The sequence below is a fragment of the Rhineura floridana genome, chromosome 11 (assembly GCF_030035675.1).
Source record: "Rhineura floridana isolate rRhiFlo1 chromosome 11, rRhiFlo1.hap2, whole genome shotgun sequence".
Lineage (NCBI taxonomy): Eukaryota > Metazoa > Chordata > Lepidosauria > Squamata > Rhineuridae > Rhineura > Rhineura floridana.
The window spans coordinates 59,094,202-59,670,917 of record NC_084490.1 but is presented as its reverse complement, the minus strand read 5'-3'; the positions used below and the strand labels follow the sequence as shown (position 1 = coordinate 59,670,917).

Sequence of the window (576,716 nt, the reverse complement as noted above, 5' to 3'; positions counted from 1 at the left end):
CGGAAAATCTCTAAGCAGCTCATAATGTATCTTAAAACTGGAAACATGTAATGAAGATCAGATTTTTGAATGAAAATTACTGGTAATTGTGTTGTTTTAAATCACCTTGGGAATTTGTGTTCAGCAGTATTAATAACACTTAGCACTTTAGGGTTTTGAACATTCTTTGTACACTATCGCAGAAAACTTTACAACCACCCTTATAAGGTAGGCCAATGCTGCTATCCTTGTATTGCCAGTGATGGGCTGAGCCCAACAGTTGTTGTTTTGTTCAAGGCCAACATTCAGTCTCCCAATAATCCATCATTACCTAAAAGCAACATCAAGGGTTGTAGTCAACTAAATCCTACTCAGAGTAGATCCATTGAAATTAATGAAATTGTTAGTGATATTGATTAACCAGTGGGCCTACTGTGAGTAGGACTAGCCTTGAATACCACCCCTCCAGTTAATGGGTGACTGCAGTGAAATTAAAAATAATTTATTTGAAGACTTTGTTTTAGTCACATGTACTTCTTAGCCTTTGCAATCTGGGTAATTGCTGTTGGGCTAGGAGGACCTAGCAAAGTAGTTCTTATGCAATAAACTCAAACAGAGTGAGACTATATAGTACTTCCATATAGGGATGGGCGAGAAAATTGATTCAGTTCACATTTCAGTCCGAAACTATCAAACTTATACTTTTCAAAACAGCATGAGAACCAAAAACACAGCCATCACTTGAAAATTGCACTTACTTGAATTTTGCAGTGCAGTTCACCAGTCAAACAATGTTTACAAAAATGCTAGAGGAAAGTGTGCATACAAGTCTGAAAATATCACACAAAAATATGTATTAATGAATGAGAAATTGCTTGCAAAAACGTATACAGTAGTCAAAACCATCTACAAAAATTATTAGGATAAAATCACATTAAAAAGCTTGAGAATTTTCATACGGACATTTTTTTTTTAAAGTGTAAATTGCTGCAGAATTGTGGAGAACTGGATTTAAGGTTGGAAAAATGAGAAACGGAGAGAACCAAAAATCTTTCCATCCTTCCATGCTAGGTGCTTTAATGTGAAATTCCCACTCCTTGTCCTCTAAAAGTGAGTGAAAATTCACATGGCAGAAGATAGGGGGATGGACCTGCTGAAGTGTGAAATGCTACGTAGTTTACAGTAGGAGAACAATGAGTGGGGAAAGCTAAACACTCTCAGTCTGGAAACACCCTAAATCGTGAAAGTGATTCTCTGGCTGCCACCTGTTTTGTTTACATATACACTCTTTCCTTTGCTGCCTGGATTCTCATCCCTGGTTTCATACAGCATAATCCTATACATGTTTACTCAGAAAACCTAATCCCACCCACCCCAGTTCAATAGTACCTCTCCCAGGTAAGTGTGTATAGGGGTGAAGCCTTAATTCGTTTTGATCTCACCTTCATCACTCAAGCTCTGTACAGATGTTTTTCTTCTGAAGCAATTATCTTCCTGTGTGAGTTCATAGCTGCATGTGTCAGTGCCAATACTATTCACATTCTTCACTCCAACTTGATTCATGTTTTATTTTTGTTCATTCTCTAGGTAAATCATAATCACTTTTCCCCTTCTTTTGATATAACATTAGGTGCTACTTCCATTACGACATTTTGGACAGGATGTTCTTGGGAACACTCCCTTTGTTCTCACATTCCTTTAGTAAGCAGCCTAAAAAGCTTGTCAAGATTTGATGTGGTAACAGTTGCGTATAGTACTTTAAGCCAACAAAGAATTATTTAAGGAAAGCAAATATCTACCTTCTATTAAATTTTGAATGCACACACCCAAGGTTATTTTCTAGGCAATCAGGATCAGCATTCAGTTATATCACCATCATTCCCTCTAATAGTGAATTTATGGTGGCGCTGTGCCAATCATCTTGGAGGCAAATGGAACCACCCACAAAAGAAGAGATACGCAGAAGTACATGTCCTTTACATAAGTCCGCAAAAGGCAACAAAACCATCAAATTGGTTGCTGTATGACAGAATCCCACTCTGCTTCCTCAGCAGTTCACATTCTCTCTGCTCTGAGCTGAGCAATTGTGCATAGGGATGGAAGCATCTGTCAATTGCAGTTTCACTCAGTTTCCCATTTTCCAGTCGTTAAGTTCAGTTCTCCACACTTCCAGGTCAGTTAGCAATTTTTTTTCTTAACGTCCTCATGAAAGTTCATCAGAATTTTAGTGTAAATTTCTCCTAATATACACATTTTTGTATGCATTTTGCTAATATACATATTTTTGCAAAGTATATTTTCCCTAATATAGTACATTTTTGTATGCTATTGTCCTACTCAGAGTAGATCCATTGGAGGTAAAAGACATGACTGACATAGGTGCATTAATTTCAATGGGTCTACTCTGTGTAGGAGTTGAATACAAACCAAAGTATTGCCAATGGTGCAATGTGGATCAATTCCTTCTCTGTGTCTTATTTTGTGCTCACTCCTGGATCCAGAGAAGGCCATTGGCAGATTTCACTAGAATTATCTCCACTAAATAACTTCCCAACAGAATTTTTTTTTCATTTAATTTTTATAAATAAAGAACCTGTGGCAGGGGTCCTCCTGACCAGTGCAATATTGTCTCCAGTAATAAATATACAGAGAGATACAAGACAAGGTTGCTCTTCCTCAGTCCCCTTTTTTATTTGATTTGTTCCTTGACAAACCTTGGTATATACAATACTCTAAACTGGTTAACTTAAAAGGAATTAAGCTCAAAGATCAGGAAATCAATATTGCCCTGCATGGAGATCATGCTTTATTATTTTTAGTACAATCACATGAGCCAAACCTATGCATCTCATTTGTAGAGATTTTGAACTTTAAAATAAACTGGGTTTAATCCAGCAGATTGGGGGTGGGGGTGGGCTTTTAAGGAAGCAATCTTAGTATGCACACTTAGCTGGCAGTCAGTCCCACTGAACTGAATGGGTCTTACTTCTGAGTGGGCACGCACAAGATTGCGTTCTAATAATCTTTTCTTTGACACACTTTACATTTTTAGGAATTTATGTGGTATAGATTATTTAAATTTTAAAACCATAATACAGGCAATTACTGAAGATCTGAAAATGCAGAAATCCTTGTTGTTATATCTGGGAGGGCGGGGAAGGTGGGGCAGGAATATATATTCTCAAATATCATTCCACATCTGATGTATATTATTAGAAGCTTCCCTTTAACTAACCCTCAAAAACATTTTCATCAATTGGATATATGGTTTCATTTATTTTGGGGGGAAAGAGGGAAGGACCCTGAATAGCTTATAACAAGGGTTCAGAAACTAGTCTGTGATCCACTGGGGGATCCATGGGCTTCCTTCAGTTAATCCACGGCAAGTCTGTAAAAACAGAATTAAAAACCATACATCTAGCACAGTGCCTTCCAATTGCTACAACAGGCAGAAAAACCATTAAGTTGTCCTCCAAGATCCTCAACAATTTTCAAGCTGTCTGTGGTGAAAGAACTTTGGGAACTGCTGGCTTATAACAAATTACAACTCATGACGCCACCAAAACAAAAAGAATTAGTTGGAATAATTTAATCCGATTAACACTGATATCTTCCAAGCACTCCTTTTTGAGGGGTGGAGAGGGGTTTGTTTTGGATTCCAATAGGATTGCTGCACAGTCCTGGAATGTGCGGTCTGGCATAGCTCTATTGTCTTGCCTTCTGTGAGGCGTGTTCCATGATGTGACATGGCTAATGATAGATTTTTTTCACATTTTCCTGCTCCCTTGTTGCACTGCCTGCTTGCCTCTCTGACATTACGTTCCTGCTGTGTGGTCCCTTCAGCCCATCAGCAGCTGGCATTTGCCATTTTTAGAATTCATTGTTGTTTTTGCACAAATGCTCAAAAGTAAAAAGGTAAAGGTGAAGGTGTCCCCGCACTTGTAGTGCGAGTCGTTTCCGACTCTTAGGGTGACGTCTTGCGACATTTACTAGGCAGACCGTATATATGGGGTGGGATTGCCAGTTCCTTCCCCGGCCTTTCTTGACCCCCCAGCATATGCCGGGTACTCGTTTTACCGACCACGGATAGATGGAAGGCTGAGTGGACCTCGACCCCTTTTACTGGAGATTCGACTTCCTCCTTCCGTTGGAATCGAACTCCGGCCGTGAGCAGAGCTTCGGCTGCGTTACCGCCGCTTACCACTCTGCGCCACATTAGAGTGCAGGGGTGCATAAATGGCAAAGGTTTGCAACACGATTGAAAGGTGGCAGACCACTGCAGCTTTGTGTTGTTGGCCTTGTACTTTCTCTCTCACCAGTCTTCCAACCTTACAAGTAGCCCAGTCCCCCAACCTCTCCATCACCACCACCACCAAACCCACACTAATGACAGATGGCAGTTTGTGAAAAATGATGTACTAATTTAGCCCTTTTATCCATTTTCCCCAGCTATAATATAGAATTATAAAACAGCAGCATTGGAAGGCTATCGAGGCCAACCTGCTGCTCAATGCAGGAATCCAAATTAAAGTATACCCGACAGATGGCTGTCCAGATGCCTTCACTGTTGGAGAGCCCACCACCTCTCTAGGTCATTGGTTCCATTGTCATACTGCTCTAACAGTTAGGAAGTTTTTCTTCATATTCAGGTGAAATCTGGCTTTCTGTAACTTGGGCCCATTATTCTATGCCCTGCACTCTGGGATGATCCTCTTGGTGCAAGTTAAAGCAATATACATCACATATGACTTATTCAAAATCTGTCAGTATCTGGTACAATTGGTCATAATTCACATTCCAATAAAATTCTCAGGTGTGTGTTTTAAACTGCATGGAGCAACACATTCTACACTCTTGTCCCTGTCTCTATAACAGCCTACTAACCTTTGCCAACCTGGTGCCCTCCAGATGCTTTGGACTACAACTACCATGAGCCCCAACCAACTCAGCCATGCTGATCGGAGTAGGTGGGAGTTGTAGTCCAAAACATCTGGAGGGCACCAGATTTGCAAAGGCTGGTTTATAAGTACCTTTTAAAAAAAGAGGAATGCCTGCATGTAATGTTCAAGATGTATCAAGGAGAGCTGGTGTTATGCTCTTGAAAATGAAATGAACTGCCTTCAAGTTGATCCCAACTTATGGCGACCCTATGTATTCAGAGGGGGTTTACCATTGCCTCCCTCTAAGGCTGAGAGGCAGTGACTGGCCCAAGGTCACCCAGCGAGCTTCACAGCTATGTGGGGATTCAAACTCTGGTCTCCTAGGTCATAGTCCAACACCTTAACCACTACGCCACACTGGCTCTCTGCCATGCTCTTATGCATTTATATTATGGGAGATGGCTGTGGGATGTTAGCAGGGGAAAATGCATGCATGGAACCATTGCCATCATTCTGCTTCCAGCTGATTGCAGAAGAGACTGACCATGTAGTGCTTTCTAGTGTGGAAGCAGTCAAAGAGTCTGGTATACAGGTCTGGTCCAATTGCAGAAATAGTATTCAAGGGGATCATCAAATTCAAGGTATGTGTTTTGCAGCATTGTTGAGGATCTTCTGGTGGCACTCATCAAATTTTGAAGCAGTTATTTTGGTAATGTCAAAATACTATAGTTATGACATACTATAGTTGAACAAAATATTTTGTTTCTGAGAACAGCTTGTCAAGTGCTATAAATATTTGCAAAATGAACTAAGGTAATAACTTCCTCTTTAATGAACGTACACACACACACAAATACAAGCAGTGATAAAATTAGAGGTTTGGTGAACATACTAGTCAGCATGTTTTCCCTAGAGACCAAAAGAAAATTATTCAGGTGCAACTAGGAGCTGTTGATGAAAAAATTCACAATATTTCAGGTTACATAGGACTTCAGCTAACTGCACTGGCATATCTAGCACTTTTAAAAATACATCATTGAAAATACTGTGATTTGTTTCCTACCATAATCTGCACAAGTTTTGTGACTAAAAATAATTTTAATCAATTCAGAGTGAAAAATGAACACCACCTTATCCCTTGCATCCCTGCCCAATCACTGAGATCTTTGGAGGAGTTTCTGTTGGTGGTCCCCATGACTCAAAGGCATAGCTCATATTTACTAGAAGCCACACATTCATTCTTGTGGGCCCAATGCTGTGGAACTTCCTCCCAACTGAGATTAGACAGGCACTTTCCTTGCTGATCTTCAGGTGCTTGGCAAAGACTTCCTTATTCCAGGAGACTCTGTAGGTATTATTCAATTTTATGATTATTTTAATTGTTTTATTCTCTGTATGGTTTACTTTTAGGTAAATCATTTAGGAATGCTAATGATTAAGTGGTAAAAAAAACCCTTAAATAAATAAATAATACAGTGAAACAGATTATCCAAAAGACATCCACAGCAGCAATATAAATACTTTGCACCAGAATGGAGGAAAACAAGTGTCTGATCCCATTCCATGGTCATGACCTGAAGAAGAAAAAGATGTAATTCAAGGTAACAAGTGAGACCTGCGACAAAATGTCGCAGCATATCCTCATACTAACAGAAACGCTTCTGTTCCAGACAGGGCCGGCTCCAGGCATGCGGGGGCCCTTGGGCATCAGCTTGCCCCCCCACAGCCCCCCTACCTGTCTGGTTTTTACCATTGCCCTTAATAAAGATGGCGGCCGCAGTTTTCCTCAGGAGAATGAAGCCTCCACCGCCATCTTTGTTGATGGCACACGTGCGTGCTATGCACACACATCTCTGCCATCAACTAAGATGGCGGCAGCAGCTTCAGTACCTTAGGGAAGCTGCGGCTGCCATCTTCATTAAGAGCAATGCTAAAAAGCCAGCTGACAGGTAAGTGGGGGGCATGGGGGGGCGGATCATGGAAGGGGAGTGGAGGCCCCTCAGGGGCTCCTGTAGCTCCGGGACCCTTGGGCCAATGCCCAACCTGGCCACCCTTTAGAACCGGCCCTGGTTCAGGATTTCAGCTAGGTAGTCATGCTCTGCTTCAGGATACTTGATTTCATTCCCACACCCTCATTTTTTTATTTTCCAACTGATGCTCAATATTCCTGGAGGACTAAGCATGCACAATCTTCATTGAGCTATGTCTGGGCAGTTGCCCCCTTAAGTTTTTAAAAATTGTCCTTCTGCAAATGTTGAAGTTCACCCAAACTGGCTGATACCTTCCTCTTGTTTCTCAGTGCCTTCATTCTGGCTCAATTTCTGTCAACACTCATAAGAACATAAGAAGAGCCTACTGGATCAGGCCACTGGCCCATCTAGTCCAGCATCCTGTTCACACAGTGGCCAACCAGGTGCTCGAGGGAAGCTCGCAAGCAGTCTCCCCTTCTGCAGTTCTCTTGCAGTTTCCAAGTGATATTCTGAAGCATACTGCCTCTGATTATGGAGGCAGAGCAGAGGCATCATGATTAGTAGCCACCTGAGTTTGCTTTTAGAGGAGTTACAATGTATTTACCATCATAAAGACCAAGTTCAGGTGAGGTTACACTTACATCATACTTTAATTACGTCTTTGCACATATCTTTTTTTCAATACTACTTTTGATTTAGGACTTATTCATATACTAACTGATCTCTTTGAGGAATCCCAAGTCTGCCTGATGTGTGCTTTCTAGCAAACTGCTTGCATTCATGCTCACCAGTTTAGGTTTTTTGTGATCAGCTCAGCAGGACTGAACAGGAACTTAATCTTTGCCCATGGTGTAATTGGGGAAAGAATATCAAGGGACTAGCTTGGGGTTATTGAAGATTCTGTAGTCTTCAAAGAACGGCAGAGAGGGAGGGTGCGTTAACCAACTACCAGAAGCATTTAGCTGGAAGACACTCTTAATCCTGTGGGTGGTAGTAGAAGTGAAGTCTCTTGAGAGTAGTCAAATAATAGAATAAGGGAGATCCTCCTTACTGAGATCTAGCCATTTGAGATTTCAATCTCTCTAAGATTTCCCTTGCCAGACAAAACTGTCTGTTTCACCAGAATGTCATTTGGTTGAACTGTTTTTGTTCAGCTGACATTGCCTAGAACACATGAAAGTGTTCTAATTTTTTAGGCTGTTGTTTCTACCTAGGGTTGTATGACTGATATCCTTTTTTCCTGCTCTGGTTATTCTTATTTAATTACCTTATTTGCTGTTTTTGCATTACCATTAGTCACTCTGAAAGCCTCTGGGCTGAAGCAGAATAAAAATATTCTAAATAATTTTAGACTCTAGCATGTCTAATGCAGAATTCCTCCCAGAGAGTGATTCACTGCCAGCATTTTCCTTGTAATTGTTTTCCCACAAAACATTCCTCATACTCATAAAAGATCTAATGCCCGAGATCCACCTTGTCACCTGTTGCACAAATTACAATTATTATCTGGCTAGACAAGCTAGTCACAGGCTTATAATTCCATCACAAAGCAGAAACATCTCCAGATATCCTTGCCATTTCATGGTCTACAAATCTTTCATCTCTAGAACCAAATGCTAGCCTAGCCTTTGGGGAAACATACCTCTGTTGCCTAGACCAGAAGGGGAGAACCTTTTCCCGCCCACTGCCTTCCCTCATGGACAACCTTCTGGGGCTGGGTGTGACCAGATGCAAAAGTGACTGAAGCAATGGGTGTGACTTCCAGCTTTGTACAGGAGGATGCACTACTACAGCCATGCAAAGGCCAGACACACCCATTCTCCATCCATGCAGGCAAGAGGCATTATCACAGACAAAAAAAGCACTCAGAGAGTGGATGGATGGAGCAAGGCTGGTGAGGGATGTGTCTTAGACAGGGGAGCGTGGCCTGACAGAAAGGGTTCCAGATTCGGTAGAAGCCTTCCCATGTACAGCTATATGAACAAAGGCTCCCACCCGACAGATGTTTTTGCTGTACATGCGGACACCGGGGGCAAGGCTACTTTGCACACCTTTGCACCTTGCTTCCACATACAGCAACGTGGGAGTGAATAACATCTGAAGGAGGGGTTATATTTCCCAGCTCTCGTGGCAACTGGCTTGCTATCAGCATGAGATGCTGGGGTGGTGGAAGAAAGAGAGGCCTCCCTCCCTGCCTGCCTCCCACCACCCCTGGTGCCAGAGCTGCAGCAGACAGAGCTGGGCAGAGGCCAGAGGCCCACCCCACCCCAGCTAGGGCCAACACTTAAAAAAGGTCTTACTGCATCACTGGGACACCAATTATCCGCCTCTCATAGAGCCATGAGAATCGTGCCTCACATGCAATTCAGCTCTCATTTCTAGCAGAATCTATCAGATCTGCACTTAGGAAACAATGTGAGAACCGAAACACAGGCATCCTTCGAAATACAGACTTTTGCAAGTTTGCCATCCAAACAATGTTTACAAGAATGTATATGTTAGGGGAAAGCGAATATGTGAGTGAAGATAATGTACAGGGCCTGCAGGAAGAGAACATCGCCGCCCAGGGAAGGAGAGTCTGCTGCTGCTGCTGCTGCTGTGGGATCACCACCTCCACCACCCTTCCCTGTGGGACTTCTGCCTGGCAGACCTGCATCCTGCAGGACCAGGCCCCAGGTACCCAGTCAGCTGGGACTGATTGCTACCACCTGTCCCTCTTTGGAGGGATACATAAGCTGGCTGGCTGGGCTGGCCTGGGAGACCCAGGGCCTGCAGGAAGAGAACATCGCCGCCCAGGGAAGGAGAGGCGGCGGCGGCGGCGGCGGCGGCGGCGGCGGCGGCGGCGGCGGCGGCGGCGGCGGCGGCTGCTGCTGCTGCTGGATCACCACCTCCACCACCCTTCCCTGTGGGACTTCTGCCTGGCAGACCTGCATCCTGCAGGACCAGGCCCCAGGTACCCAGTCAGCTGGGACTGATTGCTACCACCTGTCCCTCTTTGGAGGGATACATAAGCTGGCTGGCTGGGGTGGCCTGGGTGTGTGTTTGTTTTTTGTTTGTTTTTTGTGTGCTGCTTTTTTTTTTGTGGGATTAAGGAGGATTAATTTTATGATGTTTTAATTGGAAATTGGTTTTAAATTGTTTAGGACTGTGGTTTGTTTTTGTATATGTATATTATGTATAGCTTTTTGTTATTGTAAGTCGCCTAGAGTGTCCACTAACCTGGACAGATAGGCGACCAATAAATAAAATATTATTATTAAATATTATTATAGAAGTGCATTATAAGATGAGAAATTGCTTGCAAAAATGTGTACAGTAGTCAAAACTGCCTACAAAAATGTGTTTGTTAGGAGAAATTCACACTAAAATGCTCAAGAATGTTCACGGGGATTTTACAAAAATGTGAATTGCTGCAGAAAGGTGAAGAACTGAATTTAAGACTGGAAAAATGAGAAACGGAGAGAACCAAAATTGACAGATCTTTCCATCCCTACACCTGGGACAGGTTGCTTCCCTTTGCTGCGTGGCAGGGCTGGACCTGGCTGCAATGGCAAGAGAGGGGTGTAGGGGAAGCTAGTAGGTGGAAGTTTGGAGGTCCACGGGTCTCGTGGGAGGAATTGGAACTCCTCTATGTGGGGCTGCCCTTGAAGTTGGTCTGGAAGCTGCAGCTTCTGCAAAGTTCAGCAACGCAACTACTCACTGGGGCAGGGTATCGCCAACATGTAATCCGGCTGCTGAAAGAATTGTGCTCGCTGCCCATTAGCTACCAGGCCAAGTTCAAGGTTCTGATTTGGTGTACAAAGCCCTATGCAGCTTAGGACCAGGATACCCGAAAGATCACCTTACCCCTTATATGCCCAGTAGATCATTGCACTCTGCAGGAAAGAGCTTCCTGCAGATACCATCTTATTAGGGGGTCCGTTCCACACAGCATAAGAAGCAGACCTTTAGTGTTGTAGCACCAACACTTTGGAATTCCCTCCCCTTAAATATTAGACAGAAACCATTTCTGTTATCTTTTTAGTGCCTACTGAACACCTTCCTCTTTCAACAAGCCTTTTAAGTAGAGACCTTATCCCACTCTGCGTCTGTTGGAATTGCTTTTTAAGATATTTATGTACTGCTTTTTATTATTGTAAGTCGCCTAGAGTGTCCACTAACCTGGACAGATAGGTGACCAACAAATAAAATTTATTATTATTATTATTATTATTATTATTATTTTCAAAGCTGTTTTTTAAAAAAATGCTTTTAAGATATTTTGTTTTAATATGTTTTAAAGATGTTTTGTTTTAATATGTTTTAAAGTCTTTTGTTTTTAAGATGTTTTAGAGTTCTTTTAGTGTTTTTATTTGCCTCCCTGGGATCCTTCAGAGAGGAAGAGCAGGATATAAATTTAATAAATAAATAAATAAATAATAAAATGAATAATGCCCCCAGTCAAGCGCATAACAAAATCCATTTCATCTTTTTTTTAAATAAAGTGCAGCCAGTGCAGTGTAGAAGTAAGAGTGTTGGACTAGGACATGGTAGACCAAGTTTCAAATCCCCACTCAGACATGAAGACCACTGGGTAATCTTGGGCCAGTCACATTCTCTCAGCCTAACCAGACTCACAGGGTTGCTGTGAGGATAAAATGTAGAGGGGGAGAAGCATGTACACTACCTTGAGCTCCATGGAAGAAGGGTGAGAGACAAATATTTATTTATTTATTTATTTATTGCACTTGTATACCGCCCCATAGCCGAAGCTCTCTGGGCGGTTTACAGCAATCAAAAACATTAAAACAAATACACAGTTTAAAAACATATTTTAAAAACAATTTAAAACACAATTTTAAAATTCAAAACAATTTAAAAACAATTTAAAAACACATGCTAAAATGCCTGGGAGAAGAGGAAAGTCTTGACCTGGTGCCGAAAAGATAACAGTGTTGGTGCTTCGGCACCAGGTGCACCTCATCAGAGAGATCATTCCATAATTTGGGGGCCACCACTGAGAAGGCCCTCTCCCTTGTTGCCACCCTCCGAGCTTCCCTTGGAGTAGGCACCTGGAGGAGGGCTTTTGATCTTGAACGTAGTGTACGGGTGGGTTTGTATCGGGAGAGGCGTTCTATCAGGTATTGTGGTCCCAAGCTGTGTAAGGCTTTATAGGTCAAAACCAGCACCTTGAATCGAGCTCGGAAACATACAGGCAGCCAATGCAAGCAGGCCAGAATCAGTTTTATATGTTCGGACCGTCTGGTCCCTGTTACCAATCTGGCTGCTGCATTTTGCACAAGATGCAGTTTCCAAACCATCTTCAAAGGCAGCCCCACGTAGAGTGCATTGCAGTAATCTAATTTGGAGGTTACCAGAACATGGACAACTGAAGCCAGGTTATCCCTGTCCAGATAGGGACATAGTTGGGCCACCAACCGAAGTTGGTAGAAGGCACTCCATGCCACCGAGGCTACCTGAGCCTCAAGTGACATAATAAATACATTTTATCTCAAAATTATTTTACTGATGGAGTAGGAGACTCTGTTCTGACCCAGTCCTAAGAGCACCAGGGCAGTGGAGTCTGTTCATTACTAACAGTAACATGTATCTTTTCTGGCCCTCTTCCATATCCTGCTTTTTTTTTTTTTAGCGTGTTTGCTTCACAATTAATATGGCCAATCTGTAAGCAATATATCCGCCTCCGTGGAGCCATCCAGTTTACCTGGGTAAGTAAAGCAGATGGCTCCATAGAGACTGATAAATTGCTTGTTTTGCCCATCAAGCCTCTTGCTTCTCTCAAGGTCTAACTACTACCAAGAAGAATTCTTTGTAGATCATGTCTCTGGCTCCTGATTGGCTGGATATGGTGCAACCTAACTCCTGTAGAAACTTCTGGGAAACAATGTGAGGATTTTCTCACCGGTTCTGCGAACCATTTACTCACATTGTGTGTGCACAACAGAATTGCTGATCCCTCTTCCTTGACTGTTACTTGTCCAAGTTTTCTCCTGTCTTGAAATGGACTGTTTTATTTCAGCAATATTTCAGGAGTGAGGTGAAATTCTTTTGGGAGGAAAAAGATAATCAGAAAGACTGTTATTTTGTTTTCTCCAGAAAGCCCTATTCTGAGATGCTTTTTAAGTTTGGGGAAATTTAAAACGCCTCCCACCTGGGGGGAAAAAGCCTCATTCGTCACTCACTGGAGGCTGCCATCATAGCGGGCAGCAGTTGCATATCCACAGAGAAACACATACTTTTACAGAGTTGGCAGATTGTTTCTCTAGGAGCTCCTTTTATTTGAGAAGTTCAGTATTAAATACCACCCACCTGCAAAAAAGCAGGTTTGTTAAAAATATAAAGTCAAAGCATGCCTTTCCATGCCAGGTTTTTTGGGGGGAGGGGGTGGAATTAAAGAGTAACAGTGCAGTCCCTATGCATAACTAACCAGAAGCAAGCCCTGTGAGTTCAGTGGGAATTACTCCTAAGTAAACATGCTGAAAAATCAGTGAAATTATTCAAAGAAACAAAGTGAGACACTCATGAAACGGTTTGTCCTCAAATTACTGTGTCAGTTTCATGAATGTCTGGTCAAATCACTGTTTCTCTAGTTCATATTCCACCAAAACCCTTGTTGCTACTTGGCCTCGGGGATGGTGGCATGTGAAAAGGAGTACCTCAAAGTGATGTCATCTTCAGCTAAACAGAAGCACGCCTTATCTAGGCTTAACTTTGTCTCTTATGGCATTCTCTACACCATAAATTGATGTGATGGCCATTCCCTCTCCCCAGGGAATCCTAGGAACTGTAGCAAAGGGAGACATTGGTGGGGACTGAACTCTCAACACAAGTGAAGTGAAGACAGTAACCCATTGTATCTTTGCCTAGAGTCATCATTACTCTCATGATTCAAAGAATGTATTTGAAGCCTTTGAGAAAGAAAAGTCTTTTTGTCTTAATTTGGCACTTATAGAACCCCTAGGCTTCATGCAGACATTCTCCACAGAAACAAAATTTAACTTTCCACCAGAAATCCATCAGGGAAAATGTGACAACAACGTGAAAGCATATAAGCCTTAATATTGTCCATTTCTCCTGAGCAAAATTTTTTGGCGTGTAGGTCCGAAGACTGTTGTTGTTGTTGTTGTTGTTGTTGTTGTTGTATTACTACTACTACTACTGCTACTACTACATTTGTATACTGCCCCATAGCCGAAGCTCTCTGTGCAGTTTACAACAATTAAAAACAAATATACAAATATACAAATTTAAAAACACTTAAAAAAAAAAGCAATTTAAAAAAACATGCTAAAATGCCTGGGAGAAGAGGAAAGTCTTGACCTGGCACCGAAATGATAACAGTGTTGGCGCCAGGCGCACCTCGTCAAAAACATCATTCCATGAATGATCAAAGAATTCCATGAGTCTGATCTTTCATCTGAGAAATATAAGCAAAAATTTTATTTCGGTCACAGACTAATGTGTACACACCATGTGCAGAAAATCAAAACCATATAAAATACATGAAATCAGCACTGCATAAGAGAAATGGAATCTAGATGAACTGTGGTACTTTCACCAAGTGGCATCATTTTCAGCCTGCAAACTGAAATATAGGTTCTTCTAAGCAATTAGGACCCAACAGCCTCCTGTTATTCTTGCTGAACAGGTTCATCTTCAGTTCACAGGCATGAGGTCACAATGCTGATGGTTTCATCCCATGGCTGGATTTTTCCCCCCAGTCAGGCTATATTAAAGTCTGGAATGATAAGAACATATGAAGAGCCTGCTGGATCAGGCTAGTGCCCCATCTAGTTCAGCATCATGTTCACACAGTGGCCAACCAGGTGCCCGAGGGAAGCCTGCAAACAGCACTTGAGCACAAGAGTACTCTCCCCTCCTGCGGTTTCCAGCAACTGGCATTCAGAAGCATATTGCCTCCAACAATGGAGGCAGAGCATAGCCATCAGGGCTAATAGCCATTGATAGCTTTATCATCCATGAATTTGTCTAATCCTCTTTTGAAACCATCCAAATTGGTGACCACCACTGCCTCTCATGGGAGCCAATTCCAAAGTTTAGCTATGCGCTGTGTGAAGAACTATTGTTTTTTCCTAATCCTGATATACCCAAATAATTGGAATATGGAAAGAAGCCACCTGGAATGAGGCAGGAAATTCCCCACAAGGTTTCTCCAACACGTTATGCCACACAAAGTAAGAAAAATATAGTGTAAGATTTACAGCAGAGATGGGGTCCTGATGCCTTCCAGATGTTGCTGGACTACAAACTCCCATCATCCCTGGTCAGTAGCGATACTGTCTGGGCCTGATGGGAATTGGAGTCCAACAACATCTGGAGGACTGCAGAGGGTGAGACGTTTCAATAGTGGCAGGAGGTTGGGGCAGGGAAAATGATCTTTTACATACATTGTCACACACGCTGGCACTTTTAGAAGAAACAAAGATGCATCAATGCATTTGGGGCAAGGAATAAAAGGAGGGTTTAAATCTCAGTTGGCTCAAGTTAGGGATGGAAGGTTCTGTCAGTTTTGATTCTCTCAATCTCTTATTTTCCAGTCTTAAAATCAGTTCTCCACATTTATGTAGCAGTTTGCATTAAAAATAAATCCTCTTGACCATTCTTCAGCATTTTAGTGCAGATTGCACCTTAAAAACAATTTTGTATGCAGTTTTGACTACAGCACACACTTTTGCAAGCAATTTCTCTGACTATATTACATTTTTGTATGAATATATTCATTTTATGCACATTTTCCTCTAATATATGCATTCTGTAAACATTATTTGGTTGGAGAAGTGCATCACAAAATTTGGAGAGGTGTGAATTTTGAAGGATGGCTGTGTTTCAGTTCTCATATCGTTCCGGAAAGTGTAAATTTCATAGATTTGGCTTTAATTGCAAACTGAATACATTTTCTCCCCCATACCTAGCTCAAGGAAATAACTCCATATAAAACGTAAACACAGCACAGTCTCACATATTGCATTCACTTACAACGTAACGTCTACACACCTACAGTTTCCCTTAGTCTTTCAATCCCAATCCTCTTTCTCTGCAGGTTGGGAACAACACTGAAGCCTGGATCAGGGTTATGTCAAACTTTTAAGATATGTTAATAATATGTCAAAAACTTCTTGCATAACTTACCTTAGTTGCAGGGCACAACAAGTATAACAACAACTTGGTCTGCTGTGGTTTGAAATTCTAACCCTTTAATTCTCACAATCATCCTCTCGTAAAGCTTATCTTAAGGTGTACAGTGCAATCTTGTGGATGCTTAACTAAAAGTAAATACGGCAAAGTCACTATTCAGGTTTCTCAGAGCATTGGACTTGCAGATTTGCTTTGCTTCATTTGTAAATTCTAAAAATGTAATTAATTCATTTTAAACAGTGCCTGCCAACCCTATGCATGTTTACTTGTAAATGCAGGACTTGCCTGCTCCTTTCGCTTGCCCTCTTGTCTCTTACCTCTAGGGATTGATGACTCGGTCACTTTCCGATTCACTCAGTTTCTCATTTTTTCAATCTTCAGTTTGCCACATTTCTACATCAGTTTGCTATTTTTTAAAAGAATGTACAGAAATTTTTCAGCATTTTAGATCACATTTCTCCAAACATACACATTTTTGCCAGCAATGTTCCTCAGTGGGATGCCTATTTGCATCTATTTTCACTAATATGCATTGTTATGCACTTTCCCCTAATTGTGAAGAAAGCCAGTGGAGTGCAGTGATTAGAATGTCAGACTAGGAACTGGGAGACCAGGGTTCAAATCCCCACTCAGCCATGAAGCTCAATGGGTGACCTTGGGCCAGTCACTGCCTCTCAGCCTAACCTACTTCACAGGATTGTTGTGATGACAAAATCGGGAGGAGGAAAACCATGCTTGTATGCCACCTTGAACTCCTTGGAGGAAATGTGAGATATAAATGTAATAATGCATTAAATAGATAAAATTATTCACTAATAGGCAAAAACCATTGCGGTTTAAGAGCATACTAATAGCCGACATTTCTATCAAACTTCAAAAAGCAGGGAAATTGGGCAGCTATAATGAATGCACCAGGGAGGAGTCATGACCTCCTCTCTGAGATATTGTACTGCCCTACAAAGTTGTCAAAATGCAAACACAATTTGGGTTGGTCTTTCACAGTCCAATCCACTTCCTGTGTAGCTTGGAAGAATTTGGTAACATGTGCCTCTGAGCATATGGGGAATAGTGGCAACACCTGCCATCTACAAAGATCGAGAATTACATTTTGTATGTTTGTTGGTGTTTTTACCTTGCTTCTTTCCTGTTACTACTGTTTCTACAGAGAATCTAACCTAGAAAATTATATTTTTCACATTATTCATGCTAGAAACCTGTGTCAAATTTATTTTTATTAATTCCAAAGCCTTTTTATTAGTCAATGTCAAATGATGGTGAAGACAGCCTTTTGTGTTTCAAATTGGAGGTTATACTCTATATTTTGGATGCATTAACAGTTGAATCTGAAACTGCAGTTTGTTGTAAAATGAGACTGATTACAATATGTTGCTACTTAAGCAATGACTCTAGCTGTTGGAAAAAAACAAACTTGGCCTGCCCAAGATGCATGCTTTCAGCCTGCTATGTGTAAACTACTCCACTTAAGGAAAGGTGGGCACGGTCAATTAAAAACATAGAGCACACCTAGAATTTTGCTAGAATGTATTTCACCTTCCACTGTTTCATCTTGTGCAAACTGAGACACTCCTCATGTCCATTGGAAACTATTCTGCGGAACAGTCAGTGCCATTATTTCACAATTGTTTTTGGAGCTTTTTTTTAGTGTTGCAAAGTGTTGCTGTACTTCACATATTCACAGAAACAGAAGCAAAAGAGAATGATTTCCTATAGGAAACTTCACTAAAATTGCAAAGTAAATCAGACATATTTAAAGTGACTATCTGAACTATGTCAACTGTCTTAAAAATGTTGCTTCCTCCCTGCTAAAACAAGATCAGCACAGCATGTCTTGCTTCTGTTATTTGAGCTGATTGCAGGTGTTGCCACCACTCACCGTATGCTCAGAGGCACGTTACCAAATTCTTCCAAGCTACACAGGAAGTAGATTGGACTGTGAAAGACCAACCCAAATTATGTTTGCATTGTGACAAATTTGTAGGGCAGTACAATATCTCAGAGAGGAGGTCAGGTCTCCTGCTCAACTGGTGCATTCACTATAGCTGCCCAATTTCCCTGCTTTTTAAAGTTTGATAGATCTGTGAGCTATAGGTACGTTCTTAACCCACAAGGTTTTTTGCCTATTAGTGAATTTCTCTGCTTTTTAATTCAAGAGGTAAGAAATGGGATCCTGTGCAAGTTTGCTAAGAATGGATTGATCATTTGCATGCTTATTGAGTTCATTGGGATTTACTCCCCTGCAATCATGCTTAGGTTAGGTGAAACTGACCACAGGAGATGGGGAGGGGAGGAGGAAAAGGGGAACAGACAGGAGGGGGAGGAGGAGGGCAGGTTTGCTCATTTGCATGTATATTGGGTTCAGTGGGATTTACTCCCGTGCAATCATGGCTTGTTGTTGTTATAAGCCTTCAAGTCAGTTTCGACTAATGGTGACCCTATGAATCAGCGACCTCCAATAGCATCTGTTATAAATCACCCTGTTCAGATCTTGTAAGTTCACATCTCTGGCTTCCTTTATGGAATCAATCCATCACTTGTTTGTCCTTCTTTTTCTACTCCCTGCTGTTTTTCCCAGCATCATTGTCTTTTCTAGTGAATCATGTCTTCTCATGATGTCCAAAGTATGATAACCTCAATTTCATCATTTTAGCTTCTAATGATAGTTATAGTTTAATTTGTTCTGACACCCAATTATTTGTCTTTTTTGCAGTCCATGGTATTTGCAAAGCTCTCCCCCAACACCACATTTCAAATGAGTTGATTTTTGTCTTGTCCACTTTTTTCACTGTCCAACGTTTACATCCATACATAGAGATTGGGAATACCATGGTCTGAACGATCCTGACTTTAGTGTTCAGTGATACATCTTTGCATTTGAGGACCTTTTCTAGTTCTCTCATAGCTGCCCTACCCAGTCCTAGCCTTCTTCTGATTTCTTGACTATTGTCTCCAGTTCGGTTAATGACTGTGCCAAGGTATTGATAATCCTTGACAAGTTCAATGTCTGAAGGAGGGGATTGGAAGGGGAGGGGTGAAGGAAGGTGAAGGGAAGGGGCAAAAGAGAGGTGATGGGAGGGAGGATGAGGCGAGGGCTGGTTTGATCATTTGCATGCTTATTGAGTTCAATGGGATTTACTCCCATGCAATCATGCTTAGGATAGGTAAAACTGACCATGGGGGATGGGGCAGGGGAGGGGGAGGACAAGGAGGGGGAAGGAGGGGATTGGAAAGAGACGGGGGAGCGGAAGGGAGAAGGAAGGGAGAGGGAAGGGGCAAGATGGAGGGGATATGAAGGAGGAGGAGGGGAGGGCAGGTTTGATCATTTGCATGCTTTTTGAGTTCAGTGGGATTTACTCCTGTGCAATCATGCTTAGGATAGGTGAATGACCTGGGGGAGGGGCAGGGAGGGGAGGAGGAGGGCAGGGAGGGAAGTGGGTGGGGAGGGGAGAGGGAGAAGATTGGGTGGGCGGGCATTGGGCAGAGGGGAAGCCCCTTTCCTTTCCAAAAGGAAAACATTGTGAACAGTATCGTTGCTTTTCAGCATTTCCCCACCTTTTTAGTCTACAGCAGGCACATGTAGCTTCCCACCCAAATTTAAACCAAAGCTGTCCCTGGCCACATCCATGCCAGACCTTTATTTCACTTTAGACAGTCATGGCTTCTCCCAAAGAATCCTGGGAAGTGGAGTTAGTGAAGGGTGCTGACAGTTGCTAGGAGATGCCCTGTTTACCTCACAGAGCTTCAATCAGAGTGGCTGACTGTTAAACCACTCTGGCCACTGGAGCTCTGTTAGGGGAATAAGACTCTCCTCTCAGCACCCTTCACAAACTACACTTCCCAGGATTCTTAAGGGGAAGCCATGACTGTCTAAAGTAAAATAAAGTTCTGGTGTGGGTGTGGCCCCCTGATTAGGCAAGGCCAGCAGCTGGGAGTCTGGCTTTTAGAACACTGACAGTTGGTTCTTACTAAGCATGCCCAGCCTTATCATTGAGTTCAATGCTAAAATTCTTAAATTAATTAAAAATCAGCCAGTCATTTTTTTAACTTTTAAACTGCAGAAGATGAAGGTCAGAGTATGGGGAAGGTCTGTAATAGGATTACAGGTACTCTGTGAACATGGCTGATTTATAATTAATTTCAACAGTTTATGAGAACTCTGACAGAAACAAGTCCAAAAAGGGTCAGGTTTTTCTCTCTCTCTTTTTACACTTTGACCTCTAGATCCTCTGACTGTTTTGTGTATCACCATGAAAATTTAGAGGGTTGCTAAGCAAGCGTTTCTGAGTTCAGGACTATAAGTTTTATAAGGTTTTGTTTTGAAATGAGTTTATGGGAAGCATCAGAATGGCATGGGTGATATTTTCACTTTAACATTGCAGAATGTGAAAAATCCATGCTGACTATAGTATACAGCTACTGTCGTGGCTGTATAATTACAAACATGCATTTTTGTTCACATTATTAGGTTGGACAACTACATCGCAAAATTCACAGAAGCGCCAATTTCAAAGTCTAGCTGTATTTCAGTTCACATATTGTTTCAGGAAGTACAGATTAGGTTGCTCCTCATTAAAATGCAAACCAAACCAAACTTTTCCCCTCGTTCATAGTTGCCTAGTGATGTTACAGACATAAGAATCATTTTCTCCCAGCTTGTGTCTCTCTCTGCATCCTGCCTGTCAAATTCATTCCCCTGCCCCTCCTTCACAGAAAACCTGTCACTGCTAACAACCCAGGGGTATGGTCTGAAGGCACATGAGGCCATCATCTTGTTGAAGCTAAGCAGGTCTGGGTCTGGTCAGTGCCTGGAAGGGAGATAACTTGGAAACCACAACTATGTCTCCTTGGGTTCTTTGATGAAAGAAAGGCAGGATATAAATGCAATAAAATAAAATCTGCCATTTTCATTAAACCAAATGCAACTCATTTCCCTGATATGTCCTGGCTGTCCCCTCCTCCACTCTTGTTCACTAATATTCATTGAAGGCCTGAGTCAGCCCAAACAGTCTCCCGCAGCAGATGTTTTGCTACAACAGTCCAGTCCAACTGGCTTCAAGAAAGTGAACTGAGTCCTGAATTTTGTACTTCATTGTGTACCTGATTATGGAAAGGACATTGAACCACCTGGTGCACTGCCCCCTTCCCATGCAACTTATATATGGCAGGTTTTCCATATTGTAACCCAATAGCATTTTCCCAAGTATGAGGTGCTGGCAATTTGATAATATAGTGCACATGAATTAGAAGAAGTAGGATGGGGGGTCTGAACTGGTAGTTTGTCTTAATAATGATTTAACATTGCCAACATTCAATTAAAATAAAAATAACAAGGTGGACTAAGTGAGCAAAATGAAGACAAATAATTGGGTGTCAGAACAAATTAAACCAGAACTGTCACTAGAAGCTAAAATGATGAAACTGAGGTTATCATACTTTGGACACATCATGAGAAGACATGATTCACTAGAAAAGACAATCATGCTGGGAAAAGAGGGAGTAGAAAAAAAGGAAGGCCAAACAAGAGATGGATTGATTCCATAAAGGAAGCCACAGACCTGAACTTACAAGATCTGAACAGGGTGGTTCATGACAGATGCTCTTGGAGGCCACTGATTCATAGGGTCGCAATAAGTCATAATCGACTTGAAGGCACATAACAACAACAACAACAAGCCATCTTGTGGCCATCTGTAACAGGGAAGCAGGCAATATAGGCTATGGCCAGGTTCACATGGGAGCTAAAATCCATATTGAAATTTGAAGCGTTTCCCTTCGCGATAGAGTTCCGTGGTTCACACACATCCGTCCTCCCTACCTTCCAATTTTCTGTTTTGCTGGTTTGCATTCACACACGGTTGTGTTTATTAGTATCTCTGTTTCCTTGTGGCCCCGGCCCCAAATTTAAAAGTTAACTCCCTCCGGAACATCCCCATCGCTAATCGAGAAGGGGAGGGGTTTTCTGTCAATTTCATGCTAAGTGGGAGACAGTGGGGAGGTGCAATTGACACCAAATTACTTTTTTTCTGTTGTCAGTTTCATTTCCTCTAGACAAAGCCCTTTTTTGTGAAGGAATGAAATGTTTATAGTGTGCAGTGTGTATATTTTTGTGTTTGTGTGTGTGTGTGCACACAACCTCTTTGTGAACAAGATGGCTGGTCCCAGCCAGAAAGTGTTAGTTGTGGGGGTCGGGTCGACCTCATCTCCTTCCCCTCCAGAAAACCAAGCAGGGCCACCCTGGCACATCCCCCAGCAAGTCCTGCTCTCTGGGCTGCATCTCTTCCCTCCTCCTCGGTTGTGGGCAGCCAGCCAGCAGGACTACTCCCCATCACCGCCACTGCCGCCACCTCCTCAAAGGAAAGGAAATGGGAGGGGAGGAGGGGCTCACCTGCCCATGCCCCGAGCACCGGAGCGCATCACTAGTTTAAAGGACTGAGGGAGGGAACTTGTTCAGGGCGGGGAAAGGAAGGCTAGAGCAACTGGAAGTTTGTTCATCAGCGGCAGGATACAAAATGATATCCATGGACAGTGTAGGGGGGCAGAGAAAGGGAGGATCTAAAATGGCAAACATCCCGTGCAGCAACCACACAACAGGTTGGCACCGAAGCAGGTGCAGATTTTCAAACCAATTTTGGATTTTTACCACATTTATTTAATCCGGATTTAAAAGCAATAGCAGCTGAATGCAATCGCGTTGGCAAAAACATCATGCAAATGATCAAAATTAAAAGGATCTGCAAAAAGCACCAGATCCACATTAACCCTCTATGTGACCCTCCTATGTGACCCTCCTAAGGCTGCTTCTCGCCTTAACATTCAGCATCAGTTCCAAATGAATTCTGTAGCTTTTGCTTTTCAGTCCGCAGGACTATTTGGGTGATATCCAACTAGGGATAAAAGGATCTGTCAATTTCAGTTCTATCATTTTCTCATTTTCCCAATCCTAAATTCTGTTCTCCATATTTCTGCAGCAATGTGAGGTTTTTTCCCCAAAAATCCTCATGAAAATTCTTCAGCATTTTAGTATGAATTTCCCCTAATAAACATATTTTTGTATATAGTTTTGACTAGAGTACACATTTTGCAAGCCATTTCTCCTAATATATTTTATACGTTATTTTCACCAATATATTCATTTTTATGCATATTTTCCCCTAATATATGCTTTTTTATAAACATTGTTTAGTTGGGGAACTGCATCTCAAAATTTTGATAAGTGGGCATTTTTAAGGATGGCTGTGTTTCAGTTCTCATATTGTTTCAGAAAGTGCAAATTTAATAGATTTGGCTTTAAATGTGAACTGGATTGAATTTTCCCCTGTCCCTATATCCATTGAAATCAATAGATTTGTCATTTGTCCATTGATTTCATGGGTCTAGTCTGATAACGATGAAATCAATGGACAAGTGACAAATCTATTGATTTCAATGGATATTGGGATAGGGGCAAAGTCTGATAACAGAGAGCCAGTGTGGTGTAGTTGTTAAAGTATTGGACTAGGACCTGGGAGACCAGGGTTTGAATCCCCGCACAGCAATGAAGCTCACTGGGTGACCTTGGGCCAGTCACTGCCTCTCAGCCTCAGAGGAAGGCAAGGGTAAACCACCTCTGAATCCCGCTTACCATGAAAACTCTATTCATAGAGTAGCCATAAGTCGAGATTGACTTGAAGGCAGTCCAGTCTGATAATGGCTAACAATGGATATCAAACTTGGATTTGTAAAAATCAATCACCTGACCCTTTTTGGATCAACCTTTCCCTTAGTATCCCTTAGTGTACAAAAAGACAAATAATCTCAGCAAGCATTTCATGTTGCTTTTTATTTTATTGAATAGTATAAGCAAAGATGGATCCTTCAGTATGACATAAACTCCTTACTTTTGAAAGTGAGGTGACTGGTGACCAGGAATAAGGCCTTTTCTAGGTCTGGGGAAAATGTTCCCCTCTCCAAATTCGCTGCTCTATTCAGAGGCAACACATTTGAGGGGATTGTTTTGGCTATTTTTTTAGTGGAGACAAAACTCTCCAAAAATTTCAGTTGGGCTTACTGGACAATTGAAGCAATGTATGTTTCATTTTCTCAAATGTTTTGCTGCCACCACAAGTGGCACTGGAGCTTATATCAGCAGCAGTCTACTGGCAGCTGCCATCTTTTTCCCATAATGCCCCCTTGAAATGATGCTATGTTATGACATAACGTAATTCCAGGGGCATTGGAGTGGTCCCCACTTATGGTGGTAGCAAAGAAACATTTTTTGGAGGGGGAGTCAGTGCTTCAGTTGCCTCTATCAAATATGTCTCTAACCTCCACCCCACCCTGAAAGTTTACTTACATCATATTTCACCTGTCCTTTAAATCTCCTTTTGCACCCCCTCCAAATTTGAGCCTACTTTCAATTCAGCTCTACCTTTTTCAGCTGAGGCTTTGGAATGTTTTCCCCACAGAGGCTCACTTGGTGCCATGTCTAACGACTTTTTTAACTAGGTAGGGCACTATTCCCGTTTCCCAGGAGTTTTAGATCTTTTAGTCCTTTGCTACAGTTATATGCTGAAATGTTTTTGATAATCTGAATTGATTGTAAGGTTCATAGATGTTTTTAGTTGTTGTAAACCAACTTTGGAATACGAAATATATCTAACAATTACTTTGTCTTTGTCAATGGCCAATGTATGGACCTGTATTTATTTATTTATTTATTTTATTTGTTAGTCACTTGTTACCTGAAAGTCTCCAAGCAACTTACAACTTTGTTAAGAACAAAATAAATATATCATAATATAAAAACAATAAAACAGCAACAACCCCCATACAGCCACAGGAAGCTTTATTAATAACAAATAGCATCAACTTGGTCTATCAAAAGCCTGGGGAAAATGCTAAGTCTTGGCCAAACACCAAAAAGATGTCAGTGAAGGTGCCAGGCAGACCTCACTATCCTGATCTTGCAAAACAGGGCTGACCCAAAATATTGTGCAGGCTGAGTTGGATGCATGGCAGTCTGAAAGGTGCATGCCAGAGGTCTTCGTGAACTTGGTTTCTCCACAGCTCTGTGTGGTCCAAGGGTTTCATCACATCTTTTGAGATGTTGCAGAAGACCTTGATGTCCATTTTGGGAATTCCCTCCCCTGAAATATTAGACAGGCACCATCTCTTTTATCTTTTCGGCACCTACTGAAGACCTTCCTCTTTCAACAAACCTTTTAAGTAGAGACCTTATCCCAGTCTGCATCTGTTTTAGAATGGCTTTTTAAGATGTTTTCAAAGCTTTTTTTTAATGTTCGTAAATATATTTTGTTTTAATATATTTTTAAATATATTTTGCTTTGTTGTTATATGCCTTCAAGTCGATTACGACTTATGGCGACCCTATGAATCAGTGACCTCCAATAGCATCTGTCATGAACCACCCTGTTCAGATCTTGTAAGTTCAGGTCTGTGGCTTCCTTTATGGAATCAGTCCATCTCTTGTTTGGTCTTCCTCTTTTTCTACTCCCTTCTGTTTTTCCCAGCATTATTGTCTTTTCTAGTGAATCATGTCTTCTCATTATGTGTCCAAAGTATGATAACCTCAGTTTCATCATTTTAGTTTCTAGTGACAGTTCTGGTTTAATTTGTTCTGACACCCAATTATTTGTCTTTTTCGTGGTCCATGGTATGTGCAAAGCTCTCCTCCAACACCACATTTCAAATGAGTTGATTTTTAATGTTCAGCTGTAGTCCTACTTTTGTGCTTTCCTCTTTAACTTTCATCAGCATTCGTTTCAAATCATCACTGGTTTCTGCTAGTAGTATTATATCATCTGCATACCTTAAATTATTGATATTTCTCCCTCCAGCTTTCACACCTCCTTTATCTTGGTCCAATCCCGCTTTCTATATGATATGTTCTGCGTATAGATTAAACAAATAGGGTGATAAAATACACCCGTCTCACACCCTTTCCGATTGAGAACCAATCTGTTTCTCCATATTCTGCCCTTACCATAGTGTCTTGTCCAGAGTATAGGCTGCGCATCAGGACAATCAGATGCTGTGGCACCCCATTTCTTTACTTTTACTGCTTTGCTTTAATATATTTTAAAGTCTGTTTTTAAGATGTTTTAGAGTGTTTTTAGCATTTTTTATTTGCCACTCTGGGTTCCTACTGAAAGGAAGGGCAGGATAAATAATATTTCAGACTGCATGATCTTTCTTAGTACCCATAAAAATATTGCCAGCTCAAGTCACAGAATGGATTGCTTGTATAGTCAAGCCCTTCCTGTCAGCTATGAAGCTCACTGGGTGACCTCGGGCCAGTCACTATCTCTTAGCCTAACCTACCTCATAGGGTTGTTGAGAATAATGTGGGGAGGGAGAGAGCCATGTGCACCACCTTCAGCTCCGTGGAGGAAAGGTGGGATATAAATGTAATAATAAATAAATGAGTTTTGGGGGTCCGCATCCCCACCCCACCCCACCCCACCCCACCCTGTGATTGATTGTAAAAGCAGACTGCTAATGAGGTCAAATCAGTTGGACAAGCTTAGCCTGACATAAGAGAACCCTTTTTCTCTCCCTCTTCTACCACTCCATTTTATCTCACTTCCCTCTCGTCCTCTCAGCCTAGTGGTGCAGACGGAGGGACAAATCATCCTTGCCAGAGCTCTAAACTGAATGCTTGCAGAGGGCTGTGACGCCCTTCCCTGGCTCTCCCTGTCAGGTTCCTACCTGCTCGTGGTTACTGCCTGTCTCTAGGCACCACCAGGGACTCCACCAGTCCAGACTGTCCTTTTTTATGGTTTCTCTCCCCGCTCTAGCACAGATCTCAACAGATCCCCCTGCTAGGCAGCACCACCAGTCACGTCCTATAACCAGTAGTCCCAGAGACTCGGCCTGAGTTACCTCTGTGACTGCGTGCTTAAGCTGTCCCAATCCCTTTGATTTACTCAGACTGCTTGTGGTGTTATTCTTCCCTTCCCCGCTGCCACCATTTGTTATCCTTCAGCCTTGGTATTTACCTTACCCTCTTTTCTGGTCTGTGAAACCCCAGCCAAGGATCAGGCCTTTGGTAAACCAAAAGTATTTATTGAATAACAAAGATAACAAGATTTCTTTAAAAGGCACTTAAGCATATGGTTACATCTATTCCTGAGGTACTGGTCTTAGTATTAATCCGAACTCCACCCTCTCCTCACATCCACCAACTCTCCACACAATCTCCTCTCAAAACCCACCAAAACAACCCACTAACATTCACCACACATCCAGATTTACCTGTCATTCTTCCTTTTATACTGTCAGCCACTTTAAACATTCAGCCAATCATCCAGCATTCTACTGCCCATTCACTCCCCCTTCCTCTTTCATTCTACTTACCATGTATCTCCTATACAAACAGCACTTACCCTATTTACACTAATACAGGAACATCACATTTCCCCCCCCTTAAAACAACGGCAGAGTATTATTCCTGTTCCAGGATTTATACGTCGCGTTAACAATATAACAAGTCTCTATGGGGAAAATGTCTTTCTTTGTTCCTCCGTCTGGTCACGTCACTGCAGTCCCAGCCACTTGCCTTGACAGTCCATCGGCCAATACATTGTCCTTGCCTTTTATGAACTGGAAGTCCACTTGATAGTCCTGTAGGGCCCAGGACCACCTCTGCAGCATAGTGTTATGGTTTTTCATAGTCTGCAACCATAACAAGGCCCGATGATCCGTTGTTACCGTGAATCTTCATCCCCACACGTATGGGCGCAACTTGTTCAGTCCCCACATGACCGCTAGGCACTCCTTTTGGACCGACGAATAGTTTTTCTCCCTCGGCATCAGCTTACGACTCAGATACACCACTGGATGTCTGGTGCCTTCTCTCTCTTGCAGCAAGACGACTCCCAGCGCGAGGTCTGACGCATCTGTAGCCACGATGAATGGTTGCTCATAGTCTGGTGCTATTAATATGGGTCCTTGGCACAAGGCTTGCTTCAGCAGATCAAAAGCCTTCTGACATTCATCCGTCCATACCACACGCTCAGAACACTTCTTCTTTGTTAATTCATGCAAGGGGATAGGCCACGATTGCACTGCCTCTACCTTGCTCCATAAGGGGGTGACTTTCCCACTCCCCACCCCATGTCCTATACAGAATACTTCACTCACAACTTTCCCATTCACACAGCACGGTACAGATCTGACTGGGGCATGCTCTCCAGTATCAATGGAATGTCTGGCTATACTGGTTCGGCCAGGTTTATTGCCAAAGAGATTCCCATAGTTTTTCAAAACTCTCAGAATCTCTTCTTTTACTTCCTCCTTCACCTCTTCTGACCATTCCACTTGATCTACCCCTCCTTTGTCTTTGCTTTCCTGTACCAAATCCGGAAGTTCAGGCCCACTTCCCTCAGGGAATAAGGTAACTTGCAACACCTGTGCATCCCTGGTATGGTAAGGCTTTAACATATTTACATGAACCACTTTGCTTTTGTTCAATTGGTTTGTGGTGATTACATACGTCACTGTGTCAAGCCTTTCTCTGATGGTATATGGTCCTTCCCAGTTAGCCTGTAATTTGTCATGTTTCCTGGGTATGAACGCCATAACCATATCTCCCACATCATACACACGTTCCCTGGCTGTTCTGTCATACCAGTAACTTTGCTTCTGCTGTGCTTGACTCAAATTCTTTTTCACCACCTCCATCATTGATGTTAATTTATTGCGGAATTCCAATACAAAATCTACTACAGATGTTTTGTACTCTCCCAGGGTTCCTTCCCATGAATTTTTTAACAGTTCCAAAGGTCCCCGCACTTTTCTAGTGAACATCAGTTCAAAGGGTGAGAAGCCTGTTGACTCCTGAGGGACTTCTCTGTATGCAAATAAGAAGCATCCCAAATGTTCATCCCAGTCTTGTGGGTGATCTTGAACATAGCTTCTTATCATGCCCTTCAAAACGCCATTGAATCTCTCTGTTAACCCATTAGTGGCAGGATGGTAAGTAGTGGTCTTTAGATGTTTTAGACCACAACATTTCCACATACATTGCATCACTTCTCCCATGAATATACTGCCTTGATCCGTCAGCACTTCATGAGGGAAACCCAGCCTCATAAAGATTTTTAATAAAGCCTCTGCCACTACAGGGGCTTCTACAGATCTTAGTGCTTCTGCGTCTGGGTACCTGGTGGCAAAATCCACCACCACCAATAGATATTTCTTGCCATGCCTTGTGGGTTTGGAAAAAGGGCCCACCAAATCTATTCCCACTCTATAAAAGGGTTGTCCAATTATAGGAAGGGGCTTTAAGGGTGCCTTAGTCTTTACTCCACTTTTCCCCACCTTTTGGCATATACCACAAGATAGACAATGTTGTTTTACATCTTTGGAGATGTTTGGCCAATAATAGTGTGCAGCCAATCTCCTCTTGGTCTTTTTTATTCCCAGATGTCCTGCACATGGGACATCGTGGGCTACCTCTAGCAATCTGGTTCTGTATTTGCTAGGTACTATCAATTGCTTCACTGGTTCACATTCATCCTTTCTCTCAGCAGGCATCCACAGTCTATATAAAATCCCATTCTCACACACAACTTGATTCCTCAGTTTGTCAGTGAAAGGAATCTGTTGGGTCAGGGTTTGCTCCTTTATTTGATTCAAACTGGTATTCTTATTCAGTTCTTCTCTGAAATGCTCTGTCTCTTCCCCCGAGACCAGTTGATACAGTTTGTCTCCTTCAGCAGGCCTGCCAAGGGTTGCTATGGGGACCTGAGGCTCGCAAACAGATTCCACCCTGTTTGTTTCAGCCCCCCTTAACATGGCTTCTGTTTCTCTGCCAAGTTGCTGTCTGGTCACCACATATATTTTCCCTTGTGCCCCCATAACATCTCTTCCCAGTATCACTGGTTCTTGTTGTTGGGCATTAATGCCTACTTTATATCTGCCCTCTCGGCCTCTCCACGCCATTTTCACCAGGGCCACAGGCAAGCTTTCTGGTTGACCCCTCACTCCTTGGATATTCACAGTTTCCTGAGGTAATATTTCTTCAGATTTTATTAAATCTGGCCTCAGTAACGTCTGAGCAGCACCAGTGTCAAGCAATGCCCAATAATTTGCCCCTTGTACACTCACTTCCTCTCTCAGACTTGAATCAAGGTCTGTTACTTCTGTCCAGTTTATCTGGCAGAACTGAACCTTTTTTGTGGTTAAATCTTTTGGTTCTATTTTTACTGCCCTTGCCTGAGCAGGATTACTAATGGGGTTGGCAACCTCACATTGAAAACGTAGGTGCCCCGGTCTACCACATTTGTAGCATAATTTCTCCTCTGTTTTAGGGTACACAGATCCACTCTGGGGTGTCCTGTGCCCTTCAGAATTTACTGGAGGACTCACTCGCTGTGGCACCACATCCTTTCTGCCACCATTATATGGTCTGGGTTTAAACTCTCTTGATGTTTTCCCCAGCCAGTTCTGTTGGAGGCAAAGTGACCCGCCATCTCTGCGGCCTCCTGTACCGATGTAGGGGAATGGTCTTTGACCAGGAGCCTTATTTCTGGTGGTAACTGATGGTATAATTGATCCAGTATCATGAGGCTTTTCACCTCTTCCACTGACTGAGCTTTGGCACTACTCATCCACTTTCCAAATATATCCATCAGCTTTGCTCCCAGTTCAACAAAAGACCTCCCTGCTTGGATCTGACAGTTTCGGAATAATTTTCTAAAGTAGTCAGGTCCCAGTCTGAATCTTTTGTAGACTGCCTCTTTAAACTCAGCATAGGTGACGGGCCTGTCTGAGGGGAAATATTGGTATACCTCTGCCAATTCCCCTTTGATCAGGTTTGATAAATACTGCATGTATTTATCTTCAGGTAGCCCCCACAATTGAGCTGCCTTTTCAAAGGTTGTGAGATAAATTTGAGGATCTTGACCAGGCTCATAGACAGCAAAGTCCTTTGGAGTAATTTTTATTTTTGCTCCATCTCTGTCTTTCCTTGTCTCCTCAGAGTGAAATTTCTCTCTATCCAATTTTAATTTTTCTGCCTGTAATTCCGCATCCACTCTCATTCTCTCAGTTTCCATCCTCAATCTCTCAGTTTCCATCTTCAACTTCTCAGTTTCTAACTCTCGCTGTTTATCTCTCCCATCAGCTTCCATCCTCAATCTCTCAGTTTCCAACTCCCTCTGTTTTTCCTTCTCTGCACCTTCCATCCTCAATCTCTCAGTTTCCAACTCATGCTCCCATCTTAACTTCTCTCTCAAGTACTCTATATAAGCGGGATTGCTTGAGTATCCTTCTGGGATCTCTTCCCTGACAGGTTGTTTTTGCTGGGCAGTTGCAAATCCTATAAGTGCTACCCTCAATTCATCTACCCCTTTACCCTCGTGAGGTAAATTGAATGTTATGCACTTCTCCACCAGCTCCTCTCTTTTCATTTTTATATATTCAGCCATGGTGTTTGAGTTCACTCACTCTTTGCCACACACTCTTTGCCAGTCACTCTCACAAGTAATCTTGTTTTGTTATTTCTGTTTGCCACACCACTGTTAGGGATTCTCTAGTATTCGTACCACTGCTACAGCCAACACCTGTGACGTAGTCTCCTTTGTTCGTATCCCACCGCTGCCACCACCTGTGGCGCCCTTCCCTGGCTCTACCTGTCAGGTTCCTACCTGCTCGTGGTTACTGCCTGTCTCTAGGCACCACCAGGGACTCCACCAGTCCGGACTGTCCTTTTTTATGGTTTCTCTCCCCGCTCTAGCACAGATCTCAACAGATCCCCCTGCTAGGCAGCACCACCAGTCACGTCCTATAACCAGTAGTCCCAGAGACTCGGCCTGAGTCTCCCTCAATTAGGTTACCTCTGTGACTGCGTGCTTAAGCTGTCCCAATCCCTTTGATTTACTCAGACTGCTTGTGGTGTTATTCTTCCCTTCCCCGCTGCCACCATTTGTTATCCTTCAGCCTTGGTATTTACCTTACCCTCCTTTCTGGTCTGTGAAACCCCAGCCAAGGATCAGGCCTTTGGTAAACCAAAAGTATTTATTGAATAACAAAGATAACAAGATTTCTTTAAAAGGCACTTAAGCATATGGTTACATCTATTCCTGAGGTACTGGTCTTAGTATTAATCCGAACTCCACCCTCTCCTCACATCCACCAACTCTCCACACAATCTCCTCTCAAAACCCACCAAAACAACCCACTAACATTCACCACACATCCAGATTTACCTGTCATTCTTCCTTTTATACTGTCAGCCACTTTAAACATTCAGCCAATCATCCAGCATTCTACTGCCCATTCACTCCCCCTTCCTCTTTCATTCTACTTACCATGTATCTCCTATACAAACAGCACTTACCCTATTTACACTAATACAGGAACATCACAAGGGCTCCTCCTTCTTTCCACTGCTTCATGTACTACACACACACACACACACAAGTTGTTTTTCTTCTCTCCCCTGGGCTTTCCCACCCACATGAAATTAGGCCAAGAACCACATGATTCCCACTGCTACTGTAGAACCAGGTTGATGAGGATCCTCCAATCAGGTTTGGTCATGTCTCATGTGGTCTTGGGAGCACCTCAAGGGCAGAGTTTTGACACTGAGGACATGGCATGCTGTTGTTAGCTGGATCTTTGCCCACAGTAAAGACTGAGAAGAAATACCAGGAGAGGGACCTTGGCTCATTGAAGATTCCATCGTCTTAAGAGATAATAGCACTAACTAACCAGAGACACTTACCTAGACGATCTCCATAATCCCTCTGGTGGTGGCAGCCATGAACTACAAGTCTTTTCTCCATAGCAAAGAAATGGGGCAGAGAACTGAGGAAATTCTCATCATTTCAATCTGTCTGGAGTTTCCTTCAGCTGGGTGCACACAACCTCTTGTACCATACCTTGTTTTGGAGATTAACTAACTGTTCAACAGCACTGTGAAGGATGTTTACAAAACAAAAGTGAAATTATATAAAATGTGTATATGGGTTGTATTCAACGAAGTCCAACTCAGAGTAGATCCATTGAAATTAATAAACCTGTTAGTTGTGTCCATTAACTTCAATGGGTCTACTTTGAATAGGATTAGCATTGAATACTACTGTCTATGTCTATCTTAAGCCGCCTGTAATACCTTAAAAAAAAGTACTGCCTTCAAGTCGATTCCGACTTATGGCGACCCTATGAATAGGGTTTTCATGAGGCTGAGAGGCAGTGACTGGCCCAAGGTCACCCAGTGAGCTTCATGACTATATGGGGATTTGAACGCTGGTCTCCCAGGTCCATTTCATCTCAGGAAAATCTTCCTTTTTTTAAAAAAAGTTGATGAGCACCTTACAAGCTTGTTTCATTAATGTTCAGCTTTCTTAAGCCCCTTCATTAAATTATGTTATCTGTACTGCTCAGAAAACCATATGTGAAGACTTCTTTGTTTTCCAATAATACATAACATCACAGTGCCTGGATCAAAAGCAATTAATCGGCCAGTGAAAGAACATATGGACATCAAGCAATAAGGCAGCTTCCAATATCAAATTCCAAACCATTATGATCTGTAGCAGTTTTGAGAAGACTCTGGGCAAGATGCCTTCTGGGCCCCCACCCCTGTATGCCCTCGCTAGAGGTCCTCCCAAAGTACTACCCCGCTGACCAATGTGTTGAGCTTTGTGACCTAGTCAGAGGAAATGAAGATGGCAGCCACTGTTGCTGCCCAGCCTGGCACTTCTCCTCACAGAGCAAGGCCCTCAGGAAATATAAACAAAGAAATGAATGTCGTGCCTGCATCTGTGCCCCCACTCATCACCACTACCTATTGCTACCACCTGATAGGCTCATCAAGGGTGGCAATTTGGAAAAGATGGGGGGCAGGCAGTGGCAGGGACATATGGTTGTCATCTTCATTACCCCACCACGCTTCAGGGCCTCAATGTAATGTTGCAGAGTGACAATGCATTGAGGACAGGGCTCAGAGATATGGGGGATATAGAAGATGGCAGCTGTGGTAGTTGGTTGGCTTGATGCTTCTCCTGTGGTCCCTGAGAAATTAAACTAAAGCATTTAAAAATTAAGTGGTGCCAACTTCAGTTGTAGTTGGGTCCTCTTGGTCCCTGGTACTTGCCCAGCCATTCTGTTTGCTGATGCCAGGCATGCTCTGTAGTATTTGTATTGTGCGTTAGAGCATCCCAGCTGTGCCCACGTGAGTACTCAGTGCACTATCAAGCACAGACTGCCAGGGCAGGGGGCAGGGGGAGTTGCTGTGGTCCAAAAGACTTCCATCTCCATCACCAGGAAGTCCCACTGTCTTGGAGCTGGCTGTGAGGGCCTGCACCTCTTGTCAGGTCAAGGAGACAGTAAACACAGTGCAAACTAGGAAATCTGCCTTGAAAAACCACCCCAGTAATGTCTAGGGAAGAAAAATGCACACCACCTGTCAAAATGCCAGAGTGTCATGTCAAATGTTTAACTCATTCACAATTAGTCATTTCATAACCTTTCTACCCCCAAGTCAGCATGAATGCCCTCGAACCTTCCTCTTCTATAGTGCTAAATTTCATCTCAGTCCACAAGCCATTTTCAAACAATAAGCCTTCTGCCCCCAATTTCTCATTACAACAACAGGGCCACAGTTGTGGCCCACAAATAAACAAATAAATAAACGTTCATATCTGTCTCTTCTCCTTCCCACCCACCCCCAGTTCTTTTTCAAAAGCCATACTCCGTAATTTTTCAACTGACCCTCTGCCCTATGGCCACTCTCAATTGACCCGACATTCCATCCAACCCTCCCTCCTTCTCCACTTAACCTTCTCTCACAACAGGTTTATACTGTTTCTTTAGTTTATACTATAGGAGACACCCTTATGAAATCCCACTGACAAAAATGCCTTTTATAAACGTATTACACTGCTATTAGACAAAATAATATGCTAGACTGACCCAATACAATACACCACTTCCCCAAAGACATGGGCTGCATACACACCATACATTTAAAGCACATTATTTCCCTCTAGAGGTGGAGGAGAAATTCAATTCAGTTCACATTCCAAGCCAAATCTATCGATTTCACACTTTCAGAAAAAAACATGAGAACATGAGAACACAGCCATCCTTCGAAATTCACACTTATCTGTATGTTGTGATGCAGTCCTCTAATCAATGTTTACAAGAACGTATATATCAGAGGAAAGTGCATAAAATAAATATAAGTATTTCCATATTCATGAAAATTACAAAAATGCATTATATTAGGAGGAATTGCTTGCAAAAATGTGTACCTTAGTCAAAACTGCCTACAAAATGTGTTTATTTGGAGGAATTCACACTAAAATGCTGAAGAGTTTTTTATGAGGAATTTCTTTCAAAACAAATTGCTGCAGAAATGTGGAAAACTGAATTTAAGATTGAGAAAATGAGAAAGTGAGGGAACCAAAATTAACAGATCCTTCCATCCCTGTTTCCACCAAAGAATCTTGGGAACTGTAGTTTGTTAAGGATGCTGGGAATTGTGGCTCTGTGAGGAGATACTACAGTTCCCAGAAGTCTTTGGGGAAAATAATGTGCTTTAAATGTATGGTGTCTCCACAGCCATAGTACAAATGGAGAAATCTTTCTTGAAAAATTACCCCAGCAAAATCTTTGGAAGAAAAATGCACAATACCTGTCAACATGCCAGAGTCTCGTCAAACATTAAACTCATTCAAAAGAAGTCATTCTTTATCCTTTGTAATTTGGCATGGACCATCCTCATCTCCTACACTGCCAAGTTTCAAAACAGTATGTCAAATTATCGTATAACTATAAGCCGTACAACATACTCCTACTCCTAAGTTGCCAATCCTCCAGGTTTGGCCTGGAGTCTCCAGGAACTGACTTCGGTCTCCAGGAATTTCCTGAGGCCAGTCCTGGAGGTTTGACAAGCTGCTGCTGCCGTCTGTCTCAACTCTGCGAGTGCTAGTCAAGGGCATGCACAAGGTGCTCCTGCCCTACCATCACTAGTTGGCTGAGCCTTTGAGAAGAGGCCACAGCTTGTTGATTGCCCTAGCTGTAAGCCAGAGCAGCCAAGAAGCAAGCCTGGGTAAAGTGGTTACATGGAAGACAAGAGGTCTGTGCCAGAAGGTGCAGGAGATACAAGTTAGAAAAGAGGAGGGAACCATGGAAACTAGCCCTGGGGGAACGTTGCAAAATATAGTTAGGAGGCTTGAAGAGGTGCTGAGACAGCCTAAAGCAGTGATTCTCATATGGTGTGCCCAGGCACACTGGTGCGCCCTAAGAGCTGGCTAGGTGTGCCTCAAATATTATGAAAGTATATTTTAAAAATGAGAAGAAACCCATTTGTATAAGATAAGTAATAGTTTTCTATAGTTTAAGTTATTTTTATTCATAGTTTAAAATATATTATTTTTAATTTTGTACACTAAGTGCGCCAGAAACTTTTTTTTGTTTTGTTTTACAGTGCACCACGAACCAAAAACATTTGAGAACCACTGGCCTAAAGAAAGGCAGAGAAAAGGAGCTGGAGATTTATTCAAACTCCTAGGTCTGCGGAATCATTCATTCCCCCAATAAATCTGTTTTCCTAGTAATTTCCCTTACATACAACGGGAATACTCCAAGCTGGTGTATCTAATGCCTATGATAAAAGAGGTTCCAGTTTAATGGCACAACTGTAGACCAAAGACAGAAATAGGATGAATGATAGCGTTGTGAAGGCTGAGCAGCAGGTGCAACTGAACATTAACATGACCTGTGCAGAGTTTCTAGACTTCTTAAAAAAGAAGCCAGACCTGCAAAAACAGCAGGAGGCCAGTTCAAATGTAAATTTAAAAACCAGAAAGCTGAGGACAAGCTAACCCAGCTTCAAGGTGAAAACATCACATTACATTTCAAGTATTTTAACATGAAGGTGTCATGCTGGCACTTAGCTGCAGGGAGGGAGGACAGCATAAGCTTAGGAGGGTGACAGCAATGACCTCAGAGAGTGTGGCAGTCTGGGGAGACCCACCACTCTCCCTAAGGTTTAATGGTAAATTGGGGTGATATTGGATCAGTCTGTGAATTCTAACCAGCATTTAGAGGGAAGGCAACAGAGAGATATTTGGTCTTGGTTTGAAAAAATCTGCAGATGTTTCCTCAGACAGAGCTGGCAACCCTACCCTCTACCCCAGGCTGATTTCTCATTATACTGGTAGGATGTGAGCTAGCTGACTCACCCTTAACACAGAGACATGATCTGGGCACTCTAATACTTTATACTTCACTTTAAGGCATTGATTTGAAAGCTCTTCACATTGATTAGTTCCGTAATGTTTACATCATGTTATTCCTCTTTTTACCATCTTCGTAGTTTGTCCAGTCATTCAAAAACTGTAGTAAGCATCTAACTGTTGTTTAGCACTAGGGCAGTGGTTCCCAACCTGGGGGCCAGGACCCTCAGGAGGCCGCGAAGTAATACAGAGGGGGCCGTGAACAGTAAATAAATGAATTATTTATTATTATTATTTAAACAAGTCTTCATTCCCTCAACACTGTATGCTTCCCACTGGCGCTGCAGATGACACCTCCTCCTTACTCCAAACGAGAGGGGAGCCCTTTTGCTGAAGGCGCACTAAGGCCAGGCATCTCCCTATAAGATACATGGCAGATGCCAAAGGAGGCTGAGGGTGGAGCTACCAGGAAGATGAGGGGATTACTATCACTGATGCCCGTCTCCTTGCACTGCCGCTACTGGCAACGCCCTTACTTAGAATGAGAGGAGAGGGCTTCTTGTGAAGCAAAAAGAAGCAAGCCTGCAAAAAAAGGCTGCTTTCCCCCTTCCTTCCTGGCAGCCAGCCTGCCTCCCTGGGGGGAGGGGGTCATGAATTTTTTTCAGCTTATAAAGGGGGTCCCGTGCTCATAAAGGTTGGGAACCACTGCACTAGGGCAAGGGCCTAAATATAAGACAGAGTGGTTATATGACATTACCGGAATGTAGTCCAACGTTCTCACAGACTGTAAATCACATGACTATGGAAGATGTATCCAAAGAGATGCAGAGCAAATCATTAGAGGAAGTGAGGCATGCCATAGCCTGCAGATCAAATGAAGTCATGGTAATTCCATACATTACAGCTTATGGAAGAGCTAGACAACATATCCTGCCAACTATTTCTGTGAGACTTGGGAGAGGGGAATGCTCCTTGTCCTTTAGAAATTTTATTAGACTTAGATCACATCCATACCATACATTTAAAGCACATTTATTCCACTTTAACAGCCATGGCTTCCTCCAAAGAATCCTGGGAACTGCAGTTTACTCCTTACAGAGCTACAATTCCCAGCACCTTAACAAACTGTATGTGCTTTAAATGTATAGTATTGATGTGACCTAAGGTCTCATGTGATGTCACATCTGTTTTGCGAATTAGAAAGTATAAGTGAGATCTTATACCTCACTTTGGTTCAATGGCAACTCTCTGCACTGATCCGTTATGTTCACTTTTTAATGTATTTTTAAATGAACTGTTAAGTGTCAGTGTTATGTTGGAGTGATATTAACTTTTTTATGGCTGTGTACTCTATTGTAGGCTGCTTATTTTTTAGAAGTGCTTTGAGCACATGTGAATCTATGGAAAATACAATATATAAACAAATTGGCTATGGCTAATTGGTTATATACACAAACACAAAGGAGCACATACACACAAACACACACAGCAGCACAGCACATGCAAACACACACAAATATGAGCAGGAACACATCACACACAAAAATGTAGGATTATAGAAATATAAAACAATATAGCACATAAAACATGCAAAGAAATATACCACATGCAAATACATGCGACATCAAAGAGGTCTATTTGAAATAAAAATATTTGAAAAGATAATGTGCGAAAGCCTCCATTTCTCCTGCACCACAAAAACATCGGTAACCATCATATGGAACATGGGCAACTCTCCCTTCCAAAACAATTGTCGGCACCAGGTTGTTGGTAGAGCTTTTTCTCAATAGGTAATTTGAACTAAATAACCTTCTCAACAACACTGGTATTTGAACATGGCAAACAACGGTACAAACTTATTTCTACCTACAGAGGCCACATCCAGTAGGATAGAAATGTTATAGACCCTGAACCTAACTTCTGACTTGGTTGAATCAGCTTCAGAGGACAAGAGAGCAGAAAATTGCTGTTAAATTTATTATTACTGTATTTCCACTGCAAGGGATGGGGGGAAACACTTGTGGGATTGTCTGCTTCATGTGCCAAAATAACTTGAATAGCTCCTCAGAGAGCCACTTGTTGCTCTTGCCATAGGGAGCAACATGTCTTGGGCTGGGCCTGCTAGCCAGGCCTGGTGCCAACAGTTCGCCAAATCAGGCACTGGCCAAGGACATTTGTGACTCAGAAGGGCCTCAATGACCCAACCTGGTTGTGGTGCCATACCAGACATCACCTTCTTTGCAGGCCAGGTGGTTGTTAACATTGGTTAGGCATCCACTCAGCTTCCATCCAGGTGGCTACCCACCATTTTGATTCTCCCAAAATGCAATGCCCAGCCCATAGATCTATGGAATCTATATACTTATTCCTCTTTTTTAAAAAAACACAAAAACTCATTTACTAATTCCCAGGTCTCAAGATTACTTGCCAAATAATATGCCCACAGTATCCACAGATTAATACGTCTGTGATCTGAGGAAAGATTTCTATCATACTTCTTCTTACAGATTGAAATGTTAATGCTTAAATATTTACCGAGGCATTATTTATTTATTTATTTATTTAATTTTTATACCACCCCATAGCCGAAGCTCTCTGGGCGGTTTACAACAATTAAAAACATTAAAAACAAATATACAAATTTAAAAACACATTTTTAAAAAGCAATTAAAAAACACATGCTAAAATGCCTGGGAGAAGAGTGAAGTCTTGACCTGGCGCCGAAAAGATAACAGTGTTGGCACCAGGTGCACCTTATTAGGGAGATCATTCCATAATTTGGGGGCCACCACTTAGAAGGCCCCCTCCCTTGTTGCCATCCTCCCAGCTTCCCTCGGAGTAGGCACCCGGAGGAGGGCCTTCGATGTTGAGCGTAGTGTACGGGGGGGTCATGTCAGGAGAGGCGTTCCATCAGGTATTGTGGTCCTAAGCCATGTAAGGTTTTATCGGTTAAAACAAGCACCTTGAATCCAGCTTGGAAACATACAGGCAGCTAATGCAAGCGGGCCAGAATCGGTTTTATATGTTCAAACCGTCTGGTCCCTGTTACCAATTGGCTGCTGCATTTTGCACAAGCTGCAGTTTCCAAACCATCTTCAAAGGCAGCCCCACGTAGAGCGCATTGCAGTAATCTAACTTGGAGGTTACCAGAACATGGACAACTGAAGCCAGGTTATCCCTGTCCAGATAGGGGCGGAGCTGGGCCACCAACTGAAGTTGGTAGAAGGCACTCCGTGCCACCGAGGCTACCTGAGCCTCAAGTGACAGAGGTGCTTCTAGGAGAACTCCCAAGCTACGAACCTGCTCCTTCAAGGGGAGTGCAACCCCATCCAGGACAGGTTGGACATCCACCATCTGGTCAGAAGAACCACCCACTAGCAGCATCTCAGTCTTGTCTGGATTGAGCGTCAGTTTATTAGCCCTCATACAGTTCATTGTTGCAGCCAGGCACTGGTTCAGCACATTGACAGCCTCACCTGAAAAAGATAAAAAGGAGAAATAGAGCTGCGTGACATCAGCATACTAATGGCAATGCACTCCAAAGCTCCGGATGACCGCACCCAACGGTTTCATGTAGATGTTGAACAGCATGGGGGACAGAACTGACCAGGGCCGACTCCAGGCATGCAGTGGCCCTTGGGCATCAGCTTGCCCTGGCCCCACGGGTGTGTGTGTGGGTGTGCGTGCGTACACACACGTGCGCCCCCCACGGCCCCCCTACCTGTCTAGTCTTTACCATTGCCCTTAATGAAGATGGCAGCCGCGGTTTCCCTAAGGGGAATGAAGCCTCCGCCGCCATCTTTGTTGATGGCACACGTGCATGTTACACGCGCAGATCTCTGCCATCAGCTAAGATGGCGGCAGAGGCTTCAGTACCTTAGGGAAGCTGCGGCCACCATCTTCATTAGGGGCAATGCTAAAAAGCCGGCTGACATGTAAGTGGGGGGCGTGGATCACGGAAGGGGAGCAAAGGGCCCCTCAGGGGCCCCTGTGGTTCCGGGGCCCTCGGGCCAGTGCCCAACCTGGCCGCCCTTTAGAATCGACCCTGGAACTGACCCCCGTGGGACCACACACTGGAGAATCCAGGGTGCCAAGCAATGGTCTCCAAGCACCACCTTCTGGAGCCAACCCGCCAAGTAGGAGCGGAACCACCGCAATGCAGTCCCTCCAACTCTCATCTCAGCCAGTCTCCCCAGAAGGATACCATGGTCGATGGTATTGAAAGCCGCTGAGAGATCAAGGAGAATCAACAGAGTCACACTCCCGTCTCTCTCCCAACAAAGGTCATCATACAGGGTGACCAAGGCTGTTTCCATGCCAAAACCAGGCCTGAAAGCCGACTGAAATGGATCCAGATAATCGGTCTCATCCAAGAGTGTCTGGAGCTGGCCTGCAACCACTCGTTCCACGACCTTGCCCAGGAATGGAACATTTGCTACCAGCCTATAGTTATTAAGATTTTCTGGGTCCAGGGAGGGTCTTTTCAGGAGTGGTCTCACTACCGCCTCTTTCAGGCAGCCAGGGACCACCACCCTCTCGCAGAGAGTCATTAATCACTTCCCTGGCCCAGCCGGCTATTCCATCCCTGCTAGCTTTTATTAGCTAAGAAGGGCAAGGATCCAGCACAGAAGTGGTTGCACAAACCTGTCCAAGCACCTTGTCAACATCCTCAAGCTGTACCAACTGAAACTCATCCAAGAAATTGTGACAAGGCTGTGCTCTGGATACCCCGCTTGATTCACGTGCTATAACATTGGAGTCTAAGGCCTGGTGGATGCTAAAGATTTTATCCTGGAAGTGCCTAGCAAATTCATTATACCGGGCCTCAGATGGTTCTGCCATGTCCTTGGGGCCAGCGGGTAATAGCCCCCGGACAATTCTGAAGAGCTCAGCTGGGCAGCAGATTGATGATTTGATAGTGGCAGCAAAATATTGGTTTTTTTGCTGCCCTCACTGCCCCTAAATACAGCTTACCATAGGCACTTACCAGTGTGTAATTGCATCCACCAGGAGTTCATCTCCATCTGCACTCAAGCCATCTCCTAAATTGTTTCATCGCTCTCAGCTCTGGGGTATACCATGGAGCCGTACGAGCTCTACACAGGAGAGGGCGCTCTGGAGCAATCACATCAACCATCTGGGTCATTTCTGTATTCCACAGTTCAACTAGGGTTTTGACAGGAGCGCCAGGCCTAGCAGCTGGAAAACTCCCCAGAGCCCTTTGGAGACCATCCGGATCCATTAGTCTCTGGGGGTGGACCAATTTAATAGGTCCCCTACCCTTGCAGAGGGGGAAAGCTGCTGTAAGTCTAAACCTCAGCAAGCAGTGATCTGTCCATGACAGAGGGACTGATGTAAGGCCATATTCAGATCACCATCTCCATATCCAGTTGCAAAAACCAAGTTTAGAGTATGCCCTGCTACATGTGTTGGGCCAATGGCATGTTGAGACAGTCCCATGGCTGTCATGGAGACCATGAAATCCTGAGCCACCCCGGATAAGGTGGCCTCAGCATGAATGTTGACATCCCCCAGAACCAACAGTCTGGGGGATCTCAACAGTACACCCGAGACCACCTCCGTCAGCTCAGCTAGGGAGTCTGTTGGGCAGTGGGGTGGGCGGTACACCAACAGAATCCCCAGTCTGTCCCGCTGACCCAACACAAGATGCAAACACTCCAGTCCAGTAGTCAAATGGACCGGGTGCTTGCAGAGGGAGATGGAGCTCCTATAGACCAGAGCAACCCTCCCTCCCCAACCCTCAGGTCTACCCTGCTGCTGAACCAGGTACCATGGCAGGCATAGCTGGGAGAGACTGACTCCTTCCTGCTCACCACCCAGGTCTCGGTTATACATGCCAGATCGGCTGCCTCATCCAGAATTAAATCATGAATGAGGGAGATCTTATTATGCACCGATCTGGCATTTAGGAGCAGCATCCGGAGGTCTGAGAGCTGGCTGATAGGGCAACCAACAAACCTGTGGTTGTGGGGAGGACCGGAACAAGGCACAGTCATTAACTGCCTGGGCCACGTTCCCCTTACCTGGCAAGTCTTCCTCACAATGCCATATCTCCCTCTACCCGTCACTACACTAATTGGGGGGCCCTCAAGTCTCCCCACTTGGTTCTGTGTCCTCTCTCCCAGGCACATGACTCAAGACCCACAAAAAACCAGGCAATCTGCAAAGCAGGAGCCACCTCAGCCAGCCAGCTTAAGTATCCCCTCCAGGGAAGGAGTACCTGGGGGCCTAGGTCTGCAAGGAGTGACACCTGCAGAGCAGAAGTCCAACAGGGAGAGGGTGGTGGTGGTAACCGAGCAGCAGCAGCAGCAGGAGGCAGGCAGGCAGACAGGCAGACAGGCAGCAGCAAATGGCTCTCCTTCTTCCCTGGGCGATGGTGGTCCCCTTCCTCCTGCAGGCACTGGGTCTTCTGATGGCTGAAGGAGACCGTTCTTGGCAACCTGAAGATCATTGGATGAAAGAAGGTTTTTTCACTTTAACTGTTTTTAGAATGTTTTTAACTATAACTGTTTTAGAATGCTTTAAAACTCTTTTTAGAAAGCTTTTAAATTCTTTTTGTTGATGTGTTTGCTGCGTTGGACTCTTCGGAAGGAAGGGCAGGATATAAATTCAGATAATGATAATACACTAATTTGGAAGACTACCAGTAGAATTAATTCTAGTAAAAGGTTTACAGAGAACAGGCATCCCCTAGACATCTTTATCTTTAATAATCTTTATACATCATTGTAAGTGCACAGTCTTCTCCTAATATCACCCAACAGAATCCCAAAGCAATATTAGAGAACAAAGAGACCCATGAGGCAAAGATATTTGAAGCAAAAGATATAGTTAAAGATATATCATTTCAAAAACTTCCCTTTAATTCAGATTGGTTTTAATTCATTCCCCTTTTAGTGATATTTATTTTTCGTTTCCTTTCCTTTCACTTTAGATTATTCATTTATTCACTGATAAACACAAACATACTAATGCCCCCTCAAAAGGAGGGGGTATTGCAAATGGCAAAAGGAAAAAAATGCCCCAGTCTAAAGGAGGAAAGAAGGGCATCTGCAAAGAACAAAAAATTGTATTTCTTCACCTTCTTCTTTATTTAATCGGTTTTTTTTAAAAAGGATTTATTTTCAGATTTTTGGATACAGAGTCATCAAGGATTTCTCACCTGGTGAAGTGTATTGTGCAAGCAAGCTGTTCATATCTAAACATTTGCTTTCTTGTCCTGCCACACATGCCTGCCATCAACTGTGATGGTGGCAAGGGCATCAGCCCCTTAGGGAAGCCTCCACCTTGGCATCCATCTTGGTTATTTATTTATTTATTTATTTATTTATTTAAAATATTTCTATCCCACCCTTCTACTCTATAATAGGGCACTCAGGGTGGCCTACAATAAAATTGAACACGTACATAATAAAAATTGTACACAATTTAGCATGCATGTCATTTACAGGAGCATTTAGAGGTAGTTAGGATGTGCGGGGGGGGTTATTAGTTCCTCACAGCCTGTACAGAGGGGCTGTGCTCTGGCACTGCGGGCCTGGGGCAGGCTGGTGCCCAAGGGCCGCGGCATGCCTGCTGCTGGCCCTGCTTGATATCTTGGGCCATAAACTGTAGTTTGTCAGGACTGAGCTTAATACTCTCTACTACAGCATGCTTATAACTTTTATCAGGATCAGATCATGTTCCTCCTGTGTGGATGCAATCTTGTCATCCACCATTATGTTGATGTCTGCGATGCCTACAATTGCTGGAACACATAGTAGCTGACTTAATAACAGGTAGATGAAGAAATCTGCCTCATGATATGTTGAAAGTACATAGACTGTCAGACTCCTCACTTAGTTTGACCTGCCAATATCTGTACTATACCAGCCAGTCAACAGTAACAATCTACCGGTATTGGAATGAAGTAGTGCTGACAATGTATGTCATTATTAAGCATTCTGGGATCCAAACAAAGCTTCATAGGTACATAGGAAGCTGCCTTATACTGAGTCAGACCATTGGTCTAACTAGCTCAGTATTGTCTACACTGACTGGCAGCAGCTCTCCAGGATTTCAGACTGGGCTCCCTCCCAGTTCTACTTGGAGATGCCAGGGATTGAACATGGGACCTTCTGCATGCAAGGCAGATGCTCTACCACTGAGCTACAGCCCTTCCCTTCAATTTGTCATGTTTCAGGTTGTCATTTTTCTTCTCAGTGACTATGCTACTAACCCATGAAGTAGACTATAACTCCTTTTCCCCTCTAGAACAGGGCTGGGTAACATTTTCTGCCCCAAGGGCCACATGTGACAGTGGGCACCACCCATAGCATGTGATCTTCTCCCCTGTCCTTCATACACACATACCTAGACTCATAAACACAGCCTCCCCCCAAACTCATTACATGGGGATTGGAAGGTTTATATCTGCTCCCATATGTGTTGAGATCCTGTCATGCCTCCCTACTGACCAGCTGATTCTAGCATCTAGAAGCATATGCGAGCCCTGAAATCTACTACTGAAAATGGCATATTCCTGTATCCCCTATTATAGCAGTAGCCTTTGGGTCTGTGAATATGATACCTCCCGGAAAGCTCTTGAAGTACCTTTGAAGATCCCAGGATATTGTGCAATCATTTCTTTCTGGTGGTTTGTACTACAGCATGCTTATCTTGCATATTAGGCTGAGCTGCAGACAGGCATCTCAGCCTAACAAGGGTGTGGTGGATGCTTGTTCAGAGTGGAGGCAATGCTTTCTGCTTCCACTCTGGATGCTGTGTCACGGGGGGAGCACCCTCCCAGACATCAAGCTCCTGAAAGTGCTAATGCTGCCAGCAGTACATTCAGTACACACTTTGTTCCCTTTCACAGCCCCCATTCCCACATCACGAAAATGCCTTCTCCAAGTTCACAGCATTCAAAAAGAGTGGAAAGTTGGGGGAGGCATTTCATCTTATTTTGCTGCAATAGCTTACTCAGGATGCATATGTAGCTGCACCACCCTCAATTTGCTTGGCAAACATTAGATATGGAAAAGGGTCAGTTGTATGTTTCCATGAGCTTAATTCTCACACCCTTTTCTATTGCAGTTTAGAGGGTGTTACCAGGGTAGTCTTTCAAATCTGCATAACCAGAAATTAAGCAATGGCATGCCATTCCAAAAACTGAGATTGACCTGCGGCTGTGGAAGGGTTTTTGCAGGAATTGCTTCTGGGAAATTCTAAAGGGTGGCCAAATGATCTGACTTCCAATTACTTGAATGAATGCCACACTTTAAGGTGGTACAGCCTTCACCAACCTGGTGCCCTCCAGCTGTTGGCTGGGCTGATGGGAGTTGTAGTCCAAAACATCTGGATGACCCCAGGTTGGGGGACGCTGATATAGTCATATATAATGTCTCTGTTGTATTAGTCAGTGGGAAAAAGCCCTGCCCACCTGTCAAAATGGTCCTCTGAGGGTGAAGGAACACATGATCCAGCTGGCTGGCCAGATCCAGTTCCTTACCCCTTGGAGAGATCATAGCAGGATATACACACAGAAACATTGCTGTACCCCCCCCTCCAAGTTTGGCAAATCAATTGCAATGCCATGTCTAGTTTCTAGCGGAAGAGAAATTATTATGTAGTATTAGGAGCAGATAGTATGGAAGAACCCCTAGCGTGGAAGCAACTAAAGGTGATGGGAGATGCAATCATGGAACTATGGTATCACACCTACTTCGAAAAGGGAAGGAAAATGTGTGATGGTACAACTCAGAAAGTGCAAGCGCACTAAAATACTCACATAAGCTTTAGCAAATGTCATGCAGACTTTCCTTGACACAGTGCGACCAACTTCTGAGTAAATATGCATAGGACAATGCTGGTAGACATAAAAGTTACCAGACTATGGTAGCGGGGGGGGGGGTTTACGATGCAAGTTCCTACTAGTTTAGGTTGTCATGTTGCAATAAGCCACATTCCTGGGCCCTAAGGAGTTTCATTTCTCACTAGGTGTTGGCAAATATTGTGTCCCTTCTTGTTTGAATAAGTGAGGAAAGGATTTTTTCCTGGTGGATATTAAATGTCTGCCTGTGATCCTCTGAGCTTTGTAGTGACTGGCCCACACCTCTAAAATAAATACAGCAATCAGTTGTAATAGGTAGAGTAATCAGGTCACAGGTTAAAAACATATTAAAGGAAGGACAGGAGGGAGGGCAGACTCTTACAATGACAGGATTAACCAGCAGGTCAAGCCATAGGGAAGACTGGGCAGTGCCGTGCTGCTATATCCTTGTCTGCTGTGAAACAGTAATTTATGAGATTTTTGCTCCTCATGAGTCCAAAGATGTTTATCAGGCAACCTGTTGTCTGGAAGACTGGATACCAGCCTGGAAGGGGAGTTATTAAGGGAGGCAATCCTGCCCCCATTATTTTAAATCTCAAATTATTATTCCTCAGGAACACCAAGTATTTTTGGCTATTAGGAGGTATACCAATCAGCCACAACAACAAAAAATTATTTCACAATTCAATCTTGCATGTATCCAACACCAGGCTTCTGAAGCTTGCTGTGAACTTTACTCACCTACCAACTAAAATGTATGTTCCACTTTCTACCTAAATCTGAAATGGATTGGGATCTGGCTGCTACCTTGAGCTCCTTTTTGAATGACTAACTGACAACCCACCTGGGGCCTGCCTCTCCCCACACTTGAAATCATCTACCAAAGAAGGAAAGCAGAGCAGAGCTGAGATGTGGAAGGAGACGGCTGGGAGTGTTGCAAATCCAGCTCCAGTTGCCTTACAACAACAATTCACTTTGCTTACTTTTCCCTAGCCAGACATGGCCTGCACAGTGGAGAAGAGAGAGGAAGAAGAAGAAGCCATTGGGGAAGAGTTAGAAGACCATGTCCAAGGCATTCTAGGGGTTTTTTTAAAAAACAAAAATGAATAATTTATTCAAATAATACGAAGCAATACAATACAATTTCAAATAAGTATATACAAAGGTATAAATAATAAAAAGGCTAATGCATTTAGAATATTGCTAAAATATGTATATAAGAATATATATAAATATATCATTTATTATTATTATTTAAAAGATTGCTATTTTTTGCAACAACACATCATATGATTCCCTATGGGTTCATAAATAAATATGGGTTAATCAGATCTTGCACTTTATTGTACCAATAAACTTAATTTTTCTGCAAACTTATCATCACTCAATCAGTCTTCTCTTACTGTAATCAAGCTGTCATCTTAACCATATATGCTTTCCCCCTACACCTAAGCGTTGGCATTCTAGAGCTTTTATAGTTAACCATGTTGTTGTCTTTGGTGATACTGGTGGTGGGGTTGCAAGGTAATTGCCTCTAGACTGCTGTCACCCATACAAGGAGGAGTCACCACTTTGCCACCATTTCTACAGTTTGACATACACACAAAAGTAGGTGATCAATAGTACGGCCCATAATAATAAAGCTGGGCCTGAGCTACTGAGAGACCCAATAATGTGATGAGGTCACCACCATGTAGACAGCAGCAGCTTTAACTCCGGTTCTCCTCCGGTGACTTTCCCTTGTCTGCTTCCATTCCAAGGAAAGAAAAGAGCCAACGGATGGCTCATTTTTTCAGAATGCATCTGACCCTTTCCCCCCTCCCATGCTAATAACTATCCTTGCCTAATGAGCAGGTGACTAATTGTTTCAACCACCAGATCTAATCAAGCCATCATAGCACTTAAAACAATGGACATTAAATCTTCAACTTCTATTTTTAAATGTCATCTAAACCCATCTTTGTTCTCTGCAGTTAAATACCATATGTAGTTGTATCCTCCAAATGTTACATGAATGTGGACCTTCCATCCATGCCTTTTCCCATCTTTGATTTGTACACTAACTACATCTCAAATAACAAATTGCAGAGTACCTGATTACATGGGGGTGGGATGGGGTGGAATACACTTTTGGAATTAAGGAAAAGAGTGCCTCTAAGCACAAACTCAACCCAGGAATTTGTTTTCAGTGTCAGAATTAAGATCACAGTCCTATCCAAACCTCCCCCCTGTTTATTGTTTTTCATCCACCACCACAATGTTTTCATCATCTCAGCTGGGGAAAAAGGAAGAAGGGAGAATGGTGTTGCAACTTGGAGTCAGAAACCTCACCGACCTACTGCAAATCATGAGTAAATCTACCCATAGATCCTGATCATCTTCCTGCCCACCCCTGTGCTAGTAGGTCTACTTCAGGGAAAAATGCACCAAGGGTGTCACTTTACACACACACCAAAAATCTTGATTCAGGATGGGCAAAAGCCACCAAACATTACAAAACAAAACCCTCAGAAGCTACAGGTTGCTGGGTAAGATTTCTATCGGTGAAAGGGTGGGGCTCCAGAGCCTCATTAGCTGTTTCCCATGACTAAGAAAGCAGAATATATTATGCAAAGTGGCAAGATCTGAAGAATACATAATACACAATGAGAACAATTATGCAAATTTGCTTAATTTCTACAGGTCACCCCATTCAGTTTTTCTTGGCAAAGAATTTCAGTTACCTTGTTGCAGTTATTCCTCACCCACCACAAATCACAGAGTACAAAACACTGAGTTTCACCTCCACTAAAACTACTTACATTCCTCTTTGGGTTGTGATTTGTCCCAATTCTGTAAAAATTCTATTAAATGATAGGCAACTTAGGAAATTGGTCTTTGCTACATTGGTTTTTGCCTTTTGAACATTTATTTAGAAAGATATGTTTGAAAAACTTAAATATAAACTATATATATACATACAAAAAACCAAATTGCTGTGAGGGAAAGGAGCCTGTGTGGATTACACTCTAGTCAGTACAAGACAACCAGCATCAGTTAAAGCTGGAAAATGTAAACAGGAACGAGCTGCTGACACGGGGTACAGGGGGTACTCATGTACCAGGCCCTGAGCAAGCAGGTGCCCTGCACTCTTAGCTTTCATTTTAAAAAAATAAATAAATCAGTCGGACAAAGAAAGTTAGAAAGCAAAATGCAGAGGCAACTCTAGGGCTTTGGCACTTAGCAAGCAGTCACATTGCTGAGGATACTTAATCACTGTTGCTAAGCCATCAGAGGAAGGAATGTGGACCATCTCTACCTCGGACTCTGGGGGGGGGCAGAGCAGCAGAAAAAGAACAGAAGCTGGTTGTTGTTGTGTACATTATCCTCCCTTTCCCCATTGTATTTTTGAAACATCCCTGTGAGGTAGGCTAGGCTAGGCTAAGTTAATATATGTATATAAGCATCAGTTCTTGCCAGTAGATTGGAGGGGGTGAAGGGAGCCCAATTCACATACAGCTTATAGTTATGAGGCCCAGGAAATACCACTGGGATTCCTAACTGTCTGTATCCCTGGAGATGGCTCACCCATAAGGCAAGGTGAGGCATCCACCTCAGGTGGTAGAGTTGGTGTGCCATTAAGGGCAACGGATTGGAAGACCAAGTGATCTGACCCATAGAGTGCAGTTCACTGGGGAGTGCCGTGTTACCATGCTGTTGTACACATTCTGTCCCTTTCAATGGTGTTTGTGTAAAAGAAACACTCTCGTTAGTTTGTGAGCAAAGGGTGCCATTTGGATGTTCAACTTCGGGAACAAAAATGTTTTGGACAAGGCCTGCTCATCTGTGATATCCCTCACCCTTGTAAAACATCAACGGCAAAGCTCTGTGTGTCCTGGAGTCTTGGTGCCACCTGCAGGAGTGTCTTACAGTTGAGAAGCACAGTTCTATTAAGTGGTGCAATGGGCCCAAACAAGCAGACACCACATCACTGCCACCAGGCAGCCTGCAGGTGAAAGGAGGCCCGTAAAGAACATGGCTTCTAGAGGCCCTAATCAGTGCTAATTGATAAACCATTTATAACAATGTTGGTCACAGTTTTGCTCTTCAGGAAAAGGAATCTGCTGAATTGCAGGGGTTTAAGGCAGGGACCTGCATATTAATTATTCTACCCCTTAACCCAACTTGAATTTAAAACATTTCACAACTCTTTGGAAGGAAGATGCAGAGGCCAAGGTTTGACATGTTTCCAGGAGCAGAGATCTGCAAAGCTGAAGGACAAACACTGAGGGAGCCTCTCTATTTGCCCCAGCAGTTCTGAGTAACTTGGCACAATAAAAGCATATTTATGAAAACATTCTCAGTCAGCCTTAAAGGTTGTGATGAAATATAGATGTGGAGATTGTATCTTGCATGTGCTTTGCTGGCTGGGGCTGATGGGAGTTGTAGTCCAAAGCATCTGGAGGGCTCCAGGTTGACAAAGGCCAATAGCCTTCCCCAGGGCAAGGCTTGTCTGTTTTGTATGAGGAAAGTAAGAGACAGGGGAGTGGAAGCATAGCTCAACTGGACTTTTTCCCCTTGCTCCTATCAAATATTTTTAAAAACCTTCAAGATTTTTTGTTAATGTACATTAGGAAGACGCAAAAGACCCAGTTCATCTTTGAGGCAAGCTACTGGGGGCTTGCACACCACTAGTGCTCAGCTGAGCCATAAAATGGACTGCATGTTCCATGGTGACTAAGCACACTTTGCATCACTGTGTTGTGTGTGGGTGGACAGTCAGGAATGCTCCAAGATTACTACCTCTGTCATGTTCAGTTTCTCATGTTCAGTTTCTATTTTATGTAATGCAAGAGCCAACCATGAACAGTCTTGACTGTGACATTCAATGAAGATGAAACAAACAGTTTGGGGAGTACTCTCTTTATGGAGACATAAAAGAGTCACCTTCAAAACAAGCAACAGAATAATTAATAGTCAGTTCCAAACATTCTGCTTTTAACAAATCTGAGATTCTGTCACACTCTAGCATCATACCAATGATGTGGTTGCTTCATGTTATTAAAATTTGGAAATAAATTCAAATCTCTGTTGTGTTGGACATGTCCTGAAATGAAAACACAACAGGAAAAAATATTAGAAGAAATTAATAAATTCATAAAACCAAGGGATCCACTAACAGTGCTTCTGGGGTGTATTAAAAAAGGAAGTTGACCAAGACATGGTTATCCACCTACTAACAGCTGCTCATTTGACTATAGCACAAGCTTGGCAAAAGTCGGAGACACCTAAATTTGAAGATTGGCTAATTAAAATCTGGAGCATTGCACAAATGGTCAAGCTGACAAATATAATTAGATCAACAACTTGACAACAATTTCACTGAAAAGTGGAGTCTATTCATAGCCTATAGGAACAAAATAATATATGACACAGTAAACCCCTATATGATCTTGGGAGAAATATAAAATAATAAAATAAAATAAAACATAATTAAAATGTTTCTGGGAAAGATATAAAGTAGATATATGCACACATACACACACTTGGGGAAAACAGCTTGACTTTAAAAACTGACAAATAGATAATATATAAGTATTGGTTTATGTGCACTCTTCTCATCTGTGATTTTCAGGCCAACTGCCCACAAAACATTAAGTGATTCCTTTTTTATACACTTCAAATCATAAAGGCTACCCTTGCGAGAAAACCACTGCAGCCATCCTGAAATTTGGTAGGGTTCATGCCCTCAGAAGGGGCCATCATGGCTGCAGATTTCATTCAATTCTCCCCAAAAGAAAATTAAAAAGTGACACTTTCTTTTTCTAAAAAATAATGGTGGCCAATTGCAAAACCCTAGATGTGTTTGCCTGTAATTTGGCTGGCTTAATCTACCCTGCTGCTATGCCTGCAGCATATTCCATCCAAGTTTGTCAAAAGAGAAAAAAATGCCACTTAAAAAAAATTCTTCATACTGAATGGTGGGAAACAGATATGTTCTTATCAAAGCTGAATCAGACAGACAACAGAATGATTTAGAACAAATTGAGCTGCTTCCTGAAGTGACAGCTACAGTTAGAATCTAATCTTGCGGACTGTGCATATCCCTACCCTAAAGAAGGTAGTCTCTGTACTAGGACTCCTCGGGTATTCATAGCATGATGGGGATGAGAGCACTCACACATGTTATTCCCAGCCTGTTATAGGCTTTATACTAATATCCTGAAGCTAAAAGGTAAAAAACAGTAATCTACCATTCTGTTTTCCAAAGCCAGGCACATCTAGAAGCTGTCGAGCAAGTCATGAAAGTGTTAGCCAGTCCCTGTTACTGTCCACACTATTTGAGATATATTGTTTTTGAACATTGAAATTATCATAACTAATAGCCACTGCTGTCGCTACAACAATAATCAAATGTGCTCCCATCTTCCTGCACCCATGTGGTAGCACATAGCAATGTTGTGGGTGTGCCCACTGCAGTGAAGAATTCCAATTTAGGTGGATTGCAGATATGCATTAATTTATATACTGCATTATGATTAAAATTACTTACTGGCAGATTCACATTAATTATCTGCAACTGTCATAGGTATAAAATGCTAATACAACATCTTGACCTATTACTGTGTTGCCCTTATTAAGGAACAAGTGCTGCATGCTAATTCACACCAACCTCACCCCCACTTCCAAAACAGTGGAGCTGGAAAATTACTACCAAGGTAACATGACATGGTATCACATGACTATTGGATTTCAAATGATGCAGTGCAAGACACCAAACAGTACTGACTTACCATGCCTAGTTTTGGCCACAGCCTGAAACTGGTGGGGCTATTATAATTGCACAAAGCAGCCAATCAACCAAGCAAGTCAAGAAAAAATACCCGTTAACTATGGGCAGCATGAAGAATTATATCAGAGATGACATGATCATAATTCCATCACCATCAATGCGTCAGACATGCTTGTGCATTAGTACAAGGGAAACCTATTTAGGTCACCAGGCCAGCAATTAAGCATAGAGAGGAAACTGCCCAAACATTCATAATGTTTTTTCATTTATTTTCATAGAGATAATTTCTTTAATTAGGCAGCCTTCCAGGAATCAATTAAATTCTTCCAAAATCAAACAGTTCTCTAAAGTATTGTGTTGGTTTATTACCTCACTGAGAAGCTTTTCACTTTTTGTACTAATTGGAAAATGGGAGGGAAGACCTAAAAAGCTTTGGGGGAGGGGATTTGGGCTCAGAGAACAACAGAGAACCCTAAGTCCTAGTCCTTTTGTCCCCCACCCCACTCCCACAGCCACTTTTGGTGCAAAATTCTCTTAATAAACATATTCTGAGGGCATTTTTGACTAATGTACATATTTTTGCAAGCCATTTAATGTATTTTTGCATGTTGTTTTCACTCATATATTCATTTTTATGCACACTTTCTCCTAATATATGCATTTTTTTAAAGCATTGTTTGGTTAGCAAACTGCATTCGCAAAATCTGAGTAAGTGTAAATTTTGGAGGAGGACTGTGTTTTGGTTATATAGTTTTGGAAAGTGCTAATTTGATATATTCCGCTTGAAGTACGAACTGAATCAAAATTCTCAACCATCCCTATAAGTTGATCTTAGACCTTTTAGGACCGCCCACAACAAAGTGCTGGGCCAATCACTGTCTCTGCTCAACCTACAGCAAAGAGTTTTAACTGGACACACCTTCAAATGGCAATGACTTGATTTACCAAACAGTTTTGATTTCAGCTTCAAGCCGATTTCACAGATAAACTCGCTGAAGCTGCATTTCCCCAAGTTTTGGAAGGCGGAGTTTGTAGTTCAAGAATGCCATCTAGGGCACAGTACCTGCCTGAACATTGTCAGTCTGATCCTACTTCACCAGGCCCACAAAGGCTCTGGCTTCAGAGTTTGCTCTTCAGTCTGAAAGCAACTTGCCTTCAGGATCCCTGCCTGCCTTGACTCACACTTACAGTATGATCTCAATCCTCTTGCCTGATCTCAGTTATGTTTCTGACTCTGGAAAGTAATCTAAGGATGAGTAAAACCACCCCAAGTCACCACCCAAGTCACAGGTGGTGACTTTGGGATGGGGAGAATCAGTCTTCTTTTTTTTGGGGGGGGAGAAATTCTTCAAAAGGTTCCAGGTGGGGGGGGTTAGCATTGACATCAATAGTTCTTTTGTTCTTTTTAAGCACTGCTATCACAGGAAGCTATCATCCCTCTCCACGTGTGAGTGTCCTGGATGTAACGTTATCTAGAGGGAGTGTTGAAACAGTGCTACATCTGAGGCATAGTGAAGGGAAGGGAATGGTGGCCACTAGCCAGTGGCTGCCAAGATGAGTTCTACCACTGCAGCACGCGATGGTGACACTAAACAAAAGTTTTTAAAATAAAGACAAAAAGGACCACTGCTGCCTATATTTAAGCCCTTCACATAAAAGTTTAAAAGAACTCCCTACCCCCACACAAAATGGCTTCCCAGTTTCAGGGAAGCCAAATTCCCTTCCTCTCCAATTTTGAACTGAACTTTGTCAAGCACAAACCTGTGGCTTATCAACAACTTAATATTTTGACCACTTCTGACTTTGTGTGGTTTCTGCCCCTTAGATGTTGATCTGCCTTTTCTGGAATGTGACTTTCCTTGCCTGTTGTGGACTATACCCCATTCTCTATTCACCCACCTCACAAACGGATAGCATGATTCCCAGGGTCGCAGCCCTGTAGAGCAAGAGGAGACAGCATGGTGCCCTCCAGCTGTTGCTAGACTCCAATACCTATCATCCCCGACTATTGGCTGTGTTCGTAGGAGCTGATGGGCACTGGAGTCCAATAACTTCTGGAGGGCACTATGCTGGCTACCCCTACTCTACAACCTTCAGCAGACCCCTGCTAAAGTCTTTTTCTTGCAGAAGCTTTGGTACATTTTTCAAAGGGAAAACTTTAGAACTTTAACAGATACTGACATAAAATCTGTGTAATAAAGGCCTTTTGATGACAGATTCAAAAAAACTGTGTGAAAAGTGCAGTTTGCATAAGGATATGACTCTCGAATCTGTCAATACAATTGCCTTACAAGCACATTCATAAGTGCTTAGTCATTCACAGGATTCCTTGACACATGCCTCCAACGTTATTACAGGGATGGAACTTGCTGAGACCAGCCTTCTCCATATGCTAAGAAAGGCGTTTCAGGGAGGTGTGTGACCCATTCATTTGTAAGCATGGTGGTGATACAAAGTTGAGCGGTAGTGATGCAAGAAGCACAAGCTTTGCTCACAGGATTATTCTAACACACCTGCTTCCTGGATGCTGCGATTGTTGCTGCAGTTACACAGCAGATTGTTCTTGGCTGCTGACTACTCTTGAATTGGCTAGCCAAGATGGCTAATGATTACAATGGCATGATGGCTGATCCCAAATCTCTAAGACAGCCCTGCACAACTTGTGACAGACTAGTCACACTAGAGTACAGTTACCTGAAGAGCCCTCCTTGATCTGATCAAAGGTCCATCTGGTCCAGCATTCTGTTCTCATAGTGGCCAATCAGATGGCTATGGCAGCCTGCACTGACCACAGTGAAACAGGAGACATTCCAGGCATACTGAATACACATAAAATACTTCCTTTTTCATTCTGCCTTAAGGAGTTAATCCTTATATGTTTATCTAGAGACCTTTATGGCTGGGTCATTACACTAGCCCCATACAAGTACTAATGAGGACTACAAAGGAATAGCTTTCTTGTGTACATAATTAAACTGCCTGAATATATAGACAGTGAGATAAGAAAGCCAGATTTCCAGCTGTCACTGGAAGTCTTATTGTTAGCAAAATTGGCAACCATTCTTATTTGCTTTGCCACATAACACCCACAAATATTCTTCTCATTGCCACCCTGTTTTTAGGCAGTCCACACCTGGCAACGTACAAAGACAAGGTTGACATCAGCATTCTCCGGCACTGCCAGGATCTCAGAGCCCTGGTATGTTTCAATGATCCCTGCCCTGCTCACTCCTGCACCCTGGCCAGCTGGGTCTCTGAGCCATTTAAATTATTCCACAGTGCTGTTGGCACAGCACCACATAGGTCTGCGGGCAGGGGCATTACATTCTGGTCAATTTAAAATGACAGGTGGCCACCACAGTTGGGAGTCAAGCTTGCTTCCCATTCAAAAGCAGGAGCAGCACCTACCACTGAAAAACATCTAGGGGCCTGGCAAAGATTGTGGTGCAGCCAGGTCAGGCCAGTGAGGGGCCCTTCCAAGCCCCTGGGTCCGTTGGCCAATGGCCAAACTGGCCAATTGGTGCTACCAGGCCTGCACCTATGTGAGATTCTTTGTTCTTACATCACCTATTGGAATGGAGTTGGAAGTTCCTGTTAGGAATTTGTGCCTGGAATTAAGGCAGGGTATCTGTAAAGGTTCAGAGAGATTTTTAGTGCTATGCTCTTCCTATACATGTTATCAAGCAAGGCTACTTGTAAAAAGTGTTCTCTCTTGTGCCATGTGGCAATTCACCAAAGTTCTCCCTGGTGGGATCTAAGTATGCTTGACATGAGGACAGAATGATATAGCCTCATGCTGCATGCCCTATCATCTCAGTCATGGGTTCCTCTCCAGGATATTGGAGATTTAGGCTCTGCTGAGTAGAGCAGGCAGGATCCACATGGGGATGTTTAGGTTGGTGCAGTGCCTATTCTGGGGACAGTGTTCCCCCTCACCGTGTACATCGGGGGTGAGGAATCTCCAGGTCTCTGTATCTGGTCCTCAGGATTCTCCCTAGGCCATACCCCTGTTACGACACATGTCTATGGGGCCTGAGTGTGTGTGTCCCATTAAACACACCTCCTTGAGAGGAGGGGGATCTTTTGCTAGGGATGAAACAAGTGCTTTGCCCTGAAGTTTGCCTAAATAGTGTGTGTGTATAACCCCAAAAATGTAGGTCCAAACCAGACTAAAGCAAAGCTTTCATTTATTGAGAGAAAAGAGAATAGCATTACAAAAGTATTGGGTGCATGGCAACATGAATCATTAATACCCTAACCCATTCATAACTTTAAAATAAAGAGACCAAAGGTCCCTATTGCTATAAGAAATGACAGGTAGCAGAGATTACCCATCCTAGGCCCAGGAGTGGCCAGTGGAATAGAGCTGAAGTGGTGTGAAGGAGCTCTGGCCAAATTGCAGGAAGGAATCTCTTTGTCTCAAGGTTTGTACCAAGACACAGACTCCCTTCCCGTTCTGTGGCCTGCAGTCCTGCGCTGCATTCCTTGAGAGCGTAGTTACACATGTTGGCGCTCAGATTGCCATCTTGGGTCTCAAGCCCTGCTCTTAAATACACTTCCCCTCTTATAAATCAACAGGAAAAGGAGGAGTCTGGGTATGAGGTGATCTCATGTTGTGTGTGTGTTTCTTGCTGACACTCAGAGAAACTAGTTCTGCTTTCTAATGCTGTCTTTGAACAATGGGATTGTTCTGTTGGGCATGAGGGAAGCCTGCCAAGGAAGAATATCACATTTACTTCAGTTTTCTCCTTGTTCTTTTAGTTGCCAACAGAATGGCCTTGGTTCTGTCCTCTTTCACAGTACTTCAGGAAGGCACAATGATACAGAAAACGGGGTGTGGGTTGGGAACTGTAATTCAGCCAACTCCAGGGCCTTACCACCCCTTTGACTCCACATGAAACAAAATGGGGTTAGCCCGAGCACTTGTAACACGTCTCTCACTGGCTCTGCTTTGCATCCTGTTTTTAACTGGCTGAAAAGTATCCTTGAACTCTTGATAATTGCTTCTTGCTTGTCTATATGGAGGATACAGACAGGTGTGTGAATGTGTGTAGAAACTGGTCTAATGCACATTTGCCTTTGGCCCCACCCACCATTGATATAATAATAATAATAAATTTAATTTTTGTGTCGCCTATCTGGCCGAAACCACTCTAGGCGACGTACAACATTAAAGTTCAACAATACAATATAAATACATAATAAAATACAGTGCAGTATTTTGTGCAGATATGTGGCCTGTGGCGGGCTGCCCCTTGGCAGGCTGCCCAGAAGGCAATGTGGCCCTCAGGCTGAAAAAGGTTCCCCATAGTATATACCCTTGAGTGCTTGGCTGAATGCCTGAAGAGGGCTTTTAGTCAGTAAACATATGCTGTGGAGGAAAGGCAGAGCGGGAAAATGTGTGTTAACTTTTGGCTTTCCATTAAGTTCAATTGTGTGTTTGATCCTCAAAAAGATGCCTTCATTGAGGCTTTGTAATGCAAGTGTTTGTTTAAATATAACCTATTTAATCAATCACTTGAGAAATCTCTCATCAGTTAGATGCAGGACTTTTATCACCAGTCAATACCGCTTGCTACAGAGCAACTCTCAAACAAACTTCAAGGTGTTAAGGTGGATTGGCTAGTTACATGACAAATATTGGATGCAGTTTCAAAACCAGATCTTAGGGAATGTGCTGTGAGGTCATTAACATCATTTGAATTTATTGTGGTTGATGCACATGCAAACTATAATGAGTTAGTCTCCTGTATACACCACATTCTTCTGGGATACTCTCTATGACCTGAACAGCTGAAGGGCAATCTGCAAAATGGATCTAGGGAAGGCCACCGGCTCTGTATTGTGGCTTGTAAGGTATATGACAATCCTCCCTTCACCTGTTTTTTCAGGTGTCAAAAGGTTATCCTGGTGGGATATATATATATAAACTTCCACATGTATAACAAGATCACCTGACATAACTTACAGAAATGACTCCACAACAATAATAGATCTAACTGCAGGCAAAATGTCACCTAATGAAATTAGGCTTCTATCCAAAGGCCTCAACTTCTGCCCAACACCTAGAGAGCACAATATAGCACAGATGAAATGTGACATCAAAGCATTTGAAAGGAGATGCAGATTGGCTGAATTTTTTTATGATGACTCTAAGAACAACATAGACCTCTACAATAGAGATCCTCTGCTACAGTTTCTGCCACCTAAAACTTGGACACCGAACATTAACAGGAATCCAGTCCTAGAAACCTTTCTATTATCAATAAACAGAGTCATCAACAACCACACACCAACTCCTACTCACGACAACCTTTCAAAAGAAGAAAGAACAGCCCTAATGAACCTTCAGATGAGAAGGGATGTTGTCATCAAGCCTGTGGATAAGGGTGGTACTGTTGTGGTACTTAACACTACAGACTATATAGCAGAAGGTCAAAGGCAACTAAAGGATGAAACATCATGTAGATTTCTTGACAAAGACATCACCACAGATCTCAATACTCATATCAATACATCTATACAAAACCTTACAAGTAGGAAACTTCTTAAAGAGGAGACTGCTGATCTCCTTGTTAATCCAAATCCCACCCCTGGAAGGTTTTACATGCTGCCTAAAATCCACAAAGCCAACAATCCTGGTCGCCCAATTGTCTCAGGTCATAATACGGCTACTGAAAGGATTTCTCTGTACATTGACTTAAATTTACAAAACATGGTGCAAAACCTCCCATCATATATCAAAGACACCAAGGACTTCTTGCTGAAAATTAAGTCTTTAAACAAGCAGTATCAGTTCCACAACAATACTATACTAGCTACTTTAGATGTCACATCTCTTTACACCAATATACCACATAATGATGGAATTCAGGCTTTAAATGAGTTCCTTAACACCAGAGATATGAACAATCTTCCAACAGAGGTTCTCACAACTTTAGCTACACTAGTCCTGACTTGTAACAACTTTACATTCAATGGAGAACACTACCTGCAACTACAAGGCACAGCTATGGGGACTTGCATGGCTCCATCATATGCAAATCTCTTTATGGGTAAACTGGAACAGGAGATCCTCAAAAAGGCCATCAACAAATTACTTATATGGTGGAGATACATTGACGACATCTTTATGGTCTGGACGAATGGTAAAGAGAGTTTGGAACAATTTAAAAATTACATCAACTCTATCCATCTCTCTATTAAGGTTACATTTAATTGTACAAATGACAATCCGCACATCCATTTTCTGGATGTCCTTCTCACCATTGAAAACAAAAAAATAGTCACTGATCTCTACTGCATGCCCACACCTATTTAAACTGGAAATCCTGCCATCCTAGGCATATAAAGAACATTGTGTATAGCTTAGCTCTGAGAATCAAACTTATTTGCAACACTGAAGATAAATACCAGAGAAGGATCAATGAACTTAAAGAACACCTTCTTCTAAGAGGATATTCTCCACATATTATCAATTGCAACATCCACCGAGCCTCCATTCTGTCCAGAGAAAACCTCCTCCATCATAATGAGGTGTCAAAGAGCAGAGAGCAACGAATTCCATTTGTTGTAGATTTCCATCCAGCATCTCCTAACTATCACCAAGCAATCAGGGAGAGCTACCCATTGCTGGCAAACTCTGAACATTTTACTAGAGCCATCAGCAGGCCTCCTGTTATAGCATTTCACCAACCTCCTAATTTGCGCAGACTATTGGTGAGAGCTGTGCTTAAGCCACCTATCACCAATCCAGGGTCTCATCCTTGTCACTCCAAACGCTGTATCACCTGTGTGTACCTCAGGGAGACAGCCACTTTTACAAGCACTAGGACAGGCAGGACATATTACATCAAACAGAACATCACCTGCAGGTCCTGCAATATAGTTTACATCATTGAGTGCAAAAGACCAGGATGTCATATCCAATAAGTAGGAAAGACCACAACTGACCTACGCACGTGCTTCAGGAGCCATAAGTCGGCAATTTTGACAAAAAAAAGTGGAGCAACCAGTTGCAAAGCATTTTAACATCAAGGGTCACAGCCTGTTGGACTTTTCCATTACAGCGATAGAGATGCCAGCAGATCCAGCAGCATTGACTAAAAGGGAGAATTTTTGGATTTACTCTCTGGACACATTGGCACCACATGGCCTGACCCTGGAGGACAGTACCACCACTACTTAGCTTCTGCAAATGAAGCCCCTCTGAGCATTCCATCCTCAGAGCTCTATAACTGCCACCTTGGTAACAGCATTTGTATGTTGGCAGCTGATGAAGGTGGAAGCTGAAACGTTTTGTTAATATAATAAAAACCTCTGTTTGGTTAATCACAATTACGTTTATATATATATATTAGGTGATTAACGGAATCCTTATAGGGATCCAGAGCAAGCTTGAGTGAAGTTCTGTTTGTTGCTTTCTAAACTGTCTTATATATATATATAGTATTTTATGTATTTTAATTGTATTTTATGTATTTTTATTTTTGTTTTTGTGATTTCATTATTTACAATTTTATTATGTACGTGTTTGATTTTATTTTTATAAGCCGCCCTGAGTGCCCTATTATAGGGTAGAAGGGAGGGATAGAAATATTTTAAATAAATAAATATCGTTGGTAGACAGTGTTTGGCTTAGTGCAGAGATGGGCAACCTGTGGTCCTCCAGAGGTTGTTGGACTCCAACTCCTATCAGCCCCAGCCAGTGTGGCCAGTGGTCAAGGATGACTGGAGTTGTAGTCCACAAATAGCTAGAGGACCACAGGTTCCCCTCCCTGACTTAGCAGATTGTAAGTTGTGCAGATCTCTCTTTGCATGTAGCCAGCACATCCACACGATACATCTAAAGCTCTTTTATGCCAATTTAACAATTATGGAGAATTCTGGGAACTATAGTTAAGGGTGTTGGGAATTTTAGCTCTGTGAGATCAGTACCCTTAACAAACTACTGTTCCCAGGTTTCTCCATGACTGTTGAAGTGGTGCTTTATATGTATGGTGTGGATGTGATACACAAACATACATCATAATATATATATTTCCTCCTCAGCTAGTCCCTTTTCCCACCATTTAACCCAGGGATGGAGAACCTGTTGAATTTGATTTTTGCAAACTCCTTCATGAAATGACCTGATCTGCACTGCACGTCTTGGACTGAATGTGTGGATCAGAACTTAGGTACGTCCTGGGTTCTGCACTTCTCTGTATATTGTGACACTGTTCTTGGCAGTTTAAATGTGTCAAAACATGCATTTAAATACATAATTTTGAGATAAAATGTACATTTAAATTAGGGCTGGCTGGGCCATTTCTTGTTTGCTTCACTTACCTTGAAATAAGCTATTTTGTTTTGGCAATATTTTTGGGGCATGAGGCAATATTATTTTGGGGAGAAGAGAATTGGGTGCCATTTAGATTTTCCTTGAAATCTCTGTTCTGAGGTTTGTATTTTGGGCAATTTGTAAAGACTGCCACGATAAAAAATGGTTGCTTCCTTTGCCATTCACTTTGAGTAGCCATTTTTGTGGACAGCAGAGTATCTACAGAGAGATGTATAATTTTACAAAATGGGGTGCAGTGTTAAATACTCCCCACAAAAAAAACCAAAAGACATGAGAGTGATGAAGCAGGCTTGTCAAAAATAACAATTCCCTGCAAGCCTATTTTAAATCCATACTATTAATAAAAATACTATATTTAAATCTTATAAACATACAGATGTCTTCCGAAAAACAAACCAGCCTAAAGATGCTTTATTGCAAAGGTTTGATAAGTGTCCCATGCCATTTGGGGCCAAGGGGGAGCATGGATGGAAGAGAGGAAAAGCAACAGTGTAGTATTAACTATGCATGTCTAATCTTGAGGTCAACCTCACAGAGTTCAGTGGGGTTTACTCCCAAATAAACTTGCTGAAGAATCAATGAAATGATTTGGAGAAACAAGTTGCGGGCAGGACATGTTAATGAAACAGTTTCCCCTTGAATGATTGGGCCATTTCACCCATTTGGGGTTAAATCTCTCTTTCTCTCCAGCCCACAGGCAACCTTGTCTGCTTAGCCATCTTTGGGCCCTGAGAAAACCACCATGCTGTCTACATTTAAAAAGTGGCAATTGGGGCTCTGGATTCCAGGGGGTTCTGTGTTTACCTGGTCATCATGACAATGAGGTTCTGAGCAGGCCCAGCCCGTTGAGAAGCAGTGGCAGGTTCCAACTATGCCCATTGACTTTCTGGACTTGGTTGCAGGCAGAGGTGCCTTTGGGTCTCTCCTGCTAGCTGGTTACAGTTGCACCATGGCCTTCAACAGATTGTTCAGCTAAGTGTTGACTCCACCCCACCCCATCCCCAAGCCACAACCAGCTTTTTGGGGGAGGGGGAAAACAGACCACCCAGATTAAATTTCTGAAAGTTTCCTGGGATCATAATGCCCTCTGGTCCCAGTTGGGATGGCCCAGCTGAGCACTCACCCACCCAGTCCGTCTCTCCCTCTCACCCAGATGCCTTTCTGCTCTCCTTTGCAGAATGTCCAAGAGCGATGCCCATGCCTCTGCCTTCTGGGCATCAGGGAAGACAAGGTACCCGTGGCTCCTCCTGCAAGGTATGATATCCAGCTTCCTATTGATTATTATTAAATACAGCACCATCAATACGCATTTACGAAGTTTAACACAAGAGTTTCATAAGCCAGAAATAGATGGGTCTCTGTCCCCAAGGAGCTTCCAATCTGAACTGGAAATCAACAGAGGATGGAAGGGAGAGAGAAGGGATGGAACCACATGCAGTGACTTGAATTTGGGCTTGGGAGTGGGATTCAGAGTTAAAGCACAGAAGCAGGATCTGAAGGTGGGGAGAAGAGCCTCCACATAGATAATGACTTCTCTGGGGGCTTCCTCCAGATTGCTTTTCAGGGACTGGTGCCAGGGCACCTGCAGAGTGCATTTGCTGGTGCACCTGCCACTTAATCCTTTGGCACCTGAGGCCAGGTGAGCTCCCCAGATCATGACACTAAGGATTCCATATGTGACCTGTTAGCCCCGGCTGAATCCAGTGGTGCGTCCCTCAGTGCAGAGGAAGGTTGTGGGGGGAAGAGGGTATCCACGTTCAGGAGGATTTAAAACCTCAGGTCCAAAAACACAGGATGACTGTGAGCATCTCTGTGCTTTATCCAGGGTCAGACCACTGGTCCCTTCAGCCCAGAATTGTCCACTTCTGAATGACAGGAGCTCTCCAAAGCCCCCAGCAAAGACCTTTCTGAGCATTGCCATCAGAGATCGTACTACATATGGGGATGGCAGGGATTGAACTGGGGGCCTTCTATAGGCCAAGCATGTACTCTGCCTCTGAATGGGGACCCCTCCCTTCCTGGAGCATCCATCTAGCCGTAGTGGAAAACAGGGAAGTGGGCTTGGAGGGCCCTTGTTCTGATCCAGCAGGGCTTCTCTTATGCTTTCATGCTATTACACTTTGTGGGCTCTTTCCCATCACAGTGCCCTGGAGCCACAGGGACGCATTGAGGATGGGCAGCACAGGATCCAGGAGGGAGAGCGGCAGGGGACCGGTGACCTGGAGGAGTCTGTGACCGGTAAGGAATGAAAGGATGTCCACTCCAGGAAAGCAACAATTTCTGTCCCCTCCCCGCCAGTGCCAGATTATGCTGCAGGGGGGCTGGTTTTGCAGTTTGTGCAGCCGGACAAAATTCAGGGCTCAGCTGCAATATCACATGAACAAATGGGTAAAAACCCCTGCCCAGAGTGCTGCAGAAAGAGAACCAGTTAAGAAGAGATACTTGATCCTTCCTCCACCCACCCCTACTTCGATTTTACCCTCTACCTCTTGCTTCTCTCCCCCTTGAGGTGGGCATTTTAGCTAGCAAGCACACACCTGGAACCCCACAGGGGGAGGAATTGGCTTCAGAATGGAATTGCTGTGGAAATGGGGTCAGTGAGGAGAAAAGAGTTCAGATCCCCTCCCTCAGCCTCCCTCTCCACTCCAAATGGCCCCTCAGGCTAAAGCTCACTGTGATGAGCATCAAAGAGCGGAAGAGAATTTTCAGTAAATTTACCAGACACAGCCTTACTTTGAGAGGCACCCCTTATTTTAAAAGGTTGGTCCTTATTCTGGAACCTCAAAGGCCCATTGAAAACAATGACCCCAAATTGTGCAGTCTAACACTACTCCTCTCAAAAAAAGGTAACAGAAGGTGACACCTTCTGGATTAAGCCAATTGATGGGATTCAATATGTTTGCTCTTCTCTTTCATTTACAGTCTTCAGCAGAGGATCGCGACTCCCCATCTGAGTCCAGCAACCGGAGGGAGGACATCAAATCCACTCCCAGTTTGGCAAGGTATGTTCTTGTCAGCCAAGGCACAATGGCGACAATGATAATGCCCTTTACTCTGGAGATGGTTTGGAAACATCAGCTGCCACAAAAGGCTGCTGCCCAGCTACTGGTTAATGCCAGATGGTCAGCACACATCACTCCAATCTCATCTCTGCTGTACTGGTTCCTGGTGTGTTTAAGGGGCTGGCTATTACCTTTAAAACCCTGAATGGTTTGGGATCAGGCTATTTAAAGGAGTGTCTGAGCCCATATCATTCTGCCTGTACCCAGAGATCAATGGGCAGTAGTTTTATTCTATACAAAATCTCATCTCCTTGTACAGGAAACTTGTCTATTTTTCCTCTCAAGATATTTTTCAGTGAAGTTGGTTGGAAATAGGTCACTTTGGGCCAAAGCAAATGTGGCATAAATGTAATGGACACTTTAAAAAGTGAGATTTTAATGACTAATATCCTAAGCATATTATATCACAATTGTGGACTAGAAACACAGGAAATTTGTTAATCTTTAATCTTTAATATTTAATATTTCTGCTGCAACCGCCTAACGCAGCAACCCCTCTGGGTGAAAATTGCCCCTGCAAAACTACATTGGGAGAAAAAACCCTAAGAGTTTATTTCCCAGTGCAAAGAGCTGCTTCGGATGAGTGATTTTTGTCCAACTCCAGCAGGGGCAGAAAGGAATGATATTCCCCCTCCCCACCTGCCATCGCCCCAGCAATCTTCCACCTCTCCCCAGTTCCTGCTATTTTCCTTTTATTTGAAGGGCATGTTAAGTGCAATGATACGCTTAGCATCATCTCCAGTTTGGCCCTCAGTGAAGTTCATTGGCAGCAGGTGCAGGACAGACAACTCAAAACAGGTCTTCTTGACACACATTGTTTAACCGTCTTCTGGGGTTCACATAAAACTCTTCTTATAATTTTATGTTCTTACACAGTGTGGGTTCTTTTTCTTCTCAGTGTCCTGCAGCAATGGAGGAACAGCTACGATATACCAAGGCAGGGTACTTATGATGTGGAGGATTTGCCCAACTCAATGGTAAGGACTGGATTTTAAGGCTGCCGCTACATGAAAGGGACATTCCCCTCACATTCCACAGCAGTCTGTGGGGTGGCTGGTGGGGTGGGAATGAGATGAGATGAGATGTGGCACTCAAATACACATGACGGGTGCAAGTAGACATTGTTCTCAGTTTCATTTTTTTGCTGCAAAGCATGATCTGAGGGGTCAATTTGCAGCGGACAGCCACCAGATGGGAAGAGGAACTTAATCCATTCCCTGCCCACCAGTTTTCTCTTCTGCTTCAATCTCTCTCCAACTTGTTACCTTCTTGTAATGAAATAGGCAAATATAGTTTGGGAGCTATAGTATATAGTGTTAATTTGACACAGTATAGAATGTGTTAACTTGAGATACCATAGAAGCAGAAAAACAATTCCCAAGGTGCTTATGGCTTGCTAAATGTTCATTTCAGGCTTGATACTAAAACCGTTAGCTTACACACACACCCCATGTAACAAGATACTGTTCAAGTAGATAATGGCTCACTGGAATGTGTCTTGTTAGGAGGAGGAAGGGGGAGGTAGGAACAGCACGAATGAAGCGCTCAAGGCCAGGATGTTAGCTTAATGCAAAGACAATGGAGAAGGCTGAGGAAAGTTACAAGCAAGAGGGAGGGGCTGTTTTAGGAGTGTTTGAAAGCATATATCACTGGCACTGTGTAATAATGCTTAGACTGGTTTTCTGGCACAAGCCGAATATACCTTGTCTCTCTTTTGCAAAAGATAATAAATAAAGGTGTTGTTTTATATCTTGGTTTCCCATCTGGTGTTATTGGAGTTTCCTCCAGATGTAAAAGAGCCCTTTTTTGGTGTAACATTCTGACCTGTTGGATTCCAAACCTGTGTTTTAACTCTCCAACTGGCATCAGGGGAAGGAATTGGCTTTCAAGTGGTTTCATTGCTTGTACTCTCTTTATATATACTTCACAGTATTCATGGGAAGATGACACCCTCGATGACATCAGCAGCCTGACTGATGAGGAGTGGGAGTCTTCTTCAGGATCAGTGAGGTACCATATTCTCAGCTGAGGGACAACGGGAAGGATCAGGGGATTAGACCAGCATCTCCTAAAAGGAGTGGGCAAGAGGGCTTGGGCCTTCATAGTTTAGAAAAATGAAGTCAAGGGTGGGAAACCTCAGACCCTCAGGACTCTCCTCATGTGACACTCATTCCCAGGCCATGCCCATCTCCCCAAGCCAAACCCCACACTGGCCCCGCTCTGCCCCCTACCCAAGAGCTTTTGCCTGGCTGGGATGTGCCCTTGAACGGTATCTTCCTTGCTTGGATGGAGACATGTGATGTGTACATGGAAGCCTCTACCTTTTGCATGGCTGGAATGTAGCCTACTCTGTCTGCAATCAGCCACATATGTAGGTCAGCCTACTTTTGCCTCTCTCTCTCCTTGCCCTCCCGCCACTGGCGTGCAGCCCCCAAAGGCACCCATATGGGAATGAGACCCTCAGGCTGGAGGAGTCCCCCTACCCCTATCCCAAACTCTGAACACCAAGGACAGGAACCTTGACTCTTCTTTCTCGTCACAGTGAAATTGTCAGTCATTCAGTAGCAATAGGTGAGGAGCAAACCACTGAAAGCGCTTCTTACGACATCGTGTCACTAACGGAAGAGATGCCAATGGCTTTAAAGAGGGAAGAGAGAAATTCATGGAAGATATCTCTCTCAAGAGAACCAGCTGCTGCCTTAGATGGATCCTTGGACAGATGCAGCCAGACTCCAGTGATGTCACTATGTCCAGCTCCCATCCAAGGGCGAATTCATGCTCTCCCCATCATTCCTCAGTGTGTTCTTGGGAGGGGGGGTGTAATTCTTATTCTTAAGATGGCTACCTTTCCTAATACTGCAATGAGGCCTAATAAACATTTCCTTTCAGGAGCGAGGAGGAAAAGGAAGTCCTGATTCCTAGGGAATTCCTTCCATTGAGGTCAGCCAAGGTAAGGCATGAAATTCAGGGTGAAGATGTGAGACTTGTTTACAACTTCACTGCTTCCATTGCACCATCATCTTACCTACCTCCAGCCCCCCTCAGTCACCAAGGATATTACTAAATGGAGAGAACTTGCAAGAATTAGTTTGAGCAGAATCCCTGCCTCATCTGCCTCTGCCTCTCCCTGCCCCATAGGAGGCTTTTGGAAGCATGTCTATGTGGCCATGAGGCTTTCTGAGCATTGTCTTGGAGGGCATAAGGAGGGTAACCAAGAAGCCAGTCTCCCACTCCTAACTGGGAAGAAAGTTTTCCATTGCAATCCCCAGTTACAGCCCTGAGCTGGAGAGAGCACCTTCCAGCCCACTCTCATTTCCCAGGAGTTTTTGCAAGGTTCCCAGGTACCATGATTTCCCCTCTTTTTTCTTTGGCAGGCAAAGGAGCTCCTCAAGAAGATCTGCTACTTGGCATCCAGACCCTCCTCTTGAAACATCAGCCAGGTGGCAGCAGCCCTGTGGTACGTGGCCCGGAAACACCTGGAAGTGACCACGCACCAGCTGTTGGAGTTGCCTTGGAGGTAGGAGGGGCTGCCACATTTTCTGTCCCCAAGGGTCCAATGAAGTCAATCCCTCAGTCTTTCTCCCAGTGGGCCTGTGATTAGAGGAAGGGTCTGACTTTGGCTCTTGTTCCCTTTGGTCTTCCTCACAGTGCCTGCAGTGAGCTGATGTGGACCATCATCAGCTCACCATACTGTAGTGTGGATTCGGTCCTGGATCTGCTCCTGGCCCAGGTGAAGGAGGGCCCTTGGCTACCAACTGGAGAGGAGCAGCAGACTGAGCTCCCCATCACTGCAGCGACGGTAAGGATATAGCCCACAAGGGCACAGTTTGAGCACCAACGCTCCTGAAGAGTCCCTTGATCTCCACATGGGACAGTGCCCTTGGTGAACCCTAACCGATTTAGCTAGGATGGTGAAGAGAATGTGCAGAGAAATTGGCAAAGAGAAATAGGGCCCAAATAATCTGTCATAATAAATATTTCTGCCACTGACGTCCACAACATTTTCTTTGGTGGGATGGAGGGAGGTGGGGAAGCCTCCCTTTGCTGACCATTCCTGGGAATGCTGGGGGTGAGGCCTGACCAGTCTCCTTCTCTCTTCAGGCAAACGCGACAAGGATCATTGGGCAGATCGTGAAGTTCACTGAGGATCCCAGGGTGCTGGAGGCTTGGCTCCCCAAGCTCCTGCTAGAGCTGGTGAATAACATCTTTGAAGTCACCAACCTGAAGAGACAGAACCGAAAGGGGAGCTGCCTGCCTCCCAAGTAAGCAATGGGATCGGGGAAGCTGGAGGAGAAAGGACCTTATTCTGCCTTTGCACCACCAACTTGCTGAGGCCAGGGTGTGTCTGTGTTGATTACACGGCGAAGTCCCTCTAGCACTGGGATCACTCTCCCCATTTGCAGCAGGGACACCAGAGATCCTGTTTCCCAAGATGGAAGTAGTGACATTTTAAAGACTCTTGGAGCCTTTCCTTTCATTTTAAGGCAAACAGAGATTCTCTCATGGATGACAGAGGTCTCCAAGTGGGTATTGTAGCTCCCCCTACAGCTCAGAGACAGGAAACACTTCAGCAAATACTTTTGCTCCTCCCCTCTTGTTGAGGCTCAGTTTCGTTTCCTGTCTCAGCTCAGAGCACATCCTACTGAGTTGTCTCTCCTCTCTGAAGGATAATGGTTTCTTCTACCTTACCGTGTTTTATCTCTTTATTTGTTTCTTACGCTTCTTTTACCTGTTTGTTCTTACTTTAAAAAAAAATCTGTCACATTCTTCCCTCTGTCAGTTCTCTTCGCCTTCTGTCAGCTGTCTTTCTCGTTCTTCTCCCTGCGAGACATGGATAAAATGAAAGGTCAGGCAGCAAGGACAAAGAAATATTCTAAAAGCCTGGGCAGCACTCGGCAGTGGCCAGTACCCAGCTGTGGGCAGCCTTGAAAGAAAAGGCATTTTAAGAGCTTAGGGCAGCACTTGGCAGTAGCTGCAGTGAGTGCCCAGCCGCTACAGGTTCATGCCATTATGCAGCAGGCACCAAAACTGGATGCTGATGATCCCGTGGAGGGGACTTCATCAAGGGGCTCTGCGCTATTCCCAGTAGGTAAGTCCACAGAGGTGTCACTAAGATTTCTGGGGTTCAGGGAAGCACCAGTGCCTGCCACTGCGGAAAGGAGTGGAGCAGCGGCACTGTCTTTTGGAGCAGCCTGCCATTTCTGAGCACAACAGAGGTGCCCACCCTTGGGAGCACAGTGGAGCTGCTACACCTGACGAATTGCATTTTGCAGACCTCCCATATATAATGCCAAGTGTGTATTGGGAGCAAGAACCCCATCCTCTGTTGAGGAAGAGGTAGTAATGGGGTAAAGCTAATCAAGCCACACTTCGGTTGTAGAACAACAGTCTGTTCACAGAACAGCAAAGTTGCAACAGGTTAACCCCCTCATCCAGCAACAGCTCTTGCTGCCCAGCCCTTTTTTCGCCTGAGGTGTGGTGACTTTTGCTCCTGGCGGCTTTACAGCTCAAACTGCTCTTCTCCACTGTGTGTGGTGATTTTGGCCTTGCTATTTTTGCCCTTGGCTGCATTTAGAGGTCTAACCTTCTGCTGTATGCGGTTATTTGGCTTGGCTAATCCACTGCACTCCTCTACCAGTGTGTGTGTTGATTAATCAGGAATTTATCCATATAATATCTGGTACTACTTCCTTTCACTGTATGTGTGTAACCATGGCTGAGCCATCCTGGGCTGTTTTTACGGATACCCTTATTGAGGCACAATGCAGTGATACGCAGCTGCAGCCATATGGGTGGCCAGCTGTTTTCATACATTTCACAGCCCATATCAGCAGGAATTCCACCTGGGGGAATGTTGACCTGCAATTTGGGCTTTGCCTTGTGTGTCCAGTACGTGGTCACCTCAGGCCCTCAGGTAAGCAAGGCAGCCAATACCTTCCAGGTATTCCTCCTCAGAAATTGCACCAGAGCAGCAACATTTAGTGTGGATGTTGCTTGTGAGAGAAATGGGCAGCTCATTATCACTCTCTGCTGCATTTTGGGCCCTAGCCTGTCCAGTGACTGTGGAAAGGGCTTAGCTTTCCACTCAGAACCCTGAGGAAAGGGCCTAGCTTTGCTACGCAGAATCCTTGGGCAGAGATATGGTGTAGGCCTCTCCTGAAGAGGTTTCCTGCCATTTTTATGGTCCTAGTCTGTCCAGTGACTAGAAAGGGCCTAACTTTATCATTAGGAGCTCTTGGACAGATATATGACATAGCCCTTAGCTGAGGACTTTTCCTGCCATTTTTATGGTACCTGAGGAGGTTCCTAACATTTTTATGGTCCTAGTCTGCCCAGTGACGGCAGAAAATTATTATTATTATTATTATTTATTTAATTTATTTATTAGTCACCCATCTGGCTGGTTGTCCAGCCACTCTGGGCGACGTACAAGATAAAACAATACATTAAAACATTAAAATTTAAAACCATAACAGTAAGAAACCTAACCCACCCCAAAAGCCTGCCTGAAGAGCCAGGTCTTCAAGGCCCGGCGGAAGCTTATCATAGAAGGGGCATGGCAGAGATCATTTGGGAGAGAGTTCCACAGGGTGGGGGCCACTATTGAAAAAGCCCTCTCTCTAGTCCTCACCAGTCTAGCTGTTTTAACCGGTGGGATCAAGAGACGGTCTTCTGAGGCTGATCTTGCTGAGCGGCATCCCTGACGATGCTGGAGGCGCTCCTTCAGATAGACTGGGCTAAAACCGTGTAGGGTTTTAAAGGTCAAAACCAACACCCTGAATTGGGCCCGGTAAACAACCGGTAGCCAGTGCAACTCCTTCAGCACTGGAGTGATGTGATCTTGCCGGCGGCTGCCTTTAATCAGATGAGCCACCGCATTCTGTACCAGTTGCAGCTTCCGGACCATTTTCAAGGGTAACCCCACGTAGAGCGCATTACAGTAGTCTAGGCAAGAGGTGACCAGGGCATGTACTACCGGTGGGAGCAGATGGTTGGGAAGGTAGGGGCGCAGCCTCCGTATCAGATGGAGTTGATACAGCGCCGCCCGGCTCACAGCCAAGACTTGAGCCTCCATGGTCAGCTGGGAGTCAAGAATGACCCCCAGGCTGCGGACCTGGTCTTTCAGGGGCAAACGTACCCCATTGAGCACCAGGTCCACATCTCCCAGCCTTCCCTTGTCTCCCACAAACAGTACGTCGGTTTTGTTAGGGTTCAGCTTCAGCTTATTCCTTCCCATCCAGCCACTCACCGACTCCAGGCACTTGGACAGGGTTTCTACAGCCAACCTCGGTGAAGATTTAAATGAGAGATAGAGCTGTGTGTCATCTGCATACTGATGACATTGCAGCCTAAATCTCCTGATGATTGCCCCCAGCGGCTTTATATAGATGTTGAACAGCATCGGGGAGAGGATGGAACCCTGTGCACCCCACAAGTGAGAGGCCAAGGATCCAAAATCTCATCCTCCAATGCCACTCTTTGGTACCTACCAGAGAGGAAGGAATGGAACCACTGCAATACAGTGCCCCCCATGCCTAACCTCTTCAGGCAGTCCAGGAGGATAACGTGGTCAACGGTATCGAAAGCCGCTGAGAGATCAAGGAGGACAAGGAAGGTGCATTCGCCCCTATCCCACGCCCTCCTCATATCATCTACCAAGGTGACCAAGGCTGTTTCAGTCCCATGTCCAGGCCTGAAGCCCGATTGAAATGGATCCAGATAATCCACTTCCTCCAAGTGCGCTTGCAACTGTTTTGCCACCACCCGCTCAATCGCCTTGCCTAAGAATGGCAAATTTGAGACTGGGCGAAAGTTGTTCAGATCTTGGGGATCCAAGGAGGGCTTCTTTAAGATTGGTTTTATTACTGCCTCCTTGAGCGATGATGGCATTACTCCCTCTTCGAGAGATGTATTTACCACCATCTTGATCCCCTCACCCAGTCTATCTTTGCAGCTCATAATGAGCCACAATGGGCAAGGATCGAGTAAGCAAGTGGTTGGCTTTAAGGTTGAAAGCACCTTGTCCACTTCATCAGATGGAAGAAGCTGGAACCGATCCCACACCACCAGAGCACCACTGGTTACCTCTGGCTCGCTCACTGTGTCCACAGCGCACGGAATAGCACTCTTAATACGATCGATTTTCTCCGCAAAGTGTTTAGCAAACTCGTCACAGGAGGCCTTAGCATGTTCCATTGGTTCCGGAGCAACTGGACCGACCAGGCTCCGGACCACTTGGAACAGTCTCCTGGGACAGCACTCTGCAGATGCAATAGAGGCATCATAAAAATCTTTTTTTGCTGCCCTTATTGCCACATGATAGGCTGCCGCAGCTGCTCTAACATGTGTCCGATCGTCGTCAGAGCGAGATTTCCGCCACCGGCGCTCTAGCCGTCTCACCTCCCGCCTCAGAGTTCGCAACCGTGGGGTGAACCACGGTGCCGTCTGAGTTCTATTCAGGGGGAGAGGGCGTTTCGGAGCCACCCGGTCTAATGCCCTGGCGATTGCGGCATTCCACCCCTCCACCAAGGTCTCAGCCGAGTGGCTGTGTGCATGCTCCAGAGAATCCCCAAGTGCATTCAGGAATCCATCAGGATCCATCAGACGCCTGGGGCGGACCATTTTAATAGGTCCTCCACCCCCACGGAGGGTTTGTGGCACCGAAAGGTCCAACCTCACCAAGTAGTGGTCTGACCATGACAAGGGGGTGATGGATGTACCCCCAATTTTCAGATCACTCCCCTCCTCTCCCGAGACAAACACAAGGTCGAGTGCATGACCGGCTACATGGGTGGGCCCCACTGTAATAAGGTGCAGCTCCCAGGAAGCCATGGTTTCCATGAAGTCCTGAGGTGCCCCAGTAAGGATGGCCTCTGAATGTACATTGAAGTCCCCCAATACCAACAGGTTTGGGGACTGTACACGCACAGCCGAGACCACCTCCAGCACCTCGGCCAGGGAGTCCGTCGTGCAGCGGGGTGGGCGGTACACAAGCAGAATCCCTAGACTGCCCTTTGGGCCCAACCTCCAGTACATGCAATCTGCCACCTTGGTCTCACAGAGAGGAGGTCTGGTGAGAACCAGGGACCTTCGGTAAATAACCGCCACTCCCCCTCCCCGACCCTCAGCTGCTGTGCATACGAGAACCCAGCCAGACACATGGCCGCAAGAATAGGAGCAGCAGCCTCATCCAGCCAGGTTTCTGTAATACATGCCAGGTCCGCGCCCTCATCCAATATCATATCATGGATGAGGGATGTTTTTTGGGCAACAGACCTGGCATTGCACAGCAGCAGTCGAAGGCCAGAGTGTGGAGTCAAGCATCCCTCAGCTGTCTGTTGGCTCTGGACAGGCCTGGAACAGGGGACAGATATTATGCATCTCTCCCTAGTTCCTCTTACCTGATGTGACCTGCCCCTAGCTTTCCCCCAGCATCTGCTGCCCAGCCTCGGTATACATTGGCCTCCCACCCTTCCCCCATCACTCCCCTGTGATTGACACATGCCCCGATGTAAGCTTCCACCACTCAGGCAGGCACCCAACCTTAAAACAACCCCCCCAAAAGAAAACAAAAACAAACAAAAACAAACAAAAACAAAAAAAACAAAACAGACACAGCACACACAAAAAACCCAGGCCACCTCAGCCAGCCGGCTTATGTATCCCTCCAAAGAGGGACAGGTGATGGGAATCAGTCACAGCTGGCTGGGTACCTGGGGCCTGGTCCTGCAGATGTATGTCTGCCAGGCAGAAGTCCACAGGGAAGGATGGTGGAGATGGTGATCCAGCAGCAGCAGCAGCAGCAGAATTGTCAGTTAAGGGCAGTTGGTGTGCAGTTGAGATGGGTGAAGCACAGCATAAGCAGATGTAAAGACTGTGCCCTATGGAATGGTGATTAAAGTATACTATTCTTATTATTAAAGAATCAAAATGTGTTTATTGTGAAACATAACACATTATATGGTGTCAGAAGTCCAAACTGGACTCATTCCAGCCTCCACCTCCTCTGGTATTGCAAGGTAATCTGGCTGAGACATGGAAGTGATGGGAGCAAGCTTTTATTTTATATCTTTCTGCAGCTGGAGTTGATAACGTTGCTAAGAATCGACAAATTGCTATTTTATTACATTGTGTTGGAGAGGAGGCGTTGGCAGTTTACAATACTTTTGATTTACCTGAAGAGGGGCCACAAGACATAGAGGAAGTTCTTGAACAATTTAGGATATATTGTACTCCTCGTAAAAATGTGATATTTGAACGCTATGCTTTTTGGAACCACTCTCAGAGATATCAAGAAACTAGTGAACAGTTTGTGACTGACCTTAAGCTTAAGGCTAGTAAGTGTGAGTTTGGTGCAACAGTTAATGATATGATACGAGATAAGATTGTGTTCAGCGTTAACGATGAAAAATTGAAGAAAAGATTGATTGCGGAACCTGAGCTTACTTTGGAGAAAGCGATTGAAATATGTCGTTTAGAGGAAATAACAAGAGTTCAACTACAAGCTATGTCAACTCCCTCAAGAGATGGTCAAGAGCTACATACAGTGTCTGTGATTGATAAAACCCATGGGAAAAGTCCAGTACAGGCTTTTGGATCTGATAAGTTTCAATCTAAAGATAAATATGAGCAGATTAAATATAGTAGATGCTCCTGTTGTGGTACTGTGCATCCACCTCGAAATTGTCCAGCGTTTGGAAAAACCTGTTATAAATGTCATATGAAAAATCATTTTGCTAGAGTATGCAAAGTCAATTTAGTCAGTGCCAAAAAGGGGCAACAGAATTATTCGATGCATGAGCTAGATTTAAACAGTTTGTTTATAGGAGAATTAACTCATGAAGCTGGTAAAGATTTGGTGAATGGATGGTATGTTGATATAGTTCTGCAAGGACTCTCAGTAAGGTTTAAGTTGGATACAGGAGCTGAAGCAAATGTTTTGCCTCTACAAATATTTCATGAGTTACCAGACAAAAAGGTGTTGTTTAAAACTGATGTTTGTCTTGTGTCTTATGGTGGGACTTGTATAAAGCCTGTGGGAGCTATTGTTCTTGATTGTTGTACTTCCAGAGGGGGCAGCAAAGCTGATGTTTTATGTAACAGATGGATCCTCTCTTCCATTGCTTGGGCGAGCAGCTTGTGAGACTCTGGATTTAGTTCGTCGAATTGATAATGTGACTACAGTTCAATTATTAACGAAAGAACAGCTACTTGAGAAATATTCTGATGTGTTTGATGGGCTTGGTGAATTTGAAGGTATCCACCATATACATATTGATCCTGCTGTGGCTCCTATTATTCATGGATGTAGAAAAATTCCTTTTGCCATATTGAATAAACTGAAAGAGACTTTAGGACAAATGAGAAATGCTGGAGTGATATCCAGGGTGATAGATCCTACAGAGTGGGTCAGTAGTCTTGTTATTACAGAGAAGAAGAATGGAAAGTTACGGATATGTCTTGATCCTCGGGATTTGAATAAAGCAGTTCGTCGACAACATTACACAATTCCTACAACAGAGGATGTTTTGAGCCGTCTAGCAGGAATGAAGTTTTTTACTATTTTAGATGAAAAGGGTGGTTATTGGCAAGTCAAGCTAGATGCACATTCTTCACGGTTATGTACATTTAATACACCTTGGGGACGATATTGTTTTAATCATTTGCCATTTGGGCTTAAGTCTTCTAGTGAGGTATTTCAACAAAAATGAGGAAGTTTTTGGTCATATAAGAGGGGTTTATATGATAGCTGATGATATGATTATTGCGGCAGCAACCTCAGAGCAGCATGATCAGATTCTTTGTCAAGTTATGGATACAGCACGTACTAAAAACATCAAGTTTAATATGGATAAAATTCAATTTAAGGTTGACTCTGTAAAGTACATGGGTCAAATAGTTACTGCTCAAGGAGTGTGTCCTGACCCTGATAAAGTGATTTCTGAGTTGAAATGTCTGCAAGATAAACAAGGTGTTCTTAGATTTTTAGGGTCTGTGCAGTATTTATCCAAATATATTCTGGGTGAGGCAGAACTGACAGCACCTTTGTGTAATTTATTAAGAAAAGATATTTTATTTAAGTGGATGCCTGAACATAAAAAAGCTTTTGAGTTGCTTAAAATGCAACTATGTCAAGCACCTGTACTGCAATATTTTGATATTACCAAACCAGTTACTGTGCAAGCAGATGCATCAAAAGATGGTCTTGGAGCATGTTTGCTTCAAGGAAATAAACCTGTGTGTTATGCGTCAAGGTCACTTAGTTCAGCAGAGCAAAATTATCCTAAAATAGAGAAAGAGCTACTTGCGGTGTTATATGCAATGAGAAAGTTTCATCAGTATGTATTTGGTAAAGTTGTTTTAGTTCATACTGATTATAAGCCTTTAGAAATAATTTTTAAAAAGTCAATTGGTAGTGCTCCTGCTCGTTTGCAGTGCATGTTATTACAGCTTCAGCAGTATGATCTTAATGTGATATATATCCCAGGAGTAGTAATAGTAGACCACCTCATGTCAAACTGCTATGCCATGCCCCTTTTGAGTTTGATGGGTGACATCAGCGGAAGCCCCCCCGGAAGGCCCACCCCGGAAGGCCCACCCCGCCATTTCCGTTTCCCCTGGTGACCTCACCAGATATCCTGTCCCCCAGAAGCCCCAGCCCTCGTGCCCCACCCCAGAAATGGTAGCCCTGTGACCCCCCCAGGAGCACATGGTCCTCGCTGGACCAATGGGCGTATTTTTACTCAAAATGGGGTCCCAGATTGGTCCCTATAGGGGCATGTGACCCCTCTATGAGCACGTGGTCTCCAGGGGACCAATCTGAAGAGGTTTAAAACCCCAAAGGTGAAAACAGGGTACCGGAATTGCACCCCAAAGGGGTGCATTTCCGCCCCCTCTCCAGACTGCTCCCTATAGGGGCATGTGACCCCTCTACGAGCACGTGGATGCCTGGGGACCAATCTGAAGAGGTTTAAAACCCCTAGGTGAAATTAGGGTGCCGGAAATGGACCCCAAAGCGGTCCATTTCCACCCCCTCCTCTCCAGAGCAGCCCAATAGGGATAAGTAACCCCTCTACAGTTATGTCACCCAAGGGGGGAGGTTTTGAATCCCCAACCAATCAGGAGAGGGGACGGAGAGACCTGGTACAGAGGTGTATTATGCATGCCCAGACACGCTCTGAGGATCGAACATGGAACCAGCGTGCGAATCAGCATATGGGCTAGTAGGTTTTTCCTATCCTCCAGCCCCTTTAAAAATGCGCTCAAAAAGGTGGGTAAAGCCTCGGAGATTATCGTTTTCACCAGCGAGTATAAAAATTAGCAGTGGAAAGGAAGAATCAAAGCATTTTAGAAAAAAAATGGTCTGTTTCAACCCCAAACTTACCTGTAGCGGTGTTCACGGCCGGACAGTATCCAGACCCTGAAACCTCATTCCAGGCAAATTCTAGTGAATCCATGTCCGACACAGAGTGTGATTGTGGGTGTGATCTGAAGGCTCATTTCCTGAAGGAAGAACAACTTATGAAATCTGCTGAGGTTGTGGATGGAAGTGTACTTTTTAAACCCATGGTGGAAATGGAGGCTGAAGAAAACAAGTGGCTGGAAGATTTAAATGAAGGCATGGAGCAAGGGTGTCTACAGGTAGGTGTTTCTGAGCTGTATTTTTATTAGTGTGTTGTTTTTCCCAGTTTGGGGCAACCCCAATGCTAAATTGCCTCTCTTTTTTTTTTCTATAGGAAGATGTGACGCATGATGGTGATATGGAAAATCTACACATTGAGAGTTCGCAGGCTGTTAATATTTCCTGCATTTCATGTGTCTGTCCCAAGCCTGAACCCTGAAAGCTTGAAGCAGGAGGTTTTTTTTGGTACCAATAAAAATAGTTTACTTTAACCACCGGTGTCCATACCTGTATCAACCAGCAATATGGGAGAGCATGATGAAATTCTAAAAACCACATATTACACACCTGAGGAGGCTGGGAGCTTTGGGGGAGTGAACCATCTATTTCAGGAGGCAAAAAAGCACAGTAAAACACTAAGAAGGAAACATGTTATGACATGGCTTTCAGACCAAGATGCTTACATGTTGCATAAGCCAGCCAGAATCCATTTTAAAAGAAACAAGACTATTGTGTCTGATATCGATGCCCAATGGCAGGCTGACTTAGTAGATATGCAACAATTTTCTAAGCACAACAAGAACTATAGGTACATTTTAACAGTCATAGATATTCTGTCTAAGTATGCATGGGCATTGCCTTTAAAAGACAAGACAGGCAAAGAGGTCTCTAAAGCTTTTAACGTTATATTCAGTCAGAGTGGAAGAAAGCCCCGAAAGCTCCAAATGGACCAAGGCAAAGAGTTTCTAAACAGAGTCGTAAACGCCTTGTTAAAGCAGCATGGAGTTCACCACTTCGTCAGCAATAATGAAGTAAAAGCTGCTATTGTTGAAAGATTTAACCGTACTCTGAAATCAAAAATGTGGAGGTATTTTACAGCTAACAATACCTATAGTTATATCGATATCCTACCACAACTCTTAAAAAGTTATAATCATAGTTTTCATAGAACTATCAGAGCAAGTCCTATTGATATTAACCATTCTAACGCCCTGGAGGTATGGAAAACCATTTATGGAGACTGTATTTACAGAAAAGAGGTATCAACGCTGTTCAGGAAAGGAGACCACGTAAGGATTTCTAAAAGCAAGGGGGCATTTGTCAAGGGGTATGAACAAAATTTCACCACGGAGCTGTTTATAGTGGATCAGATCATCAGAAGAGGAAGGAAACCTGTCTTCCTGTTAAAAGATTATGCTGGGGAGCCTGTAATTGGTTCTTTCTATTCTGAAGAGTTGCAGAAGGTTAATAACAAACAGGACAAGTTGTACAGGATTGAATCAATTCTATCAACAAAAGGCAGGGGTAGGAAAAAGTATCATTTAGTGAAATGGTTAGGCTGGCCCAGTAAGTTCAACAGTTGGGTACTTGCTTCTGATCTTTGTGAACCTGCACAGAAGAATGGGGGATAGTGGTTTTTACATTACTCTGCCTAGCAATGCCTGTGTAACTGTTTTTCTGCAGAACACTAGCTCAGCTTTTACTATTCGCCTAGCAAGGCCCCTGGATCTACCAGGGGCGTGGGAAGTAGGTCTGGTTGAGATACAGTACCCACACAGTTGGAACAATCTAACATCTGATTCCCGATTTGAAATTGGTAATGGAGAAAAAACATGGTCCTATCGTCTGCGACGTGGTTATTACTCAAACATCCCTGAACTGATGGAAAACATGAACAGCCTTATACTAGACCAGAGCAGCGAGCACCCCGATATGGTCCTACACTATGACCAAGTGACTAGAATAGTTAGACTTAAATCAGATGATGGTTGCACGTTTAAAAGCAGCGAAGAACTAGCCCACATATTAGGGTTGTTTCCCAACATCCATGTACGTCAGCTGCCTTTTACAGCAGACATTACAGGAGGCTTCAACACTTTATACATTTACACTGACATCGTAGAGCATCAGATAGTTGGGGACTTCTATGTACCCTTATTGCGCTCTGTACCAGTGCGTGGACAGAATAACGATTGTGTCAACATTGTTTATGACAAACCACATTATATTCCTGTGAGTAAGCATCATATTGATACCATCAATGTTGAAATAAAGACGGATCAGAACAAAAACGTACCATTTCGTTTTGGAAAGGTGATTGTGAAGGTACACTTTCGCCCACGCAGAGGTTTGCCGTTTTAAAAATGGTGATACTGAAAACCTACGGTGACCCAACCCTTTACCGGAATTATTACAGGGCCCAGGCTGGAAATGCTCTTCCGGGGTACCATGGTACGCCTGTTATGTATGGGGCAGGAATTGGGGGGATATTCAGGAGCCTTTTTTGAAAAGCCGTACCACTTTTGAGAAGAGGCCTAGAGATTATTAAGCCACATGCTAAAACAGCTGCTAGGAATATCGCTAAAGATGTGGTAGGACAGGTTACTCAGGCAGTTTTGAATAGAGTTAATCCACAACCCCAACAAGAGGGCTCAGGGCTGATGTATATTCAAAGGAGAAAGGCCTTGAAAAGAAAAGCATCACAGGTACAATTAACAGGCCCTCCTCGACCTTTTAAAAGAGCACCGCCGTTGAGGAAAAAGCCTCAGAAGCAGAAAACTTCAAGAAAGAAGAGGCAAACAGTACTGGCCCGAAAAAGAGATATATTTTAAATCAGCATGGCTTTCATCCATTGCAGTTCTGAGGAATGCACTAAATCTGAATTAGATCTATTCCAGATTGGGCCTACCCAGACCAGTATTGAGAGAAGCCTATTTATCGAGGTCCCTCCATTGGCAGCGCTAACGGAAACTGCAACACTAGAATTCTACATTGCAGGAAATGGCGAAGATTATATGGATTTAAACAATACAATGCTATATGTGTGCTGCAAAATTGTGAACCATGATGGAACAAACCTGGCCAGAGATGCTAATGTGGGTTTAGTGAATTATCCGCTGGCCTCCATCTTTAGTCAACTGGATGTGACCCTGGGAGACCGTCTCATCAGTCAGAGCAATAACTGCTACCCTTATAGAGCCTTCATAGAATCTGTGCTGAACTACAGTGATGATACACTAGCCACACAATTCTCTGCAGGGCTATTTTACAAAGACACACCTGGAGAACACGAAACAGCAACCCTGGATGGGGATAATTTAGGATTTGTTAGAAGGGCTGCACTGACAGGTGAAAGCCAGAAAATAGACCTCCTAGGACATCTCCATGCTGATCTGTTTTTTCAAGAAAAATTGCTTTTAAACGGTGTGGATGTGAAAATTAAACTGACACGCAACAAAGACGCTTTCTGCCTGATGACAAATGATGCAAACAGCCGCCACAAATTGCAAATTTTATCAGCTTCACTTTTTGTAAAGAAGGTGAGAGTGGCACCAGGTGTCCGGTTAGGACATGCAGAGGCATTGTTGACATCCAATGCCAAATACCCAGTGGATCGTGTCAGCATGAAAGTGTTTAGCATCCCAGGAGGAAGCCGTGTCAGCAATCAGGAGAATCTGTTTTTGGGCCAGCTACCCAAGCAAGTAGTTATAGGGTTGGTGGAAAATGATTCCTTCAGTGGAATATACAATAAAAACCCTTTTAACTTTAAGCATTATGACATCAGTTTTGTATCTCTGTACGTCTATGGTTTCCAAATTCCCACAAAGCCTCATCAGCCAGAATTTGAAACCGGAAACTGTGTTCGAGAATACATGAGCCTGGTGCAGACAGCAGGCAAACATATGAAAGATAGGGCTCTTTTAATTAACCGCGAGGAGTTTGCGAGAGGCTACACTCTTTTTGCTTTCGACCTGTCTCCAGACCAAGAATGCGGGGATCACTATTCTTTGATCAAAACAGGGAATCTGAGAGCAGAAGTTCGATTTGCTAGGGGTCTCCCAGCTACAGTCAACATGATAGTGTATGGAGTTTTTGACAGCGTGATAGAGATAAATCACAGAAGAAATGTATTGTATGACTATATGTAAACATGGACAGCGTGCAGTTAACACGCATCCTCTCTTCAAACCCCTACACGCGAAAACCTTTCTACGGTGTGTTTCCCTGTGACAGACTCCCCAAAGAGAGATTACTACAAAGATCTGTGGGGCTAGTAGTCAATACCCACCCAAACAACATGCCTGGAGAACATTGGCTGGCCATCTACCTGACAGAAGATAACAGTGGTGAATTTTTTGATTCCTATGGACATCCTCCAGACCACCCGCTGATTCCCAAGACCATTATAAAATTTCTAAGGAAAAATACCTCTAGGATTGCTTTTCAACCCCGACAATTACAAGCCCCAGATTCTGTCGCCTGTGGCTACCACTGTGTATTTTTTCTACAACAGTGTTGTAAGGGTTTAACATTTAAACAGGTTCAAGAACTGTATTCTTATGATTTAGAGAGAAATGATCAGATGGTGGAACAGATTGTAAACAAGAGAAATATGCCCAGACCTTCCTTATCTGTGTTTCAACCATTCCAGAGCTGTATATCCTGCAATGATTTTCATTGCCGTGTTTCCCAATAAAGCACCCCTGAGGGTTTAAATAATTTATACTGTTGTGGTGGTTTTTATACCTGTAAAACAATCAGACACAGTCAGCATATAAGGTTAAGCACACATTTGAAAGTTTTATTTCTTTATAAAACATTCAGCAGAGATACTATAGGTCAAGCCATGCAGCAACATGTTTTTTAGAAGAGATAGAGGGGTTCTTTAACATGTCTAAAGATTCCCTGTTGGCAACATTGCCCACAACAAATGTAGGAATGTTTAGTTCAGCTAGGGCTGTCATAAAAACATCCCATCCTATGGGTCGGTGCTTTACAGAGAGGGCGCGGGACTGCGTGATTCCTTTAATCAGGTCCAATATATTGGATCCATCTATAGCATTGCCCTTATACACAAAGACGCTGTTGTCGTTCCACGTGGAAACACTCTTGTTCTGTAGCATTTTGTTTAACAACAACCTAGCATGATTCTTACATCTAGCAGGCAGACTGTCCAGTATTTCTTGAATGATTGCATCAGAATTTACAGGGGGTTCTGCAGAGGCCTGTTGGGGCTGTGGTAGAAACAGGTTTAGTTTTTCTTTCTCTGCCTCCCTATGTCTTACATGAATTAGATATCTCTGAAGCAGGGCAGCATAACGTTTGGCTTTTTCATCCTGAGATAAATCCACCCTGTGAAGAATTTCCTTCATTTCAGTATCGAGTGAATAGATAGTGGCTTTTCTGATGTCTTCCTCCTTAGGAGGGGTTCCTTTCAATTGTTCTAATTGATGGCTGGGAACCAGGTACATCTTTTCAGCATACTCCATCACTGTTTAGTTAACAGTCCTGTTATTAGAGGGATGGCAAAACTTAGTAGCGGTGCGAGAAAACCCCCAGACTGTTTGACTATTTGTTTCTTCCTTTTTATGGAGACCCTTTTGTTGCTGAGGCTTTTGATAAGGCTGCGTTTTTTTCTTAATATACGCACCTGGCGGGGAGACAGAGGAATATTGCCTTTTAAAGTATTGAGGGCTATCTCTGAGATTGCAGCAATGAGATCATCTGATGCTGCACATAAAATGGCTTTCCTCTGATGTGGAGGAGCCTTAATAAGAAGATTTAAGAGAGGGAGGTTTCTTTTTACGCGGCTGGACATGTTGACCAACTGGCTAATGAGACTCAAAGAACACAGAGCGGTTAAGCTACCGCCTTTTGTAACCCCGAGTGGCCTTTTTCATAGTGTATACAACAGGCCAGTCTGGAGGGAAAAGCCCTGATCTTAATCTGTAAGATTCTGGTGTGGAGGCATTTAAATCAACAACCAGGTAACCATAAGGTTTTTGTGTTGCATCTGCAAAAGCTTCCATGAAGAACTGTGCATTTCTAGGGTACATCTGCCGTGCTAAAGTTGCAATCTGTAATTTATCTCTGGGATTCTTAAACAACACCATATATTTAGCGTTTAGGCTGATGGTGCGGTTGCTTTTTCCCTTGCAGAAAATATTCTGCATAATGAAAAAAATACTCAGATTTCTATGATGTACGTACTGTGTAAAAGCTTTTTCCACTTCTTGATCCTGTGACGCACAATTCATCAGATCATCAATAATAACATAATTTGTTTTATTAGGAGGCAGCAAATTGTCATCATCAAATTTCTCAGGCAAGCCCTTCACAAAATTAATAAAAGGGTATTTACATAGTAATTCCTGATACAACGGTTGCCAGACATTGTAAAACCATACAACATTATCAGGCATAGCTGCAAGTACGCTGTGAGCATTGTCCATCATGTTTTTTATAAAAAAACTTTTACCGCAGTTACTAGGACCTGCTAGAATGGCCGAGAAGGGGTGGTGCCACCGTGTATCCATTTTAAAACCTGTAAGGAATGGTTTTAAACCCTTTGGTAATCACTCTCTTGTCATAGACAACCTTCTGGGTTTTCTTCAGAGTTTTAGTTTCAAGAGTCCAGGACCTTTTGTTTCGAACAATACCCTGTTGCTGCACTACTATCTCACGCTGCGGCAGCTCTTTACTGTCTGAGACGTGGGCAAAAACTAAGTCCTTCAGACTATCGAAATTAATTTTTGTACAGTTATCAGCCGTTAAGGTTATTCCTTTGACCTTCAGGCATGCAGTCCCTACTGACAATTTGTAACCATACGTTTTAGGACCTGCTGAGACATACTCTGTGATATATTGACCTGCAGGGATTTCACTTGTGAGTTCCCCTAAAAAATCACCTAGAGGTGGAACCCATTGTCCCTTCTGACTCACAAATATAACAGAGTCTGTGTCATGATACAAACAACGCTCCTGCAACTTGTCAAGCAGGCTGTAGAGCTCTAGGTGAGCATAGGCAGTTGTAAAACATGCTATGAACACATTCTTGCCACCTGAGACTGTCATACGATCTTTTGAATTTTTACAAGTCACACAGGCAGCAGCATCATCAATAAATTCACACATCGAAACCTCAAAAGCATCAGAAAACAGAATGTTAAACAAGTCATCAGGATCTCTCAACACCTGGGTGTTAGCCAGATTGGGTTTCTGAGCAAATTTCCCCCACAAAGAATTTAAAAACAGTTTGGCAATATTACGTTTTGCTTTGTTTTCAGAGATCAGTTCATGGCGCAAGAACACCCCCTCTTTTTTGAGAAAGTCCTCTACATATTTCTGTTTATCGTCTCCACTGACACACCATTCAGGGTACCCTGATGCCTCCTGTTTCTGACGCAGGTGCGTGTCTATATATTCTGAAAACAGCTGCGTGGATGTCCTTTCAAAATGCCACACTTCATAGATTTCTGCCACCCTGTATCCCTTCTCTATAGCAACATCCAATTCCACCGTACACCATGTTCCTATCAGAGCCCGTTCCTCATCAGAATGGTTGCAGGATTCCATGTGTGCTTTTGCACAGGTTGCACAGAGGGGAAACATGAGTTTTCTATTCATCTTAACAGGTAGTACAGGGAAGAAAAGACCCCTGGGAGGGTACACCTTTACCTTCGCAATCCCAAAATAATTAGAGATGGGTTCAAAATTCTCATATATTACCTCTGGATGTGCTAAGGGATATTCTCTATTTTTAAGAACGAATGGATTCAAGCTGCAGACATCAAAATATTCTAAATGTTCTTCAGCATTTGGTTTATAATAAAGACTGATAGCATTAGTGCGTCCACCATAGAGAGCATCTCTAGGTTCTAGAGGCTCAGGAAACCCTGCTGAAGTCAGAAAGTTTTTAAGCTCCTCATCTGATTTCAACATTTGCTTCCATTCATGCTCCCATATGCTCCTGACCTCATACCCCAGCCCTCTAAGTTCAGCAGTTTTTTTCTCTGTAGAGTTGTAAAGAGACTCGTAAGATTTACCCATCAAAGGATTCCTATTTTCAGGAGGATAACATAGGACACAGCCGTGCCAAAAACACCCATTAAATTCAAAAGCCGTTTTCTTATTGTCTATGACTGCATAGCCATCAAGAAAATAATCACCAGCTTTGAATTCACCACCCTTTAGGGCATGCTGGATCTGAATATTTTCTTTATGTTCTAAGTATGATAACCATTGTACTGAAGAGGTAGAGAATCTCTTACACTGTCGGTGATAGTTGTCTGGTTGGGGTAGGGCTATGGTGGCCTCCTTCAGAAATTTAAACCGGAACATTGCTAAACTCACACTAGCCAGTGTGAGGTATTGGAATGGATCTATAGCGTGCCATTCAGTGCCAGACTTTGCTGCTTTCTGAGCCTTGGTCATTTCTATGATTTCATGTCTGTACTTGGTACAGCCTTGTGCCAAAATTGCTACATCCTGCTTGCAATAAAACGCCGACTCTTTCTGCATGTCAAAAATGTTTGATTTGTTCTTCTCATACCAAATTAAAAATTTCTCCCTTTCCTCGGGCATCATCTGATGTACACCATAGTCCTCGACTCTGGGCATCGGTCCCACATAATTCCAGTTCTCTGGAGTATTAAAATAATGGGGAAAATAGCCCTTACAACCCTCAAAACCCAAAGCAGATGGAAATTTAGAGAGGGCCATGGGTAAATGACTAAGGGAATCAATGAATTTGATACCTAGCCTGTTTACTGTCACACAGAGCAGTTTCCCCCCTTGAGCAACAATATCTACATCCATTTTTTCCTTGATCAGTTGACTAATTATAAAATAACAGTCATAACCTTTAGAGTTGTGAGCTATAAATGTGCTGTTGCTGAACTGGCTATCCTTAGTGAAGGTGTTTATAAACTCAGCAAGGCATGACTCACCCTTAAACTCCCAAGATTTGCCTGCAGGGGGCCACTCATTCTTTTTCTGGCTTGGTTTCTTCCTCTGTTTGTTCCCCCTTTTCTTTTTGCAATCCTTGCGCCTACCCTTAAAACATTCCACAGTTTCCCCTGCAAACGCTTGTGCAAAACAATAATTTGGAATGTGAACGCCTGTTGACTGATGACATTCAAAATCATAAAACACGTATTTTACAGACACTTTAGGTTGCTTAATAGGTGCCATGTAACAATGATGATTCTTGTCCAATGTGATAAACCCCCAGCAAACACTACATTGTCTTCCTTTACATTTTTGGTCATCATGCCCTGGATTCTGGAGAGAGGAACACTTTACACAGTAGATTCTGTGCTCACATTTTACACTTTTCTTAGAGGCCAATTGTCTGTGTCTAAATAAGCAGGATGCAGATCTGCATACCATCTTACAATTATTGCATCTCTGCAGTGTACCCACATTACTAGCACATTCTGTACTAAGACACAGCCTGCAGCGATACATGCAGTTATGCATGTGTGTGTATAACGTATTGCAATACTCACAGTAGTTTTTAGATCCAAAAACAGCTTTTACATTGTGTACTCCATAATAATGTTCATCATGGAGAAGCATAGTATAGGTTTTGGGGTATTTCGGTCCTATTGTGTGATACAGATTCCATCCCTTTTTTTTATTGAAGTGGCCTACTTGGATGTTGACCTTTAAAAGGTCTTCAAAAAAGGAAACATCATTAAGGGCAACTTTCTTTTGATCACTCCAGCCTAGTTCCTTATGCAACTCCCCTGCTGCTGTCAACAATTCGTTATCTGTACGGGACTTCTCAGCCATAACAGCTAAGAGCCCCCCAGCAAAACAGAGATTGTTACCCAAGGAGTTTAAATCTACCAGATATTGTCTTTTTTTACTGATGATTGCACTGTTGGGTATAGAACCTATTGCCCTATGGCCTCCACCATTTGGAGGCCTCACAATTGTAACAACCAAACGCAGAGAGACATCTGCAAGTATTTGTGCATTGCTCTGCAAGAGGTTGCTGATGTGCGTTAGAAAGTCCTCAGCATTCAGGTCATCCCTATTCCTTCTGACTGAAAATAGTGGATCTGATAGACCCCCACCCTCTAACCTTATTTGAACAAAATCCTCAGGAGCGATTCTACTATTAATATCCTGTAGAACCATCTGGATGGCATTGTATAATTCTGATACAGCGTGGGCATATGATCTGATACGGTCTAGATTAATAAATCGGAATACCTCAGTAACGCGCAATGCTTGGAAGCCTTCAAAATGTCTTTGGTATGTAGCAACACGTTCCACATATACCAGCCCCTCATGATCACTGGGTGCACATTCACCTTCACTATCTGGGGGTGGTGTAGATGAATGCGAGACATCCTGAGCTTGTGTAGACATGTGTGAACCTGAAGACCCTGCATCCTGTGGTGTTTGGAAATGTTTTAGAACTGCTGTGCCTAGAGAAGGAGTATTTTTACAGCCTTTTTTACCTGACCGCTTATGGCTTTTAGAGGCGGAGAGTGTTTTTTTAGCCATGCACAGTATTTTTTTAATCCTCCTTCTCCAGTACAGCTGGGACTGGGTTGGTTTGGTTTTCCCGAACCTTTTTTTGGGTTTACCACCACCCCTTTGTACATGCTTAGCAATACTATTAGCACTGCAGTGATACTGTTGTTGTTTTTTAATCTCTTTAAGAAGTGCTGTCATGGCTGGTGAATCAATACAGCCCCCTCTACAAAACTGATTTGCAGATGTTTGATACTGTTTGGCATTCATCATCATCATGCTAGCTTTTTTAAACATATTCTTAGCTTTTTTAACCGTGTTCTCAATAGCTTCATATGTATTTCATACCAATCTATACTGCTCAATGCAATTATGTAGATCTTGCTCCTCAGGCCCCTGTGTGGGAATCCATAACTTTGTGATGATTGTAGAGGGCTGTCACACCTTCTCTGTATAGGTTCTGGATCAGGAACAGCCTGGATCTCTATGTCTGTAACTTCAGCTGTTGGTGGTGGTGGTTTGTTGTACACTGTGAGGAATAACAAACATATTAGCTCTTTTGATGGTTTCCTTATTGACCTTAAATGACCACTACAACTTGAAATATCTTATTTACCTAAACCATCTGAGGTCTGCGGTCCTTCTATGTGGTGCGTTTTCTTTGTTTTTTTAAGGGATGGTCCTGCCACCTCAATTTCCTGAACCCTGTTACCTACAGCCAGAAAACATATCAGCGTTACATGCTTGAGAATTTTACAGAAATTAGAAATTGGTTCTTTTCATAGTCCTTTATCATACCATTATTTGAGATCCTGGCAGGGGTGGTGCTTATCTTTCTCTTCAGTTTAGAACCATAGCGAGAGCTTGGCCCTGGAGTTTCTGAAGATAAGGAATACATGTTGAGACCTGCCCCCTTGGAACCATTACATAGCAGGACTAGGGTTTAGCAGCACATTCAGAAAAGATGGAGAATCATACACTCATCATGGTTCAAAGCTCCTTAAATTTTGTTTGTGGGAGAACAGTACCTAAGATCCATCAATTCAAACAGGTCCTAGTTTTTGAAAATATTGCCCGCCCAATTCAAGATGAGATTGAAGAAAAAATAGCCCCATTTTTGAACTCTCTTGAAATTAAATGTACAGAGGCAGCATGCAATACTTTTGGCAGAGTGGTAGTATCAGTATTTGCTGATGGAAAATCAAATTGGGGTCATCTTTTAACAATTCTTCTGTTTGGAGGTATTATCGCTAAAAAATTACAGATGTGTGGAGTTCCTCTGACACATAACAATGAGGATCAGTTTATACATTACATCACAGCATACATCACCAGTACAAAATCAGAGTGGATCTTGGAAAATGGAGGATGGGTGAGTATGACAAAAATATATTGTTCTTAAGTTTGAGAAATTAGCGGCCTTCAGCCATAACAATAAATACTCTCTATCTTTATTGCAGGAATGTGGTTTTGTTAAGCATTTTGAGAGACCTTTCCACAATATGAAGATCCGAATCATGGACTTATTCAAGAATTACTATCCGCCGTTTTGGTTAATATTCCCTGCTTAATATATCCTGTATAATTTCTATCTGAGAAATATATGTACAAGCCTCATAACAAGCATTAATTACCTTCAAACAGATTGGATGAATTTTGCTGCATTGTCTTTGATGCTTTCCCACCCTGAAGAACAGAATCTGTGGGGGAAAAGGGGAAATTCTTCACATGGGACCAGAAATAAACTATATGTTGCAAACTTGACGAGAAAAAAAAAGAGATTACTTGCAGACATTCACTTATGGTGCTGGGGGCTTTTTCTACACTATATTTAAAAAGAAAAGTAAATTTAAACCCTGTTATCACAGCAGAGCGCTAACAGCCTCAAACTTTTTAAATCGTGCTAGAAAAACAATAGATGTTTAAACTATGCATCGCATTAATGATTTAAAAAGGTCTAGAAACAGCCACATGGCCTCAAACTTATTAAAAACTGCTAGAAAAACAATAGATGTTTAAACTATGCATTGCATTAATGATTTAAAAAGGTCTAGAAACAGCCACATGGCCTCAAACTTATTAAAAACTGCTAGAAAAACAATAGATGGTACTCACCAATGCCTGGTAATGAAAGATAGATCCTGAGCTGCGTAGGCCCTTTTATATCATCACACCTAATGTATGCAGACCTTGGCTTTGTGATTGGTTTACACTACACCCTGGAGAGCTGCTATTTTTTTTACCTATAGAGAGCATCCTGTATTGGCCGTTCCAATACCAGGTGATCTCCTCTAGAATCAAATGACCATACCGTGTGGTCGCGGCCATTTTTTTCTCCTGGCCCATGTGGTCGCTGCCATTTTTTCTGGCCCATGTGGTCACTGTATGGCTGGCTATTTTCTAGAGTGCCATGCAAAAACCACGTGTTTTACAAAAATAACCTGGGATAACTGCATCCTGAAAAAAACAGGGTATCTTTGATCTGTGATTGGTTCCACAATATTACAGGTATGTTGCAAAGTGGCTCTTTTTTGTTGTTGTTAGGGGGTGGGGGGTGGGGGTGTTATAACTGAAGCTCTCTGGTAAGCCTGAATTTAACACAGTTCATTCAGATTATACAGTATAAAAACCCTACATCTTACAAGCATGCTGCATGCAGGGGTAGCTTCTTTAGCTCACGGGTAACCCTATATTTTAGTTTTCAGAGATTTACCTAGAGGGATATATAAAACAGATCCTGTACATTTATTCTGTTTAAACCGTAATCTCCCCAGTTTGAATTAAGACCTAGGAGAAGCTAGGATTAAATATAGGATTAAATCCTAGGAAGCTGCTCATGGTCAGCATCCATTATATTTATTTACTTTTGGCATTAAAGCAGAAATGGTGAGGATGATTAACTCACCACCGTGAGGGCTGCCTAATTTAATCATTCATGTGTTCCACAGGAGGAGATTATTTACATCTTTATTTTAAAAAAAGAAAGAAAAACACACTATGTTTCCAAAAGAGCGTTTTATTCAGAAGATTCATTGAGAGATGTAAGAAAAGTTTTGTAACTTCTGTTCTTAATAACATTTAAAATGTGGCTTAGATATGACTGGTCAGTGTCTCTCAGTATCTTTTCAACAACTTTGACAGACTTCTGGGAACGGCCTACTCTAGTAACAAGGGTTAATACTGCATCAACAGTTGCCTGTGTTAGAACAAGACAATTCAGACTGTATGCTGTTAAGATAACAACATGGAGCACACTTTTAAAACAGATCTTTCCACATATAATTCTCAACATTCTAGAAAGGATCGGATTTGTCCAGGTCAGACAGTCATGTCTTTTCTGAGATGGGGCCTGAATTAGGCACCCCTCACAAGAATTATACATATTTTGCATTAAACAGTGCTTCAAAATGGCATACACAGTTGCTCTGACAATGCATTTCATTGCTGTCTTCCGTTTTCTTGGTAAAATATTGTCTGTTTCGTGGGTTTGAATGTCGAGGATGCTTCTAAGGATGAGATGGCTGGAATGATTTCTTGGCAGATCTGCAGAGTTCTAAAAAAGAAAATAAAAAATTAGAAAAATCAAACACATACCACTGTTTGTTTTTATAATACACAAGGAGACAGACTGGGAATTCTGTTGGTGTACCGCCCACCCTGCTGCCCAACAGCTTCCCTAACTGAGCTGACTGAGATAGTCTCGGAGGTATTGTTGAGGTCTCCCAGACTATTGGTACTGGGAGACTTCAACATCCATGCCGAGACTGCTCTAACTGGGGCAGCTCAGGACTTCATGGCCTCCATGGCAACCATGGGGCTGTCTCAATTTGTTACTGGCCCAACGCTTGTGTCAGGGCACACTCTTGATTTGATCTTCGCCACTGGACACGGAGATGGTGATCTGGAGGTGGGGAGTCTTTCAACAACCCCATTGTCATGGACAGATCACCGCTTGCTGAAGTTTAGGCTTACAGCGTCCCTTTCCCTCCGCAAGGGTGGGGGACCTATTAAGTTGGTCCGACCTCGGAGACTAATGGATCCACAGGGTTTCCAAAGGGCTCTGGGGGATTTTCCAGCTGAGAAGACTGGCGCTCCTGTCAAAGCCCTGGTCGAACTATGGAACACCGAAATGACCCGGGCCGTGGACACGATCGCTCCTGCGCACCCTCTCCCTTGCAGAGCTCATGCAGCTCCGTGGTATACCCCGGAGCTGAGAGCGATGAAGCAAGAGAGGAGGAGGCTCGAGTGCAGATGGAGGCGGACTCCCGATGGATGCAATCATGCCTTGGTAAGTGCTTCCACTAAACAGTATACAGCAGCGGTGAGGGCAGCAAAAAAGCGATATTTTGCTGCCACTATTAAATCATCTCTCAACCGCCCAGCGGAGCTTTTTAAAGTTGTCCGAGGGCTTCTTCATCCTAGCCCTCCAGATATCTTAGAACCATCTCAAACCCGCTGTAATGAGTTTGCTGGGCACTTCCAACATAAAATCTCATGCATCCGCCAGGCCTTAGACTCCAACATTATGGCAGTTGTACCTAATGTGGTATCCGGAGCACGGTCTTGTCCTCACTTAATGGATGAATTTCAGTTGGTACAGCTTGAGGACGTTGACAAGGTACTTGGACTGGTGCGTGCAACCACTTCCATACTGGATCCTTGCCCCTCTTGGCTAGTGAAAGCTGCCAGGGTTGGAACTGCTGGCTGGGCCAGGGAAGTGATAAATGCCTCCTTGAGAGAGGGAGTGGTCCCCTGCTGTCTGAAGGAGGCGGTGGTGAGACCACTCCTGAAGAAACCTTCCTTGGACCCAGATAATCTGAACAACTACAGACCGGTTGCGAACATCCCATTTTTGGGCAAGGTTCTACAGCGTGTGGTTGCCAACCAGCTCCAGGTACTCTTGGATGAAACCGATTATCTTGATCCATTTCAATCCGGTTTTAGGCCCGGTTTCAGCACTGAAACAGCCTTGGTCACCCTGTATGATGACCTATGTTGGGAGAGGGACGGGGGGAGTGTAACCCTGTTGATTCTGCTTGACCTCTCAGCTGCTTTTGATACTATCGACCATGGTATCCTTCTGGAGAGACTCACGGAATTGGGAGTTGGAGGTACCGCTTGGCGGTGGTTCCGCTCCTAGTTGGTGGATCGTCTCCAGAAGGTAGGGCTTGGGGAACATTACTCGATGCCCTGGACTCTCCATTGTGGAGTCCCGCAGGGATCGGTCCTGTCCCCTATGCTCTTTAACATCTATATGAAGCCGCTGGGAGCGGTCATCAGGAGCTTTGGAGTGCATTGTCACCAGTATGCTGATGACACGCAACTTTATTTCTTCTTTTCATCTTCTTCAGGTGAGGCTGTTAATGTGCTGAACCGTTGCCTAGCCACGATAATGGACTGGATGAGAGCTAACAAACTGAAGCTCAATCCTGACAAGACTGAGACGCTGTTGGTGGGCGCCTTCTCGACCCAGGTGGTGGATGTTCAACCTGTTCTGGATGGGGTTACACTCCCCCTGAAGGAACAGGTTCGTAGCTTGGGGGTCTTTTTCGATCCATTCCTGTCGCTTGAGGCTCAGGTGGCCTCGGTGGCACGGAATGCGTTCTACCATCTTCAGCTGGTAGCCCAGCTACGCCCCTATCTGGATAGTGATGACCTCGCCTCAGTCGTCCATGCTCTGGTAACCTCGAGATTGGACTACTGCAATGCACTCTACGTGGGGCTGCCTTTGAAGACAATTCGGAAACTACAGCTAGTGCAAAACGCAGCGGCCAGACTGCTGACGAGGACCAGACGGTCCGCACATGTAACACCTGTTCTGGCGCGTTTGCACTGGCTACCTATTTGTTTCCGGGCTAGATTCAAAGTGCTAGTTTTGACTTATAAAGCCTTACACGGTGCGGGACCACAATACCTTGCGGAACGCCTCTCCCGCTATGAACCTACCCGCTCACTACGTTCAACATCTAAGGCCCTCCTCCAAGTCCCGTCCCATAGGGAAGCTCGGAGGGCTGTTACTAGATCTAGGGCCTTTTCAGTGGTGGCCCCCGAATTATGGAACAGTCTCCCCGATGAGGTGCGCCTGGCGCCTACTCTTCTATCTTTTCGGCGCCAGGTTAAAACCTTTTTATTCTCCCAGGCATTTTAATCTTTAATGTTTATTGTTAAGTTAATTTTATATCAAGTGGTTAAATGCTCAAGTTGTATGTTTTTAGTGATTTTACCTGATTTTTATGTCACTGTATTGTATTTTATTCCTTGCTGTGAACCGCCCAGAGAGCCATTGGCTAAGGGCGGTATAGAAATGGAATGAAATAAATAAAATAAAATAAATAAATAAGGAATGGCTGTGAAGTTGGCCGATCCTTCGTCCCAGCCTGATGCCATTCAAGGCACTTTCTAAGCTGTCTAGTTTGCCAATAATGCTCAATGTATTTGGCCTAATCCTGAGAAGATGCAGGGATTCCATAGAAGGGCAGAGGAACTTTAGATTCTGGATAGCTGTAGGGTGTAGATTAATGTTAACTGAAGAATATCCAGTTGTCGGTCCCCCTCCAGTTAGTGTCAAAAGGGAAATGGATAGAAGAGAAATATGGTCTTATTTCTACATTTTTTTCAGGAACGAGATGTCCAATTTTCCTCGGCCAAAAGAAGAACCAGCTGTGCTGCAGCTTAAATGGTAAGTTGTACCAGGCTAAGGGATGCTGCTCCACCCCCTGGACCGGCAAAGCCCTGCCCCTAGTCTGCAGAAGCCCCTCACCCTGCTCATGTTTGCAGGGTGTTGGTGGATGCTGCTGGGTGACCTTCTCACCACATCACAAAACAGGGGGACCAGCAGATGAACCTGTGCTTGAGGTTCATCTGCTGGCTCTGGAGAGGCTGTCTGGGGCCAACGTGAGAGGAAGGTCCCTCAACATCATCTGTTTTGGATGAGGGGGTGGAGCACCTCCCTGCTCTTCTTCTATAATCCTCCCAACCCCACTGGCCCGTGTTGCCTCTCCTGCTTGGCACAGAGGCAACACCATAAGGGCAATCCCTCCTTCCTTCCCAGGCCAGGATGTGCTGCTTCTCCCCCCCTTCTCCTCCAGCAGCCAAACCTCACTTCCCCCTTAGTTCACTCTGCAGGCCCAGAACTGGGGAGGAAGGTCAAACTGGCCATGGGGTTCCAAGGCTGCATCTCAGAGGGGCCTGCCTGAATTCCCCCACTGCCAGTGGAGATACAGCTACCGCCTTGCCCCCCATCCATCCACTTGGTTTGATGCTTCTGCTCATTCCCTCTCACACCTGTGACACCAGTTCGGTTTCTGTCTTGCCCCAAAGCAGATAGAAACCGGCTTGTTTCAGAGGAGGCGGGGAAGGAATGAGAGAGAGTGGGCAGGAAGTGGAGCAGCAGAAACACCTCTCCATGCAATGGGAGCGTTAAAGAGCGACAGAATTCTTTGCGTTGCAGCCTGGCAGCCTGGCAGCTCCATCCGGCCCCTCCCCAAGTGAGCTCAGCCAGAAGTGGGGCTTGGAGCTAGAGTGGAAAATGACCAACTGTCCGTGTTCTAAAAGCCTCACAGCTGCTGGACTTGGCTAATAAGAGGGCCACACCCACACCAGACTTGATTTCACTTGAGACAGTCATGGCTCCCCTCAAAGAATCCTGGGAAGTGTAGTTTGTGAAGGGTGCTGAGAGGAGACTCCTATTCCCCTGAGATAATGGTTAACAGTCAGCCACTCTGATTAAAGGTCTGTGAGAGAAACAGGGTGTCTCCTAGCAACTCTCAGCACCCTTCACTAACTACACTTCCCAGGATTCTTTGAGAGAAGCCATGATTGGCTTTGAGCCATGACTTTGAGAGAAGCCATGATAAATTGTTTTAAATTGTTAGAGAAAAAGCGGGTCAGAGGAGACATGATAGAAGTGTATAAAATTATGCATGGCGTTGAGAAAGTGGATAGAGAAAAGTTCTTCTCCCTCTCTCATAATACTAGAACTCGTGGACATTCAAAGAAGCTGAATGTTGGAAGATTCAGGACAGACAAAAGGAAGTACTTCTTTACTCAGCGCATAGTTAAACTATGGAATTTGCTCCCACAAGATGCAGTAATGGCCACCAGCTTGGATGGCTTTAAAAGAAGATTAGACAAATTCATGGAGGACAGAGCTATCAATGACTACTAGCCATGATGGCTGTGCTCCGCCACGCTAGTGAGAGGCAGTATGCTTCTGAAAACCAGTTGCCGAAAGCCTCAGGAGGGGAGAGTGTTCTTGCACTCGGGTCCTGCTTGCGGGCTTCCCCCAGGCACCTGGTTGGCCACTGTGAGAACAGGATGCTGGACTAGATGGGCCACTGGCCTGATCCAGCAGGCTCTTCTTATGTTCTTACGTTTTTAAAAGATGTGTTTCTAGATTTGTATATTTGTTTTTAATGTATTTAGTTATTATTTGGGCTGATTACAGGTGTTGCCACTACTCACCATATGCTCAGAGGCACATGTTACCAAATTCTTCCAAGCTACACAGCAAGTGGATTGGACTGTGAAAGACCAACCCAAATTGTGTTTGCATTTTGACAACTTTGTAGGGCAGTGCAATATCTCAGAGAGGAGGTCAGGTCTCCTGCTCCCCTGGTGCATTCACTATAGCTGCCCAATTTCCCTGCTTTTTAAAGTTTGGTAGAAATATCTGTGGGCTATAGGTACGTTCTTAAACCACAAGGTTTTTTGCCTATTAGTGAATAGAAGCTTTCAGTTCTAAAAGCATGAGAACACATCTAGAAAAACCAGGATGCAGTTCCATTGATCTGAGAAAGTGGAAGGGGTAGAACCTGTCAGCTGACAGGGGAAAGGAGGAGATTTGGCTGAAAGAGGTGTTCCCTGCTTTGGGGAGAGTGCCAGTTAGATTTAAGAAATTCCATTTAATTGGAGAAACGTTTAGGGCAGGGGTAGCTAATATGGTGCCCTCCAAATGTTGCTGGATTACAAATGTTGCAGCATCCATGAGGTGGAGATCCAAGCTAATGATTAAAAAAATAAAAAACTGAAAGAAACCTGGCGGATTTACCCATCCCTACCTGCAGAGCAACCTTAAACTAACCTTAAACCTGGTGCTGGCCCTGAGTTTGGGGAAGGCTTAAGGAAGAAAAAAACAGCATATGGATGTCCCCAAGTGTCCCCTAAAGATGGAAATGGAAATGGACTGCCTTCAAGTGGATCCTGACTTACGGCTACTATGAATAGGGATTTTATGGTAAGCAGTATTCAGAGGGGGTTTACCATTGCCTCCCTCTGAGGCTAGTCCTCCCCAGCTGGCTAGGGCCTGCTCAGCTTGCCACAGCTGCACAAGCCAGCCCCTTCCTGGTCTGCAACTGCCAGCTGGGGGGCAACTGGGTTCCTTGGGACTATGCAGCTTGCCCACAGCTGCACAGGTGGCAGGGCACGTAACCCCTGAGCCACTCCCTGTGGGGGTGATCTTTAGCTGGCCCTTGACACCCAGGAGACACGAGCAGGGATTTGAACTCACAGACTCTGGACTCCCAGCCAATCTCGCCTTCCCACTGTGCTATACCAGCTGTGAGCCTAGCTTAAAAGGCAATAAAGTTCTAAGCTGGTTCACATTTTCCTGTAAAGATCTGAGATCTCAAAGTGAGGCAATGATGCAATGCTGAAAGGGTGACAATGGGTTTCCTCCAATCCTTTTGGTACTGAGTGACAGTGTGTGTTTTGGTGAATGGATGTGAGGTTGCTTTCATGTGTTTGTGTGTGTTTATATACAGGGGAGTGGAACCCACTTCCTGTATACTGTGACATTATTCCCACAAGTGATGCAAGCAGATAGATTAGACTGAAGACAGGCATTTCCCTCCAGGGGCAGGGGAGGGTTTTGCTACTGTGATTCCTCCCTCACCTTGACTCTCACTCCTCTACCTAGACATGTGCCTACTCTGACTCCAGCATGAATGTTAGCTCCCCAGCCTCACACGTTGAACAGGTTGGGGAGATTATTATATATATATATAGTTGTTATGTGCCTTCAAGTCGATCACGACTTATGGCTACGCTATGAATCAGCAACCTCTAATAGCATCTGTCATGAACCACCTTGTTTAGATCTTGTAAGTTCAGGTCTGTGGCTTCCTTTATGGAATCAATCCATCTCTTGTTTGGCCTTCCTCTTTTTCTACTCCCTTCTGTTTTCCCCAGCATTATTGTCTTTTCTAATGGATCATGTCTTCTCATTATGTGTCCAAAGTATGATAACCTCAGTTTCCTCATTTTAACTACTAGTGATAGTTCTGGTTTAGTTTGTTCTAACATCCAATTATTTGTCTTTTTCGCAGTCCATGGTATGTGCAAAGTTCTCCCCCAACACCACATTTCAAATGAGTTGATTTTTCTCTTATCTGCTTTTTTCCCTGTCCTATTTTCACATTCATACATAGAGATTGGGAATACCATGGTCTGAATGAACCTGACTTTAGTGTTCAGTGATACATCTTTGCATTTGAGGACCTTTTCTAGTTCTCTCATAGCTGCCCTCCCCAGTCCTAGCCTTCTTCTGATTTCTTGACTATTGTCTCCATTTTGGTTGATGACTGTGCCAAGGTACTGATAATCCTCGACAAGTTTAATGTCCTTGTTGTCAACTTTAAAGTTACATAAATCTTCTGTTGTCATTACTTTAGTCTTCTTGACATTTATCTGTATTCCTGCTTTTGTGCTTTCCTCTTTAACTTTCATCAGCATTCGTTTCAAATCATTACTAGTTTCTGCTAGTAGTATGGTATTGTCTGCATATCTTAAATTATTTATATTTCTTCCTCCAATTTTCACACCTCCTTCATCTTGGTCCATTCCCGCTTTCCATACGATATGTTCTGCATATGGATTAAACAAATAGGGTGATAAAATACATCCCTGTCTCACATCCTGTCCAATTGGGAACTAATCAGTTTCTCCATATTCTGGATTTCGTGACAACACTGTGGCAAGCAGGCATCATGGGGGTATGGAAATGGTGTACAAACCATGCAGGCGCATCTGCTATGGATCTTCTTTACTCATCACAATTTGGACAGATGAACCAACTTTTCAAGTGAATAGAGCTTGGGAAATCATTTGCCACACATGAACAGAAAAGATTACAATCTCTCAGAGCCACAACTGGTATCTGTACTATCATCCAGCATCTGAGTTTAGCCAAAAGCACTTTCAGCAGCTGTAAGTGAGGGCTCATTTACACGATGGTTTGTTGTGTGTTTGGTGCTACTCACATCTCCTTTAAATTTGCATGGTTCACATGACGTTACCAGAAAACAGAAGCTATCACACAGTTTTCCTGTTAATCTGTACTAACCCAATCCACTGATAATATGAAAAGGGAAGAAAAAAAGTCTTCACTCCCTTTTTCTAATGCTTGCACATGCTTTGCTCTGATGCTTTTAGGTGGCTGTGTCAGTCGTTTCCCTCTTCACACCCACTTCCTCATCCTTCCTTTGTTCATTTTATTTCCTGTAGGCTGACAAGCAACTTTTGGTTGCTTCCCTCCATTCTGCTGGCCTTTTTTATGTTGCTGCAAACAGTGCTTTTATTTTATTTCCCCCCTAACTTATGCACAAAAGCATAACACTGCTCAAACAAAGATTTGTATTTCAGCTGTATCCTACCAGGGGAAACACAGATATTCACACTTCCAGGTTTTTTTAAAAAGGAATCTACTGCAGCTGGTAGAACAGACTGAGCATGCTCAGTCACCTTAGCAACCAGAGGGAATGGAAATTTATAATTAGAGGGTGGGGCCACAAAGAAAAGGCAAGATTAATCCTAGAGAAATGCCTGCTTGTGTTAGTAGGAAAAAGCAATTGGTAGCTAACATTGAGCAGGAACTGTGGACGATGCAAATGAAAAGCAAAGGTTAAAAGTGTATTTCCTATGAAGAAATGCTCCCATGTTGATGAGCCCTTTGTGTTAAAAAAAAAAAGCTAGCATATGCGTCTAAGTGATGCCACATAGAACTCATGCTCATGGAGAGCCACTACCAGATAGAGGTTTGGAACCAGAGTTCCAGATCATGATAGCTGAACTGAGTTCCCGCTGTAAGTCGATTGGGTTGATTGATTTCAATGGGACCTAAATTCAACTGTCTCAGTCTGGATCCAACCTGGAGTAAATAAACAGTACTGGGTTAGACAGCCAAATGGTCTAACTTGGAATTGCACAACTGGATTCCAACCAGACAGAGACTCTACACACAAGCAGGAGCTCACGTGTTGGGGTTTCTCTTCAAACAACATGGACAAAGCATGGTTGTTCGCAAAAGGAGATGTGACGAGGGCAGGGCTAAAGATGCAGCTCCAATCCAAGTAAACACTACTACACCCAACAAGCAAGTTACATGTGGATAGGGCTCAAATGTCTCAGAGCTCATGAACAAGGGTGCAAATTCAAGTCCCATTATCCCTGACCATTGCCCAAGCCAGTTGGGTTTGATAGGAGGTGAAGTCCAACATCATCTGGAGGGTATCAGGTTGGCCACCTCTGCTATGGATCCTGACTTGGGAGTAGAGAAAAAAAATCAGAAAAAAACTTCCTTTTTTTCATTTTTTCCCAAAACCTTTTTTTCTGAAAAATTGAAAAAAATGAAGAAAAAATGGATTATGGAATGTTTTATTTTAACATGATGAATAAAATGTTTCATTGAATCTTGCCCCTCCCCCTTTTCTCAGTTCTTTTTATGGGAATTGGATGCTTTATGTCTGCTTGACTCTGTGGAGGCCTAGCAGAGACATAAATAATTTTCTTTGTTCTTAATGTTGATGGTTACTTCTGTGTGTTTTTTAATTGTTTTTTGCCTGCTCCTCATAAACTGGGAAAACAAAAGAGGTTCTTTACCATTCAGGTGTTCCTTACAGTTCTGGATCTTGTAGATCCATTTGTTACAAAAAAAAGTAAAATTTTAAAAAAGTAAATTTAATTTGTAATAATTGTTTGAATAAAATGTACTTTTAATATACCAAATGTGATAATTTTATGCCAAACCAACTTGTACATAACTTCATTTGATGTTCCTGAAGTAACAAAGTGACTTTCGATCTGTAAAGCATGCTAATATTGCATTTTTTCAATTTTTCTGAACATTTCCATTTTTTTTTTTCTGGAAAAAATGGGGGGAAACAGGTTTTTCCCATAGCTTCAAAATTTCTGGAAATTTGACATCTCTACTTGGGAGTAAGCCCTATTGAACTCAAACTTACTTCTGAGTAAGCATGCATAGGATTGTACTGTACAAATTATATAATGGGTACTTTTTGTACACAATGTCTGGTATAATTTAACAAAAATATTAATCTATATATAATCAAAACCCTCTGCTGACTTTGATTTAAAAATCATTTCCTAAAATTCAGCTGACCATGAGAGATGAACAAAACTGACCTTTACAAAAGAGAGAAATCAGCATCATTATGAATTCTATTCGTTTTATTTAGCTTCCATTATATACCATGGTATTATACTTTTACCCTTTTGTTTATGGTACTCAGGGGTGGCTTATTAAGGTTCCCACCTTGAAACATCATGAATTATAGATAATCCAGTAATTTTTCATATTAGTGGATTTAAAAAAAGTAGACTACCAAGGGGTTTATTGGGATAGCAATACAATCCTTAGTATCTGGCCGCATCTTTTTATCATTGTCGGTCCTACCAGCCTTTTTCCTTTAAAGGTTCCTAAGGAAAAGCAGTTTTATGGGTCTGTTTAATTCAATAGGGAACTCTAGCCAATGATACACATATTTCCAGACAGAGATTTGTATTATTCATGTGTTCCATTTTTAGGAGCACACATCAAACAAAAACTTAGATGTACACTTAAAAACAATAATGTATGGGTGCCCTGAGAATTGGGGGCATTCAGAAAGTATCCTTTTACTCACTTTGTACATTGTGTAACTGTACAACCAGCAGACCTGGAACAGAGAGGTATGACTGAAAGTCTGGAGTATAGAGGTGTGACTGAAAGTCTGCCATGTACACTCAAGGTGCACTTTGGTAATTTTTTTCTTTAATTTACAAAAACTATTAAAACCAGTTTGATAACAAGAACACATGAGATGATGGAGAGGGAAAGAAGATACAGGGGCAGGGAGAGACGGAGATAAACTGTTTACCAAGTGCACCTTTGAAGACACAAAGAAACACGATAAAGCAGTGGAGATCAAATTGGAGGATAAAACTTAGGGAAATTGACCATTCCATAATATCGCATTTCAGTTTTTCTTGGTGGACTCAACAAAGCTCTTTGAGTCTCCCTTGTTTGCTTCTGGAGGACAGAAATGTCAATATAATTTGCTCTGCAAAGATTTAAATTTACTGTATTTGGTTCATGGATAGCCCCATAATGCAAAAAAAAAAATTGGCATTGTCCCTGGTATTTAGCATTATTTGCCTGCACATGCTTGAATGCCTGATATCTGAAAGCATGTCTGTGCATTGAAAAACAGGGGGTGAAGGATGTGGTAACTTCCTGAAGCAGAGGACGTTCTGCAGGGAAGCCACGTCAGATCTTCAACCCTTGACCTTTTTTAATCATAAAGGTGCACATTAGGTAAGGAGAATCCTGATAAAATCAGTCTGGAAGACAAAAGGGGCATGGATTTCCCATAGACATGACAGCAAATTGACATGTTGCCAGTGTCTGCTAGAATGACCAAGTTTGCTGTTTCCATTGTAATTTTCACATTCTGGAAATGGGCAGTTGTGAATACCGGTGAAGCACGCTGGACAAATTATCTCTCCATCTGCTGTTCTCTTGCTTGTTATTGACTTTGATGAAAACTGCTTTCAAAGGTTGCACATTTGCAGTGTTCTTAACCTGCCAAACAACTTGTTTTCTGTGGCCAGTTTCCCCTTCTCATTTCTATTCCCCTAATGGCCCTCTCTGGGGAGTGGGGGGGAATATTTATTAAGTGCCAAAGTGTGATATGTGATATATAGAGGAGATAACAGAAATGTCATTGCTTCTGTCCAGAAAGTTTACAGCCAAAGACAGATAAGATGAAAGTAAAGAGATCGCTTCAAAAAGGAGCAGCAAAAAAAAGCCAAAGTCAAGAATTAACTAGAAAACAATAGAAAAGGGGGGATTTTGGGGTGCTCCAGTAAATGGTTTTTGGCCTGCTGCTCTGGGCCAAAACTGGCCTTTCCATAACCCTGACAGGTCACAAATGTTCGGTCAAATGAGAACTGATTGCCAAGTAGTAGTTACAGAAGATAGATGTATGGATGGTTATTCTGAAGTTATTACTTCATTCCCATCATTCTATGGGCTGGGTTGCACATCCTACTGGCCAAAGATCCTAAACAGTGTAGCATACACAGTGCAGAAGCAGCTCTGTGCAATGGCAGGTTACGCATGCGATTCTTCTCTCTCAAAGAGATGGACAGCATGTGAATTGTATATGTGTGTATATGTATCAAGCCCTGTCATGCATTTATTTGTACATTTAGGTGATGGCAACACACATGCCAATAAGTGTGTTAACCAGCTTCAAAACATACTACAAAAGCCTGCCAATATACAACTGTAATTCCTGGAAGTCTGAAAATGAATTTCAGTCACAGAAATATGGGTTGAGAAACATAACACATATTCTAGACCAGAGGTTCCCAATATGTGGTCTGTAGACCACCAGTGGTCTGCAAGCTTTATTCAGGTGGTCCGTGGGTTATCTGTTAAGGACACTTACAATTTGAATTTGATGAAATTCAGATTATAATACATAAAATATAAGAAATAAAAGAAACAATACTAATAAAATTAAAGATGTCTACCACTGTGCATAACAATTGCTACAACAGGCAGAAAAACCACTGAGTGGTCCACCAAGACCCTCAGATATTTTCAAGTGGTCTGTGAGGGAAAACGTTTGGGAACCACTATTCTAGACCTATTCCAGTCTTGGTTCAGACCCTTTTTCAGGACAGAATCAGCCTTGGTCATCTTCATGAATAATCTTCTTCAGGAAAGGGATAGGGGGAGTGCAACCCTGTTCAGCTGGATACATTGTTTTGTGGTGGTTTCAATCCTATTTACTGGGTCAGTTCCAGAGAGTAGTATTGGATGACTCTGCCTTGGCTCCCTGGCTGTTGATCATCTACACAAAGCCACAGGGCACAATTTTGTCCCCAGTGCTATTTAATATGCTAGAGGCAGTCATTAAGAGATTTGGAGCAAGGTGTCACAAGTATGCTGATGATATCCAGCTCTATTTCTCTGCAGCATCTGAAACAGGAGAGCCCATGCATTTACTAAACTGGTGCCTGGTTGCCATCATGGGCTGCATGATGGCTGATAAATTGTGACTGAATCCTGACAAGATGGAGACTCTGTGGATAGGAGGTTCCCAGATCCAGGAATTGGTTTGCAGACCAGCTCTGGATGGGTTAGATGGGTTAGCAGGTGCATAGTTAGGGGGTGCTCCTAGATCCATCTGTGATAAGAGCCAAAGTTACCCCATATTTCTGCAACCATGTGATTGACAACATAGGCTCCAAGCGAGCAAGAGACGGACACACAGTTAAATCTGCCTACCTAGTGACTTCAGCAGTAGCAGAGCACCACATCCTGTTCTTTCAGCTTATTCGATGTAGCATCTTGTTATTAACCACAAACTTTGTTCCAGTAGCCTGCTTTGTCCTAGACAATGTGCCTCTGTGGTTATGCAGAGTATATTTGCCATGCTTGTTTGAACCATATAGCCTGTGTGGTTAGCAAAGTGCTAAGTTCTTATCTATGCAAAGAATACGTGTCTATGATGCAGAAACTGGTATGCAACGTATGTAACCAGAAATGTATAAAAATAACTTGTGCCCGGTGTTCGGGACTTCAGTCAGTTTGGTTTCAACTGAGGTCTTAGCTCTGAGCTAATACACTGCCGCTCCTCCAACAAATTGTTGCTATTTTTTTATTACTTTACATCTTGTCGAATGGCTGTTATTTGCAGTACCTAGAAAAGATCCCAGAGGGAATATTTTTCCTTACCTCAATTGGCACCCCAGATGGGACGAACTAGGTCGGTTTCCCAGCAGCTCCTGAGGATTGGAGACAACCCAGTGCACACTAGGTGAGTTTACCTTTTGGGGTTCTCTTCACCTTGGGATCCGGTGGGACCGATAAAGTTGCAAGCCATTTGGTAAGAATAAAGTATTTTAATTTCTTAGAAAACATTGTCTATAGGTTTCCAGAATCCATTTGAATAAAGGAATATAATTCCTAGGTGTTTCATGAAAGAATATAATTCCTAAGGTGTTCCCAGAAAAAAATAGGAGATAACTCCTCATGTCTGAGGTGCTCCAAAGGTTGATAGGAGATAATTCCTAAGGTGTTCCATGAAAGGAAATAATTCCTAAGGTGCTCCAAATATAAGAAATAATTCCTCATAACTGAGGTGTTCTAAGAAAAAAATATGGGTACGGGTCAGTCTATTCCGGCTGATACACCTTTGGCATGTATTCTAAGAAATTGGAAAACGTTTTCAAATTTGACTCACATACTGTCTAAAAAGCGCTTTACTGATTTGTTTGGGACAGTCCTGAAGTGGACAAATGTAAAAATGACATATGACAAAAACCATCAGAATGTTCAAAATTCCAAATTAAACGTCTGATGATTGTGAAACAAGAGGATCCTCAAAAACTTAAATCATTTAAATCTGGAAAAGGAACCTTTTCTCCTTCTCTATATAATATTTTCTGTCATTTCTGTTCAATTCTCTGTCTCTGCCTAAGTTCTAGCAAACAAGGTCTGGAATCTCTTTTCATCCTGACCTCTCTGTCCAAGTTTCACTATGATACTATCCTGTTCCTTTGGCTGGGGAAAATATGATTTCTAGTTTGCCTCACATTCCTTCCTTAGGATATTCCTTTCAATTCCAGCGAAAATCCTTACTTGGCAAACACACCCCTCTTAAGGGAAGATTCAGAATTGTGTTGAGATGCCTCAAAATAATTTTTCAAACACAGAAATCAACTTTTGGGAATATTGATAAATTATTGAATAAATTTTTGAGTTCTGAGGAAAAGTCTTTGACACATGTTGGTCAGTGGTTGACAATTTGTTGAGATATCAGAAAGCTGTTTTGGCAGATGTGAAAAAGGCTGTTTGTGGAGTAGGGTCCTGAGAAACGTCCTAATGATTATTATAGTAGAATGACAAAGTCTTTGAGACAGAATGGTGGTATTTCAGAGGCAGGAGCAGATGCAAACAGAAAGTTGGTGGCGTCATACGTAGATCAGAATATAACAGACATTAGAGAATATTTTTACAACAAGTCTCCAGGAGGACAGGGAAAGTCATTGTTTGAAGTGGTTTCATTGGCAAAGTTTGTGTTTAAGAAGAAGTAAAGACAAAAGGAGTTGAAAGATGAAACAGACAGAGAAGTTCGTATGTTGGCTGTTTTAGTGATTTCGTCCCACGGACGGGGACATCGTAGGGTTTTCCTCAGAATTCTCAGAATTGTAATAAAAGGGTTTTTTTTAGAGGATGTGGTTTTCCACGGGGACAGGAAGATAATTCTTGTCATTATTACAAAGAAATTGGTCATTATAAAAAGAGACTGCCCATTGAGGCTCCGTGGACTTAAATTCAAGGGTCCAATAATTCCTACTGAGGGAAAAGTCCCATCAGAAATGGTCAGTCAATTTTTTTTTGAGGATGAGGCGGGTGATTCAACATATATTCTTGTTTCCGTAGTGTCTGATTTGTCTTTATGTATTATATGTCCATGTTCGTTGTCAAACCAATGGTGTCTTTGCCTGTTGATGGATGGATGGATGAATGTCTGATTTGATACCGGTACCACTTATTTAACATTGCAACAGGGCTCAGTAACATCAAGCCCAAATGATGGGAATACAAGGCCAGCCTCAGACTGTGAAGAAATCAATTTGTTGATTTCCATTGGTCTTTGGGCAACTAACATAGTTTTTTTTTTATGCAAGGTTTTCCAATCAATCTGTTGGGATGAGATCTCATATGTAAGTTAAATGTTACCATCTACTGTTCACCTGAGGGATTGCGAATTGTACTGCCAGCACCTAAGGTGTCACAATTGATTGCCTATTTATGGACTCCCATTTGTTCCCTCCAAATTCCCTCTGAATTGGATTCTGTCCCTCCTATTTTATGGAGTATTAAAGAGGGAGAGGTAGGTTTGTTGAAATCTGCTTCCCCAGTAAAAATTATGATTAAGCCACACATGACATCTCCTAGTGTGTCAAAGTACTCACTCTCCCAAGAAATTATTGAAGGGCTTCGACCCCAAATTGATGTATATGTAGTTCAAATGTGCATTGTCCACTACCACAGTGTTGGGACTCCCCAACTATGAGAAATCTTTGTTTGTATGTTCACAAGAATAAGGATATGGACTCAGATGTTTTGTGCCAAACCTTTGGAAATACTATGTGACCTGTTGCCTATTATTCTGTTCAATTGGATCTGGTCAAAAGGGGGTAAATTAGTCTGTTTGTGGACGCTAGCGGCTGCAGCGATATTGGTCAAACACGCTCAGGACATTGTATTAGGACATTTATAAATTCTGAGAGTTTCTCATGTGGTAACAGTTCTCCTTTTTTGCAAAAGAAAACTCAAAATTTTATTCCTCAGAGACTGATTCAATATGAACTGCATTTCATTTTACCAGGAAATTTAACTACTTATAGTCTTGAAAAACTAGATACAACAGTTTTGGAAGAAGGAAAACATGTATGGACAAAGGATTGTGCGAAAAAAGATTTGGATGGGGTTTGGAGAATTCCAGGTGATGGAAGTCCGGTGGCCCCTAAATTTTTACTCAGAACTTTAATGAAGGAATTACATCGAACAACACATGCTGGACCTAATGTTATGGCTGATATTATTTCCAGACAGTTATTTGCTCCTGGAGTGCATCAGGAAGCAAAGTGGGTGATGGTAAACTGTTCCATTTGTCAAGAAACAAACTCAAAGGGCCTACCTAGGGATGTTCCAGGAGGAAGGCTATGGGTCCATTTATCTTTTATAAGGTTGCAAGTTGATTATGTTGATATGCCTAAATGTCACCATATGTTTGTTTTTGTAGATCAATTCACTGGATGGCCAGGGATTCAGGAAGATTGTCTCCTTTTGAGTATTTGTTTGGCCATCCTGTATTCACTATTATGCCCTTAGGTCTTGCTCATATTAGTTTTTTTGGCAAGCGGTGAAGATCTAATCTGATTTGTTCTGTTATTGCAGTATCAGTAACATTCTCTCTGCAGATATGAGGCTCAGTTCTAGGCCCTTCCCCCTGATGTCTCTGTACATTCGTATAAGCCAGACGTAAGAGTGGAAAAGAAGAATTCCTGGATACATTATACTAGGACCAAGAAGGCCCCAACTCCGATGGACATCGCAGGGACTATGTCCCCAGAAGCAGACGACGGCGGACTTCGTAGGGAGCAACACAAGACCTTCCTACCGGGAAAAGGAAGGTCCAGAAGTAGATGAGTGGGTAGCTAGTCCCTTGTCCGGAATATGGCTGAAGCTGAAGAGACAGCGGGTTAAGAAATAGACTCATGAACTGTTATCTATTTGGCTGCTTTCCTAGACGTGGTGACAACGAAAATCCAGAACTGTCCATACCTCCGCTGGTAGATCCTTCTGGACTAGCGCAGAACAGTTATTGTGTGCTTTTCTTTTTCTTTGCTGGTATTATGCTGCTTGCTTTTTGGCTTACTGAATATCTGTATCAATAGTTATGAATTTTATCTATGTTATACTAATCTATCTGGTTTGGTTGATAGGTGATGTTCACCCCCAGTGGTTTTTCAAACTACCAGGACCAAGATGCCTCTGCAAAAAGAATGAGGGTTTGTCACCTAGGGATTTCTTGTCTAGAGTGACAAAAAGTCAAAGACATCCTGACACCTCACGTGTATCTCATGGTTGTGAAAGAGTAGAATGGGTGGTGAGAGAACGTAAAAGAACCCTTTCCAGTAACACAGGACCCCAGATTTCAACTATATTACCTGATATCATGAGAATGACCACTGAACAAGATCCAGTAGTGATGGAAATGCCTGACCATGAATGGTATGAAAATTTTTATTTGAATTTATTGGGTAAATTTGCTGTAGTAACCTCTCAAAATTGCTGGATTTGTGTACACGCCCCCACACATCATAAGGCAGGGATTCCACTCACCGCAGTGTCTTTGAATCGGACAGAGTTAGCGGTAGAGAATTCTACTACTTGGAATTTGACCAAGTATAACACCAGTTCATTCTGGGTTATTAGCGGTGAGGCAAGAGGAACCCTATGCAGAAGGTTTGTGGGAAAAGGCCCAAAAATAGGAATATGTTGGTATACTTATAGTCTCTATCCTAATTCAGACCTTACCAATTGGTGACTATACACTGAGAGTCAAGAACTCCTCGCAAATGGAACTGTTGAACAAATGTGACTGACAAATTAATCTGGACTATTTTGAATTTGTGGTCACAGAGCTACTTCGGTAGTAATCAATAAATTACAGGGCTCTATAAAGGCTATTGGAGATGAAGGAATGTCTCAATGGAGTTTGAGTTCCTTGGTCTCTTGGTTTCCTGATTCTGGACAGCTAAGAAAGTTGGCCATAGGAGCACTGGTTTGTTTGATTGGAATAATAACTTTGCTGTGTTTTGTCTAATGTCTCTGTGGAATGTTTCAGAACGTTTTCTAAAATCTTGAAACCCTCACATGGTAAATATTCATTGGCTAGATCTAGGGGAAGATCAGAGTATGCACCAAAGGCCAAAGATCCGAAGGGATGTAGAGATGCCATTAGGATGCAACGTCTTCCTTATAATAAAGTGTTCTTGAACCAGTGAACTGGTTATGAACAAAGGGGGGATTGTGATAACAGCCAAAGTTACCCCATATTTCTGAGACCATGTGATTGACAACATATTCTCCAAGCGAGCAAGAGACGGACACACAGTTAAATCTGCCTACCTAGTGACTTCAGCAGTAGCAGAGCACCACATCCTGTTCTTTCAGCTTATTCGATGTAGCATCCTGTTATTAACCACAAACTTTGTTCCAGTAGCCTGCTTTGTCCTAGACAATGTGCCTCTGTGGTTATGCAGAGTATATTTGCCATGCTTGTTTGAACCATATAGCCTGTGTGGTTAGCAAAGTGCTAAGTTCTTATCTATGCAAAGAATACGTGTCTATGATGCAGGAACTGGTATGCAACGTATGTAACCAGAAATGTATAAAAATAACTTGTGCCCGGTGTTCGGGACTTCAGTCAGTTTGGTTTCAACTGAGGTCTTAGCTCTGAGCTAATACACTGCCGCTCCTCCAACAAATTGTTGCTATTTTTTTATTACTTTACATCTTGTCGAATGGCTGTTATTTGCAGTACCTAGAAAAGATCCCAGAGGGAATATTTTTCCTTACCTCACATCACTGTCATTACCTTCTCAGGTGACCTCAGTGGCTCAGAGCACCCATTACCAACTTCAGTTGGTGCACCAAATATGACCATTCCTGGAAAGGAATAGTCTTGCCAAGGTGGTTCCGCTCCTACTTGGCGGGTCGTCTCCAGAAGGTAGTGCTTGGGGAACATTGCTCGACACCGTGGGTTCTCCAAAGTGGAGTCCCGCAAGGGTCGGTCTTGTCTCCCATGCTTTTCAACATCTACATGAAGCCGTTGGGTGTGGTCATCAGGAGTTTTGGAGTGCGTTGTCATCAGTATGCTGATGACATGCAACTCTACTTCTCCTTTTCATCTTCCTCAGGTGAGGCTGTCAATGTGCTGAACCATTGCCTGACCTCGATAATGGACTGGATGAGAGCTAACAAACTCAGACTCAATCCAGACAAGACTGAGATGCTGCTGGTGCGGGGTTTCTCTGATCAGACGGTGGATATATACCCTGTCCTGGAAGGGTTACACTCCCCCTAAAGGAGCGGGTTCGTAGTCTGGGAGTTTTTTTAGATCCTTCCCTGTCACTGGAGGCTCAAGTAGCCTCGGTGGCACGGAATGCGTTCTACCATCTTCGGTTGGTAGCCCAGCTACGTCCCTATCTGAGCAGGGACGACCTCACATCAGTGGTACATGCTCTGGTAACCTCGCGATTGGATTACTGCAATGCGCTCTACGTAGGGCTGCCTCTGAAGACAGTTCGGAAGCTACAGCTCGTGCAAAATGCGGCCGCCAGATTGATAACAAGGACCAAGCGGTCCGAACACATAACACCTGTTCTGGCCCGCTTGCACTCGCTTCCAATTTGCTTCCGGGCCAGATTCAAAGTGGTGGTTTTGACCTATAAAGCCTTATACGGCGCGGGACCACAATACCTGTTGGAACGCCTCTCCCAATATGAACCTGCCCGTACACTGCGTTCCACATCGAAGGCCCTCCTCCGAGCTCCTACCCACAGAGAGGCTCGGAGGGTGGTAACAAGAACTAGGGCCTTCTCTGTGGTGGCCCCCGAACTGTGGAACAGTCTTCCTGATGAGGTGTGCTTGGCGCCGACGCTGCTGTCTTTTCGGCGCCAGGTTAAAACCTTCCTCTTTTCTAGGGCTTTTAATCTAACAATTTAGTTTTAAAGTGTGTTGTAATTGTTTTTAGATCTTTCATTCTCTGTACTTTGCTGTATGTTTTATTGGATTTTATTGTATATACTTGTATTGCTTTGTTGTTCACCGCCCAGAGAGCTATGCTAGTGGGGCGGTATAAAAATTTAATAAATAAATAAATAAAATAACCTCATGATTAGACTGCTGTAATGTGCTGCATCATGTGCCTGCAGCTAGTGCAAAATGCAGCTGCACCCAGGTTTACACATATTACATGGGTGTTGAAAGATCTGCACTGGCTGCCTATTAGCCACTGAGCCAGTTTAAAAGATTTGTTGCTGACATTTAAACCCCTAAACAACTTGGAACTGGGATAACTAGCAGACCTCCCATGGTACAGACTAAGCCAATCTTTAAGATCTTCCAAGGAGACCCTGCTGGTTGTTCTGCAATCAGTGGACTGTCACAGTGACCACACAGAAGCTGGCCTTCTCTGTGATAGCAGTCACCCTCTGGAATACCCTCCTCCCTCAGGTGATTTGTGAGATGGAATAATGGCTTTTAAACGTCCCTTTAAAAAGTATGATGTTTACACAAGCTTTCCTGGATTGCAACTCTTAATTTTTTGTACACTGCTCAGCTTTATCTGTGACATATAGTTGTCTTTTGTTTTTATCTGTTTTTTAGGAAATGTTATTGCTGTAATTGTTTTTATGTAAACCGCTTAAAGAATTTATTATATTAAACAGTATAAAAATGTTATTTATTTATAAATAAATAATTTTTACTCCTCCCAAGCCCTTTTCAGACCATCAAGGATGGAGATGGAATTGCTTAATGAGCCTTGTTTTGTTTTGTTTTGAAGATCTCACTCTTTTCTTACAGTTAGCAGTTCTTTCACATTTTCCTAGTAATTAAATTGCAATGACTTGTTGAGAGAACCAATCACCCCCTCAGATATACGATATCCAAAAGCAATTATGAGGACTATAATTTGCCCAGGTTTCATATAAAGATGTAAAATTTCCAGAAATTTTGAAGCAATGGGGGAAATGTTTTTTTCCCCAGGGTTTTTTTTTGTGCGTGTGGCTTTTTTGGTTTTTGAAAAAACAGAAATTTGGGGGTAAATTTAAAAATGTGCAATACTACTTTTTGGTACCCTTTACAGATGGAAAGTCACTTTCTTACTTTAGAAAAATAAAAATAATTTTGTATAACTTGGTCTACCCATAAAATTATCATGTTTAGTATATTAAAAGTACAGTTTGTTCAGATAATTACTACCTGAATTTACTTTTTAAATTTTTTGTTACAAATTGTGCTACAACCTGCTGAACTTTAAGGAACCAAACATGTCTTTGGTTTTGCCAGTTTATGAGGAGCAGGCAAGAAAACAAAAAGAAAACCATCAACATTATATTTATTTATTATATTTCTATCCTGCTCTCCTTCCCAAAAGACCCTGAGGTGGCAAACACATAAGCAACAAAACATCTAAAAACTTCTTTTAAAAAGTAAAACAATGAAAATTATTATGTATTCTGACAATTATTATGTCTCCTCCACAGCGTTAAGCAAACATAAAACGCAAGCTGAGAAAAAGAGGGGGTGGGGGAACCAACACTCAATGAATACTACATGAAATTTAGTATTCATTTTCTCCGTCGCTACCAATTTCTGCTTTTCGTGTATGTTGCTTCGTCTCCCTCTCTCTGTCCTTTGAGGCCTAGTCATGAGGACAGAAACAGATCCACTGACTACCCAACCTGTATCAATGGCAGTGCCACCTAGAGGCATAAATGCATCTCATGCTTACATTTGAGGCTGTGAACACACTAGTCGCCAGAACAAAGCGTTTCCATTAGCCAAACCTGGGAGGAGAATGGGTTGAACAGCTGATCAGTTGTGAAATCTCTTTGAAGCTGTTTTTTTTTTATTTAAAAAAAGCACTCAAGCTGCTCCCACCAGGTTTCACAGTAAAAAGGGGTGGGGTTTGACCAGTGTCATGTGCCCCTGTTTTCAAAAGAGAAAGGTGGAGATGCACTGGAATAGTGAGTGTGTTTCCACCCTGGGAGTTGTACTCTCAGTGTAGAACTCAGGACTTGCTTGTCCACAGTGCACAGAAATTGTAGTGATCTGATACCGTACAAAGTGTTACTTAAAAGTCTTCTTGTTTCTTGGTTATTCAAATAATTGGGGAATGAGTAAATATATGAATACCTTGTCTTAAACATTTTCTTCATTGTTCTAAAAGAAAGTATTTTATCATCCCCCACACACAATTTTTCCAATTTTTTGAAAAAAGGCTGGGTCATTTCCCCCCCCCCCATTATTTAGTTTCATGGGCAGCTTTGACATCAGCATCCATACTTGTGACCATGCCATTTTATTGCTTTTTCCAAACTTTTATTATTTAAGGGCCAAGTAGTCCCAACACTTTACTGCACTCAAGCGCTCATGCAGTCCTTTTTTAAAAAAGGAAAAAGGAAAAGCAGTGAACACCAACAAGTCTACCCTCTTTCCCTACAACAGTGGTCTGTCATTTTGTAAACTTAACACCGGGACGGGGTGACACTGTATATTATATTGTTTGCTGAGCTCTCTGATGGCACTTCACATCTCCTTGCCATTGCTACAGCACACATCTTCCTTAGTACAAAAAACAGAAAGTAGTTCTTCCAGAATAAGACCACCATCAACCCACTGCAGCAATGCTCTCTCTTTCACTTCTATTATGGGGGATGAGAAGAGACAGTAGTGTCTCTTATACAGATATTTGTAATATATACGTTTGCTGCCTTGAGGTAAGAAAGGTGGGATATAAATCCCTAAAACAAATGACACACAGACCTTCAAGAGTAGCTTGCTGGGTCTAAAATGCAGTAAGGGAGTAGTCCCCAAATTTTTATCCCCATGGACCACTTGAAAATTGTTGAGGGTCTTGGTGGGCCATTTAATGATTTTTCTGCTTGTTGTAGCAATTGTAATGTGCTGTGCTAGGTGCTGTATGGTTTTTAACTGTATTTTTATAGACCACCTGAATAAAGATCGTGGACCACACTTTTGAAACCTTTGCAGTAAGAGCCTCACCTTCTGAGAGATCACACACACAAAAAGACTTCAAACAACAAATGGGCTTTTTAGGGAATGAAGTACTGGTTCTGACCCAAGATACTGAATTTGTGGCAATGATTCCGGTATCAAGGGTTGCAATAATAAACGTTTGCTTCCAGACTAATGTTTATTTGTGGGATTGGTATTCCACTTGCATGCAAACTTTTCACAGTGTCTATGACAGCCTTTCCCAACCAGTGTGCCTCCAGAAGTTGTTGGACCACAACTCCCATCAGCCTCAGCTAGCATTGCCAATGGTCAGGAAAGATGGGGATTGTGATCCAACAACATCTGGAGGCACACTGGTTGGGAAAGGCTGGTCTATGACATCAGCAGCATCAAAATGCCAGCCTGTTCCCCCTCCCCCATTTAATCTAGATTTACCCTTTATGGGGGAAATCCAGTCAATAAAAACAAAAGACTGTTCCCAACAACCCATTTGCAAATTAATACTCCATCTGGAGCGCCCAGAAACAAATGTAATTACTCTGTACTACATGTTCTGCTCCTCTCCACCTCTGCTAGCATTCCCTGATAGTACGCACAACCATCTACATAAAATCTAGGATACCTGAACAATCATTGCTATGCTCGTGGTAAAGATTTAGGGTGTAATCCAATTCACATTTTCTCTGGGTTGAAGGTAGCTGGATAAGGCAGATCTCCAACTGAGCCAGCTGGATCCCAGCTTAACCAGGCTACACTGGCATAAGTCCCTTAGCCCGGCTCAGCGGGCCCAACCCAGCTCAGCTGGAGCTCAGCTGAGACCGGTGTAGGTGGAACCAACATAAACCGGCATAAGTCCCAGAAAAGGGGTGTGTTGGGGATGTGTCTGGGGAGGGGCCGAGGTGAGGGGACTTAGGCCACATCCAACTTGTGTTCGGAGCACTCCTACAGGTCCTAATTCAGGCAAAAGTTACACCAGGAAAAAGGTCAGGATAAGAAAATAAATACAATAGATGTCAATGGAGAGGGCTTACTCCCTGGCAGGGGTATTTGGGACAGCAGGCTATTACTTTCTGGTTCCTCCATATAGCTTCCAGCTGAACCAGTGTTCAGCCAACCAGAGACTCCTGAATGGCAACTGGATGCAGTGGAACTTTAAACTGGTTTCTCTTTACCTCATACGCTGGCTTCCCCCCATTGATTGCTTTGTTAAGGTGCAATACACACACTAGGAGTAAGTTTCATTTAACTCAATAGAATTTACTTCTGAGAAAACATGTATAGGTTTCTGCTATTAGACCCCTACAAGACATTCAGGCTGCAAGCATAAACATGCTTACTTGGAAAGTAAACTCTGTTGAACATAGTGCACCTTACTTCTCAATAATAAACATGAACACAATTGCACTGCCAGTATTACCTGGAAAACAAAGGTATGTGTTGGTCCATAAGAAGGGTAATGTTTTTATTAGGCCAACCAAGATGTCACAAAATAGTTCTCCAGAACTCTTCATCAAGCTATGTTAAATATCTTACCTGCAAACTATTTTGTGACACCTTGTTTGGCTTAATAAAGGTATTGCCTTACTATGGATTTTGGAATCAAACATACCTTAAGAGAACATTGTGATGGCTACTAAGATAAAGTCAGCCTTTAGAGCAGCGATTCCCAACGTGGGCGGTAGAGCCCCCCCTAGGGGGCGTTACAGCCTTTCAGGGGGGCGTTGGCATGACTACAAACTTTAGGGGGGGTTGACATTTGGCGGTCTGATGCAACAGTTGAAGCATTTAAGTTTAATTTTATTTAATACACAAATCATTAATTTTTAAACTGTTTTGTCCCCAGTTAGAATGTATTTAATAGTCTCAATTCATGGAAATAACACTATAAATAGTGTGTGCTCTTTAGTAAAGAAATTCTGAATAGCGGCCAGTGTCATATCAAGGAATAGGGATATTAGCTACGCCCCGGCACTAGGTAATGTTCCGATGCTGTCTTGAGGGATGTGGGAACCAATCATGAGAGAGTGTTTGATTAGCTGGGTGTATTGGTGGAGGGCGCATTCTTCCAAAGGATGAGTGCCGTGTGCAAACGGGTGACGCAGACAGTCAGTTATTCGCTGGTTTTCTTCAGAAATGGGACACACTCGCTACCCATTGTTTCTGTGATGTTTACTTTTCTATAACTATGTATGTATATTAATAAATCATACTAAGAATTCAATGTGTAATCTAAGTGCAATAAAAAGGCATGATAAAAACGATCAGTAATAATCACTGAAAATACCTTTTATGCATTACTCATATTTTAAGGGAAGAATAGGAAGCATTGACATATACTTAATCTGATGGGGGCATTGGGCACAAAAAGATTTTGCAAAGGGGCGTTGGGTCGAAAAAGGTTGGGTAAGGCTGCTTTAGAGTGTAGTGCCATCTTGTGGTAAAATGTCAGATTCAGATTTCTTGCTCTGTAAATTCAGGGTGCCTCCAGACTTTCACTATTTTGAGGAAGGGATTCAAGCACAAACTGGAACTTTAGTTTTTTGCAATTGAAATGTATTAAAGCACTCTGTTCCCCTAGTGCAACAAATCTACATTAAAAAAAAATCACTGGATTGTAAATTCTGTAACGTGAGGCAAGAATGAGTCCAAGTTAATTTGTGTACCAAGTCTCACCATCCTCAGGACAGTAAACCCAGGCTGCAAGCCATTACATGTCTACTCAGAAGCAAGCTCCATTAGGTTCAATGGGATTTACTCCCAGGTAAGTGTGTATTGGATTGCAGCCTTAGTCTTCCAAGTGCCAGATCAGTCTAATGAGCCTAGCTGGGTGGTAGAGCATCTTCGCATGCTGAAGGTCCCAGGTTCAATCCCCAGCATCTCTCCCAACCCTGGAGAGCCACTGCCAATCAGTGTAGATATACTGAACTAGATGGACCAATGGTGTGCTTCCTATGTTGTTTCAGAAGAGCAGATTTTTGGGGTGGGCACACTACAGGAAGTTCAGGTGGGGGAATGCCAAATTCAAGACATTCAGGAAACACTCAGCCCAAGCACACTAAATTTTAGGGCAGTCGAGCCTCTCCCCACCCTCTCCCCACTCATACAAAAAAGGACAGAAGCAAAGATGTGCTTCCTAACTCAGGCCTTAATTTTGTATTATGAATATTAATTTTGGATTCTAAATATCTTTAAAAATGAACAGTAAATGCAATCCATAGGTCTTATATTGTAGGTTTGAGGGGCTGTGACTTGAAAGAGAAAGTTAGGACAGTCCTCCTAATAGCTCATTTATTTTAGGTGCAGAAGAGGGTAGGAGCTGATATATAATGACTTATGACCTCATGACATTCAGGCCCGCCAGTCATTGATAATTGTCTTATTCTGAAACATGCTATTGATAAATATTCGCCTGGACATGCAAATCATATTTATGTAGCTTTTATTGATCTGAGAGATGCCTTTGATTTAATCTCCTGAGAACACCTATGGAATAAATTAAAATTGCTGGACATCAATCCACAATTGTTAAAATGTATAATGACTTATACTCTGGGATGTCCTTGTGAACTAGAATAGATGGTGGACACCTATCTGACTATGGACCAGGTACACCCAGGTAGACTTATGCATATTGTTAAAAAGCAGTTTAGTTTATTCTGCAGAAATGAGCAGCTCTCTATGGATTATGACAAAACAAAAATAATGCTATTTGGCAGACCCAAGCAAGTTCATAACTGGTCACTCCATAAATAAATTAGAGCAAGTGCTATCTTTTAAATATCTTGGGGTGGTTTTTCATTGGACAGATGCATGGTTCTCTCAAGGTCAATCAAGTACTCTGTTAGCCACTAGAACATTAAATGGTTTACTACGTTTTTATCATATGAAAGGAGATAACCTGTCCAATCCACCCTAGAATTGTACAAGGCTAGGGTTCTCCCACAATTATTGTATGGGCCTCTGTTATGGAATATGGCTAATCTAGATTAATTGGAAAGAGATCGTAATAAATTTCTATCTTTACAAAATTAGAATTGGTTTGTGCTGAAATAGGTTTAATATTAAGGCCGAAGCCCTTTTTTAGCCTTGCTTTCCTGGCAAAAAATTATTTTCAAGCTAGTATTGGTATTTATGCTGATGGCAATGGAGGAGATGGAAGAAAAAGAAAAGGGAGGAGCCCAGAATGCCACAAAATGGGAAAGTCAAAAATAGTATCTTCAAAATGATATTTATTGTATAACTAATATTAGAATATGCCCAACGCGTTTCAGCCCAATCAGAGCTTTCATCAGGGGCTATAAATGCAATAATAAAAGACATAAATCAGGACAGACATATTTCAATTATACATTGTACTTATGATCTATTAATTTTAAATATAATATCCCAAAATATTCTTTAACAATGAATTTCTTATATTCCCATTCTATACATGTAAATTTAAACGCAGAACCATAACTTTATGTATAAAAGATAAATTTAAAAGCCATAGTTTATATTTGTATACAGATTAAATAGAATTTTTTTAATATTAAAACAAAGTGATTATACTATTTAAATAATTAAATAACATAAGCCAAATGATTTCAAACTGCTTAATAAATGTATGGCATTCATAAATTCATTATAAATTTTTTTTTTGTTTATACTTACATATTGATTAGTTCTGAAACTTTTTTACTTATATTAAAGCAAAATAACTGCAACACTTATGAGAACCAACATAGGTTAAGTCTTTGTATATTGACTACTAAAGGGAGAGTGTATGATATATATAGGTTGATTTAAAATTATAAAACACTGTAACAGAGGGAAAAAAATATTTTTTGTTGATTGGTTTGACCTTTAAATGTGAGATTACCTGCACCTGGACCACCTCTTATGTAAAAAATCAAATTGTAAGGGTTACATAAATAGTTTATAAATTTCTATAAGTTGTTATAATTTTATAATCAGAGCATCTCGTGCACTGATTGACAGCTCCTGAATGTCAAGAAGAAAGGCAGGGAAGCTGGAGGGAGGGGAAGGAGGAGGTTACAATAACTGATTTGGCCAGCTATGCCCTTCAAATGAGAGGCCCGTAAGTGAGGTTCCGGCTTCTTGCAGCTGCTTCTTTCTTCTTCCGGGTCACAACTGCTCCTCCTTCCTGTGAGGGTTTGACCGCTGACAGTGGGTGGGGCCTGCTCCGCTCCGCTTCCCCAGTCATGGCGGCGGTGGCACCTGCTGCTGCTGCTGTTGCTGCGGGGCGGGAGAGGGCAGAGGGGGGAGGGGACGTCCCCTCCCCCCCACTGCCGCCGCCCCCCCGCGGCCAGAGAGCAGGTGAGTGAGTAAGTGGCAGGCAGGGTGGCTGGCCGAGGAAAGGGGGAGACACCCCCACCTCTGAACTGGCGGGAGGCGGTGGCAGGGGGGAGGAGGAGGAAGTGGCGCAGAGGAAGCTGATAGGGGGTACAGGTATATTTGGCGGGGTTTAGGGGAGGTAGAGCAAGAGTGGCTGGTATGGGGGCGGTGGGTCTTTAGGAAAGAGGAAGCAGTTATAAGAAGTGCCTTAAACAACGTACTACAGGGGGTGTCCTTTAGAGAGAACAATCCCCCTCCTCGGGGGTTTTTTACTCTTGCGCAGCGGTAGAAAAGCTGCTCTTACAGAAAAGCCCAATGGCTATTTCAATGAAAATGCAGTTGGGCGTTCCCCGTTCAGGTATAGCTTGTACTGCTCCAAAGTTGCGCTGCTGGTCACGCACATAGTCTGTTCAGAGAAATGCTAACCGTTGAGGAGAACTTGGAAAAATAAGGTCTGTACCAGCTCCAGTATCAATCTCGCACAGGGTGATGTGGACAACCAGTCTCCTTTTTTCCGTAGCGTGTGTTGAATGTATTTGTTTTGAACTTTGCATCCTACATATTGACAAACATTTGAAGTGGCCTCTATCCAAAAACATAATAAAGGACAAAAAAAGTAGTCATAAGTTTGAAAATAAGCAATCCTAATGTGGTAGGAGTTAAGTGGAGTTGTGTGAAGGGGGTCTAATGGCACAGTGGGCTTAACATACGACACACATGGATAAGATGGTGAACTGTAACTTTTCCATTAGTATTGATTACACAAGCTAACATGTTAAGACTCCCTTGTGTAACTGAAAATCATGCCCTTCCTACCACATGGTGACTACAGTAACCAAAGCACATTGCAGGCAAACTGCCCAAGAATCCATTCACAGAGAACCAGATTTGGGCACCTTCTCACAAAGAACAAGACTTGGATACCTCCCAGGATTGTGTGGTGAGAGATTTCCTCCCTACCAGAACTCCCTGGCTGTGAGAATTTTGAAGCGAGAAATACCCTGTGACAGTGAGTGAAATCTTAAATCTCAGAGAACACCTACCCAGTAAAAAACACACACCCTTTTCTGCAAGCAAGAACTTGAAAAGCACCTTAAAATCCACTCCTTTGAGTTGGAAAGTCTTTCCTCCCCATATAAAGCTTCTTCATACTTTATCAGGCCATTAGTCCATCTGAACCCTGTGGTATCTACTTTGGTTTGGACAGTAACTATCCATCCCAGCCCTGCTATCCAAGCTCCTGTTAACTGGAGATGCCATGGACTAGACTTAGAAGTTATCCCCATGCAGAGCATATGCTCTGCTACTGGGCTATGCCTTCTGCATGGCATTACATTTTAATTTGGTCTTAGAAGATGGCTGGACCTCAGTATGTCTTATAGCAAGCACTTATGTCACTTTTGCCAGCTGGTGAAAATTTAAGTAATTGTCAGACTTTGAATCTCTCCTTTTGAGAGGTTGCACTTTTTTGTGTGTTTCAGTGAGACATTTAAAATCTTGCTCATTCAGATTATCACAGCTTGTTAGGTCATAAATTCTTACCCCCTAGCAGATTTCACAGTGATGTCTACGTACAATTTTTTTAAAGTTTCATTTTGACTGCATCTTTTATTATTTAAAATAATGAAAATATAAATATAAGGCAATGGAATTTTGTCACTATAATAAAGGTTCCCACTTACTCCCTTCCATCTCTTCTCTTTCTTGAGTTGAGCTCATTATTCCTAGAGAAGAATGAGAAGATGACAGGGTAGGCTTACAGTATACACACTTACTAGTGAGCAAGTCCCATTGAATTCAGCGGGGAGTTTGAGTAGACATGCACAGAATTGTGCTGCAAGTTGATTTATTTTGAAACAAATACAATTCTCATGAATTAGCTAGCTTCAAACCAGTTTTGGACAACCCCAGGAGTTTGCATGCACTTGTGGATTTTTGACTTTTTTCTTCAAATCTCCTCTGTACACACCATGTCACAAACTGGTTTTGAGACTCATCTCAGTTTCACAAAGGTCTGCCATGCAGTGAAAGTGGCCTACAGTTCAGGAAAGAAGTCTTAATGTTTCCTTGGACACATGGAGCTAGTCCAGGGGTAGCCAGTATGGTGCCTTCCAGATGTTGTGGACTACAACTCTAATCATTCCTAACAATTGACCATGATAGCTGGGACTGATAAGTGCTGAAGTCTACAACGTCTAGAGGGCACCATGCTGGCTGTCCCTGAATGGTTCTTCCTGCTTACATATCAGCAGGATCCAGCATGCTTGATGCTGAGTGCTTTGCTTTTACTGATAATCTGAGTATACACTTCTGTTTGAAGCCGAGAATCTTGGCATATTTGCACATACATTCCCACATTGTATGTAGATTAATGTTCATAGCTAGCTTACATCTTAGATAATTAGGATGTTGATCACTTTACAGTATCTGAAAATACTCTTGCTGAACAAACATTAATATTTAGGCAGGTACATTAATGCTGAACAACCTTGATTTTATTTGTGAGATTAGGGTGAAATAATCTTTGCAGTAGAAAGCATCTTGAAAGTTGAGTTCAAATCAAGTTATTTCCTTGTAATCCTTACAATGCTTATGTAAGTATTCATATCCAAGATTGGGGGAGAGAAGAGTTTAGAGAGAGAAGCTTATTTCAGTTTATGTAGTGAATTCATTGCAAAGATGAAATTTGAACAGGGTACTTCCTAGCTCAGTCTCTTAGCCATTAGGCAACAGCAGTTTATCTTACTATAATGATTCTGTTTGTGTGTTTGTGCATGCGCCCCCTGGCCCAGTTTATAAACTCACTAGCAGTAAGCTCTAAATAGTTTATGGCCAGTGTATTTTAGGGATGCCTAAACAGGACAATGCTTTCTTTCTCCCTCACCACACATCTGCCAACCTCTCTGCTTTTTCCCTCTCTTTCTTGAGTCAAGTAGCAGGCTGTCAGGAGAGGAACAGATCACTCCTGCCAGAGATCTCAACTAATTGTTTGCCCTGGATGACCTCCGCCCCTTTTCATCATTCTACCCGTTTTGGCTTTTCTTTCCCTCCTGCCCTCCTCCTCTGCCTCCAGGCTCTCACCACCTGCATGAAATTAGCCAATGGCCATAAGTCCCATTCACCCCCCTCCTGGTCCTTGGCTTTACACTGTGCTACTGCCACTGAAGTTTTTTCAGTGAGTTAGAGAAATTGTTATTTAAGCTATTACACATCTGAAAATGTACATTAATGTCTTAGTCAGTAGTATAATTAGGAAGAACTTTGTAAAATAGCAATTCTGATGACGGTAAGTCATGCATATGTTGTTTAAGCAAGTGAACCCTTTTTCTTTTTGGTATTAAGAACTTTATTGAAAGTGATAGAGATCTGGTGTCTTGTTTTCTGAAAGCTGTTTTTAAAAAATTAAAGCAAAACACTAAATCAGTGTGTAGGTAGCAAAAAAGCTCAATTCCTAAAGTTCATAATAACATACTGAAAGTCAAAGGGATATATCAAATGGTGTCATTCAACAGGCAATAAGTCTTCCATCAGCAGAAAAGGGAGGGAAGCAAATTTCAGTGATTTTCCCCTGCCCCCTCCATGTTCCCTCTAAATCTGCTCTGGAAGGTCCCCAGTCCTCTGGAGCAGATTTGGGGGGGGGGGTGGAGAGGGTTGCAGCAGGGAGGAGGAATTTGCTAAAAATTTTGGCCCTCCCCATTTCACTTATGGAAGCCTTATCAGCAGCTGAGTGACACTCTTGGATACAACCCAGAGTCTAATGTACTGAAGCATTCTAAGAAAATTCGTACTATTGAAACCAATATACATTGAGGAAGCTCATAAAGTTCTATAAGTGTAAAATGGGTGTGGGGAACATTGGGCCCTCTAGATGTTGCTGAACTGTAACTCCTATCATCCCTGACCATTGGCTGTGCTTTCTGGGGTTGATGGAAGCTGTAGTTAAGCAACATCTGGAGGGCCATAGGTTCTCCACATCTGATATAAAGTGTAAATTTCTGGATCAAACTCATATTTTGTTCAGTGGGTAGCTTATCACTTTGCTGTGGTTCTTCTTCATTATAGACTCATGAAGTAAGATACCCTGACATGGGCAAAATTACTAGCTCCCTGTAGAGCTACTGGTGCCCTCAAATGACTTCACAGTGATCCTGTGTTCCACTAAAATTCTGTTAATTGAAGATCTGCAGTTTACATTTCTGGGACTTTTAATTTATGATCTTCCTCTCTATATATTAGATTGACATTATGAAACTTTCTTGGATTGCTTGTGCATGATGCTGATTCTCATTTGAGTATGCAGCACTTGTTGAGGTTTTTGTGATTAGTGTTTGTAAATGAATGTGCTTTTCAGTATAGCGTAATCCCTCCTTTTTTGGTAGATGCAGTTCTCTTTTCTTAAGGGTATCAGCTCCTCTTTTAGGTCTTTTTTTAATTAAAGATGGCATGAATTAAATTTTGTCTCCTTGTAAGCATAAAGTTCTCACAAAATGTTAATTATATATGTAGTGCAATCCTATATTCCACAGTCTACAGAAACATTCACCAAGGACGTACCACAGTGACTGGTTCTCTGCTCTGACAAGTGTTCCTTCCCTCCTCTCTGACTCTGATTGAGCTGATAGCTCAAGGTGCAGGCAGAGTAATTTTATTTTATTTATTTGTTTCATTTGAGACTTGCTTCCCATAAAACATTCCAGAGCAATTATAAAAATAAAAACATACATAAAAACAGTTTCAGATTCAATAAAGGTACAGACTGCAATAAAAAACTCCATTTAAAAGGCTTGTTGGAAAAGGTGAATCTTCAGTGGGAGCCAAAAGAACAGTAAAAATGGTGTTTGATTTGTAATGGGAGGGAGTTCCAAGGGTAGATGCCACCACACGAAAGGCCTGATTTCTATATCATACAGAACTGATCTCCTGATGAGATGGTGTCTGTAGGAGGCCTCCTACAGAGCGCAGTGATAGGTTGGTTGGGCATATATAAGGGGTGCAACAATCTTAGGTAGCCTGGTAGCAAGTTGTATAGAATTTTGTATTATTATTATTATTACTCTTTATTTTTACCCCGCCCTTTTTCCAAAACTGGAACTCAGGGCGGCTTACAAATAAAAAACTACACATAGGTAAAAAAACATACAAAAATATACAGTTAACATAGAATTAAACTATTTGTAACATTAAAACCATGAAACATACACTTAAAATACTAAGACAATTTAAAACATTAAGAATAGGACCATAGAACAATACAACAGACCTTATGAGGTACTATCTTAAACATCTTCTAGTCCAAAAGCCTGTCGGAATAAAAAAGTCTTTGCCTGCCGACAGAAGGATAGCAAGGAAGGGGCCATTCGTGCTTCCCTAGGAAGAGAGTTCCAGAACCTGGGGGCAGCCACCGAGAAGGCCCTATCTCACATCCCCACCAAACGCACTTGCGAAGGTGTTGGGACTGAGAGAAGGGCCTATCCTGAGGATCTCAACACCCAGGCAGGCTCATATGGGGAGATACGGTCTGACAAATAGCCTGGACCTAGGTCGTATAGAGCTTTATAGGTCAAAACCAGCACTTTGAATTGTGACCGGAAACAAACTGGCAGCCAGTGGAGCTGTCACAACAAGGGGGTTGTACAAAGTTTGTTTGGATAATTAACACAAATTCTAATGGCGAGAAATTAGAGAAAATGGCAAGTATTTCAAAGGAGACTTTGGAAGGGGGGTGATGTGAACAAATACTTGTAGTTCTAATGTACCACAATATTAACCTGAATTGTGAGAGACTAATCACCCAACATATAAAAATAAACAGTCAAATAAATATTCGTGCCAGGGTAGGTCTATTCATTTGGCTCCCTTTCTTTCTCAGGATTCCCATCTGAGACTATACTTCCAGTTTAAAACTTGGAAGATCAAGGCCAAGTATCTTGGAAATGCTGTTTTTGTAAGATTGTTTAGATTGTCATTAGGAATGCAAAGTTTGCATTTTAGCTGGCAGGAGGGCCTTTGGTAAGCAAAGTAAGTCACAAAGTTCAGTGTAGCTTGTTTTCATGTATGTGCGTGTGGTTGCAGTTTTAGTTTGTTGGAACAGTTGGAAGTTAGAAAGTATTCCCATGAAATATAGCAGATGCATTCTTAAAAACAATTTTTTGCTACCTTTTCTTTAAAAATACTTTTTGGGCTATTCTATAAACTTTAAATGAGGGAGTTATAGCCCTCGAAATTTAGTTTTATCATGAATCCTGAATATAAATCCCAAGCTTTTCCAAACCATGTGGGCAAAGGTGATGTAGCGTGAAGAAAACTGCATCTGTAGATTCTAGTTTATGGCAGCTCGTGCAGTTAAAATGTTGTTAAAGAACAATCCTAAAGGCATGCAGGAAGATGCAGAGCAGCAAATCCTCTGCCACATCCAAAGCTGTGCCTTTCCTCCTGGCTAGAGTGAGCAACGTTCCCAAATTTTGTTATTCTACCTCCAGGCTGATGCAGCTGAGGGGCCCAAGGATCAAGCCCCTAAGAAGATCTGCAGAGCTTTAGATCTTGAAGATCCAGAGTCTCTGGCACCCTCACCCCACCCTGTAATGCCACATTTCAGGGCTTTCTGTTGGCTACCATCAGTGGGAGAACTGCCAGTAGCAGTTTTCTGCCTGCCAGGATACAGCTTGGGCCCTCTGCTATTGGTGGTGCTCCCTCCCCTCCATGGTGTGGTGGTCCTGTCTGCTGGTAGAGGGGCCTGTACACAATCCTGTCCTCAGCCATCACTGTTGGAATGGGATAAGGATTGCACCCATAGTCTTTGAAGTTAAACAGGTTTCTTGCTTCTTGAAAGATGTTATTCTTTCTATACTTTTGCAATAATGCTTCTTAGACAGTTATTTAAAATAGGCATCATACTGACTACAACATATACTTTCCCTGCATTTTGTGTTTTGTACCAAAATACAAATTTTGCAGAATATATGAGCCTTCAATAAAAATATATACTGATGTACAAAAGCTGGAAAGGGTGGCCTTAACATTTACAAAAGAAAAACTGTCAAAAGCTATAAAATGGTTACAAATAAAAAGCTTAAAAATATAGTTTTATGTTGGCTGACCTACATAAATCCTGTGTTATTAATACACCACCTAATTCAGTCCAATTAAACTGATACCTCTTTTGAAAATGATTATAATATTGATGCAGTATCATGATGGGATTGTACTTCACAGCTGACTCTAGGAAAAAATGATTGGCTACTTGTGGGCCCTTGCTTTGCTCTGCTCCTAAAAGTACACTTCAACTCCTAAATTTGAGAACTGGAAACATCTGATAATATTCAGTAATGACGTGCACCTATGTAGTATGAATCTAAACATAATGTCAGGTTTGTATCACCATATTTCTTAAAAAGAGCATCAACAACTCTTGTCAGCTTTTTCTGCTGTAAACATTGCACATTTTCTTCCTACACATATACTGTGATCGCCAGTCCACTCAAGCTGGTTTTCTTTCATTGCCATTAATGAACTAAATAGAGTTATCTTAAATGCCAACGTAAATGGTGTATGTTACCATGCCCTTAATGGGTGTTAATGTTCCACACACCTGTCTTGAAGATGAGTACACCAGATCCTTCAGAAGTGTGTTTTCTGTGAGCTAATGAATAAAATGTATGGACACTTCATTTATATGTCAAAGGTATACTATGCATCCAATATAAAACACACAGTTTTCATCCAGTAGTATGCAGAAAGTCTTCAGTAATAGAAACATTATTTATACTGTTTCAGCTCTGTTATTACTAAAACAGCCTTAAAGCAGAGATGGAATCAACAGATATATGGGAATAAAAAGAGGCAACTAAACTACACAGGACGCTAAATGCATCACTTTCAATTATATAACATTTTAAAAAAAACATTCAATAACAGGCACCAGGGTGGGGATCACCAGGACTGCAGTGTGTAGGCAGTGGGTTAACCGTTTCCTGCACCACAATCCTAAGGAAATTCCTCCTCCATGCATGCTGCTGCTTGGCATGGGAGGGAATTTCCCATTGGTATCAATGAGAGCTTTCCACCTGTGCCAAATAGCAGCTTTGGAGGCACCAAGCTGTGATCCCCAATCCTGGTAGCCCCCTCCCCACAGCTACTATTTAATGTTTTTAAAAGATTCACACAACCACACTTGACGCATTTTAATTTGGCCTAAAGTGAATGAATGGAGGTATAACAGACTCTTGCAGTATTTTACATAAGCCGTAACTCTGTTTAATAGTCTGAATATTTTTTCATTCAGAGTACTTCTGTGCTCGTACTTGTTGATAGTTGTAAGATATAATGCAGCCAGGAGGTTTGTTTCTTTAATATGTTTTGTTTGAGCCATGTTATATGTCAACAGAAGTTGGTTAGCAGTTAATTTTTGCTGTTTTTGTCTATGAGAGATTGTGTTTGACTTCACAGATCAAATTAGGGGAACGGCTGTGATTGAAAGTTCATAATGCTGTGCTTCTGTGTTTGTATACATCACATCAGAGGAGGAAATTTGTTAGCCAGTGATCTGCAGTGGCTCCCCAGAGTCTCAAGTAAATGGGGCTCCTGGACCTGCTGAGATCATTTAGCTGGAGATGCCAGGGATTGAGCCTGGGACCTTATTTATGCAAAGTATGTGCTCTGCCACTAGGTATTAGTTCCTTCTTCCTTGAGCAGGAAAATGTATTTTCCTGTTCAGAGCTGAGGAGTCCTTATCTTATGCAAGTTCCTCTGCCAACCAATTCACTGCTCAAAACAAGTGAAATGCTTACAGTACACAGATCATATTTGTGGAAATATATGAGATAGCTCCTCAGCACAGAGACCTAAGCAATTTAATTCTTGCCCTAGTGTTTTTACTAATGCCACTGTGCCACCTGTAAGGCAGCACACACACACTCAATTAACAGATGGAACGCAGCAAGTCGGGTGCGATACAAAGGGATCCACAAAAATGATTGTCATCAGTGAGCATTACTGGCAATTTGCAGGTTGTGTTTTCCCTGGGTGCCTGGCATGAAGGGAGAAAGTCCTTTACTTCCCTGAGTCCTCTGTGCATTGCAGACTCTGAAGAGGAGGGGTCTTCCACTCTGCCAGACATAAGACATCGTTCCGCTGCCCCCATTTTCTAGCACATGGAGATGCATTGGGAATGGACAGGTGCTTATCTCTCAACTTGTAGGTTGTGGAGGAAGTTAGAAGCAGAATGACTTGAGGCTTCTAACTTTCCACCATACTTGGCATGAAGTCACTTTCACGCTAGACTATGGGAAGCTTGTAGCAGTGATTCTATTCTGTTGCTGACGTTAGGCAAAGCCCAGCAAAATGTAAAAGAGGGACCCTGGCCCCTCCACTCAGGAGGAGAAGGGGCTGTGGTGACTAACAACAAATGACTGACTTACAAGCAGAATTGGAATTTTTGAACTCCTGGTAATAATGGGGCATAAGTATATGAAAGCTGGATGAGAATGATTGTGAGGCCGTATTCACTTATAACATGGCAAAATCACACCAAGGTTATTTTCTTGTATCAGTTTCATGCAGTGATTCTTTCCAATGAGTGTGCATGCATAGAGCGGCAGCTGATCATTCCCATGATACAATGGGAACAGTCCCCCTGATATGGTAGATGGCTGCTGTCACTACACAGGGTGCATTTACAGGGCCGTGAAAAAGTACTTGCCCCCTGTCTGATTTTCTGCATTGTTGCGTATTTTTGGCACTGAATGTTGTCAGATCTTGAACCAAACCTAATATTAGGGGAAAGGGAAGCTGAGTGAACAAACAATATTTTGATACTTATTTATTAAAGAAAATTAAACAACACCCAATGTCCCCTTGTGAAAAAGTAATTGCCTCTTAGACTCAAAACTTGGTTACGCCACCTTTAGCAGCAATGACTGCAACCAAATGCTTCCTGTAGTTCTTGATCAGTCTCTCACAGCGCTGTGGTGGAATTTTGGCCCACTCTTCCATGCAGAACTGCTTTAACTCGGTGACATTTGTGGGTTTTTGAGCATGAACTGTGCCTTTCAGGTCCTGCCACAACATCTAAATGGGGTTTAGGTCTGAACTTTGACTAGGCCATTCCAGAGTTTTAAATTTCTTATTCCTCAACCATTCTGATGTAGACTTGCTTGTGTGTTTCGGATCATTGTCTTGCTGCATGACCCAGCTGCGCTTCAGCTGACAGACAGATGGCCTGACATTCTCCTGTAGAATTCTCTGGGACAAAGCAGAATTCATGGTTCTTTCAATGATGGCAAGTTGTCCATGTCCTGATGCAGCAAAGCATCCCCAAACCGTGACTCTGCCACTACCATGCTTGACTGTTGGTATGAGGTTCTTCATGTGAAATGCAGAGTTTGGTTTTCACCAGACATAACGGGGCCCATGTCGCCCAAAAAGTTCCATCTTTGAATCATCTGTCCACAGAACATTGTTCCAGAACTCTTGAGGATCATCCAGGTGCTTTTTGACAAACTCTAGATGAGCATTCATGTTCTTCTTAGTGAGCAGTGGTTTCCAACTCTGCCATGAATCTCATGTTTGCACAGTGTCTTTCTGATGGTGGAGTCATGAACACTGACCTTGGCTGAACCGAGAGGCCTGCAGATCCCTGGATGCTGTTTTGGGGTCCTTCGTGACTTCCCAGATGGTTTTACAGCTTGCTCTTGAAGGGATTTTGGCAGGACGGCCACTCCTGGGAAGATTCACTACTGTCCCAAACCTCCATTTGGTCACTATGGCTCTGACTGTGGTCGGTGGAGCCCCAGAACCTTAGTAACCCTTTCCAGACTGATATGCATCAACAACTATTTTCCGGAGGTGTTCAGGAATTTCTTTTCAACATGGCATGATGTGGCTTTGGAACCTGTGTGCTAGCAACTTCAGTCTGATGGCAAGGGCCAAAGTTAGTCCGATTTATATTGGGCAGGGCTGGCCCAAATCGGGCCTGATTGTTTACCAAGGCATTCAAACACCTGGCCCTAATAACCCCTTTCATTGGGTTGAGTTCATAGCGGGGCAATTACTTTTTCACACAGGGGCATTGGGTGTTGCCATTCTTTAATAAATAAATGAAATAAGTATCAACATTTTGTGTTGTTCACTCAGGATCCCTTTTCCCTAATATTTGGTTTTGTTCAAGATCTGATAACATTCAGTGCCAAAAATATGCAACAATGCAGAAAATCAGATGGGGCAAGCACTGTATAAGAAAATACACACAACATGAAATTGATGAGAGGAAAACTACTGGAGCTAAGCAAAATGAAATTGATTACAAAGAATCAAAGGAGCAGAAAGCAGTATCCACTTTCAGTGCTGAAGGGAAGTCAGCAAGCATTCTTGAGCTTACTTTGGAATTGCTGGCAAAGTTTTCCTGAGCCAGACTCAAAAACTAAAATCTCTTTAAAGGCCACCTCAAATGAGGGATGAGCTTTCTCCAGAATTTTTCTCCATGTCATTAAAATCTGAGCTGCAGAAGAATTCTGCGTCTCCATTTCTTATGAGTTATTGTGATCCCCCAAAATGTACTTTCTTCTTGCTTTACTTTTGAAGCAGCAGATTCAGGCCATGTGGAGGATTGGGGTGGGGGTGGGGGTGGGGGTGGGGGGCTTCTTCTGTGATTGCTGTCACACACTGGGTAACAGAGCATTAGGGTGGAAAGCTTAGGTGATTGTGGAAGATGTTGTTTTCCTGAGGACTTCTACAATTGCAGAAATATCTCCCATAATCTCCTGGGATATGTGGTCTAATACTCTTGTTACCCAAAGCATCAGGGCAATGTAGGAAGAGAGATATAAGAAGAGTTCTGTGGGATCAGACCAAAGGCTCATCTAGTCCAGCATCCTGTGTCCTGCTGTGGTCAACCAGATGCCTATGGGAAGCCCACAAGCAGAAGACTAGGGCAGTAGCCATCTCTCATTGTTATTTCCCAGCAGCTGGTACGCAGTCAGAACCTTCCTCCAATCCTTCACTCATAGCTAATGACTATTTGCATGTAACACTAAACCACGTTTGAACATTAAGATGATGAACTGCAGCAAGCACCATCTAACTCGCACCATCCTTCTCTGGCACAACCATGAGGAGTTTGGAAGCCTTTGCTTCCATTTTAAATGAACTGCAGCTTGTTGTAATATTTGCAACCAGACGAACTGCAGTTAGCCTTAACTATGGTTAGTGGAAACAAATCAACTTCAGACTGGCTTCTTTTCACTAACTGTAGTTAGGAATAAGCAATGTTTAGAGTTTCAATATAATTTTAAAGTGGTTCATTTAAAATGGAAGCAGAAGCTTCATCTCCTTACAGTTGCTCTGAAAGGGGAAGGGGGAGTGTGTGAGCCCACAGCTTGCTATGTATTATACTCATAATTCTAAACCATGGTTTGGCGTTGCATGCAAACTAAGCCAGTATGGGTGTAAAAAAGCATGTTCTCCCTTGAGAACAGCCCATCAGATGGGAAACGCTACACCTAGCATCTGCAAGCAGGAATCTTTTTATTTATTTATTCATTCATTTATTCCATTTCTATGCTGCCTTTTGGCCAAAAGGCCCTCAAGTTGGCTCACAAAAACAACACCACAAATACAACATACACATCAAAAAAGACTACAGTGCAAAAAATGTAAATAACAAAATATTAACATTGTTAAAAAAAAACAAGATTCATTACATTTTAGGAAGTAGCAAGCCTCTTACATGGCAATCCTGCACAGTTGCCTCAGGAGCATGCAAGGCTGATGTTGGATTTGTACCTTGGCCATGCTGTTTCTGTGAACTGATCTGCATGTGACTACTGTGCACGTAGCTGCTGCAATTTCATTTTTGGCAGCAATTTTAAACTGCCATGGACATTGCTGGGATTGCTGTGGTTTGTGTACAGTTCACATTTGTGGCAAGAGTTCACGTAAATACTGCCTTTGTCAGGGTGCTACCTAACCACAAGCCCGATGCCTGTGCACTTTGAAAGTATGATTTGCCTCTTGGATTATTTATATCTTTAATACGATTGAGTGTAAAGAGCTGTTGCCCAATTACATATATCTTAGTCAATTGATTATATGAGTTTTATTTATTTATTTGATTTATATCCTGCCCTTCCACCCAGTAGGAGCCCAGGGCAGCAAACAAAAGTACTAAAAACACTTTAAAACATCATAAAAACAGACTTTAAAATATATTAAAACAAAACATCTTTAAAAACATTTTTTTAAAAAAAGGTTTAAAAACATATTTAAAATCAATTCCAGCATAGATGCAGACTGGGATAAGGTCTCAAAAGGTTTAATATTGTATAAATGTGCATATGAGTAAAACAGTCATCCTAAAGAAAATCATTCTTGGTTTTTAGAAGATGCATACACATGCCAAAACAGGTAGCATCTTAGAAAAAGCATTTCCTCTGTAAGAAGGGAAGAGGAATGATGATTCCTGTTTAACTATTTCAATGCTTTTTTAAAAGAAAACAAAAATTATGCCCAGTTAATCCAGGCCAGTTTGTCAACTGAGCAGAAAGTTTTTAATCTGATGTGAATTTGCTTCTGTAGATTGGTATATGTCTGTTCCACTCTGCAACTCTCCTCTGTATTTCATTATTCATATATCACCTTGCTGAATAAGGGGCTACCTGGGGGAAAGTCCCACTAAATTTTCCGGGACATACGTTGCAGAAGCAAATTTGAGCAGCTACTGAAATTCCTATCTTGCTGTTGACTTGAAAGAACTACCTTCTGGTTAGCGTTTTAGAATGTGTTTTTATAAATAAGCCCTCATATTCGGATATTTGTTTTTAAATTTGAAACATAAAATTTGATTTACATTTGTTTACATAAAGGCATTGACTCCCATTGAATTTTTATCTATGTAAATTGATATAGGACTTCATCTGGGTGTCATTAGAATATTGCCTTGAGGCAGCAGGCTGTGCAGTTGCTGTGCGTGGACACACTCTCACATACACACCGTTCCTCCACTGATCCCCATGTCCATTCTCTTCCCCCACTTGCTGTGGGGTTTTTTAAAAAGTTCTGCTTGCTACAAGCAGGGGAGTAATGGGGCAGATAGCACAAAGATGGCTGCTGCTTTGAAGCATTTTAAGAAATAGCTAGGATCTTCAGGTGAGGACATGACAACCCAGATTGCTTGTATCTCTTTGGAGTAGGTGATTTGCATGGCAGAGGATCCGGCACATGTAAGAAGAGCAGATTGGTAGGTTAGAACTGGATTGTGAGTTTACATTTTCTGTTGCCATTATCCTGTCTTTGTGTTTTAAGTACATAACATTTTCAGTTATCTTTTTGCAACTTTGCTGTATTTACAAAATTCAAGATATTGTTTTATTTAGTTATGCTTGAACTTGCAACATTTGTTATGTTTTAATCTCCAACAAAATGTATATAAAAATATTGAAATGGAATTTTTAATACTGATTTAAGACTGTATCATGAAATGAGTACATTTAGAAATGTCCAGGTGCTGTTGTGTTTAGCCTCTGCTGAGATGGCAGCAGAGGTATGAACTGTGGCTTCTGGTAGAAATTTTTGGTCTGTAGCTTGTGATGTGGTGCCATAATACCACTTGTTGACATAGCACAACTTTCAATGTTTAGGATCAGAAAATCTTGTCTGCACTTCGGCCTGACTACTTCTACTGTGCCAAAGACCATTAAAGAGCCTGCTCTGGGCTCATCTTCCAACCCTATGGAAGGTCTTTCTGATGAATCCCATGTTTTCACCATCCCATTATTTGTGATGTACCAGCTACTGCAAATATAGTCTTGGAGGTTAGAGGACAAACCACACTACAGATTGGATTTCTTGGAGAAACCCATTAACCAGCAAAGCAACCTCACAAAAACAATGCACACAAACTAGATGCTGATGTCAGCAGTGAGGGCCTCCAAGAGACACTAACACTTCTCACTGTTAAAGCAGTTATTTGGATTATGATATTAAAGTAGTTATTTGGATTATCACTGTTCAGTTAAAGAAAAAGTTGCTCCATTTACAGTGAACTACAATGAAGTCACCAGGGCCACAATTGGCATAATGGGGATGTATCACAAGCATTTTGTCTGAGCACCAGTTTTTGGTAGGTCATGAGAAGTGTTGGAAGGAACAACAAATCTCATGTGTGCACACACAAATCATTGCACTCAACATATAGAACATAAAGGAGCAATTCACATATTTTTTTAAGTGGTATAAGAGGGGGAAATGGCAAGCTTCCTCCTGGGTGAATAGCAGTGAGGTGGGGGGGCCAGAGGAGGACCACAGTGAGTCCTCTACCATGCCACAGTCCTGATCAAGATCTCTCCTCCCCAAACACTGCTGCTGTTTATAAAACAACAAACCAAGGGCTCAAGATGACAATGAGAGAAACTTAATATATAATAAATGTTATTTTTAAGGCAATGGTAAACTGATAAAGATTGTGCAGAGTTGATAATGTAAAATGTTCCCCCTCAGGCCATAGATGCTGCTGTTGCTAATGGTGTGTCTGTTCCAACAGCTACTCTTCAAAGATTCCATGGTGTCTATAGCAGCCTTTCCCAACCAGTGTGCCTCCAACTCCCATCAGCCTCAGCCAGCATTGCCAATCGTCAGGAAAGATGGGAATTGTGGTCCAACAACATCTGGAGGCACACTGGTTGGGAAAGGCTGGTCTATAGCCTTCCCCTGGAAATATCTTATCTTGCAACTAGGGCCAGGTAGCTCCATATGCATTTGCCCCTAGAGGGTAAAACATCTCACCCAAGCAGGTAGACAGTCTGCAGCTCCTGGCTCTTTCATCGGCAAGAATTAACTAATGAAGACTCTGCTTTCCAGGGCTTAGATGTTAATCTAATTTAGCTTTAGAATGTGACTTGCAAAGCCATTTTTGGTCAGAATTGATATTCCATATCAAGGTTACCAACATTTTAAATGTTACTAACATGTTCTCAATTTGTGGGTTTCAGATTTATAGTATCTTTAATTATCCCAGAAGAATCCCTTTTGGATTTCAGTGGTGAATACAGGTTGTTATATCTTCAATATATCTGCCAATTTTAGTCCATTAAGTGTTTATTATTCTTACCACATATACATAAGCCGAACACCGTCCTGGCCAAATACCTCAAATATTGTGGAATTGGTCTTGCATACCTGTCCATTTTTTTCAGGATTGCCTTTGACATTTTACATGTAGAAATGTTGCAGATACAGATGTGAAAATACACATCCATTTCAGATAACTGGGTCCCTAATATTGTTTCCCATTTGGTCTTAAAACTACTATGTTAAAAATCTTCGGAGCCTACTAAAATATTAGTACAGGTTTGACAAAATACCTTTAGATTTTGATTACTCGCCAAATAACTCTTCAAAATTAGCTCTTGTTAAACTTACCCATCTGAATTTCTCACTTAACTGGAAGTACAAACACAAAGGTAGAACATCTTCTAATACTTGGTTTAATTTTACAATATCATGGGTGGGTAGAGTTCATATGTCTCAAATAGAAATGAGAAATGCTATCTCAGTACAAACGCAAATATTTTAACAGTGCAATCCTATGCCTGGCTATTTGGGTCCCATTGAGTTAACTGGGACTTACTCCCACATAAGTGTGTATAGGATTGCAGTTGCAATCACTTAGTAAAACATGTTTCATTGAAATTGTGTGGTGGGTCAGTGCCCCCCCCATGACTTGCCATCATACTCTTCAGTGGTTTGCCATGGGATACTTGTGAGCTCCATGTCCACTGGCATCCCAGTCTCAAATGTTCACCAGATGTCAAACATGGTGACACCCCTGTTTGTTTACTTATTTGTTAGTTTGTTTATATGCCCTGGCCACTACGTTTACACTGTGCATGTGCAGGACTTTAAAAGCAACATGGCAACAAGCCTGTAGCATCAGTAACCACCAAATAAGCAGGGAAGGAAAAAGCCAAGTAGGAAACTGACAGGAAAATGAACTGAAAAGTGTGGGGTAAATGATTGATTAATGGGAAGAAACATTACCATTGTGGAAGCATATCAAGATGAATGTTCATTGTAATATAACCTCTCCTCAAAAACTCAGAATAAATGCTCAGTAAAGACTGGACATAGTCTAACTTCTGCATAAGCTCTGTGCAAGCAAATCAGGATGAATGCAGAATAATGAGGTCACCTGAAGGAGCCCTAAAGCTTTACAGTAGGGTCCCACTCATACGGCGGGTTACGTTCCAGATCCCTGCTGAAAAACGGAACTCATTCAACAGAATGTGCCCGACGCCCGAAAAACGCCGTAAAAGCGGAACAAGCACCCTATGAGTGGGGCCTTACTCTTAATTGAAAGCCGCCGTATTAGCGGAACGCTGCAAAGCAGAGCCCTACTGTACATGATTCTGTACTAATCTAAATTCATACAATGTTAGTGGAGAGATGGAAGCTTTTTGGCTTCAGATCATGATAATGACTGACCCCCCCAAAATGTATATGAATCTCTTTGAACATTCTAATCATGCTTATAAATCCTAGTATTAATGCATTTTAAAAATGAACACACAACTCTGTAACTAGCCTGGTATCAGTGACAAAGAACAAAAGACTCATTGCAGCAGTATTAAAAATCAATAATGCACAATAAGATTAGAATCTTGCATTTTAGAAAATCAGATGAGCCTGTGGCCAAATTAACCATTAATTAAGCCATAGCAGTACAAATTTCAGAAACATTTTTAATGCTCGTGAAGCATCACTTGGGGTGATTCAGAGGTTCAGTTTTTAGGAACTTTTTTTGGACGTCATGATTGTAAAGAATAACATGTGAAGGGAACCTTGAAGATTCAGAAAATGGAGTAAAATGCCATAATTATTGTAAAGTGTAATTTGTGGGTTTGGAAGATAAAGCAACATTCATTTTTGTTACAGTTTTATACCATGTTTTTCAGGTAATTTGCTCTCCTAGTGGCCTCATTTAAAATAGAGGTACAATATAATTAGGGATATAGCAGTGTGTTTGTGGCAAGCTTCTTTGACCCTTTGGCACTTAGTTGGTGATGCAGTCCAGCTTCAGGGCTCTTCCCTCCAGAGGAGGAAAGCAGGAGCTGCCAGATGGACTCAGGGTCTGGCTGAAGGAAAAGAGGACAACTTACAGAAGCCATTCTGTTAATCTACAGCAACTTCCAACTTGATATTTGTTGAAAGGTTATAACAGAAAGCTTTGCCCAAAACATGCGAAACAAAAATAGCTTGCCTTGATCATTTTCTTTTCTAGCCACTTTTGTCATGATCTTGACTTCATTCTGGTTGCTGAACTCTTAAATGTCTACAGCAGCCTTTCCCAACCAGTGTGCCTCCAGATGTTGTTGGACCACAATTACCATCTTTCCTGACCATTGGCAATGCTGGCTGAGGCTGATGGGAGTTGTGGTCCAACAACATCTGGAGGCACACTGGTTGGGAAAGGCTGGTCTACAGTGTATGTTGATTTCTTTCCCTCCCCCCCCCAGATTCCAATGCATGAAATCCAGTTTTCTTGCAGCATTCCCCCTTAGACCTTTCATCCACTAATTCTGTCTTCTCATGCTTCTTAATTTTTCATCCTTTCCCAGTTCTTCTTTTAAAATAGACCTTCATTGACAGTAGCTTCTCTGCTACCTAGCTTGATCTTCACTCAGTACAAGGAGGATGGCAATCCAGTGATTACAAATAGGGAATTGTTTTACTTTTGGCCAGCATGTTCTGCATTATTATGACTTAACTTACATCCATTAATTTTAGTGGGTCTACTCAGAGTATAACTTAGCCGGGTACAATCCCTTGTCATTGCTTTGGGTAATATCAATATCCCACAGGTGTTCTGCACAGGAAACACCTAACACATAGACATCACAGAAAGTTTATGTGCATCTTAACATAACTTTACACATCTCCAAGAAGCACCTATTTCCCCCCATAGCAAATGTAATGGGTGGAGCTATTTTTATTCAAGCCCTCCCATTGGGAGAAGAACTTGCTATGCCTGGCTCAAAGCTTAAGGACCAGTTCAGATGTTCATAGAGAAACAGGAGTCATTACCGTGATACAACATCCAAGGGCCACTTAATACATTTCACTCTCCTGACTGGCAAAACTTGTGGACCTTGTAACATAAAGTGCCATGTGAGGGGTTTTTTCATAGGATCATAGAATAGTAGAATTGGAAGGGACCTATCAGGTCATGAAGTCTAACCTCTTGCTCAATGCAGAAATCCAAGTTAAAATATACACAACAGTTAAATGGCATTCCCTGCCATTAGTATACAGACTAAGCAGCTCCTCCTTCCTTGTCTGCCTTCAAGCCTTTCTGTTGCTGAAATATCCCAGCTGCCACATTCTTTTCTGTATGAAAGATGCAGTGGTATGAGCTCACCTGTTCTTAAGGGCCAAACCCCTGTAACTATCATTGGTGTCTATGTGTGCGCTCTCGCTCTCAGTTCTGTAAGGCAAGAAGAGTAGCATATATAAAAATGCTCTAGCACTTCTTCTTTTCTTTCTGGAAAGAGAGCATGTTCAGGATATATCAGTTACATGTCCTGGTTTTATAGAGCCCACGCAGGCATCAGGAATGAATAAGCCATCCAGCAAGGAGGCAGACAGATAAAGTTGCCCCTTATTGGCTCCTGTTGGCAAATTGCAGCTAATTTTGGATCATCTTGCATTTAATTTTTTCAGTATGGCTGCCATACATGAATATAAAGGAAGCTGTTGTCATAAATTAATAGAAAGGCAGCTGTGTTGGTTTATAAGGAAAAGAATCTCCAAACTCCACAGTTGGGACAATAACTTTACTAGAACCTAGCAAAATGTCACAAAAAAGTGAGCAAGTTTTTGAGTTCTCTAGAACTCTTCATCGGGCTAAATGCTACTGAAAACAAGGATAAAAATTAAAAACAAATTTATAGAAAATAGGTTGGACATTACAAGCTGTGAGATCTGGATGTTGTCAGCATTAGGCTATGGCTACTCCCAGATTGTCACAATTTTGTGGGTTGGATTCAAGTGCATAACATACTAACAAATTCAGTTTTGCACTTAAAGTGGATTTGGTTTTCTTGCACAACAACCCCCCCCCAAAAAATAAAACACTTTTTGCTATAAGAAAAGTAAGTGCGAAATACACTGGGAAATGTGGCATAACTATTGCTTGATAAGACATTAACCTCTCCTCAAACAAATCAGGATGGATGCTCAATAAACAGCAGATGTTGTCCAACCTCCTTACAAAGGGTAGAAACACAGTCATTGTTCTGCCAGTTCCAGTGCATCTCCACCTCTCTCTTCTGAAAACAGGCACACAATGCTAGTCAGACCCCACCCCTTTTTACTGTAAAACCTGAGTGTGTTTTTTAAAAATTCAGCTTCAAAGAGATTTCACAACTGATCGGCAGATCATCCTGTTCCTCCTCCAGGTGTGGCTAATGGAAACATTTTGATCTGGTGACTAGTGTGTTTACAGCCAAACGTTGTGCAAACAAATCAGAATGGATGCTCAGACAGGTTGTTGGGAAGCCACCTCAGTGCCAAGATGGAAATTGCAGGCGCTTCAGGTAATTGGGTCTGTCTGTTCTGCTTATTGACTGCTATATCCTTAACTGTTCACTTTAGATGATACTTTGGATGAAGTGACAAGACAAGAACTTTGCACAGACACTTTCTGCAAAGTTTGTGGGGCTGTGCTGCAATTTGAATCGCAAAGAATTGCACACTATGAGGTAAGCTTTGAGGTGGAATATATCAGCAGCGGTTCCCCACGCAAGGGACATTCCAGTGGTTTTCAGTACAGGTTGAATTTCCTTGAAGGAAAGACCATTAGAGACTTTCCGGCATTTTTTTTTAAATAATCTATTTATAAATATACAAATTGAGTAGGCAGACACCCAGATAAATAGTGCTAGTCTGTGAAATGGCATCATTTTCCCCAAAAGTAAATAGCTTATTCTTGGGGCTGACTTCTCACAGCCAGCTGCAAATACTTAGACCTATCTCTCCTACTTGCATTCCAAGTCCTGCCACAAACACGCACCCAGTTTCTCCTTCACCCTTGGTTGGTGGTAAGGCTGAGACGATCCAAGAGCTATAATTGGTCATTGAACAAACCTCTTCTAGCCATCAGTGCGCACTGAAGAAATATCTTTAGCTGTTAGCAAAATATTACATAATCTTGGCCGTTATTGGGATGTGAAAAAGCCTCCCTAGAATATCTTATGCAGTGGGGAGGCTGGTATGGGAGGAGACAACCCCTTAAGTATCCTGGGCTCAAGCCTTTTCAATGCTTTAAAGGTAATCACTGACATGTTGAATTGGCAAGCTGTGCTGCTGCTGTAAAATGGGCATAATATGCTCTCATGGCCCAGGATCTATAAACCACCTTGATACTACATTCTGGACCCAACTCAAGCTTCCGGAGATTCTTCAAAGGTAGAGCACGTTGCAGTAATCCAGTGTGGATGTAACTAAGACATGTGCCACCATGGCCAGGCTAGGTATTCAAAGTCCTGCCCTACCTGACACTTTTCTCCCAGTCTCAGGACCTGGAATGATGCTTAGAAAGAAACTTTTCTACATTTTTACAGAAGTACATTCTAGCCCTTACTTGTTTTATCGCAAAAAGAAACCCAAGGTGCACCCTCTTATAAAACTGATACTTCTTTTTGCAGGGCAAAAGGCATGCTCAGAAAGTCCGACTTTATTTACAAATGCATAGTGACCAAAAGGAGGGACACGAGACCAGCAAACAGAAGACGCAGTATGTGAATTTCCAGGTAATGTTACCACATCCTCAGCATGAGCAGTGCTTTACATCAGGAGTGGGATCCTCCAGCCTGTGGGTCTTTCCTGTGCCTGATGTCATATATGACATAGGTATGGGAAACTTCAAGCTGTGGCTAAAATGAGGGGGGATCAGGAGCACCTACACGGTGACAGAAAAAGGCACCAAATTTAAAAGGTGCCAACTTTTTGGCACAAAGGAATAATTGGAAGCACACTTAGAGTGCTGTCCCGATTCTTCCTTTGAATCGCCAGCTTGAATTCAAGCCCGCGTTGCCAAGGATCTTCCTCTGTAGAGGCTTGCAGGGAACTCTAGCGCAGATGGTCCCTGTCTCAAGTAGGGTTTGCTGCCCCACTTGGAGACTGTTGGATCACCTGATGTCATGGTGACATTGATTGACAGGGGGTGGCCCCACACACCTGTCAAAATGATCCATGGGGGTTGAGAGAGCTTAAGATCTAGCCTGCCAGCTGGATCCCACCCCTCCTTTATATGCTTTGCTGTTGGTTAAGACATAATCTTGATCTTTTTCAGATTTGGAATATGTTTTTTAAATCCCAACCTGCAACAGGAAACTGTGTGTGTGGTTTTGGCATCATATGCCAATTTTTCTTCTTTTCCCTTTCTTTTCTTCTCTCTCTATTCCAGCCATTCTTCTCTCAGAGAGAGAGAAAACAGTGAAGGTCAGTGTATAGCCACCAGTTTAACACTTGTGGATTAAATATCTTTGCACTTTGATTTCAGATGGACCCAAGTGTGGACGAAAACACATACTGCAGGCTTTGCAACATGATCTTCACGTCCCCAATTGTTGCTCAGTCACACTACATGGGAAAGATCCACACCAAGAAACTGAAGCAGCTGTCAGGAGATCAGGCTCAGCAGGCTACGCAGTGTGCTCAGCCAGAACCTGGTAAAGACCCAGTGCTTTTTTATGTCCTCAATTTGTTAGAGCAAGATGGTGCAGCATGGGTCATTTTAATCAAACGGATGTGACTCAAGGAACGAGATAAATCAAGTTTTCCTCCTTCGGTTGCTCCCTTGTGCACTTCTCCTTGTCCCTTGGTCCTTTCATACAGTACAGAAGGAAAGAGAGGAAGCATTGACTAGGCTTGCTAACTAGCCACTTGTAGGAGGCCCTGTTCAGAGTGGCCCACCAAAGTCTGTCAACCAGAGAATTAAATTACACATAAAAAGAAGCTGAAGGAAAGTATTCATGTTTCAGGTATTCCTTCTTGACACCAAAGAGCTACAAGGGATATATATTAATGTAAGCTGAAGACTACAGGGTCATTGCTATGTCTCTCTTGTCCTTGGCTATTTCAGTGGGAAGACTGACCTGTCCTCATTGCACTTATTCCCAGGTCCCTCCATGCCAGAACCATCTGCTGAAAAGGCCTCCCAGGACATTGATGCTAAAGACCCACCGCCATCCTCTAGGACCACTTTGGATTTAGATGATCCAGATAAGTATTGCAAGCTCTGCTCAGCACTCTTCAACAATCCGCTTATGGCCCATCAACACTATGTGGGCAAGAAGCATAAAAGGAACGAAGCCCGCAAGAAGCTGATGGCTGAGATAGGCTCTGAAGCTATTCCTGTGGAATCTAAGGCCAATGGTAAGCAGGCAATATTGAAATGACATGTTCCACTTGGTACCAGCTGAGCACAGATCAGAATCAAGCTGCATGATTAGCAGACTCACGGGATGCAGTGGCTGTTGCTACGCCACTTCAGATTGCAGGTGGAGAATTCGTGTTTTCTTTGAATGCTCCTCTATGTATTTTTTTTTAAAGTCTACACACACTGCACCGACATATCATGGGAAACAGTTGTGGTTTGAAGATTGTTGCTTTTTTAATGAGCATTCAGACATTCCATCCCCTACCTGCAATCAGAAGTTAACTATTCCAGCCACAGATCCATCATGTGATTGTGTATTTCAGCACTATAAGTTCTAAGGTACCAGATACTCATGACATACGTAATTTTTTTCATAACTGCTGTTTTGACAATCATTTTCATTTGTGCTTACTTTGAGCATGCAGCATATTATTTATTTTATTTATTTATTTTTATTTATTATACTTGTATACCACCCCACAGCCGAAGCTCTCTGGGCAGTTTACAGTAACTCAGAACAAATACAATTTAAAATTGTTGTTGTTGTTATGTGCCTCCAAGTCGACTATGACTTATGGAGACCCTCCAAGTGACCTCCAAGAGGTCCAAGAGCATCTGTCGTGAACCACCCCGTTCAGATCTTGTAAGTTCAGGTCTGTGGCTTCCTTTATGGAATCAGTATGCATTTCATAATTCTTCACACATGTTGTTGTGAAGCGTAATATAGTGGAAGGCTTTTTTCTAAGAACTGCCTGGCAGAGAAGTGTGGTACAAAGAATCCAGACAAGAGTTTGGCTTGGGGTGGGCAGGGTGTGTGTGTCATTTTAATTGGAACCTGTTTAACCTGTAGCCCTCTGTTCTTTTAGCAGTTGGGGTGGGCAAGTACATATGCCCCATCTGCAGCATTAGCCTCACATCCATAGAGATGTACCAGTCTCACATGCAAGGAAATAAGCATCAGATTAAGTAAGTATTTTCCGGGTTGTGCATCATTGCTTCTGGAGCTGGACTGACAATTCTGGATGGAGCGTGTGTGTGTGGGATCTCTGTGCAGTCCCTCATGTGGGTTCTGTACCTGTACAGTTTACATTAGGAGCATTCCTTTAGAAGGCCCTCTATCCCATTGCAACCCACCTCTGTTCAAATGATTGAGGCACCTGGAGGCGGGCTGTTAAGGACAGAGGAGGCAGTAGCAAGAAAAACTGAAGAGCAAAGTATAGGTGTATTCCTAAGTAAGTTTCTTTTAATTGGTATACCAGAATAGGATATAAGAAAACCCTTTTCCCCTAAGGAAGACCTGTGATCATAGCATGTTGGGAAATCTTTGCAAAAAGGTTAAAGGCCTGCCTTTTCCATCAAATAATGCCACAACAATTAGAAAACATAATCAAGTGCTTCCTCTCTAATTGGGCTCCTGAATACTTTTTAAGTATGCATGTATGTTCTGAGAAGATAAAGGATTTGTTTCTCATTTGTGTTAATTTTGCAAAAATAGATTTAATCGACCAAGGCTGCAGTCCTGAGCACACGTATTAGGTATTGCCCTGTTGAATTCAGACTTAATGTGTGTAGGAATACTGCATGAATCTAGGTGATGCTAAAGTGGAACTATAAGTCATCAGCCCACATTTTGGTCCAGAGCCACTTTTATATTTCTCACCTTAAGTCAATTTGTTTGGTTAAAATTGTGTATTGTTTTGGGCCCATTCTCTTCACACTTTGTTTCTTCTATTTTATTTTAATAATTTTTGTAGAGAAACCATTATTGTCAATCTAATAACGAACTCCAAGAAAACCTACAATTCTTTCCAAGATGAATTGGAAGATTACATTAAAGTACAAAAAGCAAGAGGGCTGGAACCGAAAACTAATTTCAGAAAGCCAGAGAAAGATTTTCAGAATGAAGAGTATGATGCCATGAATGGTCACGACAGGACCTTTGCATTTGATCGGGATCAATTTTCCTGTGACAGTAACGAACCAGAGCAGTATTCTGGTTTTTTCTCAGAAACTTGTGCTCCATCATATTCTGTTGAAAACAGATTGTCCCATTGGTCTCCAGTGTACAGAGACCCACTAAAACTAGAACATACTTCCATTTCTCAGGACAGCACAGAATGTTATTTAGAAAAGCAAGTATCTCCATTGGCCACCTACAAAGGTGACAATTACAACCCATCATCAGCTGAATCCAGTGATGGCTACAAATCTGTGTCTTCAGATATGAAGTCTTACAGGAGAAGCCAAAAGCTGCCAAAGACACCCAAAAGAGAGAGAGAATGTACAAGAGAGGGCAAAAGCAATCCTCGCCAACCCCTTGTGAAGCTCAAGAGAAAACAATGCAGTGAAGAAGAGTCGGGCTTTGGAAAAGATGGTGAGAAGAAAAAGAAGAAGAAAGATGAAGTTGATTCAGCGGCTGTGTCAAAATCAAAACACAGTAAAGACAGAGGAAATAAAGATGGTTCTTCTGAAAAGGAAAGCAGAAAACGTAAGAAGGAGAGAAAAAAGCATGAAGCCAGTGGACCAACAGAGGAGGAGTTGCTGTGGGATGAATCTATCCTGGGTTTCTAACTGAGCTTTTTCTAATGAATGTTGTGTTCACTTGAACCATTGTGCACTTTTATGTTTCAATTACTGACTCTTTTTTTTGTCTTTTAATTGCTTGTTCAGAAATAATGAATGAAGGGCACAAGATCTCTTAACAAACCACTAGGGAAGAACTTGAATTAAAATTCTGTGTTATGCTGTGAAACATAATTAGTAATTCACAGTACTTCTCCTGGAATGACACAGTATGAAGTTAGTATGGAATATTCTTCCAATGGCATTTAAATGCAGGTAAGAAAGATAGAGATGCACAGTGTCTGCAGTTGCACTTAAATACCTGTGTTGTTGAAAGCTTTAAAAGTGACTGTGAAATAATGGCAAAGGGGATAGAGTTTATTCCAGTTCTTGTTGATAAGTTTTTTTCCTCCTTCCAGTTCTGAAAGTATGAAATAACCCATTAAACTGATAACAGAAACTAGTTGAATGGTTTTTTTCCCCTTACATATCTAGGCCCAATATTTTCTTTAGGGGGTATTAATAAGGTACCATTCATGCTACTTAACCCTAGGCAGACAATCTCTTATAATAGTTTTAAGATGATGATTATAATTTCCAAGAATGACTACAACAGGTCTTCTGTTGAAAGCCAAGATATACTTGTAAAGTTCAAGGAAGATTTTTCTGAAAATAAAACTCTAGTGTATTCAAGGATTTTAGAAAATTCAGTTTAAGATGAGAACTAAGACTCCCACAACTTCGCTCATGCTTTTAAAGGCATGGAAATGGTTATGGTAAGGTATGCCTTAACTTGCATGTTACATAGACAGTAAAGATGGTTTCTGTAGAGATCTCATCTGTTGTGCTTTTAGGCTCACTAATCAGCAAAAAAATCCTTGCAGTTTAAGAACGTACCTATAGCCCACAGATATTTCTATAAAACTTTAAAAAGCAGGGAAATTGGGCAGCTATAGTGAATGCACTGGGGAGCAGAAGACCTGACCTCCTCTCTGAGATATTGTACTGCCCTACAAATATGTATGCTCAGAAGCACGCTACCAAATTCTTCCAAGCTACATAGGAAGTGGATTGGACTGTGAAAGACCAATCTGAATTGTTTGCATTTTTACAAATTTGTAGGACAGTACAATACTCAGAGAGGAGAGCAGGTCTCCTGCTCCCCTGGTTCAATTTCTATTAATATGCAGAAAAGAAAATATCCCTTCCATGGCTAATTCCAGACACCCTCTTCCTCCTCAATTCCCTCCCCGTAAATTCATCAAAGTGACCTTCCTGATGTAACAACAGCCGCAAAATCATTTTGTCACCATAGTATTGGGTGGTGGGTATCAAGGGAGCAAGACAAGTAAAAAAGATGTCTGAGGTGCAATTAAAGATTATTCTTCCCAGTTCCTTATTCCCAGGACAATTCTGAATTAATTGGAATGAACAGCAGTGGTGGCTGGTGTCCATTTGGAACTGGTGGGGCAGAAAGTAGGGGGGGGCAATGACAGTCAGAGACAACTGATTTTGTCCCCATCATTCTGCCTGCTGATTTCTAGAAGGGCATGACTGAGACTGAGGAGGAGGAAGCTGACAACCAGGGCCACCCCTGGATTGCTTGTAAGTAAGGAGGTAGGGGCTGACAGCTGAGGGCAGTGCCCCATTTGTTCTAATGGTCTAGCCTCCACTGTGCAGCCCCCAAAAGAAAGTGACTTTTCTATGCCCATACACCCCAAATAAGCTTGGGGCTACCCTGTATAACTCTGCGACTGGAGCTGGGGGAGAGTAAGAGTCTCCTACAAGTTCCACAAGAATTCTCTCCAATCACAACACTCTTACCCAAATGACACTCATCTGTAAGGAACTGGAGGTGTGCACCCCACAATAAGATCTGGGGCACCCAAAATCATTCATAGACCCAACTAGGAGTGTCCCCTATGAGTCTCCCTAGCACCACATCTGCCGTAATGCTTCATTTTGGCACAAGGCTCTTGAGAAGTATAATGTGCCCATGCCAATAATTGCCAATGTTTGCAGAAATGAATAAAGGGACTGGGAGCTAGCAACTGACTTCAGTATCGTGTCTTTGAGAGAGACGGATAGAAAGGGAGAGGAGAGCAGGACGAGGCAACATATTGAATGGAGGCGGGGATTTGACAGGCGTAGAGGAAGCAGGAAACAGGTGAAGGAGTTTTGGAGTTTTGACAAAGCAGCAGGTAAAGAAAGGGGCCTGCTCCTGATCTGGATTGCACACACATGCCACAGGGCCCTCTCACCAACTACCCTGTGGGACAGATCATGGGATGGGGGAGACAGATGAAGACAGGGCAAAGTGTCTACTCCTGCTGGACTGGCTTGGTATCTGATTGGCCTTGGTGTAACCGGGACGCTGGACTCGATGGGCCTTTGGCCTGACCCAGCAGGGCTGTTCTTACGGTCTTCTGTTTAAATTAAATGTAGCTCTAATGCAGTCATGGCGTTTTATTAATTTTGTAAGCCACTTTGAGGACTTCAAAAATGATAGCAATCCAATAGAGAAATAAGAAAGGGGAGGCTAAGCATGGTATATTGGACTGTACACCCATAGAGTTAATAAATGTTTCCCCATATTCCACACTTCCAACCTATGATTTATGTTCCAGCGCACTATGACTTTGCGTCAACAGATGGCAGTAAACTCATTTTTTTGCCACCAATCCTGTGCATGTTTTCTTAAAATTAAGTCCAGCTGAGCTCAATGGGAGTCTTGGCCAAAACCAGACGTGATGCAGGAGGTGTATCTTTTGACTTTTTAAAAAAAAAAAAAGTTGTGTGGAGGTGGGGAAGGCTTTCCCACATGCTGTGATTAGAGCAGTGGCATTGGAAATAGAGGTTAACCTTTTCCCACTGCACGACCATGCCATTTTCTAAATTCACCACCTCCACCCAATGCAAGGTGCATCGTCCCCCCGCTACAGGACACACAGTAGCCTGAAAGAATGATTTTGATCCAGAAAAAGGGTGCAGGCAGTGGAGACTGGTGGCTCTAATGTCAGTGGGGTGTTGAGTCTCCTCTGGGTTTTAATCCAAACTTCCAATGAGCACTCCAGTTCCTTGAAAGTTTGGACCGCAACCCAAAGCGAATTCACTGCCCCATTGACATCAGAGCCACTGGTCTCCACTGAGTGCAGGGGGCCATGTTAATCATCCCTTCATGTCAGCTTCCCCTCTCAATGCTTTAAATGTTAACATTTTTAAAAAATGAAATCAGGAGATCTAACACAAATCTCCAATATCATGTGTGTTATGCGCCCCTATTTCCAAAAGTAAGATTATGGCCTCAAAAATATATTTAAAAGGGGTGGGGACCCAGCTCTTAATTTTCATAGCTCGCCTCTTTAAAAAGTTATCTCCCATTCCCAGGTTTCATCTACATTCTGGGTTTGTTACTTGGCCTGGAAATCAGGTTCCAGATAGACCGTGTTCTAGCCTCTCAATGATCTGGTACAAGTTTCCTCTTTTAACTCACTGGGCATTTTGCCTAACTTTTTGCATGTGCCAGTTTACCAATCTATAAGATGGAATGAAGGACTGCAGAATTCAGTTCTGCAAGGGTTTTGCTTTGAAGACCTGAAAGCGTAACGAGGAGGTATTCTGAATTACAAAATTAATGGTTTCTCTAAAAAAAACCTCCCCTTTGCCAGTTTGTGCTCTGAGCATGAACAGCCTCTGTACCAGGAACTCTGACAGATCCATCACCAGCACCACCGCTAATGACCAGACGCATCTCAGTTCACCAGCACCTCTCTTCACCCATCCAAGGCTAGGAACAGTAAAAGACCTCCAGTGAGAGAGCCCTGTGAGAATTGTCTTCTCCATGCTGCCACTCCAGGCACGTGGGAAAGAATGCCTCATGTCACACATCATTTATTGAAGCACCGGTATTAGCTTATGGATGCTACAAATGAACGTTACATACGAATCTCCCTTCATCTAGCCACTAGGCCCTGGTAGTTATGATGTTGTACTAATAGCATATTCAGCTTATATGCTCTCTTTTTCTGTGACCAACATGGCATTCACTGCCCTATATACCCAGTTTATTTATTGCTCCTAAATAAGAAAAATCAAGCTGTTCGTGATCCTGCTCTCCCATTGTGAAAATGTGAGCTTCAAACAGTGTGTTGTTTTTCATTTAATCATTCAAAGCATTTCTACCCAGAGTATCTTAGTGATCCATAAACACAACTTAGTCCCTGCCCTCAGGCTTCCATTCTAAAAAGGCATGGCACAAAAAGAAAAGGGGAGAGGAGGATACTGCCATGGTGGTGATGTGAGAGATAGATGGATAGATTAGAGTTGCTGAATTTGCCTGAACAAAAATAACAACAAAAATAGATGTTGTGGTGAGCATCAGAAAATTAAAAAATACAAATTCTAAGAGAGTCGTTTCACTGACCCCAGTGATTGATTCTTGTTAACTTGAGCTATTGAACTCATTGTCTAGTTCCTGGATATTTTTATTTCACTTTGTAAAATACTCCGAAGCATCAACTTATGAGTGTGTGCGCGTATATACACACACAAAAACAACAACATCCTCAGTATTCGGTATTGATGGTCCATAAATATTTCGCCTTTAGCTTTAACACAGGATCCTTTGGTTTTTTTTCTAGTTTGAGGCAGTCTTGTTCATAACCAGTGAATAAGAGCTGGATTTTTGTGTTAACTCAGTTTGCAAACCTTGCGGTGAGGCCTGAAATGCAACATAGCAACACCTGTGAGATGGGGCTTGGCTGCATTTCTCAATGTTGGTGGGTTTGTTAGACCCTCAAAATATGTCTGAGGTTTCCTGTTGTTCTGAAACTGTTTTTCTTAAAAGAAACTTTCTTTTACTGCCTCTTCTAATATAGATTACAAAAACTCTGAGGACTATTAGATATCTCACCGTAAAGGACTGAGACTATCTACACCCAAGACTGTATCATGTTTAGGATATGTTGCTATTAATTCAAGGAAAGTGACTGTGCATGCTAAAAATGTATTCAACTGCTATTATATATCTTTATTTGATAACACATAACACCATATTTAATATCCATATAATGACAACTGATGCTAGATGCTAGATCTTGCAGTCTAGTTGAATTAGTTAATGTTGGGGCTCAGATCACAGCATCAAACCCAAAAATTAATAGACCAAATAAAGGAAATCCCCTTTGAACTACTAAAGTACAATAGCAGAATTAAAATTAGTATAAGCTTACTTAAGCACAGCCAATAAAATATGTAAGACATCTGTATTTAGGCTACCAGAAGACATTACAGCTTGGGCTGTTCACACATCACTCAGCTACTGAAGTGTTAACTTGCATGTGAAAATAAGGCATCCATTGCATATCAAACACTGCAGATAGAAATTTAATGTTACATTGGAAATACAAATTTTTTGATGGCATCAGACAGGCCTGGTGCCAATAGGTGGCCAGGTTGGGCACTGGCCGAGGGCCTCAGAAGTTGAGAGGGGTCCCTGCTGCTGAGGCTAGGTGGGGTTAGCTCCCACTCCACGATCTGTGCTACCATTGGGTGGCAGAGTATGCACCCCATGACCCAATGCTGGCAAGGGATCACAAAGCAGGAGCCACCCTCCCAGTCAATTCTGTACCCCACTGCTGTTAGACCCCCGCTGCCTCTTACTGTGTTAATGTGCTAGTGTGCTGTGTGCACATAGTTGCCATCACCCGAGATGGTGGCAGGGGCGCGTTGATGCCCCTGCTGCCATCTTGGGTAATGACGGGTGTGTGCACATAGTGCACTTGCACACTGATGTAGCCAGGCCTATTTAAGCCTAAGGCAGCCCTGCTATAACTCTGCCTTGAGGGCCTGCTGCATTCTGGTGCCAGCCGTGGCAACAGTTACAAGGATTTTGCTGCAACTCTCCCAAGTTCTGAGCATCCGTAGCATACATCCATGTAGAAAATGACTCCCAGTTTTTGACAGTCTTTTTGATGTTGTGGCATGGATTTGCACTTGATCTAGCTAGGCCCCAGCTACTTGTACAGAAACATCCACATTTGTCTCCCAAACTGGATGGGGGATTGAATGAACAGCTAGGTACAATACACACACAATTACCATCTCTGGGCCAGTAGCACATGGTGCTCTTTTTAAAAGGCTGAAATGAAAATCCCGTCAACCAACTGTTCACAGGAGGAAGCAGAAACTGTATTCAGTCCACCACCTTCCACTCCCCCTTTCCCACCAAACAGCAGGATTTTAGCTTGGTTTTTCTTTTAAGATTGAATGTTATCTTATTTACAGCACGGACGGGGAAACTGTGGCCCTCCAGCTGTTGCTGGACTACAATTTCCATCATCCGTGACAGTTCTCTGCATAGGCTGGGCTGACAGGAGTTAAGAGTCCAGCAACGTCTGAATGGCCACAGATTCCCCATCCCCGATTTACAGGTATGACAACAATATATGCATTGACAAGGATATCAACAAATCAATACATTTGTGCCAGAAGATTGCATCAGGCAAGTCAAATATTTTCTTCAGAATCAGAAGAACCTGTTCACCCAGCATAGAAATAAACATTTTGGAGTGCAGGTGGGAGTTAACCTTCCCTTCCCACCTGCAGTCTCCAGGAAGATCTCTCTCTCTCTCACACACACTCACACACACACAATAACTTGGGGCCATCCAATGAAGCTCAACGTTGGAAGATTTCAGGACAGACAAAAGCACATTCTTCACATAGCACAATGTCAAACGATGGAATTTGCTTCCACAAGAAGTAGTGATGGCCACCAACTTGGATGGCTTTAAAAGAGGATTGGGCAAATTCATGGAGGCTAGGGCTATCAATGGCTGCTTTTATGTTCTACCTCCACCATCAGAGGCAGTATGCCTCTGAATACCAGATACTGGGCCTCACAAGTACAGAGAGAGCTGCTGCCTTCACGTCTTGCTTATGGGCTTCCCGTAGGCACTGTGAACCATAAGAAAAGCCCACTGGATCAGGCCAATGGCCCATCTAGTCCAGCATCCTGTTCTCACACCCTGATCCAGCCCAGCTCTTCTTATATTCTTAGCATGAATATAGCTGGTGGTGTTGGGAGGAAATGAGCAAGGGAGAAAAGTGGGCTCTAATTTGGGCTTGTAAGTCCCAGAGCAGAGGGACAATGTGCAAGCGTCTTTAGTGTGTGGACAATCATTTCTGTGATGCAATTGGAACTACTGCCTAATGATTAAAACATCACTAGTTTGATAGGTGGGGGTAAACAGTGGCAGCAAGGTGTTGTAGGACATTGCTGTGTGTGCCACACAGACTGTCCTCTGCCCCTTAAACTAACCCACTGCACTCGGGTACAGTGGAAGCCACTGTCCCATCACCAATGTGGAAGTTAGATCCAACTGAAGTCCAGTCAGCCTCTCACCACAGGAGTGTGTGTGAGAGAGTATGCACACCATTTTGTCCCTCACCTCAGGTAGTAAGACGTAATGAGCCAGCCCTGGCTGAGCCATAAAACTGATTGTGTGGATTACACAAGTCACTAAGGCCTCATCTGAGCTATACATTTAAAACAATATTCATTAATAGGCAAAAAATCTTGCGGTTTAAGAACGTACCTATAGCCCACAGATCTTTCTATCAAACTTTAAAATGCAGGGAAATTGGGCAGCTATAGTGAATGCAACAGTGGAACAGGAGACCTGCTCTCTCAGATATTGTACTGCCCTACAAATTTGTCAAAATGCAAACACAATTTGGGTTGGTTTTTCACAGTCCAATCCACTTCCTGTGTAGCTTGGAAAAATTTGGTAACATGTGCCTCTGAGCATATGGTGAGTGGTGGCAACACCTGCCAACTCCAAAGATGGAGAATTACATTTTTGTATGTTTGTTGGTGTTCTTACTTTGTTTCATTATTATTTCTTCAGAGAATCTAATCTAGAATTCTTTTCTGTCATTATTCATCCAAGAAACCTGTGTCAAATTTGTTTTTATTAATTTCAAAGCCTTTTTATTGGTCAGTGTCATATGATGGTGAAGACAGCCTTTTGTGTTTCAAATTGGAGGTTATGTTCTATTTCTATTTTGGGTGCAGTAACAGTTGAATCTGAAACTGCAGTTTGATGTAAAATCAGACTGATTACAATATGTTGCTACTTCAGGAGTGACTAGCTGTTGGAAAAAACAAACTTAGCCTGCCCAAGAAGCATGTTTTCAGCCTGCTTTGTTTAAACCACTTTATTTAAGGCAAGGTGGGCACGGTCAGTTAAAAACATAAGAGCACACCTAGAATTTTGCTAAAATATATTTCACCTTCCACTGTTTTATCTTGTGCAAACTGAGACACTCCTGATGTCCACTGGAGACTATTTGGTAGAATAGTCAGTGTCATTATTCCACAATTATTTTTGGACTTTTTTTAGTGTAATTCTGCAAAGTGTTGCTGTACTTCACATATTCACAGAATAGAAGCAAAAGAAAATGATTTCCTATAGGAAACTTCACTAAAATTGCAGAGTAAATCAGACATATTTAAAGTGACTATCTGAACTATGTCAACTGTCTTAAAAATGTTGCTTCCTCCCTGCTAAAACAAGATCAGCACAGCACATGTCTTCTTTCTATTGTTTGGGCTGATTGCAGGTGTTGCCACCACTCACCATATGCTCAGAGGCACATGTTACCAAATTCTTTCAAGCTACACAGCAAGTGGATTGGACTGTGAAAGACCAACCCAAATTGTGTTTGCATTTTGACAAATTTGTAGGGCAGTACAATATCTCAGAGAGGAGGTCAGGTCTCCTGCTCCCCTGGTGCATTCACTATAGCTGCCCAATTTCCCTGCTTTTTAAAGTTTGATAGAAAGATCTGTGGGCTATAGGTACGTTCTTAAACCGCAAGGTTTTTTTTGCCTATTAGTGAATTTCTCTGCTTTTTAATCCAGGAGGTAAGAAATGGGATCCTGTGCAAATTTGCTGAGAATGGATTGATCATTTGCATGCTTATTGAGTTCAGTGGGATTTACTTCCCTTTAATCATGCTTAGGATAGGTGAAACTGACCACAGGAGATGGGGAGGGGAGGAGGAAAAGGGGAGCAGACAGGAGGGGGAGGGCAGGTTTGCTCATTTGCATGTTTATTGGAAGGAGGAGGAAGGGGAGGAAAGGCAGAGGGGAGGAGGGGGAGGGAAGCAGGTAGGAGGGGGAGGGGAGGAGAAGGACAGGTTTGATCATTTATTAATTTATTTACTTATTTGACTTATATCCCACCCCTCCTCCCAGCAGGAGCCCAGGGCGGCAAACAAAAATGCTAAAAACACATCAAAACATCATAAAAACAGACCTTAAAATACATTTAAAAAAACAACTTTAAAAACATTTTTTTAAAAAGCTTTAAAAACATATTTTAAAAAGGGTTAAAAATATTGTTTTTTAAAAAAATATTAAAAGTAATTCCAACACAGATGCAGACTGGAATAAGGTCTCAACTTAAAAGGCTTGTTGAAAGAGGAAAGTCTTCAAAAGGTGCCGAAAAGATAACAGAGATGACGCCTGCCTAATATTTAAGGAGAGGGAATTCCACAGGGTAGGTGCCACCACACTAAAGGTCCATTTCCTATGTTGTGCAGAATGGACCTCCTGATAAGATGGTATCTGTAGGAGGCCCTCACCTGCAGAGCTCAGTGATTGGCTGGGTATATAAGGGATAAGATGGTCTTTCAGGTATTTGCATGTTTATTGAGTTCAGTGGGATTTACTCCCGGTCAATCATGCTTAGGATAGGTAAAACTGACTGGGGGGGAAGGAAGGAGGGCTGGAGTGGGCAGGGGAGGAGGAAGAAGGAAGAGGGCAGGGGAGGAGGAAGAGAGAGGAGAGGGAAAGGAGGGGAAAGGCAGGTCTGATCATCTGCATGCTTATTGAGTTCAATGAGTTTTACTCCTATGCAATCATGGTTAGGATAGGTAAAACTGACCATGGGGAAGGGGAAGGAGCAGATTGGAGGAGGGCAAAGGAAGGGGGAGTGGAAGGCAGGTTTGATCATTTGCATGCTTATAGAGTTCAATGGTATTTACTCCTGTGCAATCATGCTTAAGATAGGTAAAACTGACCATGGGGAGGAGGGAGAAGGGGAAGGAGGGGAATGGAAGGGGATGGGGATGGGGAGGGAGGGGCAAAGGAAGGGGGAGGGAAGGGGCAAGAGGGAGAGGATAGGAGGGAGGAAAAGGGGGTGGGTTTGATCACTTGCATACTTTTTGAGTTCTGTGGGATTTATTTCTGTGCAATCATGTTTGAAAATGGAAATGGACTGCCTTCAAGTCGATCCTGACTTATGGTGACCCTATGAATAGGGTTTTCATGTTAAGCGGTATTCAGAGGTGGTTTACCACATTGCCTTCCTCTGCGATTGAGAGGCAGTGACTGGCCCAAGGTCACTCAGTGAGCTTCATGGCTGTGTGGGGATTTGAACCCTGGTTTCCCAGGTCATAGTCCAACACTGACCCGGGGGAGGGACAGGGAGGGTAGGAGGAGGGGAAGGGGAGGAGATTGGGTGGGTGGGCACTGGGCAGAGGGGAAGCCCCTTTCCTTTCCAAAAGGAAAACACTGTGAACAGTATCATTGCTTTTCAGCATTTCCCCTACCATTTTATTCTACAGAAGGCACATGTAGCCTCCCACCCAAATTTAAACTAAAGCTGTCCCTGGCCACATCCACACCAGGCCTTTATTTCACTTTGGACAGTCATGGCTTCTCTCAAAGTATCCTGGGAAGTGTAGTTAGTGAAGGGTGCTGAGAGTTGCTAGGAGACATCCTGTTCTGCTCACAGACCTTTGATCAGAGTGGCTGACTGTTAAACGAGTCTGGCCACTGGAGCTGTGTCAGTGGAATAGGAGTCTCCTCTCACTACCCTTCACAAACTACACTTCCCAGGATTCTCTGGGGAAGCCAGAACTGTTTCACATGAAATAAAGGTCTGGTGTGGGTGTGGCCCCCTGATTAGCCCAGCCCAGCAGCTGTGAGTCTGGCTTTTAGAACACTGAAAGTTGGTTCTTACTGAGCATGCCCCCTGTTATCATTGGGTGCCAGCCAAAAGTCTTAAATTAATTAAAAATCAGCCAAGCATTTTTTTTAACTTTTAAACTGCAGAAGATGAAGGTCAGAGTATGGGGAAAGGTCCGTATTAGGATTACAGGTACTCAGTGAATATGGCTGATTTTTAATGAATTTCAACAGATTATGAGAACTCTGGCAGAAAAAAGTCCAAAAGGGCTCTGGGTTTTTCTCTCTTTTTAGACTTTGAACTCTCAATTCTCTCTGACTGGTTTGTGTTTCGCCATGAAAAGTTAGAGGGTTGTTAAACAAGCATTTCTGAGTCCATGACTATAAGTTTTATAATAATAATAATAACAATAACAATAATAATAATAATAATAATAAATTTTATTTGTTAGTCGCCTATCTGTCCGAATTAACGGACACTCTAGGCGACTTACAGCAAACATAATAAAATACAGTATACAATCATAAAAGGCACAAGGTAGTCTAAAACATCAATTAATACATTATAAAAACTCAGCCACCCCGAGGATTCTGTAGGCCTGCCTGAATAGGCAGGTCTTTAAGGCTCGGCGAAAACCCATCAGGGAGGAGGCATGTCGGAGATCGAAAGGAAGAGAATTCCAGAGAGTGGGGGCCACAACTGAGAATGCCCTCTCTCTGGTCCACACCAGCCTAGCTGTTTTGACCGGTGGGACCGAGAGAAGGTCCTGTGTGGCTGATCTTGTTAGGCGGCCTAATTGATGATGCTGGAGGCGTTCCTTCAGATAAACTGGGCCGAAACTGTATAGGGTTTTAAAGGTCAAGACCAACACCTTGAATTGGGCCCAGTAAACAACTGGTAACCAGTGCAGATCTCTTAACACTGGGGTGATATGATCCCGGCGGCGACAATGTGTGATCAAACGGGCCGCTGCATTTTGTACCAGCTGCAATTTCCGGACCGTTTTCAAGGGTAACCCCACATAGAGCGCATTACAGTAGTCTAAGCGAGAGGAGACCAGGGCATGTATCACTCGTGGGAGCAGATGCACAGGAAGGTAGGGTCGCAGCCTCCGTATCAGATGCAATTGATACCAAGCTGCCCGGCTCACTGCCGAAACCTGAGCCTCCATGGACAGCTGGGAGTCAAGAATGTAAGGTTTTGTTTTGAAATGAGGTTATGGGAAGGATCAGAATGGCATGGGGGATATTTTCAATTTCACATTGTGGAATGTGAAAAATCCACGCTGGCGGCTATAGTACACAGCCACTCTTATGGCTGTATAATTATAATTTCCAGAGTGCTTTATCAATCCCTCTTCCCAGGGAATTCTGGGAATTGTCGCTCTGTGAGAGGAATAGGGGGTCTCCTAACAACATTCAGCATCCATAAGAACCTACAGTTCCCAGGATACTTAGAGGAAGGCCACGGCTATTTAAAGTGGTATAAAACTGCTGTAAAGGTATAGTGCAGATGGGGCCTTACCTTCAGTCTGACTTAACTCACAGGTTTGTGGTGGGCTAAAACACTTCTCTGAACTCCTTGGATGTAAAAATAAATACAAATATATAAGTCCGTATATTGAAACAAAGCTCTAAGGAAATATTATGTGTTGCACATCAAGAATATATATATTGTGTTGTAGGTTGCCTTGGAAAACAAATTATAATGTGGACCTCACAGCAAATATTCTAGCCTTGATCAAAGAGTACAAAACACATTACCTCCCCAGTATCAGGTGAACAGTTTTTTTACATTGGGGTTGATTAATGATATCTGAGAGGCAAGAAAACCAGATCCCCCATTTTAATAAAATTTTCAAAGGAAGCAGAGCACTAGGCACAAAGTGGTGTGACTGCTTGCTTATTTTACTGTTCTACCATTGTCACGTTGCTGGTCCTGTTCTATTAATGGAAAGGGGTGGGACTGATAGGCATAAAGGAATAGTGGCAATGTCTGCTGGTTTAGATGGCTTTTTAAAACGAAGTAATCTAATCCATGATCTGTCTATAGCTATTAGCTGTATAAATAAATGGAGCCTCCATGTTCAGAGGCAGTTTACCTCTTAATACCAGATGCTAGAAACATACAACAAGGAAAGGCTTCATGCTTTGCTGTGAGCTTCCTAGATGCTTCTGGGTGATCTGGAAAGGAAGCAGGATGCTTCAGCTAGATGGTTTCTGGGCTGATTCAGCAAGACTAGAACATAGGTTCCATATTTTTAAGTATCCTCCTGGATTTCACATCCACATACTGGTGGATCCTTGAGATGGCCACATTTCAACTGTCACCACACCAGGGGAAAGGAAGAAATTCAGTTCAGTTTGCATTTAAAGGCAAACTTGCCTTACACTGTCCAAAACAGTACACAAACAGAAGCACATCCATCTTTTGAAATTTGCACATTTCTGAATTTTGCAATGCAGTTCTTTGACCAAGTAATGTGTAAACAAAAATGCATATATTGGGGCCAAGTATGCATATAAATGCATATAATAGTAAAACAAATAGCATATAAAATCATTATATAAGGGAAAACTGCTTTTGCATAAATGTATAAGGCAAAAGGCCATAGAAAACGTGTATATAATAAGGAATTAGTAAGCTGCTGATGAATTTTCATGAGGACTTTTTGAAAAGTTGCCAGCTGGTATGGAAATGTGGAGAACTGAATTTAAGATTGTAAAAATGAGAAACTGAGAGAAACCAAAATGGACAGATTTGCCCATCTGTACATCCACCCCTCTCTTCTGTGAGATGACAACGGTGACTTATAGATTCCCACTGAAGTCTGCAGGACCTTCCTATCTCACCCCAGTGCATCTTTCCCCAATGGGTTCTCTGTGTACTTACAGTTTTCAGCGCCCAGGCACCCAGGCAGGATCTGATCTAGGGCTTTCTAGTCCACCCCCCCCATCCCCAGTTTCATTTTCTCATATCTTCCACTTTGCACAAAGGAACCACATTCTAACCACAACCACCTACCTCATATATGGCTGGGGTTTTCAGACAGTTGATTGCACAGGCAGAACAGGTGATTCTCCCATGGTGTCAGGAGCTGGACTTGCAGATCAGCTGAAGAAAAAATATTTGTCTTGAGGTGCATTATTTTTTGTTGTTTTACAAATGCATAGCTCTTGTCCTTAGACTATTGTGGAAAAGGGTAAAACAGAACAGATGGACCAGGTTCACAGTTCCTACAATACAATAGCAGCATCAGGAGTGTGTGTGTGTGTGTGTGTGTTCATGCATGCACCTGTCATTTAATGCTTTCATGTGGTCATCTTGTGTTTTTTAAAAAAGACCTCCCTTCTGTAACCTATATGCCAGCTTTTGTAATGATGTTCCCAAGCAGCTTCAGAAGGCTGTGGTTTTGATGAAGAAGCAATAGGTGGCGCTTTTATTTGTTCTTCTAAGTAGTGATGCTGTTGAAACTCAAAATAGGTCAGTTCATAAATTACATCTAGCATGTTTGTAATTCTCAAAAGCATAACAAGCCCTGACTTTGATCCAAGAAACTCAATTTTTTTATCATTCAAATTGAGATAGATTACAAGTTACGGGGGGGTCTTGGTGAACTTGCAGGAATACAACATGGTTTGAGGACATTTAAACCATTTTCTTTCTTTCTTTCTTTCTTTCTTTCTTTCTTTCTTTCTTTCTTTCTTTCTTTCTTTCTTTCTTTCTTTCTTTCTTTCTTTCTTTCTTTCTTGAGGGTAAATTTGTTCGCCTGCATAACAGTCTTGATGCCCCATCCACATCTACTGTAGTCCGCAATGAAGTGTCCAGTGCAACGTCTGCTGCAACTTCTTTGGAACGCTTTCAATTGATGCGGCCTGATGACGTAGACAAAGTGCTTGCTATGATGTGGGCAGCAATGTGTCCTCTCAACCCTTGCCCTTCTTGGTTTATTAATGCTTGCAGAGGGGGTTTGACCGAGTGGATCCAGGGTGTGGTCAATGCATCATTGCAGGAGGGAGTGGTTCCAGATGCCCTGAAAGAGGCGGTGATTCAACCGCTCCTGGAAGAGCCCACCCTGGACCCATTGGTCTGTGGCAATTACCGACTGGTCGCAAATACCCCCTTCTTAAGGAAGGTGATTGAGAGGGTTGTGGCGCAGCAATTGCAAGTACTCTTGGATGAAACAGGTTATCTTGACCCATTCCGATCTGGTTTCAGGCCTGGTTATGGGACTGAATCTGCCTTGGTCGCCCTGATGGATGGCCTTTATTGGGAGAAAGACGGGGAGTGCCTTGCAAACAATTCACAGTGGACCTCCGAAGGGTCTAAAACTCCATTTCCTGGAGATGATGTCAACAGACCCATGACAATACGGGAAAGCTCCACTGGATGACTACTTGAGGATGCTATGGAGGCAGAGAAGTGGGCCTTCTTCACCACCCTCACCACCACACAGTAACTTCCTTAAAGGTAAAACACTCTCCAAGGGGCAAGGAAACACGGCTCTTACCACACACTTTGAAAACCATGCTATGTGATTATGTGATATTGTTTCCAGGAGCTGCATAGCAGGGGAAGATGGCCACCCCTTGTACGATGATGTGTTGTAACCATAAAGAAAAAGAATGGCACACTTGAAGATCTGTAGGTTAAATAACTAGAAGGATAATAACTTGCCTATCCACCCACACAGCCTTTTGCCTTTTTCTAAATTGTTTTCTTCTCTTCAGTTGTCCCATTTCAGATATTAACTCCTTGTAACCTAACTGGGAGCCAAGAGGGATAGCCAATGTGCTGTAGAGGGATGATGGTTTTCCTGTTGTATGCAATTAAATATTCTGTTAAATCCCATTTTATCATCAGTTACAATAATCTTAAGACAAAGGACACTGATTGGTCTTAAAAGTAGGATAAATATTGTACCAACTAGGTATGGGGGAGAAATTGGATTCAGTTTACATTTAAAGCCAAATCAATCAAATTTGCATGTTCCAAAACAATATAAGAACCAAAACATAGCCCTCCTTTGAAATTCATACTTTCCTGAATTTTGCAGTGCAGTTGTCCAACGAAGCAATGTTTACAAAAATGCATATATTAGGGGAAAGTGTGCATGAAACTGAACATATCAGTGAAAATAATGCACTATATAAGGAGAAATTGCTTGCAAAAATGTATATATGAGTCACACCTGCATACAAAAATGTGGGTATTAGGATAAATTCACACTAAAATGCTGAAGATTTTTTCTGAGTATTTTTTTAAAAAATCACAAATTTCTGCAGAAATCTGGAGAACTGAATTTAAGATTAGAAAAATGCAAAACTGAGAGAACTGAAAGTGACAGATTCTTCCATTCCGTAGTACCAACAGAACTTCATTGTAACTAATTCACTACAATTAATTGTGGTGCCTAGTAAATGGAAAATTACGGAGGACCCAAGAATAACAAACTGGATATGGAATATTTTAACTATGGGGAAATGAATGCATTTGGTACAGATGCAATTAGGTAAAGGGAAGTAGCCTCCTTATTTATTTATTTATTTATTTATTTATATTTATTGATTGATTGATTCAATTTCTATACCGCCCATAGCAAGCTCTCTGGGCGGTGTACAATCAATAAGATCTACAATTACATTTCAATTTAAAAAACAATCCTAAACACAGTAAATGAACAAACAAAACATATAACTAACGTAAATAATATTAAATACAAATACAAAAATACAAAAATAAAAATTAAATTTAAAAAGTTTAAATGTTTAAAATGTTTAAAAATGTTTAAAATGCCTGGGTAAAGAGGAAGGTTTTCACCTGGCGCCGAAAAGATAGTAAAGTAGGTGCCAGGCGAACCTCGTCAGGAAGGGTGTTCCATAGTCCGGGGGCCGCTACCGAAAAGGCCCTCTTTCTTGTAGTCGCCTTCCGGGCGTCTTTCTGAGTAGGCACCCGGAGGAGGGCCTTCGATGTTGAGCGTAGTGCCCGGGTAGGTTCATAGCGGGAGAGACGTTCCACCAGGTATTGTGGGCCCGTGCCGTGTAAGGCTTTATAGGTCAAAACCAGCACCTTGAATTGGGCCCAGACACGAATAGGCAGCCAGTGCAAGCCGGCCAGAATTGGTGTTATATGTTGCGACCGCTTGGTCCCGGTTATTAATCTGGCCGCCGCATTCTGCACAAGCTGCAGTTTCCGAACCGTCTTCAAGGGCAGCCCCACGTAAAGTGCATTGCAGTAGTCCAATCTTGAGGTTACCAGAGCATGGACAACTGAAGCAAGATGTTCCCTATCCAGATATGGGCGTAGCTGGGCCACCAGCCTAAGTTGGTAAAAAGCACTCCGTGCCACCGAGGCCACCTGCGCCTCAAGTGACGGATGGGTCCAAAAAGACTCCCAAGCTGCGCACCTGCTCCTTCAGGGGGAGTGTAACCTCATCCAGAACAGGTCGAACATCCAACTGGTCAGGGGATCCATTTACTAACACCATCTCAGTCTTGTCTGGATTGAGCTTCAATTTGTTCGCTCTCATCCAGTCCATTATCGTGGCCAAGCACCGGTTCAGGACCTTGACAGCCTCACCTGAAGAAGATGAAAAGGAGAAGTAGAGCTGCGTATCATCAGCATACTGATGAGAACACACTCCAAAACTCCTGATGACCGTCCCCAGCGGCTTCATATAGATGTTAAAGAGCATGGGGGACAGAACTGATCCCTGCGGAACTCCATATTGGAGCGCCCAGGGTATCGAGTAGTGGTCCCCAAGCACAACTTTCTGGAGACGATCTGTCAGATAGGAGCGGAACCACTGCCAAGCAGTGCCTCCAACTCCCAAATCCGCCAGCCTCTCCAGAAGGATACCATGGTCGATGGTATCGAAAGCCGCTGAGAGATCAAGGAGAATCAACAGAGTTACACTCCCTCTGTCTTTCTCTCAACACAGGTCATCATACAGGGCGACCAAGGCTGTCTCCGTACCAAAACCGGGCCTGAAACCCGATTGAAATGGATGCAGATAATCGGTCTCATCCAAGAGTGCCTTAGGTGAACGATGCTGGAGTGAGGGGCAAGCAACCGTGATGAGGTGTTGGAGAACAGAGCGGTGTGTGACATGTCACCTGGCCTGTAATTCCTAAGCTAGCCAGTTGCCCTCAGGTGTCGGGGACCCTGTGGAGTTAAGCTTCAGCTATCAGCTTTGAAATGTCATCACAAAGTGGCAGAGTCTTTTGCATGCAGAACATCCCAGGTTCAATCCCTGGCATTTCCAGGTACGGGTGGGAAAGCCTCTCTGTCGGAACCCCTGAAGAGCCACTGCCACTCAGTGTAGGCAATGTAGAGTTAGACAGACCAAAACTCTGACTCAGTATAAGGAAGCTGCCTAATATATGGAATAATACATCTTGTCCTTCACCTCCGTCAGCCAAATATCTTGGGCCAGCCCTGATTTGCTGAGAGGGGAGAAGAGTGATAAATAAGATTAAGAATGTATTTTGTGAATGCTTGGAATCACAGCATTTCATTGTGTTCGATTTTTAGAAATGTAATTTGCTGCAAAGGAAACTACAGGATGTGCAATAAATAGAGGAATAGGATCAATCAATTAGGCACAACTATATACTGTGTATTTCCAGGTCAATGTGTGTTATAATATACAATAGTAATTTTTCTGTTTAGCCAATTACTTTTTAGAAATAGAATACAGAATAAATATAGTCAATGATTCATGGTAAAAACTGTCACTGTTCAATTTTCTAAAATTGTGGGATTGTATTACAGAAATTTAATGGTTGCAGATTCCAGTTCCTAAAAGCAAGGACAAAATAAATGCATATAGAGGATGAATTTTTAAAAATTTACTTCAGTCATTTAACAGTTTCATTATGAAATGATTGACCACATTGCTGTAAAGTATTTACTATTGTTACGATAAAACTTGGTGGTTTGCTTGCTAAAAGTGAAAACCTGCTTTTGTCGCACTTTTGAGCTAGTTTGCCAGTGGCAATGGAAAAAAAAAATCTATTCCCATAGCTTCTCATATGCACTGATCATATCCTACTTGTGAACTTTCCATAGGCATCTGGTTGGCCACTGTGAGCGCATAATGTTTGACTAGATGGGCCTTAGATCTGATCTAGCAGATCTCTTCTTATGTCCTTAGTAAATGCATGAACAATACTTCTAAAATTAAAGTGTGTCCTTACAGTCCTCCCATATGTGCTTTTCATCCAAAAGGGGGAACTATTCCCCCTTTTCTGAGCAAACTTTTAAGTTCTCTAGAACTAAACATTCAGCCTAAAGAAGAGTTCTAAAGACATTTAGTGTAACTTATAGTTAGGCTCTCAGTGATATAGCTCTGGCCTTCTGAAGGTTTCAGTGTAGCAGGAGTATCTTTCCAGAGCTATTACTTTCATTCTTTCAGTATCAGATCATTCATGTTGTCTACTATGCACACAGGGTGTAGTTGTCCAGGGTTGTGGGGGGGTTGTAGACCCGTTACGTTTTTGGAAGCAGGATCCCAGCCAGGTTCCTATGTGTGACCCCATCAGCATGAAATTGGAGTGTGTTAGCCACTGACAAGAGTCTTTGTTATTTGATGATGATTAGAGCCAACGAGAGTGAAAGGTGAGTCAGCCACTGAGAAGACTCTTCTCAATTGCTAACACACAGCCTCCCTTTTCATGCTGATTGGCTCCTAGGGAAGTCTGTTGTAGTGGAGTGTGTGGACTTGCAAGATGAGGGAAAGTGGGAAAGGGGGCGTGGCTGTGACACTGTGGCACAACTATCATGAAGGGACCTTGCACTGCTGAATTTGCCACTACACTATGGTATGCACATGAACCACTGGCATGAACTGTTCCAACAGTGTTACCGCATTATGAACATTTTTTCCTCTGATTTTCCGCTATGTATAGAAGTAGGGGTGAAGGATTCTAAGTAAGTGTCCCCTCTGACAGAGAAGAGAGTTTGTTCTAATCTGACTCTGACAGCCCTTCAAGCTGTACCACACTCTACGTTCTTGGACCTGAGAATGAGGATCCGTTTATTGATACAATACTAGCATACCAGACGTGAGATGGATAATAACAGTTTATTAAGACTGTAGTCCCTAGTACAGAAAATAAGTCTAATGGTTAAAACTAGAAAACATACAAAGAGCTAGCTACATTTTCTGGAGAACAGGAAACAGGACCTCTCACAAAGAAGAGAAGACAACATTCCTGGGCTCAGGTATAGGTGCAGGACTGGCCTCAGGTCTAGCCGTAATGTACATCACTCATGTCACCTGAGATTTAAGAATCATAACTGGACCTGCTAAATTTGGGGGCCCTCTACTTTCTAGCCATAATCTCTTGGTCATCTCAATCAGACATCAAAAATAATGGTGTTTAGGGGGTTCAGGGTCTCACAGGGCTAAGGCTGCCGTCAGGGTGGGATCAATGCTTCTCCACCCAAGCACTGCTTGGCAGGCTATATATGGTCAGTGGATGGGCCTTGGATTAACCTTGGATTAACCTTGGATTAACCACCCTGGATTTAAAGAATAAGAGCTTTTTTAAGAATATGAATAATGGTAATGTGAGGGAGATGCAAGTGGAACCAATTTCGGTGGGTTGCTTTGGAGCCCTCTTGCAGCTTGCCCAATTGTAAACATGGGCAGGACGGAAGCAGAACACTTAGGGGATGGCGAGTCAACAAGCGGGACTCTCTGACATGCACTAAAGCTGCATAAAAGACAGCCATCAGGAGCAGCAGAGGCCATTCTTAGCTCAGAATGCTACGGTATTGAGGATCTAGGGACAGACAAAAGAAATGCAGGTGTAAGGGAAGAAGGAAGAGAATATTGCACAGAGAAGACAAAGGAACAGAGAGAAAGCAGGAGTAAGCATTTAGGAGCAGAATTACCCAAAGGGAAGAAGGGCTAGACAAGAAATGCTGCCTATAGTTGGGGATTACCTTAAATGCTTTTGAAAGAGCCCACAAGAAGGATCCTGTAATAAGAAGGATCTCTCTTTTCCTTGGAGGCTAGAGGCCCACCAGACAAGGCCCTGTAAGGACACACTCCTGAGGCATTATAAGAGAAAACCTTACACCTGTTTTTTAAAAATCCTATGACCATGTGTGCCCTCCCAGTGGAGGCAGTATTCCACTCACCTGACCTGCACAGGTCTGCTCACCAAAGATTTCTTCTGGCTCAAGACTGATGTTTCAGGATCATAATCGCTCTTTTACATTAAGTGCTCCTGGGCCGGGCGAGGGGAAGCCCCTGCTATCCATTGTAATAGTGAATAGAGCAGAGTGTTTAAAGGGAGAAACTTTAAGTGATCTTGGAAATTCCCACATTTTGGGAAACTGGCATATCTTCACAGTCCTAATCTTGCCAGGTGGAGGGTGCCTCTCTCTGGTGATGTGGGGCAGCAGATCTGCTACCTAGTATGAGTGTGCTGCTGCTTGCCTCAGCCTACGTTGCCGTGAACCACCCTGTGGACACAATTGGTTGGGAGATACAGAAATGCCTAAACAAAAGAAAAATAAAAAGTTCTATCTTTCTAAAGAAAGCAAATGTTACAAAGACATCTTAAGCCCCTGCTCCACAGGAAACCCACGTAGCACTGCCCCGGGAACCTTAGCAGCACTGCCCTTGGAAAGTGTACCACGGCTTTAAAAAAAAATAAAATCCTCTTGAAAATTCATCAGCATTTTAGTGCAAATTTCTTGTAATAAACACATTTTTGTGTTAAGTTTTGACTACTGTACACATTTTTGCAAGCAATTTCCCCTAATATAATGCATTTCACATGCCATTTTCACAAACATACTCATTTTAACACATATTTTCCCATACAATATGAATTTTCGTAAGCATTGTTTGTTTGGAGAACTCCACTGCAAAATTGGGACAGGTATTAATTTCAAAGAATGACTGTGTTTCGGTCCTCATATTGTTTTGGAAGGTGTGGATTTGATAGATTTACCTTTAAATTGAAACTGAATCAAATTTCTCCCCCATCCCTAGGTGTAAGTAATGGTTTAGTGTGTTACACACTGAGGAGTACAGGCATTTGTTAAGCTTGCTGGAGAATGCTGAAGAGCACATCATCTGCAATAGCTCTGGTGTGTCTGCTCAGTGCATCTGGTCCAAATTTTGCCACTGTGCTATGTTTAAGCTATAGGAATTGCCAGGCAACGGCAAAGAGAAGACCGAATTCCTCATGGAGCATGGCAAACATTTTGAATGTGTTGTGTCAGAATCTGTGAGAAGTGTAAGATTCCGCTGTCTGCCCATTTCCCCACAAGATTGGTTTACAGGCTATCGTAAGGTGTGGCTTGCCCCAGAGAGTGCACTCAGCATGGCCAAATGGGTTAAATTGCAATTGGTGGCTGTTATAGTGGGAGCATGTTGTGTGGGATGTCTCATGTGTTTGGAGCCAAATGCTATCCAACTCTGTTGCAGGAATATATTATTCAGTTCTACTGGCACCCACGGTGGGCTCTTGTGTTCTGTTTCCTACTGTCAATATCTAACTTGTGCAACTAAGTGTGTGTTGTGATTAGGGAGATAAGAAGGCATTGCTTTCCATTCCACCCAGTATTCATAGCATGCATCACTGTTTCCGTTCTGCTGCAATTCGTCTTCCTCCAAAAACTATGTTATTTGTCTCACTGTCCACTGTGGCAAAATTACAAAGCTTATGTAACGTATGTAATTAATTATGTAAATCACACTGTCATCACATTATTCCACCCCATTCGTTTCAATGCAAAAGAAACACAATGCAAATGGGTGAGAAACATAATTAATTACGTATCATTTGTGCACTGAAGCAACAACAGACAGCAGATGCCAAGAGGATTCATTGGACTTATTTCTGGTCTGAACATGGAACAAGTAAGCGAACATCAGCAATTTTCACTCCTGTTTTCATTGGACTTCTCTGACATCCCTAGTTATGTTATACTCACAGGTTTGGGAAATTGAAGCCTCCCTGGGACATCAGTAGCTGCATATTGGTATAGCCAATATGGGGTCTTCCATTTGACCCCCCATAAAACTTTCTGAACAGTTGGTCCATTTGTGTAAAGTATCTCTGGGGGATGGAAAGAGAACATAGATTAGCTTGGGCACGATGTTCATTTTAATTGCATTTATTTTTCCTCATAGGCTTATTACTGGTCCTTTCCATGTGAAGACTCAGCACCTAGGTAGTTCATCTGGGAGCTATAGAATTCTGCACCAGTTGCAGTTTCTGGTTACCAGAGCATGGATGATAGGCACTATCTCTGCAGCTGAAGTGGTCTCTGAGTCCTGGGCTGGCACACACAGTCTTGGCTTACTTGCTGTGCTAGGACATAGCCTCACACCAAGAGGCTTGTTGTACAAGCCCTTGTTTTTAATGTGGATGGGTAGTTTGAATGGCAAACTTCAACTTACATTGTTGAACCGGCCACCTGCCAGGCCTTCAGTATTCCCTATCGCCAGCAGCACACATTTTTTCACAAAGGCTTCAGAGAGAGGTGTGGAAAACGGAAAGGCTGAGCTCTTCCACCTCCCCACTCATCCCCGTCTGTGCCTGCTCCACTGTTGGACACCTGCAAAACGCTTCCAGATCACCTTGCAGTTCTTTCTTTGGTTAACTCAGCAGTTGTGTGTGTCTGTTCCATCCTGTTCTTAGCTCTCTTCCTGCAGTTATCCACTCTGCCAGTTTGCTCGCTCTTTCCCTCTAGCACCAGATCGAATTATTTATTTTGCTTTGCCAAATAAGGAGCCTTATTCTGCCACCTTCTAGAATGAATGCAAGATGAGCCACATGAGACTGGCATTTTTTAACAACTATAATATAAGGCTTGCTCATTGAAAAGTGAAAGAATGATGACTGAAAATAAAATTCATCCATACAGGGGCTTCTTCGTGGTTTTTCTTGTTCACTTCTAGTCCCCTTGAAAGAGCAAGCTGAGAAATTTCTCTTCAGGCAGCTCCTGACATCACATCCTTTCCACTAAGAGGGTCCTACTTCATCAGCCACCAAACTAGTCTCTGTTCATCTGTGCCGCCTTTGAAGACAACTTGCAAAAAGAGAAAATGGACAGATTTTTTTCTTTCCTGTGGCCCCTTAGTCTGATTCCATGTGAGTATGATACAAGGCTATGGGCCTTTTAACTTAAGCCACAGTGGTAGGGGGGGTGTTTCCTTTGAATGTGATTACTGTCCAGCAAGACTTTGAATTTATTTTCTGTGACTACCAGATTCCTATGCTCTCTCTCAAACTTCTTCTGATATTCCTGTAAGTTGCTGTGTGGGATCCTATATGGTAAGTGGGGGGCTGCAGGGGAGAGGCTACTACTGAGAAAAATAAATCTAAAGCTACATGGAGCTCATGGCATGGTTTTTGAATTGTGAAGTTAGGAATGCGAATTTTTTTAAAAAAGTTATTTGATATAAGTATCAAAATATATAAGTGAAACATAAAGTCCATATAGAAAGCACATTTTTCTTTTTTTATTTAGACAAATTCAAAAAGTATTCAAAATAAAGCATACCAAACAATATCAGATATTAAATAATACATTATTTACAAAATCATCCTTAGATGAACATGAAAGCAAAAGGTTTACATATCAAACTATATCGGATATTAAATAATACGTTATTAACTAAATCAAGCAAATGAGAGCAAAAGAAATAGAAAAAGCAGAAAAGTAAATTACGCACCCTAATGAATGGGTAATAAGAAAGGTAATAATCAGAAAATAAATTTCAGCTACAGTCGCTGTTTGCCAATTTAAATCATATAAATGAGAATACCACGTGAGAATGAATGTTACCTGGAAACTTTGCATTCCAATGGTTTACAAAAAGGCTCCATCTCTCAAAACTGTATGAGGTGCACAGCCTTCCTCATTTCTTTTATAGAACGGCTCTCACCTAGACCCTATCATACGCTTGCCATTTATCAACATATTTAGAGGACTTAGCACACTTTCCTAAGATGATATACATTTACTATAGGCAAAAGATTAACCTTTATATGGGGTTGACTATTCAAATTGATCATGACCAAGTGAAAGTGAGTTCTTTATATACACTTTTCATTAACACGATCAAACACTTTTGGGAATTCAGCCAATAAAAGGGTGTCCCACGATTTCCCCAGCCATTTTTCTTGCACAGGTATTTTTTTATGTTTCCAATGACAAGCATAGACTAGTCTGGCAACCACAAGTGCATTCAGTATTACCTTGCCGTAGCGATTAAACCTGGTATAACAGATAGAAGACAAACAAGAGGATCCATACTATGTTAGCAAAGGACCATACCGCTTGCACAATAATTTCCCAAAATAGTTGAGCTCTGTCTGTGTGTGTGAAAATAACAACATTCTCTTTTACCAATGAGAATTTAGTACGTAACCCCAATAAAGCAGCAGTCCAAACAAATGAACGAGCAAAAAGAGGTTAATTAATTTTTAAAAAGGGAACCAAATAGATTGAATACATTAAAGATCAAATATATTTAATAAAACAAGACAAACCCAACAGAAGCAAATTCCCAGCTTAATGACAAATAAAAATCAATAACTGCCGTATGAACAAAATATTCAAAGTATTGTCTCCTTGAGAGACAATAATTTTTCAAGAGCAGAAGTGATTTGAGAGAGGTATCGCTTCCAAGGGCATAGTAGACACATCATTCATGAATTTGTCTATAGCATCATCAATGTACATAGTGCTTTATATCATAACATACAAGATGGCACATTACTTTCCCCCCATTTTCACCTCTAATCAAACAGGTTTTGTAGGTTTTTGAAACAGAAAACCCTACAAAACCTATAGGGACAGTGAAAGTGGATGTGTACACACCATGAGCAGCAAGCCTCTTTTTAGCCACCTTCAACTATGAAAAAAAATATTGTCCATCTCCATCTGAAAGCCTGGATGAATCAGCAGCACCCTTACATGGTACATAATATGATCTGGGAGACTTGCACAATGTTTGGATGAACAAATGCACCAAGAAATGAGTGTGCAATTTATATATTATTACCCTGACATGAAACTTCATCGAGGAGGAACATAATAAAGCTGGCTCACAAGAGAGTTTCCAGGTCAGCAAGACCTGAAAAACTGAAGTTCTAGATTAATGGAATGGATTGTTCTTTTCATACTATTATTTTATATTTAAAGGGATTTTTTAAATTGTTGTAAGCTGCCCCGAGCAATGCAAAGGCAATGGAAGGCCAGGCTATAATTTTCTAAATAAATAAATAGTCCCCTGAGAAATAATGCTCAATCCTGATTGTGAGGTTGTCAAACAGCAGCCACAATTCAGCACAGCACAGAGGTTAACGTGCTAAAGCCCATTGAAATCAATGGATTTAAGTACACTGATGTTTGTACTGGATTGTGGCTAGTGAGTTTAAGATGATTGTTCCAAATAATAAATGGTACCAAATAATAAACTATATATCTGTGTAAGGAGAAAATACCTATGTAGGGAGAAAATGCCATCATTAAATATCCCCAAAATATGGCACATGTTGAAGTGCTGCAGTATGTATGTTTGATCAGTTATTGGCTATACAACAAGAAACTTAAGTTTTAAAAAATTATTTTTGAATTTTGAAAAAATTCATTTGAAAACCAAGACAAAACAGGAAAAACTGTGTGTGGTTGCTACATACATATAAGCCTATCCCATAATATTGTAATTGTCAAAAGTTACTTGGTTGATGGTCTGTTTGAAGCACTGTAAATGTGAGTTGATAATGAGCTTCCAAATAATCCTGTGGATGTAAACTGCTTGAAACACAGCACAGGGTGCCAATACATTCACATTCACACCATACATTTATTCCACTATTATTCCATTTTAAACAGGCATGACTTCCCCCAACGAATCATGGGAAGGGTAGTTTGGGAACTAAGAGTTGTTATTCCCCTCACAGAACTACAATTCCCTGAATTGGTGTCGATCTGTTTAGTGATGTGTCATCTTATGTCACCACTAATGTTGCAAAGTTTTTTCTCATTACAATGCGACAACAAATGTTGTCAGCCTGCTCCTTAAAGAATTATCTATGGGCTTTAGGAATTCTGGTGGTTTTGTCTCTTAAGTATTTTAATCCTCCGTACTGTATGTTTTTTAATATGTGGTCTGTGACCGTAATAAAATGATTCGTTCGTTTGACAATTCCCTGAGTACTTTAACAGACAGTCCCTCTTCCCAGAGAACTCTGGAAATTATAGCTCTCTGAGGGGAATAGGGGTATTCAGCACCCTTCAGAAACTACTTCCCATGGTTCTTTGGAAGAAGCCATGACTGTTTAAAGTGGAATAATAGTGGAATAAATGTATGATGTGAACGTGGCCTTACAGCCCTTGAAGGCATCAGCAAATCCCATTTGGCTCATGCTGGGATCTTTGTGGGTATCTTAGGATCTTTTTGTGGCAAGAGAAAACCGTTTGACTCTTGGCCACAACATTAGACGTCCGCTTCCTATGGAATGGACCGCTTGATAAGATTGCAGGAGTGCAATGATCGGCTGGGGATAAGGGGTAAGGCAATCTTTCAGGTGTCCCGGTCCCAAGCTGTAGAGGGCTTTGTACACAAACAGCAGAACCGTGAACATAACTGAATCAACTGAGCTAATACATGTTTAGATAAATATGTTTAGGGCTAAGATGTTAGTTTCACTGGAATGAATGACCTAACCCTAAAACTTAGTTCGGCTATGTATCATCATGTTAACCATGGGTTGTATTAAACTAAGTCCTACTCAGAGTAGACCCATTGAAATTATTGAATCTAAGTCAGCCATGTTAATTAACTTCAGTGGGTCTACTGTGAGTAAGACTAGCATTAAATACCACCCTGTCTGCACATTATATATCTCAGGATTTCAGTGTTAATCAGCAGACACCTTAATGGCTCTAAGTATTAATATATATATTTCACAGTCTTTGGCTGCATCCAATAACCAGTAATCAGCAAACTAGTTTTTCTCTCTCCAGGGTGCTGCTGCTGGTCCCAAACTATGTTGGAAATCAAGATGATCAGTCATCCTCCCCAAGCCCTTAATACCAAAGTGGAATTGAAATGTGAGACCACCTACATGGATGCTGGGGTGTTCTGGATCCGTCATAAACGGGACTACAGTACTGACTTCATCTTACATGTCTCTGCAAGGTCCAAAATGACACCGGAACGTGTCACAGGCTACAAATCATCAAAAAAGTCTACCTTCTACCAGCTAACTATTCCCAGCTTCAAGGAGGAGAATCAGGGTATCTATCAGTGCGTTCTTTTCCGCAACCAGGCCCTGCACTTCAGTTCAGGCCTCCAAGTGTACCTGCCAGGCAAGTTCCATCCTAAACTTTTCGTGCCCATTGCAAGTGGTGAGCCTTTGCACACATTCCCTGCCAGACCAACTTCTTCTCCTTACTTGGGGTACTTTCAGATTGTCACTGTTTTTGGGTAGCATATAATCATGTATCGGCAAATTCAGGATGTGCAATTATAGTTGATTGGGAGGGCTTGTGGAGTAAACGCACTTCCCTCGAAGATCTGACTTTTTACGATAAGTGAAGTAACAGGAAAATGCTTCAACTGGCCTGATCCAGCAAGCCTAGAACATCTGTTCCATGTTCTTAAGTATCCTCCTAGATTCTGCATCCTAGATTCTGGTGGATCCTTGAGATGGCTACATTTCTCCTGTCACCCAATTAGGAAAGGAGAAATTTGATTCAGTTTGCATTTAAAGGCAAACTTACTTAATTCACACTTTCTGAAATAATATGCAAACAGAAACAAAGATGTCTTTTGAAATTTGTCCTTCTCCAAATTTTGCAGTGCAGTTCTGCGGCCAAGTAATGTGTACAAAAATTCATATGCTGGGGGAAATGTGCATAAAATGCATATATTGATGAAAATAACATCTAAAATATTAGGGAAATTTGCTCTGGAAAAACGTTTATGTTAGGCCCAATTACATACAAATGTGTACATTCAGGAAAATTAACACTAAAATGCTGATGAATTTTCATTACATAAAAAAATTGCAAACTGATGTGGAAATGTGGAGAAAGGAACTTAAGATTGGAAAAATCAGAAACTGAGCAGAACCAAAACTGACAGATTCACCCATCCATTGTCGAATCCAATGGGAAGTGGATGCTTGCAGAGTCCACCGCTCAAGTCTTGGGCCATGGTAAACAGGTGGGAAATGCCTTCATCTTTATTTTCTTTACAGAGCGCGCAACCCAGGCTCCCACCATCCCACCTCAGGTTTCAACTCACAGCAAAGGACTGATAAACAAAGAAACCATGGAATGTCCAGATTCCACAGCCCCAGGTATGTTTCCTTAACCTTCCTACTCAGTTGGGGACATAATGGGCCCAAAGGCATATAACAAGAGAGAGAAACCTGTGGCCCTCCAGATATTGCTGGACCACAACTCCCACCTTCCCACACCATTGGCCATGCTGGCTGGGTCTGATGGGAGTTTATTTGTCTATTTATTGACTAAATTTATATCCTGCCCTTTCTCCCAGTAGGAGCCCAGGTTGGAGTCCAGGTTGGAGTCCAACAACATATGGAGGGCCACAGGCTTCCCACCCCTACATATAAAAATGTATAGTCATTTGTATAATCAGCACCACTTCCAGCCTAGGCATGGTCTCAAAGCGCATGATGCAGTTTGCTGAGCTAAGCAAGTCTAGTTAGTGTCCCTCGATGTGAGAGACCACTTGGTAATACTTGAGTTCCATTGTGGAAGAAAGGCGGGACATAAATGAAGGGTTGGATCAAGACAAAGTTATTTGAACTTAGATACCATTGAAATATCAATTTCTTTTAGTTGAACTTAGATACAATTTATTTCAGTGGGACCTCGTTTAGTCAACTAATTTAGTCTGGTAAATAAATAATCCCCTACTATAATTGTTCTGTGGTGCTTCAAATCCTCGTACCATTGTTTTTAATATGAGTGTTTCAGTAAATGTATTGAGGCAAGCTAGCATCCCCACCTCATCATCAAGTGAATGAAAAGAAAAATGAAACCCTGCATGTTGCAGCATTGGCTACAAAAGATCCCGCATGATAACTGGCAAAACAATAGCCATTTTTTGAGGGCCAATATCAAGGGTCAGCATCATTGGGCATCAGTCAAGTCCCATGCCCTAGAAGAGGGCCCATGGCCAACCACTGTGACACTGCTGCTACAAGCCATTGCTATTGCTCCTGCTCTCCAAGTGAGTAAGCAGTCACAGCAGAAGGAGGAGCAGCCTCTCTTACCTTGCTCTCTCCCTCAGGGAAGTGGTTTGGATTGGGCCCAGAGGGCAGGACAAGTGAATGAGCAGCAGCAACAGCAATTAGGAGGAGGCGGGCCTACTCAGGGAGGGGTCCTGAGTCCTGACAATGTCTTGCATAGTTGCTCCCCCCCAAAGAAATCTGGAGTTGACACAGTATTTGCTGCTTTTAAAATAAGCAGATATTAAACTAGCTTCTACCCTTCATGGAGACTCCTTTCAATGGCTCTTAGCACGATAGCTAAGTGGTACCTCTTTATATAAAGTAAGTCCACCTCTGAATATCCTATGCCAGTTACAAAAAAACAGATAGCTTTGTTGCTCAGTGTCCTGTTTGTTTGTTTGTTTGATATGGAATGCATATAAACCACTTCATGTTCTGAATAATCTTGAAGCAACAGAAAATAAAAATATACACGATATACACAATATCAAATACAATAAAATAAATCCAACATATTAAACAAAAATCAGGAGCAACTGAAGCCAATACCAACATTCTGGAAATGCCTGGCTAAGCAAGCTTTGAGCAGGCGTCATAAACACAAATCAGTTGGTGCCTGTCTCATTAAAAGAAGCCTGGCATTCCATGGAGCTGGAGCCATAGCACTGAAAGCTCTGCTTCAAGTAGTTGCTAAATGAGTCTGTGGAAAATGCTGCACCACCAGGAGGGCCTCATCTGATGATCTCAGTGATTGAATGGTTCTGTGGCTCCTAGTTCTTTAGGGCTTTGTGAACTAGGAACAAAATCTTAAACTTGGCGCAGTAGCATATTGACAACCAGTGCTGTCCTTTTAACAAAGGTATTGTTGTTATTAATATTATTACTTTTTAATTTATATACTGCTTAATTGCCAAGGTAGCTTCTAAGGAGTTTACAAATAAAAAACCAATAACAAAAAATATAAACACACATAATTAAAATGCTGAATAAAACAACTGCATTGAAACATTAAAATAAACATCCACAGTTAAAATATACAATAAAAGAAGCCCATTGAAACAGCACAACAATTAAAAGAGTTGAAAATGCAATTAAAACAATGAAAGGAGGCGGTTCAAGTCAGGAGATGAGGGGAATGCTTGGCTAAACAGGTGTTATATGCTAGCGGAACAGTACTCCGCTCAGCAGCCTTGCTGCCACACTCTGCACCAGCTGCAACTTCTGGGTAAAATTGAGGTCAGCCCCACATAGAGCATATTGCAGTAATTCAGTCTTGAGGTCATCATGTGGCTAAGCTGTTCTGTCCAGGAATGGTCATAGTTGGCATACCAGCCAAAGCTGGTAAAAGGTATTCCTAGCCACTGCAGTAATCTGGGCCTCTAGTGACAAACATCCATGAATTCACATATACGCTCATGGGGTCTGAACTGGCGGTGACCGACCAGGAGAGAGACCTCGGGGTTGTAGTGGACAGCACGATGAAAATGTCGACCCAGTGTGCGGCAGCTGTGAAAAAGGCAAATTCCATGCTAGCGATAATTAGGAAAGGTATTGAAAATAAAACAGCCGATATCATAATGCCGTTGTATAAATCTATGGTGCGGCCGCATTTGGAATACTGTGTACAGTTCTGGTTGCCTCATCTCAAAAAGGATATTATAGAGTTGGAAAAGGTTCAGAAGAGGGCAACCAGAATGATCAAGGGGATGGAGCAACTCCCTTACGAGGAAAGGTTGCAGCATTTGGGGCTTTTTAGTTTAGAGAAAAGGCGGGTCAGAGGAGACATGATAGAAGTGTATAAAATTATGCATGGCATTGAGAAAGTGGATAGAGAAAAGTTCTTCTCCCTCTCTCATAATACTAGAACTCGTGGACATTCAAAGAAGCTGAATGTTGGAAGATTCAGGACAGACAAAAGGAAGTACTTCTTTACTCAGCGCATAGTTAAACTATGGAATTTGCTCCCACAAGATGCAGTAATGGCCACCAGCTTGGATGGCTTTAAAAGAAGATTAGACAAATTCATGGAGGACAGGGCTATCAATGGCTACTAGCCATGATGGCTGTGGTCTGCCACCCTAGTCAGAGGCAGCATGCTTCTGAAAACCAGTTGCCAGAAGCCTCAGGAGGGGAGAGTGTTCTTGCACCCGGGTCCTGCTTGCGGGCTTCCCCCAGGCACCTGGTTGGCCACTGTGAGAACAGGATGCTGGACTAGATGGGCCACTGGCCTGATCCAGCAGGCTCTTCTTATGTTCTTATGTTCTTAAGACGGCCACTCACAGAGACATATGGCTGACCAGTGGCCACTCACTGTTGAAAACAGGAGAGTAATTGGATCTTGGTCTGTTCTAGCAAGGCTTATGTTATTGTGATAATTTTCCTGTGTAGGTATAATTTATTTGCAGTATGTACCTCTAATAAGCAGCCAAATGTGTCAAACTCAGGTCATTATATTTGCATATATTCAAAGGAGTAGCCTTGTTGGTTTGTTGCAGCAAAAACAGCACAGTCTTGTGGCACCTTAAATGCTCCTTTTCAAGCCTACTCGTCACAATTAGAATTACCCATGCAGACATAAACTTATATTAAAACTGAGGGCTTGGGGATGTCCTCTAGTGTGGCATTCAAGAATTACAGGGGTCCTCCTCTGTTGCAAATGGTGCAAAAGCCAAAGTCAAGCACCATGACAGATGGAGCATAGAATAGCACCAGGAAATAAGAGGACAGCATCAAAAACTGCCAGGGTATACATTGCTTCAGAATCCATTGTCAGTATGTTCTGCTTTTGTCGAGGCAGATCCACGTGATGGTACGATGTTCCCCTGTGAGATGTACATCTGGGCTCCCTTAGCTGGTGGTTGTTTCCTTCTGCTCGTTATGTTGGTGATAACCCTGTTGGTGTGCTATGGTAAGAGAATTTATTTTAAACTCTATCTGTAGGGCTGAGCTGGAGTAAGAGGCTAGCCGAAAATGGGTAGAAACACATTCGCTCTTCTGCAAGTTCCAGTGCGTCCCCACCTCTCTCTTCTGAAAATAGGGGCACACAACCCTAATCAAACCCCACCCCTTTTTACTGTAAAACCTGGTGGAGCAGCTTGAGTATTTTTTTTTTAATTCACCTTCATAGAGATTTTGCAACTGATTGGCAGATCAACCTATTTCCCCTCCAAGTATGGCTAATGGAAACTCTTTGCTCTGGCGACTAATGTGCTTAGAGCCTAGATGTGAATTAACTAATCTAAAGGCCTTGTTAACAATGGCGGCTCCTTATAACCCTTGGGAGTTTATTTCATAATGACTGAGAGGGTACCGGTTAACAGAATATGCCTGTTTTCCCCCTTAGTAACTATACTTCTCTCATACACTGCCATATTTGCAAGGCTGTGCAAAAGAAGGAACCCAGAAAACAAATATTTTTGTACAAACACATGTGGGCAACATTTGTAAAATTCTGGCAGAAAAACAGATTTCTGGTGAATTAGCAGATGGGTCCACAAATGGGTTAGAGAATAATTTAAAACATGTCTGAAGTCCTGATAAAGAACTGGGCAAAGGAGTCAAACAGTAGCAGGGATGAAAGGAGTTGCAACACAGTTATCCAAAAGCACAACAGTTATGCACAAAATCACATTTTGCTTTTTAAAAAGGCGGGAACTTGCAAGAAGAGTACCATATATTATATTATCATGAGCTGGCAGCATATGCAGTTAATGATATGTAATGGAATAATTAATTGAAAAATGGGACAGACTTATAGCATAAATTTCCTGGGTCAGGGCTCTTCCATATCGATGGTGGACTGGCTGAAGATGCTCTTTTTTTAGACGCTGATTCATTAGCTTTGGAAGATATAATTACTGTTAGAGATGACCACAAATGGATAAGTGACATCAGATGGAAGGGATTGCTGCTGCTAAAATCGTATGGATTTTCGATATTACCAGTTTATGATCTGTATCGCAGTCTGCTCCTGGTCTTGTTTTCACAGAAAGTATGGAACTCCTGCTACCAATTATATAATCAATTTGATTCCAATATTGACCATTTGATGTCCACATCTACAGTTGTCTTTTCGGTTGCTCAAAAAATGTGTTTGCAAGAAACAAATTATAGGCTTCACAGAATTCAGTCTCCTGCTTCATTTCTATTTCGTAAGCACCATTTCCCCACAATTCCTAGTTCTTCTCTGTTCCCTACTTTTGCATTCCAGCCCCCCGTGATTATCAGCACATCTTGTTTTGGTGTGTGATCAATGTCTTCCTGTACTTCTGAGTAAAATCTCTCCAATTCCTCTTCTTCTGCATTTGCCATTGGAGCGTAGACTTGGATGATGGTCGTGTTAATAGGTTTCCCGTTTAATCTCATTGATATCACTTGCATTATAGCTCCTAATTGGTTTTGCTACATCACTTCTCACTATTAAAACAACCCGTTTCTTCCTATTTCCCGCATAAAATATTTTGTAGTTGCCAGACTGAAAATGTTCCATTCCCATCCATTTTCATTCACTCATGCCAAGTATTGTAATGTTGATGCATTCCATTTCTTGCTTGACAATTTCTAACTTTCCCTGGTTCATGCTTCTCATATTCCATGTTCCTATTGTGTACACTGTACAACTCCGGACTCTCCTTTCACATCTGTGCACATCAGCCTCCAGGCTTCCTTTTGGATTAGTCACAGCGCTACTCATGCTTGTCCTTTGTTCTTCCCCAATAGCTCGATGAGTGCCATCTGACCTGGGGGTCTCATCTTCCAGCACTATCTTGTGTTGCATTTTGGATACTTTGTTTATATGGTTTTCATGGTTAGAGGTATTCAGAGGTAGTTTACCATTGCTTTCCTCTGAATTTGGATGCATCTTAGTCTGGTGTCTCAGGTTTGACCATTCCGCCTTGGGTCACCTGCTAGGAGTCTAGACTCCTGACGGCATTGCTGTCAGCTTCTTCAACACTCTCAAACCCCCTCACCACGTTAAGGTGTGCATCCTGGAGGAGGTGCAGAAATGTAGAGAACTGTTTTTAACATTGGAAAAATGAGAAACTGAGATAACGGAAACAGACAGCTCTTTCCATCCCTAGTTGCATTAGGGAAAATTCCTTTGCAAAAATATGTATATTAGGCAAAATGACATACAAGCATGTGTATATTAGGAGAAATTCACACTGAAATGCTGAAGGATTTTCATAAGGACTTTTAAAAAAAAAACACCTGCAAATGAGAAACTAAGAGAAATGGAAATGGGCAGATGCACCCATCCCTAGTCCTGCTTTATTCTAATTGTTCAGGTAAGCAGAGGTGGACTGAAAACAGATGCCACCATGCCATTTGCAGGTGGCATATGGGGGGGTAATTTGGGGGGCATTTACTTCAATCCCAAAACAGTTTGGGAAAGGGGAGAGGACTTACAATTCTGGTAGGGAGCTTCTTCCCTTCCCCATTTTATAAACTCCCCCCCTTTAAAATACTTTGTAAAGGCAACAGCTTTAATGACATGGCAGTAGCAGCAGCGCTCTGGCCACCCTTTCCCAATTGTACACCCTCTCAGCTCCTCCCTCCATTCATTTTGCAGTGCTGTTTCTTCTCTCCTTATGTTTTGCTTGGGAGTATTGAGGCAAAATGCAACCCTCCTACCCCCACCCCAGCAGCAAGAAGTACTCTTTCCTCTGCCTCCCTCATTCACTGCTGATAAAACGGAATTAATTCTATATACAAGACTATTTGTACAAAGTACAGAAGACTATTTGTACAAAACTATATACAAAATGATTACAAAGCTCAAAAAGACAAGCTGAAGAGCAGAACACTGCAGTATTGTATGTACTAATAAAATAACCTGCTTTTTTCTTCCCCCACCCCCCACAAAAAACAACCGGAAGATCCGAGAAGGAGGAGGAGGAAATGCAAATGTAAAAGGTGAGTCTTCTCCAATCTTGCATCCTAACAGATTTAGGGTGGAAACACGGGCATTGTTCTCCTGGTTCCAGTGCATCTCCACCTCTCTCTTCTGGAGTGGAGCACAAGATGCTAGTCAAACCCCACCCCTTGTTACTGTAAAACCTGGTGGAAGCAGCTCAAGTCTTTTGTTTTTTTAAAGTTCAAAGAGATTCCTCAGCAGGTCGGCAGATCAACCCAGTCCCCCTCCAGGTATGGCTAATAGAAATGCCTTGCTCTGGCGACTAGCGTGTTCACAACCACAGTTAACAGTGCAATCCTACATACACTTGCTAGGGATGGAAGTCAGTCCTTTGGGGACTTACTCCGGTCCTGAGTATACTTGTTTGACTGCGCTGCAAATCACACTGGCTAGAATGAGAGTCAGGCAAACCTTACTTTCCTGTGTATTTTTTGTTGTTCAGTGGCTAATTTTGGATAGATATATTTTTTAAAAACCTGGCAGGCACGTACACTTTTTACAACAGCAATCTTTGTGGCAGCAAATTTAAGAGAACAGGAAAAGAAGTTCTTGTGGTAACTGTTAACACCGTTTTCATTAGCTATTCTTTAATACAATTTAAATTTACTGTGGCATCCTAGAAGCCTGATCTACCACAAACCACAATCTGCCTGCCATCCTGGTCTTATGTTGTGTATTAGTGTATTTTAGCGTGGCTAGATGGAAAAAGAAGTCAGCTGCTGAAATTCCCCCTTCTGCGCAGAAGGGAATAGGGGTCTCTTAAGAATTCTCAGCACCCTGAACAAACTACACTTCCCCATATTCTTGGGGGGAAGCCATGACTGTTTCAAGTGGTATCATAGTGTTTTAAATGTAGAGTGCAGATGGAGCCTTAGTTAGAAATGTCCTTGCTGTGGACTGATGTTGGTCACTGGTTAATGGGACTGGGAAGGAATTTTACTCACAGCCACAACTGGCCTTTGAGCATAGGAATGAGCATAGATTGATACTGATGTTTAATTTCTTAGAAGTTTTGGGCAAGGGAGGGCATTGGTTATGATCCATAGATTAAGAGGGGATGCCCATGAGGGGTCTTAGAGAGCAGCGCCTGAAGGCTTCTGACCTCACTTGGGGGGCTGTAACTGGCTGCCACACACCCAGGGTATGTCAGGGCCCATAGGAGCAGCCCACACCTAAGAGTGGCAACTCCTTTCTGTATGCCCAGCTGGCAGGCTGGGTAGGCTAGCAGTGAACAGGCATGCTGCTTGATCCTTGCCCTATACCACAAACTCTGATAACCAATAAAGTTGTGGCCCCATTCAACCCACACCCATCTCATTGTATTTATTGCTCGGTCCACGATTGTTTATGTTATAATTTTTTTCTGTTTTGCAGAATATTGTTTATTAGACAAGTCATAGACTGAAAAAAATGAATGAATAAGAAAATAAATCATTGCATACTTGATAGGATTTGGGACCCCTGAATTTTGATGTTGGCTAGATAAAAATCATGCCTCCAAAAACAGAATGAGGCTTACTGGGCCAATGGGTGGGAAACAAATGCTGTCCTTTTACCAGACTCATTTACTTATTCATGTCAAGACTATGCCATATACTTGCTTAAGACGTTGCCCCTCTTTTCTGTAGGCCTCTGAAAGGAACCAATGGGACGCTCGCTTTGCCACGCTAGACCATGTAACAGCACTGGAGCATTTCAACTGGATTTCCACTTTGCCCTCTCACTGTATCGTACCCTTGAACATTACAAAGACTGTTGCGTGCTCATAATAGCCCTGTGCTTCCTACCAAGGGTGAATGCCTTAGCCTTACAGCTTTTGGGGAATACCTTTCTCCACCTGCTGTATGTTGGATGAATTTACTCTGGATTAGGAAACTGACCCCATAACAGTTTACTTTAAGGGGAGGCGGGGTGGGGGACAAAATGTAAGGATGTCTAATAGATCTTCATCTCACAATCAACTTGGTTGTGTGCATGGTAGAAAAGTAACAAGCCAAAGACATTCAACAACATTTACTATCTGGATAGACAGTTTATTGGGGAACAAAGTGGAGCATTATGCTGCGTTCTGTATCCAATAATATCATGCTAGACTTGTTGCAGCTGCCCCCTTCTCAAATATTTAACTTCTAGCAATCTAGGGGTATGGACTGAAACCTGAAGAATTCTGTGTAAGAAAATATTAAAATGGGACACACACACCCCAGCAACATCTCTCCAAAAGGCTAACCAGGGACAGTGCGTTAGCACCACTGGGGACCTGAAAATACGAATAGTTCCAGATGAAAGAAGGGCAGTTGGAGTGTATGTAGTATAAATTAAACTAAATGTCCTTATTTTAGCTTTTGTCACTTTACTATCTATAACCAAACCACAGAAGCGGCTCTGTAGTTAAGGTGTTTATATTGCATTATATTGCTTCAAAGCCTAAGAATTCTTTTTGCCAAAAAATCAAGGGGCCCCTGCTTGATGCAAACGTTTCAGACTTATAATCATTCATTAAAAACAAAGGTTTAGGGTAAATAATAAACTATGTTTATTCTGCTTGTGCACCTCATAGGCACCTGATTGGCCCTATGAGAAACAGGAGGCTGGACTAGATGGGCCATTGGCCTGATCCAGCAGGCTCTTCTTATGTTCTGGTCTATCCATTTAAAAAAAGCAGTCATGTCCTTTTTCATATTGTGAAATTCATCTTTAAATTGTTGTCTGTCCTGCTTCATCTCTTGTTTCATCTCTTGTTTAAAGTCATTAAACCCCTCCATAATTTTCTGAAACATGTCTATTCCTTCCTGAGTATCAGTTGAAACTCTTCGCTCTAAAACTTTGGCTGTTTTCCTGGTTGTCATTTTTAAAAGGTAAAACTTTTTCTATTATTAACCAATGTTCCCAAACTTAGTGGCAAACTGTTTCTTACTTTTCCTCAACAACAAAAGAGTTAATATAATCAGGCTTGTTAGTATGATCTTAGCCAACACAGTTCTTATCTCCGGCACGTTCAAGAATGTAAAACAAATCCAGTTCTCAGCGTCCAGCAGTTATACACGAACAGCAGATTCATTGGAAAAAAAAAACATAATCCAAAATAGAAATGAATAAAAAATAGTCTCAGATATATTTCCTTCAAATAATCAAATTATCTTGTCCAATAGGTTGCCTCTTATTCGTTTTAATCTTTATAATTCCAAATTTAAGCGTCCCAACAAATTTGTTGGGACGACCAGATCTCATTAATTTATGGGACGAGGTCCAGCCGACGAAGGTGGGACGGATTTTCAACAGCAAGCTCTATCTGTTAAAGCGAACGTTCATCTTATCTTCTAAGAGAGAACGCACTAACAGGCAAGCACCCTTCTTTCTATATTTTTCTTTTACTTGACTTAAATTGTTGCTGTTTAAAAGAGATTTGCCAGATTGATCGGTTTTTGACATCTCACTGGGGAGCCATAACTTCTCTCTGCTACGCACTAATTAATAGCTTATCTCTGTTTTTGTTGCAAAAAGCTGTCCTGGATTTGCATTCTAAAGATATACACAGAAGAGGGATTTCTATTCCAGATTTTTATTTTGAAAAATATTATACTGTTTTGAGACTACTCTCTTTTTGGTCTATTTTATTTTGACGAATCTGTTTCTTGACGATTGCCATTAATTGTTTCGATCCTGGGAACTGCATTTTGTTTACTTAACTATTGGAGAGATAAGGCTGTCTGCTCTGTTTATACTGTGATGTCACCAAGTTTGGAGTATTAACCCAATTGTTGCTGAAATAAGAAGTGGTTTTCCTATATTTTTCTTTTAAAATGGCAATTAAGAAAGTGGCTGAAAATCTGGAAATAACTATGTTTCAGAAAATAATGGATGAGATTGAGATAACGAAAATTGAATTGAGTAAAATGAAGCAGGAGATTAAAGATATAAGGGTCCCTGTGAGAGAGGTGACCCTGGAAGGGGTCCCTGTGAGAAAGGAGACCCCGGAGATTGGAACAGGGGTCCCTGTGAGAGAGGAGACCCTGGTGACTGGAATAGGGGTCCCTGTGAGAGAGGAGATCCCGGAGATTGGAACCAACGTGGAACAGGAACAAGATTTGGAGTCTATGGACTTTAGAAATAAAATCTATTGTTTGGAACTCAATGTTATCTCAGAAGAAATTAATGAAGATTCTAGAGATAAAGTTATCAATGGCATGGATAATCTTCTGGACTGGAATGATGTGATGGAGCCCAATATAGAGAAAATCTATGGAATTAACTGCAGCCATGTGACAATGGAAAAACTTTTAAGAGATGACCCAGTGTATTTTGAAAAAAAGAACAGAGATATGATTTTACAGCAGTATTTCAGCAACCTATTCAGAATGGATGGCAAGAAAATATTTGGGATAGAGGTAATTCCCATCAGACTCTTACTATATGACTATGGCTTTGACAGCAAGATTATTATGGAATACTGATAATGGAAGATTGGATATTGAAATTACTGGACTTAACAAGACTACTGAAGATGGAAGATGGAAAATGGAACTAATAGAGATAATAGAACAATGGCTACTGAAATTACTGAACCTAACAGATTCTGATGTGATGGATTAATTGAAATGTTTATTTTGACTATGGTTATGACAATAAGATTATCATAATTAATAATGAGATGGATTAATCGATATGTTTATCTGGAAAAAAAAATTGATAGATATATTTCTTAAAGAATTGAAACCTCTCTTTGACTTTTTGTGGAAAGAATAAAGTAATGTTTATGAGATTTGATGATTAAGTAAGATAACTACTGGAGGAAAGTGATTTTATAATATGACTTAAGAGACAGGATTGTTATATATTATAGACTTATAACTGATTTGATCTTTGACAAATGGGAAGTCAATATTTTATTCTTTATTTTTTATTTTTGTTTTTTTTTCTTTTTTTCTTTTTGTTTAACTATTTTTGATTTTGTTTTTTGTCTTTGAATGGTTTATGATTTTGTCTTGTATGTTTTATGAAAATCTGAATAAAAATTATTGGAAAAAAAAAATAATTCCAAATTTAAGCCAGCTTTTTGTCATATATAAAAAAAGTAAAACAAATTCTTTGTATTGCTCCCTTCTTCCTTAACTTTATGCAGAACAAAAAAAAAGTGTGACTCACCCAAGTTTCTTAATTAGCTGATTCGTAAACAATCCTCTTTTACGGTAGTAATTTAAATCCAAGATAAGATTTAGACAGATGGAGGCTAGCTCGTTAAAAACGTTTTTAAAGAGAGAAAAAAACGTCTCGCTTACTTTCAGCACAGCATGTTGGAAATCCAAGCTCCGTCTTCCGTTGCCAGGTATGCCTTCTTATCTCAGGGGATTCCTGATCAAATCCAGCTATCTTCAACTCAACGAAGTTACGTGGATAATCTTCGGTTTTCCTTTTATCTTGGAGAACATTTGCGCCAGTCATAGATTCCTCTTGACTGACTTTAAACTGAAAAAAGCTTTCTCTGAGATAGAGCTCCCTCAGAGACAGCCACCAGCCAGCACTCCTTCCGGGACTATAAAGATTTACAAGATCATATCAAAACAGAAGTGGGTGAGATTAAAAATAATATTGGGCAATTAACACAGGAAGTAAAAAATGTTAAAGATAAGGTGCAAACCTTAGAGAATAGAATTGATAGTGCAAATGTGGAATTAGAAAAAAATCTGGATTATTCTGCTGTTATGGAATTTAGAGATAAAGAATATTGCTTGAGATTCCGTACAATTCCTGAGGAAACAGGTGAAGATATCAGAGAGAAAATTGTTACTGTCTTAGCAAAATCCTTGGAAATGAATGAAGATCGGATGGAATTTGAAATAGATACAGTTTACAGAATTAATTCCAGATATGCAACAATGAAAAAAATCCCAAGAGATGTACTTGTTAATTTTCTAAAAAAAAAGACTAGAAATATGGTATTGCAATATCATTTCAACAATGGCTTCAAAATTGACGGTAAAGAAATACTGGTGATGAAGGAAATTCCTATTAGACTTTTACGAAAGAGAAAAGAATATGCTTTCTTCACAGAAAAACTTAAACAATGTAAAATTCAATTTAGATGGGATGTTCCAGAGGGAGTGATTTTTACATTCAGACAACAGAAGTATCGATTAAATACTGTTCAAAAAGCAAGGGATTTCTTGAGAAAAGCTTCAAAAGATATGGAAGAAGATAAACTCAAAGACATGGATACAATTCCTGGGAAACAAAGTCAACAGAAACAGGTAGAAGAAGAAAAGGATGATGATGAATCAAAGGGAGCAACAGGTACAGACTTTTCTAAAATACATGCTTAAAAATGGATTACAAATATTTAACTTGGAATATAAACGGAGCTAATTCGGCGCAGAAGAGAAAGTATTTCATTATTTGAAAAAATTAAAATTGGATATAATTTGTTTACAAGAAACTCATATTAAGAAGAAAGACTCCAAATATTTAATCTGTAAAAATTTGGGTGAAGAATTTATTTCGGCTGGATCAAAAAAAAAAATGGTGTGGTCCTCTATATTAATTCACAATTGTCCCCTAAACTGATATTATTGGATGATAGTGGCAGATTTGTGGGAGTTGAAATTACCATCCAGGGTACAAAAATTTTGATAGTGGGCATTTATGCTCCCAATGAAGATAAAACAAGGTTTTATACTGGACTTATGGAAAAATTATCAGAGTTTGTATATGATCATTGGTGTGTCATGGGTGATTGGAATGGGGTAATTTCACCAAAAATGGATAGACTTTCTGAGAAAAATATTAAAGAGACACAGGGCAAATTGCCGAAGATATGTTTTGAATTGATGGAAAATTTGGAATTGGTGGATGCTTCGAGACATATAAATAATAATGCAAAGGAATTTACCTACTTTTCAGAAAGGCATAAAACATTTTCGAGGATTGATATGATTTGGATGTCTAAAAGTTTAGTGAAAGATATTTCAAAGATGGATGTATTACCAAAAACTTTTTCGGATCACAATCCAGTGATATTGACTTTAAAAAAAAAAAAATCTTGGATTTAGATGGAGATTAAATGAATCTTTATTACAGAATGATAAAATAGTGCAGGAATGTAAGAAGAAATTAAAAGAGTTTTTTGAACACAATTTACATAAAGGGATAAGTGAAAATATTGTTTGGGATACAAGTAAAGCATTTATGAGGGGATATTTTATTAAATGTAATTCTGAATTAAAAAAGAAGAAACAACAGAAAATGCAATTAATCTTGGAAGAAACAAAACAAAAAGAGGAAGAATTGAAAAAGAATCCAACTAAAACTTCTACTGTAAATCAAATTAAAATGTTACAGAAACAAGTGTCAATGTTGACAGTTAGAGAAATTGAAAGGAAATTAAACTTTGCTAAACAAAGGACTTTTGAATTTGCAAATAAACCGGGGAAATTGTTAGCATATAAATTAAGAAAAGAACGACAAAAAAATCTTATTTTAAAGATACAAGAAGGAGATGAGATGTTTACAGACAATGTAAAAATCCAAAGGGTTTTTCATCAATATTATTCAACTTTGTACAAGTGTCAGAAAATTCCCTCTGAAAAAATAGAATATATATCTAAACAGAATTTGCCTAAAATTACAGATTTTCAGAGACAAGCTATTAATGGTCCTATTACGTCAAGAGAAATATCTGAGGCTATAAGTAAAATTAAATTAGGAAAGGCGCCAGGGCTGGATGGACTATCAGCAATGTATTACAAATGCTTGGAGGAGGAACTTCTATTACCTTTACAGTACACAATGAACTCTATTTTGCAAGAAGGGAAGATACCGGATAGTTGGAAAAATGCCAATATAACATTAATACCTAAAGAAGAGCAGGATTTAACTAAAACAAAAAATTATCGACCAATATCTTTATTAAATAATGATTATAAAATTTTTACAACGATTTTGGCCGAAAGAATGAAAATAATACTGCAACAATTTATTCAGGAAGATCAAGTGGGATTTTTACCTAAAAGACAATTACGTGATAACGTCAGGAATGTTTTGAATGTGTTGGAATATCTTGAACAACGAAATGACATACAAGCAGCCTTGATTTTTCTGGATACTGAGAAAGCATTCGATAACTTGAATTGGAAATTTATGTTTAAGGTTCTAGAGCAAATGGACTTTGGAGAAAATTTTATAAAATGGATCACATCGATTTATACATCACAGAAGGCACAGATAATTATCAATGGGGATTTAACAGACTCATGTGAAATACAAAAGGGCACAAGACAGGGATGTCCACTGTCCCCTCTTTTATTTATTTTGGTTCTAGAGGTGCTGCTTAGAGACATAAGGCAAGACAAAAGGATTTCGGGAATAAAGATAAAAAAAGAGGAATATAAATTGAGAGCATTTGCTGACGACTTGATAATTGTACTAGAAAATCCCTTGGAAGGAATCAAAATATTGATGGATAAATTAGAAGAATTTGGATCATTAGCAGGATTTAAGATTAATAACCAAAAAACAAAGATGTTGGTGAAAAACTTATCTTTAAGGAATCAAAAAGAGTTGATGGAGAAGATAGATTTTAAAATAGAAGAAAAGGTGAAATATTTAGGTATTATTATGACAAATAAAAATTCAAAGTTGTTTCATAACAATTATGAAAAATTATGGTCAGAGATTAAGAAAGATCTGTTAAGATGGGACAAATTACAGTTGTCATTAATGGGCAGAATATCTGTAATAAAAATGAATGTATTGCCGAGAATGATGTTTCTATTTCAAACAATACCTGTCATATCCTCTGATTTACCTTTTAAACAATGGCAAAAAGATATTTCTAAATTTGTTTGGCAGGGGAAAAAACCAAGAATTAAATTTAAATTACTACAAGATGCCAAAGAAAGAGGAGGATTGGGATTACCAAATTTGAGACTCTACTTTGCTGCTTGTTGCTTAGTCTGGATAAAAGAATGGATTGTATTGAGGAACAAAAGATTATTGGATTTGGAGGGTCATAACTTGAAGTGGGGATGGCATGGATATCTATGGTATGATAAAGTAAAAGTTAATGTGGATTTTAACAATCATTTTATAAGACGTCCTTTGTTGAAAATATGGAATAAATACAAAACAAGGTTTTTTTCTAAAATACCACTATGTGTTTCAAGTCAAGAAGCATTTTATAGAAGAGAAATGGCTGGAAAAGAGAAATGGTTAACTTACCAAGAATTATTAGAAAATGTGCATGGAGAATATATAATGAAAGAGAGAGAACAATTAAATTAATAAAGGAAGGATATAGTTCACAATGGTTTGCCTATTTACAATTGTTAGAAAGATACAAAATGGATAAAAAAATGTATGGGTTTGAAATAAATAAATCTGATTTTGAAGTAGATTTGTGTACAAATGATGAATGTATAATTGCAAAAATGTATAATTTTTTATTGAAAATGGATATGGAAGAAGAACAAGTAAAAGAGTGTATGGTCAAGTGGGCAAAAAATTTTGGTTATAATATACAAATGGATCAATGGGAAAATATGTGGAAAAAAGGTTTGAAATTTACATTATGTTATAATCTTAAAGAAAATTTTTATAAAATGATGTATCGTTGGTATATGACACCAGAAAAATTGTCAAAAATGTATAGTAATGTTTCTAATGTATGTTGGAAATGTAAACAACAAGAAGGATCTTTTTACCATATGTGGTGGTCGTGTAAACAGGCAAAATTATTCTGGGCACAGATAGGTAGGATGATGCAAAAAATTTTGAAGATAAATATTCAGTCAAAGCCAGAATTTTTTTTATTGGGCTTTATGGGTAAATAAAAAGAAAAGAAATATGGAAGAATAATATTATATATGATTACGGCAGCAAGATTATTATATGCACAAAAGTGGAAAATGGAATCAGTACCAACAATGGAAGAATGGCTATTGAAATTAATGGACTTAGTCGAGATGGACAAATTGACATGCCTTCTTAAAGAAAAAACGACAGATACATTTCTTAAGGAATGGAAGCCTCTTTTGGACTTTTTGTTGAAAGAAAAAAATGAAATGATGATAATGGGATTTGACGATTAATCAAGATAGACTATGGAAAAAAGTGAACTTTGTATGTTTTAGGGGTCAAGTTTGATATATATTATGTACCTATAGCTGATCTGTAACAAATCGGAAGTCAAGTTTTTTTTCTTTTTGTTGTATTGTTTTTGTTGTTTGATTTTGTTGTGTTTGTTTTATAAAAATTTGAATAATAAAAATTATTACAAAAAAATAAAATAAAATAAGCAGTCATGGAACAAGATGGCTGCAAAGGAGAGGAGCTTCTCGTCTCTGTCAGCTCACTCCAGAGCTTTCAGGAGCCAAAGCAGCAGCTTGCCAATGCTAACACTTCCCGCTGTTGGGATCAGGCATTTGAAAGCGCTGGGCATCCTGAAGGAGGTTTCCACTTTAAACAGCTCCTTAAACCTGGGATGGGGTACCTGTGGCCCTCCAGCTGTTGTTGGCTTTCAACTCCCAGCAGCCCCAGCAAGCACGGTCAATGGACAGGGAGGATGGAGTCTAGCAACATCTGAAGGGCTGCACGTGCCTTGTCCCCCCCTTAGTTTTTTGGAGGACCTGCCCTTCTTAGGCCCAGTATAAACTTGCTCACATGTACCCGATGTTCTAGCTCAAGTAGCGCAGCTTGATGTAAAAACGGAGAGAGGGTCCCAGCTGCCTCATGTTGCTGCTTGTTTGGACACTATCACTGAACACACCAAGGGGATAGAAGAGAAAGCAAGTTAGGCCTTTACTATAAAGTCACTGTCAGGCAAAGTTTAAGCCTGAACAGCAAAAGGAAAGGAACTAAAGGGCTTAATATATTGGACCCCAAAGATCAGAGGTTTTTCCAGACCTAGAGGATGAGGCAGCCACCTCAGATGCTGGGAGGCAGGGAGCAGGTCTTGGAAGGCAGAGAGACGTGTGCATGTGCGTGCATGAATGCTACAGGGCCTGCCCCATAGCTACCCTGTATCCAGTGGCAGCTGGTGGAATCTGTTCTGGGTTTTACCCTGACTGTTCAAGAAGTTGTCCAAGGTGTGTCAGCACCCAACAGCCAAAAGAAATCAACCCGCTTTGGCACCTTACACAAATCTTTGAAAGTTCAGACTAAAACTCGGAGTGGATTCCATTGCCCCACTGACACTGCCTGTATCCCTCAAATGCAATAGAAGTTGCTGTTGTTCTGTCACCTTGTGTTGAAACATGATTCAGCTGCCAGCCCAGCTGGCTTCTCTACATGGAAAGTAGGGGGATGCCACCTTGTCCTTCACCACAGGCAACAATATGTCTTGGACTGACCTTGCTAATGGGGGACAAGATGCAGAAACTTTCCACAGGTGCAGAGATCTAATCTTTAGATTTCAAAATCTAAAGATTACATTATCAGTTCCACCAGAACAGGTGCAGAGCTTAAATAGAGTAATAATACCCTTCAGGTATGTCAAGATCTCTTGCCAGAAGCTTTCAGATGGTAATAAAATGATGCTGATGCTGATCATCATCATTAAAATCAGTTAAAATAATTTACAATCAAGTTACAATGTAGAGCAAGTCTGTGTGTAAAATCAACACAATCACCAATGCAAGAGTTGGGCTTGCCTGTTCCTGAGTTTATCCTTTCAGATTTAGGTTTATTTATTTATTTTCTTACATTTATATCCCACCTTTCTTTCATCAAAGAACTCAAAGTGGCATACATGTTGTTCGCAGGTGGTCTCCCATCCAGGCACTGACCAACCCAGACCTGCTTACCTTCAGCATGGGTGGTGGCCTCATGTGCCTCAAGACCATAACCTGAGCTTTTATGAGGGTTCTCATACAGATATCATCTGCAAAGAAACTAACCTTAAAAAAAAAGAATAGGAGCCCAACTTCTAAAACAGGCCAGCCTGCAAGTCTAGGAAGGACTCCTGGCTCCCAGCTGGCGGCAAAGACTGGTTAAAGAGCTGCTTCTCCAGGATGTCTTATCTTCTGCCGCCACCTAGTGTCGTCATATAGAAATGCAAGTTCTATTGAATAAGCCTTCCTTGCCACCTCTTTAATACTTTACTGATTGCACAGTGAGCTGAAAGTGACTATATTGTTGCTGCTGCTGAATTAATTTATGTGTTGCCTACTGCAAAATACCTCTAGGTGACTTACAGTTAAAACATACCACAAAATACATATGTTAAACATCATACAACAACGAACAACAAAACCACACTTTCAGCAGAGTTTAAAATGCGTCTGTAGGGTCTCTTGCTCCACATCTGAGTGCTTCTGGCAGCAGACAGTGATATATCTGATTGGTATTACGAAACTCCAGCATACAGGCACTGGTTTCCAATTGTCCCTTTCTATCAACCACCTCAGATCTTGAGAGTTTAGGATTGATCATTTGTTACAGTTATTATCTTTAAATAGTTTATACAATTTACACCTTATCTTTAATAGATTATTATCAATCAGTGTTAGTGAGGGGTAGTTGTGGTTAATATATACACTCCATTAGAGTTGAGTGACTCACCTGAGACTGGACAGAGAATTCGCCTGACAAAGAATTTTACCAGAAGTTTTTTCATAGTTGTAAAATACTTCATTTTGGAGTTTATTAAATATTCAGTTTGAGTGCCATAGAAGGGAAAGGAAAATTTTATTCAGCATGGGACACCTATGTAACTGTGTGTAATTCTGGAACAGAAAGAGGATACAAGTGTGCTCTGGCATTAATTACTGAGACATCCTTGGTATGGCTTAGATCCAAGGAACTGTCCAAGCAGCTCTGTGGGTCCAAGGATGCTTTAGACTTTTTGTTTCCTGGACAGCAGTTTCTCCATGCCACATGACAAATTACTTCTGAAACAGGAAAGGAATTTCAAGAGCAGTGTGTGGTGGTCTGTCAGAATGGTCTGATTTAAAAGAGAACGTTTTCAAAACATTTTACTGGGCTTATCCAAGTACTTGGGCAGAGATTCCCAAACTGTGGCCTACAGACCACCAGTGGTCCATGAATTTCATTCAGGGCGATCTGCAGTGTGTCTGTAAAAATACAATTAAAATCATGCATCATCCAGCACAACGCATTACAAGTGCTACAAGCAGAAAATCATTGATGTTCAAGTGGTCCATGGGGGACAAAATCTGAGAAGCACTGACCTATTTATTTATTGGATTTATATCCCACCCTTCCTCCCAGTAGGTGCCCAGGGCGGCAAAGGAGATCTTTAGATTCTGACCTTTTACTTAAGTGCAAAATCTAATTCTGCAAATGCAAAGCAAGATACATTTGAAGCATTACTGCAGTTTCTATTGAGAAATCATTTATTCTGGAGTACTTGGATTTAACTTTGCTGCTCCAGTTCAGTGGTGCCCTTTGTTTAAATCTGAGGAATTGCAGCTAATGGGTATTTTTTGAAATGGCAGTACAGTACTGTTAACCCTACCCCTAATATTTTTGAGGGACAAGGAAATGTGGCTCATTTCCAGATGGGAAATATTTCTGCATATATTTGGAACAGCTCTTTATTGGTAACTGGTAACTTAAATGAAGTATTTAAGGTCCTCTAGATGTTGCTGGACTACAGCTCCCATCCTCCCTGATCACTGGCTCTGCTGACTGGGGCTGATGGGAGCTGGAGTCCAGCAACATCTAGAGAGCACCAGGTTCCTCACTCGAAGAGCTAATGACACATACTGTTTCCACACGTTATGTGGTGGTTATGTGTCATAATGCAAAACATCTGGCATAGAGTGTTCTGTGAGATGTTAGCTATAATAAGGCAGACAGTAATAGTTTCACATTTATAAGCTTTATTTGGTGTTTTTGAAAGTTCAGGTTAGAATTTGAAAGACAAAGTTCTCCTGGTGTTTTTCCTCATGGTGACAAAACTTCAGGTTGGTAAATGCTAGTGTTTGGAGAGGACTGTCACTAGATGACAGGTATGAACGGACTTGGACACTTTGGCTGAAATGTTGACATGTCCCCTGAGATCCCTTCCACGTGGCAGTTTTACTGTGGATTCAGTACTGTTCCTTAGCCACTTTTCACAATGCTGTCATCAAAATGTCAGCCCATACTGTTTCTTCATGTAATCCAAATTTCTCCTTACTTCAGAAAATCCGCTAAGTGTAAATAACATGCGCAGTCACTGCTAGCGTATATTTCTGGGTGGGTGGTTTGTCACATAGCGATCTTTCAATGAATGGCCTCTGTTGTTACACCCCTGAGCAGAATTACAGAAGGCCTATCATGATAAAAAGAAACGTTTCAGGCTGATGAGTGGGGAGGAATACGACTGTGCCAATCTTTCTGTAAATCAGGGATGGAGAACTGGATCTGACCAGCCAGTCAGATCACAATCTCCCCATTCCCTGTGGGCCAACTTTGGCAGGTGGGTGGGGCCTCTCCCATGTGGGTCACCTGACATCACCATGACATCAAGTGACCCATTTTTCTCTGCCCATGTGATTTCAAATTGCTGCTGCAGGCAAAGGCACCCTTTGCAAGCACCGACAATCAATGAGCAGTGCTTGCAAAGTCTGGCACCCTTGCAAACTCAGTCATGATTGCAAACCTGGCGTTTTGTATGCTCCACCGGAATTGTCAATACTTGCAAAAGCACAGCGCTTTTGGGCTTCCCATAGGCATCTGGTTGATCACGGTGAGAACAGGACGACAGAACAAATGGGCCATTGGCCTGATCCAGCAGGCTCTTACGTTCATTCGAGGTGCTGATGATCAGCTGATCATTAGTGCTTGCCAAGTGCTGTCCCTCCTCAACTGCACTAGCGCAACCAAGCCCCACTTGCAAAGGAAAAATCAAGAGCTCAATTTAAGCTCAATTTAAGGGAGCCACGTCCTTACCTGCTCCACACCTGGTATCAGGGGTGGGTGTGGTTTGGGGGAAATAGCCTGCTGAGACAAACTGACACCCATGCTGGGCCACCAGAGGATCCCACCCCTGCTGTAAATTAAGATAATTAAGGATAATCTCCCAGCCTTCTTCAAGTGACATTTGGCCTCAGCATTAAGCACCCAGGGATCCAATCGGGATCCATGCAGTCCTGAGCTGCTGCTTCTTGTCAGTTTTTTCAAAGAATCCCCTGCCGCAGGAGGAAGCCCTATTGTACGAAGCTATCAGAGAGGTTTGAAATAAAGCAGCAGCGGAAAAAGGTGCCTTCGTGCACCAGCAAGCCCTCTTGCTGTCCCCCCCCCCAGCCTCTGATACTGCAAGAGACTTTTGGAGAGGTTTGGGGCGGGAGTAAGAAGATGCTCAGGACTGGTTTGATTCCACTCCCCCCACCCCACCCCCAGCAATTCAATTGGATCCCCGGATGATTTAAAATGAAGTTGAACATCAGATAGTGATAGGGCTGCCAGGTCAGAAGCATCTCAAACCCTGAGATTTTATGGGCTGGCCCTAGTGATGTAATGGGGGCAGGCCCTCGTGAAGTCATTAAGCATGATCCATTAAGCATCAACCGCACTTGCTTGGAGCATACCACTCAAACAAAAAAATTTCTCTGATTGGAAATTAGTGCAAAATGCTGCAGCACAATTGCTGACATGAGTGACCATATTAGCACATAATATCTCTGCTCTGAAATCTGCACTGGTTGCCAATTTGCTACTAGGCCAAGTTCAAAGTTCATAGTACTTGTTCTGCTCTTGTAAGAAATCAATCCCTTAGTGTGGCAATAACTATGCTTTGGAAGTCCCTGCCTATTTACAATTGGCAGGCACTTCATTGTACTCATTTTGGCACCTGTTAAAAACATTTTTGTTTAGGCCAGTGTGGCATAGTGGTTAGAGTGTTGGACAATGACCTGGGAGACCAAGGTTTGAATCCCCACACAGCCATGAAGCTCACTGGGTGACCTTGGGCCAGTCACTGCCTCTCAGCCTCAGAAGAAGGCAATGGTAAACCACCTCTGAATACCGCTTAACATGAAAACCCTATCCAAAGGGTCGCCGTAAGTCAGGATCAACTTGAAGGCAGTCTATTTCCTATTTTACCCAGGCATGTAGAAGCAATTATGTATTTTATCTGTGTTTAACTCATTGTTGGTTTTCTTATTTTGAATGTTTTTAAATACCTGTCTTTAACTGTTTTTACCAATAATTTTATTGTTTTAATTCCTTCTATAAACCACTTTGAGTTTTTTTACAATAAAGTTGTATATAAATGTTGTAAATAAAATACATAAATAAATTTCTGAGTCACTGTGGGCCTTGGGTCTCTTTCCTCTTTTATACTGAGTCAAGCCATTTCATACCATCTAGCTCAGTACTGATGACATGGACTAGCATTAGCTTTCCAAGATTCCAGGCAATAGTCTCTTCCAGAGATTGAATTTTGGACCTTTGCATGCAAAGCATGTGTCCTACCACTGAGCTACAGCCCTGTTTTAAAAAGTATCTTTTAAAATTGTTCTTTTCAATTCACTAATGAATGCACAGCATACTAGGGCAGATCCACACCATGCATTTAAAGCACATTCAACATACATTTGAAGCACATGAATCCCACCACAGAATCCTGGGAACTGTAGTTTGTTAAGGGTGGTGGGAACTATAACTGTGAGGGGGGAAACTACACTTCCCAGGGTTCTTTGGGAGAAGTCATGTGCTTTAAATGGAAGTTGGTTGTGCTTTAAATGTATTATGTTGATCTGCATTACTTCATAAAATTTGCTTGCATATAAATAATTTTAATAAAATTTTAAAATGGAAATAAGCTACAAAGTTTACAGCCTAATCTGCCCCTCAGAGTGAAAACAACGGGGGGGGGGGACATGACCACCCTAAGCAAGAAGGGCACACTTAAAATGTAGAGGAAATAATAATTTGTAAATAATTTACAACCAGTGTGAAATCAGATACATATCAAGACATAATATGAAGAAATATTTATGTAAGCATGAATGTCAAAGATGTTTATTTACACAACCTGTAAAGATACTTATAGTGCAATCCTATGCATGTTTACTCAGAAGCAAGTCCCAATGTATTCAATGGGGCTTACTCAAACAGGGAAGTATGCACAGGACTGCAGTTCAGTTATAAGGAACTTCACTTACCCAATCCAAAATTCAGAATCATGCCACTTTTGCAACTGTTTTATATTTGTTTTATGGTTATTGTATTTTAAATGGCTTTATTTCTTGTTGTGAGCCACCTTGCTTTCCAACCCTATCTCATAGGCTTGTTGGAAATATTCCATACACACACACACACTGGAGATGTAAAAATACATACACTCCATATAATAGTTTATTGGCAAAACCTGTTGGCCATTGCAGAACATTTTTTTTAAGTATTGGTTTCCTGCCAAATAAAAGCAGTGACACCTAAGTAAGCCTTGCCTAACTGCTTTAAAAAATAAAAAGGACCGGAAGAGGCGAGATTTACAACACCATCCTTTTCTATGTTCACTCAAAAGTCCCATTGTTTTTCAGCACAATCCTAACCATGTCTACTCAAAAGTAAGTCCTACTGAATTCAATGGGGTTAACTCCCAGGTATGCGGAATTAGCATTGTAGCTTTACTCCCATAAAAGCTTCATATTGGGAAGGTTTTCCAAACAGGTTACAAATAAGACAAATAAACTGCCCTCTTCAACAGTCCAGTAAAATTTAAACTTGTTTGACTCCTTAATTAGACAAGTATAACACTGCAGTATGTACACTTTTTAAAACTTCTGTTCAAAAATTATTTGAAAGATAAAATGTATATGCCATTTTTGCAAGTAATTAAAAAAACCTGCATGCACACTTTTATAACCAAAACTGTTTACTGTGTATGCTACCAAGATCCCACTGTGACCTTGTTATAGCACGACCCTATGCATGTTTACTCAGAAGCAAGTCCCAATCCTGTACAGAGAAAGTACTCTTTATGCTGCTGAAAGCTATGTATTTACTGAATTTCTGATGTGAGACAAGCAGGAAAAGGAAACTGTTCTCCAAACTTGAAATGGGGTTTAGGTATTGCCTGGGCATCTACAAAACCTGTCAATCACAACCCTGACTTCATTTATTGGCTAAAAACCTGAAAGGGCAAGGATCAGAGCAGCTGGTACCAACAGAAGTTGCAGGGTTGGCAGCGGCTGTCATTTTGGTTTATATCTTTTGAACCAGACCACCTAGAAACTAAGAATCTGGAGATTAAAGTGACTCACTTAGAGAGGACCCCTAAAAACCGGAGCCTCCAGGCAAAAACAGGAGACCTGGCAACCCTAGTTACTGAAGGCTGGGAGAGAGGAGTTATCTTAATTTACAGAAAGCTAGGCCATGTGGGCCTCATACCTGCCTCTCCACTCAAAGTACTGATCAGACTCACGTTTTCATTATTAGATAGTGCATAATCGCTTTGGAGAGACTTGCTCAAATGCCTGAGGAAGCATTTCATGGTCACCGCCAACCCTTGCGACCCATTGTTCTATGCAATGAATTTTTAAAAAGAACTAATATTTCTTCTAGATCTGTGTAAAAATGGGTGTGGTTGTTTGTTACAGTTTTTAATAAAACGGGAAAGAAAGAAAAATTGGAGAGAAGCTTGCAGAAAGTCAGGGCTGTTTGGCCATTTGCTATCTTGATTTTTTTTAAAAGCCTATTCATATGAGACTCAAAGTTCTGTTCTTAGAAGGGCTAGACCTGCAACCAGTTTGCATTTATGTTAAAGCACCTGTTTTTGAACCATTGCAAGAGGCAGGCTTTTGTGCCTGTATCCAGTCTTGCCACACACACCTTGTAGACCTTAGAGTACAGGGCACTCCAAAGAGCTCCTCCAAACTACTTGGATTTCTGTCTAAACATTATGGTTGAAACTTCTGCCATTTTGAGCAAAGGTGTACCCTGACAGGTAAAATACAAAAAATGACACATTTTTAAGGGGGGGGTGTTATCCCACTCTGAAACTCTTTCAACCTATAACCATTTTATAGGTATTTCTCTCCAATAAGACATCCTTTTCACATAAAAAGCCTTTTGATCACCTCATAAAGGGGCATGACTGAAATCTTATATGGAAATGGTACTTGATACCTAAAACATAAAGACTGTCATGATTTTCGTGGGCCTTATCCAAATCAAATTCCCCCAAGCTTCCCTTCTCTATCCCTAACTGCCAACCCATCTTCAGTCTGAGGTTGTGGTTGAAACCAATGCCATTGTGTGTGGCAGGGAACGCTAACTTGTTGGAATTTTGTTTCATACAAAATATGTGGAGACAATGAAATCAAATGAACAGATTTAGCAAACATTTTTACTGATTACAGTAACAGTGTAACATTATACATCATCTGTAAGCCTAGTAACTTCTATCCATTGATCATCCCCATGCATTCATTCAAGTATGCACTGACAGAGCTACCACATCGGAGTCTCAGTTCTCCATGCTGAACACAGAAGAGAATTTTATCCGTGATATATAGCGTCTAGAAAAGCAGGCAACCATTCACTTGGAACATGTTATACACATCTAACATGCTCATATGCATTACTCTCACCATCACTCCCAAGATAATCCATCTCTAGGTTGCTATCTTCACCATTCATTGTCAGCTCTAATGAATGCCCTCAGGCAATGACAGGCTTTGGTCTCCCTCAAAGTTGTTTGCTAAACAAGACATGCCTGTGTAATGGTGACTATTCTTGGGAATATGGGGGGGGGGGCTAGATGAAGAAATGTGTAGCTAGACCTAAGACTGCAATTTAAACACGCAGTCTGGTACTCTGAAACTGCAGCTCTCACAAAGCAGTTGGGCTTGTCATTGTGAAAAGCTAATTCTGCTTTTCTTACAGTTAACAAAATGTAATTTATGCAGCCTCATTTCCAAAAAAAGGCAAAAGAGGATCCATTTGCTAACCTTAAAAGAAATTAAAAGGCCGAGAAAAATCTATATTCTCACTGGGCGCAACACAGCTGGTAAAAGAGGGGTTGAGTAATACGTCTGCACCGTTTGATACCAAAAACATATATAATTCATGAGTGTCCATGAATTATTAGAAGTGTACAAGCAGACAAAATCAATCACATAAGATCAATGGCAGTTCACATCTCTCATGCTCTTCCATCATACAACTCATGTTGTATGCTCCCCGCTGATTTGCAGGAGAAAAAAACCCCATTCGGGGTCCACTAAAATCACGTCAGTCATATTTTGGTATGAAGATGTCAGTCCTTATGGTCTTAGGTATAAGAAAGGCAAACCAACATGGGCTTTTGAGCAAAAGGATGCAACAGAACTCATTGGCTAAAAGCCTGACAATTTAAGAACACCCACTGAAATCAATGGGTCATAGACATGCAACTGTGTATAAGTCACATATATTCTTGCATGATACAGTTTGCCTTGGATAGAGGGTAGAGGGTTGTTTTTTGGTTTGGTCTTTCATTTTGGGACAAACCCACATGTCGTTTATTGCAAGGGTATATTTTGTTGTTCTCTCTTTTTTGATATCGCTGTGTGCTGTTTTTTAGTACTCTAAATATTTGCCAGGCTATCAGTATGCGGTATCAATGGTCCCATAACTTAAAAGTCAATAAAAACTATTTAAAATAACTGTCTTAGATAAAGCAACCAGTTTACACTGCTGTTTTTAATGTTTTCTTGCATCCCTTTGAATACAAATACGCATTTGGTATGCTGATGCTGACAAAAATGCAATTCCCTTCCACATTAAAAGCTATTTCACTGAGACCTCATACCTGCCCATAAAATATTTTCACTATCGTTTGGTTGGTCAGATTTATTTAGAAGTTGGTATGGATGGGAAAAGGCCTCACTTTGTAAAAAGCTAATGCAGCTGTATTTTTCTACATCCCGTTTTTCTGTGTGAGTAAAATCAGTCTGCCTAAGTGTATTTGTAATAGTATCGACCATTCATTGGGGCCCAACCCCAAAAGCACAAAAAACCCTTCACCAATATTCTTCTGTGTAGTGCATTGTGCTAGTGCATTTCTCATATTTTAGGATCCAAGCAAAGTTGGGTCCTTTGTTTTTGCTTTTCAGCAGGTCCAGTACAAAACACATTGCTGCCTACAGCAAGGCACACAACCCCACCGCTGTCGCCTCTCCATGCACCGACCTCCTCTGCCTCCACCTACTTTGATATTCAGTGTAGTCACTCCTAAGTCCTTCAGGGGCCAAGTTGCCCATGTCTTGCTCTGAGGAACATATGATTCTTCCATGAAGTGAGGCCCTGGAGAGCGTCTGCCATGCTGGAGCTTTTGCAGCTGCAATACTGTTTAAAGTTTTATAGTAATAAACAGACACTTTAAACAGGCATTCGCTGGGACCACCTCACCCACAAGTGACTCGCTTAAAGGATCCTTCCTCAGATCAAAGCACAGGTGGTCCAGACAGACCTTTAGAAGCACCACCATCACTTTGCCATAGCAGCAACATAGTGGGATTCTCCAAGAGTCCTAGGTAGCAGCCACTGGGCCAGGGATGGCAACTCGCTGGCCAGAGGCAGCACTAGCAGCAATGGTCAGGCAGCCAAACAGAGGTGGGCAGCACTGTAGATGGGCGGAGACAGCAAATGAATGGGCTGAGAACACTGTTCCACTGCCTCTCCCAATCCATGACCTGAGGCAAGGGGCTCACCTTGACTAATGGGTGGGCCAGCCCTATTTTTAAGTCACACAATAAAGAAATCTATTATTTCATATATTGTCGCATGGCAAGTAGCTTCTTTGCCCCATTAGAGGACAATGCAATGAATGCACGCAAGACATTTGTCATGACATGCATCAAGTTTAGAAGTACATAGTCCCTTCAGATATAATCTATAGTACAAACATATATCAGTTTATCTATCATAGCTTTCCCCAGAGAATCCAAAGCACTGTAGCTTGGCAACAATACTGAGAACATTAGAGATCCCTAGCACCTCCCCTCCTAGACTACAATTCTCAAGATTCTGTGGAAAGAGAAAATGAGTTAAACTCGATTAAGTGTCTAGTCTAGATTTCCCCTTTGTCCTGACAAATTTGAGAAGAAAGCGATATTGGTTGTCAGGGTAGCAGTGAGGACAAGGTCATAAGCACAATGCTCTTGACTGCAGAAGACATATTAGTTTCTAATAAGATGGAGGTCCAATCCTGTGATCAACAGGATACAGGATTACTTACATCATTGGAACATGTTCTTTTCTCCATCTTACTAATGTACGTTATCAACAGTTTATTTGGTTCAGATAACTTTATAAATAATGTAACTTACCATGTCTACTAAACTGTACAGCAACACGACATTGATCTTGAGTACAAAGCTTAGGTTAGAAGACTAAATAAATCTGGTGAGTAAGTATCCATTGACAAACATTTCTTTCCAGTCCAGAGTTACATTTATTGAATACTCTCAGCTACACAAAGCTCTCAATCGTGGAATCAGAAATGGTTTTGAACTCTGTTAAATATTCATGTAGTTTATATATATATATATATATATATATATAAAATCACATTCATTTGAAGTTCTGTTTAAAAGTTGGAAAAATGTTCAACAAAAAAACCCAAACCCTTCGAATATCACAGCTTTGAGTTGGGATAAACCAGTAAGAACAGAAATACAGGTATGTTTATAACCACTATTCAATTTATCAAACCTTTTTCTGAAGTTCTCTCTTAATTATTTACACACTAAGGAAATCAAAACTTTTCCCGTACATTCTTTATGGTGATGCTCATCTTTCAGGGTGATAAAAAGCAGGACAAATATTAGACCTATATAGTGCTTGGTTGGTGTCTGCTTTAACAAGAGAAGTCACCATACATTTTAGTACAAAAACCTGCACTGAATGACAACTGCTGGTGTAGTATCTTGATCAGATATGAAGACCAAGGTTAGAGTAAAAGCCCTATAACAGATAGTATTTCTGCAGCTTTTCCAATCTGGATGTCTGCACTAAATGTTGGCAAAAAATTCTGGCGCATTAGGCTTATACAAAACACAGGAGTCCTCCTCGGCCTGTACAGCATAAAATGGGACGTGTCAGCTTCAGTCTTCCAAAACACACAGATAAATTACATAGTGAATTGTGTCCTCAGAAGAATATTTGTTTGGCATCTCCAGGACTCTGTTCCATGGGACAATAGGGACATTTTAATCTAAAAACAAAGAAAATATTAGCTTGTTGCAGACTATAACAACGTAAGAACATCCCCGCTGCATCAGACCAAAGGCCCTTCTGTTTCAGCATCCTGTTCTCATAGCGGCCAAGCAGATGCTATGGGATGTACTTGTGATTCCCAGTAACTGGCATTTGGAGGCATACTGTTGCCAACAGTGGAGACAAAACTTAGCCACCATGGCAAGCAGCCATTAATAGCCTTATCCTCCGTGAATCTGCCAAACCCTCTTTTAAAGCCATCAAAGTTGGTGGCCATCACTTTAGTTCAACTATGTGCTGTCTGAAGTCCTTTCTTTTGTCTGTCCTGAATCTTCCAACATTCAGGCCACGAGTTCTAGTGTTATGAGAAAGGGGGGGGGACTCTATCTACACACCATGCATGATCTTATACATCTCTATGATGATCCCCTTACTCACCTTTTCTCTGAACTAAAAAGCTCCAAATATTGTACCCTTTCCTCAGAGAGGAGTTGCTTCAACTCATTTCTACAACATCCTTTTTGAGGTTGAGGAGATCAGAACTGTACACTATTCCATGTGCAGTTGCACACAGACTTGTATAAGTGCATTCTGATATTGGTCCCCAGCATGGAATTCACTTTTTTTCACAGCTGCTTCACACTGGGTTGACATCTTCATCAAGTGATCCACTACAACCCCAAGTCAGTTGTTGTATGGCTCTAATTGCTTTATTTATCTTATAATTGTCTGTTTTATTGTTGTAACCCGAACTGGGATCTTACAGTAAATGGGATGGTAAGAAAACAAATAAATAAATAACGTGTTCAAGGGCAGTCATTTAGGGCACTGCTCTTCAACTTTGGGACCCCAGATGCTGTTGGACTACAGCTCCCACCAACACCAGCCATCTTAGCCACTGGCCAAGGACGATGGGAGTTGTAGTCCAACAACATCTGTGGGCCCAAGGTTGAAGAACAGTGATTTAGGGTATCTAGAAATGCTACCTCTTTGTCGTAACTGAACATAGTATATCCAATCTATGTGAGGGTGACTGAAGTCACCTATTACTACAGCTTTTCCTCTTTTTGATGCCTCCTCGGTTTCATTCTCCATCTCAAGATCACCCTGGGCATTTGGGGCAGGGGGGGAACAGCAGTAATTTACTCTTGCGGCCTGCTATTACCAACCACAGTGATTCTATGGAGGAGTCTGCCCCTTGTTGGACTTTGTCCTCTTTGATGTGCAGTGTGACATCACCTCTAGTACACACTTCCCTGCCATTCCTATACTGTTTGTATCCAGAGATAACCATAGCCCACTGGTTCTCTCCATTCCACCAGGTTTCCATTATGCCCACTATTTCTATGCTCTCCTCTAACACCAAGTGCTCCAGCTTGACCCTCTGGACTCAGAGGCTTGTAACATTAGCATATAAACACAGTGTCTTTCTCCAAATGTCTTTGTGCTTGCATTTTAGCCTATGGTCCTTTGGCCTCTGTGGATTCTTATCATGTGCCTCTACCCTCTCAGCGCCTAGTTCTACCCCTCCTCACTTGAACAATCATAATCATTCCCCCCCCTTATGACAGGGGGATGATTTGTTCCAAACAGGTCACTCTTCAGCTCCTGCTGCTTTCCCCACCACCACAATCAGTTTAAATGCTGCTCTGCCACCTTGCTGATTTTAAGTGCCACCAGTCTGGACTTTTAACCTTTGTACTGTGAAAATGCATTTGCTTAAACTGTAAATATCAGATCAACCTGGAGCCCTATTCTGGATTTCCACAAAATCAGGCAACATAATCTTCTAAAAGCACTGCTCTAATTGCCAGAGATTAAACTTGTTTCCACCTTTTTTGGAATTATGAATATAAAAGTTCAGTAGAAAGTTTAATTTAGTCATATTCCACACCTCATCTCCCAAAACACATATTCAGTTTTAAATAAGTAGGAATTATACTTACTTGCTGCCATTAAACATTTTATTTAGAGCATCTCTTGATATAATATGACCACAAACCAACTTCATAGGTGGATTATTATCTGTTGTTTGCTGACGAAGGATGGGGCAGGCGAATATTGAATGATACCAACACTTTTTGCCAAGGTCCACTTCAATCTGCACAAATGCAAGACAATGTTGCCACCTGGTTTATATCAGTAATTTAACACTATCTACTTGTGGGCATCTTCACTGGAAAATATTCATAGCTGCTCTATATTGCCCTACCACAACTGATAACCACAATAAAAGTTTACGGAGGCAATTCTTATGGTAATATAAAAGAGTTCTTCATGATAAATGCAGAGCAGCAGCACATGGCACCTCTCCTTGCTACTGGTCACTTTCCTGGGAAGGTAGAGCAAGCAGTACATGGGTGAATGCTGGAATACAGGCACTTAACTGTAGTAACTGCCTCTTCTGGAGGCTAATACAGACAGAGTGGCTTAAGCACGCATGTACCATCATTAAGAGTACAAAACATGCACACCTGCTCTAGAACTTCTAAAGAACTAAGACAAGGGCAGAAGCCCAGAAGGCACAGATTTCATCAAAACCAGTATCAAATGATCACTTCCTAAGTCAGCACTTGTTTACCATGGAGCAAGGAATTGTGCAGCTGCACACAAAAATTTAATTTGAATGCGGCCTCTTTATGTTCCAATGAAGTAAGTTTTATATAAAATAACTAACTCCAATGGCTCAATTCAGAAACCAAAAACACTATGCCAAACCATGGTTCGGCAAAAAACAGCACAGTGGGAACAGGACCAGAGCTCTCCCAGGAATCCACATGCTTGCACGTTTGCACTAAGCCATGGTTTGGTGTAGTATTACATGCAAACTTAGCCAATGTTTAGAACCCAAACCATGGTCTGGCTTCCAAGCATACAGACAAGCAAGCTGTTTGTCTCCTTTTGTTTTCCATCTGCTTAGCACTCATGATTCTATGATGGCAGGCTGCTGAAAATGGAACAAGGACTGTAACTATGGTTTGCCATGCCCTATTGTAACTCAGCCTGTAATTAAGTCTAAGCACATACAACTGAAACAACTGCTTATTGCTTTTTTGTTTACCCCTGCCTTTACTTCCCATCCCTTCTCCTACTGCTTTCCCTGTGGCCAATTTTAAACTGTAAACTCCCTGGGGCAGGCATCTATCCTCTTCTACTCTGTGAAGTGCCACACACAGTAATGATGCTATATAAATAAAAAAGAGGCATCATACCAAACCATAGTTAAGCTATCATACATGGTTTATTCTGATATTTATTTTAAAAACATGTATGCATAAATCACTGAATGACTACTGCATTTACAAACAAATCCTTAAAATGAGTGTTGAAGATAGCTTCCACAGCAATTGTGTTGCAGCATAGTGATTTCCCAATAATGATGATTTCCCAATTAAGACCATCATCTGCGAACTGGCCTTAAATTCTCTTATAAGGACTCTATCACACTGTTAGAACCTGAATAAACAACTCTGAAAAACTTCTGATCACAGAAATACTTTCCATTATTTATTAATCTGCAACTAACTCATAAGAGCTCAAAATATTACTTATCAGTACATTAATGTCATCATACTGCATAATGAAAAGGAAATTCAAAGTAGGGAATAATTTGGGCAATGCCATAATAATTCAAAATCAGACGGTGATAGAGTCATTCTCTTCTGTGCAGAGATGGCATTCTCTTAAGCACACACATCTCTGATTCGTCACAGGGGACATTCCACAAAGCAATGGAGTCTCTAGCCAGAAACTACCCTAGTGCATTATACAGGATGATTCAATTCATCCTTTCTAGTCATTGCACTACGAAGGAATGCTTAGTTTGGTTTAGTAGGTGGGAAGTTTTTACAATAATTTGATACATTAGCAGATACCCAAAGTTACTTACCGGTAGTTCATCTTTCTGATTCCAAACCCCAGTGCACTGTCTCTGTTCAATCACAGCTTTTATATTAATTAGAGCTGGCAATGCTACACAACCTGCTGAAAAGCTGGGAACACAATATATTAATGTTAAATATTGCCTTAAAGATGAATATTTTTGTATTTCTATCTGCGTACGAAGGGTAAGAAAAAAACAGACTTTGCTTTCCTTGGTGTGATTCTGAATTGTCAGGTAATGCATAACGATGAAGCCCGGCAGAATGTTTGTTATTCATAAAATAGCCAGGTAAATTGGAATTAAGCAGATTCCATGGATTTGCTTGGGGGCTTATTGTTCTTTGTAAATGGTGTAGTCCACTAAACTGAAGATGAATCACTGTCAGAGCAAACCATTTCCAGGTACTACATTAAGTTTTATTATATTTTCCATTTTCTTTCCTTGGAAGGATGTTAGGCAACTCTGTATTCCCTACGATGCCAATGCCTAGGTGAGGTTCAGATAGTCACATTTTTAAAAAGTATCTAACACGAAAGTAGTCATACCTAACACTAAGAGGTGATTCAACCGAAAGTCCCAGCAGAGCACAGGCATCCCTCGTGAAGATGTCACAGATGTCTGCCCACTGGTTTGCATCCAACAAATGGACATATGGAGAATTTTCAATTCCTTGCCTCAGGTACACTAAGCTTCCCATCAATACTTGAATATCTGTGAAAGACAGCAGATCTGTAGTTTATGTATTTTATTAGATATATTATATACTAAGGGTTTTGTCCCTGTGCACTTCATGTGCCAACCCCACTCCCCCACATCCTCACAGACACCCCCACCCCCCTTGCCAACCCCCCAACACCAGAGGTGTAGTCATCCAGGTTCCTGGGAGGGTCTCAGACCCCTTACTTTTTTGGGAGCAGGGTCCCAAAGTCTCCAGCATCCTATGAGCCAATCAGCATGAAATGGGTATGTATTAGCCACTGAGAGTAGTCTTCTAACATGCTTCCTTGTCTTTTCCTGCTGATTGGAGCCAATCAGAGGGAAAGGAGGTGAGTCAGTCACTGAGAAGACTCTTCTCAGTAGCTAACTCTTTCCACTTTCATGCTGATTGTCTCCTAGGGATATCTGTTGTTGTGGAAGAAGGAATTAACAAGAATCTTATTCTCAACCCAGCAGCCAAAAAAGGGGCTGGGTGGGAGGGGGCATGGCTGTGACTATCATGAATGGACCCTTCATCTCTAAATTTGCCACTATAAGAAGTGTTAGTTGAAAAAAACCTTTGCTCAAAGGTTTCCCTCCAGAAGCTGTAAGCTACAAGTCCCATCAGCCCCAGCTGTCATAGACAATGGTAAGGGAGGATGGAAGTTGTAATCCACATCATCTGGAGGTCAACATATTGCCACTATCATGATGGGAACAAGGCAAAGCAACATTCAGATTCCTGTGTTCCCCACTCCCTGGTGTGGCCTTGAGGAAGGGTTCAGAAGCTTTTGCTTCCATTTTTGATTAACTGCTGCTTGCCATTTTACCCGGACCTGACACACTGAGGTTAATCCTAACAGGCTTGTTTGAAGCAAAGCTACATCAAACTACTGGTTATGAAGTTGTCTTGTTTCAAACAAATCTTAGTTAATATTAACCTCAGTGAGTCGGGTTCAGGCAAAATAAGCTGCAGTTAATCAAAACACAGAAACAAAAGCTTCCAAACTTCTCCTCACGGTCACACTGGAGGAGAAGGGAGGGCAAACTGTGCAAGCCTGAGGCTCACTGCAATTTGTTCTTGTCACAATAAACCATGGTTTGTTCTGGCATCCAAACACCGCCAACATTAGCTTTATGATCTTCCAAACAGACTAGATATATTTTATTTGATGTTTGTAACCTTTTGCACCTGTGCCAAAGAGCTACACAGAATCTAGTTTAAAAAGGTCAAACCTCTGATCAGCTTTTAAGAAGGTGCCTTGTTAAAAAAGTCCCCTGTTTTAAACAATATTTCTTCTGCAAACTTTTATTTGGTATGCTGCTGAATTAAACCACATCGGAATTCCTCAACTATAATTGTTCAAACACATCAGAACTTCCTCAATGGCACAATAGTGTCTTCGAAAAAGCCATGACCACAGAGGCTTCTAGATTTACAGAAAGTTAACAGTCTATTTAAAAGTAGAAAAGATGTATAAATGGGACTTCAAAATACTCAGCTTAGCTGGATTATGCCCTTAATTCATGAAAACATTTCAAGATTCTTTTCATATTTTTAAGCCTAAACATCTTGGTTGCAGTGCTCAAGTTTGTACTAAAAAAGATCACAAGAATATGAACCCCTGGGTTAGGATCTAAAGAACCACTGAACTTCTGTGAACACAAGTGTCAACTGTACTTATGTTGTTTGAACAGCACCCCTCTACAAGCAAAACGTTCCCAAAACAGAAGGACGTTCCAGAGACGAATTTATGATAGATATGGCATACAGAGTGGGACAGCTGTTTTTTAAAAAGGGGGTGGGGGGCAGAGAGAGACAAAAACATCCCACTGGTTCTTAGTTTGTTTAAAGAAGCTCTTGAGATCCTAGCCCTGGAAAATATTTTGGAGTGGGAAAATGATCAAGAATATACCTTGTCAAGGCATTTCTGCCTTTTTAACAGGATACACAAGCGTCCACATATTGGTAAAATAAATAAATAAATAAATAAATAAGTGAATAAATAAAACTCCAAGAAGGATAATCAAGCCATATGAGGCAGGGAAATACCTACAGCTGACAAACTGCAAATCACCAATCTTAATCTAAGATTACAAACTTGTACTCTTGTGCATTTGAATGTTGCTTACCTTTCTGATGGTTCAGAGCAAAGGGCTGAAAGTTTTTAGCGTATTGCAATGCTTCCCTCTGGTTTGCAGTTCCGCCCATTAATAAACTAATAAAATATAATCTATGTAGCTTAAATTCTAAAGAGCTATTCTGTGCCATAAGCATTTCTCTGTTTGATACAGCCCACCTAAGAGATAGTGGAACGAAAAGAAAAAGAAAAACAGGTTCACCTTAATAGGAACACTGGTTTATCAATTCAGTATTTGCCACAGGGCGTTTTGGTTTAAGTTTGCAACATATTCCATGCAGAATCTCCCAATATACTGCCAGTGAAGTCACCCTGGAGGTAGAATATCACCGCTGTTTTTTTAATACCATCAGCTCCTATTCAGTTTGGAAACTGAAACCAACCAATCACCACTACTTTTTAGTCCCTCTTTGCAAAAGTCCAAAATTAACATTCATTGTCTTGCCCTGAAATTTGCAATTTTAAAATCTGCAGATTATTTCCTAGGAACTATGGCTCAACAGGCCTGGGGAGGAATTTATACTGAGGACAGTGTCATCAGGTGTAGTCAGATCAGAGTTCTGAAGAAACACCTTTCCTTGTAAACAATCACTCATCTACATTCCTGTCCCAAGTAAGAATTATCTCTGGGCAACCGACAGGAAGGGTTTAATAAACTGGAAGAAGCTGGGGTTCCCCGCCTCTTCGCTACTGATGTGCCAAAATAACTTGCACGTGAAAAAAAGGAGTTAGTAAAACATTTTCTGGACTAGCAGCTTTTGTAGACCTATTTGCAACACTGTTACAAAAAATTTTTTCACATATATTTTGTTAACTAATGGACAATTAACCTGTAATTAGCCAGCTTATATTATTCACTGAGTAACCATTAATAGTTTGTCACACATCCTGGCAACTGTTTCCTGTGCTCTGTTTATTTGGAGCAGTGACTGGATAAAGCAACTTCCAAGTATTATATTCCAGAATGGAATGCCAGTTATGCCAGTTATACCAGTTTCTTCCCAAACACCATTCATTTCATCATTAGATTCACCCCCCTCTACTGTTGGTGGGGAAACTGAGTCCTCCTGTACCAGAACTGGCTGGTGCCTGAGGGGTGACATAGGGGCATCTTGTTAAGCGGTGCTGATGATTATATAGGAACTATTCCCTATGAGCCTTGGTGAGAAACACACAAGCCCGTCGCTCATTTAGCATGCCTAAAAATGTTCCATGTTTAATTTCTAGCAAGATCTGAGGAAAGGGCAGGAAAGAGGGCTAGATTACCCCTTAAGTATTCTCACACTTTTGCTTATTTGCGATTCTCTGGACCCTCACAAAGATTACTCAGGACTAACGATGGGGAAAATGCTGTCACCTTTCTTGAGGAGTTCCTGATTTAGGCCACTATCTATGACAGTCTATCACAGGAGCAGTGCTTGCATATGAAACAGCCGCTATCATGTGGCTCCATTAGAAGGGTTAAAAGAGACATGGAGCCGCCCTTCCTTGCCCTGCCCTGCAAGGTATACTAAAAGAGGTCAGGCATCACGGAAAGGGTTGTCTTGTGAGGTTCAACACCAGCCACTGAGTCGCAGAACTCAGAGGCTGTACAAAGGGACCAAGCTCTCTGAGGAGGCAGTCACCTTTTTCTGTCTTTGATACATCTGCCTATCACGCTGAGCATAACCCAGTTGGCTGGAATGGCACAGCAGATAACCTAGAGAAGGAGGAGTTCCAGAGCATGTGATAGTTTGGAGGAAGGACTGTAGAGGAGGCTCACATGGGCTGATAAGGAAGCAAGACATTCTTATTTCTTAATTCTTATTTATTAAGGAACTTATCTTAACGTGGGCTGGACTTGATTTTGACACTTTAATAGAGAAGGAATCTTCTTTAAAATATTATAAACTGTGCTGAGGCTCTAAAGCAGTGTGGGATAAAGGAAAGTTTGCTTTATTAATATTTAGTTGCTTTTATTAAAAAAAAAAGCAAATTGTTTTATAATCTGCTCCTATACTGCTTAAAATATTTCAGCTACACCGTGGGCCAAGGAAAAGGACTCCGATGGCCCAAACAATCCAGTGGAGGGGGGTGAGCAGAGCGGCAGATTCTGGCTCCTGCTTCAGGGTGAAAGGTGTTGCTTGAGGGGGGGGGCATTTCACCACTGTTTTGCTTCACCAGGAAACATTTGTGCAGCAGTTGTTTTAATAGTATTTTTAATATTGAATGTTATCCATTTATCTCTGTGAGCTGTCCAGACAACAATGTTACTGGTCAGCCAATATATACAGAAGTGCCATAGTGCAGTAGTTCAAAGCAAGCTCTGTCACTTTAAATTTGTGTTAATAGGCTTAGACCTTAACAAGCCAGCTATGCTATTTCGCAAGGCTGATGGCTCCTTACCATTGTTGGAGCACTATCTGCCTCAGCTGGGAGTAGCCAATTCCTGCAGAACATGAACTGGGCAACTCCTGCTGCACGTAAACCCCAGGTGAGTTTAGGGATTTCAGCTCAGCTGGAGCAGGCAACAAATTTAATGAACATTTATTCACCTGTGAACCCCCAACATTAATGAATTTGTTAAAAGGAGAGCCACTTCCAGTATTATTTAGGGGGTTTTTTTTATCTGAAGATTTCTAATAAAGCTGAGTAACTCACTCTAATGCAGGTCTCAAAACTCTAACTTTAAGTGCTTCCAATATTCGGTTGAGCTCCACAAATGGTTGCTTTTGACTTTGATCTATAGAGAGTCCAGACTCCTGAAAAATAAAGTGAGCACACATTCATTCCTTAGTTATTTTTGTAGATGGGCAGAAGAATATTTTCACATCAATATCCCATGATAATATTGGGTAAAGGATTTAGTGTGCTTCCCAAGAATGAAGAATTCTAGCTGTACTTACCTGACAAAGTTCCTCGGCTACATCTAGCATTCCTTGCCGGAAAAAGTGTTCTACCATCACCTCATTCAGAATCCGCTGGCTATCAGCCTGCCAGCATCCATCTATTCCCACACTGCTGATGTCAGAGTCAAAATTCTGTGAAGGAGAAACTGATAATCAATTCTGGAAGAAACAAGCTCTTATATTTTATGTTACCTATAGATATTTTGCCTATCGCCACTCTCAGTTGCTTTTGCTCATTACTGAACTGCCTTGAAACACCTCTTTCTTTTTTTACTTAAAACACACTTTTCAGATCCTTCATTATCTCCTTTGCAGAACAAGGAGACACCATTTTACCGTTCACCTCTTTTCTGGTACTTTTAACATATTTTAGATTAACTAATTTTAAGAAATTAACAATTATTAGGACAAAGCAAGCCATGGGTGTTTAGAGTACCTTCAGTCAGAATATTAAGTTCTTAGGCATAATGTTGGAAAATTTATGCAATATTTTACCAGCCACTCCAGCTTATAGAAGTTTGTTTTAAAAGATTTTTAGGCTGTCCTTCAGCTAAGATATCAGGGTAGTGTACAAAAGCCTGATAAAACACAACTATAAATTATAAAATTACAGAGCAGATGTAAAAATTCAGTGAATCAGATAAAAGCAGCCTTGTATGTAAGTTTTAGTCTGGTAGTCGTAGGCAACAAGGAATAGCATGCTGGCAAGTGCATGTACTGTTGGAGGAGGGACAAGCACTTGGCCCTTCTGCTATATCCAGCACAGAAACCAAGGAGGCTCCAAGAGGTAGGAATCCCCACTTCCTCCATGCCTAGGATAGAAATGCAGTGGACTGTTGGAGGAGGAACTGAACTCTCAGCCCCTCTTCTGCCAGTCCCCACCAGGCTAGTACATGATTTTAGCAGGCCAGTATTTTTGTGGGGTTTTTTTTTTACAAAGCATAATACAGTAAATTAATATCTGTTAAAATCCTGGGCACACCAGAATGACACTGAAGTTGGCAAGAGGTGAGCATCTCTGGGAAGGGCATTCCATAAGCAGGGTGCCACAACTCAAAAAGCCCTCTCTCCCCCAATCACCACCCACCTAACTTCACTTGATAGGGAAATGCACCGGAGAGCCTCACATGATGAATGTGGCATTCAGGCAGGTTTGTGTGGTAGATGGTCCTTTAGGTACCAAAGTCCAAAACCACTTAGCTGCTGCGTTTTGTTTCTGAGAAGTCTACAGAGGCAGCCTCGCATACAGTATAGTTGTTGACAAACGGGTAATAATCAGGGGAGAAAATCTGTTACAAAGAGCCAATAAAAGGCTATTCTGCATTGCCTCTCGAGGACCACATACACAATCCAGCTGAGGTGACACTTGCTGCTATAATGACAATTACTCATTACAAAAATCACATGACAGTCATTTCTCTCCAAGATAGATAGTCTGAGACCATTTCCCCCATCCAAACATGTCTGGGGCAGCTAAACTTTTTTTGGCCCAAGGGCCTTATTCACCCTTGGCCAACCCTCCAGGGGCCATGTGTCAGTGGTATGTTTCCCTCCCACCTCACAAATCTGCCCTGATGGGGATGCAAATCACCTCCTTCTCACTCATCAGACTGATCATCACCTGACTGATCTGATGGGATGGGATTTCAGGACTCTTCTGTGGGCTGAGCAAAGAGCTTTAAACCTCTCCACCCATCCGAGCACCATGTCTACATTAATTCTTTTTACTTTTGCCACTACTGCCAAAATTGGTGTAGTCTTTGGGGTGGGGCTAGAAAAATGGGCTGGCTGGGGGTGGATCAAGCCCCCAGGCTGGATATTGGCCACCCTTATATTAATCAGTTAATCAATTTAAAAAACCCTTTTCATCCAGTTGAAAAAGGTGAATCTGAATAATCAAGCAGTAGACTTTTAAGAATAAGTACTTGCGCTCAAAAACAATACAACAGTGTGATGTTCCTATATTAATGTATATATGGTAAGTGTTGTTGTTTTAGAAGATACATGGTAAGTGGAGTGAAAGAGGAGGGGGAGTGAATGGGCAGTAGAATGCGAGATGATTGGCTGAGTGTTTAAAATGGCTGAAAAGGAAGAGTGAGAGTGGAATCAGGGGGAAGAGAAGAGAACTGAGTGGGTTGCTTGGTGGGGTTTAGAGAGCTGTTTGCCAGGAGGGAGGTGGAGTTTGGATTAGTATTGAGTAAAACCATATGCTTATGTGCCTTAAGAAGAAATCTTGTTAATCTTGTTAGCTTTGCTATCTGTAATAAATACTTAATTTGGTTTACCAAAGGCCTGATCCTTGGCTGGGGTTTCACAGACCAGAAGGGAGGGTAAGGTAAATACCAAGGCTGAAGAGTGACAAATGGTGGCAGCGGGGAAGGGAAGAATAACACCACAAGTATTCAGAGCAAACCAGGATTATCTGCATTGATACAAAGGGATTGGGACAGCTTAAGCACGCAGTCACAGAGGTAACCTGATAGAGAGACTCAGGCAGAGTCTCTGGGAATATGGGTTATAGGACGTGACTGGTGGTGCTGCCTAGCAGGGGGATCTGGTGAGGTCTATGCTAGAGCGGGGAGAGAAACCATAAAAAAGGACAGTCCGGACTGGTGGAGTCCCTGGTGGTGCCTAGTGACAGGCAGTAGCCACGCGCAGGTAGGAACATGACAGGGAGAGCCAGGGAAGGACGCCTCACAAACAGCACTTCTCAACTTGGTGCCCTCCAGATGTTTTGGACTACAATTCCCATAATTCTCAGACAGCATGGCCAATGGTAAGTCCAAAACATCTGGAGGGCACCAGATTGGGGAAGGCTGACTCATAACAACTAGAAGGAACAAGCACTAACTTAGAAGAGGTATTTGTTTATCTGGTCCTGCTAGATTCAAGGCATCACTGAATTCAATAAACGCCAGAGCAGCTTGAAATTTTTGTTGAGATGAAGTGATAGCCAGCGAGACCTTGGCAACCAGAGGGAATAGGAAAATAAAACACTTGGTAAGAGGCTGTGAAGAACATTGTTAGGCGACACAGCCGTTAAACCATAACAACCTTGGTTTTGTTTTGAGAAGATGCTGATATGAAATGGATTTCCATGACTTGCGAGACAATATACTGTAAGGGTTTTACATTTCCCCTGAGAAATCCTAAGCAAGTATGAAGGGAGGAAAAGTTCTCGTGTCTACCTCTGGGCTCCACTGAAAAACTGATGTAAAGGTTTGGTCTCTTCTCAAATCACTATAAGGAGGGATCCACACCTTTCAAGAAAGAGGACACAACAGCCAGCCAGCCAACAGGTGCAGCTATATGCAGCATGCAGTTGCCATGCTACACCTGTTGCTCTCCTGCCTGCTGTGCAGCTATCCAAGCCCCATTCATGAACAGAATGGATTGCAACCTCCACAGCCTCATGAAGCTATCAGAATCTCCCACCACTGATGTGGTTCAGTAAAAGCTGTCACTGTTCCAGCCGTATCTAAGTTGTGCGAGTCAGCAAATGGCTTCCTTTGTTATTCACCTCAACTGTGTTCAGAATGGGACATACATTGGAATGAGGGCTGGGCTCCTCCTCCAGTGCACCGCACCATGGCGGAGTGCCTGCAACTTGGCCTGCACCAAGGGTGGGGGACCTGCGGTCCTCTGGATGTTGCTGAACCAACTCCCATCAACCTCAACCAGCATGGCCAGTGATCTGGGATGATGGGAGTTATAGTCCAGCAACATCTGAAGTGCCACAGGTTCTCCGTCCCTAGCCTAACCTACATGACCAAAGTACCAGCAAGGGTGACAGCAGTGGTCCCAGAAACTCACCGCCTTCCTACTTCTCTTTGTTTTCTTCTGCTTCTAATAAACCAAGCAACAGAGGGATTTAGGGTCAGGGGAAAATGGGGAAAGGCCTGTTGGGACAACACCAAGCAGGCAATGGCACTCAAACAAACAAGCATGGGGCAGCATGTTTGTATGGGATTAAGGGGGTTGGGTGGACTCAAGGCAATGCACTAGGTGGGACCTCTGCTCCATTTACTACTCTCACTGACTGGCAATGGCAGTACATGCTCTCTGCTGCACCTGTGGGCGGGCACAGCTCCTCTAAGCTTCTTCTAGTGAAAGACTTTATCCAGAGGGCTAACCTGAGATCTCACATGTAACTGTGATCCACTGGGGCTACATTCCCACATAAAGCCCCCTACGCTCTTAATCTATATGGCTAGGTCAAGGGAGGGGGGCTGCAAAAGCCTATCATGAATCCTTCTCTTATGCATGACTATGGTTAGGGAGCTCCTCTGTGAGGTGGGAGGTACGGGCACTGCTTCCTCCAATCTTTTTTTTAAAAAAACACATACAGCGTTATTGTCGCTAACAATGCAGGCAAAATGTGAGATTTGCCTTCTGTTGGCCCAGGGCAGGGCTTGATCCACCATATCTAGCTTCCCACATTACTGCTTTTCCCCACTAAGCTACCAGACAAGTTCTGGTACTGGCCCCTATGAGATGCCTGTTGTGACAACCACTCTTCCTTGTACCTGAAGCCACCTCCCTTGCAACCAGCTTTTTCCTCTTCTCTAGGCAGCAACAGGACTGCATTGTTTCGAGTACTTTGATGAGTGCCTGTGTGGGAGCGCTGTGTCCCTGGTGGGACTTGAATCCTCCTTGGGAGCCTGTGCTTTCTTCATGCAAGAGCTCTGGAATGAACGGGATGCTCCAACAAGAATGTCTATCCTTCCCTCACTGTGTGGCCCCATGTCTCTGCCTGGCAAAAGAGCGGTTGTTTGCAGGCTATGTTTGTGCCGCAAGTGGACTTGCAACTCTGTCTGCAGGGAGCTCTGGAGAGTGACGCTATTGGTGACAGTTGCTGGGCTCCGGCTCCCTGCACCACAGTTGTGGGCACTAGGGAAGGTGCTAGATCTCATGACTGCTGAACTGGGCTTCAAATATGTGCTGGAGGTGGTTATGCTATGGGCCCATTCAACTGTTGTGTGCAGTGGCTGGTTCCTTCCTTTTTTTAAAGATGTATTTTATATTTTTAATAATGTTGCAAACTCCCCAGGGGACTCCGTTAATGAGCAATATACAAATTTAACGAATAAAACAATGCTGCTGCTGCTGAACAGATGACATGGGGGTGCCAGTGGCATGCAACAGGTGGTAACATCGTCTTGGATACTGGGGCAGCGTCAGAGTCGCTACATTATCCCTTGTAGGAAGTAGTAGGGTTTTACTGCTTACAGTGTGTAAGAGCTTAATGACATCACCCTAGGATAACCAACATAGCAGCTACTGGTACAGCAGGACCATTAGACTGTTCTGTTAAACACAGGAACTAGGATAACGGATAGATGCACTTGGACAGGCTAGTTACATGAAAGGCCATGAAACAACTAAGTTACAAAACTTGTCTAAATATCTTGAACAATGGACTGTGTTGCCATGAAGAACCCCCCCCTTTTTAGATACAAGAATTCTTCTTTAATAACTTTTTAGACCCAAGGAATCAAAAATAGGTTAAATTGCCTCTCTAAACACATAAGGGATGGTTTGTTCTTATGTAGTCAGAAGGCGTGAGCTATGCATTGCCAAAACAGCCCATATGGTATATGGGCTGAAATTTCCTCTCCTCTGATAGGAAAGACTCTCACCTTCCCTGCCCCCAGTGTGATCCTGTGAACTCTCCCATTTAGCATTGACTAAAGGTGAGGTGGCATCAACATTCTGTGGCATCCCATACCATGCTTGGGCTTTGTGCAAATGGAGCAAAGCAAGAAAGGTACGTGAGTGCACATCATCTCAGATATGAGACGCAGGATTATCCCAGAGGTTGATCCTACCTGATCATGTGAAAATCTGCTTGATTGGCTCTTTATAATTAAAGGCAGAAACTCAGTCTCTGCCTCCTAAGAGCTTATTGGTTTAAGAAACTCCCTCCAACCCCATCACTGGGCTAAAGGTTCAAAATAGGAACTATTTTATTATTTAAAAACATTTCTACCCACTTTCTACCCACTCAAGGCAACTCTCACAATAAAAATACAATAAAATACAAAATTACCATTACAATAGAAGGGTAAAATAGTAGGGAACAAAACCAAGAAAAAACCTAGGTTAAAATCTTAGCCAGTTGGCTACATTACATCAGAAGGCTACCAATGAAGGAGTGAGGGGCTTCTCTAGGAAAGACGTTCCAAAGCCTAGGTGCAGCAATGGAGAAGGTCCTCTCCTGCATCCCAAACAAATGCAATTCAGATCTTGGCAGAATGAGATGCTCTCCAGAAGATCTTAGGAAGCAGACAGGCTCATATGGGAGAAGATACTCCAGGAGAGGTAGCCTTGTCCCAACATAGTTTAGGGCTTTAAAGGACATAACCAACACTTTTAATTGAGCTCAGACACAAGCCAGCAGCCACACAAAGCAGTTGTAGTAAGGGAGTTGTGCGGTCCTGATAACCAGAAATGTGTCTGCTGTTTTGGAATTCAAAACTGCTTTCTCTCATATAGGCTCTGTGAGTATCAAAATTCTTGAGGCTTTATTGAGCATATGGCAAGAGCAGATGGACCCTTTTGTTTTATTCCTGTCTGTTCCGAATCTCTTTTTCGTTTCCCTGCTTTGTATAGTGCCCTAGTAAACTGCCTTAATATGAATCTCACAGAATCATAGAAGTGTAGAGTTGGAAAGGGCCGATAAGGCCATCGAGTCCAACTCCCTGCTCATAGCAGGAATCTGTGCCCTGACTGCTGAAGGTGCTGTCCAGAAATTTGTTCTACCCACCTGGTGGCTCTACCATGCTATGAGAATATGCACAGGGGAAACAGGGAAGAATAGATAAAAGTCTCGCTCAGCAGTGAATGAGAAGATGGGCTGGCTTTCATCACACATCTTCTTTCTAGAACCTAATCTTCCTCCAAAGTAAGTAATTTATTATTGTTAAAAGTTACATTTTTCTTTTTTCCATACAACAGACCTCCACACGTTTTCCCACCTCTTTTGCTCTTCCACCCTCTAATTAAACAAACTCCAGTATAACAAACTACAGTGTGTGTGTAACAATGCTGCATTCTGCATTATATCTCTTCCCCATTTCTAATGGGTTTCATATATTATTCTGCAAACAGCTCCAGCATTCTGCACTTTCTCCTCCTTTTGCTGTTTATTAAATAGGATCTGATCACGGACTACCGAATGTAGGCCTTGCATGTATCCCTCAACTTTTGGTGGGCTGTGAGATTGCCAGCACTCTAGGATTATTCATTTTGCTATCAACCTAGCTGTATGGAGCCCTCTCCCCTGTTCTTCCTCCAACTCCCACCTCGCAGGTACGTGGCCTATTATGGCATTTATGTCTTCTATCAGCAGGGAGTATCTAAGATCATATTAATTCTCACTTGGGCCTCTTTCCCAAAAGGTGCTGTTACAGGGCATCTCCAAAGAAGATGTGTCAGATCTCCCTGTGAATATCTCCAGCAGTTATCAACAGGCATTATGCCTCTATTTTTCAAACATGCTGTTATCGATAGGCTGAATGCAAAATCTTTTGCTGCTTTAGTCTTAATATAATATTTAAAGTGGCACATTTTTTTACAGAAGGCTTGTTTCAAATGTGAAGGCTATATTTTAACTTTGAATTCTTTATTCCACTTGTTTCTCATAGGGTCCAAATTGGGAAATATGGTTTACAGAAACACATGGCCACCTACAGCAGAAGCCTGCCAGATTTTTTTTTTTTTTTAAGACTACAACTCCCATCATCCCTGAGCCTTGGCCATGCTTGCTGAGGCTGATGGGAGTTGGAGTCCAACAACACCCGGAGGGCCAGATTCCCCATCCCAGACCTAGGGTAAGCCAGCTGTAAAAAGCCTGGGGAGTCTGCAGCACTGAGGGCATCGGGCCTAAATTTTGCAACTAACCTGTGTTTGAGCAGTATATACTACCATCCTGAAGTGTCGCAAAAGCTTTACACTTATCCTGAATCAAAATTTGTGATAAATGTCAAATGCCTCCTCCACTCATAAATTCTTTCTTACAGGTGATAAACAAGGAAGGAAGCTAGTGGCAATCTACACTGCAATAATAGGTCACAGTTGCCCACTATCATTATTTGTATATTCTGCTGCTCCACTATTGACCTTAGTACAGTTTACCTCAGATTCCATCTCATTTAAAACGTGATTGTAGCAGGCAAAGAGTGAGCCATCAAGGCCTGTTCACGAGCATTTTCCTCACAAAAAAGATCTGCTACTTCCATACATTACAAACAGCACTAAAGATGCACTCCTAAATGCATATCGCTGGGAGTAAGTTCCCTTCAACTCAACAGGACTTGCTTCTGAGTAGACATGCATAGGATTGTGCTGAAAGCTATCTTTTAGTATACCTCCTTAGACGAGAGTTATTTTCATTATTTCAAAATAAATGAAACATGGGGATGGAGAATGGAACATAGGGTGGAGAATATTTACTAAAGTACCCCTCAAGCTATTTCTGTATCCAGAGTGAGCAAAAAAGCTTTAGAAGTTTTCCCACAAAATTATTTTAAAAAGTTATTTATATTAATTCTCAGTTGTGTGTATATATATATATGTATATTATATAGTATTTTATGTATTTTAATTGTATTTTATGTATTTTAATGTTTTGTGATTTTATTGTTTACAATTTTATTATGTACGTGTTTGATTTTATTTTTGTAAGCCGCCCTGAGTGCCCTATTACAGGGTAGAAGGCCGGGATAGAAATATTTGAAATAAATAGATAATAAATAAATAAATATAAAACGTTTCTCTTATCAGTCATACCCTGGGCATATCCAATGAAGTGTTCCCTTAACTACACATAAGAAATCTGGAACAGGCCACAGGACTGAGTTTTCCTTTTTCCATCCCTCTCTGGTGCACATTCCCCCAACCAGCAATTAAATCAAGCCTGTTCCCATGATAACTAGCTTCAAACCTGGTTAAGTGGGGAACTGTGGTTAGCAACTGCAGTGATGCAAATGTAACTGCAGTTAAGGCTATTGAGGGATGTCACACCAGGGAGAGGAAGGGATAGGGGAAAGAGTGTGTATACCTATGCCCTACATCTGATCTCTTAACCATGATTAAAAGATCATACCAATTTGTTTGTACTGGCTGTCCACGTATACACTGCAGTCAACCCAAAAACGTATGTCAGCACTTGCTTGCCTTCCTTTGTGCTTTATTTGGCCTAACAGCCAAACCTACCTAAACAGGGAAGAATTAGTACAAGTGTCTTTCAGCGCGCACACGGGGTGGGTGGGTACTGTTTATTCATTATTTGAACATTATTTCACTTCATGAAGCATTCTGGTTTACAGCCGTGACCTTCAAAGTGTTGAGAAGGCATCTGAAGATGTTCAGTATGTTACAGAAATACTAAATGACCTGCATACAAATTAAATGGATGGAGGAAAATAAAGACCTAAAACCTACTTTCTTGATAAAGCTAGCGAAAAAAGGTAGGACTCCTAATAAAGAAATGATGAATACATAGTTGTTACTAGTAAAGAGACATCAGGTACATGAAGCTTGTTAGTAAAGAAATATATTCATAATATATAGCCATATTGCCGCCTTGTAGTCTATTACATTCTGTTTTGGAAGCCATCATAAAATGTAGCTTGAAAAGCTTTACCTCCATGGGCACAATCCATGGGTGTATCTCTTATGCAAGCCCCACTGAAATGAATGCAAAGTTGTACAAGAGAACAAAATCCAGTCAACAGTGTCCCGATTTCCACCAAACAGCACTTTTACTCACATTAAATTTTAAACACAGACGAGCTTTAAAAAACAATCACTAAACATTGAGATACGATAAAATTAACGTTATAAATACCTTGTCAATAGCTTTCCCAACACGGGAAACACTACTGTGAATGTCTTTATGATCTGAGGCCAATTTTTGAACAGTGTCCTTTATTCGTTTGCAACACTGGGTCATAACAAGCGATATTGTCCCTGATAGATCTCCATCTTGATCTAGACAGGAAGGGTGGGGGGGAGAATGAATTGCATTACGGACAAAGAATGCTAATTCCCAAGAAATGAAATCTTTGGAATCAAAAGGGCAAGCACCATCAGTTTTAATTTCCGCTCCAAAGAGTTGCAAAGAGTTTGAAAATGGATTGCAAGATGTACTGCAGGGACGGGAAACCTGTGTTCCTCCAGGTGGACGCCCTTTGGGAGGAAAGGCGGGATATAAATGTAATAATACTAATAATAAATAAATAAATGCTATAACTCCAACCATCCCTGGCCACAAGCCATGCTTGGCTACGGCTGAAGGGAGCTGAGAGTCCAATGGCATCTGGAGGGCCGTAGGCTCCCCACCTCTGATGTCATGGACTGTTATTTCTGAAGGACTGGCTAGCAAGTTATATTCTAGAAAAAAATAACATTATAATCTGAAGTCGGCTTCATTGTGGCCCTGTACTAATTGCATTACTTCAGAATATCACTAAATAGTTGCTTTCCTGGAAAAGCAGTTCTTCCAAAGTGGTCTCTTCGAGTGCATACCAGCAGTCATTACTGTGACAAGACACATCAGCTATACAAGTGGCTATGAGATTCTGTCTAGCATCTGAATCTCGGGATGCAAAAGGCCTGCTTCAGAGGACCTCACTTACATTCCCTTCATTCATTTCAACCCTCTCACAACTTGAAAGGACCAAAGAGAGGTGTAATTGGACTGCAACACTGTGGAAGAACTTTGTAGGCAACTATGAAATCTCAGTTTAATCTCTGAGAGGTCTTGCCCAGTCACACTAATTAAGATATAAACAGCAGAGTTGCTCACTCCCAAATAAGGTGTCACATGCAATGAGAAAAAGCACAGCTTTGTGAAGGTGGGTGCAAATGTAAATGTACTGCCTTCAAGTCGATTCTGATTTATGGCGTCCAGAGCTGTGGAGTCGGTACGCCAAACCTTTGACTCGGACTCGGACTCCTCTATTTTTCTACTGTCCGACTCCGACTCCACCCAAAATTGCTTCCAACTCCACAGCCCTGGAAAGGGCTGTAAATGTCTTTTTAAATTGGAAGCTCTCATAGGAGCATTTTTATCGCTGCCTTCATATGCACTGATCTTGGCATCACAGCATTTGTCTTCATCTGGGTCCTGTGTCATACACTGACACACAAAATGTTTTCCATCTTGAGTTATGGTGAAATGCTCAACTACAGCTGACTTCATGGGAAGCTTCTTTGACATTTTGAATTTATATTTTAAAATATTTGTTAATCAAAATTTATTTTGAAGTTGGAGTCGGTACATTTCTACCGACTCCGACTCCACCCAAACTTGCTTCTGACTCTGACTCCACGACTCCAACTCCACAGCCCTGATGGCGTCCAATGTAGAGTAAGGCACCTGTCTTCTTTCTTGGCAAGGATGTATTGCACATACCATTTCATACTTGCAATTCTGATTTCCTGGGTATAGCACTAATATTCAATTACTGTTCTGCCTTTAGTCAGGAAAATTATATTTAACAGAACCATACTGAAATAAGGCTTTAAAAATAAGAGTAAAGATTTGGAAATCTATGGCTAACATTTAAAGACACGTAGAGCTCAACACACCTAACTCAAGGGGAGAGGGTAAACAACGCAAAGATCCTTATGCAGATGTCTAGGAAAAAATACTGGTAACATCCTCTGAAAGTTAGAAATATGGTTCTATGAATGACAATTTGTTCCATGTGTTTTAAGGTAATTGGTCCTTTTTTAATCAGTGTGACACTGTGGCACCATACCCCATTTGCCAACACAGTGTGCCACACACACAAGTAGGGTTGGGCAAGAGTTTCTTCTTGGGGATATCCCAGAGAAACCCTCTGGCTTAGTTCAGCGCAACAGCCTGCCCCTTGTGCAGACTCACAGGAGGGTATGGGTGGAGTCTTCATCCCCTTATTAAACTGCGGGTCTCTTCTCTTAGCAGGTTAGCAGCAGCACAGCAGCTAGAGATGGCTCAAGGATCTGCAACACTCAGTGGAAGAGACGTTGACTAAGGAGTTTATGCAGAACTAAAGTGAGCTGTTACAGTGCTGCAAGATGCATTAGTGACTTTGTCAGTATGTCAGATGCTAAGAAGACTGGCAATGCTCCTGGGAAATTAATCATAATAATTATTCAAAGATGAAGGCTAACAAAACAAGAACTTTTAGGAGAGACTGGTGTTACACAGCCTGTTCTTATGATCTGATAATCAACGATGAGCGTCTGTACTACCGGGGAATGTCAAGAAGGGCCTATCAAGTCAGCTGTAGTCTAGTAAGCACAGTGACTTGAAAGCAAACTGCATAAGAAAAATCAATAGGAATTGCTGACCACATAAATACATTTGGGATAATGGGGTTAGTATCTTTTTTATTATTAATCTGCAGAGGCTCTAGGGCTGTCTTCTGCAATCTGGACCTTCCAGATGTTTTGCACTACCACCCCCATCATCCCTGACTGCTGGCCATGCTGGCTGGGGCTGAGGGGAAGTGTAATGCAAAACATCTGGAAGGCACCAGATTGGGGAAGGTTTCTCTAGGGATACCCTTTAACACTGGTCGGGGTGGGAATGGGAGAGGGAAGACAGGTTATGTGGAGGGAGCTGTAAAGGAGGTCAAGTCCATGTCAGAAAGGCCCAGGGTTCAGTTAAACAGGAGGTTGCTCAGTCTAACTTGCCTTATTCGTCTTGCTTTCAGAGAAGCTCTGTCAAACAGAGCAGTCCCCTGACTCATAGGGCATCCAGAACAAGGCAAGTACAGAGAATGTTTGCCTCCTCTCCAAAATAAAGGACTGCATTCATCCACTCTGTTTTAAAATCACAAGGAACAATAGGTTTCTGACCAAGAATAACTGAAATTAGAAAAAATAAAAAGCAACTGTAGAAAAAAAACCAAGAGTTAAACTAGTCAAAGCACTATAGAAGGTACAAGAATCTCAAGTGCTGGCATCCTGTCCAGTATTTGAAAAGAAGAGGGAAGCACAAACTGCTCTACCAGGTCTTTTCTCCATATGTATCTGTTGTGTCCTGTTCTTCACCCACTACTTCTGTTTTGCTACACGCCATTCCCATCAGCTGTTTTCTCTGTCACATACTCAAACATAGAGCTGTGTTTCACTAGCTAATCAAAATGCAGAGGTATCTGCCTCTAGAGTTACTGGGGTACTAGATAACTGCCTACATATCCTCTCATTTAGCTACAAAATTCTGCCTGCCTTTTGGGGATTTAGCCTCAGTTCAAGTGTGTAAATGGCCCCAATCAGCCACTCACCATTCTTTTTGTGTGAACTGGTCACAGTTCCCAGTTTTCAAGCAATAATGAAAATAGTATGGGCTATGTCAGCCCCAACATAGAAATACTCATTCATAAAATTGGTGCCGCCATTTCATAAAATGCACACTCCTTCTGGTAACTATCCAGGAATTTTATAAGTGTGAACTGGGTCTCCATGTATTTATTATCATTATTATATTTGCTTTCAGTTCCAAATTGTTCAATCTCCTCTTATAAGTCTTCAATAATAACTTTTAAAAGTTCCTGTTAAATAAGCATCCCCATCTAAATGTATTTACTTGGCGGTAAGTACCAATAAAAACAGTATTTCTACATAAAATGCTTAATCCCAAAGTGCCTCACTGAAAACTGGCACAGAATTGCACACACATGTTCTTATCAGTTCCAGCAGAATCTCTGTGTGTGTGCATGTGCACCAACTGTACATTAGACTCGGAAAGTCTGTAAATGTGTTATTGTAGACTTCATTTACCTTGCTCTCTGGGCTGTTCGTTTAGGATCCACCAATGACTAATACCATTATTACTCAGTGTGAAAGAGTAAACTTATCTGCCAATGTGGAAATAGATTAATCCTTCCTTTTTACTCATGGGTGCGCAATTAAAAGAGGCCAGGGAGGGCAGGATATATTCATCACTGTCCAAAACAAAACACTGTATTTTTGGTAAATCCCCTTTCCTTTGAAAACTCAGGCTCCACCTTTATCTCCAAACATAGTTCTTTAGTGAAAATTAATATGCAGCTCAATATGTAGCTCTTTTTGCTCAATCAACAATAAAGTCAAAAACTGATGTATGAGAACAGGGAAAATTACCCTCCAAATAATATAGGAAAACCATACTAATGGTTACTTAAATATAGTTCTTAGGAAATCGTATCCTAAAATACAGCAGTAGTTTTGTCTACATCATCTCTTTAAATTTGACCAACAGTGGCCAAAGGAGGAAAGTCTGACCCACTGCCTGTTCATATTAATTACGAGTATGCAGAATAAGGGTTGATAACTGGAAGCTCCTGGGCCAAATCCAGCCTTTGAGATATATTAAGTGACCCTCCAGCTGGTAGCCTAAAGGCAAAAGGTAAAAGACTCAAAAGATGAAAGGGATATAGACGACCAAAACAGCAACAAGTAACTGTAGGAATTGGGGGTTGAGGTGCAAGTCCACCACCCCATACTCACTTCTTAGAGCAGCCTTCCAGAGAAACTACTTGATGAGTAGGAGTATAGAATTTGTCCGAAGATGCTAAGCCCCATGAATCATATCCTGGCAATTTAATGCCATGTGATTTGTCATGTCTATTTCTGAGGCTCTCTTTCTTCTGCAATCATTTGCAGGGGGTAAGGGGAGAAGGAGGGATTATACAGCCTTCTCATCTTGTTACTAAATGTGACATATGATGTGTTCCAGACAACCAGTCTTTTGGGTAGTGCCAAAAGGAAGGCAGGAGCATGGGGAGGGCAGACTACAGTAACATAAAAACATTGTCTGTAAAAGAGACTAGCCCTCTGAGGAAGGCATAGTCCAGTAAGGGATCCTAAGAGAAACCAAGACCACACTGAACATATGCCATTCTGAGAGTGGCAAAAGAAAGCTGTGTCTCCTATATCCATCTAGGAATGAACCTGGTCAACACACATGCAGACTATATTCGGGGGGGGGGCACTCACAAGAGCTGAGAAGATGCGGGGAGGATACAGGAGTGCACTGAATGATACGGGGTGGGGAAGAGTGAGAGACACTGAGACAGGCACAGAGTTACCATCTTTTCTACATGACCCTGCTTCTGTACATCTAACAGCAGCCTGATCCACAGAAATTTAGTAGATTCCTTCACACAGAGGTAAAGGCTCTTTCCGTACAACACATATAAGATCTTTCCAAGTATGCATCTAAAATATAAAGTGTAAACAAAACAAACCGGTGTTAGCAAACTCGCATATGGTACCAGCACATTGGTCACAGAGTCGAAATTAGTTGCAACTCCCGGCCGAGCACAGACTCTGTAATAAACCCCAGTGTGTTGTTATACGATATATAAAATAGCCCGTACAGCGGGGGAAGCTTCACCGGCTGAATTCCCGCCCGCCTGCCAGGCTCCTGTTAAAGGCATAGAGCGAGACTACCAGAAAGAAGACCAGGGGGCAACCCTCGTTACGAGGGAACGCAAACATACTCTCGCTCTGAAGGATCTCACGGCGCAGTCCCGCCACGTACTGGATCAGCTCCTCCAGGCTCCGCTCGCACAGCTGCCCGTAGCCCGAGAACTTCTGCAGCACCTTCTCCAGCTCGCGCTCCACCGTCACGCACTGGTCCATCGTCTCTTCCCCAGGCGCCTGCCTGCCCGCCCGCCCGCCGACAGCCCACGGCTCTAGTGACCGACCGATCGACTAGACGAGACTGAACCGAGAACCTGTACGAACAGGGAAGGAAGGTTGGCCGGTTGTTTTTTTGCAGGCAGCGCGCAAGACAAGTGGGGTCCTTTTCGGCGAAGGGTTGAAGCTGCGACACAGGCATTACCCCAAACACTTCAGAGGGCCTCAAGGAACACCTGTGAGGTTGGATAGGTTGTACGCTCAGAAATAGGAAATAATTAAAGTACCACGCCCCATTGCTTGGAGATGAAAATTCCTGGTTCCTTTAGATACTATTCTTCTCCTCCCAAGACGGAAGTGGCGGCTCATAAAGCACAACGAAGAAATTCAGGCTTTCAACGTAAATGTGGTTGAGCACCACCCAAAAGTAACAGCAAAGACAGGAATTCCTGCTTTGTAACATCAGTCTTATTTCACGAGAAAATGTATTCATTTTGGTGAATTTTAAAACAGTTTTCCCCATTGTTTCTACAGACAACTGTCACTTCCGTCCCAAAGAGACCAAAAAAGGTTATAAAAGAAACTCGGGAATTAGAAGATCCGTGTGAATCTTTAAACTATACGTCTATTGTTTTACCCTTTGAAAGGTGTCGAGATGCATTCAGGCAGCAGCTTAGACGCCTAAGACTGTCGTCTCCTAAGGATCCTGCTGGGAACTTCTGAACAAACAGTTACTCAGTTCTGCATAAACACAGTCTGGGTAGGCGGTGTTTGAAAGGAGCCTCTTTGAAGAGACGCTTTTGGTGGGCCGGTTTGTTTACTATTAGACGTCATAGGCAAACCGATGAGGAAAGCGGTTCTTGGGGTCCTCCTGCCATGGGTTCAGCTTCCGTCGCGTGCAGAGGCCATGGGGGGCGGGCAGGGCAGGTAGATTGCTTGTTTCTGTTTGGATAATTGGATTTTAAAGCTGCTGTGCTGCGCCGGGGCTTTTAGTGGGTTCACAATCCTAAAGTGCATAGCAATGAGTGCCCACTGGGGAGCCACCACTGAGAAGACCCGTTGTTGTGATGCCACCCTCCACACCTCCCTCAAAGGCGGCACATGGGGAAGAGCCTCACATGATGAACACAGAGTCCAGGTTGGCTCATGTGGTGAGGGGCAGTCCTAGTGGTATTGGATTCCTGAGCTGCATAAGACTTTATAGGTCAAAACCAGCACTTAGAATTTGGCCTGCAAACTGGTTGGTAGAGAGTGCAGCTGTGCAGGAATTGGTGTTATGTGTTCTGCGCGTGTTGTCCCAATCAGCAATCTGACCATTAAGGTCTGCACCAGTTGCAGTTTCTCAACCATCTTCAAAAGTAGCCCCATATATAACACATTTGCAATTATTTATTAAATATATTTCCTGCCCTTCCCAGAAGGAGCTCAGGGTGGCAAACAAAACACTAAAAGCACTCTAAAACATCTTAAAAACAGACTTTAAAATATATTAAAACAAAATATCTTTAAAAAAAAATTAAAAATCTTTTTAAAAAAGCTTTACAAACATCTTAAAAACCAATTCCAACACATATGCAGACAGGGATAATGTCTCTACTTAAAAGGCATGTTTAAAGAGGAAGGTCTTCAGTAGGTGCTGAAAAGATAGCAGATATGGTGACTAATATTTAAGGGGAGGGAATTCCAAAGGGTAGGTGCCACAATACTAGAGGTCCACATCCTATGTTGTGCGGAACAGATCTCCTGATAAGATGGTATTTGCAGGAGGACCTCACCTGCAAAGCACAGTGATTGACTGGGTATATAAGGGGTAAGATGATCTTTCAGGTATCGTGGTCCCAAGCTTTATAGCTGTACACCAAAACCAGAACCTTGAACTTGGCCTGGTAGCTAATAGCCAGTGCAATTCTTTAAACAATGGGGTGACATGCTGGTGATATCCTGCCCCAGTGAGCAATCATGCCACTGCATTTTGTACTAGCTACAGCTTCTGGATCAGCCTGAAGGGCAGCCCCACATAGAGCACATTACAGCAATCCAGCCTGGAGATTACCAGTGCAGGGACAACAGTGCTCAGGCTATCCTGGTCCAGAAATGGCTACAGCTGTCTTACCAGCTGAAATTGGTAAAATGCTCTCCTAGCCAGTGAGGTCACCTGGGCCCCTAGCGAGAAGGATGGATCCAGGAGCATCCCACAGACTATGAACCTGCTCTTTCAGAGGGAGTGTGACCCCATCTAAAGCAGACAATTGACTAATTATCTGAACTCTGGAACCACCAACCCACAGTGCCTCTGTCTTGCTAGGATTCAGACTCAGTTTATTGGCCCTCATCCATCCCATTACCGAGTCTAGGCACTGGTCCAGGGTTTGTAAGGCCTCTCCTGATTCAGATGTTACAGAGAAATAGAACTGGGTATCAGCGTACTTGTGACACCTCACCCCAAATCTCGTGATGACTGCTCCCAAGGGCTTCATATAGATGTTAAACAGCATTGGGGACAAGATGGTACCCTGCGGTACCCCATACTACATCTGCAAGGGGGCTGAAAGACAATCACCCAATGCTATTCTCTGAAAATGACTCTGGAGTTAGCATCAGAACCACTGTAAAACAGTGCCTCTGATACCCATCTCACTAAGTCAGCTCAGAAAGATACCATGGTCAATAGTATCAAAAGCCACCAAGAGATCAAGTAAGAATAACAGGGCCACACTCCCCCTATCAATCTCCCAATAACAGTCATCCATCAGGGCAACCAAAGCCAATTCAGTCCCATAACCAGGTGTGAACCCAGATTGGAATTGGTCAAAATAATCTGTTTCATCCAAGAGTACTTGAAATTGCTGTGCCACAATCCTTTCGATCACCTTCCCTAATCTAACCTAAAGGTTACTAGAGCATAGATGACAAAGGTTTGGCTATCTCTGTTCAGATAGGGACATAGTTGGGCTGCCAGCCAAAGCTGATGGAAGGTGCCACACCACCTAAACCACTTAGGCCTCGAGTGACGATAGTGGATCTAGAAGTACCCGCAAGCCACACACTTGTTGCTTCAGAGGGAGTGTAACCCCATCCAGAGCACGCCATGCCCCACCTGTCTAGGGAACCACCCATTAACAGTGCCTTTGTCTTATCTGGATTAAGTTTGTTTGTTGGCTCTCATCCAAGCACCAATCTAGCACATCCACTGCCACACTTGCAAATGTAAAGGAGAAATAGGGCTACATATTATCTGCATATTGCTGACAACGTACTTCAACACTCTGGATGATCCCACTGAGCCATTTCATGTAGATGTTAAGTAGCATGGGGATAAAATCAAACCCTGCAGAACCCCACACTGAAGGCTCCATGGGGCCAAGCAATAGTTCTAAGGCCGGCTCCAGCCTGCCACGGGCCCCAGCACATGCTGCCACGGATCGCACTGCCCGCCCATTCCCTCGTTCCACCTATCTTTCTGTCCTGTGTTTTGCGGCTGCGCGCACAGCCGCAAAGCACAGGAAAGGTAGGCGGAGTGAGGGAATGGGCAGGCAGTGCGATCCGTGGCAGCAATTCAGCCGCGGATCGCAGAAGGGGAGCACTACCGCCCTACCCTAAAGAGGCTCTGGGCCACAGGGCCCTCGGCCAAGGCCCAACCTTGCTGCCCTTTAGAGCCGGCCCTGATATAGTTCCCAAGCACCACCCTCTGACAATGACTTCCCAAGTAGGATTGGAAGCACTGCAAAGCAGTACCACCCATCCCCAATTCGGACAGCCTCTGCAGGAGAATATCGTAGCCAATGGAATTGAAAACTGCTGAGAGGTCAAGAAGGATTAATAGGGACACACTTCCCCTACCTTGATCCTGGCCAAGGTTATCATACAGGGCGACCAGGGCAGTTTCCCTGCCAAAATCAGGTCTGAACCCCGATTGAAATGGATCTAGAAAATCAGTTTCATCCAAGATTGATACATTTATAAAGACTGATTTTCTCCTTATACTTTTCCTCACTTTAAATACTGGATCCCTCTTTTGTTGTAACTTTGTTATGCTCATCATCCCTCCTTTGTGGGACATACTTCATGAATGGTGTCTTAGTGATTTACAGAATACACAAAAGAGGACAGGCTTTAGCCCCAACTGGTCCATAATCTCATCAGTATGGGGAATATTGAGCAGGAGTGACAAAGGATGCAAACTATTTCTAACAATAGAGGAGAAGCTATCACCATGAGGCCCCTTCTGTTTTAAATTGCTCACACAAGGTGCAGTGCAATCCTAAACCTGTTTATTCATAAGCCTCACTCAGTGTTCCTCCCTAGTATGTATGGGATTTCAGCCTTAGACTACTTACCTGAGCGCTTACTTGCACAGGTAAGTGAGCTGCAATAATATCTGCAGTGTCAGTTAAACAAACAGGCTGATCTGTATGGAGTTTGAGCTTTCTGTCAGGCTGTCCCAGTCATCGGGGTCAAATAATTATTTATTTAAAACACCTGTATCCCCCTTTTCTGCCTGACAGCAGGCCTCCAAACAGCTTGCAACAAAAGAAAATTAATGCACAATCAATATTGTTTTTAAGAAGGCGGCAATTCTTATTAAAGAGAATATACTCAAGGACTGATTAATTCAAACAGTGTGTTGCAGCCACAGGAAGACGGATGCATTTGTAGGATGCATATGTGATTGATTGTGTGGATCACTCCTAGAGAAATTCCTTGGTAGCAAAGTACTGAGCTGAGATTCTTGGCTTTGGAAACCTAGGACCCATTCTTGCAATGTTGATAGCACTATAAGATTTCAAGGTAAAATAGTTCATGATCCTGTCACATGCTGAAATCCCAGTGGGCTGCAAAATTGTAACATTTTAGATATTGGACAGATCACATGTTGGCAAATGTAAGCATCTATTAATATTTACACTGCTTCACACATGCTGTAAGGTAAATCAGTAGTATGATCCCCTTATTGTAGATGGCGGGGCCAAGGGTGCAGTAGTTTGCCTAAGGCAGGGATCGAGAACCTGTGGCCCTCTGAACATTGTTCGACTTCAGTTCTGATCAGAGCTTGGAAAAGTTACTTTTTTGAACTACAACTCCCATCAGCCCAATCCAGTGGCCATGCTGGCTGGGGCTGATGGGAGTTGTAGTTCAAAAAAGTAACTTTTCCAGGCTCTGGATGCTGCCTGAGGCTGATGGGAGTTGGGAGTACAACAGTATCTGAGGGTCACAGGTTTCCCCATTTCTAGTCTAGGACAAACCATTAAGTTAGAAGGGAAAATTGAATTCTGGACTTCTTTGCTCACCGTTTACAATGTAATCCTAACTATGTCTATTCAGAAGTTAGTCCTATTGAATTCAGTGGGGCTTATTCCCAGGTAATTGGGATGGGAGCCTTTGTTTTTTTTTAAACAATGCAATCCTATATATGTCTAATAAAATATGTTAGTTAAATAAATGTGTGTGTGTATAGTCAAAAGGAAGCCCCATAGAGGTCAACAGAACGTAATCACAGGTAAATGCGTATAGGATTGCAGCTATAGCCACTAAGCTACACTACGAAACTGTGTGTTGTGTGCTTTGCAAATAGGTAACGGTGGTGGGAAGAGGCCATATACACACTCTTGTGTTCGTATTTCGTTTGGGGCAGGTATAATGTTGGCGTTATACTCAGGGAAACGTTGCAGAAACATTCTGTAGGGTTTGCCTCGCAGATTTTTTTCTGAGAACGGCTGAGAGCCAACCCTCCACATGTTTACCACCAAGATTTAACTTCCCACTGAAGTCAATGGGACTTACTTCCGAGTACAAATCTCAGGGTCAGGGCTGCAAAGCTGCGAGTAAGTGCGGCACGTGGTGCCGACTGGCCCCACAACCCTCTTTGCTCCGGCTTCTATCACCCGGCGGTAAGGAAAGGGCGAGTAGAAAGGAGCTGACCCGGTAAGAGGGCAATATTAAAAGCCAACCCGGTAGCTTTCCCCCTACCTCCTCCAGTATTATTTATTTGCCTGTTCCGTCCACACCACAAAGAATCCTTCCAAACAAACAGACCGCTGGGCTTGCAAGGTAAATTACCCGCCTTTTGGAGCAATGCCCAAGTTTTCCCCATGGAAAGAGAGAGAAGGAAAGGAAGACCGGCCGAGCGGCCGGGGCCTTTTTAGCGCCTTCTCCGAGACCCTGAATGGAGCACTCCTCCTCTTCCCTCCTCCCTTCACTGCTGGCCACGGCTGCAGACGTCACTTGTTATGTCTCCTCCGGTTCGGGCTCTGCTCCGCCGCGGGGAGACAACGGCAACGAGGGGCTCGCAGAAGCCCGACCGCAACACCGCTCACGGCGGCCCCTACAGGGGTAGGACAGCACCGCTGCCGCCGCCAGTCCGAGAAGGGGTAAAAAGCAAGACGCCTTAGGCTGCCAAGTCCTTCCTTTTCCTTGGCGGCGCCCCACCCCCATCTTTAAGCAGCGCCGCTAGTCCCACTTAAAGCTTTCCCCCTTGCGCGCGCCTCCCCGGAAGTATAGAATGTCCTGAGTGGGGTCGGCAACGTAAAGTTACCCCCCCCTTCCAAGCCGCGGCCGCCACATCAGCCTCTTCACCCCACCCACGCCGTGCTAGAGTTCTCCCGCTTGGTTCCAGTCCTTGTTATTTAAAGACTACACATCAGACATCCCTCAAATGTCTTAATTTTTCCAGTGCCTCCCTCAAATTTCTTTCTGTTGCGTCATGGTGAACTAGTCTGAATTGAGGGGGTGGCTGTCTTGCGGCCCCAAACTAGAGTGTGTCTCCTTGGCAAGCGGTTTTCTATCCCGCATCATTTCTCTCTATAAGGGAGAGAAGAAGGAGAGAGAGACCATGACAGTAGCGACACAGTTGGGTGCTTATTAAGAATGCCTGGCTCCCTTTCTTTCCTCCATCCGGACGTTTCTCTCTCTTTCTCTTTTGTAGGACTAATTGACTCTCTGCAGAGAGTCAGAAGCCCACACAGAGAAAAGATGTGGCTGAAGCTGTTTTTCTTGCTTCTTTATTTTTTGGTCCTATTTATCCTGGCCAGGTTTTTTGAGGCCATTGTGTGGTATGAAACTGGCTTCTTTGCCACCCAGTTGGTGGACCCTGTGGCACTGAGCTTCAAAAAGCTGAAGACCATTTTGGAGTGCAGGGGACTTGGGTACTCAGGGCTTCTGGAAAAGAAAGATGTCAGGGAGCTGGTTGAGAAATCAGGTAAGAAAAATTATTGTTTACTGGCATTTTACCTTTCACCATTGCTACCTTTGCCCTTCAGAGAAGGTTTTCCCCGTTATTAAATATCTACAATAACTTTTTCAGGCAATATCAAGTACATGATGAAAGCTTAATAGGGAGTAATATTAAACCAAAGTACTCAGTGACATCAGATATGACCTCATGCTTAAATGCATTCTGACATATCATGGAAAACTGCTAAAATGTGGCCTACGTTTGGAGTGCAGAGTACCAGCCGGCTGGCATGGGACATATACTGCACAGAGCAAAAGGAGAAAATTGCCCAAGTGCAGATGAAAATGGTCAGGAAACATGATCTAACATCTGGCTTTATATAAAATATGCTAGTAAGAATCAAAAATTCAGGTGTGATGTGCTGTTTTGGTTTGCATTGATAAAACTGCTGTGAAAAGTCTTCACGGTTGCCTACATTGGTTTAGGTGTCTGATCAGAAAGTAATCAGTCTGGCATTTTGTTAGGCTAACGTGTTTGTTAGGGTACTAACTGCCTGGTTCTCTGCATGTTTGCTTGGTAATAAATCTTACTGACCTCAATACAAGCAAGTGTGCATAAGGTAGCAGTAATACGGTGCAATCCTAAGCATGTTTGCTCAGAAATAAGCCCTACTGAGTTTAATGAGGCTTACACCCTCATAGGTGTGGATTAAGGTTGTATCCTTAATGCAGCACTGCTCAAAAGACAAAGAATTGATGTTCTGTTACTTAAATTCTGTCAAGAAACAAGGCCTTGTTATGTATTTAAGGAAGTAAAATAATGTCAAAGAAATTCCATGACAGGAGTTTGCCAGAATGTTAGCTTTTGTTTGCAGAGTGAGAAGCTGAAATTCTGGCTTCAGTTTGCAAATATCTTTTCACAATCGCTTCTCCTTCTAAACATAGTTCTGACCTGACTATTAACACTTTCAGAATGACAAATTTCTATAAAAGTAATAACAGTGGTGTTCTTTGGCTGAATAAATGCATTTGTCCATAAACAGTAACAAGTACAGCCAGATGAGATAAATTAGTAAGACTGACTCATTGTTTTGTGTCCCTAGTTGCACAACTCTATGTTAAGCAGTGTGTGGAGATGGAAGTCATCAGCCTTTCCCAGATCATCCCAAGGAAAATGTCTCTGATCTGTAGTTAGCGCTATACCTCCCCATGTTGCTCGACTCCTTGAAAAATAAATTACCGGTCTGAGTTGCCGGGGCCTGAGTAGGACTAAATTGAATACAGCCTAATGCACTGAGTTGCAGGGAAGCCATTAGAAGAATTCTGGCATAAAACTAATTTGGTCAGTTAAAGCAATGACCTCCTTTATAGGAATTGTTAAGATATGAAGTAGGTTAGAAGAGTAAAGAGATGAAGCTACAGATAACCCAAAGAGAAGACAGAATCCTATATGACATCTTGAGAGACGAAATTAGTGTTCATATTTGCAATCAGACTTAAGTTAAATGAGCCTAGAAGCAAATCGTATAGGATGTATGGTTCTATAGTAGGTGTGAGGAACCTTTGGTCCTCCAGATGTTCCGGAACTACAACTCCCATCAGCCCCAGCAAGCATTGCCAATGGCCAGGGATGATGAGAGCTGTAGTTCAGCAACATCTGGAGGACCAAAGGTTCCTCACACCTGTTCTAGGAGTTGAGTACTTGAAATATCATGCTTACATGTGGGTATCCACTATTGAGCCTAGTTGGACTTCCAAGTAAACATAGGACTGAGCTGTAAGAAATTACATGTGTGTGCAGAAAAGAGTTGACGCAGTTCCTTCTGTGGAAAAGAGAGCCAGTTTTTAACCAAACTGAATAGAAATTACTTTGGTGAAAAACAAGCAAAGCTCTGATTGTGCATTTCCCCCCCTCTGCTCCTGGATTAAGCTTTTGCATCTTATGAAAGGTAGGCAATTACCACAAAGAAGAAAAGCAGAACTTCACATATCACAGTAAGACATTTCAGCACTTGGGTGCTGTAGTAGTTTTTGCTGCTGTAGATTGGTTTCTCTTCTGGAATTTATCCACCGATATTTATAAAAGTGTCATATAATAGCTGAGATTAATAGACGTGCAATAGTTTTATACTGTGTATTTGGCACATGGTATTCATGCACCTGTGTCTTCAGTGAAATGCTGCAGAGTCGAAAAATACCTTAAATTCTAGAAGATTAAAACATGCCACCCAGTCAATCCTAATCATACATGAGGGGGAAGGTACAGATGCCCCATTATACCAGCACTGCTGTGATATTCAGTTGGGGCTATGCTGAATTTTCACATGCAAACATTTTTAAGTCAAAAGGCAGGCTTTAGGAAAAGGTTCATGAACACCACCTCTTGCCTTTTTTGAACACTCTTCCCAAAACAGTTTGGTGCCACTTCTTAAAAGTAGGCGTCTTCATTCAGTGATCCTTGCCACTCAGAGATCACATTGGCTGAGTGACAGAAGGAAATCACATTGCTTATCAGATTGGATTCCATGTGGATTCCATGATTGCCTCAGAAATAAGTCATTGGTTTTTGTTTTGTTTTTAAAAAACACAGACACTACATATTGAGAAAAGGAGTAGTTGTGCAGTGCTTCCTACTCTCACCCTGAATGGATGCACATCTTTGCCCCATTTTGCAGGGCTCTCCAAATCACTTAGGGAGAGTACATTTTGCATGGAGAAAGTTTTTTTTGCAGGATGTTTATTTATTACAGTTGAACCCTGAAACCCAAGCTGGCTTACATATGGTTCCCAGGCGGTCTCCCATCCAGGCACTGACCAGACCTGACGCTGCTTAGCTTCAGCAGGGTGCTGGACTCACTCATGTGCCTTCAGACTACTGCCTTCGTTTCAGCTCAGTCATAATATTTCTTCTCCCTATCATGCTATGTGAAATTCCATATAAGGACACACATGCAGATTCTTATGCTTCACCCTGGATTAGTGTAGCTTTCAGGCTAATGTGGGAATTTCACATCGCATTGTAGGGGGATCTACACCCGTCTAGCTTTCTCTGGTTCTGGGCAGCCTTTTCTGCAGATGTGTGAATGATGTTCACTGAATCATGCACATCCAAAGGACCCAGGCTAAAAGACATAGAGTAACTACTACACTTCTGCCATTACAACTGCAGTTTACAAATAGTGGGAGAATTTGGGATTACATGCTTTTTACTGAGCCAGTACCTGCTATGAGGTTTCCACATGCTACATTAGAATGCACTTCACATATGTTGTATCTCTAATGATTGCTAACAATCCTTTAAGGCTGGCTGCTTTATATTATGGAGTGGTAGAATGAGGCTAAGAGACTAGTGGCCTAAAGTCACCCAGTGAGTTCATGGCTGAAGTGAGATTTGAACTGGGAATGTGCTCTTAGCTATTATGCTACACTAGCTCTCAAGCTTTTGGAATGTTTCAAATAGAATAGGGTAACGATATACTGCTTTATCTAGCATTCTTAGGGACTCTTCAATCCTTCCTAAATAGAATAACATTTTATAACATTTAACCACAGACTGCCTATAAAACTTTGGGTTATTTTATTTAAATGCTCTACTCATATGAAAACCATTGATTATCAAGCCAGTTAAAATAAAACTTTTTGAGTGGGTGTTTCAAGTAATTATATTTTAATTTCCTTTTTCCCACTATGTTATTGAGTGATATGTTAAATCAAAATGAAAGCAATCTCCGTCACTTTTTCTTTATAAACAGGATATGTATAGCCCATATGTGTGTAGATTTTGCTTGGCTCCTTAGAAAAGCATTTACCAGTCTCCACCAACATCTCTTCCATTTTTGTGTTACTTGACTTTTGACTGATGTAACCTTTGGAGTTTACCATAATTGGTGTTTCCTTTGTCTTTTTGCTCAGGAGACCTGATGGAAGGTGAACTTTATTCTGCTCTCAAAGAAGAGGAAGCTTCTGAATCAGTTTCTAGCACAAACTTTAGTGGTGAAATGCACTTTTATGAGCTGGTAGAAGATACGAAGGATGGTATCTGGCTAGTACAGGTATTAAATATATTCTTTTTAAAAGTTAAATCAGTCTCTGAGTCAGTTCACATTTCAAATAGTATATTTAGCCCAAGTGGGCAATGTGTGATGCGCTCTAAGCCCTTCGTCAGCACACATCAAAGTGATATACATGTGAAGTGTAATTACATTGCTGTAAACTAAAGCTTGAATCCTAAACACGTTTACTGGAAAGCATGCCCCTTGAACATTGTGAGACTTGCTTCCAAGTAGACTTGCTTATGATTGGGCCACATGCCATGGCTTCAGTTTGGATAAATACAATCTGAACTCATCATCCATGATCAGTGTGATGCCATTCTCTGTTTTCCACCAAGTTGTTACACATGGAGAGAGACTAGTGCCCTGATCCTGTGCACATTTAGGAGTAAGTCCCATAAAATTCAGTGAATTTTGCTTCCAAGTAAATGTGCATAAGATTGCAGCTTAGCATACATTTGCACTGGTAATTCATTCAAGACATGTCTTGCATTTTATATCTCAGTTTGCTTGTGCTGTTTCACCCCTCATTGCACATCTTGACTCAGTTACCCCTTTTCCTCTGGATTATTTTTCACAGTGGATTTGCTCTTTTTAAGGAGGTACAACGTGTGGTATAGCACAGTTGAGCCAGTGCGATTCCTATTATAATGAACAATCCCCCCTTTCCCCCATCCCAGTCAGTAGAGTTGGAGATGACTGCAGTACACGTGTAATCTTGGTGTCCTCTGGGTTGCTGATGTGAGAGTGAAGGGGGATGGGAGACGTTTGTTATGGAATTCTGTTTTGTTCCTGTAAATGGGTATTAGCACATCGTTTTTTAGGTGCTGGCTCCGATTTATCCTTTTATAGGGTGGCAGGTGTGTTGCACAAAACCAGCATTACCTAAAACGGCATATTTCATTCAGGCACTTTGATGAGTAGATTTTCCATCTGCATTGGTCCTTCATCCTTCTGTACTTCAGATGGGGCTAACAAAGGAGCCATCATAGCTTGCTCCCCAGCAGAGCAATGTAATTTCAGGATTCCGCTGCATCATGTTGTTCAGTCTATTATAGGAATGGATTCTGGCTCCTTGCCTTTTCCTGCTTTGCAATCTAAGAAGTGTATAGCAGCAGAAGATGCTGGTGCATCTGAAGTACAGTAGGGCCCCGCTTCTCAGCACCCTGCTTCTTGGCATTCTGCTAATATGGCGCCAGCGGGGCGATCAGCTGGAGGGGGGGCTGGAGCTCCCCGCACTCCAGCTGATCGCGCCGGAGGAGGGGAACATCAGCTGTAGCGTGCTACAGCTGATCTCCTCTTCTGGCACGATCAAACTTCCCCGCTCGAGCTGATCGCGCCCGAGGAGGGGAAGATCTGATCTTCTCCTCCTCTGGTGCGATCAGCAGGTTAGGTTCCAGACCCCCATGCTACAGCTGATCCGCTTTTTGGCAGGGGTCTGGAACGTGCCGTATGAGTTGGGCCCTACTGTACTCAAGATGGGGTGGTGGCAAGGCATGATTTTTTTCCAGCTTTAGTTCTACCTTGTCTTTGATGAAGATGAAGTAAGAGAAGAGCAGCTTAAAATACAGAGAGGGGTAGTAGTTCCCCTTTTCTTACATAGTTCCTCAGTAATTTACATCCTTGTGAGGGTACTATTTTTATTAAGGCCTGTTTTGATTTCCCCCCCTCCAAAGTAGTTTATCTACAAATAATGGATTTATCCTGTACTTATGGGCAATTTTGTTCATAGTTTTCTAAGCCAATTTTGTTTATAGTTTTCTAAGTTTTCTAAACATGGCCCCTCCAAGAAATTTCTGGCTTTCTGTTGGAGATAACTTTCTCCTACAGAAAGTGGAGGAAGCAACCAGAGGATCAGCTATCCTGGACTTGATTCTAACCAATAGAGATGATTTGGTGGATGAAGTGGCAGTTAACGGGAACTCTGGGGAAAAGTGACCACACTATACTTGAATTCTTGATTTTAACAGAAGCAAAAGCTGAGAGTAGCCATACACGCACCCTGGACTTCAGAAAAGCTGGTTTTAATAAACTCAGAACAATTGTAAGTACGGTTCCATGGCAAGCAACCCTAATGAGAAAAGGAGTCCAAGATGGGTGGGAGTTTCTAAAAAAGGAAATTCTAAAAGCACAATGGGAAGCAATTCTAACAAGGAAAAAAGGGGGGAAACAACAGAAGAAGCCAATGTGGCTTCACAAAAAGCTTAGAGATGACCTGAAAACAAAGGAGGGCACATACAGGAAGTGGAAAGAAGGCCAGGCCACAAAGGAAAGTACAGACAGATATCACGGAATTGCAGGGATAGTGTCAGGAAGACTAAAGCTGAGAATTAGCTGAGGTTAGTGAGAGATGCTGAAAGCTACAAAAAAGCTTTCTTCAGGTACGTCCATAGTAAAAGACAGAGAAAAGAAGTGGTGGCACACACTTACTCAATGAGGATGGCAAAATGATGACAAAAGGCAGAAGTCCTCAATTCCTACTTTGGCTCAATCTTCCCCCCAAAAAGGGTCTGTGACCCTCCCGGGAAACATGAGGTGGAAGGGGCAGGATTGGAGCTTGAGACAAACGGTCAAGGAATACCTACTCACTTTGAATGAGTTCAAATCAGCAGGGCCCAATAAACTGCATCCTAGAGTATTGAAGGAACTGGCTGAAGAACTCTGGGAACCTCTATTATCTTTGCAAAATCGTGGAGGACTGGTGAAGTGCCGGATGACTAGAGGAGACCTAATGTTGCCCTTATCTTCAAAAAGGGCAGACCAGTCAGCCTAACATCAATCCCTGGAAAAACTGGAGCAGATTATAAAGCAGTCAGTCTGTAAGCACCTTGAAAACAATGCAGTGATTACTAGAAGCCAACATGGATTTATGAAGAACAAATCCTGCCAAGCTAATCTTACCTGATTTTTTGATCAGGTAACCTCCCTTGTAGACTGTGGGAATGCTGTGGACATAATACAGTAATACCTCGCATTAACGTACTCAATGGGACCAGAGCGAGTACGTAAACTGAAAATGTCCTTAAAGTGAAGCACTACCTTTTAAAACTTTTTTTACCTCTCCTTCATGCGGAGCCTCAAAGCCCCGTGCTAAAGCCTCTGCTGCTGCGCTGCCGCACCTCCCAGCTGATTGCGATTGCACCTCCCAGCTGATTTGTGGTGGCGCAATCGCATCTATTTCCACCCCCATGCGCTAAAGCCTCTGCTGCTGCACTGCGTTTCTGGAGAAATACAGGCATATGGAGCATGTACGTTATAGCGAGGCAGCGACATTAAGTGAAGCGACGTTAAGCGGGGTATGCCTGTATAGCACAACTTCAGCAGAGCTTTTGACAAAGTGCCCCATCAGATTCTGATTAGCAAGCCAGCTAAATGTGGGCAGGATGGAACAACTATCAGGTGGATCCACATTTGGCTCCAGAATTGTACTCAGAGAGCTTATCAATGGTTCCTTCTCAAACTGGGCAGAAGTAACAAATGGGGTATCACAGGGCTCGGTCCTACGCCCAGTGCTCTTCAACATTTTTATTAATGACTTGGATGATGAGATACAGAGCGTGCTTATCAAATTTGCAGATGATACAAAATTGGGGGGCACAGCTAATACTGTGGAAGACAGAAACAAAATTCAAAGGGACCTTGATAGGCTGGAGCATTGGGCTGAAAACAACAGAATGAAATTTAACAGGGATAAATGCAAAGTTCTACACCTAGGAAAAAGAAACCAAATGCACAGTTATAAGATGGGGGATACTTGGCTCAGCAATACGATATGCGAGAAGGATCTTGGAATTGTCGTTGATCACAAGCTGAATATGAACCAACAGTGTGATGTGGCTGCAAAAAAGGCAAATGCTATTTTAGGCTGCATTAACAGAAGTATAGTTTCCAAATCATGTGAAGTATTAGTTCCCCTCTTTTCAGCACTGGTTAGGCCTCATCTTGCGTACTGCGTCCAGTTCTGGTCCCCGCACTTTAAGAAGGATGCAGACGAACTGGAACAGGTTCAGAGGAGGTCAACAAGGGACTGGAAACAAAGCCCTATGAAGAGAGACTGAAAGAACTGGGCATGTTTGGCCTGGAGAAGAGAAGACTGAGGGGAGATATGATAGCACTCTTCAAGTACATGAAAGGTTGCCACACAGAGGAGGGCCAGGATCTCTTCTCGATCATCCCAGAGTGCAGGACACAGAATAATGGGCTCAAGTTGCAGGAAGCCAGATTTCGACAGAACATCATGAAAAACTTCCTAGCTGTTGGAGTCATACAACAATGGAACCAATTACCTAGAGAGGTAGTGGGCTCTCCAAATCTGGAGGCATTCAAGAGGCAGCTGGACAGCCATCTGTGGGGAATGCTTTGATTTGGATTCCTGCATTGAGCAGGGGGTTGGACTTGATGGCCTTATAGGCCCCTTCCAACTCTGCTATTCTATGATTATATAAGCCAATTTCTTCAGTGGCTCATTATTAGGTGAAAGACCCTCTCACAAACAGGTTGCTAGGAAAGTGTTTTTAAAAATTGGAAAGTTGGGAGATTCAGGACAGGACAAACCTCTTCACACAGCACGTAGTTAAACTATGGAATTCACTACCACAAGATGTGATGATGACCACCAACTTAAGACATCTTTAAAAGGAGATTAGACAAACTTATGGAGGATACGGTTATCAGTGGCTCCTAATCATGATAGCTGTATGCTATCTCCTAGATGAGAGACAGTGTGCCTCTGAATACCAAGTCTCGTTTTTGGGCTTCCCATAGCCATCTGGATGGCTGCTGTAGGAAACAGAATACTGGGCTGGATAAGCTTTTGGTCTTGATCCAGCAGGGGTTGTTTTATGTTCTTGCTCCTGCTAACACAGTCCCCAGCTTTCAAACAGTAATGAAAACAATATGGGCTGCCCCCTAATTCTATTCATTAAATTGGTGCCCCCATGCATTTCTTGCAATCTGGGAGCATGCCAACAGCTCTGTACAATCCCTCAGGTGACCATGAGGTGGGCTGAAACCCTAAACAAGAATGCTCCTCTTAGGGGGCATTTTGTTGCAGGTCGCTCTTGTTTTAATAATATCCATGTACATAGTGCTTTGTGGAAATACATCTGTAATTGTTTCCACTGTGCGCTGAACAGCAAAATCTCCTTGATATCCATGTTTTTACTATATTTTAATGTGTGACTCATTGCTGTCAGGATAGTATAATTGTTAAGATGTTTAGAACTGGGATGGTAGCAACTGTTCAACCTTTAAACAGTTGCTAGCATCCTAGCTGTAAACATCTTAAAGGCATTACCCTTTTAGGGCAATTGGCTTACTTCCAAGTGATTGGGATGAAAAACTGCAAGGTAAAAAACAGAATGGTGTTAAGTATTGTGAAAACTTTAATTTGCAATAACATATAACTAGAATGTCGTGGTAACATACAGTAATTTGAAAAGAATAATCATACAAATAATCAGCAGGCTGAACCAGCGGACCTGTTCTCCCCACTCCCATTTATAAATGAGGCATTCTGTTGGAAAACTTCATTCAGTGTAAAGGGTCAAAATACAGGTATTTGGTAAACACATAGACAGTCGACTGATACCTAATATAGCAGTTAGAATGGTGTTGGAACTGTTTGTTGATTCTTTTTTTTTATAATGTTTTCCTCTTCACAGCCTTGCGTTTTTTCTATTCTGGAAAGAGATATTTGTGACTTCTCTGATTGTTGCAATTTCTGGCCATATGGTTGATTTTGTTTGTATCCTCTGCTTCTGTTAAGCCATTTTACCAGAGGAGGTAATTAATCCAGGGGCACCCTTTGCAAGATTTTGGGACACATTTCGCTCTGCATCAAATGAGAGATCTAAAATGTAATCTTAAAATCATTACTCAGTCAGGTTTTAGTCACATGAAACATTCCTAAAATAAGCAGAGAATGTAGAAACTGCAGAGCATAATGACTCATGCATCATCAATCAATGTCGTTTAAATTACCTGTCGGGCAGAGCAAACTCCTGCCTCAAATCTTCCCCAGTGTTTGCTTGTATCAATCTATGTTCCCAAACGGATCATAGTCCTTATTAATATTATACTAAGGCACAATTTAGGCACATCAGCTATGTGCACAAGCTACTGCAGCAAGCTTTGGTCTTGCACACTACTCCTCGTTTCGTCTGGCACATGCTGTAGAAGAATAGAAATACCCACTTCTTGTTTTAAAAATGGAAATGGACTGCCTTCAAGTCGATCCCGACTTATGGCTACCCTATGAATAGGGTTTTCACGGTAAGCAGTATCCAGAGGCGGTTTTACCATTGCCTTCCTCTAAGGCTGCGAGGCAGTGACTGGCCCAAGGTCACCCAGTGAGCTTCATGGCTGTGTGGGGATTTGAACCCTGGTCTCCCAGGTCGTAGTCCAACGCTCTTACCACTACACCACACTGGCTCTCTTTTGAAATCATAAGAGTCTAAAATTCTGAAATCCTACCTTGAAACAGTTTATGCAGTAGTTTACTTTATGCTTGTGATCGCAGATAATTTAATGCAGTGGCATATCTTGAGACATTCTGGGCCACATTTCTGCTTCTGAATAAATTGGCTCATGCACATGGTGCATTCGTTCCTGCAGTTTGGTTATGGAGGTTTCTATGAGATACAGCTAGATTAATAGACAGTTACATGGCCATCCTAGAGAAACCTGCACACGTTATTCTTTTGCACAAATCTTGTTCATATGTACGTGTGTGCAGGAGTTGTTCCAAGAATCTGTGTGGCTACAAACCACAACAGATTGGTTCTGGGTGAAATTCATAAAAGATTTGCAGAACTCTGATTTTCAGTGCTTTCCGGTGTAGCAACTTTGACCTGAGGGAGTTATTGCCTGTTGCCAAGATCACAAGGTTTCTGCATTGACTGGTGGGCTTTTTTAAAAAACAAGTGGGGTGAAGCAGTTGTTTGAAAACAGATAAGGTGAAATCTCTATTGAGCACCAATCATGCAGCTGTATGAGCTCTGGCTTTAGTTCCACAGTAGCTGCTCATAGAACTTTTATTTATTTTTTATTTGAAATGTAGGTCATAGCAAATGATAGAAGCCCTCTAATGGGAAAAGTCCATTGGGAGAAAATGGTGAAGAAAGTATCGAGGTTTGGCATACGTGCAGGCACTTTTAATTGCTCCAGTGACCCGAGGTATGTTCTTGAAGTTGTTGTAGGGAATTTTTAATAAACTTTTCTAGCTTTACCTTTATAACATGGTACCACCTGTAATGTTAACCACTTACTGAACTTTCTGTTGAAAGGCAATATTGAAATATTACTTATTTATTTTCTGACATAACAGGAAAAAAAGAAAACTAACAAAATGAGAATAAATCATAGAGGTTATATTGATATTTATATTGATAAATATCATAGATAACATAGTTTCCATAAATATATGTAAATGCTTCATTATAGATTAAGCACTATGGAAAGATTGTTAATAAAGAAATAATTATTATTTAAAAAATATAACTACACATTTCTGTCTTCACTGAGATCCGCTTTGCTTGCTAGCCAGCAATGACAACAGAGGATGCATGAATGCCATGCACACTCTACTTGCATGCTTCTAGATCTCATTGGAATGGGGATTGTATGTTTTCCTTACGTCTGAATTCATGTACTGTACTTGCACTGGTAGAAGAGCAGCCCTATTTATAATTTCATAAGCCATTTTTATGAGCCTTTATTTTAATTCTCCCATTAATCTTCTGTTTTACATTTTTAAGAGCCAAATTAGCATGACAGGTTCAGGCTAAGCTTTCAAATAAGGGTCTGTCCCAATTATGTATAAAGTGGGGTGTGGGCCCCCCAGATCTTAAAGAGCAAAGTAGGTACAAGAAAAGGTGCTAAGATCTTCCCCTGTCCACAACTTTTCTCCATCATCTGTCACCTTGCACTCAGAAAGCTTCCAATATCGGAAATAAGCCCAGCTGCAAGAAAAGTTCTAGAGTTGATCTGAATGTTTTATCCCAATTTTCTCCACATTTGGAGGGGGATAGGCCCTCCTGAAAAAGGGAATGGGCCAATCATCTTTTCCCCCTTACAGTGTCATGGGAAAGATGCAGCACTGTCACAGAATGTCTCCCAAGAAGTATTTGCACTCAAATTTCCAAAATATGTGGAAGCTAAGCAACAAGGACACTCTAAAATATTATAAAAATGGGGGGGGAGTGGATTAAGAGTTCTCCAGACTACCTCATTTATTTGAAATGGAAGTACTGCTTCCATCCCATCCAGACATCACCTGATACTCACATATACTCTGAATGTCCCCAAACTTCCCATCTCCACCTTCATTGGTAAGAAAGGTTCAACGGGGGGGGGGCTATGGGGAGATAAGCAATGAGCATCCACACACCTCTTTTGCTATTACAATCTGGCTCCACAACCTTGCATTTTTAAGAGACGGGTTTGTTGTTGGGTCTGATTTCAAACAGTTTCACTTACTGGAGTTATAGATTGTGCTGAAATTCATAATTACTTGATTCGGAATGTGAACTTCTTTAGTTCATAATGCTAATTAGCATTAGGAATCAAGTGAAATGCCATTTCGTGGAAAATTCTTCTCTGAATCAAAATGTTAACCAACCCATTGAGCATGTAACAGATCAGGAAGGAGCCATCGTGCATGTAGTCTTCCAAGGCACCCAAAAGCTTTCTGGGGATGTTGATGCCTTGGAAAACACATCCGTGGAATACCACCATTGCACTTTTCCAGACACCTGGAACAGGTGTCAGAAAATCCTCCCAGTCACTATCACAGTTAGGTAATTTTGGGGTGAAGGGGGCAATATGCTGTGTACAGAGACTGACCGGGGGCAGAGGGAGATATTCAGGTTGTGATGTGCTCTTGATGAAGTCAGTAGGAACATAACAGGATTTCTAAATTTTGGAATGGACTCAGCAAAAACCATCATTTTGCAGGTTTTTGGAAAGTAGCTTGGGTCTTCAAGCCCATTCTGAATCCAGTTGAGGGTAGTTCACCCATCATTAATTTTAGTGGGACTTAATATGCAGTTTTAAATAACTACTAGAAAGTAACTACTACTTTAGCTTTGCTCACAGTCTACCCTTCCCCATTCTGCCACCTTTGCTCCACTGATCTTTCTTTAAAGCTTCCCCCCCACACGTGTAGTCTTTGCCTGGCCCTTATGACTGCAGCAGTTTCTACCTTCAGTTCATCCCTGTCCTCAAGACTCGACACATTTGCCCTGCTTTCCCAACCAGCTCTCATCCCCAGTCTTGGCTCACTCCATTCATCCAATACATTCATATTATTTTTTTAATGAAATTTGTTGATTTCCAAGGAAGCAAATCAACCAGAATATACATACAAGGAAAAATGGGGGGGGGGGGGGGAGAACAACAACAACAACAACAACAAAACTTCACATCAAGTTACATACATACATACACCTGTAAGAAAGGAAGGATTCTGGTAAATATAATTCAATAATGCATGAATACAAAATAATGTTGTAATCCAGGTTCATCTTCCATTCATATTCTTGTGTACTCACCTCTGGAAGAGGGCAAAAGGTTCGTTGGTTTCATCCCCTAAAAATTCATCCTCTCCTCCTCCTCTTCTGCCATCTACATGGCCAAATAACAGTACTACAGCTCACCAGGAATGTCCAGTGCCACCAACTCTATCCTTTGATGGCCTCCTAAGGCCCTGCCCTACCGTCTCCCCCTCCTTGCACTGTTTGAGACAATGCCACCTAGTTCAGTGTTAAAATTGAAATCTTCCACTTTAATCTCTCTTGCTCTGTCATCTGCTCTCTCTCTCTCCCTCCCCCCTTATTATTCCTCCATCTTCCCTTCTTCCCCACTGTCTGGCTTGATTCGTTGGCTGTTGTGCTGTCATTGTCCAATCCTTATGTATGTCCCCTGGAAATAATTCTGCCATAAATTCTAGTGATAAAAGTTGGACGATTGAGTTTCCTGTGTAATCATAAGCCAATGCTTATAAGTAGTAACAAAGCTAATGATATAGAAGAATACAGATAGCAGAAGTCCACAAACAGAGGGCCAAACTACATGTAATTTTGACTCACCAGTTGGTGATTTCCCAGTAGCAGTGTGGAGCAGGGAGAAAGCCTGATGCTAGTTTCCTGCTTCTATAGATGCTGCAAACAAAAATGGTTCTAAATATATATGCAGAAGAGTAAGCACCACATTTGTAAAGTTTTGCAAGGCCTGTTTAATTCTTAAATGCTTATGTTCCTGAGACAAATGATAAAGAAAACTGTTTATTTGAAAACACTGCTTGATTTAACCTAATGTTTTCCTTGTAGATACTGCAGGAGGAGAGGCTGGGTGAGATCCACATTAATTATGTCAGTTCCACAAACTAGTACATCCAAAGGGAAAGTGATGCTTAAAGAATATGGTGGACGGAAAATTGAGACGGAGCATATTTTCAAATGGATAACAGCCCATGCAGCTTCTCGGATCAAAACAATCTTCAAGTCAGAACACTTGAAGGAAGAATGGAATAAAAGTTATCAATATAGGGTGAAAATATACTTGTTTGCAGAATTAGACCAGCCTCCAGCTTTCTTCTCTGCACTAAGTGTAAAGTTTACTGGCAGAGTTGAGTTTATTTTTGTGAATGTAGAAAACTGGGACAACAAGAGTCACATAGCAGAGATGGGCATCTATAAGACACCATCCTACATACTTAGAACTCCTGAAGGAACTTACAGGTATGGGAATAACACTGGTGAATTTATTTCCCTCCGTGCCATGGACTCCTTCTTGCGTTCCTTACAACCAGAAGTTAATGATTTATTTGTGTTAAGTCTGGTATTAGTTAACTTAATGGCGTGGATGGACCTGTTTATCACTCAAGGTGCTACTATAAAGCGCTTTGTTGTTCTTATAAGCACTTTAGGGACATATAATTCTCTCTTAATTATTTCTTGGCTACCAGTCTTAGGTTTTCTGCAGTTACCTTATTTAGACAGTTTCTATGAATATAGTTTAAAACTGTTCCGGTATTCCAATACAACTACCCTAGCTTCCTGGGTAAGAGCTGACTGGATATTCTACTCTTCGCATCCTGCCTTGTTCCTCAGCACTTATCTGGGCCATGGGTTATTAATAGATTACTTTGAAAAAAAAAGACGGCACAATAACAACAGTGATGAAGTAAATGCCAATAACCTAGAGTGGCTGTCTAGCCTTTGGGACTGGTACACTAGCTATCTGTTCCACCCAATTACTTCATTTCATCACTTCCCCTTTGAATCTGATTGGGATGAAGACCCAGATCTGTTCCTTGAACGCTTAGCTTTCCCTGATTTATGGCTTCACCCCCTGATACCAACTGATTACATAAAAAACCTACCTATGTGGCGATTTAAATGTGTTGGTGGGAATTCTGAAGAGGAAATGATGGAAATCTCTCAAAGTGAAAGTGACTCGGATAGCGAATGCAAAGATGCCCCAAGTAGTGGCAAAGAGGTACCCAAGGATAAGCAAAGTACCCTTCAAAACCCCTGTGAAGGAGAACCTTTGTGCAATGCTGAGACCTGTTCATGTGCCAAAGCCAGGTCATATGGATCATATAGCGCTACAGAAGATACAGAGCCTGATTGGTCAGCTTGGCCTTCTGGTATGTTGCACTGTACAGAATGTGTTGTGTGTCTAGAGAATTTCATAAATGAATGCCTGTTAATGGGCTTACCATGTGGCCATGTCTTTCATCAGAATTGCATTGTGATGTGGCTAGCTGGGGGGCGACATTGCTGCCCAGTTTGTAGATGGGCCTCTTACAAGAAAAAGAAGCCATATACACATAATCAGCTTTTGTCAAATCACAGCCCATCTTAGCTGGGTACTAATAATGTCCTTCGTAATCTTCCTACATATTTACTGCTTGCCTTGTAAATGTTAGTCACAAACAGACCGTGTGGTTTAAAGTTTTAGTTTAAATGTTAGTGCAGTGAAGTAAAATAAACATGATACTAATGTTGATGACAGAATGATTTGGTTGCCTTGTATGTTGAAATAATGAATACGTATTGTACAATTGCATCTTTCCTTTTACAACATTTGGAAGTTTAAAAAAACATTTGCTTTTTTGTCTGCTTTTTTTGTAAGCACAAAAATCATACATTTGTCAACAAAAGTATATTTCAGCAAATGTTTTAACAGGATAGTCTCTGGGTGAACATGGAAATTTTAACATAAAGTAATTGTTTTATTTAAATGTTTCTTCTTTTAGAGCTCAGCACACCTCTGCTGAATAATGTATGGTCTGTGAGAATACATTCAGAAACAAATCCATGAAAATAAATTATTTTAAAAGAAGGTTAACAATTTGTCATATCAATCGTTCCACTAGCATTTTTGTACCACTGTTTCTCTCTGTCTCCCACTCAAAATATATTTCTATTTCTTACGCTTGTATCCTTCTCTTTCTACAAGAAATCTGGAACATTTTGAGGTTTCTCAGGCAGAATCTATCACTTTACTAACCATTTCCCAAACTAACTATCGTTTTGAGTGTCGTGTGCATTGATAGTGCTTTATTAATATCAAATAGTAAATATGAAACTTGGCTAACTACTTTTATCTATTTATAAATGTCTATCCCGTCTAACTAGTTGGCTGGGCTCTTAGGGTGACTTGCAAACAACATGAATACAGTAAGATTTTAAAAAAGGAAATTCAAATATTTCAGGAAGCTTATTAGCTATATAACTCAATTGTATTCATCAAAGTATGTTTCTCCAAAGTGCAGGTTCAATACTAAACATTTTTTACTTTTCTGAACAATCTAGTATTCCTAAGTATGCAAGATAATTGATCAGTTGACAGTACTACCATATATTGTGTCATGAAAAATGAATTCTAATTGGTTAGACTTCTGCTTTCAATTACTGTCCCTTTCACAGGTTCTAGTCTATCATACTAACTCAGTTTGCCTAGCATGAGGCTTAAGTTTATAGGCATCCATTCATTCCAATGTAATTTCATCATATGCAAATTTAAAATAGACTACTGGCTAACCGTTAACTATAGAAAAATATTGTAGCTGACCAATAACAAAAAAAACCCACATCAAATCTGGTCAAATATAATTCAAAACTAACCAGGCACCAACATTATCCTCACAACGAAATTCTACAATAATTAATTGTTCATATTAATATTAATAAGCAGTCATTTATTTTCTCTGGTTTGTGCCTTACAATGGCTTATAAACCTGGAGCTACAATCCTGCCCCCATTTAATTAGGGACCAAGTCTCATTGAACTCACTAGAACCTTATTTCTGTGTAGACATGTAAGCATAAAGAAACATTGAAACAGAAAATCCTAATTTCACATATACTCTCATAAGATCTGAACTGGTGTTGACAGCAGTATTGAGACCTTGGGGTGGCAGTGAATGGCTGGATGAAGATGCTGATTCAGTGTGTGTGGTAGCTAAGAAAAAGGCAAAATTCCATGTTAGGGATTAATAAGAAAAGGACTGGAAATAAAGTGCCAATATCCTAATGCCATTATACAAATCTATGATGGTGAGACTGCACTTGAAATAAGAACATAAGAAGAACTATACTGCCTGGTTCTTTCAAAAGCAAATTTAAATGTCAGATTCTCCTTTGGTCACCCATGAAGACAAGAAAAGTCTTACTGGATCAGTCGAAAGGCCTATCTAGTACTGTACAGCATCCTGTGTCCCACCGTGGCCAACCAACTGCCTCTGGCAAGCCCATATGCAGGACATGAGGTCAACAATACTCTCCTGCTGTTTGCCTCCTAGCAGCCAGTATCAGTGGCAGGCCCTCTCTGATACTGGAACATAGGAAAAGCGTGCTGGGTCAGGCCAATGGCCCAGCTAGTCCAGCATTCTATTCTCACAGTGATCAACCCAGTTGCCCATGGGAAGCCCGCAAGCAGGACCTGAGTGCAAAGAGCACTCTTCTCGTGTAGTTTCCAGCAACTGGTATTTGGAAGCATACTGCCTCTGCCTATGAGGGCAGAGCATAGCCATCATGGTTAGTAGCCATTGATAGCCTTTTCCTCCATGAATCCTGTGCACGGTCCTTGTTACCTTGCCTAAGAAAGGAGATTGTAGAGCTGGAAAAGGTTCAGAGAATGGCAACCAAAATGATAAAGGAGATGGAGCAACTCCCTTATGATAGGTTACAACATTTGGGGCTTTTTAGTTTAAAGAAAAGTGAGAAACGGGACATAATAGATATGATTATGCAAGGTGTTGAGAAAGTGGATAGGGAGATGTTTTTCTCAGGGCCATCTAATGAAGCTGAACACTGGAAGTTTCAGGACAAACAAAAGAAAGTACTTCTTACAGTGCATAGATACATGGTTAAACTGGAATTTGCTCCCAGGAAAGGTAGTCACGGCCATCAGTTTGAATGGCTTTAAAAGAGGGTTAGACAAATTCATGGAGGTTAAAGCTATGATCTACCTTCACTTTCAGAGGCAGATGCGTCTATACCAGCTGCTGGGAGGGAATCACAAGTGGGGAAAGTGCTGTTACTAATTTACTGCTTGTGAGTTGGCATGAGAACAGGATGCCAGGCTAGATGGGCCTTTGATTTGATTGAGTAGGCCTCTTATGTTGTAATGATTGTCCTACTCTCACAGCACAATTTCTCTAGTGCGAGGAAGATGCACCTATGAGGATGATATAACTGGGTATGGTCTAGTTGCTAATGTATATAAGCAGTGGTCCCCTCCTTAAGCCTAGTTTCTGCTATGAACAGGGCTGCCAAGTGTCAGGTATGTTACCTACCCATTTGCTGTTTTGGCTTCATGGTTCAATAGCTTGCAGTTATTGAATACACCAGGTGGTTTAGGCTGAGGACTTGGAGGGGGGGAGTCCACTTGACCCCACACTAAGTCTTGAGGCTCTGTACCCTCTGCTGCTAAATCCCACCAGATTCTGAATCTCACTTACCCAGACTGGTAGTCTGTGCTCCTCCTTCACCGCACATACCAGGTGTTCCCCCCCAAAATATCACCTAAGTTCACTGGGCGGGGAGGAATTCAGGCAAGCCACAGTCGTCTGTCAGCCTCAGCCCCCACCAGCAAAAATGGAGATAATATTACTGTACTGTAGCAGGTTCCCTCTGAACTCGGGCCACGGGATGGGTTAGAACAAGAAAACAAGAGCCTGCGAGTTGGAGAAGACAACTCAGTGGGGTTCCACTTAGCTCTGTATTCCCAGTGGAGATAGCTACAAGAATTTGGAGTTACTGCATTCCCAAGATTATCCCCTAGAAGGCAGACAAAGACAATAAAGCCTAAACAAGTCCCCTTTAACTGGAAAAATAATGAGTGTAAATTCCCGGGAAGCCGATTTAAGCTTTGTATCGGCAGTAGGACAGATTGCCTCAGAAGGAGGTGGGATCTACCCATTGCTGTTTTTTAAAAAAATTACTGGTAGTATTTAAACAGAATCTTGGCCACCATCCGTCAGGAATTATGTAGTTGCATTCTGCGTTCAGTTGTGGGTTGGACGAGATGACCTTCAACATCCCTTCAAACTTTCTGAGCAAAAAAGACCGTGTTTGCGGGACGAGTCACGCTACTTTCCAGCCACAGCTATACTAATTTATTCCTTTTTTAATTTCTCCATTGTTTTCAGTGATCAGCTGTCACTTCTGCACGTGGGCAACCAGTCAGTCAAGGCTTCCGGGGTTCCTTCCTATTGATGCTTTCTTCAGGCCGTTGCATTGCTTTGTTCTAAACTACTCAAGAGCGCCGCTCTCCTTTTCCCCCTCCTGTCTATGGTGTGGGCCACTTCCTTGTTTACCTGGGAGGGGACCGGAAGCCGGAAGGAGAGTGAATGAGAGTTAACGCTGTTGGCTGGAGATGGGGTTGTTCGGGAAGACCCAAGAGAAGCCGCCCAAAGAGCTGGTAATGGCCGTTTGGAGAGAGGCTGGAAGGAACCGAGGCAGGAGTGGATGGGCCTTAAGGATCAGCCTGGAACTCGGGGGGCGGAAGCCAGATCCGGGGGAAGGCCAGGCTAGGGGCTCCCATTGGCCAGGGTTTGTGTCTGCTTGACGGTCGAGTAGCAAACACGCCGCCCGCTTTGCTGGGCTAAGAGGGAGTCGAACACCCATGGAGGAGGGTGGTGTTCTTGCGTGATTTTCGAGCTAATTTGCCAAAGGTGGGAGGGGATGAAGGCCCTCTGTGCACGTTCTCCCACATAGCGCGGATTTTGCGCATCCTCCTGTGCACCTGACCGCTTGGCAAAGCTGTCGTTTGCGTCGTTTGCTGAAGAGTCTCCTGCCCCTCCCCCGTGCTACTTCCTGGATCAGATGTCAGACAGTGTGAATCAGTTCTCTAAACTGCTTAACAAGATGACACAGAGAACTAACTTACCAAGTAGTAACATTCCATGGTAAATTGCCGGGTAATAAATGGTTGCTGTATTCAGCCACCAGTAGACATGGACTTAATGTTCCACATGGACTCCCAATGAGCCTGTTCAAATGACCATTTTACCACACATCTGCACTGGATGTGAGGTAAAGCTGTCTTTTTCCACTTGGCAGGATTGTACCGATAACTAAGCTATTGTGGTTGAGAGTGAGTTTAACTCCAGGACAGTGTAATTATCTGTGTGAGAGATTTATATCAGAGATGTATGAGCCTCACTTGCTTACTGAATGGCAGTTCATCAGGTAACGAAGAAGTTCTGCCTGTAGTGTTAGATCTTTGATGGTTTATTCACACAAGCCAGTCGCTGGATTGTTACAGTCATAAGTGACAAACATGCACTCAATGATAATGCTTCTTACAACTTAAATAGTACATTTCAAGTTTTCAAAGTGCTTCCTATCTCAGAAACCTTTAAAACACACCTGTGGCGTAGTCAAGCATTATGCAAACTGACAATCCTCCATTTCCATTTTCTGGGAAATGGAAACAATAGAGCAAAATATAAGCGTAATATACATGATGAACTCTCTAGTGTGATTTTACTGTTTACAATTTTATTACGTACGTGTTTGATTTTATTTTTGTAAGCCGCCCTGAGTGCCTTATTATAGGGTAGAAGGGCGGGATAGAAATATTTTAAATAAATAAATAAATAGTTCTGGCACATTACCCAACATCCACAGCTGGCTTGAACTGGCATGGTATAACAATTAGAGTGTTGGACTATGACTAGGGGAGGCTCTGCTTCAGTTCCCAACTTGGCCACCTGAAATATGGCCTTGGGCTGGACATTGCCTCTCAGCCTAACCTACCTCATAGAGTTGTGCGGATAAAATGGCTTGGAAATAAGTCACACTATTTTCTGATTTTTGTGGAGAAGTAGATCAGCTTATTTTTGAGCCAATCCAAGATGAGCCAGTGGGTGGAGGTTTGCCCATTACTCATTGCAAGGAACATCATGGGGGTAATAAATGCCTGCATCCCAGCACCAAAACCCAGAAGTGAAGCCCCAATTATTGATGTATGGAATTAATTGCCACATGATGTGATGACTGCTAACTTAGATGGCTTTAAAAGGAAGCTAGACAACTCTGTGGTGGGTATGCCTATCAGTGGCTACTAGTCATGATGGCTGTATACTGCCTCCAGGTTTCAGAGGCAGTATACGTTTCTGTACCATTTGCTGGGGAGTATCAGTGGAAGAGAGATCCTGTCTTCAAACAGGATGTCATACTAGATGAACCTTTGTTCTGATCCATCAAGGCTGTTCTTATGTTTTTAATCTGGGATGCCAAAGCTTGCACACTCTGTAAGTACCTGGACCGCTGAAGGGCCAAGTGAGGAGAAGCTGAATCTGCCAAATGTGTTGCTTTTAGCAACTGGGAATAGTGGTTAGACAATACTAACTTAAGTCCCATTTATTTCCATGGGTCTGCTCTAAGAATGACTTACTGCACAATCCTAACCATGTCTACTTAAGACTCTTATGTCCCATTTATTGCAGTGAGTCTATTCTAAGCATGGCTAAATCTGAATCCAATCTTATGTTTTCTGTCCTGTGGAATAGGGAGGGCTAGAAATTAGAACAAATGAATATCCCTGGTTGTTGTCTAATATAGCTTTCATTAGTATAGATCTTAACTTGGGTAATTCAAAGTTTTTTCAAGGAATGTTTCACATTTATCTATCCTAGGCTGACCATATACAGTGTAGCTCATTTCCTTTATTAAAAGCTTCTCTCTTCTTAGATTGTCTACCTGTAATGTGTATGTATCAGTTGGCTTGACTGAAGATCTAGTAATCTAAGGGCCTCATCTATAGATACCTGTGTGCAGGAACAGGCTATGAACTGCAGCTTAAATGAGGATCAGTTGCCCTGGATTCAAAGTTCCCTCCACAAACAGTGCTGATCATTAGTTTGGTGCTGTGCATGTAGCCCCTATCTAACTATCAGGACCACAGTTGCAACCCCTGGGTTGGGCACAGTTTTTTTAAAATCTCATACAGCTCCTTTGAGTGTCTGGGCCCTCCTAGCTCAAAGTAGACTTCCATTCGGTGGCCTTGCTTATCAAGTTGTAATGTTCTCGCCTAGCCCAGCAGGCTATATTGGCACCTGAAACGTCAGTCTAGAATAGGTCCCTAAAGGTGTTCATTTCTTTTAAAGTCCTAACTCTTACATTCTGACTTAGTTCTCATACCTTCTATCTTCCTTTTCAGATCAATGAGTGGTCATTGAAGATACGAAAAGAAATGAGGGTGATTGATAGACAGATAAGAGGTCTGTATTCTCTCAAGTTTTCTCTGAATTGCTTTTTCAGATTCCCAAAGTGAACATCAATAGGATTTTTAATGTTTTCAGTTAAAACACTTCAGTATATAGAATATGATTAAAGTGTGTATAGCTTTGTGCCTATGTGATGTCACATAGGAGCTACTATGGATGCTGCTTTTGCATGGTTGGGTCAGTTGGTGGACTGTGCTAGCTAGATGTGATTATTTCTCTCACATGCACAAAGCCCTTGTCAGATGGTTCACTGATTCAAATGTTCCCAATGCAGCTTTGGGCCCAACTTGCAAAAGCAGGACCCAAACTGTGCTGGCAATTTATTACCCAGCCCATGGTGGCTTCTGAAAGGCATGGATTAGATAACAGTGGCCACTGAATCCACGTGCAAGGGATTAAAATCTGACACATATTTTCATATTTTCATGGGAAATGTGAAGTGTTTTGGGAGAGGGGGCTCATATCAGGAAAAACCTCCATGAAAGCAGTGCTAGTATTGCTGTGGGTGGGGGGGAGGAACCTGAATATCAGGGTCTTATTAAATTACATGAGGGATATGTCTCAAGGTTTTGGCTGCCATGAACCTTGACTTATGATCTGGTATGCTGAAGTGGAGCTGTTGTTGCTGCATTTCTTTGGAACTGGAAATGAGGCAGCAGGAGAAGCAAGCTTCACGGGTTAAGTCTGGGAACCCACTGCTGGAAACGCTAGGGGCACAGTCCTCAAGAAAGTTCTCCCATGTGACCCCCATTGAAATGAGTGGAGACTGTGCAAGAGCGTTGTAGTACTTTTGTTCAGCTCCCATTCATTGCAATTACACTTTTGCAAGGGAATTGCCTGGCAGCTCTTTACCATTGCTGATCTACGTAGGTTTTTAGTTAACTGAGCCTGAAATATTTAAAACGGAAGCAGGTATCAGGAAAAGCCTTTATACCAAATGACATCTATAACAATTACATTATCAGAGCTTCCCATAAAGGGCAGGTATGTAAACTTCTTTCCAGTGGCTAGTACGATTTATTTGACTTTTTTATAATTAACCTCACTTATCATTAAGAGGATTTGCGGCAGTGTGTTGCTTGAAGGAGGCTCCTTCCTCTAAGGAAGCATATCTCTGAGATCTTCTCTTCACTAGGATTCCTTCCATCACTCAATACAAGCAAGTGTTACAGACGTTTTTTACCCTTTAGGATTTGTACATCCCCCAATGTGTTGTTTTCTACCCTAAGTTGTCTTTTGGCACAAATATTTGTCAGCAGCTGATGCTGAGTATATTATGCGAAGACTGGACCTTAGAGCTGGCTACTAGTAAATAGTGATTGGCTGCCAGTCCCAGACACAATTCACACAGAGGTTTGGAGGTGCAACACGAGGTCAGGGACAAGACCTCACCCCTTTGGGGAAGGTAGGATCCTGGCAACTACCACATTTATGTTGTCTTCTATAGCATTCTTCTTGTTCTGTAGTCTCTCCCAGATGAGAGCAGCCAACTGATGAGCCCCCAGACCTCGTCTTTCCTTCAGAAAGGTCGTGTTGAGACCCCAGTTCCTAGTGTAGGAGGGTAACAACTCTTCTCATCATTGAACTGTCTCTGGGGTTACTGGGTAAAGTTCTTTTTCCATTTCTTCTTTCCTCAGTACGTGTTCCTGGAAGGAGTTTATTCTCCTGGCTTTCACCCAGAAAGAGTTCCCTGTTGCTTCCTGCTGCATCTCTAATGCTAAGGCAATGCTACACTTTCCTTCCATATCTACTGCTTCCTGGCCAACTTCTCTTCCTCTTCATAGAATGCCAAAGTGAGAAAATGCCTCTCGCATACCTATGAGGCTGCATGGAGACAAGTCCCAGCTGCAGGCAGTCTGTGACAGCTTCTAAGACTAGAGAATGTGATAGCCCAGAAAAAAAACCCAGAAAAGTGGGAGTGCAGGAACATTTCTGCCCTCCCCTGTTTTTTCCATGGAAAAAGAAAAAGGAAAAAAGTTTTTCCTGAATTTTTTTCTGTTTTTTTCTGGCCTTCACGAATCTGTTCAAGAGCTGTTAAAATTGGTATACCACTGCACAAATAGAGCTTTCACATGACTTTGATGGGTAGCAGCCTATACACTCCTAAGGAGCTTGGGTAGGGTCTGCCCAGAAGTGTGAATAAGATCTAGTACACCTTAGCTGACCCTAAGAAGCTACAGTCAGAATATAGCAAACAGCTGTTATACCCTAGAGGAGAGAGTTTTGCTGAAGAAAAGGGTTCCTGATTCTTCTTTCAGGCTTCCAAACTCTGCTTCAGGTGGCTTCTTCTCATACTAGCCTAGCCTTAGTGGCTAGTGGCCTTATCCTACATGGGTTTGTCTAATCCCCTTTTAAAGCCATCCCAGTTGGTGGCCATCACTACTTCTGATGGGAGCAAATTCCATAGTCTGTGCTGGCTGAAGAAGCACTTTCTTTTGTCTTTCTTAAATTTTCCAGCAATCAAATTGGATGTCCCCAAGTTCTAGTATTATATGAGAGAGAGAAAATATTTCTATCCACATTCTCCACATCATGCATAATCCTATATACCTCTATCATCTCCCCTCTTTCTTGCCTTTTTTCTAAACTAAAGGACTCCAAATGTTGTAACCTCATGGGGAGTTGCTCCATTTCGTTGATAATTTTGGTTGCCATTTTCTGAATCTTTTCCATCTCTACGATATCGTTTGTGAGGTGTGGCGGCCAGGGCTGTACACAGTATGCCAAGAGCAATTGTAGTGTAACATCATTAAGATATTGACAGTTTTATTTTCAGTCCCTTTCTTAATGATCCCTATCATGGAATTTGCTTGTTCACAGCTGCTGCACAGTGGGTGAAAATCTTAAGCTATCTGCTATGACTCCGAGGACCCATTCCTGGTCGGTCACTACCATTTCAGACCTCACAAGCATATATGTGAAATATAAATTAATTTTGTCCCAATGTGCATCATTTTGCACTTGCTTACATTTAATTGCACTAGCCATTTTATTGTCTATTCTCCCAGTTTGGAGAGATCCTATTGGAGCTCTTTGCAATCCCTTTTTGTTTTAACCCCTCTGAACAATTTGTTATCATCAGCAAACCTGGCTTCCTTCTTGCTCGCCCCTAACTAGATCACTTGTAAACAAGTTAAAAAGCACAGATCCTAATACCAATTCTTGGGGGATTCCACTTTTGACATCCCTCAATTGAGAGAACTGCCTGTTTATTCCTACTCTCTGCTTCCTGTTTCTTAACCAGTTACTGAGCCACAAGAGGATTTTTCTTCTAGAGTGTAGGCATTTTGTTGGTAACAGGTGAGTCAAAATCAAGCCCCTCTCATTCTTTCCTACATAGTATAACACCCAAAGGAAAATCGCTGCTCCTTTTAAAAACCTTGAGCTCAAACCATTGCTGTTTACTCTTGCTTGCGTTGTGTCCCAAACCTAGATATTCAGCGAGAAGAGGAAAAGGTAAAACGATCAATCAAAGATGCTGCCAAAAAGGGCCAAAAAGATGTGTGTGTGGTCCTGGTAAAGGAGATGATTCGTTCACGGAAGGCGGTAAGCAAGCTGTACGCCTCCAAAGCCCACATGAATTCAGTGCTGATGGGGATGAAGAATCAGCTGGGTAAGGAAACTGCCGAGCTTCCACAATAGCACCTGTCATGACTAAACTTAACAGAATTATTATTTAAATTTCTTTTCCACCAAATCCCACCGGCAGCTCGACACAAAAACAAAACAAAAATACATACAATCTTATTCTGTAAGTAGTGTTGCTACCACAAGAAAGGGTACCACTTTGTTGGGAAACACCCATGCAATAGACCCTGTGTTATTCAAATGCAATCCCCTGCAATGTAGGCTTGCACCTTGCAGAAGCAATTCCCACAGTGCTGGGTGCATGTGTGAAGGGAGCCTTGGACACTCATTTATCCAGAATATTCCATTTTGAGTAATCTGGGCTGAAACTGAGCAGTGATGTGACGCTGCAACGATACTTCTCTCCTGTAGAACACTGTGGAATAAAATAGTGCTTGCATTGTTTTGTACCTCGTTAGGCTGGCTAAGCATTAACAAAAAAGTGATCAGAGTTGATAATATGAAAAAGTAATTGAAAACAATTAAGGAGACAGTAGGACTAAACAATACAGACCATTGATTTATGTTTCTGCTGGTGTAACAAAGGTGAATAATGTTAAAATAAAGAAACCGTAGGATCTTGCATCTCTCCTTTCTGCATAATAGCAGCATGCAACCATGTCCTCCTTTTTAGAAAAGTGCTTGTCCAAAGGGCCATACAAGCTTGGTCCTGTTCTACTTTGTGTTATGCTGGAGGTCTGTAGGGCTGATGGTAACTTATTTCCTTAAAGTTTTGTAGAGGAAGTAGTATTTTTCCTGCTAGTTTGGCTCTATACTCATTGGTCTGAGGGACTATATAAAGAGAGAGACTGGGGAAACTAGACTGTTAAAACCAGGGAGGCCATATTAGAAGACCAGATTGTAGCATGTTCTTATTTCTTCATGTGCAGCACAGACAGACCCATTTCTTTATTACACATCCACGTTTACATTACACATCTTAAGAACCCAGTAGCCCAGTTTGCACGTTACTCTTAAGCCAAATTATGGCTTCGCAAGTGTGCGAGTGCCCTGAGTGGAAATGTCAGCCGTGTTGCTCCTCCCCCAGTCCTGCTGCTGCTGTTCTACCAAGAGCTAAGCCATGGTTTGGCTAGTGTTACGTGTGAACCTGGACTTGTGGTTTGTCTTCCTCCAGACTTAGAGCTGTAACCAAAAGTTTGTTTTTGGCCTATGGCTCATGGCTTCTTTGGGGGAGACAAATCGCAAGGCCATGTTTACACGTAATGCTAAGCCACATCATGGCTTTGCTCTGGGTAGTGCAACAGCAGCAGGCCTGGGAGGGGGAAAGTTGCTAAGATTTTTGTTCTGGGCACCTGCCTGCTTACTCATTTGCGCTGGACCTTAGGCTTAGTGCTAGGTGCAAACAAGGCCAATGACAGAAACAATGCAATGGATGGTAGTCAGTTACTCTACTCTGACTGGTAACAGTAGGACTAACATTAGATACCACCCCAGTATCACACTGGGTGGTATTCAACTAAGTCCTTCTGAGAGGACTACTGGGAGAAAGGGCGGGATATAAATCTAATAAATAATAATAGAGTAGACCCATTGTAGGTAATAAGGTTCATTAACTTTAGTGGGTCTCCTCTGAGTAAGACTTAGTTGAATACCACCCAATGTTAGTCCTCCTCAGAGCAGACCCATTGACATTAATGAACACAGCTAACATAGGTTTATTAATTTCCATGAGTCTATTCTGAGTAGGGCTTAGTTGGATGCCACCTACTGCCACTTTGTGACTTAATTATTGTCTTTTGATTTTACACATAAGCTGCCTTGGAAGGATTTGTATATTTTTAAAGCAAGATATCAATAATTATAATGCTGTTAGAAATAAGATGGTGTACTAGAAAACTCTTGAGGTAACTTAGCAAGCCTCTTACATTCTTATCCTAGAAAATCTTAATACCATGTTTTTTATTTCCACTTTCTCGTTGGCTTTTATAAACGGTCAAGTTAAGGGAAAAGATGGGCATCTTGTAACTGCAGGTATCCTCGGTCCCCTCTGAACTGATTAAGGACCTTGACCGGGTGGGCAAGGAACAGTCCCACTGCCCAAGATGATGTCCCAATGGTCTGAGCTTGATTTAAAAGCCTTCCATGCCTTCTCTTGGCAGCTGTCCTGAGAGTGGCTGGCTCACTACAAAAGAGCACAGAAGTCATGAAAGCCATGCAGAACTTAGTCAAAATCCCCGAAATTCAGGCTACAATGAGGGATTTGTCCAAAGAAATGATGAAGGTAAGATTAATCTCGTCATTCTTTTTGCAATAATCTGGTTGTGTAAATTGTAGCAAGGAAAGAGCTCTAGTATGAGAGAGAGAGTACCTGCTTCAGATCATCTGCCCTGTTGCCTTGTCTCCTGACACCATCTGCTTTCCCTTTGCCAGAGGAGGCCACTTTAACAAGAAGTCAAAGGAAATCAGTTGTCTAACTTTCCTGTCTCTTTGGAGGGTTTTGTTGTTGTTGTTTAAGTTAGCTACATGGAATTGTTTATTGGGGCAGTCCAAGCTGTGACTGGAAATGAGGGCCTGATTTCTAGGTCTACAACTGTTGTTACTCTCTTCTATACTGTAAATACAAATAACTTGATCTTCTAGCATCTACATATTCTTTAGGCCGGAATTATCGAAGACATGCTGGAGGATACTTTTGAAAGCATGGAAGACCAAGAGGAAATGGAAGAGGAAGTGGAGATGGAGATTGACAAAATTTTGTTTGAAATCACAGCTGGTAAGTGGAAGTGTCCATGCAGGTAATAGATATAGATCTGCATGCGCCATATACTACTTTTTGATTAATGGCAAAATGGATCATCTGTATTTGCAGTGCCAGCTCCTATCATTTTAAATGCAAACAGGCGTTGCTGAGCAAATGAGTCACTAGAGTCTATAAGGGTTATATGCTATTGGTTTTAATCATTCTCTTAGTCTGCTTTGTAGTTATTTGCTCCACAAACAGTGCTGGACAGTGTGTTTTGAGGGGAGGGAGGAATCTAGACATTGCTGTTCAAAGAATGGAGGCAAAGGGAGGTGCGATGGTAGAACTGGCCACTGCAAAGGAGGTCAAGTTAGATGGTAGTGCTATTTCTTCTGATTCTCTATCTAGTCTAGCACCGGGGAACCTCCAGTCCATGGGTCTGATTAGGACAGACAGTGGTCCCAGTCTAGCCTGTGGGGCCATTTCCCCAAACCACACCCACCTGCCCCACTTCTGACATCATATATGACATCAAGTGTGGGGTAGACAAGACCCAGTTGCAGAGGAGTAATTGGGAGTCTTAAAGTGTGTTCCCTATGGTTCCTTGGCAAGTGGTATTTGGTACCTTTTAAATTTGGCATCAGATGTAAGTTCTGCTTGGATTAGTTTCACTCAGGATCTCCTGAGTAGAGCCAATTTTTGCCAAAAGCAGGGTTTGAAGTCAGCACTGAGCAGCTGTCAGTGTGGCCCAGGCAAGGGGGAGATTCAGGATCCAGCACGGTGGCCAGATCACCACCCCGATCTAGTCCATGGTTGTCATAGCAACAGTCCATCAAGCTTAAAGGTGCTTTCTTGCTGCTGCCATCCAGAATCCTGAACGAGCAAGCTGACCTAGCTGGCTGATGTAGGAAGAGTGAATATCTCCTAACTTTGAGGGCTCTTCATCCAGCAGTATTAGCTCAGTGAATGGAGTTACAGTAGCTATGATGTTTGCACCCCCCCCCTGTTCAGATGTCTGATTCAGTAATTATCAGATTTGGAGTGAAAGTGTCTGAGACAGAACACTTGAGAGTATTCCCACCTACTGCCCATCTCCCTGTGTGAGCTGTCCAGAGTGGTCTCGTGTATGGAGGTCCCCAGCTTGGTAGTTCTAGGGGTCTTCAATGTCCATGCTAAGGCTGGCTTGTCTAATGCAACTTGGGACCTTATGGCAGACATGAGGAACTTCAGGGGCCAAGTATGGCCTTCCAAGTCTCTTTGTTTGGCTCTTGGAACTCTCCAGGCCAAACCCTTCACTGGCCCTACTTCATCCCCTGAGTGCTTTTGCCTAGCTGGAATGTGTCTGTGAACTTGGATAATGCCTCTTGCTGCTCTGGATGGAGGATAGAGAGGGGTATGGAGTGCCTGTAGAAACTAGCCTAATATAAAGAGGTAATCGTTACATTAATTGCGCCACTCGTTTTGCCTCTGCCCCCCCCTCCACTGGCATATGACCCTCAGCAGGTTGTCCAGAAGGGAATGTGGCCCTTGAGCTGAAAAAGGTCCCCTGCCTTATGGCCACCATGGATGTGTCTCAGTGAATGCTTGGCTCCAGTCATATGGCAGATCATACCCTTGCCAGTGTTTTGTGCTAGGTAGGATGCTGGTGATCTGAGACTGGGGGAGTTTAATATGGTTGTATTGTCATCACTGTCTGGTAGGGCGTAGGTTTTCTGCAGTCCTTAACCTTTGCTTTGCTGGGAGACCTATTGAAAGTAGCCTGTCTTTGAAGACTGACTGATCCAAATGATTTCCTGTTGTCTCTGAAGGAATTTGCTGTTGCTATTGCTGGCCAGTTCTATGGATTCCTTGGTAAGCCTCTGGAATGAGGAAATGGCATGAGTGGCTGATAATGATTATGCCCGAATGCTGCCTGGTTCTCCTGAGAGTTCAGAGCCATGAAAAAGCAGAGTTCATGACAACCCGTCTTAGGGACTGTGCCATAGCAGTGATGGTGGCACAGAATTCTTACTTTTCCACTGCCATTGCATCAGTTCAGAATCATCAAGCAGAGCTGTTTCAAGTAGTGTAGGACCGTTCATATTTTGGTCCTCATGGAGTTGACAAGGCCCCATCAGTGGCCCGATACAGCTTATTTGCAAGACAGTATGTGAATAACATCGCTCAGACCTGATCCCTACCCTTCCCACAGAATTCTGGGATAGTTCCAGGTTGATTCCTGTCTGTTTCAGTGCTTCTTTTCAATTGCAGCCTGCTTTGCTTCTTTTGCAGGAGCCTTGGGTAAAGCACCCAGTAAAGTCACAGATGCCCTTCCAGAACATGAACCTGAAGGGGCTACTGCTGCTGCTGTTGATGATGAAGAAGAAGAAGATATTGAAGCAATGCAGTCACGGTTAGCTACTCTCCGTAGCTAAATGTAGACCAGCTGTACAATTTGATTCATTTTGCCAAAGGCTGTTCTGTCATGCCTTTTACAATGTAAAACTTCATGCAAAGTATTTCCTGTATATATTCCTATATCTATTTTTTTGTGGGTTTGCCTTTAGAGATATTATTTTTAACTTTTTTCTCTCAACTTTATGTCAACACTAAACAGCTCTGGTGGAATAGAGAGGAGATGGCATATGTATTCTCAAACAAAAAATAAACTCTTTGAACGATTCTGTGCTTTACGTACTGTTTTTTCAAAAGCACTCCTGCTGGCTGAACCTACAACAATAGTATTATGTACATTTCTGAAACCGTATGACTAGATTTTAATAAAGAGCTTTTAACACTTTCCTGTAGTTCCCGGTGAGCTGGTATTTTCTTTCAAGTATATGGATTGAATATACATACCACTTTCTAGTTATTAAAAACAAACTCCTCAGCCATAAGGTGCAATTCCAATTGACTTTCATACAGTAGAATATCTGCAAGTAAAAGTACGTAAAAAAGTCATTGCTGGAACAGTAAAAAAGGTCTAACAACAAAGAGGAGGGAAATCCAGTGTAGTGCAAGTTAAAGAAAACTCTTTGTCACTAACAGTTTTAACGACATAAAAACGTTTTTTAATTATATTACTATCAATTTTTAAAAAGAGGTTTACAATGTAATCCAGTCAAAAGTTTACCAAAATAGAGATGTCACAGTATTATGACACAGAAATACTATATTTTTAAAAAACAAGGTACATTTCCAGAAAGACTTGCCATCACAATTAAACAACCATCATCAAGTTTATTTGCTGCTTTCCCAAAGAATCCTAAAACCATCTCATAAGGACAATAAACAGATCAATATATAGGTACAACAAATGCAAAGTCTTTGATATATCAAAAATATGGTAATTAGGTCAGCCCAGGATGGCTTACATAGAAAAGTATCAAACAGACGGATCACACAAGAAATAGATGCATATTATTGAGTGACAAATGAATCTGAGTGGCCTTAGCCAGGGGTAGGCAGAAGGTAGATCTGAATCTACTAGTAGAGCTCTGGATGATTTGCAGCAGATCCACAGAAGTTTCTGACTTGAGTTATTTCAACATTAGCAATAACAAAAGGGTGTCTTACCAACACCACCATTAGGCTGCTGAAATGAAGAAAACTTAAGGATTTTCATCTGAAAGGCGAGTTCATTTCTTGCACTGAAAACAAATGCTTAGGCTAAGCATGTGGCTCAGCTGTACTGGATTTTTGGTGGTCGCTCCTCTGGATCACTAATTTGCACTTACCTCCTCTTGGTGGACCTTGGGGCTCTTTTAAAAAAAAACAAAAGTATTCCTGATGTAGCCCACCCTGATGTAGAGAAGTGTCATGATCTGCTCCCCGCTCTGTATATTTACCAAAAATTAGTGTCTCAAAATGATCCTCTTGGTAAAGTGATAACTTGTGTTTGAACATGTTAATATTAATATATGCAGTATTATGCGTCAATACGGCTATTTACATATGTGCCCATATGTTTGCTTTTGTTGCAAAGATGAAACATTTTATGAATGCCTGAGAAAAACGTTCTAGTCTAGGGCAGCCAACATCATCCAACTGCCCGTCTTTCCTTGATTCAGTTGTAGGGTTGTGCCATGCACAATGCTAGTAATACTTAGCATCAAATGTAGTTTCTGCAGTCAATGTCATCTGAATGGCTTAAAGATTCCCCACTCTGGGTTTAGTACCTTGGTGTCCAACACAGCCACCACTCACCACATGTGCCGAAATAGCTATTGACCTGTGACCAATTGGTGCTTTACCACTTATTTTTTTATTAACATTTTAAATAAAATTCTTTTACAAACCTACCAGTTCAAAAAAGTGTCCACCTTTCACTCTTAACAATCACAGATTTGTCCTTGTCCTCATTGCTTTTCCGATTGTGAAAAGTTTTTTTTTTTAATCAGTGACTTAGATGATGGGGTGGAGGGAAGCCTTATGAAGTTTGCGGATGATACGAAACTGGGAGGGATAGCTAACACAATGGAAGACAGGAATAAAATCCAAAGGGAACTGGATAGACTAGGAAATTGGGCTGAAATTAATAAAATGAAATTCAATAAAGACAAATGCAAGATTCTGCATTTAGGCCACAAAAACAAAATGCACGGGTACAGGATGGGAAATACCCGGCTTAGCAGTAGTGCGTGTGAGAAGGACCTTGGAATTGTAGTGGATCGCAAGTTGAACATGACCCAGCAGTGTGATACTGTGGCAAAAAAGGCAAACACGGTTTTGGGAGGCATAAACAGAGCTATAGTTTCCAGGTCGAGGGAAGTAATAGTCCCACTATATTCTGCATTAGTCAGGCCTCATCTGGAATACTGCGTTCAGTTCTGGGTGCCTCATTTTAAGAAAGATATAGACAAGTTAGAGTGGGTTCAGAAGAGGGCGACGAGGATGATAGCCGGTATGGAGAACAAGTCTTATGAGGAAAGATTGAAGGAACTTGGCATGTTCAGTCTGGTGAAGAGAAGGCTGAGGGGTGACATGATTGCACTCTTTAAGTACCTGAAAGGCTGTCACATAGAGGAGGGTACAGATTTGTTCTCTGCTGCCCCAGAGGGTAGGACTAGGTCTAATGGTTTTAAGTTGCAGGAGCGTAGATTCAGATTGGACATTAGAAGGAACTTCTTGACAGTAAGGGCAGTTTGGCAATGGAACCGACTGCCTAGGGAGGTGGTGAGATTCCCTTCGCTGGATGTCTTCAAGCAGAGGCTGGACAGCTATCTGCGGGAGATGCTCTAGCTGTGGATTTCCTGCTGTGAGCAGGGGGTTGGACTCGATGGCCTACAAGGCCCCTTCCAACTCTATGATTCTATTATTCTAAGTACAGAGTTGTTTTTGAATTCATGCAAGATCCATCTACAAGTTTCAAAAAAACTCAAGAACTTGTGAGGCTTCTTTCTTTGGAGTGGCACCTTTTTGAGATGGATGCGATTTTACTTTAAAGCACTTAACATCTGAAAGATGATTCTGTTGCTACAATGTGAACTCATATTTTAAATCAATATTAATTCACGGTTCTAAATACAGTTATTCCAAAACTTTTCAATTTTTGGTTCAAAGTGGCTCTCTGAATCAACTTTTTCTGTGTTTAAAATTGTGCGATCAAAATATAGGTTGCGGATATTGGATGAAAATTTGGAGGTGAAGTTGAGATGTAGTGCTTATCCATACAGGAGCCTAACTTCGTACTAAAGATGCTGCTTTTACCATCGTAATAAGATGTTCAAGGTCCACACATCTTGCTTGAAGGTAGCTTCCAATCTACTGTTTTCCATTCACACAAGTAGGCAGCAGCCTCTCCAGTTGAACAAGGGGAGAGAAAAGTCTAAAAAAGGGGTGGAGGCGAGAGGAGGGAAACTCTGATGGAAACTATTCCTGTTCCTCTGGGGAGCCTCTCACAAGGGTGGGATGGGGGCAGAAAGGTTGGAGCCCCGAGTTGCTGTTCCTTAATCCGCAAGGCCACAGCAAGGACTTGGGCGCTCCGCTTGGAGTGCACCCTTTGGCAGCGGTGGTGGCAGCACTCCTTCACAGGGGCACTTTGCAGAACAGTGGGGAGAGCATGTGCACCTTTGGGCAGTTCCTGAGTCTGAGGAAGGGACCTGAGAAGATAGAGGGAGCGGCAACGGCATAAGAAAACGTACGTATCTTCGAGGGAGGAGGGGAACTCATGGGAGAGTTAGTGGGCGGAGAAAGGGAAACAGCTGAAAGTGAGGATTCACCCGCCCACTAAAAAAACATTGAAGCAAAGCACCTGCAAGAAGCAGCGCAGCGCAGCTGAGATGGTTTTTCCTTCCCATTTTGCATTATCAGTGGATTGGGTTAACAAGGATTTACAGGGGAAAACTGTGATAGCTTCTGCTTGCCTGCAACGTTATGTGAACCATGCAAATTAAAAGGGGATGCAAGTAGCACCAAATACACAGTAAATTGCTGTGTGGATACGCCCGTAGTCTAACTAATTTTATGCCTGATGGCCCTATAAGAAGTGAGAAATATCTGTCAGATTTCGCATTAATTCTATCAATAAATCATTCAAAACATGTATTTTTCTACCCTCAAAAACACTGTTAATTTTTTTTGTCATATGGTGAAAATATTAACACAGTCACCACAATTTTGACAAGTATGAAAAAACAGTTGGACACCACTGGTCTAGTATTACTTGTTCCTGTATCAAAGTTATGTAACAAAAGCTCCCCCCCATGGATACAAACAGTTAATTGCCTGAATAAATCCATCTACTACAAAACCCTGCTCTTTTCCGCTGCAAGTGCAACACACATACCTCTCAAATGTGCTCTTAGTGGATAGAGAGGTCTGACTGCTATAGGCCATAAATGCATTTGTTAATTTCAGCATATGTAGTCAAATAAAGTTTGGGCCCATATATTATCTGCTCAGACAATGTGGGTCAGATACGCATTATAAATATCTCAGATCAGCACCGGATCTTGAAAACAATTAGTACAATAATTGTCCGAATGCCCCTTATTTTCTGTTTCCACAAATATCCATGGTCTGGTACACAAATATTCATTTATACCAACATAGAATGTACTCTTTGCTTCATGACTCATATCCTAAGGAACAACAATTCTTTGACAATTTGCTTTCAGGGAAAAGAGCAGTTTATTGTACGTTCCTCTAGATCTCTCCTCCTTCCTCTGCCATCAACTCTTTCTAGGATTTATACTCCAAGGAAGCAGTAAGGAACATAGGAAGTTGTCTAATGCTAAGTCAGATCATTAGTCCAACTAGCTCAGTATTGTTGATGCTTACTGGCAGCCGCTGTCCAGGTCTCCAGCAGAAGACATGCCTAGCCCTACCTAAAGGCACCAGGGAATGAACATGGGACCTTCTGCGTGTAAACCACATGCTCTACCACTGAACAACAACCATTCTCCAAGGAAAAGTCAACCACAACTTCCAAGGAATGGTGGAATCTGAACTCGCATTCCCTTGTACACAGATTTGGAGACTTTTATTCAATTTGGCTGTTCCTGTGCTCCAGATAAATTCAACTCCAAATTAGTAATTGACTAATGAAATCAAATTAAGAACATAAGAACATAAGAAGAGCCTGCTGGATCAGGCCAGTGGCCCATCTAGTCCAGCATCCTGTTCTCACAGTGGCCAACCAGGTGCCTGGGGGAAGCCCGCAAGCAGGACCCGAGTGCAAGAACACTCTCCCCTCCTGAGGCTTCCAGCAACTGGTTTTCAGAAGCATGCTGCCTCTGACTAGGGTGGCAGAGCACAGCCATCACAGCTAGTAGCCATTGATAGCCCTGTCCTCCATGAATTTGTCTAATCTTCTTTTAAAGCCATCCAAGCTGGTGGCCATTACTGCATCTTGTGGGAGCAAATTCCATAGTTCAACTATGCGCTGAGTAAAGAAGTACTTCCTTTTGTCTGTCCTGAATCTTCCAACATTCAGCTTCTTTGAATGTCCACGAGTTCTAGTATTATGAGAGAGGGAGAAGAACTTTTCTCTATCCACTTTCTCAATGCCATGCATAATTTTATACACTTCTATCAGTATAGAATGATTTTGCGCTATGGTTATAGATTATTTTTTCTTCTACATGTTAAGTGTGCCCTTCTTCATTGGGGTGGTCATGGTTCTCCGTTATTTTCATCCTAAGGGGCAGATAGGCTGAGACATGTTGAGTAGCCCATGGTTACCCAGTACACTTTATAGCTCATTTCCATTTTGAAAAATTAGTTAAAACAATTTACATGCAGGCAAAGTTTCACACAAAACATTTAAGTCACATCCAACTTGCATTTAAAGTGCATGACTTCCCCTAAAGAATCCTGGGAAGTGTAGTTTCCCCCTCACAGTTATAGTTCTCACCACCCTTAACAAACTACAGTTCACAGGATTCTGTGGTGGGATTCATGTACTTCAAATTTTTGTTGAATGTGCTTTGAATGCATGGTGTGGATCTGCCCTAGGTATGATGTGCATTCAAGAGTGAATTGAAAAGAATAATTTAAAATATACTTCTTTAAACAGGGGAAGGGTTGTAGCTCATTGGTAGGTCATATGCTTTGCATGCAAAGGTCCAAAATTCAACTTCTAGAAAAGTTCTAGAGTCAGTATAAGGCAGATTCCTTTGTTCCTTAAAGTGGGAAGAGACTCAAGGGCTACAGTGAACTCCAAAATTTATTTATGTATTTTATTTACAACATTTATTGTAAAAAATTTCAAACTGGTTTACAGAAAGAATTAAAACAATAGAATTATTGGCAAAAACAGTTAAAGATTACTGTAATGCGCTCTATGTAGGGCTGCCTTTGAGGTTGGTCCAGAAGCTGCAGCTGGTGCAAAATTCGGCGGCAAGACTGCTCACTGGGGCAGGGTATCGCCAACATGCCTCTCCGCTGCTGAAAGAATTGCACTGGCTGCCCTTTTGCTACCAGGCCAAGTTCAAGGTCTAGTTTTGGTGTACAAAGCCCTATAAAACTTGGGACCAGGATATCTGAAAGACCGTCTTATTCCTTCTATACCCAGTTGATCACTGCGCTCTGCAGGTAAGGGCTTCCTGCAGATACCATATCAGGAGGTCCATTCTGCACAACATAAGAAATTAATCTTTTACATTGAGACCTTATCCCAGGCTGCATCTGTGTTGGAATTGCTTTTAAATATGTTTGTAAACCTTTTTTTTAGTTTCTAACCTAAAAAAATGTTTGAAAGCTTTAAAAAAAATGTTTTTAAAGATGTTTTGTTTTAATGTATCTTAACGTCTGTTTTTATCATGTTTTAAAGTGTTTTTAGTGCTTTTGTTTCCCGCACTGGGCTCCTGCTGGGAGGAAGGGTGGGATATAAATCAAATAATCAATCAATCAACCAATAAATAAAGACAGGTATTTAAAAACATTCAAATTAATAAAACCAACAATGGGTTAAAAACAGATTTAAAGACACAATAGCTTCTACATGCCTGGGTAGGCTTGCCTCAAGAAAACTGCTTTTAGCAGGTGCTGAAAAGAGGTGTCTCCCTAATGTCAATAGGCAAGGAGTTCCAAAGCATAGGTGCTGCCACTTTACAGGACTGATTTCTTACAAGAGCAGAACAAGTACTATGTGGCACTCATAACATGGAAAGCACACTTTGAACTTGGCCTGGTAGCAAATCAGCAACCAATGCAGATTTCAGAGCAGAGGTATTATGTGCTGATAGGATCTCACTCATGTCAGCAATCGTGCTACAGCATTTCTGCACTAGCTGCAGCCCCTGGGTCAGCTTGTGCTGCATGGCAATTTCTGTGACCTTGGCTAACTGACTGTCAGGATTTTTTTAGTTTTGGTTTTTTAGTTAGGAATCCTGACTGGTTGTGGGATGCTGAGTTGTCTGCCTTACCCATAGGAATCTTGTTGTGGTTGGTATGGTACTGGATTTAGGAAAGCATCACTTGTCTTTTGTTTTTCTTTTCTATTTGAATTTAACTTATCTTTAACCTCACTCCCTTACATCCATAGAAGCAACAGCAGTGGTTCCAGGCGCTCAGCTCAACCCCCTTAAACCCACTGATGACGCACCTTGTGGGTTGCATGGCGGTTTATTTCTTGCCTAACAGAGGTAAAAGATAATTCACATACTGGAAAGTGTGGCTGCAATTGCTGTTGTTCCCAAGCTGCTGCATGTGAAGGTAGACCAAACCATGTGTTTTTTCTCTCTGTCCATTATTACTTACTGGACTTGGGTTGGCTGTCGAAGTAAGTTTATAGCAGCCCACAGGACAGACAGAAAGGGTAAAGAATCTTCTTACTCTTACTCATTTCTCAGACCTCTTCTGAAGCGAAGGTTCAAATCTGTAAAGAATTTTGGAGCAGCCATGTTAAAAGATTGGGGCAGGGCATTGCACGCAGGGGGTTGCCAACCCTGCTTGGACATGGATGTCTTTGCAGAGGATCCCTAGTCAAGCTTTACCAACAGCACAATCCAAACCATATCTACTCAGAAGTAAGTCCTGTTGAGTTCTATGGGGCTTAGTCCCTTAGTGTGTTTAGAATTGCAGCCTTTGGGGGCATCAACTTTACTCCTGAGTGTTCCCACCTAACGTCTCCACAACACTAGGCTCCTTTCTTCCGACAATTGCCTTCTAGTGACTGGCCTGGCCTGAGGGCACTTAAACCCTTCTTGCCGAAAGCAAGTAGGTAGATTAAATGTTCCTTTCCCAGGCTCCATCTTTTAGCTAAAATTTCTATCTTAATTTCCAATCAGATAAATGTTTTTCGTTGAATTGTATGCGCCAAGCAACTGTAGTTGATGCTTAATGTAGCATGCTTAATGACATCACTTGGGCCCACCCTGTGACATCACTGAAGCACATCCCTATGACATCACTAGGGACCACCCCCAAAATCTCAGCTTCTGACCTGACAACCCTACTGGGCGGTCCTGAAAGGTCTGAAGGCACTAGTGGGGAAGGATGTAGCCAGCAGAGGGCAGTGTTGCTTTAAAACGCAACCAGAAAAATTATTCTGGCTGTTTTTCAAGCAACTAGTGTGACCATAGCCCAAGGATCTCTCAAAGTAAATTAGTGACCTCTAGTAAGCTTTATTTTGCATGTACATACCTACCTGGAGCCTGAGGTTATTTTGGGAATCTCTTCTTCAGGGGCCCTTCCCAAATGGAGTGGATGGCTACACGGGAGAGGGTTATGGGCTGGCATATAAATGTCATAAATAAATAAAAATTATATCTTTTTGTTCTGGTTTTGCCTTGGGGAGAGATGTTTGGTGCAGCTTTTAGAAACAGTAGTGCTTCCAGGTCCCACATATAAAACTGTTTTATATTGGCGCTCAGCTTTTTCCTACTCCCTTTCACTCCTGTTTCTGCAATCTGACTCTCTCCCTAATCTCATCAGTTAATCCCATATTTTTGAGTGACATATCATTTTATGGATCTTTTTAGCCCCCCACCCCAATTATTTTATATGGTTGTTCCACTAGATCTTGATTTTTTATTCAGGTCTAGCAATTTAATTTTGGAGGTGTTCAGAAGGACACCGTCCTGTACGCGGTCCTGTACACCGCCCTGGGAGCTGTTAGCTATAGGGCGGTTTAGAAATGTAACTAAATAATAAATAATAACTAAATAAAGGAGCTCATCCATTCTGGACAGTTCAGGGTGGGGTGTGTATGTGTGTGTCTGTTTATGGTTTTAAAACAGTAAACAGATAAATTATACACCTCTGTGCAATAATGCCATGTGCCTAGGCATGGTACATAGCTTTGCAAAGCAGAGGTAAACAATATATGCAGATTTTATTTATTTTATTTCATTTATTAAATTCATATCCCACCTTTCCTCCAAAGGAGCCTGAGGTAGCAAACATATCAGTACTAAAACTTCTAGAAACAGTTAAAAGCTCCTAAAAGCAATTACCTACTCTCAAAACTAATAAGCTCTTTCAGCCATCAATGCCCAGTAAAAAGATCTCACCCGTTCACCCTTGGTGATTATTATTAGCCCTAACGACACAATCCTGTACATGTTTACTATTCTGAAGTAGGAACCACTCACTTCAGGCCCTATCTGCACTATACATTTAAAGCACCATCAGGCCACTTTAAACAGTCATGGCTTCCCCCAAAGCAGTGGTTCTTAATTTGGGGCACAAATCCCTTTGAGAATCTGATGAAAGCTAGGGATCTCCATAAATAAATACAATTTTAAAAAAATTATTTATTTACTGGCTGGCCACAGTGAGAACAGGATGCTGATTTCGATGGGCCTTTGGCCTGATCCGGCAGCGATCTTTTTGGGTTCTTAGGATGCTGCAGGCCCCCAGCAGTGAAACACCACTCAGCGAGTCAGCGACACACGCATCATTATTAAATTGTTCATTCCCTAAGCTTCAATCCAAGTATTGAAAACAAATTGGGGATGGGGAGCCTCCCCTCCCTGATTGGTTTACTCGTGGGTGGTGGGGGAGGAAAAGCAAAACCTGAAGCCATCACCGCCTGGACAACCTCACAAAGAAAGACGTGAACAGGGCCACTATCTTCAGTGTCCCCTTTTCCGTACGAGAAAGCTCACTGCTTTTCTCAACCTACTATATATATTACGTGCTCGTTTCATTTCCTCAGCCCTAGCGTCTCACACAGGGCTTTAAAAGCAACGGGGTTGGTGAGGCTTCTTTGTCGAGGATCTATTTAGAAAACCTTTTCAGGGTGCATCCTTCATGTCCAGCGGCGCAGTGGATGATTTGGGGGCTCTGGACTGAATAGTCTTAAATCGTCTTCCAGAGGCCCTCCCCTTTAGGTGGCAATGCGTATTACTTATTTCACTATATGTTAATCCAGCCCTGCTGTGTTGGGGAACCTTACTGCTCATTCTGCTGAGTGGGGCCCCGGACGTTTGCCCCAAAGTCCTGTCCTAGTGGCACCACTGATCACATCCCCATTCAACCTTTAAAAGATTTGAGGGAAGGGGCTGCCTGAAACCTAAAGAGTGGCCACATTTACGACAGGCCTTTGTTTGTTTGTTAAGGAATGGGCAAAACACAGCCAGCGATCTCCCACCAAGCACAGGTGCGGGGACCAGCATCAGACAGCCCTGCCCAGACCCTGCGCCGTCCGTCGCTCGCAAGAGCCCGCTAGTGCGGCCAGCGTTGGCTGCTTCCGGCCGCTCCCCAGTGAGGCTGCGCGCTGAGGCTGGCATGCCGAATGGCTGGGGCGCCTGCCGCTGCTCATCCTAGCGACCGCAGACGGACAGATTCAAGCCGGGGGGAAAGCTGATCCGCTCCCTGCTGCTGCTGTCACAGGAGCTCCGCAGCGCCATGGTCTCCTGGATCATCTCCAGGCTAGTGGTGTGAGTACATTGTGTGTGACCCTCTGCGCTTTCCCCCTTTAAGATCCCCGTCTTTGCAGCATTCAAGCGTTGTTGCATGTTGGGTACGCCAGTATGTGCACACGCAGCTTTCCACCGAACGCGCCCCGGCTAAGAATATATGGGCATGCTTACCAGCCATCTAAATATAGACCTTAACAGGCGGCCGCCGATGCGTAGTTTTCTTACACTCAGCTGCAAATAGCGTCTCATTAATTTAAACAGGATTTCTATATTGCAAATGAAAGATGTACTGGATTGGAATAGGGATTTCTTCTACGTTAGCCGCATCAGATGGTAGGGTGAAGTCGGGACGAACGCATTTGAAAGCGGCATGTTTTTGCAGCATTCCCTTTTGTAGAGGAGACCGGGCACAGGGCGGGGAAGGGGCAAAAACCAAGCATTAGAGGGCAGGGAAATTGCCGCTTTGTTATGGGAATAAATATTTCTAAGTGAGACTCGCTAGAGGGCGCTGTCTGGAGCCATCTCATGAGAGGTGGGAGAAGACAAGTGTCTTAATTTTGTTAATTGCTGTTTTCATCTTCCATAATTAACATACAAATGCATGGTCTTCCCCCCTTTGAAACCAAAACCAAAAAGAACATAGCTTGTATATACCTTTGCAGAAAAGCCTGGGGGGGAAAGTGGAGGGCTTCAATACTTGCTTTGGTGGCAATCTTTGCGTGTAATAGAGAGTCCAGGCATGCTGTACAGGAATTCCTTGGAAATTCTCTCCAGGAAGCAAACAATGGAGCCCATTTCCACGACCATTCTACATCTATAAAGGGAAGGAGGGAGTCAGAAAGGAAGGGCCTACAGCATGTGCCTGCTTACAATGTGAAGCAAAAGTAGGAGCTGGTTTTTCTCATAGATGCTGCTTTTTGGAAATGTAGTTTTGCCAAGGTTGGGAAAGCTATTGAATTAATCCAAATGTCAATCTTCCTTGGGCATACTGTTCTAAAATGCTGAAGACAATTTGTTGTTGGAGACCTACCATTGTCTTTGTTTGCAGTGACTGAGATGTGCTAGGATCAGCTATGTTCACCCACCTGGCTTTTATCTCTGGCCAACATACTGAAAGACGGGAAGGAGGTTGGATTGAGTTTTAGCTTCCTTTCTTTGACAATCAAGAGCCTTTTGATGACAGATCATACACTTATGTGACAAAGCACTGTAAGGGTTGTGGAGCAAAAGTTGGCAGGTTATATGATCTTGATCAATCTGCAGCTGCACTTACTGTGGTTGAACTTGTACTTCATTAGGATAAACCACGTTCAATATTGTATGAGTATTTTGCAAACAATATGGGTGTTTTGCTGATCTATTAAAAAATGAGATGGCATTTTAGGTTTTGTTCCTACGAAGCTGTTTTCTCTCTCTATAGTCCTATAATTTGCATAGTTAGTATATCTGAGTCCATAATTTACATAATATTTCTTTTTTTTTTACAATAATTTTTATTCAAATTTCCATAAAACAAACAAAACAAAATCATAAAACATTCAAAGAAAAAAACAAAACAAAAATGATTAAACAAAAAAATAAAATGTTGACTTCCCATTTGTCGCAGATCAGTTATAGGTCTACAATATATAACAATCCTGTCTCTTAAATTATATTATAAAATCACTTTCCTCCAGTAGTTATCTTAATTAATCATCAAATCTCATAGACATTACTTTATTCTTTCCACAAAAAGTCAAAGAGAGGTTTCAATTCTTTAAGAAATATATCTATCAATTTTTCTCCAAATAAACATGTCGATTAATCCATCTCGTTAATAATAATAATAATCTTATTGTCATAACCATAGTCCAAATAAACATATCGATTAATCCATCTCATCAAATCTGTTAAATCCAATAATTTCAATAGCCATTATTCCATTATCCCTATTAATTCCATCTTCCTTCAATAGTCCTGTTAAGTCCAGTAATTTCAGTGTCCAATGTTCCATTATCAGTATTCCATAATAATCTTGCTGTCATAGCCATAGTCATATAATAAGAGTCTGATGGGAATTTCCTCTATCCCAAATATTTTCTTGCCATCGATTCTGAATAAGTTGCTGAAATATTGTTGTAAAGTCATATCTCTGTTCTTCTTTTTTACAAAATGCACTGGCTCATCTCTTGAGAGTTTTTCCATTGTCACATGGCTGCAGTTAATTCCATAGATTTTCTCTATATCAAGCTCCATCACGTCATTCCAGTCCAGAAAATTATCCAAGCCATTGATAACTTTATCTCTAATATCTTCATTAATTTCTTCAGAGATAACGTTAAATTCCAAACAGTAGATTTTATTTCTAATATCCATAAACTCCAGATCTTTTTCCAATTCCACATTTGTTCCAATCTCCAGGGCTTGTATCTTCCCTTTATTTTTTCTTTTCTCATCTCTGATCTCATTCTCCTCTCTCACAGGATCCCCTATTTCTTTAAGCTCCTGCGTCATTTTGCTCAGTTCAATTTTCAGCTCCTTACTGCCCTGTCGCAGGGTTTGTTTCGTTATCTCAATCTCATCCATTATTTTCTGAAACATAATTACTTCCAGATTCTCAGCCACTTTCTTGATTGCCATTTTTAAAACCACGAAAACAAAACAAAACAAAAATAAAGAAGAACCACTTCTTATTTCAGCAACAATTGGGTTAATATTCCAGGCTTGATGACATCACAGTATAAACAGAGCAGCCTGCCTTATCTCTCTATGTTCAAGAATACAAAACAAATTTAGTTCCCAGCATCAAAACACTTAGTGGCGTCGTGAAGAAGCAGATTCGTCAAAATAAAATAGACCAAAAAGAGAATAGTCCCAGACAATATAATGTTCCAAAGTTCATATTTTTTATTTTTTTCTCCTCGGAATAGAAATCCCTCTTCTGTTTATATCTTTAGAATGCACTTCCAGGACAGCTTTTTGCAATAGAAACAGAGATAAGCTGTTAATTTCGTGAATAACAGAGAAGAGTTATAGCTCACCCAGAAGTTCTTTAAAGCTGATTCATTTGACAAATCTCTTTTTGCTGCAACAATTTAAACCAAGTAAAAAAAATAATAGAAAGAAGGGTGCTTGCCTGTTAGTCCGTTTTCTCTTTGAAGAAAAGATAAACGTATCGCATTATTCAGATAGAGCTTGTTCGGAAGTCCGTCCGGCATTGCTGGCTGGACCTTTTCTCATAAATTAATGAAATCCAGTCCTCCCAACAAAAACAGGCTTTTGAGGTTGATCTCTACATTTCTCCCTGCCTGGGAGAAATTTAATCAGTCAAAAAAAAATGTTCTGACTGATTTATATCTGAATAAGCTTCTTCTGAGGCGGGAGCCCGTCTCAAAAGCAGGCACAAGCGAAGTCACCCTTCCCGGAAGTCCAATTTACATAATATTTCTAATCTCATGTTTATAGGTTCAGTTCCACTCTTTCATATGTTTGGCACAATTTCGGATATATTCCCTGATTTGACATTTAAACTCAACTTTTAAAAAAACATCCGCTATTATTATGTATGTTTGTTTCCTCCCATCACGAGAAGCTCTCTGAAATAATATTGATCGATATGGAATTCTGAGAAACAAAGGGAATCAAAGGAAAGACCATAAAATGAGCGAAGTCATACCTCACACAATTTGAAGGGGGTAGGGGTAGGAGAACAGCATAAGTACATTTATAATTCTTTGTTGTGCATAGCTCATAAGCAGAAAAAGGATGGCATGATGTCAGAACTTGCAGGAATTAATTCAAAGTGGGGCAAATATTTGCTTGGTTGTACAGAATGGCCCTCATTAAATTGTACATGGAGAAACAATTTCTTACAGTACAGACCATCTCTAAATTCCCCTTCTGAACTTGCTAAGTTGTGTGTTAATGTGATATTAAAATACTCTCCAGGGTCATACAAATTTGAATTTGGGCTTAATGTGCAGAAAGAGAAGCATTTGATCAAAACTAGCCTCCTGTCTTCACCAAAGCTCTCCCCCACCCAGGACACATGACCATTGAAATTAACACCTGCTAATTCAGAGCGTTCCCATTTGAAGGAAACATGGAAAGTTCCAAGGGAGGGGTTATAGGAATGAATGCTAACAGTTAAGAGTGTTAGTTGACTCCTAGCCAAGATTTGGTGACTCTGAAGCCTGAGTCAGGAACATTGTTAAACAGAAGAAACACAAAAAGCCAAGAGAACCATGTTGGTTTATAAGAAAAATCCCAAATGCCTAGTCAGGCAACATCGCTGATACACTAGAGATGTTGTTGGATTCCAACTCCCATCAGCCCCCAGCTAGCGTAGCCAATGTAGGAGATGATGACAATGATTCATTAATTTATATACCATTTAATTGCCACGATGTAGTTGTCTAACAATATCTGGAGCAAGAGCATCCATAGTTGTTGTTTTTAGAGGAAGGCAAAGTAAATACTCCAAACAAATAAATAAAATATAGAGCTAGCTTCAGAAAAGTAATCTACCATTTCTGGTAGATCTAGTAACTCTGCAGTGCTGAAGCCTGGGTAATTCTGGCCTCTGAGAAATTTGTATTCCAGGTCTACCCCTCTATTAGTTCTCAGTGGGTAGATCTGCTGTTCATCTACCAGTGGACCCGGCATCTAGACAACATCTTAATGCTCACCACTGAAACCCTTAGTTCTTTCCCTGACTCCCTTCACCTCCTCTAGCTCTTAATTAAATGCACTGCTGCTACAATCAACTTCACTGCCCCCTCCCCATTGGATTTCCCTAAAAAGACCACTAAAAGGTCAGGTTAGCAACTCTGAATTATATGTCAGGGTTGTCATATGCTACCTCCCCTCTCCTTTTGGCAAAATGGGTAAAATAGCACTGGCTACTTCGCAGTGCTGGTGTAACCCACACACTCTCCATCACAGCCCTGCCCATTGCAGTAATGATGGTCTTTGTCTGCATTGGTGTTAACAAATACATTTTTAAAATGTTTACAAACTCAGAAGAAAATCTTTTTTTTGTATGAAATTAGGCCTGAGATAGAAATATCATGAGCTCCTCTCTTTGCTGCTACCTTTTGTTTTCAAGTGGAGATGCAAAACTAAAATCTTGGATATTATTATAATTATTAATTACCTGCCATTCATCACAAGGTCCCAGGGTGGGTCACAATAACATAAAAGACAACATTAAAAGTAATTTGAAACAAATTACAATCACAAGTAGAACAGGTCCTAAAATATATATATCTCAAGCATCAAAGGCCCAGGTAAAGAGGTGTATCATCAGCATGTGATGAAAGCTGTATAATGAGGGTGACAGACACACCTTTGTGGGGGGGAAATTCCACAACTTAGGGCCTGCCACAGAGAATGCCTTCTCCTGGGCTACCACCACCACCTTTGAGGGCAGAGGATCTACCAAAAGGACCCTCTCTGCTGATCTTAATACCCAGAGGGTCTGTAGGGAAGGAGGTGGTCTTTCAGATATTTGGGGCCTAAGTCATTTAGGGCTTTAAACACTAGTGTGAGCACCTTAAATTGGACCCAGAAACCAGATGGCAGACAATATCTGAATTGTTTTCTGTGGGACAGCAGTCACTTCTTAATCAGGAAACACCAGCAGCAAACACGCTAAGAGTCAGATATTGGGTTATTCACTCCAATCTTCTGTTTGTGTAATTGGCTAAATCTTCTTTCCTAAATGACTCTGCCGTGACTTCATTCATTGGCTAAAGGTGGGAGCAGGCTAGTTTCACACAAAACAAATAAGGAGAATAGTGCCTGCACATTTTGCCTCATATCTCAGGTTCTACAAATGCTAGAAGCATACTCTGTTCTTCTAAACGAAAGATGGGACTCTGGGGATCTTGGTTCATTTGGAGGCGGGCACACTGCCCCCCCATAGACACCCATGTGTTGGAGGACCACAGGTTCCCCAGCCTTGCTCAGTACAATCAGTTAGCCAGCATGCAGCTTCCAAAGCAAGGTAATTAGAAAGAGTAGGAAGTGGAGAAGACAGGATGGACACAAAACTGAACTAGTATGCTAAAGCTAGGAGCAACAATGGCAAAAAAAACAGACAGATTCGATGGGAGGCATATTTTTATGAGTCTCAGGTCTCTGGTTCTGGGCTCCATATCTCCTGTCCCTCTTCCCTTCCCCTTTTACACTTAAAAAAAAAATCCTTGCAGGGTGATTAGGCATAGTGCATGTAATGTTGGTGAGACCTCCAGCTACCCATCATCCAAAGTATGAAGGCCTCACCTGAAGAAGGACAACTTATGCCCTCCTCAGTTGTTATTGGGAGTATCTAGCCAAAGTTTTCCGCAACGTGGTGTTCTCCAGATGTTTTGACCATTGGCCATGTTGACCGGGGCTGATGGGAGTTATAGTCCAGCAGTGTCTGGAGGGCACCAGGTTAGGGAAGGCTGCTCTAGCCACATTCAAGCTACCTAAAGATGTCCAGACCCTTTGGAGGGCTTTAAAGAGATTGGGGAGGAAGGCTCTATGTCACCAGTGGGCACATTTGGAATTTTGGGAAAGTGCTGTGGGCACCAGTCACAAAATGGCTGCCACGGAAGTGTGGCATGACACAAAATGGCTGCCACATCTAAAAGCAGAAAAAGTGACAAGTTCCCAAGTGGTGCAGGCATGCCCACCCCACAACAGAGAAAAAAGGCACTTATACCAGGCACTGCTGTACTGAGAGAGAGTTGCTCATCTCAGAACAGAAGGGAGGGAGGGGGTCCTGTCCCAGCATTCAATGAAATGTGAGCATGTTTAAGGGATTGTGTTCCATGTAGGAAAGGCTGAGCCAGTGCAGACAAGAACTGAGCAAGAAGAGCAAACAGATGCTTATGCATTGTGGATTTTGAGCTGATGTTTACTGAGACTTTTTGTGGGCGCCAGAGGAGGTACTGGTGGGCACACTGACACTCTCAGGCACCATACTGGCAACCCCTGCTGTATGTCTACTGGGAAAAATTATAAGTTCCTATTGGGAGCCTCCTCCTTTTTTTTTTTGGAGCCTCCTTTAAGATACTGAAAGGCGCTGCATAGGCTGTGTAATATATACAGTATACCACAGTGCCCACCTCCCCCACCCAAAATGTCACTGATTTGTATTAGCTTCAACATGATCATTTTTGTTTATGCTATTTATTACATTATCTACTAGATATCTACTTTCTCCAGATGGAATGTAGCTTTTCAAAACTGTATCTTTGTCTGGCTATCACTGTAATTTTGTTTCATTCAAATATTATGAAGGTGCTGCACGGAAATGCAGGGCAATCTGAGCCCTGTTCAGTTCTGCTGCCTCTTTCTTTGTATATTGATTTAATGTTTAATGTGTGCCACATGCTTTAAAGTCCAATCTTACCCACATGGATTTGTGGTCTATCCGTCATATAGCTGTATCCTTCATCAAGCATATTAGTTGACAGATGAACAAGAAACTAATTTCTGGACGACAACTGTGATTTATTTTGCTTTGTTGGAACTCTTTGTTCTCTCTTTGTAAGGACTGCACATTGCTAATGGGGCTATTGTGATGACTGTCCTCTTCATTGAGGAATGGAATTTGTCTTCCCATCTGCCACTGAGGGATGGCACACCTTAGGTCCCCTGAGGCATTTTTAGATTAGAAGTTGATAGCCAGCAGTTTCCATCATGTAATATTGTGCTTACATGGGACATTCCAATATCACATAATTTTATCAAACCTGTCCTCTCAGATCAAGCCCTAGGAGATAATCTCACATACATATTACTCTTAATTCTAACACATCATGTTCATTAGTATCCTGGTATAGAATTTTGAAAAATACAAATTCTTTCCATTTCAACCAAAGGTTTTCTGAGGCTTTCTGTGATCTTGGATCCCAGTTTTCATATCTTTCTGGAAACAGTGACTTCAGCTGATAGTTCCACAGCCAAGAGGGGCGGAAAGTACCATCCTTTGTTCCTTTTGGGAATTCCCTAATTCTTCATATGAGCTTGTCAGAATCCTACATCGATTGTCAATTTAGTTGCATGCAGCAACAAGACTCAATGATGGATAGAAGGACGAGAAGGTGAAAGGAGGAAAGGGTGGGGCTAGCTAGACTTTCTTTTGCTTTTTTTTTTTACAATAATTTTTATTCAAATTTTCATAAAACATACAAAACAAAATCATAAAACATTCAAAGACAAAAAACAAAACAAAACAAAAATGATTAAACAAAAAAATAAAATGTTGACTTCCCATTTGTCGCAGATCAAATCAGTTATAGGTCTACAATATATAACAATCCTGTCTCTTAAATTATATTATAAAATCACTTTCCTCCAGTAGTTATCTTAATTAATCATCAAATCTCATAAACATTACTTTATTCTTTCCACAAAAAGTCAAAGAGAGGTTTCAATTCTTTAAGAAATATATCTATCAATTTTTCTCCAAATAAACATGTCGATTAATCCATCTCGTTAATAATAATAATAATCTTATTGTCATAACCATAGTCCAAATAAACATATCGATTAATCCATCTCATCAAAATCTGTTAGGTCCAATAATTTCAATAGCCATTATTCCATTATCCCTATTAATTCCATCTTCCATCTTCAATAGTCCTGTTATGTCCAGTAATTTCAGTGTCCAATCTTCCATTATCAGTATTCCATAATAATCTTGCTGTCATAGCCATAGTCATATAATAAGAGTCTGATGGGAATTTCCTCTATCCCAAATATTTTCTTGCCATCAATTCTGAATAAGTTGCTGAAATATTGTTGTAAAGTCATATCTCTGTTCTTCTTTTCTACAAAATGCACTGGCTCATCTCTTGAGAGTTTTTCCATTGTCACATGGCTGCAGTTAATTCCATAGATTTTCTCTATATCAAGCTCCATCACGTCATTCCAGTCCACAAGATTATCCAAGCCATTGATAACTTTATCTCTAATATCTTCATTAATTTCTTCAGAGATAACGTTAAATTCCAAACAGTAGATTTTATTTCTAATATCCATAAACTCCAGATCTTTTTCCAATTCCACATTTGTTCCAATCTCCAGGGCTTGTATCTTCCCTTTATTTTTTCTTTTCTCATCTCTGATCTCATTCTCCTCTCTCACAGGATCCCCTATTTCTTTAAGCTCCTGCGTCATTTTGCTCAGTTCAATTTTCAGCTCCTTACTGCCCTGTCGCAGGGTTTGTTTCATTATCTCAATCTCATCCATTATTTTCTGAAACATAATTACTTCCAGATTCTCAGCCACTTTCTTGATTGCCATTTTTAAAACCACGAAAACAAAACAAAACAAAAATAAAGAAAAACCACTTCTTATTTCAGCAACAGTTGGGTTAATATTCCAGCCTGCCTTATCTCTCTATGTTCAAGAATACAAAACAAATTTAGTTCCCAGCATCAAAACAGTTAGTGGCGTCGTGAAGAAGCAGATTCGTCAAAATAAAATAGACCAAAAAGAGAATAGTCCCAGACAATATAATGTTCCTCGGAATAGAAATCCCTCTTCTGTTTATATCTTTAGAGTGCACTTCCAGGACAGCTTTTTGCAATAGAAACAGAGATAAGCTGTTAATTTCATGAATAACAGAGAAGAGTTATAGCTCACCCAGAAGTTCTTTAAAGCTGATTCATTTGACAAATCTCTTTTTGCTGCAACAATTTAAACCAAGTAAAAAAAATAATAGAAAGAAGGGTGCTTGCCTGTTAGTCCGTTTTCTCTTTGAAGAAAAGATAAACGTATCGCATTAATCAGATAGAGCTTGTTCGGAAGTCCGTCCGGCATTGCTGGCTGGACCTTTTCTCATAAATTAATGAAATCCAGTCCTCCCAACAAAAACAGGCTTTTGAGGTTGATCTCTACGTTTCTCCCTGCCCGGGAGAAATTTCATCAGTCAAAAAAAAAATGTTCTGACTGATTTATATCTGAATAAGCTTCTTTTTTTTTTTTTTTTCAATAATTTTTATTCAGATTTTCATAAAACATACAAGACAAAATCATAAAACATTCAAAGACAAAAAACAAAATCAAAAATAGTTAAACAAAAAGAAAAAAAAAATAAAAAATAAAGAGTAAAATATTGACTTCCCATTTGTCAAAGATCAAATCAGTTATAAGTCTATAATATATAACAATCCTGTCTCTTAAGTCATATTATAAAATCACTTTCCTCCAGTAGTTATCTTACTTAATCATCAAATCTCATAAACATTACTTTATTCTTTCCACAAAAAGTCAAAGAGAGGTTTCAATTCTTTAAGAAATATATCTATCAATTTTTTTTTCCAGATAAGCATATCGATTAATCCATCTCATTACTAATTATGATAATCTTGTTGTCATAACCATAGTCAAAATAAACATTTCAATTAATCCATCACATCAGAATCTGTTAAGTTCAGTAATTTCAGTAGCCATTGTTCTATTATCCCTATTAGTTCCATTTTCCATCTTCCATCTTCAGTAGTCTTGTTAAGTCCAGTAATTTCAGTATCCAATCTTCCATTATCAGTATTCCATAATAATCTTGCTGTCAAAGCCATAGTCATATAGTAAGAGTCTGATGGGAATTACCTCTATCCCAAATATTTTCTTGCCATCCATTCTGAATAGGTTGCTGAAATACTGCTGTAAAATCATATCTCTGTTCTTTTTTTCAAAATACACTGGGTCATCTCTTGAAAGTTTTTCCATTGTCACATGGCTGCAGTTAATTCCATAGATTTTCTCTATATTGGGCTCCATCACATCATTCCAGTCCAGAAGATTATCCATGCCATTGATAACTTTATCTCTAGAATCTTCATTAATTTCTTCAGAGATAACATTGAGTTCCAAACAATAGATTTTATTTCTAAAGTCCATAGACTCCAAATCTTGTTCCTGTTCCACGTTTGTTCCAATCTCCGGGATCTCCTCTCTCACAGGGACCCCTGTTCCAGTCTCCAGGGTCTCCTCTCTCACAGGGACCCCTGTTCCAGTCTCCAGGGTCTCCTCTCTCACAAGGACCCCTATGTCTTTAATCTCCTGTGTCTCCAAACAATAAATTTTATTTCTAAAGTCCATAGACTCCAAATCTTTTTCCTGTTCCACGTTTGTTCCAATCTCCGGGGTCTCCTCTCTCACAGGGACCCCTTCCAGGGTCACCTCTCTCACAGGGACCCCTATATCTTTAATCTCCTGCTTCATTTTACTCAATTCAATTTTCAGCTCCTTACAACCCTGTCGCAGGTTTTGTTTCGTTATCTCAATCTCATCCATTATTTTCTGAAACATAGTTATTTCCAGCTTCTCAGCCACTTTCTTAATTGCCATTTTAAAAGAAAAATATAGGAAAACCACTTCTTATTTCAGCAACAATTGGGTTAATACTCCAAACTTGGTGACATCACAGTATAAACAGAGCAGACAGCCTTATCTCTCCATGTTTAAGTAAACAAAATGCAGTTCCCAGGATCGAAACAATTAATGGCGGTCGTCAGAAAACAGATTCGTCAAAATAAAATAGACCAAAAAGAGAGTAGTCTCAGACAATATAATATTCTTCAAAATAAAAATCTGGAATAGAAATCCCTCTTCTGTGTATATCTTTAGAATGCAAATCCAGGACAGCTTTTTGCAACAAAAACAGAGATAAGCTATTAATTAGTGAGTAGCAGAGAGAAGTTATGGCTCCCCAGTGAGATGTCAAAAACCGATCAATCTGGCAAATCTCTTTTAAACAGCAACAATTTAAGTCAAGTAAAAGAAAAATATAGAAAGAAGGGTGCTTGCCTGTTAGTGCGTTCTCTCTTAGAAGATAAGATGAACGTTCGCTTTTCCAGATAGAGCTTGTTGTTAAAAATCCGTCCCACCTTCGTCGGCTGGACCTCGTCCCATAAATTAATGAGATCTGGTCGTCCCAACAAAAATAGGCTTTGAGGTTAATCTCTTCGTTTCTCCCTACCCGGGAGAAGTTTAATCAGTCAAAAAAAGAAAAAATCTGACTGATATATCTGAATAAGCTTCTTTTGAGGCGGGAGCCCGTCTCAAAAGCAGGCACAAGCGAATTCACCCTTCCCGGAAGTCCCAGCTAGACTTTCTTTTGCATTCCTTGCTTTGATTCAAACTCATCAAAGCTTTCAGGAAGAATAAAGAATTGTAGAGTTGGAAGGGGCCTATAAGGCCATGGAGTCCAACCCCCTGCTCAATGCAGGAATCCAACTTAAAGCATACCTGACAGGTGGCTGTCCAGCTGCCGCTTGAAGGCCTCCACTGTTGGAGAGCCCACCACCTCCCTAGGTAATTGGTTCCATTGTCATACTGCTCTAACAGGAGGTTTTTCCTGATGTTCAGCTGAAGTCTAACTTCCTGTAACTTGAACCCATTATTCTGTGTCCTGCACTCCGGGATGATCGAGAAGAAATCGTGGCCCTCCTTTGTGTGACAATATTTCAAGTACTTGAAGACTGCTATCATATCTCCCCACAGTCTTCTTTTCTCAAGGCTAAACACGCCCAGTTCTTTCAGTCTCTCTTCATAGGGCTTTGTTTCCAGTCCCCTAATCGTCCTTGTTCCCCTCCTCTGAACATGTTCTAGTTTGTCTGCATCCTTCTTAGTGTGGTGCCCGGAACTGGACACACTGCTCAAGATGAGGCCTAACCAGTGCCGAATATAAGGAAACTAATACTTTATGCAATTTGGAAACTATGCTTCTGTTAATGCAGCCTATAATAGCATTTACCTTTTTTGCAGCCACATCGCACTGTTGGCTCATATTCAGTTTGCGATCAACAACAATTCAAAGATTCTTTTCGCATGTAGGACTGATGAGCCAAGTATTCCCCGTCTTATAACTCTGCATTTGGTTTCTTTTTCCTAGGTGTAGAGCTTTGCTGTTATCCCTGTTAAATTTGTTGAGCTGCAAACAGCATATGTGGTTCTGGAGGAGAGATTAATTGAGGAGAATGGGCATTATGATGTTTTTTAAAAGTCTCTCCTCTGTGCTATATTCTTTATTCCTGCTCTCCAGACCCCCCCCCAATGTAATATAGTGCTCAGGTTTGGATCTTATTGCCAGTTCCAAACCTGAATACTTTAGTGTTGTTATATAGAACAATTGAAGTGAGGGTGTTGTTTTCAGGGGAGGTAAGAAGGAAAAGGAGGTGTCCTTTTCCTCCTTTTTGAAAACCAAATGTCCTACAAATCCACATGAGGACAAAACATTTTGGCTGGCTTAATAAAGATAGTGTCCTAATGTGAATTTTATTTTTTTTTCTTGTGGGTTGACGTGGCTTCCTTTGCTTTTTGTGTAACTCCAATAATGCATCTCACTGTTCCCAGGAAAGGGGGACTACCTTCACCCATTATCAACTTGTCCTCACTTTGAGATCGTCTTTGAAAGCCCTGCTCATTTACCTGCCTGTGAGATAATTTAGTTTGCTGCATGCAAAGGACGGTACATTTTCAGTGGTAGCCTCATGCCTGAGGAACTCTGTTCCTAGGAAAGTCCATCTGACCCCATTGTTGCAGGCCTTTACAATTATTTTTGTTTAAAATTGCTTTTGCCTAAGTTTTATTGTGCCTGTCTTGTGACTTTGGGATCCTGAAGGATTCTTGAATGCTCTGTGGGATTTCCCAGTGGATGGAGCACATGATCCTGTCAAGACTTTCCTCTTGTTATGGAATGGTGAGATGTGGAGGGCTGCTGACATGATCACTCCTGAGCATTGTCTCTGGTGCTGTGGAGCCTGCAACGCAAAGTCTGCAATTGCGGGTGATGAAATAGGCTGATTGATGGCCGATCACTGGTTAGAGGCCATAACTGTACCTACCATGTGGCAATAAGGGCAGTGAAGAAGACCTACTTCGCCGACTGTATTAAGAACACAAGAAGAGCCCTGCTGGATCAGACCAATGGCCCATCTAGTCCATCATCCTGAGTGGCCAACCAGTTGCCCATGGGAAGCCTGTAAGCAGGACCAGAGCACAAAGAACACTCTCTGCAATTTCCAGCAACTGTGATTTGGAAGCATACTGCCTATGGAGGGAGAGCATACCCATCATGGCCAGTTGCCATTGATAGCCTTTTCCTCCATGAACATGTTTAATCCTCTTTTAAATCCATCCAAGTAATCCATCCAAGTGTTGCATCCTCAGGTAATCATTGAGCAGAACTTTTGTGGTTTGTCTGGAAGCTGGTTTCACCTGTTAATGGGGATGAACCTCTGGAGGAAATGGAGGCCTGCTGTGATAATCTGGCCCATAATTTTAAGGGTAAAGTTGCTCAACTCTGTAGCAATTTAGATGTTACTGTTATAGATTCAACTGACGTGTCCAATGCTGCGTCTTGTCTGATGTTGTGGGACCAGTTTCATTTTAAGCAGCCTGCTGATATGGACAGGGTGCTTGCAGGGGTGGGTTTCACTATGTGCTCTCTGGATCCCTGCCCATCAGGTCTGGTGAAATCTATCTGGAGGTGGGGAGAGTTGACCAGGTGGGTCCAGGGTGTGGTGAATGCTTCATGGCATGATGGAGTGGCGCCTGCTGTCTTAAAGGAGGCAGTGGTACAGCCAGTCCTGAAAAATCTGGCCTTGGACCCAGTAGATTGTAACATCTATCGTCTGGTTGCAAATATCCCATCTTTTGGGAAGGTGATGGAGAGGGTTGTGGCAGAACAACTGCAGACCTTCCTGATGAGACTGAATATCTGGAAACATTTCAGTCTGTGTTCAGGCCTGGGTTTCAAATCGAATTAGTCTTCATCACCCTGATCAATTACCTTTATAGAGAGGAGGATGGGGGAGTGCTATATTGCTCCTTCTGCTTCATCTCTCAGCGGCTGACTCTACCGGATGGGCATTGGTGGCATTGTCTTATGGTGGCTACCTGCAGAGTCATCCCCAGAGAGTAGCATTGCGAGAATGCTCTTCAACCCCCAGGTGTTTATGCTGTAGAGTGCCATTGGGTCATTAGGAGATTTGGTCAATCAGGATATCTGGAGTGAGGTGTCATCAATACTCCTTTGGGAGGAAGGGTGGGATATACAATAAAAAAATAAATATGCTGATGACACTCAGTTCTAATGTCCTGTTGTAGCTGAGACAGGAGAGGTTGTGCAAGCCTTGGATCAGTGCCTGGACACAGTAGTGGAATAGATGGAGGTCAATAAACCGAGCTTGAATCCTGGAAAGACAAAAGCCTTGGGGGGGGGTGTTTCCATATCAAGGACATAGATAAATAGCTTGTTCTGGGCAATTGTACGCTCTCCAAAGCAGCAGGCTATAGCTGAAGGGTACTCTTTGATCCATCTTTGTCATTAAATGCCCAAGTGACCTCTGTGTCTAGGAGTGCCTTTTACCAGCTTTGGCTGGTATGTTAGCTGTGACCATTCCTGGACCAGGATAGCCTGACCGCAGTGGGCCATGCATTGATAACCTCAGGACTTGATTATGGTAACACTCTTTATGCTGGGCTTCATGTTTTATCCATGTTTTATTGTTAGCACTGTTGGTATTTTATTGTTAATTTTTATGATGATATGTATTTTGGACGCTACTTTGAGAGACTGTGGAAAGATGGCATGTAAATATTTTAAATAAAGGAAAACAATCATTCACTCTTACTATTCTTTATAAAGGCATTGTTTTACTGCTGCTTTCAGATACTTGATATATAAAGCCACCCAGACTTCTGAAAGCCTATTGAGAAGCCATTGTGGTTGGCTGAGCTGATGTAAATATTGAGGCTCCATCTTTATGCAGAGAAGCGGGGACAGCATGCCAGTGATGGGTAGGGACAGGAGCACAAGTGGGTGGGCAATGGATGTGCAATTTATCTTGGTAGAGTAGGAAACATTTTAGCCATGCTAAAGTCAGAGATTGCTAACCTGCTCCCCACCCCATATACAGTGCCTTGCAAAAGTAATCAGACCCCTGACCAATGCTCTCATATTACTGAATTACAAATGGTACATTGTAATTACATTCTGTATGATATTTTATTTTGAAACACTGACACTCAAAATCAATTATTGTAAAGTGACATTGGTTTTATGTTGGGAAATGTTTGTAAGAAACATAAAAAAATGAAACATGTTGCTTGCATAAGTTTTAACCCCCACACATTAACATTTGGTAGAGCTACCTTTTGCTGCAATAACAGCTTTAAGTCTTTTGGGGTAGGTACGTACTAGGGTTGCCGCCAGGTTCAATCCCTGAGACTGATCCTGTATCTTTAGGAGAAGAGAAAGTCATCCAAGTGCAGGTGTTCTTGCAACCCTGTAATAGGAAAAACCACAAGGTGGAATTCTCCCTCCCCCCTGCACAATTTGTGAAGATACAAAAGACCTCTTGGTTTCCAGACACAGTGTCAGAGGGATTTTAGCCCATTCTTCTTCGCAGATTCGCTCTAGGTTGTTCAGGTTGGTTGGATGTCACTTGTGGACTGCAATTTTCAAAGAGCGCCATAGATTCTCAATGGGATTGAGATCGGGACTTTGACTAGGCCACTGTAGGACATTACCCTTTTTGTTCTTGAGCCACTCCAATGTTGCCTTGGCCTTGCGCTTGGGATCATTGCCCTGCTGAAAAGTGAATTTCCTCCAAAGCTTCAGTTTTTTAGTGGACTGAAGGAGGTTCTCTTGCAGTATTTCCCTGTGTTTTGCTCCATCCATTCTTCCATCAATTTTAACAAGATGCCCAGTCCCTGTGGATGAGAAACATCCCCACAGCATGATGCTGCCACCACCATACTTCACTGTAGGGATGGTGTGTCTTGAGGCATGGGCAGGGTTACGGTTGCACCACACATAGCGCTTTGAGTTTTGGGCAGAAAGCTGTATCTTGGTCTCATCTGACCACAAAACCTTTTCCCACATTGCACTTCCATGCTTTCTGGCAAACTCCAGATGTGCTTTCAGATGGTAACTTTTTGAGTACCGGCTTCTTTCTTGCCACCCTCCCATACAGGTCAGTGTTATGTAGAGCTCTTGATATGGTTGACTGGTGCACCATTACTCCACTCCCAGCCACTGAACTCTGCAGCTCCTTCCAAGTGATTGTTGGCCTCTCTGTGGCTTTTCTCACAAGTCTCCTTCTTGTTTGAGTGTTGAGTTTTGAGGGACAGCCTTTTCTTGGCAGTGCCTGGGTGGTGTGATGCAGCTTCCACTTCCTGATTATTGAACCAACTGTGCTCACTGAGATATCCAAACACTTGGATATTATTTTGTACCCCTTCCCTAATCTATGCGTTTGTATTATATTATCTCTCACTTCTGTAGAATGCTCTTTGGTCTTCATTTTCCTTCAGATCCACAGCCTGACCAGTGATCCTTCAACAGTGGGGTTTTTATCCAGGCAATGTGACAGTAACTGTAATGGTTCACAGGTGGAGGCCAATGGTAAGGTAACTGTGTCCTCGATAGGGCAATTTCTTTCATCTGTGTAAACTGGGAGCTTCCACAGCACAGGGGTTGAAATGCAAGCACCATGTTTCAGTTTTTTATGTTTTTTACAAACATTTCCCAACAGGTGACTTATGTCACCTTACAATAATTGATTTTGAGTGTCAGTGTTTCAAAATAAACTATCATACAGAACAAAATTACAATGTACCAATTGTAATTCAGTAATACGAGAGCATTGGTCAGGGGTCTGATCGCTTTTGCAAGGCACTGCATATACACATCTCTCCATTCTCTTGCCAGGAAGACAACAGGCATTGTCACAGCTCAAGGACACATTCTTCCAGGCAAAGCACTCAAGGATGGCACAGAGCAAGGCCAGCGAGGGGTGTGGCCTGTGGCGGAGGCATGGCCTAGGGAGAGTCTTGAGTCTGGAAGGCTGCATTCAACCCCTTGGCCTGAGGTTGGCTATCCCTGCCCTAGGAAATGTGGCCCTTGAAAGGAAAGAAAGATTGCCCATCCACAGTCTTGAGCAGGGGTTCCCAAACTGTGGTCCACGGACCACCAGTGTTTATAGGAAGCTGCCTTATACTAAATCAGATCATTGGTCCATCTGACTCAGTGCCGTCTACACTGACTGGCAGAGGCACTCCAGGGTTTCAGGCAGGAGGCTCTCCCAGCCTTACCTGGAGATGCTGGGGATTGAGCGTGAGGCCTTCTGCATGCAGGGCAGATGCTCTATGACTGAGCTACAGCCCTTCCCCTTGTGGTCCATGAGCTTCATTCAGGTAGTCAGCGGCATGTCTGTAAAAATACAATTAAAAATCATACAGCATCTAGGTCAGCACATTGCAATTGCTACAAAAGGCAGAAAAATCATTACATGGTCCTCCAAGACCCTCAGCAGTTTTCAAGTGGTCCCTGGGGGAAATGGTTTGGGGACCACACTGCTCCAGAGAATGAGAGCTAGAGCATCAGTTTTTGTCTTCCTTTTATTTTTGAATAGAATATCAACTGTACAGTTGAAGCTCACTTGCTGACTACAAACATCTTTATCTGGCTGCAGGCCCAAAGACAGCCACAAAATGGCGGGGGGGGGAGAGTAGGGGGGCAGAAAATTGTTTTCTGAAATAAATGTAATAATTGTAAAAAAAAAAAAAATTAGGAGAGCCAGAAATGTGTGGGGAGGGCAAAGTCCCTGTAGACCTCCCCTGCCTATGGGCCTGTTTAGTTGCTTATGTTTTTATATACATATATACCACCATTCACACAGCGCATACTGAAGCTATGGAACTCACTCCCACAGGAGGCAGTGATGCCGACCAACCTGGATGGCTTTAAAAAAGGATTGCACAAATTCATGGAGGATAAGATTATCAGTGACCACTAGCTACCAATGATGGCTATGCTCTTTTTCCATGGTCAGAGGCAGCATGCTTCTGAATACCAGTTGCTGGAAGCCAGGGCTCAGGCCCTGCTTGTGGACTTCCCTTGGGCATCCAGCTGGCCACTGTGAGAAGAGGATGCTGGACTAGATGAGCCATTGGTGTGATCCAGCAGGCTCTTCTTATGTTCTTATTCCCACACTAAAAAAGCTTCCCAAAGCACCCTTTATGTTATTGTGCAGGGATAATGTCATGTTCAGTAATGACTTCAGTTTTCTGAGAGGGCCACAGATTAGATCACAGCGAATAAAAGGGGGAAAAAAAGGAAAAGTGGCCATTGCATAGGCAAGGAAGAAGCAGTAAACACACACATACAGAATAACAAGGACTGGGAGGAGGAGAGATTGCTTCCATCAGAGTAAGCCAAATGGGTTAGCTTCAGTTTACTAACTGTTGCAGCAACTGAAATAACCAGAATACTTGAGAAGCATATGCTCAGCAGCTGAACAAGTCTTTCAACTGAGTATTACTAGGAACATCACAACAATTATTGCCTCCCAATGTCCTTGAACTGCTTTCCCAGGTGGCCGGTGGTTATTTGTGCCATGCACAAAACAAAATCTATCAGTGCTACTCCTAGATTTCGCTCGGGGCGCTGCACCTAAGAAACAGATGCTTGTCTGCATGAAATATTGTGCATGTTAGATTTAATTCACCAAAACATTACCATTTGCCAATGAAGTAGAAAAAGAAAGTGTGTATTATTTCACTTTTTTATGGTGCATGACCATGCAAGTTTACTCAGAAGTTCGGGACTACACCCACAGAGTTCAGTGAGACTTACAGCATACTCAGTGGGCATAGGATTGCATCCATAAGCTGTTCTCTTTCAAAGTGATTACATTAGTCTCCTTTTCATGCTGCAGTTATCGCTTAGGAAAAAGAGAGCTGATATTTATGTAAAAGTGACTCAACTTAATTGATTGCTTATGAGTTCATCTTACTAATGCTGCTTTTGTAAAGGCATTACTGGAAATTGTAAAGAAAGAAAGAAAGAAATGGTCTATAATTTATCAAAGGAATGGCTCTGCTACCAGAAAAGCACTGGAAGCAGAGGGTAGGTGTGCATTTTAGCATTGGAGAGGGAGATCACACAGTCTAGAATAATGACTTTTTGTTTAACTTCACAAAAAAATGGAGGAGGGAATCATTTTTCTGGTGTTCACCATGGTATACTGTATCCTTCCAATTTTTAACACATGATTTCGCTATTGAAAGATATAGTGGGGAGAATTCAGCCTCTTAAAAATGAAATAAAATAATAAAATAGTATAGCCTTTATAAAAAGTTCTCAAAAGGGCATGAGTGTGGTAGGGAGGGGGGTGTTTCTGGACTTTGTAAGAGGGTCAGGGATGCTAATCAGTAAATGCCAGTGACTAGTGTTTTTCCAAGAATTGAAATGGGTTTTTTAAATGTTCAGGGCATGAGACCTAAGGGCATGCCCATGTCTAGGGCATGTGAGCCCTCTTGCCCTAGGTCAACGGTGAGGAACCTCAGGCCTGGGCCAAATTCTGTTCTCCCGGCCTCTCTTGCCTGGTCCTTGGGACTCTCCTCAGAGCACACCATCCTTGAGTATTGTTGCATGCCTCCCCCAATCTCCAAGCGGTGAGATTTCGGGGGTCCCTGCGCTTCTCCAGGGTTTGGTTTCCTTTGGGGAAGAAGGTCAGTGGAGACTGCGGTGTCTTTATGAAATATGGTTTATTTATTTACACACATTCCAACCTGAGCTCAAGGATGGAGGGGGTTCAGTGCATCAGCAGTCCAATATCCAGCTTTTCCATCTGGGTTGCAGGAGGCACCCCAAAGGCCATGGTGCAGAGAGCTAGTCTCTCTCTGCCCTGCCTTCCAGTTCCCAGCAATTGTCTAGACACCTTCAAACTAAACACAAACTTCTGCTAGCTGCCAGGAGTGGTGGGGGGGAGGCTCTCCTGAAGAGTTTCAATGACAAAAGGATCTCCCTGGCCCATCCGCTGTTGCTAGGCAACTGATCGGCCCATTATCTTACCTGGCCAATCTATTTGGTTAACAAAAGACTCATTTGACCAGCAGAGAGTTCCTCATTCCAGGGCACAGTATTCCAAATCAGAGGCTGGAAAGGTGACCCACAGGAATCATCCATCCCAACCCCCATGCTCATAACAGTATTTTTGTCTGGCTGGGATGTACCCTTGAACTCTGATACTAATCTTTGCTTGTCTGGATGGAGGTGCGTACCTCCTGTACAAAGGTAAAATTTACATTCATTGTTCAGCTGACTTTTGCCTCTGGCCCTGCCTACCACTGGCATGTGCCCCCCCTGGAAGATTGTCTAGGAGGGAATGCAGCCCTTGGGCTGAAAAAGGTTCCATATCCCTGTCCTAGGTGAATGTGGGCCCAGGGTGCATGGCATCATCATTAAAAAATATGAAAAATGCGTCACAGTTGTCATTTGTTACCCACTCTGAGGCCTTGGATGATGGGTGGTCTAGAAATGTCACATAAATAATTAAAAATAATTCAAGTAATTGTCATCACATAAATTAAAATTAGCTAATTTCTTTTCTTTTCTTCTGTAATTTTGCCCAACTGTTTCTGAATGTCTTGAATGCAGCATGTTCATCTTCAGTCGCGTCATGCATCTGGTCCTTTAGTTCATATGATTAGCTGATTCACATGCAGCAGTGGTCAGCAGAGCAGGGCTACTTACTTGGCCTCCCATCTCCAGCATCACTGTGACTTAAGGGAGAGAGGTGAAGTCAGTGCGGTGCAAGTGGAATTGGCGGGAGTACTGGCACCAACCTCGCTACCACCTTGCCTATATCTCATGCCTGTCAAATAGCAGCAGTGGCAGGAGGCCAGGTATGTGCTGCCTGCTGTTTGCTACTGTTGGATCAAACAGAAGGCAACTTCTGACTTGGACACCTAAAGTAATTTTCTCAGACAAAAGGTGTTCCCCTGCATGCATCTATTTGGAACTGTATGGGCAGAGTTACCTGTAAGTTTTCTGAGGATTAAATATTTAGAGGTCTAGTACTTTCTCCAAGATGTTTATAGTTTGCACGTAGCTCCTCAGATGTTGTTCCATGACATCATCATAACTTTTGACCCTGGAAAAATTACATTGTAGTTGAAGTGTGTATTACAGTGCAATTCTAATGCATGTCTACTCAGAAGTAATTCCCACTGAATTCAGTGGGACTTGCTCCCAGGTAAGTGTGTATAGGATTGCAGCCTTAGGCATGCATAGGATTGTATTTCTAATGGTTCAGGTTCAGTTCAAATTTCCAACCAATAATTACATGGAATTATTTCAGTTGGAAAGTTTCAGTGTTGCACATGACTAGCGATTGCTGGGGGAACTTTGTTGTATGTAGAATCATCCTTTCTGCATACCTGTTGGGTCTACTAACAGTATTTTCACAGAATTGGTAGCAAATTTAATTACAATGGTGAGATTGAATATTGCAAGGAAATTGGAATGAGCTGATGTTTTTACAATTAACAATTTGTTAAGTAAGTCTTGGGAACCTATGTACATGAATAAGATAACTATGTAATGAAATTACAATAAATGTAAAGAAAACTTTTGAGGAAATATGGGACCCATTTTTCCAGTTTTGGAATAGTTAGTTCCCATATACTCTATGTATATGATATATTAAAATATTTATGCATGGCGTGCTAAACATTTTTAATGTTAATTATGTGTTGTATATATGTTTTAATAACAGAATATAAATGAGTTCCATGCAAGGGGGCTAGCAAGTAGTATTTAGTAAACAATATAAATTATCAGTAAAAATGACAGCATTTTCAATTCATTTTCAATCCTGAGTACTTAGTAAAGATGCTTCCAAACTGTTGGAAGTGGGGCAAGTGCAATTCCTGTTTTGTTCTTTTGTTTATGTTTCAGAAGGGAGATAGAGTTAGGGTCCTCCAGATGGCTAGGCTTGACTACCTTTACCTGTGATGATCTGACTTAGATTGATACATCTGAGGGAAGCTTATCTGCTCCTCCTCCTTCCCCCCTTTCTTCTCTTCTCTGCTCTTTGTGTCTGCTGTCTCTCTCCTGAGCCATGAGGGCAACCCCCACGTCTGGGCGTTGTGCCTCCTACTTAGTTAGTTAGAACTAAGTATGCCTTTCTAGCTACTATGTATTTCTATAAATAAAGTAGCTTTTCTTATTTTACTAAGTCTTACATCTCAGTGACCTCAGTGCAGGGTAAAAGCCTGCTTTCTTAGGTAAACGCACACACTGGCACACACACATTTCAGACTGTTGACTTTCTCTGCTAATATCTATACAAATTTACACAACAAAGGGTTATGCTGGCCCAGTAAACTAAGTTGAATTGCAAGTTGTGCCTAAAAGCTGATAAATACTGTGTGTGATTTACAAAGAGACCAACAAAAGGAGACTTTAAGTTAGAGAAAGAAAAGCAGAACAAAAGATAGGAAAGGATGGCTGAAGAATCAACACTTAAGAGAAGCATCCTGAGGCTGGAGAAGGACAATTATGTGGTTTGGAGTCTTCGAACGACTGCACTCCTGGAAGGAGAGGATTTGTATGAAATCCTGACTGATCCTGAACCCTCGGCAGAGGAGGAAACTGCTACAGCATCCTGGAGACGTAAGCATGCAAAAGTGAATCTCTGCTTATTTCTGCATTACCAGATAAGGCACTAAATGTTTGCATAGGATGTAAGAATGTAAAGGAAATGTGGCAGAAGCTAGAAGAAATATATGCCAGAAAGTGTAAGAATCATGTAATGTTCCTTTACAAGGAATTGTTTACTCTGAAAGAAAGAGAGGCAGACACTCTGAATACGCATTTAGAAAAATTCACAAAACTGCTCCGAGAACTACAGAGATGTGGAAGAAAATTTGATTATGAGATGCAAAAAGCATTGCTCCTGAGCTGTGTCCATGAGCGCCATAAATTAACTGCTTGTGTGCTACAACAGACAGACCAAGGTATGAATAGCATTATGTCATATTTAAAAGATCGAGATTTTAAAGAGAGACAAGAACACACTCTGTCTGGAAAGGCAAACCTTACTATGGGCAGGAAAAACAAACAAACAAAGAATAGCTACATATGTCATTGTCCGAATCCACAGGGCACGGAGCACAGAAGGAAGCTCTGTTTTAAGTGCAGATCTCCAAATCATCTTCAAAGAGATTGCAATAGGTGTCAGACAGGAGCAAAGCCTGACTCTAAACAAAGTCAGACTGAAAAGGCAAAAACAAAGGCTTCTAGTTACCATGTATCTGATGAAAGGAAAGATGATTATAAAAACAGATTTTTATTCGATTCAGGGTGTACAACCTACCTAATAAAAGATAAAAATTTGTTTAAGTATTTTAAAAACTTTACAGAGGAAGTAAAAACCGCCTCTGGAGATACGTTATTTTCTCAAGGAATAGGCATGATCCAACTGCTTTGCAAAACGCCAGAAGGCAAAAGACAGCTTGAACTTAAAAACTGCCTATATGTTCTAGATTTTAAAGACAACTTAATAATTGCTACTAAGATAATGTAATTGGGGGGTGAACTTTATATGATGGAGAATTTTGCCACGTTCTAGATGAAGGCGAAATATATTGCACTGCAAAATTGAAAGATGTACTTTTGCATTTAGAGTACCTTGAAGCTATGCATGCAGATATGGTCAAGGAAACCTGTAATTCTGAACGTTTGCATATGTGGCATAGAAGAATGGGACATGCCAGCTTAGCCAGAGTTCTAGAGAAAGAGAATTTGGCTACAGGCATTAAAATGAGACAATGCAAATGTACAGAAAGATGTGAGTGCTGTATAAAGACCAAGAGTGTGAAACCAAAATTTCCTAAGAAAGGTGAGAGGAAAACCGAAAAGCCTCTGGAATTACTTCACACAGATCTTTGTGGGCCAATGAAAGTGCCATCCCAAGGTGGTAACTTTTACATGCTGACTTTTATAGATGACTACTCGAGGTATACGGCAATGTACCTGCTAAGAGAGAAAAGTCAAGTACTTTAAAAATTGAAGGACAATGTCAGAATTATGTCCAACAAATTTGGCAGAAAGCCACAGATCATAAGATCTGACAATGGAGGAGAATATATGTCCAGGGCTATGCAAGACTTTCTCCATGAGGAAGGCATAGAGCACCAGACTAGAGTTGTTTACAGTCCAGAACAAAACGGGGTCGCGGAATGCATGAACAGGACCCTTGGACAAATGATTCGTTCCTTGTTGGAAGATGCACAGTTACCACAAAAGTACTGGGGAGAAGCTGTGGTTATTGCCACCTACCTGTAGAACCGACTTCCTGCATCTGCAACCAACAAAACGCCATTTGAACTATGGCATGATAGGACACCGCGTCTCACTTTTGTGTATTTGGGTGCAAGGCCTTTGTGCACATCCCGAAACAAAAGAGGTCAAAACTTGACAACACTGCCAGGGAAGTAATATTCATTGGATATTCTTCAATGCAGAAGGGATACAGAGTCATAGATCCCAAAACTGGAGTATACAGAGCTGCCCACTTTGATGAAGGAAAGTGCAAACACCAACCAGAAGGGGCGCCACACCAAACAGATGACAGCAAAATGGGAGAAGAAGCTGAGTTATTCTTCCACCACAGAAGGTATAACAATAATACACCTTCAGACGAAGGCAAGGAGTCTGAACCATCAGAAGGGGCAGCCGAAGCGCCAGCACCCAGACGCTCTGAACGCACCAACAAAGGTGTACCACCAGAGAGACTTGCTTACCTTGTGAGAGATGAACTTCCAGAGCCAGAGACCTGGAAAGAGAATGAAACCTTATCCAAAGCTGAAGCTGAGAGGTGGAGGCAGCCAGCCAAGGAAGAGCTGGAAGCTCTACACAAAAGTAAAACTTGAACACTGACCAAGCTTCCTCAAGAAAGGAAAGCTGTAGCCTACAAGAGGAAATTAAAGATAAAGCCAGATGCTAAAGGAAACGTTGAGAGATACAAGACAAGCTATCAGAAAACATCTGTATATCAATACTGTTAGCAGGCCAGATGTGGTGGTAACCGTGGGATACCTGTGCTGAAAAACCAGCTCGCCAACCAAGAAGGACTGAGAAGTAATCAAGGATGCATCAGATTCATAGAGTCAGAAGGGGTAAGTTCACGGACCAAGCACATAGACGCGAAGCACCATTTCATTAGAGATACCTACCGCAGAGGACTACTCAAGATGGAGTATTGTTCAACAGAAGAAATTGCAGACGCTCTCATGAAGGCATTGGGCAAAATCAGACATTGCAAGCTGCGAGACAAGATGAACCTCGTGGGCTAAACCAAACACTCATTGAGAAGGGGCGTTGGAAGTGGGGCAAGTGCAACTCCTGTTTTGTTCTTTTGTTTATGTTGCAGAAGGGAGATAGAGTTAGGGTCCTCCAGATGGCTAGGCTTGACTACCTTTACCTGTGATGCTCTGACTGACTTCCTTCCATCGCTTATCTGCCCCTCCTCCTTCCGCCCTTTCTTATCTTATCTTCTTTGACTGTCTGAGAGAGAGGAGACACCTTTGTCTCTGCTCTCTCCTGAGCCATGAGGGCAACCCCCACGTCTAGGCGCTGCGCCTCCAACTTGGTTAGTTAGAACTAGGTATGCCTTTCTATCTACTATGCATTTCTATAAATAAAGTAGCTTTTCTTATTTTACTAAGTCTTACATCTCAGTGATCTCTTTTTTTTTTTTCAATAATTTTTATTCAGATTTTCATAAAACATACAAGACAAAATCATAAAACATTCAAAGACAAAAAACAAAATCAAAAATAGTTAAACAAAAAGAAAAAAAGAAAAGAAAAAAAAAATAAAAAATAAAGAGTAAAATATTGACTTCCCATTTGTCAAAGATCAAATCAGTTATAAGTCTATAATATATAGCAATCCTGTCTCTTAAGTCATATTATAAAATCACTTTCCTCCAGTAGTTATCTTACTTAATCATCAAATCTCATAAACATTACTTTATTCTTTCCACAAAAAGTCAAAGAGAGGTTTCAATTCTTTAAGAAATATATCTATCAATTTTTTTTTTCCAGATAAGCATATCGATTAATCCATCTCATTACTAATTATGATAATCTTATTGTCATAACCATAGTCAAAATAAACATTTCAATTAATCCATCACATCAGAATCTGTTAGGTTCAGTAATTTCAGTAGCCATTGTTCTATTATCTCTATTAGTTCCATTTTCCATCTTCCATCTTCAGTAGTCTTGTTAAGTCCAGTAATTTCAATATCCAATCTTCCATTATCAGTATTCCATAATAATCTTGCTGTCAAAGCCATAGTCATATAATAAGAGTCTGATGGGAATTACCTCTGTCCCAAATATTTTCTTGCCATCCATTCTGAATAAGTTGCTGAAATACTGCTGTAAAATCATATCTCTGTTCTTTTTTTCAAAATACACTGGGTCATCTCTTAAAAGTTTTTCCATTGTCACATGGCTGCAGTTAATTCCATAGATTTTCTCTATATTGGGCTCCATCACATCATTCCAGTCCAGAAGATAATCCATGCCATTGATAACTTTATCTCTAGAATCTTCATTAATTTCTTCAGAGATAACATTGAGTTCCAAACAATAGATTTTATTTCTAAAGTCCATAGACTCCAAATCTTGTTCCTGTTCCACGTTTGTTCCAATCTCCGGGATCTCCTCTCTCACAGGGACCCCTATTCCAGTCTCCAGGGTCTCCTCTCTCACAGGGACCCCTATTCCAATCTCCGGGGTCTCCTCTCTCACAGGGACCCCTTCCAGGGTCACCTCTCTCACAGGGACCCTTATATCTTTAATCTCCTGCTTCATTTTACTCAATTCAATTTTCGTTATCTCAATCTCATTCATTATTCTCTGAAACATAGTTATTTCCAGATTCTCAGCCACTTTCTTAATTGCCATTTTAAAAGAAAAATATAGGAAAACCACTTCTTATTTCAGCAACAATTGGGTTAATACTCCAAACTTGGTGACATCACAGTATAAACAGAGCAGACAGCCTTATCTCTCCAATAGTTAAGTAAACAAAATGCAGTTCCCAGGATCGAAGCAATTAATGGCAATCGTCAAGAAACAGATTCGTCAAAATAAAATAGACCAAAAAGAGAGTAGTCTCAAAACAGTATAATATTTTTCAAAATAAAAATCTGGAATAGAAATCCCTCTTCTGTGTGTATCTTTAGAATGCAAATCCAGGACAGCTTTTTGCAACAAAAACAGAGATAAGCTATTAATTAGTGCGTAGCAGAGAGAAGTTACGGCTCCCCAGTGAGATGTCAAAAACCGATCAATCTGGCAAATCTCTTTTAAACAGCAACAATTTAAGTCAAGTAAAAGAAAAATATAGAAAGAAGGGTGCTTGCCTGTTAGTGCGTTCTCTCTTAGAAGATAAGATGAACGTTCGCTTTAATAGATAGAGCTTGCTGTTAAAAATCCGTCCCACCTTCGTCGGCTGGACCTCGTCCCATAAATTAATGAGATCTGGTCGTCCCAACAAAAATAGGCTTTGAGGTTAATCTCTTCGTTTCTCCCTACCCGGGAGAAGTTTAATCAGTCAAAAAAAAAAGAAAAAACTGACTGATATATCTGAATAAGCTTCTTTTGAGGCAGGAGCCCGTCTCAAAAGCAGGCACAGGCTAAGTCACCCTTCCCGGAAGTCCTGACATCTCAGTGATCTCAATGCAGGGTAAAAGCCTGCTTTCTTAGGTAAATGCACACACTGGCACACATGCATTTCAGACCGTTGATGTTCTCAGCCAATATCTATACAAATTTACATAACACAAACACCAGTTTTTTCCAGCAATTGTACTGTGTTTGTGGATAGCACCCATACACTTAGAAGTTGGACAGACATTATGGGCGCAGTGGTAGTTAATACTAGCTAAATCTAGGAAAACTGTATCAACCACTGCTGCATGTGGGGAAAGGAAAAGGTGGATTTTATATATTGCTGGTGGATCTGTCCTTAGGCAAGGAGGTTTTGGCAGGAAATTCTATTTAACATTACTAAGATCTTACAATATACAGTCCCCTTTAGGCCCCTTTTGACCTATTTAAAAGACGTAGCGCTCCCCCCTCGTTTTTTATATGATGTTAGTGGCAAGATTGCCCTAGGTGTGAAGTAAGTGGTGGCACTCCATCCCTGCTCCGCCACCCCACTTATGGGGCGAACTATCAACACTGTCATAAGTTAGTGATAGCAACTAATCCCCATTATAACAGATATCTTTTCTACAGTAACAGTGCCAAAGCCCATGCTTTGCACACAGAAAGTCCAAGGTTTAGTCCCCAGTTTTTTTCAGTTAAAAAGGTTTCGAGTGCATCTGGAAAATATATTTGCTGCTGGAGAGTACTGGGTAGGTGGATTGATGGCATGGCCTGACCTGGATAAGGCAACTTTGTATGTACCCAGTTTGCCTCCAGTTGTGGCTAATGCCCAGAATCATAGTGAATAAGAATATCATAAGCAAACAGGGTTGCCGTTCCTTTTAGAGAAACATCGTTAATTCATGTGTGAGTCTTGCTTTCTTGACCATACCATACATTTACAGCACATGGCTTCCCTCAAAGAATCCTGGGAATTATAGTTTACCCCTCATAGTTTACTCAGCACCCCTAACTACAGTTCCTGGGATTCTTTGGGGGAAGTCATGTGCTTCAAATGTGTTTTAAATATACGGTATATATTTAGCCAAAGAAACTAGGCATTCTTAAAAAACCCTTGAGTTGGGTGACCAGGAAGATTGGCCTAGTTTCAGATTAGACAGAGGCAGCCTTTTTCAAGCTAAAACGCTCTTCATGAGCCCTCTTTTAACTATGTGTGCATTCTGGGCAAGGGTAATTCAATGCTCTGCTCTGAATAAAAGGGGAGGGGATGAGTGAAAGTTAAGACGAGAAGCTTGACTCTCAAATGTGCTGGGAAGAACTGGGTAGGCTAAGGTCATTTCCACATCTGCAGCCTCCTGTTAGACAGTCACCTGTTCACTAGAGTTCAGCAACTGGTGTCTAATCACTCAGGCCAAAATGATGCAGAGTCCCCTTGTAGAAGACAGGCCTTGCTTTATGTCAGTTGGGGCTGCTTAAATTAGAAACAGGTTTCCCTTTTAACTCTAGCTGCCTGTACTATCAGGAGAGGTGGCTGAAGCAGTTGGAGATTACCAGATTTTGCTGTTGTTGTGAAAGGGAAAGGCGGATTCCTTTAATAATTTGTAAAAATGCAATAGGAATATTTTTTTGTATAGAACAACTTCTTTAGGGTCTTGGGTTAATCTGCAATAAATATACATGTTGTTTCTTGTTTGTCATCTCATCTTCTCTTAACTTCCCCCAGGTATTTTTATTGTGACTGCTATGAGATAACATTTATGATGTAATTAATAACAAGAGAGACAACTCTCTTCCATGCACACATCTCTTTATGAACCATTGAATGTTAGTTTTATTTTACTTTTTTCTTAGGGTTGCAACCCTATTTATGAAATAATCAGAGTTTTAGTCAAATGATCGATCTATTTATATTTGCATACACTCATTAAACATATATTTTTTTCCTTTAAATATCTCATCATTGCATGTTTGATTAGCCTTGGAACCTATCAAAAACCTCTCTCTCTCTCTCTCTCTCTCTCTCTCTCTCTCTCTCTCTCTCACACACACACACACACACACACACACACACACACACACACACACACCATTTCAAAATTTAAAACAAAAGCTTAATCTGAATATTCATATTCCAAAGCTAAAGCAAACAATACAAAGAAGAACACTTTTTTTTGGTAAGATTAGCATCTTATTTTAGTGCTTTTTGGACACTACTGATTTTTCTGTTACTGGTTTTATTCTGAAGTTAATTTCTTTTCAATTTTATGTTCACTGTATTTTTATATTTTATGGTTTTTATTTTTTTAATTGAACACCACCTTTGACGAGGAACTTTCCTGCCTCTGATCTGTTTCTGGACCATAAATAGGTCCAGAAGGTCAGAAAGTCACGTGCTACAGTTCTGACTTTGGCATTGCGATGGATGACTTCCATGACCACCCTCTTTAATTTTAGAGTTGGTTACATTGCTGTGGACAGAGGTTACCTGTCAGTTGGCATGGCTGGGAAAGAATTTTACTTGGATTCGCGACTGGGTTCAGTGATGCGGGGGTTTTGACTTCCTCCTAGCAGTATTGTTATCCGTGGCTTAATTGCACTTTTGTTGCACCTTCCATTTCAGGTGCTTGAAGGCATTGGGCTGTATCCGTACCAGGGGCAAATGGGGTTGTGTACCCTGCTCCCCCAAAGCGGAATCCCCATATGGGACCTGTGGGTGTCATCTCAGGTCCCCAGCCAAGCTCAGAGGCTGGCATGGCTGCCACACACCAGGTTGCAGGGTGAGTCCGCTGCATTGGTCTGCTGCACTGAGGTGGACCCGAGATTCTTGCCATCAAGTCCCATCACTATTATCACAGCATGTAGAACGGGACAGTGGTATTGGCCAATAGATGGGCTTCCTGATCTTCACTATGTGTCATGCCAGACTCTGGGAGCTGTATCCTATCAAGCTCTGGCCCTTGCAGTCCCACTATAGCCTATGTGTACTTATTGCTTCTGGGCCTCTCCAGAACCGTACCCACTTGAGCCAAGCAACAAAGCTCATTGGTTCCCAGGGTGAGACCTGGATCACAGCATAGCCACCTGGCATGTAGAATGGGAAGCTGCTGGCTGTGCATTAAAGAAAGATCTCTCCTGCCCTTCCATGCAACAGCACCAAAAAAGGCCCCCTAGGGACCCAGGGCTGTGTGTGTGTGTGTATGCCCGCCCATAACAAGCAGCTACTTCTACTATGAGTTTAAGAATGCTGTGTAACTTTAGCTGGTACTGGTAATAAGAAACGGGGATTCCTAGCAATGGGACATATTGGTTACAGCTACTGCTAACAGTTGCAACCAGCATACAGCCTCCAGAATACAAGCTGAATTATTGCAGCAGCATTTTTACTTGTTTAAATCAAAAATTTCTAGTTATGACTTCTCTGTCCTGATTTTATGGAAACATATTTTTTTGCCAGGAAGCGTATGAAGAATTTGTTATCCCAACAACGCCATAAACTTAGGAGGCTCTCAGAAACTCAAGTACCAAGATGTTCCACCACCATAGCAACCAGGGAAGCAAAGTTCAAATGGATTGTGATGTCATGAAGAAAGTCATTAAATGTTGCTGTTAAAACCCCTTCTTCAGTTTAGTAGGTTAGTTTCCACCAGGGTGGGTGTGCAGACCAGAATTAACTATAAGCTAAGTAAGTTAAAGTATATATAGGCCCAACAAAATTGGAAATCATGTTGTGGTGCAATTATTTAGAATTTCCCAGTGTGGAGGGTGGGCTGCTTTTGCCCATCACTACTCCTCCTTTTTTTAGTTTACTACATTTAACGTTCTGTGACTGCTCTTTCTTATTTATTTATTTATTAAATTTATATCCCACTTTTTCTCCCAGTAGGAGCCCAGTCTCTTCATGAGACTGCAGAACAGCAGCCTTGGAGGTTCCTAATTTGGAACAAGTAAAATAGTGTGCATTGCTGAATATTCTACGTGAAGGACGAGACAGGAGTGAAGGAGATTCTTTATGTTTGTGTGCCCATCTTTATGTAGACCTGCCTTTGTGTGTGAAGGAGAGGTTGGTTTTGAGGTTTTAGATCCTGGGGACGGCATCATTTAGGAAAATAGGAAGCTGCCTTTTACTGAGTCAGTGTAAGGCATTGGTACTGTTGCTGTGTGTTTGTGTGCTTAATTTGTTTAAAGCAGTACAACAGCAGCAGAGAGTAACAGCGGATGTTGAAATGCGAGTGTGCCAGCATGTGCTTGCGTTTACCTAAGAAAGCAGGCTTTTACCCTGCATCAGGATCACTGAGACTTGAGACTTAGTAAAATAAGAAAAGCTACTTTATTTATAGAAATACATTGCAGATAGAAAGGCATACCTAGTTCTAACTAACTAGTTAAGTTGGAAGAGTAACGCCCAGGTGTGGGAGTTACCCTCATGGCTAGGAAAGAGAGCAGAGACAAAAGGTGTCTCCTCTCTCCCGGACATTCGGAGAAGAAAGGAGTGGAAAGGGCAGAAGGAGGAGGGGCAGGTAAGCTTCCTTAAAGACATAACAGCCTAGTAGCTGGAAGGAAGTCAGTCAGAGCATCACAGGTAAAGGTAAACAAGCCTATCCATCTGGAGGACCCTAACTCTATCTCCTTTCTGGAACATAGAGAAAAGAACAAAACAGGAGTTGCTCTTGCCACACTTCCAACAGGTACGTCTAGCTCAGTATTGTGTACACTGACTGGTGTCAGCTCTCCAGGGTTCCAGACCGGAGTTCTCTTCCAGCCCTACTTGGAGATGCTGGGGATTGAACCTGGGACCTTCTGCATGCAAAGCAGATGTTCTGCCACTGAGCAGTAGTCCATCCCCATGGGCCCTTGTATTCCGCTTAAAGGCTGTGATATGGACCATTGTCTCTTCAAACCCTCTTAACTTCTTAACTCTTAACTTCAAAACATGCTCCTCAGTCTTATCAACTGGTCTCATTAGAGATCTTACTTGCTTCCTGCCCCTGTGGTGCTGCTGAGCCCAAGTCTGTCTCTCTTGGCTATCGACCTCTGCCCCTTGGAATTTGACCTCTTGACATTTTAGGTTATCTTACCTGCATCTGGACCTGGAATGCATTCCCTCTTATTCTGAGCGAGGCCAAGGCCAAGGCTTTCTTACTCTCAGTGATGTAACGTTATTACACACTGTAGCTGTATCTGAATGGCTACAAGGCCTCATGATGTCAACACTTTTAGATTATCCCTAATTGTGAAGAAAAGCCTTGTTTGTCTAGTCCACTGTTCTTCAGCCTTGGGCCCCTAGATGTTGTCAGACTATAATTTCCATCAACCCCAGCCAACTTAGTCAATGGCCAAGGATGATGGGAATTGTAGTCCAACCACATTTGGAGACCCAAAGGTGAAGAACAGTGATCTAGTTCATGTTTCCTGATCTGTGTAGCCTGTGTATTAACTGCCCTTGGCATCAGCTACTAGGCCACTTGTTGAACCTACTTTCTCCCAATCCTTCCATGGGCTCAGCCTCACCATGACTGAGCACAGCCTTGCACAATAAGTGAACACTCTATTTATAACACTTGGGCCCCACCTATTTTAAAACAATAAAAATCTCAAGATGCTTACAACAATAAAATAGCTGAATACTTTCACCCACTTTCACAGTGCCCTGAAACGGATTGCCGGGAGGCACTTTTCACAAGTTTGAAAGTGGCCCTGATTTAACTCATCCCTAGTTACAGCAACTTTGCAAATAAGACTTTAAGGAGTAATGGCTCACCTTAAGCTTGAGTTTTGTGCCCTTCCTATCTATGCTCCCACACACTTTCCCCTTCATGCTACATTTACTCCTCTATCACAAATAATACATACTGGAGTGGGAGTGTGTGGGGGTTCCTCTAAAAGTTCAGGGCAAATCACCCTTCTTGAGGGTGCTCTGTAAGGTGGAAGGGACTGTTGGGGCATTCTTATATGCTGCTGCAGTGTAACATGCAGTATGACCCACTTGCAGCCTCTGTGATGCTGTTCTTGTTGTGACTGTGTTGTGGAGACTACAGGTGGTGCTTTCTCCTTGGTTTTGCCTAGGAAGAAAAAGAAAATCGAGCGAGTGCAGCATGAGGTTAGTTGGCTACTAGTTTTCCGTTCTTTATTCCATGAAAGTTTAAAACAGAGCTGAATGAATAACCTCATCAAGGAATTGAAGTTTGTATGCTCCTGCACCCCAAAATAGGCTTTGGTCACCCCATATCTCATGCTTTCATGAATGGGTGACTGTCTGCTCTATAGCTCAAAAGGAATGTAGGAATAATATCCCTGCTAGATTTTAAAGCCATGACAGTGGCTGTATGCTATAGCTAAGATTTTTCGCATTCTGTAATGTTAAATTGAAAATACTCCCCATGCTTTCTGCTGCTTCCCATAAGCTCATTTCAAAACAAAACTTTACAAAACTCATAGTTCTAAACTCAGAAATGCTTGCTTAACAACCCTCTAAGTTTTCATGGCGATACACAAAACACGGCAAGAGTATCAAGAGTTCAAAGTATAAAACGAGGGGGGGAAATCTGTTGGACTTTTTTCTGTCAGTGGTCTCATAATTTGTTGAAATATTAAAAATCAGCCATGTTCACAGAGTACCTGTAATCCTATTATTGACCTTGCCCCATATGGTAACCTTCATCTTCTGCAGTTTAAAAGTTAAAAAAAATGCCTGGGTGATTTTTTTAATTTAATAAATTTAACATTGAAGTCTATTATAGTGTTGAGCATGCTCAGTAAGAACCTTCAGTGTTCTAAAAGCGAGACTCACAGCTATTTGGCTTGGCTAATTGGGGCCACACCCACACCAGACATTTATTTCATTTTAGACAGTCATGGCTTCTCCCAAAGAATCCTGGAAAATGTAGTTTGTGAAGGGTGTTGAGAGTTGTTAGGAGATTCCTATTCCCCTGACAGAGCTCCAGTGGCCAGAGTGGTTTAACAGTCAGCTTCTCTTCTGGGGATTGTAACTCTGTGAGGGGAATAGGGCCTCTCCTATCAACTCTCAGCACCCTTCACAAACTACACTTCCCAGGATTCTTTGGGGGAAGCCATGATTGTTTAAAGTGAAATAAAGGTCTGGTGTGGATGTGGTCAGTGACAGCTTTGATTTAAATTTGGCTGTGAGACTGCATGTGCCTGCTGTAGAATAAAAAGGTGGGGGAAACCCTGAAAAACAATGATACTGTTCACAATATTTTTCTTTTGGAAAGGAAAGGGGCTTTCCCTCTGCCCAGTGGCTGCCCACCCAATATCCTCCCCTCCCCCTTCCTTCCCCTCCCCCCCTTCCCCTCCCCTTCTCCCCCCTCCCTGCCCCTCCTCCAATTCAGTGTCACCTATCCTAAACATGATTGTACAGGCGTAAAACCCATTGAACTCAAAAAGCATGCAAATGATCAAACCTGCTCTCCTCTCCTCCTCCCTCCTATCCCCTCCCTTTTGTCTCTTTCCTCCTCTTTCCTTCACCTCTCCCTCTCCTTCCCTTCCAATTCCTTCTCCCTCCTTCCCCCTCCCTCTCCTTCCATCTCCTGTCCCCTCCCCCTCCCCCTCCTCCACAGTTAGTTCTACCTATTGTAAGCATGATTGCATGGAAGTAAATACCATGGAACTCAAAAAGCATGCAAATGATCACACCTACCTTTCCCCTCCAGTTTCCCCTCTTTCCTCTCCTACCCCTCCCCTCCTTCCCTTCTCCTCTCCCTTCCTCCCCTCCCCCTTCCTTCTTCCTCTTTCCCTGCCCACTCCAACCCTCCCTTCCTCCTCCCCCCCATGGTCACTTACACCTATCCTAAGCATGATTGCACAGGAGTAAATCCCACTGAACTCAATAAGCATGATCAAACCTGTCTTCCTGCCTTCCTCCTCCCCTCCCCCGACGCCTCCTCCCATCCCCACCTCCCCTGTGCCCTTCTTCCCCTCCTCCCTCCTCTTCCCCTACCCCTGTCCTTCTGCCTCCCTTCCCCATTCACCCATGGTCAGTTTCATCTATTCTAAGCATGATTGCAGGGGAGTAAATCCCATTAAACTCAATAAGCATACAAATGATCAGCCCATTCTCAGCAAACTTGCACAGGATTCCATTTCTTACCTCCCAGATTAAAAAGCAGAGAAATTTGCTAATAGTCAAAAAACCTTGTGGTTTAAGAACATACCTATAGCCCACAGTTTTTAAAGTTTGATAGAAATAACTGTTGGCTATATGTACATTGTTAAACCACAAGGGTTCCCCCCCCCCATTAGTGAATTAATATACGGTATGACCTAAAGGAAAATTTTGTGTTAAAAACCTAATGTCAGTGGTATCTTACTACCCCCCCTTAAGATGACTGCAATTTAGCTCATCATTTCTCCTGGCAGTGTGGAACATAGCATGCACTTTTTAAACCATATTTTTGGGTTGTTCCCGATATGCTGGGAAATACTTATTGCCCTGATTGAGAAAGTCACAGGATATGTATTACCAAGGTAATTTTACTGTGTTATTTGAAACGTATGGTGTTGGAGATTGATGACACATTCTAAATTGTTTTTTTGACAGTGGCTCTGATATAAGTGTCACTTTACACTTTGGTGCATGAATATATGGCGCATTATGGGAGCCAGTGTGGTGTAGTGGTTAAGGGGTTGGACTACAACCTGGGAGACCAGGGTTCGAATCCCCACACAGCCATGAAGCTCACTGGGTGACCTTGGGCCAGTCACTGCCTCTCAGCCTCATGAAAACCCTATTCATAGGCTCACCATAAGTCGGAATCGACTTGAAGGCAGTTCACACACACATGGGATAGAGTCTAAATTGTCTTCTTAAAGAATTGTAATGAAAAATATGCAGAAAGATTAAAAAATGGATTTTGTTTGTTGCATTTTGGTACAATAGATATTAAGGTACAGTGCATCCGTTCATTTTTGTCTGTCATTGCATGTCAAATTTACAGTTAACTTTTCTGCTTAGTTATGATAAAATGTATAGAACAATTTGTGTGTTTCCTATTTATGTATTTGTGAATTACTTCAGATGTTTTATATGATATTGCAGTAAATAAAGTATGTCTAAATATGGTATTTGTATTATGATTTATGTATTTGTCATCTACTTCAGGTATTTTATTTTGTATCGCACTTTAATATTTTGTGGGGGGGACAATTTTAAATATGAATTAAAAGGAGAAGAAAATTACATTGAAGTTCCAAGTAAACAAAGTAGAGAGCGCTGCCCCCACTTCTCCGATGGGAAATAGGCCAAGGCCTTACCATATATAACCGTGTTCCACAGGCCCTGTAAATTCAGCTGTCTCTGTAAGGCCAAGTTAGTTTCTGTTGTTAGCACAAATGAAAGCAGCAAATGTTAGTTGTCAAATGCTGGTGTCTATTTTGTGGGAACAAGGAATGTGTGATAGCAACAAGCCAAGTTCACGAAGGAGAAAAATGAAGTGGGGAAAAGTATGTTAGAGTTCTAAATAAGGTCAGAGAGAGAGAGTTGCATGTAGTTATTCTTTGTTCAGTGGGGGAAAAGGGAAGCTTTTTGAGGCCTTGCCTACTACTTTGGGATGTAAAGTTTTACTGTAAACTTAAATATTTTGGATGGCTATTTCACTATTACTTGAGGCTTACGGTTCTGAATAACGGCTTTGCTATGCCAGAAACCCTGTACGTAACTTTGGATAAGTCAATATTCTTTTATTTTATATTAATCAATGCAGAAGAATTATCCCCCTTCCCCAGCCACACACCATGTGTGTACTGACCTTAATTCACACTGATTAGAGCCAGCGAGGTGTAGTGGTTAAGGTGTTGGACTACGACCTGGGAGTCAGGGTTCGGATCCCCTCATAGCGATGAAGCTCGCTGGGCCAGTCACTGCCTCTCAGCCTCACGAAAACTCTATTCATAGCGTCGCCATAAGTCGGGATCGACTTAAAGGCAGTACATTTACATTTAGATTCTAAATTTTACAGATAAAACCAGGCATTGGAAAGGGTGAGAGAAAAAATACCCTTTTGCAGCACTTGATTGTACAGCAGGGATTCTGAAAGGGTGCTAAGGTATAACTAATATTCTGATTAGCAAGCTAGCTAAATGTGGACTGTATGGAACAACTACCAGGTGGATCCACTGTTGGCTACAGAATCATACTCAAGGAGTGCTTATAAATGATTCCTTCTCACACTGGGGGAGGTAATGAGCAGGGTATCGCAGGCTCTGTCCTGGGCCCAGTGCTCTTCAACATTTTTATTAATGACTTGGATGAGGAGGTGCAAGGAATGCTTATCAAATTTGCAGATGATACAAAATTGGGAGGGATAGCTAATACCTTGGAAGACAGAAACAAAATTCAAACAGGCTGGAACCAACAGAATGAAATTTAACAGGGATAAATGCAAAGTTCTACACCTAGGAAAAAGAAACCAAATGCACAGTTATAAGATGGGGGATAGTTGGCTCAGCAATGCTACATGCGAGAAGGATCTTGGGATTGTTGTTGATCACAAGCTGAATATGAGCCAACAGTGTGATGTGGCTGCAAAAAAGGCAAATGCTATTTTAGGCTGCATTAACAGAAGTATAGTTTCCAAACTGCATGAAGTATTAGTTCCCCTATATTTAGCACTGGTTAGACCTCATCTTGTGTGCTGAGTCCAGTTCTGGACATTACTATTTAAGAAGGATGCAGACAAACGGGAACATATTCAGAGAAGGACAACAAGGATGATCAGGGGGCTGGAAACAAAGCCCTATGAAGAGAGACTGAAAGATCTGCGCATGTTTAGCCTTGAGAAGAGGAGACTGAGGGGAGATATGATAGCACTCTTCAAATACTTGAAAGGTTGCCACACAGAGGAGGGCTAGGATCTCTTCTCGTTCATCCCAGAGTGCAGGACATGGAATAATGGGCTCAAGTTACAGGAAGCCAGATTTGAACTAAACATCAGGAAAAACATCCTAACTGTTAAGAGCGGTACAACAGTGGAACCAATGATCTAGGGAGGTTGGGGACTCTCCAACACTGGAGGCATTCAAGAGGCAGCTGGACAGCCACCTGTCGGGTATGCTTTAATTTAGATTCCTGCATTGAGCAGGGGGTTGGACTCGATGGCCGTACAGGTCCCTTCCAACTCTACAATTCTAAGATTCTGTGATTCTAATCTGCGTTAAGCCATTTTGAACATGTACCTTTAGGACAAACTAGATGTGACGGAGCAGCCACATTGGCTTGTTCGCATGTGCTTCTCATATAAAGCGAGGAGCAGAGCGTTTGCAGGAAGTAAGGACAGCTAGTCCTTTTGCCTCAGTTCATTCTGTTGCTTTAAAAACATTTCTCCTCACCCATCCCCAATCACTTTCACTATTGGAGCCAGGCCAGCTGAAAATTGTATTTTATGTATTTTAATTGTATTTTATGTATTTTAATTTATTTTAATGTTTTTGTGATTTTATTGTTTACAATTTTATTATGTACATGTTTGATTTTATTTTTGTAAGCCTCCCTGAGTGCCCTATTATAGGGTAGAAGGGCGGGATAGAAATATTTTAAATAAATAAATAAATAAATGTGCCTTGAATCTTAGAGTGTGGGGATGTGAGGTCCTTCACAGTCTTGTCAGTGCTAATCCATAAACCAAAAAATTAGTGCGGTTTTGAAAGGTGCGGCCTGCTGTCTTGATTTACAATGTATTTGGTATCTGCACATAGATGAAAACCTGTTCCTTGATTAAGTGTCAAAATGCATAGAGAACAGTCAGTCAAACCAATTCCCAAAATATATAGCAGATGCTAATGAGAAAAAATGAAGAAGAGAAAGTAAGGGAGCAGAAGGATACAGTCCCAGCTCTTACAGTGCAGGCTCAAGCACCCACACCTAGGGCCTAGGCAGAGCTTGGAAAAGTTACTTTTTTGAACTACGACTCCCATCAGCCCCAGCCAGCATGGCCACTGGATTGGGTTGATGGGAGTTGTAGTTCAAAAAAGTAACTTTTCTAGGATTAGTGTCAAGCTGCAACATCAGCTGCTGCCTGGTGTTCAAAGGAAGGAGGACTCAGAATGCTCCTTCAGTGAAACCACTTCTCAGCCTGGCTTTGTCCCTCCTGGGACTGCGGGCTTATTAAACCTGTAGCTGGGAAATGATGGAGACAGCAGTTGACAGAGTGGTTTGCTTCCACCTCTTTCTGTCTTCTTCCCATTCCCAGTACACAGATTTATTGCATGTGCTATAACATCTGAACAGGGCGTATATAGCACTTAAGTGAGTGGAGGGGTCTTGTATAATCTGTATTGTGGTTTGCATCTTGCTCAGCTACGCTGTAGTCAGGTAATTAATGTGCATCCCAAGTGTTAGCAATCTGCCCTTCTTATATGTGTTTAGAGAAGTCGTTTGTCCCAAGTGCCCTTTCTAAATTCTTCCTAGTTCTCCTTTGCACAATATGAGGCCAGGGAGATACAACCCCGTGCTGTGCAACTTGTCATCTGAGTAATGGCCTCCTTGGAAAGGGTTTTTATACTGCTTTGGGTGTGCTGTGATTGGCTGCAGAGTCTGAATCCAGTGGGCCATCATGGCAGGATGTGGGAGTGGAGCAGTGGTTTTTGTTTGGTTTTTTTAGCTCTCTATTGAATTCAGTGGAATGTTGTTTTATTGCATTTACTTTGTTATAAGTTCTTTTCCTAAGTATTCCTAAGTATAAATAAAAGAATCAGCCAAAGCGGGGGAAAACAAACACTCTTGATCGTGGCTGTCGGCTGGATTAGTAACAGCAGTATCAGATCCTGGAGTGCTCACTGCTTGGCAGCAGGCCAGTGTCTTGACATGGAGTGCGATCCCATTAAGAAAAGGCATCTCTCTCCTATCCAGATCTATCTACTCACCCACCGTTAGCACTTCCATTTTCCTGGATTAAGTTTAAATTTATCCAGTCCATTATTGACCTCAAGGAGTCATTAAGAGAGGTCTCTGTTTTACTTGACACAAAGAGAGAGAAGAAATATAACCACGGATGATTCACCCAGTGAGTTCAGGAAGATGTTAAAGAACATGAGAGACAAGATGGAACTCTCTAGAACAGCACAGGACAATCCCCAGAGGGTAGAGCAGTAGTTTCGCCCAGTATTGAAAGCCACCTAGAGATCCAGAATAATTTTTATTTATTTATTTATTTATTGTTTGATTTATATCCCTCCCTTTCTCCCAGCAGGAACCCAGGGCGGCAAATAATCAACCCTATCACACTATGCCTGCCAGTACAAGTAGTCTATCAGAATGACTAAGGCAGATTCTGTTGTAAATCCTGGCCAGAAGCCAGAATTGAAATAAATCTAGACAATTCATTTCAACCAGAAGCATTTGGAGCTGATTTGTCACTTCTTGCTTGAACAGCTTGGCCAGGAATGATTAATTAAAGGCTGGCCTATAGTTCCCTATTATCATGGAGATGACAGAAGTCTTCTTTAATAATGGTCAAGACTGCATCTTGAAGGACAGCTGGTCTTTCATAATGCAATGCATTAAAGATAGTCGAGTTAGAATTTGACTGACTTCCTTGGGAATTCTTTACAACCCAAAATGAACAGGGTCAAGCAGACATGTCAGAAAATCTGTAACTTTAATATGTCTGTAGAAAAGGAATGTTGGCAACTTGCCATGACAGTGTGCTGTTGAGGTGAGAAATGCTGTGTGTTCCGAAATTCCCTCATCTACACAATTGGTACAGATGCCCAAACTCTTACAGGTTCTAATATATCTTGGTCTTCTAGGGATATGATTACCTTTTACTTTTATGGTTTGGATCCAAACTAGAGTAGCTGAAGTTGGGACCCACACTGAAATCAATGTCTTTATGTAACTCCCATTGATTTCAATGATTGATAAAGTAATTTAATCTGCACCCAACGCTATATAATCTTGTTATCACTGAAAAGAGTTAAACTGAGGGAGGAACAAGAGTGGAAGCGTTGGGAGAAAATGTCCCCAAAGCAGCCATTTATGTTTAATAAAGATACATTTCCCAGTGGCAGAAAATGATTTTTTCCCCATTTATTTTTCTTCCAGGCTTATATTTGGCACTCTTTACCCTGCGTATTACTCTTACAAAGCTGTAAAATCAAAGGATATTAAAGAATATGTAAGTAGCACTTCTGGGATTATCCTGTGGCAGCAGCCATAGGATCATTAAAGGTAAACCTAGGTTTCTGTTTGCAAAATGCCTTCTGATGGTTTTGACTCAGCTCTTTAGACAGAATGAAGAACATGCTTTCGAGTTTCAGGTGTGATTTTTCTGCATTCTTATTTTGTGCCAAACAATCAGTATATATCTTCCACCATCTTGCTGTACCTGAGAAAAGAACTTTTTTTTTTTTAATGTATTAGCTAACCTGGAAAAGATTGAAAAACATGTATGCTATGTATACAGTAAAAGTGGGCAATGCTTTCAAACAGTTGGAAGGCTAGATGTTGTAGTTCTAACATAAAATCCCATTTTTTCAAATAGCGGAAAGCCTGGATGGCATACATCTTCCTTATATTCTTAAACTCCTTTCTTGAAAAATGAAATTCTGAATCCCCCAAAGTTGATTACAATAAGATTTTCATGGTGGTATAGGTCATTTTTGGGGTGAATTAGACATTAACACCATTGTTGAACACAATATGGATAGCCATTTTGTCATTACTTTTAAAAAATCCTTAGTCAGCACAGAGTTCATGAACAGTTATTGCCTGTTAATGTTAATAAAATTATTTATGAGCATAGCGTTTCCCAGCACTTAACTGTATATCATGGTATACGGTTAGGGTGGTTCAGTAAACTGTTCCCCTTCAGATATTGGGAACTAGGCATTAAATAGCTAATTCTATAGTAACCAGAACATTGGGGGACATTACATAAATGTTTATGAGCGCTGGGTGTCTTCTGAGTCAGAGCAGATCAAAATGTGATCCTGAAGAAAGTATACGAAATAGACATAGAGGAAGTCACTGAAATCCTGATATTGGTATTTACAAGGCAATGCTAGATTGTTGCTGAATAGCCAAGTTGAAATGAATGATAGCAAATATTTCCAGTTGTGTACAAGAGGGGATCATAGGATTATAACGCAATACAAAGGTATATAAATAGTTGGAGTTACGTAATATAAGGACATCTCTTTGAACATTTGCATAGCTAAGTCATTGGAGAGGTGTGGGGTTAATTAGGATTATAAGAGCCATTTCGGCATAAGAGTGGACAGAGAATATTCAGTATCACACACATGATCGCTTGTCCACAGAGAATATTCAGAATTGCATATGTGGCACAGACCAGTGCCTTACACTGTGAGTACCTCTTTTGGGGATGAGAGTTGTGTATAGTTTTCTCCACTTTGAAGGCATAACTTGTGCTGTGTAAAGGTCCTTGCATGCACATGGAGATAACTCCTGGTACACTCTTCCCCTCCCAGGGATAAATCAAAAGATAATTTAATACTCTTGTACAACACTTGAATTATGAGAATGGCCAGGAATGTCTCCACTTAGTGACCCACTTGAATTAATGTGTTTGGTATGTAGGTGCTGCATACAGTCTTTAGGTACTTTATGAAAATTGTTATAGGCTGAAAATGAAAAATTCAGTGTTTAATTTTAAACAGCATCAACAAACAATTAAGCTTAATAATATATTACAAAAATAAAAATTGATTTGCACAAATGAACTAGAATTGAAATTTGAAGAGTGATATGAATTTGACTCCTCCTCCTAATGAACATTCAAATTTGATCTATAAATCTAAAAGCCCTGTTCAGTGCAATTTGAAAATGGGTTCAGAGTTACTATTGCAACCATTTCATTCCCTATTAGAGTTTTATGAGTTATAGTGGCACAAGCCACTCTTTATCGGTTATCCCTAAGCAGAGACATTTTGGTGTCCAAGGCAGAAAATCCAACTGCGCCCAAATTTGGCAGTTAAAAAAAAAGTAACAAAAACAATACTGGTGTGCCAAAATCTGTTGCCTAAGGCAGGCCAACATTTCCTTGCCTCACAGCAGGACCACTTCTGGGCCTGAGGGAACGGAGTATGGAGGAGAGAAGTAATAGCCATAATAGTTAGGAAGTGGCAAATGAACATTTGCTTATAACCATGTTATGCTTTCTTCCTAGGTAAAATGGATGATGTATTGGATCATATTTGCACTCTTCACAACAGCAGAGACATTCACAGACATTTTTCTTTGCTGGTTAGTATCCTGCTGAGATGCTTCTTTCCTTCCCTCAAAAACAAATATGAGGAAATGTAAATGTTTTTTAAAGGAGCAAAAGCATATGATAATATTAGGAGAAGCTCGATAATGCCAGGTGCATCAGATCGTTATCCTTTGTCAGAAATGCTACATTTGAGTGGTACAGAAAGGGTTAGGAGAGGTGGTAAAATGCCAATGGGATGGAAAACACTGTGCAAGGAAATGGCTGCAAAGAGTTTAATGTGAGGGGGTCTGCTTCAGTGAATGGAAAACTGCAAATCTAGCCACCACATTTGGCTTTTAGTATGGTGCTAAAGAGCCCCCAACAAGGTGGATTGTGGATAATTCATAGGAAAGGAAAGACTGGCTCAAGATATTTTGAAGGTAAGGTAAAAATGTCTCACCCCAAGTGTTGGGACAGCATAACATTTGTCTACATCTGAGTCTTCATCTAGTTCCAAGGAGAAACACTGAATGAATCTCTGGCACAGGCCATGAGAAACAGGAATGGAGTGGAGAGGATGCAAAACACACACAGAAGAGAACTGCACACTTTCTCTCCTCCCTATCACAATGCACAGGGTATCAAACTCACCAGCATTGCCCAAGGATGGTCCACTGCTGTGTCCAACCATCCCTCATGGCAAGAGCCCTGCTGCTGTCAGCACAGCATTGACTGTGAGTAGAGCAAACAACCCATGCCAACTTGTGAGAAGGACTTGCTGAACCAGCCCAAGCCCAGCTGCTGGGAAGGAGCAGCCCACCACCGACAGCCCTCTTGTCACCCCGGTTGTGGCTGGCATTGGCAGCCAGGCAGTGTGCTCTTTCCACAGCAACCTCTTGTTCATCTTCCTCTTCCTGCTCATTCCAAAGATCTCGCAGGTGGGTGGATGGGTAGTGGGCTAGCAGTGACTAGGGAAGTTGGAAAGGAGACCAAAGAAAGAATAAGGGAGGTGGGTCCCAGCAACTGTTCAGACTGGCCCTGTGCAGTGACCAGAGCTCCCCCTCCTGACATAGCTGCACTTCACTGGTCTGTGCTATCTTGTGTGTGAGCTACAAACCAGCTATGGAGAGCCACCCTTGGATTTTCGAGCCCCAAACTTGTGGCCCTGGGAAAGACATAGATGGGTACAGTAGAAGAAGAGGAGCTGCTTGGTGGGAGGAAAGTGAGAGAAAGGTGGTAGAAGGGAAGGATAGAGATCTTGAAAAGAGAAACGGGGGAAACTCACATGCTTGGATAAGATATTTTGTTTTTTTGCCTCTGTGTGGTCTGTTTGCCATTACATGTTTGCCTGCATGTATTTATTTAGTCTGTTCTTCCATGTTCTGTGATTTTCCTATTGGGACAAATATTTGAGTTTATTGGTGTAGTGGCGGAAATAGCCTATGTATCAACTGCAAGCTGAACAAACTAGAGCTTCCTGTTTGTCTTTCATCTCAGGAGTGAGCTTGTGAGCTAGAGCAGGGGTGGCTAATCTTTGCCCCTCTAGATGCTGCTGGACTGCACCTCCCACCATACTGACCCTGACCATGGGCCATGCTGGCTGGGGCTGATGGGAGTTGGAGTCCAACAGTAGCTGGAAGGCCACATGTTAGCCATCCCTGGGCTTGAGAAGGAAGATACAGCCCAGTATAATCTGGCATGTTTGCCTTTCGGATTGTGCTGGGGTGCTTGGGCTATATGTGAGGATGCATGGAAATGATTGGTTTGCTTCTTGCCCTGCTAGACTTTCCTTTAAAAATAAAATCCCATAGGAACGTGGAATTGAACATTGTGGTCATTTTGAAACAACCTGAGTACATTAGCTTGTGCTGAACATTTATGCAAATTCTTAAGAACAATCAAATCTCAGAAATGACCAGTGTGGAACAGCAGTAAAGATGCAAATTCAGCTGTCACGGGCAGGAGTATTCCATCCTGTTTAGGAATTATTGAGCAGTGCTGACTTGTGAGCCTTCACATGACATCCGCAAATGGAAGGGAGAAAGGTGAGCTGCATATAGTTTGATTTGTTCATTTAATGGTTAGCAGGTAGAAGAGTTTGAACTCAGGCACATAAGGGTTACTTCCAGCCCTGATGTGCATAGAGATGCACACATCCAGTTACGCTGCCAGAAATGGAGAGGAGGCTGATTTTGATGGGCTAATGCCACTGACTTGTTATGTATCTCAATGTCTGGCAGGTCTAGAAAGGTAGTCGGGCACACACAGAGGAGAGCTATAATTGAGATTCGTTATGAGACACTGCAATTCCACCATCATGCAAGACTTGGTTACTAAGAATAAATGAGAAGGAAAGACTGGTGCTGTGAGGAACTTCAAGTTTCATTGTCATTTGAATGGAGATGGGGAACAATCTGAAAGGATGACTTAACTTTTGGGACCAGTTAAGAGATTCCTGAATTGATCTGATGGAGTTAAAAGCAAAAAACCTTTCAGCAAAGGCAAAAAGAGCAGGGAAGACATCTCTCAAACTGTCATGACTTTTTCAGGCCAAGGGCAACAGTGACCCATGGTCAGCCCTCTATCAACTGCATGTCAGGTGGGTGTGGCTGAAACCTAAAAGTGGATGAGGTAAAAATTGTGCTTCTCAGAACTGCCTTCCAAAAAGGGCTTTCCTATCAGGTATTCTACACTATTTTTTGTTATCCGTTATTAAATTCAGTTTTAAAAAGGACAATTTGTTGTTGTTGTCTTGGTGAGGCACAACTTGTGGGTTAGTCACCCCTGCTCAAAATGCTAGCACTTGGCCGCATAAAAAGAAGACTGTAATGCTATCCCTTGCAAAGGAACAGGAAAGCACTTCTTCACAAGTGTCAGCACAGCTATCCAAGAAACTCGTCAGCAGGTGATAGGCTGTGGGCACACTTGGTGCTTCAAAATCAGCCAGAATGGTTTTTCTGGCTGCTTTTTGAAGTGACTCTGCCCTCAGCTGGACGCATCTCCTTTCCCCACTGCTGACTTCAGATCTTTCAGGATTGCCCATGGCAAAGTGTTGGGCCAATCATTGTCTCTAAGCCTGCAGCCAAGCATTTCCATTGGCCACACCTGGAAGACAAACGGGTTGATCTATCAATCAGTTGTGAAATCTGGCTAAAACTGAATTTTAAAAAATGCACTTAAGCTGATCTGACCAGAGTTTAGGGTATAAAGGGGCAGAGATTAACTGGCATATACCCGTTTTCAGAAAAGAGAGGTGGAGATACACTGGAACTGACACAACTCTCTACCAAAAATCAAGCCCTCTGCCAGTTCCTGGCTCTTTCTCCTGATTTTCAAAGTGGAAGGGGGTTGGACCAAAATGCAGCTTGGTGTTCCAAGAATCAAGAAAGTAATTAGTTCCCCTCTATTTGGCACTTGTTAGACCTCATCTTGAATATTGCGTCCAGTTCTGGACACTGGATTTTGAGAAGGATGCAGACAAACTGGAACAGGTTCAGAGGAGGGCAACAAGGATGATCAAGGGACTGGAAGCTAAGCCCTATGAAGAGAGACTGAAAGAACTTGGCTTGTTTAGCCTTGAGAAGAGGAGACTGAGGGGAGATATGATAGCACTGTTCAAATACTTGAAAAGTTGCCACACAGAGGAGGGCCAGGATCTCTTCTTGATCATTCCAGAGTGCAGGACATGGAATAATGGGCTCAAGTTACAGGAAGCCAGGTGAACACCAGGAAAAACTTCCTAACTGTTAGAGCGGTACGGCAATGAAACCAATGACCTAGGGAGGTGGTGGGCTGTCCAACACTGGAGGCATTCAAGAGGCAGCTGGACAGGCACCTGTTGGGTATGCTTTAATTTGGATTCCTGTATTGAACAGAGGGCTGGACTTGGTGGCCTTATAGGTCCCTTCCAACTCTACTATTCTATGATTCTATAACCTCAATACTGTATTTCTAATTTGTACTTCTAATTTGGTGTACTTCTTGTTTGTGTATCTGATGTGCTAGATTTTCATCCTGGAGTAAACTTTAATTGCCAAGAGTGTTGATTCACACATGCAGAAGGAGGCCTATAGACCTCTTTCAGTGGTTAATATGTCCTTTTATTTTCCTGTAGGTTTCCATTTTATTATGAACTCAAAATAGCTTTTGTAGCATGGTTGTTGTCTCCCTACACAAAGGGCTCCAGCCTCCTATATAGGAAATTCGTACATCCAACACTGTCTTCGAAAGAAAAGGTAATTGCAACTGTTTCTCTCTACTTCAGATAAAGACGATTATTGATGAAAAATGATTTAGTCTGCAATCCTATACATACTTACCTTTGAATAAGTCCCATTGAACTCAGTTGGACTTGCTTCTGAGTAGACATGTCTAGGTCATGTGTTGTTTTCATATATTATTGAAATGTTTTGTTCCTATTTCATGATGTGATCCCCCCCCGTCAATTTTATTCATCTGTTTTGCATTTCTTTTCATTGCTCAGAGCTGCTAATTCAAAGCTACGTGTTTCCCATGAATTGCTATAAATATCATTACTGGAAAGACTGTACCTACTGAGATGATACTCAGTTTAATTTAGGAAATTATGGTCAAATGTACTTGGAATTATAGGAATGATGCACAGTTTCAGTTGGTCCCATAGCGTGGTTTCTAATAAAAATAAAGTATCCATTGATTGTTTTATTTATTTAATAAATTTGCTACCATTCAAAATTTAAAACCACATACAGTTTAAAACAACATAATTACAATCACTATAACAGCAGTAAAGTATTTTAAATCCTTCTGTATTGTTAATTATCACAGTATATCACAGCCAACTATAGCAGTATAAGAAAAAAAGAAGCTATCTCTGAATACCCTCACTAAAAGCAGTCCTGAAGAAAAACATTTTTAGAGCCTCCCTAATTAATACCGTGGGGAAGAATCGTACATCTCAGGGGAAGAAGTTGTACAACCGTGGGGTTACCACGGAAAAGACCCCATCCCTTGTATCCACCAGTCTGACCTCCCTTCCTGGCAGACAAACTAGCAGGGCCTTTGCAGATGATCTTAAATCTCTGGCAGGTTCATATCAGTGTAAGTAACTTGGTCCTAAACTGTTACTTTGAAGAACGCCCTATCATAGGATTAATTCCTTATTAAGTAATTAACAAAATAACAATCATCTTGCAGAATCACCAAGGGTCTGTCTTCTCCATCGTTTGATTTCCAGCTGCAGCAGCCAGATGCATCTGGAAGCTCACAAGCATAGCTAGGAAAATGATGGTTTCACCCTATTGTTTGTCACCAGAACAGGCTATTCAGAAAGAGCCTCGCTTGTTTTTTTTACAGGGAGGCTCCATTTAGCTATCATGGCTAACAGTTGTTGATGGACCTATCATCCTTGAACCTGTCTGATCCCATGCTGAGGAGTCAGTGGCCCTCCAGATATTACTGTTGGACTCCAAATCCCATCATCCCAGAACATTAGCCATGCTGGATGGATCTGATGGGACTTGTAGTCCAGCAACATCTAGAAGGACACAAGTTCCCTGTCCTTGGTCTAATCCTTTGTGAAAGCCATTGAAAGTAGTGTCTGTCACCAGTAAGCTAGTGTAAGCTCATAGTTCTCATAGTTTATTTAAATTGCAGGGCCAAAGGCCAACACAAAATTAATATATCATGTACAACAAACTTACCATGTTAAAATTTATAATTGAGTTTAAAATAAATTCTATCAAGGAAAATTTAAAACATCATAAGGCAATGAGAATCTATGCTGATTGTACAGCGTCTAAAATTTAAAACTAAGACAGACTTGAACGGCAGCTGTTATTAAGATTCAGAATAAAATTAGCTCGTAGTTTCAAAGCTGCTAACACAAACAGGGATACCTTATGTGTCACGTCCAAATTTGAATCAGACATTAAGGAAATTACTTTCCCCGCTTCTGTAAGAGATTCAGATTCATCTAAAAGCTTCTTGAGGAACTTAGTTCTGGGGTCCTGATAAATTGTGCAATGAAGCAGTATATGCTAGTATATGCTTACTAGTGTAAGCGGACATATTGCTTACTGGTATATACTTTTAGACCAGATAACATTGAGTTTTTGTCAACTGCACTGGCTTCCAGTTTGTTTCTGGGCACAATTCAAGTCGCTGGTTCTTACCTATCAAGCTTAAGTCTGGGATATCTGAAAGACCACCACATCATCTGTGAACCTATCCATAGACTGAGATCCTATGCAAAGGATCCTCTCTCATATGTTCCACTGGTAAAATGGGTTCCTTTGGTAGGAATGTGAGACAGGGCTTTTTTTGTGGCAGTAGGAGGTGAGACTAGCCCCATCCTTGATGGCATGTAGGCAGGCAGTGAAAACATTCTTATTCATTGTGGCTTTCAGTGGTTTTTAATATATGATTGAAGGTTTTTAACTGTTCTTTATTTCAAGGGTTTAATTTTAATTTTTGTCGTTCAAAGGTGTTTTGTTTGGTTTTTTTATGTAAACTACTTTAGGCCAAAAAGTAATATTAAAATGTTTGTATAAATAAATAAGCAAACATCTTGCAAGACTTGAGCCTCAGCTTGGTTTCCAGGGCAGGTGCCAAAGCCTCTTCCAGAAGATAGGCTGTAGATTGTTCTTCCTCAGACAAGAGGAAGCCTCAGGTAGTCTTGGGGGAATATGCGAAGCCCCAGAGGTCTCTTGATAACCTGTATCTGTATAGGTTATTGGCCTCAAGGTCAAACAGGGCAGACACATGATTTTTAAAAAAGTCACATTTAAGGTGTTTTGGGAGGAGTCTAATTTTTATAATATAGGGCATGTGAGTAAAAAGAACTGAGCTGTTTTTCCCATCTTACCGCTCCCATACTGTTTGGTATTATAAAAATACACACAGAAATAGGAACTAATTTGGTTGGTCCTATTTCTTAGCAGAGTTGTAAAATACAAGCAGTAGAATGAAAATATAACCAGCCCCACCTTTCTCTATATAAATAACAACAGACACAATCCTTTAGGTAAAAGAAAAGAATGTTTACTTACGACCTCATATGTTAGGAACATAGGCTCTAGCTTAGATGAAAGAAAAATAGTCTCAGTCCATCTTAGTCTTTGGTATGGATGCTCTCAGAGAGAGCATCTGTGCCATGCAGCCTCTCTCAATGGTGGATAGATCAGCAATGGAGAATATTCAAAAATCCCCCAGGACAAAGGAGGAGGAAGTCAGGTAACTAAACCCCACCCATTAGGAAGTTACATCATGGTAAACAGGTACATGGGATATTCCCCAAATATCCCTTAAAGTGACCATGCAATATTTGTTTACTCCAACACATACTCTGTTGCTTCAACAGTAGAATGTATGCGGCGAAGGTAGATTTAGCTCCCTTCATGTTCTGCACACCCTTTTGGTATAAAAATCCCCCCTACACACACACACTATATGTACTAATTGAGCAAACGCATGAACAAACAAGATGGCTGCCCTGGTTGCAACTAGTTTGACCCAGAATTGGCTCTGAAGTGTCTGAGGACAGAGTACACAGAATTACTTTGTAGGAGCTTGGGAATAAATTTCCTTTGGTGAAAGGCAAGTCAAAGAAAAGAGAATTTAAGGTGATTTAATCTCTTTTTTTCAGTGTGATTGCATTTTTATTTTGTTTGTTTGTTTGTTTTTCTTTCATGATAGGAAATAGATGACTGCCTAGTCCAAGCAAAAGATCGAAGCTATGATGCCCTGGTGCATTTTGGGAAGCGGGGGCTAAATGTTGCAGCCACAGCTGCAGTGATGGCAGCTTCCAAGGTAACCAGTGGGACAATGCAGGATATGGTGCTCGCATTAACATCACATTTGTGTGTTCATTGCTAGTGGCAATCAGTGTCCCAGACATAATGCTTGGGGCAGGATGTTCTGAATTTTTTCACCTTTTATGCAGAGTCCTCTTGTGATGAATAAATAGAGGAAAGCTGTAGAAATCTGAAAGTGCACAATCCTGTTGTGAGGAGACAAACACAAAACATCCAGGAGTCACATTCAAGGCTTCTGCTGACTGACTCTTTGAGATAACTGACAGCAAAATTTGGCTTGATGGTTTAAAAAGCACATACAAAGAATAACCTAAAAAGAACTGTACCATATTTAGGGATGGACTGGGCTGAGAAATTATAAAGAGATATTCTACAAAATGTCCCCAAATACAAAACCAATCAAGAAACTTTTTTTAGATACAGAAATAAATTATCTGTCCAACAGTATAGGAGTGTTAATTTATTTATACAATTGAGTTATTTCTTTAAAATGTATTTATTACAATTTATTTATTATTAATGACCTTAAAATTATTATAATTCAATATAATATATATTGTGATCATTAAAATGGTCACCGGCTGGCATAAGGAAAACTTTCCTTTGATAATGTGTCTGCTGTGTTATTTTGGCAAAGGGGCCTCACATCTCTCAGGAAGCATTACATTTAGCCTAAGATGCAGGGCTATTGCTAGTTAATACTGTCTATATAAAATAGGAAACAGAAGAGAGGCATTGTTGCATTGAATATGCATTCTAGGCACTGTAGCTTTCTTCATTTGATTTGTAGACTTGGGCAATGCAAAAAATTATTTAAATAATAATTTGTAAAAAATAGTCTAACGGGTGAAGTCAGAAAATGGACAGAGAAGAGTGATATGCAGTGTTGTTCAACCTTGGGTCTTAAGATGCTGCTGGACTACAACTGCCATCAGCCCCAGCCAGCTTAGTCAGTGGTTAGGGATGATGGGAGCTGTAGTCCAACAACATCTGGGGACCCCAGGCTGAAGGTCAAGGATATAAGAGTTCGTTATACAGCAGGGGTGGGGAGCCTTTTTTCCAGCCAGAGAGCTGCATTCCCTTCTGGGCAACCTTTCAGGGGCCTCATGCCAGAGGTGGGTGGAGCCAAAGACAAAAGTGAGCAGAGCAATGAATGTAAATTTTACCTTTGTACAATAGGCTAATTTCTACACACCTACATCACGCCCTCTCTGTCCTGCATCCAGGCAAGCATCAATTCCAGTCGGGTAAAAATACTCAAGGAGGGTGCAAAGCAGGGCTAGTGAAGGATGTAACCCGAGGACTGGGTGTGGCATGAGGAGAGTCTCGAGAGCCAAATAGAGAGGCCTGAAGGGCTGCATCCGGCCCCTGAGCCTGAAGTCCTTATCCTTGTTACAGATTTACCACCTGACACTATGGGTAGAGAGACACTTGTAATTTTGCTGGCTTCAGTGTGCCTCTACCTTTCTGAACTTGGGGACATAAGACACCAGACAGACTGTGTCCCCTTTTACTCCAAAACCTCAGATGTTGCCGCTCCAGCTCACTTTGCGTTAAAGTCAGCTTAACACAAACTTCAAAACTGATTGGCCATCAACCCCATTGCCACTCCAGGTGTGTCCAATGGAAACGCTTTGCTGTAGGCTCAGGCAGACCTAGTGATTGGCTCAACGCTTTGCTGTAGGCAGTCCTAATTAGCAATAGGAAAGGGAGATGTGTCCGGCTGTTGGCAGAGTCATGTCAAAACACAGCCAGAGAAAATGGTCTGGCTGCTTTTGAAGCAATTAGTTTGTCTGCAGCCTATGTTTAAGCTCTTTGTGATTCATTTTTATTATTATTATGAAGTAGAATAATGCTTTCCTACAGGTAAAGTGTGTGGAATTTTGGGCACTTCCAGGTTGTTATTTTATGGATGGGATCCAGTCACATAACAGCAAATTTAGGTTGCACAGTTAAAGTGGTTGTGGCCCTTTTGTGCAACTAACTTGCTCCCTTCCCAAAATTGGACTTTTTTGTGGTAATGAAAATTATGGAAAAGTGCACTGGAAATTGTGCATTGGCACAATAATAAATGCTTGATGTGACGTCATGTAACCTCCCTCCATATAAATTAGAATGACTTCTTAATAAATAGTAGACCCTACAAAATTAGTGTGTACAAAGTGCTTGAAGGTCCTTACTAGGGATGGGGTTCGCTGCTTAGTTCCGATCCGCTTGTATTCTGATAGTCTGTGGTTTGATCCCGATCCGCACTGTTTTAGTTCCCGCTTGCTTTGGCCCTTGCTGATTCTATCTGCTGTTTTTCTTGTTTTGGTTGCGAAAAAAATTGCATAATTTTAAGTGTAAATACTTATGTAAATGATCATGGTGCTCCACATGGTTTATTTTTTCCTATTTATCACACTTACATACTGTTATGAATGCATTAACTTTGAGGAAATTGTGAAGATAATTATGTAAAATTTGGAAAAAAATTGAGGGGGGGAAAAATTGTGTTGATTACAGCTGTGGCCTGCCGCAAAAAATCCATGCCAATTACAGCCACAGCCCTCTACAAGAAATTGGTGCCAGTCTGAAAAAATAGCAGACTGTCGAATTCAGTCAGAATCCGGTACTAAGTCAGATTTAGTGGATATTCTCCCTCATCCCTAGCCTTACACACTCTAGGTGGACACTGGATATATAGAGGTGGAGTTTACAAGATATTATGTTGTAATGTTTCTCTAAACATTCCAGTGGATTACAGATAGTATTAGGCTGTGACTTAAACAAACCAAGAAAATCCCAGTGCTGAACATCAATACTGCCACATGTGCAACAGAACCTGGAATGTCAGCAGTAAACCAAGGCTTGGACAGATGTCCTGCACGTCACACACAGTCCCTCAGCATCAAGGCCTGACTGTGACTTCATTTACACTTGCTGTGGAATATTCTCAAAATTTGCCTGGGTCATGCGTTGCCACAATGGGATCTCTTTTTCATTTGTTAGATCTCCCAGCAATTTCATTTTCTGTTGTATTTGGACCTGAAAGAAGGGCAGGTAACCCTGTCAATGTTTCTGTTAACTCCTAAACTAACCATCATGATTTAAAGCAAGATTAGCATGTTTGATAATGTAGCATTTAAAAAAAAGTTCTTGCCGTCACTATTGGAACTAACGGAGCACTGACACTGGTTTAGTTTGCATCTCATTTAGGGATGGGATTTGTTGGCTGGTGCCAGTTTGGAAGCATTCTGTCGACCAAACAGGCTGGCATTGATTTGAGTTTATTGTTTTATAAGTTTGCTGCTTTTTCCGATCTGTGTTTTTTTTGCTCGAAAAAAATATTGATATTAATGTCAATATTTTTAAAGGAAATATTGATATTTTGAAGTAAATATCAATATTTCCTTTAAAATATCAATATTGTAAGGAAATATTGATATTTTTAAAGTAAATATCAATATATTATTCTTAAATTTGATATTTTAGAGGTAGATTATTTTTTTAAAATTCTGTTTTCAAAATTAGTTGTGGAAATTCACAAATCTGTGAAAACTGTGAAAACTAAAATCTGGTCCTCAACAATTGAGAACAAACGAATTAATGAAAAATTTGGTACCAAATCCGAATTGGGTGGAATAATAGCACACCTCTAATCTCAATATAAATTCAGGTGAATGTCTTCTTAATGTTCTGAATCTGTGTAAACATATAATAATCAACATATAACACCAAACGTATAATAAACAAATCACTTAAGGTATGCTGTGTCTCTTTGTCTGTTTCCATAGGGTCAGGGAGCTCTATCAGAGAGGCTCCGGAGCTTCAGCATGCAAGATCTCACAACAATTAGAGGAGAGAGCAGCAGCACTATGACGCCACCTCCTCCAGCCCCATCAGTTTCTGTGCGAACAAGTAGCAAGCTGAGTCAGCCTAAGACATCCAAAAGTGCATCTGAAAGCACTGGACGCTCAGGTCAGTGTAAGAATCTTGAGGTGTTAATTTTTCCTCTTCACCAATTACCTAAAAAGGACAATGAATAAGCACAGAAACTGAACTGTAGAAGACATTACGATATGGAATTTTGTAGACCCTGAATTTCTCTCTATACAAATTTGGTGGGGGCTTTTTTAGCTTCCCTTTTGGGGAAAGGGCAGTAGCTTAGTGGTACAGCATCTGCTATGCAGAAGGTCCCAGGTTCAATCCCCCGACATCTCCAGGTAAGGGTAGAAGAGAATCTTGTCTGAAATCCTAGGGCTTATCCAAACGGAGCGGGATAATCCACCATTTCCATATCCGGTTTGTCAGCTGATAGTCCTCACTTTTCGCCTTTTTGTTCGCTGTTTCCCAATGAAAAAAAATGTCCCAATGAAATTCCCGATTTCAAACAGCAAATTGCATTTTTGCCGGTATTGAAAGGAGTGGATGTAACCCACGAAAATGTGTGACACCGCGCAACGTCATTTGGACGACCAAAAAATAATAAGCACACATAGCGCGAGTGTCACACATTTTGCAGTCGTCTGGATGAGCCCCTAGAGAGCTGCTACCATTCAGCGTAGACAATACTGAACTAGAAGGACAAATGGTCTGATTTGGTATAAGGCATCTTCCTATCTTCCTATGTTCCTTTTTAAAAACTGTAAGAGGCCCTGGGGCTGGATGTTCACATGAGACCTCCCTTTCCATTTCACTATGCCCTATCTCAGTGTTATTTTTACAAACTCACGTTCCCTGCTAATTGTAGTGACTTTTCAGTTGTTTAGTGAGGTAAATTCCTATCAGTCAGAAATGCAGGTTTTTCCCTCTGTCAGTGGGGTTACTTTTCTTCAGTGAGATTTCTGAATTGGGTTGGAAGTTGGGAAAACCATGGCTGTTCAGAGGCTAGGCTTTCACAGGCAAAGGCAGCTGCTAGCCTGCAAGAGCCCAAGCAGGATTGTAGGTTGTGAGCACAGTAGTTGCCAACAGCAAACCATTTCCATTGGCCACATCTGGAGGGGTAATGGGTTGATCTGCTGATCATTTGTGAAATCTGTTTGAAGTTGATTTAAAAAAAAAGACGCACTCGAGCTGCTCCCACCAAGTTTTTACAGTAAAAAAATTGCCGCCCTGGACTGCTACTGGGAAGAAAGGTGGGATATAAATCTAATAAATAAAGAAAGAATAAAAGGGGCGAGATTTGACTAGGGTCTTGTGCCCCTGTTTTCAGAAGAGAGAGGTGGAGGCGCACTGAAATTGGCAGAACAATGGGTGTGTCTCTACCTTGAGTCAGGGAGAAACAATAGATGCCAGAGTTTATTGTGGAATGGCCTTTTAGACTCTTATGTCCTTGCCCCCTCTCACTTCATGGTTCTGTCTGCATAGACTTCCACAGAGGCTGTTATATACCTAACAAAAAGCTGCATTTTAATTGAATTCATGCAATTAACAAAACCAGACTAATTTAAATTAAAAGGGATTTATTTGTCCCTTTCATTCTTTCTTGCTGGATTCTTCTCTTGCTAAATGTCAGCAGTAACAAGCGGCTGAAGGGGGCAGAAAGTCAGAGGTAGAATGTACTTTGCAGTGGAAAATTTGCCTCAGAAGTAGCTTGGGGCACTTTGGACCACGGGAGCAGAGACTAGGAAGAGAAAGATGGGTGCCCAGTCCCTATTTTGTTTTAAGCTGCTTACCTGGGAGTGTCCTATTGACCCAATGGAGCTTACTTCTAAGTAGACATGCATTGGATTGCAGCCTTAATCATTGGGCTCATTCACATGGTAATTTAATATGAGATCAAGGCTGGCTGCATTCCCTTTTAATTTGCATGACTTTTTTGGAAAGGGAAGGCAAGCCACTGCATTTCCCTTTAAATGCGAATCAAACCAATCTGCTGAAAATCCGAATAGTAAGGAAAAAACCACCTCTGCTTCGCTGCATCCCGCTCATGTAGTCCCTTATTCCAATGTTTCCTGGTGGGGAGGTGGATTGTAACTTGCAGATACTCCCCTTTCTCCACCCACTAAACTCCCCATCAACTCCATTTCATTTCCATCTGCTTAGCCGGCCACTTCTGCCGCTGTAGCTCCCCCCCATAATGTTTGTGGGTGTGCAAAAAGGCAACGTTAATGCCCCCCCAAGTGCAAGCAGAATAAACGTCTGGGTTATTTCAGGCTGGGAGGAAAAGAACACAACTTATAGTCCGTGCATGCGTGCACACACACACACACACACACACAGAGAGAGAGAGAGAGAGAGAGAGAGAGAGAGAGAGAGAGAGAGAGAGAGAGAGAGAGAGAGAGAGATCTGTCTGCCTGGAGGGAGAGAACCTGATTTCCCCTTCCTTACGTTCCCTGATTTTTAGCTCCCCCTCCCATCCCCATCTGAGCATGTGATCTCAGGGCCAAACTAGATGTGACATTAATTGCATGAATGGAATTAGCCACTTTTAAATATATATATAAATAGTCCGTGTGTGTGTGTGTCTGAGCAGAATTGGGAGAGAATTTCACAATTTCCTCTCCTGCTGTGGTTCTGATTAAAATTGCTCCCCCTTGAAGTTGGTATTTCCACTGATACCAATGGAAGCTTCTATCCTGATCCAAATAGCAGCTGGGGGGGGGGAGGATTTTCATCCTTTCCTCCCCCAGGAGATGAGATTATGTATAAAGGACTGAAGGAGAGGGCTTGTTGCCTTGCTGGTTTATTCTATATTAATTCATTTTATACTTGTTGATGATTGAAGTTTTAGCTGCTTTGTTTTATTAATGTTGTTGATATGGCTTTGATTATTTTCATCTGCCCTTTGCTGAGATTACTTTGCAATGAAAGGCAGGTTAAACATATTTCTAAATAAATAAATAAAGCTTGAAAAATGGAAATGGACTGCCTTTAAGTCGATTCCGACTTATGGCGACCCTATGAATAGGGTTTTCATGATAAGCAGTATTCAGAGGTGGTTTACCATTGCCCTCCTCTGAGGCTGAGAGGTAGTGACTGGCCCAAGGTCACCCAGTGAGCTTCATGGCTGTGTGCAGATTCGAACCCTGGTATTCCAGGTTGTAGTCCAACCACTATACCACACTGGCTCTCAAAGGTGGGCTTAAATCCTACAATATCTTGCTGCACAAAATAAAAAGATGCTGCACTGTACCGGGTTAAAGGACTGAGAGCCATAACATCTGGGCAGTCTTAACCTCCCCACACTACAGAAAATAAAGTATTGCGCAGAGGGAATTTAAATACATTTGAGCCAAGGATAAATCCTGCTTCAGAGCCCAAACTACAAGCAGAATTTCTAGTTTAGACAATGTGACTTGCAGGTAGGTGGAGCTCAGGCACCTCTCATTTTAGTAATTAAAGCACTGGTCAATAGTCATCTCCCTCCACCCACCCCTGGTTTTCCCTGTACTGTTTTTTTGATCCTACTGACACAACACCTTGTGTGTATATCCTTCAACATCTCTCCAGAGAAGAATGATAAAGGGCTCAGTGTATAGTTATAAGAAAACTACTTCTCCTGGGTCAGTGATGGTCCGTCATGTCCAAATGTTTAAGATGTTTATATTGTCAACTTCACAAACTCCAGAAATAAGGTTTTTAAAATTTATCCTCTTTGTGGTCTCAGGATAGCACTGTTTACACAAATGCTAACTTTTTAGATTTAAAAAAGAAGAAGCTATATCCAGGAAAATATGAATCCAAATTCCAAAAGAAGGACTGTACCATTTTATAGATTAGAATAAGATAGAGCCAGGCAGTATGCTCTTGCACCATGTACACATCTAGCCCTGTCACCCCCCACAATTAACTGAAGACCTCAACTATTATTAGATACTACTTTTGAAAAGTGAAAAATGATAGATTTCTACTTCTACATTATTGTTATTTCTCCATCTGTTTGGAGGCCTCTAAGTTACCTAGTACATAGCCGGATGAAACAACATTGCTGACCCTAACGAGATTGGGATTTTATGCTTGCAAAATGTGAAGATTGTTTAGTCAGATACAGTTGTAGTGGATAGACATAAGGAAACTCTTGTTTTGAATGGAATCTGTCAATGGTCACCCTAGATTCCAGGGCTAAGATGACCATTTGGGCGCCTGTCACAATCTAATTCCGTTAAAAACGAATATAATTTAAATTAATAGCAAGTAACTGTAGACTTTTATATTTACATGCTGTTTCACATAGACTGTGACCCTGTCTTATTACATTTTAGGCTATAGGCTTGCAGCCATCCTCTGTATACTCTTAGAAGATATAAGAAGGGTTGGGAGGATTCAGTGTTGAGCTTATGTCTCCTCTCCTATGTGTATCATGTTCAAGAGGCATGCCTCATGCTTTTGAGAACCATGGTATTCAATTTCATCTGGTCCAATAAATAACATGTTTACCTGTTATGGTTCTCTTTCTGAGTAGTTACTGCTGTAATTATGAATTAAAGGGATTCATTACTTGTGGCCCTTGCCCAGAGAGAGTTCAGTTGAAGAGCTTCATTTGCCATGGATTGTACAGTTTGGAGATCAGATTTGTTTGTTCTGTGTCTGGAATGAAATGGAGTAGATGGTTTTGTGTTTGTAATGTAAGATGCATTGGACAAACCTACATGAAAATGGCACATTATTTGCTAAAGCTAGTGTAGCTGCAAATCTAAAGGTGACTGAGTTGCAAAAGCCAATTTATTGTGCAGCACCTAGTAAATATACGCACTTAAAATATGATAAAGATGCTGACAAAACACACACAAGTAGAATATATTCTGTGCTGTGCAGCAGAAGCAAGCTCTCTGAAATCCAGAAGTAGATTTCAAAAGTCACTGTTACTCCCCTTCTCTTCCTTGTATGTTAATCTATCCAAAACCTTACTAATCTGCTGACCAGGCTCATTGCAGCTGTGTTACTGCCTTTAAAAGGAGTGCTCAGTGTACAGAGCAACTCTACACAGGATGCATTCAAACTTACCTGTAAACAAGACTCGCTGTTTTTCTCTCCTAGGTGGCGTGAGCCCAGCTTTCTCCCCACTTTCATAATGCATTGGTCGTGTGTACTTACCAATTATTTATATGCTGATTTCACTCATTCTCTTTTGCTTTTTGCTCCTACCATGCTCTCTTGGCATTTATTTATTTTTATTAAAACACCACCTGAACATTTAGTCATTTGAATTTTCATTTGTCAATTTGTTTTTTAAAAAAAGAAAAGGGAAATCAGTTTTTAAAAGAGTTGCAAACCAACACCAGGGATGGGAGGTGGAGGGTTTATGACATTGCTGGGCCCAGTCAGTCAGCTAATCCCCAGAGGAAATGGTTTGTTCTCAGTGTTGTAGTGACTAAAATAGATACTCAGGCCAGACTTGCAGTATGAGAAATTATAGTCTTACCAGTTATGTGTGCAGTGTGATACTCAAGAGTAAATGAGCTTTAAAGAGGTCTGCTGGAAGGCTATGTTGGCTGAAAGTTTGAGCAGAATGAATTTCTAGACATGCTTTCTTGTGTGGATGAATAGATGATAGGATTGGCTAGGGTCTTTCGAATCAGCCTTGGGCAAGCTGCTCCTTCTCTGGTTTCTTTTATTTGTGAAATGGTAAAATAAGACTAGTTAGCCTGCCCCTCTTTGACCTTGGGAGGATTAATGAAGGTAATAATTGCATGAGCGTTTGCTACCTTTCTCTGACAAAAAGCACTTCGCTATTTCCTCTCTAACTAAATGGGGCAAATGATATATGCCTCTCTCATATATACAGTTAGGCATGGACTGCCTTCAAGTTGATCCTGACTTATGCCAACCTTGTGAATAGGGTTTTCATGGTAAGCGGTATTCAGAGGTGGTTTACCATTGCCTTCCTCTGAGGCCGAGAGGCGGTGACTGGCCCACGGTCACCCAGTGAGCTTCATGGCTGTGTGGGGATTTGAACTTGTAGATCTGGAGGAATTACAGTTTTATCAGTTATGTGTACAGTATGGTACTCAAGAGTAAATGAACTTTAAAGGGGCCTGCTGGAAGGTTATGTTGGCTGAGAGTTTGAGCAGAATGAATTTCTGGACATGCGTCCCCCCAGTAGAAGTATATGAATGGAACATAGTTTAACCTCCTGCCGTGATATAGAATTGTCTGTTCTCTAGCTTCCAAAATGACTTGTGGGGGATGAGGGTGTGGAGGGGTGATGAATTGAAGTGCTTCCCCACCCCCAATCTCAGCAGAGCATGATAAATGATTAATATGTGGCTCCTTTTCCAGTGTGTGCACGTTGTTCGGTTTCCCGAATTGTCCGAGGTGAGTACTAGATTCCTCTTCTGAAATCCATGTGAGCCTTAGTTACTATGCCTTGCATCTGTGTGCCCTAACTAGAATTTGTAGCGCTGACAAGAAAATTTCACATGTATGCATCATACTGCATGTGGTTTGAATAGCTGCCCCTTGCAATGAGCTCTGTACTGTCAAGACGCTGGAGTGTTGTTTTCGTGTAAGCATTGAACAAACACTGGGGTTGTTTCATAAGGCATTTAACACTGAAGTTAAATGCAACATGTATTTTAAGGCACTTGTATACAAAAAGTTTCCAGTATTCCAAAATCGACAGTAGGGTAACACCTTTAGCAGGACCAATCAAAATAGTGAACAAGCTTTCATGTTCTCCAGAACTCATCATCGGGCTGGATGCTAAAGCCTTAAATGCATTTTTCGCAGTCTTAAGATGAAATGTGAGAAGAGGTAGCAGAGTTAAATAGATTCAGCTCTCCTACAGGATATTCAGGTTTCAGGCTACAACTAGGGATGAATGGAAGTCTTCATCTTCCTCCTTTCCCCACTGCAACCACTCTTGAGGGTCCCCAGATCTGGGGGGAGGAAAGGAAGGTAAAGTCCCGTTGTACGACCAGAAGTCCATTCTGCTTGTGCCTGAAAAGTGTTGAATACAACTAGGGTTGGGGGAGAAATTAGATTCAGTTCTCATTTAAAGGTGAACCTACCTATTCACACTTTCTGATACAAGCATCAAAACACAGCTGCCCTTCCAAATATGAAATTCTGCAGCTAAGTAATGTGTAAAGAAAATGCATTCACTGTGGTAAAGTGTGCACATGTATATATTAGTGAAAGTATCATACAAAATATTACATTATATTAAGGAAAATTGCTCTTCAAAAATGTGTGCATTAGGCACAATTGCATACAAACGTGTATATTTGGAGACATTTTCACTAAAATGCTGATGAAACTTCATGAGAACTTTTTTTAAAAAAATCTCAAACTGTTGTGGAGTTGTGGCGATCTGAACATAAGACTGGAAAAATGAGAAACAGAACCTGAAATTGACATATTCACCTGGCCCTAGATATAGCTCAACCAATGGCTGATTTTAAAAAAATATGAACTCCAGCAGTTTTTCAGTTTCTTCTCTGGTTTGAAGTGAAATGTACAGGTTCCTTGTGATATTGAACAGCAAAAGAGAACCGTGGCAGTTTTTACATTAGCAATATAAAATATTTCCAATATATGAAGCAGGACTTTTAGAGCTCATTCCCAATCCCAACCAGATAAAATTAGTGTATTCTCCACCCCCCTCAGATTTCTCTGAAGAGTCTCCTGGCTTATAATGACTCCTTCATTCTCCCAGAATTATCTCCGTCAGGGACCACTCTACTTGATCATGAAACATTTATATACCTATGACAAGCTAGTGCCTGAATTTGCTTGTTTTCCTATTCCACCCCATCTCCTTTTTCTATTGTACTGTATCTATTAGATTGTAAACCTGTAGGCAGGGACTGTGTGGTTTCCTTACTTTTTATACAATTCCTAGAAAGCTTTGTGTGCTTTATAAATAATTAAAAAATAAAATAATGATGAAAACCACCACAATTCCATGGCTTCACCTGAAAGGCCCAAAAGATTTCCAAGCTGTTTCTTGTCCTTTATTTAACATAATATCAAACACTTCAAAAAAACCTTCAGCAAGTTTGGATCTTGGCTAACACACAATTATAAATTGCAGGGCCCAATATAGCTTTATTTCTGGTGGCTTCAGCTTGACCATTGTAAAGGCGGAGTACATAAAGCAATCAAGGAATTGGATCATCTTCCCTACATTGGAAGCTACGTCTAAGCCACATTGAGAGCCGTTCAAGCTGAATGGGGAGGTAGACATTTTAAGTAAAAATAGATACGTGAAGAAGTAGGACAGGCTAAAGCTCACCATCAAGCCCTGGCTTACTTACACTATGCCCCAGCCTTTCTGACAAATGGCACCAGGCCAAGATAGATGATGAGAGAGAATGGAGTGGAGCAGTAGGAGCAGCCAGATCTACAAGTGGGGGACAAGGAGGTGTGTGTGTGTGTGTGTGTGTGTGTGTGTGTGCGAGAGCGCGAGAGTGAGCGAGCTCCTTATCTGTGAGGGAGTATGTCTCACACATACCCTGTATGAAAGGGGAGTGTTTCTTTGTGTATGAAAGGGGTTTGTATTGGAGCAAGTGTGTGTGTGTGTGTGTAAAAATATGTATGGGTGTGTTTCTGTGTGTCTATATGAAAGGGTGAGAGTGTATGCTTCTGTCTGTTGCAGAGCTTGGAAAAGTTACTTTTTTGAACTACAACTCCCATCAGCCCAATCCAGTGGCCATGCTGGCTGGGGCTGATGGGAGTTGTAGTTTAAAAAAGTAACTTTTCCAAGCTCTGCGATATGGCAGAGAGCATGGTTGCTTTGACACTAGACCTTTTCGCTTGTATTTCTACCATTTGTACACTCTTTTATTTATTAATTTTTAGCAGCATTAATAGACTACTTTTCAGGTTTACAACCGCCCAAAGTGGATTACAGCGGGGGGGGGGAGATAAAAAAAGCTATAGAATTTAAGATTTTTGTATACAATATAACCGTCTGGAAAGCCTGGGTGAATGAACAAAAGAAAAGAAAAAGGCTTGAATCCATACAATGCAACAGTGTGACAGTTTTCTGACTTGGGGTCAGTTCAAACCCCTGATGCAGGTGTGGTTGGGCTTAATGAAGTAGTGTAGCCACCACTGCATCCACTACCCTGCTGCTTGCACTGGCCAGGGCAGAAGGTGGGGTGGGAAGAGAGAAAACGTGCCCCTTTGCTGGCGGAATGGCTTAGAATGCAAGCCCCGCATGTGGGATTTCCACTAGCTACCATTGGTGGTGATACCACCAGCAGCTTCCAAATTATTGCCATTTGGGTGGGCCTATTGGGCTGTTCCTCATTGTCACAGCTCACCTGTAGGAATGTGCTAGAATTGCACCCAATTTGGATTTGGCACTATATTTTCCATTAATTTGCTTATTCTCTATCACTGCAGATTGGATTTTTATATAGCAATTTTCCATGGTTATTTCTAAAAGTGGATTTTTGTTAAAAAACAACACCCAGTCTCTAAAATATCGATATTGCGAGGGGAAATAAAGGATCCATAAAAGTACCGGCTAGTGGACAGAGAATGAACTTAAATTGATACTGGCTTGTTTGGTGGACAAAATGCTTTCACACTGGCACCAGTCAACAGATCCCATTGCTACTCACCTGTTGGCAGTGGAGCTCCCCCACCAGCAGATGCCAGTGGATCCAGGCAGGGCTGGGAAGAAGAATACCTTCCCATCATCCAAATCCCCTCCAGCATGGCAGACTGGGGGCTTGTATTGTTCTGCCCATGTATTTAAAGGAAATCAGATTTTATATTGCATTACAGGTAAAAAGAAATAAAAGACTTACAAAATGACAAAAAACATGAAAAGATAGAAATGTTCAAGATAGGCATTTTCCTTCACTGTCTACTTGATAGGCTGTTATTTCCAAATAGGCTCCTCAAAGCATATTAGGCCGTGCCCAGTGACAGTCATATTTAGAGTAGAGACGATCCATTGAAATCAATGAACATCACTAATTTAGGTCCATTAATTTCAATGGGTCTGCTTGGAGTATAACTTAGTTATATATAACCCATAATGTTTAAATGAAGTCTCTATGTTTGGGGCATTTTTCGAGATGGAGATAGCCACATAGTACCTCAGCCAAAGAAAGAGGAAGCTGTCCCATGATGGAAAATGTACTAATTGGAACAACTGGCGCTCCAATCAAAGGAACAACTTCCTATTTTAATCTGCTCATGCGGTTGAACATTCGATCAGTCATTGGTTGGCAGGAGGTATTTTTAACCAATGACTAAAGAACTAACCATTTGTGGAGAAATCTAAACCTCACCAGTTCTATTTATTATTTTATTTATTTAAAATATTTCTATCCCGCCCTTCTACGCTATAATAGGGCACTCAGGGCGGCTTACAAAAATAAAATCAAACATGTACATAATAAAATTGTAAACAGTAAAATCACAAAAGCATTAAAATAAATTTAAAATACATAAAATACAATTAAAATACATAAAATACAATTAAAATACATAAAATACAACACACACACACACTCTCTAAAGGGACTACAAAAGTAAAATTTAACGCAGAAGACATAAAATCAGTGTCAGGCTCTACCTTCAATCCCCCCCAAAGGCTCTCCGGAACAAGATCGTTTTCAGAAGTTTCCGGAAAACCACCAGGGAGGGAGCAGAGCAAACTTCTTGGGGTAGAGTATTCCAAAGCTTAGGGGCCACAGCTGAAAAAGCTCTCTCCCGTGTGCCTGTCAATTTAACATCTTTCAATCCAGGCATGCAGAGGAGACCAAAGGCAGATGATCTTAAATCCCGGGCAGGTACATATAGGCATAAGCGGTCCCTCAGGTACATTGGTTCAAGGCCGTTTAGGGCTTTAAAGGTCAGAACCAGCACTGTGAATTGGGCCCGGAAAAAAATTGGGAGCCAGTGGAGTCAATAAAGCACAGGGGTAATGTGCTCTATGCGTCGTGTTCCAGTTAACATTCTGGCTGCTGCAGTTTGAACCAACTGCAATTTCCGAACCATATTCAAGGGCAGCCCCACATAGAGTGCATTACAGTAATCAAGCCTCAATGTCACCAATGCATGTGTCACTGTGGCCAAGTCAACTGCCTCCAGGAACGGACGCAGCTGGTAGAACAGTTTGAGTTGGCCAAAAGCACTCCTGGCTACCGCAGCCACTTAATATTCAAGCAGCAGGGCAGGATCCAGAAGGACTCCCAAACTGCGGACCTGCTCCTTCAAGGAGAGTGCAACCCCATCCAGAACAGGTTGCAACCCCGTCCTTGATGCAGTTTTTCCCTTGACCAGCAGTACTTCCATCTTCTCTGGATTAAATTTCAGTTTGTTAGCCGTACACAAAGTTAGGGTATGTGGTCATTACAATTACAATTTATACAAGATTTTTAAAGATTTTTTAATACAAACAATAACAAACACTAATTCATACATATGAAATTTTTAAAAAACAAAATTGTCTCCTGAATCAAAAGTGCCAAACACATATTTACAAATTTTCACTTGAATGAAGAGTAGTAGGTGCAGGATGGATGCATTTCCATTAATTCATTTTTTATCCAGTTCCTCTGGACCATTTTTATCAACAGCATTCATGATTTCAAGAGGGCTTTACATTTATTTATTTATTTATTTCATTAAGCTTATAGACCGCCCCATAGCCAAAGCTCTCTGGGCGGTTCACAAGACAAGAAATAGCAAAGTATAAGACGTGTATCAATATAAAACATATAAAAAAGTTAAAAATTATTAAAAATTAAAACAATGTCAGCGTATACTAAACATAATTAATTAAAAAGCCTGGGTGAAAAGAAAAGTTTTAACCTGGCGCCGAAAAGATATTAACGATGGCGCCAGGCGTATTTCCTCTGGGAGATAGTTCCACAGTTTGGGGGCCACCACAGAAAAGGCCCTTTTCCGCGTTGCCATCCTCCGAGCTTCCCTATGAGTAGGAACTCGGAGGAGGGTCTTTGATGATGAACGTAGTGTACGGGCAGGTTCATAACTGGGGAGGCGTTCCAACAGGTATTGTGGTCCTATGCCGTGTAAGGCTTTATAGGTCAAAACCAGCACTTTGAACCGGGCCCGGAAACAAATAGGCAGCCAGTGCAGGCGGGCCAGAGTCGGTGTTATATGGTCGGACCGTCTGGTCCCCGTTAACAATCTGGCCGCTGCATTCTGCACAAGCTGCAGTTTCCGAACCGTCTTCAGAGGCAGCCCCACGTAGAGCGCATTGCAGTAATCTAATTTTGAGGTTACCAGTGCATGGACTACTGAAGCGAGGTTCTCTCTGTCCAGATAGGGGCGCAGCTCTGCCACCAGCCGATTCTGGTAGAAAGCACCCCGTGCCACAGAGGCTATCTGAGCCTCAAGTGACAGGGATGGATCTAAAAGAACTCCCAAGCTACGAACCTGTCCTTCAGGGGGAGTGCAACCCCATCCAGAACAGGTCGAACATCCCCCATCCCGTCAGGAGAACCACCCACCAGCAGCATTTCAGTCTTATCTGGATTAAGCCTCAGTTTGTTAGCTCTCATCCAGTCCATTGTCGCAGCTAGACATCGGTTCAGCACGCCGACAGGCTCACCTGAAGAAGATGAAAAGGAGAAATAGAGCTGCGTGTCATCAGCATACTGATGGCAACGCACTCCAAAACTCCTGATGACCGCACCCAACGGCTTCATATAGATATTAAAAAGCATGGGGGACAGAACTGACCCCTGTGGGACTCCATATTGGAGGTCCCAGTGTGCCGAGCAATGCTCCCCAAGCACTACCCTCTGGAGACGACCCACCAAGTAGGAGCGGAACCACTGCCACGCAGTACCGCCCACTCCCAGATCAGTGAGTCGTCCCAGAAGGATACCATGGTCGATGGTATCAAAAGCCGCTGAGAGGTCAAGGAGAATCAGCAGGGTCGCACTCCCCCTGTCTGCCTCCCGACAAAGGTCATCATACAGGGCGACCAAGGGTGTCTCCGTGCCGAACCCAGGTCTAAAACCCGACTGAAATGGGTCCAGATAATCGGTGTCATCCAAGAGTGTCTGGAGCTGGTTGGCAACCACTCGTTCTAGGACCTTGCCCAGGAATGGAACATTAGCTACTGGCCTATAGTTGTTAAAGTTTTCCGGGTCCACGGACGTTTTCTTTAGGAGTGGTCTCACCATCGCCTCTTTCAGGAGGCCAGGGACCACTCCCTCCTGCAGTGAAGCGTTAATCACTGCCCTGGCCCAACCGGCTGTTCCATTCCTGCTAGCTTTTATTAGCCAAGAAGGGCAAGGATCCAATTTAGAAGTAGTCGCACGCACCAGTCCGAACACCTTGTCAACGTCCTCAAGCTGTACCAACTGAAACTTATCCAAAGAATTAGGACAAGACTGTGCGCTGGACACCTCATTCGATTCAACTGCTGCAACATTAGAGTCTAAGTCCTGGTGGATGCAAGAGATTTTGTCCTGGAAGTGCCCAGCAAATTCATTGCAGCGTGCCTGTGATGACTCCACGACGTCCGTAGGGCCGGAATGTAATAGCCCTCGGACTATTTTAAATAGCTCCGCTGGACGACAGATAGAAGATTTAATAGTGGCAGCAAAGTATTGCTTTTTTGCTGCCCTCACTGTGCCCAAGTACAGCTTAGTATAGGCACTCACCAGTGTATAATTGCATCCATCAGGAGTACTCAAGCCGTCTTCTATGCTGTTTCATCGCTCTCAGCTCCAAGGTATACCATGGAGCTGCATGAGCTCTGCAGCGAAGAGGGCGCATAGGAGCGATCGTGTCAACTGCCCGGGTCATTTCTGCATTCCACAGTTCCACCAGGGCTTCGACAGGAGCGCCAGCCTTATTATGAATGCTGTTAATATGTGTTTGAAAGGCCATTGATAAAGACACACAAGTCGAAACGCGACTGGCCACAATATACACATCTTGCTCCATTGAGGCACAGATTTAAAATCTACAAGCAAGATAACCAGCAGCTTTTACAAAAGCACTATGGTAGAAGTGTGTATTCATTCATTAGTATGGACTAAAGACTTAGGCACTTTTGATTCAGGAGACAATTTTGCTTTTTAAAAATTTCATATGTATGAATTAGTGTTTGTTATTGTTTGTATTAAAAAATCTTTAAAAATCTTGTATAAATTGTAATTGTAATGACCAGATACCCTAACTTTGTGTAAGACACATTTGCATCTGTTACGTTTGATTTTGAACTTTAGATCTTAATATCAGTTTGTTAGCCCACATCCAGCCCTTCACAGCCTCCAGGCACCGGTTTAGGAGAAGAATGTGCAGATGTACTTCATCTTATGCTATTGTTTAACCTCACCTGGCTATGTGACAGGCAGTACACATTTTGAGAACCTGTGTGAGACAGGTCTTCCAGCAAAAGAAACTATGTGTGCCCACACACCAGTAAGAATCAGTAAGAGGGCTTTGAAAAAAAGGCATTTAGCTATGCTTTGTGAGGGCATGTGTCTCTGTATGTATGAAAGGAATGGGTGAGAGTGTGTTTCTTTGTGATGCTATAAAAGCGTAAATTAAACCAGAACTATCACTAGAAGCTAAAATGATGAAACTGAGGTTATCATACTTTGGACACATAATGAGAAGATATGATTCACTAGAAAAGACAATAATGTTGGGAAAAACAGAAGGGAGTAGAAACAGAGGAAGGCCAAACAAGAGATGGATTGATTCCATAAAGGAAGCCACAGACCTGAACTTACAAGATCTGAACAGGGTGGTTCACAACAGATGCTGTTGGATGTCGCTGATTCATAGGGTTGCCATAAGTCGTGATCGACTTGAAGGCACATAACAACAACAATAAAAGTGTGTGTGTATATATACCTGCAAGCCACGGGTAATTTTCTAGACACTTGATTCCTTGAAATGATGTATATTAGATGTGGGAAACCTATGGCCCTTCAGGTGTTGCTGAACTACAACTCCCACTAGCCCCAGCAAGCATGGCTAATAGCTAAGGGTGATGGGAGTTGTAGTTCAGCATCATCTGGAGGGCCAAAGGTTTCCCATACCTGATGTATATATATATTATGACAGCTTATTTTCTGTGGCTATGTTTGTTCATTTCCTTTAGTGTTCTACTTTGCATTGATTTTGAGTTTCTCTCCATGTATTCTCTTGATCTGTGGCTTGGTTTGCTTCCTTGAATGACTTGCTTTGCATGAGTTTGAGTTCTTTGCCATGGATTCATTTTCTTTGAAACAGAAGTTCTTAGTCTCAATGTGACCCATCTGTAAAGTGATATCAAAGGTCTAGTGTGTAAGCACATGCATAACATAGATAAAGGTTTACCATTGAGTTGCATACCTTGACACTGCTAGGCTCTGCCTCTGAGGCTCACCCCCCTGCCAGAAGTTTGCCTTTTCAAAGATGGCAATCCTGGTTCTTGCTGTTTGAAATAGGATGCCAGATGAGATGGAACTTGGTCTAATTCAACAAGGCAATATTTTTTTCTGATAAAAGAAAGGGTTACAAGGGCTCCCAAAGGAATGATGAGATTAAATAAGGGTTATACCAAGTAAGGATTGGTAAAAGTAACAGAAACCACTGTGCGTTATAGCAAATGATAACCTCTGTGGTTTAATTTGAACCAGTGCTTAGGCCTGGAACCCATTCTTCAGGGCCGGGTTCTGGAGGATATATTATAAGACAGTGCCCCAAGTAAGTGCAGACTGACACCACTGAGTAACTATATAAGTAATTGTATATGAGCACGATGGGAAATCTGGATCCATTGTTGTTAAAAACCTTTACATTTGAGGTATAAATTGGACAAGGTTCATTTATGGGGAAGCAAACATATAAACATGATCACATTATCTTCAAGCTTCTTTAGACTTAAAATCTTTAGTATTTGCTTAATTTGTTTTGTCTAGCTTCTAGTAAAGAGAATATATATTGTTGCTTATGTAGCTGGGCAAAAATAACACAATCTCTCTTCATTAGATAAACTTTACTTGTTAAAAGAAGATAGTGATCTCTGCAGAGTGTGCAGAGTGGTTTTGTTTGCTCTGTTTGCACAAAGCATAGACAAAATTTTGTTTAAAGCAATGCTATTGATTTGTACTGGTGACTCTTAAGTTGAATGCTTCAGCTATTTAATTAACCTTCTACATGTTATATTATTTTAAATAATTTTAACATGATCTGATCTTAGTGATAAGATAGTGGCTAAAATAATAAAATTGAACTGAGCTCAACTTTTAAATAGTTTAATAACTTATTATTCAAACTATAAAGTTGGCCATCTGCAAAACTATTGTTGAGTTCAGGATGTATGCTATTTTCCCTGCCAAGTACTTTCCGTTTACTGTTTTTCTTTCTTTCCTTCTTTATGGTAAATATTTTGGGATACTGATGTAAGTGTTACTGATTTGCATGGCTTGGACTTACTTCCAAGTAAACATGCATAGGATTGTACTCCTCAACTAAGACCTGCTTCCTTTTCACCCTTAAAAAATTAGTAACATATAGGGTGCTTCTAACTGTGTTTGGGTGTGTCTAGAAGCGCTTGCCTAATCACTGCTTTTCTAGATTTTATTTTATTTAATGGGTGAACCTCCTTTTATGTAGATTTGAGACTGCTCTGTGCAATGTATAAAGCATTTGTTGGCTTTTTGGCTTAGCAGTAGAGTGGTTGTAGAGACATGGGGTGGTATTCAGAACAAACCTATTGAAGTTAAAACACGTGACTTAACAGGTTCATCAATTTCAGTGGGTCTACTCTGAGTAGGAGTTAGTTGATTACAGCTCATGGGTTGTCTAATTTTTTTCAGACTGAGGTATATATAACACTATTTAAGAAATATGAAATACTAATGTTTGTATAGCATTTGATGCTTGTTGTTGACAAATCTGCTGAGATTTCTTTGCAAATGAATAACAGAAAACGTGTGGCCATTTGTGACTCTTTGCTCTATAGAAATATTAATGTAACATCTCCTGTTTATATATAGTACCTGATTCCCTAGTACATTATAGCATTTTTGCTCCTTAACATGAGCATACATTAGTTCGAGATTAGAGACTGATGACAAGAGGCAAAATAAGTCCTTTAGACATGCACAGATGTCCATCTTGTACCTAAGAACAGCCTTGTTGGGTTAGATCAAGGCTCCTCCAGCATCTTGTTTCCACCAGTGGCCAGGCATCTGCTTCTAGGAATCCCACAAGCCAGGCATGAAGGCAGTCGTCCTTCCTTGCTGCTTGTCCTTCAGCAACTGATATTCAGAGATCTGTCCTCCATTGATTTGCCTGATTCCTTTTTAAAGCCATAGGCCATTTCCACAACTTTGGTTTCCATGAGTAAATTTATGCATTGTGTGGAAAAATAATTTTTTGTCCTAATCTACTGTCAGTTTCATGGGTGACCTTGACTTCTAGTTTGAAACAGGGAGAAAAAAAATTCTATCTACCCCATGCATAATTTTATAAACCTTTATCATGTTCCCCCTTAATTGCCTTTTTCTTCTAAGCAAAAGCCTCAAACTCTTCAGTCTTGTGGAAAAGTTACTTCCTTCAATAACGAGATTTTTTGGTTGCCCTTTTCTATACCTACACCATATCCTTCTTGAGATGGGATGGTGAGCAGAAATGTACACGGTATTCCAAGTGAGGCCACACCTTACATCATAAGTACAATCATATAAGCATTGCAATACATGCCCTTTTGTTTTCAGTCCTTTACCACTAATCCCTAGCATGTGATTTGCCTTTTTACCACCACTGCATTCTGAGTGGACATTTTCATGGAGCTACCACAACCCCTGTATCTTTTCTAGAGAGTCACAGCCAGTTCAGATTCCATCGGTGTATATGAGGTTAGGCTTATTGCCCAATTGTGCATCACTTTATTCTTATTTAACATTGAATCTCATTTGCAATTTTGTTCCCTCTTCACCAGTGCAGTGAGGTCTTTCTGGAGCTCTTCACATTCTGCTTAATACACAGCATCTGTTGGATCACTGCCGTCTACATTTTTGTTGACACTCTCAAAAAACTCTAAAAAAGCAAGATGGGTTTTCCCTTTGTAGAAATCTATTTAATTATTTATTTAACAGAATATGTATAACTGTAAATAAACCTCTGTTTGCAATCATGTTTATTCTTCCTTAGGTTTTATTTCTCCTCCATGTCTTCTCCATAGTATCCTCCTCTTTCAATACTCTTTTCAATGAATCAGGGCACCAGAAGGATATGAGTGGGTTTTTTTGTATTGGCAAAGATAGGTTGTGAAGTATCTTAACCACTACATAAGGCCATCTCCAAAAAGATGTAAGTTCTAGATTTTTTCCAGAGACGTGCCTTTTCTCTCCTTCGTGGATGAGCTCATATTTTCTCTAGCACCTTTTGTTTGGCAATCTTGTTTTCATCAGAAGCAGTCTTCTACTTTTTCAAAAGCTGCCATTGGGCCACTAACATAAACCTGCATTAAGTCACCCTCAAGTGTAGGACTTCCCTATTCTTGCTGCCTGAAGATCAAGTCACACAGGGGTATTGGGTTTCAAAGTCCAAAGATAATTTCATAAGAAGAGTATTGGAAATGAATGTCACCATTGTTTTAAAAAACAACATATGGAACCTTTAAATCCCACCCTCCCAGCATTCACTTACCCGGACTGTAAGCATGGAACCATTTGTGTGGTTTAGTTTCTCCATTCCCCCATTACTTGCAAGGTGGGCAACATTCATCTTTTTCTGGTTCTGTCTGATGTCAAGGTATCATATACTGCAAGCAGATGATACTAGTTTACAGTTAGTGTTTCTGTCAGTGACTTCTTAGGTTGCGTAAATGATTTCCCATGGTTTGCGATGGTATTTCCTCTAAAAGGTTGTGTGTGGTTCTTCCTGATCTTGCTGGTGCTTTCTTTTCTTGGCAGAGGAGACATAAACACGCCCATTGTTTAACATCCCCATGTCCCCCACCCACCCCAAATCTGGTACCCAGGCTAAGTGTCTTTTCATAGGAAAGGGCCTGCTGCTGCATTAGTATGAAGGCATTCTAGCGTGATTCTCTGTAAGAATGCTGGCCTGACAACCCTTTGCCATCATAAACAATTATGCTTGTAGTGGAATAAAATGATAATTTCCCCTGAATTGTGCACAATCTCCTTAGTATTGTTCTTCTTTATTATATTTCTTGATACACTAAACACAGGTTGCAACCCTATCCCTGGGGCAGTTTCCCCCTTGGCCAGCAACACTTCCATCTTGTCTGGATTAAGTTTAAGATTGTTAACCCACATCCATCCCTTCACAGCCTCCAGGCACCGGTTTAGGACGAGCACTCCCACCCTGCCATCAGATGGAAGGGAGAGATAGAGTTGAGTGTCATCAGCATATTGATGACATTGCACTCCAAATCTCCGGATGACCTCTCCCAGTGGTTTCATATAAATGTTAAAGAGCATGGGAGACAGAATGGAACCCTGCGGTATCCCATAGGCTAACAGCCAGGGGGACGAGCAGTAGTCTCCCAGCACCACTTTCTGGGTCCTGTCCATCAGGTAGGAATGGAGCCACTGTAAAACAGTGTCTCCTAGACCCATCCCAGCAAGACAGATAAGAAGGATACCATGATTGATGCTATCAAAGGCCGCTGAGAGGTCCAGCAGCACCAACAGGGATGCACTTCCTCTGTCTGATTCCTGGCGTAGGTCATCAAGTAGGGCGACCAGAGCAGTCTCTGTCCCATGACCAGGCCTGAAGCCTGATTGAAAAGGGTCTAGATCAGTGGTTCTCAAACTTTTTTGGTTTGCGACGCACTGTAAAACATGTAAAAAATTTCTGGCGCACTTCGTGTACAAAATTAAAAATATATTAATATATTTTAAACTATGAATAAAAATAACTTAAACTATAGAAAACTATTACCCTATACAAATGGGTTTCTTCTCATTTTTAAAATATACTTTCATAACATTTGAGGCACACCTAGCCACCTCTTAGGGCACACCAGTGTGCCTGGGCGCACCTTTTGAGAATCACTGGTCTAGATAATCCGCCAATGTAATTATAATTATGCCAATGTAGTAGGTTTAAGTATAACTAAGATGGGCTGATGCTAGAAAGGCCGTTTACATATTGCCAGAAAAGAGGAAATGCATCGCTAAAATAGGACACATTTGTATAAAACTTGCATATATATGCAAATTTGGATATTATTGTAATTATTGTAATTTAAATAGAAACACAAGGCCTGTGACTAGGTGGCCTGTTGGCTTGCTCAGTCTGCTATCCAGCTGCTTCACTGTTGATGGACAAGTTCAAGGTCCCTGCTTTCCTCCTCCTAGCTCTTTGTCATAAACTGGACTTGGGCTGGACAGCCCTTCAAATAGAAGACTGTTCTCTGTAAAGTATGACACATGGCCACCCTTAGTGTTTCTCACCTCCCTGATCAGTCCAGGGGCAGTGCGCTAGTGGTTGGTTTCCTTTGGATAAGAGGGAGCATTGGAGACTTACAGTGTCTTCATCATCTTCAGGTGTCTTCACTACAAATATAAAAGCAGAGCCTACTAGAAACAACCAAACTTCTTTCCTTAAAAAATGTTTGTACCTAAGCTTGCATCAGGTTCCTGAAGAGAATAACTATGCCCTAATAATGTCTCAGTTTTACCTAACTCCACAATAATTCTCAGCTTTTTCTGCATACCCTGACAAGAAATTCAGAGAAGTGCCGTCCTACTAGCTAAAGGATGTCACCTTCCAAAGGCATGAATGAAATGAGCAGCCATTAAGGGACATTCATGTTCTTTTGTTGAAGATGCTGGCCACCCATTGGTTGTCCAGTAATAGACCCTTTTCACAGTTATCAAGATAGCTAAACTCACAATATTCAGCAATTTCTTCACACCGTTCCTAGAAGAGGTTAACCTTCACATTCTACACACAGTGCTTTATTCACAGTTGTTGATGCCATCAGGAAAGCTTTATAGCAATCCAAGTTTATATAATGTGTTTCCTTGCATATAATTGAGCCCCGATAACCCATTATTTGGCAGTGGTAGGGAGTACATTTTGTTTCACTCAGGTAGATTAGGCAATTATATCTGATGAACTTTGTCAGTCAATAAATTATACTTCATTTAGTTGTCTTATATAGGGACTGTAATTATTCAGACCTACCATGATCCATATGACCCCCTTTAAATCTACAAATCAATGCAGGCATCTAACAATGAAATTTGTACATGTCTGTTCAGAAGTAAGCCCCATTGAGTTCAATGGAACTTACTTCCAAATGAATGTAGGACTGCAGCCTAAATTCATAATAATCATGGATGTTAACGCTGAAGATTTCTCAAGCAACTCAAACTAAACATTGATTGATTGACTGATTGATTGACAAACCCCTTGTTACTGGAGTGCACCTTTTAACCCCATTTATATTATTAACCCCCTGGAAAATGCATGGGTGGGCAATAGCTGGTGTTAGTCAGTTTGCTAATAACCATCTCTGACCTTTTCATGTCCTGTTTCTCTTCACCATTTAGATCTTAAATGGCTGTTCTAAGTGGTTGAACTAGAGGTAGAGGCAGAGAGTGAAAAGCCACCTGAGGCAAACTATGAACCAACTGAAGTTGTGTTCTCAGATGATCAAGAAAACAGCTCATTGGATGGCACATCCAAGACTAAAACACCTAAAAAGAAGGATCCCATCATTGAGGTACTTCCACATTGGAAATGGGATTAAAAAACACAGATACCTGACTTTCTAAAATACCAATTTACTCTTGCAATGGAAAGGTTGTTGAGGCTGGCCCTCAAATTCAATAGATGCTTGGTTTCTTGTAAAACTGTATCCAGGTCATCCTATTCCAGGGTGGGGAACCTGTGGGTTTCCATGTTGCTGAACCACAACTCCCATCATCCCACTCTATGCTGCCTGGGGCTGATGGGAGTTGTGGTTTTTCAGATGTTATTGGACTCCAAGTACCCCACCCTGTCCTATGCACATCTCTCCAGCTTTGAGATGTGTCCCTTAAATTATGAGAGTGGAATGTCCTCACATTTACATAGAAATCTTTAAAAGGTGTGTATTTATTTCTCTATGTGTGTACCAGTATTCTAGGATTGAAAAATCTTCATTTTAAGATTTTAAGATTTTCAGGGGATTGGACATGATGCCCTTATAGTGCCCTTCCAACTCTACTATTCTATAAGAGAGAACACAATTTCAGATTCACTCCCCCCTCCCCCGCCACCAAAAAACATGTAAACTATTCAGCTAAGACTCTTGCCCTGCTTATATGCTGTGGCATGTAAGCAGTAAAGACACTGTGCAGGGTCACATATTGTGCTTGTTAATAACAGCCTTCAGGCATCCAGATTTTGCCTTTTTCTTTAAGCCCCAACCGTCCTCTTTTGCCGGCTGGAGGCCTGCAAGCACAATAGTTGGGGTCGTTAACATATACATGGTTAGAACTTATAAGCATGTATCTTTTTGAAGTTCTAATTCTGACAACCAGCCTCTTTAAAAACTCTCTAAAGCTGAGGCTGCTTCCTATGAAAGCGTATAAAGCATACAACACTACTCAAGCTGCAGAGTTCAATTCTGTTCATGTTTAGGTAAAAGCAGTATAGCTACTATTCAAATATGATTAGAGCCATGGACTTGCTGTGCTCCTAAATTCTGAGCTTTTAACTCTGGCAATCAGACTTTTACAAAACTTCTCTTAAGCTGCAAAGTGCAATTGTGTAATAGTGTACACAGAGGAAACGGGACAGTGGGCAGGCAATTGCCCCATGCCTCAATGCTGCGTCTAAACTACAGAGGCAGAAGATTGTGGTTGAAAGAAGAGGGCAAAAAGTATGGGTGCCTAAAGCCTAAATTGTAAATGAGCACAATATTTGATACTGTACATGACCTTTACTGTATCTGCTTACATGGTGCAGAAGTTAAGGCAGGAGCCTTAACCTACAATTTTCATGGTTAGGGGACATGGGTGAATTTAACTTTTCTCTTAAACCTGAGTTTTTAAATAAGAAATCCTAGAATTTTCTTGATTTTGAAAAGTGAATTCACTGCATTAAATGAGCTTTCTCAGGGAGCAGGGGAGGTAGGCAACAGCAAATCTGAAGTTTGGTCTGGCTCTGTAATTCTTAGCATGTATCGTGCACCTGAAGGCACTGAAAGCAGTTCACATGCATTATCTCAACAAATTTTACATCAACTCTGTAGGTTAGGCCATTTTTATTATTATCCTATATTATCCCTGTTTTTATTATCTTTAGAAGTATATTGCGTATAATAATAATAAATAATAATAATATTTGTTTGTTTGTTTGTATGCAATGTGTAGCCCTTTATTCTCCCCATGCTGCCCGAATGGAGTGGTCTAAAGCTGTCAGGGTGCTTAACAACAATCCTGGAATGTAAATAGTTGTTCTTCTCTTGATTTGCAGTCTGGGATAACTCATTACATAGATCTCATAACAGATGCTGAGCAAATCCCTCGAGGGAATAAATCAAACCATAGATTACCATTGTAGCAACATTATGGACTCTATATAATGAAATAATTAAGCTGGTAGGAAACATATTTGCATTTTACAGATAAGGAATAAAGGCAGAAATGACTTGATCAATTTGAATTCTCTGAAGTCTCTTTCACATTCAGGCAGCAGCACCCAGGGACAGTGCTCTCTGGCGGTCCCTCTCTGCCTACATTAGTGGGTTTGCTTGACAACAGTGGTGAGATTTGAATTTCCCACAATTCCCTTTGAATGACATTACATTAGAGGCATAGTGAGAAATTAAAACGGTGACTCACAGACCCAGACATCAGGGTAAGTGTTAGGTTGGCAGGTCCAGCCTGGGACCTGGGGCCTTGGCAGCTGCCCAAGAATGTCAGAAGCTGGCAAAACCCCTCCTTCCCTTTGTCTCACCCACATATAGGACACTGCCCTCTTCCCCAACTACTGGCTTCTGCTGCTGCAATTTGCTCAGACCAAATTTTTATTTTGGGAAGCAGGCTCCACTTTGCTTCAATTTGGCAATTACATTTGCTGCATTACTTGCTCATGGATCAGTCTGCATTGACTAAAATGAAAAAACAAAACACAACTTATACCTTTTTGCAGTATGTAAGATTTTCACCAGACTGGTGAGAGGAAGGCTTCTACAATATTCTTATATATAATCACCAAAAGAAGAAATCTACATGACAGTCTGTGTATGCCTACCCAGATATGTTCTATTGAGTTCAATGGGACTGTGTTTTAGATTGCAGAAAGTGGTCACAAGTGAGATCCTCAGCTCTCAGTCTGCATGTGTTAAACTGATACAAGTCAGCTATTCTTCACTGGATCTTTCTGCCGTTTATTTACTTATTTATTTATATCCCACCCTTCCTCCCAGAAGGAGCCCAGGACAGCAAACTAAAATACTAAAAACACTCTAAAACATCTTAAAAACAAAGGAATTAAAAACCTATTAAAACAAAACATCTTTAAAAAACAGTTTTAAAAACATCTTAAAAAGCAATTCCAACACAGACTGGGATAGGGTCTCTACTTAAAAGGCTTGCTGAAAGAGGAAGGTCTTCATTATGTGCCGAAAAGATAACAGAGATGCTGCCTGTCTAATATTTAATGTTGTGTAAATTTGTATAAATGTTAGAAGGGATTGTCAACGGTCGGAGGTGCTGTGTGCCAGTGTGTGTGTTTACCTAAGAAAGCAGGCTTTTATCCTGCATTGAGATCACTGAGACTTAAGACTTAGTAAAATAAGGAAAGCTACTTTATTTATAGAAATACATAGTAGATTGGAAAGCACACCTAGTTCTAACTAACTAACTAAGTTGAAGGCGCAATGCCCAGGTTTGGGAGTTGCCCTCATGGCTCAGCAGAGAGAGAGCAGAGACAAAGGAGTCTCCTCTCGGACAGTCGAAGAAGAGAGGAAGGAGAAGTAGATAGGCTTCACTAAGACATATCAGTCTAACGACAGAAGGAAGTCAGTCAGAGCATCACAGGTAAAGGTAGTCAAGCCTAGCCATCTGGAGGACCCTAACTCTATCTCCCTTCTGCAACATAAACAAAAGAACAAAACAGGAGTTGCTCTTGCTCCACTTCCAACATTTAATGGGAGGGAATTCCAAAGGGTAGGTGCCACAACACCAAAGGTCCACTTCCTATGTTTTGTGGAATGGTCGGACCTCCTGATAAGAACATAAGAAGAGCCAGTGGCCCATCTAGTCCAGCATCCTGTTCTCACAGTGGCCAACCAGGTGCCTGGGGGAAGCTTACAAGCAGGACCCGAGTGCAAGAACACTCTCCCCTCCTGAGGCTTCCGGCAACTGGTTTTCAGAAGCATGCTGCCTCTGACTAGGGTGGCAGAGCACAGCCATCACGGCTAGTAGCCATTGATAGCCCTGTCCTCCATGAATTTGTCTAATCTTCTTTTAAAGCCGTCCAAGCTGGTGGCCATTACTGCGTCTTGTGGGAGCAAATTCCATAGTTTAACTGTGCGCTGAGTAAAGAAGTACTTCCTTTTGTCTGTCCTGAATCTTCCAACATTCAGCTTCTTTGAATGTCCACGAGTTCTAGTATTATGAGAGGGGGAGAAAAACTTTTCTCTATCTACTTTCTCAATATCCACTTTCTCAATGCCATGCATAATTTTATACACTTCTGTCATGTCTCCTCTGACCCGCCTTTTCTCTAAACTAAATGGTATCGCAGGAGGCTCTCACCTGCAGAGTGCAATGATTGACTGGGTATATAAGCGGTAAGACAGTCTTTCATATATTCTGGTCCCAAGCTGCATAGAGTTTTGTACACCAAAACCAGAACCTTGAACTTGGCCTGGCAGCTAATTTAGCCTGATTATATCACTTTTCCATTAGATTCTCCATGCCAAATAGCTGATGCACGGAACAAACAGTCTTTATTTTATGACAGATAGACTGATCAGACTTTATAAAGACAGACCACTGAAAAAGTTAAAAAATCGTGTAATTGTCGTGCCCAAACCCACTGAAGTCAGTCACGAATGAGGAGGTGTGGTTTTCTTTAGTAGGTTTAATAAAAAGTTTCAGTTCAGAGCGCTTCATGAATCCTCTTACAGGTTACACAAAATTAATCATATTTACCAGGAAAAACTAGACATGACTATACAGTGCTAAGATGTTGTCGCAGCAACTTGACACCCCCCTCACCCGGCATACGTAAGGATACTTGCATGAACTGAGTGTCACTGTTGAGAATGTATGCGTACACGAGCGCTTCTCCTGAGAGTGGCCATGGGGGCACATTAAACGTGCTGGCACAACTGCCTCCGTGTACAAGGCAAGGGTGGCTTCTCTGCCTAAGCGGGACCCACCCTATCAGATGGAGGGGGCCTGTGCTAGGGCGGCGGTGAAGCAGGTGAGGGAAGAGAAGAATTGTTGGGCGGAGTAGCAACAGCATGACTGGGTTGGGCCTCCTCGTGGGTTACCAGAGCCATAGGGGCAGAGTTGTCACTGTCCATGGCGAGACAGTTCTGAGTCCTGCGCTCCAGTTGGCCTTACATTAGACTATCATCCCACTGAAAGTCGTCCTCCTCTGCAATCTCACTGCTCCACCCCTCTTCTACTGGGCTCATGACATCATCCCCCCCATGGCGATCTTCCCCCCACCCTGGAGTCGATAATTTGCTCCACCTCATACTCTTTCTGGCCGTCTACAAGTATGGGGGCGATTCAGGTGCCCGGTATGGATGTGGTGCCTCATCGGGGGTTAACAAGGAACAGTGGAATTCTTGGTGGAATACTGCATTTTCATGGTGGCCGGTAAGCATAAACGGTACGGGACTGGGTTGATCTGTGTTTGTATTTTGAAGGGCCCCACCTGCTAAGCTTCTAACTTATGGCAGGAAGCAGTTGTTGGTAAGTAACATGTGGAAAGGCACACTCTATCCCCCACCCGTATTTCAGGATCAGCTTGGTGATGCTGGTTGGCGACCCAGTTGTAGGCAGCATTGGCCCTTGTTAGTTGCTCTTGTAGCATCTGCTGCATCGCAAACTTTGCGACAGGTAGCAGGAACACCCAGTTGTTCTGCTGGTAACTGACATAGCAGCAAAGGGACTGTTTCAGGTTGGCATTAACTTTCTCTGTCTGCCCATCCGTCTGGGGATGGTGTGCAGAAGACAGCCTTAGCTCAGTCTGTTGCAGCTGCAACAGGGCATGCCAAAAATGGGCAGTGAACTGGGGTCTCCAGTCTTGAGACCAGGCTGTTTGGGAGACCATGTGCCCCCAAAATATGTTTGATAAATAGTTGAGCAGTCTCTTTTTCAGATGGTAAGCCGGCACACGGGATGAAATGGGCCATTTGACTGAAGGCATCAACTACCACCAGAATGGTAGTATTTCCCTGGGAAGGGGGTAGATGAAGTCTAGTGTCACTATTCTCCAAGACCCTTTGGGGCTGGGTAGGGGTTGTAACAGCCTGGCTGGCAGCCCAGGGGCGTGCTTGGCCCTCATGCAAATGAGGCAATACTGCACATGCTTCTCGACACCATGCTTTATTTGGGGCCACCAAAAGTCCTGCAGTGCCCCACTGTTGGAGTGTCATGACACTGCTGTAGGATCTTGACCCAAAGCTCTCTGGAGGGCATGCACAAGGTCTTGTAATGATAGAGCATTCCCCCTCCTTCAGGAGAAGCCTGGAGCCTGGTCCTGAGGGGGCTGTTGCATCTCCCGGTCTTGGTCTTGAGCAAACAGATCTTGTTCCTGAGTGGTGCATAGCTCTTTGGTCCAGAGGTCTGGACAAGGCAGGGAGTCACCACCATCTTGTCTAAGGAGATAATGAGATGTAGAGGTGGGTCTGGCGGAGGTTTGTTGTACTCTGGCTTGCGGGAGAGTGCATCAGCTCTACGGTTTGGGGCATGGAAAATATAGGTGATCTTAAAGTGGAACCGGGTGAAGAATTGGGACCAGTGCACTTGACACTGATTCAATTTGCGGGCTGTCTGGAGGCTCTCAAGGTTCTGGTGATCAGTATGGACTTCCACTATGTGTTGCACTCTTTCAAGGTTTCGAATGCATCACAGATGGCAAGTAACTCCTTCTCCCAGACTGTGTAGTTTTTTCAGAGTCAGTCAGCTTCCTGGAGAAGTATGCACAAGGATGTAGCCCCCCCTTCTTGGAGGGCTGTAACAACACTGCTCTGATGGCTACGTCTGAGGCATCTGTTTCCATCACAAAAGGTCAGTGGGGGTTGGCATGTCCTAGTACTGGTTCTGAGGAGAATAGCAGCTTTAGATGCTCAAAAGCCTGTTGGGCTGCCTCAGTCCATCAAAATGGTCCAAAGTCCTTAAGGCAGTCTGTTAATGGGGCAGTCATGTTGGAAAAGGCAGCAATGAACCATCGATAGTAATTGGCGAATCCCAGGAATCACTGTAGGTCCTTTTTAGTTTTGAGGGGGTGCCAGGAGAGCACACAACACATCTTCCCCAGGTCCATCTCTACCCTTGTAGACTGATCATGAAGGCCACTTTCAATAGGAAAGTCCGACTGCTGCACTCTGATGTATCGTTCGCACTGTGCGATGAACATCGCAAACTGCTTCCACTTTCCGCTTTACCGGAGAGGGAGTCTGATGGGTGTCTTGATACAAGATGCAGGCACTGGCTGACCTGGAGCAGCCCCCTGCTGTAAGGCTGTCACGTTGTTCCCAAGCAGGGTCAGTCGGAGTTGTAGGTTCTGGTTCTCCACTCGAAGAGTCTGAGTCTCATTCTGAAAGGTCTGGGTTTTGGTGCAGAGTTTCTGGAGCTCAGCTATCATGGACCCGTGGGTGCTCTGACAGCTCTCCTCCATCCTGCTCCTTACTTCCGTCTCACTCATGGGGTTGTCGGGTAGAGGAGGTAGTGGCTGCGACAAACTGCCCTGCCTGAACTCACTGAAGTCAGACATGAACAAGGAGGTGTGGTTTTCTTTAGTAGGTTTAATAGAAAGTTTCTGTTCAGAGCGCTTCATGAATCAGCTTACAGGTTATACAGAATTCATCATCTTTACTAGGAAAAGCTAGACACAACTATACTGCACTAAGATGTTGTTGCAGCAACTAGACACGTCCCCTCACCCAGCTTAAGTAAAGATGGGCAGGCACCCTACTTGCATGAGCTGTGTCACTGTTGAGCATGCATGCGTACACAAGTGCTGCTCCTTAGAGGGGCTGTGAGGGCATGTTGAACTTGCCAGCACAACTGCCTCCATGTATGGGGTGAGGGTGGCTGCTCTGCCTCAGCGGAACCCTCCCCATCAGGTGGAGGGGGGCTGCGGTAGGGTGGTGGTGAAGTGGGTGTGGGAAGAGGAAGATCATCGGGCAGAGTGGCAACTGCCTGATTGGGTTGGGCCTCCTCGTGGATAACTAGAGCCATAGGGGCGGAGTTGTCACTGTCCATGGTGAGAGAGAGCTCAACGTCTTTCACTCCAGTTGGCCTGACATTAGACCTATCATCCTATTCATTCAAAGTCCTCCTCCTCTGCAATCGCGCCGCTCCACCCCCGTTCTGCTGGGCTCATGACAGTCATTGGAGACATTGTATGATTAAAATCCAATAAAGACCTGCATTTTAAATCCAAAATGAACAAATTAGCCAGTTAATTTGCTATTTGATGTAGAGAGTGCTTTCTCATCCCAATACACGTGTCTGATAGTGCAATCTTATCGAGTTGCATCAGCTGACAAGGATAGGATTACTGTTGATCCCTTGGATTGTTGTAACTACCAATTATAATGGTGTACAGAAATTACAGGGATGTTTCAATAGTGTATCTTTAAGTCAGGAGCAGCAAATCAGTGGTTCAAGGGATAGGGAATTGGGGGAATGGCTAGCTAGGCCCAGATCCTGTCGTGTCCCAGGGAAAATTCCCATCTCCCCCCCCCCATCAGTGTAAAGTTAAGCTAGCAAAGGAGCTGATGCAAGTGAATGTATTTTCATTGACTCAATGCCAGTGAAGAGTCCAAGATGGCTGCCCTCTTCCATCTGTGTGGTGCTCATGGCTACCATAGAACATACAATAGGATACTAACTAACGTTGTACCCACAAACAGCACACCAAGAGCACTTTCCAAACGTGTTAGGGAATCCATAATTCATATAATAGGGCACATGGAATGCATAGGCATCCACAGGAAGTTTCTGGCTGGGGGTGGGGAACACAAAGTAAATACTCCACGCAAACATAACTAGCATTAGAGAGCAGGTGTACCATTTCTAATGACTTGAGTGGTGGTCCGTCCTTCAACCCCTCCAGCCCTTTGTTAATTGCACTGCTGCTACAATCAACTTCACAGCTGCTCTCCCCACTGCACTACATTTCCCTAAAAAGACCCAGCTTGTCAGAATGACATGGACTACACTTCAGGGTTGTCATACACTAATGCAACTCTCCCCTTCCTCCAGTAAAATGGGTATAACACAACACCGGGTCACTTTGCACAGCTGGTGCAACTTGTTCTCTCTCAGCCGCAGCCCAACCTCCTGCAATGTGGGTATGATAGTGATGGACTTTATCTACATTGAATAGGCAGAGTGATTTTTAAAATGTTCACAAACGCAGGAAAAAAATCTAATTTTTTTTGTATGAAATCAGAGCTTGGAAGTAACTCGTTAGAAATAACGAGTTACTTGTAATTTGTTACAATTTTGCATAACGAGTGGGTAACTTCGTTACATTTTGTATGTAACAGAACGAGTGGTAATTTCATTACTTTTGAGCTGCAAATGTAACTTTTTTGCGTTACATTTGAACGTTACTGGGGGGGGAAAGCAGGGGAAATCATCTGCTGCTGTGATTGGTGGAATGGTGGAGGAAAGATATGTGCCTCAAACTGGGCTTCTGCGCTGTTTATCTCTTCCCTCGTGCTCTATGGAGGCACGAGGGAGGAAGTGGAGAGTCAGACAGAGGGCAAGGAGGAGTAGAAGGCACAAGCAGCAGAATGGAAGTGAAGAGCTGTGGAGGTGAGTGTATGTGTTACCCTTTCCAGCCTACTCTCCCTCCCCCCCCGCTCGTCCTGCCTCCCTCAGCCTGCTTGCCCACCCCCTCTGCTCTTCCTGGCACCCCCTGCTTGTCCTTGCATCCCCTCCACTTGTCCTTGCACCCTCTTTGCATTCCCTCCGCTTGTCCTTGCACCCCTCCAGAGAGGGTGAAAATTGGGAACTGGCAAGAGACTAGGAGGTAGGTGCAGTCTCATACTTCTGTTTGTGTGTTTTGCTTCAGTTATGTGCCTCTCATAGAGCGACTCTCACTAGGCAGCAAGAGATGACTACCCCAAGCAACTAATTTGGGGCACCATGCAACAAATTATTAGCTATTTTAATTTTTGGTTGTTGTATATTTACTGTCAGGAAGAGGTACTTGTGAGATTTTCTGCCTCAAATGCCAACATAACTTTTCAAGCTATGGTACTATGACCTTGACTTGGGGGCAGGGCACCATTTGCTCTTCTGCTTCAAGTAGCAAAATGTCTTGGGCTGCACCTGCTTGCAGTCATTTCACATACTGGACAACTAACATGGCTTTTTGGTGAAGGGCAAGAGAGAATAAGACTGTTATCTCAAAAACAGTTGTGCTTGAGGAAAAGATGGCAAACATATGTAGAACTGAACTTTTCTGCAATAATATAGACATTTGCATAGGGTATTTTTTTCTACTCATGGAATATTAAATCTTTAAGTCCTAAATCCTTTGTCATCCCCTCCCACTTGTGCACACCCTTTACACTGTCTTTCTCCCTATGCATGTAGGTCAAAATGACAACTGGTGTAGTTTGGGAATTAACAGAACAAGAGCTGAATTACAACTCAAAAAAGAACTTCCCTGCTGGTGTCTGCTACTGATGTGGGGGGCATTTTGTTAGGGAGAAGTGATGAGTGGGGGTAATTTGCTGCTGAAACTTTTTATCTGCAACCCCTTCCCTGGCCACTTTTCCCTAGCTGATGGAGGTCAATAAGGAAAAACATGGGGCATTGCACTGGTAAAGTGGCAGGCATGGAAAACAGCCCCTTCCATCTATCTCCTGCTTCACCTACCCAAATGCACCCCAGCAAATGCTTTGCACATTGACAGCACACATTTAGTTGGTTTTCTGGTATTTGCTGCTGAAAGTGTAGTTCCATGCTGGGTGCAGCTGGGATGTTCTGAGTTCATATCTTACCACAGCCATAAACTCGCTGGATGACCTTCTGGCCACACCCACGCCAGACATTTATGCCACTTTAAACAGTCATGACTTCCCCCAAAGAATCCTGGCAAGTGTAGTTTGTGACGGGTGCTGAGTGTTATTAGGAGACTCCTATTCTCCCGACAGAGCTCCAATGTCCAGAGTGGTTTAACAGTCAGCCCCTCTTCCCAGACAATTCTGTGGCTGGAGTTCTGTGGGGGGAATTGGCCTGTCAGGTGTGCTTTAACTTGGATTCCTGCATTGAGCAGGGGTGTGGACTCGATGACCTTAAAGGTTCCTTCCAACTCTACTATTCTATAATTTTCTGTTAGCTGAGACATCTCTCTCTCTCTCACACACACACACACTCACTCACTCACTCACACAGCCACTGAGCATTTCATAACAGAGCATGCTCAGTACTCGTTTGGGTTGTTTTGGGAGTCATCCCCTTTCTGTTTTCTCTCTCACTTTTTTGTATTCTGCAACACTTGGGGTTCCCTCTTGCCCACTAATACTCCTTATTATGTGTGGTATGGATGGTGATACCATGGCTACATAAGCAACAACACTTCCAGCCTGAGCTTCAGAAATAGAGGGAATGACACTCTGACCAGTTTAAGTGGTTAGTATTTTAATCTGATTGGAAACTGTTCAGTTTGACACAAGGTGGCTATTAAGCATGACCTAAAAGCTGCAATTCCAAGCATACTTACTTGGAAGTAATTCCCATAGCAGTAAATAGGATTTACTTCTGGGAGTATAGAATCAATCCGTAAGAGTCTCCCAGTAGACACCATACATGTAAGCACATGGCTTTTCCCCAAGAATCTTGGGGACTGTAGTTTACTCCTCACAGAGCTACAATTCCCAGCACCCGTAACAAACTACAGTTCCCAGGATTCTTTTTTGGGGTGGTGGTGGAAATGTGCTTTAAATCTGTCATGTGTATGCAACTTTGGTGAGATAATAGCTGAAGGTAATCAGCCCAAAATGATAACAAATAATCAGTAGGCATTTCCAAAAGACATTCAAACAGTGGGTAAAAAAAAGTGAGAATTACAGAGGCAAACACAGAATGCAGTTAAGCAATAAAGTAATCCAAGAGAGAGGAGACACCTTTGTCTCTGCTCTCTCCCTCCTGAGCCAGGAGGGCAACTCCCAAACCTGAGTGTTGCGCCTCCAAGTTAGTTAGAACTAGGTATGCCTTTCCTATTTACTATGTATTTCTATAAAAAAATAGCTTTTCTTATTTTACTAAGTCTTAAGTCTCAGTGATCTCAGTGCAGGGTAAAAGCCTGCCACTTAGGTAAACACACACATTGGCACACACACATCTCAGACTGTTGACAATCTCTGCTAATATCTATACAAATTTACATAACATGTATCACCTGAACTCACATGATCTAGAGTTACCTTAGATCTTGCAACATTTGCAAATGAGAAGCAATAGGGTTTTATATTAGTTCTGATTGTCTATTGGGCTATCATAGGGTATGTATTTTTTGCCTTTTCTATGGCAAAAACTCCAACTTCAGTGGAATTTATGTGATGTGTTCTAACCATTTGAATGTGGCTAATGAATGCTTTATTCTTTCATCAGAACTTTAGCAGTAGTACTAAAATACTAATAAAAAAGGGAAAGAGAAAAAATACTTTACATACATCATTCAGCTGTATTGTTAATTATAGATATAGATATAAAGGATAAATGGCATTTTGTCAAAAGTATTTTTGCCTACATTTTATACCTCCTCCTTGGTTTTCCAAGCTTGGCATGGAATGCTTGTCATACAGAATTAATTTGAAATACTGCATTATCATAATCATCTTCTTCAAAATAAAAAAAATAAATGTACTGCCTTCAAGTTGATTCCGACTTATGGTGATCCTATGAATAGGGTTTTCATGGGAGGCTGTGACTGGCCCAAGGTCACCCAGTGAGCTTCATGGCTATGTGGGGATTCGAACCCTTCTACTACCCCCTGTGTGTGTGTGTTTAGTTTTAATATTGTTTTAGGCTATTTAGATGTGAAGCAGCCAAGGCCAGCACCTTGTAGGCATTTTTTTAAAAAAGTAACTGAAATGTAATTGTAGTGATTACTTTTGAGAAAAAGTAAAGTAACCAGTTACTTTCAGAGCAATTGCGATTGTAACTGTAATTACTACTTTTTTTGGCCAAGTAATTGTAACTGTAATTTATTACTTTTTAAAAGTAATCTTCCAAGCTCTGTATGAAATAAGGCCTGAGTTAGAAAGATTGTATCTTGTCTTTGCTGTTACCCTTTTAGTTTTGAGTAGACTACTCCTGAATCACTAAAATCTTGGGTAACTGAATTGTGGGGTAGCAATCACATCTCCACCAGGGAAGAAGAGCGGGGAAAAATTAAAAACAAACCAAGAAGTTCCTTTTCTAGTCTGTTAAACAGGTTTTCCACTCTAGCCTTCTCTTTGTCTAGCTGTCTGGGTCTGCTTTCTATATGTCAGTCATTGTATGACTTCGGCATTGACTAAAAATATTGAAAGGTGGGCTACTTTGAGAATAGCATCTGCACATTTTGTTTGATATCCCAGGCCACGCAAGCGCTAGAGACTTTCTTTTTAGTTAAGAAAGCTGGGGATTATGGCTTAGCTGGGGAAGGCAACTGCCCTTCCTTCGGACACCCATAATGGCATGACACTAAAGCTCTCTGCTCTCACGTGCTTTCCTCCCTAATATTGGTGAGCCACAGCAGTTGTGAACACTTTTCAGGTATCCTGGTTGTGGGAAAGGGGATGGAATGTATTGTGACATCAAAGTGTACCTGCATGGCTGTTTGGTTCCTTCCATTCATGGGCAATATGTGGACACCATCAGAAGTGATGTGATTATGGTGACAGTGTTGCTATGGGCTCTATAGGAGTGGCTGTTTCAGCTCTCAATTCTACTACTGTTACTGTGCTTTTAGCATTGTAGCTGATGGGACACCATAAGGTATTAATCATGTTGGTGTAAGTTCTAACCTAGTAGCAGCTGTTTTAGGCTAGACCATAGGATTGTCCTGTCTGTCAGAGTCTTGCTGGTTTCCATGTATCTTCTCTCTACATCTTTATTTTAATATCAAGTCTTTGGGACAGGTAATGACAATGCTGTACAAATTACAACTTGCTAAAAACCATGTAGTATCTAAAGTAGAAAAGAAACCCAGGCGCCAGTATCTAAAATGCCTTCCAAAAGCTCGTCATGACAGAAAAGTTGTTATATGACCTAAAAATGAGGAAACAGTGATGGACTATTTCTACTCTTGGTGTGGCAACAGGTCAGTCCGTTGAGCCTTTCTGAATTAATATAATAGAATACTATCCTGTAAGACTAAAAATAAAAGCATCTGATAAATGAAACACCTAACTTAATCATTCAGTCTGCATTCAATTCTAGTTAAGTAGCCAAAGGCACCTGTAAAAAAGTTGTATTTTGAGTCCCAAGGAGTAAAATAAAAATATTGTTCAGCTGCCCAGATACTGGTCTGTTTTCCGTTAATGGATATGTATACAATCAGAGATGTTAGGAAATGTCAGATTAAGTTGTTTTAATAACATTATATTCAGTTGAACCTTAAGTAGGGAGCAGCTAACCCTGAAAACAATTCCAGAACCAGAGTGATGTTAGTATTGTTTCAAGAAAAAGACAGCACCTTGAAATGTAATTAAGCGCATTATGGCATGATTTCATCAGATGTGGACTGAGAAGATATCCACGTGAGAGGGTGCAGTAGAGGGAAAAGAAGGCAAGTGAGGGCAGTTAGGAAACCATACTCTTTTTTATGCATTCAGTGGTATACCACTTTTTAAGAAAAGCATGTGAGCTTTCTTCCAAGTTGTTTACCTGCCTAAAGTGACCAAGATTCCCCATCATCACTACCACTACATTTTGTAGAAAGCACACATGTTCTGGAGGGGGGGGGGAGGCAGCTAATGGCAGGGACTTCATTTCTTTGGCCTGAGAAATCAATAACCCTGACTTGTTTATTATGGTGTGCACTTTCAATGGCAACTGCCTCTTTATCAAATGCATGAAGACAGATATTCTGTATACATGAACTGAGATACAGGGGAGGAGAAACCTAAACACTGGAAAGAAGTTGGATATTCCATGCCATGTTGGATGGGATTGAGATGCTCACTCTACTGGGTCCTCTGCTAATATGGTGCTAGGAACAGCAAAGGGCTTACCATTTTTTTACATAATTATTCCAACATGCTAAGTTAATTCTGCTCTCAACCTTTCTCCTTTATGTAGCTTTATGTTCCCCAGCCCAACAAGATACAATGAAGTATATATTCCACCCCAATCTGCTTCATGTCCATGTTGGCACCATGGTGGGAACAGTTTAATCTGCACCAGTTTCTTTCCAACACCCATGCAGAAGCTGGATGTTTTGGCTTATACCAGTGCAAAGGACAGTGTTTGGGTGCCAAACATTGTTCCGAGAAATTAGGGGCAGCTGTAAACTCATTTTAGAGTTGAAAATCCTCACTTATTAATTCCTGCATAAATTGACTCATTCTCTGTAGTGGCTAAAAGAATGAAAAGACATATCAGTACTATATTTTGTTTTTGACAGGCACCGCCTAGGAGCCTTAGACCTCGTTTCAGGAAAAAAAAGTACCTCATCTTTGACCACTGAAACCATGTGAGTGTGATGAGCCATTAGCACCGAGATCCACGGAATGTCTCTCTTCTGCCTTAAAAGATCTACTCCGTTAATAATGTAGGGGGAAAAACAGTGGTGAGATGGATGTGCTTTTGATATTGCAACATTGTAAACATGGCCTTTCTCGCTTCCCTTTCCATATGTTGTTGGTTCACTGACTGTTTATGTGGCATTGCAACCTAGCAGGCAAAAGCAATGGTTCTTGCTACCCCTTGGATTTCTTTCAGCTGTATTAGTGCAGTTGTACATTTGTAATTATTAGTTACATCAGCTTAGTTTTAGCTCTGTGAATGCAACCAGGAAAATAGTTATTAATCTGTTCTAAATATTTGGAACCATCATATTTATTTGGGGCATCATAATGTATAGAGTGGCAGGGGCCACAGATTTTTCTACCCAAGCTCTCTCCATCTTATCTTTATAACAAAACTGTGAATATATTACAAATCATGAATTTTTTTGATTGTACGGCTATTAGACTTCATAGCTATTTTTGAGCTAAAACACCTTTTTTCTGTAACATTTATTGTAAGTCATATACTATGTGTACTTCGGGGGGAAAGGAGCCAGAGTACTTTAGAGATGAAGAAACTCTCTCATACACACTATACACACACACACACACACACGTTATCACAAGATATGGCAGGAGAGGCATCTTTGTTTTGATGACAGAGAATAATTGATTAAGGCTGACATCATAAGCATGACCCTGAAAGAAAGTCATGGTGAAATCAATCAGGCTTTGCATTCAGTTGGACTTTGTATACAGGATTAGGACTGCATTGTTAAGTATATTGAGTATAAAATGAAAGAAGCTAGAATAATCTTATGAGTCTTGGTCAACTTAATGGACAGTTATACAACATATCCATAACATGTAGTGATAATGAATGCTAGGATGTCAGCCAGAATCACATTAGCAATATATAGATTGTTCTGTGTGCAAGCCAACCTTGTCTATCCATAGGATTTTAATCTTAACATTTTCCCACCATGGATGTAGGCATTTTTTCAAAGGGTAATAGAAGACTATAAGTGAATCCCCTATGTAATGCAAAGATTTTGGCTGTAGTTAGCTTCTGGTATAGATCACAATAGTCTGTAGATGCAACAGTGCATTTATAACTACAGAGAGTTACAAAATGAGGAAAAAGTTACTAGAACTTGTGTATTTGTGCTTCAGATTGGTGTCTCCTGTAAGTGTTAAGCATGTGAAATTTAGAAGTTAATTCTGTAGACATTTGTGTTTGCTCTACGTGGATCTGTCTTGTTAATTAGAAAATGTAACATTGTAGGACATAAAGATCTTGCCACTGAGATCAGATGGGTAAATAACAAACGATACTACTGACCTCCTTCATATGTAGCAGGGACTTAGGTGGCTGTGTTTTAGGCTCCAAGATTAGCATCATGAAATGTCTTTTAAATACTTCTGTCTTGGGTTTAAGAATCCATATCTTACTCTCCCTTAATGCTCCTTAAATGTTAATTTGGAACTTCTTAACGTTTTTGGAAAGCCGTAAAAAACCAACCATTGCATAAGCATGTATCAGTATGGTTACTACTGTGTAAGAAAACAAAACAGATGCCTCCCATGGTTACCATATTTGGATTTGTTGCCACTTCAATCAATAAATAGGAATCTGGATGGCAACTAGAAAATAATTAGTTACAGCACATACATCTCAATCTTTGGGGAGTCCAGCTTGAATATTTGTTAAGCAGATTTGTGTAGTCCATATACATTCATGGACAGAACTCAAAACTATCTGCGACATTAGCAAAAACTACATATCTTGCAAGCAAATAACTTTTGCCAGTGTACTATTATATGTGACAGAATATGAAAAAGTGACAATTTTGTATTTAATTATGCCAAAAAGACACATCTGTAAATTTCTCCTTCTATGCTATATTAACACTCATTCTAGTTAAAGCTTACCAATGTCTATCTGACCTGATGTTTACTGAAATATATGACTGTTTTAGACTTCCTTTTATTAAGTGCAAAGGTGAAACTGACTGAATTGCCTTATCTCTCAAATTCAATTCACTGTAAAAAAAAATTAATCTCTGGCAAATGTGCTAGTTTAGCAGCTGAACTGTATCTGTGTATAGATCAATGAGAAATATGAATGATTAAAATAAGTGTACACTTATGTTCAGAGGATTTTAATCTGCAATATAATGGAAGCAGGTTGTTTACAAGAAGCTGGCCTTAACTAATTATCAGGCATATGCAACAAAACATATCAGCCTTCAACATTTTGAACATCAAAGACATGTACTGCTGTATCTGCAAATTCACTGGAAGCTATCAATTTTATTTTCACTTGAAGACTTCCATATAATTGAATGACTTATAACTGTGCAAGTCCATAAGTGTTTCAGGTACACATGTGGGATTATTATTATTTAAATTTATATCCCACCCTTCTTCCTGAAGGAGCATACAGTGGTAAAAGTAACAAAACAATTTAACAGCAACCAAAAAAGCATTCTGAAAAACAGTTTAGTATGTTCTGCTGCCTTGCTTCAGTTCTCTAGTCTTATCTCCTTGGACCAATAGTGGGGGGTCAGCTATGCTTAGCCAACCTCAACTTCCACAGCGCTCAGTTGTGCTGATTTATGTTTTTGCATTGCAGATGTGTAGAGACCAATGGGCCACGCAGGGAAGGAGCAACGCAGGATTGGGGTTCTTCAGCACCATATTGTTCCTGTTGCTACAATTCTAGCACTATAAACAGCACTGAGACTACAGGGAGGGTTCCCAAACATATGTAACCATAGAATGATTTTTATTCCAGCTGGTATCAGTACAAAAATAGCCAACCAAATATTACTTCAGAAGGGAACAGGCTATTAGCCTGCACTGAGATATCAATACTGATGTAATTACCATGGTTTCTTATCCCTGGCTGCTCAAGGGGACAGACCACAGCAGATCCTAAATTCAATCCCTAGTATTTCCAGTTGTGTTCATGTAAAAGAGCTCTGCCAGAGACCCTGGAGAGCTGCTGCCAATCAGAGTAGATAATACTGAGTTAAATGGTTGAACCTGGTACAAAGCAGCCTAAGAAACTGCCTTATGCTGAGTCAGCCATTAGTTCATCTAGCCCAGACAATGACTGGCAATGAGTATTCAGGGCTTCAGCCCGCGTTCTCTCCTACCCCTATCTGGAGATGCTGGGGATTGAACCTGGAACCGTTTGAATGAAAAGTATTTTCATGAGTATGAAAAAGTATGAGCTAAGGCGTTTCTTCTGTGTACCTAACAGGGCTATTTTCGGTTAGGAAACAAAAACTTTTATTTCAATGTAAATTAAAAATTTCACTGGTCGGTTTTACAATTAAAATGCTGAACATAGTATTGGGATGCTCCCTAGCCAGCTGTAAACAACCTGTTACCTTCAAGCTGTGCTCTGCAAGATAAATGTGTTCTTAAGTAGTTGATGTGTGTACTTGTGCCTAAATGCTTGTTAATTAGTCTCTTCTGCTTTTTTGTGGATACCTGGTTTGCACTTACTTAGCACACTATTTGAAATGGTCGAGAACACTGTATTTTAGAAAGTTACACAAATGGCCAATATCTGAGGTTGTTAACTGTGCACTTAATATGGTTTCTTTCTAGTGATCCATAGCAAACACATGCTAGAACACTTAAAAATGCATTGTAAGATCAGATACTATACAACAGTATTCCAAAGGTCAATGTTTTGTTATAATGCTTGATATACATCTTGAAAATAAAGTCTTAAACTTTTGTTTTAAAAAAGAAATTGTTATTCTGTTCAAAGTAGGCTATGTTATTATCATTTCTTCTAATATTATACTTATTTGTGGTATCATAGGTCCTGTAGTAGTATATCTCCGTATCATTCTTTGTGCTATCACTAAAAGGGTGATTGGCAAACTGATGGGTTACTACTGGGAGAGTATAGTATTACTGTGGTTAATTCCCCCCACCAAGCTCACTGAGTGATCTTGCACCAGTCATTCTCTCTCAATCTAACCCATTCATTCATTGGGGGTGGGGGTGGAAGGGACAACCATATACATTATATGGAGCTCCTTGTTAATCATTATGAAAATATTTGAGGAAATGACTGGGATTAGTATGTCCTGATGGAAAAAAGGAAAACTTAATAGATAAGTAAAGACTGCCTCATGCTGGGAAGATTATCAAAGAAGATTTTCATTGTGGTAAATAAAGTCACTCTCTAGAATGGTTCTGGTATCTCACAAAAATAGATATCAACATATACGTTCATGTAGTCACATATTAACAAGTAAACAGAGGGTAATGATATGAAACAACCATAAAAAAATGGAAGTTTTATCATTTCAGTGACTGCTGAGGACTCGTAGCATCTTCCTTGCCATTTCAAAGCAATATTTACTGCAAAGATTAAAAAATTATTATAAGCTAGTCATTACTCTTTAGAGGCTTTATCGGTTTGTCTTGAGTAGGACAATCTGCATGCTTGTATTCTGCAGTTCTGTTCAGCAGAAGGAATAACAGAGTCATGGCTGAACTAGACTGTAATGCCTATTTTATACACTCAAGATTTAAAAATGCAGCTACAATTATTTAAAAGTTTTGAGTTGTACCATTTATATTCCAAGATATAATCAAGGTAAATCTTTTATTTATTTATTTATTTATTTATTTGATTTATATCCTGCCCTTCTTCGCAGCAGGAGCCCATTTTTATACAATCTGCAGCTATCAATCTTTGCTGATAAAACACATCAATCATGAAATCAGTATTCAGAGTAGTCAGACTAATGGTTTATTTTGCACCAGTAAATTAACAGAAACTGTGCATTTGGTTCTTGGACAGATGAATGGAAAAATAATAAACTTGAAGCACTTAATTTCTGGACCGGCATATAAAGAACGGCAGGTATGCATTCGACAATTTACAACTTAAGGTTTGTACGATCGTGGTAGTTCTGGTAAGGATCATCGACGTACCAGTTTCTTCTTTTCCAGAAGGAAGAGGTCATTTTATCAAGGAGCTTAGACTGTGTTTTATTGCAGAATACGTGTTCCCTCAAACGCTTCTTCCGCCTAGGACTTTTTTTCCACAGCTTTTTCTTGTAACCAGCCTGTCAACAATGAACAAAAGATGTAAGTCTTGAAACGTAAGGCTCCTAGCCACAAATCGAATACATCATAATCAAGTCAGCAGATTGTCATATTGGCTGGCATGCCCTCCATCTTTTTTTAAAAAAATTGCACATTTTCAAGATTGTTACAAATGGAAAAGAAGCAGCTCTCTCTCACACCCACATATGCAGCCAATACAATCTTGCATTCAATGCAGAAAATATTACCCTTCTCCTTAGCCAAAGGCCACTGTGCAGTCGGAGAAATCTTTTAACCACAGCTTTTACAGTTTTCTTTTTTCCTTTTCGCAAGCTGAATTTGATGAGAGTCCTTACTTGCTGATGAAGAATACTTTGAAGCAGAGGTGTTACACTGAAATTTGTGCCAAGAAAATATGAAATTAGATCTAATAGCTGTAAAATTTAGCATTTCGCTAATCACTGTCTCAGTAACACAGAAGCTTGACACCAAGTTCCTTGAAAAGAAAACAAACACATTTCAACAACTCTTCATGAACAGCAGAAGTCACAAAAATCCGCAACTGTCTCCTTAAAATGACTTTTGTAGTGTCAGAAACTAGTACATAGTGGGTGCAGAGACCATAACATACACTCAATTGGTCAAGCTCCCTTCCAAAAAAACCTAATTGCCCAAGTCTGTATGTACTCCACTCGCACTATAGGGTTGTTGTTGCTGTCACCCTAACTAACTCTTCACAGGAATAATCTCTGTGATCAAACATAGGTTCCATATTGTTTCTCCCATGCACCTTAACCAATGGAAGTGGAGAGAACTAGGTGTGATATGAGAGGCAAGCACACACCTTCCATCCCCTTAACAGCCTAGAGTGTGCAGTGCCCTTGCTCACACACAGGTGCAGAGAAGGGATTGGGATCTGTTAGGTCCTAAGGCAGGGGTGGCTAACCCACGGCCAGAAACTTCTACCCCTAACTGCCCACCCCGCTGCCCAACAGACTCCCTAGCTGAGCTGACGGAGGTGGTCTCAGGGGTACTGTTGAGACCCCCCAGGCTGTTGGTTCTGGCGGATGTCAACATCCATGCCGAGGCCACCTTATCCGGGGCGGCTCAGGATTTCATGGTCTCCATGACCACCATGGGACTGTCCCAATATGCCACTGTCCCAACACATGTAGCAGGGCATACTCTAGATTTGGTTTTTGCAACTGGACATGGAGTTGGTGATCTGAATTTGGGGGGCCTTACATCAGTCCCTTTGTCATGGACAGATCACTGCTTGCTGAAGTTTAGACTTACAGCGGCTTTCCCCCTCTGCAAGGGTGGGGGACCTATTAAGTTGGTCCGTCCCCAGAGACTAATGGATCCGGATGGTTTCCAAAGGGCTCTGGGGAGTTTTCCGGCTGATAGGGCTGGTGCTCCTGTCGAAACCCTGGTTGAACTGTGCAATACAGAAATGACCCGGGCGGTTGACATGATTGTTCCTGAGCGCCCTCTCCTGTGTAGAGCTCATACGGCTCCATGGTATACCCCAGAGTTGAGAGCGATGAAACAATATAGGAGAAGGCTTAAGTGCAGATGGAGGCGAACTCCTAATGGATGCAATTATACACGTAAGTGGCTATGGTAAGCTGTATTTAGGGGCAGTGAGGGCAGCAAAAAAACAATATTTTGCTGCCGCTATCAAATCATCAATCTGCCACCCAGCGGAACTCTTCAGAATTGTCCGGGGGCTATTACACTCTGGCCCCAGGGACATGGTAGAACCATCTGAGGCCCGCTGTAATGAATTCGCTAGGCACTTCCAGGATAAAATTTGTAGCATCCGCCAGGACTTGGACTCCAATGTTATAGCAGGTGAATCAAGCGAGGTATCCAGAGCACAGCCTTGTCCCGATTTCTTGGATGAGTTTCAGTTTGTACAGCTTGAGGACGTTGACAAGGTGCTTGGACAGGTTCGTGCAACCACTTCTGTGCTGGATCCTTGCCCTTCTTGGCTAATAAAAGCTAGTAGGGATGGAACAGCCGGCTGGGCCAGGGAAGTGATTAATGCCTCTCTGTGAGAGGGAGTGGTCCCTGGCTGCCTGAAAGAGGCAGTAGTGAGACCACTCCTGAAGAGACCCTCCCTGGACCCAGAAAATCTTAATAACTATAGGCTGGTAGCAAATGTTCCATTTCTGGGCAAGGTTCTGGAACGAGTGGTTGCAGGCCAGCCCCAGACACTCTTGGATGAGACCGATTATCTGGATCCATTTCAGTTAGGTTTCAGGCCTGGTTTTGGCACAGAAACAGCCTTTGTCGGGAGAGAGACAAGGGGAGTGTGACTCTGTTGATTCTCCTTGATCTCTCAGCGGCTTTCGATACCATCGACCATGGTATCCTTCTGGGGAGACTGGCTGAGTTGGGAGTGGGAGGTACTGCATTGCGGTGGTTCCACTCCTACTTGGCAGGTTGCCTCTAGAAGGTGGTGCTTGGGGAACATTACTCGGCACCCTGGACTTTCCAGTATGGGGTTCCGCAGGGGTCAGTTCTGTCCCCCATCCTGTTCAACATCTACATGAAACGGTGGGGTGCGGTCATCTGGAGCTTTGGAGTGCGTTACCATCAGTATGCTGATGACACGCAGCTCTATTTCTCCTTTTCATCTTCTTCAGGTGAGGCTGTCAATGTCCTGAACCGGTGCCTGGCTGCGACAATGGACTGAATGAGGGCTAATAAACTGAGACTCAATCCAGACAAGACGGAGATGCTGCTAGTGGGTGGTTCTTCTGACCGGATGGTGGATGTCCAACCTGTTCTGGATGGGGTTGCACTCCCCCTGAAGGAGCAGGTTTGTAGCTTGGGGGTTCTCCTAGAACCATCTCTGCCACTTGAGGCTCAGGTAGCCTCAGTGGCACGGAGTGCCTTCTACCAGCTTCGGTTGGTGGCCCAACTACGTCCCTATCTGGACAGGGATAACCTGGCTTCAGTTGTCCATGCTCTGGTAACCTCCAAATTAATTACTGCAATGCACTCTACGTGGGGCTGCCTTTGAAGACGTTTTGGAAACTGCAGCTTGTGCAAAATGCAGCGGCCAGATTGGTAACAGGGACCAGATGGTCCGAACATATAAAACCGATTCTGGCCCGCTTGCATTGGCTGCCTGTATGTTTACGAGCTCAATTCAAGGTGCTGGTTTTGACCTATAAAGCCTTACACGGCTTGGGACCACAATACCTGATGGAACGCCTCTCCCGATATGAACCCACCTGTACACTACGTTCAAGATCAAAGGCCCTCCTCTGGGTGCCTATTCCAAGGGAAGCTCGGAGGACGGCAACAAAGGAGAGGGCCTTCTCAGTGGTGGTCCCCAAATTATGGAATGATTTGTCTGACGAGGTGTGCCTGGCGCCAACACTGTTATCTTTTCGGCGCCAGGTCAAGACTTTCCTCTTCTCCCAGGCATTTTAGCATGCGTTTTAAATTGTTTTTATATTGTTTTAAATTTTAAAATTGTGTTTTAAATTATTTTTAAAATATGTGTTTTAAATTGTATATTTGTTTTAATATTTTTGATTGGTGTAAACCGCCCAGAGAGCTTCGGCTATGGGGCGGTATACAAGTGCAATAATAAATAAATAAATTTAAAAAAATTCTTCCACAGGTCTCCCACTATGATATCAAAAGTTTTGTTATCCCCCCCTCCAAAAAACCCTGGCCATTTCTTTATAAACATTCCCCCCCCTTTGGAGAACCAGAATTACCCCCCAACTTATTTGTGATATGCTGATTTATCATCATCATCACTACTATAGAATTTATTCCCTGCCCTTCACCCAGAGGTCCCAGGGTGGGTTACAACACATAATTAAAACAATTAAAAATAGCCTAAACATCATCACAGAAAATAGGGTGGGTCCTAAAGATATACCACTCAGGTGTTGAAGGCCAGGGTAAAGAGTTGCATCTTCAGCATTCACCAAAAGTTGTACAATGAAGTTGCCAGATACACATCAGTGGGGAGGGAGTTCAATAGCCTAGGGAATGCTCCCTCCCAGGCCACCATCCCCCGAGCTTCCTAGGGTGGCGAAACTACCAAAAGGGCCCCCTCTGCTGATGTCAACACCCAAGAGAGTCTATAAGGAAGGAAGTGGTCTTTCAGATATTTGGGACCCAAGTTGTTTAGGGCTTTAAACACTAATGTGAACACCTTGTACTGGACCTGAAAACAAACTGGCAACCAATGCAGCTGTTTTAAAACGGGTTATATGAGTTCTAAAAGGAACCCCCGCCAGTAATCTGGCTGCTGAATTTTGGACCAGTTAAAGTTTCCAAGTAGCCTTCAAGGGCAGCTCCATGTAGAGAGCATTGCAATAATCTAGTCCAGAAGTTACCAGAACATGGAGCATTTGTCCAAGTCTTCTCTGTCCAAAAGGAGCTGAAGCTGGTGAACCAGCTGGAGCTGGAAAAAGGCACTGAGGCCACCTGAACCTCCAGTGACATTGTTGGGTCAATGAGTGCCCCCAGGCTGCAGACCTGCTTCTTCAAGGGAAGAGCAAGCCCATCCGGAACAGGCTGTCTTCTCACCTCCTGGACAGGAGAGCTCTGGACACATAACACCTCTGTCTTTTCAGGATTCAACCTCAATTTATTGGCCCACATTCAGTCCATCACTGCCTCCAAGCACCAGTTCAACATCTCAATTGCCTCTCCTGATTCAGATGGAATAGAGGTAGAGTTGGGTATTATCTGCATACTCCAAATCCCCTGCTGACAGCTCCCAGTGGCTTCACATAAATGTTAAATAGAATTGGGGACAAGATGGAACCCTGCGGAATACCACAGGTTAATTCCCATGGTGCTGAACAGTAGCCTCCCATAACTACTTTTGGAAGTGGCTCTGGAGGTATGAGTGGAACCTGGGGATCTGGGGCATCAGGGCCAGAGTGATCCTGCAGTGAGAGCAACAGGGGCATTTCCCAACATTTCACACTATTATTATATCTATACAGGGCCATTGGGGTACATGGTTTTTTTTACAGACTATCAAGCAAAAATTAACTCCTGTTAATATCTAATCTCCTGAACAAATCTAAATTTCAACAGGGAAGAATGGTAGGAAGTGATAGGGAGAAGAGGGAAGAACACGCAGATACAGTTACACCTAACTTTGACTTTATTATGGTTAGGGAGCAGGAAGAAGGGGTCAAACCAAAATCTTCATGGAAGACTAAATTTTGTTAAATTATGCCTACCTGTTCAAAATTGAGACTGAATGCCCACTTCCAACAAACAGAAGAGGTTTTCTGGTAGAGATTGTTGATATCTGCCCATGGGTGATGTGAAGTGAAGACAGCCGACAAATAGGGCGGACGCTGCAAGAGCTGTTATAGGCCTGAGGGGCCAAAGGACAGAAAGATCTTAAAACCCCTAGGGAAATAAGAGAAAACACTAAGAAAAGGAAGCAGACCATGTACCAAGACAACAGAACCAGGAACAGTCTGCATCTGGCTTTTCCCCATTTGGAGGTTTGACAGTGAAAGGCAGCTGCCTGAAAGTGTGATTATTTCAGAAGTATTAGATAGAGGCAGGCAAAAACCATCTCAGAGCTTGCTCCAGCAGGCCTGTCCCGTCCTCATAGGATCATCTATCATCAACTGTCTTGTGAAAAAGTTTGCAGAAGACAAGTGAGTATCACCTCCCTGCAAAGGACCACCCACCAACAATTGTCCTGAGGGAAAAATTCCAGGAGCAGGATGCAGTCAAAGAGGTCATCAGAGCCTGCTCCAGCAGTATCCTTACCCCACCCCCACTATAGGAGATTGCCCAGGAAAATCTACTCTCAACTGTCTTGTGGGAAGTATCCTGATGGCTTTTAAATGTTGGTTGTACTTTAGTAGTTTAATGTTTTGTGTAAATTGCCTTGGAAGGTTTTGTTACACGAAAGTGGGATATGAATAACTCTAATAAATAATAAGCCTCTCTGCCACCCATCAGCTAAAGTCAGACACCCCCGTGCGTTTTTTACTGGAAGGGTTTGGGGAAGATGAGTTGGCTTCTATTGGGCAGCCTTTATTAAACTGTAGGGGAAGGATTTTGCTAACAATTTTTGCCATGGCTTGCACGGCCAAAGGTTATGTGCCTCTGCATATCAGTGATCATCCCACCCACCTCCAACTTATCACCAGCTGCTTACAAAATGGAAGGCTGTGAAATACATGGTGCCTTAATTGTCCATGCGTGCTCATTTACAGGCATGGGTACTAGACCGGGGCAGGAGGTTGAACCTGAACGACCCTGGCCCTATGAACTCGTACTATTTTTTTTTTAAAAAAAGACATTCCTAAAGGATCAAATAGGGCCAGCGATTTAGTATAGGCTTTCTCCAGTGAATAGGGGCCTCAAGTGGAACCGAGTGGGGAGAGGCCGTAGTTTTCCTACCATCAACCTGCAAGGAGAGGCATCGCTGGGTGTTAGGTCAGATACCATGAGCAGCGTTAAGTAAGGCTGAGGGGCAGGCTGCAAAACATACTGTTCCCCTCTCCCCGATGCCACCACCAATTAACGTCGCTTCTCCTCTCGTGTCTCCTGCCCGAGGTCAAGCGACCACAGCAACTCCCTCCTCCATCACTGACCCGAGAGCCTCCGTGCCGCAGCACACACCACCGCCATCTCGCTGGCTTCCTCCCTGCTAACCACACAGCTGTCTCGCTACGGGAGCCGGGGAGGGTCAAAACAAAACGGACGGCGCGCAGGGACTATCGAGCCCTTGATGCTCTTCACAGCGTAAAAACAAAACCTCACTTGAATAGTTAAATGGCTTCACCCGTCTATCTGTTCTTCCTTTCCCCACCCTTTGCGCACTGATGCTTCTCAGAAGCACAGCAATACAATACAAAAACGTTGAGGTATTTGCGTGATACCGTTTTCCACACCGTGGGATTTCATTCGGTACCTCTTCATGCGACGACTTCTCCATGCACGCCTCCTGCCGGTAGCACAACAACACCTTATGCAGGGTGCCGGGTTGGATGTTATGCGTGAAGGGGTGTGTGTGTGTGCGTTCTGGAATTGAGTGACAGCGTAGGTTTGGCCGTGGCAGCATATTGATTGGCGCCTTTTGTGCTTATTTATTTATTTATTTATTTAATATCTCGCCCTTCCTTCCAGAAGCAGCCCAGGGCGGCAAACAAAAACACTAAAAGCACTCTAAAACGTGAAAAACAAACGACTTTAAACATATTAAAGTAAAACATCTTCAAAACATGTTGTTGGCAAAACGACATTGTCATGGGTGGTGGTGATGGTGATAGGAGTCGCTGAGGATGCTTTGGAAATGTCTGTCTGTTCCCACATTACAATTTTCCACAGCTCTTCTCTGGACTCTGAGACTTTGACAGTAAGACTTTGACTGTGTTAATCTGGTACTATGGTCATTTGTTGGACCAGAAGCTTGTCCACAGCACAGGGAAAGTTTTTTTAAAAGAAAGTTTAAAAAAGAAGTTTGTAACAGTGCAATCCTAAATATGCCTACTCAGAAGGAAATCCCATTCAGTTCAATGGGCTTTTGCGTAAATGTGTATTGTACTGTAATCTAACAAGGAAAATAAAGTCTACACAGAACATGTGTGGTTACTTTTAGGCATACTCTTTTACTGTGTGTGTGTATATATGTGTGTGTGTGTGTGTGTGCACGCATTAACTGGATGTTAATAATTAAAAAAAGGTAAAGGTGTCCCCGCACTTGTAGTGCGAGTCAATAATATTAGCATACGAGTTCATAGCTGTTCTCAGATAATGTTTAAATAATTTACATTGTTTAAGTATTGTAACGCAAAGTGATGCAAACAAAAATGACTTAAATTTAAAATAATAACAGGAATAATAATGGTCTTGTGATGTTGGTGAGCTGGCCAATGGGACGCTTCTGTTCTGGTGTGTGTCACTTTTTCTAAAGGCAGGCAGCTTCTTTGGGCGTGGAAGAATTTGACTGAGCGCTCAAAGCCTTATAGAAATTTAACCCCGCATGCCGCTCACCTTCCGGGTTGACTTGGAAAGGTCGTGTGACACTTTTTTGAGTTTGGAGATCATAAGAAATGCGAGTCAATGGTGCTAGATACAGCTGAAGGATTCTGTGGGACAATTCCACTCGATTGGCCTTTGCTGCGACGTGAGGCGACTTTTGAATGGGGGATTTATGGTCGGAAATCTAAATCAGTCAGTAACACTAAGTGACGGGATAGGGAGGAGTAACTTAGGCATTTTAAAACACTAAGACGCTCATATATATACATTTGTTTGACTTTTGTTTTGAGAAATGCAATGCTTGTGTGTGGGAAAAACAACAGTGTGGCACCTTAAAGATAATGGATATATCATAAGCTTTTGTGGATAATGCATCTGATGAAGTGTGTTGAAGCGTTATCCTGAGTTACATATGGTTGGGAGGAGGGATTGTAAGTAGTGAGGTCAGAGAGAAACGAGGCGCATAAAAGTGCAGACAATGATAAACATCTAATTAACAGTGGTAATTCACAAAACAGTTATCCTGGCATTGGAAAGGCAGTTAACACATATAACATTTGTCTTGGTTCAACCACAAGTATTTCTAGGTGTATTGTAATTCAGCCATTTCACTTTGCAGTTTCTCTTCGAAGTTCTCCAGGACAGCCTCTCTAAGGTCGCTTATAGTGTTCTGAGCTATTAATTTTTTCTCTACTGGCTTTTGAATATTGGCACTTCTGATGGCAAATTTGTGTCCATTTCTTCTTTTGTGTGGAGACTGGCCTGTGGGCAAAGAAGCTATACTGTAAAGTTGATTGCAGCAGCACTAGGATGAGTGGTGGTCAGTGTGATGTTCCTATATATTAGTGTAAATATGGTTGTTTAGAGTATAAATGGTAAGTAGTGAAAGAGGAGGGGGAGTGAATGGGCAATAGAATGCTTGATGATTGGCTGAATGTTTAAAATGGCTGACAGTATAAATGAAAGGATGACAGGTAAATCTGGGTGAATGTGAGGTGGTGAATTGTGGAATCTGGGGGGAGAAGAGAAAGAGTGGATTGCTTGGTGGGGTTTGAGAGAGTTGTTTGCCAGGAGAGTGTGAAGAAGGAGGGAGGTGGAGTTCGGATTAGTATTGAGTAAAACCATATGCTTATGTGCCTTAAGAAGAAATCTTGTTAATCTTGTTAGCTTTGTTATCTTTAATAAATACTTAATTTGGTTTACCAAAGGCCTGATCCTTGGCTGGGGTTTCACAGACCAGAAGGGAGGGTAAGGTAATGACCAAGGCTGAAGGGGAACTGTAACAAATGGTGGCAGCGGTGAAGAGAATAACAATACCAGTATTCAGAGTCTCTGGGAATACTAGTATTGGGACGTTACTGGTGGTTGCCTAGCAGGGGGATCTGTTGAGATCTGTGCTAGAGCGGGGAGAGAAATCATAAGAGAGAGCGGTCCGGACTGGTGGAGTCCCTGGTGGTGCCTAGAGACAGGCAGTAACCACGAGCAGGTAGGAACCTGACAGGGAGAGCCAGGGAAGGACGCATCACAGTCAGCTCTTTTCCTTATGCTGCCGCCTACCTGCTTCTCTCTCTCTCTCTCACGCACACACACGCAACTTGTTCACGGGGGGGAACAGGAAAACTCCGGGGGGGGGGACGATTTTGAAAGCAAAATGGAATTCAGGGAAAGGCTTAAACTCCTTCCCTCGGAACTCAATCGTGATCCACTTTGCAACCCATTTCTGACTGCATTACCTTAAAAAAAAATCCCAAACGGTAGGCGATTGGATGACAATACTGGACTATGTTGTTTACCACTTGGCGGCTGAAGTTGCTATTATTTTCTGACTTTTAGATTATATTTTTATTTACTTTTCAATTGTTTTATTATTTTTGACAATCACCCTGGGAATATAAGTAAACAGCATATACAAATCACTGCAGAATTCTCCTATAGCACTGTTTCTCGGCAAAGCACAGTAACAACAACTGGGAACTGCTTTGTAAGGTTGTTATAAGCCTTTTTTAGTTAAGTGCGTATGGGGTTGCAGACTGTAGCTTCAATTCACATTTTAAAATTAAACTAATTAAATAAATAAAACCATGGCCATAAACTTCTGCTACGTTTGTTTCAACAACCAAATAAATAGTCCTACGGCACCTAAAAAGCGTAACAAATTTGATTCTGCCTTAAACTTGGGTGGACTAAAGCACACTTCATAAGAAGCGGGACGCAAATGCAGATTTTCCCATTGTGTTTTACTAGCATCTATGATATCTGTCCAGGAGCGAAACAACATGACCGCAAAACAAACTCCTTTTCTAAGGCTGTGTTACTCTACATTTTCCTCTATGCTTCCTAGAAGGCGGGCTGATGGTACTGGTTTTCTGATTGGCTGTCAAGCTTGACTTCATGGAATGTCGGTGCTAATTTGCATACTCACTCTCTCCTCCGTTTGGATTGGCGAGTACAAGCTCCGCCTCTGAGGCTGTCTGGCCCAGGGCGGTTGCGCGCAAAAGTGACAGACGGGTAGCATTTGCAGAGCCTCGCTTTACTGCTGCTTTCCGTCACCTCCCTGAGCACCCGGCATCATGCTGCGGGTCTGTCAGCGCGCGGGAAGCACAGCGGCTCAGGTAAGCAGGAGGGACGAAAGGTGTGAGAAAATGAACGAGCAGGAGCCTTCGCCGCCTCCTCACCCTGCACCGCCGCGCCACTCGCTATCGCCGACGTTCGCTGCGGCGCCTTTTTCTCGTGACGCGGTGGGTGGAGGGCGTAATGAGCCCGCGCTCCAGCTGAGCGCGGGGGCATTCGGAGCACGAGAAAGAGGAGGAGGAGGAAGAAGAAGATCCGCGAAGGAACTTCTTGGCTGCCCCGCGCATTTGGGGAGGAGGGAGAGGAAGCATCGACGAACGTCCCGGCTGGGAGGCGGAGTTTGGAGTCGGTTCGCGTAGTGTTGGTTTAAATTAAGCCTACATATCCCATCATGCATTATGGAACGGTGCCCTTTCCTTGGAGTGCTTGTGTGTGGGGACCCCCTGCAAACTACTTGGATACGTAGTTCTCTGTAGTCGGAATCGGCCTGGGAAATGGTTGTGGGAATGGGGGTCACGTGCAGCGGAGGTCACGCCTTGGAGCAGGCGTTGGGCCGGATCACTGGAGGAAACGGTGCTGGGGCTTGTAGGCGACTTGGGTGTCACCTCTAATTCAGAAGAGGGCCTCAGACTCCACGAGTTCCTGCTCCTACTGGCTACTGGATCACCGTGTGAAACAGTTGACCATTTTCCAAAGATGTGTCTTTGGCAACAAGGCCGATCCAGTTATTAGAGGCAACGCCCTTCTCATAGCATAGAAGGGCATGACCTTGTTTTAATTCTTATGCCCCTAAGATTACAGTGTTTAATTTATATGGAGGGAAGTGTCTGAGGGCCATGCTATCTGCACTGGAAGGTCTATTCTGTCATGTAAACTCTGGTGATGAAAAAACATTCAGCACATACTCTTGAGGTGTTCACTTGATTTTTACTTTCTGTAGTTTCTGCTGTTGAAAAGAGATTCCGGGCTGAGCCTAACTACCCCCTCCCTTTAATCAGTGCTTTTTCAATTTAGGACATCATGAAACTTCTATTCTGATTAACCAGTAATAGCTATGACAAATGTGATATTAGAACTTCATAGTTGCTGGGTTTTATTTCAAAGCTCAAAATTAATCTGTTGCTAACAACTATACCTGGCTTTTCTATCATGAACCTCAAGATAGCCTACAGTGATCTAATAAAAATATACAATTGAAACAACATAAATAGCCCAAGTCAGCTTGTAGTTTTTAAGAGCAGCATCCAAAACAGCCTGTTGAAACAAAGTCTTGGCTGCCTACTGAAGAGTGAGAAGCAGTGGGGGCAGATGAACTTCTGTCAGGAGGGGTTCCAGATTCTGGGCACCCAAAAGGAAAAAAAATTTTTTATGGTAGAGGGTCTCAGAACAGGACCTCAGAGGTAGATCTTAATGCCTGGGGAGCTTCATTTCTGACAAAGTGATTCTTGAAATACTCTGGTTCTAGACTGTTCATGCCTTTGAAGATAAACAGTAATAATAGCACTTTGAATTGAGCTTAGAAACAGATTGGTAACGACTTCCGGGAAGGGTGACTTCGCTTGTGCCTGCTTTTGAGACGGGCTCCCGCCTCAGAAGAAGCTTATCCAGATATAAATCAGTCAGAACATTTTTTTTTTGACTGATGAAATTTCTCCCGGGCAGGGAGAAACGTAGAGATCAACCTCAAAAGCCTGTTTTTGTTGGGAGGACTGGATTTCATTAATTTATGAGAAAAGGTCCAGCCAGCAATGCCGGACGGACTTCCGAACAAGCTCTATCTGATTAATGCGATACGTTTATCTTTTCTTCAAAGAGAAAACGGACTAACAGGCAAGCACCCTTCTTTCTATATTTTTTTTAACTTGGTTTAAATTGTTGAAGCAAAAAGAGATTTGTCAAATGAATCAGCTTTAAAGAACTTCTGGGGGAGCTATAACTCTTCTCTGATATTCACGAAATTAACAGCTTATCTCTGTTTCTATTGCAAAAAGCTGTCCTGGAAGTGCATTCTAAAGATATAAACAGAAGAGGGATTTCTATTCCGAGGAGAAAAAAATAAAAAATATGAACTTTGGAACATTATATTGTCTGGGACTATTCTCTTTTTGGTCTATTTTATTTTGACGAATCTGCTTCTTCACGACGCCACTAAGTGTTTTGATGCTGGGAACTAAATTTGTTTTGTATTCTTGAACATAGAGAGATAAGGCAGGCTGCTCTGTTTATACTGTGATGTCATCAAGCCTGGAATATTAACCCAATTGTTGCTGAAATAAGAAGTGGTTCTTCTTTATTTTTGTTTTGTTTTGTTTTTGTGGTTTTAAAAATGGCAATCAAGAAAGTGGCTGAGAATCTGGAAGTAATTATGTTTCAGAAAATAATGGATGAGATTGAGATAACGAAACAAACCCTGCGACAGGGCAGTAAGGAGCTGAAAATTGAACTGAGCAAAATGACGCAGGAGCTTAAAGAAATAGGGGATCCTGTGAGAGAGGAGAATGAGATCAGAGATGAGAAAAGAAAAAATAAAGGGAAGATACAAGCCCTGGAGATTGGAACAAATGTGGAATTGGAAAAAGATCTGGAGTTTATGGATATTAGAAATAAAATCTACTGTTTGGAATTTAACGTTATCTCTGAAGAAATTAATGAAGATATTAGAGATAAAGTTATCAATGGCTTGGATAATCTTCTGGACTGGAATGACGTGATGGAGCTTGATATAGAGAAAATCTATGGAATTAACTGCAGCCATGTGACAATGGAAAAACTCTCAAGAGATGAGCCAGTGCATTTTGTAAAAAAGAAGAACAGAGATATGACTTTACAACAATATTTCAGCAACTTATTCAGAATCGATGGCAAGAAAATATTTGGGATAGAGGAAATTCCCATCAGACTCTTATTATATGACTATGGCTATGACAGCAAGATTATTATGGAATACTGATAATGGAAGATTGGACACTGAAATTACTGGACTTAACAGGACTATTGAAGATGGAAGATGGAATTAATAGGGATAATGGAATAATGGCTATTGAAATTATTGGACTTAACAGATTTGATGAGATGGATTAATCGATGTGTTTATTAGGAGAAAAATTGATAGATATATTTCTTAAAGAATTGAAACCTCTCTTTGACTTTTTGTGGAAAGAATAAAGTAATGTCTATGAGATTTGATGATTAATTAAGATAACTACTGGAGGAAAGTGATTTTATAATATAATTTAAGAGACAGGATTGTTATATATTGTAGACCTATAACTGATCTGTGACAAATGGGAAGTCAACATTTTATTTTTTTGTTTAATCATTTTTGTTTTGTTTTGTTTTTTGTCTTTGAATGTTTTATGATTTTGTTTTGTTTGTTTTATGAAAATTTGAATAAAAATTATTGTAAAAAAAAAAAAAGAAACAGATTGGTAACCAGTATAGATAGCATAGAATCATTATAAAATGACATGGATTCTAACAAGTTTTAAGAAATAGTCAACAATAAGACAGCACATTAAAAGAAAATTTAAAAAGGACACAATAAAAACACAAAGTAAGGCATATTTAAACTGCAATTCTATGCATATTTTGGGGGAGTAAGCCCTGTTGAGCATAGTAGCACTAACTGCCAAGTAAACTTACCTGGATTGTTCTGATAAAAAAACCTGAACATTAAGAATGCCTACTGAAAGTAGCACTGTTGACACTGTTCTAAAATGGATAATGGGGTGCAACGTTACGCATTCTGAAGAAACTTTACTAGTCTATTTTTTATTTTTAGAGTAGTAGAGCAAGAGTTTTGCGTCAGATCTGAAACCCTTATGATCTTTATGTTGTGAATTCTGGTAGAAAAAGGAAGTTGGGGATGAAAATGGCATGAATTTGGAATGCAGCCCCATTTCAGTTGCTAAGGAGATGTTCTTTTTAGTGTATTCAGAAAGAACGCAAGAAGGAAAATTTAAAGACATAGCTGTGAAAAATACTATCTGGGATGATGACCAAGGCTGCAATCCTGTATGTGCTTAGCAGGAATGAGTCCCGTTGAGCATAGTGGATCTTTTACGCATAGGATTGTACTGCAAGTCTGTCAGCCTACAAATACTTGGGAGTAACTCTTGTTGAAGTCAGTGGGAAGTCTAAGTAAATGCATGTGGTTGCATCTTTCATTTTGTGGAATTTTCTGAACTTCTCTAGAAAGGTGTACACAAAATGTGTTTTTAAACATCCTAAGTAACTTTCATATGCATTTGATCTTGCTGTTCTTCATATGTATTTTAAAATTACAATAATATTTTATCAAAAAGTAACAATTGACCTGTAATCATAGCTGCAATACAGCACAAAGAGAAGTGCAGTCCTATGCATTTTTACTCAGAAGGAAATTATGTGTTCAGTGGGGCTTACTCTCTAATAAGCGTGTTCAGAATTTCATCCTAAAGAACGTTTAGGTCCATTGATTTCAGTGGGATTAATCATACTTAACTCTAGGTTGGATTGCAGCCTGTGGTAGTTTTAATAAAGGAATATTGCATGGGGAGGGGGCGGAAGAAGAAAGATTACAATATAAAGTACATAGAATGGATTGGATTGTAAAGTTAGATTATCTCATTGAAATTCATTTGCATTTTTCTATGCTAGGTTTCTAGAGTTGCCTTGGGGTACTTGGGACCAGAAAGTGAGAAATTCACTTAACAGGGATTAGGATACAGAACAAGAGTCTTCACACAAAATGCCCAATGGCTTTGGTGTATGACTGGAAGTATTTTGAAGCCATCCAGCTTACACAACTATAAAAACCTAAGTATCCTTTTCTTCTAATTCTGCTCTGTGAGGGTGGATATTCAAATTCTGGATGCCAATCTATCTGGCATTTTCAAAGTCATGTTTTCAAGTGCTGGAAAATCTGAGTTTGGGGTGTGCCATGGAATGCAGACTTCCAGAGTTTTCCACTTGTGAATTTTACATATGGTTTAAATTAAGCTTTTGGGCATCTGGTCTTCCTGTGGAAAGTCAGAGGCATGCCCACACTTTATAAACAATGTGACAGTACTATTTTTTTTTCAGAAAAGGTCAGGAAAATATGTTTGCTCAAACCTATTTAGATTAGGAATTAAGAAGGACTGCTAAAGAGCAATGGATATATATGAATATTCTATATGACAGTGCAGCAGCTCAGTCAAAGTGAAGGGAATGCTCATTTCAGTAAGTTCTTGCAGAGTTTGTAGATAGGGAGGTTTTAGAACTGCAGCTTATATCTGTCTGACTTTGGTGTTGTTAATACATAGATGGCAGTGTTTACATTTGGATGCCACAGGATTTCATTTTGTGTATGTTAACATGGAAGACATGAAACATAATAACATCTGGGGTAGTAGTTCCCAAACTCCCTTTCCCCCTGGACCACTTGAAAATTGCTGATGGTCTGTGCAGATCACTTAATAACTTTTCTGAGAAGAGCATTCCCCATGGTAGGTGCCACAACAGGGAAGGCACACCTTGTGTAGCCTTCGGGTTATATGTCACTTACAGAAACAATACACTATTTTCCCATGTTGTTAATCAGACATGTCACCCCCACAAACTGTTGTATGTGCATGCACGCTTCTGTATGCTGGAATACCACCTCAAATTTTGTTACGTGAGTGGCAGTAGCTTGATCCCAAGAAAACCACGAGAAATTGTTTAGCAATTGTAATGTGCTCTGTTGGATGCTAAAGTTGCCAGCATGAACCACCTGAACGAAGCTCATGGACCAATTGTGGTCTGTAGACCACACTTTGGGAACTCCTAATCCGGGGTGGGTTGTCCAGATATTTAGAGTGTGGTGTCATTAGTATAGTGGGACACTCAATTCTGTAGTCCCATTCAGTTGTCCCCCTGAATTTGTGTAGGTCAATGTTCAATTTATTATTATGGTCTTATGTTTATTAGGCTGTTTTATATTGTTAGCTGCCTTGTACTTCAAATGGGAAGGGTGGGATATAAGAATGAGGAAATAAATAAATACAGTACAGTAGGGCCCGGCATTACGGCGTTCTGCTGATGCGGCACCTTTCATTTTCAATTTTAAAGGGTTTCCCCCCCCTTTTGTGATGTTTTCGCATCATTTTCGTGTGACGCGGCCCATTAAAGTCAATGGGGTTCCGCTTTACGGTGTTTTCCGCTTTACGGCGGGGGTCCGGAACAGAACCCACCGTATAAGCAGGGCCCTACTGTATCAAAGTGAGGAGGATGCACACACATAAGCCCTGCCCCCTCATGCCTGCGTGTGTTGGCTGCACTTCAGACCTTCCTGTCTTGAGACAGAAGGTCTGAAGGGGGATTCTAAGCACACACAACTGAATATTTTTACAGTCCTGCTTGTAATCAGACACTGCCTTATTGGGGTTCCCAATCATTATAAAAAGGTGTCTAAGCATGTTATGTGCTAAGAATTTACCTTCAGTCCTTCCCTCATAACACAGGAAAGTCTGGAGTCGACACATGTTGAGGACATTGGTGGTGGGGCTTATGTAGGCCCCTTTTCTCTTTAATCTGACATGTTGGTCCCAAATGCCTGAAGAAGCCTTGATTCTCATTTACACCTGTTCCTAGCAATGCAGTGGAAGCCCTAAACTAGTACTTGGAGCTGGCGATGGGCTCAATGCAAACAAAAAAGATGGAATTTAAGATGGAAGTACTGTTGCTTGAAAATATTTCTGATTCAAGGATCTGTGTTCAATGTTAACTTTATTGAAAGACTTTGGGCATGCTTCTTGAGTGCTACAGTACCTTGGGGTACATCTGGATGTGCAAGTGGTACTGGTGATCAGGAGCATATTTTATTGGCTCAGGGTGATTCGCCAACTGCAACTTTCACTGAAAATGGACTAGCCATGATGATTAATGCCTTTTAGCACAAATGTATGCATTCTTGCTCCGAAGTAAGCCCCATTGTGTTCAGTGGAGTCATTCCCTAGTAAAGGTGTTTAGGATTACAGTTTTTAGTCTAATCTAGATTAGATAATGCACTGTGGGAATGCTTTTGAAAAGTGTCTGGAAATTGCAATATATGACCTTTGTGGCATCAATTGATTTAGGCTGTATGGAGCATATAATATTAATTTTGAAGCAACATCATCAGCTCCTATTTGGTTTCTGGGCCCAAATTAAAGGGATGATTGTTAAAACCCTAAAGATCTGGGATACCTAAGGGGTGCCTGCTCCCATAGGAATTTATTGGTGTGTCTCCACTGTCTAAAGCAGGGATGGCTAACCCTTTTCAGGTTGAAGACTACACTGACTTATGACCAGTTCTCTGCAGGCTAAAGTACAAAAGTGGGTGTGAACATTGTAAAATGTGAAAAAATGGCAAATTTGGGAGAAGCCTTAGGGGTCCACAAATAACTTTTTGGCATTTTAGCAGGGACCCGTGGGAGTGGGCAATACAGTAAAACACTATTTTAAAGAAATATTTTAAAAATGACAGATTTTGAGGGGAAAGCCTTTGAGAGGGCATGAGATAGCCACCTCTAGTTTAATGTACAATGTGTGGTAACATGGGACAGAGCCTTCTCTGTAGTGGCACCAAAACCTGTGGAGCTGCCTTGTTCCTTCTTTATTGGTCAGGCTAAGGTGGTTCTATTCCAGAGAGCTTTGGGGCATTTCGAATTACCTTTCCTGTTTCTGCCTCACTTAAATCATAATAAGAGTTATAATTGTTTCCTTAATCATAATTAGACTAATTACAATTTGTCCTAGTTTGGAAATAATGATAAACTTTGGTTACTTAAAAATGGAAGTGAAAGCTTCTGGTCTCCTTGTGGCCATGCCAGAGGAGGAGAGGGGAGCACATGAGTCCAAGGTTCACTCACGCAATGCTAAACCTTAGTTTAGTGTTGCATCTGAACAAGGGCCTTTAGTTGAAAGATGAGTTACAGATACTTAATTAATAGTCATTACATTTATCAGGGATGAACGATAATAGTGGTTGTGAATGCCTGCTCCAATTTGATTCACAGGCATCTTAGTCCACAACTCAATTAAATAGGAGTATGAGGATTTCACCAAATTACAGTGTAAATTACAATTATACAAGATTACAAGTGGTGCAGTCTTGACTCAAATTGCAGTTGTACAGCATATCTCATAGATACACACCCCAAAAGTTATATCTCGTTAAAGATTTAACTAGAGCTAAAAAGAGTCAGCATCTGTATATTAGACACAAATAAGAATGAAGTAAGAAACATGAACATTTATTTTATAATGAAATTATATTGACAGGAAACAATTCTTGGGGGCTAAAATTTGGCCAAGCACTATTCATGAAGAATAAGTATATTGCTGTATTAATATAGATAAAAGTATATAGGAAAATACTGGGCAATTATTAAGAAGCAGGTGGTACCTCAGCAACCAGAGAGCAGGAAGGCCTGGATGTGAAAGCACTAAAAATATATGAAAGATGTTCATTAATTAAAAGGAGAGGAGAGCATAAGAGGAAAGGAGAGAAGATACTTGTGGGCAGATGGTGGGAATTCTAGAGTTGGAAGAGTTCCAGGAACCACCTTTGCAAACATGCTGTCCATGTATCAATGTGCTCCTAACAGGTGCCAGTTCCAATCTTTTGAAAAGCACATAGGCAAAAGTTTTCTGCCTCTGTAAGTGAGGTATCGCTTGCAACAACTTCTGCTGTCAATACTGAGCATTTCCAATACTGAGCATCTATTTCACTGCTGCAATACTTGGATAGCTCATTGGTATCCTGGCCCTGCTGAATAGGGTGTAGAAATTGTGCTTGTTCTTTCTGACATACTTTGGCAATATTGGTCAAATAGCCCTCCATACCCATTTTGCCCAGGTTAAACCATAGCACATGATGATTTCTCTTTGAGTTAATTGAATGTTAATTTACTCCCAGGCATTTTAATGTTTAATGCTTTATGTTTAATGTTTTTAGTTTACTGTGTTCCTTTGTTACTGATTTTATTCTATATTGTATTTTAGTTTCGTTTTGTACACCACCCAGAGAGGTATTAGCTATGGGCGGTCTAGAAATGAAAATAAATAAATAAATTACAACAATTTTCTTAAGATAAATACTATGCATAATTTAAATTTACAACCCTGCAAGCTTTATTCGTGTGTGTAATAAATAGCATCAGCTTAGTTTCTGTAAACTGCTATGACTCAATTTCCCACCCAGTCAGTTTGGATTTTTTGTATGAGACATTTTCTAATGAGATTCTAGATGATGACTTCTTTTCAATACTAAATAAGGTTCACTTCACACCCAACTTGTTTTTTTAAATGGGTAATTTCCAGAAAAATACAAGTATTTTAAGATCCTGAAATGAGGAATAAAAGGTTATTTGCTTGGTATAATTTTCAGTTAGTGCATCTGGATTTGAGATTACAGTGTTATTTGGTGTTCTTGCTATGGAGTCATTTTTGTGGGAATCTGTGCTTGAGTTTGTGTTAAGTTCATTAACACAGCTGTGTAAGAAATAACTTGCTTAGTTACCTGTGGAAAATACTACTACTGCTACTGCTGATTAGTTGGTAACCTGTTTTTTGGTGTGGTTTATATTTGATTTTTTAATGAAATTGTGGTATACAAATATTTGAATAAATAAATAAAATAAAAATATTTTCCAGATGACCAGGCAGAAAAGCTTTTCTAAATAACAAGAACGTTGATTCATGTTCTTTCTTACTGCCAGCAGATTGCAGATGTTCTATATGGGTATGTGTGGACAGAAGGGACAATAAAATTTATTTGTTTGCTCTAACAGAAAGCAAAGGTGTAGCAATAGAATAGGCCTGTGAGCTACATGAAGTGAGTTTAAACAGCTATTGCTATGCATAATGTTCTACATTTTTTGTTAGAATTGTCTGTGTGGCAAAACTTCACTCCGTCCATTACGTTTGGGTCGCGGATATGCTACATCTGGACAATCTGGGTATGTAGAACCATAATCATTTTCAAAAACCTTCTCAGTGGGGTATTATTTTTGCTAGATATATCAGTGCGTAACAAAATATTTTTGATTATGCTTTAATGTGTAAATATAAATGTACAAGAAATAAACTGCAAACCAAATTACACGTCAAACCAAAATACACTTTTTTCCATATGATCCTGCCTGTCTACTTAGATCAACGGGGGAGGCCATTCTGCCATTGTTTTGTTTTGAATTTGATTGCTTAAATTTCAGTGTTAGCCACTTTGGATGTTTTCAGTTTGGAATGGAAAAGTGGTATATATGTTTCAATAATTTTTAAAAATTGCCTTTCAACAAAATAGTCCATAAATGTAGTTATCAAGTAATTCTGTCACACTGTGCAATCATTTGTGCTTCTTGCAAGTGTGCAATCTGAGTAATAAAGGTGCTAAAGGAGGAATTACCCGTGCTAATACCTGTCTATATTCAAAACTGATTTAATTTTTATTATCTCAGCATTCTTAGCCTCACCTCTTTTCTGCTCTAAAGCCCAGCCCAGCTTCTTAGCCATACAAGGTTCAACATGCAGTATCATAGTTTTTAACTATCTGGTACGGACATCCATCCTTTTAGTAAAAGAAACTCATTTAAAGCTTAATGTAAACTTGTTGAAAATGGTATCTTCAGCTTAATTTGTGGAGAATTGTAATTTGCAATGTTGAAAATAAGAATAGAAACTGTGATAAAACCTTTGTCTTAATTATAGTTATCCTGCCCATCCAAGTATCTTGTGCATCTTACTGCATATCCTGCTTGAATCTTCTTAATTATTTTTAATCAGCTTTATTAGAGAGTTGTAGCTCTAGATCAGGTGTGGGAAATCTTTGGTCCTCAAGATGTTGCTGAATTACAGCTCCCATCATCCCTGGCTTCGATGCTGCCTCACTTACTCTGTGACTTTTCTGTTGTAGAAGGATGTCAGTGTTTTAACAATGCAGACTTACTTTAAGTGTAAGTTGAGATATATTTCTTCAAAATCTTATCCAACCTCTTTAATTACACTACAGGAACTTGTAATATGAAGATAGCATTGTCTCCATACCGGGATAATTTATACTCATCATCTTATGCCAATATTCCTTTGAGTGCATTTTTTTTTAAAATTTGAAGTAGTAGGTTTCAAAGACCTATCTTAGATTTATGGTCATGGCTTATGTTCAAGAGCTTGAATTTTCTCTCACCCACATCCATGCAAACTTGATTTGAAGACCATGTGGTGTTGATGGTACTTTCTATGTGATACATGTGTGGGCAGGATGAGACTTTCTGTTGTACTAAATTTTCTTCTCTGAAACATGTTTGCTGCCATTATGGTTTTGACATTTCTTTTTTAAAAAAAGTTTCTCAGCATTTACTTTCTCTTTAAACAGTGTTTCTGCAGGCAAAATCATTGGAGCCAGTGTTCTGTTTGTTGGTGGTGGAGTGGGTGGAACTATTTTATATGCTAACTATGATCCACGCTTCCGAGAAAATGTAGAGAAGACTATCCCTTATTCCAGCAATCTCTTTGAAATGATACTGGGTTCTCCTTATAGTATCCCAACACCAAAGAAGCCAGTAAGTTTCTCCCTTTGCTTTAATAACACATGCTTTCTTTCTCCAATTCTAAATTATGCTTTAGATTTTGTATACTTAATTGCCATGTCACTAAGAATCCTAACTGATTAGGAATCTGGATAGTCTGTTTACTTTCCTCTACTGCTGGAGTCTGAGTTCTCATTGTAAGGTTTTCATGGTTGCACTAAAATGGTTGTGATTTCATGGATTATGAAGCTATGCTACCATCTTTCTTGGAATACCTGATGTTTAAAACTGCATTTGCACACTTTTATTCCTGATTCTTTTTCTTCTGACAAAATATCTTGGTAAATGGCTTCTATAGCACTGTTTTCATTGAGATGAATTAGTCCTAGAATTGTTGGATCCCAGACCTGAAAGAGCACTTGTTTAACAGTTGCACAGAAGACAGAATTTCACTGTGACTTTTTTTCTTATTGCAGTGTCATGGTGACAAAGAGTACCCTTTGTGAAATTTTGTTTTCTGTAGAGCTATTAAAGGTATAGGATCCATCTTAGGCTCTGAGCATTGCAAAGCTAACGAGTCCTAATTTCTCTGGCACATCTCATGGTGAACAGATGTGGTGGTCCTGTTGTCATTTGCACTGAGTGAGTGTGGAGGACTAATTACCACTGGCAAAGTGTAACATTTATAGCATTTTGAGCAGGAGTTTCAGCAATAAACAAGTAGTAAAGTGCTAGTAGAAACACAGCTGAAGACATTTTATGGATTAATAATGCTATGTTCTGTCAGTTTAGTGGAATAACTCAGATGTGAATTCAATTTTCATAATGTGAAGGTTTCCCTGTCCAACTGTTGTGTTGGAATTACTTTCTTAGATGTTTTTAAAGCTTTTTTTTTTAGAAAAGATGTTTTAAAAGATGTTTTGTTTTAATATGTTTTTAAAGATGCTTTATTTATTAGATGTTTTGTTTTAATATGTTTTAAAGTCTTTTGTTTTTCAGATGTTTTAGAGTGGGTTTTAGTGTTTTTGTTTGCCGCCCTGGGCTGCTTCTGGGAGGAAGTGTGGGATATAAATTTAATAAATAAATAAATAGTATCACAATTAACGAACAGGCTAGTTAAAAGGGTTCTGTCCTAGTCTTCTCGCATGTTAATATTCTGTGGGCAAGGCTTTTCTTTTTAAATAAGAAAGTATTCAAACATTCCTCCTCCCAAAAAACTCCAGCAACATGCGGCGAGGGGAACTGCAGAATGAATGTGCATACATACATATTCTATCTGTCTGTATGAGAGAGAGTGAGAGAGTGAGCGTGAGTGTGTGTGTGTGTGTGTGTGTGTGAGAGAGAGAGAGAAACTGTTGGGCACCCACATTTTTGTCCCACTACTTTGGGGAAATTATTTTCCATACAAAGCAACAAGGAACCAAAAACTGCTGTAATAATGTCCAATATGGAAAGGAATAGGCTGATTGCATTATTGTTTTTTATTCACAGTGAATTATCTTTCAGCAGATAATAGTCAAATTAGGTGCAGCTATGAAGAATTTTTTAAACAATCTTATTATTGTGAAGAATAAATACGGTGTTTTCCCTCTCAAGGGAAAATACTCTTATATTGAAATGCATTTGGAATAACCAACAACCTTTTTAGGTTAGAAATTGACATTTTGTGCTTAAATTCATTTCTGGAAGCATTGTACTTTTGAAGAACTGGACAGATGTCTTTTTTTAAAAAAAGTCGAGCTTTCTCAATCTGATCTGAGGTTTCCTTCTGTTTTCAGAGCAGTTTAATATCAGTGGAGTATAGTGTGATTGTGTAGTTGGGTGTCCCTGCCTTTCTGACAGTTCATGGCCAGAGACAGCAGGGAAATACCATTTCAGTACTCCTCCAGTTCAGTATGAATTTCCATGTATATGAGTGATGTAGAATAATATTAATAGCTACCTAGTGAAATACAGGAACTGTGCTTATTTCAAAAGCAGTAATAACAACTATGTAGTATACTATGTTGCTACAAGCTGCTGAGACTGAATCTGTTTAAATTTTGACAAAAATTTGCAACAAATATGGAAAAGAAAACAAGGGCCCACAGACTGGAAGCGTTCAATATACATCCCAATTCCAAATAAAGGGGACCCCAGGGAATGCAGTATTACATTTCATACCACTGTAATGCTGGCAAAATTGTGAAGAAGAGACTCAGCCTGTAGCCTTCTCCTTACCAATATTATGATAGTTATATCAGCAGCCAGCAAAATTTAGCAGCCAGACAGATTTTTGGAGTGGGATGGGGAATAGATGGAGATTTGAATATGTCAGTGTTTATGTTCTCATATGCGTATTCTGCTTTTCCTTACTCTTACCTTCCAAGATGTCCTTAGTTGAGCAGTGCCAGGGCTCAACCCTACTTGGAAGTTATACTATCTGACTTTGGAACTCTTTCTCTAATGAATGGCAGCTGCTTGCTATTACCTAGTGATGAGGGAAAGGCGTTTGAGATATTTTTTGCAGCCAGTCTTCCCACAGCCATTTCATATAGAGCTGAGTCCTAGTATGAAAAGAGCCTTTGGAAGAATGCCTGAATCAAATCAGGTCCCTTTATAGGGAATACTACTGGAGGAAGGTGTGTGTGTGTATATATATAAAGAGTTGGTGGCAAGGAGAAATGAAAAAAACAAAAACTAAAGGCAAAATGGAATGGTAACTAGAGGGGAGCAGGCTAAGATGTCAGGTAAGGTAAAAACATTCCACCAATCTACCATCTGTCTTCCTGTCTTAAAAGGCAGGGTTTGGGGGAATCTCTTCAGGGTTGCCTTCAAAAGAAAGAACACAGAGATTGCAACTATGGCTCTTTCTCTCTTCCAGTGCTTTGCTCCCACTATACTAGGATGGTTGGGGAGAAACAGAGAGACTGCAGCCTGGGGACCTTCCTTGGGTGTTTCTCTGCCCTATAGTGTGTGCAAGTACTCCTCTTCCATTTTTTGCATTGAGAGAGAAGTGACAGTGCACCTTCAGTCTGTCATGGCACAGATGCTTTTTCTTTCTTTCTTTCTTTCTTTCTTTCTTTCTTTCTTTCTTTCTTTCTTTCTTTCTTTCTTTCTTTCTTTCTTTCTTTCTTTCTTTCTTTCTTTCTTTCTTCAGCATGACAACAGTCTCTGTTAAGGCATGATTAATTTGTCCAACATAGGAGCCAAATGAGCATGTTCTTTTGCATTTGGGGTATGAATGTCTGCTCAACCTTAACAGCTCTTTCTTTTGCAGGCCAGAAGGCTTTTGAGGATTCCCTTGATGCGGTGTTGGTTGCAGATGTTTTGCTGGCCTCTGATAGTGTCCTGTGCTTTTTAGCATTTAGCTTATCCTAATGTTGTGTCTTACTTTTTTGCCCTTGAAATGAAAGTTGCTGCCTGATGACAGTGTCTTTTAAAATATATATATATGCCTTGGAAAAAGGTGGCTAGCGTGACAACCCTTGGAGCTACTTTCCTGAAATTTGGCTGGGTTAATCCCCTTTTAATAGGTAGGGGCTACCATGTCACCAAGTTTGGGGGAAATACAAGCCTCCCTTTGCCTACAGGCAGCTATTCTGCTAATATAGCTGCTGAACTTGCCCACAGGCCAATACAGGCCCCATGTAAACAGGGCCTCTTTCAGTGCTCTGAGGAGGGTAAAGACATACTTGTGTAATCACATGACACAGAAGCGCCTTACACATCTGCTCCTAGAGAGAGTGCTCTTGTGTTCATGGGAGGAAAAAAGATGGCGATATAGGAGTACGTCAATTTTTTACTTCTGTCTAGACAAGCTGACTAAAACACCTTATTCAATCTTCAAACTCTCTAATTACTTCAAGGACTACACAGTATTATCATCTACTTGTGACGACTGTTCTTATTCACCGGTTCACTCCCTGTTCCAGGATATATTTTGCAATTAAGCTGAGAAGCTAAAAGACGCTGAACTTGGAGCCTGACCTAGCTACCAACTGTAAGTAAATAATTAAGGACACAAAGCCTATCTCAAGAGATTACGCTACTTTATTTCACCCACCACAAATGATTAAGACGAACAAAACTACCCATCAACTTAAAACAAACTGTGATGGTTCTCACTAGGAATGCTTGTAAAGCACTGGGTATTTCCCCCACACGGGAAGCTCTACCAACTAATACTCGAAAATCTTCTCACACACACAAACAGATGGAAATGACCCAGTATTATAAAACGAAGAACAGCAAAAAGGAAAGAGAGAGAAGTAATGAAACACTAACATCAGACCCACATCTTGCTCCTATATTGAGGACAGATAAGAATGACTTGGATATTTCTTTAAGCAATACAGAAATGTTGACCTTGAGATGAGAGGACCCATCCTGTCTCAACTTAGCTGAAGAATTAAAATGGGCTGAACAACATGAGCCTTCTACTTCTTTCCTTGATTCTCATTTGAAAGATTCTCCAATTAATCTGTCCACAGCTAGCTCTATGCCCTTACTCAAATCATCTTATAGTGAGTCAATACCTGAACTACAGTCTATTAGAAGCACAGAAACCTTAATACCAACAGTGCTATCCTCACCAAAAAGGAATTCGAACTCACATTCTGAATATATTTTACGGGATTTTACAAATTTTATTGATACCTTGTATAATGAGCAAAGAGAACTTGATACTATTGAAGCATGCAAACCTTGCGTAGATGCTAAATCACACACAATGCATGACAAGTGTGAGACTAATGCATCAATGGAAAAATGGATCTCAACAGCCACGCAGTACTTCTCTCAAATTGCAACATATGTAATGGAATTAAGCCCTCTACTAGCAACATTAATAGAGCTTACCAGAAAAATAGACTTACAAACCAGTCCTCCAAAAATAGTCCTTACACACAGATCGCAAGCTTCTCAAACTAGGACAAAGGACTGGAAATTGCCTGCACAGAACAAGAATAAGGAAAATAAGAACACACAAACAGTCCAACAAAGGAAAAAAAGCAAGAACATAAAAGATTCCAAAACAATTAGGAAGTCCCATATGAACTTTAGGAAATTATATAAACATTTAGACCCGCCACGACGAGCTTCAAAAAAGAAAAACAAGGGAAAAAAAGAAAAAGAACTACCAGAAAGGAGCCTCCTTCGAACTCGAGAGAGCCTGAACTCCTTCAAGGATCAAACATTGCCTCACCAATCCAAAATTCATTTCAAGAGACTACAACTCAGAAGTCACCAAAGCTGACCTATACCGAACTCCATAAGGAATTCCATCAGATGCAACTTCAACATAAAAACAATAACTTAACGACAACAAACCAAATGCAGGAATGCCATTGGGAATTGACTCTAAATCCAAGAAAACTAGTACTTCTGAATTTCCCTAAAGCTAAAAGATGGCTATCACAAAAGGAACGTAAATACCATATATGGGAACTTTTAGAGGAAATAATTCCTGGCCGCACTAATATAAACTCAATCTCATCAGTACAATACCTTTTCCATAACTACACTACGACCAGAGCTGTTATTACCTTTTGGGATGCGAGGGATGCATATCTCCTCTACACCCATAAAGCGATACTTGTACGCAGCCACTTATGGATTACAAGATATTTCGAAAATCATGCCTCACTGCAAAGTCTTCTTAAAATTTCACCGTTTCATCCGAATTCATCTAGGCACTCACAATCAATGATGAACCTTCAACAAAAAGAGAGAAACCATAATCCCCCTACGGATCAAGGAAACCAATATTCAACATCAAAATTTCCAGAAGAACAATTACTTCTTGATCTCTATCCTGACCTCAACTCCAGTGACCAACTTGAGACCATCAATAGACTGAAAGATCTAATACAATCTCTGGAGAATATAAAGAAGCCAATCATACTGCCTGAAACACAAGAGTCCTTAACCTTTTCAAATGTATCGGACATCTTAGTCTTAACACACAATTCTCCTGAAAAACATTCAACACACAGTAATTCCTTAAGCTTCCCTCTGACAACAAATTCTTCAAAACTTACTTCACGACTGCTAAAAGAAACTGCAACTACCCGATTACAACCCTCTAAAATCAATGGAAATGTGTGTAGAGATAAGACAATATACCAGTCCCAAATCATTCATCCTTCATCTAACTGACTGAAACCTAAGTCAAGCGAACTTAATTTACTCTCATGGAATATTGCTGGATGGAATAATATCTCTACTAACCAGGACACGATAGATTACCTATCCTCCCATAACATAATATCCCTACAAGAAACTTGGATTCTGAGTGAACCAATCCTTGATGGTTTTACATCTTATTACCTCCAAGCAACCCCTAGCGAAAGAGGTGGCAGACCCAAAGGAGGAGTCTGCACCTTTATTTCAACTTCCTTAAAAGCTAAAACTACAGTTGCTGGGACTTTACAAGATCTAGCTATTGCCCTTATTTTAAAATTTACTGAATTTTCATTGATACTCGTCAGTGTATATTTACCTCCAGCACGTAGCAACAGCATGAATATCAAAAGAATATCTTTATTTGAAGCCTTTATCTCTAAGTTAATGATTGATAATCCAGAAAAAAAATTGATTTTGCACGGAGATTTTAATGCCCGAATTGGCACTTCAGATTCGGCCTTATTTCATAAGTACCATCAATTACCTCTACTCTCAACAGAGAACATCCAACATACCCCCTCGTTCCTCAAAGGACAACGTCATAAACTATGCAGGATTGCTATTAATGAAAATGTGTATAGAGGCAAACCTAATATTACTAAATGGGCAAGCCTTGGGAGATATTACAGGGGACTACACCTATCACTCATTTAATGGCTCATCTCAAATCGATTTTGTTTTTGTTTCAATAGACTTTTACTTTCTGGTAAATAAATTCCACATTGAAAATCGATGGGAAAGTGACCACTTGCCAACCATAACTGAATTTAAACTTAATACAAATGATTTGCATCTCTCCCATAGAACATTCGCCAATAACGAAGTAGAAATGCGCTCAACTAGGGTCAAATGGTTGCCTAAATTGAGCGCTGAGGTATCTAAGTTACTAATTTCTCCGACTATTAATAAAATCAAAGAGGAAATACTAGAATCCACCCTTACGACTGATACACTTTGCGCTTTTCAACAACTTACGACAAATTTGCAAATGATTATTACAAATACATCACGCCCCCACTTCACTACTTACCGCCCAAAATCTAAGACATGGTTCGACAGTGAATGCGTAATAGTTAACCGTCAAATGAGGGATACTTACCAAAAAGCTAAGGCCACAGGGTCTCTTGAAGACTTACATGCATACTGTGAAATAAAGAAAAAATACAAATTATTAATTAAGAATAAAAAACAACAAGATAGGAATAGCGCTTGGCAAAAACTATTGGAAGCTGCTAAGCAAAAAAATACTAACATCTTCTGGCGACTAGTTACATCTCACTGGCCAAAATCCCAATATCGCAACTCTGCAAATGTACCTGCTCCTATCTGGGAATCATACTTTTATAATTTATATTTCGACCAAATTGATCTAAATTCAACACCGCAACCAGTAAATGAGTCTTTACAGAAGTGGCCCCCAGTCACTAAACAAGAAATCGTGTATTTAATTTCCAAATTGAGACCTAATAAAGCTCCTGGGCCAGATAATATCCCCCCTGAGGTTTTTAAAACCAACGCAAATTGGTGGGCTCCCGTTCTGGCCTCACTATTTACGTATATTGATTCTACATTAATAATCCCAGAACATTGGGGACTGGCTACAATTGTCCATATTCATAAAAAAGGCCCGGTAGACGATCCAACCAACTATAGACCGACCAGTTTACTAAATACAATTAGCAAACTCTATGCAGCCCATCTGCATATAAAATTGATCGATTGGATCGAACAGAATGACATACTAGCAAATGAACAAGCTGGTTTTCGCCCAAAAAGATCAACTTTTGATCACATACTAGTGCTTCAACACCTAATTGACAAATATGCAGCCAGAAAAGGAGGGGTTCTTTATGCAGCATTTATAGATCTCAAGGCTGCATTTGATTCAATATCCCGCCCCCGTCTCTGGTCAAAATTAAACCAGCTTGGCATGGATAGCCATCTTATTGCTTTAATACAGGGTCTCTATAACAATACTTCCATGCAAATAAGATGTAACACTAGTGGTCACTTAACGAACCCTATTCCAACATTCAAAGGAGTCAAACAGGGATGTGTGCTAGCCCCAGTACTATTTAACATATATATCAATGATATTGTACATAATTTAACACCAGCAGCTACACACCCTCCTATACTAGCCAAGAAATCGAGAAACATCCTTCTATATGCTGATGACATTGCCTTACTAGCTAGAACTCCAATTGATTTGAAGCGACTCCTTGCTAAATTAGCAACTTATTGCCACATGGAATCATTGACGATAAATTACCAAAAAACCAAAATTATAGCATTCACTAGGAAAAAAACTAACCACCATTGGCGGATACAAGGAAACAAAATTGAACAAGTCAATTCCTTCAAATATTTGGGGTATGTTATACAAGCGTCAGGCACTTGCCATATTCATAACAAACTCATGATTCTTAATGCCAAGAGAACGATGAAAGCACTGTTGGCCTTCTACTTCTCTGTTGGTGGACAATCCTTTTTACCGGCCATTAAAATCTTTAATGCTAAAATAATAGCACAACTAACCTTTGGCTCCCAGGTAAATAAGAATCTTAATTTTAAAGAGTTCGAAACGGTTCAGACCACCTTTCTGAGATCCATATTGGCAATCCCAACATGCGTGTCAAATATCATCCTTAGATTGGAAGCTGGAGTCCAACTAATTGAAACCAAAATATGGTTTTCAAGAATTAGCGCTTGGCTAAAACTTATTTTTAATCCTATTGGCTTTGCCCCAGATATTCTAAGTGATAATTTCAAATCCCCATGGGCGGATCTTGTAGTAGATAAACTTAAAACGATAGGCTTTTCACCTCAACTTATTCTTGCCATGGGGTTCCAAACAGCTATAACCAATATACGCCAACGTTTAAAAGACGTTGACTACCAACAGCATCTACTACTAATTAAAAATCAAAGCCATAACCCTAAATTTTGCACCCCAATGCCATATCTACTAAACTTGGAAATCCCGGAATATCGTAAAGCCTTTTCCCGGATCAGGCTGGATGTTCTACCTTCGGCTCTTATGGAGGGTAGGTTTGCCAAAACTCCATATAAAAATCGAGTCTGCCCTTGTGGAGAGGAAGTAGTTGAAAATAATATACATGTACTTTTTTATTGTCCTTTTTACAATTCTTTAAGACACCAATTGATTGCTCCTCTTTTGTCCACTTTTCAACACAAATCTGAACACTTTTGGTTGGAATTTCTTTTGGATGACACATCTCCCAAGATAACAACTCAGGTTGCAAAATTTAGTGTTGCTGCTCAAAAACTTAGATCCAATATTTTAAAGGGTTCTTCTGGCTGAGAATAGGACTCTATTGGAATGAATATTATTATGAAACATAATGTATTCTACACTGTGTGGTTTTTTTTTTAATGAATTGTATTTTAAAGTCCCATTTCGGATTGTACGGAATTCTTGATAATGTACAACTGTTAGCTGTTTTACTCTGTTTCTGACCATATGGTCGAATAAACTATCATGTCACCAAGTTTAATGTCTAAAATTTAAAGGTGGCTAGTATGAAAAACCATGGAGCTATCCATCTGCAACTTGACAAGTCTCCCTATATACCATGACTCTAAATATCATGTCTCTAGGTCATAAAACAAGAAACTTATGGCTGTTTCTGTTTTGCTATTTAAGTCAATGGGGTTTCTAGAGAGTTGTAATATCCAGATTGTGATCTGGATCTGAATCGGGTCAGATTGGGTCCAGATCTATCCAGACCAGATTGGGCTTGATCTGTAGTTACACATTGGAGCCACAAATCAGATCGGGGTGTGTGTGTTTCTGCACAGCCTACTAGTAGTGGACATTTTAATTATGTCATCACAGCTAGATGTAATCTTTTCCAGGAATGTCTCCCAGCTGACTTTCAAAGTACAGTACATATATAACTATAATCTGAAATTTGGAGCTAGTAGCCAGAAGTGATTTTTTTTAAAGCTGTTTGCTGCCAAGGCTGTGTACTATAGGAAGACAGATTCCATTAAGAGGACTGGGAAGCAAACCTAAAACGTGCTCCTATAGGTTGGGAGCTTCTCACTGATCTCATTGGGGAAGCAAAGCATCTGCAAGAGAAAGAACTGCATATGAAGTGGCTAAAAGTGCCACCCAAAAACCTAGTAATTACCTTTTAGTGGTGATTAAGAACAGTTATAGCCTTTAAAAACCTCATTAAAACTAATACTTATTCACGTTTCCTGGACTCTTGATTCTTACTTTTTAATTCTCTGTATACTACTCAGTTTTATCTGTGATGTATAGTTTTGTTCTGCTTTTACCTGTTTTTAGTAAGTTTTATTGACTATTGTTTATACACTTGTTGTTTTTATGTTAAGTGATACAAAATGTTTTTAAATAATAACTTGGCCAATTACCAAGTAAGATATCAAAGACAATATATATCGATTAATACCATTAATATTTGTAATGGTTGCTGGATCAGTAAGCATATACGGTAATAACATTAAAATACTGAACATTAGGGAAGACAAAAGGTTTTTAAAGTCTTTTTGTAAAGCATGGTTCACATCACGTGTGCAGGCTACATTCCAGTGTGACATGGTGGAGAATGGAAGATATAATCTGCCCTTGGGATATATTGTCACTTGGATATGTTTTTTCTTCTACCACATCTCTTACACTGGCCCAAACTGCTTTTTTCACCTAGTACAGGGTTAGCTAACCTGTGGCCCTCCAGAGATGTTGCTGAATGTTCACTGCCATCATGCTGCTGGATTTGATGGGAGTTGTAGTTCAGCTACATCTGGAAAGTGATTTATTCCTGATCTACTAGATGACAACTTTTTATAAACAGTGTTTCCATTTAGAATTATTATTTTCAAATTATTGCCCATTATTTCAAATATATCGATTAATATGAATCTCTCCCGTGTAGGAGTTTTTATGTGTGTTTCAACAGCATGCATGTCTGATGAGTATTCTCGATACAGGGATTCTTCACAGGGATATTTTTTTTTCCCCTCCCATAGATACAGTCGGGTCCATTGAAAATCTCCTCTGTAACAGAGGTAATGAAAGAATCCAAGCAGCCTGCTGCCAAATCTACAAAGAGTAAAACAGAGGTACCCTCAGCTGCTAGTGAAGAAAAAGAAGGTAAGAAGAAATAATAGCTATGAACCTCCTAAAAATAGGGAGTGAACTATGAATATTTTATGTTCTTAGATCTTGAAACCATTATGGAAAGCTTTTCAGTTGGGCCAATTAATTTATCTGATACTGCATAATAAAGATAAGCCTTGGGTGCTGATGGAAATTTCAGGATTAAAGGAAGTCCCCTTGTGGATGCAACTTTTTCTTCCAACAACTCACATACAAAATTCTGCAATGTGTTCACACATTGCACATTTATGGTATGGAAAGTGTGGCGATCTAAATTAGTCCTATGTGGGTTCCTCCTGATACCTCTCTTAAATTAGCCATCTTTCTGCAGTATGGGTAAAGAAACACAATATAGGGAAGGGGGGTGACCACTGGCTTAGGGACTTCTGTATCAACACAACCCACGTTTGCAAATTGAGAGGGAGATAAAACAGTTAATTTGGACATTGGGTGCTCATACATTTAATATAATCCACAGATGGTATTATACCCAGTGAGATTGACGCATGCTAGGTACAACATCACCAGACTGTTGGAGAGGTTCTGGTCAGTATGATTCAGTTGATTCACCTGTGGTGGGAGTGCCTGAAGGCAGTAAGATTTTAGGATGAGATACTCAAGGAGATCAACATCCCTGGACAAACAGCTGTTAAAACAACAACAATGCTATTTTCACTGTTTGATTTGAGGGGATGTGGGCATAGTATTTAAGAACTTGATTAGATTAATCTCTGTCACTGTTAGACTTGTGAGAACACATCTGTGGAGAAGCAATAGGTCTCATGTAGTTCTCGGGTAGAGTGAAATTTGGAAAATTGCAATTGTAGAGAAGTTTAATGCATCAAATCCACATATTCAAGGTGCAAGTAAAATGGGATGCTTTTTTTGCAGAATAGAGTTGCTCTTTTTTTTTCACGCTAACAGGACTGATATTACAAGGATGCATCCAGCCCAACATGACACAATTTGGAAAAATAATGGTTGAAGTGTCCTGGAAATTATTATCAGTTCACATTGCTTATTATGCCTTAAATCCCTCTGTCTGATGATTATGATAAAGGTGATTGTCTTCTATATTAGACCTGTAATATGAAAGAATATTACACTCCTTTGATTGTCATGACATTGTAATTGTTGGGCCTTTTCTTTGTTCTGGAGTTATCTTTGTTGATGATACTGTTTAATATGTGTAAATAATTGTGGTTCTAAATAACGTTTTAAAAAACCCCACAAGAAAGGAAAATGGGGGCCAAAAAGGAGGCTTACAATCTTCCAAGTTTTCCCTTTTCTTTCTCCAAAAGTTACACTGATTAGATTGTACTTCAATTTATGAAATTGTGGTGGTGTAATTTCTGTTCCCATATATTAACAGCATGTTCAGAAGTAGCTCAGATAATCTCAGCAACAGGTGAAGCTTTGTCAGTTCCAGCTCCAGGGATGCAGGAGGCGGAACAAAGCAAAAGTCATGCACCTCTTGAAGGAAAACACAAGCCTCCTGACTTAGGTATTGTCTCATTTCTCTGAAAACTCCCTGTTTCTTGACTTCTGAGATTCTGACGCAAAAAGAGCTGTGCAAACCCAGAGTTGAATCCTGCTGCCTTTTGGGAGGATTATTCATCTAGGTTTTGGCAAAGATTTCATTTAGTATTTTATCCTACAACTTGCCTATAATCCTTAGACTCCTATAATGCTTTGCAAATATAATCACGTGCTTTCCTGAGATGTTTTCTACTATGAATAGATGGTAATATTTATATTCTGTATGACTGGAGCATACATAGATTTAGGCTGATCTTTTTTCTTGTCCCTCTGATTCTTTGGAACTCTTGGGAAATTCCACCTTCTTATCTTCCTAATTCTTCTGAAATGATTTGCAGTTATCCATGGCACCTGTTACAGACAGTATTTTGATGGTTACCACAAACACCAAAAAGGTGACTTTGTTCATTGCTTTCCACATTTCAATTCAATGTAATAGGGAGGAGGAGACTAACAGTGATTGCTAGCTTACTGCACAAAGTAATGAGAGCTTATTTTTGGAACTAATTTTCTTATGAACCATCCATCCATCTCCAAATTCTATACCTCCATCATCATGGCCATTTTTGGAAGGCATTTTTTTCATCATGGTCTCTCATGTTGACAACTTCAGTCCTTTAATTTAGAAACTATAGAGGGACATAGGAGAATATGTAAATTTATTTTACACTGCTTAGAGACTATTATAATTAAACAGTATATACATTGTGGAAATAAATACATAGGAATGTACCACTCAGGAAAATACTTTTAGATGGTATTTATAACTTGGCAGTGTAGGGGACTTGAATAGGTAAGAATAGGTATTAACTTCTCAGAAAAGTTTTTTGGGTTCCCTTCTGATTCTGTCCTTGACATACTTTTCTTCTTCCTGTTCTTTAGCTTAGCCTCTTAATCCTCATCCCCTGCTAAAACTAAAACTAAGTACATATAATGGCATATCTGCTTATTGTTCCTGTAACCTTTTTCTCTGTCCCCATCTGATGATATTGAGATTGTAAATTCCGCGTGATGGTGGTCTCGTATTTATCTTGGTTACTCCGCGAGTTAATATCAATAATTTTAATGAGTCAAAAATAAAGGTATAGCAAAAGGCTGAAAATCCCACATGCATTGATTCAGTACTCAGATTCTTTCTTTTGTGTACTTTACTTTCCATATATGGGGTATACATGTCTTTTCCTAAATGTATCTCTGCCCTTTCAGTTCTTTTGATACTAGCTGAGAAAAAGAATATTATAGACCTCTAAAAAATTCACACTTGATCTAAATCAGAAGTGGTTGAATGGTAGTCCTGAGATGCAGGAAGGAAGAGAGAAGATATTTGCAAGTGGTGATGGTATTCACCAGGGGTTTGCAGATTTTGGCTGGCCTTGGTAGCCAAGCCAGAATCTGTGGTCATAGGGACCTTGTCCCTCCCCTTCAAAACAATCTTCCTACATTTCCTTGGAAGCAAGCCCTTTTTTGTTCAGTAGAGCTTACTCCCAAGTAAGTAACTTTATATACAGTTGCAGACACAGCTCATGTCCTCATGCTATGCTGTTGTCATCATCATTTATTTGTAAGCCGTCTTTCCATAGTTAAACCATGCTCAAAGTGCCTTAGAAGATCAAAAAGTGTACCTAATTCACCCCAGCAGTTAATATACAATAAAATTAAGCAATCCCCACATACTACGTAATAAGGTCTAACAATAAAAACAGAAAGCCATAATCCCGACAGCAAAAAAATGCATCTCTAAATTAAATGTTGACCCCCAGCAAGAATTCCTAAATGTTCCATTGCAGTGGTCTCTAGACATTGTAAGCTGCAGGTCTTGCAGGGCCCATAAGTATTTTTATTTATTTATTTATTTATTATTTGATTTATATCCCTCCCTTCCTCCCAGCAGGAGCCCAGGGCGGCTTTTGTAGTTGGGGTCAGTCAGGGCCCTGCCCTCCCAGGCCACATTTTGGAGTTGGGATCAGGAGCTCATTTTGGCACTGACTGGTCAAGATGTTCTGAGCCTTACCCCAGTTTGCATCTGTATTGGAATTGTTTTTAGATTTTATAAAAGATGTTTTTAGTGTTTTTGTTTGCCACCCTGGGCTCCTGGGAGAAAGGGAGGGATATAAATTTAATTAATGATGATGATAATCTTGGCTACCCGTTATCACAGCCAGGCCCAGTCTTTCCTTTCGGAGCCAGAGGAAAACCCACCACCAAATGAGCAGCCTCAACCTACCTCTGTACTTTGAAGCAGCAAGGATTTTCTCTGTCATTGCACTGAGCCCTTCAGAGCTCTGAGATGATCTCTTTCCTTCCCCAATTCTAAGCTGAAGAGGAAGACTTTGGCTCCTCTTATTACACTTGACAGAAGGCAAACAGAAATGTGAGAAGCTGGTGTTTACAGTGTTAAGTTTTCACTGATTTTTGAATGTAATTCCTGGTTATGACTGAGCACATTGCTTCATAACTGTGAAGATGCTATTGCTAGATGGATTGGTTTAATTATGGAGCATTGCCAGCCAAGAGGTTGGGTCGTCTGGCAAAATACACTTCCAGCACACTGACCACTGTGTTGGTATTTAACAGTGAAATAGTTGCCTCATGAATTTCTAATTTTAGTTTTGTTTTCAGTGATTCAGTAAAATACAAACCTTTATACCTAGGTGAAAAACGCAGCCATGGAGATTCCACAGTTGTAAAAGAGAGGCCACCTGAGGAGGTTGCAGCTCGTCTTGCACAGCAAGATAAAGAGGAACAAGAGAGGATTTCTGGTATGTAGGCACACAGAGTGTCTGAGCAGACCAAATTAGGCTCACTTTACAGTTTTAAGATCAGCTATGTAGTTAAGGTGGCTGGGTTTTTTTAGCATTCTGTCATTGTAAAGCTGAAAGGTGCCTTGTCCTATCAGCTTCAAACTTGGCATGGAAAGGATTTACCTGGCAAAGGGTATATTCTTTCCATATTTGAGAAGAATCCTATGAAGAATGCCTGAGTTACAGTAGTTTAAACACTTTGCATTGAGGTGCAAGGGTCTTCAACCATTTTTCTGCTCACCCAAAATGTACCTGCAGTAACTACTTTTGGGCTGCATAGAGTTAAAAATTCTCATATTTACATGTTACCTTTTGTGCCGTGAACCCATTTTACAGTTTGTAAAATGTTTTATGTTATGTATAGACAACTTCTTGCAAAGTTTATCTTAAATTGCAGAATGCAATCTTATGTTGAAAGTGGCAAAGTCAATATTCAGGCATTATCAGAGCATTAGACTTGTTCTGTTCAGCTTGTAAATTCAAAAGATTTAACTCCTTTCTTTGAAACAGTGTCCATCTCCTACAAAGCCTAATTCTATGCATGTATGCCATGAGATAAAGTAATGATGATAGCAAATTTAACTGCTACAATAAATAGGTTCTTTGCATAAGCCAGGGATTGCTCCTGGTAGCCTGCAGGCCAGATCCAAGCCCTGAAGTAACATTTTCACTACAGTTGTCCTACAAAACTTTTAACTGCAGGGTAGTTAAAACATTATTTTCCAGTTTCACTTGTCAAAAATAGAACAGATTAATGCATCTTATTGTATTTAGTCCTACAAGCATTCTGCAAAGCTAAAAGACCTCTGCCAATGTGCCTTACGAAGGGATCAAACTGTGGCAGTCTTACTGCTCATCATGAGAAGTTGTAGTCATGCAGCAAAATACAATTCCAGTCTCTGGATTAGTGTCTGGAAATTAGTATGACCTCCAGTAACTCAGACCTAGGCTGTTCTAGAATATGTACCTGAGAGAGAATATCAAGTCTAGAAGGATGGGGGCCGAGGCTGAAAACTGACTTGTGTGTTCTGGCCGGGAATTGAACAGTCCAGTGTTGTTTAGTTTTAATTTTCTGTTGTGTAAAGAAAATTTAGATAGTGATAGTGGCATAAAAATGTTTAGTAGCAATATCTGTAGATTGTGGACTGTCGCTGTTTGTTTTGCTGCAGCTATTTCAAAAAAATGAGGTGGTGTCACAGGTCCCTAGCTGCACCCTGGCCTGTGTGAGGAAGGGAGACCAGTCCAGACAGAGTGCCCCCCTCTTGTTTGCTCTTCCTTTCCACTGCCACCAGGTAGAAGTCTTTATTTGTCCCTGGCTGCCTCCGGCAAGCAGCCTTAGCTCCTCTGAGTCTCCTTGACATCACCTTTAGGTAGTGTGAGTTTTGGTTCTTAAGCGTGGGCTGGGTAAAACCACAGACACTGACACCACAAAGCATTGTGAACCAAATGTATAAGTATACTAAAAAACAAAAAAATGTGTTAATGTCTGAATGGCTACATGCACACAAAACCATCCCAAGATAACAAAACAGTAATGAAATTAAAACAAGATAAACACATCCAGCTAGTCCTATCTAACCAGTTTCCTACTTGTTAAAATTCTGTTAGGCAAAATTCTTTCAGAGCATTCTTAGGATCTTTCATCAGTTAGCAGCTCTCCCCATCCTCCAGCACCACCATGAGATCTTCAGTTCCTTCCCAGATCTTCTTCTCTCCTCTCCCCAAGCTTTTTTTTCCATATCCAAATCCACAACCAAACAACAAAAAAATCTGCTCTTGCCTTGATCCCCTCTACAGGCCAGACTGTGTGCAATCTACACTTTACCTTATTATTTTGAAAAGCACCTTTAAACACTTTTTTTACACTTCTTAAAGCGTTTACCTGCCAGATCAGGTTGGCCCCAGGAAGCAAATTAACCCCATAATTTCCAAGCCAAACTATATAAAAGCTTTTTATTTCTTTTTAAACAGTCTAATTTTCCACAGGAGGACTGCCATCAAGCGGGTTATAGCTCCACCTATCGTCCGAAGGCCAGAATGTTTTGAAGTCAAGACTAGGAGCGTCAGGCCCCTCCCACTCTCCAGTTCATTCTTGCCTTCGTCCGTGCAAGTTGGAGTATATAGCTTAGCTATAGGTTCTTCAACACAAACTGCTGACTGAAGCTGACTATTGAAGCTGTTTTGTGTATCCAGCCTATTTGGAACTATACATTCTGCCCCATTTGCGGCCGTGTACCAAAGCTGTTTGAAATGGTACATTCTGCCCCATCTGTGGCTGTGTACCAAGCCTGTTTGGAACTGTGCATTCTGCCCCATCCGTGGCCGTGTACCAAGGCTGTTTGAAATTGTACATTCTGCGTATACTCAGGCTGTCTGGAACTGTACATTCTGCCCCATCCGTGGCCGTGTACCAAGGCTGTTTGATCTGTACATTCTGCCCCATCCGTGGCCGTGTACCAACGCTGTTGAAATTGTACATTCTGCCCCATCCGTGGCCGTGTACTTAGCCATCTGAGCCGGTGTATTCTGCCCCATCCGTGGCCATGTACTGAGCCTGTTCGGGTCTGTACATTCTGCCCCATCCGTGGCCGTGTACTGAGCCTGTTCGGGTCTGTACATTCTGCCCCATCCGTGGCCGTGTACTGAACCCCCTAGAAAATATATGATGGCGGAACAGCCAGCGACAACTCAGGCAACCAAGCCTAAACAATCTAAGGCGGCCAAGCATAAGCACACCAAAGCGGTTGCCAAAACTAAACATCTATCCAGCCACAGCACAACCAAGCGCCCACGCTACGTCTCTGTTCCGGTTTCCGAGGAGGCGGGCCAGGAACAGTTAACGAATCTATTTCACTCTCCGACTGCATCCTCCAAGGAGGACTTTGCTGGGTTTCCTGACCAACCAGCAGCCAGCCACCCTCCTCCTGTATTACCACCTAGGGCTTATTCATCTTCACAGCCTGCTGAGCCATCCATAACGTTGCCTCTACAAGCGCAACCATCTACCTCACCGGGGCTGCAGCTGTCTCATGAGTTCATATCACAACTACAAGACATGCTGTCGTTCTTCACTCAAACACAGTCACCGTCACAAGTCCCCGCCATTCCTCAGTGGAGTGTGGACCACTATGTACGCAATGAGGCAGATCCATCATGCTCTCCAAATCCTTTTGACATTGCCAGGAGCAGGTTTGTTGATGACGTTTCTTGTGGGGAGGATCTACCATTTGCTATGCAAGCCGAAGGAGACAAATGGAGTGATCAGTCGGAACAAGAGGAGGATACATCTTATCGCCTGTTTGATGCCTCCGATTATCAGCCCCTTGCTCGCAGAGTATTGAACACCCTTGGTCTCCAATCTACACAACCTGCAGCTGCCACTCCCGCTATTAAAGGGGCCAGGGTCCTGAAATCCCCCACACGAGCAGAGCACTACCTTCCTGTGCCAGATCCTATTGCTAAGCTGGCCAAGGACGAATGGTCTCATCCATTACAAACACGCCGTTTTAACGCCCTTCCGGACAAGCTTTACTCTTTGGCTCCGGAATTTACAAGCAGACTGGCCGTCCCTGGCATAGACGAGCCGATTTCCAGTCTAGTCTCTAGATCCCTTTTGCCAAGGGAAGGAGATTCACATTTAAAGGACGCCACTGAGCGGAGGCTGGACTTTGCCTTACGCAAAAACCATGAGGCCACCGCTTTCTCCATGCGAGCCTCTGCATCAGCTTCCATCTTTTCCAGGGCAGCGATGATGTGGTTGGATGACCTCTTAGATGATCCTAATCCCGATCCTGTCTCTCTGAGGAGATCACTGATGAAATTACCCAAGACGGCGGTGTTTGTGGCTGATGCCACCTTGGAGCAAATCAGCTGGGAGCAAGAGCTATGGCAGCTCAGGTAGTCGCTCGGCAGACCCTCTGGCTTCGTCACTGGCAACCGGACTCTACCGCCAGGGTTAACTGATCAAGGGCACCTTATTCTGGCTCATTACTCTTCGGCGAGGAAGCCCTAAAGGCAGTACTTGTTGACCCCAAGGATGCTCGGAAGCCTGTCTTGGCCACTGTCAGGAGCGTTGATCGCAGGCCCTTCAGACGTTTCACCTCATACCGCACGACCCAGCCCTTTCGAGGAGCGCGGCCCAGGGGACAAGGCCGCGATTTCCGAACCAATGATTTCCGTTCCTCCAGGGGAGTCTGGAACAGACGTTTCCCAGGCAGAGGTCAGTATCAGGGATGCAGAGGTACCTCAGTGTCCTCATATCGGGGAGGGTCTCGCCAGCACAGACAGTACTGACGCGATACCGGTCGGGGGCAGACTGCTTCTGTTTGGAGACCATTGGCTGCGTCTGACTCAGGTCGCCTGGATCAGAGATCTTTTTTGTTATGGCTATGCTCTAGAGTTTTGGGCAACTCCTCCAGACAGATTTCATCCCTCTCCTTGTCCCAGGGCACCATCCAGGCACTGCATCATGCAGACAGCCATACATCACATCTTGGACACAGCGGCAATAGAGCCAGTCCCTACAACAGAGAGGTCGGAAGGGGTGTACTCCCTCCTATTTGCTGTGTCCAAATGAGATCTGTCATGGAGGGCGGTGTTGGACCTCAAGTTCATCAACCGTTTCGTAAAGTATCGCAGGTTCAAAATGGAATCCCTCCACTCCATTACAGAATGCCTTCACGAAGGAGACTTCCTGGCTTCTATCGACCTAAAGGAAGCGTATCTCCATGTGCCTATTTGCATAGCCCACAGAAAATTCCTTCGGTTTGCCTTCGGCCCTCAGCATTTTCAATATCGAGCGATGACGTTCGGCCTCTCGTCTGCCCCGAGAGTATTTACCAAGGTGCTACTCATACTAGTGGCTTACCTCCGGCTTCAAGGGGTGCATATTGACCCCTACTTGGACGATCTTTTAATACGGGCGAGTTCCAGGGAGCTGGCTCATCGCCATCTAAAGCTCACGCTCCATGTCTTGCAGACCTACGGCTGGCTAGTCAATTTCAACAAGAGCCATCTCCAACCAACCCAATGCCTACAACGTCTAGGGGCGATGTTAGACACCCTGCAGGCGACGGTGTTCCTGTCTCCAGACCGCATAACCGCTGTCATAGAGATCGCAAGGTCTCTGATGCACCACGCAACCGCAGACGTCATGCTTCTAGCAAGGGCTCTCGGAATGTTGGTGTCCACCATCCATGGACTCGAGCTCATACTCGCCAACTTCAGTGGGCTTTGTTACCGTTTCAGCAGGACATTGCCAGGTCCAATCATCGAGCAATTCCTTTGAGCCCTGCACTGCGTCTTTCATTCCGCTGGTGGACACGGGTCCAACATCTCACCCAGGGCACTCCGTTCAGAGAACCCCGCAGGACTGTTATCACCACAGATGCCAGTCTCCTCGGCTGGGGAGCCCACTGCAACTCCCAGTTCGTTCAGGGGGTTTGGACCGCAGCAGAGCAGACTCAGAGCATCAGTTGGCTGGAACTAAAGGCTGTCCACTTAGCTCTGCTCCATTTTCAGTCTCTGTTCCCCTTGGACCATGTTCTCATTCGAATGGACAACACGTGTGCGAAATCTCATTTAAACAGACAAGGGGGAACCAGGTCCCGTTCTCTGCAGAACCTAGCTTACCTCATATTCGACTGGGCAGAACAACATCTACAATCCTTGAAAGCAGAACATCTCAGAGGAATTTGGAATGTGACAGCAGACTGGCTCAGCAGACAACAGGTCTTTCCGGGAGAATGGAAACTTCATCCGACCATTTTCCATCTTCTCCAGCATCGGTTCGGCGTCTTCTCAGTTGATCTGTTTGCCTCCAGTCGCAATTGCCAGCTACCCAGGTACTTCGCACGATACCTGGACACGACAGCGGAAGCGGTGGATGCTCTGTCGCTACCATGGCCGGATGGCCTATTGTACGCCTTCCCTCCAATACCACTGTTAGCCAGAACCTTGAGGAAGGCGTGGCGCGAGAGGGCCCAGCTGGTTCTGATAGCACCATATTGGCCCCGTCGACTGTGGTTCTCAGATCTCCTTGCCATGTCAGTGACGGACCCTTGGACGCTCCCAGTCAGGCCAGACCTCTTATCCCAGGGCCCAATATGGCATCAGGACCCCAATTGGCTCAACCTAACAGCGTGGCTTTTGAACAGGGACATTTGAGGTCTGCTGGCCTGTCTGACGCTGTTATTGACATTATGTTGGCCTCGAGAAGACCATCTACCACTCGTATATATCAACATACTTGGGTGGCATTCTCCAGGTGGTGTCAGTCCCAGCACCTCGATCCTTCCCAGGCCACAATACAACAGGTGCTGCAATTCCTTCATAGGGGCCTCATGATGTGACTTAGACCCAACACCTTACGTCGACATGCATCCACTCTGTCGTCCATTCTCTCAGTGTCCTCCGCTGGTGGTCCTATTGCCTCGCACCCGTTCATCAAACGTTTTCTGAGGGGAACCTCTCTACCCTCACCGGCTGTATTCCACCGCTTTCCCTCATGGAGTTTGTCGAAGGTCCTGCAGGCTTTACAACGCCCTCCGTTCGAACCCCTTAGGACTGTGCCTTTACGTCTGTTGTCATTCAAGGTCCTGTTCCTGATCGCGATCACCTCTGCGAGACGAGTTTCGGAACTGGGTGCATTGTCTTCTGCCCGCCATCTCTGTGTTTTTCACAAGGACTCTGTTGTGCTGAAGACTGACCCTTCCTTCCGTCCCAAGGTCAGTTCAGTTTTCCATTGCAACCAGGACATTGTTCTTCCTTCATTTTGTCCGAATCCTATCCATCCTCTAGAGAAGGCTTGGCATTCGTTGGATGTTCGGAGGGCTCTCAAGACCTACCTGTCTAGGACCCAGGATATACGACGAACTGAGTCTTTGTTTGTATCCTTTCATCCACGTTCTATGGGGCATAAAGTAATTCCACCTTATCCCGCTGGTTGCACGCATGTATTACCTTAGCTTATGAGTCCCTTAGGCTTCCAGTTCCAGCTAGCATAACAGCTCATTCCACTAGATCTGCGGCCACTACAGCTGCTTTTGCTACCAACGCTCCTGTTGCTGATATTTGTAGAGCTGCTGTTTGGTCTACCCCACATTCGTTTATAAGGCATTACAAAATAGATTGCTATGCCTCTGCCGATGCCTCTTTTGGCAGTCGAGTTTTGCAACAGGTTCTTAATGATGATTAGGATGTGGGTGGTCCCTCCCTGTTATGGGTTGCTTTGGTACATCCCACTTGATGGCAGTCCTCCTGTGGAAAATGGACCATTGGTCTCACCTGAAGGGTGATTTTCATAGGAGGACTGCCATCACGACCCTCCCAGTTTGAGGATACCTAGATATTTTTTGGGGTTTTTTATATATTCCTGTTATGCTATTATATTTAGATTTACTAGTGAAGTCAAGACTGCTATTACTGTTACATCGCTACGTTAGAGTCATATTATTATGATTATTGCTATTGCGTTATGTCATTGCTGGTAGGCCCATTGGCCTTTTTTCCTGCATTTTTAGATATCTCTCTTTGGACTCACTGCGGATGAACTGGAGAGTGGGAGGGGCCTGACGCCCCTAGTCTTGACTTCAAAACATTCTTGCCTTCGGACGATAGGTGGAGCTATAACCCACTTGATGGCAGTCCTCCTATGAAAATCACCCTTCAGGTGAGACCAATGGTCCATTCTTTAACAGACGTGCAGTTGATGGGAGACTGAGTCCATTGTGTCAACGATCAGATTATCTTTATAAGAGAGAGTATCAAAATTCTCAACAGAGGCATCCATGTTTTCAGGAAAACTTGAGCATAACACAGTTGTTCATCAACATGTCTTCCAACAAGAGGAGAATTAAATCTAGAATTGTGCTGCACTTTCCCATCCCTATCCAGCCTCAGTTGGATTCTCCTTCAGCCTTGACTCTAGTGGTGAAGTTACATACATATGGACATGATGGTTATCCTGTCTTGCAGAAGGCTTGTAGGTCTCTTCACCTGAAAAAGGAATGCAGGAAGCATATGGGAAGAAGACAAATATAAAACTAAACTTTGCAAGGTGAGAAGTGAACAAACTAAATCATTTTTTTTCTTTTCTCATCAGCTCTTGCAGCAACCTTGGAAAGTGCTTTGAATAGTACTGCTCGTGTAACTGTGCATGCAATAACACTCCAGGAGGCTGCTGTGCAGGCTGTCAATCTTCATACCCAGAAACTAAAAGAGGCTATGGATAATTCTGAGGTGTGTGTGTTGAATTATGCACGCTTACATTTTTGAAGGTTTAATTTTATTTTTAATTTATGTATTTTAATTGTTTATACTTGTAATCATTTTTTGGTAAGCTGTATTGGTGAAGTGTGTTTTAAAATGTGGCTTATAATTAAATACATTCAAAGCTGCTTTGGTTTTTAACAGGAAAGTGAGGTTTACATAGTTGTATTAAATAATAAGATGAAAGGAATTCTGCCTTGACTTCACAGAAAAGGGCATTGTGTGTGTGTATTCTTTAAGATCTACATCAATCCAGGAGAGACTGTCCAATGGTTTGGAGTTGGGTATGATCAGTATCTGGCCACACCCAACCTTATCTCTTTTTCATCTGACCCAAGTGTAGCTGTGGATGTTGTAAACAGGTATTTTGAATGAGCAATGGGCTAGATGAGATCTACCCCCTCTTTGCCAGGATTGTTTACAAGGAACCTAACAGTTTGCTTTGCCATACCACTCCCCTTCATGGGGTTGGGAGCGTGACTGTCAGGAAGCCCTTATTTCTTGGAAAGATCAGGACTGGAAAGATCAACCATACTTTACTAAGCAAATGTTGCCAAGGAGAGTTGGACTAACCTCTTCTGTTATCTCTGTAGAGAGACATCAAGATGTTTATTATTATTATTATTTGATTTATACCCTGCCCTTCCTCCCAGCAGGAGCCCAGTTTACTGATAGGATTCCTGTTATCCATCCTGATACAATCATCCATGCTCCCTTCTTTACTTTGGAAGATGTTACTGTTCTACCCATCTGTTTCCTTCCTGTGTCTGCTGCCTGACAATCCTATTTTATCTTATGACTTCAATATCTCTGTCCTCTGTGCCGAGGATCCCTGCTACTTTGCTTCTGGGACTGAAGTCATGGGCAGCTATTTTTGTCCTGTTAACTGCATCTTTATTTACCTTCATTTATCTTAGCGTTGACTCTTTTCACTACGCTGGCCTTTCCTCTCGTATTGATGCTATCCCCTAGTTGACTTGGCCTATGGCCTCAAGTACCTCCATGACATCAGCACCCTCCATCCTTCTAATGAAGCCAGGGCAGTTGGGGTTGTTGGAAACCTGTACAGTACTTGTGGGGCTTCATGGGTGTTCCTGGGTCCCCCCCTCAGGACTCTGACTCTATTTCTTTCAGTGCAACTTCTCTGACAAGGCCTAAGAGCCATCAACAGATCAGCAGCAGGCATACTGTGGTCTTTTATTTTGATCAGGTGGATTGGATGGTTTTGGAAATATAGCGGTAGAAACAAATTGTTACCAACCCAGTGTTCAGACTAGTGCAGACTGATTCTACCATACTTTTGGTACTTGGAAGCTTCCTTTTTTTCTGGAAGTTACGAAAGACTCCTGGACTAAATCCCCATTGGCATCCACTACACCTCATTGGTTGGATAGCATGCCTGCTTACTGCATGTCTTTCAGTTCTTTGTTGGTAGATACTTCCCTAGAGAAAGTATAGCCGTATGGACAAAAAGAGGTGCAAACTGGATACCATGGGACTGAAGTGTTATTCAACAGCAGCACTACCCATTTGTATTTCTCACTATGAAGCATGGGGTGCTATCGGCATTTGTATGACAAGAGATAACACTACAGTTGGGACATCTGTTGAAGAATCAGAGGCTCTTCACTTCTATGAATCTGGAACAAACACTTTGCATAGTAAACCAATAAATGAGCACTGCTTGCCACAACATGTAATGCAATTACAGGTGCAGTTGTCCTGTTTGGAACATAATGTTCCTCTACTCTGACAGATAAGAGAAGGCAAGACAGGTCCATAGTGTGTTGTAAGTTGCTTGGACTCTAATGTGTTGTAAATTGCTTGGAGACCTTCAGGTAACAAGCAACTAAGAAGTCTAATAAATTATTATTAGTAGTATTAGTAATATTTATCACAGTTGTTTCATTAGCATCCTCCTCTAGGATGCACACCTTAATGTGGTGAGGGGGTTTGAGAGTGTCAAAGAAGCTGACAGCAATGCCATCAGGAGTCTAGACCAAGAGGTTAGACTCCTAGTAGGGGCACCCAAGGCGGAATGGTCAAAGCTGAGACACCAGACTAAGATGCATCCAAACTCAGAGGAAAGCAATGCCAAAACACCTCTGAATACCTCTTACCACAAAAACCCTATGAACACAGTATCCAAAATGCAACACGAGATAGTGCTGGAAGATGAGACCCCCAAGTCAGATGGCACTCATTGAGCTACTGGGGAAGAAGAAGGGACAAGCACGAGTAGCACTTTGACTAATGATGAAACTGGGTCAAAGCCGACAGGAAGCCCAGAGGCTGATGCGCAGAGATGCAAAATGAGAGTCTGGAGTTGTATGACGCACACAATGGGAACATGGAATGTGAGAAGCATGAACCAGGGAAAGTTAGAAATTGTCAAGCAAGAAATGGAACGCATCAACATTACAATACTTGGTGTGAGTGAATTAAAATGGACAGGAATGGGACACTTTCAATCAGGCAACTACAAAATATTTTATGTAGGAAATGAGAAATTGAGAAGAAGTGGGATTGCTTTAATAGTGAGAAGTGATGTAGCAAAAGCAATTAGGAGCTATAATGCAAGGCCTGAGTGAGTGATATCAATGAGATTAAATGGGAAACCTGTTAACCATCATCCAAGTCTACGCTCCAACGGCAGATAAAGAAGAAGAGGAATTGGAGAGAATTTACACAGAAGTACAGGAAGAAATTAAACATGGGGAACTGGGATGCAAACATAGGGAACAGAGAAGAACTAGAAATTGTGGGAAAATGGGGCTTAGGAGATAGAAATGAAGCAGGAGAGAGACTTACTGAATTCTGTGAAGCCAGTAATTGGTTTCTTGCAAACACATTTTTTGAGTAACTGAAAAGACGACTGTACACATGGACATCACCAAATGGTCAATATAGGAATCCCAACTGATTATATAATGAGTAGCAGAAGATGGAGAAGATCCATACTTACTGCGAAAACAAGACCAGGAGCATACTGCAGTACAGATCATGAACTGGTCATATCGAAAATCAGAGTAAAGCTAAAGAAGAACAACAAAGCAGCCATAATGCCAAAATACAATTTAAATAACATCCCAGAAGAATATACAGATCAAATAAGGAACAGGTTTGAGGCTATAAACTTAGTTGACAGAGAACCAGAAGAACTATGGAGTTAAGTCAGAGACATTATCAGGGAAGAATGAAAAAGGCAATACCTCTAGTTAAAAAGAAAGACCTCGCTGGATGACTGACAAAACTCTTAAAATGGTTAAAGAAAGAAGGAAAGCAAAAGGAGATAGAAACATGAAACCCTAAATGCAATAATACAGCAACTAGTATGTAGGGACAAAGAGAACTATTACAGTAGTTATTGTATAGAAATAGAAGAGGATAACAAAAAGGTAGAACAAGAGCCCAATTCCAAAAGATTAGAGAAATTAAAGGGAAATTCAGCCCAAGAGTAGGGATGTTGAATAATCAGCAGGGGAACACACTGACTGACCGAGATGAAATAAATGGAAGATGGAAGCAATACACCAAAGAACTCTATAAAAGAGATGCAAGGATAACAGATTCATTCACGGAGCAACCGTATGATGAAGAACCAGAAATTTTAGAATGTGCGGTGAAAGTTGCTCTTAAAATACTTGGAAGAAAGAAATCAACAGGAAGATGGCATACCAATAGAGTTGCTACAAGTTATTGAGACTGAATCTGTCCAAATTTTGAGAAAAATTTGTCAAGAGATACGGAAAACTAAACGAGGGCCCACAGAATGGAAGCGTTCAATATATATCCCAATTCCAAAGAAAGGGGACCGTGGTATTCCCACTTTCTATGTATGAATGTGAAAATTGGACAGTGAAAACAGTGGATAAGAGAAAAATCAACTCATTTGAAATGTGGTGTTGGAGGAGAGGTTTTTGGCAGGTTGAAGAAGCTCAAGCAGTTATGGAGAACGAAATGAGGACTCAGTTTCACCGGCAAGCTGCTGCACATGCTGATCACCTGAGAGATGTTCTCAGGATTCAAGAGCAAGAACTCAAGCTGCAGTTTGAACAGGTGGAATTTGATGTGATTGGGAAGGACCTGTTGGCTCTGAGTGCAGTATTTTGCTTCACTGTAGTCTCTAAAGCAGCCTTTCCCAACTAGTGTGCCTCCAGATGTTGTTGGACCACAACTCCCATCTTCCTGACCATTGGCAATGCTGGCTGAGGCTGATGGGAGTTGTGGTCCAACAACTTCTGGAGGCACACTGGTTGGGAAAGGCTGCTCTAAAGGCTTGCTGCCTTAAAACTCAATCCCAGCCATGATAATGCACATTGAACCTGCTTAAAATTGTGCATTTGTGGATTTATTTCCATTGACGTAGCAAGCACATGATCACATTTCAAGTATATGAGGAACAAGAATTATTCTTGCACAATGAATGTCCTAAATTTGACCACCTAGCTATGAAAGGTGGCAAAATATACTTTGTTATAATATTGCTTTTCGCCATCAGGACATGCTTTCATAATATGTTTTAAACCTTCCTGGATAGGTTACCTGATGCTAAAATGTATACCCCCCCCAAATTGGCATTGAAATTCTGATTTATTTCTCTATAAACAGTTATTGGAAAGATTCATTTCCAAGAAAGATGAATACACTCACCTTTGGAAAATGTTATGTTCATGAAAGTTTATTCTGTTAAATGTAAGGCTGTAATAGTATGTTGTGGTGCCTTGGACCCAATCACAGTTGACGACATGACTTAGCATTCAGGCCACAAATTGGTCTCAGTCATTAATGGATCTGGATCCTAATTAGGCCCTTATAGATTACCAGTTTTCCTGCTGTCTTCCTGTGTCAGTTTTCTGTGATTTTGCTGGTAACATTTTGACATTTTCATACTTGGTTTCCTCAATTATATCTTTTTTTATTCTGAGAAGGTGAGTTCCTCCTCTCCCCCCCACCCCATGAAAATTGGAAATTTTATAAGTCCCGCCTCACTGATGAATTGGAGGAGTTACCTGTCACTGGATATCCTGCTTCAACTGAGCACTGGTGCTCCATTTCTGTTGCTTGTTTTACATAATCAGCAACTCTTTAGCATTATCTGAATACTATGCAAGGATTTATACGAAACAAGCTCGTTTTCTGTCAACATAGAGAAACTTTTGTAAAAGTAAATATTGCACAGTAAATAAGGTCCATGACTGATAGCAAGTTAGTATAACCCTTTTCCACGTTCTTTGTAAACTTATAGAATTCTTCAGCTAGGGCAAGCATCTAACAGGTTTTTGGTAATTTGGGTAAATATGTGTTGCTTTTTAACCAGCAATTTTATTACCTAAGAGATCTAGGATGATTGTGCATTTTGCTAGGTTCCAAGTGATAAAAAGACAACTCAGTGGAGAACATTGGAAGAAGCATTGAAGGATCGTAGAAAAGCTGTGGACGAAGCTGCAGATATCCTTTTAAAAGCCAAGTAAGTTTTCTTAGCTTTCACTTAAATCTGGTAGAAAACTAATAGAAAACTACTAATGGGATCCCATGATATTAAAATTATGCAAAATAGCAATGTTAAAATGTGATCAAGTAATGGAACCCATCATGTGGCTATGTACATAAAGAGCTTTTCATGCTGACATTTTCAGGCATGATTTTCTGTGATGAGTGATGGTAGGTTGCCTTACCTTAACAGTGTTCCCAAACCACACACATTAACTTCGTTCTATATAAATAAATTTATTTTTCCCTATAAGAGTGAATGGCACAGTGTTACCCTTGCAATGCTCTTGAGTTCTGGACAAAATGTACTGTGTGGCCTGGCCCTCAGCGACATGATCTTGCACCAGCTGTTAAATAGACATGCCCTGGGGTCCTTGAATGAATGTACAGGTCACCCTTTTATGCATTGCTTGCCTGTCATAATGATAAGCATATTGTTTGTTTTTAGAATATTATTCAGTCAAGGGGACAAAGCTATCTCCTTTTTATTTTTATTTTGTGTTTCTAACTCTTGCAATTTGGTAATCTCTGGGGTAAACAGGTTTTGATTTTTAATCAAAGTTACCCTTGCATGAGAATAAGCTTGATGTTTTTGTCATCCAACATCTTCACAAAGCGTATGACCAGGTGTATCCCCTTTTTTTCTATGTAATTCTCAAAAAAAAATTGTCACACAGTTTGCTTCAATTCCTTTTTTCATTAAATTGTTTGCATTCTAATTATTGCAGAAACTAGGGATGGATTTTGTTTCACATTTTAATTTTGAACAAACAGGGAATATTAATGAAACAAATTGATGGCTTCTGGTTTTGTTTTAGAGAAGAATTGGAGAAAATGAAAGGGGTGATTGATGATGCCAAGAAGTCTCAGATTCCTGGGGCTAAACAGCATATCCTAGCTGCAGAAGAGAACCTTCGTCATATGATAGTTGATCTGGACAGTGTGGTCAAAAAGGTAAATTTTGCCCAAATCAGTTTTTAACGGTTTTCAATTGAGAATGAATTAAGAATGAACATGTAATTAATATTACAGAGAACTTGCCTGCTTGTGAGATTGTCTTTGGAATATCAGAGGATCTGAGAACTAGTCTCATTTTCTAAACTGTACTATTAGGAACTAGAGCAGCCTTTCCCAACCAGTGTGCCTCCAGATGTTGCTGGAGTACAATTCCCATCTTTCCTGACCATTGGCAATGCTGACTGAGGCTGATGGGAGTTGTGGTCCAACAACATCTGGAGGCACACTGGTTGGGAAAGGCTGAACTAGAGTGTACTAAAATAGATAGAGCAAGAAGCCACTCAGGAACAGTTGAAGAAGCATGAACTTTATTCCTAATTTGATACAAAATACTTTCATTCATTTTTTTTTAATAATTTTTATTCAAATTTTTCAAAAGACAAACAAAACAAAGTCAAACAACAAAAACATAACAATACAACAAAATAAAATAAAATAGTTGACTTCCGATTTGTTGCAGATCAGCTATAAGTATATATATCAAACCTGTCCCTTAATATATACATACAGGATCACTTTTCTCCATAGGCTATCTTAGTTAATCGTCAAATCCCAATATCATCATTTTATTTTGATCTTTCAACAAAAAGTCTAAGAGAGGCTTCCATTCCTTAAGAAATGTGTCTGTCGATTTTTCTCTAAGTAAACATGTCAATTTATCCATCTCTACTAAGTCCATTAATTTCAATAGCCAGTCTTCCGTTGTTGGTGTTGATTCCATTTTCCACTTTTGTGCATATAATAATCTTGCTGCCGTAATCATATATAATATTATTCTTCCATATTTCTTTTCTATTTGTTTATCCATAAAACCCAATAAAAAAAATTCTGGTTTTGACTGAATATTTATCTTTAGAATTTTTTGCATCATGCTACCTATCTGTGCCCAAAATGATTTTGCCTTTTTACACAGCCACCACATATGATAAAATGATCCTTCTTGTTGTTTACATTTCCAACAAACATTAGAAACATTACTATACATTTTTGACAACTTTTCTGGAGTCATGTACCAACGATACATCATTTTATAGAAATTTTCTTTAAGATTATAGCATAATGTAAATCTCAAGCCTTTTTTCCACATATTTTCCCATTGATCCATTTGTATGTTATAACCAAAATTTTTTGCCCACTTTACCATACACTCTTTTACTTGTTCTTCTTCCATATCCATTTCAGCAAGAGTTTATACATTTTCGCAATTGTATTTTCATCATTTGTACACAAACCTATTTCAAAATCAGATTTACTTATTTCAAACCCATACATTTTCTTGTCCATTTTATATCTTTCTAACGATTGTAAATAGGCAAACCATTGAGAACTATATCCTTCCTTTATCAGTTGTTCTCTCTCTTTCATTATATATTCTCCATGTACATTTTCTAATAGTTCTTGATAAGTTAACCATTTCTCTTTTCCAGCCATTTCTCTTCTGTAAAACGCTTCTTGACTTGAGACACATAATGGTATTTTCGAATAGAACCTTGGTTTATATCTATTCCATATTTTCAACAGAGGACGTCTTATAAAATGATTATTAAAGTCTACATTTACTTTTACTTTGTCATACCATAGATATCCATGCCATCCCCACTTCAGGTTATGGCCCTCCAAATCCAATAGTCTTTTATTCCTCAATAAAATCCATTCCTTTATCCAGACTAAACAGCAGGCAGCAAAATAAAGTCTCAGATTTGGTAATCCCAGTCCTCCTCTTTCTTTGGCGTCTTGTAGTAATTTAAATTTAACTCTTGGTTTTTTTCCTTGCCATACAAATTTAGAGATATCTTTTTGCCATTGTTTAAAAGGTAAATCAGAGGATATTACAGGTATTGTTTGAAACAAAAACATCATTCTCGGTAATACATTCATTTTTATCACAGATATTCTACCCATTAATGACAATTGTAGTTTATCTCATTTTAGCAGATCTTTCTTAATCTCTGTCCATAATTTTTCATAATTATTATGAAACAACTTTGAATTTTTATTTGTCATAATGATACCTAAATATTTCAACTTTTTCTCTATTGTAAAATCTGTCTTGTCCATTAACTCTTTCTGTTCCCTTAAAGTTAAATTTTTCACCAACATCTTTGTTTTTTGATTGTTGATCTTAAATCCTGCTAACGGTCCAAATTCTTTTAATTTGTCCATCAATACATTAATTCCTTCCAAAGGGTTTTCTAATACAATTATCAAATCATCAGCAAATGCTCTCAGTTTATATTCTTCTTTTTTTATCTTTAATCCCGAAATCCTTTTATCTTGCCTTATATCTCTAAGCAGCACTTCTAAGACCAGAATAAATAGAAGAGGAGATAATGGACATCCCTGTCTTGTACCCTGTTGTATTTCACATGAATCCGTTAAATCTCCATTAACAATTATCTGAGCCTTCTGAGATGTATAAATCGATCTAATCCATTTTATAAAATTGTCTCCAAAATCCATTTGCTCCAAAACCTGAAACATAAATTTCCAATTCAAATTATCAAATGCTTTCTCAGCATCTAAGACAATCAAAGCTGCTTGTTTATCATTTCGTTGTTCTAAATATTGCAACACATTCAAGACATTCCTGACATTGTCACGTAATTGTCTTTTAGGTAAAAACCCCGATTGATCTTCCTGGATAAATTGTTGCAATATTATTTTCATTCTTTCCGCCAAAATCATTGTAAAAATTTTATAGTCATTATTCAATAGAGATATCGGCCGATAATTTTTTGTTTTAGTTAAATCTTGCTCCTCTTTAGGTATTAATGTTATGTTAGCATTTTTCCAACTATCCGGTATCTTTCCCTCTTGCAAAATAGAATTCGTTGTATACTGTAAAGGTAGCAAGAGTTCTTCCTCCAAACATTTATAGTACACTGCAGATAACCCATCTGGTCCTGGCGCCTTTCCTGATTTAATTTTGTTTATAGCTTCAGATATCTCTCTTGATGTGATAGGGCCATTAATAGCTTGTCTCTGAAAGTCTGTAATTTTAGGCAAATTCTGTTAAGATATATACTCTTCTATTTTTTCAGATGGGATTTCCTGACACTTGTACAATGTTGAATAATATTGATGAAAAATCATTTTGATTTTTACATTATCTGTCAGCATCTCATCTCCTTCTTGTATCTTTAAAATAATATTTTTTGACGTTCTTTTCTTAATTTATATGCTAACCATTTCCCCGGTTTATTTGCAAATTCAAAAGTCCTTTGTTTAGCAAAATTTAGTTTCCTTTCAATTTCTCTAACTGTCAGCATTGATACTTGATTCTGTAACATTTTAATTTGATTTACAATAGAAACTTTAGTTGGATTCTTTTTCAATTCTTCCTCTTTTTGTTTTATTTAATACTTTCATTCATTTTTGCAAACCATCACATGACTGTTGTGGTCATTAGTTGTTTTTTGTGCTGAGTGGCACTAAAGTGCCTCGTTTATCTTATTTTAATCCTCTTTGCTTTCTTGTTGTTTTTCCAACTGAGGATTGAAAAAAATCCTAGTTTTGAATGAACACATCAAAAGCAGAACGTTCTAAAGTTAGACGGTAAGGAAAGGGAGTTGAGAACTGCTGAGGATCTTTGTTTTTTAAAGACAAGAAAGGCAGCCTACTTACCTGTAACTTGGAGCGATCACTTCTACAGTCAACATGATTCTATGCCTGTGCAAAGAAAGCTTTGGAACTTTATATAGAACTTCAGCTAAGGAACTAGCATCCCTGCTCCTTCCTTGAGTAGACAGGAAAACTTTCTACTCAACGGCTGTTTGGGTTGGATGCTCTCTCACCCAGTTCCATCTGCCTGTTCTCAGCTAGAGTTAAGTCAAAGGCACCATCAGTGGAAAGGATGACAGTTGGTGTTGACTACATGCATAACCACTCATACAACACTAATTACACGTAAGCAAACTGCCTGTCATCTTAATGGTCACTGTGCCGTTTTACTTCTATAGAGCAGGGTGCTGGTGTCCAGTGCTTACCCTAGTTGTATAGAGCAAGTAGGCTTCCGTCTCACTTTCTAAAATGGATATCCAGATCCAGGATCTGGATATCTGATGTCACACTGAACATAGTGTGAGGGATAGATTCAATCAATTCAATCTACTGGAGAAAAGGTTCCAGTTGTGAAAATGTCTTAGGACTGTGACATTGGGATTGGTGCAATTGGTAGAACCTGTGGCATTGATGTGGGTAGTGCAGGGTCTGAGACAATGGTGGTCAGTGGGTCCAGGAGATAAAGGAGTGGCTATTCTCAGCAAGGGCACTCTGCTGCTTTTTCTTGGATTCTGAGGCTAAGAGTCAGGGAAAGTTTTGAGTATTTGGAAGATGCTTGGCCTGTGCCACTCTCCTTAATCTAGTTCAAAGTCTAATGTTTTGGGCTGTGTGGCCTTTGCGGTTGGTTACTAATAAAGCATTAGTAACCAAAAGTGATCAACATTCGCAGACAATAAATATCTGTGCACCTCCTTCTTCACCTTCTGGAAATAATACAAACCACATCTCTTTTTTAGAACTGTGATATAACTTAGTGAGCTGGTTCAGATGGTGATATCTCTCATTATTCTGAGAAATACATGAACCTTTTGTCTGTGCATAGAGCCCCTTTGCTCCTTCCTCTGTGCCAAGCCATAATTAAAGAAATTAAATTAGGAAGCCTCTAATTAATCATAATATCTTATTTCATCCACTGGTTGCCAGTTTTGGAAAAAGCCCATATTAAACCAACTTCAGACCTTGGTTTAATATGCTGGCTTGTTCAGAAGCTGGTAGCTATGTTTTCCTGGTTTGGATGGGAAAACCCGAGTTTAGATAATTGGTCAGTTGCCTGCTTTGGATGTGGTCATACTCTCTGAAAAAGCAGGTTCGTAGTCTGGGGGTGCTCCTGGATCCATCTTTGTTGCTAGAGGCCCAGGTGACCTTGGGCTAGGAGTGCCTTTTACCAGCTTCGGCTGGTAAGACAGCTGCAGCCATTTCTGGACCGCGATACCCTGACCATTCCCGCTGCTGAAAGAATTTCATTGGCTGCCCGTTTGCTACCGGGCCACATTCAAGGTTCTAGTTTTGGTGTACAAAGCCCTATACAGCTCGGGACCAGGATACTTGAAAGACCGTCTTACCCCTTATATGCCCAGTCGATCACTGCACTCTGCAGGTGAGGGCCTTCTGCAGATACCATCTTAACAGGAGGTTCGTTCTGCACAATTTTGGAAACGGACCTGTAGTGTGGCGGCACCTACCCTGTGGAATTCCCTCCCCTTAAATATTGGGCAGCCGCCATCTCTGCTGTCTTTTTGGTGCCTTTGAAGACTTTCCTCTTTCAACAAGCCTTTTAAGTTGAGACCTATCCCAGCCTGCTTCTGTGTTGGAATTGCTTTTTAATATGTTATTTTTTAACAATATGTTTTAAACCCTTTTTAAAGGATGTCTTTAAAACTTTTTTAAAAATGTTTTTAACTTTGTTTTGTTTTAATGTATTTTAAGGTCTGTTTTTATGATGTTTTAAAGTCTTTTTAGCGCTTTTGTTTGCCTGCTGGGAGGAAGGGTGGGATATAAATCAAATAATAAATACATAAAATAAATAACAAAATGTGGATAATTAGGTTTCCTGGTTTCATCACTCTCAGCTTTTGCAGACAAAAGACTCATATCTGTGCTGTAGCTGTTTGCTTTAACAGCTCTGCTGTTTTTAACTTTTGTTTTATGCTTGCTTCTTTTGGCTTCTTAATTTTGTAGTGTAGGATGGAGCAGATTAAAAATGTATAAGCCAATAAAAACTAGAGTTAAAGGCTGTGCAGTAAGCTGTTCCTGTTTCTTAGCTCTTCTGTCGACAAGAGAGGGATGTCTGCCTATATATAGGTTTTGTGTTGAAATGTGACTCCACTGCCGCTCTTGTATTAGATTCTGTATGCAACACAAAGAGAATACTAATGCAGTTGTCCTAGTTTAGGCTTTTCAGGTTAGTCAGTATCAAATATTTTGTTTCTGCTCTGAACATTCAATACATTCAAATTTGATTATTAAAAACAACAATTGGAACTACTTTAATTCTAAAAGCATATAGTTAAAGTAGTTCCAATTTTTTTTTAATAATCAAATTTGAATGTATTGAATGTTCAGAGCAGAAACAAAATATTTGATATTGACTTCTATCTGAATTTGAAATATGGAGGTTGAATATGTAATACAGAAGGCAGTTCTTGTATCTAATAAGAGAATAGTTAATGGAGTTAAATGAGTATTGGGGTAATTTTTCCTTCAGTGTGTTTCCCCCCGGATTTTTGTGATGCCTAATACCAGGGTTGTTTTTCAGTTGTAAGCATAGGACATAACACATGCCTTGAGACTTAATTATTTTCTCTGTAAATATCTTAGGTGCAAGCAGCTCAGTCAGAGGCTAAAATAGTAACTCAGTACCATGAGCTTGTTGCCAAAGCAAGAGAAGAATTTCAGAAAGAGCTTGATAGTGTTACTCCAGAAGTTCAACCTGGCTGGAAGGGGCTGAGTAAGTAAGATGCTTAGTTGTGGTCCTGTCAAATCTACTGGTATGCCACAGTTTATAGTACTAAATAAAGTTTGCATTGATTCTCTTCCCTGCCCCTGCTGTTACTTGTTTCTTTGCTAGCAGGGCTCTTTGTCAGTGCCAGTCAGCTGATTGGCACTGACAGGGAGCCTGACTAGGATCAGCTGCACAAAGGAGTTCTGTTTCTTCCAAACAGCTTGGTCCAAATGGACTTCAAAGGGACTTCCTCTAACCACTGATGTGATTACAGCAACCTCCTTAGACAGTTGTCAGTCACCTGATGTCGTTATGATGTCAGGTGGGCAAGCCAGCCCTTCTCTCAAAGTTGGCCTGCAGGGGTGGTGGATGGGGAAAACTGAAATCCAGCCTGCTGGCAGGATCCAATTCCCCACCCGTATTCTAAATGATAGTCACTGAGTTCATAATCTTGCTGTGGCTAGCTTGCTTACTGCTTGGGTCCCTTCCCCTTTTTTGCCTGAAATTACTTTGGTAGGTTCCCATCAGCATGAAACTCATCAGAATGTATCCACAGTGCCTTGCAAAAGTACTCAGACCCTGACCAGTGCTGTCATATTACTGAATTACAAATCGTACATTATAATTTTGTTCTGTATGATACTTTATTTTGAAACACTGAAACTCAAATCAATTATTGTAAGGTGGAGGACACAATTACCTTACCATTGGCCTCTACCTGTGAACCATTCAAGTTGCTGTCACATTGTCAGGATTGTGGTCCAACCAACCTCAACGACCTGGAGCAAATCTGCCAAGAAGAATGGGCCAAAATCCCTCCGACACTGTGTGCAAAGCTGGTACATACCTGTCCCAAAAGATTTAAAGCTGTTATTGCAGTGAAAGGTGGCTGTACCAAATATTAATGTGCGGGGGTTGAACACTTATGCAAGCAACAGGTTTCAGTTTTTTATGTTTCTTACAAACATTTCCCAACATAAAACCAATGTTGCCTTAAAATAATTGATTTTGAGTTTCAGTGTTTCAAAATAAACTATCATACAGAACGAAATTACAGTGTATCATTTGTAAATCAGTAATATGAGAGCATTGGTCAGGGGGTCTGATTATTTTGTAATGCACTGTATAAACTGAATTTTGGAGATCTGAGTAAAATGTACTTTCACTTTCATTGGCCACTGGTGATCCTGCTGGTCCAGTCTTTATAAGAACCAATTGTTCTTTCCGTGCAAAAGACTGAAAAATTTGAACTAGTAGCGAGCTCATCTGTTGGTGACCCAAGATTAGATGAGAATATTTATTTGCATACAGTTCTATTAAAAGCTTTATTTATATTCTGTTAGATGGTCCATCCTCCCATGCTGCCTATTTGACTGGTGCTAGCTCTCCAAGGATTGATTCAGGCAGAGCTACAACCTGATATCCTTTGGGGTGGAAATGCTAGTGCTGGAACCTGGCACTTCCTTCAGGCAAAGCATATCTCCTACTATTGATCTGTGACGCCTTCTCAAAGGTCTTGCCTTCTGCCTCACAGTAACCTAGTACAGAGCATGAACTTGCTCCCTTCCACTTTACAAGAAAAGTTCAGTACTAATTTGTCCAACCAGCTGCTCCTATTAAATATATTATTTATATTAAATTTTAAACTGTCTTTCTTTTAAGAAGTGATCCAGGCAGTGTTCACATGTTAACAATAAATTGAAAAACATTTCCTTAGTCAAATTGATAAACACTCAATAAACAGCCAATACTCCAACGACAATAACCAAAGCAGTTTTTTTTTAAAGTGTATTTGAATCAGGATTCCACAAAAGCATTTGTGACTACTCCTTTCTTTGGCTTGTTTTTTCCTTCCCCTTTGACTCAAGTAAATAAGCTGATAAATGACTGAGGATGAGGTACATGTTAAAGTTGCTTGGGCAAATAGCATAAATTTTAAAGACAGTGAGATTCAGGAAATTCGGCACTTTCTGATGAAAGTGATGGTTTTTTGGAAAATGCATATAATATTGTTTCTGTGTCAAAATCAGATTGGACTTTACAGCTTATAGAAAAAAAGATTGCTGAGGCCAGGCAGCATTTCTGGATCCCTGATTTTAATATTCTTCTTCCCTTACTGCAAGCATTACACCTCCAGTTCATAGCTTGCTGCTGGTATTAAAAGTGACTGGGTTCTCTCTAACATTTTTTTAAGTGTACATCCTGAAAAATGGGCAAAGCATCTGTTTTATTTATATATTTGTCCTATTTATATACCGTGTAATCATTGGAATTCTTAAGTGGAGTTTTGCAACTACTGGCTGGATTATTTCTGTTTAGGACATAGGTGGAGAGGCTCTAACTCTTGACATCAAAGGTGCCACTGATTTGTACATGGGAGGGGGCCTTCTCTCTGGCCACATTTAATTTGCAGAGCTCCCTTCCTAGGGAGGCCTGCCTGTCCCCTCTGACTTGTTTTTCTCATCCTAAAGACCTTTTTATTCCAACAAACATTGACCTTTTCTGTTGTTGTTTTGCTCCCTGGAATTTTTGCCAGTGTTACATCTGCTATCTTTGTTGTCTTTTAGTAGGTTTTTTAAAATGTTTTGTATGACTGAATTATGCCATGTACTATTTGTAAGCTGCCTGGAGTGTTCTATGTAAAAATAGAAAAGCAGGACATACATTTCCGTAATAAATAGAACACCTTGGTGTTGGAACAGTAGCTTGCAGATAAGCCTGAGGGTTTGTTTGCTGCGTTGTGCAGTATTCTATATATTTTATAGAAAGTAAAGAAATAACAAGCAAACGTATAATTAGGTTAATGGTTGAAGACCCACACTTGAGAAGACTGGGTACCTACACTCAATTTTCCTGAATTGGGGACACTGAGTTGTGCCCTCTCAGAAGGAGGTACAAGGTTTCTTTAAATGAGAATTTCATCATGCACATACCAGCTCTGTTTGCCATTTTTTAAAAACATCAAAAACTCTTTCACTCAATTCCCAAACAGATTTTTGAAATCGAAGGAGGGTCTTAGGCTTTTCAGAGAGAGAGAGCACCTTTTAAGGGGGAGAAACATCAGGTTCCCTCTCCAAGTCATGGCCATAATTGCTTTTAGATCACTGTAAGCCTCTGTGTGCCACCATACTTCAGTGTGACCCAGATGGGTTTCTGAAATGAGCCATTCCATGCTGCACTTTCAAGTATGCTATTCATTAATGATCAGATTGACTGCTTGCATCTGTGCTTTTCCACTCCTATATGCTTTGATCTGCTTCTGTGGACATGCTTTAATTTTTCTAAACCTTCATTTTCTCTTGCAGAGATAACTGATCTAGGTGAGTTCTTGCCACATTTCTGCTTTCTATAAACACTGTGTGTCTTGTCCGTTTCTTCTCAGGAATAAGATGGCAAACGTACGTATCAGGTTGCTTTGCAATTTCAATTGTTCTGGCTGTGAGTGTAAATAATGATGATATGTGACTACTGTAGATGATATGTCACTGCCATGAGTAAAAAGGTATCCCTAAGTAGTTTGTAGATTACTGTTTTACAGACAGTAGGAATGTAAGGCTAAACATTGGAATAGTCACTGTTAGATCCAGGGCCCCCAGTCTTCATTCCTTTTGAGAAAATGCATTGCAGTACAAGAGTCAATAATAAACTCTCAGCAAACCAGGGTGGTGGAGTCAGTATGCCAAACCTTCGACTCTGACTCCTCTATTTTTCTACTGTCCGATTCCGACTCCACCCAAAATTGCTTCTGACTCCAACTCCACGACTCCAACTCCACAGCCCTGGAATGTCTTTTTAAATTGGAAGCTCTCATAGGAGCATTTTATTGCTGCCTGAATATGCGCTGATCTTGGCATCACAGCATTTGTCTTCATCTGGGTCCTGTGTCATACACTGACATACAAAATGTTTTCCATCTTGAGTTACGGTGAAATGCTCAACTACAGCTGACTTCATGGGAAGCTTCTTTGACATTGTGAATTTATATTTTAAAAAATTTGTCAATCAGAATTTATTTTGAAGCCAGAGTCGGAGTCAGTAGACATTTCTACCGACTCTGACTCCACCCAGAATTGCTTCTGACTCCACAGCCCTGTAGCAAACTCTAAGGTGGTCAGTTCACCAAATGTTTTCAGTCTATTCAAAACCTGGTATTTTGTTAAAAAAAAAAAATTAAATAATTTAATTGTATTTCAGTATGGCTGAGCCAGAGGCATATTTAAACACAAATATGCGACTGATGGTTCCTTGTTCTGAAAGTTATCTGACATCGGGGAGAGAGTTGCTTTGGTTCAGTTAGATGCTATAAGAATCTCCATTATCAAACCTATCTATTTGAAGGAATATGTTAGCAGATAGGCTTAGGCTTTTAGTACCTGAAAAATATTTAATCTGCAGTGTTCACTGATTGGACTCTATCTATCCCAATGTTTCACTGGGATCTTTGAAAAATAAAAATACAATGCATAAATGTACTTCTTAGCAGCAAATGATTATTAACATTGTCTACGCTTCCAGCCTGATAGTTGGTTGACTCTGAGACCATTGAAATAGCTGTAATCTAAACTGTTTAAAAATAAGTTGCCATCTCTCTCTCTCTCTCTCTCTCTCTCACGGACGCGCACACACACACACACACACACACACACACACAGCTTCCTCTTGGGCTTTGGGCCTGGCAGCATTCTTTTGGATGAACAGTATTACTCTTTGTTATGAATATGGAGGAATATGCAACCATATTTGACCAATCAAATGTGTAGAATACTGTGAAATATGTGGTCTGCCATAAAGTTCTGATGTCCCTTTGTACAGTTTGTCTGTATCTAACCGTCTGCTCTCTTCAGCTGGCCAGCTGACAACAGACGACTTGAACTCTCTCATCGCTCATGGTCATCGACGTATAGACCAACTCACCAGGGAGCTGGTGGAGCTGAGAGTCCGAGAACAGCAACACATTGAGACAGCCCTGGCAAAGCAGAAACTGGAAGATAAAAAAGCTTTTGAGTTGGCAGTTGCAAAGGCACTAGAACGTCATAAGAGTGAAATCCAGCTTCAGCAGGAAAAGAAGGTAAGTGGGGCACTTGTTATCTAGCATTCTCTTGATCATCTGTGTGTGTGTGTATGCGTATATATAATATGCATGCACTTGGAGGTGTGAAGGAGTAGAATTCTTGACTGTGTTCTGTGTTAATGCTGACTATTATCTCAGTAGCCCTTGTACACTGAGGATCTGGTTCTCGATAGCTTTTAGTACATGCTTCCACTTACTCCGCTGCTCTGTCCAGGAACCCACCCGGGACACAAGGTCCAGGTATTAGCAAACGTAGCCAAGGAAATGATTTGGACCAGTCTGTCAGGGGAGCTGGCTGCAGCCTGTGCCCTAGCAATAACTAAACAGGCACGGTGATACATGTTGCCTGAACAGAAGGTGCACCTCCATTGCCTGACAGGTGGGGGTGGGAGAAGGAGGCTCAGCAGCAAGCTAGGAAACAAGGATCTGGAGGGCTGAAGATGGAGTAACAACCCCTCCCCAAAAGCTGAGGCTGGGGCAGAGGCAAGAAACCTTGTCTCCCCCTGAACCCATTTGGCATGCTCCACTCCTTTTGACATGCACAAGTTGAATATGCCAGTGCATATGACTAATAAGATTGGGCATGCGGTTAGAATCTGTTGCATGCACAGGCCTCAGGAAAACTCTGCCTAACATTAGGATGAAAAGATGGGTCAGACTTTGTAATTGGAAGTAATGGTTGCTACACTTAGGGCAGACAAGCAGGAAAACTTAAAAAAACACACTAAATGCTTTAGTGAGCAGAGCAAGACTACTTTGCTTTTTATTGGGGGACCATGTGTGTCTACTTAATCCATATTTTGTGGCAAACATAAAACGGCCAACTTTTTGCAGGATTGCCATGCTATATTTTTCTCTGGGAGTTTCACCTCTCCTTTTTCTGTTCTCCACAACTATAGGAAGTAAATAAATGCATCTTTTTATCTTTTTTAAAACTGCAGCAGTATTTGGGCGAGTCCCAGCACCAGCAGATTGTACAGGACAAGGCCACATTCTGTGCATCATTAAACCATCATGACCATGCACACTTCTAAAAACTCTTCTCGAACAGTCTTCTTCAGTTACTAATAAGTCTTCTAAAAGCCCTGAAAAGACCTACTCCCTTAAGAAACTGTGACTATATTGTAACATAAAGAAAGGGCACACAAGAAAGGGCTCACACCTTTTTTGTACTGCTTTTAATCTGCCCAGTGTTTTTGTATAGAGGTTAAAAAAAATAAGAGCCAGTGTGGCATAGTGGTTAGTGTGTTGGACTATGACCTGGGAGACCAGGGTTCAAATCCCCACATAGCCATGAAGCTCACTGGGTGACCTTGGGCCAGTCACTGCCTCCCAGAGGAAGGCAATGGTAAACCACCTCTGAATCCTGTTTACCACAAAAACCCTATTTATAGGGTTGCCATAAGTCAGAATCGACTTAGAAGGCAGTACATTTACATTTTAAAAAAAATAAAGACAAAGGCCATTCAGCAGCTTAATTGCTTAGCAAGGACTATTTCCCACCAGTCCCCACCAGCCAATTCTTAATTTTATCAGTCCTGGATATGGTCTTAAAATAAGTCCTTTTCAAGAAAGCATGTAACCAATCAGTCTCTGCTCCCTCTCTTGGAAAATGAGCATAAAACTCTTTGTACTTGGGGAAGAGCTGTAGCTCACTGGTAGAGGATCTGCCCTGTGTGCGGAAGGTCCCAAGTTCAATCCCTGGCATTTTATTTATTTATTTATACCCCGCCTTTCGGCCAAAGGCCCTCAAGGCGGCTTACAAAGGAAAATAAACACAGGGATAAAATACAATAAAAACAATATAATTTACAAAAATTAAATTAAATAACAAATAACATTATCATAATATTGTTAATTAAAAGCACAGGAGAGCCCAGGGTTAGCTAGCTGTGAATAGAGCTGGGAGAAACCTCTGCCTGAAACCCTGGAGAGCCGCTGCCAATCAGTGTAGACAGTGCTGAGCTAGATAGACCAATGGTCTGACTCGGTATAAGGCAGCTTCCTGTGTATAAATTTAAAACATAGTTTATAAAGAAGCAGACACAGTAGCAAAAGACGGCATTGCTTTCAATAGATGCCTTTCGTCATTGATTGACTAAATTGGTATCAAATAGGCTCACACTTGCATGAAAAGGATTGTTGGTACATGACATTTTACAAAGTACAAGCTAGCACTGGCTGTGTGATGTCTAGATCAATGATTCCCAATGTGGGGGCTGTGAAGTAATCCAGAGGGGGCCATGAACAGTAAAGATGTTTTTTTAAAAAAAAGTCTTCAATCCCTGGATGCTGTCTGCTTACCACTGCCACTGCAGATAGGACTGTACATCTTCAGATTGTGGGGGCAGGGTTAGGGTTACCAGTTTGATTGGATTTTTGCATTAAGAAAAGAAAGCCACACCTTCCTGTCTGCAGGTAGCTTTTTGTGGAAAGGGATAATTGGAGATGTGATTTTGCCACACACCATTTTTTCAGTTAGCAGAGACAAAAATTACAATTAGCGGGGGTGTCATGAAATTTTTTCAGTTTACAAAGGGGGTCCTGTACTCATAAAGGTTGCGAGCCACTGGTCCAGATGACTCTCACCTCTAGGTCTTCCAAGCAAGGAGCCTCCCTAATGCAGGCATCAGGAAGAATTCCACGGAGAGAAAAGTTACTAGCCATATTGGTTTTAAACCTAAAACATACCATTAATAACAGCAACATGCCTCCAGGTTCCTGGACCAGTTATAGCTGTACTACATGACAACATCTAGAGCTGGATCATCATTCCATTGCTTATTAGCAAGCTTACTAACATTTTAAACTGGAAATCCCAGGAAAGTAAAGCAGTCTATATAGAAATATTTCCTAGGAGGGTCTTGTCAGGGAAGATATATATCAGGCCACTTGCTGTGTGTGATGTCACAGGATCAAACAAAGGAAATGCAGCTTGCATACTGTTTGCTGGCTCTTAAAATGGCCTGTAATGTCTTAACAATAACGGCCAATATTCAGATAATTACCTATATTTATTGCCCCCTTTTTCCCTTTCAGATGCTTTTAATCAAGCCTAGCTGAGACTTTGCTTTCAAAAGTACTCTGAGCTTGACTTAAATAGACTGATAATCCATAAGGCAGCAATATCTGTTACAAGGACATCTCTTAGAGATGGGGTATTTCTTAGATAAAATTGCTGTTAGCCCTCTATTCAATGGCTCAGGTGTGGGTATCTGTTCTTGTAAAATATGCTAGTTACACCAGTCACTAATGGGCTACAAAGGGATAACTGCCAGTGACTCTTTTGGCAGGTTGAAGAAGCCCAAGAAGTTATGGAGAACGAAATGAGGACTCAGCTTCGCCGGCAAGCTGCTGCACATGCTGATCACCTGAGAGATGTTCTCAGGATTCAAGAGCAAGAACTCAAGCTGCAGTTTGAACAGGTGGAGTTTGATGTGATTGTGAAGGGCCTGTTGGCTCCGAGTGTAGTTATTTTGCTTCACTGTAGTCTCTAAAGGCTTGCTGCCTTAAAGCTCAATCCCAGCCATGATAACGCACGTTGAACTTGCTTAAGATTGTGCATTTGTGGATATATTTCCATTGTCTTAGCAAGCACATGATCACATTCCAAGTATAAGAGGGCAAGAATTATTCTTGCACAGTGGATGTCGTAGGTATGAAAGGTGGCAAAATATGCTTTGTTGCGGTATTGCTTTTTGTGTTCTCCATCAGGACATGCTTTCATAATTTGTTTTAAGCCTTTCTGGAGAGGTTACCTGATGCTAAAATGTACCCCCCCCTTCAAATTAGCACTGAAAATCTGATTGATTTCTTTAGAAATAGTTACTGGAAAGATTAATTTCCAAGAAAGATGAATAGACTCACCTTTGGAAAATGATCTTGTGTTAATGAAAGTTTATTCTGTTAAATGCAAGTTTTTTTGTTTCAGAACTTGTCAGAAAAACTCTCTGACCAAGAAATGCAATATAAACGCCTTACTCAGGAGCAGCTTGACAACTTCACTCTGGATATCAACACAGCCTATGCCAGGCTGAGGGGAATTGAGCAGGCAGTTGAAAGTGAGTATGCTGTCTCCAGTCAGAACAAGCTGCTAATTAACCTTGATCTAGCGGACTAGTTCTAGGCATGCAGATCCACCCTTGAACTCGGTGTGCTTGGTTGGACTGGAGAGGCAGTCTTGCATTTGGCCCGCTTGTTGTGCACAAACAGGTGTAGGATGTTATTTGTTGCAGGCAGCTGAGAAACGCTACTGATTATGGGAAGAGATTGTGGTCTTCTGTGCTTCAGGTGCAGCTATCTACTCTGTCCTCTAGGTTTGGATGTGCTTTCCATGCACACCTAAATTCTGATTTGGCCCTTCATGAATTGGAAGGGGACTGAAAGGAAGCTATTTTGCCATGAGGCGATACGTTCAGCTGAAAATACTAGACCTGGATCATTTACCTTCATTGCATGCTTTTAGGACGCTTTTAGGAAGGACTGAGTCTCCATCTCCAACCCTTACAGAGGGGATTGCCAGGCCAGATCAGCAGTGGCTAAGGCATTTTCTTTCTAATGGTAGAAGCAACATTTACCTTCTTTTTTCCCCATCGCCTATCTTCAGAAGATTTCCAGCTCTCTCTACCCAACAGAAGCTTGCATTATTCAAGATTTCTTCCCCTGCTCTGAAAGAAGTTTGTGGGGAGTACCTTTTAGCAGGTAAAAAGACATAGCCCAACTTGAGTGTTCCTTTTTGGTCATGGAAAGGCAAATCTCAATAAATGGTTTCCTTAGTCCTGTAGGTTGTCAGATGAACATTCTCTAGAACAGTCTTCACCTATTTGGTGCCCTCCAGGTATTTTGGACTAGAACTCCCATCAGGCTGCTGAACACTGCTATTTGCTAAGTCCCATTGTAGAGATGAGGGCTGATGCAGTGCAGGAGATTACAAATTTCAGTTGTGGTGTCACCAGTTCAGGTCTCACCTAAGTCATGCATTGCAATATGGGGTTACTCATCTTGTTCTACCAAGTTATGGGAGCGCTGTTAGGGTACCTGAGCTAATGTATGCATAATCTAATCACTGCTTACATGTTTAAAAGTGGACTTGGTTTAGATTATTCCCTAACTTCAAATTTTATGATTGTATGTTACAGGCCATGCTGTTGCTGAGGAGGAAGCCAGGAAGGCCCATCAGTTGTGGCTTTCAGTTGAAGCTCTAAAGCAAAGCATGAAAACTGCTTCTGGAGACAGCCCCACTGAGCCTCTGGAGGGTGCAGTAGAAGCCATCCAAGCCAGCTGTTCTGACAATGCATTCACCCAGGCCTTAACAGCTGCACTTCCTCAGGAAACGCTAAGTCGAGGAGTGTATACAGAAGAGGCGTTAAGGGCACGCTTCCACGCTATCCAAAAGCTGGCTAAGAGGGTGGCCATGATAGATGAAACAAGAAACAGCTTGTATCAGTACTTCCTGTCGTACCTTCAGTCCCTTCTCTTGATTCACCCTCAGCAGCTGAAGCCGCCTTCTGAGCTTGGCCCTGAAGACCTGGACACATTTAAGTTGCTCTCTTATGCATCCTATTGTATTGAACATGGAGACCTCGAGCTGGCAGCTAAATTTGTCAATCAGTTGAAAGGGGAATCCAGGAGAGTGGCACAGGACTGGCTGAATGAAGCTCGGATGACGCTAGAGACAAAACAAGTGGTGGATATCCTGACTGCCTATGCCAGTGCTGTGGGTTTGGGAACAACTCAGGTGGACTGATGTAGATTAGCTATGCAAGACTACTAATGTCTTCAGAACCACTCAAATGCAAGCTTTGTAACAGTGCTGGGAAAGAAATCACAGATTAGATCTAGAAGATTTCAAAAACATACCAGAATTGTGATGTCACTTGGCAAGAAGTGGTATTTTGTCTCCTAGTGCTCTTCTCACTTAGCACCTGTATCTTTTTCCCCCTCAGCCATTTATCATGTCTGGAATTTTTTTTGCAACTTACATAACAAAATTTTGTTTCCAGGTATTACTGATCAGGCTTGTGAGCCAACCAAAATAATGTTTATAACCTCTATTATTGATTTGCCACTTGGTGCAATTAAACAAACGGTGTTAAAACCCACCTTGTTTTTCATTTCTGGTTAGATAAGTGATCTGCTCTGTTCGACTTGCAATTCTAATAAGGTGGTAGGCATTATTGAGAGATGACTTGAAGTCACATCCACGAGAGCATAGCAATCCTATTGAGAAAATGGGTGCATTTTGTCTGTCTGTGGTTTCTTTGTGTTATCCCGTACATGTGAGGGTTTGCATCTGCACATGTGATATAGCCCTCAGTGTTTTGTATTAACAGGACTGTGTGAACTCTGCAGTTTCCAGACGTGCAGGAAAAATGTATTCTGGCCAAATATAGCTTTCATTATAAAAATAAAGCACTGTGTCCTTATGTAGGAAGAGATTCTTAAAAGTGCATAGGCAATCTTTGCTGAAATCTTAGAAGCCAGAGGGGTGGCTAAATGAGGTTCCTAGTAAGGGCAGGGAGCTAGTTCCTTTTCTAGTAAATGTAAATATCGTCTTAGATAATTTGTCACATATATATCTTTTAAGCAGAGTATAGCAGAGCATACCACACTGAAGCAATTTGTTTTTCACTATCTGAATGTGTCATGGACTTCTAACTTTAGTAAAAAAAAATTAAAAGCCAAGTTGGTTCATTATCTCCTCCAAACTATAAAACTAATTTTAGTTAGAAACAGGAGAACTTTCCAGTCAAATGACAACCTTGAGCAGCTCCTTTATCAGGAAAAGCTACATTTGTGGTGTCTTAGTTTAGGAAAAAAAGACAAGTAAGGCAAGGACATAATAGAGTTTATGGATAGAAAAGGTTCCTCCCCACCTCTCAAAATACTAGAACCTGTCATCCTATGAAGCAGCATGGTAGGATATTCAGGACAAAGTACTTAGTGCAGCACATAAAGGAATTTGCTAAAATATGTAGAGATGGTCATCAACTTGCACAGCTTTAAAAGATTAGACAATGTAGGAAGGATAAAGCTATCAATGTCTAGTAGTCAAATAGTAGTTGCTAGAGAACATGAGCAGGAAAGTGCCGGTGTGTTCATGTCCTGCTTGCAAGCTTCTCATTGGTATCAGGGTAGCCACTGTGAGGATGGTGGACTAAATGGGCCTTGTGACTGATCTAGCATGGCTGTTATGTTATCCCAAACTTTCAAGGCACTTTAGAAGGTATGGCCGAGAAAAATCATATTTGCATTAATAGGGAAGGCAGGGTAAGAACAATGTAGGAAACCCTACGATGCGATAAACTGGGCAGGTATAATTCACAATTAGGAAGTTCATGATCAATTTGTCAAGGGACACTGCAGCACCCAGCCAGAACCAATGGTTAGAGACAGTGAAACTCTGAGGGAGCAAAGCACTGGATTATAGATCGCAATCTAATGTTTTATCTTTCTGCAACTCCTGAAACACAAACTTCTCTGTGATTCCCTCACGGATATTTTTATTGAGATGATAAAATTAAGATCTTGCCCATTGCTCCAAAGGAGGAGAAATGCAACCATTGCTCATTTTTGTGACTGTAAGAGAGTTCAGGCCTAAGCAGCAGGTCACAACGGCTAATCCCTAATACAAAGCCTCAGTCCCATAGAATCCTGAACAGATGTGAAGGGCACCAGACTTACACTGGTAAGAGAGAAGACGTCAGCTGTTATTCTCAGGGTTATGACAGACCAGTTTCTTAGGACTTCTATGAGTAGGGTTTAACAAGGCCACCGGGAAGGTTGAGCCTTTCCTGGCTGCTGTCTCACTAACTAAACATAAAAGAACTTCGTGGCAAGTTCAGCTTCCATCTAACAGTAGTAACATATGTACAAATTATACTTCTGTGTTAGATATGAATCCCACTGAAATCAGTATTTCTTCAGAACCTAAGTAAACGTGGCTTAGGTCTGAATATTGTACCTGTATGTTTGTACTCTACCAAGAACACTGCTTTTGCCATTATTGAAAGTTAGACCTTTAAGGGCTATTTGTCTAAATTGGAGATAATTCAAAAGGATGTGAAAGACCTCTGCCAGAGATTTTGACAAGCTGTCAGGGTAGACGGGGGGAGAGGGGGCTGGAAACGACATGACCATAGTGATGGAAACTGATATGAAAAACCCTAGCCACCCCCCATGTCTCCAATTTCTGTGCATCTGGGGGTGAAAAGAAGTCCCTCCCTCTGGACCAATATAAAACACAAGAGGAAGCTTTCTGCCCCGTGGGAAGCCTGAGGGCTGAAGGTCCTCCATCCTAGGAACCGATAAGTAATGTCACCTGGTAAAGAGGAATTTCCTGTAGCACAGAGGAGAAGACTCAGCTACATCACTCCCCCAGTCATCCCTTTCCCAACAATAGTGACAAGCTTGAAGGCACCTCTGGGGGTTAGCAAAGCCATGGGTTGGAAAGGCTCTACAAAGGGAGCATTCCTCCGGGCAGTAGTTTTAACTGCAGGAGGCTGCCTGTTGGACTTGCTGCTTGCCTGTTAGGCCATTTTTGTTTTACCTTTGCCCATCGGAGTCACTGCATTGCAAAGGCAAATGGAGGCATGAGGGAAGGAAGGAGTGGGAAAAAACAGAGGTCCCTCCCCTTGCCCAAATAGAGGAGGAAGAACGAGAAGGGGGAAGATTGGAGTAAAACTAAGGAAAAAGGCTAAGGAAATCACAATTTAAAATTTGAGCCTACAGTGGAGAGAGGAAGATTCACATGTGTTTTGGGCAAGGGCAGAGCCTGAGCCTAGACTGAACAGAAAAGAGACTGGAAAAGCCTGTGCATATTTCCAACTCACATGCCCCTGCCTTGGGCAAATCGGAGCACACTACCCTTCACACGGACCTGGGGAAGGGGAATTTCCTATAGCTTAGAAGAAAGGAAGACCCAGCTACATTGCTCCCCCAGTCACCCTTTTCCCAACAACGGTGTACCTCACATGACAACCTGAGGATCCCCACCACATACCACCCGCTGCATTTTGTGTCAAGATAATAAATTATAGGAAGCAAGCAAACTGTATTACAGCTAATTCATGTTTAACAATTTTGTGGAGATGCTACAATTACTGTCCTTTGCACTGCCTTCTATGTTCCACACTGAAGCAGTATGGGAAGGGAACAAATCCCCCAACACAGGCCAGAGGCTGCATACCCTTCTGCTACTTGAGCCTGGATGGCCAGCATCACTCTAGCAACTACACCAGGCAAAGCTGAGGACAGCTACTTTGACTCCCACATGCTAGAGCAGAGGGACTGTCCTTTTCTTCAGGAAAAAAGAGGCTCTTTTGGGCAACTATTCTTCATCACTGCGGTCAGTGTTTTCTGCAGTCATACCAGCCAGAACCTTCCTGTAAGAAGAAAAATGCAGAGCTCAGAAATACAATTGTTAAATTGGTAGTATGAAGACTAGCCAAATCACTGGCACAACCCTTTGATTGCTGGCAGGAAAGTGTCCAAAACAGGGACAGGGCAGAGCTACATAAGAAATAATTGGGGGAGAAGACTATGCTGCAGCTGAACTTTGCTTTGAACTGAAAGTGGCCAGCATAGTTCATCCATTTGCTGATACTCACCTCTGCTCTTCAGAGAGCTGAAATTCTTCCAGAGCTCTCCTGGCAAGCTGTGAAGTTGATTGTAAACTGAAGTCTGCAGCAAACTTTATTAGGTCAAGTGCTTGACTTGGCTGGTTGCTTTGCTTAATGCAGTTCAAGACCTCATCCATCACCAGATCACTGCATATATATATGTATGAGAGAGAGACATGGATGCTCCAATGGTATTCATACTAAGGTAGCATTTAAATACACTCTTTCATCCCCAAAGCAACAAATCTTATCTAGAAACAATTGTTTCTGACCCAGTGACTTTAGCAAAGTTTTATTTTTTATTTTTACACAAATACCATTTGCTCCCTAATACCATGTGTACCTCTTTGTTGTCCCCCAAAGAGATAGCTACGCCCCAGATGCAAGCAAAGGTTTGTCTATCCAGCCAAGTAAAATAAAACATTGCTTTCCTAAAAGGCTCAGCATGAAAGCGGGGACAAAGATTGTACAACTTATCCGCTGATGAAGTCCCAACCTGAGCTACGATACTTTTATATAAAAATCTATTACTTGTTCTACACTGCTAAGACACCGTGCTTCAGGCCTCAGTGTCCTTGCTACTAGTTCTTGAGTATCTAGCATTACACAGAACAGCTTCCTCCAACCTGGTGTCCTCCAGATGTTTTGGCCTGCAACTCCCATCATCCCTAAACACCAGCTGTGCTGGCTGGGGGTGAGGGGAGCTGGGAATCCAAAATGTCCAGAAGGCACCAAGATGGAGAACACCAGAAGTGGGACTCCTATTTAGTACATCCTGCATCCAAACTATGTAGGAAGTGGCGCTGTAGGTCAGAAGGGTAGCCACAGCACAAAATGGAAGCTAGAGCTTTGCGAGGCAGCTGTTGGGGCAGGGCTCCGCTCACGTTTTCACTGAAGTTTAATCTCCCCTATATAGAGGGACCTAATCTATAAGTTCTTTTCTATACTGAATATGGGATCAAGAAATGGATCCTTGAAGGAAGTCCTGGAAATAATGGCTAAACAAATATGTGATGCTACAGATCCAAATATCGCTTATCTGCAAACCAGCTAAGATGCAAAGTCTCTGCCTTTTGGGTTTCAAAAAAATTTAGGGGTAGAGGTGATCAAGTTAGTAGGCTTGAATTTGAATACTGCTCTGCATAAAATATACATGTTCACCGTTACATTTCCACTCTTAACTTACACCATGAGCATACCAAGAAATCTACATGAGACAAGCAACTTGTAAAGAAGGAAACAGGCAGATTTTATGACGCAGCAGCCGCAGTTCCAAATACTGGCACAGCACCTTTTACTAGAGTATTCCAATAAAATAATGTTTTTGTGGCCTTGAAAGCATGTATTGGGCAACTGATATTTTCATTAAAGCTCCACATATTTTGCCATCATTTTATGTCTCACCTCTTTTTTTTTTGCTGCATTGTTCCTTTGAGGAAAAGAATCGTATGGCTGGATGTTAGAGATACTACAATCTTACAGCCTAGACAGGCAGGTTAAGTCCCACTGACCTCAAGACTGTAAGCTTGTGAACATAAGTCAGGAGATGCTTTGGTGGTGGTGGTGGTGGGGAAATTGTCCTCTGCAGAGGGATGCATCTGGCAAAAAGCTGGATTCAGAGTTGTGGGGAGAGGAAACTGAGGGACAAAAGAGGCTGATTTTGAGGTCAATTTGTGGGGCAGAAATACTAAGAGGGGATAGATTTAAGTATTTCCTAGCTCTTATATAACGTAGACTAAGGTAGCATTGGGACATTTGGGCAGTAGACACTTACCTGGGGATTCGGCTGTGATTTTTAAAAAGCTCCAGCATTTTCCTATTTGGAGAGAAAAGAAGTTTTGAATAGTACCATTTTTTTTTAAATTCTCCATCATTATTAAGGAGGGAATAAGAACAATTTCAGTCTTTGCAGCAGACCTGGCCCATTTCTCAACAACCCCTACTGCAAAAATGTAGTCAAACTACACTTGTTACTCTTGCACACAAATTCTGAACCCAGGAAGATGCTAACTAGTACACAAAAGAACTGTATCCTATAAAATCTCCAATTCCACACATTTTGTTCTTTGCTTAGCTCTTTAAGAATAAAGTCAAAAGAAGCAGGAGTCATGTTACTGAAGAAAAAGTATAGAACCCTTTTTTTAGTACTGAATTGAGAATTCTCTGCTATGAAATCTAAATCCTAAGCCATGAAAATTAAGTGCAGGTAAAGCGTATGAGCATATTACAGTGTTGATGGTCTGATTCAGATACCTCATTTGTAGTTTGTATTCAAGACAGCATGGAATTCAGTAGCTGGTGGCAGAGGATGGGAGAGGAGAGGGCAGTATAATGTCAGGAAGGGAGATAGAGGTAAGTTGTGAGCAACAGGCACAGGGGGGTTAGTGGAATATGACTAACCAGGATAAAAAAGTTACACCTTGTGCGCTACCTCCACTCTATTCATATTCTCCCTCCCTTGCCCCATACTCTGATCTTCATCTTCTGCAGTTTAAAAGTGTAAAAAATGCATGGCTGATTTTTAATTAATTTAAGAAATATAACATTTGAGTCTATGATAGCTCAGGCATGCTCAGTAAGAACCAACTGTCGGTGTTCTAAAAGCCAGACTCACAGCTGTTTGGCTTGGCTAATCAGAGAGCCACACCCACACTAGATTTATTCCACTTTAAACAGTCACAGCTTTCCCCAAAGAATCGCGGGAAGTGTAGTTTGTGAAGAGTGCTGAGTTGTTAGGAGACTCCTATTCTCCTGACAGAGCTCCAGTGGCCAGAGTGATTTAACAGTCAGCCCCTCTTCCCAGAGAATTCTGGGGATTGTAGCTCTGTGAGAGGAATAGGGTGTCCCCTAACAACTTCACAAACTACACATCCCATAATCCTTTGGGGGAAGCCATGACTGTTTAAAATGGAATAAATGTCTGGTGTGGATGTGGCCAGGGATGGCTCTGGTTTAAATTTGTGTGGGACACTACATGTGTCTGCTGTAGAATAAAAAAGGTGTGGGAAAGCCCGAAAAACAATGATACTGTTCACAATGTTTTCCTTTTGGAAAGGAAAGGTGCTTTCCCTCTGCCCAGTGCCTGCCCACCTGATCTCCCTTCCCTCCCCCTCCCCTTCTTCCCCTTCCACAGGTCAGTTTCACCTATCCTCAGCTTGATTGCACAGGAGTTAATCCCACTGAATTCAATAAGCATACCAATAATCAAATCTCCCCTCCCCTCCCCTCCCTCCAATCTCCTCTCCCCTTCCCCTGCCTCCCTCCCTCACTGTCAGTTTCACCTATCCTAAGAATGACTGCAAGGGAATAAATCCCATTGGACTCAATAAACATGCAAATAACCAGACGTGCCTTTCCCCTCCCTGTCTCCCCTCCCCTCCTCCCTTCTTCCTTTCCTCCCCCTCTTCCTTCTTCCTCCCCTGCCCATTCCAGCCCTACCTCCCCCCTCCCTTCTCCTCCCCTGTGGTCAGTTTTACCTATCCTAAGCATGATTGCACAAGAGTTAATCCCACTGAACTCAAGCAGCATGCAAATGACCAATCTGTTCTCAGCAAAGTTGGATCCCGTTTCTTACCTCCCAGATTGAAAAGCAAAGAAATTCACTAATAGGCAAAAAAAACCCTTGAGATTTAAGAACATACTTATAGCGAACAGCTATTTGTATCAAGCTTTAAAAAGCAGTGAAATAGGGCAGCTATAGTGAATGCACCAGGGGAGCAGGACCCCTGACCTCCTCTGAGATATTATATTGCCCTACAAATTGGTAAAAATGCAAACACCATTTGGGTTGGTCTTTCACAGTCCAATCCACTTCCTGTGTAGCTTGGAAGAATTTGGTAACATGTGCCTCTGAGCATATGGTGAATGGTGGCAACAGCTGCAATCAGGACTGCATTGCCAAAGATGGAGAATTACATTTTTTGTATGTTTGTTGGTGTTCTTACTTTTGCTTCTTTCTTGAGTTACTATTGGTTCTACCGAGAATCTAACCTAGAAAATTATATTTCACTCATTATTCATCCTAGAAATCTGTGTCAATTCTATTTTTATTAATTTCAAAGTATTTTTATTGGTCAAAGTCATATGATGGTGAAGACAGCCTTTTGTGTTTCACACTGGAGATTATATTCTATTACAGTATGTTGCTACTTAATTAATGAATCTAGCTGTTGGGAAAAACAAGCTTGGCCTGCCCACAATGCATGTGTTCAGCCTGCTGTGCTTGAACCACTCCACTTAAGGAAGGGTGGGCATGGTCAATTAAAAATATACATCACACCTAGAAATTTGGTAAAATATATTTCACCTCCCACTGTTTTATCTTGTGCAAACTGAGGCACTCCTGATGTCCATTGGAAACTATTCTGCAGAACTGTCTGCCATTATTCCACAATTGGTTTTGGAGGTTTTTTTAGTGTAAATTATGTAAAGTGTTGCTGTGCTTCACATATTCAGAAACAGAAGCAAAATAAAATAATTTACTATAGGAAACTTCACTGAAACTGCAAAGTAAATCAAACATATTTAAAGTAACTATCTGAACTGTAACAACTGTCTTAATATGGTTGCTTCTGCCCTGCTAAAACAAGATCAGCACAGCATATGCCTTGCTTCTGTTATCTGGGCTAATTGCAGGTGTTTCCATCACTTACCTTATGCTCAGAGGCACGTTATCAAATTCTTCCAAGCTACACAGGAAGTGGATTGGACCGTGAAAGAACAACCCAAATTGTGTTTGCATTTTTACCAATTTGTAGGGCAATACAATATCTCAGACAGGAGGCCAGGTCTCCTGCTCCCCTGATGCATTCACTATACCTGCCCTATTTCCCTGCTTTTTAAAGTTTGATAGAAATATTTGGTGGCTATTAACCGCAAAGGTTTTTTGCCTATTAGTGATTTGACTTGTTTTGGCACCTCAGAATATTTTATTTGTTCAAGATTTACTTCCACAAAGACACAAATTGGTTGTAGAAGCCTTGCTTTACTTACCAGGTTTCTTGCGTTCTACCAGCCCTGGCAAATAATAAGGTGCAGTTATCCAGAGTAGTGGCTGTCCATCTGAAGGGTCTTTTTTCTTGTACCTCATTGATTGATTTTATATTTGCAGCACAATCAGCGAACGCCACTTGTGTCTGGAAAAAAAGGGTTCAAAACAACATAACGTTTACCATCTGCAAATTTTTATACTGTAGTTTTGTCAAACTGATTCATCTAACTAAATTCATTTTATAGGTAATGAGTAAGCAGAAAAAGGTGGCAAGAAGTACTAGGAATACTGCAGAAAACAACTTCTCATTGAGCTTTTAATAACAGTGACTGACAGTTCACAAGGAGAAGCAACAGGAAAAAAAACCAATAGTGTCCAACAGATAAAACAAGTTGCACTCTATTTGTTTCATTTCTTGAACATTATTGAACACTATTGATTAGTTATCCAGGGAGGGAGGGTGTGCCACTTTTCCTAACAAAAGAGAAAAGTATTTTTAGTAAGTAAAATATGTATGTTCACACTTATGTTCTTGGCAGTTTGATATACAAAAATATGAGGAAATAGCCGTAGTTCAGTGATAGAGTATCTGCCTTACATGCAGAAGGGCCCAGGTTCAAACCCTGGCCCCTTCGGGTAGGGCCGGGAGAGACTCCCTGCCTGAAAGCCTGGAGAGATGGGGCCAATCAGTGTAGAAAATAGCAGACTAGATGGACCAGTGGCCTGACTCAGTATAAAGGCAGCTTCCTCTCTATGAGGAAGTTTTACGAAGCTGTGAAGGAAAGGGGTGGGGATGAAGAGGGAGAGATAGTGAGGCTTTTTCCATTGGCCTGTTTTGCTGACAGCAATCTCATTTTATAATAACTTGCTTTATTTTATTTTTTTAAAGACTGGATTGTAAACAGGAACAAGTACTACTTTCCACTCCAAGAAGCTGAAGCTGGCACATATTGGGGTTTTCCTATTTTATCAGGAGAAGTAATTTAGGATGAGAGATGGCAACAGGCCCAAGGTCATAGCTGAACATGTTTGGACACAGACCACCCTGGATCAAGTCCAACGCTATCTGGTACACCATACAGGCCACTGGAGGGAGATTCATAAAAAAGTCTTTTTTTGTGTTGGCTCCATATCTGTGGAAGGAATTCCCCACTGAATTACATCTGTCTCCAACTCCATATTCTTTCAGACACCAGGTAAAAATCCACCTTTTCCACTGGGCTTTGACTTGCTGATGGGTTAAAATCATTTTATTATGCTATTTATGAAATTTATGAGAATTATTTTAATGCTTTTATTATAATACTTTTTACATTATCTTATTTTTTTGTAAATCACCATGTGACCACTTTTGGTTCAGATGAACCAACTCTCCACACCACAAGTGTCTCATCCAAACTCACCTCTGGAGACTGTGAGTCTCTTGCCATGAGAGCCAGAATCTCCTCCAATAACTCAGGTCTATGGCCATGTCCAAGCTGCTTCATATCTGTGCGGGCAAGTGGGGGGGGGAAGGAACTCAGAAATGAAGCCAATGTAAGCAGTGTCTTGCCTGTTAAACCTAGTAGACAAAACAGTCACTTTTCCCAGTAGAATGTGAATTTAACTCCCATGATTCTGCCAACTGCATCCCAGCCTAACAAAGAACAAATGAACTTTAATGCTAAGACAGCTTCATATTTTCCCATTAACATTGCATTCCTCTGAAAGTGCAGCAGGGATTTGTCTTTTTTTCTTTTACATTCCACTGTATAGTGCTGATAGAAATGTATAAGCAATCTTATCACCACCAAAATGCAATGAGAATGATCTTATGGAGAAGATCTCATGCAAAAGCAATAACCTCCCCTAATCAAGCTAGTGACACAAAACTGATTCTGATCTTAACAGATAACCAAGATTTAGTGACTCTAAAAGAGATTAAACCAACCAGTGAAGCCTCTTCTCACCAATTTGGAAGACATCTTAGTATCACATTGAAATAAAAAGAGAATGAAGTGCAATTAACCTTTCCAAATCTGGGGAATCATTTCCAAATGGTTCGCCATGTCCAATGCCTGAAGAACATTCAGCATCACTTGAGAGTTTGGGTAAAACATCTGATGAAACAAACAAGGTATTTTGATCCAGCACAGCTTCAACCTAACTATTTTTAAAAAACCTTAAAGCACACACTAACACATAATACTTACTGAAGGAACCAGTTCTTTATACCACTTCATTACAACATCAAGCTGTTCCATCATGCACAACAAGTTAAAAAACCTTCCACTGTAGCAAAAGAAAAAATATGGTTATAAAAGCTCAGTAGAACCTGAGATTTTAAAACCCTACATTACAGAATGTATAACAACTTTTAACACTCTCATTTATGCTTGTGTGGTTTACCGATTCAAGTTAAAACAGGCTGCTGGTAAAACCTGACCTACTAACTGTCTTAGTCTTGCTCTGCTTTCTAGAAACCTGCAGATAAGAAGTCATGATAGATATCACTGGGAGGAAGTCCCATGAGAAGGGGGGGGGTCAAGAGACAACACCTTTCAACATTTCTCCTTCCCCGTTAAGCGTTTCTCTCTAAAAACTGAAGAGACTCAAAGTACAGCCTTCCGCACAGATTTTAGTAGATTGACTATTTCCTATGATGCCCCCCTACTATGCCAATTTAAAAAGGCAAACACAAGCATCTTTAACTAAGTCCAAAAGCTAAAAGTCCCAGTGCTTCCAATCTGATAGCGTATGTCCTCATCTTTCTGTCACTGTAATACAGACTGGCAGCAGCATCTTACTAAAGCGCCTGACAGTAGAATTCATTAACTGGAAGCACCAAGCAATAAATACCAGTAAGAAGTCTGCTGGCCCATGTCTCCCAGCATTTTCCTATTCTCTGCCGTCTCCACCATGCTATGTAGCTTATAGGCAAGCTGAACATCCTTCAGGTCCAGGCACTGCAATGACGGTATATAGCATGAGCGCTCACATCCAAGACAGACAAGCATCTTGCTACAGAGGGTAACACACAAAAGCTTTCAGCAAGCAGAAAGCGAATCCCCAAAGCAAAGTTTTGCATATGATTATGAAACACTAAGACATTTCAACCACCATCCGTCCCAGATTGTAAGGGTAAGAAAGAAGATTCAGATGAGATACAAAGGAGATATCTTTTTGATTTCTCATTCTCTGGATCAGCAGGGCACCAATAGTCTAACAGGAATCTTTTGGGCATATTACTATGCATTTTTAACGTCAATGGTGTACATCAAAAGGAGAGGAAACCACTTTTTTAAAAAAAAGCCTGCATCCTTTGTTCTCACATATTCTGCAGTTAAGGGCAAATGATTGTGATTCAAAAGCAATTGTCTCAAATGCAAGCATTACTATCCTGCTGGACATCTACAGATTACACGAAGTATGAAACCATAGTTAGGCCAATTCGATTCCAATTTTTGTTTTCTACACATAATCTACCACAATGTAAACACTGCTGCCACATCCATCTGTCCCATGTTGAAAGTTGCACCAAACCTGTGTCCATTTGCCTCCAGTAGGGTAAGTTAAAGGGCATGATGGAGCAACACAAGGAATAATGGATTTTTAAAAAGGAATCAAAAACTTGATGGAACATAAAGAGATTTGAGGGTGGGTGGGGAGAAGTGTGCAGCTAGGAATAGAGAGGAATCTGAGTAGCAAACAGACCTAGAGTGCTTGATAGAGTTGTCAAGAGAATTTTCAGATAACTAAAAAGCTATGAAAATACATATGCACAGTTAAGTTTTAGAAACCAGAAACCAAAGCCACTTACTATTCTCATAGCATTTGTAAAGAAGTTGGCTGAGGAAGAAATAGTTGACACAGTTAATACTGAACATCTTCTAACAATGCAGACCATAAACATTTGTCAGGCTTCTTAGGATCACTGAAAATAAATCTGAACAGCTAAAAACATCGTCCAAAGCAACAGAACTGTATTTAAGCCAGTCTCTGTGACAAACTTATATATTTTACAATTTTTTTTTTTTTTACACTTTCATGGCTTTGACCACAGAAAACTGGCAATCGTAATTTGGTGAAGTGCTGGGAATGCTTTGTTAAAGATTCCTAGCTCCTGTCCCCAATGACTATTCCCGGATTTCCTTGGGAAGAGGGGATGACTTTAACCAGTTTGTAGACCCAGCCTAAGTTATACAGCAGACTGTTAACACAAAACAATGAAAACATAACACAAGCTGCCACTCACCATGAAGGCGCTTTTCAAGTAAGCGGCCTTCAGCTAAGCTGGATGAGATGCCATGCAGAATAAAGCACGCACAATGAGCTAGGTGAGGGCAATGCAAGCCCACAAAGACAGTGTTGCACATTGCCCACACACACATTAATGTGATATTATATATTAAATGCAACTTGTTTTAACCAACCCAACACAAATTCTGAGGACTATCACAACCTAATACTTTATATTGCACGGAATCCCAAATATTAGCCCACCTCTCATGTGAAGTTGTAATGTACTATTTTTGGCATTCATATTTGCCTCACGCAAAGCAAGATAGTTAAAGAATAAAGGAGGAAATGCATACCGTCATCTGGGTCCTGAGGGTAAAAACTCTTTCCCTGAATCTCATCTATTACCTCATAGATAATTTCTGATGGGCTTTGAGCAGATATGCCTGTAGAACAAAAAAGATCATTGCTGTCGATTTAAAACCAGTCATTAAAGATGTTTCTATGAAAATGAGGTATCAGATTATGATGCCATATGTAACAGATGAGCAAGTTGCAAAATAAGAGGCGAGTGTTTTTAGACTATTTTGCTTGTAATTGTTGCCCATGCTTGTGCAGATTGTGGTTAAGCACTTCCATTACTGCTGCAGCCGAAAGATTTGTTTCTGCTAGTCCTAAAACAATTGGATCCTATGATGGAAATGCCATATTACTGCCTCTATTGCAGGCAAAATGTAGACAAAACAAAATCAAGGCCAGGGCTGATAAAAATCACTGATTTTTTAAAAAGAAAATCTGTTTTAATTTAAATAAGATTTCAAAATTTTCTTAAAACAGTAAAAAAGAGCCTTAGGTCAAAGATATCATCATAACTACTAATTATACAACTTCGAATTATATTCTATTAATATGTTAAGAGCAGTTTATGCAGATGGGAGATAACCTGATTGGTCTTATTTTGTAGGTGGCGATGAAATTCATGCTCTTGCTCTCTGAAGACCATGCCTCTGTCTAAGTGCAAAGATAGAGAAGGCAATTGAACAGACATTTTGGGGAGATGGAATAGATCTGAACAAGACCACCACTGAGATGGTAAATATGGCTCTCCAAGGCATCTCTATCTGGCACTTGGGATTCTCCCCAGCTAAACACCTCACTGGCCTTGTGTCACATTCCGCTTTAGTGTTTTTGCCTGGGGAGAATTTTCTGAGCTCGTAAACTCACGATAATGACTCTTGATTGCCTAGATGGAGGATAGAAAGATGTGTGTGAATGCATTTAGAAAGTAACCTACTGGCAAAGGTAAAAGTTATACTCATTGCTCTGCTCAATTTTGAAACTGGATTCACTTACAACTTTGCATGCAGTCCTGAAGGTTGCCCCAAAGGAAACATGGCCCTCGGACTGAAAAATATTCCCTACCTCAGCTTAGGGCTTTAAGGGTAAGAATCAGCACTTTGAATTGGGCATGGAGCTGATGCAGTTGCTTCAAAAAGGTGATATGTGATTAGGAAGTTGCCAACAATTCTTGAGGGCAGCAGGATCTAATGATGATTTCTTGGAGAAGGGCTTAACAACTACCTCCTTCAGCTGTTGGCGCATATCCCTCTCAAAAAGACTGATTCATTAGCATGCTGGCTAGGTTGGGCAAAACCTCCCAGCTGGCCTTTACCAGCCAGGATGGTTACAGGTCAACTTGAGGCATGCACTTCTCCAAGGATCTTGTCTGTATCCTCAAGTGAAATCAACAAACCAATCTAACAGAATACAATAAATACAAGGAGTTCAAGTATGAACTCTGTTCCTAAAGAGGCATTCGAGATGGAGCAAATGTGAGCAACTTTATATTCGAAGTGCTTTGCAAACATGTCAGAGCAGGTTACAGATCTTTCCAAAAAATCATAGCCAGCAGGCTGTAGCAGCTTCCTGAGCAGCTTAAGTATTTTTTTGCTGCCAAGCTGGCTTTCAAATGGGCTGTACATTGTTTGGTTGGATTCTCACAGAGTATTGTCCCCCATGCTTCATTTCCATCAGCCTCTTAGAAAACCAGTGAGCAGTAATGGCCAACAGGGTTGTGTTGCTGACCTGGCTTCCCAATGCCGTATGTTGTCACTGGTTACCAACAAGCAGAGGGCAAGGCAGGAGGGAGATGGGCAGTGCAAGTGCAGTGGCAGAGCCAATCTGACACTCCCACTGCTGCACCTGCACTGCACCAAGCTCCCTGCTTTCTTGTCCCTCCCCTCCCCAGTAACCAGCAGCGACGCACGCTGTTGAGAAGCTGGTCAACAGCCCCAACAGCTGCTACTGCCAGTGAGCCTACTTCGATCTGATCAGTGAGATAAGGTGCTTAGAAACAGTTGGTTGAAAGTCATGGTCAGCTCCTGTGGAGGTTCCGAGAGACCTCCAACTTCATGCTCAGCAGAAAGTAACCCATCATAAAGCTGTCATAAAAGCAGAGCTTGGAAAAGTTACTTTTTTGAACTACAACTCCCATCAGCCCAATCCAGTGGCCATGCTAGCTGGGGGCTGATGGGAGTTGTAGTTCAAAAAAGTAACTTTTCCAAGCTCTGCATAAAAGGGTCCTTCACTCACCACTGCTCTCTTCCTGCTCAGAACAGAAAAATCACACAAACGATCTGCTAAAATGTGTAGGGCCAGGTACATACTGGGACGGCCTCATTAGGGACACACATCCAATATGCAGACTCAACAATACACAATCTAATTAAATCAATGTTTGGTGGTGAGGAATGCTACAGGGCACAGATGAAGGTAATACTTCCTTTCCAGAATGCAGACTTAGAACGTGGTTGTCCCACAGGTATTACTGAAGTCCATGGATTGATTTCTGTAGCATCAATCACTCCACCTAACAAGTTATAGTACAGTAAAATGCCAAGTAGGACCTCGGAGCTGCCAAAGTGGCAGGCCATCTTCTGATAATAGGGGGAAGAGCTATCAACAGCTACATCCTAAGAAAGTATTTTTACACCTTACAGCATTTGCCAAATTCCACATAGGAACTCTTCAGGAGGGCTCACCCTTTTCCAATAAATGGCTCCACCGCCACCACCACCAGATATTCAAGATGCAAGATTCTTTAATTTTAAAAAACTGACTTGGTAGTGCTAAACCTTATTTTTGAGCTTTGCAACATTGTTCAAGTGAAACAGAACGATGCCGTGGCTCCTGAAAAAAGGTCAGAATTCAGCAGAGTGTGGGAAAAGGTCCACACCTTGAGTGCAAAACCAGAAGCAGCTTCTACAGCAGCAGCCGGGAGGGCTGCTATTCAAACGATAAAAAGCTGTGCTGTGTGCAAATCTGCATGACTGCTGAAACAAGTGGACTACATATTATCCTAATGTAGGAATTACATACCTGTTTTATAAAATATGCCAAGAAGATGGTCAAATGTTGCAAGACTAGGTTCTAAAAACAAACAAATAAGCATATGTTGAATCAGTTGATTTTAGAATCTGCCCAAGTTACAAAAACTCATTAATTCATAATCAACTCACTCGAATATCTCCTAAGTCAGGAGTTCCCAAACTGAAGTTTCATTCAGGTGTTCTGCAGCACATTCACATCAAATACTCGTAATGTGTTTTTATTGATTCTTTTATATTTTATATCTGCATTCTATGGAATGCAAATTGTAATACTATAAAATGCAGTATAAAAAAGAAAAGCAACAATGAAAATACAACTAAAAGTCATACTGCATCTAGCACAGCACATTACAATTACTACAACAAGCAGAAAAATCATTAAGTCTGCCAAGACCACCAGCAATTTCCAAATCTCTGCTTGGCCATAAAGCTCACTAGGTGACCTTGGGACAGTCACTGCCTCAGCCTAACCTACCTCACAGGGTTGTTGTGTGGATAAAATCACAAGGAGAGCAGCAATGCCACCTTGAGCTCCTTGGAGAAAAGGTGAGATATAAATGTAGTAGCAGTACTACTACTAGTAATAATAATAATAATAGGTCCATGGGGGGGGGAAGTTTGGGAATCACTCGTCCTAAAAAAACCTGAAACTGACCCCAGAATTCCAGTTTCATTATACTAGTAATAGGGAGGAAGCTACATTTATCTCAGCCTGCATTTGCTGAGATAATGAGAATGTATGGATGAAGAAGCACTTGAAGCATATACTCAGTGGGCAGAAGTGGATGTTAAGCCTTCCTCCTTGCCAATTCTCTCCTACAAATATCCATCCCCCACCACAGCAATTTCTCTCTCAGCCAGACTTTCACTTTCAGAGCCTGGCTACTTGGGAAAAAAATCACACACACCAGGGAGGGTGTAATATTCAGAGCTTGGAAGATTACCTTTAAAAAGGAATAAATTACAATTACTGTTACATGGCCCCATAAAGGAATAAATTACCATCACAATTACAATTGTTCTGAAAGGAATTGATTACTTTACCATTAACTCAAAAGCAATCACTACAATTATAGTTACTTTTTAAAAAAAATCTAGAGTGCCTACAAGGTGCTGGCCTTGGCTGCTGCACACCTAAGTAGCCTAAAACAACATTAAAAATAAACACACAGAGAGAAAAGTAGTAGTAGAATTATTTCTATCCATAAAATAGCAGTGGTGGTATCTCTGCTGGTAAGGGAGGCAGGAGGCGGCCACCACTCAGATCTTTGCACATCAAACCAAGTGCAACACACACACACCCCCAATACACATACTCTCTGCCAGCAAGCATCTCTCTCTCTCAACCACCTCCTGGACCCTGCCCTGCCACTAAGGCACATCCACCCAAGCAAACATTTTCCCCTGGGGTGCAAAAAACACCCCTAAAACACTGCAAATGCAGCAAAGTAGCCAGGGAGGGCAGCGGAGACCACTTTGTGTGCCAAATCCAATATTCACATACACACACACACACGTTGTCATCTTTCACCTCCACAGTTCTTTATCTCCATTCTGCTGCTGCCTCCTTCTCCTCCTTTATCCATGTTCTTGCCCTCCGGCTCCTTTCTCCCTTCACTCCATTCTTCTCCACCACCATTCATTTTTTAAAAAACAATTGTTTTCTCCACCCGTCTCACTCTCCACCTCCTCCCTCATTGCTTCCCATCACCTACAGAGCACAAGGGGAAAATGATGCTGCACAGAAGCCCAGTTTGAGGCACTTGATTTTCATCCATGAATGAGAGGAGCAGAAGACTTCCCCTGCTCCCCCCCCCCCCAGTAATGCCCAAACATCATACTGGAAACATTACACTTACTCCTCAAAAGTAATAAAATCACTCCTTGTTCTATTACAATCAAAATGTAAAGAAACTACCCACTTGTTCCTCAAAAAGTAATAAATTACAAGTAATTTGTTTTTTGTAACTAGTTACTTCGAAGCTTAGGTAATATTTGATATCTGCAGTAGAGAATTGGAGAGGAGCATTCCTTTTCTGTCTGCAAAGTTCCCCATGCAAGATGGGGAAATCCCTCATGATTTCTGGCTCAATTCTTACTTCTGGGACCAATTAAGAATTAATCGTGTGAGGGAAGAGCTGTATAGCTGAAGCTGCCTTTTCTTCTTGGCCTGGAAATTGCCACCTGCTCCACTCCTGGATCTGATCTGGGGAAAGTGTGCTGCCAGGGTGGGTAAGGCAGCCAGATCCACCCATTATCAGCGTGGGAGGAAGATAACTCCATCAAGCCCTCTGCTGTGAGGATTCTAACTGCCATCAAGTCAGGGGCCTGAGGGACAAGGTGCCTTGTTTTCCTGGCCTGGATGTTATCACCACCTCTGCTCCTGGATATGATCTGGGGAGAAGAGCGCTTCTGGGGAGGGACTGCTCTTTCCCAAAGATAAGACAGCCAGAGTCGCCACTGGCATTGGCTGTAGCTTTAAGAACTGTAACTTGAGTAACTTGTGCCTCCTCCTTCCCACTCATTTTTCCTTGTGTAACATGTCTTTTTAGGTCATGAGCCTGAAGGCAAGAACCCTCTTAGCACTGGTTTTTGTAAGCCACTTTGAGAGTCTTTTTGGCTAAAGGGCAGGGAATAAATGCTATAAATAAATAAGAATTAAGAAACCTTATTTTAAATGCTTTATTGTAGATTCTGTGTATCAGTTTACGTTTGACAAGGTCCCCCCACATGACTACTTCAGGAGTGCACAAAACTGCTACTAAGTTTCTGTCCGTGCCGTGATCACAGAGGGTGTGACGATATATGCAACTGCAGTAGATCTTTTCCGGAGCCAACATAGTCACAAAGTGCTGCAGCCTTCTATATAGTCCCTACATGTTCACCTCTTTGGAAGCTGCACTGGAACAACGTTAACAGATGGCAGAGGATTCTTACCTATATTTAGTGCCTTCATCTCCCTCAGGGTGCAAAGGGCCATAGTCCTGCCTAAAGAACCACACCACCATAGCATCTTCAGGACAGAATTAAAAGTTAGTAGATTTGGCTGTATGTTCTGTTGAGCCATCTGCTTCAGCAAGTCCTATTAACCAAGATGCAACAAAACAAGATCAAAGGCTTTATAAAGATGCAGTGATCCCCTGCCCCTCCTGCCAAGAGTTCAAATGTATGCCCCTGTCCCCAGCAGGGGAGGACTGCTCCATTCCTGAACATTTATTAAATTCTCTAGGTGAGGGCATCCTATATTATGCAGTGACTAACAAATATAAATATTAGTACTGAAGGACAGTTTTTTAGAAGTCTCATTGAAACCAATGGGTGTTGCATTCACATGAAGCTTTTTTTTGGGGGGGGGGGAAAGCAGATAATTGGCTCCATTTTTATTTCCATGATTTTATGGCAATCCCCTTAAGCTTGGGGAGGCTAACTGCTCCAGTTTGCCCCTTCCCCAGCAGCCCTCCGCAACAGCCACTGTATTTGATTCTATCCATTACTGGCTTCACATGGAGGGTCAGACTGGGCCATAACATTGAGAAATACTGTGCTAGAGCCACAGCAGGAGCAGCCAAATATTGTGCTCCAGCAACATGTTGCTGGAGCACAACTCACGTCACCTCCAATTATTGGTTATGCTAGCTGGGGCTGATGGGAGTTGGCAATCCCAACAGCATCTGGGGTGCACCAGATTAGCTACCCTTGTACTACAGCATCATCCTGTTTGGCTCACTTCTCATCTTTATAAGGGTACTATACAGAGGTGCCCTGAGTATTGTAGCCACCTTGAGTATTGTATACCAATAAAAGGGTGAAATTCCACTAAGTATTTGGCATAGGTAAAATATATTAAAACCCAGTGAACTAGATATTACTCCTTACTTCAACAAGTTCCCATCTCTCGGTGTATTTTTCCTTCACTTCTTTAGCTGCTGAAATCAACGCATTGAAGGTGTACACATCAGCTGAAAGAAGCAGAAAGTCAGGTATGGTATAAACAGCTTGAGTGAGTAGTATGTACCTTCTTTATATCATGAATCACATTAATTATTTCTAAGGCAGCTCAGTGTAAGGCGAAGTTCTCTTGCAAGCCAGTTTCCAGGAAGCCAGCTACACGCCAGCCACACTGAAACAGATAGCTCACAATCAGCTCCCATGATCTAGCTGAGGTCCGTACCCCTGCGCCAATCATCATTGCTGCAAACAAACTCAGATGGCCAGAAAGTCAGACAACAATCCCTTGACCACCCAAGGAGTATGCAAAGACACAGACAACGTGGCCGTAGTGATGTCAGCTGCGTTCCCGTTCACACTGAGGCACATGGACGGAAGAAGAGCCCTGATGGATCAGACCAAAGGCCCCTCTAGCCCAGTGTCCCGTTTTCACAGTGGCCAACTAGGTATTTATAGAAAGCTTGCAAGCAGGACCTGACCGCAGCAGCAGTCTGGCCTACCTGTGATTCCCAGCCACTGGTATCCAAAGCCATACTGCCTCCTAACAGTCCCCTGATTGATAGTGTTATCCTCAATGAATGTGTCTAATTCTCTTTTAAAGCCATCCAAATCGGTGGCCATCACTATATCTTGTGGGAACAAATTCTATGTGTGAAGAAGTACTTTGTCCTGAATCTTCCACCATTCAGTCTCATTGGACGACCCCGGATTCTAGTATTATATGAAAGAGAGAGAAACGTATCTCTGTTTTCTCTATCATGCATAAACCTGTACTACATGTACTAGAAAGGCAGGGCCAAGTCACTAGCTGCAGCTCTTCCCCAGTTTCAACAATGCACAATAAGGCATCGCATAGGTATGTTAAAAAACCTAAAACTTACCCTTAAGCCTATTATTCAACAAGTCAGTGTACATGTCAAAAGCATTTTTATATGCTCCATGCTGTAAGGATAAAAAATAGAATTAGAACAGGAATAAAATTAGAAAAGTGGCAATTAACCTGGAGAAATAGCAGAAGCATGTGCACTATAAAGAAGATTACAACTGTACCTTCACCATTCCTCTGATCATCGTACAATAGGAATGTGCATTTTTTTCTGGCATTAGGTTAAATATTCTTTCTGCATTATTGTTCTCCCTGTTATATGGAAAGCATAGCTTGTATCAGTATGATTTATATCAATCTTCATTTGCACATGTTCTCAAAAGGGCACATACTGAAGATGTGCTGAAGAAGCAAGATCAGACTCCACTTATGCCACTACATTGTGCCACACAATTTACACATGCACAGATCTCTATAAAGACTGGATTGAAATGTGCGATCTTTATTTCTCAGAATCAAGGTTTGAAATATTTATGGACATGCATGTGTTGCATCTGATGCCAGGGTATCCATAAGATACTGGGCAGGTGATTGACACCACAACATCTAAATCTGGCCTCCATCTGTCCACAGGGTTGTGTCCAGTGTTAGTGTTACTCAGAGCAGACTCACTGAAATTAATGGACATAACTAGCTGAAATTTATTAATTTAAATGGGCCTACTCTGAGTAAAAATTCAATACAACCCATTGTTCTACAATGTACAATATTGCCTTAAAATCAGGCAGTGCAAAGATTACACATTTCAGGCAACCTGGATAAAAATACGTAAGTACATGGCACATTTAGACTTTACACCACACACGGTCAATCAAGTGTGAGTAGAAGCATGATTCTGTTGTTCTACCACGCACTTGTCAACTTGAACCTGCTGCACATTCAGAACATGCATTTTTATGAGAATCAGTAACAGATGTTTCACAATTCTAAACAGAATCCTTAATTTTCTGCTACCTCATGTGTATCTCTAAACCATTTCAGGATTGTTCTAGATGTTGATTCTCTCTACCTCCACTTAGTTCAGTTTTGTGCATCAGACCGTTTGGAAATCAAAAAGATGTTTGCAGAATTTAAAACTGCTAAACTATAATATGAATTTTATTCTGTTTTTACTTGCTGTGGGCTGTTATTTTCCAAATCACGTTTTATTGTTCCCCACCTTGAGATCTTTGGATAAAGGGCAGGTTATAAATATTTTAAATAATGAAAATTCAGCATTTATTCTGAGGATTAAACAGCACTACATGTTTATATTAAGTGACTATTACATGATATGAATATTCCTCCCCCCTCCATTAATCTTTTTTTGAACACAGCTAAACAGCATTATACCTCCACTTAACGCCACGGCTCCCAGAGTTATTGTGCAAGCTGCCCCTTTTATTTCTTTTTTCTGGACCTTCCGCCTGCGAAAAGATTTCTAGGATTAGGCTTCTAGATTATGAATATCAGTGTTCTCTCTGCAACCAAGTGGCTTAGAAAGCTTTTATGAAAAGTAGCATACAGGACTGGCAACCCAAACGCTGGAGATTTCAACATCTGTTTTAATTCACTAATAGGCAAAAAACCTTGCGGTGTAAGAACATACCTATAGCCCACAGATATTTCTATAAAACTTTAAAAAGCAGGGAAATTGGGCAGCTATAGTGAATGCACCAGGGAAGTAGGAGACCTGACCTCAGGCACATGTTTTGTTTCTGTTATTTGGGCTGATTCCAGGTGTTGCCACCACTCACCATATGCTGAGACACATGTTACCAAAATCTTCCAAGCTACACAAGAAGTGGATTGGACTGTGAAAGACCAACCCAAATTGTGTTTGCATTTTTACACATTTGTAGAGCAGTATAGTATCTCAGAGAGGAGGTCAGGTCTCCTGCTCCCCTGGTGCACCCTTCACAAACTACACTTCCCAGGATTCTTTGGGTGAAGCCACGACCGTCTCAAGTGAAATCGAAGTCTGGTGTGTGTGTGGCCCCAATTAGCCAAGCTAAGCAGCTGTGAGTCTGGCTTTTAGAACAGACAGTTGGCTCTTACTGAGTATGCCCGGCCTTATCATTGATTTCATTGCTAAATTTCTTAAGTTAAAAAAAATGCCTGGCTGATTTTTAATTAACATTTAAACTGCAGAAGATGAAGGCCAGAGTATGAGGCAAGGTCAGTAATAGGGTTACAGGTATTCTGTGAACATGGCTGATTTTTAATTAATTTCAACACATTATGAGAACTCTGACAGAAAAAGTCTAAAAGGGGTCTGGTTTTCCCCACCTTTCTTTTTACACTTTGAACTCTCAATTCTCTCTGACTGTTTTGTGTATCGCCATGAAAATTTGGAGGATTGTTAAGCAAGCCTTTCGAGTTCAGGACTATACGTTTTGTAAAGTTTAGATTTGAAATGAGTTTATGGGAAGCATCAGAATGGCATGGGGGGTATTTTCAATTTAACATTGCGGAATCGAAAAATCCATGCTGGCTATAGTATACAGCCAGTCTTGTGGCTGTATAATATGTTCCTCCTGCCCAGCACAGGTGTGGGGAACCTTTGGCCCTCCAGATACAGCTTAACTACAACTTCCTTCAGTCCTAGAAAGCATGGCCAAGGATGATGGAAATTGTAGTTAGCAACATCTGGAGGCCTAAGGGTTTCTCTCACTTGCCCAAGCATGTCCTCAAGCGGACGTTGGTTAGAATTCCTGTAGAAAGAGATGAAAAGGTGGTGTGAGGTCCCTTTCTAAGGAAATCATGGGCGCATCACAGTAATTAAGAAATATCCTGATCTTATACTCAAGCCCTATGTTCTGTAATGTTACATACTGTCTGGGTTAAGCAGTAAGTCCTACGTTTTGTAATGTTATATGGTGTCTGCATGATACAATATCTATCTGCTACCAACTACTGCTCACCAGTCCTTCCAACGTCCTGTTATCTTCCTGACAGTTCTGCTGTTCAGGCTCTCTATCTCCATAAAAGCATAAGAGATCCAGAAGACTGTTGGATGTCTCCAGAGATATAGAAGTTCCTGCAGATGGGAAAACCAAAGTGGAAGTCATAGATTTAGAGTTATTTTATATGTGTATTTACATCACTTGATCATTCATCGCTCAGTGTCTTCAAGTTGAATGTGTGAACTGTCTTTATTGACCACTATGTTTGAGTTGGTGTCAGACCATATAAAATTCTGTAACGTAAGAGTGCAAAGGCTATGCACATGAACTTAATGCTGCAGCTATCAACCAAGGAACATATGTTTGAACCATCCTTCACAGTCTGTATTATTTATTTATCCCTTATATACCCAGTTGATCACTGTGCTCTGCAGGCAACGGCCTCCTGCAGTTACCATCTTATCAGGAGGTCTGTTTTGCACAACATAGGAAATGGGTCTTTAGTGTGGTGGCACGTACCCTGTGCAATTCCCTCCCCTTCAATATTAGACAGGCGCCATCTCTATTATCTTTTCGGCACCTACTGAAGACCTTCCTCTTTCAACAAGCCTTTTAAGTAGAGACCTTATCCCAGTCTGCTTCTGTGTTGGAATAGCTTTTTAATATGTTTTTTAACCTTTTTTTTAAGATGTCTTCAGAGCTTTTTTAAAAAATAATTTTTATGATGTTTTAAAGTGTTTGTAATGCTTTTGTTTGTCGCCCTGGGCTCCTGGGTGGGATATAAATCAAATAAATAAAAAATTTAAAAATGAATTAAAAAATACAGCAACATTAAATACAATTATCTGAAACACTAATGACCTTTAAACTCCTCTTTAAAACATATAGGTTTACACAATCTTTCCTGGATTCTAACTTTTTATTTTATTTTTTACATTGCTCATTTCATTTGTGATATACAGTTGTGTTGGGTTTTTATCTAGCTTTTAAGAAATTTTATTGGATATTATATTTTTATGTAACCACTTACAGATTATTTATTATATTAGGCAGTATAAATGTTTTTTATAAAAACATACATACATGCATTTCCAACTAATTCTCAGGTGTTGCAATTCTGCTTTTGAGTCTTTGGGCTACAGCAGGTCTCCTAGAGAATAATCCACAGCCAAAAACAGCTGCCAATGCAGCCACATGTTAGTCCCTCACAAACCAGAACTTCTGTAGGTAGCTGCTGCAGACTTTCATAGATTCTGGCTCTGGTGGCCAACAAAGGAAACACTGTTAAGCAGAGCTGGGTGACATTTGCCCCTCCAGATGTTGCTGAACTATAACTCCCATCAGCCCCAGCAAGCATGGTCAACGGCCAGGGATTATGGGAGTTGTAGTTCAGCAACATCTGGAGGGCCAAATGTCCCCCACACCTGTTGCAAAGGTTTTAACAAGCTTCCCCCCTAGTCTTCAGATGATATAATAAATCATTTAGCGTTTAAATCAGGCCCGTGTTTTGGAGAATCTTTACCAAAGAATAGGTCTAGAATTCAGTATGTGGAATATCAACCCCATTTCATAACAACTTTAGCAAGACACATTAATTTTACAGTGCAATCCTACTGCGTTCATCAGTAGGGCTTTCTCCCAGAAAGTGTATATAAAATTGCCGTTTTACATTAGTACCTGCCTGCAGGAGTTGATCATACATATCCACAGAAGCGCGTACTTTTCTGAGATGGATTTGATTTTTAAGTGCATCCTCACTCACTTCTTCAGGTTGCACTACCAACATTTCTGGCATGAGACACTAAAATAAGGGAGAAAGGCAGCAGCTATTTTCAGATTATCTAAAGAAAAAGAATTCACCGATGTTTTCTTCAGCGTCAGATCATTTCTTTGGGCATATTACAAACTTGCAACATGCCTCCTCTCCCAAACCCCTTATCTGTCTTGAAAAGTTGAAGGATCAATTTGTGTTCTTTAGCTTCTTATAGTTCCCTCAGTTTTAAGGTTAAGCTTCCAGCTGCCAAATTGGTATTTGTAGCCAACACAGCAATACAGCTGCGTATCAGCTATACTTAAGTGGCAAAAGCATAGATGATACTTTAAATAGTAATAATGTGCTAGGTTATTTGCAATGCTACTTGAGGAGGCAAAGGCCGGGGCAAGGGTGTACTTCATCTTAAAATACCCGAAGATGTCCCCATTCTATAAGACACAATTAACAACGAAACAGAGCATCCTCTTTATCATCAGCATAAACAGTACACATAAAAAAACAGCTACAAAAATACAAGGAAATATTCACATTGTAAAACTCAGTATACAGGGAAACAAAATATCCTCTAAAAATCAGAAAACAGAGCATTAGAAATGGAAATCAACGGAAGAGTATATTTTTAAACTTAATTGACAATTAGGCAAAAGAAACACCTATTCACTCTTCCCAATCACCATATGCCAAATCAGCCACACAATTAAGCCAATCCATTTAAATTCCCAGCCCCTTATACAACAGTATATACAATTTGGTCTAACTACAGCTAAAAATGCATTCCATTCATTCCTCAAGAACACCCTTATATGATCAACATACCTGCATCAAACACAAATGCTCTAAACCAATACACTCAAACTTCCTATTCTAGCATACCCTCAAACCATACCCTCCCTCCACATTCTGCAACCGCTCACATAATTCCATCTCACATCCTCAATCAACAAGGCTTTCTCACACGTCTACACTGTCATGCCCTAAGCCACCCTGTAGGTGCCAGGTGCATTTCCAGGACCCAATTTCCAACCCTGGGTAATTGTTCCTGACCAACCAATCCCCCTTGCCAAGGCTGTGCAAACCAACACCAACCCTGCAAGGTAATAGATAGGCTGCCACCACTCCTTAATCTGAACAACCACTCTGAGTCAGGGGAAACCCAGAGCCCAGATATAGTTCTGCCAGGGATTTCTAAGGACAAGAGCCAGACAGGCACTCCTCATCCAGAAGCCCCCAGCAAAGCCAAAACACAGTAGTTTGTGGACAGTGGCCAAGGTACCAGGTTCAGAGCCAAACTTGCCCTCCAGCAACGAACACACATGGGTAAATAAGAAGTAGCTTTATTGAATAAAATGTAAGTGCACAATTAATAGCAGCAAACAGTCCCTTAAAACCTACACCCAAACAGGGGTTTAGGTAAAACATGTAAGAGAGTTCAGACACAATCCAAAATAACAAATCTAACTAGCCTATTCTACTTACTTAAAGAGGTAGTTTGTAAATCTAACCTCTCCCCAGAGAGGCATAAGTTGGGTAGTAAAGGCAGTGGAACCCCACTCAGGTAACCACCCATCTAGATGGAACCCAGGGGAACAAAGGCTATAGCTATAGGTTTCACTCCCTATACTTAAAGAAAAATCCCCAGCAACAGTAAATTCGCCAATCGGGGCTTTCTAGTGAGGTAATGCTTCCCGAAGCGTCTTCAGTTTTCGCGCCTAGCAGGCCCCCTCCTTCCCCCCTGATCTCAATTGTTCTCAGGCCTACTTGTCCTTGAGTACCAGGCTCTCAGATAGCAGAGATAACCAGGTGCTACTTCTTCAGCCTCTTAATTAGCGGCAGCTGAGAAACTAAACTTAACTGTTTTCCACTCACTCAGAGGACAATCTCCTCCCAAGATGAAATCCCCACAATACTCTGCAACAGAGCCATGTTACATTAACCATTCTGAACCATGCTACAACTCATGACATACACAATGAGATCTGGACAAGCAAACAACTACTCCCCCCTCCCCCCCATAAAGCATTCACACCAAGCACTCCTTCTTGTCTCTCACTTGAGGGCAGAAGAGAATCTATCTCCCATAGCAGGCTTTTATCCTGGGAGGTACAGACACCTTTTTCTCCAGCCAGGTCATAACACATCACCTACATCCATACACCCTTCTAAAAAGAAAAGAACATGGAAAAAGATTTGTCTGTGGATTCTACTGGACATGATTCAAGTTTAGTTCTGTTAACTGTGTTCAAGTTATGCTCACAAGATCTAGCCATCCTCTTCGTGACAAGAATTAACGTGTATGAACATTAAAGCATAAACTTACCGGTATGTGAGGTTCTGCGATGTCCTTCTCAAAAAATTTAGGATGTCTGTTAATAACGTACATGGCGGCATTTTTCCCAGATTCTTTTGATAAGGAATATAAATTCTATAAAAAGAACATATCTGTATTACTTTCTTTACTAATGGTAACAGTTACCATTCATGAAACTGTAGTTTTATAAAACCTACAATGAGGACCTCTGAAGAATATCTCATCTCATGCTTTCTCTACTATCATTCTTACTAGCATTACATCAAGTCTTCATTTTGAGCTTACTCTAAGCTTCTGCCCTCCCATTTCTTTCATAATTTTCTATATTATGATATAAATCTATACTTTCTATTTTTTCAACAGTCATAAGCTGCCCTGAACACAGCATATGCAACAGAAGGGTAGGATATAAATATTTCCAATAAATAACTTTAAAAGAATGAACAAACAGTGGGAGTTATCAAAGCCAGAGTCCCCAGCGCAGCAGTAAAAAAGTTTTGGCTTGGCTTACTAGCCAGCCCCATCACTTGCATCACCACTGACCCCTGTGTCTTCCCTGAATCCTGTGCCATGTGCAGAGAACCTGGAGAAGAGAAGGGTACTTATCTTGGGCTACATGTTGGAAAAGAAGTGCAAACAGCTCACTGCTGCTGCTTCCAGCAGAAGCCCAATAAAAAAGGGAGATAAACTCCCCCTTGATTACCTTCTTACACCCCTTCCAACAATATGATTCCACCTCTCCCTCTCTTTATTTAAGAGGAGGAACAGGGGGAGTTGAAATGATTTCTCTCCTACAAGTTGGGCTTTTGCTGAAGGCACCAGCAATGTGACACTGCTGTCGCCTCTGCAACATCACAACAGATGGAAAAGTTACTCCTTCCAGCCCAAAATTCTCCATAGAGAAAAGGGGTCATTATTTAATGTATTTGTTGCTTTCCACCAAACAGCCTCAAAGTGACTTACAATAAAAAACACAGTTCAGTTTGAAAATCTAAACCTAGATAACCCTAAAAGTGATTGCACACAAATTCTCAAACAGGCAAGAGCTGCTTCCTCCACATGTAAGCAGAAACAGGTGCTTCTTTTCCTTCCCGTTGGGATTTTGTAGGAGGTGGCATCAGTGGCAAGGCAAGGCCCAATTTGAAGGACAAAAGCCATCTCCACTTTCTTCCCCCTTTTTGGTGGATGGAGGGAGATGCGGTTTTGTTCCCATGACTTGGGCTTTTGCAGAAAGCACCAGCCATGCCTTACTACTGCTTCTTGGGGAAAAAACCAACTGGAAGGGAAAGAAACTGAAGAAAGAACGTTTCACTTCATTTCTCTTCCTTGTAGATTTTTTTGTTTGGGCTTTTTTACAGGAAGGAAACTCAAAACTGATTTTGCTAGAAACAGAAAAATGTTTAGTAGTGTGGTCCACAATTATAACTATTTTTGTATGCATGGAAGCCTCCGGTGCAACTTAGATTCATGTCAGTGTCCATTTAGGATTGAGGCTCTCCCCCCCACACACACATTTTTTTCCAAACTGGCAATTATCCAGCAGTTAGGTCTGCGTTAGACATTTTGAGTTACTTACAAACTCAATCCTGGTTCTAGGAATAAGATAAGGGTCATCTTGAAACATGTAGTGAGCAGCTGTTGGATCCTAAATAAAAGAGGAGAAAGCATTTAAATAGTACCTTTTGCACAGACAGATATATTGTTGATATATCTCCCTGCGTTGCTGGCGTTAAAACTCCTGTCTAAACATTTTACTTCAACACACACCAAAACCTCTTCCACAGGAAAGGACTTTTTTTTAAGACAGTACATTCAGCATACATTAAGTGTGAATTTTGGCAATACTGAATTTGGTTGCAAGTGGTTAGTAGTGCTCAATTGTTTGCATAATAATCACTTTCTTTCAACCTCAGGGTAAGTTGTAGGAACTTTGGGATCCTGAGACACTATATCAAGTTTCAGGGTACTCAGCAACATGCCAATTATTTATGGGTGCCTTATTAATCCATAAACTGCACTAATACAGAAACCGTTTTCCCAGTTGGAACTATTCAAAGATCATCATTATATGAATAATATTGCTCTGTCACTACTTTTTGCAAGAGAACAAAAAATATGAGCTGCTTTATGGTCTGAGGGTGAACACAAAATTTTAAACTGGTACATGAGTCTGTCTAGATCACTTTTGCACTCTGGATTTGGAGGTTACTTTGAATATGCTTACTTCACTTTCTTCAAAATAATGCAAACTCATTGTGCCCTCGTATCAAGCTGTAACACTAAAAGCAATTTTTTTAGAACTTGAAAAAAATATGGATTTTGCACTATTTGGAGAGTTTCATGTGGAAAAAAGGAACTAGCACTGTATAACTTTTTAAAGCACCTACCCTGTTTACAGTTGATGCAAGTGCTTGAAGAACTGCTAATTTATCCCTAAATTTAAGAAAATGAAATATTCAGTTTTCAGCATACAACTTAACATTTTAAAGTGTACACTATGAACACATGACGTATGTACTGAACCATGGTATTTGGGTTCCCCATTTGGGACAGGCTGTCAAGCCAGTTTTGCAGGTGTTTTTCCAGAAGAGGGGGGGGAGGGAGAGGAGTCTGCTCTATAGCTTCTCTTGAGGCTCCATATTGTCCCCTATGCTTTTTATCATTTGCATGAAACCAATGGGAGAAGTCAAGTGATTTGGTGTATGGAACTGGTATGCAGATGATGCAGCTCTCTCCCTCTTTGCTCTCAGATTCTAGGGAAGCTGTTGAAATTCTGAATGAGTGCTTTGGTTTGGTAATGGACTGGGAGAGGACTAGCAACCAGAAGCTTAATTCAGACAAGACAGAGATTAGGAAAAGAACAAATCCAAGGATAGTGGTTCGGCCTATTTTGATGGGCTAGCATTCCTGGATACTCAATTAGCAGCTGTAGCCAGGGGTTCTTTTGCCCATTGCAGACTGGTGTGCCAACTGCACACATTCCTAGAAAGGTCAAACATGGTAACACATGCCAAGTTACATCCAGATAGAATTACTCCAATGCATGACTGCCTCTTAAAAGTTGCTGTAAACACCAGCTAGTCCAGAATATGGTATTTTAGTGAGTGCTTGCCCATGGGAGCAATTTGCACCCATTTTACAACAGCTGTACCGGCTTTTTGTTCATTTCCAGGCACAATTCAGTACTACTTATTAGCTTTAAATCCCTAGATGGTTTGGGCACAGGTACCCAAAGGACCATCTCCTCCCAATACAAGTCTTCACATTCATTAAGATAGGGATGGTAACTTGGGATGCTTCATATAGTGCAGGACTACAGCTCCCATCATTCCTGATCATGTGGCTGGGGCAGATGGGAGCTGAATCGAACAACAACTGGAGAGCCACAGATTCTCCATCCTTGCTTTAGTATCTGCAGGGAAGGCTTTAAATCCCTAGATGGTTCCAACATGGAACCATGATTGATTGGGATATGTGAGATGGCATTTGTTGTGGCTGCACCTAAACTGTGGAATTCCCTTCCCTGGGAAATTCAGGTGGTCCCCTTTCTCTTAACCTTCCATTATAAAAAAAGAGTTTGTTCCAGCAAACATTTGAAAACAACACATTTAATTGGAACTACTCACCAGGTTTTCTTTCTTGGAAGACAAATACTTCCTTCAGCAACTTTAGGGGAAAAAAGATTAGAACCACATTAGTAAAGGATATACATATGAAGAGTTAGCAACTATATTCTGCAACATTATTCTTAGGCGTAGCCACTTGGCTTCAGCATTGCCTTTATCAGAAGGAACCTCTGCCAGTTATACAAACAGCCTCTGCTGATCACATTTACTCAGAAGTCTACTTTTTTACGACAGGACTTATTTCCACATTAATAAGCTTAGAAACACACACTTTATCCAAAAAAGTGCAGTGAATTTCTCACTATTTGAATACATTGTTTTTATGAATTCAAAAATAGGTTCAAAAGTTCTGTACCTTCAAGGTTAGGGGAATTTTTCTGAAGGGCTGCATTTCCTGAGCAGTGCCTATGGAAATCAAATGCAACCTAAAATGTTTTAACTGGATAAAAAAAACATATTGCACAAACAGTCTTATATCACTTTACAGAATGCAGAGTATTTACTAGAACCAACATTAGCTAGACTGTTATAATGAAATGTGGAAGGATGTCACACATAACATATACAGTGCACAAACCAAATATAGTGCCAATCATCACAGATTTTGTACCTTTGAGTCTGGTAAAGTTGAGGACATTGCACATTATTGATTAAGCTGCCCTCTGGACAAATCCCCAAGGTATAAATTTCTCTGCTATATCCTCTACCCTTGTCAAACAGATCACCACCACTACCCTGGAACAGATACATACATTGCTAGCTGGCAATAATGCATTTATTACTATCCAAGTTGCAAACTTTGCTTTGTCTGCTAAAAATTAAGAGCCTGGCATAACAAAAGCCTAGACGAGTGAGTAGGATGTGTTTTTGCTTTATCATGTCTGAGGAACCCATCCATCAATTCACAGGGAGGGTCAGTGTGCCTTTTGTCTGAGAGGGGAAGTTTTATTTTAATTTTGTTGTTTCTTTTTGCGTGTTTGATGAAATATGTCTGATGAAATGTTACACTGACTTGTATTCCTATATGAATTCAATTGTGGTAGCCTATGGCTCCGAACAATAAACATTCTCTCTCTCTCTCTCTCATATACCTTATAATGCTAAATATTTGTAAGTTTGTTTGGTGAGACTATAAAGTTCATACATGGATTTTTAGAGCTGTTTAAAGGTTATGTCCAAACAAAACATACCTTACAGCAGCTTCTTTGTGGAGGTCTATTACACAGCATAGCATCAGTAGCATAGTAGATAAGTTTACCTGCTTTATTATACAGCCGGAAGCGAGATTCTATATTAAGGTACTTGGATTTTCCCAACGTTCTACCAATACACAGTATGACGATTATTTTTGTTATAAAATAAAGACAATACCTTGGACCCTGAAAACTGTGGGCACAAGGAAGATCATGGAAAGGTTATTTCCCCACTCCCTCCAGTCCCCTGAGGAGGCTCTATGGAGAATAAGGGGATCCTCCTGAATAGCATGACTTGGGATTCAGGGGGCTCGACCTTGCCTTATGCCAAATATAGTACGGCTGGTGGCTTTTCAATAATTACTGATAAAGTTGAGGGTTCCCCTAACATCCGCTCTGGTCTGTGTTTACGTACCAACACAAATCTGTTCCAACTTCAATAGCATTGAGGCCGTGCAGATGCTCATTGCTTGGTTAAGAAGCGGTATTAGGTATGTCGTGCTCAAAACAGCGCAACAAAAGAGACTCCATCAAACACACGCACAATCTTTTCAGCAACAAAGACATATTTAGTTCAATTAGCCACCCCCTCGCCCCTTCTCAACCCAAACCTAACTGGATACAGACTCGCCGCCAGTGTTCGTTTTACCTGCGTCCAGACACATGGCGGCCTGCCACTAGAACAGCGTAAAACGAAAAGGCCCTCACATCCGCGCGCCCCGCGTTCCTCTACCCTTCTGCCTCTATGGTGCGCAATGCTCCCAACGCGCTTCAGCCTTGCCGTTGGCCACTATCGGCGGACCCCCACTTACTTCGCGCCCTTCACTCCTCCCTCTAGGCCTTACCTGGTGTTCCCTTCCGCGAAGGAGCCGGGCGGCCCCGAACCAACCAGGCAGCTCGGCGATAGCCCTTTATGGCCGCACGACCTCAGCCGCAGCCATCGAAGCGCCATGTCGGCTATGCTTCCCGGGCGGATCGTGCCGGAAGAGGAAGAGGCAGGAACCGGAACTCGTTGTTTGGGCTTGCCTCTGCCTTTTCCTCGGCACGTGTGATCCGCGGCCCGTCTCCAGTCTGTTCTGCTCGTTCGCGTGCCCGCCTCGCAAGGGGCCCGAGTTCCCGGACAATGGCGGTGAAGGAGGCGCCGTGGCGGCGGCTGACGGGCTTATCCTTTGGAATGTACACTGCCGCGGAGATACGGTACGCCAGGGCTGACCGTAGAGATGCAAAGGCTAGACAGAGCAAGAAAGAATGCTGTGGTGTCATAACAATAATGTACTCTTTTGTGAAGTGCTTTGGATTCTCCCTTTCTTGGGGAACCTACCTGAAACTTCTACTTGTCCCAGTGATGGTAGATGTGAACCTGTGCTTAATAAAGCAAATCCTTTTCTCGGGTGTGGTACCTTTCTGACTTGGTTGGACTCCAGCTCCCATCAGCCCGAGCTAGCATGACCAATAGTCAAGAATGATGAGAGCTGTAGTCAACAAGATCGGGAGGACACTACGTTTGGTTACCCTTGCTGTAACTGCTAGAGACCGTATATTTTTAAGCTTAGAACTGTAGTTATGGATATAAATTTTACATCCTAGTAAATGCGACTAAGATCAGGCTGCAGATGTGAAACAAGGATACCTATATTTCTGCATGATCTTGAAAGGTTTTGTGTAGAAATCATCTGGGCCAAGTATAGGTACTACAGCCTTAGCTGTTTCCATTTTAGTGCAGATCTCTTAGGAGCTGGATATATGCAGACCCATAACTGACCTGTGCTGTATAAAACTAATATTAAGAATAACTCAGCCCTCCCTGCTGATAAACGAGTTCTCGTAGTTCTAAATAAAAAAGTCTTAACTTCTTTAGTACTTTAATAATAGACAGTTCTTTTAACATTTCTGTGTCTATTCCAATGATGTATAAAACAATACGAACATTCAGAAAAATACATTTCTGTTTTAGCTTCTACCCAAAGGAAGTCTCTTTGTATTATGTCATTTTATGTATTCAAATCCTATGCCACACTTCTTTTTTCCACACCTACATTTTCACGAATGGCTGATTTTTCTAGTACTGAGCCACTAACGAGGCTACAATCAATATATTACATATTATTTTACAGTTTTTGAGTTGCATCATCCGGCTTACTAAAAAGCAAAACAGTAGATCCACTCCATGTCTACTACTTGGACTTTCAAATAGCCTTTGACTAAGCCCGTCACCAAAGGTTTTGGAGCAAACTTAGTAGTCATGGGTTAGGAAGAGAGTCTTCTTATGGATCAGTAACTCGTCAAAGAACAGGAAGTACTGTAGAGAGTATGAAGTAAGTAGACACAATTCTCATAATCGAAGGATGTAAGAAGTGGGGTCCTCCAGGGATCTCTGTTGGGACCAATTTACTTATTCATAAATGATCTGTTGTTAGGGGTGAGCAGTGAGGAGACCACGTTTGCTGATGACACCAAATTATTAAAGATGATTAAAACAGAAAGTGCGCCAACAGGATATCTCTAAACTGGGGGAATGGGCATTAAAATGTCAAATGCAGTTCATTGTAAGGTGATGCATGTTGGGACAAAACAAACGAACAACTTCACACGTACACTGATGGAGTCTGAGCTGGCAGTGACTGACTAGCAAAGGAAAGGGATTTTAGGGCTGTGATTGATAGCATGTTGAAAAGGGTGAAATCCATGTTGGGAATTGTTAGGATTATTTTTTTAAAAAACTTAATATAATGCATTTTTACAAATGTATAATGTCATGCTGTGTGAACTGTTCTAGTCACCACCCTCGTAAGGATATTGTCAAGCTGGAAAATTTTCAGAAAAGGGCAACCAAAATTATCAGTGGGCTGGAGCATGTCCCCTGTGAGGAAAGGTGGGATTATTAGCTTAGAAAAAAGACGAGTAAAGTTGGAATTGTGTGGTGTGGAAAGTGGATATGGATATTTTTTCCACCTTTCTCATAATATGAGAACCCAGGGTCATCTAATAAAGTTGAGTGGTGGGAGACTCAGGACAGACAAGAGGAAATACTTCACTTATTGTATAACTATAGAATTTGCTCCCATGAGATGTTGGGTGATGGTCATCAGTTCTGATCACTTTAGAATAAAGCTGGGAAAAATGATTTTTTAAAAAATTAAAATTGATTTTTTAGATCAGATTTTTAAAAAATTAAATCAGATTTCAAAATTTTCTTAAAACAATTAGCAAAAAAAGAGCCTACATCAAAGATATCGTCATGACTACTAATCATACAACTTTGAATTATATTCTATGAATCTGTTAACAGCAGTTTGTGGAGATGGAAGATCACCTATTCTGCAGGTGGTGTACATGAAGTGCACGCTAGCTCACTCTCTCTCTCAAGGCCTTGCCTCTCTCTGAGTACAAAGATAGAGAAGGTAAATGAAAGAGAATTTGGTGAGATAGAGTAGATCGAACAATAGGAGATCATTGAAATGGTAATCCAGCTCTTGAGAGCGGTAGCTTCTGCAGGTGTAGATACATGTATATTTACCTTTGGGCTAGTTTATTCTAAATTGAGAAATAAGTTGGCAACTGAAAAAGCAGGAAAGCTTGTATTTCTTTTCCAGACAATGAATAAGGAAGACAAAGGTGAAGAAGACTAAGTTAACTCTACCACTCAATATTTTGAGTTTCTCATGCTGACTTGGTTGAAACTGACTACATTTTATTTTTTAAAGAACTTTACATTTATCTAAAAACTGAAATAACTAACCGTTCAAAACATATGCATGCTTCATTAAAATTGTTTGTTGAAGAAGAAAACTAATCAGAAGAATAAACAATCTTCTTAGTACAGTTTCAAAGCCTGTTTGGTGGTAGTGGTGATTCTGGCATATCATGACAGAAGTATCATGTTTAATTGAACAGCTGAAGCTGGTTCATCTCCTGAATGCCTTCACAAGTTCATTCTGTTTTACTACTAAAATGACCAAATTATCATCCCACTTTTTGATGAAAAGTAATCTGAAAACCATTCAGAATAATTTCTTCATGTGTTCTTCTAATGAAACCGACATCTCTGAATATATATTCACGTTATGTTAAACAATAATGTACTTTGACTAAAAATGATGATTAAATAGAATTTTCCTTACTAGTGATTAAAATCATTAAAATTGAGTCCAGAGAAGTGATTTAAATCAATTTGATTTTATCAAAGCAACCCTGCTTTAGAAGAGAATTAGGCAAGTTCCATTGCACAAACAGAAGTCTGTTCATCTGGCGATACACCAGCATTCAATAGAACCCAAGGTCTTTGACACCAGAGCTCTTCTGGGTAAAGTGGTTGGTGACTTTTAACTGAAAATGTAATACAGCGAAGACTTAACACAGACAAGCTGTGAACCTTTTGCAAAACCAACAGATGATAAGAATTCTCTTTTCACTGTTCTTCCCTACGCTGACTTTATGATAAAATTTAGTTGTTATCTTGTGAAGTTCAAGGATGTACAATCTTTGCTGCTGCATATCTAACTTTGCTTTTGTGTTTAGGAAGCTGAGTGTAAAATCGATAACCAATCCACTTTTTCTGGATAATGCAAGAACTCCATCACCAAATGGACTATATGATTTGTCTTTGGGACCTCTTCACAACAAAGAAGTGTGCGCTACCTGCATGCAGGACTTCAATAACTGCCCAGGTCATTTGGGTCACATAGAACTGCCTCTCACTGTCTATAATCCTCTCTTTTTTGATGTAAGTACATTTATGGCATTGTTAATTTCTTGTATTCTAGATGGCATGGATGGATGTGGTGCTTCTGTGTTGCATTTATTAGTATGTTAATAAATTTTTGTACTGGGTAATACTGACCTACCTTTCAAGGTTTTTGGAAGGATTTCAACAAAAATAAATATGCAATGCACTTTGAACATTTGTAAAACTCTAATTAAATGTTACAAAGTTGGATGGTAAACCAACTATTCTATCTCCTTAGAAATTATTCCTTCTGATACGAGGTTCATGTTTGAGCTGTTGCCATCTGACATGCACGCGGGTTGTGATTCATTTACTGCTTAACCAGCTGAAGCTTCTTGAAGTCGGGTTGCTTCAAGCAGTCCATGATCTTGAGGCCATCCTAAATAGGGTAAGCTTTGCTCTTCTCAGTTTGTTCTGAGAGCATTCAGAAGGTTTCTGATTGAATGTTTCTTTCAGTTTTTAGAAGAAAATCCAGGCACGCCTGGTGCAGACGTCGAAGAAGTGCTGGCTCTGCACACAGTGGAAATGCTCCAAAATAACCAATTAAGAGAACAAGGTGCACATGTAAGTAAGAAAAAAAGTATTATAGACTACTGTTTGTGCTGTTTCAAATGAGCACCTTGGTCACACTTCCATGTTTGAGGCAAGCTTGCAGTTCTTCTTTATTAATGTGGCTATTGTTTTGAGCTTACTTTAGAACAAAAATTCTTCTGTACTAGTTGTTGAAGAATTTGCAGTGAGAAGTTTTGCTCAAATTACATTAAATATGAATTTTTCAATATGAGATAAAAAGCATTTTTTGTTCCTCTATCTTTCTATACCACACAGTAATGCAAATATAATGACAGGCTAGCAACTGTAAGAGAACTGCTCTTGTCGCTTGTTAACAAAATTTGCTTGTAGAAGCCAAGGGAATTTTAGATTCTCTCTTTTTCCTGTTAACTCTGGTGAGGTTTTTTAATATAATTTTCCATACAATTATCTTTTGAATATCTTTCAGACCTTAAGATTACAACATGTTCAACTAAAATATATTTCATTTGCAATGTCATACATGCTGGGGCATGTAAATGGCTGCATTGTTAGTGAGGCAGGCAAACAGACACTCAAGATATGTCACTACAAACCCATGTGTAAGAATATGCAGGTATGAGGTTGTAGGGACTGAATTGATTAACTGACAATCAGCCAAATGGCATTCTTGGATGGAACCATGTAGAAAAGGATAGTAGGCTCAAGAGCTTCTGTTTGTGCAATGCCTCTATAGTCAAACTAAGAAGAGTTTGATCTCTCAATCTGGAGGATCTTCTAGATCAAGCATAACAAAGTTGGCAACAAACATTCAGGAATTTTCCTTAACTCTTTGAAAATGTTATAACTGGGGGGAATGTCAACAATGAAAAATACGTCTTGGGGCCACTGATGCACCAGTGCATAAGAGAGAATTTCACATGTATGATGTGGCTAGTCTTGGTCTGCTCAGTTAATGTCCGGGTGTGGATGGATGCAATACATATTCAGTTGTGTGAATGGTCCTAGCCTTGTACGGTGAAATGTGATGTGTGAATCAAGTGATCACATATATGATTAGCAACCTTTCTGTTTTGGTGGTTAGAAAACGTGCTGTTGTAATTGCCCCAAATGGTTGTATCCAGGATCAGTACCTCTATGCCTTAAATTTGCCCATGTCCGGGGAAGACTGCCACTGCTTTTGTGAATAATGAATGTTTCAACTTAAACTGGTTAAATTGTAGGTTATTAGGAGTTCTGCATGTCACGGTGAAATGTGTGCTGTTATTTCTCCTGTTTTAGGTAAAAAACGTATGTGAGTGTAGGTGTAAGCTTATCTCCCAATTTTGGAAATCACACATGGGTTCAAAGAGATGTCCAAACTGCAAGTGAGTATATCCATTTGATCAGAAACTAAGTAACTTTTTATGGGCTGTTTCTTTCCTCTTCTCAGCAATAAGTGCTACAATTTTGTATGCTGTTTTGAATGATTCTAATGTTGCCTTTTTTTCTTTTTTTTCTTTGAGAGCGGGAAGATCACTTGTCCGAAAAGAGCATAATAGCAAACTCACAGTGACTTATCCCACTGTGGTGATACAGAAGTCAGGCAAACAGATGATAGTGGAGGAAGCAGCAAGTATGTATGTTGTTCTGTTGAAATGTTACTTAAAAAAATTATAACTTGACATTGATGAGCATTTTATGATACATAACCATGCCATGGAGTGTTCACTTGAAATTTCAAACTTGATTTGAAATGCTTTTTGATTTCCTGAATGAGAGGCCAGCTGACGTAACTATTAGTGGATTTTTAAAAGAACATTTTTTTCTTAGTGCATGTCTTCACAGTCTCATACATTACTCAGAGCAGTGTTTCTTACCCTTTTTTAACCCATGCCCCCTTTTATCTTAACATAAAAATCCCATGCCCCCTTCAAATCTGGCTCCCATAATAATACTGAATTACTGCACACCCGTGATGATGTGCAGAACATGTAATAAGCTGCCTAAGATCTTTTCATCTTCTGAACAAAACATTTCAAATGCTGATAATTTTGTTACTCACTTCCGTTGTACATATTTTTGGAAACATATGCTTCCCCTCCCCCCCCTTAAGAAACACTGCTGTGAAAGTTGTAGTATGTAATGGTTACAAATGTAATTGTGCTGAGTTAAGGCACAATACATTTGGGACAAGTTAAAGCCCCCAAAATAGGTTTATGACCTAACAATGTCATGTATTTTGTATAATTATACAGCCAACGAGAGTGGCTATATACTAGAGTCAGCATGGATTTTTCGCATTCCGCAATGTTTAACTGAAAATACCCCCCATGCCATTCTGATGCTTCCCATAAGCTCATTTCAAATCAAAACCTTACAAAACCTATAGTCCTGAACTCAGAAATGCTTGCTTAACAACCCTTTCAATTTTCATGGCGATACACAAAATAGTCAGAAAGAATTAAGAGTTCAAAGTGTAAAGGAGAGAAAAAAACCCAGAGCCCTTTTGGACTTTTTTCTGTCAGAGTTCTCATAATCTGTTGGAATTCATTAAAAATCAGCCATGTTCACAGAGTACCTGTAATCCTAATACTGACCTTGCCCCATACTCTGACCTTCATCTTCTGCAGTTTAAAAGTTAAAAAAACTGCCTGGCTGATTTTTAATTAATTTAAGAAATTTTACATGCAACTGAATGATAATGTCTGGCATGTAGTAAGAACCAGCTGTCAGCGTTCTAAAAGTCAGACTCGCAGCTGCTTGGCTTGGTTAATCAGGGCGCCACACCAGACCTTTATTTCACTTTAGACAGTCATGACTTCCCCCAAAGAATCCTGGGAAGTGTAGTTTGTAAAGGGTGCTGAGAGGAGACTCCTATTCCCCTGATAGAGCTCCAGTGGCCAGAGTGGTTTAACAGTCAGTTGCTCAGATTGAAGGTCTGTGAAGGGAACAGGGCATCTCCTAGCAACTCTCAGCACCCGTCACTAACTAGCATCGCACAGGGAAAGTGGTCAGTGCAGGAGCAGTGCCAGTCAATCACCTGGTTGGAGCTCAGAGCAATCTGATTAGCACTCTAGGAGTTTCCTACCCCTTATTTATCAGACTCATGTACTAGTACACACCGACAATGTGACAGCCAAATCGCATGTCTGCAATCAAGGGGGCACAAAATCAGGCCCTCTTCAGAGGGAGACCAACCTGGTGTTCCAATGGGCAGAAAGGCACCTGGATTCCATTTCGGCCATACATGTACAGAGGATCCTGAACACACAAGCCGACTGACTGAGCCGGGAACAAGTCCACCAGAGAGAGTGGGCCCTTCACCAGGACGTGTTCCTAGAGATCACTCGGAAGTGGGGGCTCCCTATGCATGGACCTGTTTGCCTCATCGGTGAATGCCCAGCTGGACCAGTTCATGGCACAAGGCTGGGATCCACATGCCCAGGACATAGACGCCCTGTCAGCCCCCTGGTCTTGGGGACTCCTCTACGCCTTACCGCCTCTACCTCTTCTGTCCAAGGTGCTGTGCAGAATCAGAGTTCTCCAGGCCCAGGTGATAGTGATGGCTCTACACTGGCCATGGAGACTGTGGTTTTCCAACCTAGTGGACCTCAGCTCCAGTCCGCCATGGCGTCTTCCCTCCAGACCGGATCTCCTCTCACAAGGACCCATCCTTCACCCAGACCGAGAGTGGCTCCAGCTTCACGCTCAGAGGCTGAGCTGCAGTGGCTAAGTGAAGAGGGGCTGCCTGAGAGGGTTGTTTCCACCATTCTGGCATCTCGCAAACAATCCACCTATAGAATTTGTAACCTCATATGGAAGGCGTTCAACAGGTGGTGTAGATGCAAACAGTTACCTGTTGCGGAATGTCACATTCACACCATTCTTGACTTCCTGCAAGACGGTCTGGACCAGGGGCTAGCCCCCAACACGCTCAAGAGACAGGTAGCGGCCCTAGGCAGTGTGTTTCTGACGGTGGGGAGCCATTCCATTTCCTCTCACCCTCAAGTCAAACACTTTCTCCGAGGGGCAACCCTGCTGTCACCTCCAGTGCAACACAGGTTTCCCTCCTGGAATCTTTCGTTAGTCGTTAGAGGTCTCTCACAACATCTATTTGAACCAGCACGTTCAATACCAATCAAGGACTTCGCCCTCAAGACAGTTTTTCTGGTGGCAATCACCTCAGCCAGGAGGGTGGGGGAGCTGGGGGCCCTCTCCATCCAGGAGGAGCTGTGCATTTTTCACCCAGACAAGGTGGTTCTTCACCCTGATCCCAGTTTTCTACCCAAGGTCAATTCCTCATTCCACAGGGGACAGGACATTTCTCTACCCAACTTCTGCCCCAACCCAGTCCATCGCAGGGAGAAGAAGTGGCACAAACTCGATGTCAGGCAGGCACTTTGGATCTACCTGGACCGTACAGAACCATTCAGGAGGTCTCAGGCCCTGTCCGTGTCTTTTAAACAAGGGGCGCAGGGATTAAAGGTGTCCAGGTCCACCATCAGCCACTGGGTGAGGGATTATGTAGTTAAGGCCTAACAGGCAAAAGGCAGAGCTCCCTCTCCAGGAATCACTGCACACTCAGAGGGGCTGCCACCACAAGGATGCCTCACTCGTGGAAATCTGCAAAGCCGCCACCTGGGCTCACCCATCCACCTCCATCAAATACTACAAGCTGGATAAATTTGCTTCTGCTGAAGATGCCTTTAGCAGAAGGGTTCTTCAGAGGGTGGTGCCCTAGGTTTGCTCCCACCCAAGGATATAAAGGGGGGTCACTGCTCAGGTACATCCCATTCCTGTCTGCTCCACTCCTCCGCTGACCGAGAACAGAAAGTTGGACTTACCATGAAGTGTCCTTCTGGTCAGCGGAGAGTGGAGCAGACAGCCCCACCCTGCAGCAAAACCTAGGCTGTGGGGTGGGGAGGGCACCTCTCCGGAAACCCTCTGGCGACCGCCAGTTGCTCACCCTCTGAATAGAGTAGTAAGGGCTCCCTACATCCCTTCTCTGGGTGACCTTGGGCCAGTCATTGCATCTCAGCCTCAGAGGAAGGCAATGGTAAACCATCTCTGAATACCGCTTACCATGAAAACCGTATTCATAGGGTCGCCATAAGGTGGAATCGACTTGAAGGCAGTCCATTCCATTCACTAGAACAGTGTTTCCCAAACCTTTTTTATTTTTTTTGTTGCTGGACTACAGTTCCCATAATTCCTGACCATTGGTCATGCTGGCTGGGGCTGATGGGAGTTGTAGTCCAGCAACAAAAAAATAAAAAAGGTTTGGGAAACACTGCACTAGAAGTTTGGTGAAACCAATTAAAATGGTTAATTCTTTGTTTAATGTAGGTAGGTCAAAAAATGAGAGAAATAAAAATTTCAGGGTTCACCCCAAATTAAATATTGGGCAGCTATTGCAACTTAATTATAAGACTAGTTTTGGCCCAAACCTGACAGCGGTTGCATCAGTGTGAAGCGTGTTAGAGGTACTCTCTGGTGCCATTTCTTTCAAGGAGCTTGAAGCAGATCTTATTTGCAGTTCTGCTCCCTCTCACCTGATACATACTAAGGATGTACAGTAGGGTCCTGCTTTACGGCGCTTCGCTAATACAGCAGTCTCAATAGAATGCAATTAGACTAAAGCCCCACTCATACAGCGCTTGTTCCGCTTTTATGGCGGTTTTCGGGCATCATGCACCATTCTATTCAATGAATTCCGCTTTACAGTGTAAACCTGCCATATGAGTGGGGCCCTACTGTATTCTGACAGGTTTTCATCAGTTTTGAAGTCCTGATGATGACCCAGTCATGTGGCATATCTGTGACTGAAAGTTCATACAAATACATCTTTGTATTTTCTTGGAGATATTCCTGTGTAATTGGCTATTAAAGACCCGATGATTAGATAAGACAAAAAATTTAGAAGTTAAGCTTACTTATTGTGTGTGCAGCTTCTCCACTAGGAGTGCTATTGAGTGCTGCTGGTATTAATCAATTTTATTAGTGTGTTTTTGGCTCAGTTGAATGGAATTTTAGAAATAGCTTGAGATTGATTTTTAAGGTGTTTTTTTTAAATCCATACACTAACTCCTCAGCCATAGATGAAACTCAGCTGGGAAAACGAGGCTATATGACACCTGCTATTGCCAAAAAACACTTTGAAGCTTTGTGGAAGAATGAAGGTAAGTGAGTAAAATTGCTCAGTCTCTATTCATAATTGATGGCTCCTCCCACCCAGAAAAAAACCCTTGCAGGCTTGATGCAATGCCTTGGAGTTTATGTTGCATCTGCCCAAATTTGTGGATCAGGTACGTAGAATATTTTTTGTTGTAGGTTTGTTTGACCCCCCCCCTTTTTTTCTTTTGAGAACTCCTTTTTTTTTGACATTGAGATATCTTGGATGGTTGAGAGGTGCTACATTTGCCTTTTCCAGATACGAGGAAATGGTGTATGGTCCCTTCCATCTCTGGCAGGCAGAAATAATTGAAAACATTGCTCATTTTGCAAGTGGAGTAGCTTGTGCTTCATCTACACTAGTGACACTGTACACAAGGGCTCAGCTCAGACATGATGGTGCCCAAAGCAGAAAGTCCAAATTGCAGCTGATTAAGATGTCCAGTAGGATGTTTTCCTAACAAAGGTTGACTGAAATGGTTGGGAATTGTGCTCCATGCAGCTCCTGGTCATTTCAAGTAAGTTTGAGCAAGAGAACTTTCCACTGGATTTTGCCCTGTGGGCCAGATTTGTTTGTTTCCCAGTCTGCCAGCCTTATTAGAGCCCCAAATCTACAATCTGAGGCAGCTTCCTCATGTTATCTCATAGTAGGGTTTGACCCTGTTGCCCATACGCTGTGGTCTTCTGGTAGCACCAGAAGATTAATAATGCCAGTTTTAATGGCTTTATGAGGATATAAATGATGTTGATGATAATAGCCTTGCATACACAGGAGACTGCCAAATGGCTATGTAGGAAAATATATCCTGTAGTACTGTGTCTGTGTTTTGAGTACAGTTTGTAAAAATATCCGGTTCTTGTGATGGCTCTGGTTTAAATGCAGCAGGGATGCTAATACTTCTTTGTTCTGTTTAGGTTTTTTCCTTTGCAAACTTTTCTCTGGCATGGCAGTTGCTGGTGATTCAAGTTTCAATCCTGATATGTTCTTCCTAGATAAGCTTGTTGTCCCACCTTCTAGGTAATGAAGCTCTTTTGGACTTTATTTCACAATGTGGTCTTGAAAGGCTTTCATGATTTACAGTAATGATTTTAGCAGCTCTAGAAAGAAGGTATTGTTTATCTCTGGCTATAGGTATCGTCCTGTGAGTTGTATTGGAGACCAGATGTTTGCAAATGGTCAGACTGTAAACTTGCAAGCTGTGATGAAGGATGCTCACCTGACTCGGAAGCTTCTGGCTTTCATGGCTCAGGAACAGTGTCAGTCAATGCAAACTGAAGGAGGAGACATCCAGATGGTAAGGTCAGGATCTCTTCAGGAGCAATAACATCTGTGTAAAATCCATGGAGGTTTTTAGACTTCCTTGTGCAGCTTTCGTGAAGTGCATTCTGATGTTTTGTTGATGTTCCTGAGGTTGCATGCGGAAAGCCAGATAGTCACAGAGGTGGTGCCGTTTTTAGTTTTTTCTGTCTGTTAGGGTGGATCAGCAGTGCACTTTTTTGCAGCAAACATAGATTTGGGAACGCTGCCAGCTGCTTCTTCAGTACAAAGTGACAGTGGAGTGGTGGGGGGGGCTGATCTGCAGGGGAGAAGTGATGTGTATGTGTAACCTGGCTTGGAAATAATTTGCAGCAAAAACAGCAGCTCCAGGTAGCTCCTTAAAGGCTAACAAATTTATTGTTACCTAATTGTGGTAGGGTGGGGGGTGGCAGAGCTCACTTAGTCAGATGCATCTTCAGGGAAGCCACTGAACATGGACAGGGTGAAGTACATAGCTGAACGGTGGACTGTCCCTGATGTTAGAAACACAGGAAGCTGTCTTTATCGAGTCAGACCTTTGATCCATCTAGCTTAGGGATATGGAGCCTTTGGCCCTCCAGATGTTGCTGAACTACAACTCCCGTCATCCCTGGCTTTTGGCTTTGCTTGCTGGGGCTGATGGGAGTTGCAGTTCAGCAACATCTGGAGGGCCAAAGGTTCCCCACCCCTAACGTTGATCTTCCAAGGTAGGATTTGAACTTGCCACTGGTGGCTCCCTGGATGGCTTTTCTTCCCCATAGGGTTATGTAAGCTGTGATTTCACTGTGTAATTTCTGGGCATTCTGGGACGTCAGCTGGTGGATCTAAAGCAAAAGGCCAGAAGAGGGAAGAGAGGAGTTTGTGTAAACTTTATGTGTGAAGAAGTATAGTTTCTAAAGCTAGAAAGCACACTTGAAGGGAATAGTGTGGAAAGCTGGCCCCCATTCCCCCTATCTATGACTTTCTATCTGTGGGGCTTTCAGATAGTAGCAATCCTCCAAGCAGTGGTCTTGCTCTGTTCCTTCAGCTGTCTTGAGGGAGAAAGGACAGTTGCAGAACATGCAGTGGAACATTTGGATAACTTCTGCTAGCCCCCCGTCAATGAGGGAGGGAACAGCAAGGTTCCCTGCTGTGTTTCCCAGCTCAGAAACATGGCAGGATACGGGGGGGGGCGCTTCAAACCCAAGGAACCTCAGTGGGCAGTCTCAAAAATGTAATCTTGTTTAATGCAAGGCTGTGTTCTGAAGGCAGGAAATTCTTCAGGAAAAAAGAGAGAGAGCCTTCCAGACCTGGGACGTGGACTCCTTAATGGCTTTGCCCCCCATCCTAGCACTCTTTTCTTTTCTTGCAGTTTCTTTCTCTAGCAGTTTTCTTTTCTTGGAAGCTGCTGTTGATGCTTTTGTTTGCGCAGTCCAAAGAAATGCTTAACCACAACTTCAAGGCATTTCTCAATGTGAACAGTGAAACCATGATGATACTTGATCTCTCATTGCTTTTCTTTTGTTTTATGCGCCACAGATAGCAGAACATCCCATAGAGCCCTTGGACCGTTCTGTCCTGGTGACAATCCCAGGGCAAACTTCTACAGATAAGCTTTACAACATCTGGATTCGTCTTCAGAGCCATGTAAATATTGTGTTTGACAGTGACATGGATAAATTAATATCTGATAAATTTCCTGGTGTACGACAGGTGAGAGTTATAAAAATATTGAGTGTTTTGTTGGGTATTCTAAAGTTGTGGGAAGGGAATGATGTATTTTGAAATATTCCTGTGCCATACAGACACTTATTCTGTGTATTTGTAAATTGTTCTTCAGTGAAACAGATTCCAGGGTAGGACACAATAACATACAAACAACAGCAAAACAAATAAGTCCTAATAAAACCAGCAATCCAACAGCACATGAACTAGTTTAAGAGACAGGCCTGGGAGGGGAAAAACCTCACATGGAGCCTAAAAGATAGCAGAGGCAGCACCAGGAGAGCATCCCTAGAGAGGGATTTTCATGAGTAGGGCACCATCACCAAAAAAGCTCTCTCTGGTCACTACTTGTCTCAAGGGTGAGGTGGGGCACCCAGAGCAGAGTTCTCCACTAATGTCCTCAGCTGGGCTGGTTGATGTGGGAACGGGCTTTCCTTCAGATATTCAGGTCCCAAGCCGTGTTAGGGCTTTAAAGGTAAGCACCAACACTTCAAATTGTGCTGTGAACCAAACCAGAAGCCAGTGCAATTCTTTAAGCACTGGCATGGTATGGTCCCAACATTCAGTCCCAGTTAGTTCAGAATACAGCTGGTAGGCTACTAACTGCCGTTTCCAAGCAGTCTCCAAAATAATGTGCCACAGTAGTCAATTCTGGGTTTTACCAGAGCATGGATTACCACGGCCAGGCTATCTCTGTCCAGAAGGCTGCAGCAGCATATCAGCCAGTGATACACAGGCTGCTTGGATCTCTAGTGACAAAGTTGGATTTAGGAGCATCCTGAGACTAAACCTGATCCTTTAGGGCCAGGGTAGCCAACATGATGCCCTCAGATGTTGTTGGATTCTTAACTCCCACCATCCCTGACCATTGGCCTTGCTGGCTAGAGCTGATTGGAGCTGGAGCCCAACGTCTGGCCACAGTTTCCCCACCCCTGCTTTAGGGGGAGTGGACCCTCATTTGTAACAGGCTGAGCAGTATTTCTTCCCTGAGCAGACAAACCACGTGCCCCCAGAACATTAATCAGGATTGAGTTTCACTTTATTAGCCCTCATCCAGCAGTTCAGTACTTCCACATTTACTTGAATGTAAATGAGAACTTGAGTTGAGTGTCGTTCATATATTGATGACACCTCGCGTCAAAACCCCAGTTGACTCCTCTGGTAGTTTCATACAGATTTCTATAAACCTTGTTGCTGAAAACCTGAATAGATCAAAAAAGTGAAACTGATACACACACACTATTTCTCTCTTTGAAACATTTATGATAAAGATTCTGGAGAAAAAGGATGGCCTGTTCCGTAAGCACATGATGGGAAAGCGAGTGGATTATGCTGCTCGGTCAGTCATTTGCCCTGACATGTACATTCAGACTAATGAAATCGGCATTCCTATGGTAAGAGAAGCCTATTTAGTACAGAAAGTGGTTTATAATTGTGGGGATTTGGGGGCTTGTGTTTTTGTATCCTTCCATAACTTTGGTAGATTTTGTTTTGCACATGTCATGAATCACCAATGTATTATTGTGCCACAAAATGTCAGCAGGTGTATGAATTAATCTCTCTTCTTGTGGACAATACCTTGATCCTTGCCTTTTCTTTTTCTTCATTGCAGGTGTTTGCTACCAGACTGACCTATCCTCAACCTGTAACTCCCTGGAATGTCCAAGAATTGAGGCAAGCTGTCATAAATGGTCCCAACGAGCACCCAGGTGCTTCCATGGTCATCAGTGAAGATGGGTCTCGTACAATGTTGAGTACAGCCAGCCAGACCCAGAGAGAAGCCATAGCCAAGCAACTCCTAACTCCTTCCACAGGGGCACCAAAACCAGGGATAAAAATTGTGAGCATGGTTATTTAAATCAAGAAATCTCTCTGGCATACAGTGCAGTCCTTAGTTTAGACTAGGTGGGGAACTGGATCCAGCCAGTGCGACAAATCAGTATATCTCCCCCCCCTCCCCGCTGTGGGCCAAATTCGATGAGTGGGGTAGCCCACCTGTCAATCTCCTGATTACAGTGACACCAGGTGACCTATTTTTGCCTGTGTGGTTTCAAATCAAACCAAGCTAACAGTGTTTTGCAAACTGCAAAGAGTAATTGTCAGCTTGCAGAGCCCAGTGGACAGCACTTTGCAAGCCTTGATGATCAGCAGATCAGCCCAAAACATAGATATTCCAAAGGGAAAATGGCATTGCCAAGATCAGGGTAGCAAACATGGTGCTCTCCTGAAGTTGTGAATTACAATTCCCATCAGCCTGAGCAAGCATGACTAATTGTGAGGGATTATCAGAGTTGTAGTCCACAGCATCTGGAGGGCATCATGTTGACTACCACTGACTAGAAGCTAGGAAAGTTTTTAAGTTCTACCTGTGTATGATGGTGTCAAGGGTAAGAGTAGGAAGACTTTTAAAAAACCCACCCTGGCTAGATGACTCAATCTGTATCATGGAAGATTACAGGACTTCTGGTAGTCAGCCACCCAGTGGGATGTAGGCATACTCCCTCAGAAGGGCTGCTCCATCTTGGAACATCAGGTGTAAAATCTAGAGCAAGGAGATGCGCAGGATAACTTGGCCCTACTTCATCACCTCATCAAATACTATAGGTTCTCTTTTTGCACCCACTGGAGCCTTTTTCAGTAGAAGAATGCTTCAGTGCGTGTTACAACCTTGAGTCAAGGGAACACATTTTCCCTCTCTAGGCAGGGGGAGCCTTTCTCTCTGAAGCCCCATGAGCTGATGATCCAAACAGAAGCAGACGTAATCCACTGGGCCATAAGATGATAAGCAAATTCTGAGTTCACCCTACTTCTACTCTCTTTCTGCTAGTTTACCAGACCATATGAACCTATTTTCCTAGGACTAGGAAATAATATCATGATCTCTCCCACACCTCAGTCAGTATCACCTGCCTGTAATTCAGTATATGAATGAAGAGATTCTTATGCCAAGTCTCATGTTGTTGTATTTGAAAATCTCTGGGATGGGATGAAGGAGATTGTCATAGCAGACTGCTTCCTCCTCTTCACCTCAACAATCACCTCTCTCTCACTTGGCTCCAGTCTCATTTAACCCTCCTTTGCCCTGCAATGGATTCATTAAGAGTCCAGTGCCCCATCCGTTTTGGTCAGCAGATACCACCATCAAGGCAGAGGAGGGGAGTGGCTTGGATTGTATCTCGTTCAGCCTTTAGGAAGGAAGGAGGGAAAGCTTTGTGGCTCTAACTGTGCGCTCTGTAAGGATCACATCGCCAAAAATGGTATCTTGGCTCCCTCTGTAGCATTTCAGTTTGTATATTCTGTTTGCTCACTAGCATCTTTACCTTTGTTACTTTTTCAGTACCATCCCCTCCCCACCGTGTTTCGTTTCCTACTGTAACAATTCTTAATTCCCTTGGAAAGTTTTTTATATGGCTGAACTAAAATCTCTTGCAGGTGTGCCGCCATATAAAAAATGGAGATGTCCTTCTGCTGAATCGGCAGCCAAGCCTTCATAAACCCTCCATCCAAGCTCATCGGGCAAGGATTCTGCCTGAAGAGAAGGTTCTGAGGCTTCACTACGCCAATTGCAAGGCCTACAACGCGGATTTTGATGGCGATGAAATGAATGCCCACTTCCCTCAAAATGAGCTTGGCAGAGCTGAAGCCTATGTATTGGCATGTACAGACGAGCAGTATCTTGTGCCCAAGGTAAATCGCAGAAGCAAAATATATTTGCCTTTGCTTGCTTGTTGCCACTTGCTTGCTTTTTTGTTTTTCAGCCATGTGGTGGTGGTAAACATAGAGGCTAGTCATCTTGGCACTGGCTAAGAGTGCCAACTTGTGTGTGTGTGTGTGTGTAAGAAAGACCAGGTGTTGGTATGGTATGCATTTGCCAGTTGCTCTATAATGACTACACACACACTGTTTTCTTTCTTCCTCATAGCCCTGAAGTAGCTCTTTAAAATAATGTCATCTTCATAGCATTGCTCTGTTTAACACATCTGCAGGGGTTTGATGTGTCTATGCTGCTGGTCCTAAATAAGTACCTGGGATGGTCCCATGTAGCAAGAAGGAGGAGAAGTAATAATGCAAGCATAAAATCGGGAATTCTAGAATTGGAGCAGGAGGAGGAGCAACAATATATCGAGTTGCCCCCTTTTCTTCTACAGTTAATAAGTATAGGGATGGGAGAGAATTTGAGTTCAGTTTGCATTTTAATGTGAGCCTAATTCACACCTAACAATATACAAACCAAAACACAACTATCTTTCAAAATTCACACTTCTCTGAATTTTGAGATGCAATTTTTCAACCAACACTATGTGTGCAAAGTGCTATATTAGGGAAAGTGTGCATAGAGATGCATATGCTAATGAAAATGACAAACAAATTTGCATTTGCTTGCAGAAATGTGTATATTGGAAGAAGTGCACATTGAAGTGCCAATGAATTTTCATGAGGACCTTTTATATAAAACAGTTGCAAACTGATATGGAAATGTGGCAAACCGACTGGAAAAATGAGAAACTGAAACTGATAAATGTATCCATCCATATATACATGGCTGATTTAAAATACTTTGGGTTTGCTAGTTTATGTCAACTTCAGAGTATATTTCTGAATGTATAATCTCTGCATGAATGAAGATGTTTGTCTTCTTTTACCAACGTTTTTATACTCATGTTTTGCATAGATGCCCTGATACTTCAGAGATAATTCTCTCTGTGAAACAATGAAGACAAATAGAGACATTCCAAAATTTCAAGAATGGGCTTTTCATTTTTGTTAACTCCATGCATACATCGTCCTGTCAGATGTATGACTGTCTGATCTCAGGCAAACATGCTATATACCCGCAACACTTTGCTACCATGAGTTTTCTGATTTTCTCTGTGGTTCTTCCTTAAATACATAAAGCTATGAAATATACTCAAACAGGAGGATGTCCATTGATACAGGACTCCTATTTACCAATAGTAGCAGGGTCAAGACCCTAGAAAAAAAAATCTGGACTGGGACATTGCTGACCTGGTTTCATTTGAAGTTGTCATTTGATACTCTGTGAGGAGCAAAGTGCAATGTATCTTCACGCAAATCCATGCATCCCAAGATTTCTGCATGCAGTTGAACAGTGGCTTTGGGCTGGGAGGAAGTTGGAGGGGGGTTAGTAAGACTGATCACTGCTGCAATCTGAGGTGGGTTTGGTGGTGGGGGGTTTAAATTGGAAATCTAAAATAGTCACTGACAGAGTGACCAACTGTGGGATGGGAGCTAGATAATAACATCCACTGCAGTATTTGTAAGTGCTATTTAGCAACCCTAAGTCACAAACTAACAATCTGGAGGGGATATGTAATGTCTTGAGGGGAGGGACAATAAAGTTGATTGCAGCAGCATTGGTAAGGGGGAAGAGTAATTAATCCTTTTCCTTCAGGACATTTTTGTGAACCAAATTCCCTCCCCAAGATGCTTCCCTGGATGGAGACACCTCTCCATTTTTCCTACATGGGTGAGAAAGTAGGGGGGCGATGGTTTTGATTGCAAAAGTGGTCTGCAGGGAAAGGGCTTTCCCTCAGCACATCTGCTGCCGTAGCCTATATTTCTTTGAAAGAAAATAGAACCTTTAAAAGGAAGTGGACCTTTAGTGTTGAGGCACCTACCCTTTGGAATCCCCTCCCCTTAAAATATTAGACAGGCACCATATCTGTTATCTTTTTGGCACCCAATGAAGATCTTCCTCTTTCAACAAGCCTTTTAAGTGGAGACCTTATCCCAATCTGCATTTGTACTGGAATTGCTTTTTAAGATGTTTTTAAAGCTTCTTTAAAAAAGATGTTTTAATATACTTCAAAGTATTTTGTTTTTAAGATGTCTGAGAGTGTTTTTAGTGTTTTTGTTTGCTGCCCTGGGCTCCTTCTGGGAGAAAGGGTGGGATATACATTTAATAAATAAATAAAAGGCCCATACGCAGCTCCCATGCACAGTCTCCGTCTGCAAGGTTGTCTACACTACTGCCTCAACCTGGCCTCTAAGCTGCAACATTACGGTTCCCTGGGCTCCCTTTGGGAGGAATGGCGGGATATAAATTTAATAATAAATAAACAAACAACAACAGCCACACTGCATGATTGCTATAAGCCACTCTCAACCACAGTCTCCCAACCTGACACATCAGGATAATAACAGTGGGCCATATTGGTTTTGTGCAAAGTCTTTTTCAAATTATTTTGGAAGTTATCCTTTAATCGTAGTTAAAGAATAAAGAAGCCTTAAGAAGCTGTGGGTTGTGTCCAGCTAAGTTTTAGCAGAACCCTTGAAATTAATGGACTTATGTTAGTCCATTAATTTCAGTAAGTCTAATCTGAGTGTGATTAATTTGTATGACCCTGTAGAATTTCCCACTGGGCCCATTTAATGTACCTCTTGATGCTTCCTCTTCTTCTGTCTGGTGCATTTCTTAGGATGGGCAACCGCTGGCAGGTTTGATCCAGGATCACATGGTCTCAGGTACCAGCATGACCACACGGGGCTGCTTCTTCACCCGAGAACAGTATGTGGAACTTGTGTATCAAGGGCTGGTAGATAAAAAGGGGAAAGTGAAGCTTCTCCCCCCAGCCATTATGAAACCACAGCGCTTATGGACAGGGAAGCAGGTAGGCTAAAGATGACTTCTTATATAAAATAGTCCATTCAGAGTTGAGCAGTGTGAGTTCAGTCAAGGTTTGCTCCCTCAGTGAAATAATGGACACATTTATTGACAAGATTGTGGGTTTCTTCTATTTGTGTAATGCAGCTTATCCTTGACAGCGCGAAGGAGCAATTTTCAGTTGTGCATTTGATAGACTTGGATATAAACACGAGGAGTGAGGTTGATAATGTGTCCACCCCTTCTGCAGCTCTTGGTTCTGCTGCTGCCGCCCACAAAAACTGGGGATGGAGTTTCTGACCCTGCCTCCTTTTCAGTTTTCCCTTTACTGTGCTGGATTTTGTGCTGCTTGTATTTCCATTACATATTAATTCTTTACTACTATCTTACTTTTACTTGTTGGTTATGATGTTCTCAATCCCGGCTCTTCTATACATCTTCCACATGATCCTAACTTTTAACGTTCTTTGTAATTTATTTGCCTCACTTGATCTTTCATTTCACTAGAGGTGAATGTTGTTCTGACGTTGCTTTTAAAGGCCTCCAGGTGGTGGTGATGGCCACAACTTGGATGGCTTTAAAAGAGAATTACACAAATTCATGGAGGATAAGGCTGTCAATGACTAGTAGATATGATGGATATACTCTGCCTCCATTGTTGGAGCCAGTATGTCTCTGAATACCAGTTGCTGGGAATTGCAGGTTGGGAAAGTGCTGTTGTGCTCAGGTTCTGCTTGCAGGCTTCCCATGGGCGTCTGGTTGGCCACTGTGAGAACAAGATGCTGGACTAGATGGGCTCTTCATCTAATCCAGCAGGCTCTTATACTTCTTTAGTTTTAAACCCACCGTTTGTCCTCTTGATCCAGTTTCCTCTCATCTTTCTTGCTCTGTCTGTTCTTCCCTCTCTTATCCATCAAGTTTTTCCTCTTTTCTTCCAGCTCCCCCACCCTTGCCCCTTTTCACTTGTTGGTTTATATTGTGACCCTGTGAGCAGGCACTTGGGTTTTATGTTTTTGTACAGAGCTTCCCCTAATACATTATAGGTGCTTCATAAATCATTGGTAATGATGGATGATGGGAAAAACACAAAGATCATTTTGATAGATTGTCAGTGTCCAAGGCACTGGTGTGCTTGAATGATTTCATGTATATGTACGCATTCAGATGTTTGAAGGATGTTTGCTATTTTGCCCTTGTTGGAACAGGTAGGGGGTAGCTAACAGCTGTGAAAAGGCTAGCTGCATATCAAAGCTAATTCCTTTCCCAAGTTTACCCCTATCTTGTATTTTATCACAGGTCTTTTCTACATTGCTAATGAATGTAATTCCAGAGGATCACATTCCACTGAATTTGTTTGGGAAAGCTAAGATTGGCGGGAAAGCCTGGATGACAGGCTCTCCTTGTAGAATGTATGGATCAGATCTTGATTTTATGTGTGAATCTCAGGTATGGATCAATGTTTAATAAGGTGTGGGGTAAGCATGGGTCCCAAAGTTTGGGCTGGCTTTGCTAACCGGACAAAATTTGTAGCTGTTGCAACCTGACTTGAAGGAAGGATCAGGTCCTACCTGGTATCGAGCAGCGTTTCAGAGGTACTTGGTGATAAAGTACAATTCCAGGTCCCAGGCTCAGCGGGAGAATGGCGAATTGCTCCTGCAGCCACATTGCACTTAGGAGGCACTCCAGGCAGCAATCATAAAGACTATTCCATGTCCTGTGCCCTACAGAGGAGAACAATATGATTACCTGTGAATTCTGCTTATACAACAAGAGCTTCAGACAGTAGTCTAGACACTTTGAGTGCTCTCCATTCCGTCTAGTAGAAAGCAGGTTCTTTAATGGAAAAAATACTGGGCCAAGGAGCTGGATTAGGAAGCACCTCCCAAACTGCTGACAAAGCAATAAATGTGCCTTGAGCAGCTCAAAAGGATGCCTAGTTAGAGCTTAAAAAAACAAGTTGAGCTGCCAGGTGGGAAAATGAATTTCAAGACAGCTTTGAATTGATTTTTGCAATATATGTCTTGATTGCAAACCTGATATGCTTCAAGTGTGGTCTTGGTGGCTGAGCGTGTCGCCTACCTCATATATTTCGCTTGTTTTGTCCTCTAAGGGCCAAACTACAAGTGACATTAAACACGTGACTTGGTGTTGTGTGTTTTTCCTGGCAGACTCACCCACATAGCCCACATTGGGTTATCAGCCTCCTCTAGGTCAGGCAGGAAATCTCTCTTGTTAATTTGAGTGCTTCTCCTCCTCTCCCTCTTAGCGCCTCCTCAGTTTTATTTTCCCGCCAGCCTATGCAGACACCTGTACTCCTCCGTCTTTCTTTTTGTTCTTTCTCTCTCTTCCCCCCCCCCCTTGTCTGCGGGCCCAGTGGGAAAAGCGAAAAAAAGCTGCCTCTCCTCACAGGAGGATCCAAAGGATCCAAGATGAAGCTGCAAAGGCTACGGCCAAACCAGCAACTCCCTCTGTGAGGCAAGCTGAGTGCCCGTTCAGGGTGGCTGCTGCGGACCTGACTCAGACTCAGGAGATCAACCTGTCTCTTCATCAAACTCCAAGGGAGACTCTCCCTGAGCCGGAGGGGAGAGGGACGCCTCTGTGTGAGCTGTTCCCCCCCTCCCCGCCTTCCAGCGTGAGTGAGCAGACGTGGAAGGCATTGCCATGGATGAGAGAGGGGATGCCTCTGTGCGAGCCGTTTACCCCCTCTCCCCGCTTTCCAACGTGAGTGAGTATCCCTTCTGTAGATCAGATGTGGAAGGCACTATTATGGATGACCCACAGAGGCCCCCAGTGGCCCATGTGAGTCAGAGGCATTCTGAGCCCTCAAGAAGCAGCTGTATTTTGTCCTTTGCGGGGGGGAGGGCAGGATGAGGAACCTGAAGAAGGCAGGTGTCTTTTATGCTTTTTAGACTTATGCCTTCATGAGCTATCCCTTGTACCAATTGCCTTTTTAATGGCCTTCACGAAGCCTGGAGGCAAAGAAGGTCTGAGACTTGCATTCTGGGATGTTGCCTCCGTAACCACCTGAGTGGAGGGAAGGGGCTTAAACAACTCCAAAGCACAGGAAGTAAGCTAAAAAGGCACATAAGAAGGCCGATAACTCAGATTTGTCTCCTAGGGACTATCCTCTGCCTATGATATCTGGCAGAGGGGGCCTCAGGTAACAAACTTGTCTTGCCCATTTCTCCAATAGGAGATCAGGCAGTAGGAATTCCACAAGTGGATCTTATAGACCCAATGGCTAATCCTCCAGATTTTTCTATGCTCTCTGAAACTGCTCCCAGTGTGGTGCTTGAGAGGGAAGAGAGGCAGTGGAGTTCCATGTCTGACCAGGAGGGGGACCCCAACCTAGCCATGCCTTTTCAAAGTGCAACATTCCCCCCCCCACTTTTTTTTCCCTCTCTTCAGAAAGCCATTTCTACCATTTGGTGTCAAAAGTTCTGAGCAGCCTTCGGAGGAACCACTCAAAGGGACAGCAGTTCTCCCTCCCTTGGAGGTCTCATCCAAGACCATTCCACTATCTGAATCATTCAAAATGCTGACCATAGCTGAATGGGACACCCCCCTAACCAGCAAAAAAGTCTGAAGCCTATGCCAATATTCGTTATAGATTAGAACCTGGAATGGAAGAATTTATTTGTTTTCCATCTGTGGTTCAGCCACTTATTTATCTTAATACAGGGATATACTTCTAAATCTACAGATGGGTTCTACAACAACCAGGGGAAAAGAGGTGGAGTTGGCCCTCAAAATGCAATTATGAGTCTACCAACTTTATTTACTAGTGTGTCCTCCTATCTCCTTGGTGGCCAGGGCTTCCCTTATGAGGCTTTCTCAGGCAACGGCTGACATGGACGCTGACAAATTATTCACCTTAATGTCTAAATTGATGAGGGCCCAGGCATTTGTGGCAGATGCCTCCGTGGATGCTTTGATTGTTACAGCTAGGAATTTGGCCATCAAAGTGGTTGCTAGGAAGGCCCTTTGGCTAACTTATTGGAATGTTAACATGACGTCTCGTAATAATCTGTCTGTAGCTCCCTACAAGGGACTTAACCTGTTTGGGGAAGAAACTGTGAATAAAAATTTAGTAGAGACGAAAGGCAAAGGAAGGCGATGCCTTTGGCTTCAGAAGAGATGATAAATGTACTAGCAGGAAATCTTTTTATTCCTTTTGTCCACAAAGGAGGTTTTCTTTACAGGGATTTTCGTAGACAGAGGCCAGCATGAACCAGATACGTTTCTCCAGAAATCCAGCCTTTACCAACCCCACAAACCTGGACCCAGCCAATCCCAGCAGGGGAACAAGCTCTGGTGCCAGGACCCAGGAGGTCAAGGGCAGGCTGCAGGACTTCACCCAAGTCTGGCAACAGATGACCCCATCTGCATGAGTAACATGCAATGTGTCCCAGGGGCTCAAACTGGAATTCTCCTCCCTCCTACATCCTCACTTCTATCCCACACCGGTCCCCAAGGATCAGACTGAGGCTCACTACATGACTCAACAAACAGAACACCTCCTATCAACAGGAGCAATAGAGCGATTTCCAGCAGGAGAGGAGGGGATGGGGCTTTACTGCCACCTGTTTCTGGTCCCCAAGAAAGGGGGGGTGTCTGGGCAGGTTTAAACCTTTATCACTCGGACAGTATGTTTTATACAGGACGTTCTGGAAATGTTAAAGTCCATCATGGAGGCATGGCAGTTATGAGACTTCATTGCTTCCATAGATCTCAAGGAGGCTTATTTACAGGCCCTAATTTTTCCAGACCATCGCAAATTTCTCTGCTTTGCCGATGCGCATGGACAATTTCAGTACAGGTCCATGCCCTTTGGGCTTGCTTCAACACCTCAAGTTTTCACCAAGCTCATGATAGCATTGGCAACAGGCAGCCGAAAATATACAAGACAACCTTTTGATCAGGTCCACATCACTACTTCAGGCACAAAGCGATATTCAGCAAACTCTGTTCTGTCTGAGGAGTCGTAGAGTCCTCATCAATTGTGATAAGAGTCATCTGTTTCACCTAGGAGCCTTGATAACACCTCCACAGGAATTATCACCCCTGCACCAGACAGAATAGCCGAGATCCAGGCCTCAGTCTGGTCTCTTATATTACACAGATTCGCAGACCTGATGAGCCTGGAACATCTGCTTGGCCTCCTGATAGCTTGTATGGACCTAATTCTGTGGGCCAGAGCTTATACCAGACAGCTACAGTGGCTCCTGCTGCCCCACTTGCATGCAATTGCAGCCAAAATGCACAAGTCGATTTTGCTGCCTGGAGCTCTCAGACAATATCTCCAGTGGTCGTTGCCTCTCAGACACCTTCTGAAAGGAGTTCCACTCCTTTCCCCCCAGCAAATTCTGGTCACAACAGCCAACTGCCTTCACGGGTGGTGTGCCCACTGCCTGCATGTGATGGCCCAGGGGACCCTGGGCACGGGAGAGAGAGGGCTCAGCACAGATTGGTTGGAACTCAGGGCATTGGCCCTGGCCCTCAAACACTTCAGGCACGTACTCCTTCACAAACACATATTAGTCTTAACCGACAACATTTCAACCAAACGTCATTTGGACAAAGAAGGAGGATCCAGACCTCACTCTTTCCAGCCAGCAGGGCATCATAGAATGAGCAAAATGCAGTTTGGCCTCTCTGACAGCACAACACATCACAGGTGAGCTGAATGTGGCCACAGACTTCCTCAGCAGACATCAGATTCACCCCGGGGAATGGACTCTCAGCAACAGAGCATTCAAACTATTTCCAGTCCATCTGGGGTATCTAGTCTGCAATTTCTTTGCATCTTATCTCAAGACCCCTCACTTTTACTCAAGGTATCAGATTTCAGGAGTAGAAGAGACATATGTGCTCAACACTCTGTGGTCTCGGGGCCTCCTCTTTGCCTTTCCTCCAGCTCCTGTCCTTGCAAAGGTACTTCAAGAGGTCAGGCTAGAACAGAGATCATTCTGGGCCCTCAATGGCCCAGGAGGCCATGGTTGTCTGAAATCCTACATCTAGCATTATCTCCTCCCCTACCACACCATCTCTCCACAGATCTTCTCACACAGCGTCCCAACAATCATCCGGATCCTGGATGGCTCAACCAAGCTGCATGAAGATTGAGCGGCAGATTCTCTGCTAGGTGAGACTAGCACCAGTGGGCATAGTCACTATGCGGGCATCCAGACAGGCTTCCACTAATAGGATTTATAAGGCGACGTGGAAAGCTTTTCTCAGTTGGTGCAAAAAGGAAAACAAAAAACATAGACTTTAAGAAGCTGGAGATTCCAGTCACTTTATGTCTTTTAAAGGATGGCTTAGACCAAGGGCTTAAGCTCAATACTTTGAAGTGTCAAGTAACAGCTTTATAATCAGTTTGTTCCAGGCCTCGATGAGTGGCTCTCTCAAGCCACCCACGTTACACATTTTTTACAAGGGGCAACTCTACTTTTTCTGCCCATGATTCACGGGTTTCCTTCATGGAACCTAAACAAGATGCTCAACGCCCTTACTAAATCTCCTTTTGAATCACTGGCCTCTCTGTCACTGTGATTACTATCTTCCAAAGTAGCGGTTTTGGTGGCTATTATTGCAGCCAGGAGAGTGGCAGAACTCAGTGCTCTGTCCATCCAAGGTGATCTCTGCATTTTTCATACAGACAAAGTAGTATTCAAGACATACCTGCCTTATATCCCTAAAGCCAATTCTACCTTTCAGAGCTCTGAGGAATGGATCCTCCCTTACTTTTCCCCTAGCCATCACTTCAGTCTGAAAAGTTATGGCACAAATTTGGATCTGAGGTGGGCACTTAAAATTTATATTAAATGCACCAAGACATTTAAGTTGACCAATTGATCAGAGCCTGTATTGCATTAGCTTATGAATCCCAACTGCTTAGGGCTTCTGGTCACATTACAGTTCATTCCACCAGGCAGCAGCAACTTCTGCAGCTTTAGCCATCAACACCAGCATTGCAGAAATCTGTAGAAAGCTGGGCAGTACCATCTGTATTCACTAGACACACTATAAAGTGGACTCTTAAGCTTCTGCTGAAGCGGCCTTTGGATGCCGTGTCCTTCAATCAATACTACCTTCATAGTGAGCAGACTTGCGCGTTCCCACCCAAAATGGACTTAAGCTCTGGTAGGTCCCAGTGTGGGCTATGTGGGTGAGTCTTCCATGAAAATGGAACACTGGTCACTTACTATGAAGGGTCCTTTCCTCGTAGATGGAGCCCACATAGCCACGCCTCGCCCTGCACTCATCTGCTCCCTCTGTCAACGCATACGTTCTTCTTTTAGGTTACATGCTGTTCTGTTTTGGGGGGCAGGGCCTGGTTCTGTGTTAATGTTTTTCTAAGATTTTACTCCACAGGTCCACAGAGTCTTAGGGTTGGGCCAGAAGGGAAACTGAGGAAAAGCTGAGGGATAGGAGGAGGAGCATTCAAACTTACTAGAGAGATTTCCTGCCTGGGCTAGAGGAGGCTAATAACCCTTTGTGGGCTTTGTGTGCCAGAAACAGACGCTTCACAGTAAGTGACCAACATTCCAATCTTTAAATGTAAATAGCAGCTGGAGGTGTCCTGATCGGGATCAGTACTGTATTTTAAAAATTTTCCTGTGCACCACAGTCCCAATAGAACCCTCCCTGCTACTATTACTCTAGGAGAGAAGCTCCCATTGGGCAGGGAGGAAGTAATTTTGATCAGAATTAAAGTGTGAGAAGAAAGGGTTATATCCCCTGCCAACATACATGATATCCCAATCCATATAAGGGCACCCGTGGCTGCTGTTTATAGTTTTTAAAGATAAAAGACCAAACCATTTGTCCTTTTATAATAATTCCTTTGCAGATGTGTTCAGTTCTTCTATTTCTTTTTAAAAGCTGGACGTTGTGAGAACTGTTAATACATTTCAGGGTAAAAAAAACCCAAATTATTGGCATATGGGGGCATATCCTGATGAAGTACTCTGAGGCCCAGGCCCTGTCTACCCACCCTGATGTTCAGGTCCAGGCCTTCTGCTATTTTGGCAAAACCAAAATTGGTGTCTAAATGTACATTTTAAAAAATTGAGGGAATTTCAGCCTGGATATAGGTAAGCCCTAACTTTACTTTCTTTGCATCTGCCAGGTCATCATTAGAAGTGGGGAGTTACTCTGTGGAGTCTTGGATAAAGCTCACTATGGTAGCTCTGCCTATGGTTTGGTCCACAGCTGCTATGAGGTCTACGGTGGGGAGACCAGTGGAAAGGTGCTAACAGCTCTGGCTCGGCTCTTCACTGCCTACCTACAGTTCTACAGAGGTTTTACATTGGGTGAGTAATGCAGTTCACTTTGCTGTTTCTCCTTCAAGAAGCACACAGTTATTCCAGCACTATTTTATCTTTATTTATTGTGAGACATTTCCGAATGTGCTCTGATCCTGTGTTTCATATCAGTTTGCCTTGGATGGTCCTCTCTGTGTTCAGCGTGTGTGTTATTTCTGAGCTTTATTGACCAGTACAGTGCCTAGTCTGTGATTGCCGACTGCTGTCAAGCACGACAGGGTGTGAAACTGATCTTCCCTTCTGCATGTCTCCCATCAGCCCTGGCAGTACCTTGGGGCTCTGATACTGCAGCTGTTGTGTAACAGCTAGTGATGCTGCTGTGCCAGATGAGAGCAGCTGCAGTAGCATTCAGAGAGGAGCTGCAGGCCCACAGGGGTGTATTCTTTACAGTTGCTCCTTCCAGTTGCATAGAGATGCCTGGGGTTTGCCAGCAATAAGGGAAGCCTGCTTATGGGAGGCAGCAGGGGAATTTTTGTGATTTTTGCCAGCATTCATCACAGTGGACATATGTTCACTGTCTTTGAAGGTTGGAATATAGCCAACTGTACAAAACTAAGAGTCTCATCCATTGCTCCGCCTCCTTTTGCTTCTGGCCCCACCCACCACTGACACATCCTCTCCCCCTCCAGAAGGTTGCCCATGAGGGAATGCAGCCCTCAGGCTAAAAAAGGTTCCTTATCCCTGATTTAGAGGGTTACGCTATTAAAAAAAAAGTTTCCATTATAATGACTATATGCTTTATATACATTTCCCCTGCTGTTTATATCTTTTGGAAGACTGCTCTTTGTTATGAATTTTGCAAAATATGTCCAAAGTATTAATAAAGTAATTGCTTAGCCAAATGCAGCACAAAGTCTGCCCAGTTTTACCAGAGAAGAGCTTCCCCTCAGAAAAAGCCTGACAAAACTGATGTCGAATCCCAAGTGGGAAAGAGTGGACACCCTTCTGTCTTTTCATTCTAGGAGTTGAAGATATTTTGGTAAAACACCGGGCAGACCGCAAGAGGCGCAAGATCATTAAAGAAAGTACCCGGTGTGGTACAAAGGTAAACTCATACTTGGATTGTGTGTCTCACTTCTCCAAGTGCCTTGTACTGTTGTTATCTGTCTTGGCACCTAAAAATACCTTGTTTTTCTCAGGCCGTTCAAGCTGCATTTAACTTGCCTGGAACTTCATCAGGTGAGGAGGTCCGAGGGAAATGGCAAGATGCCCACCTTCATAAAGACCAGAGGGATTTTAACATGGTTGACTTGAAATTCAAAGAGGAAGTCAACCACTACAGCAATGAGATTAACAAGGTTTGCATTAAGAAATGTGAAATTATTCTAACGTATTGATTCATATACTTGATTTTTAGCATACCTGTGCGATCCACAGAGATTTCCCTTGGGGAATATATATGCTTACATTTCTATCTCAGCCATCCTTTAAGGAAGTCAGGGGACATAGCATAAAAATATCCCATTTTATTATCACAGCTATTCTATGGGGTAGGTTGGGCCCAAGCCCATCCTATGAGCTTCATAGATACTGGGGTCGAACTTAAACCTTCCGGGCCCCACTTCAGATCTCTGTCCATCACACTAGCTCTTGCCAATCAAATTATTACTGCTTTTTGACTAAAGAACCTGCAGTGCCAGGAACACCTTGTTTGAGAGTCACTTTCATTTGCCCCGTATTCCCTGGTAGATTTGGATGCCTTAAACGGTAACTTTCTTTTTTGTTTTATTCTCCAAAAAATGCAGGTGTGCATGCCTCTTGGTCTTCACCGGAATTTCCCAGAGAATAACTTGCAGTTGATGGTACAGTCAGGAGCCAAGGGTTCCACTGTGAATACTATGCAGGTACTATTTTCAGACATTACAATTTTGCTGTTAATGCCTGAAGCAAGATTAATGCATCTCCACATCATTCAGGGCAGACTTCTGAATTGGGAGAGCCTTGCATAGCCAGTTGATATCAATGATTGCTTTTGTGAAAATATTACTACAAATCATTCTGTTCTGAAAAGTCTTATTTTACTACGCCAGTGAAGAATAGCCAACCAGCCACCACCACCCCTATACAGAGGCCTTCATTTTCTTTTGTTAATATTTAAAAAAGAAAATGTCAGAGAGAAATGACAGGAAAGTATTATTTTAGATTATTCTAGTAGATGGAAAACTACAGATTATGAGAGAAAACTGGGATACAAGGAAGAATTAGTGATGGAAATAGACAATATTTTTAAACAGCTGCTGTTTTATTTGAAGGAGTCCAGAAAAGTAGGCTAGGTAATTCTGTTGCTTTTCTTCTTTCTTGTGCTGGCGTTGGTGTCTCATTGCATCTCTCTCTTGGCTTCTTAAAGATTTCTTGCTTGCTGGGCCAGATTGAGTTGGAAGGTCGAAGGCCTCCATTGATGCCATCTGGTAAATCGCTGCCGTGTTTCCAACCTTACGACTTTTCCCCCAGATCAGGGGGATTTGTGGCAGGTAGATTTCTCACCGGCATCAAACCTCCAGTAAGTTCTGACAACTTGGTTCATTTTCTTTGAGCTTCATTTCTTGTATGTGTCTTGAAGATACACGCTGGCGTGATACTCAAAGCCAATATAATAAAGTTCCTTTTTCCTTAAGTACGGTTGTTTAGAAGGCCAGTTTTTCAGCTGCTGCCTGGTTATATGTGGCAAGTTTCTTTTTCTCACAGAGATTTTATTTGTGCTTTAGGAGTTCTTCTTCCATTGTATGGCTGGTAGGGAGGGTCTAGTGGATACAGCTGTCAAAACCAGTCGGTCTGGATACCTTCAAAGGTAAGAGTTGCTTTATTATAGTCTTTCTGATTTTTATACTAACCAGTGTTACTACCTGTTGCTAATCAAAAATGAACAAACTAGTTAGGTAATCTTAAATGTAGCTTCTCCAATGTAGGATTGTTGGTTAGCAGACCAGGATGCCTGCTCACTGTACCCATTGTGTGACCTATTACTGCATCTTTTAAGTTCCTTGTGCACCCTTTTGACGACACTCATTTGCAGGGTCCCCTAAGATTTATTTGGGATAAACCAATCCAAAATGGTTCTGTCCTCTCATGGTCCTAATCTTTGTGCAGGTGTATCATAAAACATTTGGAGGGGCTGATAGTTCACTATGACCTGACTGTGCGAGACAGCGATGGCAGTGTGGTTCAGTTTCTCTATGGAGAAGATGGGCTAGATATCCCCAAGACACAGTTCTTGAAATCCAAGCAGTTTCCTTTCATCGCGGATAATCACAAGGTAGGATTCTGTCCCCATTTGTTTCAGTGGACTTTGGATCGTATTTTTCTCTTGGAAGGACATATTCTGAAATGATCTAATGCTAGGTTTCCATGACAAAAAAAATATGCTTTTGAGCCTGTCTCATAAATGTGTAATGATGGAGTCAGCATTTTGCTAAGGGTTGTATCTAGCAAAGTTTCACTCAAAGCAGATCCACTGAAATTAATGGATGTGACTAACATAGGTCCATTCATTTCAGTGGGTCTGCTCTCAGTACAACTTAGTTGGATACAACCCTAATAGATTGTGCCCACAATCTATTTTTTCCTCTAAGTTTTCAGTACTTTACTGGTGAAGGGGAAAGCTGACATTTAATGCTGCAGTCTGAATGCTTCTGTGAGTAAGCCCTACATAATAAGATCTTTATTCTGATCTTCATTCCATTGGAAATATTTTTTAAAGTATTTTTATATATGGAATTGCTTTAACTGTTTTATATATCAAACTGTTTTTAATTGTTTTTACAGTTTTCTTGGCTGCTATAGGGGGCATGGCATAGCACAAATTAGAGAGGAGCCATGGTGGAGCTTTTCCCATAATTATTTTTCCATATGAAAAAGGGCTTGACCGGTTTAATTTCTGCCTGCCATACAGCTATTAAAGGCACAGGAATTCTGTTTTCCCCCAGTGCCAACCCTAAGCCAAAGGCTAGACTGCCATCCTGTATCCACTTACCTGGAAGTAAGCCCCATTAAACGCAAAGAGACTTACTTCTGAGTAGACAAGCATTGTACTGTAAATTAACTATAGAGTGAATTCTTAATGTGTTCCTGGTTTTTAGCTCCTGCAAAGCAGGAGACATGCCTAAACCCTTTGAAAAGTTTTCACATTTGCCTTTGGGGGTGGGGAGATTCCTTAGTGTTCACCCATATTTATTGTGTAGTAGTATTTGCAGAAACTTCTAGGCACAATCTAATCTCAGGGGAACCTAGCACAGGAAAGATGCATTGTGAGCACTAGGGAAAATGGAAAGGCAAACTATGGAGATTCCAGGGACTAGAAAAAAAGACAGAAGCAGGAAAAGTGTAAAAATAGCAGCTCTATAGCTCCTCCTCATGGATTTCTGTTGCCTAGTGTCCAAACAACTTATCAATCACAGCTCTGACTTCATTCATTTGTTAATAACACTGACATATATAAGCAGCCAGACCGGCTCATTTCACATGCTTAGAAGGGTACCTGCACATTTTCTCCATTACTTTCTTTCTAGGAGGGCTTAGAGACTTTTAAAAAAAATGAAAGCTGAGATTCTGACTACCAGCTGTGGGCACCACTGAAGGGCTTTGCGGGCACCATGGTACCCACAGGTGATGGTTGGTGACCCTCACCCTAGACACTAGTGGTAATTTCTGAAACTTCCATTGTGTTAGATCCCATAGTTCTACACAGACCAAACTTTCTGTCCAGCTGATCCCTAGGTAACATGTTCCTCTCCAAGCATGAAAAATGAAATGGACTGCCTTCAAGTCGATTCCGACTTATGGCGACCCTATGAATAGGGTTTTCATGGTTAGTGGTTTTCAGAAGGGGTTTACCATTGCGTCCCTCTGAATCTGAGAGGCAGTGACTGGCCCAAGGTCACCCAGTGAGCTTCATGGCTGTGTGGGGATTCAAGCCCTGGTCTCCCAGGTCATAGTCCAACACATTAACCACTACACCACACTGGCTCAACTGATAGGAGTCTGTAAATGTCTCTAAGAAGACAGACATTTCATCAGTCTTAGCTACCTTTATGTCCACATACTCCATAAGAAGGGAGTATATCTTTTCAAAAACTTATCTCTGACTTATCTCTGATGTCATGTCTGACCAAGCTTATCTAAGAATTGCACTGAACCCATGCTGATGGGCATCATCATCTGAGGTTTGAAGGATGGCAAATTCTCAAACTTCAGTGGGCTGTTTTTTAATATTTCTTACAGGTGATAGAGAAATCTAAGCATTTAGATGAAATTCTGCCAAAAATGGACCCTCAGCAGGCAAACAGGCAGTTCAGATCTATCAAGAGATGGCAAATCAAGCATCAGGAACCTTTGAGAAGGAAAGGAGGCTTTTTGCTATTTTCTCAGAAAATGTTGGAAGGTGTAAGAGCACAAATCCCTACAAGAGAACTTGTGAACGGTCGAGATCCTGCAGCTCTGCAGGTAATTTTCAATATTTGTATTTATATACTGTCTGATACCAAATGTTCTCTGGGTGGTTTACAAATGATTGCAGTGATTCATACAAAAGTTAGTGTGGATTATACTTTTTTATAATTATAAGGGAAATAATTTTTCTCTGTCCCACATCTGTACTAGAAAAGAAAGTTCTTATAAGCTCAAATATAGGAAAGCTGCATATAATACTAGAAAATCTGTTTATTCTGCATTTAATTCTGCTGTCAATTTCAGTTGTTAAAGATGTGGTATGAACTAAATGAGAAGAGTCGGAGAAAGTATCAAAAGAAGGCAAAGAAATGTCCTGATCCTAGTCTTGCCATCTGGCGTCCAGACATTCATTTTTCATCAGTATCAGAAACATTTGAAAATGAAGTAGAGAATTTCCTCAGAGAGTGGGACGCTCAGAATAACATCAGCTACAGAAAATCTGAACTGTCTTCTCAGAGGTGATAATTTTTATTTTCAGTCATAAGCACTGCTACTTCTGGTTTGAGATCCAGAATGCCTCATTTATCTGTTTCAACCTCTATCAAGTGACATCTTGGGTCTCTGTTTATTGTCAAGAGAAAAATCACATCGCAAAATTGCAGCAGATTCTGAACAGGTTGTCATCATGTAACTGTTCTATTGCATATGAAAGCAGCTTCCCTGTGTGGAGTTGAAACTCATTTATAGTCCCCAAATAGAGGATCTAAATCTTCAAGATACAGTGTTGTAATTCATAAACAATTAACCTAATACTTTTTCCCCTGCTTACTTGCCATCCACTAAGCAGTGGTCTAGGACAGGGTTGCTGGACTCCAACTCCCATCAGCCCCAACCATCATGGCTGACATTCAGGGATGGTGGGAGCTGTAGTCCAGTGACATCTGGAGGATCACAGGTTTCCCATCTCTGCTCTGGGGTTCTCTCTTTACTTGTACGACTGACTTTTATATTTCAAGAATTGCTTCTGTAATAGTTTGAGGAGGCTTTGATAATCATGAATGCCAAAAGGTAACAGCTGCAAAGAGAGCTTTTAGTATGCTAGCTCTGAATCTTATATGGAAATGAGAAATGTGTATGTATTTGAGAGAAAGAGACAGAGGGATGGAGGGATATGCAGTATGATACTGTGCAGATCTACTCAGAAGTAAGTCCTCCCAAATTCAGTTGCGATTCCTCACCAGTAAATGTCCATAGGAGTTGCAGTCAAAGGAAGGAGGTGGGATAGGTGAAGGCAGGAATTGCTTTTTGAATGGTACACCATGGTTTTTTGACGCCTTAACCCTAGCACAGGGCATGGGTGGGTGACATTTGGGTTCTGTTTTAGACATCAAAATAGCTAGAAGACAGTGAAGACTGTGAGGTTTAAGTGAGGTTTTAGAATTGTTGCCTCCTTGAAAGATTAGACTGCTGCAATTTGTTTTGATGTTTTGTGTACTATTGCATTGTAAGCTATTTTGAGTACATTTTATACAGAAAGGCAGGATATAAATTAGTAAACTTGCCTGGTTTCCTCAGATTGAAGGATTTGTTGCATTTAAAGTGGCAGCAATCGCTCTGTGACCCAGGAGAAGCTGTTGGTCTCCTTGCTGCTCAAAGTATTGGGGAGCCTTCCACACAGATGACTCTGAACACCTTTCACTTTGCTGGAAGAGGTGAAATGAATGTTACACTCGGCATCCCAAGGTAAGATAAAGTTATATTTTCTCATTTTGTTTTAATTCTTGAGACACTGCTTTAGAACGAGCTTCTCCTGTTTCTCTCTATAAGCTGTGCAACACTGGATATGGAGAGAAAAGGGCAAAGGTTCTGCCTAGTGAGCCTGAACTGCCCCATACCAGGTCGACATTTTCATTGTGCTATGCTCTGTGACCTGATGTTTCCTGGTGAGTCACCAGTAACCCCATGAACTGTGCCTTTCCTCAAGTCTTCATCAGTAAACAAAATATGTTTATTTAATAGCCAAGATTCCAGGTGTCTTTTCTCTTTCAAGTCTAGAGCTCTCAAAGACCCTGCAAAGTACTCCCCCCATCCCCCGGGTGTTTAAGTGCATACAGAAAAGGTTGTATCCAACTGTGTTCTTTGCTTGCAAAAGGCTCATTGATGCAGCAGAGGCTTCTTTCAGTGGAATGGAGAAGGAAGGTGATTTTTACATATTCACTTCCCTGCTGCAGCTCAATCCTCCCCCTCCCCCTGATCTGCTCTAGAGGGTTGGTGAACCCTTCAGAGCAGCATGGGAGGTTACAGGGGGTGGTCAAATTAGCAAAAATAGTCTCTTTCCTTGTTCTACTGATGGGACTTCCACTGGATCAAAAAGCCTCCCGTCCATGAAGGAACACCACTGAACACAACCTGCATTGCATTCAAAAGTATTATTTATAGTACTTGGTTTTATGCTTATGCTGTATACCACCTGGGGTACATTTAGTAGAATAGCAGGATACAAATATTGCCACTTCATTTTTTTCCATAACTTTGCTTTGACGAGGAATTTTGTTGTTCATTGGACTGGGGGTCCTTGAGTAAAATTGAAGAAACAGGCTTGCTGCAAAAAGGTAGGCCTTTATTGGATGACAAGTGTACGCTTGGTCAGTCTCTCACTTAGTGAGTGGAGAACTGCCCCCCTTGGCACTAGTTGCCTTGGGTTTTTATACATTTCAGGACAAAGTCTTTAGCATCTACCAATCATGAGGTTACACATCAGTATGACATAGACATTACAGTATAGCACAGGTATTGCACAGGTATTTGCGTAGGCACTGTACTTTCTGCATCGTGTTCTAGTGAATGTTCAGTACTACACATAAAAGTACATTTTCACAGTGAGCTAAGCATCCCATCTAATGAGCAAAGCAATTTAGCTACGCATTTTGGACTGCAATTCTTTCTACATCTTAGAGATACCGAGATATTCAACATAGTGCTATATAAAAGATCCTCTGTGGCGCAGAGTGGTAGGCGGCGATAACGCAGCCGAAGCTCTGCTCACGGCCGGAGTTCGATTCCAACGAAAGGAGGAAGTCAAATCTCTGGTAAAAGGGGTCAAGGTCCACTCAACCTTCCATCCATCCGTGGTCGGTAAAATGAGTACCCGGCATATGCTGGTGGGTAAAGAAAGGCCGGGGAAGGAACTGGCAATCCCACCCCGTATATACGGTCTGCCTTGTAAATGTCACAAGACGTCACCCTAAGAGTCGGAAACGACTCGCACTATAAGTGCGGGGACACCTTTACCTTTATCTTAGTTAGAGTACATGTTGTTCCAAACTGTCCCGTCCAGAGCCGAAAGAATGAGGCTGGAGTGTGTGTGCAAGTAAATCTCATTTTATTAGAGTAATGGATACATCAAAGGCATTGCGCTTCATAGGAAACCCTACGCTAACTCACTAGAGTCCCTAACTATACTCTAGACATGCTCTGCAGCGTGTGAAGGAAGTTGACTCAACAACCCCCCCTGGGAGCGGCAGGCTTATATAGGAAATGTTTTCGAACGTAATCTCTGACTCCTTCGTAATTCCTGTCTTTGCCCTGTCCGTTTCTCGCGGCGACGGGAACGAGGAGACAGGGGACGTGCATCCAACGGCTCATCTGAAGACACTTGCTCCCGAGCAACAGGCTTGAGGTCAGGGGGTGGTGCCACACTGGAATCCTCCTGGGAACTGCTTGGTAAAGGAGGAGCTGGCACTGTCTCTGAAGCTTCCCCCCACAAGTCCTCTGCATCAACTGGGGGCGGTGTGCTCGGCTCCTCGGAAAGGGCATTACTCGTGGGAACTGGCTGGAGAGCAGGCTGCCCTCCTCCCGCACGATCCTACTCAGACACAACAATCCCCAACTCTGCTTCTTCTGGCTGCGGAGGCGCCTGAAACTCATGCCTCCCCCCTTCCTGTCCCTTCTGAGTTGGCTGCAGCGCAACAGAAACAAACCAGCACAGTGAGAAAAAGACAGCTCTAAAGAGAGAAAAGGGGTTCTGGCTAGTTAATACTTATTAAATGTTAAACTAAACTATCAAAATGTTATAAACCTTTATAGCTTTATAAAATAATATATTTTGCTTATTGTTTGTATATTTAAAATTTCCCCAACAGCTTTTCCTTGTTTAAGTAATCTTTTTAACTGCTTGGCCATCCTGGGGATTGTTGGTAGTTCCTGCCTTCTGAGGAAAGGCTTTTCAGCCCTGCCCTTCTAGTCCCAGAGGCAGGACCTAAACCAACTTTGAATGTCTATTCTAGTTGTGAAGATAATAGAAGTTTACCAGGTAAGATTTTTTTTTAATTTCTCCGTGAGTGTTTAATATCTGTGTGGCTAAACGTACAACCATTGTTTGCTACAGGTTGCGGGAGATCCTGATGGTAGCCACTGCTAATATTAAAACCCCAATGATGAGTGTTCCTGTACTTAACACCAAGAAAGCTCACAGGAGAGTGAAGGGGCTGAAGAAGAAGCTTACCAGAGTATGCTTAGGCGAGGCAAGTCATTCTTTTTACGGATCTGACTGATCATGGACACACTAATTATCATGAGCTGAGGCCTGGAGGGAGGTCATATGTGTTTCTGCATTTAAGTCTAAGACTTCCCTTGCCTCTCCACTTCCTGAAACCTTTCATTGCTGAGCTTTAAAGTAATAAAAGGATCAGATTTAGAGTTGATTGTAGCCCTGAACATGAGCACTTGATTACTATATAATGTGGCAGAAGCAGTATCATTTTCTCTCCTTCCCCCATCCTAAAATCTCCTCAAATAGTATGGGGAATGGGTGCTTTTTAACCTGTGGCACAAAATCTCCCTCCAGAATTGTTGTGGACTATGGTGGAGGTTTTGGGAGAGTGGGAAGGGGAAAAGGTTTCCTTTTTGTTTTCCTTCCTCCTAAAACCTCCCTGTAAAGTGCAGGGAGGGGAGGTTTCATGGTGTGCAACTAATGTCAGTTCTGAAGCATTTACTAAATTCGTAACTTGCATTCTATGTTGCACGGAAGTTCAGAATGCCAATGCGGCTTCAGATTTGAAAATCTGGGTTTTTTATTTGTTTGTTTTTCCTGATGGAATATGCCTTTTAGATTTAATAACACATCTTCGTGCTGAAAAATACAGCAGGCTCGCTATTGCTTTTTCTTCATTTTGCGTAACACAGCTTAGGGAAATAGCTCCTAACCAATCATCTCCTTTTGCCTGTCTTCACACAGGTGACATTGAGATGCACTTGTAGCTGTGAAGAAGCTGCTTTTCTATGACCCAGTCTCATAGTGCTACATCATGAGGGTTTCTTCCTATTTATGTGATGTGGGAAGGGGTTGTAGACAAAATAATACAAACGATTAAAAACTCTTATTGTTTAGCCTGATGAATGTTGAGTAGTTCCACAAAGGTTCCAATAATTTTACTCAGTAGTTCTCCTGGTACTTGAATTGTATGTTCCCAGGTCTTCCTAGCAATATCAGGATATAACTGTCAAAAGAGAATCTGTACTGTTACCTCTCTTCTTGTGTGCATTCACTAACCCAACCTCCCTGCCCCCCAATTCCCTCTATTTTCCTTCCTTACCCTACAACCGACAAACCTTAAGTGTGGTCAACTTTTTGTAGGCCTTGGGAGCTATTTGGGGCCTATACAAAATGAAGAAAAACCAATAGCAATAGTTGGGCTAATTTTTAGAGTTCTTAAAATTTCCCTTTTTATTTTAATTTACAAAAAAGGTGTACTTCTACATACCTAGAGTGTTCCCTAAATTTGTAGAAACAACTATCTTAATTTGGGGATGCTGTTTGTATCCCCTTCCCCTAAGAGAAGTGCTCCTGTTCAGAACTGTAACTAAATTGCAATAGGAGCTTTGCAGTGCTGTTTAGACTTTGGGGGAAGGGAAAAGATACTCCCCCCCCTCCTTGAGAACTTCCTCCTCTGTGGTCTATCACATCCCAGATCTGAGCATTTTATAACTGCAGAGCAGCCTTCCACAACCTAGTGCCCTTCAAATGTTTTTGGCTCAGCCCTGACCATAGGTTATGCTGGTTGGAGCTGATGGGGGGGTTGTAGTCCAAAACAGTTGGAGGGCATCAGATTTGCAAAGGTTCCTGTGGAGTGAGAATGTGAGTATGTGTGTTTGGGGAGGGGTGGTTCTGGAGTGTGGGAAAGGGAACAGGTGTCCTTTTTTATTTTCCTTCGTCCCAAAGTATTGTATTTATTTCTATCATTTGCATGCTGCCCTATAACATAATGTTCTCTGGGCAGCTTAGAAAACATTGCAGTATAGTACAGGGAAGGGATTTTTTTAAAAATTTGGGGCATCCCCCTCAATACTCACTAATAACCTATTCTGGGCTTAAGCAAGCCAATCTCCTCTTCTTCCCACCTTCTCCTCCTCAGCTGTGACACCTCAACATTCCATTTATCCTAGTTCCCAGCACCTTGTCAGGCCATTTTAATTTATAACCTTATACATTTCTGCATATTTAACCATTTTGGGGTAGTCCGGTTTACTTTCAGACTGATAGACACTCAGCTACCCAAGTTCAATATTAGAAGACATAAGTGAAACCTGAAACAAAATGTTCTGGTGTAGAATAATCCTATTGCATGTTCCAGCCCGCAAGCCATGCCCTCTGGAAGGATACTCCATTCCATTCTTTCTTTCTCTTTCTCCCTACTCCTGTTTACCCTTTTCTATTTCCTCAGTAATCTCTCAGCATTCTGTGTCTTCTGAACATGGTAGAGGTCACCCAAGCATGCTGATACTTCTCTCGTTCCTCATTGCCCCATTTTGGCTACAGTCCTGTTGGCACTCGCCAGCTGAGTTCAGTATAAGGAGTAATCATGGTGATGATACTGTAGTCTTGCTGCTTTGTCCATTGGAGAGGCTCAGACAATTGTGAATTTGTTGATTAGGGCTCTTCTGGCCATTTCCTCCAAGAGGAAAAAAGTACACATGACAATGTTGAATTTGGCAGCAAGATGATTGATAGAAGTACAGATAACATCCTTATATGGTAGTGCAATTCAGACATTCTTACTGTTTCAGGTTTTGCAAAAAGTTGACATTGGAGAGGCTTTGTGTTTGGAGGGGAAGCTATGCAAGCACCGTATCTACACCATCAAATTTAGTTTTTTGCCATATGAATGCTACCAGGAAGAGAAATGTGTGAACCCAAGGGACATATTACATTTTATGGAGTCAAGGTCAGTGTCCTTTTTGCTCATTCCCTTGATAGGCTTTATCTTCAGACGGGAGAGGTACTTGGAGAACTACTTTATATGCTGCAGCTGGATCTTTGACCACATATCCCCAGGACAATATGTCTTAAACCTCAAAACTGTAGTTCCCTTTGCCAATTGTTTAACTGTGATTAGGAGTCAATGAGAAGGAAATTGCTTTCCTCCCTTCCAATTATACACCAGGCATTGGTTACACATTCTCACTTTAACTGTTTTCTTGTATTTCCCCAGGCACTGACTGCAAATAGTTCCAAGATTTTTTCACTAGCCCTATAATCAGATTCTGTGCATCATTATGCATACACATGGAGTACCCCTATCTGAACCTAAGCAGTCTAGTAAACTCGCTGGTAAATTGTGGTGTCTTGATAGCTGTCTAGCCTAAGGCTGAAGCTAGATGTGATGGTGGTGGTGGTGCCTAAAAACCTAATATCCAGATTCCCCTTCTCTCTCCATAACAGTTAATAAAGGAATTGTGTGATGTGACATCACATTCTTATCTTACTGTCTTTCTAGCAGACTTTTGTAGCTGAGCCATTACTGGCAACAGTTTCTACCTGGGTGACTAAGTTTGGTAGATATCATGTACAGGTTGGCACAAGTCTGTGGAACCCATTTTCTAAAATGGCCTCCAGTGTGTGATTTGTGTTGCATCTGGGTCTGCCCTGAAAGAATAAGGCTGCAATGCTAACCCCACTTATCTAGGAGTAAGCTCCACTGAATTCAGCAGGGCTTACTTCTGAGTAGAAATGGTTAGGATTGCACTGAGTAGAAATGGTTAGGATGTCTGTTCTGCCATTTTGGCTTACTTCCATCAAGAGTATTATCTCAGATACAGGACTGTAACTTTTAAAGGAGAAGAATGCATATGATTTCTATATTAATAAAGGCTACCCTCCTATTTGGGGGAAAGAAAACTGGGAGTTTCAGAATTAAAATGGCCATATAATTTTTATTATAAGAACAACTTGGCAAGAAAATTCCTTTTAAATTTGTCATCTGAATTGACTGGATCCAGGAAGGGAACAAGTCTAGCATAGAATGTAGCATGGCACAGTCTGGAAACCAGAGTTTTCATAGCGAATGTATTATTTCTTCCTCTACCACCTAGATTCTTTAAAATCTTGCTTGAAACAATAAAGAGGAAGAGTTCAAAGCTGGCATCTTACAACACTGTCAGCACTCGAAAAGCAGTTCACAGGGACTTAGAAGGTGATGGGGAAGGTGGCGCATCCCAAGAAAACCAGGTAAAGGTCTAGTCTACTTGGTTGTACTGGCAGTGTGAATCCTTGGTAGGCTTGATTAAAAATGACATTTTCATTTGATTAGTTTTGCTCATGTAATTTGTTCTTTGTGTTTTGTCGTGATAAACTGCTAAGTATCCAGGAATAATTTGTGTGCATACATTGTATAAGAATATTTCCTTTTGATCTTGAATCAAAATATTGTGTTTTAGGGTTTTTTCTTGAAAATGTTTCATATTGCTCTTGGGCACATATTTGGCACAATGTATGCGCCCATATGAGTGCTAAGGTCAAAAACTCTTTCTTTAACAAAACACTGGTCTCTCAATACTGTAATTTGATGAGAATGAGCAGTTGAAATGTTGTTGGTAACTGGGATTGCTTGCTTGAGTGTGGGGTTTGGGGATTGTTAACTTAAGTTATAGCCTTCAGAGTCTCTCTAGCTGGCCAGCTTCCACAGGATATTCTACAAAGTGATATTTCTTGCTGAGAAGCTTTGCTATTGTTTCTATATGATTTGGATTACATGAAGTCATTAGACTACTAAAATATTTGGTACCTTCTAAACTTTATAGTGCTCTCATGTGTCAAATTAAGGAAGCCTTGCCCAGCAAAAGCTTAGTTGTCTCTTTTATGTGCATGTGGAGTTTTCAGTTGCCTAGTACTTCTTTCAAACCTCTTAGCAACAGGACCAGAATTACCCATGCAAAACAGTGAATCTTGAGGCCATTTCCATTTGCAGCTTTTGTTTGTCTGTTCTTGTTTAGGATGACTATGAAGCTGTAACTGAGGAAGAAGGGAAAATTCCTGATGGTGAAATGGGTGAAGGGGATGCTGATGCTACAGATGCAAAAAGAAAAGAGAAGCAGGAAGAGGAGGTAATGACATCCTGTTAGATCCCAGTAGATCTTGCTTGTTTTAGTCAGAGCCCATTTGAAAAGCCTTCTGTCCATGGCAATTTTTGAAAAAGGATAGGGAGGTGGGATAAACAGAAATGTTGAAATACTTTAAGAGCAGTATTTTGCAGAAGTACTAAATCTGCTTCCTCAAAGATTTGGTGTGCTATAATAAGCGTATGTCGTCCAGATTGTATACCTCAGAGAAGATGTATAATTGTATTTTAAAACAGTGTTATATTGACTGCCATCGTTACTGATTCTTAAAGCCAAAACTACACATGACATTAGTCACGTGTTTAAATGAACATGCTTAAACTGCTTGCTTTTATTTTGGATAAAAAGTGGCTATAGGGCCCTGATCCAGAATGTGCTCCAGATGTATGTGGAGGAGCTATCCTAAAGTTTCAAATTTGGAGAATATTTTGATTAAAATTGGTAGGAGCATTGCAGCAGTTTCCTAAGGATCTTCATTTGTAGCTGTTTAATATTTTTGAAACAATGACACAATGTGTCATCCATAAAGACTTAAATGTTTTATCTTCTAATGGCAGACAAACTAGCCAGTCATTGGAAAGATAAGTTCTCACTTATAGGGGTCAGTGGACTGACAATCTGGCATATTTTGATGATGGAAAAACTTGTTCAGCAGGGCAGCAGAGGCCAGGATAATTGACTCATTTCTAATTTGGTCACTGTCCCTAGAATATATGGAGGTTTCTAATATGAACTATCGCAGCCCAGTAAATGTTCTTCATTTTACATGACTTATCATCATCGCTCTGGTATGGCTCTGATTTGTGTTTTTTTCCCCCTATTAATTTTAAAGAAATACCTTAATTTTTTCATTTGCTTGTTCTTCTCATTGACACCACTGTGATGTTCTTCTACTTGGGAAGGTATCTTTAAATATCTTGAAAGAATATTTAAACCAACAAACCCACCCCATAGAAACAAACAATAACTTCATTAATGGGTCCATAGGCCCTAATAGTTCCTTCTGCTTTTGTATGAGTTACACTTCACCTCTGATTCAAGTGTATTTTTCTTACAGGTTGATTATGAGAGCGATGAGGATAGTGAGGTAGATGATGATGACGTTCCAGATGAGGAAGAGACTGGATTGCATGAGAGGAATCCAGAAGCAGTTGAAACTCGGGATGAGGCTTATGCTCCTTCCTCTAGTCAACTAACTCAAAACAAGAGAAAGAACTCAAATGAATTGGCGCAGCACAGAGTTACTGCTGTACAGGGGAGCCATGATGCTATAGACAGCTATGCATATGACATTGAAAATGAATTGTGGTGTGAGGTAAGGTTGTGGAAATAGGAAAGTGGAAGAGTATGTGTATCCAAAAACTAATGTGTTCAAGCTACAGAGCACAAACCATAATCTTGCAATTAACCTGTTTATTTAGTTATTTAGCATTTTAGCCCACTTATTGCCCAGGCCTTAAGATGGCTTACAATAATAAAATGTCCAACTTCTTAAAAAACATAAATCAACAAAAACATACTGGCATACAAGCAACAGATAAAACACTAAAAAACCCAGTAAAAAGTTATAATTAAGTACTCACACAGCAAGTGTTGGGCAGTCAAGGACAGTGCAGTGAGTCATATTACTCTGACTTACGGAACACAATCCATAAGGAAGTTCTTTTAGCAAGCCCTGTTGAGATGAACCAGAGCAATATAAACAATGTGTGATTTTTTTAGAACTTCTTGGTTGATGGTGCACCATGTAAAATATTGTGAGTGGAAGCGACCATTTGGGTCTTCTGTCTTCCACAAGCCTGGCTGAGGTCCTACTTGTAACTTCTAGCAAGAGGTGTGGGACACAAACATTAACAGCTTACAGCTGTACTTGCTTTGTATGAGGCATTGTTCCCACATCAGCTTGTGAGAGCAGCACAGTGGTGTCTGCCCACTGTTGTTGTTTTCGAAAAATGGTGAATCTCCAGACGTATCTATTCTGAGCACCAAAGGGGTGGGAGCCTGAAGGATGGCAGACCACAGTGTTGTTCATTGACTGCTCTAGATCATCAGGAGGCTTATTTTTAAATCATTATATAAGAAGTGTGAGAGGGGGCATTAGGTTTGCTTTTCTCAGTAAATTTAAAAGGCTCTCTTTTAATACAGGATTATACTGTGTTTCCATCTAGGTCTCATTGAAGCTTCCTTTAACAAAGGACTACTTTGACCTTGCTTCCCTTGTGACAACTCTAGCGAGCAACACTGTTATCCAGGAGACAGAGGGGATCACACGGTGCCTCTTAAATGAAACCAACAATAAGAAAGGAGAGATGGTGCTCACTTTGCAGACTGAGGGGATAAACCTCCTTGAGCTTTTCCGATATGCTGATGTACGTAAAGAGGTGTTATGTGTTTCCTATAGTGTGACAAAGAGTGAAAGCTGTGGAGAAACCTGTCACAAGAAGAATTGTTATTTTTAAAGCTCACCTTGAAGCATTTTCCTGGTCTTTTGAAGAGGAGGTTATCCAAGACCTTGATCACAGTGATGTGAAGTTGATGATAATTTTGCAAGTAATTTCAGTGAGGGAGTCCACAACTTTTGAGTAGAACATTGTGATTTTGACATAGTCAAAATGAAACTGCCTCTGTGTTTGGCCTATTGCCTGAAAAGCTGTAAGAAGACTTGAAAAAGCCTTTCCTTTTGTCTTTGGGGAGAGGGCCTTGGAAATGAAGGATGCATTCCTGGTGTCTGATCTTTCCAAAACCTTTGTAAAGGACTGTACCAAGCCACAGAATCAGAAATTCAGAGTAGAGGGGAGAGGAATAGTACCATTCATGGGTAGGAGTTCAGTCAATACTGTACATGTTAAAATATGTTTGCTGTATTTCCAAACTCCTGCTGTGCACAATTTAAGCATTTTAAGAAAAATTGGAGCAAGTTGCTTGTAAAGATCTCTGGAATGGAATATGAAAATAATGGCAGTGAATGGTGTAGTTATGATCAATCATGTAGTCATTCCATCATGTACACCTCTGCCGTAAGTAACTGAATTAAGCTGTGTTGTGTTTGTGTGACTTTTTTTTGTAAGGGACATGTTTACAAGGAATCTCTCCCCCACCCCCCACCCCAATCTGCATTATTTGCTTGCAAACAAGCTACACACACATTTCTTGGTTAATGTTCTGTTCCATTATTCTGTAGCAGTTCACAAAGCAGCTCATCATGATACGGAATTTTGCTTAACTCTGATCACCTGCATCTGTCAATGTTTGTCTTTTTTTTAGATTTTTGATGTGAACCGGCTTTATTGCAATGACGTTCATGCGATGGCCAATACCTATGGCATTGAGGCTGCCTTGAAAGTCCTTGAGAAAGAGATTAAAGATGTGTTTGCTGCATATGGTAAGATGGCTTTAGATCAAGTCAGCTGAATCTTATTCTGCCTGTTATTTGCTATATTTCCTATTTTCTTATACACAGGATGCTCTTACAAAGAGATGGAGAGGCCTGAATCTGTTGCCCATGCAGATATATCTTTCAACACCAGTCACTGTAATGACATATTGAATTGCAACCAAACAAGAAAAGAGTTTGAAAGAACTTGCCCTGTTTATTAGCAAAAGACTTCTGCGTTAGTCCTCCATAGCATCAGAGGCCTTATGGTTCCTGTTAAGACTGCTTCACATACATTAGCAGCATTTGCCCAAACTGGGAATGAAGTCTTGGAGTTACCTTGTGTTTAATGTTTGCATATAAAAATTATGCTTGAGTGTCTAAAAACTTAATGCAGGAAACATGCATACATATGCCTACTTCAGAGAGAGGCTATATATTACAGAGAATCAAGAAGTAGCTCAGTTGCTTTTCTCAAATGCTTAGAATGTCATACATACCAAATGGTCTAATTGGTACTCAGCATTGTAATCACTGTTCACTTCTGTTACAGGGATTTGGTGCTCATAATGTTACCACTTACTCAGAACATAAATATGAGCTCATTAACTGTCTTGGTCTTCCCAGTCTCTATTACAGAGATAGCAATGGGGTCCTTGTAATTTCAGTAAAGCTTTATCAACATGACTTAAGGAAGATATTGGAGGACAGGCTCCATTGACGTCCCCCTTACATCTCACCATAACCTGCTTTTAAGAGGCAGTGCTCTCTAACATTCCTCCTCCTTCTGTTGATAGGGATTGTGGTTGATCCTCGACATCTCTCTCTGGTATCAGACTACATGTGCTTTGAAGGTGTTTACAAGCCACTCAGTCGGTTTGGGATGCAGTCCAATTCATCCCCCTTGCAGCAAATGACATTTGAGACAAGCTACAAGTTTCTGAAGGAAGCAACCATGCTGGGTAAATAGCTCTCAAGAGCCCCCTGTCATTACTGTGTGTCTGTTCTGTTGCCGTACTACTGATATACTGGAACCACATAGCTTACATGACAGGCTAAATGTTTAAATGGTAAAGTTCCAGAGAGGTCGGATTGGCAGAGAGATGGGGGCTGAATCTTTCCCTTCCCATATTTCAAGAGTTTTTTTTGGAGTAGGGGGGTATCGGGTGAGAATGAGAAAGTTTTATTTCTTTTAATAAAACCACAGGAGTTTAGTACAAATAAAAACCATAAATTTATATCAATCCAATATTAAAATAACATACATGAAAATCCAACAAACAATACATAGTCACAAATACAAAATCAATGGCCCAGCATTAAAAGGGCCCAAAAGTCAAGGTGTATAAATGACTTTCAGCTGATTACAAAAGCTGAATACGGAAGGCATCAGAGGCAATGTGTTCCACGGGTGCCACAGTGGTGAAGGTCTTATTTCAAGTTACTGCTTCCCCTGGACAATGCCTACTGGCAAGACCACAAGAAGGGTCTCACCTGCAGTTCTCAACATCCAGACAGGCAATATACAAAGAGGTGCTCAGGCTTCAATCCATTTAGGACTTTATAAGTTAATATCAACACCTTAAACAGGGCCAGGAAACATATAGGCAGCCAGATCATGAAAAATGGGTTTAATATGTCTCCAACTTCATGAGCCTTTAAGTACCTTGGGAGCAGCATTCTGCACCAACTGCAGCTTTCAGACCATATTCGAGGGTAGGCCCAATAACTATGCTGGATGCAGGAGTACCCCTAAGCTGTGAACCTTCTCCTTGAAGATGAATACTATACCATCCAGATTAGGCTGTCTGCCCACTTCTCTTGACATGGGAACCCACCCATCAATAGTGCCTCTACCATGTCTGGATGCAGTCTGTTTATTGGCCTTCATCCAGCTGATAACAGTCTGTAGGTACTATTCTAACATGGAATGTAGAGAGAGAGAGTGCTGAGTGTCAAGCTCATACTGATGTCGCTGTACTTCAAATCCCCGAGTGACCTCTCTAAGTGGCTTCTATAGATGTTAAAGAGCATGGGGGCAGAACAGAGACTTGTGGGATTCCACAATACAAGTGCCTTGGGGCCAAAAAAAGGCTCTCAAGGCTGCTTTCTGGAAACCATCCTGCAGATAGAAGCAAAATGATTGTTAACAGTGTGCTTCCAACTCCCACCTCACAGAGCTGCTCCAGAAGGATACCATGGTTGATGGTATCAAAAAGCACCAAGAGATCCAGGAGAATCCACAGGTTCACTGTCCTGATACAGGTTATCAATCAAGGCAATTAACTTCATTTTAGTGCCAGATCCTGGCCAGATTGTGTAACTGAAATTGGTCAGGATATTCTGCTCCATCCAAGCTGTCTGAAGCTGCATGGTCACTACTTTTTCTGTCATCTTGTCCCCAGAGAGTGTTTTTGCTACTCTCTTTTCCCAGTCTCCATAGAGTGGAGAGGGGAAACCTGTAGCCTTCCAGATTTATTTATTATTTGATTGATATCCCGCCCTTCCACCCCGCAGGAGCCCAGGGTGGCATGTTAGACTATAATGTCCAGATGTTGGCCTATAAACCCTATCATTCCTGACCATTAGCCATGTTGGCTAGAGCTGAAGGAAAATGGAGCCCAGCAACATCTCAAGGGCCAGAGGTCCCTGATCTCTGCTATAGACAATGTTGTCCTGGAGAGAAAGCATGTTATCTTGCACATCATCTGTGCCTGCATGAGTCTCCCCTCCCCTTTTTAAAAAAATTATAAGCCTAGTCACTCTTATGAACAGATACATGGTGGTGTATTCCTTTACCTTGTACCCCCGGTACAACTACTCACTAGTCATACCTGATACCTTCCCCCATCAACACTGACCTTGACACTTGCATTTTGACTGGAACTAACTAATTGGTCTAAAAATGTTAAGGTTCTGGCTGCCTTTCTCATGCATGGCGATGGGGGAGCAACTTTTCTTTGGTTCTTGCTCATATCCACAAATGCTTAAAGAAACTAACATTATTTCAAAAACAGTTGTTCATCAGTGATTTCAAAAGTAAGTAATTTCTACTCTACACTAGCAGTCTGAATTTGCATTGTTGGTGATGTCACGTTTGTGATTTAGCATGAATGAGAATTCCGGAGGATTGTCTTGCCGCTCAACCAAACAAGTGTCAAAGCCAGACTTCTTGTTTAAGAAAAATTCTATGCTAGTGGTCTGCTTGTTGATCGGAATCCCCTAAGAGCTGTTTTGCTCAACATGGTAAGCCAAACTATGGCTTCACAAGACTTCGTGAAAGTCCAGGCTCCCTGAGAGGAGCTTAGATTTTTGTCTGAACCAGGGCTCATGGTTAAGCTTTTTTCTCATTAACCATAAGCTGGCATGGTAGAAAAAAGGCATGGGAAGGAGCAGAGTGGCTGAAAACCTACACCTTTGCTCAGTTTCACTAAGCCATAGTTTGGCTTACCATGTCATGTAAACCAGCTCACTATCAAAGGATCACTGCTCACTACAATATCTGCTATGTGAGATGATCTTTGTAGTCTCCAAATCTAGTCTAATAACAAGATTTTGTAAGAGTCCTTTAGGAAAATGCTTTAGGAAAACACATTTAAATAGCCCCCATTATTAAATGGATGTTTTTGAGAGAGAGAAAGAGAGCGCCCAGTAAAAATTTATTGAAGCAGACCTGAAGGGCTCCACTGTGCTATATACTTCTGCATCTTTGATATGTAGAAATTAAAGAACCAACTAAAAGTGATTTCTAAGCTCAACTTGTTAATGCTTCCATTAAATGAATTTGATAAAAGATTAATCTGCTAAAAGATGCTCTACTTCTAACAGCAAGGGGTCATACTACTCTCTTTGTGCAAAAAAAGCAGCAGCAAAGCTAATCAAGCACATTATTTTTCTTATGTCCGTCTTCACGTCCCAAAATGTGAATGATCTGGTTTTAATTTCATTTGTTCTAGGCTCCCATGATGAATTGCAGTCTCCTTCTGCTTGCCTGGTGGTGGGAAAAGTTGTCAAAGGAGGAACCGGCTTGTTTGATTTAAAACAGCCTCTTAAATAGTGTGTATGCTTCTGCTTAAGACTTTTAAAGTTGATTTTTTTTCAAGGAAGGAACATGCTATTTTTTTTTTACTGTCTTCATTGAATGTAAATACTATAATTGACTTTTTTGAGTTGATAATTACTTGTGCCTTTGGATATTCAGGAATTCTATTTAATAATAAATATCTTGTGCAATGCCTTCAGTTTGTCAGTTTGTTCATTGATTGGAGCAATTTCTTAAGCAGATCTCTGGTTTTGAGATACTTTATTGGATAGTCTGGCATGAAAGCTGTTACATGATGCTAACTTCTCTAGCAGTTCTTATAAGACATTACCATTAAGTTTAGGAACGTCCCCCTAAATATGCACATGGAACCTCTCTTTCACAGCATACATCTTGGCACTTACCTGCCCTAGATATCCTTCTTTACCCCAGTGAGTAAAGTCTGGCAGTGACTAACCAGGAACGAGACCTTGGGGTCATAATAGATAGCTGGATGAAGATGTCAACCCAGTGTTTGACAGCTGTGAAAAAAAGCAAATTCCATTCTAGGTATCATTAGAAAAGGTACTGAAAATAAAACTGCTGATATCATAAAGTCATTATACAAATCTATAGTGCAACTGCATTTGGAATACTGTGTACAGTTCTGGTCACCCCACCTCAGAAAAGATGTAGAGTTGGAAAAGGTTTTTTAAAAAGGGGCAACCAAGATCATCAAGGAGATGAAATGACTCCCCTATGGGGGAAGGTTGCACCATTTGAAGCTTTTTAGTTTGGAGAAAAGGTAAGAGGCAACAGGATAGAAATATATAAAATTAGGCATGGCATGGAGAGAGTGGATAGAGAATTTTTCTCATAACACTAAAACTCGTGGACATCCAATGAAAGAGAATGCTGAAAGATTCAAGACAGATACAAGAAAGTTCTACTTCACACAGTGCATAAACTATGGAATTTGCTTCAAGAGTAGTCAGTGATGGCCACTACCTTGGATGGTTTTAAAAGAGGATTAGACAAATTCATGGAGGGGAAGGCTATCAATTGCTGCTAGCCATGATGGCTATGCTCTGTCTCCACAGTCCAAGGCAGTATGCTTTTGAAAAACAGTTGCCAGTAGCTGCAGGAGGAGAGAGTGCTTTTGCACTCAAGTCCTGCTTGCAGGCTTCCAACGGGCATCTGGCTGGCCACTGAGAACAGGATGCAGCAAGTTCTTTTTATGTTCTTAAACTGCAATATTAACAGTTGACTACACTGCGTTGGGTGAGGCAGCTCTCCAATCTACAGTATAGGGCCACTGGAATTTATTGGCATTGGTAGGCAATTTTCTAAAACGTTTTTATGTATATGTACACGCACACACACACACACATCACAGCCCCCACTCCCACCCTCACAAGAAATAAAAGCACAAGTGATCGCTGTTTCGTTTCTGCTACCCTTTTTTTTCTGAATAAACACTCTGCAGACAAATTGCAGCTCTCGCGCTGAAATCCACCTCGCTTTCTCTGTTTTCTACGGGCAGCTGTCACTTCCGCCTTGGGGAGGGGGGGAATAGCGGTAAAAGGATCTAGGAAGTCCTGTCTTCACAGTAGTGGATGGTGACTCTATAGTTTTCCTATCTCTGGGCGTCCCAGGCCGGCCGCCGGGCTTTTCTTTCGAGACCTTTCTTCCCTCTCCGACTTCGAGGCGGGGTGGCGGGCTCGTGGCGAGGATCGGATACTGGAGGAAGCGGCGCAGCGCCGGAGGCGTGGGCGCGAAGCAGTGCTTCTCCGGGCTGCCGGCCGAGGGGATCTGCCAGGGGTTGAGGTGAGGCTCCTCGGCCGTTACGCTCTATCCTCGGACTTACCTTGGCGGGCAAGCGAGGGGAAGGCCTCGCACAGTCGCCCTCCCTTCCCGCTCGTTTACAGTATATTCAAGTGTATTTCTCTGCTCTGCGTCGATCCCACCTGGATGCGCCGACCCCGGGAGATATTTGGAGAAGGTCGCTTGCGTGTGTGTGTGTGTGTGTGTGTGTGTGAGAGAGAGAGAGAGAGAATCTGTACTAATTAGTCTTCCGTTAGTTTTGTATCTATGCGTAGGGGTGTAAGTATAAAACAAAGCCGGGACTGGAAAAGGCTCCGCTGCCACTGCTAAATCTGATCGTGACTGGATCGGCTCATCTCTAGTCCAGCAGGACACGAACGTGGTCGCCGTGTCCTGCTTCTCAGCATGGAGACATAATAATAATGGCCATTATGACCATCGTTGTTGTTAATAGCCGCCGGCAGACCTCCAACTTCTTTCTCCTCCTCGAATTTGGCTAATTTTTGAAGCCATCTTAAGCACCGCCCATCACCGCATCTTACAACAGACAGCATCCGCTCCCCGAGTTGGCCCTGTACTCTGTGCAATCGTGATGGCCTCTTTTCTGTTCAGAACCTGCTGTCAGTCAATTTCGCTGGGCAACCCTGAACTCTAGTAGTGCGTGTTGGAGGCCGGGGAGGTGACATCTCCTTATCACTTTATGAATTGCCTGTCCCCTTGCGGGCCAAAAGTGGACAGGTCACTGCCCCCCTTCTAGTGAGGGACCCCTCCCGAAGCCAGCTGAGGTGAGAGAAAACTAGGCTGCTATGGGAATCAAATGCTTTAAATAAATTAGACAGGCTGTGGGGAAGGAATCCTTGTCAGCTAACCCCAGCAACAAAGAAATAAATAGCTGGGATAGTTTTTCTTGAACAGCATCAGAGATGGAGTGGGTTCTGAAAAGAAGGAGGGGGTTCTGAACCTATTTGCCCTAGCAGAGCTCAGGTGGTTTTGACAGTTGCTTGACAGACAGCAGAGCAGCACATGCTGGGGATGCTTTCTCCAGTTACATAACTGCTGTCATGGAGCTTACAAGAGTGCAGGAGCCCTGTCTCGATCAAGTAGGTTGGCAATCCCATAGAGGAACAGCTGGAAGTGCTGTGTTTATGCTGTGAGCCTCTGCAGAATTAGGGAGGGGGTGCAGGGAGGTCTTGACTCATAAGAACATTTATTATTTATTATTTATTTAATTAATTTGTATCCCGCCCTTCCTCCCAGCAGGAGCCCAGGGCGGCAAACAAAGCACTAAAACACTTTAAAACATCATAAAAACAGATTTTAAAATACATTAAAACAAAACAGCATTAAAAACATTTTTAAAAAACAACCTTAAAAAGGGTTAAAAACATTATTAAAAAACATATTAAACAATTCTGACACGGATGCAGGCTGGGATAGGTCTCAACTTAAAAGGCTTGTTGAAAGAGGAAAGTCTTCAAAAGGCGCCAAAAAGATAGCAGAGATGGCCTGCCGGTTTCCCATGGGAGGCCCACAAATGAGTGCAAGAGCACTTGTTGGAGAGTTGCCTGCAGAGAGCAAAGGGATATAGCAGCTGCCAGGCATTGTTTCTGGATCAGACAATAAGTGTGAAGGAGTAATAGAGAGGTGCCACATGAGTGTTAAGAACATAAGAAGAGCCTGCTGGATCAGGCCAGTGGCCCATCTAGTCCAGCATCCTGTTCTCAGAGTGGCCAACCAGGTGCCTGGGGGAAGCCCACGAGCAGGACCCGAGTGCAAGAACACTCTCCCCTCCTGAGGCTTCCAGCAACTGGTTTTCAGAAGCATGCTGCCTCTGACTAGGGTGGCAGAGCACAGCCATCATGGCTAGTAGCCATTGATAGCCCTGTCCTCCATGAATTTGTCTAATCTTCTTTTAAAGCCATCCAAGCTGGTGGCCATTACTGCATCTTGTGGGAGCAAATTCCATAGTTTAACTATGCGCTGAGTAAAGAAGTACCTCCTTTTGTCTGTCCTGAATCTTCCAACATTCAGCTTCTTTGAATGTCCACGAGTTCTAGTATTATGAGAGAGGGAGAAGAACTTTTCTCTATCCACTTTCTCAATGCCATGCATAATTTTATACACTTCTATCATGTCTCCTCTGACCCGCCTTTTCTCTAAACTAAAAAGCCCCAAATGCTGCAACCTTTCCTCGTAAGGGAGTCGCTCCATCCCCTTGATCATTCTGGTTGCCCTCTTCTGAACCTTTTCCAACTCTATAATACCCTTTTTGAGATGAGGCGACCAGAACTGTACACAGTATTCCAAATGCGGCCGCACCATAGATTTATACAACGGCTTTATGATATCGGCTGTTTTATTTTCAATACCTTTCCTAATTATTGCTAGCATGGAATTTGCCTTTTTCACAGCTGCCGCACACTGGGTCGACATTTTCATCGTGCTGTCCACTACAACCCCGAGGTCTCTCTCCTGGTCGGTCACCGCCAGTTCAGACCCCATGAGCGTATATGTGAAATTAAGATTTTTTGCTCCAATATGCATAATTTTACACTTGTTTATATTGAATTGCATTTGCCATTTTTCCGCCCATTCACTCAGTTTGGAGAGGTCTTTGGAGCTCTTCACAATCCCTTTTTGTTTTAACAACCCTGAACAATTTAGTGTCGTCAGCAAACTTGGCCACTTCACTGCTCACTCCTAATTCTAGGTCATTAATGAACAAGTTGAAAAGTACAGGTCCCAATACCGATCCTTGAGGGACTCCACTTTCTACAGCCCTCCATTGGGAGAACTGTCCGTTTATTCCTACTCTCTGCTTTCTGCTTCTTAACCAATTCCTTATCCACAAGAGGACCTCTCCTCTTATTCCATGACTGTTCTTCCAGTACCTCAGCCTGGGGGTGGGGGTGGGGGAGGAACAGTACTGAGACTATGCCTCTCTCTTCTCCTGTAGGGAGTCGCAATAGAACTGTTTGTGCCTAGCGTTCACCGACAGAGAGCTTTCATGGATGTTAGGAGTACACATTTACCTTATGTCTCCTGTGTTGAAGACACTTATTAGCTGCTGGAGGAGGAAGGATTGTTTTGTCAATACAATTTAGCCACAAGATACAAGTCTTATATATTGGATTTGGGGAGAATGGGGGACATGCAAGATGTTTGCAGCAGTTACGTTTTAAAGTATAGATTGTCCCCTTTCTTACCTATGTGGGGAGCTTTGTTTTTGCATCTTCACTTGTAGGGGTGTCTGGAGTCCTAAGATGGCATACCCAGGGTTGATTTGATTTAAATCACTTCCATGAAGGACTCAATTTTAATTATTTAAATCATAGTTTAAATCAATAGTGAGGAAGATTCTATTTAATCATCACTTTTTTCTAAAAGTACATAATTGTTTAATATAACCTTAATACATATTCGGAGATGTAGGTTTCATTAGAAGGTAGGTACACACTAAAAATTGTTTTCAGATTTTCATCAAAAATGGGATAATAATTTGGTTGTTTTAGTACTTAAAACAGAATGAACTTGTGAAGTTATTCAGGAGATGAACCAGCTCCAGCAGTTCAATTAATCATGATATTTTTGTCATGATATGCCAGAATCACCACCACCAAACAGGTTTTGAAGTTGTACTAATAGGAGTGTTTATTCTTCTTCAGAAAACAACATTAACAAAATATGCAGATTTTTGAACTATTTCAGTTTTTTAGATAAATGTGAAGTTTTTTCAAAAAATAAAATACAGGCATTTTCAACCAAGTCAACATGAGAAACGTAAAATATTGGGTAGTACAGTTAACTCAGTGTTCACCTTTGTCTTCCTTGTTCGTTGTCTGGGGGAAAAATACAAGCTTTCCTGCTTTTTCAGTTCCCAACTTATTTCTCAATTTAGAATGAATTAGCCCAAAGGAAGACAAAATATTCTGTCTGCACCTGCAGAAGAGGCTACTGCTGTTAAGAGCTGGATTGCCCTTCAATGGTCTTCTCTTTTTCAGATCTGCTCCATCTCTCCAAATTCTCTGTTCATTGACCTTCTCTAGCTTTGCACTTAGAGAGAAGCAAGGCCTAGAGCGAGAGAGAAAGAGGAGTCTGAGAGAGTATAGGATTTGACATGATGCTGTTCCACGTCTCTGGCTGCCCCCCCTTTTTTTGGTTTCTCTGGTGAAGGTGTGCTGATGGTTGAGAAATGCCAGTGGACTTCTGTGTCAACCTGTCCCTGAGCAGTTCCAGTGTAGCTTCACTGGAAGAAGTGCTTACATGGATATGATGGCATAGTATCCATCATACTTAAGAATCCTTAAGTATATTCTTAAGAATCTCAATATTGCATCTTTAGTCATATTTTCAGTGTAGACACCGAGACCTCTCTCCTAGCATGAGACTTTGAATTTCATTACATATTATGTGCCTGTCGTCTTCCCTCATGAGTGACGGTGCAAATGATAAGTAATGAAATTCAGTTGGTTTGATTTTCCTCCTCCAAGACAATACAGTGAACTTAGTGACTGAGGAAGCGTTTGCATCTGGTACTCCGACATCTAAACCTGGTACTTGATCCATTGCATAATTGCAATGGATCCCCCACCTTTTAGGAGCACTATTTATTTGGTTCATCTGATACTAAATGTTTTTCTTTACCAAACACAACGCTGTAGCTCTTGTGCTGGTTAGTATTAAGCTAGAAACAACCCATTCATTTACAACTTTTTGAAATATTTGTTTTCCTTTTTTGTTATTATCAGGGCTGTTTTAACATTTCATGCCTCTGGTGTAGCATTACCAAGTCTGGATTCCATGTCTTTCCTTGTAAGTAAACCTGAACGAATTAGGGTGAGTGTCAAACATGATTTCACGATTTAATTAGCATTTTCTGCACGTTTTTTCCCTTTCCATGTGCATGGGTTGATGTATGGGGCAGAGCTGTGTCGACTTGCTCATATTTCCCTTGCAGAAAGCATCCCTGCCTGTCAGGGACATGATGGAAATTAGGAGCTATGACTGCAATCTTCTGTAGTCACTGGGAAGGAGAAACGTTCATTTTGAGGAAATAAATTTAGGATCAAGCTGGAAGCTCGCTAAGTACAAAATTATGATTTGGGTGTGAGATGGGGGTTTTTAGGTGGACATGTTGTAACAAAGCTGACTGCCGCTATCTGAAAGAAGATTCCTATCTGTAAGCACAATGCCTTGCAGTTTAAGCAGTCAGAATTTTTTTTAAAATAATATGCCTGTGCTTTTCTTTTGAGTGCCTGAGCACATTTCTGGGTAGAGGGCTGTTTGAGCCATTTTTTCCCTCTGTCAAGTCAACAGCCCTCAAATCTGCTGTTTGCTGCTTGCTAGATTGAGTGGGAATTGGCCATTTGGGAGGGAGGGCTGATTCACAACTTCTATATTCAGACCTCCTTTGTCTGTTAGCAGTTTGGAAAATGGTCAAGCTTTAGAATGCTAGATCACCTTAAAAACAACTTTTGCTTTATTGTGTACTATAGTAATCTTTCTAATTTATATGGCACCTTTAATTGTAATGCCTTACGATTTCCCTTGTGTTCACTGCTGCAGTAATACTGTTCAGTAGGTCACTATTACTCCCAATTGTACAGATGGGAAGGTGAGATTGATAGGAGACTTGAGCAAATCACTTTCTCAATGCATGGCAATGGTGATACTTAGAACTTGAGTTTCCCAAATCTAAGTCCAGCTCTTTCTGTCTGCTGGAAAGAAATATAGGCTAATGAGGCAATGTGTGCTACAGTTCTCAAATATGTTAATTCTTCATAGCAGGGGAGCAGAATACATGTTTTGTTCTACAAGCAAAGCATTCTATGCAGCAGTGAAGTTTCCCGGAAAATCTTGAGCTGGAAAATTTTCCATTGCTCTGAATCGACAGAATGCTGGTTTAGCATGTTTGTTTAACTTTTCTCTTTTAGTTTTCTTTTCTTAATGTGTGCCATCTTAATCTTTACATGCTATATAAATCGCTGAAAAATTCTCTGACAATATTTTTCGAAGTTAGTTTAATTGAAATATTTGATATGGGGAACAGTTTAACAATGTGCACCTAGTGTGGGTAAATGTTATAAATAATTCAGAGATTTACTTTAAATTAGACTTACTGGAATACTTGTCAATATTTTAAGACATTACAACTCAATAGGATTTACTTACTTTATATTATTTAGATTTTTCGGGGGGAAATGAAGGCACTGGAAAGTGTTAGCATCTTGATATTAGCACACCTGAAGAACTGTGTGCATAAATATAAGTGCTTCCTAGGGATAGTCACCTAAAAATATTAATTAAAAGCTTGATTTAAATTTGACTAATATTGTATCCATTCCAGTTGCCCAATTTGATTTGCATTGTATTCATTTATTACATAACTAATTAATCTTAGGAAACAATGGATTTTTAAAAGTGAAAAAAATATCTACTCCACATCACTGGTTCTTTTAATAGGCATTTTCGGCATGGGAATTTTTGTATGTTTAGTTCAGGGTCTTCCAAATGGACAAACAATTATATCGCTGATCCAGGCAAAGTTAGTCATGACTAAGCCCCATTGAAACCAGTGGAACTAATTAGACACCACTAAGGGCCAAGACAGCCAGATGTGACTGAATATTTGTCCTGTTCACATACATTCTTTTTAACATCAAGCGAGATTTGTGGATGAGGAGAGATGAATCCTTTGCTGCCTTGCCTCCCTTCCTTCAGGCACTGTTTTTTTATCTTGTCTCACTTTCAGTATTGGAAGTAGGCTGGGAGAAAAGTGCCTGAAGGTAAGGTAAGATAGACAGAGGGGAGAATGTTGTTACTAAGGAAAAGTTCCTCAAACTGCAAGCGGCAGGCAAGGCTTTGTGCTTACAAAACAGCAAATGGCACTCACGCTGTGCAAGGGGGGAGGGGAGAGAGCATGAGGGCTTGGCATTATTTCTGAATAATCTCTGCATTGCTGTATTTTAAGGATCATACAGATATTTTCTTTGGTGAAGTAAAATGAAAATAAATGATGTCACATTAAGCTTTGCCTTTGTGGGTTTTCTTTTCTAGCGGTGGATGTCTGAGAAGTTCATTTTTGAGGGCTTGAGGGAGTTGGAACTATTTGGAGGTAAGTACTTTAAATGGTAATAGAAATCTTCCTTAGCTGTGACTCCGTGCTTCATGTTTTTCAGTGCTGTGAAAGGAAGTTAGGTGCTTAGCAGCACGAAGAGTATGATATTGAAATTTTTTTCTAAAGCTTTAACCCACAGAAATGGAATTGGTTTGCTTTGAAATATATACTCTGAGTGTCTGTGGGTGTAATTTAAGTTCTGCTCCTGGGGGCACCTCATAAAAACTAACAGCTTCATAACTGAGCTAGGGCTCTTGGCCTAATTTCAGTCAGCCTGCAGAGGTGGGATTGTACAGAGAGAGAGAGATCTACACAATCCTAAAATGCTAGAAACTGCCTACCATTGGCTTTGTCCTCAACTGACCCTTCCCAGGAGTCGACAGCTTTCAAAGGAGAAGTTTCCCTACTCCTGGTTTATAATCTGTGCCTTGTTTAATGGATTGCAGCATCCACTAGGAGCCTCTCCAGTGCCTGTTCATTTCAAGTGGATTTCCATAGAAGGCATTTCCAGAAGCTCAGTAACCCATTGGTTTGAAACTGTATCTTTTTATAGGAACAGAATAAAGGGCGTTCACCAGAAATTCTACTTAAGTTGTCACGCATAAAGAGGCTATAATTAGACGTTTCCTTCATTACATTCTGAAATAAACTTCTATGTTAGCAATAAAAAGTCTTCTTGAAGTCTGTTCCAGAATAAATGTGCAAGAGTGCTTGCTTGGAAGCACTTGGAACGTCAAGCAAAACTAGAACTCTTCTTCCTGATATGTAAGGCAGGCAGAATTTGACAGGGGGGCACTTTCAAACTGGCAAATTGCTTATTTTAAGGCTGATCAACAAATTGTGCATTAACAAATCACTAGGTCTAGACAACTCAAATGTAACATTGTTGGGCTTGTAACAAAACTATGCAATACCCCTAAAATTGACCTTCATGCCAGATGATTGGAAAATAGCCAATGTAACATTGATTGTTTAAAAAGGAACTTTGGGGAAAACTATTAAAGAGCAAATTGTTAGGCAAACAGAATAAGTCTAGCTGAAAAAAGTATTGGTACCGCTTGTGCAAAGAGAAGTCCTTCCTCACTAACCTGTTAAAGTTCTTCAAGTGTATAATCAAACGTGTACATGGTCCAAGAGACATTATAGATGTGGACTCCTGAAACAAGAGGGAAGGTCCTCATGGATTAGAAATGAGGTAAAATACAGAAGCAGAGAGTAGGAATGAATGGGCAGTTGTCACAGGAGAGAGATACAAGATCGCAGAGCTTGGAAAAGTTACTTTTTTGAACTACAACTCCCATCAGCCCAATCCAGTGGCCATGCTGGCTGGGGCTGATGGGAGTTGTAGTTCAAAAAAAGTAACTTTTCCAAGCTCAAGATGTGAGGTCCTTCAAGGATCTGCATTGAGGTCAGTGCTGTCTAACTTATTAATGAATGATCTAAAATTTGAGTTGAGTGGTGAGGGGCCAAATTTACCAATAACACCAAATTATCCAGGGTAGTGAAAACCAATATGAATTGTGAAGAGCTCCAAAAAGATCTCTCCAAACTGTAAATAGGCAACAAAATGGCAACTGTGGTACACTGTAAGAAAGTTTAAAGTGATGCCAATCCTAACTTATACACGCACACTCACTAATGGGGTCTGAACAAGGAAAGATATCTTGAAGTCATGGTGGAGATCTCAAAAAAACAACATTGACCCAGTGTGCAGCAGCTTTGGGAAAGAGAAATTCTATGCTAGGGATTATTGGAAAGGGGTTGAAAATAAAACAGCCAGTATTGTTAGTGTAGTTTTACAAATGTATGGTGCAGTCACGCTTGATACACCATGTGCTGTTCTGGTTGCCCCATCTCAAAAAAGGACTTTGTAGAAAAGGGCAAGAAAAATAATTAAGAGTACATTCCTCACGAGGCAAACACTCTTACATTTGAAGCTTTTTTTTAGTTTAGAAAAAAGATAACATGCAGGGATATGAAGCAGATTTATAAAATTATGCAAGGTGTCAGAAAAGTAGATGGAGAGAAGGAATTTCTTTCATAAGAAATGGGTTAACCCATGAAACTGATGGACAGGAGATTCAGAACAGTCAAAAAAGCCCTTCTTCACATAGCACATAATTGAGTTTTGGAGTTCACTGGCATAAAATGTGGCAGTGGCTTTAAAATAGGATTAGACAAATTCATGGAGAAGGCTGTCAAGACGGCAATATGGAATCCTCAGGTTCAGAGGCATATCAGTGTTGCACATCTTTATTCATACTTGTTTCTGCATTGCTCTTTGGCATTTTTAAATAATTCCAGATTTAAATAAAAAACAAATACGTATTTTATAAATAAATATATATTTAATATTTTATCTCAATGTACCCATTTCTAAGGGAGTATAAAATGTGCATTTGTTTACACATTTTGGTATTTTGTTTGAGCTGAGAATTGTATCACAAAATTCAGAGAAGCGCAAAATCCACAGGATAATTATATTCCAATCTGTGCATTAGTCCAAGATGTGCAGACTAGGTCAAATGATTTAAAAACAAAATTCTCCTCCATCCCAACTACTGAATATCATCTGCTTGGCATTATCTATGTGCCTTCCTTGCAGACTTCCTGGAAGCATCTGATAGGCCACTGTGAGAAGCAGGATAGAGGTGTAGATGGACATTTGGTCTGATGAAACAGGGTTCTGATACCATTCCTGAACATTTAAATCAGATCTCACTGCCACTTATGAAAATGACTAAATAGCAATGACTTTACCAAAGGCCCCTTGTAAGTCATTGGCTGAGTCTGACCCAGGTCTTTCAGGATTTCAAGATGACAAGTTGTCTACTGTGTCATTTTGCCTCTGCCATGGATTTTAAGCCCCATGTGACACTTATTGCTCCCTTTCGCCCCCCCTTTTTTTTGTGCCTTTGCATCCAGGTCCGATATGAAAGCCACCAATTCAGCTGCCCTCCTTAAAGCTTGGCATAAGTTGGCTTTGGGGCAGGTGGCTCATCTGCATAATAATTTTGTTGAGATACCAACACAACATAGCAATTATCTGCATGTAATCTGCTGTCATCCAAACCTTTGTTAATGGAACTTTGTTAATGATTTCACGGTGAGGCTAGCCAAACGTACTTTTTCCTCAGAGGTATTTTATCCTCAGTTGGTTTTCCCTCTCACCCTCCAATCTCTTAGCACTAAGTAAATTAATTTCTCTGCAAAAAGCAGATTCAGAATGCTTGAGATATGTAAAAACCTCAAGTGATACTTGAGTCAGAGCAGACCCATTGAGATGGATGAACATAAAAGTCCGTCTATGTCAGTGGGCCTATTTGGAGTTTGACTAATATTGGATATTGTCCCAAATAAGCCACTCCAGAACTGACTCATGACTCCAGTTCTGGAATCCTCATCTGTCTCTCTGGCTTGGCTGTGGTTGGGGTTTCCTTGTGTTGGAGCCTCAAAGCAATAACCTCAGCCCCCCTTTTTTGCTTATAACAGAGAATTGGACATTGTGCAAGTCCTCAAGTGGGAAAGGAAATATAGTTTGAAGTCTTTCTCAGCTCAAAGTTGTATATGCAGATAAGGCTTAAGAGGAACATACTAGCATATATTGCAAGGAATTAATATTTTTCGTCCAGTAGCAGCTGTCAAGTATGGCACCAATGTGGGTTATGATGCCCTTTTAAGGTTACTTAAATATCTCTTGTTAATGAATTAATTCTAGTCTTGTCCTTCATGGGTATCTGTTTAAGAAAACACAGTTGAATGATTGATTTCTTTACTCCAGAGCAGCCTCCGGGTGACTCTCGGAGAAAAGTAAGTGATTTTTGTAGGCTGTGGTGCAGTAGCCTATTGCATGGAGATTTGTGGACATTTTTTTCCATTTTGCCTTGTTTATACATCTAATGTTTTCAGCTGTATATTTGTGGAATCAAGGTTTCACCCTGGAAAGAAAGTTTTGGTGTGTGGCATGTGGATTTGTTTTAGGCATAAATCTTGGATTTTCAAATCTCTGTTCTCGCTTGTAATATAATTATATGACTTTTCAGTTGATCTTTTATTTTTTAAACTGATAAAATGCCTTTTTAAGAAGGAAAATCTAGAAATGAGATAGCTGAACAACTATTTTAAAAATACACAAAAATCACTCCGTTTTTTCTCAGCCTGTGCTCAAAATCAAATTCAAGAGTTATGACCTGCCAGATTTAAATTTCTACTATCTTTTCGTACTTCTAGCCAGAGCTGGAAAAATCACAGGTGCCTGGTCAACTTGCTGACCCCTAGGACTATCATTTTTCCTCATATGTGTTAATACATGAAATGTTTAGTAGACCACAGCTGCAATCCCATACCTAATTACTTGAGAATAAGCCCCACTGAGCTCAGCGGGACTGACATCTGAGTAGAAATGCATAGGATTGCACTGTAAAACTGATAGGTTCCTGCCTGAGAAACATGCACACCATTTTTTGAACTGTTGGAATATTCATAAATGCTGTAACCTTTCAGGCTAAAGATATCAGTAGTTACAGCCTTGACATGATGTGCAGCTTCTATGAGAGAATGAAAGGTCAGTTTCCCAGGGAGAAACCTCTCATGCCGTGTAGGAATAGGAGGAGGTATTGGAATTAGGAAGGGAAGCTGAGCGCTGTGAAGAGGGCCCTTACGTAACTAGAGACAACAGCATAGGGCCGAGAGACAACAGCATAGGTAGCCCAGGTTTGAGGGGAAATAAGGCGCAGTTGACAAGGAAGTTGAGATAAGGAAGGGCCAATGAGAAAGGAGGGATGGGAGAATGGATATCGCATGGTGCAGCAGTAGAAAATGGTATATACGGTACTGTTGACAGGAAGAGAAGGAAAGATAGAGGATTGTGCAGGGGCGCTTACTGAGAGCTGAGTGAGAAGACAGTGGAGAGTCATGCTAAAGTAGGCAAGGCAGACTAAGCCATGGAACAGAAAGAAGAATCTGAGCATATAAACAGAGGCTTAGAGCTGGAGAAAGTGGAGCTTGGAGAAATCTCTCACAGAGTCTAGGGATGGGGTGCCTTTGTGCTGTTGGTATGGAAAGAATTAACAGGCAAGGTAATATTTGAGGGACTGTAGGCCAAAGATGCTAAAGAGGTGAATTGGGAGATGTGGCTGGAGGAGGTAGTCAACTCTTTTTCCAGCCTTGGCTCTGTTTTTTCCAGTTGTACCAGTAAAAGTGCATCTGATCTTCCCAAACACATTTTCTTAAAATTATAGGTCCAGCTAAGCTTAAGTTTCCAAAAAGCTGTGTCTTTAGAGGATGGTATATTTTATAAACAGGAAGTTCAGAATGAGAAGGGTTTTCTTTCTCTGATGTTTTCTTAATTTTTGCCATTTACACCAGAAGAGATCCTGTGTTGAAACCCTTGGGAGCAGCTGTATTTGATTTTCTTGCAGGGGCTTTTTGTGTGCTGTACTTCATCAATAGTATTTTAATTTGAGCTTTCTTACTTTTCAATAAAATGTTAAGACCTTCAATAGAGTTCTTCTGCATGGATAGAATTTTTCAACCACTTGTTTCTGAAGTGGAATAGAGGGGGAAATGTTAATGTGTAAAAATAGCAGATTTGCTATTTCGTTCAATGCAAACCTTTCAAGCTGCTTTATTAACATAACCACCTTCATTTTAAAGAGTTTTAGGCTGGAATCATAGGCCCACGTACACGTAGGGCTTCCTTCTGAGTAAACATCTTTAGGGTTGCACTGTTAGACACACAGCTTCAATTATGCCAAAATCTTGACTTTTTGTTCTGTTGGTTTTTCATTTACAGTATCTGACTTTCTTTGCAGGATCTTTGTTTTTATTATTATGGTTTATCATTTATAAAGCTCTTTCAGTGCAAAGTGTGCTTTGCAGGCAAGCGAAGAACAATAAATGAAAGGAAGAAAGGTTGAGGGTTTCTTAGTAAGACTGCAAAGGAAATACAGTGACTGCTGAAACTTTTGGAAGCAGTGGTAGGAACATATGAATCGTAGGTGCATCTGACTTAAGAGTTGTCTGCTTTGACTGACAGTGGCTCTTCACATTTCAGGCAGATGACTTTCTTAGCCCTGTTTTCTTATCTCTTTTTAGACTGAAGATTGAATCTGAAATATTCTGGGACCTTCTATAAAACTGAAAGTGGTGGTGGCAAGTCCAGATTTGGAAGTTGCATGACACTTCATATTTACATGTCAGCATTTTTTGCTGTTGTGTACTGGTTTGTGGAGGCAGGCCACCTGGAAGTGAATTATAATCAAAAGAGGTAGCAAAGGAGACCATGCATAATAAGCTGAGAAAGCAGTGACATTTTCAAAATCTCAGTGCGATCTTATACATGTCCACTCAGGGAAAAAGTCCCATTGAATTCAGTGGGACTTTTCGGTAAGCATGTGTAGCATCTATAAAAGGTATTCTAGAGAGAGACCTTTTCCAGCAAACAAACAATTTCACCCAATTACATCCTGCCAGTTTAAGCATATTCAGAACTATAATGCAAATTTTATTTTCTCCTATTAGTCTCCTGTATCTTTTTTTCTTTTCCAGACCAATGAAGCAAGCTCAGAATCAATAGCGTCTTCCCCAAAAAGGGACACCATGAGCTGTTATTTGCCTGACAGCAATTGTTATGAGTTACTGACCATAATAGGTAATGTTTCCACTCTAGGAAAAAGTTCTGGATGTTTCACTTTTCCTAGGACCGATCTCCTCATTTCCTTAACTGTCTTTGTTTTCTGAATGGAAAAATGTTGTCCTTTCTTGGGGTGGTGTTACTTTTAACAGCAGTGATATTGGCTCTTATTTTCTTTCCAGGCATATACTTTAAGCCATAAAATAAAAAAACACCCTCACTTAACATAGTGCTGAGACACTGGGGAAAATGGAACCCCTCTGTGGGTGGATGTGTCTGAAGAAGAGAGTGTCAGGCCACCAGGTCCCCCATTGTCACTGCCACATCTCTCATCCCAGCATCAGTACTGCTAACCATTTTGCTGAGTCTGGAGAAAGTTGTACTGGTTCTTGGGCAATCAAAAGCTGTCCTCCCTATGCTCTTTCAGGTCAAACTGGGATTGGGAGTCAGTGTGATCTGGTATGGGGTGAATACAAATATTATTTATTTATTTATTTATTTCGTTTCATTTCTAGACCGCCCATAGCTAGTAGCTCTCTGGGCGGTGTACAAAACTGGATTAAAATACAATAATATAATAAAATCAATAACACATAGCAGCAAGTTAACTAACAAAATTAAACGTAAAAACATTAAAATGCCTGGGAGTATAGCCAGGTCTTAACCTGGCGCCTAAAAGAAAGTACTGTAGGCGCCAGGCGTATCTCCTCAGGTATGCTGTTCCAGAGTTCGGGGGCCACCACAGAAAAGGCCCTAGATCTAACAACAGTCCTCCGGGCTTCCTGATGAGTTGGTACCCGGAGGAGGGCCTTATATACTGAATGAAGTGAACGGGTAGGTTCATAGCGGGAGAGGAGTTCCACAAGGTATTGTGGTCCCACACCGTATAAGGCTTTATAGGTCAAAACCAGCACCTTGAATCTAGCTCGGAAACAGATGGGTAGCCAGTGCAAGCGGGCCAGGACAGGTGTTATATGCGCAGACCGATAGGTCCTCGTCAACAACCTGGCTGCCGCACCTATGATATGGGCACCTATCAGGTCACTCGTGTGTAGGGTTCATCCTCATTAGCTGCTACTGTTCACCTTTATACTGTTGTCATTCCCAATGCTATACTGCAAAGCCTGATCTTTTTTTTCGCCTGTGCTACTTCCTAAATTCTCTTTCTCCTAAAGTCACTTTGAAGGGATATTAGCTTATCACGTCTGTCTTGTGTTCCTTGTGTTGATTGTCTGTGGGTTCAATTTGCAGAGGGGGAGGTGTTCAAGGTTTTTATTGTATTTGAGATCCATCCTTGAAACCTTTCCTGCTCCCAGACACTGATCATCGTCCAGATCTCTCTTTCCTCTCCCCAAACCATCCACCATTATGTCTTGAGTTGTCAGGTTCAACAATCTTCTGAAGACTTGCTTTTTAAAGAATTCTGAGCCGATTTTACAAATCACTGTTCTCCAAGAAGCATGCTTCACCTCCCTCACTCTTATACAGCTGCAGTAGTATAATAAATGGCATTAAGAAGTGACCACTTCTTAGCATTCTACCAAAATTAACTTTGTGTATTATAACACAAACATTGTATAAATTCTCTGTCACCAGGAAACTTGATATGGAGAGTCTCTATATCACATTTTTTCTAAATTTCTGAGAAATCAGATGGGAAAAGTGGCTTAAGTCACAGCAATTTAAGCATTTTTAAAATGTATTTATTTGGGGTATTTGTTTATTTTATTACATTTATATCCCACCTTTCTTCTGTTGTGGAATCCAAGGTGGTGCACATGCAGTTCCCAGGTGATCACCCGTACAGACACTGACTGTATCTCAGGATGGTTTACAGTGCACTCTAAATCATAAAACAGTGGACTGCATCCAGACTGAGTTAGTCAAACATAGATCCTATTAAAATGGGTGTCGGAAGTTAGTCATGACTCATTGATTTTAGAGGGGCCTAAATGCAGCTAACTTCATCTGGATCTAGCCCAATAATAAAATAGCATTGCAACTGAATGAGTGGTTTCTGTTGTTTCCAGTATTTTATTTTCTGTCAAAAAAAAAAGATCTCAAAAGTTATCTTTTTAAGTCTTTTGGAAAAATCTTAACCTTCAGGTAGTTCACTGTGATGCACCTTTTATTGCTTTGAAAATTTGTTGTGTATCTTTAAACTTAAGAAGTTTAAAAGTTCTGTTTCCTGAACTCCACCCTAATTAAGAATCCAAAAATGGATAACAGCAAGCATGAAAATGCTCAAGTTGAAATTGTGTTGAAAATGTTATTGTGATCAAAATACCTCTTATCTTTTCAGGCAAGGGCTTTGAGGAGCTAATGACAGTGAATCTTGCACGGTATAAACCAACAGGAGAGTTTGTCACTGTCCGGAGGATTAACTTAGAGGCCTGCACCAATGAGATGGTGGCATTTTTGCAGGTAGAATTAGCCATCTTGTGCAGTTAGCTTGCTTTGTCATTCCTGAAGATGCTCACCTTGGTTGGCCTTGAATTATTGTGGCTCCTGGCACTACTTGGCGCACATTCTACTTTCTTAGGGCTCCATGATTCTATATAGCTGGGATCAGGCAGATCTGAAGTAAAAGGGCCTGTTTACATGGCCTATTACCTCATCCAGTAGTAACTGTATTATAGAATCATACAACTGATCAAATTCCTGTCCTTCTGAGATTCTAAGAAAGGTATTTTCACATCTTCTACTGCTGAACTGCTCTTAAGAGTTAGGGGATTTTGAGCCAAAACTAGCCAGCAGAGCTAGTTATTTAAAAACAATCAAAGCTCTCGAGCAGCTTATAAGATTAAACAATAAAAACAGTAATACAGAATTACTGTCTGTCAAATATTTCCCTTTCACCTCTTTCCATTAATAGGTATATTCAAAGCTGCACTTGATACATTCCCAGGAACAATAAATACATTATGTTTACATATTTTAAATTATTGGGTATGTATTATTTTATTTGTATTTTTAATAATAATTCACTTGGATTAAATAGCCAAATTCTGATTGTACACTGAATTGGCAACAGAAGTAGCAGCCCTTGATTCAATGGAAGGGTGTCAATTGGCCATTTGTTTCTCCTTGGGTATCCATACCCCTTGAAGATTACTATACTCATTGGTTGAGAATCAGTTACTGCAGTGTCATTTTTGCTTTCAGGGTGAACTTCATGTCTCAAAGTTCTTTAGCCACCCGAATCTTGTGCCATATAAAGCAGCCTTCATAGCTGACAATGAACTGTGGGTTGTTACATCTTTCATGGCCTATGGTAAGTAAGACATGGGCCTTCCTCCATTATTAGACATGATGTCGCTTTAATATGAGGACATATTCAGGCACGGACAATGATCCAGCATTCTGCAGAGAGCTCTTATGCACTCCCCGTGCTTTGGATGAGGTGGAACAACTTTGTTTTCTTCAGTACTTTGTTCTGCATGTGCTCCCTCAAGGAAGGAGTTGTGTAAACCTCAGAGACAGTATTGTTTAGGATGAGGGTGATGAAATTCCTAGCGAGGACCTCACTCAATCACTTTTGAGGTAAAAATATGCTTCATGCAGGGAGACTTGAAAACATCTTGTGAAATACAATACTCCCCAAGACCAAATGACAGTTTCAAAGCATCTTCTGAGATAAAAAAATTCCCCATTTGAGGAAAAATATAATTTTGTAATGATAGAATTTGACCACTGTACTTATAACCAGCCTGTAGTCTAGTCAGAATTTATTATTTATTAAATTTATTTATACCCTGCCTTTTGGCCAAAGGCCCTCAAGGCGGCTTACAAAGAAAAATAAACACAAGTATAAGAATACATCAATGAAAACAATCCAATTTACAAAAATTAAACTAAATAACAAATAACATTATTAAGAAAAAAAATGTCCAAGAGTTGTTTGTTGTGGCTGGAGGCCATGCACGGCAGCCTGCTGTCTTGTTACCTCTCTTCCCAATCTCCGAACGCAGTAAGGCCTCCATGTTGTCAGCCTCAGTGATGTCCAATAGCACATCCCCGTCGCTGTTCACTGCAGCGATGTTGGCACCGTGGTCCAAGAGGTATTGTGCAATCTCAATGTAGCCGCAGGAATCCAGCGGAGTCCAGCCCTCGTTGTCAGCCTGGTTCACATTGGCTCCATTTGCCACCAGAAATTCAACCACTTCCATGTTCTGACTGCAATTATTTTGTCTTTATGCCCCATAAATAAAAGTAAGCAGGAAGTCCAGAAACATTTTTATCCCTTACAATTCTCTCCTTTTGAATTGTGAAAGATCCAGTAGAAAAGTGGCCATAGAAATAATGCTGATCTTGAGATGAAATATGGGAAGTGAAGATCCAGGCTGACCCTCATTCAAACTTTTGTTTAAGTTCTGAAAAACCACTGGCAGAATAGAGAGAATGAAAACAGAGTTCCAGGAGACTGCTTCACCTGCAGTTGTAAGTTGGTATAGTGTTGTTCCAGCTTTAATTGCTACACATGATGGTGGTGCAACACTTGTACACAGAAGTTCTTTGTATTTAGACAGAACTTTTCCTAAGGCTTTAGCATCATCCATGTCTCTGGGAACCTTTATACATTCTCCTCTTCACTAATTTAACCTTTCTGCCTGCTGCTGTTGTCTCTAGCTTTAAGGAAGAAGCTTCATTTGTGACTTTTTGAGAGAAAAAGATAGGATGCTAGTGGAGTAAATGACTTTACTCCTCTCAGATGTAATCATATATGCTTCAACTTATGTCTTCAGGCATCTGAAGGCAAGGGTATGTGTATGGCTTCTACAAGTAATAGGAGAAGCAATTCTTAGAACAAGTGGCTTGAGCTTTTCTGGACTGTCAAAAGTACTTTGTGTTTGTTTCTCTCTCTCTGTAGGTTCTGCTAAAGATTTAATCTGTACACATTTTATGGATGGGATGAGTGAACTAGCTATGGCTTATATCCTCCAAGGTGTCTTGAAGGCCCTTGATTACATTCACCATATGGGATATGTTCACAGGTAAGTGCTTTTCAGTTGAAATTGTTGCACTTTAAAGCAGTAAAAAGCAAAATCTGTTCTGAAATCAGTCCCTTTACCTTGCCTTCCCACAAATGTAGCCAGTGCTGGTGTAATTTATTAGGAATGTATAGTTCAGTGGAAGAACAGCCGTTTCCAAAACTGCTCGTTTAGGAGACTTGACAGTTAAATGAGTTTGAAAATGGTTTGAATTTGTGGTGTAGACAGGAGAATTGCAGTGGTCTTGCTCCTGATCCTTGTAGCAGGGCAGAATCCAAACTGCCACTGTGGCTTACTGTGCATTTGCAACATGGGCATGGAATCTAGCATATGGAATCCTGAGAATCCCAGCTCTCAATATAAAAATACACACGCACACATTCTATCCTTCCTCCTTGAAGGGAAAAGTCCCTGTGAAACTTAGTGGCCAGTTGTTTTGACCATCCAGGGTTACCTTTTTGCTAATGTTACTCTGTTAAATTGTGTGGCAGATAGCCCCTGCCTCCAATCTGGTATATAAGTGCAGTCCAGATTGCCATGTTTTCATACTGCACACCTGAAGCAAGGACTGGGACCTGAGCAGCAAGTGTGCTCTTGCCAGGTTTGGTTGGAAGGAGGGAGGTTTCCTTGATTTTTCAAGGCTTCTGCCTTTTGCCCAGGAATAAGCGCAGGGGTTGAAATTATAATGTGTTAGCCATCCCAGTGGCATGCCTGGGTGCTCTCTGCTCAGGCTAATATTGCTCCAGCTCTGTTTGCCCTAAATGGTTGCTGGGTTGATCCATGGGTTCCTACTTGCGTATAGTATGTAGCAGGGGTTCCCAAACGGTGGTTTGCAAGCTTCATTCAGGTGGTCCACAGCATGTCCCCATTAAATATTTATATTTATTTTTAATTGTATTTTATTGCTTCTTTTTTTCTTATATTGTATTTTATTGCATTACAATTTGAATTCTATGGAATGCAGATTTGTAACACAATAAATACTATAAGAAATAAAAGAAGCAATAAAATGCAATTACAAATCGTAGCATAGTGCATTACAATTGCTGCAACAGGCAGAAAAATCATTAAGTATGCCACCAGGAATACCAGCAATTTTCAGGTGGTCCGTGGAGAAAAACAGTTTGAGAAACACTGGTATAGTATACTTAGATCCTAGACGTTGGATTTCCTAGGATTGAGGGGTTGGGTGGGGGTTTGTGGCTGCTTTCTCTCTATCCTCTTTGCATGCAGGAGTGTGAAGGCCAGTCATGTCCTGATTTCTGCAGATGGGAAGGTGTACCTCTCTGGCCTGCGCAGTAACCTAAGCATGATCAGTCATGGTCAACGTCTCAAAGTAGTTCATGATTTTCCTAAGTATAGCATCAAGGTGCTACCATGGCTAAGCCCAGAGGTCTTACAGCAGGTATGTTCTTTCTTAGTCTCATTTTCTTAGCCTTTGGGTGTACAGGACCAAATGTGTCTCACTGATAAAATGAATGGTAAGGTATAGCCCCCCAGTTGTGCATTCTGAGATAGTTGTGCAGATGACTTCCTGCCACACCAACTCTACTTTTCTAAAAGAAATCCTGAAGTTACACTGGGAGGCCTGAGCATAAACCCTAGAATAGGGGCGACCCCTCTTCTTTGTTGAGTAGCTCCTCAGGTGGTTCATGTGTGCCATGGGAGTAACACTAAGAGCACCTATAAATACTGTCTTTTTGTAGGTGGTTATGATGGATTCGTTGTTTGATTCATTTCTGTCACAGTTTAAACAGGGTTCCAAAAGTTAATCACATTATTTTCACTGTACGATTTTAGAATCTCCAAGGCTATGATGCAAAATCTGACATCTACAGTGTAGGAATAACAGCCTGTGAGCTGGCGAATGGCCATGTCCCCTTCAAGGATATGCCTGCAACTCAGGTAGGTAGATTTTCTGTTCCCCTCTTTCAGCCCCTGACAATTCTATATCAGAGCAAAGAGGCTAAAAGTATTTGTGGCACTAACACCTTTACTGTAGAGTGAGCTTTTCTAATCGGCCAAACACAGCTGTTTTCTCCTCTCATTCTTCAGATGCTTTTGGAGAAGCTAAACGGCACTGTTCCTTGTCTTCTGGACACAACGACTATTCCTCCAGAGGAGTTGACTATGAAACCATCACGCTCAGGGGTTAGCACTGGGTTTGAGGAAGGCATGGCAGCCAGCAATGCCAGGGCCTCTAATGGTGACGCGGCAGCACATCCATACCACCGTACCTTCTCACCCTACTTCCATCACTTTGTGGAGCAATGCCTGCAGAGGAACCCGGACTTGAGGTATAGCAAGAACAACGAAATCTTACAGAGTGAGGAAGGTTTAAAAAGTTGCATCCTCTGTGGTGATTTGGTGATCTAGGTACTGCTTGGTTTCCAATTCAAGCTTTTTTCCTGCTACCATGGACATAGAATTGTGTCTTTTTGCAACTGTTCAAATGCTGTTGGGTCGTGGGTGAAGGATGAACATTGCTCGGTAGAATCCATGTCCTCTATTCTAGGTTCTGCCACCAGAATACGGGAGGCCTGGAGACTCTCTAATCAGGATACACAGGGGAACACTTGATGATTAAGACATGTTTGGTGGGGGAGCCAGAGCTAAACCATTCCACAGGACTTGATGAATGGACGCTTTGAAGCAGCTACTGTCCGTGCCTGTGAAGTAGATTATCATAGCATTGGCTGGTAAAAGGGGAACATTCAAAGTCTGTATCAAACAAGCGATCTGTGCTTAGAAGACGCAAAGTAATAAAAAAGTATGCAGACGTCTTCTCTCTTAAATGTATTCATCCATTCCAGATGTGCAGACATAGAATGGTTTTGCATTGAATATGACAGGATGAGAGATATAATTGGTTCTCGTGAATCTGGTGTTGATACATTCAGGAGAACCATGGATGGAGAGACACAGTCATAGTAATTCATATAGCCATAGCTGAAAGTTTAGGGGGAAAACCAGCTCGGGTTAATAGAAAGAAGGGTGGCTTCAGATGTTATCAGATGCAGATTGAACAGGTATTGTACATCCCTTGAGCTTCCTGTTCCCCACCCTTCTTTGAATAATCTGAATGTGGACGTTCCCAAGCATAATGGCTTGAGCTTTTCCTTGCCTAGAGGCAGATGGGAAAGCTGCAAACAATGGGAGCCAGCGTTTCCTCACTCAAATTTGCAATTGTTCCCTTCTGTTTCTTAGCAGTGAACTTGCTAGTTTTGAAGCTTGACTATTCTGAGGGGTGAAGGAATATTTCCTGCTCTCCATCCTTGTTCCTTTTTATACTAATATATCACCTCTTCTTGTGTTTCTCCTGCATAGGCCAAGCGCAAGTACACTACTCAACCATTCCTTCTTCAAACAGGTAAACTCACTTGGGGCCTCCATTTTGCCTCACAAATATATTTTCCTTTTTTTCAATCATGCTGTAGCAGAGAGTAGGCTTTTAGAGCTGGGGCGATGGGGGGAGAGAGAGTGCTCTGTGACTGTTACAACTTTCTACTGCAACTGACCATGTGAACAAAATGGGGCTTTTCCAGGGCAGCATACTCTGAAAGTCAGAGTCTGCATTTGGTTTGCATTACTGTGTTTTTATTGAAAGCCTTGGGCTTCTTTTGTTCAAGTAGGAGACTTTGATCTGGTGGTGAGCAAGAAGCCAAGGGACTGCAGAGGACAAAACATTCACCTCACTACATTTGAACAGCGAGGTGGAAGGATAGTTCCTGCAATTTAGGATTTGGGGGGCTCACTTTCCTCCCTTCCTTGCTGGCAATGAATTACTACAGCTACAGGGGAGGAAGGTGGGAGAATGGAACACAATTCTTTTTTTCCCCAGCCTTGCTGAAGCACAAACGTCTACCCCTTAGAGGCCATCCCACTCTGAGGATTAGAAACTTTTTGTTTTTCAAATTTGTCTCATTGAGAAAATGCATCCAATTCTCCTTGAAAAATGGAAATGGACTGCCTTCAAGCCGATCCCGACTTATGGCGACCCTATGAATAGGGATTTCTTGGTAAGCAGTACTTAGAGGGGGTTGACCGTTGCCTCCCTCTGAGGCTAGTCCTCCCCAGCTGGCTAGGGCCTGCTCAGCTTGCCACAGCTGCACAAGCCAGCCCCTCCCTTGTCCGCAACTGCCAGCTGGGAGGCAACTGGGCTCCTTGGGACTATGCAGCTTGCCCACAGCTGCACCGGTGGCAGGGCATGTAACCCCTGAGCCACTCACTGTGGAGGTGATCTTTAGCTGGCCCTAGACACCCAGGAGACACCAGCGGTGATTTGAACTCACAGACTCTGTACTCCCAGCCAGGCTGTGCTATACCTCCTTATGTAGTTGCAATACCCTTGCAGTTGGCCTCTTGCCTGAAGCAAGTAGCAACATCCTTTGGTAATGTTAACTTGCCAAATACATAATTCAGGCTGTTTTGTGAAGCAAAGGAAGCAAGCGAGTTGGAGGCACTTTTTAATGGGTTGTTTTTCAAGGCTAAGCTGGAAATTGCCAAGCTTCAGAATTTATTTTGTGCTGGCTTCTTCCCCTCCACTCCCAGAGTTGCACAAAACCTGGTCATTCTTCTTCCCCCCCCCCATTTTTCTAATGCCTTCTTTGGCTCAAGGGCTGCATTTATTCTTTGCCAACCTTCAGAGGGCTCATACCAATGGTGTGTGGAGGCACCCCACAATCGCAACTGACCAGATCAGCTAAGGAGGAATGTTACTGCCTTCTCTCCACACATCAGATGACTGATCTGATGAATGAGGAAGAGGGCCATTTGCACCCCATCAGGCTTCTGGACTGAGCAGAGGGGTTTAAACCTCTGCGACTACTCTAGCAACATTTCTACTTCTATATTTATTTTTTCTGCCACTGCCAACATCAGGTGGGGGGAGAAAAATTTGCTTGTCCCCACCAGTCCAGGACCCACCCGTTCTAACGACCTTGGATTTATTTTAGATTACACTATAATTTAAGACCAGATTACCAGTGGAGGATTCCCAAGAGTATGCCATTTTAAAAATGCTGCAAAATGTGGGAAAGACATGAGTGTAGGGTGGTATATTGTGGGAGGGAATCTTAGCACTTGTGTTTGGACAGCCTACTGTGTCTGGACACTGAACTTGTAATTCTTGAATACCTTCCACTTGGCTTGAGTTTTCCACAAGCATAGCCACCTCCTCCCCACCCTGTCTCTGAACATAAGAGCAGTCTGGCTGATCTATATACTCCAGCATCCTATTTCCAACAGTAGTATGCCCCAGAGAAACTCACAAATGGGGCATGAAGGCAACAGCCTTCCCAACCCTGTTAGTTCCCAGCAGGTACGAAACTAATGAAAGCTAGAATTCTGGTTTAATGTTTCAGTGGAGGTCAAGAAACTTAAGGATGTGAAATTTAACTGCATGTGCAGAGTCCAAATCTTCAAAGTGTGGTTGTAGGTGGCCCCCCATGTCTGTATAATTGCATGGTTTAAGTCCCAGTTAGCCTCTTTACACTAGCATAGTGCTCTTAATTCTACACATTTTAGCGGTTTTCTTTTTCCTGTCTTCCAGATCAAACGCCGTGCATCTGAAGCACTTCCTGAACTGCTGTATCCTGTCACACCCATCACCAGCTTTGAAGGCATGCAGGCACAAGACCCTAGCCGTATTTTTGGACTGGTTTCCAATCTGGAGCAGCTTGAAATGGATGACTGGGAGTTCTAGAGCTCCAACAGAAGAAAGCACAAAGTGTATAAATTCTTGTGAAAAAGCTTCTAGTCATGGTTAACTTATTTAACACCACCTCCCTTTCTCACAGAGCCGTGATGTTACAGCGCAGCTTACGTCTTCCTTAGGAAGGTGGTCTTGCTGACACACCAAAGCAAGGTCGGAGAGCAGACTGTGGGAAGGGGAATGCATGGCAAAGATATGGTGCTGGAGACTTCTAGTTTAGATTATAGTATGTTTGCCTTCAAAAGGAAGCTCTGTTGAACCAGTTTTCTCCTTCCATTTCTGTGCTGTTGCAGGAGTGCTGGCTTTGGAGAAGATGTTCTGGTGTTTTTTGTTGTAGTTTCCTGACCAAGGGGTGCCTTTGAGACAGCTGCATATCTGCTTGGATGTTAATAATGTTGCTCACAAAGCATTCTTACCCATAGGATCACCAATGGAAAATCAGTAGCTTTGCAAGACAAAAGTGCAAGTAGCATTTGCAACAATTGTATCTCATGAACTTATCCCCCCCCCATATCTTTTCCACTGGCTAATCAAGGGATAATCAGAATGGTAGACTAACCGTATGGTGCTAAAAGCTGGCAACAGCAAGTTAGGAGGACAGGGCTCAGTAACTAAGCCAGCATCTCCCACTAGTATTATTACTGCTGTAATGGCTCACCTTCATCTGAGTGCTGTGCACTCTTGTTTTTTTAAAAGAAAAGCTTACACTTCTCTTCCATCAAAGAATATATTTTGAGGAGTTGCTCAACAAGGACATTGACCCTAGCTGTCTCTCTGCAACATAGGTTGAGCATATGAAAACACCTTGTATCCTGTATTTCTGCCAAATTTACACCCATTATTTTCTCATTTTTTATGAGGGGTTTACTTAGTGTTTACTGTATAGCTTTTCATTCGAAAACACTTTGCTAGTCAGATTTTACTTTCCATCTACCACAAGTGCTGGTTGATGAGGCAAACTTGCAGAACCTCAAACACTTTTCCATTAGCTTTCATCTGCTACCCTCCTTGCTGTTCTAAAGTGCCCAAAACTCTGTAGTGAAGCCTTTTCTTTCCATTCTCCTCTCTCTCCCCTCCCCCCCCCCCCCGGCTCTTTTCTTCTTGAATCACTTTTATGCAAGCGCTGAGCCAAATCTCTTGCATCTGTCTGGCAGGAGTAGTTGCAGGACTATGTATGCCTGTGTGTCTTAAGCTGTACTTGAACCCAATCCATGTTTGGTCTTCTAGTTATGTTGCCAATAAAAGATTTCTGCACTCTTACCTGATAACTTGTGTAACATAGTGATAGTTGCCTTACTATGTTCACTTTGTAGTGAACATTACCCTGGCACAAAGGATTATCTGTCTGAAACTGGAGGCACAGCCTCTAGGACTATAGAGAATGGATGGCAGGTGCTCTTCAGGCTCAGGCAAAGCCTGTAATGAATCCAGAGCCTGTTACAGCCTAAAGGTTAGTCATGCTAGTTTAACCAGTGTACTTTTCCTTCCTGCAGCTGAGTCAAAGTTTTGTTACTGAAGCACAACAGAGGTAATTCTCTAGAGATAAAGCCTTCCTTTGGATTATAATAGAGTCCACACAGTCGATACCTTTTATTAGAGCCAACTAGACTGTCATGAACTCTTCTTCAGGCTGGATGTTAAGCAAAACAGGGAACCGGGGAAGCATGACCTTCGAGGCTAAAAGTCTCTGGACTGCAGAAATAAAGAGATGGAATGCAAGATGTATTAAACCAACATAGCCTCTGCTACCTACAAGACAATTTCAGAATGTGAAGGCTGCCAGGACAAAAACAATGCTAGCCCACTTTGAAACATAAATTGTTTTGTTTAATACAAAGTGGCAGGGAATGTATGTACAGAAGCAAGCTGGTCCCCATCACACAACTAGTCTCATTTTACCTGGAAGTATAATGCATGATGAGCCAACTCATTTGCCTATAATTAATTTATTCAGCTATAGAACTAGCTTTCTGAAAGCAGGGAGCAGGGAGCAAGAGAGAATGATGACAAAGTAGTGTCACTCTGGTTCTTCTATTTCATCTGGGGTTCCCTCTTCAGGCTTGTGTTTTTCCAGCTTTGTAATCAGCTCTGAAAAACAAAAGACCAAACAGGAGTGAAGATTCATTACATGACAAACCTTCATAAGTTAACAAAGAAAAAAGTAAAAAAATCTTTATATTCTGTGTATGAACACTAGATAAAGAATCCCTACCCACAAAATGATAAATTAACGGGCCTTTGCAGATGGGAGAGGCTCAACTACCTAGATTGCTTCAAACACAATAGGCAAGTTTTCCCCAGGCCTGGAGGCCTTGTTTCAATACTCCCCTTCTTTTAGTTAGTTAAAAATGTTTACATTTATATTTAACTGAAAAAGTAGCATGGATAAAATTTACAAGTAAGGGCTTCCAGTTTCTCTCCACTCCCTTTAGGTTAAAGTGTCTGTTGGAAAATACTACTGCTGCAATTGGGGGGGGTTGTTAAGGTACAAATTATTATTTATTAATGAGTTTGTTATATATTTATTAGTTTCTTCTAAAGGGAAGAACATATTATGAAATCCTACCTTGAGATAACATTCCCCTTTGAAGAGAACAGAGAAGTGGGTACGTAGCTAAAACCAATGCATGCATCACCCCACTTGCAGCACTGGTTTGTCTCACCTAAGACAGCCTCTGTTTTGTCACAGGACAGTTTCTACCTGACCTTCCCAGTTTTGTCAACAAAGATTTCTTCTGGCTCAGGACAGATTTTAAGATCATATAAATGTGAGAGAAGCGATAGTAATCTTGAAAAATGTATGACTTGAGTTGCAATAAGAGGGTGCTTAAAGGGATAATTAACAGCAGTAGTAGAGAACAACCAGGTCTTGGATCTAATTAAGACCACCAGACCTCTGAATTTGGCTTGTGAAGCTGTTTTGGGCAAACCACACCCTTTCTTGTATCTGACGTCAGACACAGGAAAGCTCAACTTGTGGCTGCAAAGGAAGACTTGGGAGTGCACTCTTAAATGTGCTTTGGATTCTTCCTTTGCAGCCATAATTCAGCACTGCTTTAATATGATGCCTTTTTATGTCACCCTGCATGACAACAGAGAAAGGATCCAATCCATTATTTTTAGATGGTGGTGTCAGTGCATCATAATTACTTTCAGTAACAATGACATGTTACTCCCTGAAATACACGCTCTCATTCAAGGCATCATACTTATCCATTACAACTGCAGAGTTATTTTTGGCAGTGCTGTTACCTCAAGCTTTTGAATGGCCTCTAGCCATCCAATCTGGAATTCGGACAAGAGAAAGCAGCTATAGCATGGTCAGTACAACATACCTTTCTACCCTACCCCCCACATCAAGGAATCTAGCGCAAACCAGAGTACCTTTGGCTGGGTTGAAGACACCATTTGTTTGCTTGTCACATACATAACATCGCTGAGACTTGCGATAATGTTGCAGAGCGCAGCTCTCACAGAAGTAATGTTTACACCTGAAAACGCATAAAGCAGGATAGCTGGCTCCAGTAGATTTCTAGGAGAGGACTAGCACAAGCAGGATGTGTTATCTTAAAGATTATTTACCCCATGTTTTTGATCAAATGATCCCCATGTTCTGTGACCTTCCAATTATATACTGGGAAAAGCATTCAACGCTGCTTTTGGCCAGCTGAGGCCAGCAGAGTTTTTAGGAAGTCAGCCTTGTGCTTCAATATTAAGTAGTGTGTTTTTCTGCACTTTTATCGCAGAATAATGGCAGCTCAGTTGAGATCCTAACTGCATCATTTTGCCACTTTTTTAAAAAAAACGTAGCTCAGGTTTAAACAAAAGAAGAAGAGCCTGGGGCCTCCAGCCACCTTACTTGGTCACCACAGGGTTCTTGAAGGAGCTTCTGCAGATGAAACACTTGAAGGGCAGTTCTTCGTCATCGCTGCTTACCTCATAATTTTCATCATCTGCTCAAAAGAAGAAATATTTGCTTATTTCTGCTGCTAACTATAATAGGATGCGACTTCGGCCCACCCTGTGTGGGAAGCTGTGCTTGCTAAGAATAGGCACAACCTTCAACATCTAGGCACTCCTGAAGTAACCAGAACATAGGATGAAAATATTAGGTTTAATGAGCTCATTAAACTGCCCACTCAAACCATCTGCTCCTGCTCTCCTCCTTCCCACCCACCCTCTGCTATTAACACACAGAGAAGGGGGTGCGCCATTGCTCTAGCAGTGTCGCTAGGCAGAAGCATGGATCCCAATATAGCACAGGTTAGTGTGAAAACACAATCTTGCTGAATATTTCCCAAGTATTTATGACACTGAATACCAAACAGATGAAGCCATACAAAGATCTAAGTGGAGGTAGCCCATGGTTCTGTACAAAGAGAAGGTAGCTCAGTGGCCCAAAGAAAAACATTCCACCAGGTCATGGGCCCTCTGAACAGAGCCCAAACAGCATGACAGCCATGACTGAGTACCGACAAGTAACAGGACTGCTGCACGGAAAGGAAGCCAGCTGTACTGCAAACATTTACCAGCCAAACGATCTTAAACAACTGCTACCAATTCAAAAAGCCTGTTTTAATCTGTTAGATCTGAACTGTGAAAGAAAAAAAATAGCCCTACTCTGCATGGATGCTTTTCCTCACATTCTCACATTTATTTTTTGTATTTAGTCTCTCACACGTTAGCAGTCTGAAGCATTAGAAAAGGTAATTTAGACTTGGGCATTAACTTGACATTATCTCAGCCCACCCCTTTGTTTTAAGTCTGAAATCTCTTGCTAACTTTGATTAGCAAAGAATTGGTCCCAGACACTCTTAAACACTCCTTCAAAGTGACTTGTCCATCTTTCTCATCTCAGCACTTTAAGAACTTATGCTAGATCAAAAGAGAAGCCCCAAAGCCTGCCTGAGCCTAATTTTTATGTTAATTCTTATACGCCACCTTTCGATAAGAACACTCCCAGGGCAGCTTACAACATAAAAATAATACATGATAGTAACAAGTTTAAGAAACATAAAACAGCAGATAGAAATGGCCAGCAACAACATGATGGCACTTTTAAGCATTTTAAGCCTGTGAAAATTAAAAAGGTTTGCAAATATAGCAAAGGTAGCACCAGGTAAACCTTGAAGAGAGAATTCCACAAATGGGGCACCAACACCAAAGCTGCCCTGTTCTTAGTCACCACCTGCCTCCCTCTGATGGCAGGGCACACAAGACAAGAGCCTCAAATGATCTTGGTGCATGGGTAGGCCTCTATTGATGCAGGCATTCCTTCAAGTACCTTTGTCCCAAGCTATACGGATCTTAAGCATTACAAACCCTTAAGCTGTGCTTGGAAACAGACTAGCAACCAATGAAGGTGTTTCAGAATAGAAGAAATAGGTTCTCACTTACTGGTCCAAGTCAAAAACCTTGCAGCTGAATTGTGAATTAGCTGAAGGTTCCAAACAGCATTAAAAAGTGGTCTCATATACAATACATTGTAGTAGCTGAACCTTAAGATTACTAGGCATGTCTCTGTCCCGGAGAGGCTCTAGTTGGCGCATAAGTCTTAGTTGGTGGAAGGCACCCTAGGCAACAGAGCTTGCCTCCAGGGACAAAGTTCCAGTGACAAAGCTGGATCTAGGAGAACCCCCAAATTACACACCATTCTTTAGGAGCACAACCCCATTCAGAACAGGTTGAACTTCACTTTCCTGGCTAGATGAACCACCTACCAAAAGGTACCACCACCTTGACTGGATTGGCCTTCACTTTATTGGCTCTCATTTAGTTCATCAGCGATCCAGGCACCAGGTTTCAACACTTCCACTGCTTCACCTGACTCGTATGTAAAAGAGAAATAGAGTTGGATGTCATCTGCATTACTGATGACACCCTCAGTTTTTCTGTTCATTTGTTTATGTCAGAGAAGAGCAGTGAAGGAACACTCGCCATGGCATCCTTGGCAAGCACTATTGTGGAATAATGCTTGAGAGGAAGATGGAGAAGTATGGTAATACTGCCCTGTCAAGCTTTCTATGTCCCTTGCTGTAATTGTGGCTTTTTGCACCTGAATGATGGTGCCAGAATTGTGCCGTAGACTGCCTCCCAGGAGGGAAGAAAAATCAGAGGGGGTGAGTGCTTTAAGGTGCTGCTTGTTCCTAAACAACTGCAGGCAAGAGAAAAGGGATTGATCCTACCATTAACTCCGTAGCGTCCCTCATCCAATTCTCGTTCAATCTGCCAGCCGTGCTTGTAGTCCGATCGGTCATGGAGGAATTTACAGCTGTCTATAGGCAAAGCAAACCAATGTAAGTATGAGTGTTCATCTGTGATTTCCCTCCTGCTGCCTCTACATTTATGGAGATACACAACCTTAAGCAAGTATTCCTTTGATGGGGAACAGGTAATAGAGTATATAGAAGAGCTATTCACCTCCAAAGCCACAAAACCCAGTTTCCTTGTAATCTTTGCAGATGTCAGGTTGGTAGTCCCACCGCACAGTGGCCCTGAGATGCTCTGGAGCTCGTATGGGTCCCTTCCTGAAATGAGGAATAAAGGCTTAAAACCGCTGTCAGTGTCCTAGACACAAGGAGGGAATAAGGTGTGATAAAGCAGCAAGGAGAGGGTCAAGTGGTAGTTGGATGGGGGATTGTGAGACTACTGTGGTATAAGAGAAGTTATTGTAAAGCAGTAAGATCTGAAGAACAGAATAGTTCGATAGAAAAAAAGGAAGGTAGCTTTACATGGTATTTCAAAACACCTGTTTTTCTTCAACACTGGCTGAAATTGGTTGCCCTCCTTTTTTTTTCTCTCTGAAATTTTCAGGAAATCTCTTTTAATCATCCTGCTGTACCATCATTTGAAATGGTGGCATGTTCAAATTTAAAACACTGCAACCATATCCGGTTTCTTCTTAGAACAAGGAGAACATTCAGTGACACATAGAGATATGTGTGTTGACTATATCTCACCACAATACTGCAAATCTATTAAGAATAACTACACAGTGTAAACTAAGAATTTCTCAATAACATTAGCCACTTAGAAACAGGAACAGCAATTATCTGGGGAAAAAATGCAGTGTTAGGCAAGTGGATAAATAAACCTGACTAGCACACTTTTCTGCGGCATAAAATTCATACAGAGCCACCCTGCTGCAAAATGCTTTTCATCTAAGATCAGCACCATCTTTTCCCTGCCTTGCCTTACCTTACCATGCCTGAGGAGGCATTTCCCATGGATGTATCCTTTGGCTTCACATACTTTTGGTAGTTATTGATCCCACGGTAAATCTTATCATCTTCCTTTCCTTGAAGTTCCTGAACAGAAACAGGGAGGACAAAAAAACTCATCAGCAAGACAGCTTGGTTGACACCATGTCAGCCTCTTGCTCGCATGTGACCATCTTACTTCTTACACATAGTGGCCATGAAACAGCCCTAAGAGTGTTTAAGAATGTCAAACACTGGTGAGAGGACAGAACAACAGAGATGAGGTCAGACAGTAGCAGGAAGCATAACCAAGAACAGTACTGAAGGTAAAAATAAGGATGCAGTGTACCTGAGAAGTTAAATCTGTGAAGGAAATATGGACAGGATGGATACTATACAAGTGACTAGAAAGATGATCAGAGCATCAGTCTTTTTGAGAAAAATAAGAAAGGGGTGCAAAACAATAAAAAAAGACCAGTAAGACTCTCTATTCTTATAGAGAAACTTAAATTGGTACAAAGAGCTGCAGCCAGAGTGTTAACCGGGGCTGGTTACAGGGACCATACAACTCCCCTGTTACAACAGCTCCACTGGCTGCCAATTTGTTTCCGGTCACAATTCAAAGTGCTGGTTTTGACCTACAAAGCCCTATACGGCTCAGGTCCAGGCTATTTGACAGATTGTATCTCCCTATATGAATCTGTCCGGGATTTGAGATCTTCAGGTGAGGCCCTTCTTGTGCTCCCCACACCTTCGCAAGTACATATGACGCGGACAAGTGATAGGGCCTTTTTGGTGGCCACCCCTAGGCTGTGGAACTCCCTTCCGAGTGAGGTGCGATTAGTTCCTTCCTTGCCGTCTTTCCGGCGACAAGTAAAGACTGTTTTATTTCAACGGGCATTTGGGATAGAGAACGACCAGGATTAAGTGTCATAGGATTGGTGACTATAGTATATGATTTTATTATTTTAAATTGTCAGCTGTTTTTAACGTATGTTTTATGGTTTTAATTTTTCTCATAGTTTAATTCTATTTTTAATTGTATATTTCTGTATGTTTTCATGGTGTTTTTTTTAGTTATAAGCCGCTCTGAGTCCTATTGGAAAAAGGGTGGGGTAGAAATAAAGTTTATTATTATTCTTATTATTCTTATTCTAGAGCTGTATGAAAACCTGTAGTAAAGGAAGAAACAGAAGCTAGCTTGTTAGATATTCACCTTCTGTATTTGCTGGCTACGTTCAAAAATGGCTTGTGCATCTTTCTCTTTCTCAGTGTCCAGCTCATATATAGCTGTTGCTCCCATGTCCTCTGGACCTACAGGTTTCTGAAATACAAGAACTATTAGTAGGGCAGAAAAGGAAAGAGAGAATACTAAGCTTGCATTAGACTACTAGAATGATTATTATAGTGATTTGTCCAAACACCTGTGTGTTCTCTCTAATGCAGGGTGGGCAGAGTTACGGGACCTACCTTGCTTTTTTACTAGAAACCCAAGTGCCGCTTTACCAAGCCGAGTAGTGGCTAGGGGGTGGAGCAACTGCTGCTGCACCTTCTGAGCCAGTCACTGGGATAACCAGCATATGCAAGAACATATCAACACCTGGGTTACTACACAAAACTATAGAACTAGTCAGCAGAAATATACAAAGGCCATCACTTAATACTCATACTTTAATAGGTAAGAAATGTGAAAGCTGAGAGAGAAGCTATCGTCACAAGACCATCCATGGCAGATATTTTTAACTATTTGCAATTTAATTTGCTATTGTTCAATTGCTGGGAGACAGAAACCCGTGCCAATCAACTACAAATCACCTAATATGTACCAACTTGGTTGTCCCTGCTTAAAAAGTTTAGAACTCCTACCGCAGATCTTGTAGACTTGTACGAAACTCCAACTCCTTTAGACTTGCCCTCATCATCACTACTGCTTGACCCATACGAGGTATTGTCCTTCACACTTTTTTTGGTCTGGAAAGAAACAGTGCAAGTTAACTGAGAAACATTCAAGAGAGCACATATTCATGTATATTTGGGAAAACTGATCACTATGCATCACCTTCTGAATCATGGGGTTTGAAACTTCCTTGCGTCTCTCCTTCCTGACCACAGTGCTGCCTTCATCACTGCTGCTCCCTAAGCGGATGGAAATACAACCATTATCAAACGAGTAAAACAGATTAACAGCAGCAGGCTGTAGTTCCCCCTACAGGCCCCAAGCCCCTTGTTTTGGCTATCGTCCTCCCATCCAGCTACACTAAATTTATGTTCACATGATCAAAAACAAGCAGCTTTATGCGGGAGGCAATGCCTTACTTTTGAACTGTTTCCGCACGATAGGTTCAGGAGTAGAACACTAACTTTCCTTCCTATAGCAAACAGTATCTTGCTCTTCTATGCAGAGATAGAAAACTCCTTCACTCTCACATTACCATGGGGAATAACAGCGGTGTCCACAGCGATTGGGCGGCCAGGTGAAAACGAGGTACCACTGCTGAACTCCCTATAACCATTAAAGGCGCAATAGTCCTGTCCTCTCACAAAAGAGAGCGGGGCCACGGCAACTGGCTGAGCCCTTCTCACCACCTGAGGCTTCCTCGTCCCGCTCCAAGATAACTCGCACCCGTTGCCCTGCGTGACAGCGACTGGTTGAGGCTCTCACCGGGTTCCTGGTCGCTGCCTGGCCTCTTGCGCTGACCCCTCCCGGGCGCGGGGCGACGCTTCTTGAAAACGAAGCTACAAACAGGCTGAGAATCCGCCATTGCGCTCGGGGTCGTGACGGAAACGGAATAATCGCCTTCTGACACCCTCTCCACGACTGACAGCTGCCATTGGCTAAGGTCCTCTGTGGACGTACAGTAGCGACGCTCTATCGCTTGTCATCTCTATCGTGGAATTCCTTGCGTAACATACAAGTGTAACAATTAGACTCTCACGCAGTAAGGGCTTCCGGACTCAGTTTGGGCGCTTTCTTCCCGCCTTCCTCTGGGCGGAAGTGACAGTCCCTCAGGGAAATAGGAGTTCAGCCTAGGTTCGATCGGATAACAGCACGTTCCTCCGCCCCCCAAAAAAGATTAGATAGCAGCGAAGACATGAGTTCTTTCCTTATCATTCAAGTCTTATTTCGTGTGTAGAAATACTTAGAAATGTAAGTCGTTGTAAAGTTTTGAAACGTTTAAAAGCGCAATGCATCTGCTGCCAGTCAATGCAGCAAAAGCTTTCGGGGTGCAGCAGAATGGTGGGCTTCGGTGGGATGAGACAGGGTTGAGGGGTGTGTTTTTTACGAGGAGGCTGAGGGAAGCGAAGAGATGACTAAATCCAAATCAGCCTCACCTCAGCAACCTCTATAATCTGTCCTAGTGACAATAGATTGCATTGTAAGGGGTGCCATATCCTCCACTAAGTCTCAGCCATCGCCCACCCCCAATCTGCCCTGTGAGCTCTGGGAGAAGGCAAAAGTGGAGAAGCTCAGACCAGAATTGCTCATGCTAACAGCTCCTGGAAGGACCACCTGGCATCTTGAGAGAGAATACTGTTCTGTATTTTATAACATTTGCTTCTTTTCGTGTTTTAAATCTGGGCAAGCTGTGTTGGGTACCTTGGTAGATATATACTTGCCATAAATAAACTAAATGTGGTAGTAATTGATTGTTTTGGCATTGGGAGCAGCGTTTCTAATTTTACTAAATCAGATTTTAAATATTTTTAAAACATTTTAAAAATCCAGATTTTTCATGAAAAAAGAACATGAACTCCTATCTTGGATGCTAGTTGGGAGCAGGGAGATATGTTGCTAGTGCTACAGCAAGTTCTGGTCTTGTAAAAAAAAAGAAACTATTATATAGAACCAGTTTCAAGAGAACTTTTTTTCTGCAGTGGGGCAGAAGTGAGAGTTGTCCATAGAAATCAGTGGAGAAATGTGGGATTTTAGACCCAACTGTGATTGGACACCAGCGTATCCCCCTTCTCCATCCTAAAATAAATCCCTTTTGGGGAAGGTGGTGGAGCTGGTGGTGGCAGCGCAACTACAAGGGTTCGTAAATGACACTGATTAACTGGACCCACTTCAATCTGAATTCAGGTCTGGTTTTGGGATTGAATAGGCCTTGATCGCCCTGTATCAGGAGAGAGACAGGGGCAGTGTAACTGTACTGTAACTCAATTACTTGGTGGCTTTTTATATCATTGACCATGATATCCTCCTGCACTGTACTACAGTGGTTCCTGTGTGGTTGAGTCCAGAGAGTAGCACTGAGGGAGTGTCTTTAACTCCCTGGCATCTGTGCTATGGGATTCCACAGGGCACTATTTTGTCTCCAGTGCTATTTTCTATATGAAGCCATTGGAAGCAGTCATTAGGAGTTGTGGTGCATGGTGCCATCAGTGCTTTGATGGCATAATCAGGAGAGTCTGTGCAAGCTCTAGACCAGTGTCTTAATGCAATAATGGATGATGGATAAGGACGGAGGCTCAGTGGGTAGGTGGTTTCTGTATCCAGAAGATGATATCATCATCATTAAAATTTATTATCTGCCTTTCAACCCAAAGGTCCCGGGGTGGTTTACAACAGTTTTAAAATACATCATTAAAAACAATTAAAAACAGCCTAAAATCACAAAAAAAGAGTGAGCCCTAAAAATATATATCTCATGTGCCAAAGGCTAGGGTAAAAGGTGCATCTTCAGCATTCACTGAAAACTATACAGTAAAGCTTCCAGACACACCTAAGTGTGGAGGGAGTTCCACAAATTAGGGGCTACCACAGAAAATTCCCTTTCCCGGGCCACCTCCCCGCCAGAATTTCTGAAGGTGGTGGAACTACCAAAAGGGCCACCTCACCTGAAAGGGTCTATTGGGAAGGAGGCAGTGTTTCAGATATTTGGGACCTAAGTCACTTTTAAACACTAACATGAGGACCTTGAATTGGGCCTGGAAACAAATTGGCAACCAGTGCAGCTGTTTTAAAACAGGTTGTATGCATTCTGAAGGAAAGCCCAGCAAGTAATCTGGCTACTGCATTTTGGACAAATTGAAGTTTCCAAATAGTCTTCAAGGGCAGCCCCACATAGAGCACATTGCAATAATCTAATCTGGAAGTTATCAGAGCATGGGGTACTGTGGCCCAGTCATCTCTGTCCAAAAGGGGCTGAAGCTGGTGAACCAGTTGGAGCTGGAAAAAGGCACTCATAGTTGTTGAGGTCACCTGAGCCTCCAGTTACAATGTTAGATCCAGGAGTATCCCCAAGCTATGGACCTGCTCCTTTCAGGGGAGGTGCAACCCTCTCCAGAACAGGACGTTTTCCCACCTTCTGGACCCATAACACCTCTGTCTTTTCAGGATTCAGCCTCAATTTATTGGCTCACATCCAGCCCATCACCTTCTCCAAGCACCAGTCCAACACCTCAATTGCCTCTCCTGATTCAAATGGAATCAAGAGATAGAGATGGGTATCATATGCATAGTGATGGTACCTCACTCCATATCTCCTGATGACAGCTCCCAACAGCTTCATGTAGATGTTAAACAGCACAGGGAACAAAATGGAACCCTACAGAATGCCACAGGACAGTTCCCATGGTGCCAAACAATAGTGTCCCATAACTACTTTTTGGAAGTGGCTCTGGAGGTCTGAGCAGAACCACTGAAGCACAAGTGTTCCCAACCCCCACCTCCTTGAGACACTCCAGAAAGATACCATGGTCAACTGTAGCAAAAGCTGTGAGAGATTAAGGAGAATGAGCAGGGTTGCATTCCCCCGTCTCTCCTGACAGATGTCAACAACCAGGGGAACCAAGACAATTTCAGTGCCATGGCCAGGCTTGAAGCCAGACTGGAACGTATCCAAGTGATAGTCCAGTTGCCTGTTGCACTCCCTCTAAGGAGCAGGTACATAGCTTGGGGGTACTCTTGGATACAACTTTGTCATTCGAGGCCCAAGTGACCTCGATAGCTAGGAGGACCTTTTACTAGCATTGTCTGCTACGCCAGTAAATGGTCATATCTGGACTGGAATAACTTGGCCGCTGTAGTCTATTCATTGGTAACCTCAAGACTGGATTACTGTAATGTGCTGTATGTGGGGTGGCCCTTAGGCCTGGTCCAGAAGCTCCAGCTGACGTAGAATGCAGCAGCTGGACTGCTGATGGGGGCAGACAGCTGACAGCATGTGACACCTCTGCTAAAACATCTCCATGGACTGCCCATATCCTACCACATCAGATTCAAGGCTCTTTTGTTGATACACAAAGAGCACAATCCAATTTACTTTTCCACTGGGCTGGGGGCAGTTGGATGCCATGGAGCCCCGGATGCGCCAACAGGCTCCCAGCTCCACCAGCAGCAGCCCTCTGCCAAGGGTGATGCGGCACCACTGGGGGTCCACCAGGGACAGAGGGCTGGCAAAAGCCGACGGAAGCCCTGAAAACAGGGTGTGCTGGGGGCAAAGCTGGGGGGGGGACTTGTGCTAGATCCTCCTCGTGTTTGGAGCCCTCCCCCAGGTCCCGAGCCACCTGGAAACTGCAGGCCAAAAGGCTGGTGCAGTAAAAACATTACCATGGAGGCCTACGGAAAGCGCTTACTGCCCCAGAGGCCTGTTTGTGGGAGCTGGTGCTTTCCGGCTGGTGGCTTCCAATGGAGCTGGCATTCAACCGGGCCGGCAGCTCCCAAGTGGGGGGAGGATCCTGCGAGGCTTTCCGTTGGCTCCAGCTCCCCAGCATTTGGATCGTTCTGAAAGCCCTCAATAACTTGGGCCCAGGATACCTTAAGAACTGCCTGAACCCCTTATATTCCAGCTTGATCACTGAAATCATCGCAAGGAGTCCTTTAGTTGCCCCCTGTGTTATAGAGGCCTGACTGGCTCAACTCTTGCAGCAGAGATTCAGCAGGCATTTTCGCTTTTGACTTTCAGGCTTCTCTTGAAGATTTTTTTTTTCTGCTGACAGGCCTATGTCTTTTGACTAGCCAGTTTTTTAAATGATTGTTTTGTGTTGCTTTCACATGTTTTTATGTTGTTGAACACAGCCCTAATGTTTTGCAAGAAGGCAGTAAATAAATAAATGCAGCAAAAAAGAGGGTTCTAGCTTTTTCATTTCATGTGAAATATGTAGTTTGCTTTAAGGGCATTTTTAAAAGGTTTTTAAACATTTAAAAGCACAATGTGGCTGTATGCAGGTAAATGGAGCGTAAGGCTGCTGAATGCTAGATTGAGACTGGGAATGCTCTGAATCCACTTTTTGAGTCAGCCTCCTGGCTACAAGCTTACTTCTCATAATAGATTTGCTTCAGAAATAAAAGATGAAGAAAAATGTATAATTTCTTGTTTGGGCAGACATGGGAGGTGCATGCACATTTCCCCCTTTCTATTATCTCCCATCCCACCCAGTACTACAAGAGAATAAATGCCTCTGCATTACTACGAACAGATACAACTCCTTTAGTGAACTCTTTGCAACCTTTGAAAAGCATGTGAACAAATACCAGTAATATGAAAAAGCAGGTATGAAGCTGTTCCTACTAAACATTCTTTAGCATTCATCCTCGGGTTTTGTACAAGAGTGCTTGATGGATCTGCCTTTAAAAGTAAGATTGCAGGCAGTGCTCCTGTCAGAGCAGAACGTGAGGTGAAGTCAAGGGCCCCACTCCACAGAATGAGCATGAGGGTTCCCAAACGCAGCAGGCCTGCCTAACCACATTTTGAATTAAATAAGTGAAGAAATGTACAAATGCCGGGACGGGGGGAGGCAGAAGACCATTAAGTCGAAATTACCTAACTACACCACTATTTGCAGAGAAAGAGCAAATATATCCTACAAAGAAAAGGAAGAACAGGGATTAGTGGAGGCATTTTAAATTTGCATTTTCTACTTCTCTCCCACCTCACCAGCTCAGATAAACTGTTTCTATAGCAACATACATTCCCATATTTAACCATATATGTAATCAACTTTTTCTAGCACACTTACAAGTCCTGAGTAGAATTTGTATAGTATAAGAATATAAGAAGAGCTTGCTGGATCAGGCCAGTGGCCCATCTAGTCTAGAATCCTGTTCACACAGTGGTTAACCAGATGCCCAAGGGAAGCCTGCATGCAAGACTTGGAGTGCAAAGAGAACTATCTCCTCTTGTGGTTTGCAGAAGCATACTTCCTCCTATGGAGACAGAGTATAGCCATCATGGCTGGTAGCCATTCATAGCCTTATCCTCCATGAATTTGTCTAATCCTCTTTTAAAACCATCCAAGTTGGTGGCCATCACTACCTCTTGTGGGAGTGAATTCCACAGTTTAACTATGCACTGTGTGAAGAAGTACTCTTTTTTGTTTGTCCTGAATCTTCCAACATTCAGCTTCACTGGATT

At 41.8% G+C, this 576,716-nt stretch overlaps 11 protein-coding genes and 1 non-coding gene across 38 annotated transcripts; 7 read left to right on the top strand and 5 right to left on the bottom strand.

The window, feature by feature from the left end:
• Positions 1-121,833: 121,833 nt before the first annotated feature.
• LOC133366727 (zinc finger matrin-type protein 1-like) lies at positions 121,834-148,512 on the top strand. Its single transcript, XM_061590164.1, has 7 exons — positions 121,834-122,044; positions 142,703-142,809; positions 143,755-143,859; positions 144,612-144,780; positions 145,232-145,486; positions 146,357-146,456; positions 147,245-148,512. Exons 1-7 carry the CDS (start codon positions 121,930-121,932, stop codon positions 148,059-148,061), a joined length of 1,668 nt encoding a protein of 555 aa, XP_061446148.1. The 5' UTR covers positions 121,834-121,929; the 3' UTR covers positions 148,062-148,512.
• Positions 148,513-171,953: 23,441 nt separating this feature from the next.
• CD8A (CD8 subunit alpha) lies at positions 171,954-186,300 on the top strand. The gene is made up of 6 exons (XM_061588897.1): positions 171,954-172,152; positions 176,039-176,383; positions 177,277-177,378; positions 181,076-181,186; positions 184,158-184,194; positions 185,824-186,300. Exons 1-6 carry the CDS (start codon positions 172,107-172,109, stop codon positions 185,864-185,866), a joined length of 684 nt encoding a protein of 227 aa, XP_061444881.1. The 5' UTR covers positions 171,954-172,106; the 3' UTR covers positions 185,867-186,300.
• Positions 186,301-203,472: 17,172 nt separating this feature from the next.
• RMND5A (required for meiotic nuclear division 5 homolog A) lies at positions 203,473-232,879 on the bottom strand. Its single transcript, XM_061589395.1, has 9 exons — positions 232,428-232,879; positions 226,799-226,941; positions 216,946-217,080; positions 216,701-216,801; positions 214,053-214,219; positions 211,769-211,934; positions 211,230-211,332; positions 209,287-209,441; positions 203,473-207,338 (listed from the first exon to the last, which is right to left on the bottom strand). Exons 1-9 carry the CDS (start codon positions 232,567-232,569, stop codon positions 207,275-207,277), a joined length of 1,176 nt encoding a protein of 391 aa, XP_061445379.1. The 5' UTR covers positions 232,570-232,879; the 3' UTR covers positions 203,473-207,274.
• Positions 232,880-238,385: 5,506 nt separating this feature from the next.
• Positions 238,386-271,521, top strand: LOC133365983 (charged multivesicular body protein 3). 8 transcript variants are annotated; one of them, XM_061588530.1, is made up of 8 exons: positions 238,765-238,896; positions 239,489-239,761; positions 243,649-243,788; positions 262,466-262,526; positions 265,966-266,145; positions 268,280-268,401; positions 268,779-268,893; positions 271,132-271,521. In XM_061588530.1, exons 1-8 carry the CDS (start codon positions 238,794-238,796, stop codon positions 271,272-271,274), a joined length of 1,137 nt encoding a protein of 378 aa, XP_061444514.1. In that variant the 5' UTR covers positions 238,765-238,793; the 3' UTR covers positions 271,275-271,521. The 8 variants fall into 8 exon arrangements, with proteins under 8 accessions (XP_061444511.1, XP_061444510.1, XP_061444507.1 ...); XM_061588528.1 differs by lacking the exons at positions 238,765-238,896; positions 239,489-239,761; positions 243,649-243,788 and adding an exon at positions 259,552-259,720; XM_061588529.1 differs by lacking the exons at positions 238,765-238,896; positions 239,489-239,761; positions 243,649-243,788 and adding an exon at positions 259,780-259,851.
• A 10,382-nt stretch (positions 271,522-281,903) lies between these two features.
• REEP1 (receptor accessory protein 1) lies at positions 281,904-379,070 on the top strand. Of its 9 annotated transcripts, XM_061589304.1 has the most exons (11): positions 281,905-282,167; positions 324,667-324,739; positions 326,753-326,829; positions 330,891-331,011; positions 334,451-334,564; positions 337,561-337,611; positions 338,346-338,529; positions 344,773-344,808; positions 359,991-360,142; positions 375,232-375,300; positions 377,970-379,070. In XM_061589304.1, the coding sequence occupies exons 1-10, from the start codon at positions 282,136-282,138 to the stop codon at positions 375,292-375,294; spliced, it is 903 nt and encodes a 300-aa protein (XP_061445288.1). In that variant the 5' UTR covers positions 281,905-282,135; the 3' UTR covers positions 375,295-375,300; positions 377,970-379,070. The 9 variants fall into 9 exon arrangements, 8 of the variants coding, with proteins under 8 accessions (XP_061445291.1, XP_061445290.1, XP_061445288.1 ...); XR_009758381.1 differs by lacking the exon at positions 359,991-360,142; XM_061589307.1 differs by lacking the exons at positions 375,232-375,300; positions 377,970-379,070 and having other exon boundaries at positions 281,904-282,167; positions 359,970-360,007.
• Positions 379,071-380,094: 1,024 nt separating this feature from the next.
• MRPL35 (mitochondrial ribosomal protein L35) lies at positions 380,095-387,417 on the bottom strand. 3 transcript variants are annotated; one of them, XM_061589312.1, is made up of 4 exons: positions 387,316-387,417; positions 385,648-385,822; positions 380,665-380,809; positions 380,095-380,436 (listed from the first exon to the last, which is right to left on the bottom strand). In XM_061589312.1, exons 1-4 carry the CDS (start codon positions 387,353-387,355, stop codon positions 380,248-380,250), a joined length of 549 nt encoding a protein of 182 aa, XP_061445296.1. In that variant the 5' UTR covers positions 387,356-387,417; the 3' UTR covers positions 380,095-380,247. The 3 variants fall into 3 exon arrangements, with proteins under 3 accessions (XP_061445296.1, XP_061445299.1, XP_061445298.1); XM_061589315.1 differs by having other exon boundaries at positions 387,328-387,370; XM_061589314.1 differs by lacking the exon at positions 387,316-387,417 and adding an exon at positions 387,028-387,259.
• Positions 387,418-390,870: 3,453 nt separating this feature from the next.
• IMMT (inner membrane mitochondrial protein) lies at positions 390,871-450,604 on the top strand. 6 transcript variants are annotated; one of them, XM_061590869.1, is made up of 15 exons: positions 390,871-391,029; positions 400,859-400,932; positions 402,345-402,531; positions 413,683-413,806; positions 415,185-415,316; positions 418,003-418,110; positions 426,254-426,390; positions 431,787-431,890; positions 432,732-432,867; positions 439,309-439,438; positions 442,738-442,752; positions 444,277-444,500; positions 447,797-447,928; positions 448,435-448,564; positions 449,642-450,604. In XM_061590869.1, exons 1-15 carry the CDS (start codon positions 390,988-390,990, stop codon positions 450,247-450,249), a joined length of 2,283 nt encoding a protein of 760 aa, XP_061446853.1. In that variant the 5' UTR covers positions 390,871-390,987; the 3' UTR covers positions 450,250-450,604. The 6 variants fall into 6 exon arrangements, with proteins under 6 accessions (XP_061446853.1, XP_061446858.1, XP_061446855.1 ...); XM_061590874.1 differs by lacking the exon at positions 449,642-450,604 and adding an exon at positions 449,110-449,191; XM_061590871.1 differs by lacking the exon at positions 415,185-415,316.
• Positions 450,605-453,554: 2,950 nt separating this feature from the next.
• On the bottom strand, positions 453,555-484,370 carry PTCD3 (pentatricopeptide repeat domain 3). Its single transcript, XM_061590875.1, has 24 exons — positions 484,186-484,370; positions 482,503-482,552; positions 482,148-482,187; positions 480,909-480,954; positions 480,098-480,166; positions 478,531-478,635; positions 476,117-476,240; positions 474,458-474,573; positions 472,887-472,960; positions 471,719-471,806; positions 471,550-471,610; positions 470,597-470,679; positions 469,658-469,802; positions 466,710-466,760; positions 463,688-463,777; positions 462,913-462,941; positions 461,952-462,058; positions 461,306-461,384; positions 461,122-461,212; positions 460,517-460,602; positions 459,116-459,258; positions 455,898-455,939; positions 454,112-454,270; positions 453,555-453,886 (listed from the first exon to the last, which is right to left on the bottom strand). The coding sequence occupies exons 1-24, from the start codon at positions 484,290-484,292 to the stop codon at positions 453,832-453,834; spliced, it is 2,040 nt and encodes a 679-aa protein (XP_061446859.1). The 5' UTR covers positions 484,293-484,370; the 3' UTR covers positions 453,555-453,831.
• LOC133368136 (small nucleolar RNA SNORD94) lies at positions 470,773-470,915 on the bottom strand. The gene has a single exon (XR_009758599.1). It is a non-coding gene; the product is annotated as a small nucleolar RNA SNORD94 (small nucleolar RNA).
• POLR1A (RNA polymerase I subunit A) lies at positions 484,312-535,084 on the top strand. The gene is made up of 34 exons (XM_061590868.1): positions 484,312-484,537; positions 487,859-488,063; positions 488,305-488,454; positions 488,523-488,630; positions 489,879-489,964; positions 490,103-490,212; positions 494,672-494,758; positions 495,666-495,768; positions 495,883-496,045; positions 497,566-497,739; positions 499,023-499,145; positions 499,364-499,591; positions 501,184-501,438; positions 504,192-504,383; positions 505,673-505,822; positions 512,511-512,694; positions 513,669-513,751; positions 513,846-514,004; positions 514,452-514,550; positions 515,054-515,206; positions 515,412-515,494; positions 515,794-515,959; positions 517,924-518,145; positions 518,395-518,609; positions 519,667-519,834; positions 522,479-522,614; positions 525,157-525,314; positions 526,462-526,597; positions 527,362-527,472; positions 528,545-528,802; positions 529,656-529,856; positions 530,752-530,869; positions 531,658-531,822; positions 534,817-535,084. Exons 1-34 carry the CDS (start codon positions 484,464-484,466, stop codon positions 534,915-534,917), a joined length of 5,124 nt encoding a protein of 1,707 aa, XP_061446852.1. The 5' UTR covers positions 484,312-484,463; the 3' UTR covers positions 534,918-535,084.
• Positions 535,085-536,461: 1,377 nt separating this feature from the next.
• On the top strand, positions 536,462-562,428 carry STRADA (STE20 related adaptor alpha). 3 transcript variants are annotated; one of them, XM_061590878.1, is made up of 13 exons: positions 536,462-536,708; positions 541,454-541,541; positions 543,762-543,819; positions 547,604-547,632; positions 550,372-550,474; positions 553,332-553,405; positions 553,622-553,730; positions 555,327-555,450; positions 556,681-556,852; positions 557,248-557,352; positions 557,503-557,744; positions 558,775-558,817; positions 560,999-562,428. In XM_061590878.1, exons 2-13 carry the CDS (start codon positions 541,506-541,508, stop codon positions 561,149-561,151), a joined length of 1,248 nt encoding a protein of 415 aa, XP_061446862.1. In that variant the 5' UTR covers positions 536,462-536,708; positions 541,454-541,505; the 3' UTR covers positions 561,152-562,428. The 3 variants fall into 3 exon arrangements, with proteins under 3 accessions (XP_061446862.1, XP_061446861.1, XP_061446860.1); XM_061590877.1 differs by lacking the exon at positions 553,332-553,405 and adding an exon at positions 552,759-552,880 and having other exon boundaries at positions 536,463-536,708; positions 541,454-541,517; XM_061590876.1 differs by lacking the exon at positions 553,332-553,405 and adding an exon at positions 552,759-552,880 and having other exon boundaries at positions 536,463-536,708.
• Positions 562,429-562,965: 537 nt separating this feature from the next.
• On the bottom strand, positions 562,966-571,237 carry LOC133366569 (E3 ubiquitin-protein ligase RNF113A-like). Of its 3 annotated transcripts, none has more exons than XM_061589802.1 (10): positions 571,022-571,237; positions 570,419-570,495; positions 570,226-570,330; positions 569,576-569,683; positions 568,358-568,467; positions 567,581-567,687; positions 567,346-567,435; positions 565,020-565,113; positions 564,545-564,651; positions 562,966-563,248 (listed from the first exon to the last, which is right to left on the bottom strand). In XM_061589802.1, exons 1-10 carry the CDS (start codon positions 571,119-571,121, stop codon positions 563,178-563,180), a joined length of 969 nt encoding a protein of 322 aa, XP_061445786.1. In that variant the 5' UTR covers positions 571,122-571,237; the 3' UTR covers positions 562,966-563,177. The 3 variants fall into 3 exon arrangements, with proteins under 3 accessions (XP_061445786.1, XP_061445788.1, XP_061445787.1); XM_061589804.1 differs by lacking the exon at positions 571,022-571,237 and adding an exon at positions 570,792-570,997; XM_061589803.1 differs by lacking the exon at positions 571,022-571,237 and adding an exon at positions 570,676-570,762.
• Positions 571,238-576,716: the final 5,479 nt, after the last annotated feature.

Bases quoted from the DNA above. Each gene is read 5' to 3' on its own strand.
- LOC133366727 (XM_061590164.1), top strand. From the start codon at position 121,930: ATGGCGGCGGTGGCACCTGCTGCTGCTGCTGTTGCTGCGGGGCGGGAG. The intron at 143,860-144,611 runs GTAATGTTACCA...CTTTGATTTCAG, and splicing joins CGCAGTATGTGAATTTCCAG to ATGGACCCAAGTGTGGACGA. The intron at 145,487-146,356 runs GTAAGCAGGCAA...CTGTTCTTTTAG, and splicing joins TGTGGAATCTAAGGCCAATG to CAGTTGGGGTGGGCAAGTAC.
- CD8A (XM_061588897.1), top strand. From the start codon at position 172,107: ATGGACAGATTTTTTTCTTTCCTGTGGCCCCTTAGTCTGATTCCAT. The intron at 172,153-176,038 runs GTGAGTATGATA...TTCTCTCTCCAG, and splicing joins GCCCCTTAGTCTGATTCCAT to GGTGCTGCTGCTGGTCCCAA. The intron at 181,187-184,157 runs GTAAGAGAATTT...AACAACCGGAAG, and splicing joins AACCCTGTTGGTGTGCTATG to ATCCGAGAAGGAGGAGGAGG.
- RMND5A (XM_061589395.1), bottom strand. From the start codon at position 232,569: ATGGACCAGTGCGTGACGGTGGAGCGCGAGCTGGAGAAGGTGCTGCAG. The intron at 216,802-216,945 runs GTAAGTACAGCT...TTTATTTTTCAG, and splicing joins TAGCCGAGGAACTTTGTCAG to GAGTCTGGACTCTCTATAGA. The intron at 211,333-211,768 runs GTATGACTACTT...TTGTGTTCCCAG, and splicing joins GAATCACCTCTTAGTGTTAG to CTTTTCAGCAGGTTGTGTAG.
- LOC133365983 (XM_061588523.1), top strand. From the start codon at position 238,794: ATGTCTCCTCCGGTTCGGGCTCTGCTCCGCCGCGGGGAGACAACGGCA. The intron at 238,897-239,488 runs GTAGGACAGCAC...TCTCTTTTGTAG, and splicing joins TCACGGCGGCCCCTACAGGG to GACTAATTGACTCTCTGCAG. The intron at 250,965-254,116 runs GTATGTTCTTGA...TTTTCCTTGTAG, and splicing joins AATTGCTCCAGTGACCCGAG to ATACTGCAGGAGGAGAGGCT.
- REEP1 (XM_061589304.1), top strand. From the start codon at position 282,136: ATGGTCTCCTGGATCATCTCCAGGCTAGTGGT. The intron at 337,612-338,345 runs GTAACCCTGTCA...CTGTTTCCATAG, and splicing joins TGGACCTGAAAGAAGGGCAG to GGTCAGGGAGCTCTATCAGA. The intron at 338,530-344,772 runs GTCAGTGTAAGA...CTCCTTTTCCAG, and splicing joins TGAAAGCACTGGACGCTCAG to TGTGTGCACGTTGTTCGGTT.
- MRPL35 (XM_061589312.1), bottom strand. From the start codon at position 387,355: ATGAAGAGGTACCGAATGAAATCCCACGGTGTGGAAAACG. The intron at 385,823-387,315 runs GTATCACGCAAA...TTATTTCCCTAG, and splicing joins ATCCCACGGTGTGGAAAACG to GGGTTTTAAGATCTTTCTGT. The intron at 380,810-385,647 runs GTAGGCATAATT...CACAAATTTCAG, and splicing joins TCAGTCTCAATTTTGAACAG to TGTAACACCTCTGCTTCAAA.
- IMMT (XM_061590869.1), top strand. From the start codon at position 390,988: ATGCTGCGGGTCTGTCAGCGCGCGGGAAGCACAGCGGCTCAG. The intron at 402,532-413,682 runs GTAAGTTTCTCC...CCCCTCCCATAG, and splicing joins TCCCAACACCAAAGAAGCCA to ATACAGTCGGGTCCATTGAA. The intron at 415,317-418,002 runs GTATTGTCTCAT...CTTTATACCTAG, and splicing joins ACACAAGCCTCCTGACTTAG to GTGAAAAACGCAGCCATGGA.
- PTCD3 (XM_061590875.1), bottom strand. From the start codon at position 484,292: ATGGCGCTTCGATGGCTGCGGCTGAGGTCGTGCGGCCATAAAGGGCTA. The intron at 476,241-478,530 runs GTAAGTTTATGC...CCCTTATTTTAG, and splicing joins TCGCAGAACCTCACATACCG to TGTCTCATGCCAGAAATGTT. The intron at 453,887-454,111 runs GTGAGTATCAGC...TTCTTCTTACAG, and splicing joins CAGCTCTCTGAAGAGCAGAG to GAAGGTTCTGGCTGGTATGA.
- POLR1A (XM_061590868.1), top strand. From the start codon at position 484,464: ATGGCGGTGAAGGAGGCGCCGTGGCGGCGGCTGACGGGCTTATCCTTT. The intron at 488,064-488,304 runs GTAAGTACATTT...CTATCTCCTTAG, and splicing joins ATAATCCTCTCTTTTTTGAT to AAATTATTCCTTCTGATACG. The intron at 522,615-525,156 runs GCAAGTCATTCT...TTACTGTTTCAG, and splicing joins CCAGAGTATGCTTAGGCGAG to GTTTTGCAAAAAGTTGACAT.
- STRADA (XM_061590876.1), top strand. From the start codon at position 541,506: ATGTCTTTCCTTGTAAGTAAACCTGAACGAATTAGG. The intron at 543,820-547,603 runs GTAAGTACTTTA...TCTTTACTCCAG, and splicing joins GGAGTTGGAACTATTTGGAG to AGCAGCCTCCGGGTGACTCT. The intron at 550,475-552,758 runs GTAATGTTTCCA...TTATCTTTTCAG, and splicing joins TGAGTTACTGACCATAATAG to GCAAGGGCTTTGAGGAGCTA.
- LOC133366569 (XM_061589802.1), bottom strand. From the start codon at position 571,121: ATGGCGGATTCTCAGCCTGTTTGTAGCTTCGTTTTCAAGAAGCGTCGC. The intron at 568,468-569,575 runs GTGAATATCTAA...GTTTCTGTTCAG, and splicing joins GTAGCCAGCAAATACAGAAG to GAACTTCAAGGAAAGGAAGA. The intron at 567,436-567,580 runs GTGAATAGCTCT...CTTTGCCTATAG, and splicing joins TGGGTTTTGTGGCTTTGGAG to ACAGCTGTAAATTCCTCCAT.